The 526,739-nt window shown below is 45.2% G+C and overlaps 2 protein-coding genes, 6 long non-coding RNA genes and 4 pseudogenes across 38 annotated transcripts, besides 65 other annotated features; 4 read left to right on the forward strand and 8 right to left on the reverse strand.

Annotated features, from left to right (window-relative positions):
• Window positions 9,748–9,917: an enhancer, noted in NCBI's record as "active region_13512". NCBI's record gives its function as "activates an Ori minimal core promoter by ATAC-STARR-seq in GM12878 lymphoblastoid cells {active_cell/tissue: GM12878}" and the evidence as "EXISTENCE:reporter gene assay evidence [ECO:0000049][PMID:35858748]".
• LOC105372213 (uncharacterized) lies at window positions 10,874–16,381 on the forward strand. Its single transcript, XR_935658.2, has 3 exons — window positions 10,874–10,960; window positions 11,713–11,868; window positions 16,305–16,381. It is a non-coding gene; the product is annotated as an uncharacterized LOC105372213 (long non-coding RNA).
• Window positions 21,580–22,081: an enhancer, noted in NCBI's record as "NANOG hESC enhancer chr18:74445026-74445527 (GRCh37/hg19 assembly coordinates)". NCBI's record gives its function as "activates a minimal SCP1, AML or CMV promoter by ChIP-STARR-seq in naive H9 embryonic stem cells {active_cell/tissue: H9 hESC(naive)}" and the evidence as "EXISTENCE:reporter gene assay evidence [ECO:0000049][PMID:30033119]".
• CCND3P2 (cyclin D3 pseudogene 2) lies at window positions 39,815–40,351 on the forward strand (annotated as a pseudogene).
• Window positions 45,403–45,903: an enhancer, noted in NCBI's record as "H3K4me1 hESC enhancer chr18:74468849-74469349 (GRCh37/hg19 assembly coordinates)". NCBI's record gives its function as "activates a minimal SCP1, AML or CMV promoter by ChIP-STARR-seq in naive H9 embryonic stem cells {active_cell/tissue: H9 hESC(naive)}" and the evidence as "EXISTENCE:reporter gene assay evidence [ECO:0000049][PMID:30033119]".
• Window positions 68,018–81,833, reverse strand: LOC124904327 (uncharacterized). The gene is made up of 2 exons (XR_007066419.1): window positions 81,634–81,833; window positions 68,018–68,453 (listed from the first exon to the last, which is right to left on the reverse strand). It is a non-coding gene; the product is annotated as an uncharacterized LOC124904327 (long non-coding RNA).
• Window positions 80,318–80,493: a silencer, noted in NCBI's record as "fragment chr18:74503764-74503939 (GRCh37/hg19 assembly coordinates)". NCBI's record gives its function as "represses an EF-1alpha promoter that drives an FKBP-Casp9 reporter gene in an ReSE screen in phorbol 12-myristate 13-acetate-treated (for megakaryocytic differentiation) K562 erythroleukemia cells {active_cell/tissue: K562(+PMA)}" and the evidence as "EXISTENCE:reporter gene assay evidence [ECO:0000049][PMID:32094911]".
• A 1,408-nt stretch (window positions 81,834–83,241) lies between the features above and the next one.
• On the reverse strand, window positions 83,242–110,805 carry ZNF236-DT (ZNF236 divergent transcript). Its single transcript, NR_040024.1, has 3 exons — window positions 110,526–110,805; window positions 105,265–105,352; window positions 83,242–84,168 (listed from the first exon to the last, which is right to left on the reverse strand). It is a non-coding gene; the product is annotated as a ZNF236 divergent transcript (long non-coding RNA).
• RNU6-346P (RNA, U6 small nuclear 346, pseudogene) lies at window positions 89,174–89,284 on the reverse strand (annotated as a pseudogene).
• Window positions 90,786–90,835: a silencer, noted in NCBI's record as "silent region_9558". NCBI's record gives its function as "represses an Ori minimal core promoter by ATAC-STARR-seq in GM12878 lymphoblastoid cells {active_cell/tissue: GM12878}" and the evidence as "EXISTENCE:reporter gene assay evidence [ECO:0000049][PMID:35858748]".
• Window positions 100,101–100,190: an enhancer, noted in NCBI's record as "active region_13513". NCBI's record gives its function as "activates an Ori minimal core promoter by ATAC-STARR-seq in GM12878 lymphoblastoid cells {active_cell/tissue: GM12878}" and the evidence as "EXISTENCE:reporter gene assay evidence [ECO:0000049][PMID:35858748]".
• Window positions 108,872–108,951: a silencer, noted in NCBI's record as "silent region_9559". NCBI's record gives its function as "represses an Ori minimal core promoter by ATAC-STARR-seq in GM12878 lymphoblastoid cells {active_cell/tissue: GM12878}" and the evidence as "EXISTENCE:reporter gene assay evidence [ECO:0000049][PMID:35858748]".
• Window positions 110,349–110,428: an enhancer, noted in NCBI's record as "active region_13514". NCBI's record gives its function as "activates an Ori minimal core promoter by ATAC-STARR-seq in GM12878 lymphoblastoid cells {active_cell/tissue: GM12878}" and the evidence as "EXISTENCE:reporter gene assay evidence [ECO:0000049][PMID:35858748]".
• Window positions 110,469–110,578: an enhancer, noted in NCBI's record as "active region_13515". NCBI's record gives its function as "activates an Ori minimal core promoter by ATAC-STARR-seq in GM12878 lymphoblastoid cells {active_cell/tissue: GM12878}" and the evidence as "EXISTENCE:reporter gene assay evidence [ECO:0000049][PMID:35858748]".
• Window positions 110,649–110,838: a silencer, noted in NCBI's record as "silent region_9560". NCBI's record gives its function as "represses an Ori minimal core promoter by ATAC-STARR-seq in GM12878 lymphoblastoid cells {active_cell/tissue: GM12878}" and the evidence as "EXISTENCE:reporter gene assay evidence [ECO:0000049][PMID:35858748]".
• Window positions 110,959–111,698: a silencer, noted in NCBI's record as "silent region_9561". NCBI's record gives its function as "represses an Ori minimal core promoter by ATAC-STARR-seq in GM12878 lymphoblastoid cells {active_cell/tissue: GM12878}" and the evidence as "EXISTENCE:reporter gene assay evidence [ECO:0000049][PMID:35858748]".
• Window positions 111,067–261,411, forward strand: ZNF236 (zinc finger protein 236). 7 transcript variants are annotated; one of them, XM_011526165.4, is made up of 32 exons: window positions 111,629–111,859; window positions 112,755–112,916; window positions 138,036–138,178; window positions 140,285–140,449; window positions 157,195–157,373; window positions 160,211–160,335; window positions 164,002–164,174; window positions 166,519–166,662; window positions 168,623–168,826; window positions 169,794–170,022; window positions 183,523–183,795; window positions 187,529–187,732; window positions 192,890–193,031; window positions 193,665–193,925; window positions 196,830–197,083; window positions 198,578–198,679; window positions 199,170–199,321; window positions 200,754–200,857; window positions 202,257–202,408; window positions 204,157–204,369; window positions 208,286–208,568; window positions 211,581–211,684; window positions 213,699–214,064; window positions 215,547–215,692; window positions 215,787–216,027; window positions 216,437–216,616; window positions 225,666–225,853; window positions 236,031–236,162; window positions 244,495–244,692; window positions 248,197–248,326; window positions 249,189–249,365; window positions 256,725–261,411. In XM_011526165.4, the coding sequence occupies exons 2-32, from the start codon at window positions 112,868–112,870 to the stop codon at window positions 256,847–256,849; spliced, it is 5,538 nt and encodes a 1,845-aa protein (XP_011524467.1). In that variant the 5' UTR covers window positions 111,629–111,859; window positions 112,755–112,867; the 3' UTR covers window positions 256,850–261,411. The 7 variants fall into 7 exon arrangements, with proteins under 7 accessions (NP_001293018.1, XP_011524470.1, XP_011524471.1 ...); NM_001306089.2 differs by lacking the exons at window positions 111,629–111,859; window positions 112,755–112,916 and adding an exon at window positions 111,067–111,172; XM_047437793.1 differs by lacking the exon at window positions 112,755–112,916.
• On the reverse strand, window positions 122,902–123,440 carry RPL26P35 (ribosomal protein L26 pseudogene 35; annotated as a pseudogene).
• Window positions 131,387–146,282, reverse strand: LOC105372214 (uncharacterized). Its single transcript, XR_007066421.1, has 3 exons — window positions 146,193–146,282; window positions 137,074–137,160; window positions 131,387–131,556 (listed from the first exon to the last, which is right to left on the reverse strand). It is a non-coding gene; the product is annotated as an uncharacterized LOC105372214 (long non-coding RNA).
• On the reverse strand, window positions 173,445–175,600 carry XPOTP3 (XPOT pseudogene 3; annotated as a pseudogene).
• Window positions 228,056–228,556: an enhancer, noted in NCBI's record as "H3K4me1 hESC enhancer chr18:74651502-74652002 (GRCh37/hg19 assembly coordinates)". NCBI's record gives its function as "activates a minimal SCP1, AML or CMV promoter by ChIP-STARR-seq in naive and primed H9 embryonic stem cells {active_cell/tissue: H9 hESC(naive and primed)}" and the evidence as "EXISTENCE:reporter gene assay evidence [ECO:0000049][PMID:30033119]".
• Window positions 252,732–252,781: a silencer, noted in NCBI's record as "silent region_9562". NCBI's record gives its function as "represses an Ori minimal core promoter by ATAC-STARR-seq in GM12878 lymphoblastoid cells {active_cell/tissue: GM12878}" and the evidence as "EXISTENCE:reporter gene assay evidence [ECO:0000049][PMID:35858748]".
• Window positions 255,015–255,683: an enhancer, noted in NCBI's record as "NANOG-H3K27ac-H3K4me1 hESC enhancer chr18:74678461-74679129 (GRCh37/hg19 assembly coordinates)". NCBI's record gives its function as "activates a minimal SCP1, AML or CMV promoter by ChIP-STARR-seq in naive H9 embryonic stem cells {active_cell/tissue: H9 hESC(naive)}" and the evidence as "EXISTENCE:reporter gene assay evidence [ECO:0000049][PMID:30033119]".
• Window positions 261,412–267,342: 5,931 nt separating the features above from the next.
• MBP (myelin basic protein) lies at window positions 267,343–422,218 on the reverse strand. Of its 22 annotated transcripts, none has more exons than XM_047437529.1 (10): window positions 421,090–421,293; window positions 393,721–393,796; window positions 354,808–354,895; window positions 305,342–305,778; window positions 298,359–298,436; window positions 278,466–278,570; window positions 277,387–277,422; window positions 277,005–277,037; window positions 273,285–273,404; window positions 267,343–268,981 (listed from the first exon to the last, which is right to left on the reverse strand). In XM_047437529.1, the coding sequence occupies exons 2-10, from the start codon at window positions 393,769–393,771 to the stop codon at window positions 268,937–268,939; spliced, it is 993 nt and encodes a 330-aa protein (XP_047293485.1). In that variant the 5' UTR covers window positions 393,772–393,796; window positions 421,090–421,293; the 3' UTR covers window positions 267,343–268,936. The 22 variants fall into 22 exon arrangements, with proteins under 22 accessions (XP_047293485.1, NP_001020272.1, XP_047293486.1 ...); XM_047437531.1 differs by lacking the exon at window positions 267,343–268,981 and adding an exon at window positions 273,714–273,720; NM_001025101.2 differs by lacking the exon at window positions 298,359–298,436.
• Window positions 268,939–272,662, forward strand: MBP-AS1 (MBP antisense RNA 1). 4 transcript variants are annotated; one of them, XR_001753507.3, is made up of 3 exons: window positions 268,939–270,499; window positions 270,688–270,824; window positions 272,237–272,662. It is a non-coding gene; the product is annotated as an MBP antisense RNA 1 (long non-coding RNA). The 4 variants fall into 4 exon arrangements; XR_935667.3 differs by having other exon boundaries at window positions 268,939–270,486; XR_935666.3 differs by having other exon boundaries at window positions 268,939–270,460.
• Window positions 269,818–269,877: an enhancer, noted in NCBI's record as "active region_13516". NCBI's record gives its function as "activates an Ori minimal core promoter by ATAC-STARR-seq in GM12878 lymphoblastoid cells {active_cell/tissue: GM12878}" and the evidence as "EXISTENCE:reporter gene assay evidence [ECO:0000049][PMID:35858748]".
• Window positions 271,403–272,252: an enhancer, noted in NCBI's record as "H3K4me1 hESC enhancer chr18:74694849-74695698 (GRCh37/hg19 assembly coordinates)". NCBI's record gives its function as "activates a minimal SCP1, AML or CMV promoter by ChIP-STARR-seq in naive H9 embryonic stem cells {active_cell/tissue: H9 hESC(naive)}" and the evidence as "EXISTENCE:reporter gene assay evidence [ECO:0000049][PMID:30033119]".
• Window positions 272,052–272,141: an enhancer, noted in NCBI's record as "active region_13517". NCBI's record gives its function as "activates an Ori minimal core promoter by ATAC-STARR-seq in GM12878 lymphoblastoid cells {active_cell/tissue: GM12878}" and the evidence as "EXISTENCE:reporter gene assay evidence [ECO:0000049][PMID:35858748]".
• Window positions 276,772–277,971: an enhancer, noted in NCBI's record as "CDK7 strongly-dependent group 2 enhancer chr18:74700218-74701417 (GRCh37/hg19 assembly coordinates)". NCBI's record gives its function as "activates an origin of replication core promoter dependent on BRD2, BRD4, P300/CBP, MED14 and CDK7 cofactors, with strong dependence on CDK7, by STARR-seq in HCT116 cells {active_cell/tissue: HCT116}" and the evidence as "EXISTENCE:reporter gene assay evidence [ECO:0000049][PMID:35650434]".
• Window positions 277,773–277,822: an enhancer, noted in NCBI's record as "active region_13518". NCBI's record gives its function as "activates an Ori minimal core promoter by ATAC-STARR-seq in GM12878 lymphoblastoid cells {active_cell/tissue: GM12878}" and the evidence as "EXISTENCE:reporter gene assay evidence [ECO:0000049][PMID:35858748]".
• Window positions 281,295–281,867: an enhancer, noted in NCBI's record as "H3K4me1 hESC enhancer chr18:74704741-74705313 (GRCh37/hg19 assembly coordinates)". NCBI's record gives its function as "activates a minimal SCP1, AML or CMV promoter by ChIP-STARR-seq in naive H9 embryonic stem cells {active_cell/tissue: H9 hESC(naive)}" and the evidence as "EXISTENCE:reporter gene assay evidence [ECO:0000049][PMID:30033119]".
• Window positions 286,318–286,818: an enhancer, noted in NCBI's record as "H3K4me1 hESC enhancer chr18:74709764-74710264 (GRCh37/hg19 assembly coordinates)". NCBI's record gives its function as "activates a minimal SCP1, AML or CMV promoter by ChIP-STARR-seq in naive H9 embryonic stem cells {active_cell/tissue: H9 hESC(naive)}" and the evidence as "EXISTENCE:reporter gene assay evidence [ECO:0000049][PMID:30033119]".
• Window positions 286,819–287,319: an enhancer, noted in NCBI's record as "H3K4me1 hESC enhancer chr18:74710265-74710765 (GRCh37/hg19 assembly coordinates)". NCBI's record gives its function as "activates a minimal SCP1, AML or CMV promoter by ChIP-STARR-seq in naive H9 embryonic stem cells {active_cell/tissue: H9 hESC(naive)}" and the evidence as "EXISTENCE:reporter gene assay evidence [ECO:0000049][PMID:30033119]".
• Window positions 293,979–294,878: an enhancer, noted in NCBI's record as "H3K27ac-H3K4me1 hESC enhancer chr18:74717425-74718324 (GRCh37/hg19 assembly coordinates)". NCBI's record gives its function as "activates a minimal SCP1, AML or CMV promoter by ChIP-STARR-seq in naive and primed H9 embryonic stem cells {active_cell/tissue: H9 hESC(naive and primed)}" and the evidence as "EXISTENCE:reporter gene assay evidence [ECO:0000049][PMID:30033119]".
• Window positions 294,879–295,777: an enhancer, noted in NCBI's record as "H3K27ac-H3K4me1 hESC enhancer chr18:74718325-74719223 (GRCh37/hg19 assembly coordinates)". NCBI's record gives its function as "activates a minimal SCP1, AML or CMV promoter by ChIP-STARR-seq in naive and primed H9 embryonic stem cells {active_cell/tissue: H9 hESC(naive and primed)}" and the evidence as "EXISTENCE:reporter gene assay evidence [ECO:0000049][PMID:30033119]".
• Window positions 324,957–326,156: an enhancer, noted in NCBI's record as "BRD4-independent group 4 enhancer chr18:74748403-74749602 (GRCh37/hg19 assembly coordinates)". NCBI's record gives its function as "activates an origin of replication core promoter dependent on BRD2, P300/CBP, MED14 and CDK7 cofactors, and independent of BRD4, by STARR-seq in HCT116 cells {active_cell/tissue: HCT116}" and the evidence as "EXISTENCE:reporter gene assay evidence [ECO:0000049][PMID:35650434]".
• Window positions 333,892–334,414: an enhancer, noted in NCBI's record as "H3K4me1 hESC enhancer chr18:74757338-74757860 (GRCh37/hg19 assembly coordinates)". NCBI's record gives its function as "activates a minimal SCP1, AML or CMV promoter by ChIP-STARR-seq in naive H9 embryonic stem cells {active_cell/tissue: H9 hESC(naive)}" and the evidence as "EXISTENCE:reporter gene assay evidence [ECO:0000049][PMID:30033119]".
• Window positions 341,609–342,109: an enhancer, noted in NCBI's record as "H3K4me1 hESC enhancer chr18:74765055-74765555 (GRCh37/hg19 assembly coordinates)". NCBI's record gives its function as "activates a minimal SCP1, AML or CMV promoter by ChIP-STARR-seq in naive H9 embryonic stem cells {active_cell/tissue: H9 hESC(naive)}" and the evidence as "EXISTENCE:reporter gene assay evidence [ECO:0000049][PMID:30033119]".
• Window positions 343,215–344,116: an enhancer, noted in NCBI's record as "H3K4me1 hESC enhancer chr18:74766661-74767562 (GRCh37/hg19 assembly coordinates)". NCBI's record gives its function as "activates a minimal SCP1, AML or CMV promoter by ChIP-STARR-seq in naive H9 embryonic stem cells {active_cell/tissue: H9 hESC(naive)}" and the evidence as "EXISTENCE:reporter gene assay evidence [ECO:0000049][PMID:30033119]".
• Window positions 343,510–343,559: an enhancer, noted in NCBI's record as "active region_13519". NCBI's record gives its function as "activates an Ori minimal core promoter by ATAC-STARR-seq in GM12878 lymphoblastoid cells {active_cell/tissue: GM12878}" and the evidence as "EXISTENCE:reporter gene assay evidence [ECO:0000049][PMID:35858748]".
• Window positions 343,610–343,739: an enhancer, noted in NCBI's record as "active region_13520". NCBI's record gives its function as "activates an Ori minimal core promoter by ATAC-STARR-seq in GM12878 lymphoblastoid cells {active_cell/tissue: GM12878}" and the evidence as "EXISTENCE:reporter gene assay evidence [ECO:0000049][PMID:35858748]".
• Window positions 347,100–347,733: an enhancer, noted in NCBI's record as "H3K4me1 hESC enhancer chr18:74770546-74771179 (GRCh37/hg19 assembly coordinates)". NCBI's record gives its function as "activates a minimal SCP1, AML or CMV promoter by ChIP-STARR-seq in naive H9 embryonic stem cells {active_cell/tissue: H9 hESC(naive)}" and the evidence as "EXISTENCE:reporter gene assay evidence [ECO:0000049][PMID:30033119]".
• Window positions 351,724–351,813: an enhancer, noted in NCBI's record as "active region_13521". NCBI's record gives its function as "activates an Ori minimal core promoter by ATAC-STARR-seq in GM12878 lymphoblastoid cells {active_cell/tissue: GM12878}" and the evidence as "EXISTENCE:reporter gene assay evidence [ECO:0000049][PMID:35858748]".
• Window positions 353,229–354,428: an enhancer, noted in NCBI's record as "MED14-independent group 3 enhancer chr18:74776675-74777874 (GRCh37/hg19 assembly coordinates)". NCBI's record gives its function as "activates an origin of replication core promoter dependent on BRD2, BRD4, P300/CBP and CDK7 cofactors, and independent of MED14, by STARR-seq in HCT116 cells {active_cell/tissue: HCT116}" and the evidence as "EXISTENCE:reporter gene assay evidence [ECO:0000049][PMID:35650434]".
• Window positions 355,834–355,923: an enhancer, noted in NCBI's record as "active region_13522". NCBI's record gives its function as "activates an Ori minimal core promoter by ATAC-STARR-seq in GM12878 lymphoblastoid cells {active_cell/tissue: GM12878}" and the evidence as "EXISTENCE:reporter gene assay evidence [ECO:0000049][PMID:35858748]".
• Window positions 358,612–358,791: an enhancer, noted in NCBI's record as "active region_13523". NCBI's record gives its function as "activates an Ori minimal core promoter by ATAC-STARR-seq in GM12878 lymphoblastoid cells {active_cell/tissue: GM12878}" and the evidence as "EXISTENCE:reporter gene assay evidence [ECO:0000049][PMID:35858748]".
• Window positions 368,766–368,815: an enhancer, noted in NCBI's record as "active region_13524". NCBI's record gives its function as "activates an Ori minimal core promoter by ATAC-STARR-seq in GM12878 lymphoblastoid cells {active_cell/tissue: GM12878}" and the evidence as "EXISTENCE:reporter gene assay evidence [ECO:0000049][PMID:35858748]".
• Window positions 375,856–381,373, reverse strand: LOC124904328 (uncharacterized). Its single transcript, XR_007066420.1, has 2 exons — window positions 377,787–381,373; window positions 375,856–377,630 (listed from the first exon to the last, which is right to left on the reverse strand). It is a non-coding gene; the product is annotated as an uncharacterized LOC124904328 (long non-coding RNA).
• Window positions 378,859–379,360: an enhancer, noted in NCBI's record as "H3K4me1 hESC enhancer chr18:74802305-74802806 (GRCh37/hg19 assembly coordinates)". NCBI's record gives its function as "activates a minimal SCP1, AML or CMV promoter by ChIP-STARR-seq in primed H9 embryonic stem cells {active_cell/tissue: H9 hESC(primed)}" and the evidence as "EXISTENCE:reporter gene assay evidence [ECO:0000049][PMID:30033119]".
• Window positions 379,361–379,860: an enhancer, noted in NCBI's record as "H3K4me1 hESC enhancer chr18:74802807-74803306 (GRCh37/hg19 assembly coordinates)". NCBI's record gives its function as "activates a minimal SCP1, AML or CMV promoter by ChIP-STARR-seq in primed H9 embryonic stem cells {active_cell/tissue: H9 hESC(primed)}" and the evidence as "EXISTENCE:reporter gene assay evidence [ECO:0000049][PMID:30033119]".
• Window positions 380,765–381,272: an enhancer, noted in NCBI's record as "H3K27ac-H3K4me1 hESC enhancer chr18:74804211-74804718 (GRCh37/hg19 assembly coordinates)". NCBI's record gives its function as "activates a minimal SCP1, AML or CMV promoter by ChIP-STARR-seq in naive H9 embryonic stem cells {active_cell/tissue: H9 hESC(naive)}" and the evidence as "EXISTENCE:reporter gene assay evidence [ECO:0000049][PMID:30033119]".
• Window positions 385,156–385,914: an enhancer, noted in NCBI's record as "OCT4-NANOG-H3K27ac-H3K4me1 hESC enhancer chr18:74808602-74809360 (GRCh37/hg19 assembly coordinates)". NCBI's record gives its function as "activates a minimal SCP1, AML or CMV promoter by ChIP-STARR-seq in primed H9 embryonic stem cells {active_cell/tissue: H9 hESC(primed)}" and the evidence as "EXISTENCE:reporter gene assay evidence [ECO:0000049][PMID:30033119]".
• Window positions 385,915–386,672: an enhancer, noted in NCBI's record as "OCT4-NANOG-H3K27ac-H3K4me1 hESC enhancer chr18:74809361-74810118 (GRCh37/hg19 assembly coordinates)". NCBI's record gives its function as "activates a minimal SCP1, AML or CMV promoter by ChIP-STARR-seq in naive H9 embryonic stem cells {active_cell/tissue: H9 hESC(naive)}" and the evidence as "EXISTENCE:reporter gene assay evidence [ECO:0000049][PMID:30033119]".
• Window positions 388,167–388,386: an enhancer, noted in NCBI's record as "active region_13525". NCBI's record gives its function as "activates an Ori minimal core promoter by ATAC-STARR-seq in GM12878 lymphoblastoid cells {active_cell/tissue: GM12878}" and the evidence as "EXISTENCE:reporter gene assay evidence [ECO:0000049][PMID:35858748]".
• Window positions 388,167–388,947: a biological region, named in NCBI's record as "H3K27ac-H3K4me1 hESC enhancer GRCh37_chr18:74811635-74812393".
• Window positions 388,189–388,947: an enhancer, noted in NCBI's record as "H3K27ac-H3K4me1 hESC enhancer chr18:74811635-74812393 (GRCh37/hg19 assembly coordinates)". NCBI's record gives its function as "activates a minimal SCP1, AML or CMV promoter by ChIP-STARR-seq in naive H9 embryonic stem cells {active_cell/tissue: H9 hESC(naive)}" and the evidence as "EXISTENCE:reporter gene assay evidence [ECO:0000049][PMID:30033119]".
• Window positions 390,051–390,180: an enhancer, noted in NCBI's record as "active region_13526". NCBI's record gives its function as "activates an Ori minimal core promoter by ATAC-STARR-seq in GM12878 lymphoblastoid cells {active_cell/tissue: GM12878}" and the evidence as "EXISTENCE:reporter gene assay evidence [ECO:0000049][PMID:35858748]".
• Window positions 390,271–390,340: an enhancer, noted in NCBI's record as "active region_13527". NCBI's record gives its function as "activates an Ori minimal core promoter by ATAC-STARR-seq in GM12878 lymphoblastoid cells {active_cell/tissue: GM12878}" and the evidence as "EXISTENCE:reporter gene assay evidence [ECO:0000049][PMID:35858748]".
• Window positions 390,631–390,750: a silencer, noted in NCBI's record as "silent region_9563". NCBI's record gives its function as "represses an Ori minimal core promoter by ATAC-STARR-seq in GM12878 lymphoblastoid cells {active_cell/tissue: GM12878}" and the evidence as "EXISTENCE:reporter gene assay evidence [ECO:0000049][PMID:35858748]".
• Window positions 394,915–394,964: an enhancer, noted in NCBI's record as "active region_13528". NCBI's record gives its function as "activates an Ori minimal core promoter by ATAC-STARR-seq in GM12878 lymphoblastoid cells {active_cell/tissue: GM12878}" and the evidence as "EXISTENCE:reporter gene assay evidence [ECO:0000049][PMID:35858748]".
• Window positions 399,921–400,422: an enhancer, noted in NCBI's record as "H3K4me1 hESC enhancer chr18:74823367-74823868 (GRCh37/hg19 assembly coordinates)". NCBI's record gives its function as "activates a minimal SCP1, AML or CMV promoter by ChIP-STARR-seq in naive H9 embryonic stem cells {active_cell/tissue: H9 hESC(naive)}" and the evidence as "EXISTENCE:reporter gene assay evidence [ECO:0000049][PMID:30033119]".
• Window positions 400,423–400,924: an enhancer, noted in NCBI's record as "H3K4me1 hESC enhancer chr18:74823869-74824370 (GRCh37/hg19 assembly coordinates)". NCBI's record gives its function as "activates a minimal SCP1, AML or CMV promoter by ChIP-STARR-seq in naive H9 embryonic stem cells {active_cell/tissue: H9 hESC(naive)}" and the evidence as "EXISTENCE:reporter gene assay evidence [ECO:0000049][PMID:30033119]".
• Window positions 402,035–402,582: an enhancer, noted in NCBI's record as "H3K4me1 hESC enhancer chr18:74825481-74826028 (GRCh37/hg19 assembly coordinates)". NCBI's record gives its function as "activates a minimal SCP1, AML or CMV promoter by ChIP-STARR-seq in primed H9 embryonic stem cells {active_cell/tissue: H9 hESC(primed)}" and the evidence as "EXISTENCE:reporter gene assay evidence [ECO:0000049][PMID:30033119]".
• Window positions 407,079–407,579: an enhancer, noted in NCBI's record as "H3K27ac hESC enhancer chr18:74830525-74831025 (GRCh37/hg19 assembly coordinates)". NCBI's record gives its function as "activates a minimal SCP1, AML or CMV promoter by ChIP-STARR-seq in primed H9 embryonic stem cells {active_cell/tissue: H9 hESC(primed)}" and the evidence as "EXISTENCE:reporter gene assay evidence [ECO:0000049][PMID:30033119]".
• Window positions 408,162–408,770: an enhancer, noted in NCBI's record as "H3K27ac-H3K4me1 hESC enhancer chr18:74831608-74832216 (GRCh37/hg19 assembly coordinates)". NCBI's record gives its function as "activates a minimal SCP1, AML or CMV promoter by ChIP-STARR-seq in naive and primed H9 embryonic stem cells {active_cell/tissue: H9 hESC(naive and primed)}" and the evidence as "EXISTENCE:reporter gene assay evidence [ECO:0000049][PMID:30033119]".
• Window positions 408,771–409,379: an enhancer, noted in NCBI's record as "H3K27ac-H3K4me1 hESC enhancer chr18:74832217-74832825 (GRCh37/hg19 assembly coordinates)". NCBI's record gives its function as "activates a minimal SCP1, AML or CMV promoter by ChIP-STARR-seq in primed H9 embryonic stem cells {active_cell/tissue: H9 hESC(primed)}" and the evidence as "EXISTENCE:reporter gene assay evidence [ECO:0000049][PMID:30033119]".
• Window positions 411,865–412,798: an enhancer, noted in NCBI's record as "H3K27ac-H3K4me1 hESC enhancer chr18:74835311-74836244 (GRCh37/hg19 assembly coordinates)". NCBI's record gives its function as "activates a minimal SCP1, AML or CMV promoter by ChIP-STARR-seq in naive H9 embryonic stem cells {active_cell/tissue: H9 hESC(naive)}" and the evidence as "EXISTENCE:reporter gene assay evidence [ECO:0000049][PMID:30033119]".
• Window positions 413,177–413,236: an enhancer, noted in NCBI's record as "active region_13529". NCBI's record gives its function as "activates an Ori minimal core promoter by ATAC-STARR-seq in GM12878 lymphoblastoid cells {active_cell/tissue: GM12878}" and the evidence as "EXISTENCE:reporter gene assay evidence [ECO:0000049][PMID:35858748]".
• Window positions 413,277–413,386: an enhancer, noted in NCBI's record as "active region_13530". NCBI's record gives its function as "activates an Ori minimal core promoter by ATAC-STARR-seq in GM12878 lymphoblastoid cells {active_cell/tissue: GM12878}" and the evidence as "EXISTENCE:reporter gene assay evidence [ECO:0000049][PMID:35858748]".
• Window positions 416,388–416,437: an enhancer, noted in NCBI's record as "active region_13531". NCBI's record gives its function as "activates an Ori minimal core promoter by ATAC-STARR-seq in GM12878 lymphoblastoid cells {active_cell/tissue: GM12878}" and the evidence as "EXISTENCE:reporter gene assay evidence [ECO:0000049][PMID:35858748]".
• Window positions 416,458–416,517: an enhancer, noted in NCBI's record as "active region_13532". NCBI's record gives its function as "activates an Ori minimal core promoter by ATAC-STARR-seq in GM12878 lymphoblastoid cells {active_cell/tissue: GM12878}" and the evidence as "EXISTENCE:reporter gene assay evidence [ECO:0000049][PMID:35858748]".
• Window positions 416,608–416,667: an enhancer, noted in NCBI's record as "active region_13533". NCBI's record gives its function as "activates an Ori minimal core promoter by ATAC-STARR-seq in GM12878 lymphoblastoid cells {active_cell/tissue: GM12878}" and the evidence as "EXISTENCE:reporter gene assay evidence [ECO:0000049][PMID:35858748]".
• Window positions 420,258–421,557: a silencer, noted in NCBI's record as "silent region_9564". NCBI's record gives its function as "represses an Ori minimal core promoter by ATAC-STARR-seq in GM12878 lymphoblastoid cells {active_cell/tissue: GM12878}" and the evidence as "EXISTENCE:reporter gene assay evidence [ECO:0000049][PMID:35858748]".
• Window positions 446,816–447,316: an enhancer, noted in NCBI's record as "H3K27ac hESC enhancer chr18:74870262-74870762 (GRCh37/hg19 assembly coordinates)". NCBI's record gives its function as "activates a minimal SCP1, AML or CMV promoter by ChIP-STARR-seq in naive H9 embryonic stem cells {active_cell/tissue: H9 hESC(naive)}" and the evidence as "EXISTENCE:reporter gene assay evidence [ECO:0000049][PMID:30033119]".
• Window positions 448,953–449,523: an enhancer, noted in NCBI's record as "NANOG hESC enhancer chr18:74872399-74872969 (GRCh37/hg19 assembly coordinates)". NCBI's record gives its function as "activates a minimal SCP1, AML or CMV promoter by ChIP-STARR-seq in primed H9 embryonic stem cells {active_cell/tissue: H9 hESC(primed)}" and the evidence as "EXISTENCE:reporter gene assay evidence [ECO:0000049][PMID:30033119]".
• Window positions 497,836–497,895: an enhancer, noted in NCBI's record as "active region_13534". NCBI's record gives its function as "activates an Ori minimal core promoter by ATAC-STARR-seq in GM12878 lymphoblastoid cells {active_cell/tissue: GM12878}" and the evidence as "EXISTENCE:reporter gene assay evidence [ECO:0000049][PMID:35858748]".
• Window positions 515,100–516,299: an enhancer, noted in NCBI's record as "MED14-independent group 3 enhancer chr18:74938546-74939745 (GRCh37/hg19 assembly coordinates)". NCBI's record gives its function as "activates an origin of replication core promoter dependent on BRD2, BRD4, P300/CBP and CDK7 cofactors, and independent of MED14, by STARR-seq in HCT116 cells {active_cell/tissue: HCT116}" and the evidence as "EXISTENCE:reporter gene assay evidence [ECO:0000049][PMID:35650434]".

Raw genomic sequence — 526,739 nt, forward strand, 5'->3', positions numbered from 1 at the left:
TTTGCTGGCCCTAAAAAATGATGAAGGTTTTTCTCATTCTAAAACTCAATCCTTCTGAGTTGGCTTGGCCTTCAGTGGATTAGAGATTAGGATCTGGAGCCCCCGAAACCTTGAGCCAAAACCTCGTTCTAGCTACCAGCTGTGGGTACCTGGGCAAGTAACCTGCCCTTTCTGGGCTGAACTTTCCTTAGATGTAAATGAAGGCAATAATAGCATTGAACAGGGTTATTGGAAGCACTAAATTGGGACACTGTGTGTAAAGGTTAAGTGCTTAGCCGAGGCTGAGACCAGCAAACACTGGAGCCTCTGGGTGTCTGTGCTCACTGCCTTTCCTGCTCTGCGCGTGGGGAAGATGCCCTGCACCTGGCGCTCACCTGTGCCTTAGGCCCAGGACGCACAGTGATTCACCACGCTGCAGAGCCGGCCGTACCCTTCAGTGAGTGACCCCTGCCCTTCAGGGCCCTGCTCTCCCTCAGCTTATACTTTAACACTTCAGACTTTTTGAAGCCTTTGGCCTTAGGCTTTGCTGAGCCAGGTTAGGGGAGGAGAAGGCAGAGGCGAAGAAAGGGGACTAATTGCATATCTTTTTTTTTGGAGACGGAGTCTCGCTCTGTCGCCCAGGCTGGAGTGCAGTGGCGCAATCTCGGCTCACTGCAAGCTCCGCCTCCTGGGTTCACGCCATTCTCCTGCCTCAACCTCCCCAGCAGCTGGGACTACAGGTGCCCGCCACCACGCCCGGCTAATTTTTTTGTATTTTTAGTAGAGACGGGGTTTCACCGTGTTAGCCAGGATGGCCTCGATCGCCTGGCCTCGTGATCTGCCCGCCTCGGCCTCCCAAAGTGCTGGGATTACAGGCGTGAGCCACCGCGCCCGGCCGGATTAATTGCATATCTAAGGTGAGGCCCGGGGCTCTACGTTCACCATGGTCCCCTCATTAAAAGCTGTGAAGTCAAACACCAAGACCCAGAGAATTTAATACTAATACGTGGCCCAAGTTAGACAGCAAGTGCATGACAAAGATAGAACATGACCTTAGCGCCACCCAAATACAAAGGACAGACTCTTCTCAGGCACATTGCGTCTGAGGCCTGTGAGGTCGCTGGGCCTGTCAGGAGGCCTGGCTTCCTCCCGCTCCCTGCTCCTTCTCAGATTCTGTCATGATCAACTTCCCAGGAAACTCGAATGTTCTATTTTATTTCAGGAACTAAAAATAAGGAAGATTCTCTGACAAAATTGCATGAAATGCATCCTGTCCTTCTTTCTCATTTCAAGCATGAATGAACTCGGTGTGAGGAGACTAAGCCAGGCGGCAGGGGTCTAGCATTTCCCGCCTGTGGGTGCAGGAGGCAGACATCTTAATTTTTAGAGCTGCTCTGTAGGCACTTTACAGCTTCCTCTTCTAGCTGCTCAGGCCATAAATCTCTAGACTGCCAGGCTCCAAACTCATGGGGAATGTCCTGCACCCCAGCAGCAAGTCCTGCAAACACAACACTGGGTCATACGTGGCCCATAAATAACGCGCACGTTGAGCCTCAACCTCAGCTGGTGAGGTCTGCTGTCCGGAGGCCGTGGACTTGCGAAGGCCTGAATGAGCCCCTCCAGACTGCCCAAGACAGAGGGTGACACTTCCTGGTGGTGGAGAACCCGGCAGCATCAGCATCAGGTTAGACAGAAACAGCAACAAGGATAAATCCTGCAGGAAAATAGGGAGAGCCTGATGGGATAGGACCGCCCAGTGCTGCAAGCTTGTGCCTTTTCTGGATACTTCCATGGTGCAGGTCACTGCAGTCTGGGAAGTGCCTGCTTGGCCCTGTCCCATAGCAGGCACTCGGCCACCTTGCTGAGAGTGAGGAGACGGAGCTCACAGGCTGGGCAGAGAGACACAGAGACCCAACGGCTGGGGAGGGGAACACTGCCCCCCAAGTCTGAGGGAGTGTGAGGTTGTGGGGAAATTGTTGGAGGAGCCTGCGGATATGCATGGGGCCCACAGCCCCTGCCCAGGGCACCTGCATCTTCCATCAGCCTGGGCATGGAGAGTGACCCCGCCACCAAGCCCAGCCCTGCTCTGAGCCTTGGAGTGTTGGGTTCAGGACAGTGAGGAGACCAGGCCCACTTCTCCTGCCGCTTCAGGGTCTTGGGGTGTAGTCCTTACCAGACACTATACTTCTGTACCTAATCGTACAGGGGCAAGTGGAGTTGACAGAGGGTCATGAGCAGGCATGATTGCTGGCCTAGAGCACTGACTGCGCATGTGCCCTGCATCAGGGTCTCCTGTGGTCCAAACGTGTCTCCTCCAGAATCCAAATGTTGAAACTCAAGGCCTATCGTCATGGCGTTGGGAGGTGGGGCTTTGAGAGGTGATTAGGCCCTGAGGGCTCCTCTCTTGTGAATAGGATGAAGGCCTTCATAAAAGAGGCTTCACATAGGGTTTGGCATCTTTCTTTTCCGTCTCTCCTCATGTGAGGACACAGTGTTCCTCACCTTCAGAGGACACAGCATCGAGGCACCATCTTGGAAGGAGAGAACAGCCTTCCCCAGACACTGAACCGCTAGTGCCTTGAACTTGGATTTCCCAGCCTCCAGAACTATGTGAAACTAGTTTCTGTTCTTTATAAATTATCCAGTCTCGGGTATTTGTTGTAGCAGCACAAATGAACTAAGACATGATCTTAGCATGCACTGAGCCCATGGTTTTCCTGTAAAATGAAAATATTTGCACCTATCGCAGGGGCTGTTATGAGGCCTGGAGATAATGTGCCAACAACTAGCAGATAGTAGGAGCACTGCTGATGGTGGTTACCAGGGCGATGAAGCCTAGCTCTCCAGTCGGGCTTAAGGACACACTCATGCAGATGGGATTCTTAGGACTCCTCCAAGTCATTTCTAACACATGGAACTTGTGGGTTATTTCCCCTTCATTTCAGGTCCTCTATCGAGGGAACCTGGGTCCTGGGACAAAGCTGCCACTATGGCCATGGGAGGAAGCACTGAGCAGGGAGGGGAAGCGGAGACAGCCCAGTCTCTCCCTTAACAGAGCAGCCCTGACAGCTGGCATCAGACAGTGCCCGTGACGAGGTCAGGGCCACTAGGCAACACTTTTCAGGTAAGGGAAGGCTGGGTATGTGCTGGGCACCTGCATGCTGGTGGTGGGGGTTAAACCGCGTGAAGCTGAAGGAGCCACCCTCCTGAGTCTGTCTCTGTCAGGGAGAGGAGTGGGCTGGAGTCACTATCTTAGGACATACGGCAGATTTTTCTAGGATTCCTGTTGGATGGGGATATAGTAAGTGAAGGAAAACCCCAGGAGTAAGGAAAGGTCTTATGGTCTCAAGCACGGAACAACACATTTTTTGTGGGTGTAAAGGCCAGATAGTAAATATTTTAGGTTTTGTAGACTACAATCTGGTTCTGTGGCAGAAGTGGCAACACACCATACAGAAGTAAGTGGATGTGGCTGTATTCCAATAAAACTTTATTTACAAATCGTAAATAGGGAGTGCGATTGGTTCTGAGGCCTAGTTTGCCAACCCCTGTACAGGAGAAAGAGCATAGACACTACCCTAAGTCCCACAACCTAATCCCTGTTCTGCTGGTGCCAGGTCTGCGGCCTTAAGCAAATGCTGTGTCCCTCTGAGCCTGCTTCCTCTGCTTCCTCATCAGTAGAAAGTGGTTAGCAGTATCCACCTCTTAGAGCTGTGATAATGTGTGCAAAGCCGCCAGGACACTGCGGGGTCCTAGGCTTCCACGGAAACACCCGCCGTTCTCGAGGCGGATGGGCCACGAGCAGTCCTAGTGTTCTGTTGCCCTCGGAGTCTTTCATGGTCTTCTCGCTCACTTATTGGACCTGACTCAGGGGGAATGAAGAGTCTTCCCCCTGTACTCTTGCTCCATCTGTACTCTTAAAGTAGGTCTTTCCAAACTCACTGACATGTTATTTCAAACGGTCTGGCAGCATTCAGGGCTGCGCGGAGTCCCCTGGAGATTCTGCTGCACCAGAGCATTGCCTGCCCTAGCATTTTAAAGTTATAATGAAATCCAAAGCAGATGTGCCAGATCTAGGCCGGCCTAGAGCAACCTGAATTTGTTTCTTGGGAATGCCCCTCTTCAGCACGTTTTGAGCAGACATTTGTGATGCAAGCCAGGCAATAAAAGACCCCAGCATGCTCTAAACACTGCAGTTTTACCCGTTTGTGTCAAAGAAAATCTGGGAGGCATGACATGAAACTAGCTAAATTTATGGCTCAAACTTTCACTAAGCTATCTCTGAAAAATGTTGCTGATCAGAGAAAAGAGAATTTAGTTAGACAAAAATTAGGTAGTATTCAGATGGGTGGAGCGCTTAACTATGACCTCAATCAGTACTTAGTTATGTCAGACATGAACTGAGAATATGAAGTAGAAGAGGTGAGATAATTATGAATATTATAAATATTTGTAAACTAAAGTAAGAGGAAAACAATGCTATTTTTATATCCAAGCTTATGCTCTTGCTAAGTAGAAAAGTTGTTACAAAGATGATTAAAGGTGGTGAAACTGGTTTCAAAGCTCTCATGAAGGTTGTATATGGTTAGGAAAAGGAAGAATAAGGTTTTTTTAAAAATAGCGTCAGGAGTTCGAGACCAGCCTGGCCAACATGGTGAAAACCCATCTCTACTAAAAATACAAAAATTTGCCGGGTGTGGTGATACGTGCCTGTAGTCCCAGCTACTCGGGAGGCTGAGGCAGGAGAATCGTTTGAACCGAAGAGGTGGAGATTGCAGTGAGCCGAGATCGCACCACTTCACTCCAGCCTGGGTGACAGGCTGAGACTCCGTCTCAAAAAAAAATAAATAAATAAAAATAAATAGCTAGAAAGACTGAAAGCTTTACTCCTCAGATAAGAAAAAGACAGGGATTCCTGCTTTCACCTCTGATATTAAACATTGTATTGGAAGTTCCAGTCAAAGCACTTAGGCAAGACATACAAATTGGAAAGGAAGACGTAAAACTATTTCTATTGCAAATTACATGATCTTCTATGGAAAATCCTAAAGAAATTTAAAAAAAACTTCTAGATTATCTTAGTTCATTTTCTGTTGCTATTATAGGATACTACAAAATTAGGTAATTTACAAAGAAATGTATTTCTTACAATTCTGGAATCTGGGAAGTTCAAGGTCAAAGATGAAATATGGCAAAGATAGAACATGACCCTAGCACTACCTGATACAAGGGACAGACTCTTATCAGGCGTGTCTGAGGTCGCTGGGCGCTGTCAGGAGGCCTGGCTTCCTCCAGCTCCCTGCTCCTTCTCAGATTCTGTCATGACCAAATTCCCAGGAGACGTGAATGTTCTATTTCATTCATCTGGTCAAGGTGCCACATCTGGTGAGAGCCTTCTTACTGTATCGTAACATGCAAAGGGCACCACCTGGCAAGGGGGCAAGGGCACGCCAGCACAGGTCTCTCCTCCTCTTCCTAGGAAGACATCACAGGGCCCCACACTGATGTGATGGATGATATGATGCCCCTTATCTCATCCTAATTCTCTCCCAAAGGCCCTGTATTAGTCAGGGTTCTCTAGAGGAACAGAATTAATAGGATATATATAAAGGGGACTTTATTAAGTATTAACTCACGTAATCACAAGTTCCCACAATAGGCCATCTGCAGGCTGAGGAGCAAGGAGAGCCAATCCAAGTCCTAAAACTGAAGAACCTGGAGTCCAATGTTCAAGAGCAGGAAGCATCCAGCACGGGAGAAAGACGTAGGCTGGGAGGCTAGGCCAGTCTAACTATTTTACATTTTCCTGCCTGCTTTATATTTGCTAGCAGCTGTTTAGATGGTCCTCCCACCCCCCCGGATTGAGGGTGGATCTGTCTTCCCCAGCCCACTGACTCAAATATTAATCTCCTTTGGCAACACCCTCACAGACACACCAGGATCAATACTTTGCATCCTTCAATCCAATCAAATTGACACTTAGTATTAACAATCACAGGCCTCATCTCTTGATCCTGTTACAATAGGAATTAAGTTTCCAACATGCATTTTGGGGTGACATATTCAAATCACAGCACAGATCTAATATACAAATTCAGCCAAATTGCAGAATACATGATCAACACAATCAGTTGTGTTTCAATACAATGAAAAACTCAAAAAGGAAATTAAGATTAAAATTTCGGCTGGGTGCAGTGGCTCATACCTGTAATCCCAGCACTTTGGGAGGCCAAGGCAGGTGGATCACGAGGTCAGGAGATCAAGACCATCCTGGCTAACACGGTGAAGCCCCATCTCTACTAAAAATACAAAAAATTAGCTGGGCGTGGTGGTGGGCGCCTGTAGTCCCAGCTACTTGGGAGGCTGAGGCAGGAGAATGGTGTGAACCTGGGAGGCGGAGCTTGCAGTGAGCTGAGATCGAGCCACTGCACTCCAACTTGGGTGACAGAGCGAGACTCTGTCTCAAAAAAAAAAAATTCATTTACAATAGAATCAGAAAGAATAAAATACCTAGGGATAAATTTAATCAAGGAGAATGTAACTGTGACAGACTTGTGAACTGAAAGGTGTAAAACATTGCTGAAATAAATTAAAGGAGCGATATAAATGGAAAGACATCTCATTTTCATGGATTGAAAGACTTAATATTGTCAAGATAAAAAGCAATCTACAAATTCAAACTCAATCTTTATCAAAATTTCAGTGGCACTGCAGTGAACGCGAATAACCAAAACAATCTTGAAAAAGAAGAACAAAACTGGAGGACTCACACGTTCCGATATCAAAACTTATGACAAAGCCACAGTAGTTAAAACGGTGGTACTAGCAGAGGGATAGACATATAGACCAATGGAATAGAATTGAGAGCCCAGAAATAAATCATATCTATGACAAATTGATTTTCAGCAAAGGTGCTAAGACCATTCAATGGAGAAAGAATAGTCTCTTCAACAAATGGTGCTGGGATCACTGGATATTCACGTGCAAAATAATAAATTTGGAACCCACTTCACATGGTATGCAAACATTAACTCAAAATAAGTCAGTGATCTAAATATAAGAGCAAGACCAGGCCGGGCACGGTGGCTCACGCCTGTAATCCCAGCACTTTGGGAGGCTGAGGCAGGCTGATCACTTGAGGTCAGGAGATTGAGACCACCCCGGCAAACATGGTGAAACCCTGTCTCTACTAAAAATACAAAAACATTAGCCGGGCGTGGTGGTGGGCACCTGTAGTCCCAGCTACTTGGGAGGCTGAGGCAGGAGAATGGCATGAACTCAGGAGGTGGAACTTGCAGTGAGCCGAGATTGCGCCACTGCACTCCAGCCTGGGCAACAAAGCAAGACTCTGTCTCAAAAAAAAAAAAAAAAGATCAAGACCAAAGGGGCAAATCTTCATGACCTTGGATTTGGCCAAAATATCTGACAAGGGATTAATATCCAGAATATATAAGGAACTTCTATAACCCAACAACAACAAAACTTAATTTTAAAGTGGGCAAATGACTGAAATAGACATATATACACATACGCACACATACACACAAATGGTCAACAAGCACATGAAAAAATGCTGAACATCATTAGTTATTAGGGAACTACAAATAAAAAGCAAACTTCATACTCACTAGAATAGCTATAATTTAGAAATATGAAAAATAATAAGTGTTTGTAAGGATATAGAGAGATTGGAATTCACTTTTTTTTTTTTTTTGAGATGGAGTCTTGCTCTATTGCCCAGGCTGGAGTACAATGGCACAATTTTGGCTCACTCCAACCTCCATCTCCCCGGTTCAAGCAATTCTCCTGTCTCAGCCTCCCGAATAGCTGGGATTACAGGTGCACGACACCATGCCTGGCTAATTTTTGTATTTTTAGTAGAAATGGGGTTTCACCATGTTGGCCAGGCTGGTCTTGAACATCTGACCTCAAGTGATCCTCCTGTCTCGGCCTCCCAAAGTGCTGGGATTACAGGCGTGAGCCACCATGCCTGGCCTGAAATTGGAACTCTTGTATACTGCTGGTGAAAATGTAAAATAGTGTAGACCCTATAGAAAACAGTATGGCAAGTCCTAAAGAAATCCAAAATGGAATTACTGTATGATCCAGCAATTCCATTTCTGGGTATATATGCCAAACAATTGAAAGCAGAGACTCAAACAGATTATATCCTGGTATTCACAGCAGTGTTATTCCCAACATCAAAAAGCTGGAAACAACTGAAACGTCCATGAACGGATGAATGGATAAACAAAATGTGGTATATACCACAGAATACTCCTTCAAAAGCAAAGAAATTCTAATATTAATACATTCATAACATGGATGAATCCTGAAGACATTATGCTAAGTAGAATACACCACTCACAAAAAATAAATCTTCATGATTCCACTTATATGACATGCCTAGAGCAATCTAATTCATAGAGACAGAAAGTCAAAAGCCAGTTAGCAGCTGAGGGAGGGGGGAGTGGGGAATTATTGTGTAGTGGATCAAAGTGTCATTTTGGGATGATGGATGAGTTCTGGAGATGGATAATGTTGATGGGTGCACAGCAGTGCAAAGGTACCTAATGCACAGAACTGTATGCTTAAACATGGTTAACACCTGTAATCCCAGCACTTTGGGAGGCCAAGGCAAGAGGATCACCTGAGGTCAGGAGTTCGAGACCAGCCTGGCCAACATGGTGAAACCCCATCTCTACTAAAAATACAAAAATTAGCTGGGCGTGGTGGTGGATGCCTGTAATCACAGCTACTTGGGAGGCTGAGGCAAGAGAATCACTTGAACCCGGGAGGCAGAGGTTGCATTGAGACGAGATCGTGCCACTGCACTCCAGCCTGGGCAACAGAGTGAGACTCCATCTCAAAAACAAACAAACACACACACATGGTTAACATGGTAAATGTTATATACATTTTACTACAATAAAAAATATTTGCACACAGAGAAAAAAAGTAAACATTGAGATACCATGTGACACAGAAATCTGCTATGCATATACCCCAGAGACCTGAAAGCAGAAAGTGAAAAAAATACCTGTACACACACATACCCATAACAGCACTGTTCGCAGTACCCAAAAGGTGGAGACAACCCAAATACCCAACAACTGACCAACAGATAAGCAAATTGTGTTGCATCCATACAATAGAATAGGATTCACCCCCAAAGACACAGAGTTACTGATTCATGTTGCAACACGGGTGAACCTTGAAAACATTATGCTCAGTGAAAGAAGCCAGACACAAAAGGTCACATATTGTATGATTCCATTTATATGAAATATCCAGAATAGATAATTCCATGGAGACAGAAAGCAGATTGGTGGTTGCCAGAGGCTGGGAGGAAAGGCCATGAAGGGAAGCTGCTGAATGAGGACAGGGTTTTGTTTTGAAATATGGAGACGTTTCAGAACTAGAGGTGGTGGTTGCGCAACATTGCAGATGCACTAAATGCCACTGAATTGTTCACTGTAAAATGATTTTGTGTTACGTGAATTTCATTTCAATAAATTATTTAAAAATATGTAGCTAGTATCAATAACTGCTTTTTAAGACACTGTATTCGGTGCTGTACTATGTGAGTTAGAGATATCGCCTGTTTTGGTATCAAGATAGTCCTACGAGGTAATAGTATTATAATCCCAATTTTATGCCTGAGGAAGCTGGGGAACAGTGTTGTCCAGGGGTGTTGTGGTCCAGTGGGGGTGGTGGAAATAGACGCAGGATAACTTCCTATGAGAAGGTGAGTGAGCTCAGTGCTGCAGAGAGATTTAATGGGCAAAATAGTAACAGCTGCTGCAATGAATCGAGCAGGCACCAGATGCCGAGTAGTTTCTTTACAAAAATACAGGAGTGCAGTTCACCTCCTTTCCTCCCCACAAACAGCACCCTGGGCCGGGTCTTGGCTAAGAATGAGCTGAGCGCTTCTGAGCAGTCACTTCAAAGCATGGGGTAACCACAGGAAAACCTTGTTGAAAGGATGTGGCTTAGCGAGAGGTCCCACCTTAGTCCTGGTGGGCCACATGGGGCACAGTAGGGGCAGGGGGAAGATGGGGTTAAGAGGGGATTGCTGTAGGAAAAGAAGCCATCAGGAACTTTGAAATCTATTTTCAGTAGTATCCCGAATCTTCTAAACTTTGTTGTCCTGGCTTTTGAGCTTCTGGGAAAGGTGGATACCCACAAGAGCCCCAAGTCATTGTGATGTCAATATGAACTTTAGTTTGATTCTGTAGCAATATAATGAGCTTGAAAGCCAAGCTCTGTTAAGACCAAGACAGAAAGTAAGAATGAAAATGTGTGGAATAGACAGTTTTCTAAAAATCTTTCAACACTGAAGAACAAAGCCTGGAGTCCTGCCATCACAGAGGCCCCTCTGCAGAGCGGAGAATGTGGGGCCCTCCACCTGGAACCACAAGGCCCCCATGTTACCGCCCGACCAGAGGGAAGCCAGGGTGTTGAAGAAAACTCTGGAGTTTTTCTCTTCCAGTCCTGAGAGATGGTGCAAAGGAGAAGGGGAGACAGAATGAGAATGAGGCTTAGATACGAAGCAGGCCCTTGTTCGTCCTCTCTCTTCAGAGCCCCAATCTTGATTTGGGAAATGGAGCTTTAGAAACATCCTGTAAGGAACATGGCTGTAGCTGCAGCCAAGCAGGCATAGGGGTAGCAGGCATAGGCCGAGGTAAACAGCCTGGTTGACTCAGTGGGGTTGGGGTGCAAGCGTGCAGTCCCATGTCTTATATAATCATAGCCAGGTAGACATAACATAGAGAAGCTCCCCACCTGGCTCTTAGCCACTATTGTTTGTGTAGTGTATAAGCGTAACATTGAGCCTGTGAAGGAGCTGCTGAATAAAGTCATGTCTCATTTACCTGCTGTCTCTTGAATGTTCTTCCAGCTCCCTGCCCCACATCCACCCACTCTCCTCGGACCTCAGTTGGAGCTGGACCCCGACCCTAAGCATGACATATTTGCACAGGTCAGGGGACTTCTGGAACATGCAAAAGCCTTCACGTCCACGATTGTGCCCTCCTGAGCCTGGGGCAGGACCAGGTCTCCGTGAACCTGCAGCCAGGCTGCCTGGGGCCTGCAGAGCCTCTGGAGCCTTGGACCATGGCCTGGGTCCTATGGGGGTCCACGGAAGTGCAGAGCCCTGGGTCAGGACAAGGACGTCCCTGAGAACCATGCCTAGAGACAGCAGGCAGTGCTGCCCTGGGGCTCAGTGTAGATGGAATAACTTGAACCTTACAAAGGATTGCTGCTGTGGGGTTGGGGAGACAGCGGGACTGGAAAGAAGGCCTACAGTGCCTATGAGTAGAGAGGGGGTTCCCTAAACTCCAGAGCATGGTGTGGCAGCAGGCCTAGAGCAGGCTGTGAGGGAGAGGGGCACCGTCAAGCGCCAGGAGGGGGAGCAGAGCGCTATGCTGTCAGGGGCCCAGGAGGATTCGACTGCTTTCCCCTTGGACCGTGGAAGGCCATATGTGGCATAGCTGAATTGGGATTTTCTCCTCTTTATTCTAAGTTCCTTCAGTTTTCCCAAACCTAGCAAAATCCATGTTATTATTAATTATTATCAGTGTTAATTTAGTAACACTAAACACTGTTTATTAGTAAAACTAACACCAGCAAAGCCTTTGCGTGCTAGAACTTCTGAGCATTTTCCATGGACTGCCCCATTGGAACCCCATAACCTCACGGACTACCTTTATCACTATTGTCCCTGTTTCACAGATGGAAAAGCTGAGACACAGAGAAGTTCCTTGAGTTGCCTGAGATCACAGAGCAGCAGGGCCAGGACCCGGTCCCAGGAAGTTCCACTGCAGGCCCGGCTCTAACCCTCATCACTGTGGTGGTGGCCTTCAGTTTGAGTTGGGTCAGAATGATCAGGTAGGCGTGTCAGACACAGAGCTTGTCCAGAGGCAGTGGGAGGGGGCTTGGAGTTTGCTTTTTTTTTTTTTTTTTTTTTTGAGACGGAGTCTCGCTTTGTCGCCCAGTCTGGAGTGAAGTGGCACGATCTCGGCTCACTTCAACCTCCGCCTCCCAGGTTCACGCCATTCTCCTGCCTCAGCCTCCCGAGTAGCTGGGATTACAGGTGCCCGCCACCACGCCTGGCTAATTTTTTGTATTTTAGTAGAGACGGGGTTTCACCGTGTTAGCCAGGATAGTCTCGATCTCCTGACTTCGTGATCCGCCCACCTCGGCCTCCCAGAGTGCTGGGATTACAGGCGTGAGCCACCGCGCCCGGCCGGAGTTTGCATCTTTAACAAGTTCCCAGGTGGCGATGATGATGCTGGTCTGAAACCCACACCCTGAAAACCACTTCTGTAAAGACTCCACCCTGATGCCTGCGGAGAGCCTCCACCCTGATGCCAGTGGGACAGGTGCCCAGCACACCCAGGCCAGCCTAGCAGCCAAGGGAGCGGAACTGGTGGCTGGGGAGCCCCCAGCCCTGAGAAGCAGAGGGGCTGGAGAGGAAATCTCTCCCACCTCTCCGCACCAGTGGGGAGACCCTGGACAGGGCCCGGGGGTAAGGGCTGACATCCGGTTCCCTGCGATGCAAACTGTGTGGTGGCTGCTGTATACAGACAAACGAAACAACCACAGCTCCGCAACACGAAATGCCAGCACACAGCCAAGGCAGAGCCGAGCCGCTCGTCCTCAAAGCCTGGGCCTCCCCCTTTCCTGCTGCTCAACAGGCTCTTGCAAGCTGAGCACGAAGACAAAATAAAAATCAGGCTTGAGGAAGGGCATCGCCAGGCCGTGTACCCTGAGAGGCTAAGTGGGGAAGAGCTGGTAACACGGCTGTAGAAATAGCAGTGTTCTTTGCCTCTTATTCAGTGTTACTACATAAGGCAAGGAAACTGGGCCCTTTTCTGCAAAGAAGAGTCAAGGAGAATGAAAATAGTGCTTGGGTGCTGTCTTCCTGTTTCCTAGCCGTTTCTTTTTCTGCAGAGCACAGAGAAAGGACAAATGACTAGGGATCTGCAACATTTGATCAAACCGATGGGGAGTGGGGTGGGTGAATGGGGCTGTGAGGGCTCTCCAGCACGGAGGCCTTTAGGCGGTGCTGACTGACCAAAAATGTCCAATTCCTTGAAAGCATTTAATCACTGGAATGCTCAAATTTAAATTTTAAGAGATCAGATTTAAATCCACTTAACAGCTGCATGCTCTTGGGAAAATGTAACCCCTCTAAGCCTTGCTTTCTTCCTAAAATGGCAGGAATGGGGAGCAGTAGAACGGTGCTCAGCCCACAGAATTGTCAGGAGGATGACGTAAGATGATGGGTTCAGTGCAGCGCCTGGACGTAGAAGGTGACGTTCTTTACCATAAATGTTAGCAGGTGCTAACAGAGATCTCTGCTTCCCCATGTGGGACCTCAGGTGAAAAGAGTCTTCAGATAGTAAAAGCGAGAAGACAGGGTAGAGAACCCCCTCTCCCAGGATCCAGTGTAAAAATCATCTGTCACAAGTTTCTATCTTAAAAGAAACCCTGCAGCCATAAAAAAGGAGGAGTTCATGTCCTTTGCAGGGACATGGATGAAGCTGGAAACCATCATTCTCAGCAAACTAACACAGGAACAGAAAACCAAACAGTGCATGTTCTCACTCACAAGTGGGAGTTGAACAATGAGAACACAAGGACACAGGGAAGGGAACATCACACACAGGGGCCTGTCAGGGGTTGGGGGCTAGGGGAGGGAGAGCATTAGGAGAAATACCTCATGTAGGGTTGATGGGTGCAGCAAACCACCGTGGCATGTATATACCTATGTAACAAACCTGCACGTTCTGCATGCGTATCCCAGAACTTAAAGTATATTTTAAAAAAAGAAAGAAAGAAAGAAAGAAAAAAAAAAGAAACCCTGGAGGGTGCCCCGTGGAATCTGTTAGATACAGTTGCAGTAATACCAGATGCCTGATAAAGTATCTGGCATTATTGCAGCTGTAAGTTTTATAAAGTTCAAAATGTAGCATTTTGGAGGGTTTCTTGCATAGTCGTGTTCAGTCTGATGGCAATGGAGCAGCTGTGTTCAAATAAACAGCTATTGACCAAGGATTAGTTGCTTGGTGTTTTGGGGGATTATTTGTAGCTAAAACACTAAACTTGTTTGCTCATGTTTCTGAAAGTATGTAACAGCTGGAGTCAGATCCCCATTCAAAACTGGAATAGAAAATGACAAGCACCTTCACCAGCACAAAGGAGGAGCTGTCATGCAAATGTTTGTCATGAAACTTTTTAGCTTTGTCCCGTTGTCTGGATCCTTCTTATTATAATCTCCTCTAAAGCAGTGGTCCCCAACCTTTTTGACACCAAGAACTGGTTTGTGGAAGACAGTTTTTCCACAGATGGTGGCAGGGGTGGTTTCAGGATGATTCCAGCACATTCCATTGATTGTGCACTTTATTTCTATTATTATTACATTGTAGTATATAATGAAATCATTATATGACTTATCATCATGTAGAATCAGTGGGAGCCCTGAGCTTCTGTTCCTGCATCTAGATGGTCCCATCTGGGAGCGATGGGAGTGACAGATCATCAGGCATTAGACTCTCTAAAGGAACGAGCAACTTAGATCCCTCTCACGCGCTGTTCACAATAGGGTTCAAGCTCCTAGGATAATCTAATGCTGCCACTCATCTGACAGGAGGCGGAGCTTAGGTAGTGAGGTGAGCAATGGGGAGCAGCTGTAAATACAGATAGATGAAGCTTCCCTTACCCACCTGCTGCTCACCTCTTGCTATGCAGCTCAGTTCCTAATAGGCCACAGACCACTACTGTCCATGGCCTGGGGGTCAGGGACCCCTGCTCTAAGGCACAGGAAGAGGTAGTAAAACAATGTGACAGTTCTACATGGGTGGTGAATACAAATAAACAAATGGTGTGTTAGAGTAATATATAGTGTGAATGCCTGTAAGGTCCTAGCCTGGCAGGGCACAGTGCTGTACTCTCAGCACTTTAGGAGGCTTTTGCGAGAGGACCACTTAGCCCAGGAGTTTGAGAGCAGCCTAGGTGACAAAGTGAGACCCCATGCCTACAAAAACTTATTTAAAAAATTAGCCAGGCAGCTGGTTGCAATGGCTCATGCCTATAATCCCAGCACTTTGGGAGGCTGAGGCGGGTGGATTGCCTGAGGTCAGGAGTTCAAAACCAGTCTGGCAAACACAGTGAAATCCCATCTCTAATAAAAATACAAAAAATTGGCCGGGCGCGGTGGCTCACGCTTGTAATCCCAGCACTTTGGGAGGCCGAGGCCGGCAGATCACAAGGTCAGGAGATGAAGACCATCCTGGCTAACACGGTGAAACCCCGTCTCTACTAAAAATACAAAAAATTAGCCAGGCGTGGCAGCAGGCGCCTGTAGTCCCAGCTACTAGGGAGGCTGAGGCAGGAGAATGGTGTGAACCCGGGAGGCAGAGCTTGCAGTGAGCCGAGATTGCGCCACTGCACTCCAGCCTGGGTGACAGAGTGAGACTCCCTCTCAAAAAACAAAAAAAAAATACAAAAAATTATCCAAGTGTGGTGGTGTGCGCCTGTAACCCCAGCTACTCAGGAGGCTGAGGCAGGAGAATCACTTGAACCCTGGAGGCAGAGGTTGCAGTGAGCTGAGATCGTGCCACTGCACTCTAGCCTGGGTGACAGAGCAAAACTCCGTCTCCAAAAGAAAAAAAAAAGCAGAAAGAAAATTAGCCAGGCATGGTGGCGCACACCTATAGTCCCAGCTATTTGGGAGGCTGAGGCAGGAGGATCACTTGAGCCTGGGATGTCGAGACTGCAGTGAGCCATGTTCATGCCACTGCACTCCAGCCTAGGTGACAGTGAGACCCTGCCTCAAAACAAACAAAACAAAACAAAAACACACTTGGCCTAAGAATTAGGCTGAATCCACGTTTTCAACTATAATACATTACATCTTTGTCAGTCATATAATCCAGAAAAGAACTGTTTGTGCCACAAAGAATAAAAAATTACTTCTCTTGGAAAATCTGAAATTTCGTATCCTCCAGGAAAGGTATCCTGTAATACTATTCCCTGTATGAAACAAACCTGATTGAAATCTTTTTTGACCGTATAGAGTTGTAAACTACTGGGTAAAGTTGACCTACTTTTTATCTAATTCTGTACCACCATTTCTTTAGAAAATGATCTGTACCAGACAAGAAATGTATTTCTGAACTAGTCTTGTTGTGCTCCAAGACATACTTAAAAATAAGGACAATCACTTGGTTTACAAAGAGGAGACAAAAATAGTTCACTAAAATAGAACAGAAACATCTTCTGGCTTCACTGCTTACTAATAACTCACATTTTCTTGCCAGGTCATCATTTTATAAACCAGAGAAGAAAATCGTTTCCATTAATGCTGAATATTGGTGCCACTGAAGTTATAATACCCTGTTGCTGATGCCACTGTAGAAGGCTATGTTGTTAACTTTTTAAAAAAGTGCATTTATTGCTTGTATTTTGCTGTATCCAAATAAAATTATTTGTGTGGTTGAACTCACACCACATATAAAATTCTGTCCTGTGTCTTAAACTTTTATTTTGAAATAATATTGGATTTATAGGAAGTTACAAAGACAGCTTAGAGAGACATGCACCCTTCACCTGGTTTTCTCCAATGGTTACATTGTATGTAAATATAGTACAACATCAAACCCAGGAAACTGACACTGGTACTGGGTGTGTGTATAGTTCTAACCCATCTTAACAGGCATATTTTCATGTAATCACCACTGCAATCAAGATACAGAACTCTTCTGTCAACACAGAGATGTCTTTCTTGCTACCTCTCTGAAGCCACACCTGCCTCTCTGCTCCCACCGTTCCCAAACCCTGGAAACTAGTCATCTCTTCTCCATCTGTGCTTCTATCATTTCAAGAATGTTATGTAAATGAAATCATATATTGTGTGAATTTTGTTTTGTTTTGTTTTGTGATGGAGTCTCGCTCTGTCACCTAGGCTGAGGTGCAGTGGCACGATCTCAGCTCACTGCAAGCTCCACCTCCCAGGTTCACGCCATTCTCCTGCCTCAGCCTCCTGAGCAGCTGGGACTACAGGTGCCTGCCACCATGCCCAGCTGATTTTTTTTGTATTTTTAGTAGAGACGGGGTTTCACCATGTTAGCCAGGATGGTCTCTATCTCCTGACCTCGTGATCCGCCCATCTCGGCCTCCCAAAGTACTGGGATTATAAGCGTGAGCCACCACGCCCGACCTTGTGTGAATTTTTGAGATTACTTTTTGTCAGTAGCACAATACCCTTGCATATAGTTGAATCATTTTTTTAATCCACTCTGTTAGCCTCTGTCTTTTAATTGGTGTATTTAGACCATTTACATTTAAAGTAATTATGGATATGTTAGGGCTTGGGGCTGCCATTTCATCTTTTAGTTTCACGTTTGTTCTATTTCTGTCTCTCTCTCCTGTTTTCCTGAACTCTTTCTAGAATCCATTATTTACCTATAATGTGTTGAGTATATCTCTTTGTATAGGTTTTTTAAGAGTTGCTCTAGGTATTACATTATATAAATAAATATATATACATATATGCATATAACTTAGCAGTCTACTGCTGTTGACATTCCACCAGTTTGAGTGGAGTGTAGAAATCTTAACTCTCATTAAATCCCTTGATTCCCTTTTTGATAATTATTTTAGCATTTCTTCCACACATATTTAGAACCATATCAGAATGCATTATAATTTTTGCTTTGTCAAATGTAATTTGAAAGACTCATTGTCTTTCAATGGAAAGCCTATTGTATTTGTCCATATTTTTGCTCTTCCTGTTCTTTCTTCCTTCCTGGTGTTCCAAGATTCCTTCTTTCATAATTTCCTTTCTGTTTTGAAATTTTCTTTAGCTGTTCTTTAGAGCAGGTCTGCTAACAATAAATTTTCTCCATTTTTCTTCTTCTGAAAATATCTTTGTTTTTCCTTCATCCCAAGGATAATTTTCCTAGATATAAAATTTCAGATTGACAGTTCTTTGCTTTCAGAACTCGGAAAATGTTATCCCACTTCCTGTTGACTCTCATGGTTCTCACAAGAAATCTATGGTCATTCAACTTGTTCCTCTGTAGGTAAGGTGTTGATTTTTTATCTCTGCATTCAAGATTTTATTTTTAGTTCTTAGTTTTCTGAAGTTTGATTATGATGAGTCTTGTTGTGTAATTCTGGGGTTTATACTGTTCAGGACTTTTACTCAGATTCTTGGATTTGTAGGTTTAAGTCTCGCTAAATTTTGGAACTTTTCCTCAATCATTTTCTTGAATACTTTTTAGCCCCACCCTCTCCCTCCTCTCCTCTAAGACTTTGACATGAACATTAGGTCTTTTGTTATAGTCCTACCTGTCCCTGAGGCTCTGTCCCTGATGCTCTGTTCATTTTATTTTTAGCTTTTTTTTTTTTTATTCTGTGGTTCAGATTGGGTAATTTCTAATGACAGAACATTAGAAATTTCAACATCAGTAGTCTCCTTCCTCTGTCATTCTGCTGCTGAGCTGATCCATGGAGTGGATGGAATTATTGTAATCTTAATTTCTAAAATGCTCATGTGTTTCCTCTTAGATTTACTATTTCTTTGCTCAGCCTTCTTTTTTATTTGTTTCAAGTTTGTTGTAATTGCTTGTTGAGACATTTTTATGGTGACTGTCTTAAAACCCTTGTCAAATAATCCCAATATCTCTGTCATCTTGTTGTTAGTGTCCGTTGATTGTATTTCTCACTCAAGTTGAGATTTTCTTAGCCTCCAATGACACTGTCGAGGGAGCCTCGTTAATGCCAGGTGAGGAGGAAAGTCCAGCTCCCCACTCAGTCTTCTCTGATGCCAGGATGAGGGTGCCAGGATAAGGGTGTAATGAAAGTCAGATCATGCCAGGTGTGGTGGCTCACGCCTGTAATCCCAGCACTTTGGGAGGCCGAGGCGAGCAGATCACGAGGCCAGGAGATCGAGATCATCCTGGCTAACACGGTGAAACCCCGTCTCTACTAAAAATACAAAAAAATTAGCCAGGTGAGGTGGCGGGCGCCTGTAGTCCCAGCTACTCGGGAGGCTGAGGCAGGAGAATGGCGTGAACCCCAGGGGGCAGAGCCTGCAGGGAGCCAAGATTGCGCCACTGCACTCCAGCCTGGGCGACAGCGAGACTCCACCACAAAGAAAAAAAAAAAAAAAAGGATTAACAAGACAAAAAAAAAATGAGAAAAATAATTCAGTCAACTGAGAAGAACAAAAACCTTTATCCAGAAAAAGCAAGATCCAAGAAGAGAAAAACATAAAAGCCTTTTAAATATACCTATTGCTTGTTTATACAGTTTTAATTAAGCTGACCTTTAACCATAGCGCTCTTCAACCTAAAAAAAAAATCCTTTTAAATTGTTTATTACCCAACTTTAGCCATGCCAAGTGGCCAATATTTTTGGCATTTGAATTCCACAGGTAACTTCCCACATGAAATTAATAAGTTTTAACTAAGGTTATAACTTAACCATGGACACACACGTGTCTCAAAGAGATGGTAAGCAGTTGCTTTTTTTTTTTTTTCTTTTAAGATTTAGAATCTCCCCTGGGTAGTTTAGAGAAAGGAAAATTCAAGACAGGAAATCAGCTATAGCAGGGGGGAAACCTCAATACATGGCAAAGTTACATAAATAAAAAACCAGAAGGGAATCATTCCAGAAGCCAAAAATAGACCCCAGGCCGCCATTGTCAAAAGGCAAAGCCCTAGCTACTGAGTTACAGCATTGAGCAGTTTCTATTGCTCTTCCCAGAAGGAGCCTAGAGAAGTCCATTTCAAGCTTGCAAAGGCTTTTAACTGCTCAAGAAAATGTTTAGGGCTAACTATGACATGAATCTCCAAATTCCTGTCTTCTAGAAACCAAGAGAAAGTATCCCCACATGGTCACAGGTTAAGCTCTTAAGGACACAAAAGAAGACAGAGAAATTTCATCCTGTATTGGTTTCAGGGACCCACAGCAAAGTTTGCTGACCAGCCTGCCAGGCTAGCTTGAAAAGTGGGCTTGAAAGTGGGTCTTAAACCCACATTCTATCCTGTGATACTCCTTTCTCCATTACAGAACACGGAAAGACAAATTCTTAACACTAGGTACACCAGATTTTCTACCACCTAAGACTAGTCTCACAAATCCTTTTTCTATTAATCAAACCCTTGCAGAGAGACAAATAGTGACATTTACTATTTACCCAGACAGAGAAAGAGAGAGACACCAGAAACCTGGCTGGTAAGAATTTCTTACCCTTTTTCGCTGGCGTACCAGGTTTCTAGGCTCCCTTTCTCTGCAGCTTCCAGAACAGAGCAGCCTCTGATGACCTTGCTCACTGCGCCATAGCCGTGAGGTTCAAGCCACTTTATGAAAGAAAATCACCATTTCCTGCTTTTTTTTTTTTTTGAGGTGGAGTCTCCCTGTGTCGCTCAGGCTGGAGTGCAGTGTCCCAATCTTGGCTCACTGCAAGCTCCGCCTCCTGGGTTCAAGCGAGTCTCCTGCCTCAGCCTCCTGAGTAGCTGGGACTACAGGTGCATGCCACCACACCTGGCTAATTTTTTGTACTTTTAGTAGATATGGGGTTTCAGTCTGTTAGCAAGGATGGTCTTGATCTCCTGACCTCGTGATCCACCTGCCTTGGCCTCCCAAAGTGCTGGAATTACAGGCGTAAGCCACCGCGCCCGGCCCACCTTTTCCTGCTTTATGGAACCATAGGCAAGATTCTTAATTTGCAGGATGCTGCCCAATAGGCTGCATGGGGGACCGAATTAACATTTTCCATCCCAGCAAAACACACATAACAAAACAAACATTAGTCACCTCCTTCAGCACCCAATATCAACCTGGCAAAGCTCAAACTTTTTCCTGTTGGTCTCTGTTGTCTGTGATTCCCTCCAGATGGGGAGGGACAACCTCCGAATGGTAATTCACAATGAGGTCTCTGGGCAAGGCAAAGAGCAGATAGTCACCCCGAGACAGATCTGTTGAGCCTTCTTTAGGGCTCATCAAATGTGACCAGACAAATAAGGAGGGTTCTCTGAGTTAGGCCTGCTGAACTTCCATCAGCAACCCCTTCTGAGATCCCTTCCACATATACAACCACACACAAAGACGAGAGGACAGAGGCCTTCCAAATCAGATCCCTAACCAAGAACTCCAAGAGTATCCCTTCCAAACTACCCTCTTATTCTCTGAGAAACCTCCTCGAAATCTTCCTGATTAAGGAGAAGTCTCCCAAACCAAGACTCTTCCTACTAGTTACAAAGCGCCAACCAAGAACCCCCAGGAGCCAAACAGACACCTCAAAGTGGGGCTACAGACACAGACACCCCATGGTGGAGCTACAAACAGACACCCCACAATGGGGCTACAGACACCCCACCATCGGGCTAGAGAACCAGTCAGGAGAAGGAAGGAGGCGTTGGCAGCGCCTAGGATACTCACCAATCCAGACAACCTACAATGGGGCTACAGACAGACACCCTGTGATAGGGCTACAGTTGAGGGATGTCTCCCCATGACATTTCTCTGTTGTAATTAAACCCATGCACATTGGGTTGGCAGTGTCCCCCGAGTGGAGAGAATACCATAGTCCTCCGCCAGTCCAAGAGAACCAGGCTGCCACTTGGGCTGGCTTCTGGATCCATCACTGAATGGGGGCCACTGAACCATGGGCGGGTAGCCACAAGGGCAATCCCAGATAAGCCCCCAAATTTGTAACCGCTCAAGGGTTTCACCTTGCCCACTGCCTAGACAGAGCCCTTTCATTACGACAGGAGAATTGCAATAGGGAAAGGGTAATTCACACAAAGCCGGCTCTGCGGGAGACTGGAGTTTTATTATTACTCAAATCAGTCTCCTCATTAGGTTTTTAAATACAACTTAAAAATCTGACTGTACTCTATGTAAATTTAGAAACTTGAGAACGATTTTCTGTTTACTCTAGTTGAACAGATTAAACTATCTTCAATAATAATTAATACTTATGTACTTAGTTATTTAAATTATATAAAGCATTTTGGCTGGGAATGGTGCCTCAAACCTGTAATCCAGCACTTTGGGAGGCTGAGGAGGGTGGATCACTTGAGGCCAGGAGTTCGAGACCAGCCTGGTCAACATGATGAAACCCCGACTCTACTAAAAACACAAAAACTAGCCAGGTGTAGTGGTATGAACCTGTAATTCCAACTACTCAGGAGGCTGAGGCAGGAGAATCACTTGAAGCTGGGAGGTGGAGGTGGCGAGAGCCGAGATCGCACCACTGCATTCCAGCCTGGGTAACAAAGCGAGCCTGTCTTTTTTTGAGACAGGCAGCCTGTCTCAAAAAAATATATATAAAGCATTTTGAACTACATTTACATTTAATAAATTATTTTTTCTTGTATAGTGATTCAAATTCCTGACAGGAACCAATTTATAATTCTACTCAGCAATAACACACCAAGCATGTAAACTATTGTTATAAATATAATAAATTAAACTTATAATATGTCAAGGTGTTTAAACATTCCAATACCTCTTAGAAATGATAAAATTTTAAGTAACAATCTGCTTAAAAATCAAAAGATTGGAGCATCATATTCTCTCAAACATTGAAATATTTTAACAGCATGCAGATGAATCTGAACTTATCACAGTAGTATTGACATTGGAGATCTGAATTATATTAATAATCCAGGTGAAAGACAATGATGGCCTGAATTCATGTTATATAGAACACCTGGTTAGATTTTTTTTTTCTTTTGAAACAGGGTCTCGCTTTGTCGCCCAGGCTGGAGGGCAGTGGCGTGATCTCAGCTCACTGCAACCTCCGCCTCCCTGGTTCAAGTGATTCTCTCGCCTTGGCCTCCTGAGTAGCTGGGATTACAGGTTTCCACCACCATGCCTGGCTAATTTTTATATTTTTAGTAGAGACGGGGTTTCACCATATTGGCGGGGCTGGTCTCAAACTTCTGACCTCAGGACTCTCACCTGACCTCAGGTGACTCTCAGTCCAAGGCCTGAGAACCAGGGAAGCTGATTAGGTGACTCTGTCCAAGGGTGAAAGCCTCAGAACCTGGGTGTTGTGGGGAAGCCACTGGTGTGTAAGTCCTGGAGCCCAAAGGCCGGAGCCTGGAGTTCTGATGTCGAGGAGAGGAGAAGAAGGGTGTATCTCGGCTCCAGCAGATAGACCAGCACATTCCCCTTTTCTCTGCTTTCCTTCTCTGCGGGTCTGCAGCTGACTGGGTGGTTGCTGCCCACATCATTGAGGGTGGACATTCCCCCGCAGGTCCACTCAGATCACGTGTAAATCTCTGGAGACACCATCACAGACACATCCAAAAATAATGCTTGGCCAGTTTTCTAGGTCTTCCTTAATCCAGTTAAGGGGTCAGCTGGCTGGTGTGCCAGAAGGTTGTTGGAACCCTCAACATGCATGGGTGTTCCCAGACTTGCAGGCAATCGGCCACCAATCTGTACACAAAAGCCCCATGAGACAGAGGACTGAATGGTCCCCATTTCTAGAAGGGCTCACTGGACCGAGATGAGAGGAAAATTCCTAGTTTAATGTTGAAAAATGTAAAATCTGAATATCCAAACTGAAGTTCTGTTTCTCATTTTTCTCAGGTTTGGAATCTTGAAGTTCAAAGCTGAGACTATCCCACAGCCGATGCATTTGTCCAGAAGTTCATGGAATCCAGAAGCTCTCAAGTCCGTCAGCAGTTTTCAGGGTGTTCTTGGGAGAAAGTCTTAAGAACTCCCTCCAAAAAAAAAAAAAGGCCGGGCATGGTGGCTCATGCCTGTAACCCCAGCACTTTGGGAGGCCAAGGTGGGTGGATCACGAGGTCAGGAGATCGAGACCATCCTGGCTAACACAGTGAAACCCCGTCTCTACTAAAAATGCAAAAAATTTAGCTGGGTGTGGTGGTGGGCGTCTGTAGTCCCAGCTACTCCGGAGGCTGAGGAAGGAGAATGCCGTGAACCCGGGAGGCAGAGCTTGCAATAAGCCGAGACTGCACCACTGCACCCCAGCCTGGGCGACAGAGCAAGACTCCATCTCAAAAAATCAAAAAACAAAACAAAACAAAACAAAACAAAAAAAACGGGTAAGGCAATTTCTTTTTTTCCTTTGAGACGAAGACTCGCTCTATCACCCCACCTGGAGTGCAGTGGCACAATCTCAGCTCACTGTAACCTCCACCTCCCGAGTTCAAGCGATTCTCCTGCCTGAGCCTCCTGAGTAGCTGGGACTACAGGCACGCCCAGCACGACTGGCTGATTTTTGTATTTTTAGTAGAGACGAATTTCACCATGTTGGTCAGGCTGGTCTCGAACTTCTGCCCTCAAGCAATGCACCTGCCTTGGCCTCCCAAAGTGCTGGGATTACAGATATGAGCCACCATGCCCACCTGGGTCAAGCAATTTTTAAAAGGAGGCAAGTGCTGAAAATACAAGCCAAAGATGCCATAGTGAGGATGGGAGAGAAAGAACCACCCTGGAATTCTTTTAAAGGAAGAGAAAGCACAATGTGGTGACATTTGAAAAAGAAAGTCAAAGGCAGACATAAAATAAGCAGATATCAGAAACAAATTAACGGAATGACTTCAAGAGTGACAACTTTAAAGCAGTTCTATTTTGAGAGGCAGCAAGAACGTGGCAAAGGAATCCACTGTCTCTTTTGCAGCTCGCCCTGCAAGGGTGACCAGCTGCACCCAGGACGGGATGTGCCACAGCTGACAGGCGACACTCTCCTTCCCATATGCAGCAACAAAAGCTTTGCTTCTTACCAGTTTTGCAGAATTGTTTTGAGGCAGCAGCAAACAGCAGCACAGGACAGAAAAGCCTTTTATCCGCCTTCATCCCGGAGATGAAATGAAGCATGGTCTGTGGAGGAATACGCTGCGTGGCCCTGTTACAACAAAAGCACAATTAACACTGAGATCTCGCACACGTGTATCTAGGACACGCCAAGGAGGGAGTGCAGGGTCGTCAGCCAGGACTGACGGCGGTGTCCTCTGCGCATGGGGTGCAGCCCACCCTCTATGAGGAAGAGGCCACCTCTCCGCGCAGTGTTGGGGAGTCGGCATGGAGGCGGTGTGGAAGCCCTGGGGGTCCTCATGTCCCCTGAACCTCTTGAGGCTCAGTTTCCTCACTGCAGATGGGAACCATGTTACCTCTCACCGGCGATTGGAGTGTCCAAGAAGAATGACTTGGTGATTCATGACCTAAGAAGGACACGTGCACAGGGCTGTGGGTGTACCTCTGAGAACCGCTATAGCTAAAGCTGTGTCGACTATCAATTTACTTATAGAAACCCCAGTGCCTGTGAGATCAGGGTTTTGTTAAAATCTGCACTCATTCCAGAGGTCCTGGCTGCATTTCATGGCAGACCTTGCTGAACATTTCCAGGAGGCAAATGCAGTTCTGGGGTCGATTTGGTGGGCGTGTTCCAAAACATAACATTTACTTATACTCAGACTTGAAAACCATCTTTGTGCAACCACCACCCGCTCTCCACCAAGAACTGACTTTTCACCGAGGCCTCCAGAGTATAATCAACCTTTCGGGTTTCTCATTCCATGGTGAAGTCGTGAGTTCTCCCACACAGATGTGAAAGGAAATACTTTCAAAATGTTAAGATATCCGCTGGAATAAGTGGATCATTCCCCACAAAGTAGAGGATGGGTTTCATTGACTCATGAATAGAATGGATCCCCCAAAGTGGAGGATGGGTTTCACTGGTCACTGATAGAATGGATTCCCCAAAGTGGAGGATGGGTTGCATTGATTCATTGATAGAATGGATCCCCCAAAGTAGAAGATGGGTTTCACTGGTCACTGATAGAATGGATCCCCCAAAGTGAAGGATGGGTTTCACTGATTCACTGATAGAATGGATCCCCCTAAGTGGAGGATGGGTGTCATTAATTCATTAATAGAATGGATCCCCCAAAGTGGAGGATGGGTGTCACTGACGCATTGATAGAATGGATCATTGCATTTCCACTGGGAGTCAGACACTGTTCCTGTGGGTGCTGTTCCCAAGGGTCAAGGGTGCTGGGCCTGGGCCTTTGACTAACTTGTTTGGATCCTGTGCCTTGCCTGAGCCTCCCTGACTGATACATCTGCACCCCTGGGTGCCTGGCTTCATTTGCAATAGATTCCTGCCTCTCCCAGTTTCTGGGAGTTCTGGGCACTTCTTGACACCCCTTGGCTTCTAGCTGCATCCTTCTGATCTCTGCCTCCATCTCTGCATGGCATTCAGGGTCCTCTCTGTGTCTGTGTTCTAATGTCCCCCTTCTTTTAAGGACATAAGTGGTCCATGGATTTAGGGCCCACACCCTAATCTACTATGACCTCATCTTAACTGGATCATATCTAAAGAGACTCTATCTCCAAAGAAGGTCACATGCAAAGGCTCCAGGTGGTGTGAATTTGGGGGGAGAGTGTTCAACCCAGGGCATATCTCGAGCAAGGAAAACAAGGGGACCCCCAGGCCCTGGGGGGGGCCTCCCAGTAGAGCCCCTGCTCAGGCAGCAAGCACAGTGATGCAGGGGCCTCAGGCTTCCTCTCCTTGACTGAGGCACAAGACAACTTTTGGGGCTAAATATCATGCAGATTCATTAAGGAAACATTTATCAAGTGCTTATTGTGTGCCTGTCATTGGCTAAGAGATGCTCACTGGGAGGTGGAGGTTCAGCATTGCAGGAAATACAGTCCTTGGCCTCAGTGGGTTTTCAACATTTCCCCTAAGTAAACTGCATTCGACTATTAATACCAAAAACAGCCACAAAGAGAAGCACTCTGACGGTTCTTCCAATTACTAACATTTGTTGTTTGGTCACGCGTGGCCACAAAAAAATGCCCTAAATTCATAATTTTTAAAAATTTATATCATTGAAAAGATAAAATGCATTCTTTGGAAATACTAGGCCTGTTGACAGAGCAGCTCTGTGAATGAGAGGCTGACGCCCAGTGGACGTCTAGCCGCTCCTTTCGTCTCAGAATATTGGAGTGAGGGAGTGAGGGAAACAATATTCCTAAATACAACACAAGGTTTTAAGATATCATAACCCCTTCTTTGCATTCAAAGGAAACAGAAAGACAAGGTTATGAACCTGAAGTTGTATTAGGAAAAAGTATACCTTCTGAAAATACCAATTAGAATCCCAGAGTCATGGCCCATTGTTCTGATAATGTCCCAAATTCTTACGAAGAGGCACAAAGTACGCACATGTCAAGAGAAACTCTGTTATTGAGCCCTGGAGTTCCATGTTAGATTGAATAACCTGAAGACAAGTTAGTGCTATTGTGTCTTTTGTTTGGACCTAAAGTCTTAAGCCTTGTTCATAGCCCTTCAGCGTTCAGTCACATTCATCTTCCTGTATATCTTCTCCTTCCTTCGTTCCTTCTTTCCTTCCTTCCTCCCTTCCTTTCTTCCTTCCTTCCTTTCCTCCCTCCCTTCCTTCCTTTTGTCCCTCCCTCCCTCCCTTCTTTCCTTCCTTCCTCCCTCCCTCCCTCCCTCCTGTACTCCCTCCCTCCCTCCTGTACTCCCTCCCTCCCTCCCTCCCTCCCTCCTGTACTCCCTCCCTCCCTCCCTCCCTCCCTCCCTCCCTCCTGTACTCCCTCCCTCCTGTACTCCCTCCCTCCCTCCTGTACTCCCTCCCTCCTGTACTCCCTCCCTCCCTCCTGTACTCCCTCCCTCCCTCCCTCCTGTACTCCCTCCCTCCCTCCTGTACTCCCTCCCTCCCTCCCTCCTGTACTCCCTCCCTCCTGTACTCCCTCCCTCCTGTACTCCCTCCCTCCCTCCTGTACTCCCTCCCTCCCTTTCTTCCTCCCATCTTTCCTCCCTCGCTGCTTTCCTTCCTCCCTCCCTCCCTTCTTCTCCAATCATACTTTTCCTCAATTTGCCTTTTTTTCACACTCACACTTAGACCTGCTTCAGCCTCCTGCATTCTTAACGCTGCTTAGCGCCCCAGACAGCTCAAGGCCAGAGACAGTCGCCCAGCCCAGTGCTTCTCACTTCCACCTGCCCACAAATGACCTGCACACCTTGTGGAAGTGCAGATCTCATCTCAGCACATCTGGGGTGGGCCTGAGAATCTGCATTTTTAACAAGCTCCTGCTGTGTGGCCCACACGGGAGCAAAGAGGGAGATTGCTTGGGCAGCCCCTGGCCCCTCGTGATGCTCAGGTTCTTTTCTTTTCCTGTCATCGTAGAGAAGGCACACATGAGTCTGGTGGGGTGAAGTCCTAGCATGCGAGAAGGTGTGAACAGGGAGACACAGCATCGCGAGGGTGGTGTTCCGACAGCGCAGTCCTGAACCAGGTTGAGGCGGGAGCCGGCTGGCTGGTTTGCTTCTCTCCAGGTTGAGAACCCAGCAGAGACCGACCGAGGGGATGCAGCGCACAGTCATGAGATGAGCCTTCACGTCTCCCGATGGGGACCCCAGAGGTGTTCTCTGGACACTCACACACGCACCAGGGAACAGGGGGCTCCACGTGCACACCTTGGCTGGCTGGGTGTTTTTTTTTTCCATTCCCGGGTCCCATCTGGATGGAGAACATCTCTCAGAGCAGAGTGGCACTTCCAGCAACCAATGAATACCCCAATTAACCTCATGCCAGATATCTGAAAGGGTCATTTGAGACATTAAAGAGACATTTTGTTCATTATGATCAAAAGCTTCTCTACTTGAAGGCAGACCACACACCACGATTCATGCTAAGGTCACTTAGAAAATAAAGAAGTGGTAGACCGAGGTGGGCAGATCACTTGAGGTCAGGAGTTTGAGACCAGCCTGACCAACATGGTGAAACCCTGTTTCTGCTTAAAATACAAAAATTAGCCAGGTGTGGGGGCTCCTGCCTGTAATCCCAGCTACCCAGGAAGCTGAGGCAGGAGAATCACTTGAACCCAGGAGATGGAGGTTGCAGTGAGCTGAGATGGCGCCACTGCACTCCAGCCTGGGGGACAGAGCGAGACTCCATCTCAGAAAAAAAAAGAAAAAGAAAAAAGAAAATAAAGAAGAAACATTGAAAAAGCCAAGTGACTGTTCCCAAAGAAGGTACAGTACAGCAGGACTGAGAGTGCCTCCTTGCCTGAGTCATCGCTGACTCACCACCCACATCTTCCTGACGCTTAAATTATGTTCTCGAAAGGCCAGCTCCTCGGAGGCATCGGATCCAAACTGCTGGCAGCATTTACAGCCTGTGACACTTGAAGTTGAAATGATAGAGCACTACTTAAGCATCGCAAATTCAGAATAATCTGTTTGGATGACAGACCCCTTTCCTTCCAATCCAATGGCAGTGTCTTTTAGATTTCTTTAATCAGAATATTTTCTTAAAATTAGTAATGAAGTGATTACAATATTATAATTAATACTATTTGCAAATGGTTATAAAATAAATGCAAATAGTTTCTGTTATCATTGCTCTTCTTCTTTCTCTTCCGATAGTGATAAATCTGGGACATTCTCTTTTTTTTGAGACACAGTCTCACTCTGTCACCCAGGCTGGAGTGCAGTGGCACGATCTCAGTTCACTGCAACCTCCACTTCCCGGGTTCAAGTTGTTCTCCCGCCTCAGCCTCCCTACTAGTAGCTGGAACTACAGGCGCGTGCCACCATGCCTGTCTAATTTTTGTATTTTTCTTAGAGACAGAATTTCACCTCGTTGGCCAGGCTGGTCTTGAACTCCTGACCTCAAGCCATCCACCCACCTTGGCTCCCAAAGTGCTGGGATTACAGGTGTGAGCCACTGTGCCCAGCCAATCTGGGCCATTCTTGACTGCTACAGAGAAAAAGCAAGATGAAAAGGAAGATGTCAGCGAATTGCTGTTTTTTGGCTGCTTAGAATGAGAAATTTACAAGGCTAGGATCCCAGGCTGAATTTTCTTATGGGCACTGTGATCCTGTGTCCCATATTTTTTGAGGCAGTCATAATTTCAAATGTTCTCTTTTGTTATTTTTATCAATACATTATAGTGTGTCAGACTGTGAATCTCCACTTTTATTGGACACTTTATCTAAGGATATGTGCCCCGAGCAAAGAGATGTGTCAGGTCTTTCATCAAGAAGCCTGGGGAGCAAGTACAAACAGATCAAAGCAAGTATGTCCTCACCACCTCCAGGCACACACCTGGATGGCGCATCCACAGTACCATCTTCCTATGGAAAAGAAGTTTGCAAAAACAAGTCTGGCAAATGGGATATCAAAGTGGTACGGTCTGGCCAACATGGTGAAATCCTGTCTCTACTAAAAATACACAAATTAGCTGTTTGTGGTGGCGTGCACCTGTAATCCCAGCTACTGGGGAGGCTGAGGCAGGAGAATCACTTGAACCCGGGAAGACAGATGTTGCAGTGAGCCGAGATCGCGCCACTGCACTCCAGCCTGGGTGAGGCAGCGAGACCCTGTGTGAAAAAAAAAAAAGTGGAAAAGTAAAGTAAAAAAAGTTATTTTCACTGGGTTGGAAAAATTTGATGTGGAAAGAGAAAGCTGTAAATTTCCAGCTAATTGGTGGAGTCTCTAATAGGAATGGCTGAAATGTTAATGACAGACTCCCAGTAATTCCCATGAATCAAAAAGAACTTTTTTTTTTTTTTTTGAGACAGTCTTGCTCTGTCGCCCAGGCTGGAGTGCAGTGGTGTGATCTCGGCTCACTGCAACCTCCGCTTCCTGGGTTCAAGTATTCTCTGCCTCAGGCTCCCGAGTAGCTGGGATTACAGGCACCCACCACCACGCCAGGCTAATTTTTGTATTTTTAGTAGAGATGGGGTTTCACCATCTTGGCCAGGCTGGTCTTGAACTCCTGACCTCGTGATCCACCTGCCTCGGTCTCCCAAAGTGCTGGGATTACAGGTGTGAGCCACCACGCCAGGCCAAATCAAAAAGAACTTTGAAGAAGCAAGTATGTGTCACAAAAGCTGTATGATATATGCACACGTCATTACATGGACACACTTGAACATGTATCTCCAATCAAGAAACTTTCAAAACGGGAAGTACAGGTTATTTTACCAACATACCAGAAACTGCGTATTTCAGCTCACATTCTTTTTTTCTTTTTTTTGAGATAGTCTCTCTGTGTCGCCCAGGCTGGAATGCAGTGGGGCAATCTTGGCTCACTGCAACCTCCGCCTCCTGGGTTCTCACCGTTCTCCTGCCTCAGCCTCCCGAGTAGCTGGGACCCCAGGCACCCGCAACAGCGCTTGGCTAGTTTTTTGTGTTTTTAGTAGAGACGGGGTTTCACCGTGTTAGCCAGTATGGTCTCGATCTCCTGACCTCGTGATCCACCTGCCTTGGCCTCCCAAAGTGCTAGGATTACAGGCGTGAGCCACTGTGCCCAGCCTCAGCGCACATTCTTGATGAAGGCAACATGCTGCATGTAACATTCAAATTACTTTTTGAAAATACTGTTATATCACAGCTAGGTACAATATTCGTAGGGAAATAGGGGCAGTTGAACAGTCCTGCTTTTGGTGGTGGTGGACATCACTGTGAGGCTGGAGGATGAGGAGCAGCAATGAGAACATGTATGCTGTAGTGAATGATAAGTGTATTCAGGGAGGGAAAGGAAGACGAGGCTTTTTAAGGAGAAAAAACATGAGGAGGATTATATAATTCTTTTAAAATAATTATCTTTGGCTCTAAAGATCAAAAATGAGTGACACCAGTCTGAAGTAAGACAGGCAGTTGCTGAGCAGATGTTCTTGCAGAAGTATTTTTTTGTGTAAGGCTGTGATGGCTTTTGTGCAAGGTTGTGGGTTTTGCAGTCTTTGTGATAGTTTTTGTTATCAGGAATACGAGCGTGAGAACCCTCTTTTCATGGCCTTCCTTGGCTGTATTTGTCAAGGGTTTTTTTGTTTGTTTGTTTGTTTGTTTGAGACAGGGTCTTACTCTGTCACCCAGGTTGGGGTGCAGCGGCGCTATCTCAGCTCACTGCGGCTTCTGCCTCCTGAGTTCAAGCGAATCTCCTGCCTCAGCCTCCCAAATAGCTGGAATTACAGGCATGTGCCAAATTTTGCACCAACCTAATAGTACTACAATAGCACAAGAATTTTTTTATTTAACCAGTGAATACTAAAGGATATTTTTAGATTATTAGCTTCTGTTAAGTTACAGCAGAAGCTATTAATTGTGAAGTTGTAATTACATCATTCTTCCGCCAAGTGAAAAAAGGTAGCATTAACGGGGGTAAAAGCCTCATTATGATATGGAGTCTTGTTCTGATGTCTTGGAAAAAGCTGTCTACAGTGTGAAAACACCAACTTCTCTTTCCGATTTGTAGCTTAAATGGCTCTGGTAATGACATTGGGCAGCTTATTAAACTTTTTGTGTGGCCCACACATAAGCATGACTTGTTTCTTAAAATTTATCTACTTTCAGTTTATAGGGCTTTAGAAACAGATCAGTTTTGCAGGTTTTTTTTTTTTTTTGGAGATGGAGTCTTGCTCTGTTGCTAGGCTGGAGTGCAGTGGTGCAATCTCAGCTCACTGCAACCTCCACCTCCCAGCTTCAAGTGATTCCCCTGCCTCAGCCTCCCAAGTAGCTGGGTTTACAGGCACGCACCACCACGCCCAGCTAATTTTTTGTATTTTAGTAGAGACGGGGTTTCACCATGTTGGCCAAGATGGTTTCGATCTCCTGTCCAATTTTTGTTTTTAGTTCAAGAATTATAGCTAAATACTGGAGGAAATTAGAAGAATTTAGTATCTAGTTTAGTCCATAAATAAATAACAAGAACTTGAAAGCAATGCAAAGGGCTATAATCTAATAAAAAGTATATTGCAATTTTTATTGGGAAACATAACTTTTTCTCTCTGCATTGATTACATGGGAATCTCTGATTTAAATACCCCTTGAAGCTCGGAAGCCAAACCAAGGCAGATTTTAGATTTTACCTACAGTCTTTTTTTTTTTTTTTTTTTTTTTTGAGACGGAGTCTCGCTCTGTCGCCCAGGCTGGAGTGCAGTGGCGGGATCTCGGCTCACTGCAAGCTCCACCTCCCGGGTTCATGCCATTCTCCTGCCTCAGCCTCCCAAGTAGCTGGGACTACAGGCGCCCGCCACTACGCCCGGCTAATTTTTTGTATTTTTAGTAGAGACGGGGTTTCACCGTTTTAGCCGGGATGGTCTCGATCTCCTGACCTCATGATCCGCCCGCCTCGGCCTCCCAAAGTGCTGGGATTACAGGCGTGAGCCACCGCACCCAGCCTACCTACAGTCTTAAGGTTCTTGGGCTTTCCAGAAAATGACAGTTTGTACTCACTCACTGTAAGCCTGGGAACTCTTGAAGCCAGGCATTTTATGCACATTCTTAAACGTGAAGTTTCAGTCGAAGCCTTGTTAATATAACAGTGTTCCCAGTTGTATCCCCCTTATTAAGAGAAAGCAGATCTTTATTGAACATATGTAAACAAAAATAAGAATACTCACAAATAGTTTTTGAATTCTGGAGGAATCAAATAGGGAGAAAAAGAAAATGCTTTCACTATTCGTTCACCAAAGTATACTTTACCAAATTGTTGTAAACTATAGATAGCTTATGAGAAAAGTTTCTTTAAATCTGGAAAACAAAATATTTAAATAAAGAATCAGGCCAGGTGCAGCGGCTCACACCTGTAATCCCAGTACTTTGGGAGGCTGAGGCAGGTGGATCACGAGGTCAAGAGTTCAAGACCAGCATGGCCAATGTAGTGAAACCCCATCTCTACTAAAAATACAAAAATTAGCCGGGCATGGTGGTGTGTGCCTGTAGTCCCAGCTACTTGGGAGGCTGATGCGGGAGAATCACTCGAACCCGGGAAACAGAGGTTGTGGTGAACTGAGATCACGCCACTGCACTCCAGCTTGGGCAGCAGAGCAAGACTCTGTCTCAAAAATAAGTAAATAAATAAATAAATAATCCATAATATTTCAAACAAAGGACATTATCTTGTTACAAAGACTTTATCTTGGTCAATTACTTAATGTCACATAATGAATTTTTTTGTTCTGATTGATCTTGATTAGCAGTTTTATGAATGCATCAGTTTCTATATTTGAGTTTTAAAATTTTTTACTTAGTTAATTTATCTTTTTTATTTTTATTTTTGAGACAGAGTCTTACTCTCTTATCCAGGTTGGAGCACAGTGGCACGATCTCAGCTCACTGCAACCTCCACCTCCCAGGTTCAAGGAATTCTTGTGCCTCTGCCTCTCGAGTAGCTGAGACCACAGGCATGTACCACAATGTCTAGTTAATTTTTGTAGTTTAGTAGAGACAGGGTTTCACCATGTTGGCCAGGCTAGTCTCGAACTGCTAGCATCAAGTGATCCTCCTGACTTTGGGATTACAAGCATGAGCCACTGTGTCTGGCCTTCATTTATCTTAAAGTTAGCAGAAATCTGTGTTTCAAAGTGCTTGTCTTTTGCATGAAGAGCAATTTTGGACTATAGCTGATCGCAAATGTTTTTAGAGAAGAATTTGAGACAACAATAGCTGTGGATGACAAAAACTTAGAATAGCCATGGTTAAAATCTGATTAAAATTCCCAATTGATAAGGAAATTTAGTTATTTCTAGTACATTCAGCATTTTTTTTTTTTTTGTAGAGATGAGGTCTCACTACATTGCCCAGGCTGGTGACTATGGCCTCATAGTATGTTTGAAATCAGGTAGTGTGATGCCTCCAGACTTGTTCTTTTTGCTTAGTCTTGCTTTGGCTATGTAGGCTCTTTTTCGGTTGCAGACTTGAAACCATAAAAATTGTAGAAGATAACACTGGAAAAACCCTTCTAGACGTTGGCTTAGGCAAAGATCTCATGACCAATAACCCAAAAGCAAATGCAACAAAAACAAAGATAAATAGGTGGGACTTAATTAAACTAAAGAGCTTTTGCATGGCAATAGGAACAGTCAGCAGAGTAAACGGACAACCCACAGAGTGGGAGGAAATTTTCACCACCTATACATCCAACAAAGGACCAATATCCAGAATCTACAAGGAACTCAAACAAATTAGCAAGAAAAAAAAAATCCCATGAAAAAGTGGACTAAGGACATGAGTAGACAGTTCTTAAAAGAAGATACACAAATGGACAATGAACATATGAAAAAAATGTTCAACATCCTTAATTATCAGGGAAATGCAAATTAAAACCACAGTGTGATATCACCTTACTCCCACAAGAATGGCCATAATAAAAAAATTAAAAAATAATAGATGTTGGGTAGATGCGGTGAACAGGGAACACTTCTACACTGCTGGTGGGAATGTAAACTAGTACAACCACTATGGAAACAGTGTGGAGATTCCTTAAAGCACTAAAAGTAGAACTACCATTCGATCCAGCAGTCCCACTACTGGGTATCTACCTAGAGGAAGGGAAGTCATTATACGAAAAAGATGCTTGCACACATGTATTTATAGCAGCACAATTCACAATTGCAAAAATGTGGAACCAGCCCAAATGCCCATCAATCAACAAGTGGATAAAGAAACTGTGATATATAAATATATCACAGTTGTTGTATACATATATATATATACACACACATATATATATGATGGAATGCTATTCAGCCATAAAAAGGTATGAATTAATGGCATTCGCAGCAACCTTGGTGAGATTGGAGACTATTATTTTAAGTGAAGCAATTCAGGAATGGAAAACCAAACATCATATGTTCTCACACATAAATGGGAGCTAAGCTATGAGTATGCAAAGGCTTAAAAATGATACAATGGACTCTGGGGACTTGGGGAAAGGCTGGGAAGGTGGTGATAGATAAAAGACTACACACTGGGTACAGTGTACACTGCTCGGGTGATGGGTGTACCAAAACGTCACAGATCACCTCTAAAGAACTTACTCATGTAACCACATACCACCTGTTCCCAAAAACCTATAGAACTAAAACTTTAAAAAACAAAACAAAGCAAAACAAAAAAAGGAGCATAGAAAAAAAAGGCTTCAAAACAATACAGGAAGTCATATGGACGTAAAAATCTTAACCCTTTTAAAGCTCAGTTTTCCAAAGTAATTACAAATCTAATAAAGACAACACAAAAATTATCTTGATAAAATGTAAAATCTTTGGTTTTTTTAGAGACCAGTTGCAAAAAAAGGTAAAGGAAAATCTCCTGCAGTGTGATTGTCTCTTCTGAAGGGAAGGCCATTTAAATAACCTGGAAAATTTGAATACTCTTTTCAAACCTGATGAAAGCTGTATTCAAATTTAATCAGACAGGTTTATGAGTGTACACTATATTATGGAGGAATATAAACAAGAAAACTAGTACCTTGAGAAGCAGAATACATGATTCTTAGTAACAGCATGGGAAGTTTCCTGGTTACATGAACAATTCAGACATATTGAGAAAAGCCAAGAGGGCAGGGTCATGTCATACTGCAGGAAAACATTGCTTTTCCAGACCTTCCACATAAACATATCGGTGTCAGGCCATAACAGCAGAGCTGGAACTAGAGGGGAAAAAATGTTATAGAGTTGACAAGCAGAGAGTTATCACCCCAGCCAAGCAAAAACACATTCCTTTTCAAGGAGAGAAAGAACAAAAGGCAATGAGGACTGACCTGCAGATCATGTGCAGTAAGCTACAGAAAGGTGAGCTTCTGAGATATAAATCTGAGAAGTTTGGGGAAAAAAATTTACCTCAAGAAATAAAATTGGTATTCTGAATAAAAAGGATGACAATTTTCATCCTGAAATAGAGAAATTAATTAGATCACAGGAAGAAATAAAAACTTTCAGTAGTTTAGAAGATGGCTGTTAGAAAAATGTCAAAATGAAAAATCAAAATGCCTGTGGTTTTAGTAAGAGCTAATCAGTACTTTAAGAAAACCTGTTGTTGAGGCCGGGCGCGGTGGCTCACGCTTGTAATCCCAGCACTTTGGGAGGCCGAGGCGGGCGGATCACGAGGTCAGGAGATCGAGACCATCCTGGCTAACACGGTGAAACCCCGTCTCTACTAAAAATACAAAAAAAAATTAGCCGGGCGTGATGGTGGGCGCCTGTAGTCCCAGCTACTCGGGAGGCTGAGGCAGGAGAATGGCGTGAACCCTGGAGGCGGAGCTTGCAGTGAGCCGAGATTGCGCCACTGCACTCCCGCCTGGGCCACAGAGCGAGACTCCGTCTCAAAAAAAAAAAAAAAAAAAAAAAGAAAAAGAAAACCTGTTGTTGTCACATAGGGGACCAAATTTTTTGGCTTTGTATTAGTGTCTTTTTTTTTTTTTTTGAGATGGAGTCTCGCTCTGTCACCCAGGCTGGAGTGCGGTGGCACGATCTCGGCTCACTGCAAGCTCCGCCTCCTGGGTTCACGCCATTCTCCTGCCTCAGCCTCCCGAGTAGCTGGAATTCAGGCCTATGCCACCAAGCCTGACTAATTTTTTGTATTTTTAGTAGAGACAGGGTTTCACCGTGTTAGCCAGGATGGTCTTGATCTCATGACCTCATGATCTGCCTGCCTTGGCCTCCCAAAGTGCTGGGATTACAGGCGTGAGCCACGGTGCCCGGCCGTATTAGTGTCTTTTTAATATCAAAGCTCAATCTTTAGAAAGACTTATAAGTTACAATCATAGCCAAGTAAATCACGTACAAAATTCCTTTAGTAAATTCTCTTTTTGTGAACTTTATCACAACTTAATGAGACTATTAATGACAGGCTTGGACTTTCTAAGTTTTCCTATTATTCTTCTTTTCAAAATAAGCAGTCATTTTACCGCAGGACAGAATTTACCACAGGAGATTCTTTCTCAAACAAAAGTATTTCTTTTCTTTTTAACCTTCCTTGTCAGAAATACATCTTCATATCTATAACTTTTCTCACATCTCCTTCTCCTACTTACTGGTTCCTTTTTGTTTTGTTTGATATTTTGAAACAACCTCTAAATAACCTCCAAATTCAACAAAATTATTTTTTCTTAATCAAGAACATATTTATGCCTTTCTCATTAAAACACACATCTTATTCTTTTGGCACATTTTATGTATAAACACATATAACTCTTAGTAACCCTAAATTTTAGTGAAAACTTAGAAGGAAGAAGTCTTGAATTGTCTGTCATATATCAGTATTTTATAGATGACAACCATTTTATGACGTTTAGAAACATGTTTCCCTATAACATTTTTATGTATATTAGTAAACCCAAGTATGTTTAATCTTTCTATAAAATTTAAGAAGCCAAGAACAAAATTATGTATATGTTCAGCAATTTGTTTTCATTGTTTTTAAATCTTATTTAGAAATAACCTAGACATTTAAAATTTACCAATTAATTTAACATAATATAACTTTAAGATTTCAAATGGCATATAAGATTAGTTTATAAACACTTATCCCATTTACATTTACTTAATTAATTTATTTTTGAACAGTTTACCTAGATTACTTATGAGAACTGGAATACAAGACAATGTTGGTCATGATTTCAAGTTATTTCCCTGATACTCATTTCTTATTTTTTTTTTTAAATTTTTTGAGATGGAGTTTCATACTGAAGCCCAGGCTGGAGTGCACTGTTGCCATTTTGGCTCACTGCAGCCTCCAACTCCTGGGTTCAAGCAGTTCTGCTGACTCAGCCTCCTGAGTAGCTGGGACTACAGGCACTCACCACCACACCTGGCTAATTTTTTGTATTTTTAATGGAGACAGGGTTTCACCATGTAACCAAGACCACCAGGCTGGTCTTGAACTCCTGACCTCAGGTGATGCGCCTGCCTCGGCCTCCCAAAGTGCTGGGATTACAGGTGTGAGTCACCACACCCAGCCCTGATATTCATTTCAATAGCCTGTGAATATCAGATGTTCACTTAGGTAAGAATCTTAAATACACAGGCATTTTGCCAATAATGCAGAAGATACAGAAGTTTTTATTAAACCAACAATATTAAATTAGTCTTATCAAAAAATTTACACAAAGATTATTTTGTTTTAGGCTGGTTTTATATTTTTATAACCTTTACATCAAATTCTGACACTTTAAAATATTTAGAATAGACAAATATAAGACTGTCTGACTAGTAAACCTGAGCAAAAATGTATGCTGACAAATCTGAAGACATTTCTATTTTTATTTTACCAATAATTTTAAAACCAGTTTGTCTGTTAAAGTTTTACTTAAGTCACATGAACTAAAAAGCATTTGTGCTAATTACTATATATTTTATATGAATGTTCATTTATCTTTAAGGCATTTCTGGCCAACTACCCAGATTTTACTATGTGGACATAGCATATAACATAATACATGTATATATGTGTAAAGAACATCTAAATGCATACACACAAATAAAGATCTTATATCTTTCACTTAATAATTTAGTCATGAAATAGTAATACAAACTCACCAGTTTATAAAAGAGTTGAATTCAAATAATATTTGTGACAAAATTGGAAGCTATTCATATAGCTAGACTTTAGTTGCTCTGATAGGTAATCTAATGAAAGCTGTACCCTTCTGGGTAAAGGAGTTTCCATGGCAGTTTGATTTTTAAAAACTTTTCACCCCTTTTTTTCTTTTAGTTTCAAATAAGTTAGGGGTTAAATGTTCAATGTTTGCATTTTAGCTAGGACTGGCTGAATTGTGTAAGAAAAACAAAATCTCCAAGTAGTGTTGAACTAGTAACAAATCTATCTTTTGTTTGCTGGCCTGGTTTGCTTGATTAGCAAATGTGTGTTGGGAAGACTTCCAGCAGTTTGTTTTTCTTTTTTTTTTTCTTTTATCCAGCCTTTCTTTTTGGACTCTGCATGACAGCAAAAGCAAAAACTGAGAAAATCAATGAAAGAAAGAAATCCTAGATGGCACCAGGATGTAAAATGGGAGGACTCTGAAGAAAGATGGTGTAATGTGTGAGGAGCAGCACTGTGGGGAGGAAGCCTTTCCCTGGTCATGAACTGCCTGGATCGCTACCTGTCCAGCATCTCCACCCAATGGCACAGTTGCAGCTCCTGGGTGCAGTCCACATCCTGCTGGCCTCCAAGCTGGGTGAGACCTTACTCCTGACCATCAAATAACCATGCATCTGCACCAACCACGCTGTCTCTCCTCGCCAGTTGTGGCTGTGATTGCTCTGATTTCCTGACCCTGATTCTGCACCAGCTCTCTCTGCCCTGTGACCAACAGATCTTGGTTGAAAAGCACTCCTTGACTTTTTTGTCCCTGTGTGCTAGAGCTTGCACTTTTGCTGTGTACCTGTCAGGCATGATTGCATCAGGCACCACTAAGGCCATGTGCAAGGCCGGGGTGACTGCTCCACACCAAGGATGAGCTCACAGAGCTGCTGGCAGGGGTCACATGGGTCACTGAAGTGGGCTGCCTGCAGGCCGCTGCACCCAGACTGGGAAACAAAAAGTATTTTATCATCCCAGGAGTGATGTATGGTCCTTTATTAAGACAGCCTTATCCAAACAGATCCCAAACAATATCAAAAAACCTCTACCAGCTGGGTGCAGTGGCTCACACCTGTAATCCCAGCACCTCGGGAGGCTGAGGCGGGCAGATTACCTGAGGTCAGGAGTTCGAGACCAGCCCAGCCAATATGGCGAGAACCATCTCTACTTAAAATACAAAAATTAGTCAGGCGTGGTGGCAGGTGCCTGTAATCCCAGCTACTTAGGAGGCTGAGGCAGAAGGATCTCTTGAATCCGGGAGGTGGAGGTTGCAGTGGGCCAAGATGGTGCCACTGCAATCCAGCCTGGGCGACAGAGAGAGGCTCCATTTAAAAAAAAAAAAAAAGCCTCTACCAAAGGAGGGGGAGACTCAGTCTAAGAGAAGACCCCCGCCACGGCAGAAACATGGAGCTGTGGACACAGAGAGCTCCAACAGCTCACATGAGAACAGCGCACCGGGTCCAAGAATCACCGATCTTTTTTCCAACAACGATTTTCTGCAGGTCCTGATATCATATATGTCAACCTGAACAACAAACAGAGAGAGTCTCTCTAAAATGAATGATACTTATTTGGGAACAGAGCATTGCAATGGGAATATGTGTGCCATCGTAAACGATGTGTGAATTCAGGGAGGTAAAGGAAGACAACGGTTTTCAAAAAGGAAAAATGAGGATTGCATAATTGTTTTGAAATAATTATGCTTGGCTCCTAAGACAATGCCAAGGGTGAGGCCAGTGCAAGTTTGGACAGGCAGTTGCTGGGCAGATGTCCTTGCAGAGCCGATTCTGTGTAAGGTTGCAAGGGCCTTTGTGCAAGGTTGTGGGTTTTGCAGTCTTTTGTGATAGTTTCTGTTCTCAGGCACATAAGCATGAGGACCCTCCTTTCCCCAACTCTGTTTATCAGGGTTTTCTTAACATTAGGGATTCCATTTTGATTCTGGCAACTTTCACATGCCCATCCCCCTTATCAAAAAGCAAAACACGTAAGTATTTCTGTACCACCTCCTCACATACCAGTGAGGTTGAAAGTGTGTCGTTTCTATTTTTCTTCCAGACTAATCTTTGTGTTAATTTTAACCTGATTCTCTGCATAGACAAATAATAATTATTAACATTTATGGTGTCTATGTACACAAAGATTGTTTTGGTTGACTCTCATCATGATCAATCAAATTGATCTTATTATTTCTACTTTCCAGGTGATGAAACTTGGAGGTTTATTGACTTTTTCATGAAGGAGAAAAGAGGCATGAAAGAACATAGCCAGCTTTTCTGACCCTGTACCATTACCATTCCAACAGACTGTCATTGTAGTACTGGGGGAGTGCAGCTGAGGAAGGACTCCGTCATCATCCCATTCCCATGAAAGGCCTTCAAACTCGTAACAACCAACTTTGGAAGCTTCAAAATTGGTAGTCATGTTCAGAGCCAGACCTCTCACAATTCTTTTAGGAATCCAATTCTTCTTCTTCTTTTTTTTTTTTTTTTGAGGTGGAGTCTTGCTTTATTGCCCAGGCTGTAGTGCAGTGGCGCAATCTCTGCTTGCTGCAAGCTCCACCTCCTGGGTTCATGCCATTCTCCTGCCTCAGCCTCCCTAGTAGCTGGGACTATAGGTGCCCGCCACCATGCCTGGCTAATGTTTTGTATTTTTTTTTTTTTTAGTAGAGACGGGGTTTCACTGTGTTAACCAGGATGGTCTTGATCTCCTGACCTCATGATCCGCCTGCCTCGGCCTCCCAAAGTGCTGGGATTACAGGCGTGAGCCACCACGCCCAGCCAGGAATCCAATTCTTAAAACCATTCTCCTTGCCTCGGTACCTGTTTATTTATTTTAGAGAGAGGGTCTTGCTCTGTTGCCCAGGCTGGAGTGCAGTGGCATCATCATAGCTCACTGCAGCCTCAACCTCCTGGGCTCAAGTGATCCACTTGCTTCAGCCTCCTGAGTAACTGGGACTACAAGTGCCCCGCCATGCCTGGCTAATTTAAGACAATTTTTTTTTTTTTGTAGAGATGGGGTCTCACTATGCTGCCCAGGCTGATCTTGAACTCTTGGTCTCAAGTGATCCTCCCGCCTTGGCCTCCCAAAGGACTGGGATTAAAGACAACAGCCACCATGCCCAGCCCTTTTTGCCAATAAATAATTTTTTTAAATAAGAAGAAAAGTCTTTTAAAGATGTCACACATTTACCATTTCTGATGTCCTTGGGGCACCTGTGGGTGGAGCCCTCCATAGGCACCATAGCCAAGGGCTTGTGCACGGTGATAGGTGCGTGTCACCTTCTGCAGGACCACACCTGTAGGGCCGTGCTCCAAGAGCAGTTATTCACAATTTAGAGTGTCACACGTATTACTTCTTCATTTGAAAATATTATGGACATAAAAACACTAGAAAAGTTTGCTAACCTAGTTTATTTCAAGATATCATGTATTTTGTTGTAAATGTTAAAAATTCTTTAAACGGACATGCATCTTCTTATTTGGAGAAGGGTTTCATGTGAAGCTTCACATGAAAACTAATCTGTAAAGACATGCAGAATACCACGTGCTAGAGTGTGCAGCTGAATGAGCTCAAGCTCAACATGGGAGATCAACGCCGGCCTCACCATCACGCCAAAGAACCTGCCTGAAAACTTCTTTTGCAGCCAATTAGTTATTACTCACACAATAGCCTTCAGAAACCAGATCTGTTCTCTTTAGTAGGTTTAAAGTTCAGCTTCCCAGGCCAGATCTGCGTGGTTTGCTTCCAGCTTTGTCTAATCACCTACTTCCCGTCTGGCGCCTTCAATTGTCCCTTCAGCTTGACTGATAATATCACTATGTCACAATATCAAGGACCGTGGTAACTTAAAAGAGCTGAACTTAATTTATAAACTTCTCATGATGATCCTGTGATGTAACAGACATGAGGGGTTGGACCAAAATTAACATTTAGAGAGGAGAGGATGTTCCAATAGAATCATAAGCAATTATGTAATCTTTTGAATAAATCAGGTATTTTTCTCCAGGTTGGTTGTTACATGACCATAAAGGACAGCATCAGAAATAATAAAATAATTATATTTTCCTTTTCTAATTAAAATGAGGATGGAAAAAATTTCAGAAGGTAACATTTGCTTGGCAGGAGGTTTGCAAGCAGCTAGTTCTATCTCCAGGGGGCTGTGTGGTAACCCAATGACATTGACTGGAAATGTCTCCTGTGAGCTGCAGATCCTGAAGGTGGTACCTTCTGAGCAATGTCCCTAGATATCTTGTTGTTGTTGTTGTTGTTGAGACGGAGTCTCGCTCTGTTGCCCAGACTGAAGTGCAGTGGCGCTATCACTGCACACTGCAACCTCCACTTCCCGGGTTCAAGCGATTCTCCTGTCTCAGCCTCCTGAATAGCTGGGATTACAGGCGCCCACCACCACGCTCAGCTAATTTTTGTATTTTTACTAGAGACAGGGTTTCACCATGTTGGCCAGGCTGGTCTCAAACTCCTGACCTCAAGTGATCCACCCTCTTCAGCCTCCCGAAGTGCTAGGATTATAGGTGTGAGCCACCTCGCCCAGCTGACATCTTTTTAAAAATGCAGTTGTGCTCGGAAGGGCAAATGAGAAATAACATCACCATCAACATGACGGATATTTTGGCATGACTTCATTAACAAATGGATTTCTGACCTGTCAGTTTCCTAGGAACCGGGCTGGGAGGTTGGACTCCTAAGTTTGTCAGGTATCAAACACTTGGGATTAATACTAAAAAGAAATAAGCCGTCAAGTCATGAAAATACACGGAGGAAGCTTCAACATATATTCCTAAGGAAAGAATCCCGGAAAGCCTGCATCCTGCGGGGTCCAGCTGTATGACACTCTGGAAAGGTGATGCCATGGGGACAGCAAGATCAGTGGTCACCAGGGGTGGGAGAGAGGGAGGAACATATAAGAGGGACACTGAAGCTGTTTAGGGCAGTGAAAATACTCCGTGTGTTACTGTAATGGTGGGTATATTTCATTATACATTTGTCCAAACTTACACCTGTACAACTTATACAACACCAAGAGTAGGCCCTGATGTAAACTATGCACTGTGGGTGACAGTGGTGCGTCAACGTAGGTTCATCAGCTGTAACAAATGCACCCTCTGGTGGGGGGACATTGATCATGGGGGAGAGCACTGCACATGTGGGGACAGGGGTTCTAGGCGAACTCTGTATTTTCTGCTCAATTTTGCTGTGAACCTGAAACTGCTCTTAAAAACATTTATTTAAAAATGGCAATACGTGGTAGCATCTTATATTATGAGATTAAAGCATTTGATAATCCTTCTGCAGCAAAGTAAATTGATCATATGCAATTCCAATACCGTGCTTAAACATGATGATGCGTTGAATTTATGGTTCATTTCCGAATCTAAGAAATTTATTGACAAATCCGGTTGCTACTGCCGCAGCAGAATAAAGTATTTCCAAATTGAAATTAACAATAAAAGCCATCTAAGGGCTATAATGACTCAAAACAGATGATCTAATTTGGCATTTCTGGCAATAGAGCACACTTATAATCCAAACAGCACAATTAGCAATTTTGCTGAGATGAAGACAAGAAAAAATAAATTTACAATAACTTATTTAAATGAAATTTAAAAAATTCCAGGAACTCCAGTTCCAAGGGAAGGGGAGATGGAACTAGGGCCTTCCAACAGCCAGGAAGGACTCCTTAGGGGCCTGAGGTGGGAAGGACCTTTGCTCCTGCAGCACGGGCAGGCTGCCCCTGGAATCACACGGGTCGAGACCCAGGGACCCAGCAGTGTCCAGCTCTCCTCCTTGCCTCGTAGGTGAGGAAGGGGCACCCAGGAGGGAGGGTGACGACGCAGCTGTGGCACGGCTCACTCGCTGCCTCTGTGTCTTGCTCACATGCTTGCTTGCAGTATTGATTTTTTTTCTGATTAAAATTAGATGCTTCTCATTTCAGAACTCTAGGAACTATAGAAAAGCCTAAAGAGTAAATAAAAACAACAAGAAAGATGGTTACAGACATGAGCATAGTAAAGTGACATTTTCAGAGCTGCGAGATGGGGCCTGGAGGGTCCGGCTCCTGTTTTGTCTTCAGATGACCCTTGTGTCTCCAGAGACGTCAGCTGACCTCGCTCTCTAACCGCCTTCTCCTCCCACTCTGCGACTGGCTGGCCAGGGCACCTCCTCCTGTCGTTTGTACATGTTCACGGGGTTTTTTGCTGTCCTCCTTCCTGCAAGTGCTATGTCACGTGTCTCTGTTCTGGGGCACGAGAATCCAGCCTACCCGCTTAGGGGGCCCCGCGGTGCACTGCTAAGTGTACTCATCATCCGCGTGGCCAAACACTCTGACAAAAGCTTCCTGCATTTCAAAAGGCAACCTGTCCATTTTCCATTTTAAGATAGATACTTTTGGAAGAGTACAGACACAACAAAAACAGTAACATTATTCTATTTTTACAAGATATGTAATAAAAATGACTACATTTTCAAGAGAGTCCTATAAAATAATGTGTGCCAAATCCTCATAAACGTTCCATTTTAACAGTGGGCTGGCCGAGACTTTTAGAAAGAATTTATCTGGAAAATGCCAAGCCAGCTTATAAATATTTTCCAGTAGCATCACTGCCAAAAGCGTGATGTGTTTATTGCAACTGTTGCACGTTGTGCGGACTAGGCCGTTTCACACGGTGAGCGATGGCGAGCTGGGTCTCTCGCTGTATTTTCCAGTCTGTTTTCTCGCTTTGTACTTCTCAAAACGAAGCTGTCACTTTCCGTAAGAGGCCAGTTCTGCCTTGACTCTGAGAAGCTCTGCTGTAAATACTTCTGAAGTGCTCGTGTGGTCTTGCTTTTCCTTTCTTCTTTTTTTTCTTTTTGCGCTTGAAATTGATTTTAGGTGTTCCTATCAAAAGGAATTCTTTCAATCTTCCTGCATCTTATATAGTAATAATCGTTGCACTCACCTCAAAGAGGGCCTTACTGCCCGACAACTGGTCAACCTCATTAAATGACCCATAACACAAACCCTCCAGGAGCCACCGGGGGCACCTGCCGTGGTGGCTGAAGGGTCACGAGTGCCTTCAATGTCTTTGTCGAAGGCTGTGGCATGGGCTGGATGTGTCCTTGCTTCCTGACGGGCCGTGTCTTCACCTTTTCCTCTCTGAGGCTGTGGCTGCCTGGGCCGCTGTCCGTGCTGGAAGTCTCCCGTGGAGGAGGAGGCCTGGGGGTGCCGTGTGTGGCCTCTGCGTGGGCAGGACGGGGGCACCGCACAGTGCAGCACTGTCTTTCCAGGTCCTCTCTGGGACGTGACTGTCAGCATGTGCAGAAGACCAGCCAGGTCCCCCTGCTCCTCTCGGTCAGGGAGCCAGGCCATCCCACCCGCACCCCTACCGTCACACTGTCCTGTGAGGCCAACAGCACTGCTGGCCACAGCTCTGGCTCACCATGTCCCTGGCTACCGTGTTTGTTGGGTTTTTTAATGATTGTGGTAAAATATAAAGACATAGAATCAAGCATGTTAACCATTTCTAAGTGCACAGGTCCGTGCCACTAAGCACGTCTGCACTGATGAGCAGCCAACACCACCCTCTGTCTCCAGAACTTTCTCCTTGCCCCCGACGGAAACTCTGGGGTACCTTGTTTTATGAATTATCTCTTTTGTTCCACTTTGTCTCCCTAAGCAGCTTGTGCATCTCTTGAGAACAGGTCCTATCACACGGCCCGAACCGTACCTAGCAGGAGCGCAGTGGGCCCTTGATACCTGCGGCCTGTGTCTCAGGGCCTCTGCCTGGCTCCTGCTCAGAAAACTGCCTCCTCCCTCCCTGAGCCCCTGTTCATTACATTAACCAGAACGCGCCGTCTGTCGCTAAGTGGACCAGGGCTGAGTCCTGACCCAAGAAGGGCCAACTGAAGTCACTCTTCAAGGCCTTGGACTTGGAACAGAAGTCAAATCAGTCCTGGAAGTGACTGGAAATGCAACATTTGAACTGAAAAGCCATGGAGTCCCCCAAAAAGCAGACATGGGAATAGGCAATGAGAGAGAGAAAGGAAGTGGGTGGGAGAAGGAGGCTTCACGTCCTGCTTTTCTTCCTTTTCCAAGGCCTGACTCACGTTCTCTTAGCCCATGGAATAACCCAGCGCCTCATATGAAATGCCTCTTTTAACTAATGCAGTTTTATTAAGACCGACCTGCAGGTGGTGGGACTAGCCCAGCAGTGTGACGCTTGCGGCAAAACTCACGACTCGAGCTTCCAATGGCAGGAGTGAAGCACAGGAAACTGGGCTGAAGCTCCTGAACGTTGTTCCTGCCCGGGAGGACGCCTGCAGCCGCGCTCTGCTCCCACAGCAGCTCCGCATGGGCTCTGTGACCACCGTCCTCTCCCCGGCACGGGTAAGGGGCAGCCTGCAGAATCGCCTGGGTAGCACCAAGCGCCACGCAACCCGCAGGGCGCTCGCAGATGGAGGCCACGCGGCCTGCAGAGAAGCCCCTCTGGCTCGGTTGTTGATTGAACCGTGAACTTTCTGCTTCCATCTCCTGCAGGAGGCTGAGCCTTCCACTTGCAACACACATCTCCACATCTCAGCAATTCGCCATTCAGGTTTCTCTCGCTGGCGTCAGTGTCCAGTGTGTGTCTGCAGCTGCTGCCCAAGCAGGGACTTGGGGCCCCGGGCTCCGTTCTCCTCATGTGGCCCTCAGGGTGGCTGATGGGAGAGGAGACAAGCACGGATGCACAGGCCAGACTTTTTTTTTTTTCTTTTTGTCTTTGTACAAGATTTTATTAAAGGTCTTTACAGAGCAACACCCAGACTCCAGAATACAGTTGCCAAGGAGACCCTGTTAGCTGTGGGGCCTGGCCGGGGCGTGGCAGGAGGCTCTGGCTTCCCATCTTCTCTTCTGAGATGGGGGTGGTGGGCAGTATCTCATCTTTGGGTTCCACGATGCTCACGTGGTCAGGCAGGGGCTTCTTAGGGCCAGTCTTGCCAGCTGGGCCCCAGGGAAGCATGATCTTCACCTTGATGGCACCGGCCAGACTTTTATGTGCAGAGCTGGGGATGGCAAATGTGACTTCCCTCACACACATTTGCCCCCTGCCTATCTGCCAGGGGTCAGTTTGGCTGTTTACCCAGGAGGAAAACAAAATGGGTTTGGGGAGCAGGTAGCACTGCCCATCACGCGCGTGAGGAAGGTCATTCTGAGCATTTTTCCCCCTAGAAGTAATACACAGACTATTTTTATTTTTATTATTTTTTATTATTATACTTTAAGTTCTAGGGTACATGTGCACGACATGCAGGTGTGTTACGTATGTATACATGTGCCATGTTGGTGTGCTGCACCCATTAACTTGTCACTTACATTAGGTATTTCTCTTAATGCTATCCCTCCCCCTCCCCCACCCCATGTCAGGCCCCACTTTTGATGTTCCCCACCCTGTGTCCATGTGTTCTCATTGTTCAGTTCCCACCTATGAGTGAGAACATGCAGTGTTCTCACTGCATGAGAAATGTGCCACATTTTCTTTCTTTCTTTTTTTGTTTTGAGATAGAGTTTCGCTCTGTCCCCCAGGCTGGATTGTGGTGGAGCGATCTCCGCTCACTGCAAGTTCCACCTCCCGGGTTCACGCCATTTTCCTGCCTCAGCCTCCCGAGTAGCTGGGACTACAGGTGCCCAATACCACGCCCGGCTAATTTTTCGTATTTTTTTAGTAGAGATGAGGTTTCACCGTGTTAGCCAGGATGGTCTCGATCTCCTGACCTCGTGATCCGCCCGCCTTGGCCTCCCAAAGTGCTGGGATTACAGGTGTGAGCCACCGCACCCAGCCATGTGCCACATTTTCTTAATCCAGTCTATCATTGATGGACATTTGGGTGGGTTCCAAGTCTTTGCCTTTTTTTTTTTTTTTTTTTTGAGATGGAGTCTTGCTATGTCACCCAGGCTGGAGTGCAGTGGCGTGATCTTGGCTCACTGCGAGCTCCACCTCCTGGGTTCACGCCATTCTGCTGCCTCAGCCTCCCCAGCAGCTGAGACTACAGGTGCATGCCGCCACACCCGGCTAATTTTTTTGTATTTTTAGTAGAGATGGGGTTTCACCATGTTAGCTAGGATGGTCTCGATCTCCTGACCTTGTGGTCCGCCCTCCTCGGCCTCCCAAAGTGCTGGGGTTACAGGTGTGAGCCACTGCGCCTGGCCAAGTCTTTGCTATTGTGAATAGTGCCGCAATAAACATATGTGTGCATGTGTCCTTATAGCAGCATGATTTATAATCCAGTAATGGGATGGCTGGGTCAAATGGTATTTCTAGTTCTAGATCCCTGAGGAATCGCCACACTGACTTCCACAATGGTTGAACTAGTTTACAGTCCCACCAACAGTGTAAAGTGTTCCTATTTCTCCACATCCTCTCCAGCACCTGTTGTTTCCTGACTTTTTAATGATCGCCATTCTAACTGGTGTGAGATGGTATCTCATTGTGGTTTTGATTTGCATTTCTCTGATGGCCAGTGATGATGAGCATTTTTCCATGTGTCTGTTGGCTGCATAAGTGTCTTCTTTTGAGAAGTGACACAGACGTATTTTTAAATTCACTTACTTTAGGGTTAGATAGGAAAACAGCTGTCTCCTTCCTAAGTCTCACTTTCCAGGGGCAAGGAGCCATTTCTTCTAGTATTTATCCCATGATTTCTAAATGCAAGACAAAGATGCAGCTCTCGTAACACCGTCACTTTCTGTGTACTTTTCTGTCCTTTTTCCCACCACTTTGAGTGTGTTTATTCCTCTACTTTGTGGGTGTTTATTCCTGTGCTTTGAGGGTGTTTCTTCCTCTGCTTTGAGGGTGTTTCTTCCTGTGCTTTGAGTGTGTTTCTTCCTGTGGTTTGAGTGTGTTTATTCCTATACTTTGAGTGTGTTTATTCCTTTGCTTTGAGTGTGTTTATTCCTATACTTTGAGTGTGTTTATTCCTGTACTTTGAGTGTGTTTATTCGTGTGCTTTGAGTGTGTTTATTCCTGTGGTTTGAGTGTGTTTCTTCCTATACTTTGAGTGTGTTTATTCCTGTGCTTTGAGTGTGTTTATTCCTGTGCTTTGAGGGTGTTTCTTCCTGTGCTTTGAGTGTGCTTATTCCTGTGCTTTGAGTGTGTTTCTTCCTGTGCTTTGAGTGTGTTTATTCCTGTGCTTGGAGGGTGTTTCTTCCTGTGCTTTGAGTGTGTTTATTCCTATGCTTTTAGGGTGTTTATTCCAATGGTTTGAGTGTGTTTATTCCTGTGCTTTGAGTGTGTTTATTCCTGTGGTTTGAGTGTGTTTTTTCCTATACTTTGAGTGTGTTTCTTCCTATACTTTGAGTGTGTTTATTCCTGTGCTTTGAGTGTGTTTCTTCCTGTGCTTTGAGTGTGTTTCTTCCTGTGCTTTGAGTGTGTTTATTCCTATGCTTTTAGGGTGTTTATTCCAATGGTTTGAGTGTGTTTCTTCCTGTGCTTTGAGTGTGTTTATTCCTGTGCTTTCAGGGTGTTTATTCCTGTACTTTGAGTTTGTTTATTCCTATGCTTTGAGGATGTTTATTCCTATGCTTTGAGGGTGTTTGTTCCTGTGCTTTGAGTGTGTTTATTCCTGTGTTTTGAAGGTGTTGATTCCTATTCTTTGTGGATGTTTATTCCTTTGTTTTGAGGGTGTTTATTCCTATGCTTTGTGGATGTTCATTCCTGTGTTTTGAGGGTGTTTCTTCCTATGCTTTGAGGGTGTTTCTTCCTATGCTTTGCCAGAGGGGTTTCCAGGAGACCTGCAGCCTCCACGAGGCTGGCAAGCTTGAATAGAGCCCTTTTCTACTCTTAGGTTGAATCAACACTTCACTTGAAAATAAAGTTCCAGGTTGAAATCATGTCTTTTCAGAATTTGGAAGACATTGTTTCGTCGTTCTCTAGCATCTAATTTGTTTCTGTAAAGTCCAACGTCATTCTGACTGCTGACCTTGTTAAAGTAACCTGTGTTTTTCCTCTTTCTCTTTCTTTCTGGGAAACCCTAGGACCCTACGTTTACCATCACCATTCTTAAATGACACAGCAGCGTACCCTATGTCTGTCTATTCAACAGGTAGAGACTTGGTGGGTTCTAGTTTTTGTTGTTGTTGTTTTTGAGACAGGGTCTCGCTCTGTTGCTCAGGCTGGAGTGCAGTGGGACAATCATGGCTCACTGCAGCCTAGACTTACCAGACTCAAGGAATCCCCCTGCCTCAGCCTCCCTAGTAGCTGGGTCTACAGGTGCGTGCTACCACGCCTTGCTAATTTTTTTTTCTTTTTTTTTTTTTTTTTACTATTTTTAGTAGAGGTTGGATCTCACTGTGTTGCACAGACTGTTCTCAAACTCCTGGGCTCAAGCGATCCCCCCACCTTAGCCTCCCAAAGTGCTGGAATTACAGCATGAGCCACCATACCCGGCCCTTGGTAGCTTCTTTTAATATTTTATGTCCTTTTATTTAGGGACTTTTCTGTAATTATTTATTTGGTGATTTTGTCCTCTCTATATATTTTTTTCTTTCTGGAAATTTTATTTATCAGCAGTTGAACACCCTGAATCAATCCTTTTTTCTTTTTTCTTTTGACAGGATCTCACTCTGTCCTTTTATTTGAGGGGCTTTTCTGGAATTATTTCTTTGATGATTTTTACTCTGTTTTTTTTTTCTTTCTGGAAATTTTATTTATCAGCAATTGGACACCCTGAATTGATCCTCTATTTTTTTTTTTTGAGACGGGGTCTCACTCTGTCACCCAGGCTGGAGTGCAGTCGCATGATCTCATCTCACTGCAACATCCTGCCTCTGCTTCCCGAGCAGCTGGGATTGCAGGAGTGCACCACCACGCCCAGCTAATTTTTGTATTTTTAGTAGAGACAGGGTTTCACCATGTTGTCCAGGCTGGTCTCGAACTCCTGACCTCAAGTGATCCTCCTGCCTCCTCCTTCCAAAGTGCTGGGATTACAAGTGGGAGCCACTGTGCCCGGTCTGGTCCTCTAATTTGGTCTTCTACTTTTATATCTGTTTTCTTGTTTTGCTTTTTGAGAGATTTCTTCAACCATACCTCCCAATATTTCTATTGAATTATTTTGTTTCTGTTTTCATATTTTAATTTCCAATAACTTTTTTATTCTTTAATATTCCCTTTATACAGTATCTTTTTCCTGTTTCATGGGTAAAATAGATTCTCCTGTCTTTACCAGGACATAAATTGTAGAATTTTTTCGAAGTACTCTTTTTCTCCTTATGCTTTTTTTTTTCTGAGTTCCTCATCTCTGTCTTGCTGAAATGTTTTTTCAGATATCTAGTAATATTTAATTGTCCGTGTTTAAGAAGAGTAAGTCGTGATTGGAAGAGGGAGAGTTAAAGCTGATGGAGGTTCTCTGGTGGACCCGTGGCTTGCATTCCAGGGTAGGAGTCAGAAAACGTTTTCTATAAAGAACCAATAGTAAATGTTTCAAGCTTTGTGGGCCACCTGCTCTGTTGCCAACTCCACCTCCACCCAGCCCTCGTAGTGTGTTATAATGCGAAAGGGGCTATAGGCAATACAAAAGGGGATGAGTGTGGCCCTGTTCCAACAGAACCTTGCAATAACAGGCGGCGGGCCTGGCAGGGCCCATCAGCCGGACTCGCCAGCCCCTGGCATTGTGCCCGGCCTCCTCTCTCAGCTGTGCCTGGAGACTTTGAGGCCAGAGCCTCCCTGAGACAGGGTCCCCAGAGAATAACTCCCCTCTGTCCCTGTTTGGGTCAGTTGTTGCCGGTACACACAAACTGTGGGAGGGGAACTGGGAGCTCTGCTGACCAACTTGGTTTCAGGGTATCCTTGAACCTACTCTCAGAGGCTACGCTGCCTTCAATTCTGAGGGTTTCACACCTCAGCCACGTCCTGTTATTTCCCACTAGGCAACAGGAAGAAAGCTTCAGCTTTCTCCAACTACAAAGTCAAGTACTCCTCTGCCATTTACTCCCCATTTCCCAAAATCACAGATATTGTATTTTTCTTTGGTTTTTTTGTTTGTTTGTTTTTGTTGTGTGTGTGTGTGTTTTTTTTTTTTTTTTTTTTTTTTTTTGACAGAGTCTTGCTGTGTCGCCAGGCTGGAGTGCAGTGGCACGCTCTCAGCTCACTGCAACCTCCAACTCCCTGGTTCAAGCGATTCTCCTGCCTCAGCCTCCCGAGTACCTGGGATTACAGGTACGCACCATCATGCCCAGCTAACTTTTGTATTTTTAGTAGAGACATGGTTGTGCCATGTTGGCCAGGCTGGTCCTGAACTCCTGACCTCAGGTTATCTGCCTGCCTCAGGCTCCCAAAGTGCTGAGATTACAGGCATGAGCCACCACACCTGGCCTCATTTTCTTTGTTCTTATGGGCTTATAACATTTTTTCCCCTTATGGTCATTTTGGTAAGGTTTCAGGAGGATGCTGAAGTAACACGTGTCTGCGATCTACCATGTTTAACCAAAACTCTGATTTGGGAACCTGTGATGTTTTAAAAAACGGATGAGAGTCACAGGGAATGAAATGAGAAGGAAAATTTTTAAGAGAAAAGAAAATGGGAAAGAAAGACAGAATGGAAGGCAGGAAGTAAAATAACATTTAGATTTTAAGTTTTTCCGCTAAACACAGAGCCATGAAATGTTAAAACCTCTTTTACTTTACCCTTCATTCTCTCAACATAAAAAGCCAGTAAGAAATAAAGTAATAAATAGCATTGAGAGGTACATTTTGCCTTAGAGACTGGAGCTGAAATATAGAGAGGTTACTCTAATTCACTTTCTCTGTGTTTGCACTCAGAGGAAGCAAAAAAAAAATTGTACTAAATATGAAATACGACTTTCAGAGAACATTACTTCTGACAATAGCATTATTTTTGACAATATTGCAGAATCTTTTTTTTTCCTTCCCTGGGAAATTTTCAGGCGGCATCACACTGAGATCAGATGTAAAGTAAACACTGCTTCAGGGTGACATAAGTGTTAATCACTGCAGAGACATCTGCCAAGGTAGTGTTCTTATTCCAGCCATTCCGGAGGAGCACAATGGTTTGATCGGAAAGGTTCCCGAATCAGGATTTAATGTCATCTTGACTAATTTTGTACAGTTAAAATGCCATGGGACTCTTTCAGAATTAAATAATTGATTTTTAAAGTGCTGTTCTTTAGGGAAAGAAGAGAAAATAATAATGTTCCAAAAACAAAGCATGGCATCACCCCAGCTGCCTCCTCCTCCCCATCTTCCTCTCTCTCTCGCTGTCTCTCTCTCTCACACAGACACACAGACACACACACACACACACACATGCCTCCAAACTGGCTGTCTTTCCATTGCACAAAATTGTATTGCTCGATTTACAGTTGAGCTAACCTCAAATGTAGTCCATTCAGAACCTGACAGTATGGAGGAGTATTCAAGCCAGAAGGTCGGAAACAGGACTCCCCCAGTGCCCATGGTGGCCTGAGCGAGCCTGGAGATACTTCACAGTGGCAGGGGCTGAAGGAGAGAAGGGAGAGCTGCGTGAAGCTGGGGAAGGCCTGCCCGCTGTGTGGCAGGTGCATGGCACTGTCATGGCGTTCAGGAGTCCTTGGTTGTGGGTGAAAAAGTGAAGGACTTCAGCTTGACCTTGGGGTCGACCAGCTGTGGTCAGACAAGGTGAGAGTGGGAGCGAACTCATTAAACTCTTGGCCCCACTCCACGGGAAAAGCAATGTCCCAGTCCCTGCTAAGTAGGTAAGACCTGAGAAGCAGAGAGACTAAGTGACTTGCTTGCAGTCACCCTACACGGTGATAGAGTTTGCGCCCAGACAGTGTGGCTCTAGAGTCCAGAGACATCTCAAATGGGATGAGAGTCACAAGCTTTGTGCAGTTAGATGAAGTGAAAACAAAAATCCTTAAAGCTGAAAAGGTAGGAGGCAGGAGGAGAGAGCGTCTTCATTGGGGTAGAGCTGCAGCCTCTGAAGACTCCGGGACCTACATAGGATTCAACCTGGTCATGGGTTCTGGATCTGAGCCCCTAAACAGCTGCTTGTCTTTGGGAAGTCACTGGGCGCTCTGGATCTGCGCCCTCATCTGCAGCGTGAAGAAGTTGAACCCAACGATCTCCACGGTCTTTTTCCATGAGAAAATCCTAGAGTTCTAATATGCTCATCATCTGTGGAATTCGCTGTGATCTGTTCTTCTTTTAAAATTATTTTCTGTCAAACAGAACACAAACTTTTTTCAAGAGTGAAAGCGCTGTCTGAGGCCAGGTTATATCACTTACGGGGCTGTTTCCTCTTTGGTTTCTTCAATACACTTAATAGGAAGTGTGCACATTTTAAACTTGGCCTCCTTCCTTTGCCCCTATATTCAACCCATCACCAAGTCTTGTAACTTCTACCGGCCTCCACCCCTAAATATCTAAATCTGCCTACATCTACTCATTCTCACAGCCACCACTCTTGTCTCAGCACCTGCCGGTTTGGGAGCTGCGTTGGCTGCCAGTTAGTCTTTACGCTTTCATGCCTGACCCCTCAAACCACAAGACCGTAATAGCCAGAGTGGGTGCTTCCTGAGCAGCCATGAAGCCATGTGATTCCCTGGCTCACACTCATAGCGACTCCTCAGTGCATGGCCGTAACACCAATCCCTAACTTCGAAGGCTCTCTAGGAACGGCTCTCTCCTTTCCTGGCTTGGTGCAATATACTCCTGCCCCGTGGAGAATTCTGATTCTCAAACATTCCATCCTTTCCTACCCTTTGAGCTTCCCCCAACTTTGTTTTCATTGAAGTAAAATTCACATAACATAAAATTAACCATCTTAAACTGTGCAATTCAGTGGCACTAAGTAGATATACAATACTGTACAACCTTCACCACGGCCTAGTTGTAGAACCTTTTCATCACTGCAAATAGAAACCCCATACCCATGAAGCAGTCACGCCCCATTCTCCCCTCCCACCAACCCCTGGCAACCACAATTCTGCCTTCTGTCCCTGTGGATTAACCTCTCCTGGATATTCCATATGAATGGAATCACAATACGTGACCTTTTGTGTCTGGCTTCTTTCAGTTAGCATACTGTTTTCAGGGTTCATCTGCATTGCTGCATATATCCAACTTTATTCCTTTTTAGGGGTGAATAATATTCCATTGTAGGGATATTTCACATTTTGTTTATTCATTCATCAGTCAATGACATTTGGCCAGTTCCTACCTTTCAGCTATTGTGAATAGTGCTCCTATGAACATTTGTGTGTAAGTTTCTGTTTAAGTACTTGTTTTCAGTTTATTTAGATATATGCCTAGGAGTACAATTGCTGAGTCATATGGTAATTCTATGTTTACATTTTGAGGAAATACCAAACTGTATTCTATAGTAGCTGCACCATTTTGCATTTCCACCAGAGAGGGTGCCAATTTCTACACATCCTGACTTTATTTTCTCTGTTTTTTATTACAGCCATCTGAGTATGAAGTGGTACTTCACTATAGTTTTGATTTACGTTTCCTTAGTGAATAAGGAAATATTTGTCATCTTTTCATATGCTTATTTGCCATCCTCTGTCTTCTTTGGAGAACTGGCTGTTTAAGTCCTTTGCCCATTTTTTAGTTGAGTTTTTTGTCTTATTGTTGAGTTGAAAGTGCTCTTTATATAGTCTAGACATTAGATCCTTATCAGATATATGATTTGCATATATTTTCTCCCATTTTATATGTTGTCTTCATTTTCTTGATAATGTCCTTTGATGTACAAAAATTTTATATTTTGATCAAACCTAATTTATCGATTTTTTCTTTTCTTGTTCCTGCTTTTGGTGTCATATCTAAGAATTCATGCCAAATCTAAGATCATGAAGATGTACCCCTATATTTTCCTCTGAGTTTTGTACACTCATGGTTAGGCCATTGACCCATTTTGAGTGAATTGTTGTTCATGGTGTGAGGTAGAGTTCCAAGTTCATTATTTTGCATGTGGGTGTCTAATCATCCAAGCACCGTTTGTTGAAGACATTATTATTTCTCCATGGAATAGTCTTGGTACCCTGGTGGAAAGTCAGTTGACCATAGATGATGGGTTTATTTCTGGATTCTCGGTTTTATAACATTGATCTATGTCTGTCCTTATGCCAGTGACACACTCTTTTGATTGCTTTAGCTTTATAGCAAGTTTTGAAATCAAGAAGTATGAGTCCTCCAATTCACTCTTTTCAAGGTTCTTTTTTTGGCTGTTTGTGATTCCTTGTAATTTCATATGAGTTTTAGGATCAGCGTTTCCATTTCTTCAGAAAAGGCCACAGTGATATTGATAGGGATTTCGTGGAACGTGTAGATTACTCTGGTGATCTTAGCATGGTAACAATACTAAGTCTTCCAACTCCCCCCCATTTTTGCAATAGTTGCCTCCTTTTCACTTAAATCGTAGCTCCACTGTCTCTTCCTCAGAGACGTCTTCACTGAACAATCACCTGCCATACCTAATTGTATTTTCATACTTTGTACGGTGCTTACCCCTGTCCTTTTATTCATGTTGGCTAGTTGCTTTGCTTTGTCTCTCTGTCCTGGAATAGAAGCTCCTCGATGGCAGAGGTATGTCAGTTTGCTCACTGCTTTACCATAGGCATGTGGAACCAGGCTGGCACCTTGTAGACACTTGACAATTTGTGATGATGAAGAAATGAGCCAATGAAAGCTAGCTAGGGGGGTGGGGCAAGTGAGCCAAGGAGCAGAGCTGGAGGAGTCCACTGTCCTCACCACAGAATGAGACACATGGACACATGCTATTGACATGTGACTCCGCAGAAAAGCCTTTTTCTCTCCTACTGCTCTGATCTGCATGTCCAAGCATTAGCTGTAAGAAAAGTAGACAGAATTGATATTTGTAGTTGTTGAGAATTCACAAAAGGTACCAAATTGTTATTATATATTTGCGTTCCTTTCTATTTTGTTCTAACGGTATCATCTCCATTTACCTATTGATGCTATGTGTCTCTGTCTGTGAGTGCTGCTGTAACAAAACACCCCAGACAAGGTAATTTATAAAAGGCAGAATTTTTACTATTATGTCTTTTCTGGAGACAGAGTCTCACTGTTGCCCAAGCTGTAGTGCAGTAGTGCGATAGTAGCTCACTGCAACCCCAATTCCTGGGATCAAGTAACCCTCCCACCTGAGCCTTCCAAGTACAGGTGAGTGCGAGCCGTTACACCTGGCTAATTTTTTTATCTTTTGTAAAAATGATGTCTCACTATGTTGCACAGGCTGGCCTTGAACTCTTAGCCTCTAGCAATCTTCCCACCTCAGCCTCCCAAAATGTTGGCCTTACATGCATGAGCCACTGTGCCTGGCCCCAAATTTATTTCTCACAGTTCTGGGATCTGGAGGTCCAAGAGGAAGGTGCCAGCAGGTTCAGTGTCTTGTGAGGGCTTTGTCTCCATTTCCAAGATTGTGGAAATTGCACAAAGAGCACCTCTGTGGAATGTCCACAATCTGCCGGATGCAACACATTTGGAGTCAGGAAGATGCTGGAGAACTGAGTACCGGCCTTACCCGACATTGGTGATGGTGGCAGAGAGCCCCGCACCCCTGGAGGTGTTTGTAGTAAATCTGAAAGATCAGGAAAAGCAATTAATCTATGAATGGAGGTTGATGCGGTTTTGAATCTGGGGCCACATTCTGGGCCTGATTCTTTCAGTTGTGTGCCCGGGAGAACAAACAGCATCAATGGCCCCCAGCCTGACTCTGACAGTGTGTGTTAAATTCAGGGACGGAGGAGACTTGGCTGGCTGTGGGGAGCTGCTCCCCATGCTGCCCACCGCGGCTGCCTCTGACGTGGTGCTCAGCACTGCAGGTGCGCAGCATGGCGACCCCTTCCTGTGTCTCTGGTTACCTTTCGGCACCATGTTGGTCCCACCCGCTCCACAGGGATTTTTCTCAAGAGAAATTGCTTCCCTTGGGGCTAGATTACCATGACTGGAGAAAAGCATTTTCTTTACTCTTTTGCCCAGTGCACTGGTCAATACAGGGCGAAAGGGAAAAGGGGAGAGTGTGTTTTGACACAGGGCAGCATAAAGAGCCACTCCCAGAGAACTAGTCTCTTCACTTGCAGCCCGGCCACGGGTTATGATGGAGAACACACTGGAAGAATGAGGGCCACTTCTTCATTGCGTCAGTCACTTAAATGTCTTCTCTGTGAATGAACATACCTTAGTTCTACTGGAAAAATAACACATTTTTAAAATGCATATCCTTTTTGTAGATGTTATAAAATAATTTGAGTGGGAATGAAAATGTATGGCTTTCTCTTTTAAAAGGGGTCAGACTGTCGACCTCCAAGGAGGGTAAGATACTTTCCTTCGTGCTTGTAAACTTCCCTTTTCTTCCTGTTCTCTGTTGCGCTCAATCTGCCCATCCATTCTCTCTGCATTCAGCCTCCATTTAATTATTAACCAGTGGAGACCCTGGTTAAATAATGTGTGGGGAAAGGAACCTTTGAAGGCTCTTTTTGAGGCACTAAGTCCGGTTTAAGGAGGATTAGTGATTCACTGATTTAATTACCACGCACAAATTGTTCTTTTCTGGATGCATAACTGAAACATTGTCTTCGAACTCCAAGAGGAAATTGCCTGTGATATGTAGATGAAAATGAAAAGCAGGCTTCTACCCAGGACGTTATGAGAGCTCATGATGAATTTGAATCTGTGCACAATAGAACCCTTTCACACTTCAGGGCGATTGAAATGTCAAATAATTCTTAAAGTATAATGTGTGGCTTGTTAATCCCTGCAAAAGGCTTAGTGCTCTTTGTGCAATGAGGAAGACGGAATTGGAGCAGGGTGACAGTGAGAGGGGACATTTGTTCAGTAGAGTCCTTTGCTGTTGGCTCCTCCTGCCTCCACGTTCGCCCTTGTGCCCCGGGAGGATTCTGGGAGACACGCAGCCCGCCCCAAGCGTATTTCAAGGGCAGTGGTGAAAAAAGGAAGAGAGTTCAGGGCCTTCAAGGGTCGGACATTTTCCATCAAGTTTATCATCAGAGATGATAAAGTAGTTTGAAAGAGTTAATGATTAATCGCTTTAGCAATGTTCCTAATGACTGATATATAAAATGCTCTCACAGATCAATAAGAAAAAGGCAAACCCATCACCCCACTTCCAGAGAAAAGTGTTAAGGATCCAAACAAGTGTTCACAAATGAAAAAACTCAAAAGGCCAATGAACTAATAGAATACATCCAACTTAAAAGTTGCTAAAGAAATGTGAAGTAAAAATATGGTTAAAATGTGCCTTTTTGGCTGCACAAGATGGCAAGAATTTTTTTTCCTCCCGAGTGGTAATGCTTAGTGTTAGTAAAAATTTGGGAAACTGACAACCTTCTGTACTGTTCGCGGGGTAGAATTGGGGGTGTCACTTTCTGCAGTGTGAGTCTCACTCATCTTGGTAGACAAACCCTTGGCCTCACAAATCTCACATCCACACATTTACCCTTTTCCCTCAGGAGAAGCTGTGCATCTCTATAAATCCGTGTGTGTCACGTCATCACGACGCTTTCCACAGCCAAGGAATTGGAAATTACCTAAATGGCAGATCAAAGGGATGTGGCAGAAACCGCTAGCTGTTCCCTACTTCTGTTCTCTCTTCCTCCACAGCAATAGAACTAAGTTAGGTTCACTTGTTTGTTTTTCTTACTGGAGTCATGTGCACCAGCTTGAGTTCATCGTTACCCTTGCTTCACAATCAATCATCATGCTTAGCCCAGGTGTGGCCCTTTTTACAGACATGTTCCTTTGTAAAAACGTAATGCGCACCTGTGAACCCACGACCCAGCGTGAAAACCAGAACTTGGCAATAACTGTGTCTACTTGCGTGTCTTCCCCACGCTGTGTGCTGCCTCTCTGCCACCTCCGGACTGCCCGGACCCTGGACTGTTCTTTCCCTTGTGTTCCTTTTGACAGTAGTGTTGTGTAGAGCAGTGTAGAGTAGTGTAGGGTAGGGTAGTGTGGTGTAGTGTAGGGTAGAGAAGGGTAGCATGCAGTAGTGTAGAGTAGGGTAGTGTAGTGTAGGATAGTGTAGGGTAGTGTTGTGTAAGGTAGTATAGGGTAGTGTAGTATAGTATGTGTTATGTGTATACATTCCAGAAAGAATGTCTAATTGATAACTTTTAACTCTGCAAAAAAAAGTTAACCTCATACTGTGTGTCATCTTTGAAATTTATTTTGACCGGGCGCGGTGGCTCACGCCTGTAATCCCAGCTCTTTGGGAGGCCGAGGAGGGAGGCTCACGAGGTCAGGAGATTGAGACATCCTGGCTAACACAGTGAAATCCCGTCTCTACTGAAAATACCAAAAAACTAGCCGGGCGTGGTGGCGGGCACCTGTATTCCCAGCTACTCGGGAGGCTGAGGCAGGAGAATGGCGTGAACCCGGGACGCGGAGCTTGCAGTGAGCCAAGATCGCGCCACTGCACTCCAGCCTGGGTGACAGAGCGAGACTCCGTCTCAAAAAAAAAAAAAAAGAAATTTATTTTATTTGCTGAATATGTATTGCCCATATTCATCCATATTGTTGCATGTTACTGTAATTTCTCCATTTGGGCTGCTTTTATGTTTTGATTAAATCATAATTTATGTTTCTACTTTTCTATTAATGGACATTTGAAATGTTTCCAGGTTTTTGCTCCTGAGAACAGAACTGCTATTCAAGCATGCATTGCACATTCTTGTATACATCTGCTGCTGTACATTTGCAAGTTTCTTTTTGGAGTGTTGTATTAGTTTCCTGGAGTTGTCATAACAAAGTACTACAGACTGGCCGGGCGCAGTGGCTCACGCCTGTAATCCCAGCACTTTGGGAGGCCAAGACGGGTAGATCACTGGAGATCAGGAGTTTGAGACCAGCCTGGCCAACATGGTGAAACCCCGTCTCTACCAAAAACACGAAAGTTAGCCGGGTGTGGTGGTGGGCCAACATGGCAAAACCCCATCTCTACTAAAATACAAAAATTAGCTGGACATGGTGGCAGGCGCCTGTAATCTCAGCCACTTGGGAGGCTGAGGCAGGAGAATCGCTCGAACCCAGGAGGCAGAGGTTGCAGTGAGCCGAGATCAGGCCACTGCACTCCAACCTGGGTGACAGAGAGAGACTCCATCTCAAAAAAGTACTACAGACTGGATGGCATAAAATGACAGAAATTTACTCTCCTAAGGTTCTGGGGGCCAGAAGTCAGATCCAGGTGTCCACAGAGCCCTGCTTCCTCTGAAGGCTGCAGGAGAGGAAGCTTTCTTGCCTCTTCTGGGCAATCCTTGCTGTTCCTGGGCTTGTGGCTTCATCGCTTCAACTTCTCTTTCCCTCTGTGTGAATTTGCATCTTCTTACAAGAACTGCAGTCATTGGGTGGACGACCCCCTCATGCAGTCTGACCTCGACCTCATCTTAACTGGATTACTTCTACAAAGGCTCTTTCCAAATGAGGTCACAGTTTAAGATACTGGGAATTAGGACTTCAGCATTATCTCTTTTGAGGAACACATAACTCATAACAGCTCTACACAAAGAAAGGAAATTGCTAGGTCATAAGGTTTGTGAATATTTAAGAGTAATGCTACATTATTGTCCAATGAGATTGCATCAATTTATGCCCAACTTGGTTAAGTTTAAAAAACATTTTCAAAGCAAAGCATTTTGAAATAAGTTTACTCTTTACAAATAACAGAAATACGACTTTACGATTCCTTTGGATTTTACATTTATTTGAAAACCCTTTTCCTTCTTTAAATTGTTGTACTTAAAATAGGGTTGACAGAATGGGCCCAGGTGAATGGTGAGACACCTGAGGGCTATCCATACCTGGAATACTACTCAGCAGTACTAAGGACAAACTAATGATACGTGTGACAACTTGGGTCAGTAACCAGGGAATTACGCTAGCTGGAAAAAGCCAATACCAAAAGTTATATACAGATGATTGTATTTACATAATATTTTCTTTTCTCTCTTTTTTTTTTTGATGGAGTCTTGCTTTGTCACCCAGGCTGGAGTGCAGTGGCACCATCTCAGCTCACTGCAACCTCTGCCTCCCGGGTTCAAGCAATTCTCTGCCTCAGCCTCCCGAGTAGCTGGGACTACATGCATCCACCACCATGCCCAGCTAATTTTTGTATTTTTAGTTAGAGACAGGGTTTCACCATCTTGGCCAGGCTGGTCTTGAACTCCTGACCTCGTGATCACCCACCTCGGCCTCCCAAAGCGCTGGGATTACAGGCGGGAGCCACTGCGCCCGGCTTATGTAACATTTTCAAACTGATAAAATTTTAGAAATGGAGGAAGATTAGTGGTTTCCAGGGCTTAGGAATGTGGGTGGGGAAGTGAGTATGGCCATAAAACACCAACGCCAGGATCGCCATGCTACTGGAGTTGTTCAGCATCATGGCTGTGGTTGGTGGATGCACAATTGACAGTCCTCGCTTGGCACCCACAGGGCATGGGTTCCAGGACTCCCCACCATGGGTACCAATATCTGAGGATGCTGAAGTTCCTTATAGAAAAATGGAGCAGTGTTTACCTATAATCTGTACACCTTCTCCTGTATACTTAAATCATCTCTATATTACGTATAATACTGAATATAATGTAAATGCCATGTAAATTGTTGTTATACTATATTGTTTATTTGTACTTTTATTTTTTAAAAATATTTTCCATCAGTGGTTGGTTGAATCTAAGGATGTGAAACCTGTGCATACAGAGGGCTAACTTCTATACAGAAGGTAAAATTATATAGAACTGAATATACACATACACATACGCACACATGAATACAAATAAAATCGGGAAATATGAATAAGATCGGTGCATTGCACTAACATTAACGTCCTGGTTGTGATACTGTACTATAGTTTTGCAAAATGTTACCATTGGGTGAAGCTGAGCAAAATGTATGGTGATTTCTCTGTATTATTCTTACAAATGCATGTGAATCTGCAATTATCTCAATAAATTTTTTAATTAAAAAAATGGTGTTACCAGATTTAGCAAGTAAAAATACAAGATGGACAGTTAAATTTCAGAGGAACAACACATTTTTTAGCATAAATGTGTCCCAAATATTGTGTGGGGCATACTTCACTTTAGATATTATTGTCATTTATCTGACCTTGAAATTTAACTGGGCATTCTGCATTTTTATCTGGCAACCTTAAATCAAGAAAAGAGATAGCACTGATATGTCAGCAGGAGCTCGCCCCCAAGCCGGCCCCACAACGTGGGACCACATCGGTGTCTGGGCCTCAGCTTTGCAGGTCCAGCAGCCTGACTTTTCTCGTAGACCCTGACGTGAACAGCTCAGTGTTCTGAGTCGCACACATAAACCAGAATCCTAGTTTATAATTTGTGACAGGAAGCAAGACTTCTAAGCAAATGAGAAAAACTTATATTTGGTCATTTTGCCATTTCTCTTCTGCACTGGAAACCTATGAATGTTTAACTAGATGGTTTCCTGGTGATCCAGTCCTTAATTTATTCCCGAAACCTTTGTGAACCCCGAAAATCTGAGACAGGGCTCAGTGAATTTATAAAGTTTATTTTGCCAAAGTCGAGAACGCGCGCCCATGACACAGTCTCAGGAGGTCCTCACGACATGTACCCAAGGTGGTCAGAGCACAGCTTGGTTTTATACGTTTTAGGGAGACATGAGACATCAGTTGACATATGTAAGATGAACATTGGTTCGGTTCGGAAAGGCGGGGTCTCGGTGGCATCAATCAACATATGTAAGATGAACATTGGTTCGGTTCGGAAAGGCGGGGTCTCGGTGGCATCAATCAACATATGTAAGATGAACATTGGTTCGGTTCGGAAAGGCGGGGTCTCGGTGGCATCAATCAACATATCCATTAGGAAAGGCAGGGCAACTTGAAGTAAAAGGGGGACAACTCGAAGCTGGGAGGGGGCTTCCAGGTCACAGGTAAGTGGGAGACAACGGCTGCATTCTTTTGAGTTTCTCATTAGCTTTTCCAAAGGAGGCAATCAGATATGCATTTATCTCAGTGAGCGACGGGTGACTCTGAGTACAATGGGAGGCAGGTTGGCCCTAAGCAGTTCCCAGCTTGAGTTTTTCCTTTAGCTTAGTGATTGTGGGAGCCCAAGGAATTTTCCTTTCACAACTTACTGAGGATCTACACTGTGAGTCTCTGTCCTGGGTACTGAGTAGACATTGGAGAGTGAAATTGACAAGGTCGCTTGTCCTATTGAGAGGTGACAGCGTGCTGCCAGTCCTCAGAGCCCTCACTTGCTCGGCGCCTCCTCTGCCTGGGTTCCCACTTTGGCGGCACTTGAGGAGCCCTTCGGCCCGCCACTGCACTGTGGGAGCCCCTTTCCGGGCTGGCCAAGGCTGGAGCCCACTCCCTCAGCTTGCAGGGAGGTGTGGAGGGAGAGGCGCGAGCAGGAACTGGGGCTGCACGCGGCGCTTGCGGGCCGGCTGGACTTCTGGGTGGGCGTGGGCTTGGGGGGCCCCGCACTCGGAGCAGCCGGCTGGCCCAGCGGCCCCCAGGCAGTGAGGGGCTTAGCACCCGGGCCAACGGCTATGGAGGGTGTACTGGGTCCCCCAGCAGTGCCAGCCCACCGGCGCTGCGCTCCATTTCTCGCCGGGCCTTAGCTGCCTTCCCGCCGGGCAGGCCTCGGGACTGCAGCCCGCCATGCCTGAGCCTTCCCCCGCCTCCATGGGCTGCTGTGCGGCCCGAGCCTCCCTGACGAGCACCACCCCCTGCTCCACGGTGCCCAGTCCCATCGACCACCCAAGGGCTGAGGAGTGTGAGCGCACAGCGTGGGACTGGCAGGCAGCTCCACCTGCAGCCCCGGTGCGGGATCCACTAGGTGAAGCCAGCTGGGCTCCTGAGTCTGGTGGGGACGTCGAGAGTCTTTATATCTAGCTCAGGGATTGTAAACACACCAATCAGCACCCTGTGTTTAGCTCAAGGTTTGTGAGTGCACCAATCGACACTCTGTATCTAGCTGCTCTGGTGAGATCATGGTGAACCTTTATGTCTAGCTCAGGGTTTGTAAATACACCAATCAGCACCCTGCGTTAGCTCAGGGATTGTAAATACACCAATCGACACTCTGTATCTAGCTGCTCTGGTGGGGCCTTGGAGAACCTTTATGTCTAGCTCAGGGATTGTAAATACACCAATCGGCACTCTGTATCTAGCTCAAGGTTTGTAAACACACCAATCAGCACCCTGTGTTTAGCTCAAGGTTTGTGAATGCACCAATCGACACTCTGTATCTAGCTGCTCTGGTGGGGCCTTGGAGAACCTGTGTGTCAAAACTCTGTATCTAACTAATCTGATGGGGAGGTGGAGAACCTTTGTATCTAGCTCAGGGATTGTAAATGCACCAATCAGCGCCCTGTCAAAACAGGCCACTCGGCTCTACCAATCAGCAGGATGTGCGTGGGGCCAGATAAGAGAATAAAAGCAGGCTGCCTGAGCCAACAGTGGCAACCCGCTCGGGTCCCCTTCCACACTGTGGAAGCTTTGTTCTTTCACTCTTTGCAATAAATCTTGCTACTGTTCACTCTTCGGGTCCATGCTGCTTTTATGAGCTGTAACACTCACCGCGAAGATCTGCAGCTTCACTCCTGAGCTAGCGAGACCACGAGCCCACCAGGAGGAATGAACAACTCCAGACATGCTGCCTTAAGAGCTGTAACACTCACCTGAAGGTCTGCAGCTTCACTCCTGAGCCAGCGAAACCACGAACCCAACAGAAGGAAGAAACTCCGAACACATCTGAACATCAGAAGGGACAGACTCCAGACGCGCCACCTTAAGAGCTGTAACACTCACCGCGAGGGTCTGCGGCTTCATTCTTGAAGTCAGTGAGACCAAGAAGCCACCAACTCTGGACACACTATTGGAGTTTTCTGTCTAGTAAGCTGATGGGACTGGAATAGAGGAAGCTGGTGAAGGCATCCTGGGTCATTGTCATAAAACATCTGTCACCTCGTCCACCTGCATATGTTAGCTGACTTTTCTCCCGGCTGGAACACAGCTACTGGAGACTGGATTTGTGTCCCTCTATTTTGACACTCCCCGTGTGCCACTGAAATAGCTGCTTACCTGTCTGCTGCGACCATGAGGGCATCCTGGGTCCTTAGCACAGAATAAGCTCAACTACTCTATGAACCACAGCAGTCACGGCCACAGCCTCATTCACTTAGAGCCTGGGTAAACGATGCTGCCTGAGGATGGGCTGGCTTTCACAAGAGCCTCACCGACACAGCTGCCGTGGTCTCCATATTGGTGTCCCCCCAGAATTCCCATGGTGAACTAATCACCAATGCAATCGTATTAAGAGGCGGGGCATTTAGAGGTGATTAAGTGATGAGGACTGAGCCTTCATGAATGGGATTAACATCCTTATAAAAAAGGTTGAAGGGAGCACTCTGATTTCTTCAGCTCCTCCATCTCTCCTGCCTCTTGACGACACAGCAGTCATCTCTTTGTGCCTCTCCTGCCATGAGAGGACACAGCAGGAAGGCGTCATGTTGGATGTAGAGAGCCACCTTTACCAGGCCCCAAATCTGCCTTGAACTTCCAGGCTCCAGAACAGTGGCAGAATAAATTTCTGTTCTTTCTACATTACCCGGTCTCAGATATTTTGCTATAGCTGCACAAACAGATGAAGGCAATGGGGTCACAAGTTTTTTATTGTTGTTGTTACTGTTGAAATCATGTTAAGAATATGCAAAATTCAAGACACATAAAGAGAGGCATGTAGTGATGTTAGAACAAGACACGGAGAGCTTTCTTTTACTAGCACATGTGGTAGGCAGAATCATGGCTCCAGAGATGCTTATGTGCAGTCCCCAGACCTGTGGCTGGGTCGCCTTCCATGGTGAAAGGGACTCTGCAGATGTGACTAAGATACGGACCGTGAGGTAGAGAAATTATTCTGGATTTTCCAGGTGGGCTCGCTGGAATCACACGAGTCCTTCAAAGTGGAGACTCCTTCCCAGATGCGGTTGAGGGAGCTGTGCCCACAGAACTGTCAGGAGATGCAGCGTGGCTGGCTGTGCAGATGGAGGAAGGGGCTGCAGGCGGAAGCAGGTGGTGGCCTCTGGAAGCCTGAAAAGGAAAGGAACGGATTCTCTCTTAGAGGTTCCAGAAGGCAACACGACCAGGCAACACCTTGATTTTAACCCAGAGAAGCTCATTCCAGACTTCTGACCTTTGAAACTGTAGGGGAATAGATCTGTGCTGTTTGGAGCCACTACGCTTGTGAAAATTTGTGACTGCAGCAATGGAAAACACACATGGTAAAGCACACACCTGCTTCACGTAAAGAAGACGTTTGCTCTGCATTAGAAATATCTGTTATGAGCTGAATGTTTTTATCACCCCAAGATTCCTACGTTGAAGCCCTAACCCCCAGTAGGATGGCACTTAGAGATGAGGCCTTTGGGAAGTAATTAGGGTTAAATGAAGTACTAATCTAATGGAATTAGTGCCCTTATAAAAGGAGACACCAGACAGGTTGCTCCCTCTCTTTCCCCACCTCCGAACGCACACCACACAGAAGAGGCCAGGTGAGTGCACAGCCCAGATGGTGGCCACCTGCATGTCAAGCAAAGAGGCCTCTGAAAAACTTCCCTTCCTGGCACCTTGACCTTGGACCTCCAGCTTCCAGAACAGTCAGGGAATAACTGTCTCTTGTTTAAGCTGTTTGGTCTATGGTATTTTGTTATGACAGCCAAGCTGGCTGATCCACTACCTCTGTATAACTCATTGCTTATAGAGGGTTCATCTAGGAATAAGCTTTGAGCCTTGAAGAAAGTTTTGTAATTCAATTTTTTTTTCCTCTAGGATGAAGTTCATTTATTTTTTATTTTATTTTATTTATTTATTTATTTATTTTTTGAGACGGAGTCTTGCTCTGTTGCCAGGCTGGAGTGCAGTGGTGCAATCTCGGCTCACTGCAACCTCTGCCTCCCAAGTTCAAGCGATTCCCCTGCCTCAGCCTCCCGAGTAGCTGGGACTACAGGTGTGCACCACCATGCCAGGCTAATTTTTTGTATTTTAGTAGAGATGGGGTTTCACCATGTTGGCCAGGATGGTCCCCATCTCCTGACCTCGTGATCCGCCCGCCTCGGCCTCCCAAAGTGCTGGGATTACAGGCGTGAGCCACCACGCCTGGCTAATGAAGTTTATTTCTAAGACCCCAAGCTCTTGGTGCCATTAAGAAAATGTTTATTGGTGCTTTTTTTTTGACAGTTGATAACGCTGCGGTAAAAGACTCCAATACATCTGTAGCCACTCAGCAGCATGGCAAGGTTTCCAAAGCAGGGATGCCTCCCTCTTCTCCTAGCAGCAGATGCAAAGGCTGTTTAAATGGAAGCAGCTAGGCTCTTAAAGAAGTAGAACAGGTTTTCTAACCTAATAGAAAATTAGTCTCAGCAAATGTTTTGAAAACCTCAAATCATCACTAACCAACAGTTAGTGAATGAAAGCCTTCCAGAACAAAGGATAATGTTAGTTGTTCTCCCTTCTTCATGGAGTATCTCAAGTTCTTGCACAGAGTATTTTTCAATAATGAAATGTGAAAATTGAACATGACCTTGGAATTAGAAATTGCCAAGTCCAGCTGGGCGTGGTGGCTCACGCCTGTAATCCCAGCACTTTGGGAGGCCGAGGTGGGCAGATCATGAGGTCAGGAGTTCAATACCAGCCTGGCCAATATGGTGAAACCCCGTCTCTACTAAAAATGCAAAAATTAGCCGGGCCTGGTGGCATGCGCCTGTAGTCCCAGCTACTCGGGAGGCTGAGACAGAAGAACCACTTGAATCCAGGAGGCAGAGGTTGCAGTGAGCTGAGATCACGCCACTGCATTCCAGCCTGGGCGGCAGAGTGAGGCTCCGTCTCAAAAAAAGAAAAGAAAGAATTTGCCAAGTCTAGGCTGGGCATGGTGGCACTCGCCTGTAATCTCAGCACTTTGGGAGGCCGAGGTGGGTGGATCACCTGAGGTCAGGAGTTCAAGATCAGCCTGGCCAACAGGGCGAAACCCTATTTCTACTAAAAAATACAAAAATTAGCTGGGGGTGGTGGTGGGTACCTGTAGTCCCAGCTACTCGGGAGGCTGAGGCAGGAGAATTGCTTGAACCCGGGAGGGGGAAATTGCAGTGAACTGAGTTTGGCGCCACTGCACTCCAGCCTGGGCGACAGAGCGAGACTCCGTCAAAAAAAAAAAAAAAAAAGAAAGAAAGAAAGAAAAAGAAGGAAGGAAGGGAGGAAAGAAAGAAGTTGCCAAGTCCTCTTAAGACTTTAATTGCTGGTACCGAGAGAGGCATAGCTTCCCAGCCCGTCATTGTTCCTTGGGCCACGAGGAACAATCAACACAGTGGGGAGAGTTCAGATTCCTCTGCATGTGGAGAGCAGCTATTCGCATGTCACCTGTCAGTTGCATGGTCCTCCCCCTGCCTACTAACGGGTTAGTACGCAGGGAGGAAAGACCACACAACTGAAAATTGTATTCACTGTGATTTTCTGATTCTACAAATAAGACATTGTCACTGTACTTGGAAACTGGGAAAATCCCAAAAAATATGAAGAAGTACATTAAAAACACACATAACCCACTCTTCGCATTTAGTGTTGGTTTCCTCCAGCCTGCCAGTTTATATACCTACCTGCCATCATCAGCATGGAAGAAATGGGAAACTGTGACTTGGACAGCACTTAGAATTCAAAAGTGAGTTTGTTCATCTCCATGTTTGCTGATATCTTTTTGGAAGAACTGTTTGTCATTAATACTAAGAAAGTAAGCAAATAAATAAATATATGAGCAAATCCTTTTTCCTCCCCCACCTGGGAATGCTGTGTAGACTTGCTCAATAACAAGCAGCTGGAATAAAAGAATCCATACCTGGAATGTGGAGCAGCTGCCCTTACGACTTTTCATTAGGGCTTCTCTTCCCTCCCACTGCTTGCGTTTCTACGCCCACAGCACTGTGGTAAGTATGGCATTGCTCTCTGGATTAACAGTGATGCCGCCTCCCATTGCCCCTCAGGTTCAGCCTCCTGGAAAGACAGCTGCCCCGTATAGATGGGGATCCCTGGGACTCCCCGAAGTGAAGTCAGACACCTGACAGCCAAATATGCCCGCCAAATCTGAGGACAAGCCATCCAACTGGTCTTTCTCCAATGCAGTAATAAACACATATAACCTTCATCTCATTTGCAAAAACTTTTTTTCTGGTTTACACAAGGAATTGGAACTTCATTGCTTTTTGTTTGCTTTCCATGTGCTAGGCCAGCTAAGGCAAGGTGGAAATGCTAGGTAGAAACACGCTGGGTGAAGAAGGTTTGGCCAGCCGGGCGCAGTGGCTCATGCCTGTAATCCCAGAACTTTAGGAGGCCGAGGTGGGCGGATCACAAGGTCAGGAGATCCAGACCATCCTGGCTAACACGGTGGAACCCCGTCTCTACTAAAAATACCAAAAAAATTAGCTGGGCGTGGTGGCGGGCGCCTGTAGTCCCAGCTACTCGGGAGGCTGAGGCAGGAGAATGGTGTGAACCCGGGAGGCAGAGCTTGCAGTGAGCCGAGATCGCACCACTGCACTCCAGCTTGGGCGACAGAGTGAGACTCCACCTCAAAAAAAAAAAAAAAAAAAAAAAAACCACCAAAAGAAAAGAAAAAGAGAAAACAAGCATAGGAAGAAATCCCTTGTGCTGCATTGACTGAGGAAAACAAAGTGTCTCGTTATCCTTTCCAGATTTTATTTGGAATTACAAAGGCTACAGAAATATTTTGTGTTTCACCTAATTTTTTGACGTTCTCCTTTTGCCTCCAGGGAAATTTGTCAGTCCCGAAATGCAGCAGGTCCTTGGGAGAGGTGAAGACCAGAGGCTCTGAGGAAGGATGGAGGGAGGAGAGGAAGGCTCGAAGGCAGAGCAGGGGGCATTCAGAGGCCGAGGGGTGGCCAGGCGGGCTCTGGAGCTCTCTGCACAGCTGCATGGCACCACACAGCTCCAGGACTGGGAAGGTGTGCCCACTGGGCGTAACAACAGCTGACTCACTGAGAGCGTCTTGTGCTCAGTGCTTCTGTAAGGATTTCACGCCACTCACAATCCACCACGCGCTTCTGCGGGAGGGGCTGGGAGCTCCCAGATGCCGGTGCAGGACTCCAGGCGAGGGTGAGCCCCAACCCCAGAGCTGGCCAGGCCCCTCCTGGGGCAGGGTTCTTGCTCACCAAGGCCCAGGCTCTCGGGTGAACCTAGGACCGTTGACGTTAATGGTCCTAAAATGATGGCAATGGTCTCGTTTTAGACCTCGAGGTTTTCATTGAAGATTTCTCATTTTTTCTTATTCGTACTCACTTCATTGCTGAATGCGTTCAGCCCAACCTACGAACACACGTGTGTGCGTGTTCCTCACACGGTAACCAGTGTCGCAGTCATCTGAGACACGTGTGTGCGTGTTCCTCACATGGTAACCAGTGTCGCAGTCATCTGAGACACGTGTGTGTTCCTCACACAGTAACCAGTGTCGCAGTCATCTGAGACACGTGTGTTCCTCACATGGTAACCAGTGTCGCAGTCATCTAAGATGAGCTTCTGCTTTTCTACCTACACCTTCGCTGTTTGTTTTGGGTTATCAGCTGAGAGCCAGCGGAATCTTTCATATCCTTCCCCTTGTGGCGAAATGTCAGGCATATCCTGCGACTTTGCAGAGTTTTCTATGTAGCAATTTTCTGTGTCTCAAAGGTAAGCCTCAAATATCATGGAATCATCAAACTGACAGAACTAGAGAGAACATTGGCAATCACTTACTCTAAATAGAATAATAAATTGGGCCTCAGAAAAGTTAAGCAACTTAGCATGCAACAACTACATAATAACTAACCGTAAGAGCCCTGGGCTCCTGGCTCTAGACTTCCCTGAATTCTCATTCTTTGGTGTCATTCTGAAGAACAGCTCCTGAAGAATCCGCTGTGCAAGAGAAAGTTACATAGTCTTTGCTAGACATCACTCGAAATTAAAACTCACCTTTGGTATAGGCAGCATGTCTAAAACTTTGCTATTCCCAAGACCTACCCCTGGGAGAAGTAATGATATTAACATCTCAAGAATATTATAAAATAAATATAATTCAAGTCTGTATTTCTGGGGAACCCAGAAGCAAACAGTGTTGAACAAATGCTGACATGTGTTAAGCATCCTGAACCGAAGGTCGTCATTGTCCATAAGTTGTGAAACAGAAGTGTCAAATCAAAGGCTGCAGCCCCTGAGGAATGCATTTTCATGGATGTTATTATTGTTATTTTGCTTTTAATTATGTGGCACAGAAACGAACCTGTCATTGCTATTTCACTTTAAATGAGAGATTTAAATAATATTTCCCAAAATTGTTGTCAGCATACCACAGATAGCATGGGAAATTGTTTTAGGCAACATCTCAACAAGTATGTTTTATTTAAATATCTGTGAATTTATTAAATGTATATTAAAAATATATTGTAAAACACGTATCTGATAAAGGACCGATATCCAAAAATATACAAAGAACTCCTAAAACTCACCAATAAAAAAAATGAACAATCCAATTAAAAAATGGGCAAAGATCTGAACAGACATCTCACCAAAGAAGATCCACAGATGGCAAATAAACATATGAAATAATGCCCAATAGCATACATCATGAGGGGATTTCAAATGAAAACAAGATGCCACTCCACACGTATGAGAGTGGCTGAAACCCGGAACACTGGCCTCACCAAATGCTGGGAGGATGCGGAGCTCCGGGAACCCTCACTCATTATGGTGCACATGCAAAACGGGCAGCCACTGTGGAAGACAGTTTGGCGAAGCCAAACACAGTGTTACCTCGTGATCCAATTGCCCTCCTAGGTATTTACTGAAAGGAGCTGAAAACTACATCCACACAAAAACCCAGACACACACGTTTACAGCAGCTTTATTCATGATCACAAAAAAACTGGAAGTCCCCAAGATGTTCTTCGGTGAGTGAATGGTGAAACAAAAGGTGGTACATCCACTATAAGAGAAATGAGCTAAAGATAAATGAGCTATTGAGCCACACAAAGACGCGGAGGAAACTTCAATGCACAGTGCAGAGTGGAAGAAGCCAACCTGAAAAGGCTACACATGCTGCATGATTCCAGTGATAGGACATTCGAGAAAAAGTGGAGAGAAAGAGCAGGGGATGAGCAGGCAAGCCACAGGGACAGTAAGGGCAGTGGAGCTGTTCTCCATGGCACCACAGAGGCAGGCAAATGCCATGCATTCCTCAAAGCCATAGACCTGTACAACACAGAGGGAACCTTAAAGTATGGCATTTGTTTAACAATGATGTAGGAATATTGCTTCATTAATTATAACAAATAGGCCGGGTGCGGTGGCTCACACCTGTAATCCTAGAACTTTGGGAGGCCGAGGCGGGTGGATCACCTGAGGTCAAGAGTTCGAGACCCACCTGGCCAACATGGTGAAACCTCATCTCTACTAAAAATACAAAAAGTAGCCAGGCATGCTGGAGGGCACTTATACTCCCAACTGCTCAGGAGGCTGAAGCAGGAGAATCACTTGAACCCAGGAGGTGGAGGTTGCAGTGAGCCAAGATTGCACCATTGCACTCTAGCCTGGGCAACAGAGCAAAAACTCCATCTGGAAAAAAAAATTGCAACAAATAACTGTACCACACGAATGCAGGATAATATTAATAGGGGAAATGTTGTGGGGAGAGTGTAGATGAAAACTTTCTGTATTAGCTGCTCAAATATTCTGTAAATCTAAAACTGTAAAAACAAAATTGTCTATTAATTTTTTTTAGAAAACCAGGCTAGGTACGGTGGCTTATGCCTTGCAATCCCAGCACTTTAGGCAGCCGAGGCAATAGGATGCCTTGAGGCCAAGAGTTTGATACCAGACTGGGCAAGACAGCAAGACGCCAGACTTTTTTCTTTTCTGTTTGAGACTGGCATCGCACTCTGTCCTCCAGGCTGGATTGCAGTGGCATGATCTCGGCTCACTGCAACCTCCGCCTCCCTCGTTTAAACGATTCTTCTGCTTCAGCCTCCTGAGTAGCTGGGACTACAGGCACGCGCCCCCACACCCAGCTAATTTTTGTACTTTTAGTGGAGATGGGATTTGCCATGTTGGCCAGGCTGGTCTCCAACTCCTGAGCTCAAGTGATCCACTCACCTCAGCCTCCCAAAGTGCTGGGATTACAGGCGTGATCCACCGCACCTAAATTTTTTTTAAATTTAACTGGGCGTGGTGGGTCATGCCTGTAGTTCCAGGTACTTGGGAGGCTGAGGTGGTAGGATCGCTTGAAGGTGGGAGATTGAAGCTGCAGTGAGTAGAGATTGTGCCTCTGCACCCCAGCCTGGGCGACAGAGTAAGACCCCGCCTCAAAAAACAAAATTATAAAATAAAATTTTAGAAAACCTCATACGACTTGGTGGAGTTTATGACAGAAAAGAAAAAGAAGAAAACCCCTGCATCAGTGTTCACTCACTGCTTGGTGCGCATTCAGGCCGCGCCCACCCGGCATGGGGGTCACGTCTGCACCCTTAATCGCGCGCACCTGCGCTGTCCCAGGACAGGGAAGGCCCGTTACAACTGGGCGGCCTCCGCCACAGGCGCTGTCTCTCGTTTTTCCAATTCCCTTCACATCTTTTTCTTGTTCCCTTTCCTCATCACCCGTTCATCCCCGGGTCCCGCCCCTCCAGGATGGCGAAGGCGAGAGCCAACCCAGGATCTTGGAGGCCCGTGAGCAAGCGCGCAAGGGCAGCGCCGGCAATCAGCCTAGACCTGCGCTCTCCCGTTTCTTCCGCCTTGGGGAAAGTGCGCCCTCCCTGCAGCAGCCGCCTGTGTGTCCGGAATGGGTGGGTTCTTGGTTTCACTGACTTCGAGAATGAAGCCGCGGACCCTCGCGGTGAGTGTTACAGCTTTTAAAAGCTGCATTGTTCCTTATGATGTTCGGATGTGTTGGGAGCTTCTTCCTTCTAGCGGGTTCGTGGTCTCGCTGGCTCAGGAATGAAGCTGCAGACCTTGGCGGTGAGTGTTACAGCTCTTAAGGTGGTGCGTCTGGAGTTGTTCATTCTTCCTGGTGTGTTCGTGGTCTCGCCGGCTTCAGGAGTGAAGCTGCAGACCTTTGCAGTGAGTGTTACAGCTCATAAATGCAGTGCTGACTCAAAGAGTGAGCAGCAGCAAGATTTACTGTAAAGAGCAAAAGAACAAAGCTCCCACAACCGGCAAACGGACCCCAGCAAGTTGCCATTGCTGGCTCAGGCAGCCTGCTTTTATTCCCTTATCTGGCCCCACCCACATCCTGCTGATTGGTCTGTTTTTCAGAGAGCTGATTGGTCCGTTTTGACAGGGTGCTGATTGGTGCATTTACAATCCCTGAGCTAGACACAAAAGTTCTCCAACTCCCCACTAGATTAGCTAGATACAGAGTGTGGACCCAAAGGTTCTCCAAATCCCCACCAGAGTAGCCAGATACAGAGTGTGGATTGGTGCATTCACAAACCCTGAGCTAGACACAGGGTGCTGATTGGTGTGTTTATAAACCTTGAGCTAGATACAGAGTGCCGATTGGTGTATTTACAATCCCTTAGCTAGACATAAAGGTTCTCCAAGTCTGCACCCAGACTCAGGAGTCTAGCTGGCTTCACACAGTGGATCCCGCACCAGGGCCACAGGTGGAGCTGCCTGCCAGTCCCACACCATGCACCCATACTCCTCAGCCCTTGGGGGGTCATGGGACTGGGGGCCATGGACCAGGGGGTGGCACTCGTCGGGGAAGCTCTGGCCACGCAGGAGCCCATGGCGGGGAGGGGGAGGCTCAGGCATGGTGGGCTGCAGGTCCTGAGTCCTGCCCTGCCGGGAGGCAGCTAAGGCCGGGAGAGAAGATGAGCACAGCAGCTGCTGGCCCAGGTACTAAGCCCCTTACTGTCCAGGGACAGCGGGGCTGGCTGGCTGCTCTGAGTACGGGGCCCACCGAGCCCACGCCCACTCGGAACTCGCGCTGGCCCACAAGCGCTGTTCGCAGCCCCGGTTCCTGCCCGCACCTCTCCCTCCACACCTCCCCGCAAGCTGAGACAGCTGGCTGTGGCCTCGGCCAGCCCAGGAAGGGGCTCCCACAGTGCAGCAGCGGGCTGAAGGGCTCCTCAAGTGCCGCCAAAGTGGGAGCCCAGGCAGAGGAGGCACCGAGAGTGAGCGAGGGCTGCCAGGGCTGCCAGCACACCTGGGAACCCAGCCACCCACGTGCCCCTCCAGGCCCGGACCTGCCTCTCAGCGCCCAGAGCTGCCCCTGCAGTGCCCCGTGTTCCCTCCCCAGCCACGCTTGCGGTTGGCGCTCCCCACGGTCCCGACGGGGCTTTCTCATGGGATCCATCAATGCGCAGTTTAGACACCCCAGGCTCTCCCGCCCTACACGGAGATGAGAAAAAGGTTGATAGAATAAATTACATTAGGCCGGGTGAGGTGGCTCACGCCTGTAATCTTAGCACTTTGGGAGGCGGAGGCAAGTGGATCACTGGAGGTCGGGAGTTGAGACCAGCCTGGCCAGCACGGTGAAACCCCGTCTCTACTAAAAATACAAAAATTAGCCGGGCGTCGTGGCAGGTGCCTGTAGTCTCAGCTACTAGGGAGGCTGAGAGGCAGGAGAATTGCTTGAACCCGGGAGGTGGAGGTTGCAGTGAACCGAGATTGTGCCACTGCACTCCAGCCTGAGCAAGAGCCAGGCTCCATCAAAAAAAGAAATATTACATTACACTCAAAACTTGAATTTATTAAGTGACAAAATAAGCTAAATTAGGCCACAGAATGGCGAAGATCTTTATAACACATTTATCTGATAGAATACTAGTATCCAGAATATATCATTATAATAGCTGGATTAAAATATATACACCTTATTTTTAAAATAGAGAAAAATAAAAAGGCAGATCATGAGGAGGAAAGAAAAAGGAAGAGAAGTTTAACCTCCTTAGAAATTCCCAAAACTGAAAATCCCAGAGCTTAGTAAATATTGGGAAGTCTAATCACACCAAATGAAGATGAAGATGCACAGCAGGAATTTTCAGGCACTGCTGGTAAGAAAGTAAATTATTTCAATCATGTTGAAAATGACTTAAAACCCTAGAATGTCCACTCTTCCATTCCAGGACATTTATATAGACAGAGACATGCACAAGAATGTTTAAAGTGATTTTTTTTGAGACAGGGTCTTGCTCTGTTGCTCAGGCCGAAGTGCAGTGGCATGAACTAAAGTAATATTATTTATAATTTTTTTAATATTAGAAATTGCCTAAATTTCATCCACAGGAGAATAGATAAGAAGATTATTGTATAGTATACAATGGAATTCAACATAGCAGTGAAAATGAACAAAATTGAAAGTGAATTAGCCAGCCATGGTGGGGCACACCTGTGGTTAGCTACTCAGGACTCTGATGGGGGAGGATCCCTTGAACCCGGGAGATGGAGGCTGCAGTGAGTGGTGATTGCACCACTGCACTCCAGCCTGAGCAACAGAGTGAGACCCCATCTCTATTACAAATAAATTGAGGCTGGGTGCGATGGCTCATGACTGTAATCCTAGCACTTTCGGAGGGCAACGCGGGCAGATCACGTGAGGTCAGGAGAATTGCTTGAATCCAGGAGGCAGAGATTGCAGTGAGCTGAGATGATGCCACTGCACTCCAGCCTGGGCGACAGAGTGAGACTCTGTCTCAAAAAAGAAAAGAAAAAAGAAAAGAAAAGAAGGAAGGAGAAAGGAGAGAAAGAAAGGGAGAAAGAAAGAAAGAAAGAATGGAAAAAAAGGCAGGAGAAAAAAGAAAAAGAAAAAGAAATTGAAAGTAAAAAATGATGCATAAAGACATGTACAACATGCTATCACTTATATAAAGCAGGCAAAACAGTGCTGTATGTAGCTTAGAGATAAGAGGCAGCAAAGGATAAAGAAATGGCTGGTAATGGTAAACTCCTAGCTCACTCTCTCTGTGGGTCACTTCCCCGAGGGAGGAAGAAAACAGGGGAGAGTGATAAGCAGGCCTCCTTTCACAGCACAACTCTTGGGCATAGCAAGCAGGACTGGGCGGGGGCTCTGGAGTTAGGCATCACAGCAGCTGTGAGGACACAGGGCTCCAGCCTCATGTCATGGAGGTGCTGATGGGCACGCAGGTGTCCATAGCAAGACTTCTCCCATTTTGCACATCTTAAGTATCACATGTTCTATGTTTAAATCCTTAGTGCAGGAATTGACAAGCCATCATAATATTTTAGCTTAGGAGCGAAAAGGTCAGGCTTAAATGTGAGAGCTGGGACTCCAATGGCAGGAGAGCAGAAGGACTGTGAGAGGAGAGCCTGGAAGCAGAGGCTCGCGAGGTGACAAAAGCCAGGAGTCAAGAGGATTCGGGTGTCACACCAGGCTCTGGCAGCAGGACCAGACAGGAAGAGGTGGTGAGCCGAGCCTGGCGACCATGCCGATGACGTCGTGGTGAGGCAGAAATTTAAAAATAAATATGCATTTATTCACTCCGAGAAAAGTAACAGTCAAGGCAAGCGTTAAAAAGAAAAGACCACGTTTTCTTCTGCTTAGCAAGCTCACTTCAGAGACAGTTATAGGATAATGCTGTTTAAAAAACCAAGGCCAAAGGAATGGGCTCCAGACAACACCCCCACCCCGCCTTCCAGGGCAAAGTTGAAGGAAAAAAAAGGGAAAAAGACAAATTCCTTTACTGTTACTCCTTTCCCTGGCTTCTTAAGCATAACTGTGTTTTACAAATGTCTATAATTTAGCCAGTTCTTGTTTTTCTTTCAATGCAGTTACAAGTTACAAGCTATGCAAGGCCACAAGTTAAGTGATGTTATGCTATAGATTATGTGACCTATCATGTGATTAACTGCTTTTGTTTGCTTCTGTAAGTTTGCTTATAAAAACCCCACTCAGTCTTTGTTCAATGCTCAGCTTTTTGGATATGAATCCACTAAGCCAGTGAGTACCTGAAATAAACAATCCTCCTGTTCTCCATGTCAGTCTCTCTAGTCCTCAGTTTCCCACAACAATGGTCCGCATGAGCGATCAGACAGATCCGCCAGGGAATCAAGGAGTGCCACCCAGGGAAGCAAGATGGTTGCTAGAAGAGCGGCAGATTGGATGGAGCAGGGAGTTCGGGTGTGACAGGATGACTGTGGTGTGGTGGTAGGACTTCGACGTGTGGACCCCCAGGTATTTGGAAATGTAGGTCCGGGGCGCACCTGAGGGCTCAGGACTGGAAGTGCACTTGGGGAGCCACGGATGCGCTCCCAGAAGTGCGCCCAAGAGGAACAGTGTGGGGCCTGAGCAGGCGGGAAGCTTGAGGAGTGCCCACCCGCAGGGAATGGGAAGGACAGCGCAGCAGCTTGAGGAGAGGACGCTCAGAGAGTGAGCTTCAGAGGAACACCCAGGGTGTGAGGCGCGCAACCCAGGCGTGGCACAGCTGCATGGAAACCCGGGGCAAAGTGGCATGAGCAGCTGCCAGGAAGTCCAGAGGGCTCCGTGGTAGGCAGACGTTCTGTGACGGAGCCCACGGCAGGTGCAAGTGTGAGCTGAGACCTGAGTCTGCTAAGGAGAAGTGAGGACGCCCCTGATAAGGTTTTGAAGCTGAAGGCGCCACAGGAGTCTTGATGATGGGGCAAACAGTCCTGGGGGTGGGCGAGGAGAGCACACTCAGCATGCGTGCTGGTAGGAGGGCTGAGGTGGGGGGGGACAGGAAGAGAAGGTTGGGATGGTGGGGGGAGAGCTACACTCAGCATGCGTGCTGGTAGGAGGGCTGAGGTGGGAGGGGACAGGAAGAGAAGGTTGGGATGGTGGGGGGAGAGCTACACTCAGCATGCTTGCTGGTAGGAGGGCTGAGGTGGGAGGGGACAGGAAGAGAAGGTTGGGATGGTGGGGGGAGAGCTACACTCAGCATGCGTGCTGGTAGGAGGGCTGAGGTGGTGGGGGACAGAAAGAGAAGGTTGGGATGGTGGGGGGAGAGCTACACTCAGCATGCTTGCTGGTAGGAGGGCTGAGGTGGGAGGGGACAGGAAGAGAAGGTTGGGATGGTGGGGGGAGAGCTACACTCAGCATGCGTGCTAGTAGGAGGGCTGAGGTGGGGGGGACAGGGGAAGAAGTTTGGGATGGTGGTGGGGAGAGCGACACTCAGCATGCGTGCTGGCCGGTGGGGCTGAGATCAGCGGGGACAGGAGGAGAAGGCTGGGATGGTCGGGGAGGAACAGCACCTCTTTTCCTGTGTACCTTGGGCTCCAGATGAAGACTGGCTGGCAATAGGCTGGCTGAGTTGAGGATTGAAGCAGCTTGGAGAGGGCTATCTTCTCTTTCGAGGTGGCTGCCCTCTCTGTACCCTATCTCCCCGGAGAGGGACAGTTCTGTGCTATCAGTGATCTGCATAAAGAAAGATGGCTGTAAGTTTACTTGTGAATCATTAGTACATTTTTATTTTTATTATAGCCCAGTGCGCTCTCACAGCTGTGATCAAATGAGCAGACAGGAACACTCTGAACTCTAGAAATGGATGGGCTCCAGGGCCATTGACTTCTAACCATCATCCAACAGATTTTCTAAAAAAAAAAAAAAAAAAAGAATGCTTGATGTTTTATGGTTCAATCCTAGAAAAGTCATAGAATATTAAACTTTGTGACGACCTCAGAGAGCAGCTAATTCAACTTTCTCATTTTACAATTTGAGACCTAGAAAGGTCAGGTGATTTTTCCTGGGGTCACACGGCTTGACACCTGTAGTTTTCTGTGAAGTGAAAGCCTCTCAGCATCTTTCAGGAATCTACAGAAGAAAATATGTTGGAATTTTTAGGCTTCACAGAGCAACCATCACTCCCTAAAACTTTGGCTGTAGAACATTCTTGCCTCCTGCAATTTAAAGTAAGCATGGGGCCGGGCGCGGTGGCTCACGCCTGTCATCCCAGCACTTTGGGAGGCCGAGGCGGGCGGATCACGAGGTCAGGAGATCGAGACCATCCTGGCTAACACGGTGAAACCCCGTCTCTACTAAAAATACAAAAAATTAGCCGGGCACGGTGGCGGGTGCCAGTAGTCCCAGCTACTCGGGAGGCTGAGGCAGGAGAATGGCGTGAACCTGGGAGGCGGAGCTTGCAGTGAGCCGAGATCGCGCCACTGCACTCCAGCCTGGGCGACAGAGCGAGACTCCGTCTCAAAAATAAATAAATAAATAAAGTAAGCATGGGTGGCTGGTCCGGTGGCTTATGCATGTAATCCCCACGCTTGGGAGGCTGAGGTGGGAGGATGGCTTGAGCCCTAAAGTTAAAGGCTGCAGTGAGCTATGCTCACATCACTGCACTGCGGCCTGGGCAGCAGAGTGAGATCCTGTCTCTAAAGTAAATACATTAATGAAAGTAAAGTGATCAGGAGGAGTGGGTTTGTGGAAGGGAAATAGTCCATGCTGCTTCTTCCTGTCCCCCAGGGCAGGTGAAGTTAATTGGCTGGTAGGAAGGCTCAGCTTGCATTAAACTTCTCATTTTCTGGGAGGAATTGAACAGATGAGGTTTTCCTGCCTCCAAATATAAGAATGTTTTTGTGTTTTATCTTTTCGGGAGAAAAATTATCTAACTTTGTATCCACCACAGAATGACAACAGCCTCTTTAATTTTCTGGAAGAATGAACTGAAGCCATTAGTCAAGGCTGAAGGCTAGGAGGCCTGGAAAATTGCTACAGGGTAACATTTCCATGGACGATGGAACACATTATGGGTTCTTACTTATTTAAGTGGAAATACACACATAGATCGTACTTCCAAATGGTAGTTTACGTCACTGAAGTTTGTACTGTACACTGCCCCAGAATGTTTTATAGAAGTGGAAACTCAAAAGATTGATTGACAATATATGTTTATTCAAAGTGGTTGAAAGAAAAAAAAGATTTATTAGGTGCAATTAAACAACAGAAATCTACATTTTATTTCATTAGGTGGGGAGGATGGCTGCAGAGCTTGGAAAGGGGTCTGTGTAGTTGTGTCAGAGGAGACATATTCAACTGTCCTCTCCAATGAAGATGTGTTGCCTCTCCCCAGGAACCTGCAGGGTCATAGCGTATCTGTGCTTGGCAGTTCTTTTTATGACCAAACAAGCTTCCCACCAACGTGAAGCTCTAAGCAATAAAATGAGAAGAGAACATTTCTGAATTGCTGATCCGTGTAAGAAGTGTGCTGTATCTTCTAGTATGTTCTGAATGTAGATGTTGTTGAAACAGATTGTTACTTCTGCCTCAGTCCTTGGTGCAGATGAATAAAGAAACAATGTCAAGGACCACAGGGCTGGAGAAGGGTGGTGTAGGATCCAGGTATAAACTCAAAAAATTGGAGTCGGAGCTGTTGTGGGTAAAGGTCATACAGAAAAAAGCCCTGGGCTGCAGATCTGAACATCTCTGGAGAACAGCTCTGCTGTTCATTTTCCACGAGTTGAGCACGTGTGTTAAAATTGGACTAACACCGCTCGTATACCTCAAATGGTGCTGTGAGAATCCAATGATAACAATGAAATATTTTATTAAAAAGAGATTAAACAGCTGGGCGTGGTGGCTCACACCTGTAATCCCAGCACTTTGGGAGGTTGAGGCAGGAGTTTGAGACCAGCCTGGCCAACATGGTGAAACCCCATCTCTACTAAAAATCCAAAAATTAGCCAGGTGTGGTGGTGGGAGGCTGAGGCAGGAGAATTGCTTGAACTTGGGAGGCGGAGGTTGCAGTGAGCGGAGATAACGCCACTGTTGTCCTGTAGCCTGGGCGACAAGAGCAAAACTCTGTTGAAAGAAAAGAGAAGGGAAGGGAAGGGAAGGGAGGGGAGGGGAGGGGAAATTATAGTTTAGGAGTCATGCAGAAGGAAGGAAGGAGGGAGGGAGGGAAAGGAGGGAGGGAAAGGAAGGAAAGGAAGGAAGGAAGGAAAGAAGGAAAGAAAGAAAGAAAATTATAGTTTAGGAGTCATGCAGCTAGAGGCTACAAGATTCTGACCCTCCCTAAGCTGCTCCTAAGATCAGTGCTTGAGATATTTTACAGACCCTGCACTCAAGCTGGCACCACCCAGATTGATAAACTGGCTCATGTGATCTTGTGGTACCCCACCCAGGAACTGACTCAGTGCAAGAAGACAGCTCTGTCTCCCTTTAATTTCATCTCTGACCAATCAGCACTGCCGGCTCACTGACTTCCCCCTACCCACCAAGTTGTCCTTAAAAATTCTGCTCCCCGAATGCTCTCGGGAAACTGATTTGTGTAATAATGAAACTCTAGTCTCCTGCCCAGCCGGCTCTGCATGAATTACTCTGTCTCTATTGCAATCCCCCTGTCTTGATAAATTGACTCTGTCTAGGCAGCAGGCAAGGTGAATCCACTGGGAGGTTACATTTGAATAACACTGTCCTTATTTCAGAGCAGCTGACTGTGCTTTTTGAAATCACGCTCTTGTTAGCAACCTAACATCCCCCCAGCCCCTCACCCCCAGCCCCCATCAGTTCCTTGCTGGTCCTCACATGATCCCTTCAATGATCCCTGTCATGTGGAACTGTGTCCACTTTCTTGGGCTGCCAAGTGCTTCCTAGAAAGTCATGAGATGAGGTTGCCTGGTATCGCTACAAATTTCAGATTGGATTTAGCAAACATTTGATTTATCTAGTTATTATAAGTTGTTATTAGTATTATTTTCACTATCATATTATTTCTATTTGCTTAGGTGCTAAACTAAGTTAACTGTTTACCCCTGGAACTACTCCAGACAGTTTCAACTTGATAAAGGAAAAACTTCAGCCGAATTAAATTTAAAGGAGTTTAATTGAGCAATGAACAATTTGCGAATCAGGCAGCCCACGGAATCACAACAGGTTCGCAGAGATTCCAGTGCGTCTGCATGGTGGAAGATTTATGGACGGAAAAAGGAAAGAGATGTACAGAAAATGGAAGTGAGGTACAGAAACAGCCAGATTGGTTACAACTCAGCATTTGCCTTATTTAAACATAGTTCAGGCTGGGCGAGGTGGCTCATGCCTGTATTCCCAGCACTTTGGGAGGCTGAGGTGGGTGGATCAGCTGAGGTTGGGAGTTCGAGGCCAGCCTCACCAACATGGAGAAATCCCATCTCTATTAAAAATACAAAATTAGCCGGGTGTGGTGGTGCACACCTGTAATCCCAGCTACTTGGGAGGCTGAGGCAGGAGAATCACTTGAACCCAGGAGGCGGAGGTTGTGGTGAGCCAAGATAATGCCATTGCACTCCAGCCTGGGCAACAAGAGTGAAACTGTCAACAAACAAACAAAACAAAACAAACAAAAAAACACAGTTCAAGCAGTTGGATACATTTGATTGGCCAAAACAGGTGTAGGCTATGGTCTGTTTACATGTCCACATGCTATATAGTTCACAAGACGTAGAGAGAAATCTTTAGGCCGAACTTAAAATATGTTAGGAGGCAGCTTTAGGCTAAACTTGATTTTCAAACTTCAGGCCAGTGTCAGGATTTAGTTTAATTTGGAATCTGTGAAATTAAACAACTCTGGAGTGAACTCAAGTTAAATTCTAGATCACAGTTTCCTGAACTACTAGGTATATTCTTCACTCTGCTTACCTGGTGTAAGAAAGAATGCAAGGCCTCTAGAGGCCCTGAGGCTGCTTTTCCATCCCAACTCCAAGACTTACTGTGTCATTTTAGGCGAATATTTAACCTCTCTTAACAAACTTGTAAAATGGGAGTCATCGTACACTCTTCAAGAAATTGTGAGACAATGAAAAGAGATTAAATATGTAACAGGCCGGGTGCTATGGCTCATGCCTGTAATCCCAGCACTTTGGGAGACCAAGGCACGTGGATTGCTTGAGGTCAGGAGTTCAAGACCAACCCGGCCAACATGATGAAACCCCAACTCTACTAAAAATACAAAAATTAGCCAGGCGTGGTGGTACATGCCTGTAGTCTCAGCTACTTGGGAGGCTGAGGCAGGAGACTCGCTTGAGCCCGGGAGGCAGAGGTTGCAGTGAACTGAGACCATGCCACTGCACTCCAGCCTGGGCAACAGAATGAGACTCTGTCTCAATAAACAACAACAACAACAACAACAACCTGTAACAGTGTCTGGTAGCAAATGATCGATGCCAACCTTTTTCCTTCTTCATCACCCTTGCATAGCTTGCACCCTATCTGCTGGTGTTTCATCCTTGGCAGCTGAGAACAAAAGGTAGGAACAGCAACAAATTCAAAAGCTGAAACATCGTTTCTATGACTTGAAAAGTGTGTGTTTGGTAAGAATCAAGAGAGAGAAATACTTCCCAATTCAGAGACCAGTGTTACCCTGATACAAAGACCCAAAAAACATGTTCCAAGAAAGACAACAACAAAAGAACAGGCTGAGAGCCCTCATGAATATGAATGCAAAACTTCTTAACACAATTTTAGCAAATCCAGCATTCATGCATGATAGAAACACTCACAAACTAGGAAAGGAAGGGCATGTCTTCAGTAGGATAAAGGGCTTCTATAAAAAAAACTACAGCCAGTATAATAATTAATGGTCAAAGACTCATTTTTCTTTCTAATAGCAGGAAAGCAAAACAAATATTTCCTGTTACCATTTCTATCTATCATTATACTAGAGGTTTTAGCCAGTGCAATAAAGCAAGACAAAGAAATTAAAGGCTCCAGTTTTGGGGAAAAAGTAAAACTCTTTATTTGTAGAAAATACATTTCTTTCTTTCTTTCTTTTCTTTTCTTTCTTTCTTTTTTTTTTTTTTTTTTTTTGAGATGGAGTCTCACTGTTGTTGCCCAGGCTGGGGTGTAGTGGCGCGTGATCTTGGCTCACTGCAACTTCTGCCTCCCAGGTTCAAGCAATTCTGCTGCCTCAGCCTCCCAAGTAGCTGGGATTACAGGCACCCATCACCACACCTGGCTAATTCTGTATTTTTAGTAGAGACGGGGTTTCACCATATTGGTCAGGCTGCTCTTGAACTCCTGATCTCAGGTGATCCACTCAAACTTTTTGTGTATGTTTGTTAATTTTAGAATTAAAAAATCGAAAAATATTGACCAAGCACATATGAGAAAGGACCAAATTACAAAGACAAAAAATAATTAAATCATCAGAGCAAATGGAGAGGTTTAACGGAAGACATAGTAAAAGATAAAATTGGTGAATTACAAAATAAATCTAATAAAGTTACCCAGAATGCAGTATAGAGAGAAAAAGAGAAAATATGAAAAAAAAGTTCAGAAACTTGGAGAATACAATGACAAGGCCTGTCATATGGGTGTTGGAATTTCAGAGGAAAGAGAAAGAATAAGGCTAAGATTATATTTGTAGAAATGTTTCTAAGATGATTCCTCAGAAATAATTTCTGAGAGGCAAGGTGTGGTGGCTCATGCCTGTAATCCCAGCACTTTGGGAGGCTGAGGCGGGTGGATCACCTGAGGTTGGGAGTTTGAGACCAGCCTGACCAACATGGTGAAAACCTGTCTCTACTAAAAATACAAAAATTAGCCGGGCGTAGTGGCGGGCACCTGTAATCCCAGCTATTCAGGAGGCTGAGGCAGGAGAATCGCTTGAACTTGGGAGGCGGAGGTTGCAGTGAGCTAAGATCACGCCATTGTACTCCAGCCTGGGGCAACAGAGTGAGACTTTGTCTCAAAATAATAATAATAATAATAATAATAATAATTATTATTATTATAATTCTTGAGAATTTCTAATGAATAAGTAAATGGAATAAATAAAAAGAACCCACAGTTAGGCACCATAATGAGTTATCAAGCACCAACAACTAAGAGAAGCCTCCAAGGCAGCCACTGAAGACGATGGAGATGTCCAAATGAACAAAGATTATCTATTTTCATCACCCACAACAGAGGCAGAGCTAAAAATGGAATATTGTTAGTGGGCTCAAAAGAAAATAATTGTGTACCTAAAATACTATATGTAGAAAAAAAATATATTTTAATATTTAGAGCGCCGGGCGTGGTGGCTCTTGCCTGTAATCCTAGCACTTTGGGAGGTCAAGGCAAGCGGATCACCTGAGGTCACGAGTTCAAGACCAGCCTGACCAACATGGTGAAACCCCATCTCTACTAAAAATACAAAAAAAATTAGCCAGGTGTTGTGGTGCGTGCCTGTAATCCCAGCTACTCGGGAGGCTGAGGCAGGAGAAGTGCTTGAACCCAGGAGGTGGAGGTTGCAGTGAGCCGAGATCGCACCATTGCACTCCAGCCTGGCTGACGAGAGCAAAACTCCATCTCAAAAAAAAAAAAAAAAAAAAAAAGAATTAGAGCAAAATACGGGTGCAGTGGCTCACACCTGTAATCCCAGCACTTTGGGAGGCGGGGAGCTTGAGCTCAAGAGTTCATGACCAGCGTGGGCAACATAGTGAGACCTTGTCTCTAATAAAATTTTTAAAACGTTAGCTGGGCATGGCAGTGCATGCCTGTAGTTCCAGCTACTTGGGAGGCTGAGGCAGAAGGATAACTTGAGCCCAGGAGATGGAGGATACTAGGCTATGATTGTGCCACTGCACTCCAACCTGGGCAACAGAGTGAGATCTAGTCTCAAAAAAAAAAAAAAAAAAAAAAGAATTAGGGTAAGATAAAGACATTTTCAGTTAAAAAAAATGAGTGTTTGCCACTAGACATCCTCACTAAGAAAACTTGTAAAAAATATACCTGTATATCAGGCAGAAGGAAGATGATGCCAGATGAAGGTCAGACACACAAAAATGTAAGGATGAAAAACTGGCCAATACTTAGGTCTAAACAAACAAACAAAACAAATTAGACTACATAAAATAATCCCTTCTGCAGTTTATGTATTTTTTTTTAAGGGGCCATGCTAGTCTTCTCTGTATCGTTCCAATTTTAGGTGAATGCAAAAGTAATTGTGGTTTTTGCATTGTTGGAATTTGCTGTTTGATATTGGAATATGTTCTTAAATAAATATGTCATACATCATTTTAACGGGCATTTCTCGCTTTATTTTTTTTGCTAATGACATTACTTGCTGTTTATTTTACGTTTATTTTAGACTATGGAAATGATGTTAGACAAAAAGCAAATTTGAGCAATTTTCTTATTTGAGGTCAAAATGCAGAAGAGACAACTGGCAACATCAACAATTCATTTGGCCCAGAAACTGCTAGGGCACACACAGTGCAGTGGTGGTTCGAGAAGTTTTGCCAATAGATGCCGGCCTTCAGAAGTTGACAGTGATCAATTGAGGGCAGTCATCAAAGCTGATCCTCTTACGCTACAGGAGAAGTTGCCAAAGAACTCAACGTTGGCCATTCAATGGTCGTTTGGCATTTGAAGCAAATTGGAAAGATAAAAAGCTCAATAAGTGGGTGCCCCATGAGCTGAGCGAAAATTTTTAAAAATCATCATTTTGAAGTGTCATCTCTTATTCTACATAACAAGAACAAACCATTTCTCAATTCTATTGTGATGTGTAATGAAAAGTGGATTTTAAGTGCCGGAGCAGTGGCTCATGCCTGTAATCTCAGCACTTTGGGAGGCTGAGGCGGGAGGATAACTTGAGGTCAGGAGTTCAAGACCTGCCTAGCCAACATGACGAAACCCCATCTCTAAAAACATTAGCTGGGTGTGATGGCGGGGCCCTGTAGTCCCAGCTACTTGGGAGGCTGAGGCAGGAAACTGCTTGAACCCGGGAGGCAGAGGTTGCAGTGAGCCGAGATCGCGCCACAGCACTCCAGCCTGAGCGACAGAGCGAGACCCCTCTCCCTGCCTCCCTCGCCCCCCAAAGAAGAAAAAAGAAAGCACAGCCTTCCGTTGAGGCCTCTGGGCGATCCAGTAGGATAGGTCTAGGCGCCGACTGCGTGGGGACCACGCACGACCGTGACAGGCGCAGTCTTGAGGACACTGGCTTTGAGAGCAGCTGAGGGACTGGGCAAAGAAGGGGCTGCAGGTATGGGGGTCAGGCCAGCCCAGGGGAAGTGCGCACGGGTGTGCGGGGGGGTCATTCAGGGCCCTGACGGAGCTAAGGGGAGGATTTAGCCCTGAGTCGGCTCTGGGGTGTGGGGTGGCGGGATGGGGTGCCCTCCCCGGGGCCAGGGCGAGCAGGGTGCGGGGCTCCTGGAGGCTAGCAGGATTAAGGTCGTTTTTAGGATGAGTGAGCTCTGCAGGTTCCCTGCTTTCAACCCGGAAGGAACCTGGGCCCACGTGGGAGTGGGATTGGGGGGTGAGACCCGCAGCCCACGGAAGGGGCGCTGAGACGCGCGGCCGCGAGGGTCAGGGGTGCCCCACGGGAGCGTGCGGCTCATATTATTAGGAAGGTGTCCAGTGCGTCGTGCCCCGGCCGGGCGCCAGGTGGCGGCAGAGGCCGGTGCGGCGCAGCTTCTTCGGCCGCGGGACAGCGGTGCCCCCAGGGTAGGAGGCTGGGGCTGGGCTGGAGCAGAGCCGGAGGGAGGAGTGCGGCCAACAAAAGACCATCCGCGAGCGCCTGAACTTGGGTGTGGAGTTGTATTTTAGGATATGTTAAAAAGTTAGGAATATTAAGTAATTGGCACTTGGCCGGGAGCGGTGGCTCACACGTGTTATCCCAGCACTTCAGGAGGCCGAGGTGGGCGGATCACCTGAGGTTGGGAGTTTGAGAACATCCTGGCCAACATGGCGAAATCCTATCCCTACTAAAAATACAAAAACTTAGCTGGGCATGGTGGTGCGCGCCTGTAGTCCCAGCTACTAGGGAGGCTGAGGCAGGAGACTCCGTCGCAAAAAAAAAAAAAAAAAAAAAAAAAGGCACTTAATCCCAGACTGAAACCCTCTTTTCAGACTCTACATTAAGATCTTAAAGAACTTAGGCCCAGGCAGGCGGGTCACTTGCAGTCAGGAGTTTGAGACCAGCCCGGGCAACATGGCAAAACCTGTCTCTACTAAAAATACCAAAATTAGCCGGGCTTGGTGGTGCGAGCCTGTAATCCCAGCTACTCCGGAGGCTGAGGCAGGAGAATTACATGAACCCGGGAGGCAGAGGTTGCAGGGAGCCGGGATCAGGCCGCTGCATTCCAGCCTGAGCGACAGAGCGAGACTGTCTCAAAAAATAAATAAATAAAATAAAATAAAATAAAGAGCTTAAAGAACTTAAGAAAACACCAAATACTTCAGAGGTACCAGTGGCAATGTAATTAATGAGGATATTCAAGGAAGGTGACATAATTGCCAAGGTAAAAATAATTAAACAATTTCCAAAAGTCTATTTCAGTGAAGGAAACATTTGTCTTTAAGGGAAACATCAATGAAAATTATGTTTATGGCAAAAATGAGCCCTTTCTGCAAGCTTCATTTAGAAAATTGTGGGCATAATTACCATTTTACACAAAATAACTCTGTAGAAAGCTTTTTGAAATAAGCTTCTATTGAAATAAAATGCCAATTAATTACCCATTTAACTTATTAAATGAGAACTATAGGGTGCTAATTTTTAAATATTTTTTAAGTTGCTTTGAAATAATACCTTTTCTTTGAGACTTGAGAACATATATAGCTAATATGAACTGATGAAACAAAGATTTTTAATTACTTCTTTTATTATTTACCTATATATTCTGTATCAGTTAATTTCATTGCTTAAATTATTAATGTCTAATATGCCACTTGAAGCATTCATATTCTGAAAATGATGTAAGTTACACATGTAGGTTGGCCGAAAGTATTATATACTAGGACACAGCGGAGTTTGGGAGTGTCTGCTGCCTGTCCAGGAAGCTGCAGGTTTATGAGTTGTAAATGTAGGAGAATTCAGTTCAGTATAAATAGTTTAGCTTCCTGTTATATTAGGATAGGCAGTTAAGCTTATGTTTTTGCCATAGACAAATTATCATTATCTGTCAGGCCTACAGTTTAGGTTTTGACGTAACTCTTCAAGTACAAATGGAGAATGCATCCCCAGCAGCACTGCAGTCCTCGTTCACACCGAGTTTCGGTACAGTCAGGGGTTTTGAAGTCAGTACCACGGGAGACGCAGACGGAGGATGAATGAAAGGCACAGAAAAATCCTAAGGTAGAAATGGGGGGAACGGAAAAGCAGACAGACACTAGAGGGCGCAGGAGGAAAGTGGGTCGGAGTCCTGGAAGAGGAGGCGGGCTGGGTGAAGGAAGACAGTGAAGAGGGCACTCTGAAAAACCCATCCGAATCTTTCAGTGTAGGTAGGCACCACCCACAGCATGTTGTCATTGCAAACTGGTTCCTTCCATACGTCCCGAAAGGCTCTCCATGGTAGCTTACATCTCTCTATTTGACACTTGATGGCTTTCTTAAGGTATTTAGGTCCATTTACTAAAAATGACTCATCACTTGTTAATTAAATAAGGTTTATACATTTTTTTCATTTTAATTTCAAACATAGGAGATAAAGAAAAAAGGTGCTTGTGGCCAGGCACGGTGGCTCACGCCTGTAATCCCAGCTGAGGGGAGGCCGAGGCGGGAGGATCACCTGAGGTCAGGAGTTTGAGACCAGCCTGGCCAACATGGTGAAACCCTGTCTCTACTAAAAATACAAAAGTTAGCCAGGCGTGGTGGTCCTAATCCCAGCTGCTCGGGAGGCTGAGGTGGGAGAATCTCTTGAGCCTGGGAGGCAGAGGTTGCAGTGAGCCAAGATTGCGCCACTGCACTCTAGCCTGGGCAACAGAGCGAGACTCCATCTCAAAAAGAAAAAAAAAAAAAAGAAAAAAAGAAAAAAGAATAAAAGTGCTTGTTCACCCGTACTTTGTGCATGTCAAGTGATATTGAAAACCAAATCTGTAGGCTGTGCCTGGTGGCTGACGCCTATAATCCCAGCACTTTGGGAGGCCAAGGCGGGCGGATCACCTGAGGTTGGGAGTTCAAGACCAGCCTGACCAACACAGAGAAATCCCATTTCTATTAAAAATACAAAATTAGCCCAGCGTGGTGGTGCATGCCTGTAATCCCAGTTACTCGGGAGGCTGAAGCAGGAGAATCGCTTGAACCCTGGAGGCAGAGGTTGCAATGAGCCAAGATCGCGCCATTGCACTCTAGCCTGGGCATCAGGAGTGAAAAAAAAAAAAAAAAGAAAACCAAATCTGCAGACGAACTTGAGTGCCTGTGTAACAGGTTGTGTTGTCTGTTGTCTATTGTGTTGTGGACTTGTGTTGTCCATATGCCCTTTATGCAAGTTATTTACCAAAATAGCGCTTTTTGAATCGTGTTTTCCATTTACTATTTCATAAGACATAGTATGTATCTATATTATAAAGTTAAGAACAGCAGAAAAATGTATTTTCATTTTACAAGAATGACTTCAATTTAAGTTAGTTTTTATTCACCAAAATCCATAATGTTCCATGTGTCACAATAAAACAAAGCAGACTTTGCCAGCGTGAATCCACTTTTACTGAAGATGAGGGTCATTCATGGACCTAGAGGTTACAATAGTCAAAGTGTTCTGCACGAGAACAAACACACAGATGTCTTTGAAATGTGATGCAAAAGTGCAGACTGCTGCCTCCTACTGATGAAAAGGAAATGAGTGAGATGCTATGAGTCACTAATTGTGAACTAGTCAGTCGACAACTCCAAGAGCCCACTTCATGCTGGTGACGAGGTCCACCAACGATGGTCTGGCATGTGGGGGCCTTAGTTGAAAGACAGGAGAGGTGGATCAGAGACAGCTAGAGGAGCAGGCATTTCCCGAGTGCTGTAAAGGGGGACTCATCCCGCTAGGAGAATGTCTATTAGGGAATTCAGACCAAGTTCTGGGAAGGAATCCACAAGGAAGTCTCCGGGAGCAAGGAAGAAGGGGAAAGGAGAGGCAGCTGGGAAAATGCGAGACACACACATCCACCCCTTCCCCAAAACCCTGGCTTACACACTCGTGAGAGCCTCCCGTGGCTCAGGGAAGTCTTAGGGGGTCTTAGGAAACATCACACATTTCACTTTCATCTGTCCACCAGTTAGCTACACTCGGGCTTCCAGATCATGAATTTTTTTTTCTTTTTAAAGGGAGTCTTGTTCTATAGCCCAGGCTGGAGTCCAGTGGTGTCATCTCGGCTCACTGCAACCTCAGCCTCCCAGGTTCAAGCGATTCTCCCACCTCATCCTCCCGAGGAGCTGGGACTACAGGCACGCGCCACCATGCCCAGCTAATTTTTGTATTTTTCGTAGAGACAGGGGTTTCACCATGTTGGCCAGGCTTGTCTTGAACTCCTGACCTCCTGATCTGCCCGCCTCAGCCTCCCAAAGTACTGGGATTACAGACATGAGCCGCCGCGCCTGGCCAACAGGTGTTTCTTAAAAGCAGAAGCAGAGAGAGGGCAGGAGAGAACAAACAGGAGGGGAGGGATGTCTTCCGGACACTGGGCTCTCTCCTCAGGAGAGAATGAGGCCTGAGGTGGGCACAGGGCCCTCTGGGTGTGTAACAGGCCCAGGGCAGCCTCGCCAGCCTCCATTGCTTGTCCATAAGCAAAGCATAACATTATGTGTAAAAACAAACATCATCACAAGATAGGCCAGGCACCGCCTTGCGACAGCAGCCTTGTGGCTACTGGATGTGTGTGGTTGACCTCAGTAAGGTAGGCGCCCTTCTCTGCAGGCCTGTCCAGACAGCTCCGCACCATGCTGCTCAGGATCAGGCCTGCAGTTCCACGAACTGGCCCCCTTGTGGGTTGCCTTCAGGAGCATACCTCTGACTCAGTGTCCCAACCTCCTCTGCCCTGCCCTGCCCGGGGCCCTCATGTGCACACACCCAGGATCTGCCCAGGGCCCTCTCTGCTCAGCCCACAAATACTGCTTCGTTCCCCTGGCTGACTGGCTGCACCTCCAGGTAAAGCAATGCTCTCAGGCCCCAGCCAGGTCATTCTTTACGGGGTTATTCTATGTACTGTGGGAGGTATAGCAGCACCGCTGGTCTTTACGATGACCGGTTGTGACATGTGAGCCTCAGTCCTCGCTATATCAGGGAGTAGCTTCCTCCGACTATCGGAATCACCCTTGCCTGATGGCATCTTCTCAGCCCCGTGCTTAGTAAGTCCCCACATTCCTTTACAGGTGTTCATTTAATTCCCTTTGGGTTGATTCTCAATAGTTTCTTTCTCTAAGAGTAACCTGATTTCTGACCCATACAATGACCACTGTGGTCCAGCGGACCATTTGCCTTTCCCACTTTTCCGTCCCCAACACGCACACGCTCCACCCCCTTGCATAAAATAACAGTAAGGAAGAAGCAGAATGAAATTCCACCCCTGCATCAGCTACTGGAGTTGGGGCTGAGTTTTGTCTGATTAAGAACTGCCGGATCAGTGGCTCACGCCTGTCATCCCAGCACTTTGGGAGGTCGAGGCGGGCAGATCACCTGAGGTCAGGAGTTCGAGACCAGCCTGGCCAACATGGCGAAACCCCGTCTCTACTAAAATGCAAAAATTAGCTGGGCGTGGTGGCACACATCTGTAATCCCAGCTACTCGGGAGGCTGAGACTGGATAATCGCTTGAACCCGGGAGGCAGAGGTTGCAGTGAGCTGGGATTGCGCCACTGCACTCCAGCCTGGGAAACAAGAGTGAAACTCTGTCTCAAAAATAATAATAATAATAAAAATAAATAAAGAAATAAAATCAATCACCGGGTAAATCCCCATGGGGATGCACTGCAGAGGAACCTGGGTGTTGGCGTGGCTCCGAAGAGGACCGAGCTAGGTGTAGCTGGAAGGGTCAACAAGAGGAAGGCATGAAGGGTCGATGTCAGCAGAAATACAACCTGGACAATCACCCTGGTGGCTGTGGTATGGATTGCGTGTCTATTTTATTTATTTTGTTTTGAGACAGAGTCTCACTCTGTCGTCCAGGCTGGAGTGCAAAAGCATGATCTTGGCTCATTGCAACCTCCACCTCCCAGGTTCAAGCGATTCTCCTGCCTCAGCTGGGATTGCAAGCCTGTGCCAAGCCCGGCTAATTTTTGTATTTTTGGTAGAGACTGGGGTTTCACTACATTGGCCAGGCTGATCTCGAACTCCTGACCTCAGGTGATCCACCCGCACTGGCCTCCCAAAGTGCTGGGATTACAGGCGTGAGCCACTGTGCCTGGCCAGGTTGTGTGTTTTCTCTGTTGGAGGCCCGCCCGGCATGCGCAGGACCCTCTTTAAGGCCTTCCACCTCTGCTCCTACATCTTCCACCGGGTTTGTTACAAATAGTCCCAGATCTATTGTACATCTTCTCATACTTTTTGCTATTGAAACTTCTTACAAAGTTTTCTCACCTGCCAGAGGGCAGAGAAACAAATTGTCATGAATGTTCTAGGACCTAGAACAGAGCTTGAGGCAGGGAAAGTATTCACAATGTTGTTGGCTGCAGTCAGGAATAATAAATCAATGTTGAGTGGATAAACTAATGAATAGTTTTGTTTGGTTTTATGCCAAAAAATAGTAATCTCCTGGGTAGCCGGGTACAGTGGCTCATACCTGTAATCTCAATGCTTTGGGAGGCCGAGGTGGGAGGATCCCTTGAGCTCAGGAGTTCAAGACCAGACTGGACAACATGGTGAAACCACATGGCTGCAAAACATCCAAAAATTAACCAGGCATGGTGGTGCGCATCTGTTTTCTCAGCTACTCAGCCTACTTGGGGAGGCTGAGGCGGAAGAATCACCTGAACCTGCACTCCAGCCTGGTTGACAAAACAAGATCCTGTCTCAAAAAAAAAAAAAAAAAAAAAAAAGAAGTGATCTCCCATCACCCTCAAAGAATTCCAGATAAGAGCAACAGGTCAGCCCGATCACACTCCTCCAGGTATCTTTGAGTCTCAGGGCGGTGGTTGCCATGCTTGAGGGAGGGACGAGGAAGCTGGTTGTTTTCACCACCAGTAAGACCCTGGGAGGCCTGCCGTGGCTTTGATTGCAGTTCCGACAGATCCTTCCTTCCCAGCTGGTGCACACCCAACGCACCCCTGCAGAGAGAGCCAAGGATCCCCCCACAGGCATGTTTGTGGAGGAGCGTGCACAGTCCTAACGGGTGGCCTGTGGACTCCTGCAGGTCGGCTCCCAGAAAATCCCAGTCTTACAACCATGAAAAGGAAGTAGGATTCACATACTGTAAACGGTAGGCAGGCCCTTGGTAATGCTGGGGCTGCTAAGTTTTGAAAACCTAAGAGTTTTATTTTCTAAAGCAGAATACATTCCATTAACTTGACATCCTTTAAAAAGTTATTAAGGCCGGGCATGGTGGCTCACGCCTGTAATCCCAGCACTTTGGGAGGCCGAGGCGGGCGGATCATGAGGTCAGGAGATCGAGACCATCCTGGCTAACACAGTGAAACCCCGTCTCTACTAAAAAATACAAAAAAAATTACCCGGTCATGGGTGGCAGGCGCCTGTAGTGCCAGCTACTCGGGAGGCTGAGGCAAGAGAATGGCGGGAACCGGGGAGGCGGAGCTTGCAGTGAGCTGAGATTGCGCCATTGCACTCCAGCCTGGGCGACAGAGGGAGACTCTGTCTCAAAAAAAAAAAAAAAAAAAAAAAAATAGCTGGGCGTGGTGACACGTGCCTGTAGTCCCAGCTACTCAGGAGGTTGAGGCAGAATTGCTTGAATCTGGGAGGCAGAGGTTGCAGTGAGCTGAGACCGTGCCATTGCACTCCAGCCTGGGTGACAGAGCGAGACTCCACCTAAAAAAAAAAAAAAAGAAAAAAAAGGTTATTCCATGGAGGTATTTTAATTATGCAATAAAAGGCAGAAGCGACTTTACTGCTACAACTCCCAGAGCAATTGTTTGCATGTAGGTTTTTTTCCAGTCTCCAAGGGGTCTTGATTTTCGAAGCCACTATCACCCCAGCAAACACCTGTGAAGCTGAAGGCATCTCTTTCCGCTGTTCTCTCCCATGCACTGCCCTTGATCAGCCTTCAAAATCCAGGGTCCTTGGGGTCACCGGGCTCTGGAAGGGAGCCCACAGGTTGATCTCTCCAGTTCCACTTACCTCTCCCCCTCGTATCGTAGTATTTGCTGCCTCTCCCTTTCCCACAAAACCTGCAAGTTTCTTAAGACTGGGGGTGGGCTTTTTTTCATCATTGTATCCCATTCCCACTGCATGGCATTCCACGGTATGTGTCCCATTAATCTCAAATGAAAAGCATTCTTCTTCTTTCCCCACAGAGGCCAGTTTAGGAAACAGGAGCCCTGGCATTGTCATGCCCTTGGGGGAATTGTGGATAAGGACTGGGTTAAGGATGAAATGACTTTTTTCACTTTTGTGATCTCTGTAGGCTTCCCAGGGGTGCTGAGCACTAGTGCTGAGTGCAGAGATGAGCGATGCCGGAGACCATCATCTCCTCCACCTAACTCGGCTTCCCAGGGGTGCTGAGCACTAGTGCTGAGTGCAGAGATGAGCGATGCCGGAGACCATCATCTCCTCCACCTAACTCGGCTTCCCAGGGGTGCTGAGCACTAGTGGTGAGTGCAGAGATGAGCGATGCCGGAGACCATCATCTCCTCCACCTAACTCGGCTTCCCAGGGGTGCTGAGCACTAGTGGTGAGTGCAGAGATGAGCGATGCCGGAGACCATCATCTCCTCCACCTAACTCGGCTTCCCAGGGGTGCTGAGCACTAGTGGTGAGTGCAGAGATGAGCGATGCCGGAGACCATCATCTCCTTCACCTAACTCGGCTTCCCAGGGGTGCTGAGCACTAGTGGTGAGTGCAGAGATGAGCGATGCCGGAGACCATCATCTCCTTCACCTAACTCCATTTGGGCTCCTCGGGGTACTTTTTCCTTTTCCCCTCTTTTTTTCTTCTCTCCATTCTAGGCTCTGGGTGCTTTTTCAACTAGGTCCTGACTTCTGGATTTCTGTGTTATCTCTGTATTGTCCAATTTTAGCAAGAGTCCTGCTCAGCCAGTTCAGCTACACCCCCGACCCTCGATATCTGACAGGTTCCTCATCCTCCACCCTCCGCCAGGCCACGTCTGATCTCCCTGGCCTGCCCTCTGCAGGTCCTGTGAGGTTGGCTTAACCAGAGTCCTCCCTCTGATGTCTCCTCTTAGTAAGTTTCCATCCAGTGACCTTCCACCTTCTCCTTAGCTATAAATACCCACTTTTTCTTGTTGTATTTACAGTTGGGACCAATCTCTATGCCCTTTTGCAAAGTGGTCCCTACTCAAGGTCCCTACAAAGGGGTCCCTTGAGTAAAGATCATGACCCTGCTTGACTAAAGCCTTCCTTATCGTCTTTAAGAAGTGTCATGAATATATATTTATATATATATATATATATTTCTTGAGACAAGTTCTCACTCTGTCGCCCAGGCTGGCATGCAGTGGTACGATCACGGCTCACTGCAGCCTTGACCTCTTGGGCTCAAGCGATCCTCTCGCCTCAGTCTCTCAAGATGGGACCAAAAGCACTTGCCACCACGCCTGGCTAATTTTTTTGAAAAAATAGTCAGGGTCTCATTATGTCGTTCAGGCTGGTGCCCAACTCTTGGGCTCAAGAGAGCCTCCTACCTCGGCCACCCAAAGTGTTGGGATTACAGGTGTGGGCCACTGCACTGGGCCTGAATTTTTTTTTTTTTTTTTTTTGAGACTGAGTCTTGTTCTGTTGCCCAGGCTGGAGTGCAGGGGCATGATCTCGGCTCACTGCAACGTCTGCCTCCCAGGTTCAGGTGATTCTCGTGCCTCAACCTCTCATGTAGCTGGGATTACAGGCATGTGCCACCATGCCCGACTAATTTTTGCATTTTTAGTAGAGAAGGGGTTTCACCATGTTGGACAGGCTGGTCTCGAACTCCTAAGCTCGAGCCACCCTACTGCCTTGGCCTCCCAAAGTGCTGGGATTATGGGCGAGAGCCACCATGCTGGCCGGTATCTATTTCACAGAAGCCTTTGATGATATGCTAAGAAAAAGGGGTGGATGGTTCATGCTTCCTCTTTTTAGACCACATAGGGTAAGTTCCTGACATTGTCACAGCATTTGTAAACTGTCATGGCATTGGTGGGAGTGTAGCAGTGAGGACGACCAGAGGTCACTCTCGTTGCCATCTTGGTTTTGGTGGGTTTTAGCTGGTTTCTTTACTGCAACCTGTTTTATCAGCAAGCTCTTTACAACCTGTATCTTTTTTTTTTGTCGGAGACGAAGTCTTGCTTTTGTCCACCAGGCTGGAGTGCCACGGTGAGATCTCGGCTCACTGCAACCTCTGCCTCCTGGGTTCAAGTGATCCCAGGAGGGGATCTGGGATTCTGGGCTCTCAATTCCATTCTATTAGACTGTATATCTGTCTTTGTCAGTGCCACCATTTTCGTTACTGTAGCTTATTCCTTATTATTTTTTTTCTTTTCAGAGATGTGGTCTCACCATATTGGCTTGGCCAGGTTGGCCTTGAACTCCTGGCCTCAAGCATTCCTCCTGCCTCGGCCTCTCAAAATGCTAGGATTTACAGGCATAAGCCACTGCACCTGCTTTTTTTTTTTTTTTCTCAAGAGACACAGCCTCACTATGTTGCCTCAAACTCCCGGGCTCAAGTGATCCTCCCACTTCAGCCTCCCAAGTAGCTGGCATTTTAAGCATACACCACTGCTCGGAGCTAATTACTGTAGCTTTGTAGCAGGTTTTGAAATCAAGAAACACGAGGCTTTCAATTGTATCCTTCTTTTTCAAGAACGACAGTTATTTGGGTCCAACTACATAACTTTTGAAAGACTCAGAAACTGGCAGAGCTAAGCCAGACCAACAAGCAAGTTTTCAACATCAAACTTCCTTTGCTTTTAATGCTTTTTAGTGATTTTAAGGAGTGTGAAGGTTAATTTTATGTATTTCTGGGTGTGTCTGTGAGGGCATATGCAGAAGAGATTAGCATTTGGGTTGGTTGACGGGCTAACGAAACTCCACCCTCAGTATCGAGGGTGGGCATCATCTCACCGGTTGAGGGCCCACACAGAAGAACAAAAAGGGTTGAGAAGCGCCAATTTGCCTTTTTACCTCAAGCTGTGACTTCCCTTGTGCCCTGGACATTGAGCTCCTCCTGGTTCTTAGCCCTTTGGCCTCAGAATGAATGACTGTACTGGCATTCCTGGTTTTCCAGCTTGCAGACGGGAGACATCTCAGCCTCCATAATCATGTGAACCAATTCTTTAATAAGTCTCCTCTTTTATATCTTTTATATAGCTTATTGGTTCTGTTTCTCTGGGGAACCCCAACTAATATAGTGAGGTATTCATTCATTCCCTTAAAAAATAATTCGGGTCTTCCCCACTCAAGATGGAATGAAACGGACTGAATTTAACCCAATTTCTAAAAAAACTAGACAGAACACATGAAAAAATCACTGTCATGACTTTAGACATCAGACAGCAAGGAACATTGATGTCTGAGAGACAGTAAACAAGTGGTACCTTCGGGGCTGATGCCTATCTTCATTATCTTTTTTTGAGACAGTCTCGCTCTGCCGCCCAGGCTGGAGTGCAGTGGCACAATCTCGGCTCACTGCAACCTCCGCCTCCTGGGTTCCAGCGAGCATATCCAGCTTATTTGTTGTATTTTTAGTAGAGACGGGGTTTCACCATGTTGGCCAGGCTGGTCTCGAACTCCTATACTCAAGTGATCTGCCCACCTCGGCCTCTCCCTCAGTGCTGGGATTACAGGCATGAGCCAACATCCGGCTGTAAGTTTATTATCTTGATTGGAGTGGTAAGTAGTTTCATGGGTGTATACATATGCTAAAATGTATCAAATTGTAAGTTTTAGATATGTGTGGCTTGTTGCATCTCATTTATGCCTCAGTAAAGCTGTTAAAAAATTAGAAATACTCTAGATATTATGAAGAAAGAGAGAAGCCTGCAGCACCAACCAGGCAGAAATATAATAGCTACAAGTGGTCCTAACTGGGGAGGAAGGGAAGTTTACCTTTGTATCCTTTACCATGTATCCTTTTATCAATAAGAGGAAAATTGATTAATATATTAGATTGAATCAAGACTTTATTTTTTTTAGACAGTCTCTCTGTGTTGCCCAGGCTCGATGGAGTGCAGCGGCAGGACCTCGGTTCACTGCAACCTCGACCTCCAGGCTCAGGTGATTGATTTCCCACCTCAGCCTCCCTAGTAGCTGGGATTACAGGTGTGCACCACCATGCCTGGCTAATTTTTGTATTTTTAGTAGAGATGGGGTTTGCCATGTTGCCCAGGCTAGTCTCGAACTCCTGGACTCAAGTGATCCACCTGCCTCAGCCTCCCAAAGCGCTGGGATTACAGGCATGAGCCACCAGGCCTGGCCAACTTAACTGAAAGTGACTTCAGGACATCAATATCTAAAAGTCATCAGCAAAATAATGGGATTTTTGTGAGTTTTCATCCTGGAAAGGAAGGACACCCACTGAAGGGGCTGAGCGAGGTGGTGGGAGTGGCTCTGATGTTGTACTGTCACCAGCAACACTCACGGGAGTCTCATCAATGATCAATGTGCTCGCTACTTGCCACTCAATAGATGCTTTACATGTTTTATCGCGTAAAATCCTCACAAAATGCTGGTATGTTCCATCTTCTCTTACTAGAGAAGGGGTCAACAGGGAAGAAGCAGGGAAACTGGTGGGGACACCAATGAAAGGGAGCAGGGCGTGGCACCCCAAAATATGCCATGTTGGCATATTAGTTATTTCAAGCTGAAGACAGTTTACATAGCTATAAAAAAGAATTAAGTCATGTCCTTCGCAGAAACATGGATACAGCTGAAGGCCATTATCCTAAGCGAATTAATGCAGGAATAGAAAACCAAATACCGGTCCAGCGCAGCGGCTCACGCCTGTAATCCCAGCACTCTGAGAGACTGAGGTGGGCGGGCCACCTGAGGTCAGGAGTTCGAGACCAGGCTGGCCAACATGGTGAAACCCTGTCTCTACTAAAAATAAAAAAAACCCCAAAACAAACAAAAAAACAAAAACAAAAAGAAAAAAACAATTGCTGGGTATGGTGGTGCATGCCTGTGATCCCAGCTACTTGGGAGGCTGAGGCAGGAGAATTGTTTGAACCCAGGAGCCGGAGGTTGCAGTGAGCCAAGATTGTGCCACTGCACTCCAGCCTGGGCAACAGAGCAGGACTCCATAAAAAAAAAAAAAAAAAAAAAAGAAAAGAAAAAGAAAACCAAATACCATGTTCTCACTTATAAGTGGGAGCTAAACACTGGGTACAATGGACATAAAAATGGCAACAAGAGACACTGAGGACTACTAGAGGGGGAGAGAAGGAGGGGGTTGTAAGTACCATGCTTACTGTAATACCTGCATGATGGGATCATTTGTACCCCAAACCTCAGCACCACACAATATACCCATGGAACGAACCTGCACATGTGCCTCCTGAATCTAACATAATTGAATTTTTTTTAAAGGCACCTGAATTTCTGAAATCCCTATTCTGACTAAAAGCAGAACCTCCATAAAGAACTCAATTGTCATAAATCCCCTCCCAAAAGCAACTCTAATCTCAGTGGTGAAGAGCCAGCACCACACTGAGACATTGACACAAGACTATCAGAGACGGAGTCTCGCTGTGGTCTAGGCTGGAGTGCAGTGGCGTGATCTTGGCTCACTGCAACCTCTGCCTCCCGGGTTCACGTGATTCTCCAGCCTCAGCCTCCCGAGTAGCTGTGATTACAGGTGCGCGTACACCACCATGCCCGATTAATTTTTGTATTTTTAGTAGAGATGGGGGTTTCACCATGTTGGCCAGGCTAGTCTCGAACTCCTGACCTCAAGTGATCTGCCTGCCTTGGCCTCCCAAAGTGCTGGGATTACAGGTGTGAGCCACTGCACCCGGCTATCTTATTTTTCTAAAGGGCCCCTTATCTTTCCAAAAAGTCATTTTATTTTCTACAAGTGTCCTTTCTCCCCACTCCTCTTCCCTACTAAGTTAGGTATCTAGACCTTAAGGCCGGGTGTGGTAGCTGCCACCTGTAATCCCAGCACTTTGGGAAGCTGACGCAGGCGAATCCCTTGAGGCTAGGAGTTCGAGACCAGCCTGGTCAACACGGTGAAACTCCCATCTCCACTAAAAATACAAAAACTAGCTGGGCATGGTGGCGCATGCCTGTAATCCCAGCTACTAGGGAGGCTGAGGTGGGAGAATCGCTTGAACCCGGGAGGTGGAGGTTTCAGTGAGTGGAGATTGTGCCACTGCACCCCAGCCTGGGCAACAGAGAGAGACTCTGTCTCAAAAATAAATAAATAAATAAATAAATAAATCTCAAATTCTAACGACCCCTTTGAGCACTCCCGTGTGCATACCTGATGCACATGTGAATAACTTCTGTTTGCTCTTTTCTTGCTTCTCTGGGCTGGAGCCTGGAGTTCAGCTAGACGGAGATGCAGGTAGACAGCCATCAGCACAGGGCCGATGTGTGAAGGCAGGTAATTGAGATCATCAAGGAGTGGGTACAGCAGAAGCCCAGGAATGATCCCTGCAGTGTTAAGGGGCTGGGAGGAGCTAGGGACCAGCCCAGGAGGCTGAGGACAGCAGTGAAGTCAGAGCCGGAAGTGGCGAGCCGCCAGATGCACCTGGGAGGTCGGAGGACGAGCATGGACCACTGTGTTTGGCAGTGTGGAGATCACTGTGACCTTGAAGTCACATGGGTGAAGGTGTGACATGGGGTGGGTGGGAGCCTGATTGACATGGGTTAGAGAGAATGGATATAAGGACGTTTCTCTCCTGGTTGTGGCCAACTAGGTGAATCAGACTAAGGCTCCTACTGAGGGCAACGAAGTGCTCACAAGTTAGTTAGAAACTGTCAGCCCAGGATCCGAGAGAAGACAGGTTAAGTCAGCATTTGTAAGCTGTTTTTGCCTAGGTGTTTTTTTTTTTTTTAAATCCAGACTACTAAGGCTGGGGGCCCTATGAAACTGCTAAGCACTGAGAGCTGAAAACCCCATGGACTGTACCTAGGAGGAAGGGCAAACTGGAAGCAAATCTGCTCCTGCACTGGGCTATGGCCATCCTTGAATCATGGGGTGGTGCCGGCTGTCCAGTCTGAAATAAAACAAAGGTGGTCACAGAATGCCAGGAACCTGGCAGAAGCAGATGAAAATCTTTTATTGGAGAATATCATCTTATACCTTAAATTACTTTTTAAGTAATTTTCCAAGTCATTTCTTTCATATATCTAGACAAACAAGAAGGCAGGGCAACACAAGAAGAATCAGCACAAATTAGAAACCAAAAAAAAAAAAAAGACACACAGGCACTCCCTACAGAATTATCAGGAATTAGGTTCATGAGGTTAAAATGAAATAGAACATATATATATATATATATATATATTTTTTTTTTTTTGAGTCTCACTCTGTTGCCCAGGCTGGAGTGCACGATCACAGCTCACTGCAACCTCCACCTCCCAGGTTCAAGTGATTCTCCTGCCTCGGCCTCCCAAGTAGCTGGGATTACAGGCATGCACCACCATGTCTGGCTAATTTTCGTTATTTTTAATAGAAATGGAGTTTCACCATGTTGGTTAGGCTGGTCTTGAACTCCTGACCTCAGGTGATCCACCTGCCACAGTCTCCCAAAGTGCTGGAATTACAGGCTTGAGCTACTGTACCCGGCCTAGAACATTTTATTATTATTATTTTTCTTGAGATGGAGTCTTGCTCTGTGGCCCAGGCTGGAGTGCAGTGGTGCGAATCTTCACTCACTGCAAGCTCTGCCTCTCGGGTTCAAGCCATTCCCCTACCTCCACCTCCCGAGTAGCTGGGACTACAGGTGCCCGCCACCATGCCCGGCTAATTTTTTTTTTTGTATTTTTAGTAGAGATGAGGTTTCACCGTTAGCCAGGATGGTCTCGATCTCTTGACCTTGTGATCCGCCCGCCTCGGCCTCCCAAAGTGCTGGGATTACAGGTGTGAGCCACCGTGCCCGGCCAGTATATTTTAAAAAATTACTTTGGGCTGGGCATGGTGGCTCATGCCTGTAATCCAGTACTTTGGGAGGCCAAGGCAGGTAGATCACTTGCACCTAGGAGTTCCAGACCAGCCTGGATAACATGACAAAACCCCATCTCTACAAAAAATACCAAAAAAAAAAAAAAAAAAAATTAGCTAGGTATGGTGGTGCACACCTGTAGTCTCAACTACTTAGGAGGATCACTTGAGCTTTGGAGGTCGAGGCTGCAGTCAGCTGTGTTTGCGCCGCTGCACTCCAGCCTGGGTGACAGGGTAAGACCCTATCTCAAAAAACAAAACAAAGCAAACTCTGCTGACGTGAAAAAGAGTCAACTAAAATTCAGGAACTGAAAAATCCAAAACCCAACTTAAGAACTTAATAGGTATGTTCAACAGTAGTTTTGACATAGCCACAGAGCAATTTAATAAACTGGAGGATAGATCAGAATAAACCAGAACGAACGATAAAGGAACAAAAAGATAAAAACCTCATATAGAATAATTTTTTTTTAAAAGTGTAAGATGATCCAACATGTGTGTGTTTTTTTTTTTTTTGAGACGGAGTCTCGGCTTGTTGCCCAGGCTGGAGTGCAAAGGTATGATCTGGGCTCACTGCAAGCTCCGCCTCCTGGGTTTGAGCGATTCTCCTGCCTCAGCCTCCGGAGTAGCTGGGACTACAGGCATGCGCCACAATGCCTGGCTAATTTTTGTATTTGTAGTAGAAACAGGGTCTCACCACGCTGGCCAGGCTCGTCTCGAACTCCTGACCTCATGATTTGCCTGCCTCGGCCTCCCAAAGTGTAGGGATTACAGGTGTGAGCCACAGTGCCCGGCCTCCAACACATGTTTAATTAAACTCTAGTAGGTTAGAAGAGAGATATTTGGGCAGAAGCAGTATTTGAATATATAATAGCCAAGAATTTTCCAAAATTGAAGACATACAACAATCCAGACACTCAGTAAGTCTAATCAATTCCCAATAAGACGAATAAAAAGGCATATACATCCAGATAAACTATAGTAAAATTGAAGAAAATTGAAGACAGAGAAACACTTAAACGCAGTCAGAGGAAAATATTTATTTCAAAAAACAGCAGAAAATATGGATGCACATAACAGTGGAGTTACATCATTAATGTGTTGAAAGAAACGAGCTGACAACCTAGAATTCCATACTCAGAAAAAATATTTTTTAAGAATAAAAATTAAATACAAATATTTTCAGACAAACACAACTGAGATGATCAGCAGACCTCCTCTAAAGGAAATAATAGTAGGGGTACTTCAGGTGGAAGGGAAATGACCCTAGAAAGTCACAGAAGGATAAAACACAATGATAGTGGCATATATGTGGGCCATCAAAATGAACATCAACAGTACTGTGTCTTGTGAAGTTTTAAATACAGAAATAACTAAAATATCCAATAAACTGTTTTAGCATTGTCTGGGAAGAGGAAAAAATACTAATTTACATTAGACATTGATAAGTCAAGAACGCATGTTATAATCTCAAGTGTACCACTAAAAGCTATTTATATGTATAAATCAGCTATATATATGCAAATATACATAGCTTTATACATAAATATATGTAATATAGTGTATATATAAAATACTCATATATATAAAAATATATATAAAGCTTTTTTGAGACAGTCTCACTCTGTCACCCAGGCTGGAGTTCAGTGATACAATCTCAGCTCACAGCAACCTCCCAGGCTCAAGTGATCCTCTCCCCTCAGCCTCCTGAGTAGCTGGGACCACAGACACACGTCACCATACCTGGCCGTTTTTTTGTATTTTTGATAGAGATGGGGTTTTGCCATGTCGCCCAGGCTGGTCATGAACTCCTGAGCTCAAGCAACCCACCCACCCTGGCCTCCCAAAGTGCCGGGATTACAGGTGTGATCCACCTCGCTGGAATGCAGTGACGCTGTCTCTGCCTACTGCACTCGCTGCCTCCTGGGCTCGAGTGATCCTCCCACCTCAGCACCCCAAGTAGCTGGGACTATAGGTGCTCACCACTATGCCCAGCTAATTTTTTGTAGAGATGGGGTTTCACCATTTAATTTAATTTAAAAATTACTGATAATTTTTAAACATCAGTAATCCAAAAGAAAGCAAGAAAGGCGTAAAGAACATAAAACATATGAGTCAAATGGAAAGTGTGAAAAGACATCTTTACATGTAAAAATATCAGTACTTTGCATAAATGTACCAAATGATCTAGCTCTTAAATTTTGCTGTACATCGTCAAATTACCTGCAGATCTTAAAAAACAACAATAACGAAACACCAATGCATGGTTCCCATTCCTGTCAGATTTATGGATGTGAGGTATGAACAGGGCATTGGGACTTTTAAAAGCTTTCCAGATCATTCTAAAGTGCAGCAAATTTGGGAGCCACCACTCTCATTCAAGATAAAGATTATCAAATTGGATTTAAAAAAAAATACTTGGCCAGGTCCGGTGGCTCATGCCTGTAATCTCAGCACTTTGGGAAGCCAGGTAAACTCAGGAGATTGACACTAGCCTGGGCAAAATGGTGAAACCCCATGTCCACAAAAAATTAGCTAGGCATAGTGGTGAGCACCTACAGTCCCAGCTACTTGGGGTGCTGAGGTGGGAGGATCACTTGAGCCGGGGAGGCAGAGAGTGCAGTAGGCAGAGACAGCGTCACCGCATTCCAGCCGGGGCAACAGAGCCTGACCCTGTCTTAAAAACAAACAAACAAACAAACATCATACACACACACTTCTTTTTTTGAGACGGAGTCTCGCTCTGTCGCCCAGGCTGGAGTGCAGTGGCGGGATCTCGGCTCACTGCAAGCTCCGCCTCCCGGGTTCACGCCATTCTCCTGCCTCAGCCTCCCGAGTAGCTGGGAATACAGACGCCCGCCACCACGCCCGGCCAAGTTTTTTTTTTTTTTTTTTTTGTATTTTTAGTAGGGATGGGGTTTCACCGTGTTAGCCAGGATGGTCTCAATCTCCTGACCTCGTAATCCGCCCGCCTCGGCCTCTCAAAGTGCTGGCATTACAGGCGTGAGCCACCGCGCCCGGCCACACACACACTTCTTAAACTCACTTAACTCTAAAGGTACACACAGGAAAGAAAGCTGGTGGTGTTATTTACATATGAGGCAAAGTTGACAATAGCAAGCATTATTAGAAATAAAGAGGAACATTTCACAATTGGAAATATTCAAAAGAGCTGGAATACATTTGTCTTATTTAAGGCATAGAGAGAAGACTCGCATGGCTGTAGACAAAACTGATTGGAGGATGACCAGGTACTAGGCTGTATCTGTAATCTAGGTGAGAGAGCATGGCTCAGGGGTAATATACGTGGGAATGGCTTGGATTTGGTTTATATATTGGAGCTAGATCTTTGATGAGATTGAGTGAAGGCTGCAGTGGGAAAGGGTAAGCAAGAATGACTCCTAGACACCGCTCAGCAATAAAAAGCACTTAAAATATTTATCAATATATAGATGAATTCCAACATAATTATGCTCAATGAACAGCCCCCACTTCCCTAAAGATTACGTGCGATACAATTCCATTTATATAAAACACCAAGAAAAACAGGTTGGGCACAGTGGCTCACATCTGCAATCCCAACACTTTGGGAGGCTGAGGCAGAGGGTCAATTGAAGCTAGGAGTTCCAGAGCAGGCTGGGCAACACAGAGAGACCCCATATGTTTAAAAAAAAACAAAAAGCTAGACATGGCGGTCCTCACCTGCAGTCTCAGCTACTCGGGAGGCTGAAGCAGTTGGATTGCTTAAGGGCAGGAGTTTGAGGCTACAGTGGGTCCCGATCGTGTCACTGCACTCCCGCCTGGGTGACAGAGCAAGCGAGACCCAGTCTGTATAAAAAGATATTTAAAAACTCCAGGAAATTCAAACTATAGTGACAAAAAGCAGATGGGTGGGAGGGGGAGGAGGGAAGGAGGGAGAGAGGAAAGGGTTACAGAGAGACGGGAGGAACATCTTCACTGTTGATTGTGATGATGGTTTCACAGTGTATACATGTGTCAAGATGTATCAAACTGCACACTTTAATTTGCGCCACTGCACTCCAGCCCAGGTGACAGAGTAAGGTCGCTTTCCCCGGGCTCGGCCGGCCTCTCCACCCGGCGCTCGGGTGCTGCGCTGCCTGTTCCTGTTGCCACTTCGTGTAAGTTAGCGCAGGCAACAACACACAAGACCAGCACACGTGAAATGGTCCATTTTAATGCACTGCCCCCAGGGAAAGGAACATTACCGGCTTCTGGCCATGTCGTCTTCCCAGTCCCAGATGGCGGTTCCGGGTTTGGGCTCCGAGGCCCTTCGCAGCACTAGGGCGGCGCGAGTAGGGCCGCCCTCCGAGCCATGCTGCGGTCCGAGGTGACGCGCGCACGCGAGTTCGCGGACACGCACGAGACGCCCGGGCCACGGAGGCGCGGGGCTGGCCCAGGGTCCCCGCCAGGCCGAGCTCTAGGGCTGCCGGCCCGGCCCGGTGACCCCCGCGCTCCCCTCCGTCCGCTAAGGCCCCGCGGCGCCGCGCATGCGCCCCGCCGCCGCCCCCGCCCCCACCGCGCCCGCGCCCGCGCCCAACGCCCCCACCGCGGCCCGCGGGCCATGGAACCTGCCAAGGCCGGCGCGGTTCGAGCGCTCCGGTGCGCGCGTTCAGGCGCCTTTCCCCCGTGAGCCCGGCGGCGCTCGGACCGGGCCGCCCGCCGCCGGGCAGCTCCGCCCGCCTCTAGCGCCGGCTGGGCGCGCCCCCGCCCCGGTGCCCGCGCGTGCGCGCCCCCGCCGCCGCGTGTGAGTGTGAGTGTGAGTGTGAGTGGGTGTGGGTGCGAGCCGGGCCGCCGACGATGCCGCGGGGCCGCCCCCCGAAGCCCAGGGAGAGCAAGGCGCGCGGCGACTCCGGTAAGGCCCGCGGCCGCGCCCTCGCGCCCCGCCGGCGGCCGGTGCGGGGCCCGCGCCCTGCCAGTCCCCGGATGCGGCGCGGGGGGCGCCGGGAGCGGCGGGGCGGGGGCGGGGGCCGCGCAGACCCGGGCCGCCGCCGCCGCCGACTGGCCGGGCGGGCCGCAGCGCGGGCGGAATGATACGGGCGAGTCGCCGCCCGGCCCCTCCGCGCGCTGGGCCTACTTTCCTGGGCCGGGCGGCGGCTGAGGCGGGAGGCGGGAGGCGGGTGAGGGAGCAGGCGGCCGCCTCCTGCGCGCGCCCTGCCCCCGCTGGCCCTGCCGCGGCCCGCGCTGAACTTGAGGGAAAGTGGCCGCCCCGTGTTCCGTCCCGGGGCCGGAGGGCCGCGGGGCGCGCTGGGGAGGCGGCCTGGCCAGAGCCCGGGCCTGCGGATACCGCGCCCCGGGCTCCTCCCGGACGGCGCCCCCGCCCGACCCTGCGCGGCGCCGGCTGCCCCGGGGACGTTGGGCTCGGCCCACAGGGAGGCCGTGGAGCGCGGGGTCGTGCACACAGTAGGCGCCAGCGTTGTCCGGGAAGCGCAGGGTCGTGCACACAGTGTGCTCCAGTGTTATCTGGGGCGCGCTGTGGGGCGTGCATACAGTAGGCGCCATTGTGATCCGGGAACTTGAACCCTGAGCCTCTGCAGACGCTGTGGGTAGTGCATACAGTAGGCGCCATTGTGATCCGGGGGGCTGGAACCCTGGGCATCTGGAGAGCGCTGTGGGTCGTGCAAACAGTAGGCACCATTGTGATCCGGGTAGCTTGAACCTGGAGCTTCTGGAGAGCGCTGTGGGTCGTGCATACAGTAGGCATCAGTGTTATGTGGGGAGCGCTAGATCGTGCACACAGTAGGCGTCAGGAAGTGTTTTCCCCAGTAATTTATTCTCCATGGTACTTTGCTAAAGTCATGAAATAACTCAGATTTTGTTTTCCAAGGAAGGAGAAAGGCCCAGAATTTAAGAGCAGGCAGACACACAACCGGGCACCCCCAGACCCTGGCCCTTCCAGCAGTCAGGAATTGACTTGCCTTCCAAAGCCCCAGCCCGGAGCTTGAGGAACGGACTTTCCTGCGCAGGGGGATCGGGGCGCACTCGCCGGTGCCGCGGTTCCCAGGTCGAGGGCAGTGGGGTAGGGGGCGCCGCGCTTTTTCTCGCGGGCGCCGTGGTTCCCGTGCGGCCTTGGACGCGAGTCTCCCCCTGCAGGCCTGGTCCCTGGTCCTGGTCACCCGTGCAACTGGAGCGGCGCTCCGCGTTTGGAAAGGGTTTTGAAGGGGGTTCTAAGGGGGAGTGGGCGCCTAGGACTCCCTATGGGAGTCGGTGGGTTATACCTTGACTGCCGTTGATTTTTATTTAACTGTTTAGCTTAGTGACTCAAGTGTTCCCCTTTTCTTGGGGATGAGTAAACTGAGGCTCATTAAAGAGCTTGTGACCAAACAACACAGGTGCCCCAGAGAAAGGTCGGGCCTGGAAACTACAAAGGATTGTGTTAATTTTGTGTTTAGGAAGAAAGAGGTAATGGGTAGGAATCAATGTAAACTTATTCATAGGCCACACCAAACCAGGAATTCTTGTCGTGATTGCACTTGGTAGAGTTAACACACGTGCACATTACGGAAACGTTGGTGACCAACAGGCGTTTCAGCGAGCTTTCGCACACCTCATGGGCCTTTGTGGGCTGCTGGAGAGATGTTGGCTGCACCATGACCCAGGTATGCAGATTTGTAGTTGGATAACAGCAGTGCTCAGAATTTTGATTAATGGTTGATGGTGTCTGGCCTTTAAGGAAGTCTTTGTTGCCTCTCCCGCTTTTGAGTTTTGGCCTTGACCTTATTTCGTTAGTTTAATTGTTTTGTTAGTATGCCATCTGCCAAAAATAATGTAAGGTGCAGTGTCTCAGTTACTTGGAAGAAGGCTTAGGATAGAGAAAGAATGTAAAATTTCCACGGCCACAGGCGGGGCACCCATTCCCCCAGTATCCCCATCTCACCGATGGTATCCCTGTCCACCTGGTGTTTCACCCTCAGGCCTCAAGAATTATTCTATTTCTTTTATCCCCCAACACACTTCCTAATTTAGTGTTGCAGCTTCTACCTCGGGAATGTATTTCCAGTGGGCCCTCCTCTTTCCATCTCCAGAGATACCCTCTGACCCAGCCTCCCTCTCCGGGCTGGAGAGCTGCAGGAGCCCCCTTCCTGGGCCCTGCTAGTCCTGGGCTCCTGTAAATAAATCTGTCACTTGTCAGCGTGGATGAACTTGTTAAATGTAAATCAGATGGCTACACCCTGATTAAAAGCGTGCATTGGCTTCCTCATCCCTTTAACAGAAACCCATTCCTCCAGGATCCTGTTGATCGGGCCTTGTCTGACTCTTCTCTCTTTCCTTGCTCTGGCATGCAGTCTTTTGTGTTCCTTGATGCCACATTAGTTTTTGTCTTAGGGCATTTGCCATTTCCTAGTCTGAGAAGCACTTTTTGCTAGTCTTGTGGCTCCAAGTGATTTAGCGTCTTCAGAGAGGCCTTCCTCAAACCTGCTTAAAAGTTACCTTTCCCTTCTGAACACCAGTCCTCCTGTAGCAAAGTGGTTCTCAAACTGTGGTTCCTGGACCCCTGGGGGTTCCCTGAGATGTTTTCAGGCTTCTGTAAGGTAAATATCATAGACTAAGACTGTTAGGCTTTTTCACTCTGTTAATTTTTGCACTAATTGTACAAAAGCAGTTGTTGGCACAACTGCTGACATCTTAGCACGAATCTAGGTGGTGGTGGCGGTGCCTAAGAGTGAGGCTGTATTACCTTCATGTATCACAGTCAAGAAGAACAGGTTGCACCAGAGAAAATGCAGAATAGATATGACAATCCAACTGTCTTCTGTTAATCGAGACATTACAAAGATTTGTAAAAATGAAAACCATTCTTAACTATTTTTGGGGAAGACATATTTTTCATAAAAATAATTATGTTAATGTGTAGTAGACATTTTAAATAAGTAAATATTTTAAAAATTGCTTAGTTTTAATTTCTAATAGGACAAACATCAATAGATATAACTTACATAAACTAGAAGGCTTCTAGGGCCTCTTTTTTTTTGTTTTGTTTTAAATAGAGATGGGGTTTCACAATGTTGCCCAGGCTGGTCTTGAACTCCTGGGCTCAAGTGATTCTCCCACGTCAGTCTCCCAGAGTTTTGGGATTACAGGCATGAGCCACTGCTTCCAGCTGAGGGCTGCATTTAAGAATGTATCAAGGGGTCCTGAAACCAAAATGAGGGACATTGCTCTATCACTTACTGTGTTAATCACATTTCTCGTAAGTGAAGTGGTTTTATTTTCTTTGTTGCCCTATTATGAATTTCATTCCTAAGAAAACTCTGCAAGGGATGTAGGGATTTTTACAGATAGGGGAATGAAGCTCAGAGCGGATACCTGATTTTTTTTTCTTTTTGAGTTGGAGTCTCTATTGCCCAGGCTGGAGTGCAGTGGCGCGATCTTGTCTCACTGCAACCTCCGCCTCCCGGGTTCAAGCAATTCTCCTGCCTCAGCCTCCCGAGTAACTGGTATTACAGGCGTGAGCCACCATGGCTAGCTATTTTTTTTTTTTTTTTTTGTATTTTTAGTAGAGACGGGGTTTCACCATGTTGATCAGGCTGGTCTCGAACTCCTGACCTCAAATGATCCGCCCGCCTCGGCCTCCCAAAGTGCTGGGATTATAGGCGTGAGCTACCGCGACCGGCCTGGAAACCTGATTTGGAAAGTCCACCCAGTTAGTGAGTGGCAGTTGGGAACTGGATCTCCATTTGTGTCCAAAGCATGCATTTTAGGCCTGTCATGGTGGCTCACACCTGTAATCCCAGCTCTTTGGGAGGCTGAGGTGGGCAGATCACTTGAGGCCAGGAGTTTGAGACCAGCCTGGCCCCCATGGTGAAACCCCAGCCGTACTAAAAAAAAAAAAATACCAAAGTTAGCCAGGCATGGTGGCTGGCGCCTGTAGTCGCAGCTACTTGGGAGTGCTGAGGCATGAGAATCGCTTGAGCCCAGGAGGTAGAGGTTGCAGTGAGCTGAGGTCGCGCCACTGCACTCCAGCCTGGGTGACAGAGGGAGACTCAGTCTCAAAAAAAAAAAAAAAGCATGCATTTTAGTGTTCTGCCTTGATAAATATAAAACCCTTCATGTACACTAATTCCTGTATTCAACAACTATTTTTTTGTTTTTGTTTTTGTTTTTTTTGAGACAGAGTTTTGCTCGTTGCCCAGGCTGCAGTGCAATGGCACGATCTTGGCTCACCACAACCTCCATCTCCTGGGTTCAAGCGATTCTCCTGCCTCAGCCTCCTGAGTAGCTGGCATTACAGGCATGCGCCACTATGCCCAGCTAATTTTGTATTTTTAGTAGAGATGGGGTTTCTCCATGTTGGTCAGGCTAGTCTCGAACTCCTGACCTCGGGTGATCCTCCCACCTCGCCCTCCCAAAGTGCTGGGATTATAGGCGTGAGCCACAGTGCCCGGCCTGTTGTTGAGACGGAGTTTTGCCCTTTTTGCCCAGGCTGGAGTGCAGTGGCTTGATCTCGGCTCACTGCAACCTCTGCCTCCTGGGTTCAAGTGATTCTCCTGCCTCAGCCTCCTGAGTAGATGGGACTACAGGTGCATGCCACCATGCCCGGCTAATCTTTTTGTATTTTTAGTAGAGATGGGGTTTCACCCTGTTAGCTAGGATGGTCTCGAACTCCTGACCTCGTGATCCCCCCACGTGGCCTCCCAAAGTGCTGAGATTACAGGTATGAGCCACCGTGCCTGGCTGAACAACTATTTTTAGAGCACTTCCTGTGATAGGTGAGCCCTGTGCTAGGGTCTAGAATACAAAGCTGAACAAGAGACATGATCTCTAGGTATCCTTATAAAGGTAGAAAGTGTTCATGGTGACAGATTGGGCACCTGAAGTCTAGGCTTCCTGGAGAAAATGTTGTTAAAATTCAAGCCTAAAGAGATGAGTAAGAAGAGGCCCACTGAAAGAATATTTGTTGAAGTAGTCAGGACGTGAGAAGTGAGTCTCACAGGCATCGATGGGGCAGCATTCATTCAGCACTTGATGTGTCCCTGGCACTATCCTGGGGATAGAAGGATGAGTGAGATATGCTTTTTTTCTTTATCATAATTATTTTAGCAATAATGTGACCTTGAGGGAAACCACATTTTGGAATCTTGTATGATTTCCATCTGTTTTCTCCAATGGAATAGTGCAAAATTTTTCTTTTTAGCTTGCCCCTTTAGTTGGCCTCCTGCTGTTTCTTTTTCCTTTTGGAGGGATATTTGTAATACTTAGTTCATTTCCAGAGAGCGGAGACAGGCAGACCATGAGCCCAATGGATAAACAAGTCTTTTCCTGATTAGGTTACCAGTTCAGGAATTTTCAGTTTTCTTGGATGAATTCAAGAGCCCAAGGGGAGGCACCACCAGTGTAAGCTAGGGGTAGTAGGGCTTTACTTTTTTTTTTTTTTTTGAGACAAGGTCTCGTTCTCTCACCCAGGCTGGAGTGCAGTGGCATGATCTTGGCTCACTGCAACCTCCGCCTCCCAGGTTCAAGTGATTCTCCCACCTCAGCCTCCTGGGTAGGTGGGATTACAGGTGCATGCCACCATGCCTGGCTAATTTTTTGTATTTTTACTAGGGATGGGGTTTTGCCATGTTGGCCAGGCTGTTCTTGAACTTCTGACCTCAGGTGATCCACCTGCCTTGGCCTCCCAAAGTGCTGGGATTACAGGCGTGAGCCCCCACGCCTGCCAGACTTTATCCTTTGAAGCGGCAGGAGGCAGCCAGAGCTGTAATCCCCTCAGGCTTCTGGTAACAGTGCAGTCCTTACTTGCTTCAGGGAGACAGCTTCTGCTTAAAACAGTAACTTTCTAACAATATCAGGTGTCTATCCAAGGATGAAACCCTCCACTCTCCATAATTGAACTTTTTAGGTAGGCCGAAATTTGGAGTATGTGTTTATTTATTTTGGAGACGGAGTCTCGCTCTGTTGCCCAGGCTGGTATGCAGTGGCGTGATCTGGGCTCACTGCAACCTCCGCCTTCTGGGTTCAAACAATTCTCCAGTCTCAGCCTCCTGAGTTGCTGAGACCACAGGCACATGCCACCATGCCCAGCTAATTTTTTGTATTTTAGTAGAGACGGGGTTTCACCATGTTGCCCAGGCTGGTCTTGAACTCCTGAGCCAGGCAATCTGCCCCGCTTGGCCTCCCAGTGTTAGGATTACATGTGTGAGCCACCGTGGAGTCTTTAGTAATTTGAAGGAAGTGTGATTAGATAACCTCTAAAGATTTTATAATCCTGGCATTAAGTAGTGACATCACATGGGTTTAAAACCTTGGTCTTTCATGCAAAACGAGCTTGGGAAAAGCTATAGTGTAAACCGTAATTCCTTATTAGATAAAGTCAATTCCACACTTTCGGAATGCTTTTTATATTTCAAGCCTTTATGTTGTCTGTGTGTACAGAGATAGTGCGTCTCTGCTTTCAAGAAAGTAGCAGTGTTTTTCAAGCTATGTTTTGTCATAGAACTTTTCTTCACATGAAGTATCATGGCAAGGCCTGGAGCGTGGCTCTCACCCTTGGCAACTCACGCATTATGGAATCTCCTGGGGGAGGTTTTTTTTTTTTTTTGGACGGAGTCTCGCTCTGTCGCCCAGGCTGGAGTGCAGTGCTATGATCTCGGCTCACTGTAATCTCTGCCTCCCGGACTCAAGCCATCCTCTCACTTCGGCCTCCTGAGTACCTGGCACTACACCCTCGTGCTACTACGCCCGGCTAATTTTTGTATTTTTTGTAGAGATGGGGTTTCGCCATGTTACTCAAGCTGGTCTCAACTTCCTGGACTCAAGCTATCCCCTGCCTTAGCCTCCCAAAGTGTTGGGATTACAGGCATGAGCCATGGCACCCAGCCGGTTTATGATTGCTAAGAGAAGCCAGAAATGTGTATATTTATTTGAAACCTCTTTGTTGTTAGGTTTAAGTAACTATTTTAATCACAAAAAACATCTGCCTAGAAAAGTGCACAGGTTTTAGGTGAGGAGCTTCATGAGTTTTCCTGTCAAGCCAGCATCCAGTGTGTTCGTGCCCCTCGCAGTCACAGGCCTTCCCCGCACTGTCCTGGCTTCTGATACGACATGTTAGCTTTACCTGTTTTTGTTTTGCTTTTTCTTTTTTGAGACGGAGTCTCGCCCTGTTGCCAGGCTGGAGTTCAGTGGTGCGATCTCCACTCACTGCAACCTCCGTCTCCCGGGTTCAAGTGATTATCCTGCCTCAGCCACCTGAGTAGCTGGGATTACAGGCACGCGCCACCACGCCTGGCTAATTTTTTGTGTGTTAGTAGAGATGGGGGTTCACCATGTTGGCCAGGCTGGTCTTGATCTCCTGACCTTGTGATCCACCCACCTCGGCCTCCCAAAGTGCTGGGATTACAGGTGTGAGCCACGGTGCCTGGCCAGCTTTACCTGTTTTTGAACTAAATTGAATTTATAGTATGAACCCGTATTTTTTTCTGGCTTGATTCATTCAATATTTATTTTTATGAGATTTTTCCTGTTGCTATGCAGCAGAACTGTGTTTATTTTGATAAGTATATAGTATTACATTATATGAACCTACCATAAATTACTCTTCTCCTCTTGATATTTGGGTTATTTCCAGTTTTTGGCTCTTTTGAATAAGTGTTGCTACAAACTTTTATGTATTTATGGGCCGTAGTGGATACAGCCAGCCAGTCGCCCAGTGACAGTCCTGGCTTCCTCTCCTACCAGCAGGGGATGAGCGTGCATTTGTTCCGCAGGCTCGGTAGCACTTATTATTGCCTCTCCCCGGAGATTCAATCTTTCAGCTTCCCTGGGCCACATTGGAAGAACTGTCTTGGGCCATACATAAAATACGCTAACACTAATGATAGCTGGTGGAGTTAAAAAAAAAAATCTCAAAAAAAGTCTCATAATGTTTTAGGCAAGTTTACGAATTTGTGTTGGGCCATATTCAAAGCCGTCCTGGGCTGCATGTGGACTGTGGATTGGACAAGATGGGCCTGTCCCTTTATTGTTTAGCTGTTTTGGTATGTATAGTGGTATCTCATTTTGATTTTTATTTTGAGTTCTATACTAATACAGTTTTTATGTTTGTCAGCCATTTGTTCTCTTTTGCTAAGCTCCTGTTGAAGACTTGGCCTGTTTTTCTACTGGGACATATATTAAAATTAATACTTTCTTTTCTAGAGCAGTTTCATGCTTACCCAAAATTGAGCAGATAATATGGAGCAGATAGTATGGAGACACCTTCTGTCTCTCCTCACAGTTTCTCCTATTGGTAACATCTTGCATTGGTGTAGTAAATTTAGCCAATGTTGATACATTGTTATTAACTAAAGCCCATCATTCGCATTAGGATATATTTTCTATGTTGTGTATCCCATGGGTTTGGACAAATGCATATTTGCCGTATAGTGTCATACAGAATAGTTTCACTGCCCTTTCCTCCGCCTGTTCATCCATCCCTTCCCTGACCAATGGCAAGCACTGATATTTTTATTGTCCTTATAGTTTTGCCTTCCCCAGAATGTCACATAGCTGGAAGCATTCAGTATGCAACCTTTCAGATTGGCTTTGAGTAAGACATGCATTCCTCCATGTCTTTTCAAGGCTTGATAGGTATTTCATTTTGTTGCTGAATAATATTCTACTGTATGGATGTATCACATTTATCCATTTACATTTTGAAGGACATCTTGGTTGCTTCCAGTTTTTAGCAATATGAGTAAAGTTGCTATAAATATTTGTGTGCAGGTTTGTGTTGGATGTAAGTTCTCAAGTCATTGGGGGTAAATCTCGGGGACTGTGACTGCTGGGTTGTATGGGAAAACTATGTTTAGTTTTTTCTAACAGGCTGCGAAGCTGTTTTCCAAAGTGGTTGTACCATTTTGTATTCTCACCAGGAATGAATGAGAGTTTCTGTTGTACATCCTAACCAGCATTTGGGATTAATTAGTTTTTTGGATTTTAGCCATTCTGTTAGGCGTGTACTGGATATCTCATTTTAATTTGCAATTTCCATCGTATGTTTAATTTTTAACATACGATGTTGAGCATCTTCTCATAGGCTCATTTGCCATCTGTGTATCTTCTTTGGTGAAGGGCTGTATGCCGTTTTATTACTGATTTATAGGAGGTCTTTATATACTCTGGATGAGTTTTTTATAGTCTCCTATTCACTCTTTTAAAGATACCTTCTAATCAATTAAACAAGTTCTTAATAACAATTTGTCAGTCCTTTAGTACTTTTCGGATCTATTTAAATAATATTTGAAAATAAGTAATATTTTCCTATGTTTTCATCTAGAGGCTTTATTGTTTTACATCTTTATTTTATTTTTTTGAGACAGGGTCTCGCTCTGTCACCCAGGCTCAAGTGCAGTAGTGTGATCTTGGCTCACTGCAACATCTGCTTCCTGGGTTCAAGCGATTCTTGTACCTCAGCCTCCTGAGTAGCTCAGATTACAGGTGCGCACCACCGCACTTGGCTAATTTTTTGTATTTTCAGTAGGGATGGGGTTTCACCATGTTGGCCAGGCTGGCCTCCAACTCCTCGCCTCAGGTGGTCCGCCCACCTTGACCTCCCAAAGTGCTGGAATTACAGGTGTGAGCTGCTGTGCCCAGCTATACGTCTCACCTTTAGATTGACACTTCATCTGAATGTGATTTGAAGAGGGAAAGGTCAGGATTTTTTTTTTTTTTTACACATATAGATACCCAATTAATCTGTAGTATTTGTTGGAAATACCATTTTTGTCTTTTTTTTACATGGTTGCAAATCAGGTGAAGAATTGTTCTGTACTTACTCTTTTCCACTGTTTTTTTTTTTGTTGTTGTTCCTGGCTAGTCAGTTTCACACTGTCTTAATTATGCTATTCTGAGTCTTGGTATCTGGTATGGGAAATATAAGTCCTCCATTTAGTTTTTAATTTTTGCGATCATCTTGACAATTGTTGGTACTTTTCAATTTCATGTAGATTTTTGAATCAGCATATAAGTTTTCCTAAAAAAACTTGCTGGGATCTTGATCAAATTATATTGACTCTATAGATAATGTGGGTGGAACTAATGTCTTTACAATCTTGAGTCTTTGAATCTAAACATGATCTCTCCTATCATTTCTTTCCTCGTTATCGTCTCTTGGTAATGTTTTGGGACTTCAAGATACAGGACTTATACAAATATTGTTAAATTTACTCCTAGATATTTGATATTTCCTGAAACTATTGTTGATGGTATTTTAAAAATTTCATTTTCTATATGTTGCTTGTTCATAGAAATACAATTGGTTTTTAAAAATTGGTATTGTATCCAAAGTCTTTTACATATTTATTATTTGTAATAGTTTAGCTGTAGATTCTTTTGGAATTTTCTCTGTAATCATATTTGTAAATATCAACAGGTTTATTTCTTCATTTCCAATCTTTATCACTTTCGTTACTGTTTTTTCTAGCTCATTGTACTGGCTAGGATCTCTTCTATAACGGTGAATAAATGCGGTGAATAAGGGACATTCTTGACTTGTTCCCAACTGCAGGAGGAAAATTATATTATTAACTAGGGTGCTTGTTGTGGGTTTCTTTTGGGGGGTGGAGGTAGATATTATAAGATTACATAAGTTTTATTTCTATTTTGCTAAGTTTTTTATCATGAATGGGTCTTGAATTTTATCATGTTTACTTTGTATTTTTTGTGGTGATCATGTGATTTTTCTTTTATATTTTGTTAATAGGGTGAAAAACATTGATTTTTCTAATGGTAAGCCAAACTTGTATCCCTGGGATACAGGCAAACTTGTTGCGATATTATTCTTTTTTGTATATCTGGATTTGATTTGTACATACTTTATGCTTTTTATATCTGTGTTTATGAGCCACATTGGACTACAATTTTATTTTTTTATATTGCCATTCTCAAGTTTTGATACTAGTATTTTGCTGGCTTCATAAAATAGGTTGGGAAGTCTTCCTTTATTTTCTTTTCTCTGTAAGAGTTTATAATAAGGTTGACATTATATGGTTTTTAAATCTGTGGTAGAATTCCCTGTTAGAATCATCTGGGCTTTGAGATTTCTGTGGGGAAATTTTATATTTTTAATTTTTAAAATAATTTTAAAAATAGACATGAGGTCTTGTCATGTTGTCCAGGCTTGTCTTGAACTCCTAGGTTCAGGCAGTCCTCTCACCTCGGCCTCCCAAACTGCTGGGATTACAGGCATGAGCCACCATGACTTGGCCTTTTGGGGAAAATTTTAAATTGCAGATTCAGTTTCTTTAGTATATATAAGACAACTGAAGTTTAAAATTTTACTTTGTGTCAGTTTTGGTAAGTTTTGTTTGTAAGAACCATCTAATATTTTAAAATTTATTAACAGAACATTATTCATAAGTATCTCATTATCTTTTTATGACTGCAGGCTCTGTAGTAATGGCCCTTCTCTCTTCCCTGATGGTGGAGATTGTGCTTTTTCTTATTTTTTTCTTAGTCATGGCAGGGTTTATGAATTTTAACAATCTTCTCAAAGATCCAAGTTTGGACTTTCAATTCAATTTATAGATGTTTGTTTTATATTCCACTAGTTTCTTCTCTTTATCATTTTCCTGCTTCTACTTTCCTTAGGGTTTTTTTTTTTTTTCATTTCAAGTTTTAATGAAAGCTTGTATATAAGATTACTTTATTCCTGCATCTGCTCAATTGTTTCTTCCTTATATTTGCCCTTTTACTTTTCTACTTGGCGAGATTTGGCTTTCCGTTCAAGGAGCATTTTGCGGTCTTTGTCCAGTTTTAGCCTAGTGATAACCACCTTGCTGGGGTGAATGCCTGTGTGCACAGTTGGGGTGAATGCCTGTATGCACAGTTGTGCCATTATCCTTTTCCCGTTGCACCCATTCAATGTAGAGGACATATTTCTTCCTGTAAACCCAGACTACTTTGCCAGTTTGCTGACCTTTATAGTGTCCTCATACAACCTGAACATCATCCTTTCGGATGGGCATGGATCGAACATTGTACTTGTCTCTTAGCTCTTTGGAAAGAAGGGAAGACAAAATCTTCCTGCGAATGTGGGAAGGTGCATTGAAATGCCTTTTGTGGTTGTTACTTTGGTCAGAAGTCACAAAGGGATTGAACTTCATTTGGGCTGCTCCCGCTTCACTGATGGTCACAAAAGGGAAGAGAACTACATATACGCCGCTTCCGGTTCTGTACCTACATTTTATTTTCTGTTTTTTTTTTTTTTTCTCAGCTTCTTGATATGGATACTGAACTAATTTTCAGCCTTTCTTACTTTCTAATATCTACATTTAAGGTTGTAGGTATTAAGGCTATTGGCAATTCTACAGTTTTAACTGCATCCACAAAATTTTGATGTGGTTTATTCTTGTCTTCACTAAGTTCAAGATTATTTTCTGATTTCTATTGTGAGTTCTCATAAGTTATTGCAAAAGATGTGGCTAAATTTTGAAATTACCTTCATTGTTACTGATTTCTAGTTTACTTGGGTTGTTGTCAGAGAACTTACCTTGAGTTATTTAATTATTTGAAAACTTCTTGGGTCTTTTCATGTTATGTGGTTATATTTGGTAAATGTTCCATGTGCACTTGAAAAGAACATATATCTATTTTTTTCTGTCAGTTACTCAGAAAAGTATTAAATATTAAATTCTATGATTGTGAATTTGTCTATTCTTCTGTCAATCTTTATATTTTGAGCTACATTTTTAACCATACAAATTGAAAGATCTTATATTTTCCTGGTATAGTAACTCTTATCATTATGAAATGAGTCATACTTTATATCTAGTAATGACTTTTGCCTTAAAGCCTCCTTTGTTTGATGTTGGTACACCTGCACCATGACTGCTTTGGTTAGTGTTCTATAGTATTTATTTCTCAATTCTTTTACTTTGTCTTTCTATCCTTATATGTAAGTTATATCTCTTGCAAGCAGCCTATAGTTAACTTTTCTAAGTATGGCCTGATGATCTTTGTCTTTAATTGATATGCTGATTTTAAGTACATTTAAGGCCGTTTTGAGACATAGTTTTCTACTTGATTCATCATTTTATATTCCCCTTTCTTTCTTGCCTTCTTTTGGCTCAATAAAGCATTTTTAAATGTCATTTATACCTCTCCATCCATTAGCCTGCTATTTATACATTCTTTTTTTTTTGAGATTAAGTCTTGCTCTGTTGCCTAGACTGGAGTGCATTGGCACAATCTTGGCCCACTGCAACCTCCACCTCCTGGGTTCAAGCGATTCTCCTGCCTCAGCCTCCCAAGTAGCTGGGATTACAGGCGCCCACCACCACACCCAGCTAATTTTTGTATTTTTAGTAGAGACGGGGTTTCACCATGTTGGCCAGGCTGGTCTCGAACTTCTGACCTCGTGATCTGCCCACCTCGGCCTCCCAAAGTGCTGAAATTACAGGTGTGAGCCACCACGCCTGGCCTATACAGTCTTTATAATTTTTTTTTCTTTGAGGCAGTGTCTCACTCTTTCAGTTGCCCAGGCTGGAGTGCAGTGGTGCGAGCATAGCTCACTGCAGCCCCAAACCCCCGGGCGCAAGTGATTCTCCTGCCTCAGTCTCCCAAGTAGCTGGGACTACAGGTGCCCACCACCATGCCTGGCTAAATTTTTATGTTTTATTTTTTAAAGACAGGATCTTGCTATGTTGCCCTTAAACGCCTGGCCTCAAATTATCCTCCTGCCTTAGCATCCCAAGTAGCTGGGACTGCAGGTGTGAGCTACCATGCCTGGCCCTTTTCTCCTTCTTGATAGTGCCCTTTGATTCACAAAGGTTTTATTTTCATTTATTTATTTATTATTATTATTATTTTTTGAGACAGAGTTTTGCTCTGTCGCCCAGGCTAGAGTGCAGTGGTGCGATCTCGGCTCACTGCAAGCTCTGCTTCCCGGGTTCATGCCATTCTCCTGCCTCAGCCTCCCGAGTGGCTGGAGCTACAGGCGCCCGCCACCACGCCTGGCTAATTTTTTGTATTTTTAGTAGAGGCGGGGTTTCACCGTGTTAGCCAGGATAGTCTCGATCTCCTGACCTCTTGATCCATCTGCCTTGGCCTCCCAAAGTGCGGGGATTACAGGCGTGAGCCACCGCGCCCGGCCTATTTATTTGTTTTTTTGAGACACAGTCTTGCTCTGATGCCCAGGCTGGAGTTCAGTGGTGCAGTCTTGGCTCACTGCAACCTTTGACTTCCAGGTTCAAGCAATTCTCGTGCCTCAGCCTCTGGAGTAGCTGGGATTGCAAGCGTGTGCCACCACCCCTGGCTAATTTTTGTATTTTTAGTAGAGATGGGGTTTTGCCATGTTGGCCAGGCTGGTCTTGAACTCCTGGCCTCAAGTGATCCGCACCCCCTCCCCCCCCCCCCGCCCCGCAAGCCTCCCAAAGTGCTGGAATTACAGGCATGTGCTGCCATGCCCAGCCTTCACAAAAGTTTTAAATTTTAATAGAGTGGAATTTGTGTTTGTTTCCTCCTGGTTATTTGTAGCTTTTCGTGTCAAATTTAAGACACTGTTGCCAAATCCGTAGTCACGAAGCTTGTCCCTTATGTTTTTCTTCTAGGAGATTTATAGTTTTAGTTGTTAAATTGAAGTCTTTGATCTGATTTAATTTTTGTATATGGTATGAAGTGAAGGTCTGAATTCCTTTTTTTCTTTTTCTTTTTCTTTTTTTTTTTTTTTTTTTTGAGACAGAGTTTCACTCTTGTTGCCCAGGCTGGAGTGCAGTGGTGGAATCTTGGCTCACTGCAACCTCTGCCTGCCAGGTTCAAGCAATTCTCCTGCCTCAGATTTCTGAGTAGCTGGGATTAAAAGCGTGTGCCACCACGCCTGGCTAATTTTTTGTTATTTTAGTAGAGACAGGGTTTCACCATGTTGGCCAGGCTGGTCTCGAACTCCTAATGTCAGTCAATCCGCCCGCCTAGCCTCCCAAAGTGCTGGGATTACAGGCGTGACCCACCGCGCCTGGCTTTGAATTCAGTTTTTAACCTTTGTATATCCACTTCGGCTAGAACTGTTTATTGCCTCATTGAATGGTACTGGCATTCTTGTTAAAAATCAATGGATGATAAATATATGTGTTTACTTCTGAACTCTCACTAGTGTCTCTGTCCTTTTGCCAATATCATACTGTTTTGATGTGTCAATGATACTTTATGTCAAGACACATTAAAATGGATAGATAGCCATTAGAATTAGTTATTTGTGTATCACTTAACGTCACCTCACAAATTGTTGGTGGTACATGTCATATTTAGAAGACATTGCACATTTTTAGGAAATACATACCTTTGCATTGTTGGGCAGCAAACTAGGCTCAAATACTCATCATCACATTTATCAGCTTGAAAATGCTTGGCAGAGAACATTCAGTGGAGGGGTTAAAACATATGGAGTGAAGTACATTGATCTTGGGCACAGAAGTCAGAAAGAGACAACTGTCTTTATTGTGTTAATTTTCATAAAGTTACTATTTAGGAGAACAACCAGTCTTTCTATCCCATGACTAAGACAAAGGGCCTTATCAGCTTTAGGGAGATTATGGTTAAGTAAACATTAGAGCTTTTTACTGTAGAAAATAATGCATAGTGCATGTAAACCTTTAATGCCTTTATCTCTCAGAGACTTCACTGTGGTGGGAGGAGTGCTGTGACCTGTGGAAAGTCGTGGAAATTTCAGGGATTGCAGTCGTGATGGCTGTGATTCCAGATGGAGTCATAGTTTACAGTGTAGTGCAGGAGTTGGCAAGTATTCTTTATGTCAAGGGTCAGGTGGTAAATGTTTTAGGCTTTGTAGGTTGTACGGCCTCTGTCGTGACTACTCAGATCTGCTATATGCCTGAGTTTCAGCAAACCTTTGTGTACCAAAAAAGGCTAGGCCACAGTTACTTGACCCCCAATCTAGAGGAAAAGACAGGAAGAGAAAAGAAAGTTATGTATTATAGCACTTTACTTTTGAGTAAACTATATTGATATATAACACACAGAGAAGAACAGAAATTGTGGTTGGCTCAATGAATTTTTCTCAAAGAGAACTCACTTATGTAGTCAGCACCTAGATTAAGAAAGAAGACATTAAGTGGCACCCTAAGAAATCTTCACTGTGCTCCATCCCAGTAAGGACCCTCCTTGTTGCGACTAGCCACTTTGCTGATTTCTAACAACGTAGGTTAGTTTTGCCTATTTGTTTAACTTTTTAAATAAAATGAAACCATACAGATTGTTTTCTTACGTCTGGCTTCTTTTGGTAAAAATGTGAGATTTGTCCGTGTTTTTATGTAGAGCAGAAGTTTGCTCATTCTCACTGTTTGATAGTATTCCATCATAAAATCTCCTCCAACATATTTGCCCCTTCTGTTGTTGGAGGGCATCTGTGTTGCTTTTTGTTGCTGCTGTTGTAAATTGTGCTACTGTGAATGTTTAAACATGGCGTTTGGGTGCACATACGTACACATTTCTGTTGGAGATGTACCTAGGAGTGGAACTGCTGGATTATAAGTTATGCATGTATTTAGCTTTAGTTGATGCTGCTAAATAGCTTTCAAGAGTGGCTATAGCAATTTTCATGCCCTCTGGCAATATATGAGATTTCCAGTTACTTTCTTTTCTCATCAATCTGTGGTATTGTCTGTCTTTTTAGTTGTAGCCATCTGATGGGTGTGCATCTTAAAAAGTATTTTAAAAGTTATTTCATATTTATTATATAACTTGGATCTTAACAACCCTGTGAGTAGGTAGGACAGAAATCATTATCTTTATCTTTGGGTGAAGAATCAGGCTGAGAGAGTTTATTTGGCTTGCTGGAGACTCACAGCTCTTGGCAGGAATGAGACTCACCCTCAAGTCGTCTGACTCCAAGTGCTGTATTTATCAGTGTCTTCCCAGTCTCTGCTGTGTATCTGTATTTTGATATACAGATATCCACCTTTCAAGATGCATGTTTTATTGAACATGGGGACAGAATCTCAGAATGGGCTCTCCACAGTTCTCTGTGGCGCTCTTTAGCTCTATTTATCTAAAAGTTAATATGTGTGTTGTTTTGATGTTCACACAAATTGTATGTTTGTAGAGGTGAAAACAGAATAATGGCAGCAAACAAAACAAGAAATTATGCTATATATAGAAAATTAGTTTTTTGCACTGTCAATGGAAGCACTCTACTTTGCAATATGCTGCTGGATCATTTTCAGAAAGGCCCTGTTACTTTCAGATCCTGAGCCTAGAATTCTTAGAGTTCTGGTTAAAGGTAAGGCTATAGACACTTGAGGTGTTATTTTGTTATAATTTAATATGCTGTGGTTTTTTTAAATTTGGGTAATGTGTGTGTAGTGCATGAATATACATTTACCCAAGTTTACAGTCTTTCTTTAGAAATACAAATTTACAGGTAGTAAAGCAAGTATTTCAAAGGGGGTCGATGTTTCTTTAAAAAATGAGGGAGACCGGCCGGGTGCGGTGGCTCACGCCTGTGATCCCAGCACTTTGGGAGGCCGAGGCGGATGGATCACCTGAGGTTGGGAGTTAGAGACCAGCCTGACCAACATGGTGAAACCCCATCTCTACTAAAAATACAAAATTAGCCAGGCGTGGTGGCACATGCCTGTAATCTCAGCTTCTCAGAAGGCTGAGGCAGGAGAATCGCTTGAACCCAGGAGGTGGAGGTTGCAGTGAGCTGAGATTGTGCCATTGCACTCCAGCCTGGGCAACAAGAGTGAAACTCTGTCTCAAAAAAAAAAGAAAAAGAGGGAGACGTTAATAACATTAAGCATGAAAAGAAAGAGTTTACACGAATACAACGAATACATACAGATACTGACAAAATTAGCATTGAAAGAACACCTGGGTAAAGGTGAATTTTTTTTTTTTTTTTTTTTTGAGACGGAGTCTTGCTCTGTCACTCAGGCTGGAGTGCAGTGACGTGATCTTGGCTCACTGCAACCTCCGCCTCCCAGGTTCAAGTGATTCTTCTTTACTGCAACCTGTTTTATCAGCAAGGTCTTTATAACCTGTGTGTGTGTGTGTGTGTGTGTGTGTGTGTGTGTTTTCTTTCTTTCTTTTTTTTTTTTTTTTGAGATAGAGTCTCGCTCTATCGCCCAGGCTGGAGTGCAGTGGCGTGATCTCGGCTCACTGCAACCTCCACCTCCCGGGTTCAAGCGATTCTTCTGCCTCAGCCTCCCAAGTAGCTGGGATTACAGGCACGCACCACCATGCCCAGGCTGGAGTGCAGTGGTGCAATCTCACCTCACTGCAACCTCCACCTCCCGGGTTCAAGCGATTCTCCTGCCTCAGCCTCCTGAGTAGCTGGGATTACAGGCACGCGCCACCACACCCGGCTAAGTTTTATATTTTTAGTAGAGGCAAGGTTTCACCATGTTGGTCAGGCTGGTCTCTAACTCCTGACCTCGTGATCCACCCACCTCGGCCTCCCAAAGTGCTGGGATTGCAGGCGTGAGCCACCGCACCCGGCGTCGTTTTTGTATTTTTAGTAGAGACAAGGTTTCACCATGTTGGTCAGGCTGGTCTTGAACCCCTGACCTCAGATGATCCACCTGCCTCGGCCTCCCAAAGTGTTGGATTACAGGCGTGAGCCTCCGCGCCCGGCCAGGTGAATCTGTTCTTGGAAAACAGTCTGCTGTAATAATATGAGCGAACCGACACTATTAAGGACCACTTAATGAGTTTCTGAACAGATATTTATCATGTCACAGTTTATTTCATACATTTATTATGGCAAATACCAAAGTTTTGGAATATAATTGTTTCATTGGAACTACTCATGCCTTTGATAATTGGGTACTTTGGCTTGGCTCCTAATTGAATCAACAGTCTTAGGCTTACATATTAGTATACATTGTTGTTGATAAAATCCAAATTTGTCTGTCGTTTTTACACTAGGCTCAAAGTAGCAACTGGGTTTTTTTTTTTCTTTTTTTTTTTTTTCTGAGATGGAGTTTCAGTCTTGTCATCCAGGCTGGAGTTCAATGGCACGATCTCGGCTCACTGCAACCTCTACCTCCCAGGTTCAAGCCATTCTTCTGCCTCAGCCTCCTGAGTAGCTAGTATTACAGGCACGGGCCACCACGCCAGGCTGATTTTTTATTTTTATTTTTAGTGGAGACAGGGGTTTGCCATGTTGGCCAGGTTGGTCTGAAACCCTTGACCTCAGGTGATCTGCCTGCCTCAGCCTCCCAAAGTGCTGGGATTGCAGGCATGAGCCACTGTGCCTGGCCCAGCAACTGGTGTCTTATCTCAGAAGCCATTATCTTAAGAGGAGTGGAAGCAAAATTAATTAGGAGAGTATCCTGGATTATTAATTGAAAATTATTACTAGCTATGCCACTGGTTTAATTATGTGATTTTTACTAAGTGGCTTAATTTCTCTGGATGTTAGTTTTCTTATCCACAAGGGCATTGATAATATGACTGGCCTTCCCCCCACCCCCCATAAAGATTATTTATTTTATGTTTAATTCTTTTTTGTTAATACGTTATCACCATTCAACCTTCACCCGTGATAATTATGTACCTCTCCTTTACCAGCCCCCATTCCCAGTCAGATAGTTGCCTTTTTCACAGGGAACCAATGCTACTTTTTTTCTGTGGTTTTACAGGAACATTTTTTGAATATACAAGCAAATGCATGGTGCATCTCTGCTCCACCCCCCTCAACTTTTTTTTTTTTTTTTAAGAAGTGATACCATAGCCTGGTGCGATGGCTGACACCTGTAATCCCAGCACTTTGGGAGGCCGAGGTGGGCAGCTCAGCTGAGGTAGGGAGTTCGAGACCAGTGTGACCAACATGGAGAAACCCCATGTCTACTAAAAATACAAAATTAGCTGGGTGTGGTGGCGCATGCCTGTAATCCCAGCTACTTGGGAGGCTGAGGCAGGAGAATCGCTTGAACCCGGGAGGCGGAGGTTGCGGTGAGCAGAGATCGCGCCATCGCACTCCAGCCTGGGCAACAAGAGTGAAACTCTGTCTCAAAAAAAAAAAAAAGCGATACCATTCAGAATATATTACTTTTCCTGTTGAATACAGGTTAGGGATGAATTTTCCATATGAGTTACATTTCATTTCCATTTGAGTACCCACTTATGAGTAAATACATTTGAATAGATAATTGGTAAAATTCAGAAAGGGCAGGAGTCTTCTCTGGCTCTCCCAACTTCTCAGTGCAGGTGCTTTTGAGTGACAGGTGAGAGCTCCTTCTTGGAAGAAAGCAGGTGCCTGTGGCTGGTGCTGTTACCCAGTCCGAGCATTTGGCTTTCTGAGGGACTCTGCAAAGAAAATAATGCAGACTTATTTCAGCTGGCTCCTGGGAACAACCACATGGCCCAGGTATGTGTGTATAAAATAAGAATAGTCAAAGGGTACTTAACAAGCTGGAAAAAGATTAAATCTAACGTAGGCAGTTTTGAGGTGGAGAGCATGAGCCGGTGAGGCTGAAATGTGGGAATCAGATAAACTGGTTTTGGGAGCTTCAGACAACTGGGAAGAGGTTAAAAAAAAAAGCTATTAGGGCCTATCTATTTCCAAATATTTAATGTGTATTTGTTAGGTACACATTACATGCCAGGCTTTGTGAAGCAAAAAGGGCTCCAGGATCCAGACACTTCAGAGTTTCACCTGATAAAGTCCAGCTGTGTTAAAACCTGAACGCTGACAAATGTGGCAGGAGCAGTAGAAACAGGGAAGAAAGTAGAAGGGAGTTTTAAATAAAAGAAGAGGCCGGGCACAGTGGCTCACGCCTGTAATCCCAGCACTTTGGGAGGCAGAGGTGGGCGGATCACGAGGTCAGGAGTTCGAGACCATCCTGACTAACACAGTGAAACCCCGTCTCTACTAAAAATACAAAAATTAGCCCGGCATGGTGGCGTGCGCCTGTAGTCCCAGCTACTCAGGAGGCTGAGGCAGGAGAATCACTTGAACCTGGGAAGTGGAGGTTGCAGTGAGCCAAGATTGCACCACTGCACTCCAGCCTGGGCTACAGAGGGAGACTCCGTCTCAAAAAAAAAAAAAAAAAAAAAAAAAAAAAAGTAAAGAAGAGACCGGGCGCAGTGGCTCACGCCTGTAATCCCAGCACAGGGAAGAAGGTAGAAGGGAGTTTTAAATAAAAGTAAAGAAGAGGCTGGGTGCAGTGGTTCACGCCTGTAATATGAGCACAAGGAAGAAGGTAGAAGGGAGTTTTAAATTAAAGAAGAGGCCGGGTGCAGTGTCTCACGCCTGTAATCCCAGCACTTTGGGAGGCTGAGGCGGCGTCAGGAGTTCGAGACCAGCCTAACCAATGTGGCGAAACCCTGTCTCTATGAAAAATGCAAAAATTAGCCAGGCATGGTGGCACATGCCTGTAATCCCAGCTACTCTAGAGACTGATGCAGGAGAATTGCTTGAACCTGGGAGGTGGAGGTTGCAGTGAGTGGAGATCACACCAGTGAACTCTAGCCTGAGTGACAGAGTGAGACTCCATCTCAAAAAAAAAAAAAAAGGAAAAGTAGAGAAAGGGTGGTAGAGATGACCTAAAGCGGTAGCAATTTGGAGTGGCCTGATGCCTGTCAGGTGTTCCAGGCATACTTCTAACGACAGCATCTGGTCTCAGGATGAGAGGGTGGGAGCAGTGTGGGTGCCTGGCCAGGGGGCTGTTGTCTTAGAGGAATAGGGGGTGACGGAGTAGGGTTCTGAGGGTGGTGCACACTGACAGCAGAGTGAGGAAGATCAACCATATGTTAGAACGATTTTTATTCAAAATGTAAAAACAAAAACATAAAAAGCTTGGGGGTTAGGTCAGTTATTTTAGAAAGTACTCAGAAGCTGAAACTGTTATATCTCTCATTTTAATATGAAATACATCATTAAGATTTATGGATAACTGAGATTTTAAATGCACACTGCTTACGAGTTTGTCATAAGAGGCCAATTTGAGTTAAATCCATGGAATGCTATAAATGCAATAAGTTTTGTTGGAACTCGGCATCCAGTAGACATTTTGTATAAATCAATGTAGGGTCTCTAGGTGGGGAATAAAAGACCTTTGCCATTAAGATTTAGCTGGTTAGCCTGATTGCTGGGCCTGATCGGGGAAGAAGAGCCATTTTTAAGATAGCTTATCTGGTGCCAAGTCATGACAGACCAGGCCTGAATACAGTCATGGAATAGCAGGATTATGGAGTGATGGGTAGGGCATTGAATAAAGAGATGGCCGTGGTCCTAAGTTATTGGCAGGCCCTTGTCCTAGTAGCTACAGGAAACATTGTCTTATTTATTCCGCACAACTGTGAGATAGGCTTTCTTATTTTTGGGGTGGTAAACAGCTATTATTCTATTTAGAATATTTATGTAAAGCCTTAAACTGATTTTGAAACTAGTCTCTACTTAAGGCAAACAAAGCTGCTCATTTTCTGATCATTGTGCAATCAGTTTTTGTTTAATTTTGATAGTTTAAAGTTCTTGGTAGCAGAAAGGGTGAATAATTAAAGCAAACAGTGGTCATATTTTTATGTGTGAGGTGGCTGTGTGGGTAAACTGCCTTGGAATTCTACATATGCACCCCCTGTGTATAGTGAACTCTTACAGTGACCTACCCTCTGTCTTCTTAGGGGGCAGAAACAGGTAGCTGAAAAGTACTGTTCTAGATCTTAGATTTGATAACAGTTAAACGCAGGCAGCTTTGTGCATATTTTGGTATGTGTGTTTGTGCATGAGTGGCAGAGAATACCTATTCTGACTTGGGAGGCATTAGGAATGTCTGCTGCTAAAAACCTCAAGTCCTTCTTTTAGCTGTCTTTAAAAAAAATGCAGCTGGGGCTGGGCACGGTGGCTCATGCCTGTAATCCCAGCACTTTGGGAGGCAGAGATGGGTGGATCACGAGGTCAGGAGCTCGAGACCAGCCTGACCAACATGGTGAAACCCTGTCTCTACTAAAAATACAAAAATTAGCCAGGCGTGGTGGCGCACACCTGTAATCCCATCTACTTGGGAGGCTGAGGCAGGAGAATCAATTGAACCCGGGAGGTGAAGGTTGCAGTGAGCAGAGATCGCACCATTGCACTACAGCCTGTGCAACAGAGTGAGACTCCATCTTAAAAAAAAAAAAAAATTAGCTATCCCCCAGAAGGCCATCCCATGAAGAGGCGGTCATTCATTTGATCACATGTTTCTTTGATCACTGGTCCCCTAATGGATTTGATGACCTCTGTGGCTGCAGAGACCCCTGCACAATGGAGGTGTGTGGAGACGTGTGCATATGTGCAGGTGTGGGTATGCTGTTCCAGCAGGGTCCACAGTCTCCTGCAGCCTAGCTGGGGCTCCTTTCAGTTAAAAGCCCTTATCTAAGGATGCATTAATTAAGGACTGTCTCTTTTTAAAAAATAGAGACAGTCTCGCTATATTGCCCAGACTGGTCTCAAACTACTGGCCTCAAGCAGTTCTTCTGCCTCCACCTTCCAAAGTGCTGGCATTACAGACATGAGCCACCATGCCCAGCCAGGATGCATTAATTTGATAGACCTCGTTCTGAACAACAGATACTCTGGGGACCAGAAATTTGAATGAACTTGAAGGCATGATGGACCAAAGGTGTTATTTGAGGCCTGGGACACTGCCCAGAAAGGGCTGACTTTGAGCAGAAGGAAAGCAAGCGAAGTGGGGGCAGTGGAGGCCACCACGTCCTGGCAGGAAGGTGTCAGGGTGGAAGGTGCTTCCACAGAGCGAAGGGAACTGGCTCCCTGTACAAAGGTGTGCCCCTAGGTAGAGCAAGAGTCTAGACCGCCATTGGGTTTCAAAATTATGCTCAGTGTGGAAACTAAACCATGTTGTTGTTTTTAAACAATTTTCCAGTCATACTTTAATTTGAATTACTGTTTTAAGTTTGTGTCTGAACCAAATTAATTCTGTGTTATATCACTGTTTGGAAGAAGAGACTTACCGAAATAATTATTATTTTTTGAGTTTGTTAACGTGCAGAGTCTTGCTTCTTAAGATAACTCTTTTTCTGGAAAATTCTTAATTCATAAGTAAAGCAACAACATTTTTCTTTTTTTTTTTTTGAGACGGAGCCTCCCTCTGTTGCCCAGGCTGAAGTGCAGTGGTGCAATCTCGGATCACTGCAACCTCTGCCTCCTGGGTTCAAGCGATTCTCCTGCCTCAGCCTCCCTTGTAGCTGGGATTACAGGCGTGCGCCATCAAGCCCGGCTAATTTTTGTATTTTTCGCAGAGGGGGTATCACTATGTTGGCCAGGCTGGTCTCAAACTCCTGACCTCTGGTGATCCACCCACCCTGGGCTCCCAGAGTGTTGGAATTACAGGCATGAGCCACTGTGCCCGGCCTCGACATCATTTTTCAATTTTAAATGTATAGTCCGTATCTCCTAGGGTTTTATCTATCAATTTCAGTTAATTCCTTCTCATTTTTGGGCAACATATTAAGTAGTTTCAACATAGAGGCTGTGAAAATTGTTTTATCATCCTGAGATAGCTTTTTAATTTTGCATTTCAGAAATTAAGTTGAGCTCTTTTATTAATGTACTCAGCCTTTAGGTTAAAACACTTGTAACTGTGTTCTGAAAACCCAATTTTCAACAGACATTTTATTTGTCTCTTCCTAACCTCGAAGCTGTTTCTTACCATACTACACAGTTTTCCAAGGGAATTGTATATCAATTGCTAGGGTCCCAACAATCATTTTATTTTATTTATTTTTATTTATTTATTTTTTTTTTAGGCAGAGTCTCACTCTTTCACCCAGGCTGGAGTGCAGTGGCGCGATCTCAGCTCACTGCAAGCTCGGCCTCCCAGGTTCACGCCTTTCTCCTGTGTCAGCCTCCCGAGTAGCTGGGGCTACAGGCGCCCACCACCACGCCCGGCTGATTTTTTCTGTGTGTCTTTAGTAGAGACAGGGTTTCACCGTGTTAGCCAGGATGGTCTTGATCTCCTGACTTCGTGTTCCACCCGCCTTGGCCTCCTGCCTCCCAAAGTGCTGGGACTACAGGCGTGAGCCCCTCCGCCCGGCCCCAGCAATCATTTGATTTGGGCCTGGGAAGTCATAAAACATTTGCTGTTAGTTTTAGTGTAGAAATTTTGGAAGTATGGTCTTTGAACAGGATGTGAATATAGTTAAGAATAAATAGAATAAAAATTATGCATATCTTTTTCTTAGTAGACTCACTTTTTATGTATGAAGTTGCAGTCTTTTGAATTGCATTGTATTTCTTGAAGCCGGAATTTGCCTTTTCTCAAGGTTCTGCGGAATAATGTTTGCAGCTGTTGCTGACTTCCTCCACCCTGTCTCTGTGCCCCTCCCATGTGGGCTTCACCTACCTCCTGTCTTTTGGAATCTCCAGGTCCTTGCTACAAGGCAGATTCAACTTTCAGCCAGGAGACTTTTGGCAGAAATGGGAACTGCAGGCTGTTTTCTCAAAACAAAGATTTCAAGGTCTATAGAACATTTCAAGTGCCTGTGTTTATCACACAAACTCTTGAGAACAAGGGGCTTTCTTGAGCTACTTGGTTCTTCAGCTTACCCTGTACTCTACTCCCAAGTTTCTGAAGTCTAATATTTTTGGATCAAATTTGATACAAATAGCTGTGTGTAACATATTTCTGGTCTTCACATAGCAAAGTATATTACGTATTTATGTCCAAATTATAACACTTGAAGTATATTTATTTTTAAAAATTGTAGAGATTTAGGGCATCTTTATTTTACGGCATTTTTGACAAGTTTTGTGATTATTCTGTGATATGTTATTTGTCATATATAGTCTTATTTGAAAATACTTTTAAGTTAAAAGCACTTTACCTGGGTGGGTTTATAGAAGCTCTTTGTAAAAATTGAGGATTGTCTGAGGCATTGCAGTCTTGTCTTCCTGAACCTCCTAAGCCATGTCTATATATGAGAGAGCAAAGGTTTTATTTTTAAGAGACAGGGTCTTGCTCTGTGGCCCAGACTGGGGTGCAGTGGTGGGATCATCGGTCACTACGCCCCGAAACTCTTGGACTCAAGAGATCCTTCCACCTCAGCCTCCCGAATAGGTAGGACTACAAATACGTGCCGCCATGCCTAGCTAATTTTTTAGTAGAGATGGGGTCTCACTGTGTTGCTCAGGCTGGTCTTGAACTCCAGACCTCAGGCAATTCTCCTGCCTTGTCTTCCCCAAGTGCTGAAATAAAAGGCACGAGCCACTGTGCGTGGCAGTTTTTCTTTTTTACTTAATCTTGTTTTGCAGCAGTTTTGAGACATTGAGTTTGTGAATTAGCATTTAAAGGCTTTAATATTTCTACTAGAGTTTTGTTTACTGAGTGGTTTAAGATACTGGAGTTTTGTTTACTGAGTGATTTAAGAAACAATGTGGATTATTGATGAAATCTTAAAGTGATTTGGAGGTGAAATGCGTCAGTGGTTTGTAGTGACTTTGAAACACTATACAGTAGGTTCACATGGTTTAAGAAGCATCATTATGGCTTTTGTGTGTTTTGGTGTGTGTGGCTGTGAAGCCTCAGGAATTTAGTTTAAGCTTCTGAAAAGCCCACCAATATGTATTTAGAATTCTGTTGTCCCATATCTTAGTCATCTCAATGTTTCTCATTTCTAACTTTAAAACATGTCAATTAAAAAAATTCAGTATATCATTAATTTCGTCTAAAATGTCACATAAATCTCTGACATAATTTGGTTTTTAAACAATAACCAATAATTTGGTTTTATTTATGTGATGAGAATAACAACTGGTATTTATTGTCTATACTTATGCAATTTTATAGATGGAGTTTTAACATTGAATGCGGAGAACACTAATTATGCCTATCAAGTTCCAAACTTCCATAAATGTGAAATCTGTCTACTATCTTTTCCAAAAGAATCCCAGTTTCAACGCCACATGAGGGATCACGAGCGAAATGACAAGGTATGTATTTTCAAAGGTGATGTCAGGAATGTGAGCGTTGAAACTGGAGGTATTGTAAAAATGAACAAGTAAAATCAAAACTTTTAATTTAGGTTCCTAAATAGTAGAACATTTTATATTCTACAAATAAATATTTTGGCCTTTTTAAAAGTTGTAGTTGTATTCCTAGCTATTATTTGATAAGGCGAGAGAGTGAGAGCTTGTCCTGGTGAATTTGTATATTGAAGTTACTTATTTGTGGACAAATAATTGTTTAAAAAATATGACTTTTTAAAAGTAGTTTCAATTTCCTGTATGACTGAACACAGAAGTGGTGTGTTTTGAAGTATTTTTCTCCAGTGGGGAGTTTTATCTTTAAGTGATCTTGCATTTAAAAATGGTATTCTAGATGTTTTAGGTTGTGTTTCAGGAGGGAGCAAATATTACATACTATCTTAAATAGAAATTTGCACTCTTTTTTGCAGTACCTCTTGTGGGATCTGTCAAGAATTTTAGTGCCTTAATGGAATGATTTTCCTGATAGATGGAAAGTGACAGTTAAAACTATAATTAAAAAAGTGATTGTCAACTTTTCTCTAGGTAGGAGCATGTAAGCTAGTGAGCCATTTGAGACTGGAAAAACACCATGGACCTCCTTTAGAGAACAGGATGTGACCATCTCAGGCTTGACTTTCAGCACAAATGGTGCTGCTGTAGCTATGATAATATAATATAAATATAATATACCAGTATGCACCAGTATTATTTTCTCAGGTTCGACAATCTGAAGATACTGACTTATTCCTCATTAGGATCTTGTTACTTCAGAGATAAATACCAGTGATTATCTTTTTACAAGTGAATAGCAGAATACCTTCCATTATGGGAAAATCTTAGACCTAGATAAGCAAACTCTGTTAAAATCTAGTAAAATTTTTTATGATTATTTTACCTGAAGTGTTTTTGTTTTTTTTTTGAGATGGAGTTTCACTCTGTTGCCCAGCCTGGAGAGTGGCACCATCTTGGCTCACTGCAACCTCCTTCTCCCAGGTTCAAGCGAATCTCATGCCTCAGCTTCCCGAGTAGCTGGGATTACAGGCATGCACCACCATGCCTGGCTCATTTTTATGGTTTTAGTAGAGATGGGCTTTCGCCATGTTGGCCAGGCTGGTCTCGAACTCCTGACCTCAGGGTGATCCGCCTGCCTCAGCCTCCCAAAGTGCTGGGATTACAGGTGTGAGCCACCACCCCCGGCCTGCTTGAAGTGATTTTGTTTATAATGATGGATTTGGTCAGAAATAGAAGGGAAAAATCCAACTTAATGAGTTGAAATTTTTCAGAGACTACAATCCAATGAATTTATACGCAGCTTTTTCTTTCTTTTTTTTTTTTTAAAAAAAAGCTTCATCATAAACTCTATTATTTCAATGAATAGAAGAGTTTGACAGAAAATGTTTGGAAGAAAACATTGAGAATACATTATTAGAATATGTTTCTTTCTCTATGTGTTCATTTTACAGCGGTACCCATACACACTTACAAACGGCAAATGTAAGCATGCATACTTAGACGTTCAACACAAACCCATGTCATGCAAACACATGGAGAAAGAAACCTTTTTTTTTTTTTTTTTTTTGAGACAGAGTCTCGCCCTCTTGCCCAGGCTGGAATGCAGTAGTGCAATCTTGGCTCATTGCAACTTTGGCCTCCCAGGTTCAAGTGATTCTCTTGCCTCGGCCTCCCAAAGTGCTGGGATTACAGGCGTGAGCCACCGTGCCTGGGCACAGAAATATGTTTTAATAACATGTTTTAAAGGTTATCTTTGAAAGGTGTTTCATTGTCAAACACTTATACTCACTGAAAGAAAACAGCTTATATACAGCATTTCTTATTAGAAATATTTCTTTTGTGTATGTATGTGTTTTCATCCTTATAATCCTTTCAGTAATTCTGTCAGGTGCTTTACTGTGTTTATTTTGGATTTATTGACTTAAGAGCCAGAGGAGACTTCAGAAGTTTCTGTAGATTGTCTGTACATTATGGTACTTGTTAATATTTTCATTTATTGAACAAGCATCTGTGAAAAGATTGTATTTCAGTGGCTTCTTCACTTTTCTCTCCAAATAGCCACATCGATGTGACCAGTGCCCCCAAACATTTAATGTTGAATTCAACCTGACACTTCATAAATGCACCCACAGCGGGGAAGATCCTACCTGCCCTGTGTGTAACAAGAAATTCTCCAGAGTGGCTAGTCTCAAAGCGCATATTATGCTACATGAAAAGGAAGAGGTAATCATCATCATTTTGCATATACTTTGTTAACTGATTGTTAAAATACATCTGATCATGAGTCAGGAGGATTTTAGATATAAACTTGTTTTGAAAGCCTTTTGTGTAGATTTCAAGGAGTGAATTGTCATTAGATTTGCCTTGACACCAGTTGACTGATAAGACATTTTATTTTCTGGCCCTGTCAATGCCTTAGGGTAGAGACATTTTAATGTGTAGTATATTTGAAGGATCAAAGTATATCCACATTGGCTGGCAGAGGCTCCTCCTGGCGCCTCACCCTCCTCTTTGTAAACAGAAACTAACATTTATACGATTCTGCCATGGCCAAAAGTAACTTTTCTGCTTTGAAGATGGTAGAATCTCCTTGCTTGCTCCTGGGTCCTCTGACTGTGAGAATCTGAGGGAAGAGAATCATTTCATGATGGCCCAAAGCAGCTTATACACCAAAGTGACCACTCCTGGGAGCTCCACAGGCCCAATGTCTGGGACAGCTTTGAGGATGACAGGCCACAGTGCTGGGTTGGGGGCTGAATCTAAGGTGCCAATGGCTATTGCTTAAAAAATATGCTCCTCCTTCGTCAGGTGCAGTGGCTCATGCCTGTTATCCCAGTGTTTGGGAAGCTGAGATAGGAAAATTGCTTGAGGCCAGGAGTTTGAAACCAGCCTGGACAACATAGTGAGACCCCATCTCTACCAAAAAAAAAAAAGAAAAAGAAAACCTTCTCTGAACTCCCCCTTTGCATTATTACTGTAGAAAATTAGGAAGATACAAAAAGTTAAAGGAGAAAGTCATCTCTAATTCTGAGATAATTACTGATAACTATTTGGTATATTTTCTTCCGGAGACAGAAAAACACAGTATTGAAATTGCATATTCAGACGATCCCTGACTGAAGATGGTTTAGACTTAATGTTTTTTGATTTTACAGTGGTGTGAAAGCAAACACATTTCTTAGAAACCTTACTTCTCTTGTGATGTTAGGCAGAGGCAATGAACTGCAACTCCCTGTCAGCCACACGCTTTTGGCTTGTGATATTTCCAATTCACCATGGGTTTATCAGGATGTAATCCCATTGTAAATCAGGGAGCACCTTTATAAAATTTACATTGTGAAAGCTGACTTCACACTTTCTGTTTTTTGTTTTTTTTTTTGAGATGGAGTTTCGCTTTTGTTGCCCAGGCTGGAGTGCAATGGCGCCATCTTAACTCACTTCAACCTCTGCCTCCTGGGTTCAAGAGATTCTCGTGCCATAGCCTCCCGAATAGCTGGGATTACAGGTGCCTGCCACCATGCCTGGCTAATTTTTGTATTTTTAGTAGAGATAGGGTTTCACCATGTTGGCCAAGCTGGTCTTGAACTCCTGACCTCAAGTGATCCACCTGCCATGGCCTCCCAAAATGCTGGCATTACAGGTGTGAGCCACCGCGCCTGGCCTGACTTCATATTTTCTACGTGATTTTGGATCCTGTTTTTATCAATGTCTTTACTATTTTAAAGTAATTTATTTTTATCTCAACATCTTATAATACAAGTAATGCATATTTATTTTGGAAAAAAATTAGTTATAAAGGTAACATTAAAACCACCCATAGTGGACTTTAACAAAGCTGAACACATAGAAACAGCAAAGTGGTGGTTACCAGAGGCTGGGGGATAGGGGGATTGGGGAGCTGTTGGTCAAAGGCCACAGTATTTCAGTTAGACGGGAGGAGTAAGTTCAAGAGATCTGTTGTACATCATGGGGACTAAGTTAATAAGAATACATTGTATGTTTGAAAATTGCTGGCTCGGCATGGTGGCTCATGTCTGTAATCCCAGCACTTTGGGAGGTCAAGGCGGGCAGATCACTTGAGGTCAGGAGTTCAAGACCAGCCTGGCCAACATGGTGAAACCCTGTCTCTATTAAAAATACAAAAATTAGCCAGGCATGGTGGCAGGCCCTATAATCCCAGCTACTCCGGAGGCTAAGGCGGGAGAATCACTTGAACCCAGGAGGTGGAGGTTGCAATGAGCTGAGATCATGCTATTGCACTCCAGCCTGGGCAACAGAGCAAGACTCTGTCTTTAAAAAAAAAAAAAGAAAAGAAAAGAAAAAGAAAATTGCTGTGAGAGTAGATTTTAAGTGTTCTCTCCATAAGAAATATATATGTGAGATAACGCATGCAAAACAGGTTGATTTAGCCATTCCTCAGCATATACCAAAACATCATGTGGTACACCATAAATATGTACAGTTTTACTTATCAATTTAAAAATCAATTAGTTAAAAAAATTATAAGAAAGAAAACATACTATGTGGAGAGAATGCATTTGTGGTATTTCAAACTTTTTTCTATACATGCTTTTCTTAATAGTTTATGTTTAAAATAGTTTTTTAAATACAAAAATAGGATTATGTCATTATACAGACTACTTTTGTAACCTACCTTTTTCCATAATATATTGTAAATACCTGCTCCCTCTTTTCACTCATCATCAAAGTTATCACTCATTATCAAATATTAATATTTTAAATTATTAAAATCTGCAGTATCTCGGGTGGGTGTGGCAGCTCATGCTTGTAATCCGAGCACTTTGGGAGACCGAGGCACTTGAGCTCAGGAGTTTGAGACTAGCCTGGGCAACATAGACTGTCACTACAAAAAAAAAAAAGTCTTTGGCATCTGGATTTAGCATAGTAAAATTTAATAGTTTTCATCATTGTTTAACATTTACATTGTTTATATTTTTAAATATTGTAAGTAATATATCTTTGCATATGAATCTTCTTATGCATCTTTAATTATTTCCTTAGGATGGATTCCTACAGTTAGATTAATTGAATTAACAAATAAGACTTTTTTCCCCCAAGTTCTTTATAGAATGCCATATGACATTCTAGAAAGTACATGCCAATTTAACACCTTCTCTTGCAGAGTTTAGGAATGCCTGTGTCACTTATCAATAGTGCTATTCAAAAATGGCTATAGTTATATTTATATTTTTATTTATTTTTGGAGGGAGAAGAGTCATGTTCTGTCCCCCAGGTTGTAGTACAGTGGCATGATCTCAGCTCAGTGCAGCCTCTGCCTCCCAGGTTCAAGTGATTCTCCTGCCTCAGCCTCCCAAGTAGCTGGGATTACAGGCGCCCCACCATATCCAGCTAATTTTTATATTTTTAGTAGAGACGGGGTTTCGCCATGTTGGCCAGGCTAGTCTTGAACTCCTGACCTCGAGTGATCTGCCCACCTCAGCCTCCCAGAGTGCTGGGATTACAGGTATGATCCACTGTGCCTGGCCAGTTCAATTTCTTAAAAGCCGAAAATGTATTAAATAATGGTGTATTAATATATTTTGGAATAAATCCTAGGTGCACACGGTAAGAAATCAAACAATAGAGAAGGCTATAGAGAGCAAAAAGTTACGTCTCCTTTGGGTTCCTAAGTTCCAGTTTTGCTCCTCAGAAACAACTTTCATTAGCAGTTTCTTCTGTATCCTTCCAGGGACATTCTATGCCTATACACATCTCCTCTGTACCCTTATTAGTCAACCCATAATATTCTGTGCCTTTTCATCAGTTAACTATGTGTCTTAAGTGTAATTCCACATCTGTTAATCAGAGAGCTGTCACTTTCTTTTTAACAGGTGCATGGTATTATATTGTTTAAATGTGTATCATAATTAGGAAGTCACTGCTGTTAGGCATATAGGTTGTTTCCAGCCTTTTCCAGACAAAGCTATGGTGATCAAATATTTTTGTCGATGTTTGAGTTCTCAAGATGGGCAGTGTGGTATCCCAGAGGACATTTGGTTATCACTGTTGTGGGGCTGGGCGTGGGTGGGGTGCTTCTGTTATCTTGTGAGTAGAGGATGCTGCCGAACACCCTGCAGTGCCCAGCACAGCCTCCATTGCTACGAGTGACCTGGCCCAGAACATCAGTAGTGTGAGGTTGAGGAAACCCTGGGTTAATAGAAATGTGAGATATATTCCTGCAAATGGAGTTGTTAGGTCAAAGGATATGTGAATTCAAAATTTTGATATTGTCAAATTGTTTTCCAAAGAGATTTTGTCAGTTTATCCTCCAGCCAATAAATGGTGTGTAAGATTGCTCATTTCTTCATACCATTTTCTTTCTCTTTAAAAAAATTATTACTTAAAAAAAAATAGAAATCAGGTCTCACCATGTTGCCCAGGCTGCTCTTGAACTCCTGGTCTCAAGTAGTGGTTGGATTATAGGCGTGAGCCACTGTGCCCAGCCCATTTTCTTTTCTTTTTTTTTTTTTGAGACAGAGTTTTGCTCTGTTGCCCAGGCTAGAGGCACAATCTCAACCCACTGCAACCTCTGCCTCCCGAGTTCAAGCGATTCTCCTGCCTCAGCCTCCTGAGTAGCTGGAATTGTAGGCACCTGCCACCACGCCTGGCTCATTTTTGTATTTTTAGTAGAGTTGGGGCTTTGCCATGTTGGCCAGGCTGGTCTCAAACTCCTCACCTCAGGTGATCCACCCGCCTTGGCCTCCCAAAGTGCTGAGATTACAGGCATGAGCCGCTGCACCTGGCCAGCCATCCCATTTTCAATACTCTGTTGTAAAAGTTGTCTCCTCCAATCTGGTAATTTAAAGATAGTATGTTTTTGTTTTAATTTATATTTCTTTAATTATGAGTGAAGTTTAGCATCTTTCCATGTTTATTAGCCATGAATAATATTTTTATTTTAATTAAGTAATTTTTTTTTGCAAGGTGGATGTGTGGGGATTATTGGTCTTATTCTTGCAAACTTGTGTAAAGTATTTACATTCCTGGAAAGTTAGGTTTTTCTGCCTTGTGTGACAAAATTATTTCTTGGTTTCTGGTTTCATTATTTTTCTCTTCCTGGCAGAAATTTTTAAATTGTCATGGACTCAAATTTTCAGTCTGTTCATTTATGGATTCTGGTTCTTATGGCTTGATTAGAAATGCTTCCCAATTCTAAAATTATTTTCTAAAATATTCCACACGTCTGGAACATCCCACACTGATCTGCCTGGTACAGATCCTCATACATGCAGAGCAGAACTCGCATGGAAGGGATGCATCCACACTGATGCTGCAGTGTAGCCCATCCCCGCAGGGCCTCCCTGCCTCCCCCTAGTTCCCACGTGGACCACTTCTCTCGCAGGGCTTCCCCATGTCCCCCCAGTTCCTATGTGGGCTCCTTCTCTCGCAGGGCCTCCCCGCCTCCCCATAATTCCTATGTGGGGTCCTTCTCTCGCAGGGCCTTCCCCCAGTTCCTGTGTGTGCTCCTTCTCTCCCAGGACCCAGCGCCTGGCAGCACCAGCATTATTACTCACTCTCTCATCCTGAATGCTCTGAAGGAGCCGTCTGCTCAGCCAGGACCCCCATGGTCTTCCTGTCCAACAGCCCTCAGGGTTCCACATTTCTCAAGCCAGCCCCCCGACCCTACTTCAGATGGCAGGCACAATTAGATATGGTCTTCCTCCTCTGCCGTGGTTTTGTGAAGTCAGCAGGGTCACCTACTTCACTTTGCTGCCATGTGGGACCTCTCCCTTCCCATTCTTATGATTCCAGGCCTTCAGTTAACCACCCTCCTTCAGGTTACATTATCTGACACAAAAGACACAGTGCAAAGCAGAGGAGAGTAGAAGGCTCGGGGTTTAGTTTTTGAATATTTGGATATTAACCAACTGTTAAAAGTCAAAGTGACACAGGCAGGTACACTTGGAGGAGAGCCCATCTCCTGCACCCTTGCCCGCCCACTCACCTCGGCCTTTCCCGGGCTGCCTTCCTGCTCTTCTAGTGTGTCTCTGCTGTGTCTCTCTTTGTAATGAGAAGCAAATGTTTGTATGTTCTTATTTTCTTTTTCTGGCTTATCATAATGTGAAATTTAGAATTTTATATAGTTAATTATAGGCTGGTATTTTTATTGTTCTAAATATTTAGATTCAGGGGAGAACTGATCATGTTTATAATGTTGAATCTTTATGAGAACACGGAATGTGAAAACATCAGCGATGTTTGGTTACTATGGATTCAGTACACTTTTTACGTTTCTTAAGTATTTTAAGATTCTAATGATATTGTGTAGGGAGGTCTTTTGGCCATATGTTGTGTTACGTGCCTGTAGGAAAGCGATGCATTTGTGTGTGTTAGTTTTCCCTGCCATCCTCCCTGATTCTCTATGCAGCCTCATCTACACATAATAATCGGGTAGTAAGTTTTTGGTTCTGTGTTGTTGCAACTAGCATATGCGCAGTTTTTAAAAAAAAATCACCCTTATATCATTTATTCGTTTTCATAGTATGTAGCGATGGCATATTCACTTAACTTTTTATTTTGAAAAATTCCAATCCTAAGTGAAGATTTGAAATAATAGTACAATGGATATTTGTATAACCTTTTCCTGGACTCACCAATTGATAAATTTGCCAGATCTCACCTCCCCCCTTCTCCCTTTTTTGAACAATTTTCAAGTAATCTACAGATTTCACGTTATTTTACCACTAAATACTTCAGGATGTAGCCCCTAAAAACAAAGACACTTTTCTTCATTTCACAAAACAGTGATCACAGTTTAACATTGCTGTAATATCCATTTTCAGAGGTCCCTATCTGGAGGGGAAAAGAGTGACATTTTACAAGGGGAGCAGTTAGTTTTGAACAGATGAGATACTTCTCTTTTGACCCTGGAAGAAGTGGAAGAGGGCTCAGGTGGAGGCGAGTGCAGGTGGAGGAGGAAGGGGGAAAGGGCTCAGCTGGAGGCGGGTGCAGGTGGAGGAGGAAGGGGGAGAGGGCTCAGCTGGAGGCAGGTGCAGGTGGAGGAGGAAGGGGGAGAGGGCTCAGCTGGAGGCGGGTGCAGGTGGAGGAGAAAGGGGGAGAGGGCTCAGGTGGAGGCAGGTGCAGGTGGAGGAGGAAGGGGGAGAGGGCTCAGCTGGAGGCGGGTGCAGGTGGAGGAGGAAGGGGGAGAGGGCTCAGCTGGAGGCGGGTGCAGGTGGAGGAGAAAGGGGGAGAGGGCTCAGGTGGAGGCGGGTGCAGGTGGAGGAGGAAGGGGGAGAGGGCTCAGGTGGAGGCGGGTGCAGGTGGAGGAGAAAGGGGGAGAGGGCTCAGGTGGAGGCAGGTGCAGGTGGAGGAGGAAGGGGGAGAGGGCTCAGCTGGAGGCGGGTGCAGGTGGAGGAGGAAGGGGGAGAGGGCTCAGCTGGAGGCGGGTGCAGGTGGAGGAGGAAGGGGGAGAGGGCTCAGGTGGAGGCGGGTGCAGGTGGAGGAGGAAGGGGGAGAGGGCTCAGCTGGAGGCAGGTGCAGGTGGAGGAGAAAGGGGGAGAGGGCTCAGGTGGAGGCGGGTGCAGGTGGAGGAGGAAGGGGGAGAGGACTCAGGTGGAGGTGGAAGTGGAGCAGCTCCTGGTATGTCTTGCACGTGTTCCCAGCTTTCCTCAGACTGTGCTTTCTTAGTGTCTCATGAAGTTTTTTATAGACTTTCAGGCAGAACCCAAGGGTCTGCGTATTAACCAGTTAGATCTGTATGATCTAGTAAGTATTTCTGTCTTAATAACTTAATAGTTATTTGAAAGACCAACCCGGGTGTGTTGGGTACTGCACAGCGTCTGTATCCTTGCATTTCCTATTTACAATCATTCGTACATTGATTTTGGAGTTTTCTCTTCCACGTGGTTCTTCACTTCATCTTTGATCTTTAACCACAGCAACCGTGGAAACTTAGCTTCACAAAGACATGATGTTATTGAAACTGAAGTACCTCAATCTAGTTTCTGGGTGTTATTGGTCAAGTGTGGAGCACCGCTGTTTCCCTTGAACATGTGACCTATTCCTGGGCCTCCTCATAAGCTTGTTATGGTGCACTGCAGTGCCTCAGTTCATGGGCTGGGGCTGAGGCCTTAGAGCCCACATTTCTCTGGGAAATGGAAACATTACTCTGTCTTCACCAAAAACATGGGGTGGCCTGAGGCATCTAGAGATCTGCATGGGGTGCCTATTTTGGGAAATGAGAGCAGAGCCTGAGTGGGGCACATCTGTGGGTAGCCCTGGGAGCTGAGAGCCCATCTGGTTGTGGAGTCTGGGCTGGGCGGGGGTATGGTCTGCTTTCCACCGCTCAGCCGCTGGGAGGAGTGGAGATGGTGGTTTGCCTGGAGGTGGGGGCTTCTGAAGCATGTGCTGTGGAATAACAAAGGAGTCAGGGCCATGGGAATGTTGGCGGGAGAGCTGAAATGTTGAGCCGTGTGGTCTAGGCAGAGAGGTGAAACTTGAGGGGTGTGCGTGAACCCTCTGTTAGGATGACACAGGTAAAGGTGGTTGAAGATGTCTGTGCATGCCACATGTTCTGGGTGGCCCAACCCGAGGACGACATGAAGGGCAAAGATTACCTCTAAGGCTACACCCATCTACAGGGGTCACCAGCACAGTGAGCTTTACCGTTTTCCATTCTGAAGTTCCTTCAGATGTGCCTTTTAATACTTCACTGTGATTTCCTCCATCACTGGAAAGAGAAACAACTGTTAGCTGTCATTCGCAGATGTTCTAAAGTATTTATACCTTATTTTGAAAACCTTCCCTTCGTCCTGTTTTCTCTTCCACAGATGGGCCAGGTTCTTTCCAGATCACTTCCCACAGTGGTGCTCACATTCTTTGCTGTTTGCTTCAGTCCCTGCCTCTGCTGTTGTGTGGTTTTGTTATGCCGTGGTCTCCTGGGTAGGACCACATCATCTGAACTTTGTGCAGCCTACTCTCATCCAAACCCTCAGTTCTGTTTGTAAAACTCCAGCTCCCTTCGTCTCTTGCTGTTGTGGTTGTAAGAACTTACACATTCCTTCGCTTCTGACTCCTTTTTAAATTTTTTTGAAAAGTCTTTTGAGAAATATGTGTTTTCTGAAATCGCTTGACTTTACATTTCTATTACTACTCACCCCTGCTTCTGGTTTCTCCCTTCAGCACACAGCAGGCTGTCTTTGATTAATAACTGCTAACAGGAGAAGAAAGCGGGGAAGAGTCATGGAAGAGGCTTTGCTGAAGTCTGGCGTGAAGCTGGTGAGGGAGCTGTGAGGATGCTTCACAGCTTCCTTGGCACTGTGTGTCTGTGCTGCCGGAGGAAGGGTTCTGGAAGTTGGGCTGTCACATTCAGCCACCTGAACTTAGCACCCTCATACTGAGCTCAAGATTTACATGAGCAGAGGGGAAAAAGGCCTCATTGTGCTTGTTCTGTAATAACGTGTTGGCAATATGTTGGCTCTCTTTTTTCCAACTGTTGTGTTGATGCTTAGGTCAGAGTTTGTGACTGTGCCTCCCTCACCTGGCAGGCTGGCGTATGTGGTACAGAGCTGGTAGGGCAGCCGTGCCCTCAGGTTTGTCCAACATCTTCATTTGTTATCTCTGAGTTCTTTGCTTCTGAACCATGGTTTACAGTGAGAACGGGAGGAGGAAGGTGCACTGCTTCTCTTTAAAGGCGTTATCTGGAAGATGCATTTCAGTCCTGCTCACATTCAGTTGGGTAGAACGTAGTCATCAGGCCAGTGATCTAGTGGTTGGGCGGCTGCGAAATAGTGTTGAGTTGATTAGCTGTATGCTCAGCCAGTAAGTCTATTATTGCATAAGAAAGGAAGAATCAGTATTGGAGCACAATTAAAAGTCTTTTCCCTGTATGTCAAAATAATACATTCCTTGCTGCCTTTGCATTTTGTGTTTGATTTTTCAGTTAATTGATTTGAATATGGCATATTAATAGTAACTAGAGGGATAATTTCTTACCTTTAATTGTATTTAAAAATAACCTCTAAGGTTCCAGCCACAGTGGAGCAGCTTCCTTCTCCTAGGGGTCCCCCGTATCACTATTGTTAGAGATAACCAGCCAACAGGCACAGAAGGACTCTGAAAGGCATCAGAGGTGGCGGACGGTTGGAGGGACTTGAGGAATAATGTGGCCGTCAGCTCCCATTATTTCTTTTTTCTTTTCTTTTTGAGACAGAGTTTCGCTCTTGTCGCCCGGGCTGGAGTGCAGTGGTGCGATCCAGCTCACTGCAAGCTCCACCTCCTGGGTTCAAGCCATTCTCCTGCCTCAGCCTCCCGAGTAGCTGGGACGACAGGCGCCCGTCACCACGCCCGGCTAGTTTTTTGTATTTTTAGTAGAGATGGGATTTCACTGTGTTAGCCAGGATGGTCTCAATCTCCTGACCTAGTGATCCGTCTGCCTCAGCCTCCCAAAATGCTGGGATTACAGGCGTGAGCCACCCTGCCCGGCCTGGGTTTCTTTTTTTCTTCCCAGACACCTGGACACGGTTTTGAAGAAGCCTGCAGCCTTCTGCCAACAAGCGGAGAAGAAAAACACTCCAAGAAAAGCTGGTTTCCCTTAGCCAGTACTGGGAAAAGGTTGGTCCAACAGAACAGAAAATCTTTTTATGGTATTTACTCAATTCCAATGAAATGCCAACTGAAAAGCTGCTCAGCGGAGCCGAGTACAGCATTGAACTTCTATCCCATTCTGCCCCCGTCCCTTGGGAGCTGGCAGCACTTCGATTTCCCCGGTGCTTGGGCCCAAGCAGGGAGCTAACCTTGCATCCAGGAGGGGGATTCTCCTGGCAGAGGGAGGAGACACCCAGAATTCCCCTCCCAGCGTGTTGGCAGAGTCTATCTTTGGAAGCCCGGCTTCCATCCTCCCTTAGCAGAAGCAGGGAGTGTTCTGATTCTCCCTCCAGAGTGTGTCAGTGGGTCCACTAGGGAGTTGGGCCTCCCTCCCCATCAGTGATGAGACAGAACCATGCAAGACAGACAAGTCTGCACTGTGCTTTCCTCCCACTGCGGTCAGTGGGGCTCTGCGAAATGGGTCTCTGCTGCTGCTGGTCCTTACACTGCATCTGAACAGGGCAGCTGCTGCTCAAAGGAGAGCCCAAGAGCTGGTCCCACAGTTTAACACCCAAAGTGTCTAGGACACAGACACGAGCCAGCACAGTCCCTGCTGGAACAAGGAAAGAGCGGTATCAATATGAAGAGAGCCTGGACATTGGAATTACCTGACAAGTACTTTAAAGCAGCTGTCAAGAAAATGCTTTATGAGTTTTGAAACAAATGAAAAAACAGAAGAAAGAAATAGAAGAAATAACCAAAGGGAAATTATAGAACTGAAAAATCCCATGATTGAACTAAAGAACTCAGCAGAAGGGCTTACTGGTGGACCAGAGAGGACAGAGGAGAATCAGAGGAGAACCTGAAGATAGAGCAGCAGGAATGACTTAGGCTGAGCAACAGAGAAGAAATAGAAAAATTAACAGGGCCTCAGGGAACTTTGGGACAATAACAGAAAATTCTACATTTGCATCATGGTCATCACAAAGGATAGGAGAAAGAGTGTGGGGCTGGAAATGTATTTGAAGAAATAATGGCTGAAAACGACCCAGACTTGGTAAAAGTCATAACTCACAGATTGAAGAATTCCAAACAGGATAAACCCAAAGAAATACACACCAAGACATATCATAATGAAACGTTTGAAAACTAAACCTAAGAAAAAAATCTTGTGAGAGACTAGAGAGAAATGATCTGTTGTTTGCAGAAGAACACTGATTCAGGTGACAGCGAATTTCTCATCTGCCTCCATGGAAGCTAAAAGAAAATAGCACAAAAATTTTCAATTGCTGAAAGAAAAGAATTGTCAATTACAAATTATTCTTCTTCTTTTTTTTTTTTTTAAATTAGAGACGGAGTCTTGCTGTGTTGCCCAGGCTGGTCTCGAACTCATGGGCTCAAGCGATCCTCCCACCTCTGCCTCCAAAGTCCTGGGATTACACATGTGAGCAACCATGCCTGGCTACAAATTCTATATGTGGTAAATGTCCTTCAGGAACGAAGGAGAAATAAAGACATTCTTAGATGAAGGAAAACAAACTCTTGCTAGCAGACTTACCCTTAAAGAATCACTGAAAGATCTCCAAACAGAAAGGAAATGACACCAGAAGGAGGCTTGGAACTTCAGAAAAGAAAGAAGAATGGTGTGGTGGTTAATTTTCTGTGTGAACGTGGAGAGTGTTTTTGGATGAGATTAACATTTAAACCATTGAGTAAGCAGATTGCCCTCCATGATGTGGGTGAGCCTCCTTCAGTCAAAGACCTGAATAGAATGAAAAGACTGACTTCCCCAAGTGAGAGGGATTCTCCCGCAGACGGCCTTTGGTTGTCACTTACATTATCAGCTCTCCTAGGTCTCCATCTGCCAGCCCACGCTGCAGATTTGGGGCTTGTCAGCCTCCATAATCATGAGACAATTTCTTACAACAAATATCTTTTTTTTTTTTTTTTTTTTTAAGACAGAGTCTCACTTTGTTGCCGAGGCTGGAGTGCAGTGGCACTGTGTCGGCTCACTGCAACCTCCGTCTCCTGGATTCAAGCAATTCTTCTGCCTCAGCCTCCAGAGTAGCTGGGATTACAGGCATCCACCACCACACCCGGCTAGTTTTTATATTTTTAGTAGAGATGGCGTTTCACCTTGTTGGCCAGGCTGGTCTTGAACTCCTGACCTCAGGTGATCTGCCCGCCTCGGCCTCCCAAAGTTCTGGGATTACAGGCGTGAGCCACCGCACCTGGCCAACAAATATTTACACACACATACACACACACGCACATGTGTTTGTTCTGTTTCTCTGGAAAACCCTAACACAAAAAGAATAAGTAAGAATACAAAATTGGGGTGAATATAATACACTGTTCTTCTCCTTATGAATTCTTAAATCATAGTTGATGGTCGAAGCAGAAATTATCATCTAGTGTGCTCAGTGTACATGGAGGAAATACTCAGGACAGTGATATTTAAAGAGGGAAAACGGTACAAGACTCTGAATGGAAATAAGGTTTTCCGTACTTCTCTCAAGGTGGTAAAATGTCAATGCCAGTAGATTGTGATAAGTTCCGTATGTATAATCCTACCTAGCACAATCTCCAAGAATGCCATACAAAGCAATGTACTCGAAAATACTACTAATAAATCAAAATGAATTCTAAGAAATTCTAAAAAGTAATCCAGGAAGGGAAGAAGAGAAGCAGAGGAAAAGAAACAGTGAGCGATCAACAAATAATGACAGACTTCAGCCTTCAGATACCAATAATTACTTTAAATGTAAGTACGTGAATTAAAAGACATTGCTGGCTGGGCACGGTGGCTCACGCCTGTAATCCCAGCACTTTGGGAGGCCGAGGCGGGCAGATCACCTGAGGTCAGGAGTTCAAGACCAGCCTGGCCAACATGGTGAAGCCCCATCTCTACTAAAAATACAAAAATTAGCTGGGTGTGGTAGCGGGTGCCTGTAGTCCCAGGTACTTGGGAGGCTGAGGCAGGAGAATTGCTTGAACCTGGGAGGCAGAGGTTGCAGTGAGCTGAGATCATGCCATTGCACTCCAGCCTGGGCCACAAGAGTGAAACTCCATCAAAAAACAAAAAACAAAACAAAACAAAAAAAACCTCTCATATGATCTAACAATACATTGTCTCCAAGAAACTTACTCCAAACATAAAATGGCCCAGCACAGTTCCTGGCAGGTAGAGAGTTCAACTAGTGACAGCTGTTGGAATTATTGCTTTTTAAACTATTCACCACTTAGGACATTCAGAGAGCCTTCTGAAGAAAGCCACTTCGTTTGGTAGAAAGTGCAGGTACTTTGAGGTCTGGGGGAGCTGCTGTTGCTCCTTCAGTGAGGTTGAAGATGAAGTGAGATGAAAGTCAGTGAAGCACCCAGCAGTTTGTTGGGTGTAGACAGTATTGGGGGCACCAGTGCAGGGTCCCCTGAAACCTTGGAAATAGGACTAAAATTGCTTCCTAAGGGTTAAACTCTGAAATCATCAACATTGGATTGGAGTAGTAAAAAGTTACAGTTAAAATGGGTGCATTTGTTATATGTAAAGTATGCCTCATTAAAATTGGTTTAGAAAATAACCTGTAAACATGTCTTCTTAAATATACTTAGGAACTAAATTAACTTTTTAGTTTAAGGTGTTCCGTTTTTAAGTTTTACTTTCAGAACACTGAAATCTAATTTTTAGTTACTGCTCTATTGAGATTTATAGTCTAAAATTCACACTGGTCACTACTCTGTCCAAATAAATCTCAAACCCAGAAGAGTAAACCAGAAAAATTACTGTAGTTTTTAAATCACTTAGGAATTTTTCTTAAAAGTCACATAATTATTGAAGGTCACATTATTTTTTGAGTAAATCACTTCCCTTAAGGGGTGTTACAGAATGTTTGGAGAAACAACACATGCATGCCCACACACACTCAACACAAACAACTTTCCCACGGAAGACATTGTTCACATTTATTGATCATCTCAGTGGCACGTACAAATGAATAGTGATGGATCAGGTTCTGTAAGTGTTGAGGGAAGAGCAGCGTTTTGTGGGGTGGGTTTGGGGTTTATTTTGTGTGTTGAGCAGTAGCCGAGGTCAGCAGAGGCACACTGCATTAGGAAAAGAAGCATGGCTTCTGAGAAGGCCAGGACAGGAGACAGGATGATGATGGGGGGGATCCTGGAGGGGATTCGGAGAAGGGGAAAATCCCAAACACTCGGAGTCTGGTGAACACACGCTGCCATCCGAGGGCCGGGGTTGGACAGGAGAGCAGCCTTGATGCAGTCAGTACCTAGCATTGCACGCTCTGGTCTTTTAGAGATGATCGTATCTTCAGCAAGGTGGAGACAGATGAAAATGCCATGCATTTCTCTTGATGATTTCCCATGGCCACTTAGCATCATGAGAATTACCCCAGGACAGCCTCTGCCTCTAGGTGAGAGATGTGATGTTAACTCTGTATGGAGGGTGCAGTAAGTGGAAGGCCCGTTGTCCTAGTGGCCTGTGACTATACATGGGGTGTTGTTCTTCTTACAGAAGAACACTTCCTCAAGTGTTGCCAGGGCGCGCAGGGGGAGGGAGGAGCATCGTGGCTCTTTTTGGCTTGCAGGAGAGAAAGCAGAAAGACAGTGATGTAGCCGTCTGTAAGCTGGCAGGTCTTGGCTGTGGCCTGGGAGGTGCTGGATCCTGCTCGCACCATCTGAGCACGTCGTGCATAAACTGGGGTTGTCACTCAGACAGATCCAACAAATGCCTGAGTAATATCCGTGTAGATATCCCTGAAACACATGAATCAGATCATTTGGTAAAAGAGTAAGTGAAAAGAGGGTGGGTGTGAGCCAGGGCAGTATCAGTACGGAGAGGAGCGGGCTGCGAGGGGTTTTGTGATGTGATTTTGAGACAGGAGGCATAGTGGGGAATCATTGGTAATGAAAGCAGTGCATTTTGTTCAGATGCATTCAGGACTGCAGAGGTTTTTTTTTTTTTTAAGAGCTGCATCAAATTATGATTTTTTTTTGTGGGGAGTTTCCTAGAACAAATTTTCTTTTATCAACAAGTCACTAAAAATTTAGTAGTTTATTATTTCCTTAAATTATTATACAATAATACTACTTTAAAGTTATTTAAATGATTTTTGGATTTCTCAAAACATTTCACTTTTCTTTGTCTTTTTCTGCAGTGTAGCTAGAGGTAGTATCAATTAACAGCCTCATTTTAATGAGGTTTACAAACATTTATTTACAAGACTAGTATATGCAGATCAGAAAAAAGTCTGATAGGAAAAAATCAATGTATTTTTATTTGGAAATAACAGTTTATGCTCATTGACAGGTCATGTTTTTTCATGTTTGTACAGTTCATTTTGAGGATCATTTAAGTAAATACTGTAATTGTGTGATGGAACTCCAAATGAGTGAATTAACTGAAATTTGTACTAAGTCAGCAATGGCTACTGATGAAGTAATTATTGAGTTCTCACTCTAGGCCACGCACAGTCAGCGTCTTACAGGTGTCATTTTGTCTAACCTCGTAACAGCCCTGTGAGGGCAGGGGTGATTGTTATCCCTGTTTCATAGGCTCAGGGTGGGCAACACACCCAAACTAGCAGCTTAGCTAGTGATTGGCAGCCTTAAGGTGAACCTAGACCCAGCTGTAGAACATCTAGACCAGCATCATCTAAGTGAAAGATGAGGAATTTAAAATTTTCTAGTAGCCACATTTTTAAAAGAAAAAAAAAACCCAAACAGGTGAAATAAATGTTAATATATTTATTAAAATATGTCCAAAATATGAACTCAAATATGAAAGATTACTGAGCTGTCATTCTTGTATTTTTGCTCGGAGTCTTTGAACTCCTGTGTGTGTGTGTGCTGCAGTTACCCCACGCCTTGCTTCAGAGGGTCCCTGGTTCACACGCTCAGTCAGCCGGGCCACAGCCTGCACTCTGCTCTGCCTCTGAACCAAGCAAGACAGTGATGTGGTCTATCTACTAAAAACTTGGAAGCTGGCATTTTGTTTCAAGGTCGTCTCTTAAACCATAATCTTACTTTGAATTCTTTCCTGACCCTTTGTAGTGCTGAGGTCATCCTACTTCTCTCTAAAGCGCTCACAGAATAGGCGGACCCAGTGCCATTACCCAACACCACTTCGAAGCAGAACTCATTTTGCTCAAAAATTGTGTCAATCTCTCACCCTTTTCCCAATGTTTCTGTCTTTTTCTTCCAATAAAGAAATGATTTTTGTATATTCAAATACATTTTTGAGAGGTGAAAGTGATGCTTGTTCCAGAGGAAAGTATTAGATCAAAATCAAGATTAGAGAGACCAAGTAGTTTTCATTTAATTTGTGTATTAACCGTTGATCATACCAGTTCTTTGAAGGAGTGGTTTTGAAAGGTTTGCTCTGCTCACCGATGGGTTTTCTCTTCCAGAATCTCATCTGTTCTGAGTGTGGGGATGAGTTTACTCTGCAGAGTCAGCTGGCCGTGCACATGGAGGAGCACCGCCAGGAGCTGGCTGGAACCCGGCAGCATGCCTGCAAGGCCTGCAAGAAAGAGTTCGAGACCTCCTCGGAGCTGAAGGAACACATGAAGACTCATTACAAAATTAGGTATGAGTCATTACATGGGCTTGGTCAAAAATCCATCTAATATGTTAAAAGCTGGCGCACTTTGGTACGACCCACTGGAAATATTTGCTGCAAGAACCCAGCAAAGTGGAACCCCACAGATAATTTGGTGTCAGAACGTCTTTTATAACATGCATGGTGCATCCCTACACATTAATGAATAGTGTCAGGCTATGTGAGTAGAAGTGTTTACCTAGTATTATAATGTTGAAAGCTGTAGAACAGGATACTGGCAATACATGTTTATGGGTAGGTAACAAAATATGTCAACTAGACTCACAAGGGTTTAATTAGTACTCCTTTTAATAAATTAGTTTGTGGTACCCAACCGTTAAAACTCATATGTGCCTGACACTGTTCTTAGCGTGTATATAAACAGAACCTCATTTCATCATTACAAACAACCCTGTTAGGCCAGAGTACTTTTATGTTCCCATTTTGCAGATGAGAAAACCAAGATTAGAGGAACCAAGTAGTTCTATGAGATTTTGTAGCTTATAAGTCAGGAGTTTGAAATTTAAACCATAAGAGTCTGATTTTAGAGCTCATAATCTTAACAACTGACTATATTTGAATGCATTTATACATTTATTCGTAGTCAAACTTAACATGTTTTTAAAAATTTTATATTTTGCCTAATTCCTGATAATATATTTTTACTGATGTTTCTGTTTCTTAATAAAGTGAAATAAAATATTCTTCCTGGCCCTTTGCTCAAGTTAGCTAATGGTGATAATCAGTTTTCACACTAATTTAGCTAATTTCTCCAACAAACTCTAAAAGGCAATATTGGGCCAGGCACAGTAGTTCACACCTGTAATCCCAGCACTTTGGGAGGCCAGGGCAGGCGGATCACCTGAGGTCAGGAGTTTGAGACCAGCCTAGCCAACATGGTGAAACCCGGTCCCTACTAAAAATATAAAAATTAGCTGGGTGTGGTGGCACATGCCTGTAGTCCCAGGTACTCGGGAGGCTGAGGCAGGAGAATTGCTTGTACTCAGAAGGTGGAGGTTGCAGTGAGCCGAGATCGTGCCACTGCACTCCAGCCTGGGCGACACAGCGAGACTCTGTCTCCAAAAAAAATAAAATAAAATAAAGGCAGTATCAATTATCATTTTAACTACTATATTATCAGTTTAGCTTGCCATCCTTCTAAGCTGCAATGTTTAGGAAATATCTGTACTTCTTAACAACAAGAAGTTCCGTGCCAGTTGATTACCACAGTTTATAAAATGCCTGAAGACTCTAATGTTTATTTAGCCTCTTAGACATTGCATTTGAGAAATGTGGACTGGACATCTCTGTATGATCAGCTGTCTCCTGTCTTTTTCATTTTGCCTCTTGTTGACTAATGTGGTACGCACCTAATGCTTTATGATTTCAGTGATTTTTTTTTTCTTTTTTCCCCAACCAATTTGATGGTAATTTCAGTGATTTTTAAACCCCCAAATATAATACATGGTCTCTATACACTCCAGATTTTTATTCTCATGAGGCTTTAATGCAGGCATTTTTGATGTTTCCTTGGAGGTTTGAAAGATGATTGAAGATGTTTAGGTGCTTGTGGCACTCAGACAGTCCTGGCTTCTAGGTCTTTCCAGACTGAGGAGCAAACCAGACAGACGAAGCCTCGCCCTCACAGAACTGCCCTTTAGTGAGAAGATAGGTAGTGACCAAGTGAGTGGGTTAGTCGGTACCACAGTTTCAGATAGTGGTGAGTGTCAAGAAAGAAGGACAGTGGGATGGGTGTGTGCAGTGTGGCTGAGGGAGGCTGGGGAGGCAGCTGTTGTGCGTGGGCCTTTCTGAGTGGGGCTTTTGGAAGGAGACTGGGGTGAGGAGCAGGGAGCCCTGCAGCCTTAGGGGACCCACCTTTCAGGCTGAAGGAGTGTGTTGGTGGAAGCAGTGAGCCTCCCTGGTCTGAGAAGCAGGAAGGTGGCTGGGGTGAGGAGAGCCTGCCCGGCGGGGCTGCGGATGTGCATTTCCCATGAGTGAGATGGGAGTCCTTGGAGGGTTTTGCACAAAGGGAATGGTGTGACCAGACTTTCGGGTGGCACTGGGCCTGGTGTGTGGGCAGGTGTCAAAAGCAGGGAGACCTTTTTGGAGGCTATGGAAGCAGTGCACTGGAGAGCCGAACCCGTTCTGAGGCCGCAATGGTGGCTAGAGGGTGGAGAGACATGTCCACATTTGGGGGTGTTTCAGAGTAAGACCAGCAGCTTTTGGAGATGGACTAGAAAAATCCAGTGTGACTCCTGAGACTTAAATTTGTGCAAGAGGGAGCTTTCGTGTCTTGACATGGAAAGGAGCAGGTTGGGAATCAATGAAGAGTTCTGTTTTGGACACCACCCATGAGGCAATGCCAAGTGAGAGTTGGCTGTCCAGGGCTGGAGCCAGAGGAGGAGGCAGAGTTGCTGGAGGTAGGAGTTTGGACATCATTGGTATGCAGATGGTGCGGAGAGCAAGAGACTGGAGGAGGTGGTGTGGGTCAGGTGTCAGTGTAGAAATTATACCCGTAGCATCTTTGTTTCTGACCATCACAGGTAAAGCTTTGTCTAGAAGAGACATTTTGCTCCCCCTGTCCCAATTTCTGTTTTTGACCTGGAAAAAACAAATTTTTTTTCATCAAAAATAGAGAAAAATGAGTTTTATGATTTTTAAAACTAACACATATACACACAGACACATACATATATGTGATTGATTTATCATTAAAACAGGTTCTGATGACTAGTCAGCCAAATTTTCTGGTAGGATTTTCATTTTGAAATTATGGTACAAGGGAGACATCTTACTGTGTATTTTGCCCCCCTTTATTACACTAGGGTATCAAGTACAAGGTCTTATAACCGGAATATCGACAGAAGTGGATTCACGTATTCGTGTCCGCACTGTGGAAAGACGTTTCAAAAGCCAAGCCAGTTAACGCGACACATTAGGATACACACAGGTATGAAAACACTGACTTCTGGATGACTGACCGTGTGGCTGGAAGGGAAGAACAGGTGCCTTTTTGCTAGCTCGACTTGGAATCTGATCCCAGCTTTCTCATAGTTTGCTGGATAATCTTGCTGAAATTAGTTACTCTTTGTGTGATTTTATTTCCTCACTTGAAAAATGTGGCTCTTTTATCTGTATATAGCTGTCCTAAATTATACATTAACAAATATACTTAGTGCTCATTGAAAAGTGCTTGATACATGGTAGGCTGTTAATAATTGGGGGTTGATGTTATTACTGTTATTGGTATGGTATTTATTCCCTCATTTGTTGTTACTGTGTGTCAGATATTATACTGCACTAATTAGAGCTAAATTAACAAAGACCGGATGTGGTGGCTTACATCCATAATCCCAGCACTTTGGGAAGCTGAGGTGAGGGGATCTCTTCAAGCCAGGAGTTCAAGACTAGCACGGGCAACATAGCGAGATCCTGTCTTTACAAAAAATACAAAACTTAGCCAGGCGTGGTAGCACCCACCTGTAGCCCTGAAGTGGGAGGATTGCTTGAGCCTGAGAGTTTGAGGCTGCAGTGAGCTATGATCGTGCCACTGCACTCCAGCCTGGGTGACAGAGCAAGAAGGTCCTGACTCTTAAAAATAATAAAATTAAAAACAAATAAAATAAAAAACAAGGAAGCAGTGGATTTTCATATTCTTTTATAATTTTGCCTTCACTACGCTATGAAACATTGAAATAATAAAACTATTTCTCCATGCCTTATCTTGTTCCTTAGTTTTGCTTGAATATTTGAAAGTGAGTACAGCATTCATAGCTGAATACTCTTTGCCATCTTGTAAAGAGCAGCCTGGTTATAATATTGTATTAGTAACACGCATGATCTCTAGGGAAGGAAAAAGGAAAATTGTACGAATATTTTTAGTATTTGAGGTTTGCAATTAAAATGATCCATGCTTTGTCCTTTTGTTTTCTTCTGTATTTCTTGATTTGGTTTTCTTTTATAGTGATAAAGTAAGAAATCTCACAGCTATTTTGCTTGGCTGCTATTGTTTGTCAAGCAGTTCTATTATGTTACATTGCTTTTTTTTTATTTTTCAGAGTTTTAGTGAATATTTCTATGTAGAGTATTGTGGAGTCATTCAGATGATTTCAATGTTTATATGTCAGCATAAAGTTAATATTTTTAGAGCATCAGTTTTTATTTATTTTCTAGAGTAAGAGAGAAAGAAAACAATGCCTTTGTAAATGTGCTAATACATTGTGTCTGTAGAGTATTCAGCTTTAATGTGTAGTCTTTGAAGTTTTAATCAATGAAAAAATAGTTTAAAAAGTTATAAACTTTACCCAAAGTAGAGATAAAGTAAAAAGTAAAGCAAATCCTTCTCGTGTTCACTTCTCAGTTGTCATTTACCTTTAACAGTTTGATATCTACCCCATTAGATGTTTTTTACGCGTACATAAATATACCGACATCATGAGCATACTCTCACTCCTAGAGAGACACATGCGTGTAGAATCACATACTTAGGTGTCATTTTGGGATTCTGTGATGCTACTCCTCCTGCATTGAACTTGAAGCATGTGTCACTTGCTCCAATTGGCTTGTGAGCTGCCTGGAGAGAGCAGCAGGTCCCAGCCCCAGGAGTCACGTAGGCCGGTGTGGTTTAAACAGGAGGCTGGCGGGCCCGGGTGGAGGTGGCAGGGAGTGCCTGCTTGCTGTTCAGGCAATTCCGTGTTCTGGGCTTGGTCTTCCAATAGCTGTGCCTCACAGTGTGTGTGATGATGTGAGGGGGGTGACCAGAATCCTGCTGGACCATGCCTGGATTGTGTATGCCCCAGCAGGGCTCCTGTCCAAAGGAGGCTGAGTACATTGCAGCATCGTCATCTAGAACAGGAAGGGTATCTCTTCGCAGGCAGTGTCGTGACTGGGCCACACTCTCGCCGTGCCTCCTGCCTGCCTGCCCTCCTCTCCTGTCTGCCCTCCTCTCCTGTCCCCACGTAGGCAGTGCTGTGACTGGGCCACGCTGTCACCGTGCCTCCTGCCCCCCTGTCGTCCTCTCCTGTCCCCATGCGGGCAGAGCCGTGACCGGGCCACACTCTCACTGTGCCTCCTGCCCGCCTGTCCTCCTCTCCTGTCGCCACACAGGCAGTGCTGTGACTGGGCCACACTCACCGTGCCTCCTGCCTGCCTGTCCTCCTCTCCTGTCCCCACGCAGGCAGTCCCATGTCCAGGCCACACTCTCACTGTGCCTCCTGCCCGCCTGTCCTCCTCTCCTGTCCCCATGCAGGCAGAGCCGTGACCGGGCCACACTCTCACTGTGCCTCCTGACTGTCTGTCCTCCTCTTTCACACCCTTGCCCCCTCCGAGTTAAAGCAGGGATTTTTACCATTTGTGTACTGTCCCCAAGCTTGTTATATCTCATTCACTTATTTAACCCTAAAGCTGTTCAGAGAAGCAGGGATCTGATGTTATTATGAACTCAGCTGCTTTCTGTTTCTTAGGGAGTGAAAATTTAGTAAGACTAGAAATTTAAGTAGCCTTGCAGTTAGGTTCTAACCTAACTCGATTTTGTCTTTTTGCTCATTCCTTCATTCATCAGATCCGTACTGCATGCTAGTGTGCACAGGGCCCTGTTCTAGGTGCTGAAGAGCCGCAGCGCACAAGCACTTGCCTTCTTGGAGCGTGCATTCTAGGGAGGGGAGGTGGACATTAAGTAAAATGTAAAAGGTCAAATGCTGAGAAGTCTGCAGAAAAATCAAGCAGAGAAGGGGGCTAGGGGTTCCCAGGGAGGACACAGGAGATTTTAATGTTAAATGGAATGGACCGGAAAGTCCTCAGTGTAAAGACGATTTTGAGCAAAGGCCTGAAGAATCTGAGAGAGCAAGTCTTGGGGATACTGGGGCAAGAACCGCCCAGGCGGCGGATTTCAGAGGCCCGGAAGTGGAGAAACCTGCCTGGTGTGTCTGAGGGCGGTGGCAGAAGTGGGTAGAGGGAGCAAGAGAGCAGGGGCAGGGGAGCTGACAACAGCTGGTGTGCGAAGCACTGCACTGGCGCCTCCTCTACTGAGTATTAGAAGAACTTCGATTTTACTCTAGGGGGGATTGGAAGCCATTGAGGGTTTTCAGCAGACAAGTGACTTGCTCAGACTTAAAGAGGGTCATTTTGTCTGTTGTTTTGAGAGCAGCCTAGGAAGGGGCCAGGGTGGAAGCAGTGAGTCAAGCTGGGGGTGGTTTCAGGAGCTTTGAGTGATAGGGGAGTGCCTTACCCTGGGGTGGTGGTTGTGGACGGGAAGCAGGGCTGCTCTGGGTGTATTTTGAAGTTATTATTGAGTGTGAGACGTGAGAGAAACCAAAGATAAGGATGACTCCAAGGTTTTTTGCCTGATCCCCTGGAAGGATGGCATTGCCTGATCCCCTGGAAGGATGGCATTGCCTGGGGAAGCCCACAGGTGGAGCAGTTTGCGAGATGGTCAAGTGCAGTTTTGACATGTTAATTTTGAGATTTAAAGTAGACACTTGTATATATGCATCTAGAGTTCTGGGGAGACATTTTGGCTGGAGGGATAGGTTTGGGTAACTTCAGTGTTGTTCTTTTCAATCCGTAAGATGCCCATACAATATGGAATTATATTTTGATCATTTTTCTCCCACTCTAGGTGAAAGGCCGTTCAAATGTAGTGAATGTGGAAAGGCTTTTAACCAGAAGGGGGCACTGCAGACCCACATGATCAAGCACACAGGTGAAAAACCCCATGCCTGTGCCTTCTGTCCTGCCGCCTTCTCTCAGAAAGGGAATCTTCAGTCGCACGTGCAGCGAGTCCACTCAGAGGTAAACACGGGTTGGGGGCATAAGCGGTATTTCACAGGGGACAGTAGGTATCTTTTGGGTTAATAAACGGACCTGAGAAATTCTTTTCCATTTAAAAAAATGCAGATTGATTTTGTGCCGAGCAGACCCTGTTTTAAAAAATACATACGTGGGAATTTTTTTGGTTTATTACATGTGGAAGAAATATAAACTACTATCTTTTTTGTCTTCTTGCTGACAGCATGGCTTTGGGGAATAAATATTTGAAAATAATCCTAATACCTTTGTTAGTTATAGTCTGTCATTCTAAATAATGTATTTCATCCCTTTAGCAAACTTGAAACACAGGCAAGTGTAAGAAATTAAAAGATAAGAAATAAAATTGGGAAAAAAAAGTGTTTTTCTTACTGCTAATACTACAGAGCTCATATGGTACATGTCCGTTCCCTCTTGGACAGAGGCCTGCTTTGTTCATTTCCTTCCATGCTGCTTGTCCAGTCTTTCGACTAAAATGATGATTTCCTGTGGTAATTTTCTGTTGTCTACAGAGCATACTGATGTGTAGATCCTGCAAGTATTTCTGTAAAGCAGGTCAACCTTTGCTCTAACTAACCATCGTGACTTATTGATTTATATTCTAATTGTAGAATACAAAGAAATATTTAAACAACACAAATACTTTTATCATGGATCAGTATATCCTATGGAATGATTTTGCAGAATGAAAACTATCATATTCTTGGGAGCAAATGTGTATCTCTTAATTTTTTACTTAGAATAATACCTTAACTAACACTGAAGTGAACTTAGAGTTAATACTCACTATCCAAATTTAATAAAAACAAGTAGAAGCTGTCTTTGATCTTAGATAAACAGAATGTCTAAAATGAAAAAGAGAATCTAAAATGAGAAAAAAACCCTGCACATCTCACGTAGTTTTATGAACAGATTCACAGTTCCATGTTCAATGAGTTAATCTTTTTAGTATCTAAGACCCAGAGACATTAGGAAGGCATGTCAGTGTTAGTGAGGTACTGAGGTTACCTTTAGATTTCGGAAGAATAAATTTGGGCTGTTGTAAGTCATTCTTGTGGTGTTGCCTCTGGGTGAAGATGATTGCATAGGAAGGATCGTCTATTTGTGTAGCACACAGAAATGCCTCACTGGAACCTTAGAGGAGCCTTGTGAGGTACTTGTCAGTACTCCTGAGTTTAGAAAACTCCCCCTATGCTAAAGGGCCCAGAGACTCACCTGTTGCCACTGAGAAGTGCTCTCGGACCTGCACTAGAATGGGTTGTTCCAGAAAGAGCCTCTAAAGATTGGTTCATAAATATTATCCAATTTTGTAAGAATCTAAATTTGGTTCTTAGAGAGGCACCAGAAACAGAATGGAAGTCTTACTCAAGTTCGGAAGGGGCCAATGGGTTTTCAAGCTAGCCTTCATAGTTCTACAGTAACTAACACTGGGTTTTAGTAATAGAGAAAGAATATTTTAGGTATTTTCTCTGTTCACAGCTGTTCTTACTCATTTTACTGGTTTCCATGGTTTCTGGATTTATCATAGCTTTAAAAATTAGTTGTTAGGCCAGGTGTGGTGGCTCACGTCTGTAATCCCAGCACTTTGGGAGGCTGAGGTGGGTGGATCACCTGAGGTCAGGAGTTCGAGACCAGCCTGGCCAACATGGCAAAACCCCATCTCTACTAAAATACAAAAATTAGCTGGGCACGATGGCAGGCGCCTGTAATCCCAGCTACTTGGGAGGCTGAGGCAGGAGAATCACTTGACCTGGGAGGTAGAGGTTGCAGTGAGCCGAGATCACGCTGTTGCACTCCAGCCTGGGCAACAGAGCATCTCAAAAAAAAAAAAGAAAAAAAGAAAATTAGTTGTTGATACAGAATATCAAAATTGATGAAAAGTTCATATATCATTATGACCATCTTTCCTAACCTCTGTGGTTTTGGCCATCTGAAAGCATATTTGGTGTAATATGTATTTATATATAACTGTCTGGCCTTTGCTATTGAACATTGTATTCAACTGTTTAAAAAACTGAGAATATCTTATGCCTGACAGTTTGTTTTTGTTAAATTACAATAATTGAAAAATGTGTTTTCTCACTCTTGAATAATTTCTATTTTATAGAAAAGACTGAAATTTCAATTCATCTTATACCGGCAATATTGTTTAAAGAGTAGGGTCATTGATTCTAGAACTATCTAATTTAAAAGAAAAAAGGTAATGTTGAAGGGTTAGATTATTTCTGTCATTTTGAATGGAATGGTAAATTATGATTTGCCATAATTTAGATGTTTAAATTTAACAATTAATTGTAAAACATCATTTTTTTCCTTTTTATTCTTTAAGGTCAAGAATGGTCCTACCTATAACTGTACAGAATGTAGTTGTGTATTTAAAAGTTTAGGCAGCTTAAACACGCATATCAGCAAGATGCATATGGGTGGGCCACAGAATTCAACAAGTTCTACAGAGACTGCTCATGTTTTAACGGTAAGTTTAGTAATTTGGAAGAACTTCTTTTTAAACTAAAATCTGTCATTTTAAATATGACCTTTACAATTGAATATTTAGTAGCAAAAAGGTGCTATGAAAATTTTTTATATGGAGAAAAGGTGCTACTTTTTAAAGAATTAAAGTCAATCTTTTAAAATTTGAGAATAATAATTAGATGACTGATTCAGACTGTCATCTGAACCTGTGAAAATAAGACAAACTGTAATCATTAATTTGTGAAATGATGATTTCTACAGTGTTATTGATGATTATTGAATATTCTTTAAATTATAATTTAAGAATTAATTATCCTTTGTAGGTAATATTTCTCTTTTCTTATGTGACAGTGATAATTTTTCCTAAGTCTTTGGACTTTTGAAACTAAATTATATTTTTCAGTACATGTAGTTAAAAATTGTATGACTCTAAATACATATGCCTACACACAGAGAGACACAGGTGCGCACACACACACACACACACAGGGACATACACCCACTCTTATTTTTTCTGTAGGCGTCTTTAGCTCAGTCTCATTTAGTTACTCGTACTGCACTACCCTCTCAACAGATTAATAAATGGTAAAATTTAAGCATCAACTATAGGTATCTTAATAGTAGTAGACATTAAATACGAAAGTGTCGGAAGTTTTAATGTATGCTTATGAATGCAGTTACTTGGTTGTATTATGTCAACAGCTGCCTCCTACCAGTATGGAAAATAAGTCTAATTAATACTTAGTTTTTAAACATTAGGTTTACCTTTAGTGTTTGTTTTTTCTTTTCTTTTTTCATAATATTTGCAGTGTGGGATGGTTCCTCAATATATTCTTGACCAGGTAGAATGTTGTAAAATGAATTATAAAGCTGGAGAATAGAGTCCAATAATTATGTCTTCAAAATTCTATTTTGGTCTGAATTTTTTTAAATACAATTTTTAACGTTGTGTAAATCAACCGAGTATTAGTTTTCATCATTTCCTTTGGCAATATGCAAATCAAAACATAGATGTAGTGAATAATCTAGAAAAATAGTCCAGATCATTTTAAACATTTATATTCTCAATAAAAAGAAATGTAATTATAGGGATTTAGAAACCTGGAATCTCCCTTATACTCTTACTTGGGCAGGTAAGAACATAGCAGTTTTTACAGACAATTTGGGCAGAAAGTACAGAGAGCTACCATATACTCCTCTTCTCTTGTGCTCAGTTTCCCACATTTCTGACATGGTGCATCGGTCGGGTACATTTGTTACAACTGGTGAACGAATGTGGATATATTATTATTAGTAACCAAAGTCCATAGTTTTTGTCAGGGTTTACTCTCAGAGTTGTCCATTCAACGGGTTTTGACAAAGGTAGAGTGTCCTGTCCACACCCTCACAGTGTCGTATGGGTAGTTTCCCTGCCATCCGTTTTCTTCTGGATGGGACATTTCGGATTCCCGAGCCCTGCAGGGGTGGGACTGGCTCTCTCTCCCATCACAGCCCTTTCCTCTGACTTAGGTTTTCTTGGCTGTAGCATTACAGCGCCTTTATTCCTCCAGTCTCCTTGCAGGAAGAATTTTTTCACAAATGTGTTGAATTATTTTGACTGCAGTGGTTTCTTTCCTACTTTTTAAATTTGTGTAACTTGATATTTTAAAAATTCCTTCACTTCAATTTTATGGGCTAACAGGAAGGTGAGGGTTCACGTGCTCAATCTGCCATCTTGAGTCTCTATGCTCACTGGAAAAAACTGTACAAAATTGCATTAGAACAATGTATTGAGTATATTAAGAGCCAATATCGTGCCAAACACCAGAATCAGTGAGGCATTATATTTAAAATTTATGTTTAGGATACTCTTAGATTTTAACACCCTTAAGGAGGGTATTGCCTGTTTTTTTTTTTTTAATTTTCCTTTTTAAATTGAAGAGCAAAATTGTATTTTTAATGAAAATGTTTCTGTGTTTCAGGCCACACTTTTTCAGACGTTACCTCTTCAACAGACGGAAGCCCAAGCCACGTCGGCCTCAAGCCAGCCGAGCTCCCAGGCGGTGAGCGACGTCATCCAGCAGCTCCTGGAGCTCTCAGAGCCGGCGCCGGTGGAGTCGGGGCAGTCCCCGCAGCCTGGGCAGCAGCTGAGCATCACAGTGGGCATCAACCAGGACATTTTACAGGTGAAGCACGCTTCCCTGCGGTGTGAGGCTTACGTGCTCGTGCTGGGTCAGAAACCAGGGATGATAATTGAGAATAAATCTGCAGGGCTTGTCAAAGTCAGGGTATCCTCATGAAAAATGTGCCTGAACCGAAAGAAATTAATATGCCTACTTAATTGCTTATGGACGGCGCAACATTCAAATGATTTATTCATCTATACATTAAAAAAAAAATCACAAACTTTTATTTTTTTTCCATAAGTGAACTTTACTTGAAAAGAACAGGCTTTTCCGAAGTTGTATCTATTTATGTTGACAGAGGTGGAAAAAGCGTTTTATTCTTTCTTGAGGTTCTGGTTTATGATTTGGAGACAGTCATGGGTGTTGACAATTCTGAGAGCGTTCATACTGCCTGGCCTTCTCTCGTGGGTGTGTGGGCAGCACCTGCACGTGTGGGAGAGGAGGGGGGCAGGAGCGCAGAGCCCCCAGCTTTCTAGTCCACCGTGACTTCACACTAACTCTTCACTCCTCCTGTCTCTCTGTTACTTGTTTAACCTTCCTCCTGTACCTTCATGGGGAAGAGCTGGCCAGGGGTATGAGGAATCTCAGGGTGTCGTTCTACAGCCGATACCTGAAAGTTAAACCCAGTGTAACTCAAAAGCCTTAAAATAGGGATTCCCAAGACTATTTAGAGACAACCAAAGTTGTGTGAGGTAAGATTTCTGAAAGTCAAATAAATTTTAATTCCCTTTAATTTAGAAATGTAAATGCTTATATTATTTTGGGTGGGAGCAAGATGTCATATCATCAGAAAGGACGTTACAGCCTCAAAGGGTTGGAAGCCTCACTTATAAGTGATGACTTGGAATTGTAGATTCTTATTTCTTGGAGTGGAATTAGAATTCTATAGGTAAAGCTTTTGACTGATTTTGGTAGGCAGAGTTGGGCCATCGTTACCTTCTAACCTTTTAGTTTTGTTCTGTCTTAGCAAGCCTTAGAAAACAGTGGGCTGTCTTCAATTCCAGCTGCAGCACATCCTAATGACTCCTGCCATGCCAAGACCTCTGCACCACACGCTCAAAACCCAGATGTTTCCAGCGTTTCAAATGAGCAGACGGACCCCACAGACGCAGAGCAAGAAAAAGAACAGGAAAGCCCGGAGAAACTGGATAAAAAAGAAAAAAAAATGATAAAGAAGAAGTCACCGTTTCTACCTGGTAATTTTCCTAAACTTTAAAGTTTGGACATTTGGGATAGCATATTGCTGGTTTTTAAGAAATGTGCCCTTCTTTTTTCCTCTGAAGGTGATAGGATATGTTTGTTGAATGTTTTGTAGCTAGCTGTAGTTGGTTGGTATTTAAAATTAAAAAGAATGACAGCCATAAAATGCCTGAAACTTATCACTTTTCTTTAACCTGGCTTCTTTCCTGTATTCAGTTTCTCCTGACTCCTCGCCAGGGCTTGAAAGCTTCTTGTCTCTGTCTGTTCTCTTGAAAGCTTGTTGTCTCCGACTGTTCTCTCTCTGCCCTGCTTAGGCGCCTCCTCTCCACTCAGATCCATGGCTTTGCTTCAGTTCTTCTCACCCTTGGTGCTTCTGGCATCCAGCCATGTGATTTTAGTAGCCTCTGACTAGTCCTTTCCTCTTCATCATCAAAGGACCCCTGCAGCACAGCTCCCTCCTCCACACCTCACCATTTCCCATTACACACCAAGATCCATTTCTTGGCTCCTGAGTATCCTGTCACCTGTCCCCTGCATTTCCATCCGCCCTCCCTCTGTGCTTCTAGGCACAAACTTATTAGACATCATACTGAAACTGGATTCCTGCTGTTTCTAGGCATCCCTGTGTTTCTGCACATCATGCTTTCTGCAGGCTTTCTGCAGCAAGGATGCCTTCCTTCTACCTCTTCCTCTGGTCTCCGTCAAATCTTGGCCGTCATTCAAGCATCTTCAGTGCTCCGTCATTCAAGCATCTTCAGTGCTCCTCCTCGTGGATGGACTCTGAGGGGTGCTTTTCCTTGTCCTACCTCCCACAGCACTTAGAGTGTTTAGGATTCCTGCGTTCTCTCATGTTAATTGTGCACAGATGCAGTCTAATATCCCTTCTAGGTAATAAGCTCTTTCTGGCCAGGAATACAGCCTTCTCATTTCTGAACACCCCACAGTGCTCAATATGGCTCTTTCTACAGGAGCAGGAATTTACTACATCTTTCTTGAAAAAGACAGATTCCTGTGTTTTTGGCAAAACTGTTCTGTGAAAACCTTTCCCAGTTGTCTTGGGGAACAAGTGCATTCTTGCTACAAAGCATGGAATAACATTGCCATTTCTGTTAACACTTCTTTCCTAGAATACATTTTCTCATGTATAACATGATTCTGAAGTTCTTGTTTCTCAAACCACACTAGTCAGGCTCTTCTTCCCCTTGATCTGGACTTCTTCTCCCCAAGGAAAGACAGGATGCTGGAATCTAAGCAGTTTCTCCCGCACAGTTTCCTGGTATCTGGCAGGGCAGGAAAGGAAAACAGGAGCCATTTCCGTATATTTCGATTAGCTGTGTGGTAGTCTTCCAGGTTACAGGTGTGTTTTGTATTCCTGAGAATCTGATGCAGATTTATTACCTCTGTGCGAGTGCCCGCCTGAGCCCCACGGGCTACTGTCTCTAGTCATTGTGCTAAATCGGATGCTTTCACATGGGCAGCAAGCCACTGAGTGAGGAGCCACGTCAGACCTTCTCCTTCCTGAGAGTACACATAGCCATGGTCCTTAGACCGAGAAGGTGAGCACCACCCCGTGCTGCTCCTTCCAGACCTTCACCCGCATGTGCTGGTGAAGCAGCTTTCTCCCTGCACCAAGTACTAGCCAGGGAATTCCACATGGAATTGCAAGAAACCTTCCTGTACGGTATTCTAGTTTGGGGTGCTGTGTTTACAGAGTTGGTAACAATTAGGTACTTTCTGGACTACTTGAATCAATCAAATACACATGTAGAGTACTGAGCAAGTGCATGCAGTTCTAATAATTTCCCATTACATTCATGGGATCCCTAGTACAAGTTGGAGCCAGTGCTTTTTTTTTTTTTTTTTTTTTTTTAAGTGACCTCTCTAATATGGTGATGAGAAAACCATTGGGGATTTTTATTTTTTTTGAGACTGGGTCTTGCTGTGTTGTCCAGGCTAGAGTACAGTGGTGCAATTATAGCTCACTGTAGCCTTGAACTCCTGGGCTCAAGCAATCCTCCTCCCTCGACCTCCTGAGTAGCTGGGACTGCAGGCATGTGCCACCACATATGGCTAGTGAAAAACACTTCTTTTTGTAGAGCTGAGGTCTTGCTATGTTGCCCAGGCTGGTCTTAAATTCCTGGCCTCAAGTGATCCTCTTGCCCCAGCCTCCCAAAATGCTGGGATTACAGGCATGAGCTACCACACTTAGCCTGGGGACACGTTTCTATATAAAGATGTTCCTTTTAATTAAAACTTTTCAATTACTAGTGTACTTTTAACATAGTGATTATATCTGAAAATACCTCTCCAAGGATGGAGTATCATTTGATATCTTAGAAAGACCATGAGGAAAACTATTCTTGTCTCGTAAGTCATAACATTAATTGCTTATAACTAACCTTCATTACGTTCCTAAGTTAAGCATACTCCGCCATGTAAAATTATTGCTTTTGATTTATTCACTTTTATCAGAGTGAATGTTTTCGGCGGGATTTGCTTGGTTTGAAGAAGTTATATTAAAAATTTAACAAATGCTTTTATAGTTATCATGCAACTTGTGACACATAAATCATTGTGAATTTTTAGTAAAGTTTGAAATTTATGACCAGGTGCAGTGGCTCGTGCCTGTAATCCCAGCACTTTGGGAGGCCGAGGTGGGTGGATCATGAGGTCAGGAGTTTGAGACCAGCCTGGACAACATGGTGAAACCCCGTCTCTATTAAAAATACAAAAAATTAGCTGGGTGTGGTAGCGGGCACCTGTAATCCCAGCTACTCAGGAGGCTGAGGCAGGATAATCGCTTGAACCCGGGAAGTGGAGTTTGCAGTGAGCCGAGATCATGCCATTGGACTCCAGCCCCGGCGACAGTGTGAGACTCCATCTCAAAAAAAAAAAAAAAGAAATTTATCGTGGTGAAATATTGCCTATCTAGAAATCATGGTGAATGGTGTTTTGGAAAGCTGATGATTGACTCCTTTAAGGATGAAAATGGTATGGTATAGTGAAACTATTGTGTGTGGAAACTTTTCTAAAAGTCCTTGCATACTTTACCTTCTTAGATCAGAGTGTGGTCTTGTTAACTTAGCCACTTCTTGATGACCTGGGGTCACTGCCGTGAACTTCGGTGTACTCTACTGGGCTGTAATTGGCTGGCATCCTACTGTCCTATTTCAGTCCACGGGCTCCAGGATGGTGTGGCTCTTAGACTCATCTGCTTTTTGAAATTATTATCTCTGCAAGTGTGCTTTTTAAACATTCACTGTAACAAACCTCCCACGTTCTTCTTTTGTTGTTTGTGGTCTGCCAAGTTCTTACAGCTCAGATAAATTTGATTTTTATAATTGCGTAAAAGCTAAGTGCAGGTAGCCTTTCTCCTTCTCCGTGGGGTCTGCATCCATGAGTGCAACCGACCTCATATCAGAAAATCCTCAGTAAGTGTACTGCAGTAAGCCCAAAGCAGTGTTAAAAATACTAGTGTGAATGGCACACAAAAATTGCTTTTTTCCCCCCTAAATTATTAACTGGAATTCTCATTGTGAAGTAGACCCAGGGAGATGCAGTCCTTAGGGTTCCCGCCCTGGAAGAGTACCTTTAAAGAATTCTCATAAAACTTTAGCCTCAGGCTGCTGAAGCACTTGACAAAAGTCCTAAATCATTCCTGGGGCGGCGTGCGAGGAGGGCAGGTTTCCTTGGTGAAGATGCTCAGTGCATCCTGGGCTGCATCGGAGATGCACTGTTCTCAGTGTCACTGTGTAACCACATAAGGCAGTACTGTTTGTGCATCTGCCAGGACAGAGATTTGTTTTCAAGGTTCTGGGAACCACATGGGGGCAATGCACTTATAAACAGGAGCAAGAAATCCCACAGTCCCTCCAAACCTCCCTGAGGTTCTCAACTTTGAAGGACAAAACCCGTTTCTGTGCACTTGGATCTGGATATTCAGCTGCTCCTGTGAGACAGTAACCAGCACTCATTCTCTGTTCTCTGTACCTTCACTCATTCCACTGCCTGTGACTGACAGAAGGGAGGCAAAGTAACTCCTCGGCAGCATCTGCCTTTCTCAGCAGCAGACTGGTTGTTTTCTTCTGCTGGTCAGAGCAATTCTTCAACAACTGCATGAGCAGAGGCATGAACATCTGTCGTAAAATGGGGATACCTGTGTCTTAGGCTTGGCTGTAATCTGCTTGATAAAAGGAATGAGTTCCTGGGGGTCTCTTCCTTCATAGTCTTTGAGCACATGTCTGAGCAGACAAGAGGAACAGAAGGACTTCTTCCTCCAGGCAAGTAATCATGCAATGAGGAAGAACATGGGACCTCTGCTTCTGAGCATATCCTTCTGTAAGGCACAGCTGAGGGCTGATGAGAATATCTGTAAACAGTTCAGAGCCTCTGAACAGCCACGCCATTCCCCAGTCTGCTCGCTGCTCTGGCAAGTCCAGCACCATGGTTGAAGCAGTCTGTTATAGATGCCTGCCTTTCTTCCCCTGCGGTCAGCATCAGTGTTCCTAACAGAAGTTTAAACTTTTCCATCAGTGGAGTCTACAGATTCCTCAATTAATGCTTGCTTCCTTTTTGATGGGTGTTTACTGTCAATAATTGGTATTCCGGCTGTCTTGTAAACAAATAGTTGATTATTGTTCTTCAGTAAGGACTGCTAACCATTCTCAGTGGAGAAAGCCCTGATAAGTCTTCTATTCTATTGAGAATATCCTCAGTGAAAGGATTCATTGTTTCTTGAGAGATCTGACAAATCTAAAGAACTGCCAAGCAGTTCCGCTGCACGCTTTTGCGCTACAGTGTTGCAGACCCCCTGTGATCTAAGAAAGCCATTAATACCCACGGAATGTGTTGAGATTCAGCAGTAAAGAACTTTCCTGTCTGACAAGTTCCGAAAAACTCATGTCACACATAAGAGCTAACTCCTGACATTACCAACGGCTGTGTCATATTTGCAGAGCACTAGCCATTGAACCAGCACCTGAGAAGGGGGCACCATGAGATCCTGGAAGAGCTTCTGTCAATTTCTATAGCAAGCCTGCTGCTCCTGCAGCTTCTGTAAACCGTGTAGCCTACCAGTGCTGTGGTGTCGAAATATAAACTGCGCAGGAGTCAGCAGTACCTTGGTGAAGCTTGAGCTAGCCGGTCCAACAGTAACTTCTGTTGTTTTTTATAGTTGACAAACATGGCTTCATCGTTACTCTCGTTTTCAAAGATAGGGTCTTCATCATAAGTTCCTTTGTGGCAACTGACATGATTGCCGCTGCACCGGCTTTCTGCTGATCTAAGATGTTTCAAAATCTGAACATAATCACAGCAAAAGCCAGTATCTTAGAGGAGGTCCCGTCATCAGGAGCTAGTCACCGCAGCGTCAGTGCCATCCTTGTTTCAGCAGCTTCTAGTGCCTCTTGAGCATTCTTGATATCCCCATTCTGAATTCACGTAGTCCAGCTAACTATCAGTGACTGTCTCTCTCCTGTGACCAGCTGAGAAAACCTGGCCAGGAAATCAACATCATCTTCGTGGTCAATGCTGAAAAACCCAGCAGACTGTAGTACTTGTTAAAAAGATTCTACTGGCTGGGCGCGGTGGCTCACAACTGTAATCCCCGCACTTTGGGAGGCCGAGGTGGGTGGATCTCCTGAGGTCAGGAGTTCGAGACCAGCCTGGCCAACATGGTGAAACCTGTCTCTACTAAAAATACGAAAATTAGCTGGGCATGATGATGCGCACCTGTAGTCCCACCTACTCGGGAAGCTGAGGAAGGAGAATGGCTTGAACCCAGGAGGCAGAGGTTGCAGTGAGCCGAGATCACACTACTGCACTCCAGCCTGGGTGACAGAGTGAGACTCCATGTCTAAATAAATAAATAAATAAATAAATAAAAAGATTCTACTAGCTCCATTTCATCAGCAGGGTCCGTTCCTCGATTTACAGTTTCAGATATCCAGTCACGTGCTTCTATTAACCCAGTCCTAGCAGCATATCTATAAACCTATCATTGGTTGAGGGCCAGGTTTATGTAAGAGGCTGTATTAGTCTGTTCTCATGCTTATAATAATGACATACCAGAGACTGGGTAATTTATAAAGGAAAGAGGTTTAATTGACTCATAGTTCCACATGGCTGGGGAGGCCTCACAATGATGGCAGAAGGTGAATAAGGAGCAAAGTCACATCTTACATGGCTACAGGCAAGAGAGACATGTACAGGGCAACTGCCCTTTATAAAACCATTAGGCCCCGTGAGACTTATTCAGTGTCAAGAGAACAGCACAGGAGAAACACACCCGCATGATTCAGTTACCTCCCACCAGGTCCCTCCCACGACATGTGGGGATTATTAGCATTCAAGGTGAGATTTGGGTGGGGACACAGAGCCAAACCATATCAGAGGCTTTTGTGTGAAGCCCCAAGACCCAGCACTGACCTGTTGCTTCTGATTTGTATAATGATTATTTGGTAAGATTTGCTGCCGTGGTTCCACCAGGTTTGAATGCACTGTTCCCAGTGTTCTAGTAGGTCTGCTACTGAGAGAGTGTTCAGAAAAAAAAAAAAAAAAAAGCATAAAAAACAAATGCCGGGCACAGTGGCTCACGCCTGTAATCCAGCACTTTGGGAGGCCGAGGCAGGTGGATCACAAGATCAGGAGATCGAGACCATCCTGGCTAAAATGGTGTAACCCCATCTCTGCAAAAAAATTAGCCGGGCATGGTGGCGGGTGCCTGTAGTCCCAGCTACTCAGGAGGCTGAGGCAGGAGAATGGCATGAACCCGGGAGGCGGAGCTTGCAGTGAGCCGAGATCATGCCACTGCACTCCAGCCTGGGCGACAGAGCGAGACTCCGTCTCAAAAACCAAACAAACAAACACTTAGGCTGTGCAGTGAGATATTCTGTAACAGAAGTCAAGAAGGTGAGTCAAGCTGTTGTATTTCACGTGAAGGTCTCCTGTGGCTGAGGAGTCTGCATTTGTGCGTGACGCTGAGATATCAGTCCCTCTCTAATTAGATGTTGGACAGTAGTTACTTCTGAATATTTGATGTTCTGGTCCTTGAAAGCAGAAAGACTTTGTGTCACCCTGACTGTCGTCTGGGCTAGAACTTCTGTGTGTACCTGTCAGGCGTCTGGGGGAATCTTTTGATGTTCCCAGCAGGCCAGGGTCCTTTGTTGGAACCAGCATTTGGATTTTGTCCCAAAAGAGCAGGCTATCCATCCCAGGTGCTCTACTTGGAGTTTTCTGATTACAGTAGGTGCTCTCCGATCCCACAGAAGAACCCACAGATGTTTCTCTGGTCACTGCATTCCCCCTGTCTGTCTCCCCTACCCATGTCTGGCCAGTGGTCTTCCTCTTTGGTCGTCCTTGTCCTCCTGACGGCCCAGCTAATGCTGGAGATAAAGCTGGCTGGGTGGTCTATGGCACCTTCTCTTGCATGGGAGCTAATTGAAGACTGAAGAGAACACGTCTAGGCTTTTTTCCTCTCCTGCCAAGAAACTTTCTGCAGCATGTAAGGCTTTCTGTAATTTAGCCCTGCCTGCACTTCTGACTCTTGCTAGTCCCACCAGGCATCCTGTACCCCAGCCATATTGAACTGGAGGTTTCTGGGACTCACCTTCACACCTGGCTTTTGCTGCTGCTTTTATCTGATAAATATACCTCAGGCCGTGTCCTTCTTGGCAAATATCTGCCTTCGAAGCTCACCGGCAGGGCCACCTTATTTCTGCAGAAGTTTCTGAGCCTCCTCCTATGGAAGTAATCAGCATTGTCTTTGCATTCCTGGTGTGCATCCATGCACACATCTGTCTTGGCACCTCTGATGCTCTGCCATACATGCTTGGTTACGCCATACATGCTTGGTTACACTGCCCTACCCGCTTCTCCCCTAGACCACAGTCCTTTCCAGGGCAGATACCTTTTGATGCCTGGCATGGTGCTTGGCACTTGTCATGCTGTGCTTGAAGTAGCACTGGGAAGACAGACCTCCTTGAGAAAACTGCACTTAGGCGCTAGGATCACGTGGACCTCACTGGCCATCTGGTCCTGGGCAAGTCAGTTAAGATGTCAACTTCTCATCTGTAAGGTGGGACTAAGGATAGAATAAATGGAAGATAAACGAATGGGAGGATCCATGTAAAGTGGATAGCATGGTGGTAGCTGACCAATAATAAGTGTTTAATGAATATATATGTTTTTAAATTATTTTTAAATAGGTGAAACATGCCCATGCCACACAATTCAAAAGACACAGTGGTGTCCACAGAACTTCTGTGAGGGGTCTTCTGCCACCCCTCCCCAGGGAAGCGCACCACTACTGTCTTCTGTGTCTTTTAAACAAGCACAGGCATCTGTGTGATTGTTTTCTAGGAGGATGAGTGGCTTCCTGCTAGAGGTATAATATAATGTGATGTTATTTTTTAGGTTACTTTTTTCCACTTGATATCTTATTTTTCAAAATGCTTGAATAGTGTTTCATTTTATGAATGTATCATAATCTAACCAATCTGCAGCCATTTGCTAACATGAATGATGCTGCAGTGGCCGTGTGTGTAGCTGCATCATTTCACACATGTACGTTTATCTGTAAGGACATTTCAGTTTAAAATAATTTCAGTCTTAGTGGAAATGTTTCAAAACAATACAAGGAATTCCCATATACCCTTCATCCATATTCCCCCAAATGTTAACATTTTACTACATTTGATTTCGCTGTTTAGCTATTTTTTTCCTGAATTTTCTGAGAGTGACTTGTAGATATAATGCCCTTTTAACTGTAAATATTTTTTAGTGTGTATTTCCTAAAATCAAGGACATCCTTGTACATAATCATAGTAAAGTCATCAATATCAGGAAATTAAAATTGACCCAGTACTATTGTCCACTGTACCGACCTTATTGAAATTTTATCATTGGTGTCAGTAACATACTTGATAACAAATGAAAAGGATTTTGTCAACAGTTACACTTTCCTTTGGTAAAAAGGAATAAGTTTTGATAAACAGTTATACTTTCATGTAGTCATGTAGATTTACCCTTCTAGGAGCAATTATTGGAGCACCTGTTTCCTCACAGCCTTTTCAAGAAATTATCAAAATTTGGGGATTTTTTTTACTCATCCAATGGGTTAGAAAATGGTGTCTTATTGTACGTTTAATTTGCATTTTTCTTACAAGGAGTAAGGTTGAAAGCTTTTCAAAAGAGTACCTATATTTTCCTATAAGACTAATTCTTGACTTCTTTTGTCCATATGGTATTAAAGATGATAGCATTTTGTGAGCTATATTTGTGGGATACAGTTTACTCCTAGACAACACAAATTTGAACTGCAAAGGTCCACTTATATGCAGGTTTTATCCTGCCTCTGCCACCCCAAGAGAGCAAGACCCCCGACTTCCTCAGCCTACTCAACATGTAGACAAAGAGAGGAAAACCACTTCCACTTAATGAATAGGAGATATATTTTCTCTTCTTTATGCTTTTCTTAATAACATTTTTTCTCTAGCTTTATTGTAAGATTATAGTGTATAATACATGTACAAAATATGTGTTACCTGTTGATGTTATTGGCAAGTCTTCTGGTCAACAGGAGGCTATTGACAGTTAAGTTTTTGGGGTATCTTATAGGCAGATTTTTAACTGCATCGGGGTCAGTGCCTCTAACCTCCGAGTTGTTCAAGGGTCAGTTGTACATTTTTTTCTAATTTGTTTGCCTTTTTGAGCTGAAAAACTTTTTTAACTGGGGAAATATTTATTTATATGTATAGCTAAGTTTGTCAATGTTTAATGACTTTAGGCTTGGGTGATATTTAGACTTCATCACTGACATTATGGAAAGATAACCTCTTCTCTTATATCTGACTTTTATAATTTAATAGGTTTTTTTTTTCGAGACAGGGTCTCTGTTGCCCAGGCTGCAGTGTGGTGCCACGATCATAGCTCACTGCAGCCTCGACCTCCCAGGCTCAAGTGATCCTACTGCTTCAGCCTCCTCAGTAGTTAGGACTATACGTGTGCACCACCACACCTAGTTAATTTTGTTATTTTTATTTTTGTAGAGACAGAGTCTTGCTCTGTTGCCCAGGGTGGTCTTGAACTCCTGGCCTGGAGCAATCCTCCTGCCTTGGCCTCCCAAAGTGCTGGTATTACAGTCATGAGCCACTATGCTTGTCCATAATTTAATGTTTTAAACTAAATCTTTGATTTAATTTTTTTTTTTTCAGGTGGCCACCCAGATGTGCAAACATCATTTGTCAAATAAGTCATGTTTTCCCAATTGAAATGTAATGCCACCTTGATCACACTCCCAAATCGATATATGTCTTTTCTGGACTGTTCTACTCCTCTAATCTGTCTTTTTATTCAAGTGTTCTGAGTGTACTTTGATAACTAGAAAGCCAGTCTTCTCTTGATACTCCTTTTTAAAAGTGTATTTTTCACTATTTTCACATATTTATTTTTCAGATGCACTTTAGAATCTTCTGCTAAAGTTCCAAAAACTTTAGTTCCAAAAAACAATCTTATTGGTATTTGTATACAGATGATAAATTAAACCAGGGAGAATTGATGTCTTTGTAACTTACAGTCTTTGTCCCAAAGAATAGGGTATGCATTTCCATTAATTTATCTTTTTTTTTTTTTTCTTTTTGAAATTTTCTTCTGGGTTTTTTTTTTTTTTTTTTTTTGTAAATAGGAAGCGTATTGATTTTCTTGTATTAAAACTTGGGTATCTTTCTGAGTTCTAGGTTTGTTAGATTATATGGTAATATCATTTGAAAATAATGACTGATGCTTCATTTCTAGTGTATACTGTATATTTCTTTATCTTGACTAATGTCATTGACTAGTATCTCTAGATCACAATAAATTAATGGCAGTGATAGTGGACTTTTCTCCCTGACTTTAATATATTTTTCTATTAAGTTGAATGTTATATTGAGATATGTTTTATTCACCTTTTCCTGTTTTTAGACCTTTTTTAAGACTAGATGTTGAGTTTTAGCAAATGTCTTTTCATGTTGAAGATGAGTATATATCCTTTACTTTTCTATATTTACTAATATATATATATAAACTTATTGAGATGGAATTTCGCTCTTGTTGCCCAGGCTGGAGTGCAATGGTGCAGTCTTGGCTCACCATAACCTCTGCCTCCCGGGTTCAAGTGATTCTCCTGCCTCAGCCTCCTGAGTAGCTGGGATTACAGGCATGTGCCACCACGCCCAGCAAATTTTGTATTTTTAGTAGAGACGGGGTTTCTCCATGTTGGTCAGGCTGGTTTTGAACTGCTGACTTCAGGTGATCCGCCCGCCTCGGCCTCCCAAAGTGCTGGGATTACAGGCGTGAGCCACCGCACCTGGACTTACTATTTGAAGAGGAAAGCTACTGCCCAACTCCAGGAAAGCTTGCCATGTGGGATTGCAGATCTAGCTTTCCGGATCTTTCCATTTGTCAGAGTTGGAAATCTGGATTCCATTTTCTTTTTTAACATTGTGTGGGTGAAACAAAACATATGCAGGCCAGATTTGGAGACAGCTTCAGGACTTCCAGTTCGTAGTCTCTGTTCTAGTCTATTCACAGATATTAGAACCTGGTGGCAGATTTAGATTATGTCATCCTGCGTAACTTGAGATATAGTTTTATTTTGGTTTGGAAAAAAATCTGATTTCTGGGGAATGGTGTCCTAATTTTTACTAGTAGATATTATAGTCTCTCATACCCTTTTTATACCTTGCATTTTTGATTTGTCATGATAAAGCCTTTAGGTAATTATGCACATTTGTGAATTAATTTTTACCTGTTAATTTTAAGCAGTCTTAAATTTTAGATGTCTTTATGCACTATCACCACAAAACAAATGTCTCACCTTTTAAAACCAGTTCCCTTATTTCCTTCTCCATTTTTACCCCCGTGATTTGTGTCTGTACCTTTCTTTGTTTTTATTTACATTCTGTCACTGTGTTTAAAAAATATATTATTTTTCATTCTTTTTTTCTACCTTTCTTTCCTTTTTTTCTTTTTGAGACAGGGTCTGGCTCTGTCGCCCAGGCTGGAGTGCAGTGGCACAGTTATAGCACACTGCAACTCCTATGTCCTGGGCTCAAGCCATCCTTCTACCTCAGCCTCCTGAGTAGCTGGAACCACAGGCATGCACCACCGCACCTGGCTAATTGTTTTAAAATTTTTTCTCAAGAGATGGAATTTTGCCATGTTGCCCAGGCTGATCTCAAACTACTGAGCTCAAGCTATCTGTCCGCCTTGGCCTCTCAGAGTGTTGGGATTACAGGCGTGAGCCACTGCGCCCGGCCCACCTTTCTTTTTTATGTGAATTATTCTTGCAAAGAATATTGTATTTGAGAAAATGGTTTCTATCTTTACAGATTTACTTGCATATATGGATAATTCCTTATGTTTAGTGATAAGAGAGAAGGAAACAGAAGGTTTTCTTTTTCCCTAAGAAAACTATGTTGGTACAGACACAGTTAAATAAATTTTAGTTAAAAGTGTTCTGGTGAAATTTCATTAATGTGGGAAATCTTTCTGATTTCATGTGGATTCTTTATGTGAGTTATCTATATAGTCACTGTAGATGCTACCTTAATTTCAGATGAATAAATCTAATCAAAAATTTTAAAAATAAGGTGATTCTAAGTTTTAGTTACCTGCATTCAACCAAATTCCCAAAAATATTAAATGGAAAATTCCAGAAATAAACAATTCATAAGCTGTAAATTTCTTACCATTTCACCTTCCACTGTCCTGCTCCATCCTGAGAGGGGTGAGGGAGACACGGGTCATCCCTTTGTCCCACGCACTCACGCTGCTGCATTCACCACTCAGTAGCTGGCTTGGTTCTCAGATGGAACCACTCGGGTCTTGGCAGTATTTCCTGCTGAAAACAGAGGGACAGGTGTACTTACTATATTTCCATCAATTTGTGATTTTTTTTCTATTAGAAATAGTTTTAAACTTGATTCAAAATTGAGTAATAATATGAGACAGATCCACTTATATTTTATCATGAATTGATATATACTATTTGTCTTAACTGTTTACCAATTTCCTTTTATAGCATATAGATTTACTGTTTCTTAATTATTTGCATTTATATTTTTTTAATTGGTGATATCCAGTAGGCCCAATAAATACTTATTCCAGTGTCATTCCTTCTCTTCTCGTTCCCTGCATTAAGCATGAGGTCATTCGATCCCATCTGCTTTTGTTCTCATTGAGAGGGAGCCAGCTGTGTCCTGGTGCCGCTGGACCTACCGAATCAATCACCCTGTCAGTGGGCGCTCTTTTTCAGAGACTGAATTGTGTTTTCCCCGACTGTTAGGGGTTTCAGCGAGATTAACTCCTAGCCCTCGATAATGTCAGTGATCCTGGGAATTCCAAGCTTTCCCATAACTGATCATGCGTGCAGCTTTCTGTGGGGACCACAGGGGGTCCTGGACCTGACCCTAGGCGGGGTGTCCAGGCCAAGCGGGACGTGTCCTCTCCCTTCACAGGCTCCATCCGCGAGGAGAACGGCGTGCGCTGGCATGTGTGTCCCTACTGCGCCAAGGAGTTCCGCAAGCCCAGCGACCTGGTCCGCCACATCCGCATCCACACCCACGAGAAGCCCTTCAAGTGCCCGCAGTGCTTCCGCGCCTTCGCCGTGAAGAGCACGCTGACAGCGCACATCAAGACGCACACCGGCATCAAGGCGTTCAAGTGCCAGTACTGCATGAAGAGCTTCTCCACCTCTGGCAGCCTCAAGGTGCACATTCGCCTGCACACAGGTATGGCCTCAGGGCTGGGCCCACACGGGCACTGGCCACGGGGGCCACACACATTACTGCGCACATATACCAAACACAGGTATGGCACACAGTAGGCACACAGGTACTGCACACAAGTACTGCTCACAGGGACTGCACAAAGTATCACACACAGTACTGCACGTAAGTGTGGCCCGCAATGCAGCACCCACACCGGTACTGCCCACAGGGACTGCACAAAGGTCTCAAACACAGATACCGCACACAGTACCCAACACAGCAATGTGCACAGGTACTGCACACGAGTACTGCCCACAGGGACTGCACACAGTACTGCACACAGGTACTGCACACAGTATGCAACAGGGCACTGTGCACAGGTACTGCACACAAGTACTGCCCACAGGGACTGCACACAGTACCCCACATAGTACTGAACACAGTACTGCTCACGGGTATGGCCCACAGTGCTGCACCCACACAGGCATTGCCCAAAAGTACCAAACACATAGTACTGCACATAGTACCCAGCACAGCACTTTGCACAGGTACTACTGCTCACAAATACTGCCCTCAGGGACTGCACACAGTATCACACACAGGTATGGCCCACAGTGCTGTACCCACACTGGTACTGCCCACAGAAACTGCACACAAGTATCAAAGGCAGGTACCAGACACAGTACCACACACAAGTATGGCCCGCAGTGCTGCAGCCACGTGGGCACTGGCCACAGGGACCGTACACAGTACCAAACACAGGTACTGCACATGGGTACTAAACTCAGTATCAAGCACAGTACCAAACACAGTACTAAATACAGGTACCGCACACAGTTACCAAACACTATACCACACGCAAGTACAGCTTGCAGTGCTGCACCCACACAGGCATTGCCCACAGGGACCACACGTGGTACCAAACACAGGTACTACACACAGGCACCAAATTCAGTATCAAACACAGTACCAAACACAGTACTAAATACAGGTACTGCACACAGGTACCAAACATAGTACCACACACAGGTACAGCCTGCCGTGCTGCACACACACAGGCATTGCCCACAGGGACCGCACACAGTACCAAACACAGGTACTGCACACAGGTACCAAACTCAGTATCGAACACAGTACCAAACACAGTACTACACACAAGTACCAAACACAATACTAAATACAGGTACCACACACAGGTACCACAGTACCACACACAAGTACAGCCTCAGTGCTGTACCCACACAGGCACTGCCCACAGGGACCACACACAGTGCCAAACACAGGTACTGCACACAGGTACCAAGCACAGTACTGCACACAAGTACTGCACACAGTACGAAACAGTACTGCACACAGGTGTCATGCACAGTGCCAAACACAGTACTGCACACAGTACACAAACAGAGTACTGCACACAGGTACAGCCTGCAGAGCTGCACTCACACAGGCACTGCCCACAGGGACCACACACAGTACCAAACACAGGTACCAAACACAGTACAGCACACAGGTACTGCATACAGGTATGGCCTGCAGTGCTGCACACAGGTACTGGCCACAGGGACCACACAGTACTGTGCATAGGTACTGCACACAGCTACTGCACATACTACCAAACACAGTACTGCATACAGTACCCAACACAGTACACACAAGTACTGCCCACAGGGACTGTATACAGCATCACATACAGTACTGCACACAGTACAACATACACAGTACTGCACTTAGGCATCAAACACAGTACTGCACACAGGTACCAAACAGTACTGCCCACAGGTACTGCACACAATACCCAACATGGTGCTGCAGACAGGTACTGCCCATAGGGACTGCACACAGTACTACACACAGTACTGCACTTAGGTACCAAACACAGTACCAAACATAGTACTGCACACAGGTACCAAACAGTACTGCCCACTGGTACCGCATAAAGTACCAAACATAGTACTGCACACAGGTACCAAACAGTACTGCCCACTGGTACCTCATATAGTACCAAACACAGTACTGCACACAGGTACCACATACAGTACCAAACAGTACTGCACACAGGCATCATGCATGCTACCAAACACAGTAATAAACAGTACTGCACACAAGTAGTACATAGAGTACCAAACACAGTACTGCGCTCAGGTACTGCATACAGTACTAAACACAGTACTACACACAAGTACTGCCCACAGGGACTGCATACCGTACCACACATAGTACTGTACATAGTACCACACACACAGTATTGCACTTAGGTACCAAACACAGTGCTGCACACAGGGACCAGTGCTGCCCACAGGTACTGCACACAGGTGCCACACACAGTACCAAACAGTACTGCACACAGGCATCATGCACAGTACCAAACACAGTACTGTACATAGGCACTGCCCATAGTACCAAACACAGTACTGCACACAAGTACTACATATAGTAACAAACACAGTACTAAACACAGTACCACACATGGTACCAAACACAGTGCCACACACAGGAACTGCCAATAGGTACTGCACACAGTACTGCACACAGGTGCTGAGAAGGGATTGAGTCACAGCACCTGGGGGAGCAATAATTGACTACTTGGAGGATATATTTCTGTCTTTTCATCAGCACTTGTTGAGTCTCTTCTATAGGCTGGGCATGAAGTATCTACAGGTAAAGAAAACAGATGCAACCTTGATCTCCATGGAGCTAAGGATATGCTGGGGGAGGCATTAAAAACAAGTAACACTTATAAATGAACGTAGAATTGCAGAGGGTGAAAAGAGACTTCTGTCCGGATCAGATTTGGATTTAGACTGAGTGAGCCTTTCTGAGAATACAACATGTAATCTGCATTTGATCTGAGAAGACCTGAAGGCTTTAGCTGGGCCAGGAGGAGGACCGGGGACCTGTTTGTACTGAGGCATGAAATCTTTCATTACGGAGCTCCATTTTTTTTAATGACATATTTATTGAGATGTAATTTACATATAATATTTACCATTTTAATGTGTACACTTCTGAATTGTGCACTCTACACCACTGTCTGATTTTGGAACATTTTTATCACCCTGCAAAGAAACCCTGTACTCATTGGCAATATCCCCCAAATTCCCTCAGGGATCCTCCTCTGGGCTGACAATGTGGATGAGTATTTGACAAAGCTGAAGTTACTCAATTTTGTTGTATGTGTTTCTTTGGAATTTACATTTTCATTTGCTGATAAAATTGTAAAACAAGGAAATATTCTTTAGAAGTGGGGCACAGTAGTAAGAGGATCATTAAGAAGATATTAGTACTATTATCATCATCATTTACAATCAGTGACAACTACCATTTACTGTTTATTTGCAAAATGTGAGACATTGCTAAGTGCTGTTTAAATGTTAGCTTACGTAATCTCAGCAGCAGCCCTGGAGGCAGGTGTCTTTAAGCCACTTTACAGGTGGTGACTTAAGAGAGAGAGCATCCTTACATACTGTAAAGTTCTGAAGAACTACTGTCCATATTTTACAATGTAAGACTTTGTCCTAAAAATACTAAATGTTCTTTTTTTACTTAAAATGCTCTTATAACATGCCTTAATATCTATAATATGCACTGTATACAAACAAGGGAAAATAATTTACAATATCCATTAAATTATAAGCATGGCCTAATAAATTGAAGGTTCAAATCAGTATTGGAAATAATAACATTTTATGTTAGCATTTGCTGTTGAGATGTAATTTCTGGAAATAATTCTAAAATGTGATTTCATTTTTATTAGGAGTTAGACCTTTTGCTTGTCCTCACTGTGACAAAAAATTTCGAACCTCAGGCCATAGGAAGACTCACATTGCTTCCCACTTTAAACATACGGAATTAAGGAAAATGAGGCACCAGCGTAAACCTGCAAAGGTCCGTGTTGGCAAGACGAATATTCCAGTCCCTGATATTCCTTTGCAGGAACCAATCCTCATAACTGACTTAGGTAAGATGGATTGTAGGGCGTCTTTATAATTTATTGAGTACTATTTTCTTTGACATTTTGTGAATTGTGTACACACATTATGGTCTCTGTAGTTAAATAGTTTTTTAGGCATAGTATTAATGAAGTCTGTGTTAAGCCTTGTTTTGCTTTATGGACTAGTATGTTTTACAGTCAAGATTAAAATCTAAGTTGTATCCAAACTACTGCTCAAATTGTTTTCTCGGATTAGAGACAAATAATGTGTAAGTGAAAACAGTAGCGTGTAAGTCCTCATTGAAGAAACATTGCTACCTCAGTGGAACCATCAAAAGTGAGAAGGGGTTTTTATGTGAAACACACAGTGCACGTTGTTGTTTTCATCTTTAGGTTCTTTGTACTGTGTTACAGATTATTTGGGCTACTTTAATCTTTGGATTAAAAAGGAAAAGAAAAATCTGCCTGCTTTTCTTTTTAGGTTCAGTGTTACTATAACCAACCCAAACTATGATTTTGTTGATGATCTAGAAAGAAAACACTGCTTGTTAGAATCTTTAGAAAAATTATATTTGTTAGTACTAGAACAAAATTTAAGAAACCTCATTGTCTTAGTTTGTTTGAGCTCCTGAATCAAAAATACCACTAACTGTGTAGCTTGTAAATACTAGGAGTTTACTTCTCACAGTTCTAGAGGCTGGGAAGTCCAAGATCATGGTGCTGGCAGATTGAGTGTCTAGTGAGGTCTCTCTTCCTCATAGATAGTGCCTTCTGGCTATGTCCTCCCAAAGGTCCTACCTCTTACTACATGAATTTTGGAGGACCACAAACATTTAGACCACATCACTTACTAATGTGTGAATTTACATTTTTATGCAGTTTCTGTATTTCACTACTTTCCTAGGAAAGATAATTCAATCTATAAGCAAAATTAATATTAAAATATAATTCCTTAATTCCAAAGCATAACCTTTATTTACAATAATTGTAAATTATTGTATAGAGAGATTTTAGATTGTTATAAATTGGGGGCCACCAGTAAGATGATCAACAGCCATAAACTTGTGTGAATCTGAGAGTTTAACATCAAAATATTTAAACTAAAAAAATTCAAAGAAAGGAAATACTCAAATTCTCAAGTGCAGTGAAAGATCCTCAATTAGACAGGTCAACTTAAACACCTTAAAACGGAAGATTTGAGCACACAAATAAAAAGAGTTACTTAATAGCTTTATAGAATCTTTTGCCTTAAATTACATACTTTTAAATATGCATGAAACAGAAGTTGATCACATTCTAGGATACAGAAAAATTTCAATAAATTTTCAGAAGTTGATTTTGTATAGGATACAATCTTTGATTACAGTTCACTGAAAAACTTATAAAATAGCCATCCAAAATTTCATTACATGAAAAGAAGGACTCGAAACAGATACTGCATACTACACATGTGAGTATTATGTAAACAGATTGGATGGACCAAAGCCGTCCTAGGAAAAATTAAGACTTTTGAGTATTATTAGAAAATAAGACAGATTGAAAATAAGTAAAATATTTAACTAAAAAAACTAGGAAAATTAAAAGAAAGTAGCAGAAAGGAATTAATATAGCAGTTCCCAACCTTTTTGTCATCAGGGATTGGTTTTGCAGAAGACAGTTTTTCCACAGATTGGGGGTCGGGTGGGAGGACTGGTTTCAGGGTAAAACTGTTCCACTCAGATGTCAGAGAATCAGACATTAGATTCTCGGAAGGAGTGCGCAGCCTAGATCCCTCACATGCACAGTGCACAATAGGGTTCGCACTCCTGTGAGAATCTAACACTCTTCGGATCTGACAGGAGGCGGAGCTCAGATGGTAAAGCTTACTCACCTGCTATTCGCCTCCTGCTGCGTGGCCCGGTTCCTAACAGGCAGCCTGGGGCTTGAGGACCCCTTAATTAATACATATAATGGAATTGGAGATAGAAGACAAAACTGTAGTGAACTGAAGTTTTACAAAACTTATAAAAATGAACAGAAAATATAGATGACTTGTCACTAATAAAGAAACATGAGAAAACATAGGAATGAGAAAGAAGTTGTAAGCACAGATACAAATGAGGTAACAATTGTTTGCAAATACTCTACAACTTTTTCCTAATATATTTGAAAATTTTGATGAAATGAATCTTTTCTAAAATAATATGCTTGGCAGAATTGACTGTAGAAGAAATAGAAAACTCCAAAATACACAACAAATTGACAAGATAGTAAAAGATCATCTTCTCCAAAACACCAGTCTGGTTGGGCGCGGTGGCTCACGCCTGTGACCCTAGCACTTTGGAAGGCCGAGGTGGGCGATCACTCAAGGTCAGGAGTTTGAGACCAGCCTGGCCAACATGGCAAAACCCCATCTCTACTAGAAATACATAAATTAGCCGGGCGTGGTGGCAGGCACCAATAATCCCAGCTACTCAGGAGGCTGAGGCAGGAGAATGGCTTGAACCCAGGAGGCAGAGGTTGCAGTAAGCCAAGATTGCACCACTGGACTCCAGCCTGGGGAACAACAGTGAAACTCTGTCTCAAAAAAAAAAAAGTCTGATAATTTAATATACGAATTGTACTAAGCTTCCTAGGAACTATAATTGTTATGCTATTTAACTGTTTTTGAGCATAGAATGGGATCAAAACCCCCATGGTAGCGTAGAATACTTTGATATCCTTGTCCAGTTTTGGCTGCTCACAAAATGAAGCAACAGACCGGTTTCTTCTTTCAGGTTGCCGTAAATCAAGTTGTACACCCATGGGTTTCTGGACTTCAAGTTTTTGAATCTTCAGTTGAGTTAGGTTCTTGACTCTTCAGCAATTTTTCAGGGTTAAAATGGGATATATTTTGCTTGTTGGCTTCGCAGATACTTGTATCTTAGACCAGATAGGGGAACCTGAATTCTTTGGTTTAGGCTGAGGAAGACACATGAGGGAAATGATTGCTAGAGGGAGCTTCACACTGTAAATTGTAAAATATTGTAACTATGTCTTGTGCTTAATTTTGTTATTTGTATTTGTGTTCATCTCTTCTCTCAGACTCTGGGCTCCTTAGAGGCTATAGAAAAGACTTGGCTGTCATAATCTTTGGGGGACAGAGTTTGATAAAAACATGGTAAGGAGAGGATTAGCATAGAATAGTGTTATGAGAGTAAGTGAAAGTAGAATGCTCATTGAGGAAGCTAGCGGTAGTCCAGGGGAGTCCTTGACCGAGAGCAATGTGGAAGAGGAAACCTGCATCCAGGGTTCTGCCATCACTGTTTTTGAGAACCAGGCATGGCATTCAGTCTGCATGTCTCAGCATGTGTAGGGAAGGTGGTAGGCACGGACTGGATGCCTGCATTTTTCTTTCTTTTTTCTTTCCTTTCTTGAGACAGAGTCTCACTCTGTCACCCAGGCTGGAGTGCAATGGTACGATCTCGGCTCACTGCAACCTCTGCCTCCCGGGTTCAAGCGATTCTCCTGCCTCAGCTTCCTGAGTAGCTAGGACTACAGGCATGTGCCACCATGCCTGGTAATTTTTGTATTTTTTGTATTTTTATTTTTTTTTAAGTAGAGACGGGGTTTCTGCATGTTGGCCAGGCTGATCTCAAACTCCCGACCTCAGGTGATCCACCCACCTTGGCCTCCCAAAGTGCTGGGATTACAGGCCTGAGCCACTGTGCCCAGCCTGCATTTTTCTCTTTTGAGCAGGATGAGTTGTTAGGAAAAAGTGAGGCTGTGCTGTCAAGCACAGGGTGGTGTCAGAGCTGCCTGGAGCGAGGTCTTTGATACAGCTCTGATTGTCCAGAAGGCTTGTGAGATGAGAAAAGGCTTGGTAGTCTTAGGAGTTGTGCTGTGTGGGTTATATCACAAGGGAGGGTTCTGAATACTTTTTGAAAAATAAGGTTCTGATGCAAGCTTCAGGAAGCATAGGTGAATTTCCTTAAATCTAATAATGAGCTAGGTGAAATTGGTTGGGCTGTCAAATTCCCTCCAGCTTTGTAATTGTTTCACTGCTATTTGAGATTGGTGGCAGTGGAAAAAGAAGAGAAGATGCAAGTTTAAGAGACATTGGAGTGGTGTTGATCATCAGGACTGGCAAATGCCGAGTACAGGACAGGGAAGGGAACTCTCAGAGGTCCGGGGCTCCCCAGCCTTAGGGACCAGAAGACTGTTCCAGGCATGCAGCTAGGAAAGCTGGGAGAAGTGGGCTTTAGGGGAAGAAATTGAAACGGAATCTGTATTTTTATGGAAAGTCCGGAAAAACAGAGTGTGTTCAGAGGTGCATCATGCTAATCATTGTATAGCAGTTAAGGTACAAATGAGGGAGGAGAGAGGACCGGGAATGGAGAGCTGTGGGCAGAGGACAAAATCTTGGCCAATGCCTCCTTGTCTTGGCAGGAGGAGCAGCCCAAGGCTGATTAGAGGACTGACTGCGTGTGTCACCCTCTTAACGTTCCAAATGACTCTTAAGGAATTCGAAAGTTTACCCCCAAGCTTGTCCTGAATTCCTGAAATAATGCAGTAGCTTGATCAATTCATATTTATTACATGGTCAACCTGAAGGAATTCTTAATTTAGTAAATGTATATAAAATGAAATATTTAAATTACTAATTTTGTTATTTGTAGATATCCCTTTAGTGATATCTGTGAAAATGCTAACCTTTTTAGAACAAAAGATCATGTTAGAGTCACTTTTGTTTTCAGTTTATTATAGTATCTAGTGTGCAGTATTCATACTGAATAAACAAGGTATTAAAATCTTGCTTATCCTGAATTTTGGACATAGTTATGTAGACTCCATGTCAACAAATGCCCATATAGAAAGTAAATGTAGAAATTCATTAGAAATTGGCCGTGGAATCAAGGGAAGTAATTGTGACTAGATATTTCTCATGTTTAAAAAATGAGCAACATTAATATATATTAATTTATAATGTTTGTTAATTTATAAATTAATTTGTAATGTTATATTATAAATATATTAATTTATAATGTTTCCCCATAGGTATTCTTTGAATAGCCAGTTCCTAACACAATTAAAATAACATAGTTGCAACATTAGAATCTAACTTACCAGAATTTTCATCTTCTGGGTAAAACATGTGCCTTGTGACATTTAATTGTATTACTAGCATTGACAGTGAATTACATCTGCTTTTCTTTTGCTTTGTAGGTCTCATCCAGCCCATTCCAAAAAACCAGTTTTTCCAAAGCTATTTCAATAATAATTTTGTCAATGAAGCAGATAGACCATACAAGTGTTTTTACTGTCATCGTGCATATAAAAAATCTTGCCACCTTAAACAACACATCAGGTAAGGTAACGGATTCACAGATGGAAATTTAGTATAATTAAACTGACTTAGTGACCTGATGACGTCTAGAAGTATTTAGGATGGTAGCATTAGCTTTTGGTATTAAAGATGTCACATTTGACTCCAAAACATTTATTGGTAATTAATATTTTTATTCTTTAATGTCTTGACTAAAATATTTTATCCAGAAATTGCTACTGGAGTTTATGTATATGCTCATTAAATTTCAGTGTTTGCAATTTCCAAGAAATGTCAAAGAAGTTTATTTTATTAGACTTCCTTTTGTGTTTTTCAGATGTATTTATCAGTTTAGATTAATTCTTAGTGCTAGCCACAGTGAAAAGGAAGTCGAACCTTGATCATGAGAGACAGTGTGATGTCATGAAAAAAGTATAGAACTTAGAAAAAGACATGGCTTCTAGCTTCATCTCAGTCGTGTGACTTGAGGCAGGTCGCTTAAGCACTCTGAGTCTCAGGCTTCCTCCCTTGTGAAATGTGGAGAGCTCCGGCATTGCTGCTTAGCTTTAAAAAATGTGATGATGAAGTGAAGCGAAATGCAAGAGTGCATTCTAGTCACAAAGCATTATAAAAGTATAAGAAACATATTCATTAAAATGTGTATTTTTTTTTAAGATCCCATACAGGTGAAAAACCTTTTAAATGTTCTCAGTGTGGAAGAGGCTTTGTTTCTGCAGGCGTGCTCAAAGCACACATCAGAACACACACAGGACTGAAATCTTTCAAGTGTCTGATATGTAATGGGGCTTTCACTACTGGTGGCAGCTTACGGCGACACATGGGTATCCACAACGACCTTCGTCCCTATATGTGTCCCTATTGCCAAAAAACATTTAAGACTTCACTAAATTGCAAAAAGCACATGAAAACCCACAGGTGGGTGTAATTCTGGTGGTCACTTTTTATCATCTTTATAATTTCCAGTAGATGGTGGGGAGTGTTTTTAGGAAATAATTGTCTTTGATTCTTACATTATTATTTCTAGCTCATACTATATGGGCTCAAGAAAAAAAAAAAAAAAAAAAAAAAAAGAAATGTAAGTATTAGTGTCTAAGGATCTAATGGGAGCCATAGACTGAAGCATTAGCATTTTCATTTTTAATTTAATAATGAAGTAGTTTATATTCTGTAAGCTGTCTTTTAAAGCTGTTAGTTGGTAATTAGTTGAAATGCTGGACTGTGTCTAGTACAGTCAGATAGTGAATATTTCAGAAAAGAGAATCTTAAAGACCCTGTGATTTCTAGGCCTGTCATCAGCAAATCTGAATGGTAATTATTCTATGTTGTTGACTTTAAAGAATACATATTTTAGATATTCCATAAACTTTTCATTCAGCCTAGCTTATATTTTCACATGATTGGAAGGCTAGCTCGTCTCTATGTGGATGTAATCCGGAAGAGATGCATTTCTGACTAGTGCTGGGGCCTATTCGATGAGTATTTCTGTGAAGCCACAGAATTCTGTGTGGTACTGTAACACCTGGGTAGGGTGACCACAGCTTAGGAGATGTGAAAGGGAGAGTCACTAGGCCTAAAGCTGCTGCCCTGGAACATTTGCTTTGAGACAGCATTTTAACCCAGATATGTCTGCCTGGATGTCGTCTACAAAGCAAAACCTTAAATATTAGAATAAGTTACCTGTGATAGTGTTGTTTTGATATTATTGATCTGACTGCCTAAGCACCCTCAACAGAATTGACGTTTTTGATTTCAGTATCGTTGATTGCTTAGCTGAGAAATTTACCTGCTGCTTGAGACCACCCAGGGAGTGTGGTATTGGCGGTGTTATATGTGGACTCCTGTTAATTACATATCCACTTACACTTCACTGCATTTTGTGGAGGGAATCCTGTGCAGGGCACTGCATGTGTTTGGGAACTGGGGAACTCGGGGGCACATGGATGTTGAGGATGCTTGTGTTCCTGCTCGCTGTAGCAGGATGACGGGTCCCCAGTTGGCCCAAGAGCTTACCGTGCTAAGAAGAATGGAGCTTGGGCGCTTGCTTGCTCAGTGGAATGTTAAACCAAATCTTTTTCAGTCAGGAAGCCAGCCTCTTCCAGTGTCCTTTCGTAGTAGTATTGGGAATATGGGTGTTCAGGCCCTTGTTTCCGGACCCAGTGACCAATGCTGTAATTGCGGGGTCACCTTTATTAAGTGGTATATTGTGCGACCATTGTTTGTCATCAGTTTCGAGGGACACATGTAGGAGATGAATGTAGAGCTTTGAGAGGACACTAAGCAGATCAGCCTGTTGTTGCAGAGCTGCAGTGCTTTGCTTTTACAGATTGTGTGCACTTGGAATCTGCCTACAAGGAGAGCATCCAGCCAGGGTTTCATTCCTTTGAATTGTTGGAAATTCCCAAAATACCACATATACTCATGCTAAAGATAGGTAAAGAAGGTTACTGTAGTAAAATTTATTGGAAAAAACAAAGAACCAAGGAAACAAACAGAAAACAAGCCTCCATCAGTTAGCGTGAGACACACATGTGCTTAGGTTAGAGTGGCTTTTACAGGCCCCTGCGTGCCACTGCGCTGCTGTGTGGAAGCATCACAGTGGAGGTGCAGGCGTGCATTTTCTAACTCTTCTCTATTATGCGACACATTTTTGTTCTCCCTTCCACAGTAAAAGTAGTTATGAATTGTCTATTTTGGATATTAGAAAACGAAGAGGGAAAATTTTGTTTGGAACTGAGAATGAAATTCTGAGTAGGCAGATTCCTAAGACACTGGAATAGAGCCCATGATGCAGCTTGTATGGTCTGTGTGTGCAGAGGCAGAAGAGGGGACCAGGCGGCTCTTTTTTGTGTGTGTGGGTGTTTTTGTTTGTTTGAGACGGAGTCTCGCTCTGTTGCCCAGGCTGGAGTGCCGTGGTGCAATTTTGGCTCACTGCAACCTCCTGCCTCAGCCTCCCAAGTAGCTGGGATTACAGGCGTGCACCCCTGCACCTGGCTAATTTTTGTATTTGTAGTAGAGATGGGGTTTCACCATGTTGGCCAGGCTGGCCTTGAACTCCTGACCTCAGGTGATCCTCCAGCCTTGGCCTCCCAAAGTGCTGGGATTACAGGTGTGAGCTGCGCGCCTGGCCGGCTCTTTGTCTTAGATATTCTTCGTACTAGCCAGCCTGTTAGTCAGATAATTGTGTGAGATTTTTTTCTTTTTTTTTTTTTTCAAGTTCTCAGTTCATTGCTGAATTCATTGTTCATCTTTTCCTTTGAAAGAGAAATCGTTGACTTTGATGAATGCTGGATACACTTTGTGTATGTAAATGTTGCTGAAAGCAACATTTGGATCGTTGGTCCAATAAAGGGCCTGAGGCCCAGGCTGTGAGAGACAGTAGGTGATGAGGCTGGAGGCTCTCTGCGCACCACGTGTTGTCAGATTTAGATCAGTCTATAAAGGTGTCGTCTCATTTAGTACAATTATTTTTCTGAATACTTAGACTCATTGCAGAACTTGAGTTGGGAGAGTTTTACTTTTAAACACGAGACATCTTTTTAATGTTTTTAAACTATTAGGCATTCGGGTGTGTGTTGTCCTTCATCCTCCGTTCGTGCCTTGTGTCTTGTAGCCGGTGGAAGCACTTAAAGATAAGGCAAACGAGCTCTCTTCAGAGTTACTAATGTGTTCAGTTTTTACCTGAATTGCCATCATGACTTCAAAATGAAATCATTAATAAAAAATGTTATTTAATCAATGACAACTCTTTCACTGTAGTATCCCAGGCAAGTAACCTTTGACAGCATCTAACCTGATGAACTGTTGTTAATTTTTCTGAAGATATGAGCTTGCCCAGCAGCTCCAACAGCATCAGCAGGCAGCCTCGATAGATGACAGCACTGTAGACCAGCAGAGCATGCAGGCCTCCACTCAAATGCAGGTGGAGATCGAGAGCGACGAGCTGCCGCAGACGGCAGAGGTGGTCGCAGCGAACCCCGAGGCCATGCTGGACCTGGAGCCTCAGCATGTGGTGGGCACGGAGGAAGCAGGGCTGGGCCAGCAGTTGGCAGATCAGCCCCTGGAAGCAGATGAAGGTAAATGTTTCAGGATATTTAACTTTGAGTGATCCCAGCAGAGTTTTGCAGCCTTTCCCACTCATTGCAGTCCATTGGTGTCTCCCATCACTGACTTTTAAAACAATTTGTGCTGTATGTGAAAGAGATTGAATTGAGTATTTGATATCATTCCATGTCCTCTTAAATTAGATTTTTACTTTTCAATTTTATTAGATTTCTTAGGGGAAGTTCTTTTTTGAAAAAACAAAAACAAAGTGATCAGACTTCTTGTTAGGAAATATTCGAAATCTTGTTAAGAAGTAGTTGAAATTTTAGGACTGCAGCAAAATCTACCGTCCTTATTTTGATATAGGTGCTACCAATTTTTTTCCATACAAATATGCAGGGGTGTGTGTGTATGTGTGTGTCTGTGTGTGTGTGTGTGTGTGTGTGTGTGTGTGTGTGTGTGTGTTTGGTATGCGTATATAATTATACAAATAAGGCTGGGTGTGGTGGCTCACGCCTGTAATCCCAGCACTTTGGGAGGCTGAGGCAGGTGGATCACTTGAGGTCAGCAATTCAAGACCAGCCTGGCTATGGTGAAACCGTATCTCTACTAAAAATACGAAACTTAGCTGGGTGTGGTGGTGCATACCTGTAATCTCAGCTACATAGGAGGCTGAGGCAGGAGAATTGCTTGAACCTGGGAGGCGGAGGTTGCAGTGAGCCGAGATGGCGCCATTGCACTCCAGCCTGGACAACGGAGTGAGTGAGACTCTGTCTCAAAAAAAAAAAAAAAAAAAATTATACAAATAGGACCTTGCAGTGCATACTATTTTGTGACCTTTTATCCCCGGTATATTGAGAACATCTTTCAAGTGTACATCTGTATGATCTTTAGTATTCTATAAAGTACACTCAGTGTAGATTCAAAGATGAATGTAGGTCAGTGAACTGTGGGTGACTGGTCTGCGGTGAGATGAGGCTCCTGAACCAGAATATAAAGCAGCACTTTGCTTCCTTCATCAGTAAAGTTTGGCTACAAAACACAATGTCAGGTCAACTGTAGACTGTGTGATTAGTGACATAGCTGGCTGCGTCTGGCACAGGCTTCTTATCTCACACAGGCATGTCAGCAAACAGTGTGCTGACCAGTTTACTGTTTTGTTTTATGGATGTCTCAAATGTATTCCGTCTTTGGGGAGGATTATACACTTACCCCTATGGTGCCTGCAACCATGCACACGCAGAAAGGTTTTAAACAATTATGGAATGTAATAGCATTTTAGAATATTGTTTAATGGAACAATGTCTGAGTTTTCAGACAGACGCTAAAGGCTTTCAGGGATGGTATTCTAGAAATGCAAAGAGAATGCTTTAAGCATATGTATGTATTAAATTATCTCCCTGTTTTCTTTTCAAAATAAGGTGTCTGATATTTGAAAACTCGCCGAAGTGTACTTTTGGACAGATTTGCAGTTGTGAAATAACTTCCAAATGTATGCGTCCCCCTTTTTTACATCTCATCCTCAGATGGGTTTGTGGCTCCACAGGACCCTCTGCGAGGGCACGTAGACCAGTTTGAAGAGCAGAGCCCTGCGCAACAGTCCTTCGAACCAGCAGGGCTACCCCAAGGTCAGTGGTGGGTTTTCAATGAAATTTGTAAGTGAGCTATACTTCAGTTGAATTTAATCTCATGACAACCTTACATGTTTTCTCTTAAGGCCCTTCTAAAGTGTATGGTTTCAAACCAAATAACTTTTTGCATGCATTGTAGATTTTTTTTTATTGATGCATACTATTTTGTGGTCTGCTTAGGTCTTCTGGAAAGTGACCTTTGCAGCCATTCTACACGTAGTTTCCAGTCAAGAAAAGGTGGCTGAGTAGAAATTGGAACTTCGTGGTGGCTGGTCCTGTAAAGCCTCCGGTGCTGTAATGTCTGCTGAGCACAGCCTCCTGCCTGTTAGCAAACAGTGTTAAAGCTTGCTAATAGCAGCTAGTCCTAATTCTAATTCAGAAAATAGAAATGCCCCTTTAGACATTTTAAATTTATAAACCTTTTCTTAGAACATTTTAATGTAACTTTAATATTTTTGTAGAACTCCTCTTTTCTAATTTATTTTAGGTTTTACAGTGACTGATACGTACCATCAGCAGCCTCAGTTTCCACCTGTCCAACAGCTACAGGATTCCAGCACACTTGAGTCTCAGGCCCTCTCCACAAGCTTCCACCAGCAGAGCTTGCTGCAGGCTCCCAGCTCTGATGGGATGAATGTAGTGAGTATGGACAGAGGGGTGCATACATGGCAGTATTTAGCAGGTGCTATGTTATTCTTCACTGTCATTATTAAAAATTTCCTTAAGGGAAATTTTAAGAGGCATGCTCACTTCTTGTAGCATTAAGGTTACTGCATTACCTGGGAAATCCTCAGTGTTTAGTACACAGGGCTTTCTTTTTCCTTAAAACATTTTAATTTTGCTTAAAGGTTTCACTGCCATGGTGTGGCCTTGCATTTGTGATTAAAAACCAAAAATTGACTAGAGTGCTATGTAATAACACGTTGAAAGGTACTATGTTGCTTTAGGCACAAAGCCTCAACATTTTTATTTGTGGACTTTTAAACATGTTAGAAGGAAAATATAATGAATGCTGACGTTAAAAAATATTTAAATGCATCATTTAAAATTTTATCTCTTACTCCTGGTTGGAGACATTTTAATTTTGGTTTTGGTTTTCATTTTCCTGCTTTTGGAAATTTCTTAATAGTGATGAGAAATTGACCAATTGTTATCCCTCTTTAAAATCCACCGCGGGTAGCTTTGCCCAAGTGGTAGGGCTGGACCCTCCCGTGAAAATTTCAGAACATTTTTCTCATAGGTAGAAACTACATAATTGGCAGCAGATGCTGAATCTGGGAAGTGGAGAACGTACTTCTTAGCAGCTGACTTTACTCCAGAGCTCTCTAAATAAAACTGTGCAAATCCAGTTCTGTTGTTGTGGTTTATCTAAGTTGGTTTTGGAAGTCAGGTAAACAAATGCGACACAGGCCCTTGCTTATAGCAACGTGCACTTGCTGCCCAGGGGTGGATGACTCTACTGTTCGCAGTCTGTCCTGTGACTCCAGGCCTTCTGAAGGTCAGTGGAGCTTATCCTCTACTCAGTGTGAGCATGGATCTATTATAGAGTGGTTAGAAAACATTGACCAGATTTTTGTTTTGTCCTTGCTGTGGTAGCATGGGTTGTAATGCCGCTGTCAGGAAGGGATGGGGTCAGTGTGACTGCCCTATATGTGCGTGGTACCGTTCTTGGGGATGGAGAGCATGTCTTTCTCACCCTCTGGTTTGTGTGACAAGAGGAGACATAATATTATACTCTCTGAAGGTGGGATTTTATTCACTGTCAGTAAGAGTAGAGCAGATGAAAGAGGAATCTCTTATTAAGATATATAAAATAATCAGTTTTATGGTTGATTAAGCTTTGTATTAAGGTAGGGTAATAGAAAATAAATAGGTCTTCATTTAATAAAATCTGTATAAGTGATCTTTATTATTGCTCTGGCCTAAATGATTACAGTGAACTATTTGGGGTTTCTCTCTCTTAGATCCACATTTTATGAATGTTCTTATCCTTAGTTCTTAGCTGCTCAGTTGTTTTATGTTTATTCACAGATATTCAAGTAGTTTGCTTTATACTTCTCTTAAATTTTAGACAACTCGCTTGATTCAGGAGTCATCCCAAGAGGAACTGGACCTGCAGGCACAAGGTTCCCAGTTTCTGGAGGACAACGAGGACCAGAGCAGGCGCTCTTACAGGTAGTTGTCTGCACAGACCAGCTCATGGTATTGCCGGCTCCCAGGAACGGATGCTGCTGTGTGTTTGCCCCGCTCCAAGGGCTCTGCGATTTCATTCTCTCAAAACTGTTCAAAACAGTTCCATTGTCATCCATATTCTGTAAATAAACGATCTGAGACAAAAGAGATTAACTTGCTAAACTTTTTACAGCAGATAAGTGAGCGGGCCAGGATTTGGATACGGCAGTCTTCAGTTTGTCTGTTTGAAGTACTCTGCTGCAGCTTCCCGTCACTGTTTTAAGTCATTATTATTCCATTTTCGAAATTAGTTAAATTTATATTATGCCTTTTAGTTCAAGACTCTTCATGTGCTTTACATATAACAATCTGTGTACCAGGATACAGCACAATTAGAAAGACAGCTTTTTAGATGTGTCCGTCCACTGGCTCAGCAGTACATACTGAGCACCCTCTGTGCACAATGTACAAGTAATTTTTGTATTTTTAGTAGAGATGGGGTTTCACCACATTGGCCAGGCTGGTCTCAAACTCCTGACCTCAGGTGATCCACCTGCATCGGCCTCCCAAAGTGCTGGGATTACAGGCGTGAGCCACCGCCAAACCAGATTTACAAGAGTGAATTTTCAAAATGTATTCAGACACTTCCAGCTTTTAGTTTAATTTGGACTTGAGAGGAAAGTTAGTTGCCTCTACGTGGGCACCCAGTCTTGACTTAGGTTATAGTGTAGGGACGTCACTAACCTCTTGCTGGAGATTAAAACTTGAGAATGGACAAAAGAGACATACTAATGGAATAAGCTTTTAATAATATGTGAGTAGGAGTTTTGAAATTTATAATTATTTTAATCCTTAAGATAACATTAGTCTATTCAGTAACAACTGAAGGGGAAATAATACTGCATATTTATATATTATTCAGCATAACTCCAGTATACTCTGTTTTGTATTTTGTAAACCAAAGGAGTACATGGATTGGCATTTCCAAGTGACTAGATACAGGAGTGATTCTGCTTCTGAGGCAATGGAAGGATTCATAGTGTCTAACGACTTAATAAAGAAAAGAGTGCATACATTTTCTTCCTATTATGCTTAGAGAGAGTTTCTAATTAATCAAATATTATGTCTGCTGGGGAGTTATAGGATTTACTGTTTTTTAAGTAATACATTTAAGACTGTAAATACTCTAAGCAGAATTTGGTCTAACAAATGATTGTTGGCAATATTTTATACTTTATAATTTCTTCAATGTTGGAGAGCACACCTAGGTTCTATAACAGTTGTGCCTAAATGTTTCATGGTTGTTGGTGAAGCTTGTTTGCTTTTCTTCCCTTTTCAGGTGCTGTATTTGTAATTGTGCTATGAATTAACGTGGTCTGAGTTCTGTATGTTTGCTTTGTAGGTGTGACTATTGCAACAAAGGCTTTAAGAAGTCCAGCCACCTGAAGCAGCATGTGCGGTCGCACACCGGGGAAAAGCCCTACAAGTGCAAGCTCTGTGGACGCGGCTTTGTTTCCTCTGGGGTCCTCAAGTCCCACGAGAAGACACACACAGGTCACTGTCTGCCTTATACTTGGAGATTAGTCCTTTAAAGAAAAAAGCTTTATTGAGATATAATCCATATACCATTCAGTTCACCCACTTAAAGTGTACAATTCAGTGATTTTTAGTATGTTCATAGAGTTCTGCAACCATCAAAACTGTAATTTTAGGACATTTTTATTACACATAAAAGAAACTCTGTACCCATTAACAGTCACTCCCCATTTCCCCTCAATGCCCAGAACCTCAGGCACCCAGTATCTACCTCTGTCTTTATAGATTTGCCTGTCCTGGGTATTTTATAGAAGTACGTGGCATTTTGTGTCTGCTTCTTTCACAGCACAGTGTGCTCAAGTTTCACCTATGCTGTATGGGTGGATCAGAACCTCATTCCTTTCCATTGTAGGATATGCCACGTCTTATTGATCCATTCATCGGGTGATGGACATTGGAGTTATTTCCATATTTTGTTTATTATGAGTAATCCTGCTATGCACATTTGTATTTAAGTGTTTGTGTGGACATGGGCTCATTGCTCTACCTAGGAGTGGAATTGTTTGGTCATATGTTAACTCTGTTAAAACATTTGTTTTCCATTGTGGCTGTCGGATTTGACAGCCCACCGTAGCGTGGGAGGGCTCTGGTTTCCCCACATCCTTGCCAATGGCTATTATTGCTTCTCTTATGACCGGCCTTGTGGATGGTCATGAGCCTTCCCACGTGCCATTGTGGTTTTGCTTTGATTTGCATTTCTTCGATGGCTAATCATGTTAAACATCTTTCACAGACGCTGAGAAATGTCTGTTCTAATCCTATGCCCATTTTAAAATTGGATTATTTGCCTTATTGAGTTGTAAGAGGTTTTTATATTCTGGCTACTGGACCTTTATCAGATGCATGGTGTACAGTTAAAAATATTTTTAACATATTCTGTTATCTGTTACATATACTCAGTATATTCATTATAAGTTTAATATCAATGTATATTTTGTATAAGGCTTTATTTGAAAATGAAGATATACTGCTTAGAAACATAGAGCCAAGCAAAATAAGGAAAAGTTTTATTGACTGGTCCATAGGTTGATGATTGAGGAGTGGTTTTAGTGGATACTGGAAAGATTGCTGGCAGTAGTTTATATGGTACTTTGAAGGACATGCTACGGAGGCAGAGAGCAGCAATATATGACTTTTATAAGGAACGGTGGAAGAAAGACAGAAATAGGAGGAAAATAGCTAGTTACTTGGTTCTGTGTCATCGGTCCAGAGGAGAGAGGGCCTTCTGTATGGGACTTTATTTGAAAGTAAAGCTGTATAGAAGATTTATAGACTAGTTCTTAATGCCTAATCTACCTCATGTGCTATGGGAGTGATGAAAAGATGGATTGGAGAAAACATTTCTGGGGTAGAATCCACATGTTGCCAGTTTAAATGTAAAAGACCAAGGAGAGAGGGGACTTGATTTGTTTTGAAGACTGTGACTTCACAGAGCCTGCTGATTTCAGTAGAGAAGGCAGTAAGATGTCCTATGTCAACTTCCATGTTCTTAAAACAATCCCATTTCTAAAAATTGGAAACCCACACCAAATAAACTGTCTATAATTTTGTAATTTACTTTTTTTTTTTTTTAACCAAAGTCTGTTAAGCCTCAGGATAATGTTGTAACTTATTAAACATATCTTTGTTTGGTTTTGACTGCTTCTGGTTTTAAGGTAGTGAAATAGGATTGGTTCCAGCCGTTTTTTCTGTTTCTGTGCTTGCAGGAGTGAAGGCGTTCAGCTGCAGTGTGTGCAATGCTTCCTTCACCACCAATGGCAGCCTCACCCGGCACATGGCCACACATATGAGCATGAAGCCTTATAAGTGTCCGTTTTGTGAGGAGGGTTTCCGAACTACAGTGCATTGTAAAAAGCACATGAAGAGACACCAAACAGTCCCCTCTGCTGTGTCAGCCACTGGAGAGACAGAAGGAGGAGGTATTTTCCATTTGTTGATTCAAGGTGTATTAACCCGATGCTAATTTAGGAATAAATCCATTCACAAATCACCGTGAGTATTTTGACGTGGCTATATATAGATTAGTTCAGTAGCACCCTGAGTTTTTAATAATTTTATTTTCTGATTATGAAAGCCATACATGCTCTTGGAAGAAAAATTCAGAGGTGCAATGAAGAAAACATCTGCTCTTACAAATCACCACGCGCTGAATTGGCATTCACTCTCACACTGTGTTCTTCCTTTCATGCTTGGGCGCGCATGTTGCTAGAGACTTGAATGTTTTTAACAAATATGGTATCTTGCTCTATATAGTGTAGTATGCTTAATTTTTTGTCTACTGAAGTTTATTACAGGCATATTTAATTTATTGAACACAGGCCTACATCAGTTCAGATGACTCCGTGGAATTCCATCATATTTTATTATATAATTTTCTGTTGATGGGTTGATGGATGTGCAGCTAGTATCTGGTCTTTCACTGAAATGGTAATGGTAGCAGTTATGGACTGCTGTAACCCTTGGTAAAACCTGTGCTTGCCATTACGTTGTCTCATGTAATAGACACAAAACACCGCATAGTTGGAGGGATTAATCTCATTTTGTACGCTAGCCAGCTAAACATTAGACACGTTAATTCGCCCAAGTCCCATACCAAGTGGGAGATCCTGAGTATTATTTTTGTGCTTATACTTTTTGTACTTATAAGACAACTTCTTTTTAGGAAGTTCCACGATGAAATTATACAGTTACGAATAGAGCACATTTTATATTTTGACACGTTGCGCCAGCACACAGATTGCAGTTTTTAAATCCGTGTGTGTTCTGACACTCTTGGAGGTCACGGCTGGTCTGAGTGTATGTGTTGGCCTGGGCTCTTGCCTGTGCCGCGGCCATCCTGTCCTGGCACAGTTGGTGCGCAGTGTTGTCAGTGAATTTTGTGTCAGTGGCTGTGTGGAGACAGGGGTGCTAAATGGGGACTGTCATCGGAGGTCAGACCTGCTGGTGGCCCATCATCCTCTCTCAAGGTACTGCCCCCTCTGTCTGCTTTGCCACCATCTGACCGAAAGACCACAGTGAGACCATCTGGGGTCCCCGGTGGGTTATGGCAGTCTACCTTTCTCTGCTGTTTTGAGGAATAAGTCTGTAAAACTTGCCTAAACTCCCTCAAAGTAACAAAAACTGCGACTTAACCATTGCCAGAGCCATTGTGCACCTCATTTCTTTAGTAGATAATTCTGGAATAAAAGTTTCTGACCTGTTAAACTGAGATAGTTCAAACTCTTTAATCTGATGATACTTAGTAAAGCCTTCATTTCCATTTTTAAAATTCTGTCATGAGATTTCATAAAGTATAAAAAGAAAATGACCCTTTCCTTCAAATGAGTTAAAGGCTATAGGACATCCAGGCATTATTTCTAGAACCCCGTCATTTGGAGAGTGTTAATTTATCAGCCAAATACAAATAATCTCTAAGCCGCTTTACATATTCTTTCCTGTCAATTAATAAAGCTTCTAATGCTACTGAATTCTAGCATCGATTTGGGAGTTCTGTTTGGGCTTCATCTCACTGCTACATATTTATTTAGATTCACCTTGTATGCCTTGTTTTCCTTGGATCATTGTGGGGGAAACTGCAGATGAACTCTTGTCCATAGGAGAAAAGTCACGTGTTAAATTGCGTTGTTTTGCCCAAACCTAGAGACTTGGATAGGGGTTAAATTCCCTCACATTTATTGTGACGTTAGCCTGCTTGGCCTAACACTTGCCGACTGTTTCATGCTGTCTGTCTGTCGTGCTTAATTTTGTTGTTCTCTGTCTCCAGTCTGTGCTATACTGATTGTGTTCTCAGTTCGTTAAAGAATGTTAACAGAGTTACCTCCTTATTTCCTCATGTGTGTTGGTGGGGCCGCTATCTATAAGCTGCCCTCAAATCATTCCAAGCTTTATTGGTATAATGCGGACTTTCAGTTTGCTGTATCTTTTTCTGGAATTTCTACGAGATGGACATTGAATCCACTGGCTTTATCCTCCATGACTTTCTCCCTCAACCCACACCCTCGCTGTCCTTTGCTCCCCTCTCTTTCTTCTTCCCTCCCCAATCCCCTCCCATCTCTCATCTTTTTTCCCTTTTATGTGCTAAGAAAAATTATCCAGTTTGTTTTTAAATTTACTTATTTGGTGAATTAACCACTGTCCACTTTGCAATTTAGTGTTTCTGTTGAGTTGTAAGTTTTTTTCAGTCAGTCATACAATAATGACCTCCCTGCTCCCAGCCAAACTTTTTTTCCTTCTCTAGTATTCTTTTTTAATCAATTGGAATGCGTCCTTATTTTTCATTTAGGAATGAATACTTATGCATATAGTTCTCTCTCAGTATCAGCTGAGGATTGGTTCCTGGACTCCTGAGGACACCAAAATCTGCAGATGCTGAAGTTCCTGATATCAAACAGCATAGTATCTGCATGTAACCTACACGCATCCACTTGTATACTTTAAGCCATCTCTAGATCACTTATAATACCTAATATAAATGCTATGTAAATAGTTTGGGGTTCTTTTGAGAAACAGGGTCTCACTCTGTCACCCAGGCAGGAGTACACTGGCACAATCATAATTCACTGCAGCCTTGAACTCCTGGGATCAAGCAATCCTCCCACCTCAGGCTCCTGAGTAGCAGGGGCTACAGGCTCACCACCACGCCTGGCTGATTTAAAAAAATTTTTTTTTGTAGAGACGGGGTCTTGCTCTGTTGCCTAGGAGGTCTTGAACTTCCCTGCCAAGCCCCACCTTGGCCTCCCAATATGCTGGGATTACAGGCGCGCGCCCCCATGCCTGGTTAATTTTTAAATTTTTGGTAAAGATGGACTCTTGCTGTGTGGCCCAGGCTGGTCTCACACTCCTGGCCTGAAGCAATCTTTCCATCTCAGCTTCCCAAAGCGGTGGGATTACAGGTGTGAGCCACTGCACCTAGTTGTAAATAGCCAGTATAGTGTATCGTTTATTGAATAATAACAAGAAAAAAAGGATCTGTATTTTCTAACTGCAGTCGGTTGAATCTATGGATGTGGAAGGCACAGATACAGAGGGCCAACCACATATATTTTTAAAGTTTTATTTTCTTCTTTATAGTAATTGTTTTTAGTTGGGGGCTGTTTGCTAATTTATTAATTTGGTCTCCCATTTTTGGGCTTCTGGTTTTAAAAAATCTGATGGTAATTCATTTTTTGCCCTTATTAATAAATGAATATCTATATTTATGAATACCGGTAGCTTGTGTGGACACTGTCAGCCTCAAAGCTTACTCCTGAATTTTCAGGGAGGTGTAGAAGCAGGTCTTTAATCTGAGCGTCTTCCTAATGTTGGTCATCACTCTCCTAAAGGATGCCCTTCACTTGGCTTTTTTTTGGTTACATAATATTTCTACATATTTATGACGCACATGTGATATTTTGTTTCATGTATAGAATGTGGAATGATCAAATCAGAGTACTTGGGGTATTCATCACCTTAAGTATTTAGCAGTTTCTAAGTATGGGAACATTTCAAGTTCTCTCCTGTAGCTACTTTGAAATATACATTGTTGTTAACTAGTCACCCTACTCTGCTATCAAACATTAGAGCTTATTCCTTCTATCTAAGCGGATGTTTTCACCCCTTCACCAACCTCTGTTCATCCCCCGCCCCCCACTTTCCAGTACACTTGGCTGTTTTCTTTCCATGACCTAAGTTTCTCAATAGAGGTGGGAAAATATAGCAACTCTCTACCATCATAAAAATAGCTTGGTTGAGTTATTAATTTTCATTACATACATACCTATTTAGTTTTAATTGTTTTGCTAAAAACCTAGGTTTTCTTCATTACGATTTTGATCCCTTTTCCTTGATTTTGTGTAGACATTTGTATGGAGGAAGAGGAAGAACATTCTGACAGAAATGCATCACGGAAGTCTCGTCCTGAGGTCATCACTTTCACGGAGGAGGAGACAGCCCAGTTAGCCAAGATCCGGCCGCAGGAGAGCGCCACGGTGTCAGAGAAGGTCCTGGTGCAGTCCGCGGCAGAAAAGGACCGCATCAGTGAGCTGAGGGACAAGCAGGCGGAGCTGCAGGACGAGCCCAAGCACGCCAACTGCTGCACATACTGCCCCAAGAGCTTCAAGAAACCTAGCGACCTGGTGAGGTGAGGGCATGGCTACGCCGCGCGGGTTCCGCTCTGAAGACTGGAGGTGCAGGCAGCTGCTCCTTTGGTGATTTTCACTGCAGCAGGGCCATTAGTTTCTGAACCTGGTGTCACCTGAGTGATGGCAGCTTACTTACTTGAATGTATGGTTTTAAGCTTGAATTAGTTCTCTGTAGTAAACTCATTCAGAATATTAATTAGTCTGTTTTCGGCTGTGCATGGTGGCTCACACCTGTAATCCCAGCACTTTGGGAGGCTGAGGCGGGAGGATCACCTGAGGTTGGGAGTTTGAGACCAGCCTGACCAACATGGAGAAACCTGGTCTCTACTAAAAAATACAAAATTAGGTGGGTGTAGTGGTGGGTGCCTGTAATCCCAGCTACTCGGGAGCCTGAGACAGGAGAATCGCTTGAACCTGAGAGGTGGAGGTTATGGTGAGCTGAGATCATGCCATTGCACTCCAGCCTGGGCAACAAGAATGAAACTCCGTCTCAAAAAAAAAAAAAAGTCTGTTTTCTCTATAGATTGCTTATGCTTATTTCTGTATGGTTGTCATAGTAGTAAACAATGAAAACAAATGTATCCATTGAGGAAGGCAGGGCTCTAAGCTTTGTGGACAGGCAGAAGAGCAGCAGGCGCCCTCCTGCCTCTGAGGCCTGCCAGTCAGTGTGAGGAGTGGGACACAAGCGTGTGACAGGAGGGAGACTAATTGGCAATCGGCCAAACAGCAGTGGCTGATACATGAGATCGAGTTGAGCAGAACCATGAAGAATCTGGAAACCAAGACCCATGGTAAAGAACAGAAGGGGCTCTCAGAATGTCCTTCCTTTCTGGAGAAAGGAAGACCAAAGTATCAGCGTTCTCCTGAAGAATCAGAAGTGTTTCTGTATATAACAGGGATGCTTATGTTTTGCTCTAGGAGATAGAACTAATTATTCAGCAACTTAATAAAACAAACCGTGAAGATTTTAATATTGCAGGATGTTTCAGAAAACCAAAGGGTGTGTTCCTTGTACTCTGTTCTACAGAGGACAGCAGCAGGTGCTGCAGGGAAAGGGTAGGTGGTTTCAAGGAGCTGTTGGGTTGGCAGTGCCACCCTAGTGAGCACACACCTTGACTGCTGGCCTTCATGTTTCGACCACAGCAGGAAGGGGAGGTGTGTTCAGCTAGAGAGTGACAATGAGGGAGGTCACTGGAGAAGAGAGAGAGCCCAGGTCCCACTGGGTGGTGTGGCCACAGGACCCTTCAACAGCGAGCTCTCGTTGAGCCATGCAGTGAAGTTCCGGGGTAGGATCTAAGTTGATGGTGTGATCTGAGGTTGGGCATAAGACATAGAAAGTTAAACTAAGGAGAGGAGGAGCTAAGGGGTTGTGATGGAAAACTTGAGATGTTTATAAGAAGGAGTCCAGTCTGGCCAGCAGTTGTGTGTGGCCTGGAGGAACTCATGAACTAACTGATAGGGTGAGATAGTTTTCCAGTAGGGGTTAGTGGTGGAGTCATAGATGAGAAAGTCAGGCCTGGCAAGGGTGTCACATGGAGGTGTTGAGACAGCAGTTTGTGACCTGCCTGTGGGTGGGGCGTGCCAGCCAATTAGCAGAGACAAAATGCTACCAAGGCGACATAAAGTGCTAAACATGTCTCCATCGACTGTACCTGAAGACCAGAAGAGTGGGATGTTCTTTTTTTTTTTTTTTTTTTTTTGAGTTGGAGTCTCGCTCTGTCGCCCAGGCTGGAGTGCAGTGGCGTGGTCTCGGCTCAGTGCAAACTCCGAGAACGGGACGTTCTTATAGCTGTGTTTTCTTCTTCTTGTCCTATCCTTCATTTTAAAAAAGTTCAAGGTTCAGACTCCCAGTGAGTAAGTGTGATGAGAAACAAAAAATGGTACTGAAGGGTGTCCTGCTCCCCAGAGATAAGCACTGTTAACAGTTTTTTGAGTATTTTTTTCGGAAATGTCTAGACATATACCAATGTTAAGTTGTACGATTCTGGTTTTCAAATTTTTACATATCAATGAGTCATAGGTATTTTTCTTCGTCAGTATCTATAAACCTATTTTATTCTTTTTAATGGCAGTGTAGGGTTCTGTTGCATGGGGATACCAAATTAATCTTACCAGACCCCTCCCGACGAACACTGAGTTTCCACGCTTGGTGACTGGCAGGGCGCTGTGGTGACTCTTCCGTGAGCCTGTGTGCCTCTGATGGCTCAGTGAGGGTAGAGTCTGGCAAAGGCCACCAGAGGGCCGTGTGCCTCTGTCTTTCAGAGACTCCGAGTGCCTGTTTTACAGCTGCAGCCAACAGGATGGGGGAAATGATATCTCGTCGTTTTCATCTGTTCTTCTTTGATTCTAAGTGTGATTGAACAGCTTTGCATATGGTTTTTGGCTGTTTGTATTTCTTCTGTAAACTCTCTGTGCATTGCCAACTTTTCTACTCTGATATCGTTTGGGTTTTCCTGCTGATTTGATTTGTCAGAGTTCTTGGGTTTTTTAAGGAAATTGTCTTTTTTTTTTTTTTGAGACAGAGTCTGACTTTGTCACCCAGGCTGGAGTGCAGTGGTGTGATCACGGCTCACTGCAACCTCTGCCTCCTGGGTTCAAGCGATTCTCCTGTCTCAGCCTCCTAAGTAGCTGGGATTACAGGCGCCTGCCACCACTCCCTGTTAATTTTTGTATTTTCAGTAGAGACAGGGTTTTACCATGTTGGCCAGTCTGGTCTCGAAATCCTGACCTCAGGTGATCTCCCTGCCTCAGCCTCCCACAGTGCTGGGATTACAGGCGTGAGCCACCGCTCCTGGCCCTAAGGAAATTATCTCTATTATTATTTGTCCTGCAAATATTTTCGTTGTTATTTGGATTTGTTTATGGTATTTTTTGTATGGAGTGAAGCTTAAAGTTTTTCTTGGCCAAACTTAAGCAGAACGTAGTAACACCTAATTTTAATTTATATAGTTATAAATTTCAAATCATGAAGTCGTTTGTCAATATGTCTATAATTAATGCTTTTTGGATAGGCATGTTCGAATCCATACTGGAGAAAAGCCATACAAATGTGATGAATGTGGAAAGAGTTTTACTGTGAAATCCACTCTCGATTGTCATGTGAAGACTCACACAGGTAAGGAAAACATGCCTGCGTCATTGGTAGAGGTCTTAGGATAGCATTTCGTATGTTTTGTTCCTATATATTTTGTGTACATAAATACTTTCCAAATTATAGAACGCTTAAAAATGAGGCACCAAGAAGGAAGTGATATAAAAGATTTTTTTATTCCTGACACAGGGAAAACTGTCCAAATGACACTAAGAAAAAAAAGGATTAGGTCTCAAAAGTTGAATTTTTCTTAAAAATTGTCACGTATTCTTACTCATGCTTAAATAACTTTGTTAAAAAGATTACCTCTTAGTCTCATTTAAGCCAAAGAGGTTTAGTTTGTTGAGGTTTTGTAAAACCTGGCACTTAGCAAATCTGATGGCAGTTATCATTTCATAATTATTTTTATATGGGGAGAAACTCTTGCAAAGGCAGAAATGAATGTCCAAGTTTCCTGGCCTTTTTCTCATCTTCATCTTGTCTGTGCCTTTGCTTCTGGAATTCTGCACAGTGCCTCCTAGCGGTGGGGAGGCTGCCTCTGCCTCTGCCTGCTTGGGAATCCTGTAGTCCTCCTGTGAGCTCTGTGGTCCTAGACAAGGTTCTCCTCTCAGCCACAAGTTTCTTCTGCAGAAGATGGGGCTAATAGTTGTACCTCCGTCTTTGGGAGTTCAGACATTTAAATAGCTTTAAGCATTAAGACATTTAAATAGCTTGGAAAAGTGTTTGGCCTTTGGTAAACACTTAGGAATGGATTGGCCTGTGGTAAACGCACAGTGAATGCAGAGCTGTTGTTATAATGATTCATAGAATTATGATTATGAGACTAATTTACATTCTTCATTGTTGGTTATAAGCAGAATTCAACAGACAAGAACAAATGGACTTTCACACATTTACCTGAAGCCCTGTGATTCTTTTCTGATGGGTTAATATTTGTAACTAGATAAACAGATCCCTGAGCTTGTTTATATGACTGTCCTGTGTGCAGTTTTTCTGTTGTTTCATTAGGCTCCCTGTATTTATCTCTTTTGTGTAATGCAGTGAACTTTTTGTGGATATGGAGGGCCCGGCATCACTTATCTTTGTGCCCCCAGGCCTAGGGCACGGCCTCTCATGCAGCAGGTGCCCAGTGACGTCCACGATGACTTGGTGCACGCTGCTTCATCATTTCCTTGGTTTTGGAGTTCAGCGTAGGCCACGTGGATAAGGACTAGAAATGGAAGTCTCTGGATAAATACCTTTTGGTGCCTCTTTCTCCATTCTGAAGTAGAGGTGTGATTTCTGAGGAACCCAGGGCGGCGTTGGGATAGCAGGTTGCACTAGTCCCTCGGTGGATCCTAGTGTGCACCATCCTGTAAAAATTAGCATTTGTTCCTGGACAGTAGAGGGGAAAAGCCAGCCAGGAAGTTTTTCAGCTCCCAGAGGCTCTTGGAGGGTGGAGCCTATGCTCATGGTGCTCCGAGCCTTCGTGGCCTTTGATATACCCAGTAATCATGAAAAGAGCCTAAGGAACTAGGTACATGACACTAGGCACACAGCCCTTTGACCCTAGCATAGAACTTTCCTTTGCATATTCTCCCAGTGTGATGCCTACCTGTGCTGGCATTGTGGTTGCCCCTGTTTGGCAGAAGAGAAGATAGAGAGATGCTGAGATGTTAAAGTACCACTTGTAAAATTAAAGAAAAGTGACAGTAATTCAGAGCCGGGCTGTTAAGTCATACCACCCATTAGCTTCTGATAAATATAAATCAACTACTCCAATCAAGGTTCAGAATAATGCAGTGGTTTAGAAACACTGTAAACCTCAAAGGCTTGTGAAAATGCTAAATTCAAATTGTAAACAATACACTGTTAAATTTACAATACTGCAGCAATTGCCTGTGACGTCCGTAACATCTTATAGGTGAAAGGGATTCTCATTAAAGTACTTCCATCCACTGATTCAACATATTTACATCCATAGTGACAGCTGAGTGGGGTGGGGGTGAGTGTCGCGACTGCCATCGCCTCTGTTGATTCTTGGCTGGGCTTTTCACAGGTCAGAAGCTCTTCAGCTGTCACGTCTGCAGCAACGCCTTCTCCACGAAGGGAAGTCTGAAGGTCCACATGCGCCTGCACACGGGAGCCAAGCCCTTCAAATGCCCGCATTGCGAGCTGCGTTTCCGTACCTCGGGTAGAAGAAAGACACACATGCAGTTTCATTATAAACCAGACCCAAAGAAGGCCAGAAAGCCTATGACTCGAAGCTCATCGGAAGGACTGCAGCCTGTAAACCTCCTCAACTCCTCCTCTACTGACCCAAACGTGTTTATCATGAACAACTCTGTTCTAACAGGACAGTTTGATCAGAATCTGCTGCAACCAGGACTGGTGGGCCAAGCTATTCTCCCTGCCTCTGTGTCAGGTAAACGCTGAGCCGAGGGAATGAGAGCAGCACAGTGATTGAACTGTTCTGTGCTGCTTCTGTCTGTTCCCACGACAGAAGAGATGTTGTTTACCGTAGCACCACGTTTCCCTTCTTTGAGCCTTTTCCTTATAAGGCATTCGGAAAAATTGGAATTCCGTCTTGCAGACATTGCTCCTTTCCATTTCGCATTCTGTCTTCCATGCCAGCTGCTTTTTTACACTAAGCACTTTGTTTAGCTTTTGTTTTTAGTGGGTGTAAACCTGTTTTTACTCAGTTGGCATTCTCATAAATTTAGTAGTGAGAAGTGTAATTTATAAATACTCAATAGCATTGTTTTTGATATAGTGCAGTTTTCCAGTTGTTCTTGCGTCTCATAGTGCTTGAGAAGTGTTACATTTTAGCTAGTTGTGTTGATTTGTGTGCCTGTGAGTAAATGCAGCCGTTGTACATGGCAGTCAGATGTCCTGTGTGCCCTTCTTTCTGTTTCTGTGACTCGTGGCAGGATTGCAGCCTGACCACCACTCAGTAGTAGTGGTTGTTTTGAACCTTTGGCTAATCAGTAGAATCTTTTTGAGCTACTTTTCTGATACGTTTAAAGTGGGCAATATGAGTATCCATTTCACAGAGTTCTGGGGTGATTAGACAGTGTGTGTGTATGGTATAAAGTGTATCTGTTTCACAGAGTTGCTCTGCGGTGATTAGACTGTATGTGGATATAGTAAAAAGTAGGTTTCTGAGGTGATGAGACAGTGTATGTGTATATGGTATAAATGAGATTTCGCGGGTGATTAGACAGTGTATGCGTATGGCATAAAGGAGTATCTGTTTTACAGAGTTGTTCTGGGGTGATTAGACAGTGTATTTGTGTATGGTATAAAGTAGGTTTCTGGGGTGATTAGACATTGTGTGTATATATGGTATAATGGGTGATTAGACAGTATATGTGCGTATATGGTAGAAAGTAGGTTTCTGGGGTAATTAGACTGTGTGTGTATATATGGTATAAAGGGTGATTAGACAGTGTGTATGATTAGACAGTGTGTGTATATATGGTATAAAGGGTGATTAGACAGTGTGTGTATATATGGTATAAAGGGTGATTAGACTGTGTGTGTATATATGGTATAAAGAGTGATTAGACTGTGTGTATGGTATAAAGGGTGATTAGACCATGTGTGTGTATGGTATAAAGGGTGATTAGACAGTGTGTGTGTATGGTATAAAGGGTGATTAGACAGTGTGTGTGTATATGGTATAAATAAGGGGTGATTAGACAGTGTGTGTATATGGTATAAAGGGTGATTAAACAGCATATATGTGTATATGGTATAAAGTAGGTGTTCGTATTCCACAACAACATTGTATTGACATAATGTGTACAACTTATGTATTTAAAAATCCCTATGTAAAAAATGAATTACTTTAGTTTTAAGAAGCATTCATAATATTTGATCATTCTCTTTCTCTTTCTCTGGCCAGCTGGGGGTGACCTGACCGTGTCTCTGACAGATGGGAGCCTGGCTACCCTAGAAGGCATCCAGTTACAGTTGGCTGCTAACTTGGTTGGACCAAATGTACAGATTTCTGGAATCGATGCTGCCAGCATTAATAACATTACGTTGCAGGTATGACACCTTCCATGGTCTCCTGTGCTGTAATTCTCTTGGCATCACAGAGAAGCATGAAGTTTTCATTACAAGTACCTGTGCTGCTTTTCAGATTGATCCAAGCATTCTGCAGCAGACGCTACAGCAGGGCAACCTATTGGCTCAGCAGCTCACGGGGGAGCCTGGCCTGGCCCCACAGAACAGCTCTCTCCAGACATCGGACAGCACGGTCCCTGCCAGTGTTGTCATCCAGCCCATCTCAGGCCTGTCCTTACAGCCCACAGTGACCTCTGCGAACCTGACCATAGGCCCGCTGTCTGAGCAGGATTCAGTGCTGACCACTAACAGCAGTGGTAAGAGCCACTCACTTTTGCTTATTTTGACAGCTGGAGTTTCAGTTTCTTGCTTGTGATTACATATTTGAATTTAGGATGTTATGATGTCATTTTCTTCTCTTTGTAGAAGAGAATAAATCAAATGTCCTGAGAATAAAATAAGCTTTTCTTACAATTAATGATATGTATTTAATATATGCTCTTAGATTATTACTACCTTCATTTAATTACTCTTTTCATCCTGGCTTCATTTCCTCACAAGGCTTTCTTCTTAGACGAAGGAATTAGAGATGACTGATGCTTTGTTTTAAATCTTTGTCTTATTGAAATATGTAATAACAGTTTAATTAAAATATTTTTAATATAAAAACAGGGGAAATTGGTTATTTTGAATCTCAACTTTGTTTTGCTTTGTAATGACAATCAGGGACCCAAGACCTCACTCAAGTGATGACTTCGCAAGGTCTAGTGTCCCCCTCCGGCGGTCCCCACGAGATCACCCTGACCATTAACAACTCCAGCCTGAGCCAGGTCCTGGCACAGGCCGCTGGGCCCACTGCCACGTCTTCCTCGGGGTCTCCACAGGAAATTACCCTGACTATCTCCGGTTAGTAAGTTATAATTTTAAACATCTTTTCACCCTGCAATTTAAGTACTGTATATCTTACTATCTCTTTTCCTACAATACTCTGCTGTGCATAAAGCCCGTGCTCAATATGTATTTATAATTTATGGGAGAAATTGAAGTTTAGTGAAAATAATGTATTCTAATTCAGATCTGGCACCAGAAATGAAAAATTATAGTTTCTCATGTCACTTCCAGTTTGAGTACAGTCAGTTATTTAATTATTTCATTCATTGACTCATTTTTAGAGAATAAGTTATTTTTGTTTAGCAAACAGCAGAAAGCGTAGCTTTGTGGTTCTCACTCATGCTCCATGAAACTGGTATAAACTGTTTACATTAGGGCATTTTAGATCCGCATGGCACTCTCTTTACCGTATGTCTTCAGAATTCTATTAGGATTATATAGGAAAATTGAAACATAGGAGAACATTGAAAAGTAGATAAACGGGTAGGAAATACCCTTTGGCAGTAAAGCCCACCTAAAACTGGCAATCTAATTCTCTCTGCCAGTCACCAGGCTGACTCATTCCCTGTCTTAGGGCTATGCTGCTCGCATTCTGACTTTTCTCCTTGTGTGCCTTCCTTGGTCCTTACGTATCATTAATTCCCATAGTGTGTTCGGATCTCAGTGAGCATTGAACATATTTTCCTGGTGTGCTTTGCTCACGTGACTCTTAACTATAAACTCTTTGTATTACTAAGAGTCATTTGTTAATTCAGCAATTTTTAGAGCCCTTACTATGTGCTTGATATTATTCTAGTAACTTCCACAGATATTAACTCATTCAATATTAGTTCATTTAAGACTCGTAACCTGATGATGATGTTAACAAAGACATTTTGCTAGGAATCAAAACACGCTCCGTGGAGATCTGATGTGACAGAGGGAAGCAGCCCCACTTCCCTGAAACACACCTGTGGAGAAGGACAGCATTCTAGATGGACTCAACCATGAAGGGCAGGATTTCTGCTGTTTCAGAGATATTTCTGCAGAAATTAATTTCAGAACTGAAAGAAAAGGTATTCATAAGAAAACCAGAAGCTTTCTTTTTCAGGAAGGTGTCTTTATTTCTTTTAATACATTAGTGAGAAATTTGAGGAACTGTTTTTAGGTACAGCTTTGCTTTTAAATGAGATGCAGTGGTTTTTAGATGCTGTTGGACAGCAAAAATTAACATTGAATTTTATATAATTCAGTAACCTTCCTCCTTTTAAAATTATATTTATATCTGAATTTTAATGTTGGAAATACAGAAGAGTTACAATATTTTAGGAAAGCTATTTGGTTGATCCAATTAACTTTCTCGAGTACACTTAATATAAGAAGTATTGTGCTAGGTCCTATCAAAACTACATAGTGCATGGTTCTTGCTCAGAGTTAAGAAAATGTATTCTTCAGTTTGTGGATTGTGCCTCTGTTCTTCCTGTGTGTTATTATTGGCCATTTGGTTATTTTGTTAGTATATTTGAAAGTGTAGATGAATATAACTAATATTTTAAGAATTTGGCTTCAGCTGTTCTAGGAGAAAACCTTAAATGAGTTAATGAAATAAGTTTGGTTTCAACTTTGGGCTTCAGATTGTTTTTTCTCACTTATTATGATGGATAATGAGAATTGGCTATACAGTTCCTTATCCCATTTTGAAAGGGCTGCAAAAAGCATTTAATTTATGGTAACCTGTTAAAAGCATCTAGATATTCCATAGAAATTTTCAAAGATTTCATAGTGTGTTCTTTTTTCCATTAACACATAGGATTATAAATGCATGCAAGTACTAGAGAATGCACAAATCACTTCAGCTAAGTTTTGCAGACTTTAGGCAGTTCATGAGTCCTAGCATTCAGAAAAAGGTTACACGTTGAGTGAAAAGCAAAGACAGTCCTTTGCCTCCCGGAATTACCCTGTCCAGATACAATGAAAGTCCTTTTACCTGATGTTTTCAGCCCAGTTATTAATAAAAAGGTATATAAAATTGGGAACCAAACAAGTGACATCTGCATACTTTGGAGATTCATCCACGGATCTTTTGAATATGGGTCTGCTCAGGTGATAATACATTTTCTACTTTTTAAAATTTTTGCCTGTACTCATGTTCATCATGCAGTTTCATCTCCTGTTTCTCTTTCTTTAGCATTGCATGAGAATGTAGGTCACTATAAAGCAATCATAGTGCAGCATACTTTTGTCTTTTGAATCTTTTTCTCTCTGATTTTGTGTAGTTGTCTTGCCTACACCTATTTTGACAGCAGAATGTTTAAAGTATCTTGTCTTTACCAAGTTTTTCCAAGGCATTCAATTTGGTTTCCATTGGATGTCCAACAGATTTTTTATTCTCATATTCATTTCTAGTTGCCATACTATTTGATTTCATTATATCATTACAGTAGCTGATGAAGCTGGCATAAACGGGTTTTGAATCAAGCAAATGTGTTTTAGTAGGAATGTATTGCAGGCATGTTAGTGTGTACTTGAGAGCATTCAGAACACATAGGATAGGAACACAGCACACGGGAAACCGCAGCATCGTGGGCTCGGCAAGCCTGCCCAGTGGAGGGCAGGGAGGGGAGGTTCTGTTATCGCCTGGTGATGCCCCTCAGATCCTTTTAACATGCTTTTGCTATACCTGGCAGTGCACTATATTTGGAAATATTTTCAATTCATTGACAGTTTCATTCCACACAGTGTGTGATTTTTAGGGCCTAAATACTGAGTTAAAGTAAAACTCATAAGAAGTATTTTTAAAATACTTCACAGCTTAAAAAGTGTGAACAAATACTGTCATTTAGGGAAATGCATTTTGTGGTCTCATTTTCATTTTTCCATAAATTGTACTGAAATGACAATGAAAACTTTGAGGATAGAATTATATGTTTAACACACTTGCCAATACGCATCTTAGAATGTTGTTTTCAGATACCACAATATTAATTTCCATTTAGGTCAAGAACTTATTCAACACAATTCTAATGGAAATAGTGAACTATTAATAAACGGGAGCATAAGATTGTTAGCGCCTGAAATCAATAATCAATCTACAGGTGCCACCCTAACAATAAGCAATGATCAGCTTCTCTCCCAGAGCACAGCATTGAGCTCTTCAGGCACACAGCACACGAGTTAGCCAAGAAAGACATTATAAGAGGTCGGAGCTAAAGAGCTCTGCCCACAGTCAATGAGGAGTTAAACTGTCCTTAGCATGACAGGTGTGTCAGCGTCATGCTTTGTCACATGGATTATCATTCTGTAAGGATTACTGGCTTATGTCTAATTCTAGGATACAAAATTCTCTCTAATGTTACCAACCAATCGATGATGTTACTTTTTAAGCCATGAAAGTAAATAATTTTATTCAACTGTACAAAGCATCGTATATTTATACAAGTTAGCATGTTAATAACTCCATGTACAAAGCTGTCCCTTTCTAACCCAGCGCTGGAAGACTCTTACTTAGCTCATTACTTCTGCCCTCCAGTGAGAATTTTCTGACACCAGCTGAAAATAGAATAGAAAAATGGAAAGGAGGCAGCTTTCTAAGATTTTAAAGCATAGAATTTTATGAAAAATAAACATATTAATATTGGCAGAAACTGCAATTACTTTTGCACCAACGTAATAAATGAGCTCATGTAAGATAAATGACAGTTTCATAAGTAACCATTAACAGTTTAGGATAACATACCTATCTCGTTCTCTTCACCTTGTAGAGATTGCATTCACTTCTTAGCCTTGTTATTTTCCAACTATGTATATCACTTTGTGAGGAAAAAAAAACTAATCTTCAGATATGTTTGTACCCAAAAGCTAGACCTCTTTTCATGCTTCATTCTTAATTGAAACGACCTCTTGTCCCGTAGTTCATTTATTCCATAAAAGATTATAGTGTCTGCTGTGTGCTAAGAATTGTGCAAAATCTGGGACTGTGACTCTGGGCAGGTCAGAGCTGGCCCTGTGTTCTGGATCTCAGAATAAATGGAGTGCAGACATTTTTTGAAGAATCCACAAGTGACTATAAAATTACAGCTGTAACCATATATAAAGGAGAGGTGATGGCACAGAGAGCACATGTCACAGGGGGTGGCTCTGTGGCTTCTTTGAGGACATCCTGGCTGAGCTGAGAGAGGGGCTTGGGAGTGTGGTGGCTTTTCTCCCAACGCCAGCCACTCAGCTTTGCATGGCCCATGGTGGCCTTTAGCTGAAGCAAGGAGGTGTGGATATTTTAATGGGTGGAAGGTCCAAAATATATGATGTATTGTTGAAGTTAACATAGCAAATGTTTTTCTCCAAACGTTTTCTAAAACTCATAGTTTGTGGTTTTTAAAGGATCAGGCAGTGTGTTCTTCTCATCTCTAGAATTCTAATCTTAGGCTGTGAGTTCATCATCTTTCCCCCGCTGCATGGTTCATGTTGCAATGTGAAGACGTGCTGTTTGTGTGTGGGCCGAAGCGAGTGGTAGTCGCTCGTGGTGCAGGGCTCTGGGTGAGATGTCTGGATTCATGCCCTGCTGGCCGGCCTCACTGAGCAGGAAACTGGCCGTCAGCAGTGCAGCCTCATGTCTTCCTGGAAACTCTGCTGAACATCCTTAGTGAGCCCCTGGCACATTGATGGAGAGACAAGTTGGGTTGTAGAGGTTTCAGTTTGAGTGGAGTGGTGTTTGTGCCTCTTGGTGATCCTGGATGTTTGTAGGCGCAGCAGATTGCTTGATTCGAAATTGGGGATGTTCTGACCGAAGGGAGAAGTTGGATGGAATGAGGGCGCACGCACTCCAGGGCTCTGCTCTAGCTGCCCGCGTTTCTTTAAACTCCTGTGATCTGGCTAGTTCGGTAGTAAGTGCTGTACCTATAAATTCACCTCCACAGACGCATGTTGGAAGTGTCACACCAGCATCTCACACTCAGGTGAGGGTCCTTTCAGGGCAGGCGAGCTGTCCTCAGTCAGTGGGTGCAAGGCTCCCACATGTTATGCAGCTGACATTTCTGTATAAACAGCAACATACCCACTTTGCTGATTTGCATTTTTTAAATTATTATTCTTTTAGACCTTTTTTTAAAGAGCCAGCCGAGGCCGGGCATGGTGGGTCACGCCTGTAATCCCAGCACTTAGGGAGGCCGAGGCGGGCGGATCACCTGAGGTCAGGAGTTTGAGACCAGCCTGGCCATCATGGTGAAACCCCGTCTCCATTAAAAATACAACAAATTAGCTGGGCTTGGTGGCGGGTGCCTGTAATCCCAGCTACTCGGGAGGCTGAGGCAGGAGAATCGCCTGAACCTGGGAGGTGGAGGTTGCAGTGAGCCGAGATTGTGCCACTCCAGCCTGGGTGACGAGCAAAACTCCGTCTCAAGAAGAAAAAAAAAAAGAGTCAGCTGAGAAAATCAGTCTCTCTCTCTCACTCTCTCTCTCTCTCTTAGGCTACTTTAGCTTATATCCCACTTGTTAAATTAAAAAAAAAAAAGCTTTTCAAGGGATTGGGTGACATTATAAAATAAAAGATGAACGCATAATTAAAGAATATTTGTGTATTAATGTGATATCGGCTATTCTTAAATACAGGCTTAGTTTTATGTGATCAAGTAAGTTGTCTTATGTTCTTGAATACCTTTGGCATCTTTGAATAATCCTGGGTATAGGAAGCAATTGTTCATATATTGACCCACTCAATCCTTGATATTAAGCAGATGTTTTTAGAGTGGCTTGCACATCCCATTTGTCCTAGTTATAATTATGTAGTGGATCTCAACTGTATAGTAGTAGTTAGGAGATTGCCTCTTAGTGAGCAATATTTATCTAGAGTCAAAGTCAGTTTCAGATCTAGCTTGAGGCCACACCACTAATAATTGAAATTAAAATGACATTATTTTGAAATTAAACATGACTCTTCTAAGGTAAACACTCAAAAACCTCTAATGCCCATACAAAACTTATGTTGAGCATAATGAATATGTATATGGCTATTATTATTTTTTGATTCTCTATGCAAGCAAGGTTTGGTTAAGACTCATCAGCTTCTAGGTTAACTCTGGCTGTTTCATCTTAATCGAAGGCATTGAAAGAAGTGTATCACCACTTAGGGATTTGCGATGAATCCAGGCGAGACAATTAGTCAGAATTTCACATGCAGGACAAAAGCACATGCTTTTGTTGAGATTCGTGATGCAGGAGTTGAAGACTATTTCAGAGTTTCATCCCAACATCCATTCCCAAATCTGACACAAAGAGTTTTCCTTAAAAAGTGATCCCATAGAATGTAAGTACTGTCTCAGAAGCAGATCGTAGTCTTGATAGAGGCTTGAGAAATTTAGCACAACTTTTTAAGGAATTCATCTCAAATGAGTATTATCTTTTTGTTCTTACCTTCGTCCACTTTTAAATTTAAGATAATTTTGATGAATAAATTGAGTTCTGCTTTTGATGAAAGAAGCAAAGACCAGTATTTGTTTTCTATTTATTTGTAGGGTTATTCTAGCCTTAGTTTCTTCTAGATTTAAGTATAATCACTTATTTTATTTTTAAATAGTTCAACAATTTAACATTTCCCATTCCCCGGTGTATATTAAAACTGAAGAGGACGTTCTCATCCTCACGAGTTGTCCCTCTGAGTGACCTGGATGCTTGGGAACGAGGGGCTACCCCGATGCTTCTCTCCTGTTCTGCCGCCCCCACCTCCTGTCTTCCCACATTTCAGTTAATCGCAAGAAAAAACTGATATCATATCTTTTAAATTATTTTTAGAACCTTACAAAATTATGTTTTCTTAGAAGCTATGAGGTGATATCCCAAGAGATTTAAGACAATGTTGGGTTTGATGAGCGTACAGTTTATTAATCTTTTTAACTTATTTTTGAGTCGGAATCATAAAGTCAGACTTGTATTGCTCTATACATGCTGGAGGAACAGTGGTTTCAGAAAAATAAGTGAAGAATAAAAGTAAGAGTCTACAATCTTCACTTCAGCATGGGATCTTCATTTTCATGCTAAGAGTATTTAATTTGAATATAAGATTGTAGCTTTTAACAAATGGATAGTTAAGAGCTATTTGTAGCTTGTAATTTAACTGCATGCTTAAGAAAATTTCAGCTTTTTTCTGCTCTAGTCATGTGTTCTTTTCAATCATATTGAGGACAGTTCTACTGGAACCGGTATCATCCTCTTTGTGGAAAATCCATTGAATTAGGACATTATTAAAGGTTCACTGTTTGAGTTGAAATACGAAATTTGGCCCTGTCTGAAGTTGTTTATTATTTTCATTGAACTTTGTGTCAGGTTTCACTTTAATCAAACACAAGCCTTCTCTATCTTTTTACATTTTTCATGCTGCACAGTCCCGGAACCTCTGATACCTTAATAATCACTAGAAAGTCAGGATTAGTTGACTGGTGGGAGTGGGGAGAAGATCTTTGGTTCCTTTATTTCAGCAGTTGGGGTGAGGTTTGAATTTTTGCTGTGCGCTGGCTTCGCCTTGGCTCTAAGTGTGATCCTGGGCGAGATTCACAGGCACATGCATCTCTTCCCCGTCTTCCCTCTGTGCAAGCTCATTGGCAGCTGCCACCTGCCCGCCCGCCCCAGTCTCTATGGTTTTGACCACTCATGTTAAAAACGTACCCGCAGGCTAGTGTGCGGTAAGGGTGTGTGGAGGGAATTTTAGGAGGACAGCTATTAGGTCAGCTGCTGTACTGGTCACTGGAACGCTTAGTGCATGCAGACGTCCTCCACAAGGCCACACTCCTCGGGCTCCCACCAGCACTCTGTGCGGATGCTGGAGCAGGCGGGAGGGTCTGACCTAGCTATCTGTGGAGCCCCGGCGGCTGCTTCAGCGCTCGAGCCTCCCAGCCTGCTAATGGTTCTACTGCTTTTGAAGGTTCCAGGTCTGTGCAGCACAGTGTGGGACCCCAGGAGTGTGGATCTGTGGAGGCATTGTATTTGGAGAACTCCAGCGACAAGTAAGTAACCTAGTTTTCCTGTTGGCCCCTGACTCCTAGGAGAGCGCTGGACTGATGTGACCCAAGTCACAGCAAAGTGCTGACAGGCGCGTGTTTCTTTTGTTTTGAAACCTGGTTAGGCAATAGCTTTTTGAACTTTCCTTTGGTCGTCATCTTGGCATCCTTAGCAACTGGCACAGTGGCTGGCACAAGTGGATGAGGAATACATGTTTCAAATGAATGGATGGCTCGACTGTGGGATAAAGTGAGTGTGCGTGTGTGTGCCCATGTGTTTATACTTTCAACGTTGTGTTCACTGGTGCCCACTACAGGACTTTGATAATCCCATGCTGAACCCGTCTCATCTGCCAGCAAGGTACATGAGTGTCTGTTTTGTAAAAGAAAAGCCCTTTCTTCACCAGATACTTTCGTTTCTCTTAGTATCGGCTGCAAGGGGAGATATTTCAGTTTTGTTGTCTTTTCTGAAGAAAATTAAGATGTCATGCAGGATAAATGAATATTTAAAGGATTTATGAGATGTATTTTGACCTCCTGTCTTTTAGAATAAGAATCAGTCAGGGTGATGAAAGTGAGAAAATGAGCAGAGATGGTCAGATTTATCCCGTAAGCTCAGGAGCTAGTTATTCCTCAGTGGATCACACTTGCTTCCTTTCTTCAGCTGGTCTCTTCAGTTGTGGATGGGTAAGCTCCGGAAGTAGCTATTCCTCAGTGGATCACACTTGCTTCCTTTCTTCAGCTGGTCTCTTTGGTTGTGGATGGGGACAATGCACTGGAAATTCTTGTCTGAGTTTTCATTCTACAGTAGTAGCTGTGACTGAGACTATGGGGTCACATTTTCACTCTTTGTTTACTGGTTTTTCTCTGTGTGTGTTATACTTAAGAAGCACAGTATATTCATATGTAAAGATGTTTAAAAACTAAGAAAAGCCTTATCCTAAAATTAGAATTGAAGACCCTGTGATTTCTTTGGTGCAGCTTGGAGACCTCGGGCATGAATGCTGCTTCCTGCAGGTGGGAGCATCGCTCTCCCTATGCCCTTACACCTGGACTTGTCTGGCCTTCCCATTGATCTACTTACTTTGCCTCTTTTGTAGAACTTAACACTACAAGCGGAAGCCTTCCTTCAACAACACCGATGTCTCCATCGGCCATCTCGACTCAGAACCTGGTCATGTCCTCGTCGGGCGTGGGAGGTGACGCTAGTGTCACGCTGACGCTGGCCGATACTCAGGGTATGCTATCTGGAGGCCTGGACACTGTCACACTCAACATCACCTCTCAGGCAAGTGCTCCTCAGAGAGGGATGCGAAGGTCCTTTCAAAAAGTGATCTTTGAAAACATTATTCATTGACTCCTTCCTAAATAAATAGTCTGAGCATTTTTTTTCCCCAAAATCGAAGCATTTTTTTTCTGATTAAAAAATACGGTAAATATAAAAGGGGATAAAAATTCAGATAATGTAGAAGAACATAAAAAATAAGGTAAAACATAAAACCCAAAGCTGTAATCCCACCACCCAAATGGAACCACAGTTAACATTTTAATGTATATATCCTTCTACACCTTTATATGAATGTATAAGGTACATAGTTATAAATTTCTGCAGAAATTTATAAAATGATGTACACATCATGTAGATGAGCTTTATTGAAGGGCATTATGTTGTATTCATGGTTTCAATAAGTAGTATGGAATTTTTCATGCCCTTAGTCACTGAGATTCTTAGATGAATTCCTACCAGTAGAAGTGCTGTGCCAAAGGGGTGTACATTTTTAAATGATTCGTTGAGCTAAGATGCTGAAAAACCTTTCAGACTTTAATTAGGAAAATCATAATGATACATTATGATTAGTTATAATGAAGGTGAATTATAACAAAGCTATGCCAGCATTTTGATAGTTGAAGACTAATTATAATAAGGCTGTGTCAGAATTTTCATAGTTGACTGTAAAAAAGTCTATTCTTAGTTGATGTAAATTGTGATTTCTATGTGTCTGTTCCTGGCTGTAATAGAAGCAAAATATGCAGCAGAATTAGAAAGCTGAGGCTGGACACAGGTGGCTCCTGCCTGTAATCCCAGCACTTTGGGAGGCTGAGGTGGGAGGATTGCTTGAGTGCAGGAGTTTGAGACCAGTCAGGGCAACGTGGCAAAACTCTGTCTCTACAAAAAATAAAAAATTTGGCCAGGCGTGGCAGTACACACCTGTAGTACTAGGTACTCCGGGGGCTGAGGTGGGAGGATTGGGTGAGCCTGGGAAGTCGATGCTGCAGTGAGCCATGATTGCACCACTGCACTCCAGCCTGAACGACAGAGTGAGACCTCTCTCTCAAAAAAAAGCTGAGGTTGTTTTCACCAAAACACATTCCTTGATTGTCCTGTCTCTGCTTTTTAGGCTCACTGTACAAGAAAAACAGATGTTGGCATCTAGAGCAGGATTGGCCCTAACACTATTACAACCACTTGCTGAAGAAATGGCCTCTTCTGAGCTCTAGTCCCTCGCATTGGTGAAATAGCAGCATTTCCTCTGCATCGCTTCAAGGCAGAGTTCAGTCAGTCTCCCTTGGTTGTGGGATGCTCACATGTTGTTGGCAAATAGGCTTTGCCTAGAGCTCCTCACCGAGGCCCCCTGCACAGCCACTACCCTCTTCTGAGGTGACCCAGGCGCACCGCACGCCAGGGTTCCTGCTCACTGGACACAGGGGCTCCCCTTTGGCTGACCTGCCTGTAGCCAAGCAGCCCTGCCTACGTCGTGCCCCCAGGGACCTGTCGGGCAGCCCCTGTCAGCCACATGTGGTGCTGGGAAGCATAGCTTGCATCTCACTCAGAGGCATTCCTCCTGAGCTGTGCGGAGCGCGTGACTGCTTATGGAGTTTAACACACCTTCTTCACCTGCCCTTACGCACCATCAACTCCTGCTTGTCACATAATTAACCTTCTAAATGTTAGCAATTCGTATCATGTTTTAAAATTGTAGTTGGAACAAAAGTAACCGACTGGCTGGGCGTGGTGGCTCACACCTGTAATCCCAGCACTTTGGCAAGCCGAGATGGGCTTGAGGTGAGGAGTTTGAGACCGGCCTGGCCAACATGGGGAAACTCCGTCGCTACTAAAAATACAAAAATTAGCCAGGCATGGTGGTGGGTGCCTGTGATTCCAGCTACTTGGGAGTCTGAGGCAAGAGAATCACTTGAACCTGGGAGGCAGAGATTGCTGTGAGCTGAGATCGCACCTCTGTACTCCAGCCTGGGCAACAGAGTGAGAGTCCATCTCAAAAACAAAAACAAACAAACAAACAAAATACCCATCCTAAGGTGTAAATGACTGGGGTGTGCTTTCCTAGATGCAAGAAGCATGATGATTATGGTGGACCAGCCAGGTCTCCTTTCCTACCTGTCATCTTGGTCACTGTATCTCAGGGCCTAGTGAAGCCCCCTGAGGTCTGGGGCAGGCAGTGGGCAGGGGGAGGCTGGATGGGAGAGCACTTTTCCTTATTTACCATTCAAGGAACACACTTCAAATCCAGGTACAGGAGTCTGTACACTAACTCAGAGTCATTTGTCTTTCCCACGTTTTTATTTGCTGCTAAGATGTTGTTTTTATATTTAAATGATGACGGCTGTAAATATGACCTTACACTTCCGGTTGTCTTGTAAAGCCTTAAGGGTGTAATGTGCATTGGGCTTTGGGAACTCGGTGGGCGACCCTAGCACTGCATTTGGGAACACGGTGGGCGACCCTAGCACTGCATTTGGTAACACAGTGGGCTACCCTAGCACTGCATTTGGGAACACAGTGGGCTACCCTAGCACTGCATTTGGGAACATGGTGGGCTGCCCTAGCACTGCATTTGGGAACACGGTGGGCGACCCTAGCACTGCATTTGGGAACATGGTGGGCCACCCTAGCACTGCATTTGGGAACACGGTGGGCTACCCTAGCACTGCATTTGGGAACACGGTGGGCTACCCTAGCATTGCGTTTGGGAACACGGTGGGCGACCCTAGCACTGTGTTTGGGAACACGGTGGGCGACCCTAGCACTGCATTTGGGAACACGGTGGGCTACCCTAGCACTGCATTTGGGAACACAGTGGGCTACCCTAGCACTCCATTTGGGAACACAGTGGGCTACCCTAGCACTGCATTTGGGAACATGGTGGGCTGCCCTAGCACTGCATTTGGGAACACGGTGGGCGACCCTAGCACTGCATTTGGGAACACGGTGGGCTGCCCTAGCACTGCATTTGGGAACATGGTGGGCTACCCTAGCATTGCGTTTGGGAACACGGTGGGCGACCCTAGCATTGCGTTTGGCAACACGGTGGGCGACCCTAGCATTGCATTTGGGAACACAATGACTGTCCTGTTATATGTGTGAGTCAGCTCCCAGGGTCCCTGGTGTGTTTCTTATTGTAGACTTTTAACTATCATAATTAAAGACATAGTAAAGAAGTAAAAATTATTTAAAATATAAATTTTAATTAGTTAAATGCCTTTGAATAACTTTTGGAGTGTGGGATTGAGTTTGATGAGAAAAACCCAGAAAGGCATTTATTTCAGTGATTATGAGAGCGTATTTTCTGTATGTTAAGTTTTATCACTTTGAGAATTATCCACTACAATTAAAGTGAAAGTTCAGTAAGTAGTTCTCAGTATTGTCTAGGTTGTATTTTTAAAGTCTGCAAATATTTGCCAGGATGTCCCATGCCTTTTTTGTAGAACAGGGGTCCCCAACTCCCAGGTTGTGGACTGGTACCTGTCCATGGTCTGTTAGCATCCAGGCCGCACAGCAGGGGTGAGCGTGGGCCAGAGAGCATTACTGCCTGAGCTCCACCTCCTGTCAGATGAACTGGGGCATTACATTCTCAAAGGAGCATGAATCCTATTGTGAACTACACATGTGAGGGATCTAGGTTGTGTGATCCTTATGAGAATCTAGCTAATGCCTGATGATCTGATGTGGAAAAGTTTCATCCCGAAACCATCTCCCCAACATCCCCTACCTCAAATCCGTGGAAAAATTTTCTTCCATGAAACCAGTCTTCCTGGTTCCAAAAAGGGTGGGGACTGCTGGTGTAGTGCACAAGGGTCACCCAGGAGCCTTGTGAGCGGGCAGGTGGTTCTCCAAGCAGGTTCTTGAGGAAGGGCTGTAGAGTGAAGCTTTGGTGGCAGTGATGACCCTGGGATGCGCTGTGGCCCATTTCGGGGCCTGCTGTCCTCACCAGCTGGCAGCTCAGGCTCCCTGGCTTCACACCAGTGGGGTCACTTTCTCATTTAGGATGCTGCTTTTGGACAAAAGTCCTGTGGGTCCTCAGCGCCTCAGGACAAACTCCATCAGCTGCCCCTCTGGCTCCTGCCTGGCCCCTGCTACGCCACGTGGACTTGGGCTCTGCTGGCTGAGCTGCCAGTACCTCGTTTGCCACGCCCTCTCCCTCCCACCCACTGCACAGGTGGCTCCTGTGCCTGGCATCCAGGATGTGCCTGCAGCCACACACCCTGCCATTAGCGCTTCCCTGCTGCCCCCCTCAGCCCTTCCACTCTGGCCTGCGGACATGGGAGCAGGAGGCTTTGTGAGCAGCACGAGCCGGGTGGGTCTTCTGGAGCCTGTGTCTATCCAGATACATTAGTGTTTCTGTTAAGCTTTGGTGGGTTAAGTTCATTCTGTATATTCTTTTCTGTACTTTAAAAAAAATTATCAAATACAAAATTTTTAAACCAAATTGATTAATTAGCATGCATTGTCCAACAAGTAATTTAAAAATATCCAATAGAAATTGTGTAGCTTTATTTGAATCTTTTTTCTATTAGCTGGCAAACTTAGACTTGTGCTGATTTAATACTCTGAAAACTTGCAAAAACCAGATGAAAACTTTCTTAGCTTTTTGAATGGTATTTTTCTAAACATAATGAATCCTTGGTAGCAATAAAACCACCATTTTATTGTCAAGAGATTAATGAACCTACAAGAAAATGGCTGTAAATATGTAAATTAAATTTGACCTGAAAATTAGAAGGTGGTCAAGAGAAATTAACCGGTGTCTAATGATGATTGTTCAGTTAAGAGTTATTCACTAGGGGATAAATGTCGAATGATTTAATATTACTTCCTTAAAATGACATGTGCTCCTTGAATTTAATGAGGAAACGGACTAATAGCACGGGGAAGAGATCCAATGTGAAGAAATCAAGTTGTTCAGCATTATACCACCCTGAACACTGCACTCTGTGCATGGAAAAATAAGAATCTCCCTAAATGGACTGAAGGAAACAGTAATATAAACATAGAAATTACTGTACATATTTAAAAGATAGGAAAGTCATGTAAACTTATTATGTATTATTTTTTGTTTCTTTGTAAAATCCATGAAAGATGATGTTCCTAAAAACAGAGAAAGGTGGTCTTACTTTACTTAAATAGTATTCTATTTTATAATTTTTTTAATTTTTTATTTTTTTATTATTTTTTTTGAGACGGAGTCTCGCTCTGTCGCCCAGGCTGGAGTGCAGTGGCACGATCTCCGCTCAGTGCAAGCTCCGCTTCCCGGGTTCACAGCATTCTCCTGCCTCAGCCTCCTGAGTAGCTGGGACCACAGGCGCCCGCCACCATGCCCGGCTACCTTTTTTGTTATTTTTTAGTAGAGACGGGGTTTCACCATGTCAGCCAGGATGGTCTTGATCTCCTGACCTCGTGATCCGCCCGCCTTGGCCTCACAAAGTGCTGGGATTACAGGCATGAGCCACCACGCCCAGCCTAGTATTCTTAAATAATGGGCAAATTTGGCTGGGTGCAGTGGCTCACGCCTGTAAAACCTAGGACTTTGGGAGGCCGAGGCGGGCGGATCACGAGGTCAGGAGATCCAGACCATCCTGGCTGACACGGTGAAACCCCGTCTCTACTAAAAATACAAAAAATTAGCCAGGCGTGGTGGCGGGCACCTGTGGTCCCAGCTACTTGGGAGGCTGAGGCAGGAGAATGGCGTGAACCCGGGAAGTGGAGGTTGTAGTAAGCCGAGATCGTGCCACTGCACTCCAGCCTGGGCGACAGAGTGAGACTCCGTCTCAAAAAAAAAAAAAAAAAAAAGAAGAGCAAATTTGAGTTCATAATAGCAAAAAATTTGGAATATATATGTTTTTATAAGTCCATAATTCTAATTTAAAACTTGAAAAGGGCCCAATTTTGGAAGAATATTGTGGGAGTAAGTGATAATTTTAATTCAGAGAAAATTGGCTAATTTTGAAATGTAATTCTGATTTATTTGTTCCAAACTTTAGACTCTTCAGGGGTGAGGAGGAGCAGGCCGGTGGTAGTTGTGTGTCCTGCTTGCCCACTGAAGTCTGACAGTTTTATCAGGAGGTGTAAACGTGCATGCAGAAAATCTATTCAAGAAAGCAAAATGATTTTTAGTTCTTATTCTGAATACAAGAAGAAGCAATTTACTTATTCATGAAGGGAATTCTCTTTTATACTAATTCTTGTCATAAAAAAACAAACTTATTATTACAGATAATTGGTCAGGTGCAAAACATTTAAAACTTTGTATTTAGGTATATAAATGTGGCTTTTTAAGTCTAAATTTGACTGTGGAGTGACCCAGAAATTGGCAAATCTTATTACAGACTCCTGATGGGAAAAGAAGCCAATTCTGAAGTAACAAGTTAGTTGTAAGTTTAACACTGAGAGTCATCTGGCCCATGCTGTTTAAAGCTTTCTTAATTTTGTGCCTTTCTTAGCCTTGATCTTCTACAAGTCGTTCATATTTACTCTTGTACTTGTAAATATCTTGACATTTTTATTGAGGCACAATGTTTTGTTTTAAGTTTATTAAGAGTTGTGTATAGGCCGGTAAAATTATGAACTGCTAAGAAAAATATTTCTAATGAAATTGTACATGTGAGCAGTAAGTGAGGTTGATTTATGGGTACTTGACAATGGTATAGTGAAGTTTGTTATTGCATAGAATGCCTTTCATCAGTATCCAGCCCTTGCTCATATTTTACAGCATTTCCCAGATTCAGTCGAACATTGACATTCCTGGGTCTCAGCAGGCCCAAGTTAATTCAGTAGTCATGGGTGGGGCTGGCGTCTGTGCTGTTCATTACCCACCTTCCCTGTGACTCTGACGCAGCTGCCCCAGCTGCCAGGGCCAACAGCTGTTGCGCCATTCCTCTCTGCTGGGGCTTGGTGCTTGCTGTTACATTCTCATGTTGCAAAATTCATGTGCTCCAGGGAAATGCAAATTCCTGTAATCTTTACCTCAGTGTAAACCAAATATAGTAAAGAAACCAACTGCAAATAATAATACAAACCAAAAGTAAATAACCTTTAGATTATATTGTTTTAGCTGATTTGTGTATCACTTCCATAAGTATAGCTAATCGTTGAGTATAGCTTTTATTGGACACTGATTTTTAAATCAGGGTATTTGCATTAAGAATACTTAAGGTTGGCTGGGGGTGTGGTGGCTCATGCCTGTAATCGCAGGCCGAGGCGGGTGGATCACCTGAGGTCAGGAGATCGAGACCAGCTTGGCCAACACGGTGAAACCCCGTCTCTCCTAAAATTACAACAAATTAGCTGGGTGTGGTGGCATGTGCCTGTAATCCCAGCTACTTGGGAGTCTGAGGCAGGAGAATCGCTTGAACTCAGGAGGTGGAGGTTGCAGTGAGCTGAGATTGTGCCATTGCACTGTAGCCTGGGTAACAGAGCACGACTCTGTCTCAAAAAAAAAGAATACTTAATTAAGGTTTGCAATTGAAACACAAATGATAAGCTAATAAATTACATTGTATTCAAGTTTTTTTAATTTAAGTTTTTATTTTGAGATAATTGTAGACTCATGGGCAATTTTTAAAAAATAGTACAGAGAGATTCCACATACACTTACCCAGTTTTGCCCAACAGGAGCATGTTGCAGAACTGTAGTATAATATCACAAACAGTTGTTATCATTGATAAGCCAAGATACAGAATATTTCCATCATCTCAAGGACCCCTCATGTTGCTTTTTATAATGACTTCAAGACCCTCTTAACCCTGACATCTGCCACTCTGTTCTTTATTTCTGTAATTTTGCTATTTCAAAACAACAAGAAGTTGTAATTTTTCCCTTGATATACCTATACAAGCTAAGACTCTCAAATATCTTACCTTTAGTTTGGGAATATATTAATTTATTGAGCCAATTGGTTCTTATGTGCATCAGAATTTCTGACCAGCAGTTTTTTTGGTCTTTGATTAATAAAACAAATGTGAATTAATAAGTCCAGGTTGATTAATACAGTTTTTCAAATTGGGTAGTCTGATAAGGGTGGTGGCAGCAGCTGTCAACAGACATGTCACAAAAAAGTATAGCATTCACCGGTATTTGAAAATAGCAATATTCAATCAACTTCTCTATGTAGGGAGGTAGGGAACATGAAGCTTTGTTAGTATAGGTAGGAACTTCAGGTGCAGTGGCTCACACCTGTAATCCCACCACTTTGGGAGGCCAAGGTTGGTGGATCTCCTGAGGTCAGGAGTTCCAGACTAGCCTGGCGAACATAGTGAAACCCCCATCTCTACTGAGAATACAAAAATTAGCCACACGTGGCGCATGCCTGTAATCCCAGCTACTTGGGAGGCTGAGGCACAAGAATCACTTGAACCCGGGAGGCAGAGGTTGCAGTGAGCTGAGATTAAGCCACTGCACTCCAGCCTGGGTGACAGCGCAAGACTTTATCTCCAAAAAAAGAAAAAGAACTTTTCAATTTAGATCATGTTTATGTAAAAAATTAGGCTGATATATGGAGATACCTAAAATAGCCTAATTTTGCTTTTTTAAAAAGCTGCATATGGGAAGTAAGGAACCCAAATCAAGTTAGAAGCTCTCTTTCTCTGGAATCCCTGATGATGACTGTATGTTTTTGGCTTCTATTTTGCCACCTGCCACTCTTTCCCTTAAGAAGTGAACCTAAAATTCTCTGATGGAGGAAGTTTTTAAAAATGCCATCTCAGTCCTATTTTTCCTCCACTGTGTCTGATATAGTTTGGCCGTGTCCCCACCCAGATCTCATCTTGAATTCCCATGTGTTGTGGGAGAAACCTGGTGGGAGGTAATTCATTCATGGGGGCAAGTCTTTCCCTTGCTGTTCTCATGATAGTGAATAAGTCTCATGAGATCTGATGGTTATAAAAAGGGGAGTTTCCCTGCACAAGCTCTCCTCTCTTTGCTGCCATCCATGTAAGATGTGATTTGCTCCTTCATGCCTTCCACCATGATCATGAGGCTTCCCCAGCCACATGGAACTGTCAGTCCAATTAAACCTCTTTCTTTTGTAAATTGCCCAGTCAAGGGCATGTCTTTATCAGCAGCGTGAAAACGGACTAATATAGCATCCCCTCCTCAATTCTTAATTTCCTTTTGGGGGCTCAGCTTGTGTAGTTCCCTAAAACATTGAGAAACACCCCTCACCTTAAAGCACAGGAGCCAAGAACATCAGCCATGCTTCCTGTGGTCAGCCACGGTTTTAACTGTGTGTAAAATATGTTTAGAATCAGTGCTGATTACAGCAGTTCAAGTTGCATGCTGAATTATTTCTATAAATTTGCAGTAGATATTCAGACCTTTTAAGCTGCAGCTTCCTCTCTGCTCTTGTGCCCCATACCACCCTACCTTTCTCATTCTCTCGTATTCTCTCAGATCTGCTCTCATAGCTAGAGGTGTGCTGGGCTGGTAAGAAGACTTACAGTAGTTTTCTATAGCATAGCAAAATTGTATATGTGTTTCTAAGCAAATAAGTGTTTTTTAAATATACACACATGTAGAGACTCTGAGATGTAATTTATATAAGTTCACCTAATTATTTAAAGTATACAATTGAATGGTTTTCAGTGTATTTACAGAGTTGTACAACCATCACCATGGTCTAATTTTAGAACGTTTCATCACCCCTTAAAGAAACGTGGAGCCATGAGCCATCACTCCATGTTCCCCCGACCCCCGGCCCACCCTCACCGCTGCCCCTGGCAACTGCCAGTCCACTTTCTGTCTCCGTAGATGCATCCGTTCTGGGTATTTCATAGAAATGTGATCATCCGTGTGGTCTTTTGTGACTGGCTTTTTTCATTCCTTAGAGTATTTCCAAGGCTCCTCCATGCTGTAGCATGTACCAGAACTTTGTACCTTCTTATTACTGAACAATATTCCCTTATACCACATTTTCATTTGTGCATTTATCGGTTGATGGGCATTTGGGCTGTTTCCATTTTTTGGCTATGGGTAATTCTCCTGTGGACATTTCTGTACAAGGCTTCTGTTTTCACTTCTCTTGGGTTGCTGGGTTACATGGTGACTCCACGGTTCACTTTTTGAGGAGCTACCAGCTTGTTTTCCAAGGTAGCTGCACCATAAAAGATCTTTTAAATTATTGCTTGTTTTGCTAAAGTTACAACTTCTGAAATAGTACTAATCTTTTGCCAGGGTCAGCAGTTCCCAGCGCTCCTCACGGATCCCTCTCTCTCGGGCCAGGGTGGAGCAGGCTCGCCGCAAGTCATACTAGTGAGCCACACGCCACAGTCAGCGTCTGCTGCTTGTGAAGAAATAGCCTACCAGGTACAGGATATTCCTTCATTCACAGAGCTTTTGTCGCTTTTAAAAACATACAGATTCAGAAGGGATGGTGGTAGAGGGTTATGGGCGTGCTGTGTGACCCAGGTGGCTGGGGCTGACTTCTGAGGTGTCCCCGGCTGAATCCTGAGTGGACATAGGCCCTGCGGGGGCGTGTGTTGAATGACAGGTACGATATCTCATTCGTTTTGTGATTTGTTTCCTAGGGAGTGAGGTTTTAATACCACAGAATTAGATGTAGCCACAGTGATACGTAAATCTAATTTTAAATTTATTAATATCTTATTATATTTGCCTGCTGATCAGACTTCACATATCCAGCCACTTGCACTTAGTTCTTCTGCAGATTTTCTAGTAACACCTTTGCAGATTCTGTTAAGTGTCATACACATTTTCATATACGTGTGTGTGCGCGCGCGTGTGTTCAAGATCTGTCATTTGGCTAGTCTTTTTTCTTAAAATACATGTTTTTGGGAGCCAAAATATTTAGTAAGCAATAGTCTAAATATGGAAGAGTCTAAAATCTCTTTCCTTAAAAGTTTCCAGGGTCAGAATTAAAGCACAGATGATGAATAATCTCTGAATTTAGGAAGCATTAAACATTTTTAGCAAATGAGTTTTCAAAATAATGACTTACCGGTTTTTCTGTAGAACAAGGGCTTTTTCACAAAGAGATGAGATATAACGAGCACTGGGGATGTCCTGCAGTTTGACCTGAGTAACCAGAGCTGTCTCACTGAATTTCAGTTTGTATAACTTTAGCACATTTGTGTCTGGGGTCCCCAAGACTGCCTTCAGGTTTGACGATTCACTACAAGGTCTCACTGGATTCAGAAAAATCTGATCTACTGGTGGTTGTGGTTTATACTTGTGGTTACAATGGAAGGGTGCAGGTGAGAACCAGCGGAAGGAAAAGGCACGTGGGGTGGAGTCCAGAGAACCCAGGCACGAGCTTCCCAGTGTCTGCTCCAGTGAGGTCACACGGACACTGCTGATTCTCCCAGGAAAGTTGTGTGACACCGCCTGCCAAGTGTCGCCCACTTGGGAAGCTCAGCTAAGCTCTGGTATCCAGAATTGTTTTACAATCAGTCATGTGGCCATGGAATGCCCGCGTGGTTGGGCTTAGCTATGCGGTCTCCAGGCCCCTGCCCCTCCAGGTCAAACGGATGCAGTGGTCCAGGTCCCCAGATGAAACAAAAACAGGCCTTCACCATAAGTCACATCATCAGCACAAACTATGTGGCATTGCCCAAGGTTCTGGGTATGAAATACACTCTTACCTACTAATAGCAGGATGTTCCAGGGGCTTATGGGTGATGCTCGGGAGCTGATCAGGGGCACTGTGGAGTGTGCAGGGTTTGAGCACCTCAGGCCTGGTGAGGTAACTGTTGACCACACACATTCATTGAGACAGAAAAAGCATTGGCAGCTTGGTCATATTTTTAAGCTCTCTTTCTCATGATGCTTTTGTAGTGAAACCTTATTAGTCTGGTATGTTTCAGAGTTCCTAAATCAGTTCCAAGGCACACCTTACCTAATTCCTATATTTTATGTGACTAGTAAATGAAACTACTTTGCTATTTTTTAACATTATGATTTTAGCATTTGGTTTAATATAGGTAGAAGAATAATGTTTGTAGAGTAATCCTATGTTAAGATTAGTTTGAAATGTCTCCACTGAAGTGATATATTCCGTTTTAACTTCCATATTCCATTAGATGGAAATGAGAGAAACCAAATATTAAAACTTGGTCTAGCTTGTAATTTTTTTCAAAATTTGACAGATTAAATATAAAAATGAGGTAGATAACCAATCTGTATGAGTGAATACAGGCATACCTCAGAGATAACATGCATTCAGTTCTAGAGCACTGCAATAAAGCGATTATCACAACAAAGTCATACATTAACATTATGATTTAGTTTTCTGGTTTCCCAGGGCATATGATGTTTATACTATACTGTAATAATAGTGTTCAGCAGCATTATTTCTCTTTTTTTTTTTTTTTGAGACAGAGTCTTGCTCTGTTGCCCAGGCTAGAGTGCAGTGGTGCAATCTCAGCTCACTGCAACCTCCGCCTCCTGGGTTCAAGTGATTCTCCTGCCTCAGCCTCCCAAGTAGCTGGAATCACAGGTGTGCACCACCACACCTGGCTAATTTTTGTATTTTTAGTAGAGATGGGATTTTGCCATGTTGCCAGGCTGGTCTCAAACTCCTGAGCTCAAGTGATCGCCCACCTCAGCCTCCCACAGTGCTGGGATTACAGGCATGAGCCACTGTGCCTGACCAGCATTACGTTTTTTTTTTAAATGTACATACCTTAATTTAAAAATACCTTATTGCTAAAAATGCTAACGATCACCTGAGCCTTCAGTGAGTTGTAATCTTTTTGCTGGTTGAGGGTCTTGCCTTGATGTTGATGGCTGCTGACTGATCAAGGTGGTGGTTGTTGAAGTTTGGGGTGGCCGTGACGATTTCTTAAAATAAGACAACAGTGAAGTTTGCTGCGTTGATTCTTCCTTTCATGAAAGATTTCCCCATAGCATGCAATGATGTTTGATAGCATTTTACGCAAAGTAGAACCTCTTTCAAAATTGGAGTCCATCTCTCAAAGCCCACTGCTGCTTTACTAAGTTTCTGTAATCTTTTAAATCTTTTGTTGTAATTTCAACAATGTTCACCGCATCATCACCAGGAGTAGATTCCGTCTCAAGTAACTGCTTTCTTTGCTCATCCATAAGAAGCAACTCCTTGTCTGCTCAAGTTATATATACCTTTAGATCCCTATCTGCTCAGTTATATATACCATGAGATCCTTATCTGCTCAGTTATATATACCATGAGATCCTTATCTGCTGAGTTATATATACCATGAGATTGCAGCAATTCAGTCATCTTCAGGCTCCATTTCTAATTCTGTTGCCCATTCCTCCACATCTGTAGTTACTTCTTCTGCTGAAGTCTTGAACCTCTCAAAGTCATCCATGAGGGCTGGAATCAACTTCTTCCAAACTCCTGTTAATGTTGATATTTTGACTTCCTCCCATGAATCACAAATGTTCTTAATGGCATATAGAGTGGTGAATCCTTTCCACAGATTTTCACTTTACTTTGCCCAGATCCATCATAGGAATCACTATCTATGTCGGCTACAGCCTTATGAGATGTATTTCTTAGTAAGACTTGAAAGTTGAAATTACTCCTTCATCCATGGGCTACAGTGTGGATGTCATGTTAGCAGACATGAAAGCAACATTCATCTCTTTGTACATCTCCATCACAGCTCTTGGGTGACCAGGTGCATTGTCAATGAGCAGGAATATTTTGAAAGGAATCATTTTTTCTGACCAGTAGGTCTCAGCAGTGGGCTTAAAATATTCAGCAAATCATGCTGTAAACAGACGTGCTGTCATTCAGGCTTTATTGTTTCATTTGTAGAGCACAGAAAGAATGGATTTAGCATCATTCTTAAGGGCCTTAGGATTTTTGGAATGGTAAATGAGCATTGGCTTCAACTTAAAGTCACTAGCTGCACTAGCCCCTCACAAGAGAGTCAGCCTGTCCTTTGAAGCCAGACACTGACTTTTCTGTAGCTATGAAAGTCCTAGAGCCATCTTCTTCCACTATAAAGCTGTTCTGTTTACACTGAAAATCTGTTGTTTAATGGAGTGACCTTCATCGATGCTCTTGGCTAGATGTTCTGGAGAACTTGCTGCAGCTTCTCCAGCAACACTTGCTGCTTCACCTTGCACTGCTATGTTATGGAGGGTGGCTTCTTTCCTTAGTTCTCATGGATTGACCTCTGCTAGTTTCCAGCTTTTCTTCTGCAGCTCCCTCACCTCTCGGCCTTCATAACATGGAAGAGAGTTAGAGTCTTGCTCTGGATTAGGCTTTGGCTTAAGCGAGGATTGTGGCTGTTTTGATCTGTCTAGGCCATTAAAACTTTCTGCTTATCAGCAACAGTGCAGTTTCACTTTCTTATCATTCATGGGCTCACTGGATAACACTTTTAATTTCCTTCAAGAACCTTTCCTTCATTTCACAAGTTGGCTAATAGTTTGACACAAGAGGCTGAGCTTTCAGCCTGTCTCAGCTCTCTGCGTGCCTTCCTCATTAAGCTTAATCATTTCTAGGTTTTGAAGTGAGGGATGTGTGACTCTTCGTTTCACTTGAACACTTACAGGCATTGTGGGATCATTAATTGGCCTCATTTTAGTATTGTTGTGTCTCAGAGAATAGGGAGGCCCAAGGAGAGGTGGGATGGCCAGTTGGTGAAGCAGTCAGACACAAACATTTATAGGTTAAGTTTGCCATTTTATGTGGGTGGGGTTTGTGGTGCCTCAACACAATTACAATAGTAACATCAAAGATCGCTAATCACAGATCACTGTAATAGATACGCTGTAATGAAAAAGTTTGAAATATTGCGAGAATTACCAAAATGTGACACACACACGAACTGAGCATGTGCCGTTGGAAAAATGGCACCAGTAGACTTGCTCGAAGCAGCCTCGCCACAAACTTTCAATTTGTAAAAACGACAGGATATCTATGGAGGACAAAAAAAGCAAAGTTCAATGAAAACAAGGTATGCCTATAATTAGTAAGAGAAATTCTCTTAGATGTTTTCTGTAAATTTCCCTTGTTAGGTTGTAGCACTGTTTGCCAACATTAATTGGTTTTAATCATGGTCTAATTTCATCCTAATGCTTTCTTGTCACAGATGGAATGCACATTGACGCTTCCAGGCTCTGACCTGGGCTCTGACCAGGGACTTGAGACACATGCCTGGGTCTGCCTCTGGCCTGTGCTTCTGGGAGGAAGCTGGGACCATTTGAAGCACCCTGGGTTTATCTGAACCCACGACAGAGTGGCTGGGAGTGCTGGCTGTAGCCTCTGGTGATGTCTGTGCATCCCTGCTCCCATGCTTTCTGGCCAGGAGCCCTCAGGCAATCCTACATCTGTGTGATGGCCTGTTTTTAAGACAGAGGTGGCCAGGCACAGTAGCTCACACCTGTAATCCCAGCATTTTGGGAGGCTGAGGCAGGAGGACTGCTTGAGCCCAGGAGTTCGAGACTGCTGTGAGCTATGATCACCACTGTACTCCAACCTGGGTAACAGAGCAAGTTGGTGTTTCAAAGAAAACAAAAAAACAAAACAAAACCCAAACCCCCAAACAGGGGTGTAGTTAGGACTACCTCATAGTGGTCAGAGATTGGGCATGTAATGTTCCCTGGCACAGAGCACAGGTCCTGGTCCAAAGTAAGCACTCAGGTAAGGACCCTGCTGGTGGCGTTGGAGCAGCTACTACGGCCTGGGGCTCACTTCGCTCTCTGGTGAAGTCCCTAGAGCAACAGCCTTTGCTTTTTAAAAATCCTTTTCTTCATGGTTCATCTGAAGAGAAATCCATACTGATCTGACAAGATGTGTACTCACAATGGAAAAACGTCTTTATCCTAAGAGAGCCATTGACAGACTGCCCCCTTACTCAGCCTGTCTTTACTAAAACGAATGAACTAATTTCTGCCTGACCCTTCCCATAAGGATCAAGAGACCTGACCTAACTTTGTTAGCAACTTCAAGCTATTAAATCAGAGGGGAGCCGCTGCAGCAAACTGCCTTTCTTCCTTCACTCACTGCTTAAGGGGCCATGGCCTTCTTTTGAAACTGGTTTTGCAGGAGAAAAGAGCCGACACTTGCTGGCCAGGTGCCTAAGGCCAGGCTCCCACTAGGCATGTGGTCTTATGTAGCCGAGCCCTTCCCACAGCCTGTGAGGTGTCTAAGTGTCACGGCCCCGTTTTACTCACAAGGATTCTATCATTTAAGGGTAGCTTTGAATAACTTAAAGTCACCCTGCCAATAGAGACAGAGCTGGCATTTGAATCCAGATCTGTCTTATCTCACTCTTCATGTCTGAATAGAAGAATATCGTTCTGAGCATTTACACCTGGATTTCCTGTTACTTGAGATCAGCTGGTCTCAGCTGGGAACTTTTTAGTAAGGGGCAGGTTTTTAGAGGGAGGTTTGGGGTCAGAAGGGTGATCATGTGCCCAGGTGTGTGTTGTGGGCAGCATTTCTTTGAAATATTGACCTTGTTTCAGTTCAGCAAACATTTAAGTTCCTGCCAGTGCCGGCCGCTGGACGCAGAGGATGTTGGATCCGCGCCCGTTCTTTCCGGGCTCATTAGGAGGTGGATGGAGAGGCCGCTTTCCTCCTTCTGCTTTCCAACAGCCACACTCCTCATGCTTGGGAGGGGGTGGACATACACGCTCCTACCCTCCCACCCCCATGCAGAATAACCTGCTGTGGGAAGCACATTATTTCTAGCTGTGGCCAAGTTTATGCCTCAGGCTTAAAAATCATCTCACACTCATTCTGTAACCGATTTCCCCTTCTCCTTTGGGCAAGTATGATTTTAGCAAGATTCTATTAATATAATTCAGTCTCTAGATATGTAGTTATGAAATTCAGCAGAACATTGGAGATTTGTTTCACAGTAGTAGCAATAATTCAGAAGCTTTGCTTCTGATGCGATTATGCTGAAAAATATTTTACAGAAATAGTTTTTAAAGTTTCGTGTGTTTGTTTGTCTTTCCTTGAATGATGTGGACCAGATATTGAATTCTCACATCTCATGAGTAAAATGTTTGGTTCAGAAACAATTTTCTGTGTGTTCATTGCCATGACTACTGGTAGATGCTTCGTAATACTGATGGAGGACATTAGGTCGCTCCATAACTACAGGTTTTTGTTTGAGTTGATGTTCTTCAGCATGCATTTATCTGCAGTTACACAACCAGCCTTTAGTGTCATTTATTCCTGTGCTTTTCAGACTTTTTTGACTCACATGGAATATATTTTATGCAGTGACCTCAACAGGCATGTGTTTCTGTCATTTTTCTTTACACTCACAGATATTCACATGTAGACACACACCTGACACAGGTGTCATTTTCTAGAATAACACCTATAGATACTCACCTGTAGACACACACCCGACACAGGTGTCCTATTGTAGAATAACACCTGCAGATACTCACGTGTAAACTCACACACCTGACACAGGTATCATATTATAGAATAACACCTACAGATATGTGTAGACAGACACCTGACACACAGGTGTCATATTCTAGAATGACACCAGTCCCTGCACATCTCACGAGGCTGCAATGTCTTTTCTGATCTTTTCCTTTGTTCCTTTTTTTCCCCATTCCATTTTTTAAATTATAGCACAGATTAATAATATAGCACCCTGTATAAATCTTTTTTGTTGTTTAAGTATTTTTCTTTAATGTTTACTTATTTCTTATATTCCAGAATTAATGAAAAAGTATTTGATAAATTAGGAATAATAAAAATGTGGACAGATCTCATTAATTTTCATTATAATTGTTTTGTTAAGCCATCACATAGAAATTTGCAAAACTGGAATCTGTTGTTTATAAAAGCTGAGTCAGCCAGGTACAGTGTCTCACACTGTAATCCCAGCACTTGGGAGACTGAGGCAGGAGGATCCTTTGAGTTCAGGAGTTCTAAGACCAACCTAGGCAACATAGGGAGACCCTGTCTCTACAAAAAATAAAAAAGTTAGCTGGGCATGATGGTGAGGTGGTGCGTACCTGTGGACGCAGGCGTGCGGGAGGGCTGGGGTGGGAGGATTGCTTGAGCCCAGGAGTTTGAGGCTGTCCTGAGCTGCGATTGTGCCACTGAACTCCAGCCTGGGCAAGAGAGCAAGACTTCATCTCAAAAAATTTTTTCAAAAATTTTAAAAATGATTTTTTCAAGTGGTGGTGGCATCCCATTAAGATGATTTGAAAACCGAATTGGTTGTGATCCACGGTTTGGAAAAAATGGTTTAATTCCATTAAAAGCTAGAAACACTTTTTGTTGTTACGAATTGTTTATCTAAAGCTACTACCAGTAGCGAGCATTTAGTGAAAGCTTGCCGTATGCAGCCCTTGGTAGGCAGGTGTTCTCCCATGAGGACGCGACCACGGACTGGTTAAGTACTTAGCCCAGAGTAGCCCGGATAGTCACATTGGAGCTGGAATTTGCACCTGGTCAGTGCGGCGCCAGAGCTCATTCCTTAGCTGCTGTTGTGTGGTCTCAATCTTGCAGGACACAGTGTGCATTCTGGTCTCATATTGTGTGGAAGGCGCCTCTGGCTAAATTATCCTGATGATAGGACATGCAGTGTGGGCTTGGCGTGTCCGTGCTAGGAATGTCCCTCTTATCACCACGGTGTGTGTCAGTTCACAAACTGCACAAATCAAGCCAAGTGAGTGGAAAGTCACAATTTCTGGCTCTTTCCAGGTAGCTGGCGTCTCTGGGAACCTGGCCCCGGGCAACCAGCCAGAGAAGGAGGGCCGGGCGCACCAGTGCCTGGAGTGTGACCGCGCCTTCTCATCGGCGGCGGTGCTCATGCACCACAGCAAGGAGGTGCATGGCCGGGAGCGCATCCACGGCTGCCCCGTGTGCAGGAAGGCCTTCAAGCGCGCCACGCACCTCAAGGTAGGCCCACTGTGCCAGGGCACAGCTGTGTGCCCCCCAGGCGGCTAGAGATGCGGAGTCCAAGATTTAACACTGGCCGGGAATCTGGCATGTGTTTTTGAGGAAAAGGCCGGTTTTTGAGGAAAAGGTCACTAGATGTAGATGTATTGTTCCGGTTGTAAGAGGTCTGCTTGCTGTACAGATGAATTGCATGTTCACCTGCAACTCACAATCAATTTGCAAGACAAACTGAAATAACATTGAAATGCCCTCTCTCCCTTGTCAGACTGGCAAAAATGTAAAAGTCTGTCAGCACCTGTTGTTGAGGCTGTGGGGAAACAGAGGCTCGCTCACGTAATTGCTAGTGAGACTGTGACTTGGTTGGACTTTCTGTAGGGGCATTGGGCAGCCCTAACAAATGCATGTGTGCTCACCCTGGGGACCAGCCCTGAAGATGCCCCTCCAGCCTCCCAAGGTTTAGCTGCCCACGCTTTCCACTGCAGCAGAGCCATCATTGCACAGTGGAGACCTGAGTGCCCGCATGTGGGAAGCAGAGGATGAGTTCTGGGACATCCCCACAGAGGGTGCTGTGCTACAGTGGGCAGGAGGCAGAATTCCAGCAGGGTGCTCTGATATCCAGCCCAGGGCGCCGTCTTCCGTGTGAAGGGAATGGGGTGTGGAAGGGGTGGAACACAGAGGAGCGTGCAGCACGGATGCCTAGCCAGCACCACTCCAGCCCAGCGGCCGTGGGCAGCATCAGCACCCACACATCAAGACTGCTTCTGTCCTTGGCAGTGTGGGATGAAAGTGGCACTTTTCCCAAAAACCCCGTAACATGAGAAAAACAGACAAATTCCAAGTGAGGGATAGCCTGCGAAATTTCTGACCAGCCATGGCCAGGCCACGCAGAGGGCAGAGGCGTGCCACGCTGGCCGGGAAGGAAAGCTGCACTAAGATGGCTGGACCCTTGGGGTTCCTGTGTATGTTGGGGGGGTGGGGATTGTTTTTGGCCTTTGTGTGTCTGTTGTCTTTTAATGAGTGTAGGACTAGAAGAAGGGAGAGTCCTACTCAAGGAGGAATTCCTGTCCCAGAAACTGGAATCCTTGGATCCCTGTGACCAGGATGGCTTTTTTGGAGTGTGGAGTAGAGCACATGGGCTTTGGATGTATTGCAGGCCAGTGGTGTCAGCAGTGACGGCCCTGTCCGGGCCAGGAAGCCCAGGGCCCCACCTGTGGTGCTTGCGGTGGCTCCTCTCCCAGGTCCCTCCAGGGGCTGGTGAGCCCCGAGACCCTCAGTCCTCCCTCTCTGTCCTGAAGGGAGCCTGTCGCTTGGCTGCTTGGGTTCTTTTTCATTTTTAAATTTCTTTTACTTTCACTTTAGGTTCGGAGGTGCATGTGCAGGGTTTGTTATACAGGTAAACTCAGGTCACAGGGGATTGTTGTACAGATTATTTCATCACCCTGGTACTAAGCTAAGTAGCCAATAATTTTTCCTGCTCCTCTCCCTCCTCCCTCAAGGAGGCCCCAGTGTGTGTGATTTGCTCCTCTCTACGGGTCCATGTGTTCTCACCATTTAGCTCCCACTTATCAGTGAGAACATGTGGTATTTGGTTTTCTGTTTCAAGATGGATTGAAGACTGAAATGTAAAACCCACAACTCTAAAAACCCTGGAAGACAACCTAGACAATACCATTCTGGACAGAGGAACAGCAAAGATGTCATGACGAAGACGCCAAAAGCAATTGCAACACAAGCCAAAGTTGATAAATGGGATCCAGTTAAACTTAAGAGCTTCTGCACAGCAAAATAAACTATCAGCAGGATTCTTTCTTTTGAAACCTTCTGATGAATCTCCCTGCCCCAGGGCTGCATTAGCGTCCTCTGGTGCAGTGAGCTGACGGCCATGTTGGGGGGCTCTGCTGAGTCCCCACCAACTTCAGGGCACAACACCGCCCCTTCTTAGAAATTCACACCTCACTTGTCGCTTGTAGCAGAGCCAGGCCGACAGGTGTGTTGCAGTAAGAACGGTATTAACTACAGCTGATCGCAAACTTATTTGATGATGAAATTCTTTCTTGAGGAACATTTGCCATTGTCTCAGAGAGCACTTTCTAGGGAGAACTAGGTTTACGTAACCTCTGCCACAGGGTAAGCCTAACTGCACCCTTCGAGGAGTGCAGCTCGTCGGTATTTCTTTTAAAGTCATCAGCATAGAGTGGCAGCTGCGTGCACTGTTCCCACCGCAGGAGATTTCTCTGGAGGTCAGAGAAACAGAAGCCAAGGTTATAAAAGCTTTCCTTTCAGCCCACTGGACAGTCTGTTCCCCCGTGGACTCTCTGTCCTCCTTTCAGCTTAGCAAACAGTGAGTGCCTGCTGTATGCACAGAAGGTGGTCCCAGAAACAGGCGGCTCCATCCTCAGGAAGCTTAGCACTCAGTGTGACCGCAGTTACATCCAACACAGACCGGGTGGGAACCCCAGACGGAGTGGGGGAGGAATGCACTCTAGCTGTTGATGGTGATTGGTGTCATCAGGAGTGGTGGTGTCACTGGTCAGGCCTCACCTGCAGTCCTGGCTCTGCCTGGTCTGCAGTGCTGGGAAGGCTCCCCCACTCACCTCCCGAGTTTGTTTTTCCCACCCTGCTGCTTTCATTACACCCACCTCCCAGACTGTGCTGGGCCTTGAGCAGTGCGACATACGCAGCTGGAACACAGGCGGTCACATGGAACACACACAGGAAACGTGTACTTTTCCCTGACTCCTGCCTTACAGGGTAGAGGTTAGCTCTAAAGACTGAGATTCTATTAGGATAATTATTATGCTTCTGCAATTTTGGAAAATAACCACATTGCACATCCTCAGGTGCCTGCAAGGGCAGCAGCTATCAGATCTTTGAGAAATTTGCAGTCACGTGAATGCAGTATCTCTGGCAAGTTGCCAATCACAACAGGAGAAGGGAACAGTTTCCTCTTGGCTTTAAAAGCCTCTGTCGTATCACCGGGAGAACGCACTTCAGAATCATGGGCATTCCGTGAGGACTTGTGGGTGAGAGTCACTGAACGGGTCCCAGCTGGGTGCCGCAGGGCCTCAGGCCACAACCTATGGGTGGCCTCAGGCCACGACATATGGGTGGACTCGTGTGTGAAACGGGGACAGGATCCCCCACAGCCAACGGAGAGAGCTCACCTGGACTCCTGCACTAGGCTCATGGCATGACGCCCTTGGTCTCGGTTAAAGCTGATGAAGGAGATATTTCTACCCCTATTTGGGACACAGATGTGGCCAAGCCATATAGCTAGCAGGCAGTAAAGCTCAGATGGGGACCGGAGTCTCCCCGAGAAGCCCCAGTGTTGTCACTCTGTTGTCACTACCGATGCATTGAAGTCCTTAAGAACACAAATCACAGATTAGCCTTTGATTTTGTCCTTGCCACTGACTTGAACTTTGCAGTGATTTGCTTCCTCTTGTTTCTAGTCTCGAAAGCTGTTTTGATCTTGTTTCTTGGTTTCTGTGTGTTGTCTCCCAGGAGCACATGCAGACACACCAGGCCGGCCCCTCTTTGAGCTCCCAGAAGCCAAGAGTGTTTAAATGTGACACTTGTGAGAAGGCATTTGCCAAACCAAGCCAGCTGGAGCGCCACAGCCGCATACATACAGGTAACGGGGAAGGACGTGCTTTTGTTTCCTTACTCTTTGAAGTAGACATCATGGGTGAGAAAACATAATTCCACCTGTGCAATATTCACGAGCGATGGAATGCTTTATTTATAAAGCAAGGTCCACATGTTCCATTTCTCCTGAGTTTTGACCTATTTATTGTCATAACTAACTTTTCACATGGAAGATTTTGCTGCTTACATTATGACCATATGAAACAGAAGCATCAGGCAAGCCTCCCGTGCCGTGTCTGGGATGTTGACCATGTCACGTCCCTCCTTCCCTTCTGCTGGAGCAAACAGGCGGCCCCCAGTGCCTGGGTCCCATGTCCTCAATGTCACCGGGGAACTTAATTTTTAATCTTCCTCTTCTGTCTTAAAACTTTTTTTCTCTGCTGGCTTTTCCTACACCACCTAAATCTGCTCAAACCTTTTGTCTTAGAGAAAAAAAACACACGGAACAAAGAAACAAGCTCTTCCATCTTCTGCCTCTTGACTGTACATGATAGCTCGTGTCAGCCCTTCCGTCTCCGCCCTGCCCTAACAGGACATCATCCCGGGCTCATTTCTGTTGTGATCATCTGACGACTCACTGTGGGCCTGGGGTTCCACAGGCTGCATCCACCGTGGCCCTTCCATGGCTCTCTGATCCCTCCGCCCCATCTGCTGGGGGTCGTTAGGACCTGGCCAGGCTCCCTCTGGTCTCCCTATGGCTCCTCCAGCCCTTTGTTCAGATGACAGCCAGGCTGAAAGCCTAAAAGAAAAGAGGAACATTCAGTCCCTCTTGTTCATACCTCAGGGTAGAGCCCAGGCATCCACTATACTTTTCTTAGAGACATTGACATATGCCATTTTCTGTACAGGGGAGCGGCCGTTCCATTGCACGCTTTGTGAGAAAGCCTTCAACCAGAAGAGTGCGCTGCAGGTGCACATGAAGAAGCACACGGGGGAGCGGCCCTACAAGTGTGCCTACTGCGTCATGGGCTTCACGCAGAAGAGCAACATGAAGCTGCACATGAAGCGGGCGCACAGCTATGCTGGTGAGAATGCTGCACCCGGGAGTGCGTGCTGTTCGGTGGCCTGCGAGGCACCCTGTGTTTCGCATACATTGTTTCCTTTAGTTCACACAGTGATTTTGCATTGCACGTGGTACAGCCTCAGTTGTGTGGACTGGAAGCTTGTGCTTTATTTTATTTTTTGATTTCCATAGGTTATTGGGGAACAGATAGTGTTTGGTTACATGAGTAAGTTCTGTAGTGGTGATTTGTGAGATTTTCGTGCACCCATCACCTGAGCAGTGTACACTGCACCCTATTTATAGTCTTTTATCCCTCACCCCCTTCCCATTCTTTCCCCCCGAGTCCCCAAAGTCCATTGTGTCATTCTTATGCCTTTGTATCCTCATAGCTTAGCTCCCACTTATGAGTGAGAACATGCGATGTTTGGTTTTCCATTCCTGTGTTACTTCACTTAGAATAATGGCCTTCAATTTCATCCAGGTGGTTGCAGATGCTATTAATTCATTCCTTTTTATGGCTGAGTAGTATTCCATTGTGTGTGTGTGTGTGTGTGTGTGTGTGTGTGTGTGTGTATTTATGTATATAAATACCACAGTTTCTTTATCCACTCGTCGATTTATGGACATTTGGTTTGGTTCCCTGTTTTTGCAGTTGCGAATTGTGCTGCCATAAACATGCGTGTGCAAGTGTCTTTTTCATACAATGAAAAAGATTCTACTTATTTTCCTCTGGGTAGAGATACCCAGTAGTGGGACTGCTGGATCAAATGGTAGTTCTATTTTTAGTTCTTTAAGGAATCTCTACACTGTTTTCCATAGTGGCTGTACTAGTTTACATTCCCACTAGCAGTGTGGAAGTATTCCCTGTTCACCACATCCATGCTAGCATGTACTATTTTTTTTTTTATTTTTTGATTATGGCCATTCTTGCGTGAGTAAAATGGTATCACATTGTGGTTTTGATTTGCATTTTCCTGATCATTAGTGATGTTGAGCATTTTTTCATACGTTTGCTGGCCATTTATATATCTTCTTTTGAGAATTGTCTGTTCATGTCCTTAGCTCACTTTTTGATGGGATTGTTTGTTTTTTTTCTTACTGATTAGTTTGAATTCGTTGTAGATTCTGGATATTAGTCCTTTTCAGATGTATAGATAGTGAAGATTTTCTCCCACTCTGTGGGTTGTCTGTTTAGTCTGCTGACTGTTCCTTTTGCCATTAAAAAGCTCTTTAGTGTAATGAAGTCCCAGCTATTTATCTTTGTTTTTATTGCATTCACTTTTGTGCTCTTGGTCCTCGCCGAAGCCAATGTCTAGAAGGGTTTTTCCAATTTTATCTTCTAGAATTTTTATAGTTTCAGGTCTTAGTTTTTTTAATCCATCTTGAGTTGATTTTTGTATGAGATGAGATATGAAGATCCAGTTTCATTCTCCTAACGTGTGGCTAGCCAATTATCCCAGCACTGTTTGTTGAAAAGGGTGTCCTTTCCCCATTTTATGTTTTTGTTTTCCTTATTGAGGATCAGTTGGCTATAAGTATTTGGGTTTATTTCTGGGTTCTCTATTCAGTTCCATTGGTCTGTATGCCTATTTTTATACCAGTACCATGCTGTTTTGGTGACTATGACCTTATAGTATAGTTTGAAATCAGGTAATGTGATGCCTCCAGATTTGTTCTTTTTGCTTAGTCTTACTTTGGCTATGTGAGCTCTTTTTTGATTCCATATCAATTTTAGAATTGTTTTTTCTAATTCTGTGAAGAATGATGTTGGTATTTTGATGGGAATTGCGATGAATTTGTAGATTGCTTTTGGCAGTATGGCCATTTTCACAATATTGATTCTACCCAACCATGAGCATGGGATGTGTTTCCATTTGTTTGGGTCATCTGTGATTTCTTTCAGCAGTGTTTTGTAGTTTTCCTTGTGGAGGTCTTTTACCTCCTTGGTTAGGTGTATTCCTAAGTTTTTTTTTGTTTGTTTGTTTTTGTTTTGTTTTTTCCAGCTATTGTAAAAGGGGTTGACTCCTTGATTTGATTCTCAGCTTGGTTGCTGTTGGTGTATAGAAGAGCTACTGATTTCTTTACATCAATTTTTTATCTGGAAACTGCTGAATTCTTTCATCAGTTCTAGGAGCTTTCTGGAAGAGTCTTTTGGGTTTTCTAGGTAAACAATCATATCATCAGCAAACAGTGATAGTTTGACTTCCTCTTTACTGATTTGGATGCTCTTGATTTTCTTCTCTTTTCTGATTGCTCTGGCTAGGACTGCCACTGCTATGTTGAAGAGGAGTAGTGAGAGTGGGCATCTTTGTCTTGTTTCAGTTCTCAGAGGGAAAGCTTTTAACTTTTCATCATTCGATATTATGTTGGCTGTGGGTTTGTCATAGATGGCTTTTATTATTGAGGTATGTCCCTTGTATGCCGATTTTCCTGGGAGTTTTAATCATAAAGTGATGCTGGATTTTGTCTGATGTTTTTTCTGCATCTGTAGAAATGATCATGTGGTTTTTGTTTTTAATTCTGTTTATGTGGTGTATCACATTTATCGACTTGCATATGTTAAACCATTCCTGCATCCCTGGTATGAAACCCACTTGATCATATGGTGGAGTATCTTTTTGATATGTGCTGGATTCGGTTAGCTAGTATTTTGTTAAGGATTTTAGCATCTATGTTCATCAGGGATAATGGTCTGTAGTTTTGTTTTTGGTTATGTCCTGTCTTGGTTTTGGTTTTGGGTGATACTGGCTCCATAGAATGATTTAGGGAGGGTTCTCTTTTTCTCTGTCTTGTGGAATAGTGTCAAAAGGATTGGTACCAATTCTCCTTTGAATGCCTGGTAGAATTCTGCTGTGAATCCATCTGGTTGTGGACTTTGTTTTGTTGGTAATTTTTAAATTACTATTTCAATCTTGCTGCTTGTTATTGGTCTGATCAGGGTATCTAATTCTTCCTGATTTAAGCTAGGAGGGTTGTATCTTTCCAGGAATTTATCCATCTTTCTAGGTTTTCTAGTTTATATGTGTAAAGGTGTTCATAGTAGCCTTGAATGATCTTTTATATTTCTGTGGTGTCAGTTGTGATAGCTCCCATTTCGCTTCTTATTGAGCTTATTTGGATTTCCTCTCTTCTTGGTTAATCTTGCTAGTAGTCTATCAATTTTATTTATGTTTTCAGAGAACCAGCTTTTTGTTTCAGTTATCTTTTGTTTGTTTGTTTCAATTTCATTTAGTTCTGCTCTAATCTTGGTTATTTCCTTTCTTCTGCTGAGTTTGGTTTTGGTTTGTTCTTGTTTCTCTAGTTCCTTGAGGTGTGACCTTAGATTGTCTGTGTGTGCTCTTTCAGGCTTGATGTAGACATTTAGGGCTACGAACTTTCCTCCTAGCACTGCCTTTGCTGTATCCCAGAGGTTATGATAGGTTATGTCACTATGGTTGTTCAGTTCGAATAATTTTTTAATTTCTATCTTGATTTCATTTTTCACCCAATGATCATTCAGGAGCAGGTTATTGAATTTTCATGTATTTGCATGGTTTTGAAGGTTCCTTTTGGAATTTATTTGCAGTTTTATTCCACTGTGGTCTGAGAGAGAGCTTGATATAATTTCAATTTTCTTAAATTTATTGAGGCTCATTTTGTGACCTATCATATGGTCTGTCTTGGAGAAAGTTCCATCTGCTGTTAAATATAATGTATATTCTGCAGTTGTTGGATGGAATGTTAGGTATATATCTATTAAGTCCTTTTGTTCCAAGGTATAGTTTAAATCCATTTTTTCTTTTTTGACTTTCTGTCTTGATGACCTGTCTAGTGCTGTCAGTGGAGTATTGAAGTCTCCCACTATTATTATGTTGCTGTCTATCTCATTTTTTAGATCTATTAGTAATTGTTTTATAAATTTGGGAGCTCCAGTGTTAGGTGCATGTATGTTTAGGATTGTGGTATTTTCCTGTTGGACAACGCCTTTTATCATTATATAATGCCCCTCTGTCTTTTTTAGCTGCTGTTGCTGATGACAATGCGACTAAGCAATGATATTTTTGCAGTGAATTTCCCAGGTGTTCTTTGTGCTTCTTGTATTTGGATGTCTAGGTCTCTAGCAAGGCCAGGGAAGTTTTCCTCGATTATTCCCCCAGATATGTTTTCCAAACTTTTAGATTTCTCTTCTTCCTCAGGAATGCCGATTATTCTTAGGTTTGGTCGTTTAACATAATCCCCAGACTTCTTGGAGGCTTTGTTCATATTTTCTTATTCTTTTTTCTTTGCCTTTGTTAGATTGGGTTAATTCGAAGACCTTGTCTTCGAGCTCTGAATTTCTTTCTTGTACTTGTTCTATTCTATTGCTGAGACTTTTCAGAGCATTTTGCATTTCTATAAGTATGTCTATTGTTTCCTGAAGTTTTCCTTGTTTTTTATTTATGCTATCAATTTCATTGAATATTTCTCCCTTCACTTCTTATATCATTTTTTTGATTTCCTTACCTTTGGCTACACCTTTCTCTGGTACCTTCCTGATTAGCTTAATAACTAACTTCCTGAATTCTTTTTCAGGTAAATCAGGGACTTCTTCTGGGTTTGGATCCATTGCTGGTGAGCTTGTGTGATTTTTGGGAGCTGTTAAAGAGCCTTGTTTTGTCATATTACCAGAGTTGGTTTTTCTGGTTCCTTTTCATTTGAGTAGGCTCTGTCAGAGGGAAGGTCTAGGGCCGAAGGCTGTTGTTCAGATTCTTTGGTCCTACGGGGTTCTCTTGATATAGTACTCCCCGCCTTTTCCTATGGCTGTGGCTCCCTGAGAACAGAGCTATAGTGATTGTTACCTTTATTCTTGGTCTAGCCGCCCAGCAAGTCCACCTGGCTCCGGGCTGGTACTAGGGGTTGTCTGCACAGAGTCCTGTGATGTGAACCATTCATGGTCTCTCAGCCATGGGTACCGGTGCCTGTTCCGGTGGAGATGGCAGGGGGGTGAAATGGACTCTGTGAAGGTTCTTAGCTTTGGTGGTTTAATGCTCTATTTTTGTGCTGGTTGGCCTCCTGCCGGGAGGTGGTGCTTTCCAGAGAGCATCAGCTGTGGTAGTATAGGGAGGAACAGGTGGTGGGCGGGGCCCTAGACCTCCCAAGAGTATATGCCCTTTGTCTTCCGCTTCCAGGGTGGGTAGAGAAGGAGCATTGGGTGGGGGCTGGGCTAGGCGTGTCTGAGCTCAGACTCTCCTTGGGCGGGTCTTGCTGTGGCTGAGTATTTGGGGTGTCTCCTGGGTCCTGCAGGAGCAATCCACTTCCTTCAGAGAGTCTGTGGGTCCTCTCAGGTTTCCTGATTTATTCCCCTAGTTGTTTGGGAGCAAAAATTCACAATGTGAGCCTCCTCATGCTGCTCTGTCCCTTTGAGTCGGAGGTGCAGTCTAGTCCTGCCTCCCATCCGCCATGATCTCTGGAAGCCTGTGCTTTTGTTACTTTAATAGTTAGTGTTTGCAGTTGTTGAAGTTGGCTATGGACTGCCCCCCTTCACACACACACACACACACACACAGAGACACACACACAGAATTTGATTAGATTAAATTTATATTTTGGCAAGGGCACAGAAATTTATTGGAGTAAAATGGCAGCCCAGAACCTGAGCAAGCGCAGCATTTCTGAGCAGCTCGTTTCTCACTGGACAGAGCTTTCTGTAGGGGCCTTCAGCACCTGGCCAGTCAGAGGCCCAGAATAGCATCTCTGTCTGTCTTCACATCATGTCTGGAAGCCCCTTTTCCTGCAGCATGCAGTTCAGGTGCTGTCTCGGTGCTCAGGGGCACAGAGCAAACAGAATCTGCACCAACTGCTCCTGTCTGCATCCTGTTGACCTGGCACAGACAACACGTGGGCCTTGGTTTCTCTCTTGATTCGCTAACGTTCATGCCCTTCAGAGTATGGATATTGGGGTGTGATCCTACTGCTTGTCTGTCCCTTGTTCACCTTTGTTTCCTACACAGAATCTAGCAGTGGCATCCATCTCTGAGGAAGGAATGATAATAGATGGCCTAGACTAGGTTTCAGAGGGTGGCAGTAGCTATGCAAGGAACTAGAAATGTTAAAGTCTGAGTAGACCCCTTGGTGTGCTCCATGCATTTTGCGGGTGTGATTTGATTGTTCGAGGTGGTATGCTCTGTGAGATCTGTGGTTTGTTTGGTTGTTGGAGGTGATGTGATTCGTGAAATGTGTTATTTGGTTGTTGGAGGTGATGTGATTCGTGAGATGTGTTATTTGGTTGTTGGAGGTGATGTGATTCGTGAGATGTGTTATTTGGTTGTTGGAGGTGATGTGATTCGTGAGATGTGTTATTTGGTTGTTGGAGGTGATGTGATTCGTGAGATGTGTTATTTGGTTGTTGGAGGTGATGTGATTCGTGAGATGTGTTATTTGGTTGTTGGAGGTGATGTGATTCGTGAGATGTGTTATTTGTGATTTGGTGTTAGGGGTGGTGATGTGATCTGTGAGATTTTTGTTTTGTTGTTGGAGGTGGTGTGATCTGTGACATTTGTGATTTGTTGTTGGAGGTGGTGTGATCTGTGAGATTTGTGATTTGGTTGTTGGAGGTGGTGTGATCTGTGAGGTTTGTGATTTGTTGTTGGAGGTGGTGTGCTCTGTGAGATTTGTGATTTGGTGTTAGGGGTGGTGATGTGATCTGTGAGATTTGTGATTTGGTGTTGGAGGTGGTGGTGTGATCTGTGAGATTTGTGATTTGGTGTTGGAGGTGGTGTGATCTGTGAGATTTGTGATTTGGTTGTTGGAGGTGGTGTGATCTGTGAGGTTTGTGATTTGTTGTTGGAGGTGGTGTGATCTCTGAGATTTGTGATTTGGTGTTGGAGGTGGTGTGATCTGTGAGATTTGTGATTTGGTGTTGGAGGTGGTGGTGTGCTCTGTGAGGCTTGCAGGTGTTCTTTGGTTGTTTGAGGTGCGGTACTTTGTGAGGGGAGCTCGACGGCTTTCAGTGTAGGGAACCCGAGGGCAGAACACTATATTGTGGGGAGTTTTTGAGGAAGGAAAAAGGGGTAATTTTTTCTCTTTAACGTCTACACTGTAGTGCTTCCTGCTTTCCTTTTTATTATGGAAATCATGTGTGTTGGTTATTGCTCATTCCTGATGCTGTGTTAATGTAGCTGTCATAGGAGTGCACTCATATCACCAGTGCTGTGTGTGCGTTCATACTCCTAACAGTAACTACTGTCCTGCCGGCAGAGGTGTTTCACCTGCAGCTCAAATTACTCTTTTTTCACTGGAATGAAAAGCAAATTACTTTAGAAATTCCTTGTCTCTTTCTACCAGAAAGTCTTTATTTAAATAGGAATCATTTTGTGCTCTGGAAGGTCTGAGGCTGCTTGTGTTTTCTTTGTCTGCATAACAGGAGCTCTGCAGGAGTCTGCAGGTCACCCGGAGCAGGACGGGGAGGAGCTGAGCCGGACCCTCCACCTGGAGGAGGTGGTGCAGGAGGCCGCCGGCGAGTGGCAGGCCCTCACCCACGTCTTCTGATGCGAGTTGGAAGTACACCTTTAAGAATGTTTCTGAAGTTACGTTTTGTGAAGAGCAAAGCACTTGGAATCTCCGTTTTAAAGCTTCAAGTGTTAAAAATGCTACAATAGTTTTTTATCTATAAAATTATCTAAAGAATCATTGTCTTTCAGAGACTCATAGGAAAAAAAAACTAGGAAAAGTGTCACCGCATTGTTCTCTTTTGTCTACAAATCACTGAACTCAGGTACTACTGTAGGCAGTTTCCTCCTCAGTCTCCTCCGTGGCTAGTGTGTCTAGTTCACGAAGCAATTAACTGGGTCTTACTATCATTGTAGTGTGATTTCTTTGTATTAGCAAAGACAAAAACGCTAACATTGAAAAAGTATGTCAGATTTTCCTTCATGTTTCTGGTTATAAGAAGCATAGCTTACAAAGCAAGCGTAAGATTGAGGCATGAAGTTCAGAAAAAAAAGTGTTACAACACACAGGGAAGTTTTTTCCACTCTTTTCTCTGTGCATTTTGAAAATTAGTCAAAATGGACTCTTTTCAGTCTACCATAAGTTAATATAACTGATACCTTGAGAGATGGCTGGACCAATTCTCTCCATGACAAATGTTTAATCATTAGTTACAAGAATGCAGTATCTGGGGCGTCAACATGGGGACTCGAGTAAACCTGACCCACCAATAAGGATTCAGCTGTCCACACGGGCTGGCGACACACTTACCGCATCAATCTGTGTTCAGGTCCAGGGTTACATAATTGCAGAAGCACAAGCCATACATCGCAGGTAGGAAACCACAGAACCGTCTGCAAGGAGCAAGCAACGGTGGCCCTGTCCACCCCAGCAAATAAGAAGCATATCTGTAGCTTAAGGCCACGAATCCGTAAAAACCCCATGACTTTCTCTTCGTGCATAAACAGATGTATTTTTGATTTCAGGGAATTCTTTAGTATCGTCAATGGTGCCACATAAAACATGTCCCAAACCAAATCCCACCCGTGCTGGGCAGAGTGCGTGCACGCCATTCCTACAGCATTCCAAAGATGGAAGGTTCTTTACTTCATGTTAATTTTTCCTTTGAAATTATTTATATGTTCTATATATAAATACATATGTACATAGATATATGGGCCTCTGTGTGGCTGAACAGTATATTTTGTAAATATAAGTACTAGTCCTAATTGCAGAAAGAGCGTCAGTTTCACCTCCCCACGAGCACTTCAGATCAGTATTGTATTCATTTTATTCATAAATGGATATCTTTTTCATTGTCATATAAAGCTGGGTTTTATTTTTTTTTCCTGAAAAATAATTGCCTTTATTTTCTCTCGTTGCCTCCTTGGTTTCAGAAGAGAGTAGTTTTATTATAAATATTGTATGGACTTTGTATATTAAGAGAGGAGCTCATTTCAGATTCCTAAAGAAATAGACATTTTACTGTTATTTTGAAAGGGCATCTTTTGATTTTTTTGTTGTTGTTGTTCACTTTTGGCATATGTATATAAGTAATATTGACGGTGATATGAAAACTTTTGTTATGTGAAGATATTTAAGTCAGAAAATTGTTAAATAATATTACTTCTTTTCCAAACTGCTTTGTGTATTGTATATTTTTTTAAGAAAAAGAAAAGCCTTATTTGACTTATGCTTGTGATACTGGACTTCTTACCAATCCGGAGGTTTCCTTCCTTGAATGTCAGTGTGTAAACCTGGCTGTAGCCGCATATGCAGAATAACTGTAATTGTGCTAGAGTTTTAAAGGTTCTGCTTTTAATGCACTTTTTATTTTATAATTTTGTATTGAAATATTTTAGAAATGTTGATTAATTTTGGTGAAAAAATATCCCCAAAGTGGAAATTATTGGAATTTTAAACTTTTGTTCTTGCTGGGTTATTTATTTTGATTTTAGCATTAAATGTCATCTCAGGACATCTCTAAAAGGGGTTGTTTAATTCCTAATTGTATAGAAAGCTAGTTTGGTGAATTGTATTGGTTAATTGACTGTTTAAGGCCTTAACAGGTGAATCTAGAGCCTACTTTTATTTTGGTTAAAGAAAAAGAAAATATCAATAATTCAATTTTGTGTCTTTTCTCAATTTATTAGCAAACACAAGACATTTTATGTATTATTTCGATTTACTTCCTAATTATAAAAGCTGCTTTTTTGCAGAACATTCCTTGAAAATATAAGGTTTTGAAAAGACATAATTTTACTTGAATCTTTGTGGGGTACAGGTTGATCTTTATATTTTACTGGTTGTTTTAAAAATTCTAGAAAAGAGATTTCTAGGCCTCATGTATAACCAGGGTTTTGAGGATAAAGAACTGTATTTTTAGAACTATCTCATCATAGCATATCTGCTTTGGAATAACTATAAATAAAAGATGAAGTTAGGAAATGTGATTAATTTTTTTCGTTTGAAAATATTTAAGATAAAACAGTTTGGCATGTAAATTAATTTCAAGTTCAGATATTTTTAAGAGAAAACTTTAGTGGTATTTTCCTTTACCTCTGTGAAGTTCAGAGGCGTTTACCCCTGCAGTGTCCACTGGAAAGGCTTCAGACTTTCAAAATCAGGGCATGGCTCCGCGACAGCGAGCCGTGGGCGTCAGCACAGTGCCCTGTGCATGTGTCAGAACTGTTCCTGTTCCCTTTCATTTGCTGCTTTATTCAACGGCACCCAGTCATTGAGGAACCTTTTGAAAGTTCCTAAGTGTTTTGATCCTGCTTGTGTGCTCAAGTAACCATGAAGCACTGAAGCTGAAAGAATGAATTGCCTTTGCAAAGATACCAAACGTGAAGGTGGGGTGCAGGTACTGAGGAAGCAGGAGGCATGTAGCATGTGTGGAGTCCCACCTGCTAGATAATGCCCAAGCGGCTGCGTTTCCATAGAATGGCAATAGATGAAAATGAAGACATGTTTTCAAACATGCAGATTGAAATGCTACCCCACCCCCATCAAGCTCTACTTTTTCCCCTTTGAAAAACTTGAGGCACTTAGAAAGTATCTAAATAGAGGAAATGCTATGACATGGCATCTGACAGCTTGCAGCCAGGTCAGTGGGAGGCTCATCAAATGCCACTCTCCTCTTCCTGACAGTGTTCTGCTGGTGGGACATGAACATCAGTGCTTGTCTGGCACTTAACTAGGGGATGTTTCCTTCGTGCATATTTTCTACTCCCCTGTTGTAATATTTTAAGGAAACTTGATCTTTGAAATTATAGCTAGTGTTCTGTGTCTTCCTTTGAACTCATATCACATTTATTACAAGAGACGCATGTGTTAGCACAGCTACACAATTTTTAGAAGTAGAAGTGGATTTCTTGTCTTGCTGTGGGTTTTCCTCATTTTAGAAGAATATTTGTAACTCATTAAGATACACATTTTAACATGAAATGACCATCACACAGATTTATGTTTGGAAATATTCAAGATAAAATAGTTTGGCATGTAAATCAATTTCAAGATTTATGTACATAAGATTTTTAAAGGAAATAGGTAAGATATATAGAACTGCTTTCTAGTGTATATTAAGGCTATCTCATGCCTGCTTCTTACATTTTTTTCTGAAGCTTATTTCAGAATTAATACCGTGCCCTTCCCTGACTAAAAAAAGTTAATCCAAGGATTGATCGTTGCGAATGTATCCCTTTTCCAAGACCTACTGCATAGGAAGTAAGTGAGGCAGAGATGAGATTATGCGGCGGATACTTCTGAAGGAAGCGTTCTTTTTGTGTCACTTAATCTGTGTTCACGTAACTTAGGCACTTTGGATTTTTTAGAATGAAATTTCAAAAGCGCCTACACGCACCACCCAATTTAATGTCGTATCTGTACTTGGGGCCTCTACACCTTTCCCATATTCTAATGAAAAGATCGTACGCCAAAGGCCACTGAGCTGGCATCTTCTTCATTGTGGAGAAAGTGGGAACCACAGAGCTTTTCGTGGGCCAGATGCCCACATATTCCTAGCAGAGACATGTTCTTTGTCATGGTGTGGCTTGCCACAACATGTCCTGTTTGGTGGCTGGCCCTCTCCGAACGGATTCCCCTCCTCAGACCCCCATGCACGGATGAGCACATAGCTCACCCTCACCCTCACACACTCACCCACACACTCACCCTCACACTCACCCACACACCCTCACACTCACCCTCCCTACACAGGCATCGGGGCAGTTCTTTATATGGATGACTAACAACTAAGAAAAAATGAAGATTAGTATGAATGGCAGGAGCAACAGGCAGTCAGAAGAGATTTTTCTATTTAATCTTTTATGTGTAACACTTTACAGCATGAAGACGTATTCTATCAATATTTGTATCATAATTGACAAATTCTCAAGTGACATAGGGATTTGTTCTTGATTCACCACTAAAGAAAATTTTTAAAGTTAATTTTTTTTAATTACAGAAGAATTCTCTTTTTATCTTCACAATTGTTTCATGATCTATTTATACATTGGATGATATTTATTTAATCCAGTTTTGTATTAGAAATGGATAGTGATGCCAAAAGCCACCGTGCTGGCTTTAAAAATAATAAAAATAGTTTTTGTATTATTTTAAAACTCCTGTATATTTACTTCTTTGGGTTTTGGGTGAGTTGTCACTGTTTAAAGGCGGACACTTCCTCTAGGTCACGTTTGCCATGGCTTAACACAATAGAGCAATGCTGAGTTGGCAACATATTCAAGCCCAGAGCATTTAAATCCTGGAGGATGTCCCAGATTCCTGCTCTCTGCTTTCTCTCGTTTGAAAGGTATTAAAGTGACTTGAAATGCCGTGCGCATCCATCATAATATCAGTGTGTCTGTTTATGAGAGATGCCAGATCCTGGACTTCCCAGAAGCATCCATGGAGTTATTTTATGTCGTCGGGCTCTTTGTAAAGATATATTCATCTATTTTACTATGCCTTACATTTCCAAACTGTTAGAGAAGTTGGTAATTGAGAGAGTCATCATCCTGTTGAAACAAGAGATTTCAATATACGTTTTCTTGGCACTGAGTAGGGACTCCACGTAGTTTTGGACTGAAAAAATTAAAGTGATGTTGACTTCCTGAATTTGGCTAAGAGGGAATGGTTAAGAAATTGCTTTACTGTTCTTTTCGCTTCTTTCTTTCGTTGTAGGAGGCATATTGCTCTGATAGATTTTGAAATAGAGTGGGTGAGGGAAGCGCTTTGGATCCCACTACGATGGATCATCTCAACTATTGGCAGTGCTTTTCCAGGTGAGTTTTGCCCAGAGGCTGGACTCCCTGTGATAGCGAATAGAGTGCTGTCCCTTAAGCACAAGCAAAGGCTTGTACCTGCAAGTGTGCTGTGCGCTCTCAATGCTGCGAGGGAGGTGGCGTGGGCCCCACTCAGACGAACTCTGCCTCTGACGGCTGCCTGTCCCTGGGCCAGCCAGTCACATTCTCTAGACCTGGCTCCTCGTCCCTGGGGTTAGTTGATTGAATTTCTTTCTTTCCAGCTCTGCCTTCTACTTCTATTCTCAGTTAACCGACCACATGGTATTGGGAATCACTCTCCATGGGCCCCTTGCATTTCTTTGTGTTATATCCACATGCTCTTGTTGGGCTGTTTGTACAGAGCGCAGCCTGGGGAGATGGCGATGGCCTCTTTCTCCAGCACGAAGGGACGTTTGCTTACTGATCAGTGTAATCAAGACACTGTTGCCCTCCGTACCAAAGGCCAGGCAGGTGCACTTCAAGTGACCCCCCTGTCTTGGCCTCCTGAGCAGCTGAAAGTCCGCTCCTCAAGCTCAGGCCCCTCCGCCACCACACCACCCACTGTGTGTGCAGGCATCTCCTGGCCCACTTTGCGTCCCACTTCGGGGCTGGGGGCTCAGATGTTCAAACAAATGCTGACCCTCTGGCTACTGCTCCTGTTACTGTGACTGAAATCCCCTTTGTCACCCCGGAGCCCACGTCCTCTGCCAGCAGCCAGGAGGCTGGCAGGCTGTCCTGAAAGGAAAGTGGGGAGAACCTGCGATGCTTCATGGCTGCTGACACCGTGGTCAGCCCTGGCTCAGCCTACAATATGCCTGGAAGTTGTTAAAATAAATGTTACTGATTATTCCTCACTGCCCACAGTGCTGCCCCCATCATTGAGGACCTTCTCTTGTGACCTGGCACCTTTGAAACATTCAATCCCTTAAGGCACTACAGAAAGAATGACAGATGACACAGTGCACATCCACGGAGACGCCTCACACGCCCCTTCTACCAATTAACAGATGCTTCCCCAGTGTTGTTATTCTGGGCCAATGAAGAGAGTTTTACGTTACTATTTTAGTAATTAGAACAAAGAGATCATTGGTTACCTTGGTAACCAAGCTCTATAAGAAAAATTCTTACATTTAACGTGAGACAGCTCACTTTGATGTTATCTCAGCCAGTTTTTTAGTAGTTCTGGGTAGAGATGGACAACAACTGGCCATCTACCTTGAGATGCTCCTTTTATTTTTGAGTTAGGCTCTTACTTTGTCACCCAGGCTGGAGTGCAGATCATGGCTCACTGCAGCCTCGACCTCCTGGATTCAGTGATCCTCCTACCTCAGCCTGCCGAGTAGCTGGGACTACCGGTGCACACCCCATACCCAGCTAATTTTCATTATTTTGTTAGAGACAGTGTCTTGCTATGTTAGCCAGGCTGGTTTCAATGTCCTGACTTCAAGTGATCTCCCCGCCTTGGCCTCCTGAGCAGCTGAAAGTACAGGTGGGAGCCACTGCTCCTGGCTGAAGATACTCTTCACCATGCGCATTTTCTAGTTACCTTTCAATCATGCTTCTCAACTTTAGTAACGCTAAGTCTTTGTCCTTTCCTTTTCTTTTCTTTTCTTTTCTTCTTTTCTTTTCTTTTCTTTTCTTTTCTTTTCTTTTCTTTCTTTTCTTTTCTTTGAGACAGAGTCTTGCTCTGTTGCCCAGGCTGGAGTGCAATGGCGTCCTCTCGGCTCACTGCAACCTCCGCCTCCCGGGTTCAAGTGATTCTCCTGCCTCAGCCTCCTGAGTAGCTGGGATTACAGAACGCATCACTGCACCTGGCTAATTTTTGTATTTTTAGTACAGACGGGGTTTCACCATGTTGGCCAGGCTGGTCTTGAACTCCTGACCTCGGGTGATCTGCCCACCTCGGTCTCCCAAAGTACTGGGATTACAGGCATGAGCCGCTGTGCTCAGCCTTTTTTTTTTTTTTTAAGCAGTTTCAAGCTTACAGAAAAGCTGTAAGGCAAGAACTGAGAACTCTTCATGTGCAGGCCTCCATAGACCCCAGTCACGCGCTGCCCATGTCTGAGTGACGGTGTCTTCCTAGCACACCACACTTGCCATAGCCCGGTACTGCTTATAGCTCTGAAGTTTGCTTGCCACGGTACAGATGAAACTGTCTCCCAGGAGACCTGAAAGCTGCCCAACCTGTGTGGCGGGGACATGATCTTAAGGGCTTTTGCCACAACCTGTGGTAAAGCAGGCAGGCAGGCCGCTGACCCCTGGTGAGCTAACAGCCTGGCCACCACGTTGGAAGGTAGATTCCGACTCAGGATCATCTCTAGTTTTCACATGAACTTTAAATCAGAAGCGGGAACTTAGCTGAGAGGTGGAGGGGCCCTGGCTGGTGCTGGCGGTAGTGGAAGGAGTCACTGTTTTATGGATGCCCTCGAGTCTTGACCTGTTAGTGAGCTCCAGGAACTTGTAAGATTCTGGAGCTGGATAAACAAGCCATTTCCCGGTGGTGGGAAGTCGAGGTGAGGGGCTGTAGAAGGAGGAGCCCTGGCCTGCATCACTGAGACGAGGTTGGAGGTGCCTAGAAGGTGGATGAGTGCCGGTTGCAATCAGGCTGTTTCTGAAAAACCAGACCACTCATTTTCCTTCTACGCAGGTGCGGTCACACGAAGTTGCTCCGGCATCTTGTGCTGGAGTGAGCTGTGGTGGTTAACAAGCCACACAGCCTTGCCTGTGCTGTTGGGTCAACCTTGCCTTCATATCCTATCGTTTAGGATTTCAGTGACTATTTACTATTTACAATAGAGGAATCACAATAGAGAAATATGCCAGCGTGCTTCACTTCATATTATGTTTTTTTGGCAAAGAGGCAAGAGTACTGCAGAGTCTTGGATTTAATTATAACATCTTGCCAAATGGTGGCTTAGAAAATATTTGTTGTTGCATGAGGGAAAATATATTTCTGTTATGGATGGAACTGTGTCCTCCCACAATGTGTGTTTTGAAGCTCTCACTCCCAATGCCATTGTGTTTGGAGATGAGATAGATAGGTAGGGGCTTTAGGGAGGGAATTCAGGTTGGAGATAGGGGCTTTAAGGAGGGAATTCAGGTTCAATGAGGTCGTAAGGCCAGGGCTCTTATCCAGTAAGACTGGGGTCCTTAGATGAGAAAGAGACACCCGAGGTCCTTCTCTCTGCCGTGTGAGGATGCATCAAGAAGGCGGCCGTCTGCAAGCGAAGGAGAGGCCGCACCAGAAACCGACACCTTCATCTTGGACTTGCAGCCTCTAGAACTGAGAAAATAACTGTCTGTTGGTTAAGCCACCCAGTTTGTAGTATTCTCTTATGGCTTCCTAAGCAGACTAACAAACAAACACCCAAAATTAACTGATGGCTTCGCTGTCTTCTGTAAAAATTGCTATGAGAGAACTTTTCACTCACTGTTTTGCAGTTTCTCCCTCAGTCCCTGGTTCTTTCTTCTCACATAATCCCAATTTCAATTTATAGTTCATGGCCCAGGCAGAGTCATTCATCACGGCATCTCCTGAGCTAAACCAGCACCTGCTCTGCTCACTTCTTGACTGGCTGCTCATCATCAGCCCTCTGCAGAGATTTCATTTCCTCCGTGCCAGGTACTTCACGCACCAAGCTCAGAGGCTGCCCTATCAATTTCATACGCGTTCCCTGCCCCTACAGACGGGCAGGCCAGCTCTGAATGGCAGGGTGTGGCTGGCAGTTGGAAGCGTGATCACTACGGCTTTCTATGTTCAGTTCCACAGACCCTCACGGCCCCTCTAGCCTCTACTGACTGTGGTCCTGACAGCCTGCGCAGGCCATGGGGAAGGTCCTGACAGGCTGCGCGGGTGGTGGGGAAGGGCATCTGCGTCCATGAGGCTGGGGCTCCAGCAGCCCCTCCTCTTGGCTCTCAGCCTGGTAAGTTAATTTCCAGTCACCTTCAGGAGAAAGTAGGCGGGCCTCTTCAGGCAAGCGTTCAGTGAGCACACAAGCTCCCTGGCTCAGTTCCTATCTTGCTGTGTTTTATTTTAAAATACTCACCCAAGTATTGTACTGTCATGGTGAATGCTAGCTTATGATGTACCCTTGGTTTGCCTTTTAATGCATTTTCCACATATGTTACATTTAGACTTGCCAATGAAAAGAATACAATTTTTAAAATGTAATTATCTTTGCATGATTTTCCAAATTCCTCAGTTGGAAGGGGTCTGGGCAGAGAAGTGTAGCCAGTGAACGTGGGCTTTCTGTCTGCCACGCCTGCCAGGCGAGCTCAGGTGGCCATGCCTCCAGCCTCGGCAGTTTTTCCTGCTATTGCAATGAATGCAATCATATTCTCAAGCTTCTCACCCTGCTTATCATGCTGGAGTCTGAGGCTCTCTGACCCCCGGGAAACAGGAGCATGTAATCCTACCCTCATTCAGCATGGAAGTTCCCCTTCATAAAGGTCACAGATGCAAAGCATTTCTCACAGCTGCTGCTGAGACACGGAGGGGAACTGGTGATTCCATTAAAAGCAAAACAAAGGCTGGGTGCGGTGGCTCACGCCTGTAATCCTAGCACGTTGGGAGGCTGAGGTGGGCAGATCTGCTTGAGGTCAGGATGGGACCAGCCTGGGCAACATGGCGAGATCCCGTCTCTACAAAAAATACAAAAATTTTAGCTGGGTGTGGTGGCGTGTACCTGTAGTCCCAGCTATGTGGAAGGCTTTGGCAGGAGGATAGCTTGAGCCTGGGAGGTTAAGGCTGCAGTGAGCCAAGATTGCAGCACTGCACTCCAACCTGGGTGGCAAAGTAAGATCCTGTCTCAAAAGAAAAAGAAAAAACAAAAGAGACTTTCGTCTATCTTTTTGAAGAAAAATTCTTGTAACCAAAGGTAACTATAAGTAAAACATTGCTTCACGCTCTTTCATGCTTTCAGAGAAAAAGGTGGCAAGGGGAACACGTCCAAGACTCCTGGGTTCACATCTGCAGGGTGTGTACACTAGCCACACAGCAGAACACAGACAGACTTGGAAGCTTGTCTTCAGAGACACTAAATATTTTTTTCCTGGTGAGAGAATCAGTGCCCTAACAACTACCTCTGTTCCACTTTCTTCAGTAGCCATCGACCCTCTGATGAGGATGCCCCCTCCAACAGGCACCGCCAGGCAGCCCTGCCTGGAGACCCAGAGGCACCGAGTCACATTTGCTCTGCACACCTGGCTCTCGCTTGATGTGGGCCTGTGTGCTACAGCCCGGAACACAAAAGAAGACACCCATGCAAATACCATTAAAAGTTTATTGTTTTATTTCAATATTCAGGAACAGTGTACACTTTCCGTTCAGCCATCGTCACAGCACGTGCTGTGTGGGTGCGGCCACGTATGGATCGCAGAGCCGACCTCAGCTCAGCGACGCAGAGTGCTTCTGCTGAAAAATTTGGAGGTTTGTGTCTGGAGTTTTGTTCTTTGTAACTCTCTCATCATCGAGGCTATATATTAATAGACATGGTATTAAGCCCACACGAAACATTCAGAATTAGAATTGGATTAAGAAGACGCGTTTTGGCATCACGCTGACTACTCCTCATCTCCGTCCTCGGGGAGGGTGATGCCAGCGTGGGACTCTTTGGAAGGCCTATCAATCACAGGTGCGCTAAAATCAAAAGGTGGGTCAGTAGGTTAGGGAGGGAGGCGCGAAAGGAGATGCCAGCGGGTGTTAAGAAGGATATGGTCAGAAGAGCTCTTTGTCTCCATCCACGGGGCCGTCTGCTCAGCCCGTGTGTCTCGGTGAGTAATTCGGGAGCAGGTGCACGCCTGTGCCTACTCGCTACCACGCGTCTTCTGGGAGGAAGTGAATGAGCCGGTTATCTTCTCAGGGAGGGTTAGTGCTGGCCACTGTGCACTGCCGCTGCCAGCACGCCCGGTCACAGCCAGTGTCTATGGGCGACTGGCGCGGCTGCGAGGCTGTCTAGAGGACTCCTACCCTTCTGCTCTGAGTGCGCAAGTCTTCCTGGACTCTCCGGCTGTGGGCTGTGGTTTGGAAACGAGGTTGTTCATAGAGGCTGCTCTGGGGCCACCATGCAGGGCAACGGTGACGTCCAGAGGCCACCTGCTTGACATCTCCATCACCAAATCTCCAGGAAGACCCTGTTTCCTATGTGAGGCCATTGCCCAGCCCACGTTTGCCTCCTTTTCCTCCCTCTGCCACACGCGAATTCAGCTAATTGGGGTGTGTGGGCAGCCACGGCCTGGGGAGGTGGCCCCCTCTCTGTGCTGCCCCACGTTGGACTCTAACAGCTGCCCAGCCCGCATGTCACATACCAAAAGCTCCCACATGTAGTAAGCCACTCCTTGACTGTCTAATCCTGTTAGGAAAAATGAAGTCTACTTTAGGAGGTGAGAGAAGGACAGGAAAAAAAAACAAAGGAAGCTTGGATGTCAACAGTCCTCTCTGCCGCCCACGTCCTCTCTGTCTCTGCAGCTGTGTGCCTCCATGGCAGTGACCAGCAAAAGCGCAAGGGTGCCGCAGCCACGGCGAAAAGAAAGTCCAAGGGTGGAGGGGTGAACGTGGAGGGACGTCTGTGCACCTGGCCCCCTGAAGACCCACGTGCGTCTGGGGGCACATTGCGGGGGAAGGAACGTGATCTTCACACAGAAAGGGACAGTTTTAACCGTTTTCTGTTTTCATGTTCTCATTTAACTGTTGGCCGGAAATTGCCGGTAGGCTGCCGTGGCCTGACCCTACTACGTGCACAACTCCGCAGGCATTAGGGGAGGGGTCATCTGCTCTAATTAGGTAACAGGGGCAAGTGGGATTAAAGTTTTAAGGCAGTTATATTAAGAAGCTGAGGACAGGATTCCGGAACCAGGTGGGTTTTCAGCGTCTAGCCATGGGTGATCCAGAGCGACTATCTCTTCCTCCCTGAAAAGGAAGAGAGAGGAGTTAGGACGAGAGTGCCGCAGGGTCCTCCCACACCAGCATCCCCTCTTCTGTGGTCCCGGGTGGATGCTGAGCCATTGGGTGTCTCTCTCATCTGCTAATAGAAATGGCACCCCGGAGAGCTGGTCTTTTCATTCCATTTCTCCCGACCTCCCTCAGCAAATGCTAATTGAATTTCCAGTTCTGTGAGAGAGAACTGGAATCGGATTCCCAGGCCCCAGGGAGTGGTGCCTGGCATAACCACTGCTCTGCAAAACAACGCTGCACTTCTGTGGGTGAAAGTGCAGCCGCTCCATTGCTTTGCTTTGAATGAGCACTTTTTCTCGTCAGCTAGAGGTGCCAGGGCAGCCGAGGGGAACTGCCAGCGACAACAGGAGCAACTTCTTTTTCGGCGGGACCCTAGCACACCCCTTGCTACACGCGCCAGCAAAGAGCAAAGCCACGTGTCCATCCCTGGGGACGTCCCTCCTATGTGCCATCTCATCTGCCACACCAGACAAATCAAATGCACAGAGAGCTTTGTCTGCAAACTTTGACTTGAAGGGGTCTTAAAACCATGCATTTACACGTTTGGGGGACAAATAATTTCGATGTTTAAAAGAGAGTTGGCAGCTAATTGAGATGGTGCACAGGTGTGCTGTGGCCCACGGTGTGGAGGTAGCCAGGCGTGGCCATCCCTCTAGAAAGAGGAATGCGTTGGTCACTCAGAATGTCACTTAGATCGACGAAGCAGAACTGCACTTTTTTTGCATTCAAATTTTTATTCAAAGTTTAGTCTCTCTCCTTGGGTTTCCCCTCTTTTATGAAATGATCAATTTTGGCGAAGAGCCCCCAGAAAGCAAGATAGAAAAGAAATATGCTCTTTACCGTGGCCGATCAGCAACGAACCAACACTGTCCTCATCTAATTCTACGTCTTCCACACTGCCCAGTAACACAAATAACCAGAGCGCAGACGCCAAGAATCCTTCCAAGTAACGCAGCTAACAGACCAAGGTGACAGTTCTGACTTCTTGGGGGGTTTTCCAAGTACATACGTAGCATTATAAACAAGCCTCTATGTTGTGCTTACACAACTCACTCAAGGGATTTTTGTTTTCACAAGTGAAAACGTTTATGAAATGCTAGCCTGCGAAGCCGCTTCAGGAACCATCTAGTGAGATTTCCCTCCCAAGACAGGCAGCTTTCTCACATACCGTGGAGGCCTCCTGCCGGCCTGGGGACTGACAGGTGCAGGGCCCTGCCCCTCGAGGGCCAGCCTCTCCCTCGGGAGCGTGGGTTTTTCCTGTTTGATCCTGGCTTAACTTGAACATCTCTGGCATTGGAGCTGCCCTCTGGAGTAGCCCAGAAGTTGGCACTCACCTCACCTTTTGCTGCATTTCCAAGAGATCAGCCTTTGGACTTCCTGGAAAGTGGTAGAACCACTGTCCTATGAAACAAAGTGCTTCTGTGCTGAAATGGAGTAAGTTCCCTGCAGCCTCTGGCAAGGTAACCTACCGAGGTACAATCTTAACTTTCTTGATGCCCCCTTTTGACATTGAAAATGGTGGGTGTATTGGTTTTACTTTTTATCATTGAAACTACAATTTGTTGAGCACTGACCATGCAGGAAACCCGTTTTTCCCCGTTTTCTCTTTTGTGCTCACAGCACCTCCTGGAGTAGGTGTTCCTATCATCCTCTCTTTATAGCTCAGGAGCCAAAGCTCAGCCAGCCCGAAGGAGCCAGGATTAGAGCCTGCATGGATGCAACAGTCACGCTTCTCTCTATTACGTGTCTTGCAACTTGGAGTCACATGATCTCAGCATCTGATCCACCCTGGGCTCAGGTCAGTATAAGGCTGAACTCACAAGGTGAGGGTTAGACTGACCTCCTCTCTCAGGACAGGAAAAGAACAGAGCCTACTGCAAAAGGCAGATACTCTTGCCTCCACTTTGACATCTCACAACTCCACAGCAACACTACAGGTGGGAAAACATTCACATGTATGTTCGTGGAAACTAATGCACATGGAAACAGGATGCTCCTATGATGTTCTGATGTAGTTTCCGAGTGATGGGGGGACATGCATAGTTTTTTCTACCCAGTTCCTACCGACAGCGCTAGACTTCCAGATTTGAGTGTTTTCCTCTCACTACTGATTTCCAACAGCACCAAAAAGAACAGGAAGGAAAGATGGTAAAATGATGTTAAATGCTATGAAGTCCCTGTCCTCTCCATCTGCCTGCCTCTAGACCCCCTCATTTCTGGGGGAGCTGATTTATTAATCTATTGGAAGTGCTCCAAGTCAACTAATTCAGCCATATGGCCATAGTAGGCCAGTTATGAACTTTTTATGCAGTAAAATTTAATTACAACCATATGATTTGAAATTTGCTTTGATACATAGAAGCTTCCCTTGAACTCTACAGAAATTAAATAATTTTTAAAAGCTTCTTACAAAAAAGTTCAGGGAAAATACTGAACTTATTTCAGGAAACACATGTGTATAGTACACTGGTTATATTTGCACACAGTAAATGTGCAGATCTAAATGCAGCTTTCTGTTCCTCAGGGTGGTCTTGGTAAGCTCTGGCCTTGCAAGCATCTTTGAGTGACTGGTTGTAAGCCTTGCATATATTGCAAGGACAATATTTGCTAAATGGGGCCCCTCACTCATCTGGGCCCTCCCATCAACTCTGAGCCAGCACTCAGCTCTCCCGGTGTGTCTAACAGTCCTTAAGCTGGTAGTGGAGTAATTAGTTTTCCAGATGGGATGAATCCGTGTTTCCCAGGTGAGCACGGTGTCTGCAAAATCATCACAACTAGCAACACCTAGTTCGCCCTTGGACATTCTGACTCAGTGAGGCTGTGGCGGAGCGCAGATAGGGGTCTGGGCGTGCATCCCAGGCGATTCAGAGGCAGGTGACGTGCTGGCCAGGTGGGGCGGGGCCGTCCTGACTGCAGTGCTGGGTTCAGACACTGCTCCCCGGGGAGCCTCATCTCCGCCCTCTTGTGGCCACATCCCAGAACTGCGGCAATGTACAGCATGATGGCCCTGAGACTTGAATATTTGGAGAATTTTTTTCTTAACTCAGAATTTACGTTGAGGAGTGGATCCTGCCTACCACTTCATCTGACATAAAGCTGCTTACTTAGCAGCTCAGTTACTCCCTGCTCACTTCACATATTAAAAGCTTCTCCTAAGACCGGCTATCCTTAAGAGCAGGGGCTGTGCCCTGAATTGCCTGTTGTCCACAGAACCTCCCAGAACCTCCCAGAATCGAGGCTCACGGCAGAGGTTCTGCACTCACCAAGGACGCGGGGGGACCATGTCTGTGCTCATGTGGATCCCCGCTGCTGGGCAGAGCACACCACACATCCAGACTCAACAAAATACATGGAGTCAAAGGTCAGGTGACTGAATCAATGAGTATGTTACACACCAAGAAAGACCCCTCCTCTCTGCACCCCGGGGAGCAGCCCCAGAAGCCTGGTCTCCTCCAGGATGAAAATGCAAACGCAGGTGCCTGGGGGCTCCCAGAGCCTTTGGCTTCACGGTTCCCTCCCGGCCCTGCCTGGAGCTTCATGTGCCTCCCCTTTTGCTTAATGAGAGCCGCTGTCTAAGAGTTAAGGGTTTTCTGGGTGACGTTTAACAATAATAAAGGTGACTGCTTATCTAAGGAATCCGAGCCGCGCACCTGCCAGCCGCGTTTTGTGTTTGTCACTACCTTTTACTTTCACAGCGATTTTGTGAGCTGAGTGGGCGGGTTACCTCCATTTTACAGATGAGAAAACCAAGTCTCAGAGACAGAGCTTATAAACAGCGGGCCTGGCATTCGTCCTGGGTCTGGTTCCAGGTCCTCATGAGCCGACGGGACACTCCCCACTCCCTGGAGGTCTCCTGGGCATTCCCTCCCGTGGCTCCAGGGATCTCCCCCCGACACCCACGTCTGCTTGACTCCTGCTTTAGCTCCCTGAGGGCCCCAACCCCTGGGCATGAGCAAGTTGGACTCCAGCTGGGCCCTGCCCCAGAGTCAAGGTCAGTCGCCTGCTCCAGGGCCCCTGAACCAGCCCAGGCGCAGCCCTTCCTCAAGCACCTCCGGCTTCACATGCATCTCGGAGGAAATCCACGCGTAAATGCGGGTGGGCAATGCCACCTGAGCCCCTGCACGCCTGCTGGGACAGAGCACGTCCAGGGTACAGTGCGGCTGAGCCAGAGGCGGCAGCCACCCTTGTACTCAGCTTAGTTGGGGATTCTGGGAGCCCTTAGTCCCCGCTCAGTGGAGCTGAGCAGAGGGTACCTTACCAGCTTAAAAATTTTGGAAAGCGTGCCCTGGGCATCGACTCCCTTGAATCCCTTGTGAGCCGATTTATAGTCGGACGCTCTGCCTCCGTAGCCAAATCCTGGTCTCTGGCCTTCGGCCCCCTGCAAGAGAAGACCACGGAGCTCAACCTCCACCCGCGGTGCTGGGCACGCTGCTTGAGCCACTGGGAGCTGCCACCAGGGCCCCGGGGAAGGGCCCAGGCCCCGGACTGGACTGGTGAGTGGTTCAGGAGCCACGGGCCAGCACCACGCTGAGGGGGTGGGGGCGGGAGAGGCTGCTCCCCCAGGTCTACCAGGGTGTTGGCCGCAGAGAGAGGAGGGCTCTGGTTTGGGCGGAGGCTCTCTCATGAGATATGCGGCCCAACCACACATATTTTAAGGATCTAAGTCGTTTAGGGAACAGTTGCTTACCTTCACGCTGTGGGGTGTTCAAGAGAAGATTAGCAAACATCAAGCAAATCAAGGTAAGGAGGCTCCTGCCTACACGGGTTTGGAGGACTCGGACCCTGGGGGGCTGTGCGCTGTGTAGGTGCCGGTCCCCGGAGGCCCCGGCCTGCGCCTTTGCTGGGGGCTCCTTTTGCTGATTGATTTGCACAGATTGGATTCTGGTCACATGTGCCCTGTGGTTCTAGGATCTGTCTGGGAGATCAAGAGTCCTCGGCCTTAGTAAAATGTCGAGCCTCGTATCTTTTATAAGGTTTTGAGACAAAATCCTGAGCTCTCTCCCAGGGTGAGCAGGAATCAGTCTCCCTTGGCCATAGCTCGGACTGGGAGCAACAGGAGGCCGGGGCTGCTGAGCCGGACAGAGGGAGGAGGCAGGCCTGGCTGGCACGGGGGGCGGCCGCATCCTGGCAGCAGCGGGACAGCGTCTCAGCTCCCCCACCTCCCAGTCCCCTAGCACCTTTCTAGCTCATCCGGCTGTGTGGCCTTGGGCAAGGGCAGGAACCTCTCTGAGCTTCAGTTTCCTCATCTACGCAATGGGGCTGTGCGAGAACACAAGCCGTTCATGGAGATGCCACTCCTCAGGTGGAGGCTGCCAGCTCTGGGCTTTGGTGCCAGCTGTCATTTATGGAAGAGCAGGCCGCCCTGCCCTGGCCTCATCAGCCCCAGCAGCCCCTCTGGCTTCCTCATGGGCCGTGTGACCGCAGGGGCTTCCTGACACACATGGGTGCGAGTGTCCCAGGACCAGCCTCTACTTGCTACTGTGCTGTCTTCTCGAGTGGGAACTCCACTGCAAACATGGGGAGGAAGGGAAGGAGCTCGCTGTGGGAGTCTGGGCGCGGTGGACGTTAACAATGGGGGGCGAAGTGTCCTCCCACGGTGGGTGCACTGTCTGTGGGAAGGCTGACCACGCTGTTAGCTTTTCAGGGATCTTGGTTGGCCTCCTGAGTCTCTACTCAATGGACAGGGTCCAGACTGCACTTTACATTTTGCCAACAAGAAATGGGAGACTGTCCTTGAGCCCTCTCCTGAAGACTTGAGGGAACCAAACCAGACTGTCCCTCCTCTATCAGCCTGCAGCCTTTCTTCCATTTCATTAAAGTGTTTTAGGACAGGGAGGACCTTGACCAACCTAGCCCATCTCTTATTTAGAGGTGAGGAAGATGACACCAGAGGCCTCAAGGCTTCCAGAGCACCTGGCTGCACCCTCAGCCTCTGCTGGGGGCTTCCCACCATACAAGCTACTTGCACAGTTTTCTTTTCATTCAGCCTGTGCTTGGGAGTGAGCATGGCCACTCAGAACCAGGCAGCTGCTTTCGTGTGAACAGTTGATTCGGGGGCTATCCAGTGAGGTGAGGGACGGGATGTGTGGCAAGAAGGTCTAAGCACTGCACACGAGGGGACAGCCAGCCTCGCTCTTGCGTCCTAGAGGTTTCCAGGTTCATGCTCACTCCCTGATGGCAGAGGGCAGGTTGCCAGCCTGGCTCTACATGGCAGAAAGCCACTTCCCTGCAAGCGTTAAGTCCTTCTGTCTTACTCTATTGCTTTTCTCCAAAAATAAAGCATTTTTGAGAGCTAAATCCGGGGATTGACTTTCAGATTAACAATCTGCGCGGCCTTTCCTCCTTTCCAATCCTTAGTCATGTTTATCTTTGGGGAACCTAGAATGTACCAGGAAACACACAACACAGCTTAGAAAGAGAAAGTGGGGGCTCTCTGGAACTCCAGACAAGGAGAGAGTCCTGCGGCTCTGGGAAACAGACAAGCAGACAAAATGCAGAGAAGGATTTTGCTTTGGAAAAAAGAGAAATTCAACAGACATTAGTAGGACCCAAAAGGGAGAGATGCAGGGAGGAATGCAAGGGTCTTTCTTGTTAGCTGCTGGGGCAGAACGGCCTGTGTGCAACCCCCCATCGCTCCACATTCAGGGAGGATCCGGCACGACGGCCCCAAAGTCCACTCCTAGAAAATTAAGAGCAGATAAAGCAGTAGCTAAAATAAGATTTCTGGGTCAAAAATGAATTTCATTCTTCTATCATCTTTGTCTCCTGCTGGCATAGAAAATAAAAAATTAATTGTGAGTACTAGTCCATGTACATTTGCTACATGATTGTCATCGTTTTGCAAATTCATTAGGTCAGAAAAAGCAAGTCAAATATGCATTAATGGAAAACGTTTCGGTAAATATCTTAGTTCATAATTCAGTGTAATCATGTGTGGGACTGATCTGGGATCCTCATGGTCTCTCAAGTACCCTGCCCCTTCCTCCCTCTCTTCCTTCCTCTTCCCCACCTTCTGTTTTCTTTCCCTGTTCTTTCTTCCTGTTCTTTCTCCTTGTTGTTTTTCTTTTAAAATGTATTCATTCATTTATATGATGCTTATTAATTGAGCAGAAAGTGTAGGTAGGCTCTGTTCTAGCGTATGAGAGCATTGCAGTTTCGGAGACAGACACAACCTATCTACAATACGTTGGTGGTTATTCCTCCATTTTATTCTAAAATTATAACTTTTATACAGTAAGAATCATATCTGGTATTTGCTAGTAACTAAAGTCTGTAAGTTTGGTTAGAATATAATGATTGGCATTTTAATTTGGCTCAGACACCAAATTTTTTCACTAGAAAGTTCAAATTGGCCATTTTAAACCTTCCTTGAAAGTTTGCTTTCAGTATTAACCAGCCTAAAATTCCTAAGGAAGATTTTCTGGATGGCTTGATATCTATGTTTTAATTATTATTTAAACACATACAAAACAAAAATCTTTGGATTAATGAGGTTATTATAAATCGAGCAACTCTATTTAGCCTCTTTTTCTGTTCATCAGCAGAATCATTTTCCCAGTGTCAGCATCTGGGGTCACTGAGACGGGCCAGCCAGTCCCACTTCCACATGCGGGTTCCTGGGGCTTCTCGCACTGGTTGTGTTGGAGGAAGTTAAACATTTTCTCGGACGTGGTGTTGCTCCCTCCCTGGGAGGGAGACCAGTCACGTCGCCTGGGAACCCTCTGGGAGAAGAGGATCTGGCCTTGCAGGGCTGGGTCCCCGGCACAGAAGCAAGAGACCAGACCTTCCGGAAGGGAAGACCACGTTTCATTTCCCCAGTGGAAGACAAGGCGGCCCGATCCCAGCTGTGGGCAGAGAGGTCTCGAGAGGAGAGAAAAGGAGGCCAGGAAGCAACCGAAACAGAGCAGAACACAAAAGTTGCGGGGCTGTGAGGACTGGGACGGAAGAGGAAGCCGATGGAAGTGCGTTCGTCACCTACCCAGCTAAATCTGCTCAGGGACAGTCCTCTCCCCTGCATGAGGAAGACAGAGAAATAATGACATGGTGGTCAGTGAAGGGAAAGTCCTTTCAATCAACAGGAAACACAGTCAAAGCACAGTGGAGCTGAGGTGGTAAAAACAGGTTCCACCCGGAGCTCCGAGGGGGGCCGCAGGCTCAGGGCCACAGCGGCTGTGCAGGTGCGGGAGGGACAGGAGGGGTGCATGGATCTGCCGACCTGTTCTACTTGGGAGCTGCCTGGCAACACGTTTTGGGATGGATTCTGGTAGCTCGGAGCCTAACTCTCTCTTTGGTACATTATGGGATTTTAGAGAAGGTCTATCAGAAAAGTGATGATCAATCAAAACATTCCAAGGTCTTACCTTTCCCTGCGACGGGGGTGGTGTGCGAGGCGTCACCTGGAAAGACACAGAGAACCGTGGGCTGCACTGGGAGCCCTGTGCCGCCGTCCATTTCCTAACGGGCTCCTGCCTGCTGAGGGTGGCTAGCATCCATCAGCTGCCAGAAGCACCCGGGTGCCCAGCCTCCCCACTTCTGTCCTAGTTGGTGAAGAAGTATAGACCTGAGATTGAAAATATTCTAGATGATGCAGATCTCCCAGAGCACTCAGGAAGTGTTTCAGAGGATGGAAAACACCTCCCAGAGGCTCCGTAGCTGGGGAATGGGCCCATCTTGGGACACTGAGGGAGGCGGCGGACTTTGCTTCACCGTGAGCCCTTTCCGGGGCTAGGAGTAGCGGGCCCTCTGACATTCAGAGCTTCCAAGGGGATGTCCCCAGGTCTGCAGCTCCTAAGTGCACTTATCGAATACGAGCATAAAATGTCTGCTGCACTGAGATCTTGGAATTAGAAGCCTGTGGTTTTGTTCTTGTTTTTAATCGTCTTCGTTTTGCATGGCACTTTTCGGTTTACAGAAAAACTGTGCAGAAATTAGTTTCCACATACCCCGAACAGTTTCCCTTATTAGCAACACTGCCTTAGGGCTCTCTCGGTGCTGTGCACGCTGTGGGTTTGGACAAGTGCGTGGTCTTCAGTCACCATGGCAGCCTCGACAGAGCGGTTTCGCTGCCCGAAAAATGCCCTAAAAATGCCCTGTGCTCTCTCTGCTGCCCCCTCCGCTCCCAGCCCATGGCAAGCACTCTCCATAGGTTGCAAAGCCTGTGTTTTTAGGCTAAGCGTTACATGGGAGCCTAATCTCAAGAGAAGTGAGCTCTCTGGAGAACGCACGGAGCGCACGGTGCAATCCGTGGCAGATACAGTCGGGAAGCGCTTGCCTGGAACTCGCGATCAGGTGCGAGGGGGGAGTTCCCCGGCCGGCCTCACCCTGATGATGACCCCGGTGCCACCCCCGAGCGTACGAACGTCCTGTGTGGATGACAGCAGTGGCCAGCACCCCTCCTCCCCCTCACAGTTGCTACCTCTTCCCATCGATCGTCACTTACAATGTTCTTGAAGAAGTGGACTACGGGGTTTTCATCTTGGGTCCGGCCGTGTGACTTCTGGGGCAGGGAGCCGTAGTGAGCAGTTCTTGCCGGGTGGTGTGAGTCCTGAAACACAGAGGCGCGGTGACCTCAGGACAAGTCCACAGTCCCTGCGGCTTGTCCTCCTCAGGGAAGCTGGATCTCTCCTCCTTTGTAATCTGGATTTTTTTTTTTTTTAACAGTCAGGAATACTTTATTAAGGACTATTGTGATAGATGGTATCTAGACTATCACAATGGGGAGAGAGATGGGCTTCAACTCCACGAACAGTAAGAACAAGTGGAGATTTGTAGCAAAGCAGCAGGTGAGGATGGGGTTGGGAGGTGAAGAGTTAGAGGGGTAGGAAGGTGGGATGGTGTGCATTGCTCGGTGGGTGGAAAATTACTAAGAAGAGACATAAAGGGTAGGGAGGATTCTTGCTAAACTGGCCTAATATGATTCTTGCAGAAGGCAGGCCAAGATGATCCTATATCACTCAGGGGATGGTGAGGGATGAGGGATTTGATCAGATTTGGAGGGTGATCATATATCAAGATTGGGAAGATCCTGTCTAAACTAGCTTAGCAGGATTCTTGGTAAAACTGGACTAGGCAGGCTTGAGGACAAGGCCCATGGAGGAGGCTTAGTTGAAAAGAGGGCTTAGAAGAGCCTGTCTAAAGTTCAGTCAAGGAGAGTGTCTTTGTCACCTTTTAAACTTTGTCTATGCAAATTAGGGTGTGTGTGTGCTTGTTTGTGTGTGCGTGTAGGATGGTAGGTTGACAGGTGTACAACTAGTGATCTGGATTTTTTAAGGGCTTCTACTAGGAAGCCACAGATGAGCCACCAGACACACCTGGGGCAGCTACGGGCTGGCAGCAGCGGGTTTGGGTGTGCGACTTGCTGGGGAGAGATTTCTATCACCGACTCAGTGTGCGGCTCTCCTGAAGGTGAACAAGCAAATAGAGGGGAAGTGACGGTAATTCAAGGGGGATTCCATCTGAGATAGGGTCAGGTTGGGCAAAGCACTGAGAGAAAAATATTACTTATCCCCAGGCTTCTGGGCTGAATACAGGAAAATGCTCGGGAAATACACACAGAAAAACACACAACAGCATGAGGCAGGCAGCTCATGGGCTTTGACGCGGCTGCATAACATGAGCTGGTCTCTGCTTCTCAAAGTAAGTGTCTCACGCCACACTGACACCGGGCTGATTTGGGAATATCACTTCCACATCTCGAGTAAGAGGAAGCGGAGAGGGAAGAATGGCTGGGCATGAGTGCCCAGGGCCAGCTGGTAATCAACAGAACCAGAACACTCCAGGTCACTAGAGATCGCACAGAAGATACAGAGTGGTAAGCACTGCGAGAGGTTAGCTCACAGTGGAGGGAAGGGAAAAGCCATGAGCGCCCGGGGGCAGGGGAACACAGGGGACATGGGGGCAGGTGACACAGGGGACATAGGCGACGCAGGGGATGCTGCGGCTTTTGCAGACTTCATGCATTGTCTGCTCGGCTCTCAGCTCAACTGCAAAGGCCCAACAGCGGTGAATGCGCACCAGGCAAGAGGGCTGATTGTGAGTTCTCAGAAAAGCAAAGGAAAGGGACTCGGGGGAGCTTGCGAGATTGATTTTGTCAGTTTTCCCCTCGCTTTCTCACTGCTGCTCCCAGATGCTACTTGTTCAGAAATAGCCTGCATGTAAAGAGCCCACACCTCAGGCAGGAATGAATTTCTGGAGGTCAGAGGAGCTCTGGCCCCAGGCATGCTGGCTGCGCCCCGTCGACACAGAACGCAGCGGAAGCAAATCAGTTAAATGCACGGAAGTCAATTGAAGTATTTCCCTCCAGTCTGTCAGCTCTATGCACATTGATTGGGAGGACCCCTTGTTGTTCAGAAGACAGTTTTGCCACCAAAGGCCTAACTCGCCCTGAAAAGTGCGCTTTTCTGGGATTTATGGTAGTGCACGGAATGGTGGAATTCAGTGGGTGACAACTGCATGCTGCAGCCACAAAGGACAATGTTTGCAGAGTGTGCTGCGTTTCGCCCAGCACCGACATTGTTCACCTCTGTGTCTGAGCCCAGACGGGGGTCTCCACACGGCACACATCAGGTCTGAAGTTTTGCTGGCACTGGACTCTTTCCTCTGCCCTCCTTCCCTACTCGATCCTCTTCAAAGCAGCGGTTCCCAACCTTTTTGGCACCAGGGATGGGTTTTGTGGAAGACAGTTTTTCCATGGATGGGGGTGGGTAGGGGAACGTTTTTGGGATGAAACTGTTCCACCTCAGATCATCAGGCATTAGATTCCCATAAGGAGTGCACAACCTCGATCCCTCGAACATGCCATTCCCAGTAGGGTTTGCTCTCCTATAGGAATCTGGTGCCGCTGGCCTGACAGGAGGCAGAGCTCAGGAGATAATCTCACTCGCCCGCTGCTCACCTCCTGCTGTGCACCTCGGTTTCTAACAGGCCACAGAGCGGTACCGGTCCAGGGCCTGGGGGCTGGGGACCCCTTCTTTAAACGTTTCTTGCCCTCACCCCCAGACTACTAACAGCTCCCCTGCTGCCTGTGAGGCTCCCTGCCCTGCCCACCCTTCAGGGTGAAGCCAAAGCTCTTTGTCCCCTGGGCCCTAACGTGGTGAGGCTTCCTGTCCACCTTCCCAGCATTCAGCACCCAGAGCAGAGCAAGCTTCGGGAAACAGAAGCAACATGGATGTCCCTCTCCTTCCAGTGTCCTGTGGCCGCCCTTGCCTGCAGCAGGAGCCCTGTTATTCTGGGTGCTTCTGAGGGCCCTTCCCTCTGGCTGCAGCCCTGCCAGGAGCCAGAGCCCCAGCCCCAGCTCTCCTCCCACTTGCCCTGGCTGCTGAGCATCCATCCCCTGCCCTGGGCTGTGCCCCTATGCCCTGGCCCCGACCATCTTCCATGTGGATGGGCTGTGCATCCTCTGCCCTGGGCCTTGTGCAGGGTCCTTTCTGTCCACAAGGCCCTTCCTTCTCCCATCTGTCTGAAACCTCCGCAGGGCCCAGGGCAAAGGCATCTCCCATGCATAGGGCCTACTCAGCACTGCGAGCTCTGTTTTCTGCACCCCTTGCTCGTGGCCTCCCCTGTGACAGAGTTGCAGGCACAGCAGGGCGTAACCATGAGCTGCTTGTCCTTCTCTGCACTGGGCCTCATTACTTCCCAACTAAATGCCAGGGGCCAGGCATGGTCCACGTTCTGAAAATACCACAAAAGTGAAGCAGACAAAATTCCTGCCTGAGAGGTTTTGAATGCATGAGGAATGAAAGAGGGATCCCATTTTGGCTGGGTGTGGTGGCTCGTGCCTGTAATCCTAGCACTTTGGGAGGCCGAGGCGGGCAGATTGCCTGAGGTCAGGAGTTCGAGACCACCCTGGGCAATATGGTGAAACCCCTCTCTACTAAAATACAAAAAATTAGCCAGGCTTGGCGTCGTGTGCCTATAGTCCCAGCTTCAGGGGGCTGAGGCAGGAGAATTGCTTGAACCTCTGAGGCGGAGGTTGCAGTGAGCTGAGATTGCACCACTGCACTTCAGCCTGGGCGACAGAGCGAGACTTTGTCTCCAAAAAAAAAAAAAAAAAACAAAAGATCCCATTTTATCCCTTGGATTTCTTAGTAATCAGCAACTCCATATTTTCCTAGTTGTTTTTCCTATTTTGTGCCCTCGTTGGTTAACGATTCTCATTCCTGATGAGACTGTCAACCTCCCTCAGGCACAGAGCGCAGCTCCCATACTCTTCACAGAAGGCCACTGGCGCTCTGCCTGTGGCCGGCGCTTCATGGCGGGTACCCCTCTGTTTACTGACACCTCCACCTTCTCACACACAGAGGAGTGGAGTTTGCACGCTCAGTTTCCTCCCAGGCAGGTGCCGTGGGCCTTTGAACGTGAGGATGTCAGAAGGGCCAGGAACATCGGAGTCCTAGTAGAAATCCCTGATTCTTCATATTCCAACTCATTCTGTCTATGAATGCTGCAAGAACTCAAGTAATTCTCTGATTCTCCTTGTGTCATGTAATATTTTATCGAATGCTTCTCTGCGTTCAGTGACCAGTTGTATTTAGTCACCACTAACCAGCCTTGTACGTTCTTCTCCTCCATGAGAGGGGGTGTGAAATCGTGAATCAAAAAACAAAATGGAAGAGACGGGAAACTCTTTAAACTGTAAGACGTACATCTTTAAGTGCTGTGTCTACCAGACGAAGTTACTTATTAGCTCCTACTCCAGTGGCCTGAAATCACTGAAACAGCTCACAGTCCAGGGCAAGCCACACCGCCTCGGTGTTTGGATAGCATTTCTCCATTTCTCTACATGCTGAACTTTGGTTTTTGAGTCACATAAACATTTCTGGCCTTTAAATCACTCATCCTGTGATTAAACTAGAAAAATGACTTAAACTTTTTAAGTTTCTAAAGAAAAAACTTAGGGTTAGGTTAGGTTTCTAAAGAAATGAATGCTCAGTCACGCTATGCAGATCTCAGAGGATTTTACAACTTACCATGCTGTCAGAGATTCAACGGAGCATTACATAGATAATGCTTCACATGTGAATTATGAATACTTGCTTTGAATGATAAAAGAAAAATGATATATTTTTGAAGGTGACTGTTATAATGAATATATTGATCACTACACTGGTGAGGAAAAGGTAGTTTAAATCTTTTAAGGTACACATGATGTTGGTAGGTTTTATTTGAGCTCTTGGAGCTATTATCGGGGGTCAGAAATGTCTATGAAAAAGGCAGTTGGTTTATTGGTGGTCCTCATACAGAACAAAGAATGCAGTGAGCAGCAACTGTTTGTTGAATTAACATGTAGGCTGTTTAGTTCACTTTTAATACAGAACTGACACTGGTCTTCAGTGAATGGAATAATTTTCATAGGATCATACACATTTTTTGGTTATAGATGCATTGAAGAGTGACTGAACTAGGGCTTTGACTTGGGCTTTTAGCCATAAATCATCAGTTGCCTAGATAATTTGAGGCAGTCTTATATCTGTATTGTTATACCATAGTTGTAATGACCTATCACTAAAAGGACATTTAGTCAATTATATATCTACATCCAAGTAATGAACAATTAAAAAACATTAAAAATTATTACATATAATAGCATCAAGGAAACAAAATATTAGGTATACATTTAGCAAAAATGTACAGAACTTTAAAGCTAACACTAGAAAATGCTGGTGGAAGAAATCAAAGTGAACTTATAGAGAGACATACTATGTTCATGAATTAGAAGACTCAACATAGTAAAACTGTTGATTCTTTCCCCAAATCGATCTACAGGTTTAATGAAATTCCAAATCAAATTCCAGCAAAGTTTTGTTTAGCTAGAGACAGGTGGATTCTAAAACTGTATGGAAATCCGAGGGAGCAAAAATAGCCAAACAATTGTGAAAAGGACACATAAAGTGAGAAAAACACATTACCTGGTTCTAAGATTGACTATGCAGCCATGGTAACTGAAGACCTGTGGTGCTAGAGGAAGGACAGGCACCTAGATTAATGGACAGAATGGAGTCCAGAGATAGACTCACCCAAATCTGACCAGCCGATTCCTGGCAAAGATCATTCAATGGAAAACACTGTCTTCTCAACAAACAGCATTGAAGCAATTGAACATCCATATGTTAAAAAAAACAACGACCACGAAAAACCACTTTAACCCAATCCACACCTTACACAAGATTTAACTCAAAATAGATCATAGATCGTTATCTATGATGTAAAACTATAAAATTTTAGAAGCAGCCATAGGAGAAAAACCTTCATGACCTGTGAGTAGACAAGTTCTTAGACCTGACACCAAAACATCATCTATAAAAGGAAAAAATGGATAAATTGGACCTCATCAAAGTTTCAAAACTTTTGTTTTACAAAAGACACCATCAAGAGAAGAAAAAGACAAGCTACAGACAGGGAGAAAATATTTGCAAATTACGTATCTGACAAAGGACTTGAAAGCAGAATCTGTAAAGGGCTCTCAAGACTCAACCAGAAGAAAACAAACAATTTGGTTTAAAAATGGACTAAACCCTTGAATAAACACTTCAGCAAAGAGGACGTAGGGAGGGTGAATAAGCAGATGAAAAGATGTTCAGCATCATCATTAGCATCAGGAAAACACAAATCAAAACCGCGAGGGGATACCGCACCGTTAGAATGGCTGAAATAAAAAATGCCAACATTCCCAAGTGCTGGGAACGCAAACTGTCACTCCTTGAAACAATTTGGTAGTTTCTTAGAAAGTTAACCCTATACTTACCATATGACCCTGTAATTCCATTTCCTGCTTTAAATACTAAAGGATAAATTACATGCTTTTGGAAATGGCTTCTATAATGAATATATTGGCCACCAATCTTTTGAGGGAAAAGTAATTTAAATTTTAATAAAAACTTATGTTTATACAATAACCAGTACATGAATGTTCATAGCAGCTAAACCCACTAGATTTCACTAAAACCTTCAAACAACCTGAATGCTCTTGAGGGGCTGAAGGGATAAACACACTGTGCTGTATCCAGGCATGAAATACTGTTCGGCAATAAAAATACAAACTCTTGTTACAGGCAACAGCTTAGAGGCCTCTCCAAGGAATCTTGCTGAGTAAAAGCCGCCATTCTAAAAGGTTTCATACTGTGTGGTCTTATTTATATGACATGCCGGAAAAGGCTGACCTATATTGGGGGAGGTCAGAGCTGGGGGGCAGGGAGTGGAGGGAGGGTGCAGTGTGGACCACGAGGGAGGGGGACGTGGGAGGATTTGGGGTTGTGTCCTTATTATGGCGCTAGCTACACAAATCCATACGTGCATCACAACTCATAGAAGTGTACCCCCAAAGCAAGCCCATTTTGTTCATTATTTTGTGAAATAGAATATAGAATAAGGCCATTTAACATGAGCTGTCATTGTACAGCCAGAGATGGAATTCATGGGTGCATCGTATCACTGTGCAAATTTTCTGATTGGCAGTCTCAGGTCTCCCCTGAAAGTGTTGGCCTCTCCTTCCGCCTCGGGGCTCCTACTGCCTCCCCGACCTTTGCCTAGAGCGTCCTCCCCCTCCAAATGTCTCTGTTTTGGGAAAATATAGCCTCTTTTGGCTGCAACCCTCATCTGGCATTGGATTGTCCTTTTTAGCTTTCTGCAAGCATCTTCCCTCTCCAGCTAGATTTTAATCTTTCAGAGGAAAAAAGAAAAACTTCTGTGGGATCCCCAAAGCTCCCGGCATTTGACTCACAAGGTGGAGCTCAGCAAATAGAAAGTGACCAGAGGAACAAAAGCCTTCCATGGCAGCCTTGTGAAAAGAGCTTGCTGCAGGGAGCTGGGAAGCTCCAGCCCGGGCCTGACGCCACCTGTGTGGCCTTCAGCGAGTCCCCTGGGGCCCTGGGGCTTCTGGTTCCTCGCGGGTGAAATGATGGGACTGAAACAGAGAGTCTCCAAGTCTTCGGTTCTAGAATTTTACTGAGAAGCCACCTTGGAAAAGCGGCAAAGCGTGTGAGATCAGCCTCTGGTGAGCTTTTATATTGGTTGTTTCCGGAGACTCCAGACCTGGGTTTTGGTTTATGTTCCTAAAGAGCTTTTGTGCTGAGCACGGGAAGAAAAGCCCAGGAGCACGCCTCGGTGTCAGGCTGGTGACGACCTCGGGCAGGGGACTGCGTGGCCCGCGTGGACGGATGCTGCATCTGAGCCACTTTTTTTTTTTTTGAGACGGAGTCTCACTTTGTCCCCCAGGCTGGAGTGCAGTGGCGCGACCTCGGCTCACTGCAAGCTCCGCCTCCCGGGTTCACGCCACTCTCCTGCCTCAACCTCCCGAGTAGCTGGGACTAGAGGCTCCGCCACCACGCCCGGCTGATTTTTTTGTATTTTTAGTAGAGACGGGGTTTCACTGTGTTAGCCAGGATGGTCTCGATCTCCTGACCTCGTGATCCGCCCGCCTCGGCCTCCCAAAGTGCTGGGATTACAGGCGTGAGCCACCACGCCCGGCCTGAGCCACTTTTTAAAAAGTAATTTTTTTATTGTGGTGAAACACACATAAAACTTACCATTCTAACAATTTTTAAGTGTGCAATTCAGTGGCACACATCACATTCGCACTGTTGTACCAGCATCACCGCCATCCATCTCCACACCCTCTCCAGCTTCCCGAACTGAAACCTGGCCCCCATGAAACACTCACTCTCCATCCCTGGCCCCAGCGTTCAAGTCACTTCTTCTCTATGAACGGGCCACCCGAGGGGCCTCCTGTGCATGGAGCCTGCAGCGTCTGTTCTCTGCGGACGGCTTGGTGCACTTACCGCAGTGCCCTCCAGGCGCCCCGTGCTGCGGCCCCCGTCAGAATCCCCTTCCACCTTCCACCGTTAGGCTGAACGACATCCACGGCACCGTATGCGCGGATTGCTTTCTGCTCATCCATTCACCCTTCCGGGGACTTCTGGGTTGTTTCCACCTTCTGGCTCTAGTTCTCAGTCACCTTTGAAGTGACCCAGGCTCCCCGGAGCCACGCTGATCTGATTTGGCCATGACATTCCCATGCCCTCGGGTGACTCGCAGAAGAGATGCCCGAACGCCCCACCCTCCTTTCCCCAACAGCCTGAAGTGAAGCTGCCGAGGTTCCCTTATTCTTTGAAGGAATAGCAGCACGCGGCATCGGGACATTGCTGCTCTTTTGAAGGTCGACGTGCATTTACATTTATGAGATGAGACGTACACACAGTGTTAGGGTGGCTTGGCTGAGAAGTACAGCCCTGTGTCTGCCCCGCTCTCCTGTGGGTGGCTGGTTGCAGGGCCATGATCTGGGTCTGCAGTCCTTTCATGCAGCCCCTTGGCTCCTTCCTCGTTGACCCCACAGCCCCTTGCTCACCACAAACCCGGCTCAGCTCAATTGTAGAAACGCACCACCTACTCCACGGCTTCCAGTGGTGCAGGAAATGTGATAGATGCAAGGTGTCAGCGGATTTTAAGAGCAGTGTTTTGGGGGGTTTAAGAGCAGTGTTTTGGGGGTTTAAGAGCAGTGTTTTGGGGGTTTAAGAGCAGTGTTTTGGGGGGTTTTTCAATTTATGGGGAGTGGGCACTTATCATTCTGTCACACCTTATGATAAACAGGTTACCTGTTCCTAGGTGGGAGGAGCTGGGAGAAGATGCTAGGCCTTAAAGAAACAACGGGAGGAGGTGAGGGGAGGACGCAAGCTGGGTGGGGCACTTAGGGGGTGAAGGTGAACTCAAGTCACTTCACAGACCAGCCATGGGGGACGCTGAAGCGGGTGGCGCACCCTCAAGCCTTCCCGGAGGAGACCGCTGAGGGCCTGGGCCAGCCTCGCAACCTCCGCTTCCCCCGTCAACCCCATCAGAAGCTCTGAGCTGCGGCCCCAGGAACGCTTGTGACGTATAAGGTCATCCTGAAAGTGAACTGAGAGCTGAACTTCAGCTCTCTAGGACAGAAAGGGTTCCTGCTGTTTAGTTTAGGTATTTTTTTTTTTTTTGAGACAGTCTCACTCTGTTGTCCAGGCTGAAATGCAGTAGCGTGATCTTGGCTCACTGCAACCTCGCTCCTGGGTTCAAGCGATTCTCATACCTCAGCCTCCCAAGTAGCTGGGATTACAGGCATGCACCACCATACCTGGCTAATTTTTGTTCAGTGGAGACGAGTTTCACCATGTTGCCCAGGCTGGTCTTGAACTCCTGGCCTCAAGCAATCCACCCACCTTGGCCTCCCAAAGTGCTGGGATTACAGGTGTGAGCCACCGTGAGCCACCACACATGGCCTGCTTACTTTTTAGGACACACATTTAGTAATTCCCTGATATACTTTTAGTTGTACTCACTAAGGTTTAAAAAAAGCCAAAACTGTGAACATTTTTGGTTATTCATTGAGATTTGTGTCTTCTGGGCCATCCCCAACCTGTTTCAAGTACTGCACTTTCTTTGTGGGTGATTAAAAGCGAGGAAGAGCTAGGATGTCAGTTGCACTATAAAAGAAGAAATGGACACAGGGCCGCACCTTGTGATGTAGACTCAGATGCTGGGGGGCATCCTGCAACCTGTGTTTTGCCAGCTAGAGATGAGGCCAGGACATTTCTGCAAAATTTTTGGCTAATTTGGAGCTGAATACCTGGGACAGCTGAAGAATTAAAAAAAGACCTGATTTTTAAAAACTAATATTTTCTATTGTTTAGAAAAATAATACATGCTCATATGAAGATATCCCATGAAATAAGAAAGTTTGTGGAAAAATTCTACCACCGAAGGATGACCCTGGTTTACACTTTGATGAGCACATTGTTAGATCTGGCTTTGTGCAAAAACACAGACAAAATATGCAAATGCCGTTAAAAGTGATCATACTAGACACACTGTTTTCTTCATCTGAGTTTTCTTGTTTTACTCAACAGTGTTGGGGCCTCTTCCTATCAGTAGAGCTTTTCATCACGATGCATAGAGCAACAACAACAACAAAATGACAAACGTTTGCTTGGTAAATAAAAATAACTTGCTGAAAAGTTTTTAAAATCACGGGAGGAAGACCACGGGTGGCCATTTATTTGTAAAAGAAATTCCTTTTTCCATTAGGCTGTTTGATTGCATGATTTTTGAAGAATTATTTTCCTCAACCTGCGATGATACCCATCACCAGCAGGCGGAGCTCCTGCGCACAGCACCCAGGCTGCTGCCCGCCGCCTGTTTCTCTCCAGAAATCAGGAAGAGGGTTGTTGTTGTTTTTTTTGTTTTTGTTTTTGTTTTTTTATTCCCCTGCTTTCCAATTTGTTTTAAGGCCTGGGGAGCTGGGCGTTCTGAAACTGGGAAGCAGTAACAGATGAGTTGCCGCCCGATGCATCTGAAGATCAGCGGCTGCAGGGCCAAGGCATTTCTTGGCAGCATCATTTCCACTCGGATTTTATTAAAGGAGATACGTTGATGGAGTCACTCCCTCTCAGAAGAAATGTTTACAATTAATTTGAAAAAAGATTAATATTCACGGGTGCCTGGAGTTGGTAAAAAAAGAGTTCAAGCTCTTAGTTCTTTGTCTGAGAGAGGAATTTAATTGCTTCCCTGAATCAACGATCATAAGGTCAATACGTGAAGACCTAGTGAGTTTATGGTTCTGAGCCTGTCCGGGTCCCTGCCCACCCGGTCCCCACTCACCTGGTCCCCGCCCACCGGGTCCCCGCCCACCCGGTTCCCACTCATAGGGTCCCCGCTCACTGTCCCGGACCCTGAAGCTCATCTCAGCCTCCAGGTGGGACCATGCAGGGCTGGGGCTTGGGGGTTCCTCGCCTGCCATCCCAGGCTGGGGTGTGCCCGCGTTTCTCTTCCAGAGGAGAGTAAATCACTAGATACACGGGTGTAGATACACCTACCCAGAAGATCGGCCCAGCGTAGCCTGACAGTCTCCAGCCACTCCGCAGCAGTCCACGGCAGCTAATGAGCCTGCCAGGGTACCCACGCTGCAGTTTTAACAGATGGGCGAGGTATTGGAGGTCTCTACTCCTATTTCACATGGAATCCTTTTGGAGACACAAGGAGAAGTGTGCATTCCTAGAACTTGGATGACTTACTTAAGAAAATGCCCGTAAGAGGCCAGGCACGGTGGCTCACACCTGTAATCCCAGAACTTTGGGAGGCCAAGGCGGGTGGATCACCTGAGATCAGGAGTTTGAGACCTCCCTGGCCAACGTGGCAAAACCCCCTCTCTACTAAAATACGAGAATTAGCTGGGCGTGGTGGCGGACACCTGTAATCCCAGCTACTTGGGAGGCTGAGGCAGGAGAATCACCTGAACCTGGGAGGCGGAGGTTGCAGTGAGCCGAGATCAAGCCACTGCACTCCAGCCTGGGTGACAAAGTGAGACTTCATCTCAAAAAAAAGAAAAGAAAAAAAGCCTGTAAGAAAGTTCCTGCTCATCTACACCCTCCCCTCATGATAGTGTTCTTACTGACACAGCCACGTGTTGGAACATCTTCTAACTATCATTAGAGATGATCTGCCTCCTTTCAGATCACACATATTAACACAGTACATTTTGTTTCCCCATTTGTATTGATTATGTGCCAGTTTTGGGGAAGTGGGTCAAATAACTGAGTGTTGATAACATCTGCCCCATTTTCCCACCTGATGGGATGGAGCACAGGAAGTTGGCTCCATGTGGAGTTGCCGCCTGGAGACCTCTGGCCTCTCGTAAACCTGGAATGGTGCGTTCTCATGGAGGCAACCACGGCAGGGTCCCATGCACCTGGCTCTCTCCACCTGGGCCTCCCATTAGGGCCTTTGCTACAGAGATGCACCCATCAGCACTCGGCTGTGGAGCCTTAGCAAGCACCTGTTCTTCCCTTTGTCGTGTGGTCCATGATGTCATTGCAGAATGACACGTTAGAAAAATGTCTCTTTGTTAATGTATCTCAATATGCCCAGAGAGCAGCATCTACCATCCAGTGGCTAAATGCAGTAGGGATTTCCTTATGGGCATTGTCTTAATCAAGTAAGTGGTCCAAGTTCTAGGAATGTACATGTTTTCCCTGTGTCCCCAAAAGGATTCAATGCAAAGCCAGAATAGAGAAAGCAAGGCGTCTTGGTTTTAAAACACGAGGTGTGATCGTAAACCAAAAATATCATTCAGCACTGCTCCCACGTCACCACTCATTTTACAGATTTGAATATTGAGATGCACAGAGGTTCAGGGAGCTGCTCGCAGAGGCTGCTAGCTGTCTAGGGCTTGAACTTTAGACTGCATGCCAAGCGAGACTCTTGTGGAGTGAACGTAGGATGAGAGGCTCACGTTACCCACCTGAAAGTCAGCGGCCTATGGGGAAATTCACTGGCTAGTCATAGGAGAAAGGGAAAAGGGAAGGGAGAAGAACGGATTTTTAAATTGTATTTTATTACAAGAATTTGTAGACTTACCTTGTAGTAAGTTATGAAGCTATTGGCTAGAACTAACAGTGTGCTCACAGACGAGAAAAATAAACTAGTATCTGTAGACAAAGTCAATGACATATGCCAGTTAGTGTCTAGGGAATGAGGGAAGCTTCAATTGCTGCTGTTTACCAAAATAATTGGGAACTAATTTTCTAGTAAACACTGATGGATACAATAAATGCCAGTGTAGTTAATGAGATGAGATTTTTCAATTTTCTCTGTCATTTTAAAAGACGCATTTCTATGTAATTAAAACAAAGGGCCCATCAGTTCCTCCTTTCAGTGGAGAGTGATGCCTCAGGACTGACAGATGGCATCGTCTGGACTGTCCTATTTTGTCTATGTGACTGAAAACCAACCAACCAACATATCTCCTGGTCCTTATTCCTTTAATTTCCAGGTTGCACATGGCGGGTTTTTGCACACATCCACAAAGCGGCATTCGGGACCTCTGCTGTTCATTTCGACGGTTTCAGCAGTGGCCCTGAGAGTGAAGGGCGAATGAATTTGCTTTTTACTCTTTTTACCTCCCAGAGTAATATTTGATTCTTCTGGCACTCTCAGGAAGTGCAGATACCAGAGAGCTCAGAAGTTAATCTGAAAAAACTCAGAGACAGAGAGCTCAGGGATGAATCTGTGTGGCCTGTTCAGAACCACAGAAGATAGTGGTGTCACTGTTTTTCTGAGCTGCCATGATAAGAAAGAACAGAGGTATATTTGATATAATTTTTTTCTTGTGAAAGTGATAATATGCTTCTTCAGTATATTTTTTGAATTAGGAATCGTAAAATGTAGTTCTAGATGAAATAGATGCACCTTTTCTGCCATTTTCCCTACATCACACTTCTTTTGTGGCTCACAGAGATCCTTGACATCCCCAGAAACCTTGTTTAAGTGATTAAATGATCCTCCTTAAAGATGCTCAAAGGAGACAGTCACCTACGCAGCATCTTCCTTTCTCTCCAGGGATCTTCTGTTATTCAATGCGTGCGTATTTTCTACCTAAAAACCGGTGGGAGTGGGAAACAGCAGACCCCCTGCAAACTATCTGAAGCTTAGGGTCATGGTATCTGTTTCCCATGGAAACTGGAACCAGCAGCTAAAACAGGCACCAGTGAAATCAGTATTATTGGACAGAACATGGGTGTCAAAGTCTGCAAGGCTGGAGATGAGACGACACATCCGACTGTAAATGGTGGGCCATGCTGTCTCCCCTTTTCTTACTCTCCATCCCCCTGACTTCATAATGCTCTGGCAATTCCGAGAAATCACAGAACACTGTGGTTCTCTTTTCAATACTAGTTAAATACTAGTTACAATACTAGTTAAATAATAGCTTCCTCTGAAAAAAAGCACATATATATATATGTGTCCCCCCCCACTCCCCGCCGCAAGGAAGCTATTATTCGATTTCTGGTCAAACAGCTCCTACCATGCCTCAGGAGAGTATGTTAGATTTTTTTTTAAAAGCAAGATCAGGGCATTTTAGATTTTGCAGTTTGGAGAGAATTCTTTTCTGTCTGAATGACAGATGCAGTTTTTCCTGTGTTTTTGCCCTTTGCCGGGTTGAAGATTATGTTTATTCCTGAATCATCGGCTCGCACGAGTTAATGAAAGTCACGGGCATTTACTTTCTTTACAGAAAGCTGTGCACCATCCAGAATAGCGGGCTTTTCTCTATGTCTGAAAAAATTCACAGACAAGCCTTTCGTTCTGATGCAGATTTCAGGTAACCTGAGGCTGTTACCTCAGCTCCTTGCAGAGGATGCAGCTCCTTGCAGATACTGGGAATGAGAGCGCTGCAGGGTGGCGGCCGCTGGCGCCCGTGGCTTGTGTGTGTGGTTTCCCTTCTGGTGCCCTACTCGGGAGGTTGTTGCTTTGCCCCATGACAGGAAGGATCAGCGTTTCTCCTCTTAGCAAACTGTGAGGCTGGATGCAGAGATTCAGATACTGCTTTTGTAGATGTGGTCGGGGCATATCTGGTTGTGTTTTCTCTCCCATGTTTCATGGGGAAGTGAAGCTCCCGTGGCCTCCTTTGGGGGCCTTTGCCTCTGTCCGCTGGTGATACAGGGGTCGGTATCAGAGACCTCTTGGCACGAAACCTTGTGGGACCCACATTGGGGCTCTGGCTCTGGGCACAGAAGGATACAACAAATCAAAGTTCGGCAGCCTGTGCTTCTGCCATTAAGTAAACCCTTTCAGTGGCTGCATTTTTCTGATCTGGGTTTAACCTCAAAGAGGAAGAGCTTTGACGCCGGGTTCCAGCTTCCTCATCCTGGTGAGTGTGCCGAAGAGGGAGAAGCAACGGAGGTGGACAAACGGCACCTGTCAGAGGCGAAAGCTGCTGTCAGATTGGCGAGGAAGTCCTTAAAATGGTTGTGTGCTTTCCGCCGGGTGGCTGTGCCATGGCCTCTCTGGTTGGCACCTTGATGGCAGCCCGCCCCCAGGTACCATGTTGCCATGGCGTCTCCATGCAGGAGCACACCCTTCATGACCACAGCTCCGGGAAGCAGGGTCTCTGTTCCTTGTCCCGAGAGACCCACGGAAAAAATTCCTCTTCCTCATGGCAAGAGGGACTCCTCTCCCACGGGGGAGGCTCAGAGACGTCTGTTTCCCAAACGCAGATGACTCGGAGCTGATGGCCAGAGAGTGAAGTTCTAGTCCAGCTGCCCCAACCATGGGGCTTTTGAGGCTTGATTACCATTTCCTTCTGAGAATGGTGGGAGCAGGGATTGATATGAGGTTCACCGCTCGGATTTTCATTTTACAGTTTCGGAAACTAAGGCCCCAGCACAGAAACACAGAGGACCCAAAGCTACAGCCTTGAGGGGCAGAGGGGCCAGGGCCAGCAGGGCTTTTAGAGCCAGCACTGCCCTCCCCAGCAGCTCTGAGGGTGGCCAGGCCTCTTCCAGAATAGCACGAGTGTGGAGTGGCACTGGGGCAGGGTTATGATGACACCAATGTTTTCAGAGGACGAGGCTCCTGTGGGGCCTTTGCATTGCTTTTCTTGCTTGATCAGCACAACGTTCCAAAGCATCTGCAGGACAGGTGACGCTTTTGCCACCATTGCTGTTTCACAGGAGAGGGAAGGAAGCTCAGAGAAGACAGACACCTGCCCCAGGTCCACGGCTATGACGCAGTGCCATGAGACCTGAGCCAAGCATTTTTGGTTCTTCCTCCTGTGCTTTCCCATGGCACAAAATGCTTTGCTTCCTAAACGCCAGTGTGCTGGGTGATGGTGGATTCAGAGGCAGGGCAGGTCTTTCCAGAAGCCTCCATGGGCGCCAAGGCTGAGGGGTGGACAGTGTCCTCCAAGTCAGGCCAGGAGCACAAGGGTCTGTGAGAAAGAGGCAGAAAGGACGTCCGAGGACTCGGAGACAGTGGCTGCTGGAAGCCCAGAGCAGCCCCTTCCTGCTCAGGTCAGTGTCCTGGGCCCCAGGCCGAGCCTGGAGCTTGGAGGAGCTGGCACCGTTGGCGGGGCCGAGAGGAGCCGCCCTGCCCGGGGCCACCTTTCCAGCTGCACCACTGGCGCCCTCACTCCAGCCTCCAGTGCAGGCCCAGCACCGGGTTCCAGGGACCTGCAGCACGGGATGGACAGGCAGGCGGGCAGGCAGGGGCTGAGCAGACAGAGGAACTGCAGAGAACAGTGGGTCCACTTCCCACGCAGCCATTCCCCATCGTGCGTGTTGCTCCTCTCCCCTCAGAATCCTTGCTTCCCCAGCTTGCTTTTGGGTTCTCGCATGTCGCAATATTCCCCTACTGTGCTCCCGCTGCCTGCCTTCCAGTCCTCAAAGAAAAGAGCCCTGTCAGCCCCGAGAGCACCGGTGTCTCTGGGAGTCAGGGAGCTCGGAGCAGGGTCCCGTGCTGGAGGGGGCACCGCAGCACGGGAGCCAGGCTGTTCTTTGCCTTGTTGCCTATTTCATAGCTGGGGTGTCTCCCTTACCCTCCTGGTGTGTTTGCACAGAGAGAGAGAGGGAAGAGGAAGAGAGAGACACGAAGAGGGAGGGAGAGAGGGGGAAGTAGACAGACAGAGAGACAGGGAGGGAGAGGACACAGGGTGAGGTGGACCCAGGCGGAGGCCCTCTGTTCAGCTCGCGTTTCTCAGCCGCAGGGCAGGGAGTTCTTGGTTCCGACTCTGCTGGTTCCTGGCACTGCTCAGCCTGAGCCTTCCACCCAGCTGCTTCTGTCTCCGTTGGGAGCTGACTTCAAGGGTCCTTTGTCATGGAATCCCTGCATTTTAAAATCCCTCTGTATTTTAAAACCATTTAGTGCCTCCGGCCTTGCAATTCCTTCTTCCGTGGCTGGTGCCCTCACAGCCACTTTCTTGCAATAATAAAGCATCCCAAAGTACCGGAGGAAGGCATTCTAACTCAAAAGCTCCTTCTCAGGGACGAGAGAGGGAAGCTCCTCGCTTATTCTTCCACTCAATATGCAAATGGCGTGGGATTGCCACCGTCTTCGGGCAGGGGCACCCCTGGGGGCTCTCAGACCAGCCCGCCTGCACCCTCTGTGTGCACCTCCTGCAGAGATGGCCTCTGTGAGCCAGGCATCGCCGGCCCCTGCTCAGGGGGCTGGAGGGAGAAGTTGAGGCCTCTAGCACGCATCCCTGGGAGGGTTCTCTGTCCATTAAGAGCAACGCTGGGAGCCCACACAGCCTGCCCAGGCTTTAGTTTCAACTTACGCTTATCTTCATTTTCCCTTCATTCCATAGACATGTAAATACCACACACACCCCCACACAAACACACACGCACACACACCCCTACTGCTTTTCCTATCTGGACCAGAATGGGGTGTCCACAAGTGCACAAGTGCTGAGCACAAGGAGCTGAGTCCTGGAAGCCTGCAGACTTTTAACCACCTTTCCGCGTGTGTCCTGGAGTGTGAGCCTCAGGCAGCCACGTGGACAAAGCGTTGTGTAGAGGATTTACTTATCTTTGGCCAGGATTTTAAAGGTATATGCAAAACCTGTCTAGGATGAAACTGTGGAGAACAGAAGGGCTGCTTTTCCCTGCTAAATAATTTTTTTTAGAAGAGGAATGAAGCATTCTGTTGAGTTTCTTACTATGATCTGGATACCAAAGCCTGGGACTCTCATCCTCTCCACTCTGCTTGGCTACACGGGGTTTCTGGCAGAGGCTCCATCTCTCTGTGGCCAGGGTCCACTGAGGACAGCGTGCCTCTCGTGGAGCAGGGAACGGGGTAGGGGCCAAGCCGCTACCTGCCAGCGCGTCACACACTGGGTGCTGTGCCACCCTTAGCTCACCCCTCCCACACATCAGATATTCCTGCACACACAGTGAAAATCCTCCTTCTCGCCAGCACTGCTCTCCAGGGCGGGGCCGGCAGGGTCGGTGCCTCCCAGGCAGGGGCTGGTGCATGCAGCCCCATCTTGGTCTCAGTGAAGCCCAGGTGGCCACAGCCCCAGTGCACCCCAGAGAAGAGGCCTCCCAGAAGGACGGGGGACCCTCAGAAACTACCTGCGGGTAGTGGTGGTGTTTTCCATCACCAAGAGAGCCCTCGAAAACCAAGTGCGGCTTCACAACCAGGACACGATTCAAGTTAAACACAGACTCTCAGGATGGGCTTCCAAACCACTGAGACCCCCTCAGGGTGCATGGTTGCCTCCACCCCTGTGGCTTCAGGAAGAAATCCTTCTCCCCAGCCGCAGCCGCCAGTCACTCCAAGTCCCACGACCACCTTGGGGCTCTCACCTGGCCCTTGTCTGGCCCCGGCTCCCCCAGGGCCCTTCTGCCCCCAAGCCCTGGCTTCCTCTGCTGCACTTTCAGCCACTGCCTGGACTGGCCATCCCGGGGCCAGCAGGCACATCCTCATTCCTCATAAACCTACTCCTGGCCCGCGGCGGTGCAGCCCTGGACAGCCAGGCACTAGCATGATGTCTGACATGCAGCCACACCTGGCGGACGCTTCCCCTTCAGGGCCTCCAAGTTTTGGCATCCGCAGGCGTCCTGTCCCCCGTGCTCCTGTGCTCCTTGCTGAGTGTAAATGGTCCCCCCTTGCCGGCCTCTGAAGAGGGGTACCCCAGCTCTCCCTCAAACTTGGTGCGCCATTGAGCATAGCTGTGAAATGTTCTCGCTATTTAGGTACTTGAGCAGCTGTTTCCAATCTTTTGCACATTCCCATGCTTAAAAAGCCAGGTGCCACGGTGCAGACGGTGGTGGCCTGGGTCTGGAGGGGGGCCTGGTGGATGCAGGTTTGTGGTGACCGCTCCTAGTGTGCAAACGGCAGCCCTGCTCACGGTGACGGCAGTGCCAGCTCTGGGCTTGTCCCCTTCCCCTTCTCCTCCTGGCTGTCCTCTTCTTTGTGAGTGCTCCTGGCACCTATGTGCTTTGAGAAGCCGTGGCAGCCACACAAGGAGAAGAGGACAGGCCACAGCGATAGCCCACTTCCTATGCAGAGCCCAGCTGAGCTCAGGTGAGGACAGAGCCCAGAGAGACCAGACGTCCCAAGGACACTCATCGTTTAGAGCTCAATTCAACCCATGTTTAGTGAGTACTAAATGTCTGCTAGGCACTAGTTTTCAAAGCAAACTCGGGTATGCACGTGGCCATAGACCAGGCCAGCCCTCAATACCAGAGCCACTCCCGGGCCCCTCCACGCACTTCAGGCCTCGGCAAAGTGAGGCAGACTCTCACCAAGGCTGCCCATCATCCTGAGCTGACAGCCATACCCTTTGCAGAGGATTCCCTCCAAGGATTCAAAGGCAGGTCCTCCATGCCCCTCTTGGGCATTTGTCTCTTCCTGCAGCTGCTTTTCCCTGGGGGAGGCCTGCCTCCCTGCTTTCACGGCCTCACAGATGCCCCGGAGGCTGGGGGTGGGCCCCTGGCAGTGACACTACCTGCCCCGAGGGACAGTGGCTGAGAGCTCAGGAAACGGCAGGTCACCCCTGGCCCCGATGGGTGAGGACCCGCCGGCGTCTTACCTTGTACATGTTGCACAGCCCAGGCTGGCTGCGGGCATGAGAGGGCAGAGGGCTCCGGCCCGGCTTTAGCCAGGGTACCTGCCGGGGGACACAGAGTGGGCTGCGTGAGTCCGGGTGGGCGCCGCCGGCAATGCCCCAAAGTCCTCCAGCAAATCTCCTCTAGAGCTGGCTTGGCAAGAGCCCAGAGTGAGGAGGAGTGAGCGGGGGGTGGAGGATGAAGGACGACAGGGAGAGAAGAAGGCATGTGCAGATGATGGATGATGGAAGGAAGAGCAAGAGGTGATGGGAGGTCAGAGGGCAGGCATGCGCCCTGAAGGACTCAGGAAATCGAGAGCAAAAGGAAAGTTTAGGGAAGAATTCTCTCCTCCAAAGTCTATTCTGAGGCCCTGTATCAAACAATGGGACCAAGAGTTCTTAATATGGCAGCAGGCACCAGCTGTGAAAGATTTCTAGGATCCAGTGCAGAAGGCCTTTCCCAGTCTGGAGCAAAGTGCACTAAAAGGGTTTTTTGACGTCTACCATGGAATGGATAAATTTTACATTCCACTTTACTTGCAGAGTTGTATTTTTTCTTTTATAGCAAGTGTGTTATCTTCTGCATTGGATTTACAGGTTGAAACTTTTTCTGCTCTGTGAAGGTTCAGTGAACCGAGGACGGACCTTTTCCGATTTTCTGCAGAGCATGAGGAAATAATTTTTAGGAGCAATAGTGTTCAAAATCACTTTAGCCAATTACTTAAAGTTGATTTTCTTGCTGACATTATTCCTTGGTACTGGTGAAGGTTAGGAATTTAACATAAGCAGGAAGTTAATCTTCCTCAGCAGGAGCAGGAGCTACGCATTCACCTGAGCTCTGCGGCTACAAATCTTCCTAAGTAGCATTAGCTCCTAACTTAATGTATTATCTTTGTCAGTTACACGAGAGTATCTGCTATATCAATGAACTTTGAGGGCTGCAGTTGAAAGACTATTATTATAGGACCAAGGTAAGTGCCCTGCAAGAAATGTCTATTTCTTGACTATCAGCTACAGCAAAATGAAGACAGAGAGAGAAGAGAAAGAGGAGACTTATAGTGGTCAAGAGATGAAATCAGCGTAATAGGTTTCAGGAGATGTATTGGCTGCAGATGAAATGGATTCTTTTAACCAGGTTAGCAGCTGAGTATGCATGAGAATAGAGTAGTTCCGACACTGAAGAATGTGGGAGCATTCTAGAAGTATTATGGAAAGTGAACACACCGGGGTTTTCAGAGGCAAATCTGTGGTGAGTGTGTGCTTAGCTGTACGTCTCCTGATGGATTCTCCCTGCATGAGAGAGGCTATTTCTAGGTTAGCAGGAATTTCTGGTGACTTTAATTCATGATATTAAAGGTAAGTAAATTGAGTATTCACTTTAGAGGAGGTCTCCGTGGATAAGCCTGCGGGAGTTGCTGTGCTGATGAGACTTGGCTGTCCTCATAAGCAGTGACTCCCATCAGCTGGTGTCCATGAGCGTGAGCAAGTGTACGCTATGTACAGGGCCAACAAGCGAAGAACTTTCCATTAATTTTCCCTCCATCTCCTACAATGGCTCTTCTTCACAAAGAAGATCATCACTGTGAGGCATGTTCTCGTGGCTCTGGTGGGCTGGCGTGAAGCCCCTCTACTGACTCCCTGTCTACTCATGGGGAAGGCAGGTGGCTGGGGTAGCCATAAGACATCCCACTGATGGTTTTCAGGAAATGCAACCTGTAACCCCGGCTGCCTGCCACTCCCAGAGCCAGGAAGAGGGAGGACAAATGCAAGGGCCAGAGAAGACGAAAGGCAAGAATAGCCTCTTAGGAGAAATTGTGTGTGCTAAGCCCGCTTGTATGGGGCTCCCTCAAGAGAGTTCAGTGTTCTTTAGCTGTTTCTTCTTTTTTACTACGTTTTTATGAAGTAGGATGATTTCAGAGCATTAAGAGTGTGCTGATAGCCATAAAGGAAAAAACTTTTAAAAACATTGAATCAGGGTTTGATAGGAAATGTCCACACTTCTTAAATTTGTATCAATATCTAAGTGATTTTCACGAGTGCTATTGTGTGTTTTTTTCTAAGGATGATCTATTCCCTCAGATGTCAAGCCAAGCTCCTAATTCACCGATCAGAATTGCCTGTTATCAAATGTCCAGACTTTTTATCAAAGGAAAATCAACGATGAGAGAAATGAATGCTTTAAAATGCAAATGAGTTTAAAGGGAGGAGATGAGTTAAGACGAGGGTCTGATGGGACATGAAAGGCAGGACCGCATCCAAGCCAATCACTTATCTTTACTCTTGTTTCTAATTTCTCAAAGACCCCAAGTTTCAGCTTCATCTCATACACTCATTATCATCTTTCAGAGAGCCAGCACCATCCCCTCATTTCAGTGTCTCGAGGTTCCCATGACCCCCGTTGTGTGTGAGCTCCCGGGGGGCCCTGTGGGCACTGGCACCCATGTGCACGTTCATTCAGGAGATGCTGGTGGGGCGGGCTGTGTCCATGACAGCACCTGCCAGTGGGATCTGCTCAGCGTCCACCCTCCCTAACATTTGCGGGATGATGCTTTGAGAGAAACACAAGAAACTTCAGGCAGAATCAGAATAGTCACCATAGAAAGACCAGAACACCGAACTGTCAGGGGAGAGAAGACAGTAAAATGTCTCTGTGTAGTAAAAGCAGATGAGTGAGCAACTGTGACCTTCCCACACAGAAGCACAGGTCAGGTGAGAGAAGACAGTAAAATGTCTCTGTGTAGTAAAAGCAGATGAGTGAGCAACTGTGACCTTCCCACACAGAAGGGCAGGAGCTCGGGTGCTCACACTTACCTGCCAGCTGTGTCACCAGGCCACAAAAATGCCGGCAACACAGCACACTGACGTGGTGGGGGCAACCAAACCAAAAACGACAAATTAAAGAAGTTCGCATGCAATTAGTACACTGTCCTTGGTCTGTTAAACTGTTTAATGAATGCATAAAAAGGCAGAAAAATATATAAAGCCAAAAGCTCATAATAAAATTAAATCATGATACAACCACCACAGGCAATTACCATCAAATACATTCCCATGATTTACAAATGTATCGCTTATACAGAGGAAGTTGCAAAATCACTGCCAGTACAGACACATCCAGTCTAATTAACTATCGTCTATTCATACAACAGCAACAACTGCAGCTCCTGAGACCACAGAAGGACACAGTGAGCAGCTGGTGACTGAGCCAGGGTAGCCTCCGATCAATAACTGATCAGAGTAATGAGACTTTGAGAGGAATGCCTATAAGAAATCTCAAAAGGTATTTGTTTGGGTGCAGAAACAAATGCACCCTCCACATTTGGATTTTCTCTAGAAGAATCTGTGGCCAAATCTCTTATCCAATGGAGGTACTGAGTGGCTGGATCAGTTACCATGCAAGCTCACGATGAATGAGATTGAATTTGGTTCTGTGTGCACACTGGGCTCTGGGGAGGGAGGACACCCCTGTGTGTTGCTGCTGCCTTCCGTGCTGTCTACTGTATCCTTCATGTGTCTCCAAATGGTACACGCCCCATGGGATTACAGAACACAGCTACAGAATTAGGATCTCATGGTAACAATGAGGAATTAGGTTACTGTAGAACTAAAATATGTTTAATGAAATTAAAATGCAATGGAAAAAAAATCAGGCAACAGAACATTCTGATGAATTTACAGGACTGATTATATCCCACGGCACTGAATGACAAACAGTTCTTCTCCATACAGTCGCAATTAGAGGCATAGAAGTCATACTGAATGCTGAATAGAAGAACACTGAGAAGAGCAGGTTATAAATGAAGGTTTTCACATAAAACAGAAAAATAGACAAAATCATCGGTAAGAAGCTAGCTTTCGAAAACCTCCCTAAAAGTACACGGCACGGAGAAGTGGGGTACTGGGATGTCCTGGCTGCTTTCTGCTTTGGGAACTATCCAAGTGGCACATCACCATGTCCAGCTTAGGTGTCTTGTGAAACCTTACTTCCTCCACATAAAAAGGAAGGAACGGTTTCCAAAGCTAATGTTTCCAGGCTCTGCCTCGTGACACTCAAGTGGCCTCAGATATGAGCACTGGCACAGAGTGATGCTGGAGAGGTCACTTAGAGAGAAGCTGCCGGGCCAAGCACACGACAATCTTGGCCCTAAGTGCTCACCCATTCCTCATGTGACCCTGACATTCCGGGGAACTGGGAAACCTGTTCCTTAAAGGCAACAACAGTCCTTTCTTTCCTCTCACAACAAAGGAGCATGTTCTCCGTGAATGCACTTTTCATTTACGGCTCTCAAAAGAATATGCCTTCTCAAGGAATTTTTAATGCACTTTTCTTGAATGTCAGCTCCCAGCAACACAAGCATGGGTGTTGTTAGGGCATTCCCGGGCTCGGGGGCGGCCGCTCCAACATGTGGTACCAGCGGCCATGTGCCCTCAAGGGGAGGGAGGAAGAGCACAGGAGGGTGGGAGGAGGACAAACAGCCCCTTTTATAGGGTCATGGGGGGGCTCCACTCAGAGTCTGGCAGGAATCTGCCAGGAAAACCTCGTTCTAGATAGGGAGAAGCAGAACTGTGTGTGGGGCAGGCCGCCGTGGTCCTGAGAGACAGGGCCCGGGCCTTCCACTGCTCGTTTGCACACCTCTTCGGCCTATCCCAAGGACCTTCCTAGCATATAAAAACAGGGGCTCTCCTGATTTGTAAACAGAACAACAAATAAAAATAAAAACAAAACCAAAAATTCCTCCATGGCAGCCCACCCAATGAATACCCCAGATTTTTAGGGCCATTGCGGGTCTGTAGCTGGGTGTAGAGAGAGTTAAGCTTTCATCTCCCATGTTTACAACACTTTGTGATAAAATAGTTGAGTGGAGCAATCACATCCCCACTGCGTGCGCTCCCCCGGGATGCCTCACAGCTGCTCTGTGATCACACGTGCAAATGTTATTATTATTATTTTTTGCCTTTGGCATCAAAGGGCAAGCCTGTTCATTAAAAAATCTTCTATATTCAACACTCCATAGTGAAAAGAATGGATACTTCAAAATTCCTAAAGCAATCATGTGAAAATTATTTTTATTTTTAAAATTTTTGAAAGTGTTTTGATTTTTATGGGTCCTTGATAATTGGCCAGCCCTGTTTTGCAAAGAGATGGACTATTTCTGAGACTAGAATGTTTTCTTTGAAAATATTGAAGAGTATAAGAGATTTAAGACAATAAAGGCTGTAATCTTACCATAAAGGAAGAAAAACATCTATGTGTGTCAATATTGTTTTGAGATAAAGTCACAATGATTGATATCAATGCTTTCACCATTTTATTTCAACTTAAACCAGTGTCACTCACATGAAGCTTATTTTATAATACATATTATCCAGTGATTTCATCTTTTCTGCACAGTTTAAGTACATTTTTTTTTTCTGTACCTTGAAGTAAGCAGAATAGTTCAAGCTTTCAAAACTGGTGATGCTGTATGCGTGAGGGATGCTTACATAATAGCAACGCTTTATTGGGCAACCCGAATCCATACATGTCTGGTGTGGTTTGATAGCTGGGCTTGAAAAAGTGCTTCCAGTTGAAATTAGCATTAGAAATCGGTTAGAACACCAACATTTCAGGGTGAGGGAGGACTGCTACAAAGGAAAAGAACATGTCTACAAATGCACTGAAAGAACTAGCCAGAATATGAATTCCATTAGTATCTAAGACACACAAAATGTCATTTACAAATAAGTCACGGCAAGTGTCACAACCTGAAATCTCAACTCAGACAGATGGTAGAGATGTTAACAGTTGCCTGAAACTTCGATGTGCTTTCACGCCCACAGGAAAGGTAAAACTGACATTTGTGTTTCTCTTCAACAATTTCATGATCAATAAAGAATTGCAGTTGGAGACTAAAGCAAATTCTAGAAACTCCTTAACTCCAAGTTGCCCTATGGTTTTTATGATTGCATGTTATCAGAATGAGGCGCTCTGTTCCACACTTTATTCAAAAGCCTTTTACGCTCCCACAAGGCCTTCTGGAATTCCAGAATCAGCCCTGCACACAGGCAGAAAAACAGCTTCATCTTACAGGTTGTGTGAGAACACCCAATAAACTAGGGACTTTTTTGGGAAAAACTTCTTTCTCTCCAAAATTACACAACCACCAAACACTCTAAACATCACGTAAAATACTGCATCTGCAATCTGAATGGCACTCAGGGACCAGCGCTTTGATGAACCAGCAGCCACAGGTTCTCCACTGACAATCAACTGCAGAAACCACTCCTAGACTCTGGACCCCATAGCAGAGTTTTTTTTTTTTGTAATACATTTTTATCCACATTTGCTTTTGAATAAAGAAACTTCTAAGACTCTGTATGCAAATTAATGGAATCACAAGATAATAAAGCTTTGATTCATAGACACTCATTTATCCCTCCCCCCTTCCACTTCTCAGACCACAGAGAACGTTTGCTCAAGGCGGATTTAAATTGAGGAGTTTGTTCAAAAGTCTTCCTCGACCTCAATCCTATGATTGTCGCAGAGCAACATGAAGCTAGCAGCACTGACTCCAGGAAAAAACGAGCATAACCCAGTGTTGAACCCCAGCGTGTGGGCTGCAGAGGCAACATCAGTCATCAAGTCCGCAAGCACACACCACCAGAGACCCTGAGAATGTGGCTCTCTTTCTGCAACGCCCATGTCCAGGCACCCTTAGAGATCCAGAATTCAGCATGTCCTTACATTCCTGAGCCACACCCCGGCCACCATCCCTTGTGAGGAAAAGAGGGGGTGAGTTAAACGAAAACGTCCTAAGCAGCCACTCAGGCCCACACTCTTGGGCTCATATGCATTCTCCAGCACGGAACGAGACCTTAGACAGCAAGAGGCTACGTGCCAGTTCTTCCTCTAATGGCTGAGTTCACCTACTGATTTCTCCTTTGCTTTTTCCATTTAAACTAAAACTCCTCTACTCCTCAGAGCTCACCTTGCCAGAGCCCCGCTTGGGCGCACCCCTGTCACCGCCAAAGAAGCGCCCGATGGAGTCAAGGATGCCCGTGTCTCTGTGCCTTGGGAGGAAGCCATGCCTGGCATGGTCCATGGTACTTGCTGTGGCCAGGTACTTGGATCCGTGCCTCTGGGAGGGTCTCTTCTGTGACGCCATCACATCCAGGCTCTCGGAGGTGGCTGCACTGTCTTCTTGGATGGTCTGGAGCTCGTCGGACTCAGAGGGCCTGTCTTTGAAGGTGTTGTCCTCCCTCCCCGGGGCATCTCGGGAAAAGAGGCGGATCAAGTGGGGGCGGCTCCCTGGGTCAGCTGGGTGGGCATCCTGCCAGGCATTCTTCGGGTCCGCTGTGCGCTTGGAGTCAGTCACCGCTGTGTCCTGAGAGGAGGTCCCATTGTTCTGGTTCGCATCTGCCTCTCCTGCAAACAACAATGAGATATGAATACGGGCCTGTGCAAAGCTGAGCACCGGACAAAGCAGCTTTCTCTGAGGGGTCTTGACCTAGCTGTCTCCTATAAAACCCACAGAATATGTGCAGTCCTCATAAAGCCCTTGGCCTAGGATGGAGCTAACCTGGATGGAGCAGCCTTATTGCAGCTCTGTGTTTCAGAAGGCTCTGGGAATTCCTCAGTTACTCGAGATTTGGCACCCAGCGTAAAATGCACCCAGGCTTCCCGATGAAGTCATCTGAGCATGCAGAGCAGCCACATCAGCGTTTCTTCCCGGGTGCTGCCATGGCTGCTCCCGGAGAGCCCAGATGTGCAGGCACCTTGATGGGACATTGACTGTTTAAAAGGCCACTGGTGCATAAGTTAAATATGCAAGGAGCATTTATTTGACAAAAGGTGTTTTTAGTTTTCTTGGTAGAAACAAAACTTGCCACATCTTTTTGCAATTCATGCATGAAAGAAGTGGGGCATTTAGAATTGTTTCAATCCCAGATTCCACAAGAGGCCTCTCACAATAGAGAACTGCTTATTCAGGACATTTTGACTTGGCTTCTCCTCTGGAAGCAGAAACAATTAGAAATCTGAAGTGGGATTGAGATATTTCATGTTGTATACCAGCATCTCATAGCTTTCTCCAAAAAATACCACATTTCTGTCACGAAGGGCAATGAATCCATTTTGCTTTCAAGTTAGAGTGTTAGGTTTAAATAAATATCATTTAGTTAGTTTCCTCTCCAAACTCTATTACTTATCTACAGAAAACAGGATTCACTCACATATTCCTGTAATACCAGTCATCCATCTATCTCTCTATCCATTCATCCATCCATCCACATAACAGTCCATTTACCCATCCATCCATCTATCCATCCATCCATACACACACCCACCTACCCATCCATCCATCCATGCATCCATCCATCCCCCATCCACTCATCCATCCGTTCACCCATCCACCCACCCCTCCATCTATCCACTCATCCATCCATCCACTCATGCATCCATCCATCCACATATCAGTCCATTTACTCATCCATCCATCTATCCATCCATCCATACACATACCCACCTACCCATCCATCCATCCATCCCCCATCCACTCATCCATCCACCCACCCACCATCTATCCACTCATGCATGCATGCATCCATCAATTCATCCATTCGTCATCCATCCATCCACATATCAGTCCATTTACCCATCCATCCATCTATCCATCCATCCATACACACACCCACCTACCCATCCATCTATCCATCCCCCATCCACTCATCCATCCATTCATCCATCCACCCACCCCTCCATCTATCCACTCATCCATCCATCCATCCATCCATCCATCCACATATCAGTCCATTTACCCATTTATCCATCTATCCATCCATTCCATCCATCCCCCATCCACTCATACATCCATTCATCCATCCATCCACCCCTCCATCTATCCACTCATCCATCCATCCATCCATCCATCCATCCATCCACATATCAGTCCATTTACCCATTTATCCATCTATCCATCCATCCATCCATATATCCACCCATCCATCCATCCACTCATCCATCTATCCATCCATCCATCCATCCATCCATCCATCCATCCATCCATCCATCCACTCATGTATTCATCCATTTACCTACCTGTTCATCCATCCATCTATCCATTCATCCATCCATCCATCCATCCATCCATCCATCCATCCACTCATGTATCCATCTATTTACCTACCTGTTCATCCATCCATCCATCCATCCATCCATCCATCCATCCATCCATCCATCCATTATTTATGAGTACCAAATAGGTGTAATGTACCATTCTAAATATCTGAGTTACAGTGATTGTAATTCACGAGGTCCTTGTCCTCGTGAAACCTACATTCTAGTGGGGAAAGCAGGTGAAAATGTATGTTATGGATTGAATAGTATCCCTCCAAATGATATGTCCATGTCCTAACTTCTGTACCTGTGAGTGTGACCTTATTTGGAAATAGATCTTTGCAGGTGGAATCAAGTGAAGATGAGGTCATTCTGCAGTAGGGTGGGCCCTACTCCAATCACTGGTGTCCTTGTAAGAAGAGAGCAGTTTGGACACAGCCACAGATGCACAGGGGAGAGGTGTGAAGATGGAGGAGGAGCCTGGAGGGGGGCATCTACAAACCTCAGAACACCAAGCACTTCTGGCACCACCAGGAGTAAGAGACATGGAGCAAATTCTCCTGTAGAGCCTTCGGGGGAAGCAGGGCTCTGCAGACATCTCAACTTGAGCTTTCTGGCCTTCACAATGGTCACAGAAGAATTCCTGTAGTTTGAAGCCCCCAGCATATGGTAATTTGTCTTGGCAGCCCCAACTCATGCAATGTGCAACTTCACATCAGGCAAGAGAACAGGAAAGCAGAGAGGGCTTGGGTCAGCAGGAAGGTCCTTGCGGAAATGACAGGACAAGATGAGAGTCTGGGCCCTGCGAGGACTTGGGGAAGTTGGGGAGGGTGCTTCTGGCAGAGGGGAAGGCAGCCCCCACTGGAAGCCTGCGCGGAATCGGCTCCCGGTGGCGGAAGCAGCAGGAGAGCGGCCATGCTGGTTCTGGGTCCAGGAGGATGGCCGGGCTGAGAACCTCCCAGGCCAGGCAGTAACCTGGGAGGCAGGAGGGCCTGTGCAGGGAACTGACCATCTGTGAGCAACAGCAGGGGTATCACAGCCTTGATGGCTGTGAACAGACTGTGGAAAGGGCAGAGCAGGCAGCTATGTGGCGAGAAGACAGGGCTTGGTTTGGGGAGCAGCGGGGCCTGGGGAGGGAAGATTCTAGTGGACGGCCTCTGTGGAGGGATATGATGGAGATGGTGGTACCCAGAGGCCGGGGGCACCTTGGCTTCCATCCTGAGCAATTGGGAGAGGGACAGGGACTGGGAGTCTGGCTGGGACACTAAGGAAAGAAAGGTCTCTGGCCTGGGGTGGGGGAGTGGGGAGAGTGGCTGCAGGTGGCCTGGTTGGGGAAGGTGTAGACAGGGAACCAGCGAACAGTTGAGAATGCATGCCTGCCAAGCGACCAAGAGTGAGCAGTGGACAGATATTCTTCTACGTCGGTTTCCACAAAGGACCTCTTTCAGTAACTGCCCTGGGGTCCCCGTGACCCCTCCAGTTTCCCTGACTTGCTAGGAGAGCTCCCGGGACTTAGGATATGGTCCTGTCACTGCTATGACTCATTGCAATGAGAGGTGCATGGCGAAGTCCAGGAACCCCTCCTCAGAGTCACATGGGAGGCTGAATTTCCCAGCACATGCTGTGACCCCATGTGTGACATGCTGTCTGTTAGGGAGGCTCGTTAGAGACCCTTCCCAGGGCTTTACTCGGGGCTGGTCTCATAGGCTGCCTCGCTTGGTGCCACCAAGATTCCAGCCTTCAGAGGAAAGGCGCTGTTCTGCACAGACCATGTGGTGCTCACAGCTGTTCCGGCACAGCGAACCACCCTCCCGGTTAGGGCATGGTGGGTGGGAGCACTCTGGAAACCCGCATTCCCAGACCACACCCCGGGACCTAGCTCACCACAGGCCTGCCTAAGAGTGGACGGCTCCAGGCTGCAGTGTGAACTCTTTTCTGCACAATTACTAAGAGGCAGGAAAGTCATAAAGACGTTGGTGAGGAAAAGATGTTTCTCATGTGGTTTGGTTCACACTAAAAATACTTTGAGGGCATTTCTTCACGTGGACTGAGAAGACACATAACTTGGGGGATGTTAAGTTGTTAAACTAAATGTCTGGAAGAGTGTTGTCTTCTGAGAAAGAGTCCTCCACCCTCCGCTCCGTACAGCCTTGGTATCAGCAGCTCTGAAGATGAAGCCGTAGGAGCAGCCTCTCGGGTGGAAGATTCTACGTCTCTTGGCAGCAGCTCTCAGGGAGAGTGGGACTGACACATTTCCCACCTGAGTTAAGTTTGTACTTGGTAAGGTTAGGTGACCCCCGCTCTGGTGCACACACACCCACGTGTACACACACACACGCAAACAGGCAGAGCACCACCAGAATTGGAACCCAGGTTCAGCAATTCTTGTAGAAACTTTAAATAAAAATGCAATTTCCTCTTGCATTAATAGCACTATTGACTAAGCCAGATGACAGCCTGCTAGCCTCCCAGGTGGCTGACCTTGGGCGATGCTGTAGATAAAACAATGCCTGTGAAGATGCACCTTTTTTTTTTTTTTTTTTTGAGATGGAGTCTCACTCTGTCGCCCAGGTTGGAGTGTGATGGCACAATCTCAGCTCACCGCAACCTCCGCCTCCCGGGTTCACGCCATTCTCCTGCGTCAGCCTCCCAAGTAGCTGGGATTACAGGCGCCTGCCACTGTGCCCAGCTAATTTTTTGTATTTTTAGTAGAGACTGGGTTTCACTATGTTGGCCAGGCTGGTCTCGAACTCCTGACCTCGTGATCCACCTGCCTCGGCCCCGCAAAGTGCTTGGATTACAGGTGTGAGCCACCGTGCCCAGCCTCTACTTTTAAGCCATCATGAGCACTTGGACTCCAATGCAGCTCCTTTCTTTATTTCTCAGTGTATTTCCCGGGGTCTTTGGCCAACTGCAGCGGGTGGCCTTTTTTGAATCTGAGAACGCACGGTGACACAGGCCCCTTCAGCACTGAGGTCTCATCTGGGGGATGCGAAGAGGGGAGGGCACCAGTTCTGGGGGTGGTGGCATGGGAGGAGTGAGGTGGGGTTGCTTTCCTTCTGCTGCTGATAGTCGTGGATGTTTGCACACTTACAACTCTCGCTCATTGGAAAAAGGATTCCAGTGCTTCTGATTTTTTTAATCAAAATCATCTGGGTTGAGAAACTGCCCTGTAAGTGAGACGTATCATGCAGTCCACATAAGACCTGGTTCCAAGGCAGGTTAACCTGCTCTCACATACATTACAGATGTTTGCCAACAGCAAAGTGTAAAGCCAGCAGTTGGAACCCAGGGTCGCGGTGGTCTCGTCCATGCACCCAAGGGATTGCGTACGGCTGCCAGTGTGACTGTGCTGGCTGAGCCCTGTGCCTGAAAAATAGGTCACCTGCTCCAGGACAAGTGCGGAAAAGGCAGGACCAGGTGGGGCGGGAGACTTCGGTGGCACCGTTCTTCCATGACCACTGGTGAAATTCAACTATGTAAGAACGCTAAGCTTTATAACATATTATTAAGTACATCATTGCACTGTAGTGTTTGAAAAAGCAACGTGAAGAATACTGTGGTCAGTACAAAGCTGCAGTTTTTGCAGGGTGCAATGCTTATTTATAGGTTGCAAGAACAACAGAAATGATTAGTCTGATTTTATAGCTGTGCTTTATGTTCTCTAGCTAATATAAATTAATGCAAATGTGAAAGGAAAACAATAGCTATATTGTACATAATTAAATGCATTAACAAAACACAAGAACATCTGAATACTAATATTTTTGCAACAGTTGGGCTTTGTGTCCCTGAATGCAGTTATTTGTGAGGCACAGAGAAGGGCATTTTTGTCCCCAAAGTAGCTTCTCCCAACACATAAGAAGTATGCGAAGAAGTCTAAATCTATGGATGTGCAGCGTTTTTGGTAGGGGCGAGTGCAGTTTAGTCGTTAATATTGCCTTCAGTCAAACGAAATCCCAATGCAGACTTTTACATTTGGATATTTATAGAGCAGAGCATTATTACACAATTAGTGAAACATGCAGATCTACATTTTCCAAAATATGTACTTATAATATTTTCTGTGGTATTAATCGATTTCTGCAATTGCAGGAAAACTTCCTTAAACAACAACACCACACCCTAATCTTATTGCTAGGACAATGCTGGCCTTTAGAAGGTGGTGATATTCAAATCACTGACCATCTGTGAGCAACAACAGGGGTATCATGTATCTCCGAGTGGTTTCTGAGGCACAGAAATGCACAGCAGGACGCAGCTGTGATATGTGGGGGATAGCGTTTACTAAATAAAGAAACTCAGGCGTCATGACCTGAGGAAGCTCATCTTCCACTGAGGTGGTGTTAATGAAAGGTCACGTGGCCTCATTTTTACAGTGTGACTGGCTGCTTCCAGTGGCTCATCCCCAGCACACAAGCGTCGCCAGGTCCTGCCACTCCTTCTTTTGGACTATTTCTTATGTGACCACAACCCCCCGCTTCCTTTGCTTGCTGCCGCTTTCTGCTGGGGCTCTCACTGCGACATCGTGGCTAATTCCCTCATCTCCAGGATCCCTTCGTGGGTTCCACTGCCTGCACAACCGCTGGACCATCCGTAAAGGGCTTTGCAACACAAGGCTCCTAACTCATGCGCCTGCACGGACTCCTCATTCTATGAGCTCCAAGGACACACTCCTCTCTCTGCCATTGGGTTCCCTTGTTCTCCTCCGTGGCGCCATGTGCAATGCTGCAGGCCCTTGACCTCTGTGGTCTCAACAATGGCCACGCTGCTGCCTCTGCCTCCAGGTCCCCACCCTGGGGAGGCTGGCCCTGGGAGGCCCAGACACCCTTCTCCGAGTGCGTCTTACCCTCCAGTACCACAGAGTCACTCCTTAGTTCTCTTCTAATCGCCTCATATTTGCTTTGTTCTCTCCAGTCAAGTGACCTCCTCTCCGAGGGCCAGGGACCAGGCTCTGTTTATTCTCTAACATATCTGGGATGGTGTGGGGCCTCCACAGATGTCCAACAAGCATTGAACGTTTGCTAATAGAAGATGCTGATATTTACTGGAGTATACTCCAAAAGGAAAGACACCAAACCCCCCACTCTTCTTTGCTAGAAAAACTTAGATTTTGGCATGATAGCTGTTAAGCTGCTTTTTATATACTTATTTTTAAGTCAGCCTCTACACCCATGGTCTAAAGCAAGCTTGTCCAACCTGCAGCCCACAGGCCGCATGCAGCCCAGGATGCCTTTGAACGCAGCCCAATACAAATTCATAAACTTTCTTAAAACATTATGAGTTATTTTGTGACTTTTTTCTTTAGCTCATCAACTATTGTTAGTGTATTTTATGTGTGACCCAAGACAATTCTTCTTCTTCCAATGTGGCCCAGGGAAGCCAAAAGATTGGATACCCCGGTCTAAAGAATTCTGTTTAGAAATTAATTTCTGTAGCAAAATTTCACTCTTTCTGGTTCTGCAGAGAGTTTTCTAATATGGTAAATAAAACCATTTAGCATGGCTCTGAAGTTCCAGAATACAGAATTAAACTTTTCTGCTTTATCCTTTCCTAAAGTCCAAACCCTAATTTATGCTTTTGGATGTGTTGCTCAGATGAAACATGGATGGCCAAGCGGGACCGCCTTCCACAAGCCCCAGGCCCTCGTGCTCTGCAGTTTCCTTGGAGCAAATCAAAGCATGTGGGCGACGGAGAATCGGCCGTCGTGGCAGCGCCAGGGCCTGCAGTCGCCAGGGTGGGGCTGAGGCCAGGGCCGGAGGTCTGGGCAGAACCACAGGGAAGGACCTTGGAGGCCGACCTCAGTCCCAACACTGACCAGCCGATGTGCTCCAGCAAGTCGCTGAGCCCAGATGTGCCTGTTTCTGTGTTTATGAGATGGGAGCATTCATTTCTATTCTTACCTGAAATAACCCCAGGCTCCTTTCCGCAGCAGCACACTGACCTGGGTGACGTGTCCTCCCCATGCCACCCTCCCACAAACGCTGCCTTCCACCCACAGCACCCGCAGAGAGTGGCAGAGAGGGCATTCCTGAGCAGATTGCAGGAGTTTTGGGAGGTGCATGTGTGCATTCTCGTAACTCTCCGAGGCGGGTGGTTTTAGTAGCCCTTTTATTCATACCAGAAACTGAGACTTAGCAAAGTTAAGGTGGGATTGATGGAGGAGCTGCCGTTCACTCCTGCCTAAACTCCCTCCGTATGTTCTAGAAACGCAGGCGATCCCCCACCTCTAGCTGTCTGACACCAGCCCTTCTCCAGCCCAAAGTGGCTTTCACTGCAGCCAGGCTTTTCCTCTCAGGGTAAAATTGAACTGCAGATAATCGATGGCTGACGCATCTGTGGCTAGCAGCTGCTTCACGGAGGGCTGACCAGGAGAGACCCAGAGGCTTTCTGATCTGTCGGGAGCCAAGAGCTGAGCCAGGGCCCCCGCCTGCAGCCACAGGGACCTCGAGTGCACTCAGCGGTCTTGGTGCACCATAGCCACCTGGACATCGATACGTTAATGACTGTTAAACATGAACAAAAGCCGAGTCCCACACTCCAGGACATTCAACACCCACCCGACAGTCTGTCCGAGTGTTACCTCCAACAGTATGAAGCTCACCGTGCAACGGCTCCAGGCTTGTTTAGGAAACTGTCCCACTCTCATCTTGCTCTAATCAGAACATGGCAGGAATCAAATATCCATACCTGACTGTCTCCAGTAGAATGGTGATGACAGAGCGGACACTGTCCTCTATTGAAATACTTTTTTTTTTTTTTTTTTTTACCTAGAGCATGTTTCTCGTGCTCCATTCCCCTGCATCCGTGGAAATCACATCGCACAAGTAACTTCCATCAAAACCAGCACGTGTGAGAGACAAACATCTGGGTTCCCAGGCACACCCCACACCCTGAGTAAACCAGGACGGACAGGCCGAGGTTCCGCTGCTGCCTTTCTGGCACACGCAGGGGAGCAGTGGGCAGCGGGTTACTCCCTCTCCGAAAAACCGTCCTTCTCCCCATGCCCTGCGGCACCGTGAGTGCATCGCTCATCCCGCTCGCTGTGCTCCCAGCCTGTGCCATGGAACCTGCTCAACTGCGGAGCCTGGGATGAGGCTGAGCCTGTTGCTCTTCCTGTTGAGTTTGGTTTCGACCACCCTGCATGAATCTTTGTGCTTCCAATGCTTCTGGTCAGGGGGCCCTGCCGCCTCGTTTCAGGGACGGTGCCTGCAGGCCGCTGTCTGTGCCTGAACTCAGCGCTTTTCACGCTGGCTTGACCCACGGAGGGCGGCTGTCAGCCGCAACCGGAGGCAGAGCGCGGGCGTTCTGAGGCTATTGGATGAGGCTCGCTGGTGATACCTTCTGGGTTTGCAACTTTGTTCTAAAGCCAGGGGTTTTCAGGCCAACAGAAATGCATTTAGTTAGTAATCCAGAGCATGCCATAGGAAAACATAACGAATAAAACTAGAATAAAACATAACGCAGAAATCACCTTCTCCACGAAGGCAATCACACTACCCAATTTAACTATAACACGGTGGACTTCTGTGGATGAGATGATACTATCCTTCTTTTCACTACAATTAATTAAATGTTGTCCCCTTTTATTAGAGATCTCAAAACATTAGACCTAAGGGATCATCCAAATATAATTTCACTAGGGAATTTTAATAAAATGTCCAAGCAGATCTTAAATGGGGAGGATGGCTTCAGGCTGGAAGTTTGAGACAACCCTGAGCAACGCAGCAAGACCTTGTCTTTACAAAAAAAATTAAAAATTAGCTGGGATGGTCTCATGTACCTGTAGTCCCAGCTCCTCAGGAGGCTGAGGTGGGAGGATCACTTAAGCCCAGGAAGTTGAGGCTGCAGTCAGCTATTATCAAGCCACTGCACTCCAGCATGGGCAACAGAGCAAGACCCCGTCTCTAAATAAATACATAATTTTTTTCTGTCAAAATATCTGGTGGACATCACGTCCAAGCAGATCTTAAATGAGACAGAAGGCAATGAAAATTACCATCCCTCAGGTAACTTGAGGGTTTCCCAACAATAAGCTCTAAGACATGCAGTGGAGGCTTAGCCTGCCGTGAGTCGCCACTGTTGGCTTATTTTATGTATTTGCATCGTTCCCATCTAAATGGGGATTCCCAGACTTCATAGGCCAGTAAAATAGGAAAAGTTAGGGATGAAAATGACAGGCCTTTGTCTCGCCACCTCAAAACTCCCAAGTTTTTATTTTGCCAGCTAAGACATTAAAAAAAAAGCAGACAACTACCATGTACTGGGAATATAATTTCACAAAAGAATTTTGGAATCAGTAGAATGGGAAGAGCCTGTCCTCAGGATGAAAGGCTATGGAATACACTTAGCTTCATTAAAGTGACATTGTAGGGTTGCTTTTTGATCTGCTGCAAAGACCCTGTATCTGCCTGCACACGCCTGCCCGCACACGCCTGCTGAGGCCCACCGAGCAGAGGCTGCAACGTCTAGCCCTGCTGGTGTCCCCCTGGGCAGGGGCAGGGCCAGGGACAGCATCAGAGAGCACCAGGTCTCCGACAGATAAGACATTCAGACCCAGCTCCCCGCCCTCGGCACACATTCCAGACCCCACAGGCCCCTTGCATACACATAGAGCTCACAACTCTCATTTGGCCACAGACAACTAAAAACTTCCCCACAGAGGGGCTTTTGGTAACCACTTTTCTGTATATTTTCAACATGACGTCCACCAGATATTTTGACAGAAAAAAATTATTTATTTATTTAGAGATGGGGTCTTGCTCAGTTGCCCATGCTGGAGTGCAGTGGCTTGATAATAGCTGACTGCAGCCTCAACTTCCTGGGCTTAAGTGATCCTCCCACCTCAGCCTCCTGAGGAGCTGTGACTACAGGTACATGAGACCATCGCAGCCAATTTTTAATTTTTTTTTGTAAAGACAAGGTCTTGCTGTGTTGCTCAGGGTTGTCTCAAACTTCCAGCCTCAAGCCATCCTCCTGTCTTGGCTTCCCAAGTAGCTGGCATGAGCCACTGCCCCAGCTAATTTTTATTTATTTATTTATTTATTTTTTTATTGATCATTCTTGGGTGTTTCTTGCAGAGGGGGATTTGGCAGGGTCATAGGACAATAGTGGAGGGAAGGTCAGCAGATAAACAAGTGAACAAAGGTCTCTGGTTTTCCTAGGCAGAGGACCCTGCGGCCTTCCGCAGTGTTTGTGTCCCTGGGTACTTAAGATTAGGGAGTGGTGATGACTCTTAACGAGCATGCTGCCTTCAAGCATCTGTTTAACAAAGCACATCTTGCACCGCCCTTAATCCATTTAACCCTGAGTGGACACAGCACATGTTTCAGAGAGCACAGGGTTGGGGGTAAGGTCACCGATCAACAGGATCCCAAGGCAGAAGAATTTTTCTTAGTACAGAACAAAATGAAAAGTCTCCCATGTCTACCTCTTTCTACACAGACACGGCAACCATCCGATTTCTCAATCTTTTCCCCACCTTTCCCCCCTTTCTATTCCACAAAACCGCCATTGTCATCATGGCCCGTTCTCAATGAGCTGTTGGGTACACCTCCCAGACGGGGTGGTGGCCGGGCAGAGGGGCTCCTCACTTCCCAGTAGGGGCGGCCGGGCAGAGGCGCCCCTCACCTCCCGGACGGGGCGGCTGGCCGGGCGGGGGGCTGACCCCCCCCCACCTCCCTCCCGGACGGGGCAGCTGGCTGGGCAGAGGGGCTCCTCACTTCCCAGTAGGGGCGGCCGGGCAGAGGCGCCCCTCACCTCCCGGACGGGGCGGCTGGCCAGGCGGGGGGCTGATCCCCCCACCTCCCTCCCGGACGGGGTGGCTGCTGGGCGGAGGGACTCCTGACTTCTCAGACGGGGCGGCCGGGCAGAGACGCTCCTCACTTCCCAGATGTGATGGCGGCCGGGCAGAGGCGCTCCTCACTTCCCAGATGGGATGGCGGCCGGGCAGAGACTCTCCTCACTTTCCAGACTGGGCAGCCAGGCAGAGGGGCTCCATCCCAGACAATGGGCGGCCAGGCAGAGACGCTCCTCACTTCCCAGACGGGGTGGCGGCCGGGCAGAGGCTGCAATCTCGGCACTTTGGGAGGCCAAGGCAGGCGGCTGGGAGGTGGAGGTTGTAGCGAGCCGAGATCTCGCCACTGCACCCCAGCCTGGGCACCATTGAGCACTGAGTGAACGAGACTCCGTCTGCAATCCCGGCACCTCGGGAGGCCGAGGCTGGCGGATCACTCGCGGTTAGGAGCTGGAGACCAGCCCGGCCAACACAGCGAAACCCCGGCTCCACCAAAAAAATACGAAAACCAGTCAGGCGTGGCGGCGCGCGCCTGCAATCGCAGGCACTCGGCAGGCTGAGGCAGGAGAATCAGGCAGGGGGGTTGCAGTGAGCCGAGATGGCAGCAGTACAGTCCAGCTTCGGCTCGGCATCAGAGGGAGACCGTGGAAAGAGAGGGAGAGGGAGACCGTGGGGAGAGGGAGAGGGAGGGGGAGGGGGAGGGGGAGGGGGAGAGGGACCCCAGCTAATTTTTTAAACTTTTTGCAGAGATGGGGTCTTGCCACGTTTCCCAGACTTGTCTCAAACTCCAGGTCTCAAGCAATCCTTCTGCCTTGGCCTCCCAAAGTGCTGGGATGACAGGCATGAGACATTGTGCCCATCCCTGATTTATTTCAGAGATCAACATAATAATAGACTCACTCGTTCTCCACATTTTTACCTTGGCTTTAAAAGTAGTATGTTTTGGTAGCGCATCTAGTTAGGTTTAAAGCCCAGAGTACAATTTTGGTTAGTTTTGAGTGTTCTATGTTCCCATAAAATGACCACACACACACACACAAACACACACACACACACGCAGTCACCACTGACCTGATTTGACAGATCTGTCCTCTACCACCAGGAAATTTAGCCCGGAAACTAATAATTTTCCTGGCTCAAAAATCCAGGTTTCCAGCTTACCGTCCACAGATATCCTTCTTGTAGGTCTGACCCACACAGGGAACCTAGACACAATCTTAGGGGCCTCACAGGGCCCCACTCCCCAGCCACCAAAATGCACTTCCAGATCATCTTTTTAGGGCCTAGAGTCCACACGATTGCCTAAGGAAATTTTGGGATCTATCACATTAAAATACAAGCAACTGGAAAGGAGAGTCCCCAGAGGCTCAGGCAATGGTTAGGAGGCTGGGAATCAGGCAATGGTTAGGAGGCTGGGAATCAGACAATGGTTAGGAGGCTGGGAATGGCTCCTGGAAATATTACTGCTTCTTCCTTTATTTTCCATGATTGGCAATCCAGCTATAAGGCCATACAGTATCCGAGGCAGAAAGTACTGGAAGGAGACCCAAGAGCCCATGGTACTATTCACGTAGGGACTCTGTGTGGAAAGAGCTCTGAACAGGGCAGCCACTTCTGAGGGCTGACGAGGCCTCCACACAGGGACGGGAAGGGACAGGAAGGGACGGGAAGCTTTGGTTACTTTTGTCTTAAATGCACAATGGCAGAATTCATTGGAGCAGGACGGCCCTGTGGTACCGGTACATGGAACAATTTTCTCTGACAGTGATTTGCAATCTGGTTTTCTAGCCCACAGTTGCTTTAGGAAGTATTTTCCAAAAATAAATCCATATATCTAAATACACCAAAATGTGTTATTTTCCATAATTGCTCAAATTAATCCTTAGCTGCTAACTAAAAACAGCAGCATGGAACAGGTCAAGGAAACTATTATTGTGGAATTCACACAATGGAAAAATGTTTAATTATTTGGTTTGTGATTTGGTGTTTTTAAAGCTATGCTTTTTTAAACATACACATTTCTCCCATATCCTTTTATCAGACGGTATCTTCAAGGTGACTGAGGCTACCGGGGCCACTGTGTGATCTAGATTCCTGTAACTGACCCTGTTTCAGACCTTCTCTTATGGGGACCAGTTGTCACTGCAAAATAAGAGTCTGCATAGCTAAGTTCAAGTCAAGTCCTTCGGGGGCAACCTGGTATCTGTGGAAGAGGGAATTCTGAAGTCACAAAACCATTCTTTATGGTCAAGAAACTCTAAAGCCATACAGACACTGTTTTAGAGAAATAAAGAAAAGTTATCCAATTCTTCAGCCATTGCAAAAAAAAAAAATCCTATTTTCAGAAAATCAAAAGAAGGTGATACTGTTTCCTCTAGCCCAGGAAAAACCATATAAAAACTCCACACTAAACTGAAATAAGATAATACAACTTTCCTCAAGTGGCCTTTCTAAATTTTAATTCTCAATTTGCTTCTAATGGTGGTGAGACGTTTTGGAGTTGTTACAATTGGCTTTTTACCTAAAGCAGTTTGGCAGATGCCAGACAGACCCCCGAGGCTGTGAGCATGCCCGCCCTGCTGCCCACCCTCTCACACCCCGTGTGGGCCACCACCTGCCCTGCCAGCCTCTGCTCAGAGCCTCCACCCTCACCTGCAGACACCTCCAATTCCCCTACAAGCGCAGATTTCAGGAACACGTGAAGAAAGCTAAGAAAAAGGAGGCAGGGAGTATTCCATTTGTTTAGACCTGAAGCCGGTCAGGTTCTCATTTTTGTGGATGTTTTGACGCAAGTAATTCACTATCTGGACACAATTTCCAGGGTACTGTTCTGTAAGTGAGCTCCTTGATGTCTTTAACACTGGGTGTGCTGACATATCTAATAGACGAACATCTTGTTGCATTTTACATGCTAAGCTGCAGAAGAAACAATGCACCAGGGCCTATTTGCAGACCATCAGCCTCTTGGCACGAGGAGGGCATTGCCCGTGCAGCTCTGCTGGCTCTAATGGGCTCCTGGTCCGTGCCTCTCCATTTGGCCACCTTGGACAGGCTGTACACTGGCTGCAGAGTGGGCCGCAGGTGACCTCTCTCATGGATGGGGAGAGGCTTGCAGGCTGTGCCCAGTGGGAGCCAGGGCTTTTGTCGAGCACTCAGCTCCAGCTCCTGTCCAGCAGATAGATAGTCTGCTCCCTGCCTGTGAAGAGTCGGACAGAAACTTTGAGCGATGGCAACGACAACAAGTGTGTTTTCTGGGGGTGGAGGTGAGGAGAGCTTGGGGCTAAAGGTGCAGAACCGAGCTTTAAGCTGTGGCCCCTTGTCCCACTGGAGAAGGCGCCGGGGGCACGCAGGGCCTCCACTCTCCTGGCCCCTCTCAAGGAGGCCGAGCCCTGCAGAGACCATGGAATTTGGAAGTGTGGGCCAGGGCCAAAGAGGACGCTCCTTGTTTGTGGAATACTTGTGTCACGGCGCGCTGTGCTTGGGGTCACCAGGGAGGGCAAAGGAAACAAAAAGGGCCATGGTGTGGCCTGTGGATTTGCGATGGCAGAAATTCTGCATCTATGAGAGGCATGTGGCTGCCTGCCAGGCTTCCCGCAGAGATTTCTTGAAAACTTTCCCACAAACGAGGCTCATCAACCCACCCATCTCACACCAATGCCTCCTTTGTGTGCCCAGAACATATAGTTTTTATTTGCTCCACATAGCTCACCCCTGGCACCTCCCACGGCAGGGAAGAGGCCACAGGAGAGGCAGCCGTGTGCTAGGGGAGCCTCAGGAGGGTGGGGACGGGGTCGGCGAGGCGCGGCCATGCGCTGGCCAGTCACCCCTGTGAGGCTGCACACACTGAGCTCAGGTTCCTTCCTCCTTCAGCGCGGTGACAGTCCACATGCCCAGCTTCCCTAACACGGTTGGCGTAGAGATAAGAGATTCTTAAAGAGCCCAATATTCATGTAGATTCGGTTAGGTTGTGCAGCCTTTGGTGAATTTCACAGTGACTTGTACCAACACTGGACAGACCCAGAGCAGTCATAAGAAAGTGGCATCACAGGTAGTACTAGGAATTGCTTCTCAGGGGGAGCAAAGAACTTAAAAAAATTATTCCTAGCTCTTGGCCAATTTGACATAGTGGCAGCTCAAAACACACTAGTTGAACTGAGTTGAATTTGGACTTTTAGAAAAGGTCTGGAGGCCAATATGGCTGACTTTGTTTAATTTTTTTATTTTTATTTTTTGAGGCTGAGTCTCACTCTGTGACCCAGGCTGGAGTGCGGAGGCATGATCTCAGCTCACTGTAGCCTCCACCTCCCAGGTTCAAGTGATTCTCCTGCCTCAGCCTCCTGAGTAGCTAGGATTACAGGTGTGCACCACCACGTCCAGATAATTTTTGTACTTTTAGTAGAGATGGGGTTTTGCCACATTGGCCAGGTTGGTTTTGAACTCCTGGGCTGAAGTCATCTGCTTGCCTTGGCCTCCCAAAGTGCTGGAGTTACAGGTATGAGCCACTCCACCCAGCCAAACATGGCTGACTTTGATTCTTGGTTCTATCATCTACTGTGTGACCTTGAGCACATAATTTAATCTCTTTAAGGCTTGGTTGCCTCATTTGCAAAACTGATATAACAGCTGGAGCTCCCCCATGCATTGCTCTGATGAGCGCTTGCAGTGCATGTCATAAAATGTCCTTGGTCTTGGTGCACAATTGGGGCTTTTGTTGTTGCTGCTATCAAAATGTTTCTAAAACTACTCTGGAAACACCTTGTGCACAGGAGTAAGGCCCTATACAGTTTTCATCCTTCCATCCACCTCCCATCCATCATTTACCCGTCCACATATCCATCCATCCATCCATGCATTCACTCACCCATCTACTAGTCCACTCATCTATTCGTCCACCCATCTACCCATGTATCTACTCATCCATCCATATATCAATTTATCCATCTATCCACCCATCCATTCACCCAGCATCTGTCCATCCATTTATCTACCTATGCATCAATCCACCCATCCATCCATCCATCCATCCATCCATCCATCCATCCACCCACTCACCCATCCACACACCCACCCACATATCCATTTATCCATCCATCCATCCATCCACATATCCATTTATCCATCCATCCACACATCCACCCATCTGATACTCACATAGTGCCTTGAGTTAGGCACAGTTCTAAGGATGCTCCCACTAATCCTCACCCTGACAGAGTCCCGCTCCCCACTGCACCCCTCATCCGCAGTATGGTGGAGCCTATCTATGATGAAGTGTCTCTTGTGATTGTTACCTAATGGGGCAAAAAAAAAAAAAAAAAAAAAAAAGATTACCTGGGGCCCTCAGACCTAATCACAGGAGCCTTTAGGCAGGGTTTTCTCCACTGGTGGCAGAAGTGGAAGTCAGAGAGATTCTAGGCTGAGAAGGATTTGAAGCGCCAGGGATGCCTTGAAGACAGAGGGGACCATGTGCATGTCCAGAGAGTGGCCCCTGGGACCTGAGAGTGACTCCTGCCACCACTAGCAAGGATGGGGGAAGTGGGCCCATTCTACAGTCTACAGAGCTGAATTCTACTGGCAACTGGGTGAGCTGGGGAGTGGGTTCCCTCCCAGAGCCTCTAAGAAGAGCCTGGCCGCTGACTCCTTAATGCTAGGCCTGGAGACCGGGAGTGCAGACTCCAGTTGAGCCTGACCCAGAGACCCAGAGTACAGACCCCAGTTGAGCCTGCCCTGACTTTTGACCTACAAAACTTTGAGCTCATAAACCTGTTTCAAGCTGTAAAATATGTGGTGATTTGCTACACGGCAATAGAAAAACAGATGCCTGCCTCCCACAGTGGAGCCTCCCGCTGCCTCTGGGAGCCAGGGCTGCAGGTACACAGGTGGACAGAACAGTCCCTGCCCTCATTTTGCTTGTGGATTAGAAGACGGAAATTAATAAAATCCAGTGGTGCGTTTTATGCCCTCCCTGATCGCTCCTTCGGAGATTCTCTTGCTTTGCGACCATTGGCTCACCCACCTGGTGCAGCCCCTGCCTCTCCTTGGTGGGCTCCTGGGACTTCAGCTTCGGTGGGCGACGTCCTCTTTGTACCATTTGCTCCAGGGCCCCCGTGCACCATTATCTCAGCCCTCTTTATTAGCTTTTCTCCAACTGTGTTTCCTGAAGCCCGGGTGTGCTGCATGATGTCAAAAGCTGGTCTTTGAAAAAGCACTGCTCCGTGGCTAAACTGCTAGGAAAGCACTTCTGTATTTCAAGACTCCTCAGGGGCTTCAATGTGCGGAGCCGGAGGATGCAGCATGCCCCAAGTTTACCTTCCATGGAAGCACAGCTCCCCGGGCACCCAGCAGCCCTCTGAGAACAGGCTCCGGGGCACAGGCTGTGTGATGCTGCTGAAACTTTGCCCAGGTTTCCTCTGCTTCTCCAGGTGGCTGCTTCTTACGCATTCCGTACTCATACTCATTCTAAGCTGGTGATCAACCCATGGCTTTCACAGTAACTGGGACCCACCTGTGTCCCGGGACGTACACACTGCATTCTAAGTGTCTCTTTGCCCACATATCACCACTGTACGCCCTTTGGAATAGTTTTTCTCTATGATTGGAATGTTGTGTGCCCAGTAGATGTCCACTAAATATTTCTGAGTAAAGAAGGCTGTTAAATTTTACCAATCTATCCTGTTTTTCTCTTTCTCAGTTCAAAATGTGCTTCAGTCAAAGATGCGAACCATCTGTCCACGTCTCCATTAGGAATCAGCCTTTGGCTGAGGAAGGCCAGTGCTCTCCCTGTGCTAGGATGAGAAACGTGCATCACTCATGCAGAGCTGTCTGTGAACTGTCTTGACCAGCAACAACACAGCCCCTGCAGACGACGCTAATGCAATGCCGTGACACCACACGTCACGCTGCAGGTGAAGGGGGGGGGACCATGAGGCTGACTTATTTTCATACAAATTAAATACACTGCTGGAGCTAAGTCTATAATCCTATGTTTCTGAGAAAAAATACTTTACACAAAGCAAATGGTCATCATATTGAGGGAGGGGCCTTTCAGAACAAACACGTTGCCAGGAAAGACTCTCCTGCAAACATTACTGCTTAAGAATTCTTTCAAACTCAAGGGACTTTAAAGCTTTTTTGGGTAAGAAAACACTCCTTAAAATCATTCTGCTGACTGAGAACTTACTAGGACAGGCTCCTAGGAAATGCAGAGGCGTTTTTCTCATAGAGTAAATAGAACCGTCAGTTCTTGGGTCAAATTGGAGGAAAAGTGAAAGGAAGAGAAGATGTGACTCATGTCATGGTCACATTTTGGAGACAGAGCTGAGCAAGTGCTGGTCACGTTTTGGAGGACTGAGCTGAGCAAGTGCTGGTCACATTTTGGAGGACTGAGCTGAGCAAGTGCTGGTCACATTTTGGAGGACTGAGCTGAGCAAGTGCTGGTCACATTTTGGAGACTGAGCTGAGCAAGTGCTGGTCACATTTTGGAGACAGAGCTGAGCAAGTGCTGGTCACATTTTGGAGGACTGAGCTGAGCAAGTGCTGGTCACATTTTGGAGGACTGAGCTGAGCAAGTGCTGGTCACATTTTGGAGACTGAGCTGAGCAAGTGCTGGTCACATTTTGGAGACAGAACTGAGCAAGTGCTGCTCACGTTTCAGAGGACTGAGCTGAGCAAGTGCTGGTCACATTTTGGAGGACTGAGCTGAGCAAGTGCTGGTCACATTTTGGAGGACTGAGCTGAGCAAGTGCTGGTCACATTTTGGAGACTGAGCTGAGCAAGTGCTGGTCACATTTTGGAGGACTGAGCTGAGCAAGTGCTGGTCACATTTTGGAGGACTGAGCTGAGCAAGTGCTGGTCACATTTTGGAGACTGAGCTGAGCAAGTGCTGGTCACATTTTGGAGACAGCTGAGCAAGTGCTGGTCACGTTTCAGAGGACTGAGCTGAGCAAGTGCTGGTCACATTTTGGAGGACTGAGCTGAGCAAGTGCTGGTCACATTTTGGAGACTGAGCTGAGCAAGTGCTGGTCACATTTTGGAGACAGAGCTGAGCAAGTGCTGCTCACGTTTTGGAGGACTGAGCTGAGCAAGTGCTGGTCACATTTTGGAGGACTGAGCTGAGCAAGTGCTGGTCACGTTTTGGAGACTGAGCTGAGCAAGTGCTGGTCACATTTTGGAGACTGAGCTGAGCAAGTGCTGGTCACATTTTGGAGACTGAGCTGAGCAAGTGCTGGTCACGTTTTGGAGGACTGAGCTGAGCAAGTGCTGGTCACATTTTGGAGGACTGAGCTGAGTAAGTGCTGGTCACATTTTGGAGACAGAGCTGAGTAAGTGCTGGTCACATTTTGGAGACAGAGCTGAGCAAGTGCTGGTCACATTTTGGAGACAGAGCTGAGCAAGTGCTGATCACATTTTGGAGACAGAGCTGAGCAAGTGCTGGTCACGTTTTGGAGACAGAGCTGAGCAAGTGCTGGTCACGTTTTGGAGACTGAGCTGAGCAAGTGCTGGTCACATTTTGGAGACTGAGCTGAGCAAGTGCTGGTCACGTTTCGGAGGACTGAGCTGAGCAAGTGCTGGTCACATTTTGGAGACAGAGCTGAGCAAGTGCTGGTCACATTTTGGAGGACTGAGCTGAGCAAGCGGCCAGACTTTATCCTCCAGTGAGGTCGGGAGTATGTCCAGGTTTGGGGACAGAGACTGGCCAGAGCCACAGAGAGGTGGCTGGAGGGGCTGTTTTTAGGGCATTCTCAGCATTGCCAGCAGCTCTCCTCTTGAAGGTCTCTGAGCAGGATCTGGGGGATGATTCCGGAGGGCTGTCCAGGGAAGGTGGCAGAAATGAATCCAGAGTGGAGAGTTCCAACTTCCAAGCTGACCAGTTTTGTGACTGAGCAGGTAATTAAAACTTAGTATTTACCAGCCTTCGCCTTTTCTCTTCCATCCTCTGGCTTGCAGGATGAGAGGAGGAGGAAGCGTGCTCAGCCTCTCTGATGAAGCTGCTCTGTGCAGCCGAGGCGCCTGGAGTACATCGCTGCTGGGTGACAGCAGGACGGTACCAAGTGCTGGTGACAGAGACGTGGCCACATGCAGAAAGCAGGCGACGGGCCTCCGAACAGGCCTCCCGAGGTCTGCAGCGTGTTCACCAATTATACAGAAATAATCATTTTGAAATAAATCACACTGCTGCCTTTGCAGGTTATTTCCATGCAAATGCAGAGTCGCAGTAGGGAATGATAAGGCAATCGATATTAAAAATCCAACCAAGACAGCAAATCAGATGCTCAAAAGGGTTCCTGTCAATAATGACTTCAGTCAGTTCCAGGGCCCAAGATTTAACAGCCAGCGACTACTAAGATAGAAGACTTCTCAATGAATCTGCAAAGGGATCAATACACTGAAAGACGAATCACATCCACATGCGAGCCGCATAGAAATTAAGAATTTGTGCCAGAAACCTTAGCTTCAAGGGATGGGGAACAACAGTTCAGTTTAAAAGAAAAGAAACATGTTGGCAAATAACAGAAGATGAGGGCAAGTTCTGCAATAATTCAGATGCATAACAAGGACTGGCCACAGTGTGAACTGGCAGCCCTGGGTTCCAGGTTGCAAAGACCTTTCTGATGCACTTTCATATTTGGTCCTCTGCCATACATAGAGTGTATGTTACTAACCCAAGTTTACACAACAGGGACCCAGAAGTAGTGGCCCTTACTCAACAGCACGCTGGCAGTAGAAAGGCAAACCCTTTGTTTGACATCATATTTGGTGTTTCTTTGCTATCATGCCGTAACTGGGTCCTGGGAATGACAGGAGCCCAAGCTTGCAGACCTGTGACTATGTTTGTCCCTGTCTCTCCTACATTTCCAGCACCTAACCCAGGGCTTGGCATCAAGTACTTGCTATGTATGGGTGCATATATGCATATGCATGTCTGTGCATGTATGTTTATATATGTATGGACATGTGCATATATATATGTATGCATATATGTACACATGTACGCATATCACTTTCTTGATGCAAGAATTACTCATCAATTAATATGATGTGTGCTCTTGTTAGCTTTTTATGTAATATTTTAAAACATAAGATATTTTAAGAGTGGCCAGAGTTTTTCATTTGTATTCTGTACTGGGCAGAACAACACGATATCACTGGTTAGTATGGAGGTTTGAATAATCAGTGAGAGGCGTCTTCAAACTATGCCTCGGGGCCAAATCTGGCCCATATGTTTTTGTACATCTCGAAAGGTGAGAATATTTTTTTACCTTCTAAATGGTTAAAAAAGAAAAATAGTATTTTGTGACACATGAAAGACATAGGCCATTCAATTTCCAGTGTCCATAAGGGTTCACTGAAACACAGTCACACTCATTTGCTGATGAAATTGTCTCGGCTGCTTTTGTGCACTGATGGCAGGTGCACAAGCAGAGGCTCCACAGAGACTGCGTAGCCTGCAAAACCTAAAATATATACTGTCTGGCCCTTTATGGAGAAAGCTTGCTGACTTCTGTGATCTATAAAATAATTTAAAGTTCTAAGAACAGGCAGGGGTGACTAGTTGGTGCTGCCCTGATGGGATAGAGTGCTGACAGTTAACGCAACACAACTCAGAAGTCAGATTTTTGTGAGCCTCTAGGTGTATGAAGCCAGGGTGAGAGACTATTTGCACTGTTGAAGCTCTGAGGCTAGAGGGGTAAGGTGGAGTTAAAGTATGCATTTGGTTTTAATTTCATAAATGAAATGGATGAGAATTATTTTAAAACCAGAAGATGAATGTAAGGTGATGGAGGAAGTCAGCCCTCTGGGATAATTTATGTTTAATTCATACCCAAGGGCCACCCTAGAACACAGCAGGCATGCAGGGGAGGGTGAACAGCACCCCACATGCCAGGGGACAGAGGTCAGGGGAGTGTGAACAGCATGAGCAGCCTGACCTCATCTCTGCTTCCTGCCAGAAGAAAGTTGTTTCTTAGACAAAAACATTCTGAAATCAGGTAGGAGCTGTGAATCAAGTGGTAGGAAGGAAGAACAGGATTTGTGATCATTTATCACTGAGAAGCTAGAGGAAAATGGGGAACAGAAGGGAAACGCAGGGGTGGATGCCCAGCCCCTGTCCGGTCACCCGAATACAGTTCTTACAACTGACACCCTCGACAGCCAGGACCTCTGAGTCAGGGAATGCTGGTGCGGCCGGCTCTACAGCATGACTCTACAGCATGACTGCGCATGCACTTGGTTTTCATTGTTCGTAGAGTAGGAAAATTACTCTGGTGATTGAGGACTTTATTGGTACAAAATCACATAGAAATTATAAAGCCACAGTTACCTAAACGAATATGCACCTGCCTTGACACCCACAAGTGTCTCATACTTCTTTAAGAACCAAATTTTAGTCTCTTCTCATATTATCTTTACTTTTTTCTTCCCTTCCAATTCTAAAATATGTTTGGTAAATGATCAAATACAAGTTTGTTTAGAAAGAATGGTCCATCCTCTTCAAGGAGAACTACAAACCACTGCTCAATGAAATAAAAGAGGATACAAACAAATGGAAGAACATTCCATGCTCATGGGTAGGAAGAATCAATATCGTGAAAATGGCCATACTGCTCAAGGTAATTTATAGATTCAATGCCATCCCCATCAAGCTACCAATGACTTTCTTCACAGAATTGGAAAAAACTACTTTAAAGTTCATATGGAACCAAAAAAGAGCCCGCATTGCCAAGTCAATCCTAGGCCAAAAGAACAAAGCTGGAGGCATCATGCTACCTGACTTCAAACTATACTACAAGGCTACAGTAACCAAAACAGCATGGTACTGGTACCACAACAGATATGTAGACCAATGGAACAGAACAGAGCCCTCAGAAATAATGCCGCGTATCTACAACTATCTGATCTTTCACAAACCTGACAAAAACAAGAAATGGGGAAAGGATTCCCTATTTAATAAATGGTGCTGGGAAAACTGGCTAGCCATATGTAGAAAGCTGAAATTGGATCCCTTCCTTACACCTTATACAAAAATTAATTCAAGATGGATTAAAGACTTACATGTTAGACCTAAAACCATAAAATTCCTAGAAGAAAACCTAGGCAATACCATTGAGGACATAGGCATGGGCAAGGACTTCATGTCTAAAACACCAAAAGCAATGGCAACAAAAGCCAAAACTGACAAATGGGATCTAATTAAACTAAAGAGCTTCTGCACAGCAAAAGAAACTACCATCAGAGTGAACAGGCAACCTACAGAATGGGAGAAGATTTTTGCAATCTACTCATCTGAGAAAGGGCTAGTATCCAGAATCTACAATGAACTCAAACAAATTTACAAGAAAAAAACAACCCCATCAAAAAATGGGCAAAGGATATGAACAGACACTTCTCAAAAGAAGACATTTATGCAGCCAAGAGACACATGAAAAAATGCTCATCATCACTGGTCATCAGAGAAATGCAAATCAAAACCACAATGAGATACCATCTCACACCAGTTAGAATGGTGATCATTAAAAACTCAGGAAACAACAGGTGCTGGAGAGGATGTGGAGAAATAGGAACACTTTTACACTGTTGGTGGGACTGTAAACTAGTTCAACCATTGTGGAAGTCAGTGTGGCGATTCCTCAGGGATCTAGAACTAGAAATGCCATTTGACCCAGCCATCCCATTACTGGGTATATACCCAAAGGATTATAAAACATGCTGCTATAAAGACACATGCACACCTATGTTTATTGTGGCACTATTCACAATAGCAAAGACTTGGAACCAACCCGAATGTCCAACAATGATAGACTGGATGAAGAAAATGTGGCACATATACACCATGGAATACTATGCAGCCATAAAAAATGATGAGTTCATGTCCTTTGTGGGGACATGGATGAAGCTGGAAACCATCATTCTCAGCAAACTATCACAAGCACAAAAAACCAAACACCGCGTGTTCTCACTCATAGGTGGGAATTGAACAATGAGAACACATGGACACAGGAAGGGGAACATCACACACTGGGACCTGTTGTGGGGTGGGGGGAGGGGGGAGGGATAGCATTAGGAGATATACCTAATGTTAAACGACGAGTTACTGGGTGCAGCACACCAACATGGCACATGTATACATATGTAACAAACCTGCACGTTGTGCACATGTACCCTAAGACTTAAAGTATAATTAAAAAAAAAAAAGAATGGTCCATAAAAGACCTGCAGGAACCCCCAGGAGATTAGTGCCACAGACCCCGCATCATCGATTTGTCACCAGTGAAAAGAGGCGCACTTTCTAGTCATCACAAGAAACAAGTCCCACCTGGAGCTCTCCAACACAGAAATCAAGGAAAACCATGAATTCACAATAAACTGGAAAGAACTCTCATTTTCTCTGACCTTTTTTGGAAGTTTTGCTGCTGAATACATGCATAGCCTGTATTAAGAAGCGAGGGCAAGGGAGGTGTGCAGGAAGTGGCATGCTCTCTTATCCTTTCAGACAAAGGCACGTGTTCTGAAAACCTGGAAAACCTCCTGTTCGGTCTCCCCGGGGGACCTGACTCTCAGTCTCCCCAGGGGATCTGACTCTCAGCCCTGGGCACCACGCTTTGAGCCCATGGCGTGTCCCACTCTGATTGGCACCCTTTCTCTTAGCTGAAACAGAGTGTCAGGCTTAACTTTCACACTTCCAAAAACATTTGCATGATTTTGTAAATATCCAGAGAATACTTTTATTATTTCTTATCTGAAAACTCTAGTGAGAAACCATAACCATTAATACGTATTCTGTATTGCGGGATAGACATGACCCCCAGCTTACCACGGGAAAAATAGCAGATACATTTCCCACTGGGCATTTTGTAAGGGAGAGAGTTATTTTAGGTCTTTTCTTGGGGACAGTTGCAGAGCTGTACGCAGCACTTACTGTCCCTGGAGGTCGCAGGAACAATGGTGTCAAATGTCTAGCACAGCGGCCGGGCCAGGGCCTCACACAATGTCTGTTTTTCAGAAACGGCATCCAACACCCAGCAAGCGCCTGCGCAGTGCCTGCCCGGTACCAGCTCGTGTTAGCTACTATTTTTTAAGGATAAAAATAACTTAAAAGCTCTTCAAGTGAGGAACTATTCAGTAAAATACTTTTAAAAAGCCTCAGGCAAGAACATGATTTTCCAGATTAGGAGAAGGTGATATAATAATTAGTCAAATGGGAAGAAAGGCGTTCCAAGATATCATTTATCAAAATGGCCTTGGATAACTCTCTTCAACCTCTTTGGTGCTGAGCTACTTCTAGATATACATAGTTTTAGAAAAGAATGCATACTAACATTAACGTTTTGAGAAAATTTATCATGATCACAGAATCAGATATTGCTTATATTTTATAGGGCCTATCAGAATGAAGAAACTGAAATATTTCCCATCTATGCATCTAGAGGAGGTAGAGACTTCTAAAGGTTCGTTCATGAAAATTCTAACTTAATCACAATGGGCACTTACAATAATCTTTCACCTTTTTTTGCGTGAACCTTGAATAAGTTGGTAATTAAAAAAATTATCATACGTAGAAAGTCAACATCTCCATGTCATGAAAATAAATTAATAAACAGTTCTTCAAAATTGAAATACGATTGTCTCTTTAAATCTCACTGTAACATTTTTCTGTTTTTATCGCAGGGACAACATGGCAGAGATTCCTGTAAGTCTTGGGTTATTTCTGAGTGCTGGTTATCGTGGCATCTGAAAATGTAAATAAGTGATGTACCCTGTGGGGTAGCTCTGCTGCAGGCACCCCGGGGACCTGCTGGTGACCCTGCCCTTCTCCTGCTGCGATCATCCCAGGCCAGCGTGACACTCAGCAGCGTGGACGTCTCTCTGCAAACGCCCAAATGCAGTGTATGAAATGTCATCCCTAGAAATGGCTTCATTTGGGATAAAGCTTTGAACTTGCGTGCGTGCCCCGCACCCCGTGGCGGACTGAGTCACTGCTTTGCTGTTGCGGCGTGGTGAGTAAAACTTTCCCAGGGGAGCCGGAGTTGAGTGAGAAAGGGATGCAGGACACGCAGGAGCTGACACATCTCTATGGATTTAAGTCGCTGTTTCCACAAATGCTACTCACATGCCCACACGTGTAGGGCAGGACTGTCACGCGTCCACTCTGCTCAGCTTTCCAGGCCGGATCTGGTCCCAGCCATTCTACCTGACCCAGACTCCCCGCACCCCTGCCATTCCCCCAGCTGCCGTCCTGTGTCTCCTGATTTCTGCGTTTTTGATCCTGAGGCTCTCTGCCTCTCTGCCTCCTCCCTGGAGGCCGTGCAAATCCTGTTCTCCTTCCAGCGGTGAGTTCCTCCTGCTGACCACCTCCCCCGATGCCCTCCACGCTGCACACTGGGCTGGTCTGCAGAGGTCGAATGCACTCCCTGGTGACTTACACATCTCACAAGTGCCCTCCATCACCTGCTTGTGAACTCCTGACCACAGCAGCCTACTCCATGTCCCCCTGTGGATGCTGCAATGCCCAGCACCACACTGGTGGCTCAAAGACTGCATGCCTGAGACGGGGTCCAAACCCCTCTTCAACTGTCCTCCAAGCTTCAGGTCCACCGTGACCTCCCCCAACTCTGCTGCAGCTGCCGTGGTGCCAGCCCCCTGCCCCTCTCCTCCACCTCCATAGATCAGGCTTCAGTGTCTGGGGACCTGGGGACTGCTGTCCTCCTTCCCAGCATGAAGTTCTACTGCAAGGGCCACTCTCCCTGTACAGGCCTTCCTGACCCCTCGTCCCTGGAAAGCCCTCTCCAGGGCCCTCGGCCTCGCTGTCTCACATCACTCGCCTCCCTACCCCACCTCCCTCCTCGCACCTGGGACGCAGGTGCCCTCCGGTCACACCCTTCCATCCCGTGTGGTGCTGAGCCCCTCACACACACGAGGGGCCCCGGAATCACCTGCCACGTGAATAAACAAAGTCAGATCTGAAATGCTTAAAAGCAAATTAAACTTAACTCATAAAAGGAGAAGAAAAATGTTCATTTAGAAAAGTTGTATCTGTTTTCTTTCCAAATAAATTTACTTGTAGGAAACAGAAATGTCTGTTCTCTTAACAACAATTGTGAGGATGACTGTAAGGTTGTTGTCTGTTGTATCCTGTGTGTAAGTGTGTGTGACTGTGTGAGTGTGTAAGAAAATGTGAGTCTGTGAGAGAACATGAGTGTGTGTGTGTAAGTGTGGTGTGTGAGTGTGGAGTGTGTGAGTGTTCAAGATTCCCTACATAACGGGATACACACAGATGTACTGATAAGCGGATAGATACGATCTTGATGTATGATGATGGAGGCTGGTTTCTCTAAGTAATCAGCCTACATGTCTGGGTTTAATCTGCTTATTCTTTGCCATTAGAAAAGGGACATTATGTTGGTTGGAGAAAACTGGTGACAAGTGGTAAACAGAGTAGCTGCTGACAACAGCAAGTGGACAGAGGTCTCTCTGATCACCATGTAAATGTTACAGCCCACCCGTTAATGCACAACTGGGTGTTAAACCAACTGACCTGCTGCCGGCAGCACCTGCCGGCATCAGGTCAGGGTCTCTGGAGCCCGGCTGCCAGTAAAGACACTTGCATGCATCTCCGAATTGACCCGCTGCAGCAGCACCTGCCTGCACCAGGTCAGGGCCTCTGGAGCCTGGCTGCCAGCAGAGACATTTGCATGCATCTCTGAACTGACCCGCTGCAGCGGCACCTGCCTGCACCAGGTCAGGGTCTCTGGAGCCTGGCTGCCAGCAGAGACATTTGCATGTGTCTCCGACAATGTCCTAAGGAAGGCACCTGCACTGCCAACACCGACTTCTGCTGCAAATTCTGAAAACCCTCGAGGTTAGATTGTTAGCCAGGAGTGCTCAGAATATTGAAATAAATGGACTGTGACAAAATTCCACACTGTTCTGTAATTTCCATCTTCTGTAGCAAAGCCATTTCCAAAGTTGAAAAATTACTATTGTGAATGTAATCTTTCATTTTTATTAGAAACAGCACCGATTAACAGTGAAATTACTTAAATCTTAGCATGTAGGCAGCACAGAAAAAAGGAGACCAAAACCTCCACGCAACTGACATCCTGGAAAGTGGATGGTGCCTTTTGTCCTGCGGGAGTGTTTCCTAGCACAGCCGCGAGGTGAGTATTGGGCACTAATGCAGGTTTTAGAAATCCAGCTACAAGACTGTGGCCCAGCTCCATGGCAAACATGTCGATGGATGTGACATTTGTTTTCTGGAAGACACCAGGAGGGAGAGCTTCATTCATGTAATATTATATGAACTAGAAACTGAATATATAACATACTTAATAATCTAGATATTCAAATTGCTGGATCAAACTTTGTCTATTAACTACAGACATGAATGTTGGTATTTATGTAGCTGTTAAAATGTTGCATAGTTTTACTCCTTGGTAACATTAAAACCTATAGAGACTTCACGTCCTGAGAGTGTCAGAGATGTTGGCTAGATGAGGCTATTACTCTGCCTATTCTAGAACATTCTCAGGCACGGAAGCTTACTCCCGCATTAGCAAGATACCCAGTTTTGTCAGATATTTGTGCTTTAGAACCCTGGCCCACTTTTCTTCCCACTTTAAGTAGCTATTACCTGATACACAAACAACTTGCTCCCCGGAAGGGAAATCCACTGGCATGGTTCATCCACGGCATGAAGACAGTTAGGCTGAGGCACAGGGAGGGTGTGTTGGGCCTGGTTCCTCAAGCACTGGTTGGGCATTTGTGTGGATTGCTGCCTCCTCAACCACTGCCTCCCTCCAATTATCCTCCTGACAAACCAGCTGTCTTCCCTGCACCTCTGGTCTGGCAGCTGCAGGGGCAAGGCCAGGGCCGGGCCGACCCTTTCAGATGTGCCTGGGGAGGCTGGAGGAGGTAGCGACAGGTCCCAGTCCCCCGGAGCTATAAATGAGCATTGTGGTTCCACATTATTCCATAGTCTCTCCAAAGACTCGGTCCTTGTTCCTACGGCCCACCCTTCCTTCCAGATCAGCGGGAGAGGGCTCTGGAAGACGGGAGGGAAAGCTTTTGTTCTGGTGTAAGTACTGGCTTAGAGGAATTAAATTTAAAGACAGATAACTGGACTCTCAGGTTTCACTGCTGATCCAGTGACTGTCACCATCGGGAGGCAGAATCTCTGATGCCAGGAAACATCAGGGCCTCCATCCCTCAGCTGCCTGCAAGCTCCACATCTTCATGGAGAGGTCAACCAGGCAGCAGAGAGGATTTTTACCTCTGGGGAATGGTGTTCGATAAACACCCAAATGTGAAAGATAGACATGAAAAGGAAAGTCTAAATGAACAAACCTTGGAGCCGAACGTAACAGACAAAACAAAGGCGACCACGGCTGGGTGCCTGCCCAAGAGAACCGCAGACCTATGTCCACGGGAAACCCTGAACGCCAAGGCTCCGGCAGTAGGATTCACGACAGCCAAAGGGTGGCAGCCACCTGAACATCCGTGAGCTGATGCGTGGATGAACTGACGGTGATGTGCACACACGATAGAATATCCTCCTGTCGTAAGGAGGAATGCAGCACTAGCGTGCGCTACTCCATGATGAACCTCACCAGCATTGTGTGAAGTGAAAGAAGCCAGCCATAAAACACCACGCATTTACAGGAAGAATCCAGGACACGCAAATCCACAGGCATGGAAAGTAGATTCGCAGTGGCCGGGGGCTGGGGTGAGACGTGTCGGGGAAGAGAATGGAGAAGGACGTCTAGTGGCTCCAGGTGTTCTTGCTGGGGTGGTGAAAATGTTCTAAGGTTAGTTAACGATGGTTGCACAGTTCTGGGGATACACTAAAAACCGTTAATGTGTACACTGAAAATGGCTGAACTCTGTGGTTTGTAAATTATCTCACTAAGCTTGTTAAAACATAAAAGCAATTAAATCCATTTTCATTTTGCTGTTTTGTTGCTTCGACACAACTTTTCAACAAAACAGAAAATACATCAGAAGATAAAGATGGTATACTCAATCCTATTTTTAAGGCAACTGGGAGAACTAGAGATATATTTAATATTTAATTCCAAATGCTAGCAAATGAACTGATTATTTACCAGAACAGGCCAGTGAATAAGGTATGTATTATGCAATCAAGGAATTAGATCTATTAATCTTCAGAGGGAAATCCTGTGCAGAAATACAATGATATCATAGTACCACTAAGACCAATTCACCCCAAAGCTAGAAATCAAATAATTTTCAACAATGTGATGATTACGCAATGCCAGTAAAAAATAGGCTAATTATCAATTTTGGAATTAAACACTTAAATGAGCTAAGTGTCTGTTTTGACCCCCCAAAGCATCTCTCGTTTGACGCCCTTTTAATCTCCACTGGGAAGGCCCTCCTTCCACACACAGCACCCCAGCAGGAAGACAGCTGTAGGCAGCAGGTGGGCAGTCGTGGTACCTGCTCCTATTTCCTCATCTTTACCCGAAAGAGGACCTTGGGCTTCCAGCCCTAGCAGCGTTCTGAGGACTGTGCAGAGGTAGAAGGAAAGCTGGGCCATTGTCATAGGAAACTGTTTCTTTTATGATTAAGGATGTGGCGGTGGAAGGAAGAGGTCCAACTGGAGAAGAGAAAAATGAAAGCTCATCACTCATAGACCACTGTGCGAGGCCTTCTATTGGCATCTGACTTTATGCGTCCCTAACAATCTCTGCAGGTAGGATCTTTTTTTTTGTTGGCTTTTTGAGATGGAGTCTCGCTCTGTCGCCCAGGCTGGAGTGCAATGGTGTGATCTTGGCTCACTGCAACCTCCGCCTCCTGGGTTAATTCTCTTGTCTCAGCCTCCTGAGTACCTAGGATTACAGGTGCCCGCCACCACGGCCGGCTAATTTTTGTATTTTTAGTTGAGACGGGGTTTCACCATGTTGGTCAGGCTGGTCTCGAACTCCTGACCTCAGGTGATCCTCCCACCTTGGCCTCCCAAAGTGTTGGGATTACAGGCGTGAGCCACCATGCCCAGCCAATCTCTGTAGGTTCTATAATCTCTATTTTACAGATGGAAAAACTGAGGATCAAAGAGGTCAAATAAAAAAACATTAAACACACATGGATTAAGCACTAGGGTTGGGATTTGAACCCAGGTCAAGAATAATCTCTACGAGGGCAGGGTTTTTTTTTAATTTTATTTATTTTTTTGATATGGAGTCTCGCTCTGTCACCCAGGCTGGAGTGCAGTGGCATGGTGTCAGCTCACTGCCAGCTCCGCCTCCCGGGTTCAGGCCATTCTCCTGTCCCAGCCTCCCGAGTAGCTGGGACTACAGGCACCTGCCACCACGCCCGGCTAATTTTTTGTATTTTTAGTAGAGACGAGGTTTCACCGTGTTAGCCTGGATGGTCTCGATCTCTTGACCTCGTGATCCGCCCACCTCGGCCTTCCAAAGTGCTGGGATTACAGGTGTGAGCCACCGCACCCGGCCGAGGGCAGGGTTTTTAATCTGTTTTGTTCACCGATGTACTCCTGCCTGACGCGGTTTCTGGGGCATAAAAACTGTTCAATAAGTATTTGTAGAATAAGTTTTATTTCAAAATAATAAAAAGCCTTGATGCATGATGAAGATGGAATTTGTGTTGGAGAACATGCTTATAGCTGGGTCTCTTTCACACCCTAATTTATAGTCTGTTTCTTTTGGAATTTCTGCAAGTAGAGAGTCCAAAGCTATCTGAGGTAGCTGAAATGGGACCCGGAAGATTTGCCTCATTGGTTTGGGAGGAGTATTTTGCCTATTTGCATATTTCATGCTCAGATTTATTTATTATTAGGAAAAGAGTAAGGGTCATTACATAATTCTGTCGTTCTAGATCATTCCTTTTGGTCACATGTGGATTTATTTTATTTACTCATCATTGGATATGGATAACTATTTTATTTTTAATTTTTATTTTATTTTATTTTTTTTGAGATGGAGTCTCGCTCTGTGGCCCAGGATGGAGTGTGTGGTGCAATCTCAGCTCACTGCAACCTCTGCCTCCCGGATTCAAGCAATTCTCCTGCCTCAGCTTCCCGAGTAGCTGGGACTACAGGTGTCCATCACGACACCCGGCTAATTTTTGTATTTTTAGTAGAGATGGGGTTTCACCATGTTGGCCAGGCTGGTCTTGAACTCCTGACCTCAAGTGATCTGCCTGCCTCAGCCTCCCAAAGTGCTAGGATTACAGGCGTGAGCCACTGCACTCACCCCTAATGATCATTTTAAACTCCCAAAACAAAAAGCACTTTTGTAACTATGGAAACAAGTGCTATTTTCATTTTTTACTTAGTGTAGAGTTTGTCATTGCTGACGTTCTTGGTAGAATGTCAACAGCAAGGACAAAAATTACAAGTTTTCTTTGAGTAATGCTATTCCAAATTCTTGTTCATCTCTTGACTTCAAGAAATCACATGTCTAAAAATCATTCTTGTTCTATGGAAACGTTTCCAAACTTGTTCAGTTTTGACTCATAGAGACACATTTGGCAAAGCAATGTCTTCTGCTGACTGAGGCGCTTACTGGAGAAAGGCAGTTGCAAAAGCAGATACCAAAACTAAGTATTTTAAAATAATTTTTGGAGATAAACTAAAGCTCTGAAACACAAAACAGCTTGCTATTTATATTTTAAATGTTAGATTATTTGCTTTTTTTCCTATACAAACTTTGCTGAAGCCTGTAGCTTGCCACAGTATTAGCTGTTTACAAGGGCAGTTCCTTCTTCATTGCCATAACTGAGCTGTGTGCCTCGCAGGTACTACTGACTGAAATGTTCTATTAATTAATTTATTATTTTTGAGACGGAGTCTTGCTCTGTCACCTGGGCTGGAGTGCAATGGCGTGATCTCGGCTCACTGCAACCTGTGTCTCCCAGATTCAAGTGATTCTCCTGCCTCAGCTTCCCCAGTAGCTGGAATTATAGGACGTGCCATCACGCCCAGCTAATTTTTGTATTTTTAGTACAGATGGGGTTTCACCATACTGGCCAGGCTGATCTTGAACTCCTGAGCTTGAGTGATCTGCCCGCCTCGGACTCCCAAAGTGCTGGGATTACAGGCGTGAGCCACCACACCCCACCCTATTACCTTAGTATTAAGGAGCATGTCTTAATCATCTCAAGGGAAACCTCCTGCCACTCTCTCATCCTACCCGGGGCAAATTATTATGGTGTCCAGTTCCAGTCATGGGGACCACTAATTATAATATTTGCCTTTGGTGTTTTTGGTTATTAATGAAGACCCCAGGAAAAAGAAATGGAACATGAAGACATAATTTTAAAAGTAATTTTAATAAAAATATTTAGGTAATGGTAAACTTGAGGTAACATAGCATGTAAGATTCTATTATCTAGGTGGGCTCTTCCTGTCAGAGGAAGAAAGGCAGGACAGCCTTCCGGTGTAAATTTTATTATTGTGGGAAATGATTGCATTGTAGCCTTGAAATAAAAATGGCCCAGATACAAAAAGTCAACCTCATGAAACGTTCCCATTTCAGTGTGCCCAAATTACGAGGTTCTTACCTTTCACTTGCGGGCGAATGACGCGAGCATCTCTCAGTTGCTTTGTAGCTCTCTAATGATAAAATTAACCTACTTAAATGGTCACATCCACTGTTTATTTTAAAATCCACCCACCACTGTCGGCCTGGCTCACAGTGAATTAACCGTTCAACAGTTAAGGAGAGACTGCCCGACAGAGCCCACCTGGGGCTGCTTCTGGGCCTCTGCACTGGGCTCCTCCGGGGAGGGTGAGGTCAGGATCTAAATGCCTCTGCAGCAACCACACCAAAACTGAGACCCAGTGCAGAACTGGGGCTGAAGGACCCGATTTTCACTGAACTCTTATCACTAAGAAGAGTTGAGGGTTCTTCCACATGTGGAAGGAGAGCTTAGGAATAATAATTAGTAACACCTTTCCTGATACATCAAATTTAACACCTTCCAGGGAGAAGAAGAAAGGGCGGAATGAATATGGAAAGCAGTGGTGTGACAGTGATGGGGTTCAGTTTGATGCGTGAAGACCAGGGGTAGGAGCGTGAGTGGGGGTGCACTTTGCTAAACCTGCATGTAACAGTGGGCTTAATTTTCCCTTTTTTTAACACCTTGTTTCTTCAAATTACACAATGTTGATGCTAAAATGTTCTTTGTAGAAGCGAGGCCCAGCTCCTGAAGGATTCATCTGAGAAACCCAGGGACATGCCCTTCTCTCATTGGAACAAGTGGGAAAAAAGGCATCTTAAAAAAAGGTTATGGTGAAGCCGTGCGGCAGCACTGGAAGAGGATGAGGAGGCTGGAGAAGGCGTGTGAGTGCAAGCTGCCCTCCCGAGACTGTGCCCTCTGAGCCAGAGTCTTCCTCCGATGTGCCCAAGTCCACCCGACCAGGAACGGGGGAAGGAGCGGGGCGATCCAACAGCCACACAACAGAGTCCCAAGTTCCAATCACAAATTCAGGCTGTGAGGTGAAATCACAAATGTGAACTTTACTTATGGAAACCAAATAGAAGTGCTTTCAAATTGGGGATCCAAGACCCAACAGACATAAGTGATCAGCAGCATCCCGATCGGGGGGGTAAGACAAAGGGGTCCTTGGATGGGGGCACCTGTGAGCAGGGACCCCTTTGTCTGAGCTCCCCGGGTCCCGAGCTGGACGCACGGCTGCCCCACTGGCCAGAGCCCATCCCAGCTGCTATTTGTGCCATTGTAAGGTTTGTATTCCCTCTTTGTTCTGGGAAGCTTTCAGTTGTCCCATTGTGGCTGTGATGACCCTAAGTGACTCTTAGCAGTGCATTTTTATATTTGAAGGCCAGGATCGCTTAGGGGTAAGTGCACAGGAAACAAACTTGAAGCGAATGCAGCTATGATTTATGAGTGTTTGTGCTCACTGTATATCCCGGCAAGCTCAGAGGACCTACTCAGCAGTGTCCCCCACCCATCCACACGCTCACCTGGAATAATCCCCCACGGGAACACAGCCACTATCCTCGCCTTGGGATTTGTGACTCCTGATGGGAAGTACCCTGCCAGCCCAGCAACACCGGGCCTGAGTCCCCGAGCCCCCACTCCTCTCCACTCAGCAGGGGCCCCCTCACGCCATGTATACCCCCCGGGTGGACTTCAGGGGCGCTGTCCCTGTGGGCGCTGTGCCCTTGCCGTCCTAACCTACTCCCTCCTGTGGAGCCACTGGCAAGGTTTTGGGGAACATGGGTGTGAGTCCACGCTAGACCTCAGCTGCCTGCCCTGGATCATTTGAAAAAGGGGAACTTTTAGTTTCCTGCTAAATAGAAGGCCCCAAAAGAAGCCAACCAATGCCGTGTCCCCGTGATAGGCCAGCGTGGCTGTCCCAGAAGCAGAGAGGGGAACAGCACAGGCTCGCATGTCTCCAGGGAGCTCAACACCAGATGGCTTAGTGATAGGAGCCCTGGCTGAGGGTGGCCGCATCTGCAGTGACATGGCTGCTTCCCACTTCCCTGCACCTGTCCTCATGGTGGCTGCTTCAGGGGAGGGGTGGGCAGGGGCCCCACTGCAGGTCCAGCCAAGGGGCACACAGAAGCTGGACATTTGCACACTCAGCTGGGTCGGGACTGAGCTCCGTCCTCAGCCCCTGCAGCCAAGACGCCAGTGTCAGCCGGTATGCTCCGCTACGGGGGCTGGCTGTGGTTTCAGAGTCTCACCCTAATTCCAAAGAACAAAAGCATCTCTCGAGTTCCAGGGACATTTTGTCAGTTGGAACAGCATTTCTATAGTGTGCACCCCACATGCTATGTGCACACATCACAAAGCACACACGGGTACTCTTACACACACACACTCTGATGCACGAGCTGCGGGCACTTCTGTGCATCACTTGCTGAGCTGTAGCATAGAGGCAGAATTCCTTACAGGGAAGAGTTCAGGCCTCAGGCACACTGTCTGCTGGCATTTTATGTGGAACACTGCCATGTGCAAATGAAGTCTTTGAGACAGGAGAGGAGAGAGCAGCAGGGACGAGGGGTGTCCCACCTGTCACTCAGTCATCCAGCAAATATTGATGAAGCTCGTCCCATGAGCCGGGCCTGCGTCTAGGTGCTGGGATATCTCAGCGAACAAAACAGACAGATGTCCCTGCCTTCATGGGGCTCACTTTCCATCCGGAGTCGGGGCTCGGACAATAAACAACATAATCAGGGACTGTGACAGAGGTGACTGTACTGCCCCACTCTGCATCCTTCTTCCTCTTGGCCCCCTCCTCGAGGTGGGGCCACATGATGCTTCTGGCCATCAGAACTTGAGTGGACGCGATGACTGCCCCTCGGCCTGGTCTGCAGGGTGCTTGGCCCTTGGGCTGTCCTCCCGGTCCCTCCCCGCCCTGCCCTCCGATGGCAGAGACTCTATGTGGAAGCCACAGGACTCTCCCAGGCACACTGGATGGAGAGCCGCCTGGCCCTCGCTGAGCTATGATGTGAGTGGACATCACCTTGAGCCTCAGAGATTTAGGAGTTCCTCTGGCAGGCCTGCAGAGCCCACCTGCGCTGACACAGCTGCACTTCTAAGTGGGAGATGTCAACGAGAAGGGACATGGAGCGAAGAGCTCACCCCCGGATATCTGGGCAAGAGACTTAAGGAGGAGGGCAGAGCTTGTGCTTCAGCCACACCCAGGAGGCTGCGGGAGGGAGGGGCCGCAGGAGATGTGGTTGGAGAGGCCCCTGGGGAACAGGTGGAGGGGATTTGAGCAGGGAGCGAGGTGCTCAGCAGCTAGCTGGCAGGGAGAACCAACAGGGATGGATCAGGATGGAGGCTGGGACCCACTTAATCACCCAGGTGGGCAGAGGAGGGCTTGGGCCTTGGTGATGGGAGAGGTGCTTGCTAAGTATCAGAGCTTCCCTGGGTCCTTGGCACAATCAGCCATCAGTGCTCTCAGCAAAGACATAGAAATAGTGCTCCTCATTTTGTACCTGGATAAGGGGAGAGCTCAAGTTCCAATCCCTGTTAGCGGCGGGTGACACAACCATGCACACATCTCAAATTCCAATTCCTGTTAGCGGCGGGTGACGTCACCATGCACACATCTCAAGTTCCAGTTCCTGTTAGCGGTGGGTAATGTCACCATGCACACATCCTGTTTTCTCCTGCTCTGCCACTGTGATCTCCAGATGATCAATTTCATATTATCAGGAAAATGACCTTTGGCACAGAAAGCCCAGAGGAGAAGGTGAGGGACTTGCATGCACGCACACATTTAAATGTCAACATTCTATGGAATTCAGTATCATAAAGGTATGCAAACCATGGGAAGTAATCATGAGTTTGCTCTGGGAGGCCCCGCAGTTAGAAGGGAACCTTCTGGGCACGCACATCGTGGATGGAGACAGAGGAACGGCAGCGCCGCCTGCTGCTGCTGGGCCCTGCGTGTCTGTACCACCTTCTGTGGTAGAGAAAACAGCAGGCGGCTTTGCTGCAAACTCCAGCACAGCCTCTGTGTGGGAGGAGCAGGGTCAGCAGAAACCCAGAGGCAGGAAGGAGCTGAGCTGAGCTGGTGCAAGAGTGTCCTGCCCTGGGAGGAAGTGGCTTTGTACCAACTGATAAAATGCCCAGAGTAGGGGGCACATAACTGTAAACTTCTAGAACCCACATCCTCAAAGCCCAACCCCTGACCCAGGAGGTGCATGGGTGGCTGTTCCCTCCCAGCCCAGTGCCACCTCTGCCATCCTCCCTGGCTGGGAAAGATGAACTGCGCTTAAAATGGGCTCAGTTTTCTTTTTCCTTTCTTTCCTTCCTTTCCTTCCATTCCTTCCCTTTCTTTCCCTTTCTTTTCATCCTTCCTTCCTTTTCTTTCTCTTTCTTTCTCTCTCTCTCTCTCTTTCTTTCTCTTTTTTTAACCTAGTAATTGCTTTTCACATCTGCTGGTGGGCTGCTATCTTTCATAGGATAACTTCCATTATTGCTTTAAATAAGGTGGTGTTTGGCCTCTGTTTTGTTTTCAGGTAAAGCAAACTGCAATCAGGAAGCCCTCATTACAGACAGTGAGGTCATGACAAGAAAAGTTCATTCACACTGGAGAGTTCAACCCCATTGGAAATGTCTTTCCAAACACAGCTGGTGACTTTGCAAACCCAGACATTCCCAGAAACTCAGTGGTTCTAGAAACTTGCTTGGAATAATTAAGGTTTTAGAGCAGCTGTTGGAATTTTTAGAAAGGAAAAAAAGAAAAAACGAAGTGAGGCTCCCCCTCCCCGACTCCTCTTACACATCCCTGTGGCTCTGTGGTGTCACGGCTGAGCGTGCTGCGCTCCACTGACCGTGTGGATGAAGGGCAGGCAGCACCTGGGTGCATTTGTGCCAGCGCATGGCAGTGAGGCCGCTGGCAGTGCATTTCCTGTTATCCGTGACCCCGTGCGCCCGGGGCTGGGTCTGCAGAGGCTTTGGGGAACACACTGTTGCTGTCTCCTGTGCCTGGCCCGGTGTCCATGTGGCTCACAGGACCCATAGGGACCAGGTGCTGCTCTAAACTGGAGGCATGAACTGACCATTGGCCCAGACAGCCTTGCCATTCCCGTCCGGGGGATTAAACCTTGAACAGGTTTTGTAGGACTCTCAGCCCCAACTTCCTTGTCTCTAGAAAACTTGCCACTATGAATTATTTCTCCGTCCCTTTGAGACATCGGCCCTTTCCTGGCCTCTTGCTCAGTTCACTGCCCAGCTTTGTCTTCTCGAAGGACCCAGGAGCCTTTGAAATGTAACCAACAAGGAAGATAACACCCTCAGCTCCCAGTCCCTGCGGGAGGCAGGGGCCTAACTGTGGTAAGCGCTAATCTGCAAACATTGCTGGCCTGACTGCACCAACCGGCCTCCATCCGATGTCCTCCAGGACTCTCCCACCAGCTCACCCCAGTGCTTAAAAACCCTCCCGCCTTTCGTTTCAGCAGGGTGGAGTTCAGCTCGCTCTCTCCTACTGCAATAGTCTGGGATACGTCTTCCCTGCCTGTCTCACTCTCCCTGGGGTAACTTTTCTTTGACACCACTGAGTCCTCCCAGCAACCTGCAGCTGAGCACACAACCCCCCTCTGCACAGGGGAACCGAGTCCACAGTCCTAACTACCAAATGACATGGCCTCACTAAAGTAACTCCTAGAAGCCGAGACCTTTGTCCGACAGCTCTCAGGAGAGGCTGCCGAGGAGAACCGGCTTCCCACGTGCCCTGACCACGCCCACACCCACGGCGTGAGATTTCACCACTCAGCCGCTGAGAAGCAGGGGGTCTTTGGCCCAAAACAAACATCCTCTGAGACGGGAAGGAGGCATGTCCCCCAAGAACTGCCTGGGTACTACAATGAAGCAGGGTAAATATTCAGAAGTGTGTTTGGGTTTTTAATGATATAAAGTATCATTAACATTCACTTCAACGCACAGAGGAGAAGTAACTGTTACAGTGTTTGTTTTCACATCTGTCAGACAGACATGAGAACTGCCCTGCCCCTCAAGGAACCAGCTGCGGTCTCCCTGGCTGGCTGGGAGCACTGGGCTCCGATCCTGCTCCTGAGTGTCTGCCTGGCAGCTGCACCCTCATCTGACATGCAAGGCGGGGTCAGACAAGATAATCTGAATATTCCTTCATCCCCCAACTTGTGATTTTGTTTCTATGATTTATACCCAGCCCAAAGATGCTATTTCACAAAATGGGTTTTGTGGCTTGTCTAGACAGGAATACAAGGCCTCAGGCAGCCACGGAATCACAATTAGCGATCCATTCACACTAGCACCGAATATTCCCACGGAAAGGCCGTGCAGTGATTATCTCTAAGGACAAGGACTGTGTGTGAAGAAGGACAAGGAGAGAGGAGCTCCCGCGACTGCCAGGTCCAAATGGAATTTTACATCGGAAATGACAGCTACTTACTAAAGTCTTGTAGCTTAGTTTACTAACCTGGATGCATTAAATACACACATCATTTGAAAAATAGCATCTCAAAAAATGATTTTCTCATAGCCGTTTCTTGGAAACAAATTTAAACAAAGATGCAATGATTTAAAAAACCGCTACACGAAAATTCTGAAGGGGGACACCTGAGGAAGGCGGGGAGTGTTTTTTTTTTTTTTTTTTTTGAGACGGAGTCTCGCTCTGTTGCCCAGGCTGGAGTGCAGTGGTGCGATCTCGGCTCACTGCAAGCTCCGCCTCCCGGGTTCACGCCATTCTCCTGCCTCAGCCTCCCGAGTAGCTGGGACTACAGGCGCCCGCCACTACGCCCGGCTAATTTTTTGTATTTTTTTTTTTAATAGAGACGGGGTTTCACCGTGTTAGCCAGGATGGTGTCGATCTCCTGACCTCGTGTTCCGCCCGCCTCGGCCTCCCAAAGTGCTGGGATTACAGGCGTGAGCGGGGAGTGTTTTTTAAGTTCGGCAGAGGACACCCAGGGCTGCACCGGCTCTTCAGGGACCCTCCGGGGAGAAGAGGCATCCCCTCCCCAGCCCTGGACGTCCACCTCAGGGGCGGTGGGGATGCGGGGATGCGGGGATGCCGAGCGCTCCCAGGCTGGGTCACAGCAGGCAGTGGCTCCGCTCTGGCTTCGACTCTCAGGACCCACCTGGGACCCCTGCTCCACGCTGCGGGGAGGCCAAACCTGGAGAACCCAGGGCACCAGTTCAGGCTGACAGCCCGGCCGGACCCAGCCAACGCCCCGCACAGCTCGCCAGCCACGGGAGGGAGCGGCCTCCGGCAGACCCCAGCCCCAGGCACGACCCCAGGCCCGGGCACGACCCCAGCCCCCACCGGCTGATGCGACGCCCACAGGGGACGAGCTGTTCCAGCACCACCCCCGCCCCCGCGTGCAGAATCCTGAGCAACAGAAACAGCACTTTAAGAAACGAAATCGTGGACGCACTTGGAACACGGCCGCAGTGACTGGAATGGTGCCCAGAGCCATTTTAATCTGGAACAGACTGGGGACCAAGTCTCAAGCTCCAGGCCTGTGGGGTCAAGCAGCTTATTCCGTGGAGGGAGGAAAGTCGCAGGGGACCTGGAGGCCCTGGAGATGGGGGCTCCTCGGCCGGCCGACTGCAGCCTGGAGAAGGCCACTGCCAGGCCTTTAGTTTCCAGAGACGCTGCAGTTCAACATTTTCCGGGGAAAGTTTACCGTTTCCAAATGTCATCAAAATTAAAAGAAAACACCTCCACCATATGGACATAACGAGACCTGCCTGAGGGCCACCACATCCAGCCCTAGCCCACCAACTTACAACCCCCTGAGGCTGCCCCAAGATGGAAGCGTGCTGGGGAAATAGGCATATTCAGCCACGGGAAGGGCAGTTCGCCAGCACGAGTTCGGGGAAAATAATTTAGCCGTCTCACTTACTTTGACTGAAGCCTATTAAAACAATTAAAAGAAAGAAAAAACCCTACTGAAATCAAAGTGCCAACTGTAGCATGGTTTCTAGTAGCAAACTTGAGACAACCAAAATGAAAAGCAATAGAGGAATGATATTACTGTTCAATCATATGGAATATTAAGGAGCTATTTTAAAAGGATAATACAGGATCGCTAAACAGCCTAGAAAAATGTTGTTGGTTGAAAGATCAGAATTCAAAATGGAAAATGGGACAGTTATGTCAGGTAGTTGAATTATTTTTTAGTTCATCAATTAATCCCATTAATTAATTTTAATTATTAATTCAATTTGCTGCTTTATTAATTATAATGAATTTAAATTATAATAATTTAATTTTATAAAGTAGTCACTAATTATTTATAATTAATTTAATTCTAATGATAATAATTTAACCTTAATTACATTATTAAAATTAAAATTAATTAATTTTTATCTAATTAATCAAATTTGACATATGTGTAACACTATAAATAAATATATTTTTGCTTAAAAAATCAGGGGAATATTATTACAAGTAAAAATACACCAAGATGCAAAAGCAGACATGGATCTTGAGAAGCCATTTGGTATGTCCACTTCAGTGCTAAGTGCTTCCACCTGGTGGCCAATTCAAATAAAAATAGGGGCCAGCACAGATAAGAGATGCACCGCCTTCAAGAGGCTTGCATTTGTGGAAGAAAAAACACACCAAGTATGCAAATGCAATAACCAAAAGGCCAATGTGAAGGACATGAAATAAGGCAGTGGGATAAAGAAGTGTGGCATGGGAGACAGGCGGGCTTCTTGGTTAGATATGACAGGAACAGCCTCTTAGAAAAGTGATGTAAAGTAAAAATAAAGGCCCTAGCCCTCCAGGCAAGACGGAATAGACTCTTTGTGGCAATAAGATAGCAAATTATGGGCTGGGCGTGGTGGCTCATGCCTGTAATCCAGCACTTTGGGAGGCTGAGGCCCTCGTTCCATGTCCTTCTATGTTAAACCATCCCCCAAATGGTGTGAAGTCCCCAGAATGGCTGGCCCCGCCATTTCTCTATTTTGTTTTCTCTAACCTCCTGCCCTCTCTCTTCCACCTCCAGTATATGGCACGGCACATTGGAGGTGCTCAAAAATGATTTAATAAATGAATGGAGAAAGCACATAGGCAGGACATCCTAGTACCAATGATGAATGAGTGTTTATGGCAGATGTGACCCAGGTCCTCAGAGGCACATGAAAAATGCTAATGAACGGCAGCACTCATTATTCACTGTATGAACGTGGCTTCAAGCAGTAGAGATGTTAAAGCATCCTGTAATGGAGTATAACTGTTTTCTCTCTCTCTCCTTTTTTTTTTTTTTTTTTTTATGAGGCGGAGTTTTGCTCTTGTTGCCCAGGCTGGAGTGCAGTGGTGTGATCTCAGCTCACTGCAACCTCTGCCTCCTGGGTTCAAGGAATTCTGCCTCAGCCTTCCAAGTAGCCAGGATTACAGGTGTGCACTACTACATCCAGCTAATTTTGTATTTTTTGGTAGAGATGTGGTTTCCCCGTGTTGGTCAGGCTGGTCTCGAACTCCTGGCCTCAGGTGATCCACCTGCCTCAGCCTCCCAAAGTGCTGGGATTATAGGCATGAGCCATCATACCCGGCCAAATTGTTCTCTCAATGGGCCCTTGCAACAATTCTTGAGGGTCAATAGGAAACCCTGTTTTCTGGAGGAGGAAACAGGCACAGAGAGATGAAGTCGCACCCCCAGTTGCATTGAGAGTTGATGGCAGAGCCAATGGTCACACCTGCCTGTTTCCCAGGTGGAGTCTGTCTTCTCTTGAGGCTGCCGCTGACCCTCAATGGAACACAGGCACGCAGTGCCTCAGCAACCAGCCGCTCAGAACTCCTCCTGGGCCTTTCTCAGAGCCTGGGACCTGGAACTTTGTGCTATGAAATGCCTATCAAAGTCCTGGCTCTGGGAAGGGACCCCAAGTTCTTGTAATTCTGTCTGTGGATCATAGCAGGTCCTCTGATGGCTAGACACAGGGATCATAGGCTCTTGGCTTGCAATGCGGAAGATTCATGTTGCACCACTGGCCCTTACTGAATTCTATTACAATAAATAACTATACAAAACTAATCTCCACATGTGCTATAAAAATACCTTGAGGTCGTTGACTACCATGTGACTCTTTGTCTGTGATAAAAATTTAAGCAGGAAAAATTCTTAGTATTTGTTAAACAAAGCTCTGTATGCTTCAAAAAATGTCTGCAGTCTTCTCTCTGAAAATACTAGCCAATGTTTACTGAGTACTGTGAGGAGATGGGAGAGTCCCACACGTGCACATGTGTTGTTTCTTACTCACAGGTCATTTTATGATTACCCCTACTTACGTATGGGGAAACCAAGACACAAACAGAGGAGTTCATTGCTAAAAGCACACAGCTAAAAGGTGGTAGGGCTCTACCACCTGCTGTGTAAAATGAGAGACTTCAGGCTGGCCGGGGTCCCCTTCCACTTGGGCAGCTGGGCAGCTCAGAGTGAAACGGGCGGCTCCCTGCAGCCATTGTCACATGGTTGATGTGTTTGTGGTCTTCCTTCACTTCATCTAGACTTCTCAATTTTATTTACATTTTACTGTTTCCTGGTGTTTTTTCCTACTGTCAGCTAACTCAAGCTTTATAAAATAAAGAAGAGTGAAAACACGCACACACCAATATATGTACTTAAATGTTTCTGGGATGAATACTTTTTAAATAAACATTAAACACAGATATTTCTATCTCCATTGTCTGAGCAATGAAGTTGTGAATGTTTTCCTCATGACTCTTCATGGGGGTTTGCCCTTACATGCTGTGCACACAGGACTTGGCCCTGTGAAGTGGACGCAGTGAACACAGACGCGGGCTGGTGACGTTTTCACGGTAGGACATCCATCCTCTGTGGCACATGTGGAGTGAACTAGCTTACACATGACACGGAGTCCACATCCCTCCAGCCCTGTCTTTGAGATGCCTGTCCTGGCTGAGAGGAACCACAGTCAGTCACCGGGGCAGTAGTGCCCTCTTTTGGCCACTCCTCTCCTCCCTTAGTATAATTTAGGGAGACCTAAGACTTCGCTCACCTCAACTGAATTGCCTGCCTTTAGTTTAGCCCCACGATTAGTCAACTCTGGCGGGAGAAGAGGTGGAGACTGACTCCTGCCTTCCTTCCCGCCTGGTTTCTAAGGAGGAGGACAGTGTGTGCACTACCTGTGGGTGTGTGGGTCAGAAAACGCTTAGCAGCAACTGGTCTACTGAAAAATGGCCTGCTTCCCCAAAGCTTGGACAACGCCCAGTTCTCTAGGTTGTCGTGCCTTAGAGTGTTTTCTTCCTCCTTTTGTAACTAGGCAAAACAGTCTTAAGCATAACCAGAAAGCTGTCGAAAAAAAAAAAACAAATCACAGAAGATATTTGAAAGTGTGCTCTAACGAGTTATTTACTTAGATTGAAAACAATCCTTTGGTGAGATTTTTACCAGAACATGAAGGGCAAATAAAACTTCAAAGTGGATTGCTAAGAGAATGACTGGCTTTGGCCTTCACAGAGACGAGGAGGAAGGCTGCGTGGTTTTAGTTGTCTGTTTGTGGTTTTGAGCACTCAATGTGTGAACCATAGCAATAGCACCTGTGCCAGAGTCAGCACCTGGCACAAACTTCTCAATGCGCCAATCAGTCTTAACTCGGGGACTCTCTTATCAGCTGAAATACAACACTATTGCCTTTCGACGTTCACAGAGATCTTAGGTATGCGTGTCCTGCAGAGTGGTTAGCTAAGGATGATGGCTTTCTGCCCATTTCTCACATTCCTCGCTCATTCTTCTGATGCGTGGATGAAACGGCTGCCAAGAACCTAGAGATGACCATCACACGATCACGGTGACTTGTGCTCACGGGACATCAGGAATGGTTTCCCAACGTACTGATGGGATTTACTATCATGTCAAGGAAAGACCTTTTCCTAAAGTAGGTGGGAGCTGCTGCTCTCATTTAGAGTCACTTTATACATTACAATTTTAAAAGAAATTGCATATATGCCTCCAAGGTTATACAGCCAAGACTAATAGCCAAGATTATTTTAGTTTCTTTTCCTTCAGCACTCTGCGCCTTTAGAGTAGAGTTCTGTGTGCCCCAGGAAAGGGTCAGGCATGGGAAATTATTAAGGTCAATAGCAAAAGCCCCACAGTTCAACAGGCCCTTCCAGGTCGGCATCACTTGGGATTGTTGCTGCTAAATAATGCGTGCAGAGGCCTCCTGGGCCAGCCTCCCCTAGGGTGGATGAAATGAGGATGCCTGGACCACAAGCTCCTCCCACTTCCCCCTTGGTTTTGACTCAACCTGAATCAGGCATCAGCTGCAAAGGCCTGAAGGTGACTCTTGAGAACTGCTTCCTCGGCACACTCACGGGCAGAAAGGCTTGGAATGTGGGAGCTAAGTTCATTCGGCAGATATGCGAGCCTTGCTCCGGTGTCCAAGGACCTGGGAACACCTCAGTAAACACAACAGGCAGAAGTATTGCTCTTCCTATCAAAACACAACCCACGTTTGTGAAATGATGGAAATATTCTGCATTTCCATCATTTCCAGTAGTTTTCACATTCAATCCTAGGTAATAACTCTCTAAACTCAGTATCTCTTGGAAAAGATTAAGGAGGGCTGCGTTTGGAAGGGCTTCAGGAATGATATCATCTTGATAGCGTAAGGAAAGGGCTAAGTATAGAAGACCTTTTTATGTTATATTGTATCCATGCTGTATATATACCTATACATATGTGTGTGTGTGTGTGTGTGTGTGTGTATGTGTGTATTTGATGGTAACAGAACCGCTGCCATCGTTACGAATAATCTCAAAAGCAATTAGCTAGGGGAATAATGATAAAGATGATGTTTGCTTAAAAAAACAGTAGGCTTAGCCAAAATCATTCTAGAACTCACTTTTATTTATGTGTAAAACCTAAATTTGGACATTTGTCTTCGTGCTTTTCTATTACGTCTTTATATATGTAGCTGAAATGTATGAGTAAAGAGATCATCTAAATGAATTTTTATTCTAGAGTTTTATAGGCAGATTTATTCTTAAAACCATCAAGGCTGGGACATCCCATTCAAACTCATAGATTGTCTATTCTACGAAACCCTAAGTGTTCTCCAGAGTGCACGCTGCTGCTCCTAGTCATGGACGCGGCTGCCTTCAACTCCTTCCTCTTCTTCCTCTGCCACTGAGGATGGAAACCCCAGTACCTGAAGGCGGTGAGTTATGCTCAGACATGCCTCCAAGAAAATTCCTATAAAGAGCATAATAAAGTATGCAGAAATCAGCAGAGCACTGAGTCCCTTTTGCACTTGCCTATCTCCTTTCTAGTAAAGGAGTCCTCATTGCTTTCAGTCTCTGGGCCTTTGAGTTATGTTGATTTTCATGGACGCTTAAGATATTGAAACAGTCGGTAGCACTAAATCTGTTTTATGTGTGTTTGCTCAAGAAGGATGGAATTGTAGAAAAGAAAGGACTTTTGAAAAAGAGCAAGTTAATCACGAACAAAAAAAATCGGCATAAATTATCTTGTCTAACAGCTGAAATATAAAGAAAGGCCTTTCCATAAATAAGCAAAGATCATGCTAGGGAATGTGGCCAGGAAGCCTGTTTGCCTTGAATGTTGTCTGTAACCTACAGGGTGGCCTGATCTTGGGGAAAGGGATGCGTATTTTAGTAGCCACAAAATCACTCCTTTTTCCTTCGACCTATAGTGAGTTCTCAGGATCTGAGCACATTTCATTCCACCCCTTTTCCTCTTTGCTTTAGGAATAGATGAAGAAAATCAAAGAGCTGTGCACAGCAGAATAGAACTGCTTTGAGGACCTGCATAGCCCTGTGGTCTTGGGCAAGTCACTGAGCCTCAGTGTCATGATGGGACGAGTGGATCCAACCTCATTAATGTAAACCTCAAATGAGAACATGGTCAGTCACTCATAGGGGAAGCAGAAACAAAGATGAATGCTAAGATTATATCTTGGTTCATTTTCTATTGCTATAACTGAATACCTGAGACTGGATAATTTATAAAGAAAATAAATTTATTCCTTACAGTTCTTGAGGCTGGAAAGTCCCAGGGCATGGCACTGGCATCTGCTCAGCTTCTGGTGAGTGTGCCATGACGTGGTGGGTGGCATCGCATGGTGACACAGATTAAGAGTTGGCTCAGGCCTCTCTTCCTCTCCTTACAAAGCCACTGGTCTCATCAGGGGCCCCACCCCAATGACCTGATGACTAGGTCTCTGCTCCTAGTTACATCCCAAAGGCCCCACGTCCAATTAACATAGAAATTTAGGGGGTTAAGCTTCCAACACACGAAATGTAGGGGACACATTCAATCCACAAAAATATGTAAAGGCAATTTATATTCAATAAGGCAATACAAAAAAGTAAAATTCTGAAGACAACAGTTATTTCCCAATGCCTTCTGAGTCACTCTTTGTGGTTAAGATAAACACCGTGGTATCCAGGCTTTGGTGCAATTTCATTTCCTCATTAGCTATTTTTTACAAACACTGCTAGGCTTCCCGATGCTCACACAGGGCTGGACAAACAGACGATCAGAGAAACACCATACAGTGAGCCTGGGAAATGCTGAATGTCTATGTGTGCAACAAGGCATGCGAGCAAAAACAAAACCGAGATGGGAAGGGATTGCAGGAGGGGAGGAAGGGGCTGTATCTGCCACGTATCTACACAGCCGACATTTTAATTTTTTTTAGACAGCGTCTTGCTCTGTTGCCCAGCCTGGAGTGCAGTGGAGCAATCATAGCTCACTGCAGCCTCGACCTCCTGGGCCCAAGTGATCCTCTCACTTCAGCCTCCCAAGTATCTGGGGCCACGGGTGCATGCCACCACACCTGGCTAATTTATTTATTTTATTTTTTGTAGAGACGAGGTCTCATTGTGTTGCCCGGGCTGGTCTTGAGCTCCTGGGCTCAAGCGATCCTCTTGCATAGACCCCATGAAGTGTGCGATTACAGACATGAAGCAATGATCCCAGCCTCTATGTTTTAGTAATGAGTACAGACAGATCCATGGATCACCCATGCAATAAAAAAATCAAAGGCTTCCCCGAGTGAGAGTGCAGGTGCACGCTGTCACCATGTGGCGCCATGTTGCCGATATCTGCGTCACCTACCGAACACTTCGTTGTCCTCTGAGGTTGTCCGTGAAAGTTCACCCAGGTTTCTCTTTTTTTCAGATTCTCCTCTGTTAGTTTCACTATTCTGGAAAAAGAAAACACAACAAACCCTTTTCTTAAGATAAATTGTTTTATCAACAAAATAATTGTAATGCATTTGTCTCTTTATAAATTTTTTATCAGATAATCAGTTTCACATCTGTTTTCAAGATAGAATATAGAGCCTTGGTTCAGAGGAGGGTTTTCTGCGCAGGATTCGGAATTCTGGCTTGTTTTCTCTGCCTAAGCACCTAAGCACTTTCTGGACCCAGTTGGTATAGTTTTATACAAAAAAATTGGAATATCAGCCTAGGTAAAATAAATTAGCTACATGCCATCCCATTTATTCCAAGGGTGAGCCCACATAGTTACTGCTTTAGATTCTAAGTGACACTGTGCGGCAGAACTGACGCCAGGCCTTACTCCTCCAATGACACCTTTGGCTAACTGGAACCAGTCAGGACCACTTTGATGGGAGAATGAGTCCTTTTAGGGACAGAAAACGAAGCTGATGTCCGGAGGCACTTTTGCATTCCAGGGGAGGAAGCGGCCTGTTGTGGTGTTATGGGGTGGGCCAGGCCCCCTGGCCACTCCTCTGGGAATCTTCGGCTTCAGAGTTTCTCCTCTGGGCCTCCCTTTGCCTGTCGTTTGGGGCCCGAATGGCAGTGTGAGCTTGTTTTTCGAGTTTAAAGTTTTCAGTACATAGTTTGATCACCAGTGCAGAGAGAAGACATGGTTCAGCTTCCTGATATATTTGTAATCAATTTTACTTAACTATTTTGAAATGTCACACTTGCACATTGAATGATTCAAATGCTCTAGAAAGTGCACAGTGGCTGCGTGCTGAAACCCCGGGGTCTCCTGGATGCCCCCCCGCCCCCTTCTGGGAGGCAGCTGGCATTTCCAGCTCCTTCCAGACTTTGCACAATCATCTGGGCACCTTCAGACAATGACACATGGGTATTCTTTTCCCTCCTTTCTGTCTTCACATAAATGGCATCACACTGTGGATGATATGCTCCTTCTTGCTTTTGCCAGGGAAAGAGGGATCCTGGAGGTGACGTCATGTCGGCACGCACAGACTGCTTGCACAGCCCGCTAGCATTTCAGTTACTGTTCACACCTCACCAGGCTCCACAACCACCATCCAGCTTGTTCACATTTGTGTTTTTCAACCCTAACCGTGTTGCACTAATTTCCTGTTCACTTCTCAGAATGCACATGGCCAAGGAGTATTTCTGGAGGAGGAATGAGTCACACTGGAGCTTTCACTGAGCGGGCGTCAGTGCTGTGGGCAGCCGCGCTGGCCCTGGTGCTACCCACCAGCAGCACCGGGAGGCTGCTTCTCTCGGGTGCCACTCCCTGCAGCGCCCCACCCTGGTCTCTGCACTTAAGTTTGTACCAATTTTCCACCCAATCTCTCATTTCCTGGGAGCCTTTAACCCAGGACCATAATATGTACATAGTCTCAATTTTACATTCTTTTCCTTCTGGAGAGAGGGGCAGGCACAGCCATTAAGACCACCCTGAAGTCTGATTCAGACCTAGTGTGACTCACTTATGTACTGCAGGCTGTTTGTTCCTGGAGAGAAGTCCAGCCCTCTGAGCTCACACCAGCCAGGGCCCTACACTCCGCCTCCTGGTCACTAAGAGCCCTATCTGGAAACCCTCCATCCCGTGTGTGTGTGTGTGTGTGTGTTTGTGTGTGTGTGTATCCATTCCCATCCCTGGGCAGACAGGAGGGGATGGGTGGGTAAGGTCCCCACCAACCAATGTTTACGGCATTGTTTCTACAATTCAATGCTGTCTGGTGTGATTAACAGATAAAAAACACACGGGTTATTGGACTCACAAAATTGAGGAGGGAAGAATTTGCCTTCACGTTGTGAAATTAAATTGATAAGAGGACACTGGTTTGGACTGAGCTCCTGCACTGGGCCCAGCAGACGCCCCCGTATGAAGTATGGTACCAAGCCCAAATGAAGATCTTTATTTGACCTTCTGAGCAATCAGGAGAGGTAACAGCCCAACTTCCAAGCAGGCCAGGTTTAGCCCAGATGACGAGGAAGTCCCGTCTGCTTTAACCTTTATGGGGAAGTCATCTTGGAACCACCACACATCCGCCTGCATTTTGTTCTCTGTGTCTGCTTTCCTCAGTCTGTTTATAAACCAACCTCCTCTGCTCGGCTCATTGGAGCACTCATTCTGTTTTGCAGAAAGAGGTGTTGCCTGATTCTAGAATGACAAATAGCAGCCAATTAAGGTGTTCACATTTGTTGTAACTTTGTGTACACCTGCCAGGCTTCTGTTGCTGGTTGGCCGCTGTAGAAACCAAGCTGCTGCTTTCCAGATTGCGAGTCACAGAGTCCCACGAAACAGTTACTAATAAGCAATGAAATGCAGAGAATGTTCAAACTCACTAGTAATCAGAGAAATACAGAGCGAAACAAAAATGAGATTTCTTTTTAACACAAGTAGAAAACAAACTGATGTCTGGCATTGCTAGAGATGTGGTGGGAGGGAAACTTTCCTGGGACTGGAATAAACACTCTCAGCCTCTTTGGGAGGACAAAGAGCAGCAGCCGCCACCACGGAGCTGAGCCTTGGGGGCCTCACCTCGGGGACTCTGACCTCACCTCGGGGCCTCTGACCTCACCCCCATGGCTTCCAGGCTCCCAGCAGCCTGTGACTTCTGCGGATTTTCCTGTGTCTCTATTACAGAAACTCCCAGAACAGTCCATTGTTTTATTCCCCTCCCTGTGATGCGGTGAATACTGTGAGAACAAGAACAGTGCCTTACACACCTTCCCAACCCTCAGGCCTAGCACAGTGCCTGGCGCCCAGAGAGAGCTTTTTAAACATAGTTAAAATGGATTGTTTCTGTTTCAGCAGAGGGAGCCAAAGATAGCTGGCTATGTACACTTTTCATATCTATCCAGTTAATTTCAGAAGACACTAAAACTTGGAAAATAAATAATTTCCCGATAGTCTTTCCTCAGCTAGGAATTCATGTCATATTTTTTTACATCCTGCTTCTATGCTAATAGGAGATCATATTCTTCACTAATTACAAAATAATAAGTGTTATTTAAGAACTAATTAAGTACGATTCAGCTACCGTCGTTATTGATCATAGATGCATTTTCTTCATGCTTAATGTCTCTCCAAGCGGGACACCACTAGGACCAGTAGTGTCCTCCCATTGGCGTGGGAAGCCCTTCTCACCGGAGAGTAGAACAATGCCGCATCTTAGAAATGAGGCGTTTCAGATGCAGAGTGAAAGCTGATCTTTAAATCACAGCACTTTGCTTTAAGTGCGTGGCGGGGGATAACCTAGCGGCAGCCACTTCCCTGTATCCACTTCCCAGGCTGGTTTCGAGGGTGGGGGCAGCATAAGCATGAGGAGGAATTTTGTGTCCTGTGCGCCAGCTTGTGCACACGTTGGTCCCACAGCTATGGTGCGTCCACTCTGTTTATCCCTCACACCAAAGCGGCCACAGGTGGACCCTGAATAGTGATGGCAGACAGGACTCCAAATCCGCCTTTTTCTCCACCTTCTCAACTCAGTTCTCTGATGGTTCAACATCTCTAGGTCATACAGGGACACAGGACGCGTGCAGAAAGTACATACGGGCCTGGGAAATTTCATGACTAATTTCTACTCAAATATAAGGTTTGTTTTTGAGACCCGATATTGCTATTCCAAAAATATAAAATATTCCCCTATGATGAACACATTTCCTGTAAGCAAAAGGTCTACTCGCAAAACAAATAATGCAGATGATGTGTCAAAAGTGAGGTGATTTTCGTGATGATAAAACAAGAGCTTCCTGCAGACGGGGCTCAGACTTACGAGAGGGGATGGGTCCTGGCAGCTCAGGCCCTCCCTGCGTCATTGCCCAAAAGAGTCCAAATCTGAGTCCAAACGGAACCTGTGACTGCACGTGTCGACACGCATTTCAAGCAAGGGTGCCTCCTTCATACTATTTGTAGCAATTTTCTTTTTCATCAGCCTAAATATGTGGGAGCTGACCTATGTAAGAATCTGTTTCTTATCCATAACAATTTTAGAAGGTGTGTGGGAATTTGCTGCAGAAGCCCCAGGAAGGGAACACATTCCCCTATATCGTAAGGAGCACAAACAGCTCGGGACATTACCACGTATGGTGAAAGATGACAGAGAAAAAAGTGTATTTTTTTGGAACAAAAGAAATGATAGTCTCCTGATCTATTATAAACCAGTGATTAGTCTCATTTTCTCTGTGTGTAAAAACACAAAAACTAAAAACCCTCTACCCAGCCTTGACCTCTAACCCTTAAGTGTCAAGCTTTCCCTGGGGGTCAGTGTGGCCCTGCACGGGGCTCTGGGGCAGGTGACAGGAGGGGCCCTGGGAACTCGAGAGGTCCACCCTCTCCCGCCACTGAATTGTGGAAGCGCAATTCAGTTTTCTTCATCAGAACCGAGTGGAGAAGCAAAGGATGGCATGGAGTCAAACTTCCCAAAGCCAGTCACAGCCAGGACGTCGGCGGGCGGAATCCTGGTTGGTTTTGAGGACCCCGCTCAGGTGCTTGTTCCCGCGTAGCTGGAGTGTCCAGCCAAGTGTGAGAGATCTCCTACCTGGTACAGCTATTCATGTACGTGCACACATGGCACACACGCACACGCACATTGTAGGTGAAAATACGCTTATAATTAGCCTTACATTTTTAAAAGATTGGTGGTCTGGAGGTGGCAATTTCAGGAGGAATGGCCCAGAGGGTAAGTTTCTAATCATCACAAAAAAGGCTGTGAGAGAGGAAAACACTTGCTTCGTATTGGTACAAACATTATACAGCATATTCTTAAAGTCCTGATTCAGACTAGAAACTGCTTATCAGGAGAGGAAGGTGTTGAAACATGTTACAAAGTGACTCTCACCTGCAAAACCAGTTGTATGTTAGACTCGGAGTCATGGTCCACCACAGGCTGCTGTATTCAACACATGTAAGAGTTGATTTTGAGAATTTTTCAATCCCTTAAAAAATGCTGCATTTCCCTTAAAAAATGCTGCATTAGGAGATGTCCTAAGCTTGTCCAGCCCATCTTATTTTGTTGTTGCTCTTCTGTTTTGTTTTGTTTTAGGCTTTTAGCAACCTGAAGCCATGGTTTTTAGTTTCTGTCTCTAGTGATAACCAGAACAGAAAGATGAGGAAGGGTCTTTACTGACCCAACCAGGGACAGAAACTAAGAATCCATGACTGTATTCTCTCCTTGGACACTTGAAGCCTTGAGTGGAGAATCACTGGCCTGGAAGCAGATAAAAGTCTTGTCTGGTTCTGCATCCTCAGTACCTTGCCACTCACCCACTTGTTCCCACCCATGCTTGCACCAAACCCTGCTCAGGAGCTGAGCATACAAAGAAAATAAGGTAGGAAGCCAAATTGGGTGCTTCAAAAATAAAGCTAGAGAAGCAAGCCCAGAATGTCAGATGGCGACTGTCCAATTAAACTCGGTGAGCCAAGCCCTGTCCATCACACTGGAGAGTGTCAATGGCGTAGGAAGTGCACCGTGTTTATTTTTTCTGAGATTTCCCAGAAGAAAAATTACAGTGATTCATATTTCTAAAATTCCTAGGATGTTTAACAAGAGAAGTTGCAACTGTCTTCCCCCTTCTGAATCTTATACTCGACTGACCTTATTTAAAAAACAAAACAAACAAAAAAGCCCAGCTGAAGCTTCCTATGACGTCACAGGCGACACAGTCATATGTGGCACCTACATGCCAGCTGCTTGGCCTTTGAAGGCTCAGGATCCTGCCGGCGTACACACCCCTCCGCCTCCCCTCCCCTCCTGCCTCATAATTCTTATCTCATTTCTATGCACAAATCTGAATATGGCCTGGTGTTTCTCACAGCACCACACATATTTTGAGCCTTAGGTCATTTCAGAGGGGATGCTACTAAAAGGCAGATATTTCTTTAAGTTTTCTTTACCTTCTGCCATATTCCCTGCCGTAGACAGATCTAATTCACCCAGATATTTGCAGAAAATAGTTTGGGGGCATCAGGATCTGCAACACATGTACGTCGTATCAAAATCATTATTCGCATGACAGCCAAGACCTCGGGCTCTCTGAAGCTGATTGCCTGGGTAACAGGGAAAATAACTGAGTTTTCTGTACCTGTTTGCTCAGCTTTAAAATGAACATTATAATCATACTTTTCTATGTGGTCATCGTGAAGAGCATTCAATAAGTGGAAACTGCTCTTTGCAGAAGCACACAAAACTATTGAAAATGCAGATCAGTAGCATCTTAGCTTCACACTGTTATCAGAATAAGCCCTTATTTTTTCTCAGAACCATCAAAGCCACTTCTCAGGGGCTCTGGCCCAGGACTCCTGGTGTGGCAGCAGAAACAGTGGGATGTAGTGCCGCCCGCAGCGCAGTTACTCAAAGTGAGATCTTAAGCGAGTCAAGCTCCCTCCACCTCAGTATCCCCAGGAGGACAGTGGTCCCCATCTTGCGGCATCATTATGAGGACTGCAAATGGCACATTTCTCTGGAGGAAAGCTCACTGCTTTTAGGACGCCTGGCCTGTTCAGCCATTGTCAGCAATGGTCAACCCTCCTTGCTGGCAGCAACGTGTTCTTTCTGAATCTTCGCCCACTGCCATTGCCCTGTCTTAGATTCCTCTCCAATTAATCCACACCAGAGATTTCTAGGATTTCTAATGAAACTTTAGTTGACAATGAATACTTCCAAATACTTTGTCAGGATCCAGCATCTGTTCAGCAAATTTCATTTCCAATCCAGAAAGTCAAAGATATCAGGTAGAGGTTAACTGGCTTATTTTTCATCTTACATATTTTTGCTCTCTTTAAATTTTTATAAGTATTTTATATGTATATATATAAAAAGACTAGATTATAAAAGGAATTTCAGCATCATCTAGTTTTACAAAGAGGGTCAACACTAGGCTCATGTTAAGAACAGTGGCACATTTGAGATTTTATCTACCCGAAAGCTAAGTTTTGTGGATGCTCATGAAGGAATGAGATTCCTGGGTCAGAGACAAAGGGTGGGTTATTATTCACAGCAGTAGCAACATTTCACCATTTTGACATGAGTTCCCTAATACCCAGTTCACACAGGAGCCATGCGAATGGGCCCAGGTGGCTGTCTGCATGCAGTGGGTTGAGTGGCAGGAGAGGAATGCCCATCTAGGAAACCTGAATCCTTTAGAACTGTCAGTAGCTACGCCAGTGCCCTGCTCCGCAGGGAGACACTATATCTCCCAAGACCTGTTATTTGCTGCAGATAGACACTCTCTCTATCTTCCTAGCCTGTTCATTATGTAAACATCCTGGAAAAAATAGTCCAGAATACGGGTGGATCCTGCCTGGCTTGCAGGACATGCAGACCTGTGGAAGGTTATCTCCCAGCAACTGGTTATGTAAGAGGTGACCTGCTGAAAACTAACAACTGCTCTTCAGCCAGCTCGATGGGTGTATTCTCTTGCCTTCCGCCAGTTCACAGCCAAACCCAACTTCACACATTTTATTCTCAAGCTAAAAGATCACCATGATATCTGTTACTTTAGATGTACTTATCGGAAACGAAATGAGATAGACTTTCACAATTAGAAAGACTTTAGAGACCAGCCCAACCACTCTTCTCACCACTAAGGCCAGGAGTAGTGATGCTGACTTGTGCACACTCACAGGGTCCTTAGCTCAGAGATGAGACTGAAACCTTGGGCAAATGCACAGAAAGGGTTGCTTCTGATCTGAACACAGGTCTGAGGATTTCGCAGCCCCTCAGTCTGGGGGTCCTTGGAGGTAGACAGTGCCCACGTGGGGGCTTCAATTTTTCTGTTTCTCCCACTTTTAGGCTTAGCTGCTTCTGGAAAGGGCCATGAGACTTGTGCTGATGGTGGGGTCAGAAGACAATGGGTTCAGTGAGCCCGGGTCTCCCCAAGGGGGTTCAGTGAGCCCCGGTCTCAAGGGGGTTCAGTGAGCCCGGGTCTCAAGGGGGTTCAGTGAGCCTGGGTCTCAAGGGAAATGGATAGATTTCTAAGTTAACTTCTCCAAGGGAGTCAGAGACTTCAGGGTTGAGGTCATATGTATCACACTTTCGTAGGATTCTTTTTCTTTGGTCAAGACAACAGGACTATAAGCCTGTGATATGGAAAGGCCATAAGAATTTGGCAGCAAGCTACAAGGAGAACTAGGCTTCAGTGTCTGGCCCCCATCCAGGCCTGGGAGGAGGAGATGCTCGGGGAACATGGCGAGAGTGGTGGGGTCAAAGGAAAACAAATGGGGGCCACTGTGGGAAGGAAAGGGAAGCCAGGCACAGCTGGGGCGGAACCAAAGTCCACGATTTCATGGGAAATCGATTCCCAGACACAGCCTGCATTCCTCAACCTCAGTTCAGTGCAGAACGCCCTTATAATTGCATAACTGTTGGAGTACCATTGGCACCACTGGCAGTGCCTGCCTAGGTGGTCTCTGTCTAATATGCAGTGCAAATGAACAGCCAGTAAGAAACATTCATGTAAAGATCACAGCAACTAAATAGAAAATTACAGACAAAAGTTTTAATTTACCTGTAATCAGTTTACTAGATCATGTTTACATTATCCACATGTTCTAGGCAATACTATCTTGGATTTAAAAAAACTGTGGGTGTTTAAAGAGGATACTGCAGGAAAAACAAACCTCTAAATAAATAAAAGCCTATCTGATAGAGCTTCTGAGATCTCAATCCCTCCTCTCCAAGATCCAGAATGGAGGAGAAAGGGCTTCTGTCACGGCAGGTGGAATCACTGAAGTATCTACTCTCTTGCCCTTTTTGTCTGGAAGCTTCTCCCAGGGATGGAATCACTTTCTGGAGATGCAGTTTCTGCATCAAATAGGGTGCATTTATTAATTACCTTTGAGCAAAATGAGTGAATTTTTGCACAAACCATTAAACTATGTTTTTGTTATAGCTAACATTAAAATGGAATTGATAAGAGAAAACACTCTTACTCCTCTTAAAAGTATAATGAAATGTGTAATACATTTAGCCATCCATCAAAACGCCCATCACACACATTGCTGGCCTAGAGAACGCCTGACACGTCCAGACGGCAGCGAGAAGGTGGGTCCTCTGTCCCCTCCAGGAGCAGCGGGCTGAAGGTGGAGTGGCGCTGAAGCTCCCAGGGTGGGGGAGAGGATGGGGTTGAGGGTGCAGCCATCTGATTTTGATATGCAAGCCCCTCTTTGACTATAGCAGAGAGAAGAAAACTGCTGAAACATGATGATGTTTTGCTTAGGGACAAAATGGTTTCTATTGAAGACCCGCGTGAACTCATCTTGAATGCCCACATGGAAGAGCTCTGTTTAACGTCCTCAGAACAGGTGCTTTTCAATGCACAGGAGCCAGTCAGCCATAAAAATGTGCACACCGCACTAATGGGGACTTCCATATAAAACAATATTAAAATCCAATGGAAGAGATTAGGCTAAGAGTGGAAATGAAACTAGGCATTATACTATTAGGCTGCAAATTGTGGGGTGAACATTACTATTAGGCCCTTGCTGGTCTCAGGGGACTGTTGGCCTCTGGAGGCAACGGGCATAAAATGCTGATCTGAATATCATACCTTAATGCATATGGAGGGATTCGATTACATTTATCATGAACCTTCGCAATCTCAAACTTTGATTCGAATAAATCAAAGAGCACTGTGAGTGTGAGTTACGGAATGGCAGTGACGGTTTATGCTATTCAACTGACAGCCTGTGATTCAGAATCCACTGCCTGCCTCTCAGTGTGATGCATGAAAGAGGGCTGCTGGGTTTGGACACTTGTCCCACGGAGAAGTGAGCCCGTTTCCCTTTCCTGGAATTGGACTGGCGCTGGTGGTCCTGCTAACACAGTGGGGTGGGTTTGGCACTATGCTGGCACTTGGCCTGACCTTGATGAGGACCAGCCACTTCCACCGTGGCCTCTTGAGTCAACAGGTGGGCCGTTTGAGTGCCCCACAGGGGAGTCCACCTGGGGAGGCTCTGAGGCCACATGGAGAGGGGAGCCCAGTAGGGCAGTTTTTCAGCAGCTTCCCCTGGCCCAGCTGCACCTGCAGAGGGCTTGGGCCATGCCAAGGCCTCAGCTGCCCTCTGAGAGCATCGAGGCGGCACCGTCGCTGCTGAGTCCTGCCTGAATTCCAGCTCACAAAATCCTGAGACCTAATGAAGCTGCTGCTGCTTCAGTGCTGAGGTTTGGAATCATTTGTTCTGTAGCAATGCAAAGCAGGAACGACTGTGCCAGCGGCTGTTTCATGTCCTTCCACTCTTCCTGACCTTCCACAGAGCAGTTATTAAATATATTGGTGACCACTCAAGTTAAAAACATGTTCAATGATTCTTGAAAAAAGGGCCACTCACATAAACTTTTGAGTATGAGGTTAAACACACACCTGATTCCAGCAAGTAGGCACGAAAACCACCAGGAGAAGCTCAAGCTCCCAGACCACAGGGACCAGTGCTGAGAGCATTCTGGAGCCAGGCGCCGAGGCACCAATCCCAACCCCACCCTTAATAGCTTTGCGATCAAGGGCAAGTGGCTTAGTGTCTCTGTGCCTCTGTTTCCTTGTTTGTACAAGAGTGAGAATAATAGTACCTCTTATTGTTATCAGGAAGATGAAGAGAGTTAATATTTATAAAGTGCCTGGCACAGAATTAGTGCCGTGTGTTTGGTATAAAATTAAAATAAAACAGGCCAGGTGTGGTGGCTCATACCTGTAATCCCAGCACTTTGGGAGGTTGAGGCGGGAGGATCACCCGAGGTCAGGAGTTCAAGACCAGCCTGGCCAACATGGTGAAACCCTGTCACTACTAAAAATACAAAAAATTAGCTGGGCGTGGTGGTGGGCACCTGTAATCCTGGCTACTCGGGAGGCTGAGGCAGGAGAATTGCTTGAACCTGGGAAGCGGAGGTTGCAGTGAGCACTGCAGGCTGCACTCCAGCCAGGGCAACAAGAGTGAGACTCCGTCGCAAAAAAAAAAAAAAAAAAATTAAAACAATTCTTTTCTTGATCCTTCTTCTGAAAATACTTTCCCCTGCAAACTAGTGTCCAAGGCTGGCACCTACACTAGGTGACTCCCAGGCCCTCACTGCATTCTAAACCATTTCCCCAAAATGTCTGGGTAGATGACAAGGCAAATAACTCTAGACACCTGTTAAAGAAAAGACACAGCATAGCCCTGTGGTGGGGCAGGGTCCTTGCTTGGACTGGGTTTTGCTGAGGGATTTAAGTCCGTGACTCCTCGATGCTGGGCCGGCCCGGGGCGGTGGCCTCAGAAGGGCCTGCAGAGCTGTCCTGCACCCACGAGATTCTTGCTTCCTGGTCTACACTCTCACAGGTGACTCTCAGCACAGTTAGGACTCGGAACTACTCATTAGGGTAATCCCAGAAAAACATGTCACAAAACTAACAATTTTCTTTGGAAAATAAGGCACATTATAGAATCTAAACTTAACCAGGATCACCAAGGGAGGATTGCTATTTTAATTCGGGGAGAGTGCAGGTCTTATATTTGCCAATTTCTAGACTGAGGTCAAGAGACAGGTAATGGAACCATCCCTGTGGAGGGATTATCCCCGGGCCATCCTCCCGAGAGCTGCACCCCCCTGCCCCGGCCTCTCCAGGGAGGGCTGACTGCAGACCCACGTGCCCGCCATGGGCCTCCTTATCTCCCAGCCCCAGCAGCTGAAGGACAGTCACCTGCTCTAACAGTGGAAGATGCATTTTCATGGCTAATCCCAAACCAACCCTCAAACCCTCTCATCTGTCTTGTGATGTGTCTCAACATCTTACGTGTTCAGGAGATGCGCTCATGCTGTGTGAGTCACTTTCCAGGTCATAAAGCAACACAGCCACATGGCAAACGGCATCTTCCGAGGGGCTGAAAGCTGCTTTTTGTCTACCTTCCTACCTCCACTTTCAACCGCCACGTTCCCTCCCTGTCATTCTACCACCCGCTCTCCCAGGTTTCTTGCTGTCTGATTACCCAATTCCCAGGAATGAAGGAAGTTTTTAATATTCTGAAGCTGCTCTTCAGCCCTTCCCGTAAGTCCTCCTGTGACAACTTCTGGAGAAGGGAGTAGAAAGAAGGTTCATGTCAAAAACTGCTCATCAGCTCCAGCTCCAGCAGAAGATCCCATAAAGTTGTTTACTGCTCTCACTATCTTTGCGTTCAGCCAGAATCAGGAAATTCGAAGCCGTCTTCCCATGAGGATATGGCTGGAGCCTGGAGAACTCATTTCTCTGGAAGTTGTCACATGAGGACTTGAGCTGTGGACTGAAGAGCAACTCCAGAGTTGGAGAGAGCAGATCCGCAGAGTGGGGGCACATTCCTGACAGGTGAGTTCCATCCCGTGCCCTGTGCTGGGGCTCTGCTCCTCTCTCCTGTCTTGGCTGGCAGGGGCTGCCCCTGGGGTCGGGTGGACTCCACCAATGAGGATGCCCCAATCCTGTGCTCTGGTCCCTGCCTGTGACCCAGTGGAGCTGGGAGCCCCAGGCGGGCTCAGCACTGGGACTCCAGGAGCCTGGCTGTGCCCTGGGCACTCCTGCCCAGCACCCTCCCAAGACTGTGGCTCCATGAGCCCAGGGATGAGTCAGGCGCTCAGCCATCACTGAGCCCAGCAGGAGAGGAGACTTGAAAGCAGGAGTGTCCCACAGGAGGGCACATCATCCCCAGCCCTGACAAACGACCAACCCTTTGAGTCCCCAGCCTCAAGGCTGCAGAGTTGGCAGAAAGAAGGAGACGGTTCCAACGTGCTCAGAGTGGCTGGTAAAGGGTCTTTCGGACCAGGGGTAGCAGGCCTAGGACTATTTCTCTGAGAAGAGGACATCACCCAAGAGCAGCCACCTGGTACACTAAGGTTGGAGGGACGCTGAGCTCTTAACCCTGATGGGCAGATGGCAGTGCCCAGGCAGGCAGTGGCACCTGGCGGGCACTGGGCAGTACCACCCATGGCCACGGCCACTGTGGGGGAGCAGGGCTTAGGGCAAAGCTCAAACATGTAGGTTTGGAGATAAATAGAACAAGTCAGTTTCTCACCAGGACATACAATGTTTAGGGAGAATTATGGAATCTCTCAAAGGTAAATTCTCTCACTTTGCATTTCCTTACTGGGTAATGAGATTGCGCATATTTTCATGTGCTAATTGGCTATCTGTATCTCTTCAGAGGTAAGCAGGAAGAAGAATAATAAATATTATAATAGCACACACACAGTTTATTTGCTTGCTGATATTTCAGTTCTGCAATATTATTCTTATTCCTATAAATAATAAATATTATTCCTATTCCTTCATTTAGGAATATTAAAAACTTCCTTGATTTCTTTATCTCTCAAAGGTAAATTCTCTCTCTCGCTTTCTCTAGTTCTCTTTTTAAGAAGCAAATATTCCTTCCACACTCAGAATAAATTCAGGTTCTGTGTGGGTTGGTTGTATATACAATTTAGTTTAAATTCATATGTCACTGTTCTTCAATTAAATCTCAGAATAGGGGAGGAGAAGCACCTTACAGCAACCGGTACTGCAACTCTCTCCGGGATTGAACGGTTCTTCACCAACTAGAGTGCAAGAAGCGAGAATCAAGTCTACTAGTATTTTATGTGGATGGAAAAAAACGCATGTTTTTTAAACCTAAATCTGGTGATAAACTGTATTTGAAATCCTTTAAGAACTGAAGTATCAGCCCAGGAATAAACTGTGTGTGTGCTGTCATAAAAATAGTTCTTATAACCTTGCAAACTTATTGGTCAGCATTTTTTGTTTCTTTAAAAAAAAATCATAGTTTTATTCTTGCTCTAGACTGGATTTCCATAAGTAATAAAAGATGCTAGTAAAACACGGAAAGCTTTTAGGAGCAGAGGACAGAATATGAAGGAAAATGAAAATAAGAATTGCACAAACAGGCTCATTTCAAAGGCATCCCCTTTCTCTGCAGAATCAGAACAGGATGCGGACGGTAAGGCTTGAGGGCAGCCCGGAGGCTGTCCCAGCCACACTGGGCTCCTCACCTGGGGCCCTGCTGGCATCTGGGGTGGATGATTGTTTGTTGTGAGGCAGAGGCTGCCCTGCGTGGCGGGGTGTTTGGCCTCCACCCACTAGATGCTGGTAGCATACCCTGCGTTGACAACCAGACCGTCTGCAGGCATTGGCAGATGTCCCGTAGGGGCAAATCACACCTCATTAACGGCCCTTGGTCTAGACACAGGAGTACTAGAGAGGAAGTGAAAGCTGCCAATCCATTTCCTAGTATACTTGGTGGCATCACAGTTTTCATAAACACACTTTTTATATTTTATTTATTATTTATTTTTTTTATGATGAAGTCTCACTCTCTCACCCAGGCTGGAGTGCAGTGGTACAATCTCAGCTCACTGCAACCTCTGCCTCCTGGGTTCGAGCAATTCTCCTGCCTCAGCCTCCCGAGTAGCTGGATTACAGGTGCTCGCCACCACGCCCAGCTAACTGTTGTATTTTTAGTAGAGACAGGGTTTCACCATGTTGGCCAGGCTGGTCTCGAACTCCTGACCTCAAGTGATTCACCCGCCTCAACCTCCCAAAGTGCTGGGACTACAGGCGTGAGTCACTGCCCCCAGCCAAGACACTTTTTTTTAATCAAAACTCTACTTTTAACAAACTGTAGAAATGATCCCTGAAAGTATAGTCTTAAAACTCAACTTTTAAAACAATAATTTGAAAGAAGGGACAACACTCAGGAGTAGAGACTGACTGGAGGTGGGAAGTTACCTCAGTCCTTAAAACAAGTGCCTCCTGGGCGGCAGCTCTTAGAGATGACACGGAAGCATGAACAATGGAAGAAACCACAGATCAGTGAGACTATTAACATGGAGAACCTTTGACACTGTCGAGAAAGGGACAGACAACCCGGAGAAGTGGTGAAAATATTTGCAAATCACATCTGACAAAGATCATGTATCCAGAATATGTAAAGAATTCCTACAACTCAACAACAAAAAGACAAAAACCCAAGTTCGAAAGATGGGGAAAAAATTTGAATAGACATTTCTTTAAAAAAGATACACAAATGACCAGTTAGCACATGAAAAAATGCTCAACGTTATTACGCAGTAAGGAAATGCAAATCAAACCACCATGAGATACCACCTATAGGATGGCTAGAATCAAAAAGACTAATGGCAGCTGCTGGTGAGGATGTGGTGAAGTTGGAATTCATGTACATTGCTAGTGGGAAGTAAGTGGACTCTGTGGAAGGAAGTTTGGCAGTTCCTCAAAAACTGAAACATAAAGTTACCACATGACCCACAACTCCACTCCTAAGAATACACCCAAGAGAAATAAAAACAGATGTCCACACAGAGCTTATACAGGGATTTTCATAGCAGCATATATATATATATATATACACACACACACACACACACACACACGTATATATATATGCACACACATATATACACACACACACACACACACACATATATATATATATATTTTTTTTTTTTTGAGACGGAGTCTCGCTCTGTCGCACAGGCTGGAGTGCAGTGGCATGATCTTGGCTCACTGCAAGCTCTGCCTCCCGGGTTCACGCCATTCTCCTGCCTCAGCCTCCCAAGTAGCTGGGACTACAGGTGCCCGCCACAACGCCTGGCTAATTTTTTTGTATTTTTAGTAGAGACGGGGTTTCACTGTGTTAGCCGGGATGGTTTCGATCTCCTGACCTTGTGATCCGCCCGCCTCGGCCTCCCAAAGTGCTGGGATTACAGGCGTGAGCCACTGCGCCCGGCCCATAGCAGCATATTTTATAATAGCCGCAAGGTAGAAACTACCTAAATGTCCATCAACTAGTCAATGAATAAATAAAATATGAGATAGTCCTACAGTGGGATATTATTCAGCAATAAAAAGGAATGAAGGACTGGTACGTGCTACACCATGGATGAGCCTTGAAAGCATTACACTACGTGAAAGAAGCCACTCGCAAAAACCCGCCTTTTCATGTAAGATTCCATAAGTATGAAAAGTCCAGAACAGGCACATTATAGACACTGAGAGTACATTAGTTGTTATCTTGGGTTGGGGAATAGGATGAGGTCGGGTGGGGTTGGGCAGTGGCTGCTCATAGGTATGGAGTTTCTTTCAGGGCTGACAAAAATGTATTAAAATCAGATTGTGGTGATGGTTGCACAATCCTGTGAATGTACTGAAAGCATGGACATGTACACACCAGTGCGCACCCAATAGCCAGGACCCAGTGAGATGCTGACTGGGCATGCGGCTCAGGGAAGAACCATGAAGGACGAAGAATCCTTCCTCCCTGCAGCAGCTGGACCAGGTGGTCTAGGGGACGCCATGTGGCTCAGAAGGATGAGGAATCCTTCCTCCCTGCAGCAGCAGCTGGACCAGGTGGTCTGGGGGACGCCATGTGGCTCAGAAGGATGAAGAATCCTTCCTCCCTGCAGCAGCTGGCTGTCATAGGTGGTCTAGGGAATGCCATGTGGTTCAGTGCCAGGATCCCAGACTGGTTTTGAAATGTGGGGAATTAACATTTAAGGAGACTAACTATTCTCTTTAACTAATTGCTAGTCTGGCTATTCTGCTTCGGGATAGAGTATTTTTTTTTTTTCTTGAGACACAGTCTTGTTCCGTCACCCAGGCTAGAGTGAAGTGGCACAATCTTAGCTCACTGCAACTCCACCTCCTGGATTTGAACGATTCTCATGCCTCAGCCCCCCGAGTAGCTGGGACCACCATGCCCTGCTAAGATTTTTTTTCCTATTTTTAGTAAAAACAGGGTTTTGCCACGTTGGCCAGGCTGGTCTTGAACTCCTGACCTCAAGTGATCTGCCCGCCTTGGCCTCCCAATGTGCTGGGCTTACAGACGTGAGCCATCATGCCCCACCTAGAGTGGTTATTTGAATGGGTTTATGAGTAAAGGTTCAGTAAATACTTCCTGATCAACCCTGAGGACCCAGAGGAAAATTACAACGACGTCCAGGACCCTTTTCTTTGACCTTTTCTTTCGACAAAGTTTTGACAAATTTTGATAGTATCAGAGGAAAACACAGGAAGCACTTTTGATAACATGAGTATATCAGAATTCAGGATTTGTTTTTAAAGAAACTACACAGGAGAAATAAAAACGTGTCCACATAAAAAGTTGCACTTGAGTTTTTGTTTATAGCAGTGTTATTCATGATAGCCAAAAAAGTATAAACACAAACATCTACCAACAGATGAATGGGTTAACAAAATGTGGTATATCTATACAATGGAATATTACTTAGCTATATTTTAATATAATAGATAAAAAAGAATAAAGCACTGATATATGCTGTAACATGGATGAATCCTGAAAACATCATGTTACATGAAAGAATCTGGACACTAAAGATCATGGAAATCATTCCACTCAGACGTAATATCTGAAAGAGCGAACCCTACAGACAAGAAGTGAGCCGGTGATTGCTGAGGGCTGTAGGAGGGATGGGAGGGATTGCTAGAAGGCACAGGTTTCTTTTGGAGGTGAAGTCAATGTTGTAAAATGGACTGTTGGGATAGTTGCACGTATCCAGTAAACAAGACTGCATTGTACACCTTAAGTGGGTGAATTGTATGTCATTTGAATTACATCTCAATAAAGCTGTTTTTTTTTTTAAAAAACCCATAAACGCTCAGTTTATGGGTAGTTAAAAATGAAACATTGTAGCATTATTGAAAGGGCATTTGGAACCACATGTTGGAGGGAACTCAGGAAGCCATTTTCCCACAGACAACATTACTTAGATTAGTAAATGGCCCTTTCAGTTTAAAGCCACACTCTTTGTGAGATCATTTTGTAGTGTAATTAAGATGGCAGTGTGTAAATAATGAGTACTGTGAAGCTTGTCAGAATCAAAATGGAGTCACTTAGGTTAAAATGCTGAAAAATGAAGCCAGGGAAGGCCACGAAGGGAGGATTTTCATGCATAAATAAATGCCTGATGACAAGAGCTGCTACAAAAGACTGCGAAAACCACAACCCTGCAAAAAGACCATCACAACACCGCCCCCCCCGCCACACCACACCACACACACACACACACACACACACACACACACACACACACTTCCGTGAGGACAGTTGCCCAGCAACTGCCTGTCCGGCCTCCAGCTGGCACCGCCCTTGCTATTGATCCTTGTAGCCAAGGATCATTATGTCAGAACAATGTATAATCCTCCTTATTTTTCCTTAAAAAAGCTTTGTCTTCTCTCACCTCCCGGAATGCACACATAGCTTACCATGGCACATGTATTCCCATTGCAATGCAATTCCTAGATAAACATGGTTTTTTAGAGTCTTTCTGTTTGTTATCTAGGTTGACAATACAAAGAAATGTGCTCAGAATATTATTTAAACACTGTCTTCTAGAAATTACAGCCAAGCAAACATTAACCAGTGTCACCATCAGACTGTTTATCAAGGTCTGTTATGTAACTGGACATACTTCTATTTTAGGAACACAAAATACTCTGCCATTTATTCCTGGAAGCCACCGCTCCATCAGCTGGTTAAGTAAAATAAGAAGGATGATCACATTAAGAAGGGGGAGGGGGGAGAGAGAGAGAGAGAGAGAGAGATTGATTCAGTGTGGCTCTTTTACTACAAGAGTTTGATAGTTGAGTGAATTTCAAGTTTGAATAAAATGCACTTAAAGCTAATTCATGTAAGGTTAAGGGCCGTTATTCAGTTCAAAAGAATATTGCACATTATTAAAAACAGAGGAATGCAATGGAATACTCCAATCTTCTTAATTTGATGGTGAATACCCTTCCTTTAGTTTCATATAATTAAAAAAAAAACAGTCCTACTTAATTCCCCAGAACATATTCCCCTGTGCCTACATGTGTTTCTGTATTGAACTGTGTCCTATAATGCAGATGTGGTAGAAGGGCAATAGGTCAAATATACAAAGAAAGATCTTTGCTCAAAAGACAGTAACAGAGAAAAAGGATGTACCCTTCTCTGAATGTGTAGCTTGGCCCTGCCAATCTTCTTATCTCTTTAGTTTCTCTCCCACTGTGGAATAGGCAGAATGATATTTTCTATCTCACAGGGTCACTGTGAACATTGAATGATCTCATGGCCCTTTTAGGGCTCATGTAAGGCTCATGACAGTATCTGGTGCTCAGCTAGCGCGGAGCCAATGCCACGTGTCACCATTATGTTTTTACTGTCATTCATCTTCTGATTGTTTTCCATAGTCAGGCCTTTGGAAAGGTGAACATAAAATCTTCTTAAGTAAAAACCAGGTTTTAATGTGAGCATCAGTGCAATAAGTTTTTTTTTTTTTTTTTTTGAGACAGAGTCTTGCTCTGTCACCCAGGCTGGAGAGCAGTGGCGCAATTTCGGCTCACCGCAACCTCCACCTCCCGGTTTCAAGCAATTCTCCTGCCTCAGCCTCCTGAGTAGCTGGGATTACAGGCGTCCACCACCACGCCGGCTAATTTTTGTATTTTTAGTAGAAACGGGGTTTCACCATGTTGGCCAGGATGGTCTCGATCTCCTGACCTCGTGATCCACCTGCCTCAGCCTCCCAAAGTGCTGGGATTACAGGTGTGAACCACCGCGCCCGGCCCTCAGTGCAATAAGGAGAGAGAGAGTGACAGACAGACAGACAAACAGAGAGAGAGAGAGACTGATTCTAACTGCATCTGCATTCTAGTTCCCTTACCTAAAGGAGCAAACTCAGAACGCAAAATGGAACTGCCATGATCTCTGCAGATGCCTTTCTTCAAAGCTGAGTTCTGCTATCCCTGTGATCAGAAAGATGAATCATCAGAACAGCAAATCTGTTCCAACTTGTCCTAAGAGCTGGAGGAACCCAGACCAGGCTAATGCTTGTTCCTACCCATTCAAGAGCAAAATTAGTCACCCTGACTTTATTAAGTAACTGCATGTGTTCCAAAGAGTTCATGCATACAAGTGCGAATAGATGCCAACCATCACGATCAATTAGGGACAATTCCTCATTTTCAAGAGTCTAAACAGGATATTCTCTGCAAATCCACATTCTGGAGAAATGTTGTTTTTCAGGCCACAGATGTTCTCTAGCCTTGTAGTGGGTAATCAAATCAAGTTAGAATATGGTTACACGAAGATGCAAGTCATAAAAATACTGAAAAACCTCTCTATGGAGCATTCAACTCATTCTCACAGGTCACACAACTAATCTATCCAGGAATAATGCAGATTAAATGGGTTTCTCTGAGTTATTCATGAAACAATACTTCTATTTTAAGCGCTAAGGGAATTATGACTTCAAAGAAAAATCAATCTCCTAGTCTTTATAGTTTAATGCACATTATTACAAGCTCAAGAACAAACCATAAAAAACCGATTTTCTTTTACATGTTGAGGAGTTGGCAAAAAAGGCATGAGCTATTATAATGTTCCTAAACAGAACATCTAAATATTTTGTATTCCAACAATGACAGGAAAAGAGTGTCTTAAGAACAGCTCGTCAAAAGGAAGCAGTATACGCTCCTCTAATGTTCTCCAGACACCACGTCATAGTTCACTTCGAAACGCATTGCAATAAACCACTTTTTAAAAAGACTAAAATTGCCACGGAAGAATAGGCGATCCACCAAATGTTACATTCAATCTGTTTTATTTGAAAAGTATAAAAATAAATGGTTCATCAATCACTACAGCCCCTTTATTAATTCCATAGAAAAAAAAAACAACAACAACGAAGACACATGCTTTTGGATGCGAAGCACTGGCAGAGCCCTTGCCACCGCAAACGGAAAGAGGGAGGGACTCCTGACCCATCCAGGAGGCGAAATAGCCCCGCGGCAGCGCCCCACCCCTCTGCCCTGCCCCTTAGGGAAAACCCCCGCGGAGCCTGGCGGGGAGGAACACGCGACCTTCGCACTCACCTGGCGCGGCCAGGTCTCCCTGGCCCCAGAAAAAGGCCAACATTGATGATGACCTTACCTTTAAAAGAAAATAAGACGTTTGTATTCCCCACTCCCATTTTTTTCTTTTTTTTCTGCTTTGGCCACCCGCGGCAGGTGGTGCAGCAGCCCCGCTCTGAGCAGGGATCCGCGGAGCTCGCCAGCCCTAGACCGGATCCCAGGGAGGAGGCGCGGCCGGAGCCAAAGCGCAGAGGCCTCCCTCCCTCGCGCGCCGGGTCGCACTTCATTCCTGCACAGGCAGAATCATCTGGCTTCTGCAAAGCAGTCGCGCAGCGCTGTAGGGTGAGGCCGGCGTGGGAATCTAGGGAAGGCTGGAGGCAAACACCGCAGGAGGAGGGGAGGGGAGGGGAGGCGAGCCGGGAGGCCTGGGGAGGGGAGCCTGGGCGCGCCCCGGGCAGCTCCTCTTGGGCCGGGTTCCTCCTTCCAGGCAGGCGCTGGGATGGGGCCTTCTCCTCCCAGGGTCGCCCTGGGGACAGGTCCCGGGGCAGCTGGGAGCACCCCACGCACGTGGGCTGGGATCCCCGCTTCCCACTTGCGCGCTCCTGCTGCCTGGGAGGCCACCGCTGACACCCCGCGGGGCAGGGGATGGGGCAGGGGTCTCCGGGGACTTCCACAGCCTATGTCCACGCGGCGCCTGGAGGGGAGCGGGAGGAGCAGGCAGGTTCCCACCCTCCGAGCCCAGGCAAGGAACGGCCTTGGCGAGGGAGCCCGGGCCCTCCAGGCCACACCTACGGGGCTCCTAAGGCCGGGTTCTCGCCCACAGCAGAGACCCTGGCCACGCATGGCCACCTGGCCTCCGGGATGCGTCTTCGAGTGCTGGGGCCTCAATAAACAAATACTGTAGCCTGGGTGCTATAAACCACAGAAAACCCTTCCTACCGGTTCTGCAGGCTGGGAAGAGGTGGCTTTGGTGAGGGCCCCGGGCATCCCTCAGGGACAGTGCCTTCCAGCTGCGTCCACGTCCAGCAGAAGGGGCGAGGGAACCCCCAGCCCCTTTAATGAGGGCAGGACCCATCCATGAAGGAGGGGCCTGTGGACTTAACTGCACCCCAAAGACCCACCTCTTAACATTGTCACGTTGGGTGCTAGGTACCAACGTATGACTGTTGGGGCCACCAACCTTCAGGGCACACCAGATGCTCAGTTTTTAATGTTGTCACAGGCCCATAACCTTCTTACATACAAAAAAATTGGGAAACATTATTCTGGTATGATGCATGCGTATGATAATAATCACATGCAGATTAAAATGTTCTAGAGATATTGTAAATCATTAGCATTGGGTAAAGTTGCCATTATTAAACAGTTTTTTTGTGCTTCTTTATTTCTCTAAAACAAACTGGTTTTTATAATAATACAAAAGATCAGTAGGATAAAAAAATTTTTTTTGAATAAAACTTTACAAATCCACCTTTTATATTCAAATCATTAATGATCCCTGCAGTGGGTTGTGTCCCTTTTCCCCCAAAAATAATATGCCCAAGTCCTAGCCCCTAGCGCCTTGAAGATGTCCTTATTTGGAAACAGAGTCTTTGCAGATTTAATGAAGTTAAGGATCTCCAGATGAGATCAGTCTGCATGGGCTACAAGGCCTAAAATCAAGGCCTGAGTCTATGTGTGGACACTCCCCTGCTCCGATGGACAAGGCCCAGGCCACCCACCCTCCTTGTCACAGGGCCTGGCGCAGTGGTGCTCACCTTGCATCACAGGCCTTGGTTCCCTGACAGCTGGCGGAATTATTCACGTAGCCTGTCACATCCTCCCACGGGACACAGGGCACCTGCCTTCTTCATACTACAAAGGACACAGAGGGCACTGCCTTCTCCGAACTACACGGCCTGCCTTCCACAGCCCCTGGGTGTTCATTCCATTCCTAGGTGTGACCCCTGTGTGGCCCTGGCTGGCAGGCCCTGTCTCCCTCCCTCGGGCTGTGAGTGACTCACACCTCACCTGGCCAGTGTCAGATGTCAAGTGTGCGGCCATTTCCATGGCCCCAGGGCAGGAATTCCTGCCTCACCAGACCCGGTTATCCAGGTATGCCCTGATCCAATGACTAGTGTCCTAAGGAGAGAAGACAGAGAGCTACACAAAGAAGAGAAGAGGCAGGGAGAAGGCAGGGGCAGAAACTGGAGAGAAGGGACACAGCCTCAAGGCACAAAACGTGGCAGGAGCCTCCAGAAGCCCTGAGGGGCAGCAGGGGTTCTCCCACAGAGCCTCCGCCTCAGGCAGGGGAACATGACCCTGCCCACACCTTGATGTCAGACTTCTGGCCTCCAGGTCCCTAAGAAAATAAATTCCTGTTGTTTTAGGCATTCAGCATGTGGCAGTTCGTGGGAGTAGCCGCTCTTGGGCTCTTGGAGGCTACAGTACTTTTCAGGCCGGAGGGTCCCATCCTGCCGTGACTTTTACGAATATTTTCTTCTTGGTCTGACAGCAAAAATACAGCATAGGGAGTCTGGCTGGTGCATCTGCCTGAAATATCTGCAGGAGGTGATGAGAAGTCAGTTCAGGCCCTTGTCTCTTCTTGCCCTAGCTCCTAGGCATGCATTCCAAAACCCAAGGCTCAGGGGTGTCCCCACATCACCTAGAATGGCATCTTCATCTGTGTCCCTGGCTGTGACAGGATAGTCAGACACTCACAGATCAGACAGTACTGCTGGTACACCTCCAAGTCTTGGTGGGATTTGCTGAACTGTGACCTGCAGCTTTGCAGGTGCAGGTGAAGGCAGCGGCCTTCTGTGCAGTGTGGCCTTGCTCTCCCTGGTCAGCAGACACATGGAGACCCACCTGTCAGAGGGGCCTCAGCCTTAAACGAAGGTGTAAACTGGCCTCGGGGAGAGTCCTGGGGCCAGTAGTAATGTCTAGCCCCCGTTGCCTGAGGTTGAGACAAACGTGCTTTCCTCCTTTTCAAAACAAAGTCGCAACTCTAGCAAGCATGAAATTAAACGTTACTAAATTAAAATCAGAGACATCTCTGTACCCTCACATCCTACCATTTGCCTCAGCCGACAACGTGCTATTCACACTCACGTGTCCATACCAAACAACACTGTTTGGATCCATGCTTTCACCAGCTACCACTCTGAGTCTCAGCTCCTCTTTACAGCAAAACTTCTCAAAACAGACTTCCATACACACCAATCCAATCTCCTCCTGCCATTTCCTCGCCAACAAAACACTGATTGGGTTTTCACCACTGAGGTGGCTCTGTCCCTGCAGCTGTGACCTCCCGGTGCACCCGCAATGCCAGTCCTCAGTCTCCATCTCTCTTAGACTCCCGGGTGTCTGATGGCCCCATGCTCTCTCCTTGGTGGGACGTTTCCTAACACCTCACTTTGGACACGTCTATCCTCCCGGCTCTCGGGCTTTCCTTATCAGCCTCACCTTCCTGACCCCGGGATGGTGAAGTCCAGGCTCAGCGGCGGACTCTCCTCTCTGAACCCATGTCCTCTAGCACTGTGTCTGCTGTGCTCCCCCTGCCTATCTGCAGGACAACCGGGGAGTCTCAACCTAAATGACTCTCCCCTCGTTCCCCTGGAGGAGAAGAGAAGGGGCGACCTCACACAGGACCAGGGCCGGACGGGGCAGAAGGGAGGAAGAGTTCCCGTGCTGGCACAGAGGTGGCAGGGGGAGGCAGCAGTGCAGCTGGAGCCCAGGCCTGCTGTGAGAGGGCAGAGAGTGAGCCTGGGCTGTGCTCACAGGACATTCCTCAAACTCATTCCTAAAAGAGGTAAATTCCTACCACACATTCGAAAACAACATACAAGCTAGCCCTTTACGTGAACATTTCTAGACACTGGTGTTTTGTTAAGTGCCTCAATGCAATTATGAGATCATACAGTGAGGTTGCACACACAGCTAACAATGATCTACACTGCACTTATCCTAAATCACTGTGGATAATTAGTATAATTACAAAATTGCCTGACTTACAGTTTGTATTTGGTTATATATGAATTGTGCTCAAGCATAATTTAGGATGCATTCAATAAATTATTTAATATTTAATAAATTCTTTAGTAGCAAGGACTCTGTTTTCCAAGTATCAAAGGCTGCAGAAATGTAATATTGAATTTTATTTATAATTATATGATAATTACATTTTAAAATATGATAATTAGATTAATACAGACATCAAACTACAGTGAAGAGAATGACAGGTAGGAACCACCCAGGTGCAGAGCTAGGGCTGAGTGCGGGAAGAGGCCACACAGTGTTCAAGGGCACTCGCCACGGATGACGTCTGCAGGGCAAGAGAAACCACACACACACACACACACACACCCACCCACCCACACCCCTATACAGGTATACACACCACAAACACACATGCACACATGCGTGAACACACATGTATACACCCCCACATCACCATACATGCAAACACACCACATACACACATATACACACCACAAATACATCCCATACATGTATATATGCCACACACACACCACACACACATCCTCATACATGTATACACACCACAGACACACACCCGCACATGTATACACACCACACACCCATACATACATGTACACACGTGCACATACCACATATGCACAGTTACAAACACAGAGATATAATTTTTCACAAACATATTCCATTATATAAAAAGTCTCACTTCCAAATTTAAACTTTTAAAACCAGATTGCCGAAGATAGGGAACATCATTCTGAAAGCTGGATTTTTTAGGTTTCATCTCATTTAAAACATTTTAAGTGCATTTTATTAAATATAAAAAAGTTCTTTCCTAATAGTAAAAGCAAGCACAGATTTTAGACGAAAGGGCGTGCTTTCCACTTCCAGAGTCTAAAATAAACCTGTCTCTGCACAGCTGCAATTACACGGCGGCGTTTCCGAAATGACCTGGCACAGTGCGCGGCGCCTCACATAGGCCCAGGGCCGCGGCCAGCGCTGAGCAGACTGGTGACTAGAAGCAGCTCCCCGTCGGGCTGCACCCTCCCTCTGTCCCTCGCGGGGGCATCTGCAGAAGGGCACTGAATGCGCTCCCCACCCCAGGAAACCCAGCCCCTCCACTCTTCCAGGAAGGAGCGTCGTCATGGCCACACAGGCAGGGAATAACTGATGCACAGAATTCAGCCGGGCCGCACTCAGCACCGCGCTCTCCAGATGCAAACGGACACACGCAAACCGGCCCCAGACTCGAGAATTCGTCCGCAGAGATGCATCCACTACAACTCAAACATCATTCCACCTTAAAAACCCTGCTTAATGACATCAGCCCTGCTCTGCCGGTTTTGTGGCCTCTTTGACACAGGCCGAGATCCTCCCTTCTCTGGCCTCCCCGCTGGCTGCCAGATCTCACCAAGCCACAAGTTACAGACGCAGGGTGCAACTGAGGAACATGATCAGTGAAGGAAGAAATAAGGAAGGGGGAGCTTTACGAGTCCAGCTAAAAACAAGAGGACAAACTAGCCAGACCCCTCGGAGAAGCAGGCTCCTCATTTCACGAAATCGGCCGTTTCCTTCAGCAGCTCCCCTGACCCCCGTTACAGTCTGTGACGATGACGAGAGACACGCCTGCTGCCCTGCTCAGTGGGGAACACACCGGCCCCGCGTGCGTATTTCGCTGTTTCTGACTTCACACAAAGAACTGTTGTTATGTTTCCATCACTTACACGCAGCAACCAGCATTCAATGTTGTGCTCTCAAAGTCTGTTTAAAGTTGGCTGCTTGCAAACTGGGCCATAGTTTCTGACAAAAATGATGCTGGTAAGCTAACTCCCAGGCCGAGAATGCCCATGCTGTGGGCAAAAGAACAGTGCCCGCCCCTGGGTTGTCTGAGCAGAAGCTGGATTGTGTGCCTGGAGCCCTGTCGCCCTCAGCCAGACCCGGGGTCGAGGCTGGGCCGGCTCTCCGGGAGCATCAGGGATCCGGTTGGAGAGAGGCTCATACGGCGGTCCCAGGGGCCACCTCGAGGGGGTTGACCGGAGCTGGGTCTGGGAGCTGCAGCAGAGGGAAGGCGGCATGAGGAGAGAGCCGCAGGTGGGGCGTGTGCACAAAGTGCAGGTGTGTGGAGGCCCTGTGGGTTTACATTGCCCTGAGGCACCACTTCACGATCACCCCATTATTTTTAATAAAGGTTGTGGAGAGGCTGCCCTTGTTTGCTAATTACGCCTTATATCTTTAATCATTGCATTCCAACTTAACAAAGGGATTTTAACAAAGGTCACCGTTTATCAGATGAAGCCAAATGCCCACTTCCCTGCCTCCAAAACCAGAATGACCTTCAGGTGTGCTTTCCACCAAGCATGGACGAGAGACTTCCTTCGTGAATCTCCTCCAGAAGCAAAACATTACTGACTCAAAACGTTTGAGAGGCTGCTATCAAGGGTGAACCTCGTAAGATTGTTCTCTGATATCACTAAGAAATTCTGCATGTCAAACACAACATTCACAAGAAATTCCCACGGGCGGGCGCTGCAACTGCTGGACACCCCGCCCAGCAGCCTGAAAGCACGCTCACGCCTTAGGGGAGGCTGCTGGCTCCCAAATGCAAACACAGTTTCATAAAACCACACCAGTACCATGCCTTACGCTCATTCTCAAGTCAGACATGGCTCCATTTGGGGTTTTTCTTACTGTAACCAGGTTATTGACTATTCACGGGTTTTTAAAGGGTCTTTTTTTCTTCTTTTTTTTTTTTTGACACGGAGTCTCGCTCTGTCGCCCAGGCTGGAGTGCAGTGGTGCAATCTCGGCTCACTGCAACCTCCACCTCCTGGGTTCAAGTGATTCTCCTGCCTCAGCCTCCGGAGTAGCTGGGATTACAGGTGTTCACCACTACACCTGGCTAATTTTGTATTTTTAATAGAGATGGGTTTTCACCATGTTGGCCAGGCTGGTCTTGAACTCCTGACCTCGTGATCTGCCTGCCTTGGCCTCCCAAAGTGCTGGGATTACAGGCGTGAGCCACTGAGCCCAGCCTAAAGTTTCTCTTTAAAAGGATGCCTTTTCTATATTATTTTATTCCTCTCTTTAGGAGCTCACTGAAGTTTTATGGAAGCACCACACAAGTCAGCAGGGTGGGCTTTGGGGGGTGCATCACATCCAGAGGCAGTCCACACAAGGTTCCGTTGCTCATAAGTGCCGGTTCCCGGACTCTGCAGGAGGCACACCTTAACGGGGACACTTTACTGCGGGTGCCACGTTAAATGACGACTGTAGGACTCTCCCACGTTGAGGTGAGCACAGGAGAGCTTACTTGTACATTTGTGCTATGGTTTACAGCACGCCAGCATTGTCTTTTTCTATTTGGGGCATTCATAAATGTGACTGTATTTTTCAGAGAAGTTTACCTCTGAACTCAAAATTAACTTTTGTATGATTTTGGGAAACACCCCAATTTTTCTCATGACAAACAGAGCTAATACCTGTCTAGTAGGGCAATGGGAGAATAAGGGTCGCCACAGCCAGCACACAGGAGAGCTCTGTTGTCCCAGGGGGGAGCCACTCGCAACTGTGGCCACTTCCATCTAAATCGCTTAAAAATATGACATTAAAAACACAGTTGTTCAGTTATAAGGGTCTCGTTTCGTGTGCTGTGGGCCACATGTGTCTAGAGGCTAACGTGTCACCAGGCAGCACAAATATAGAACATCTCCATTATGGCAGAACATCCCACTGGAGGTGCTGCAGGGGAGTGTCTTGATAGTAAGTTACCAACAAATGCGAGCTGTGACCACGTTGTGTGGCCATTTTAATGCACTTCTGCCTACTAAGAGATCGTCTAATATTCTGCTATTGAGTTCAAGAGTTTTCTAGAGGTTTGTCATGTGGGAGGTGTGTGTGAAAGAGTTCTAAACTCTGCTGAAGATAAGGTACAGTAAAAAGCCTGTCGGCACCCACACAATCTAAGAATTTTCCAGGCATTTCTCAGTGCCTGCATGTGTCCAAGTGTCAGGTGAGATCAGTGAGTGTCTTTAGCCCCTACTTTTCAGTTCCCTAAGCCTTTAAACATATATTAAATGGCCAATTTAAGAATTACATGAGTTCTCAAAAAATCTGCTTATGTGACTTACCTATAAAGTAGAAATTTTACACGTACAGATCTGTCAATTGCCAGCACACTGCAGTCAGATCAGAAAGGAAGAATTTCCCAGGGAATTTGGCGCTCAATGGCATGACAGCCGTGTCACAGCAATCCAGGTGTGGGTTTGGGTGACCGGAAGGAAGTGACTTTCTGAGTGATCTGGCTTTCCTTTCTGTGAAATGGTTATGGTGACAGGGGTCGGTTTCAACACATAATTGCAAGAGGAAGTGTAAGGGAGGGACAAACAGCGCATTGGATTTGGAGGTTTGATGGGTCTGGGCTTCAGTTGCACCTCTGCTGTTCTCCAGGGAGGATGGATGGCTTTTCCTGCCCCCTTCACATTTATGTGCTCAGATGTCACCCAGTCTTGTGGCTTCTGGACCTGCCTCTGGGCAGGGGAATGTCTGGAGATGTTCCGTAGACACCCCAGGCAGTTAGGATTCATTCTTTTAACAAACAGTTCCTCAACGTCAGCACCCGCCATGTGCACGCACCATTTGGGCCTGAGGACACCTCCGTCAGCAAAAACAAAGTTTACGCTCACTGGACTTAATTTTACTGCAGAGAGAGATGATTGCATAAAGCAGCTGTGAGCCAGTGATGGCTTAAAATATAATTATTTTTCATTCCTGAGGATGATATGACAAGAACAGAACTCACTAAAGATGTTAAATACCCTGACAATCTCTTGCACGTAGGATAAAATGTTGCAGGATTTATGATTCCATAAAGGAATGGCCGTGAGAAAATAACTCCTAGTTGGAAAAAGTCAGTGACATTTCACAGCTGGGCTGTCAGTAGTTTTAAAGGAAAAGCATTTTTCCCATCAAAGTGAAAGATTCTATTTACATGTTGATGGAAAGAGCTGAATTGCTTCAATGCCTTTGTGTATATTTGCAAACTAAATGTCTCATTTCTCAGAATGTCATTTTAATAGTATCTGGAGAGTGTCATCAAGAAAGAGTTGGGTTTTAATGATAATTAAATATGGAGCAGATTCTGCAGGGGGTGTGATTGCCCCTGGAGAGGTGCAGAGCGTATGCCTCATTCCTCCTGTCTGCAGTTAGATTTGATGTGCAGCTTAAATAAAAAAAAATCAGTTTAATTTGGAACACCAAACAGACCAATAAGTTACTCTCCACTGTAAAATTTACATATGATTTTACAGGCTCTCAGATCTTATTTTTAAGTGTGGTATCTTTTTTCTTAAGCTGATTAAATAGAAAAATCCAGAAATATTGCTAGGCATCTTTGTAGAACCTTTTTGAGCCTGATATGACGACCAGGGAAAGCCCAGTGTCTAGCTTTTCTCAGCCCACCCACAGCTGAAAAGCAGGTTTCCAGACTTATTGCTTGTTAGGTTTTGGAATGTTTTGGAGCTCACCACTTGATTTCACCCATTTTGGGCAAATGTAAGTGTGAAGATAAACTACAAGTTGTGTTTTTATTTTTCAAGGTTCCTGGTTTACTGTTTCTAATTAGCAAGTCTTGTGAGTTTCATATGAGAAAAAGAAATAATAAGGTTTTCAGACCTCTCATCTTCCAGTTCATTCGCCTGTGAACTGAGACAGTGTTCAAAACACCAAAGTGAAAGAATTCAAATGGTGACAAATAACTCAAGGGCACTACAAACCCCTCCTTTGGGTTGGTGGGAAGTGGGGGAGCAGGGAGCACTGGGGAAGGGTACAGGGTCCCCAGAGACCAGGCCTGTTCTGGAACCTTCCACGGACACCCCCCCACCAACAGGGCAACACAAGTGAGCCCCCCACTGTGGGCCAACTCGGGGCAAGGACTCCCCTGATCCTTTGGATAATCGTTCAGGTAAATTCCCAAAGGTCATGGCTCACAGATATTGGGACCCCAGCTCTCTACCTGTGAAGATGGGGTCTGCAGGAGCCAGGCAGAGGGGAGCCCTGTGGCAGCTCTTCCTGTTGTGGACAACTTTCTCCTCCTGGAACCCATCTCTCTTCTTGGCTCTCCTGATAGTTTCCCTCCCTCTCAGCTATCAGTCACCTGGGAGGATTCCATCTCCTCTGCATAACAAAAGATGCCACTGACACTCTTTTCCGCAGGATGTTGCTGCTCTGGGCGATGTCCTAGGGGAGAAGGGAGCTTTGAGCTTCCAGGATTCAAGAGGAAAACAGCTACCCTCGGGAGACAGAGTCTCAGCCAGGGCCATCTGCAGAGCCAGACATCTTCTACACAGCCTGAGACAATTCCAACCTGTGTTAATAAATTGCAGCCTCACCCAGCGGGCATCCTCTCAGAAACTGAGATCTCAGTGGGATGTGTTAGGAGCTGCCAGCCACTCACAGAGACATGGATTCATCACAGAGGGTGGCTGTCTCCCAGCAATCGCTCTGCGAGTTACATTTGGATGGGTCTGCAGAGCCAGGTGTTTTGGAAGGCAGAGCTCTTTGTGGGATAAAGCTGGACTGGGTGGAGCCGGTATTAGGGGGACACCTGGACCCTACAGCCTTGGCGATACTGAGTGGGAGAGGTTTGCAGCAGGTGCCCCAAATCAAATCTTTTTTTTAAAAAAATACAGTATTTAAATATTTGCTTATGCTTGTCTCAACCCTGGGAAGTGGGGAAGGACACCCCTGTCTCTCCCTCTATGTGAGCCCTCCCCGTAGCTTCTCTTGCTGGCCTGTGGGCTCTACAGCCCCAGGGAGTCCTGCTTCTGTCCTGAGCTCTTCATACCCATCACTGCTCTGAGTGTGCTTTTGTAATTTTGTTGGTCTCCTGATTAGACTGTGAGGTATTCTGAGGACAGACACAAGGACTTCCTTTTTTTTTTTTTTTTTTTTTACAATAATAGCAATAAGAAGAAAATTAGTAACACCAAACAACACACAGCACTTGCTATGTACAAGGGGGTGCACCACACATGTGGACTCACTCACTTTACATAATGTTATCATCGTATCATGTTACCATCTTAAGTAAGCACAGAGAGAGAAAGTAACTTGCCCAAGATCACCCAACTAGCTGGTGGTGAAGCCGGAATTTTCATGTACAAAGTTTATCACTGTCCTATGCAGAGTGGGCACATAATAAAAAGTATTTTTAATATGTGTGTGTGGGGATGGATGAATGCAGGAATGAACAAGCATTTAAAACATTCCTTTCAGTCCTAAACAGCTAATTTTCACCTGCATTTGGAAAGAGCACGATCGATCCACTCATGAATTAAAAACAGGCTGTGTGTTGTCAGAGAAAATTCGTGGCAAGACAGCTTGATAAATGTCATGACACCTGCAGGGCTCAGCCACAGCTCTTGGTTCAGAAGCTGTGCTAAGGTCCCAGGTCTGAGCCTTTACCGTAAGGGCTTGGGAGGGCTTTGAGGCACCGCCAAGGCAGGGCAGAGTGGGACGTGGGGCTGGATGCCCTTCGGCAAACATCACTCTCACCGGCCCTAAACGGCCTCTGAGTCTGGGCAGATTTAAACGGGCCGTTCCTTGTTCCTCCTCCGCGCTGCATTTTTATCCACGGCAATCCTTACAACTGCATTTATTAGCCTGACCCACTACCCCCTCCCCTCTTCCTTCCCCCTCCCTCCTCCTTCTCACTCCTCCTTCCCCCTCCCTCTTCTCCTCTTCTCTCCCCTCCTCTCCATCCTCCCCGTCATCCTCCTTCCCTCCTCCTCATCTTTATCGACCCCAACTCACTTCATACAAGGGGAGGGGGAGTGTGTGAAACATTGGACCTGTAAGCATCTCTCAGGGAAAAATATTGGTAATTTACAATTTTTTCTGACTTCTTTAGAAAGTGCTTATTTAACGAGCAATGGGTACCATGCACAAAGGGGATGGTGAACTGCATGACGTACACTATACGGGGGGTCTCAGTGTGTTCTGCCTGGCTATAGATGGCAGGGGGCGTGGGCACGGCCAGGGTTGGAGCTGTGCTGCCCAGACCTACGGTCCCAGCCACGTGTGGCCACCTAGCACCTGAGACGTAGCCAGGCCACACTGCACCATGAGATAAAATATATCCTAGAGTGTGAGGACTTCATGGGAGAAGAATTGTTAACCATTTCATGAACAATTTTTATATGGATTCTATGCTTACATGACATTTGAGGTTTCTTAGGTTAAAGAAAAGACATGACATTAAAATGATTTCCCCTGTCTCTTTCCTCATTTCCTGTGGCCACGAGAAGACTGACGCTCCCACGCAAGGATCGTTTCTGCCCGGCTGTGCCACCTGGGGCTCCAGGCCTGGCTTTGCTCTCTGGCTTCCCCACCATTGGCTACCTGGCCTCGGGCAGGCCCGGCCCAGCTCTGCGACTCAGTGCCTGGGAGAATGAAGATGATCCTTTGAGGGTCCTAAGTATGGGGAGGGCTGCGCAAAGCCATGACTCAGCACGTGGGAGATGAGCGCTCTGCAGATGCACACCTGCCCTGGGGGGAGCCGCCAGCTGGGGCCTGTGGCAGGAGGCAGGAAGAAGGAACCTTGCACAGGAAGGGCCCAACCAGGGTCTGCAGAAGGGAAACCAGGTCTGCTGTCTCCTGAGGACAGGGCAGAGACTGCGTGTGGCTGCTGGTGTGGAGTCCGTTCCCCAGGAGGTGTCAGACATGGCGGCAAATGCCAATCCCAGGACTTTCCTTCTCTACTCTAATTGTGCAGCCGCTGCTGGGGTTTATCAAGTAACACATGTGATAAGCTTAACTGTGATCCTCCTGAATCTATACGTGGATGTCCTAAACCTCACTGCCTCACAACGTGACTGCATTTGGAAATGGTGCCTTTAAAGAGGCCATGACATTAAGATGAGGTCCCACTGGAGTAGGGTGGCCCTGAGCCAACGTGATGCTGTCCTTCTAAGCAGAGATTAGGACACAGACACACACAGAGAGACGACCACTGGAGGACACAGAGAGAAGATGCTTTCTACAAGCCAAGGAGAGGCTGCAGAGGAGACCAACCCTTGGCACCTTGCTGTCAGATTTCCAGTCTTCTGGACTGTGACAGAAGAAATGTCGGTCTTTTAAGCCACCTAGTCTGCTATTTTGTTATGGCAGCCCCAAGAACTCATACAACATACAATGTAGACAATGTCTGCAAAGTCCCTGGCTCACAGGAGGCACTAATACAGTGTTAGCGCTGGCCTAGATAGAATTTGGGGTGTGTGTGTGTGTGTGTGTGTGTGTGTGTGTGTGTGTTTTGTGGTTTTTTCTTTTTTTTGAGACAGGGTCTTACTCTGTTGCCCAGGCTGGAGTGCAGTGGTGTGATCATGGCTCACCGTAGCCTCGACCTCTCCAGGCTCAGGTGATCTTTCCACCTCAGCTTTCCGAGTAGCTGGGACTGTAGGTGCACAGCACCATGCCCAGCTAATTTTTTGATTTTTTTGTAGAGATAAGGTCTCACTTTGTTGTCCAGGCTGGTCTCGAACTCCTAGGCTCAAGCAATCTGCCTGCTTCAGCCTCCCGCAGTGCTGGGATTCCAGGTGTGGGCCACCGCACCTGGCCTCGTTTGGTGTTTTGAACATGTAGTGAATCATCCCCAGGAGGCTTAGCTATCACCAGAAAACCCCAAAGAGTAAGCCCACAGCTCAGCAGATCCACAGCATTCAGAGAAAGCTGAGGGACAAAAGCCACAAGCAGCCTGGCACATGGGCACGTTCTGAGCGCTTGCTGACCCTCCCAAAGGTAACTGCCCAGCCCCTTTGATTCACACTGCCAAAAAGGAATGAATTCCTCCAGTAGCCAGTGAAGCCAAGTGTCTTACGTCCTAAGGACCAAGGACTGCCAGGCAGGCAAAGACTGCCTAAGACAGGGCATCCCTCTGTGGGTGGGTCTTGCCCCCTGCCCCTCTCCTGGCATTGAGGCACGTCCCTGGGTTCTCCAGGGCAGCTGGCACCCTTTCCTTCTTGGGTTCTGCCAAGTTCTGTAGTAAGATGGAGAACCAAATACAAAATGGGCAGAGTGATAGAAAGCTGGTAAATTAGTGAGGCAGGACCATTTGGAAACCAAATTTCCCTGCAACTTAAAAAACACAGGGAGTCAAAGGCAGAACAGGAGTTTCTTCGTTTCTGAGAAGGAGCGCTGTGCCCTGAACCTGCGCCTGCCTGGAGGAAGTTACACTCCATCCGCATGAGTGAATCATGAGTCAGGAGGGCAGGCTGCCCACTCCTCTGATGGGCGGAGTGCTTCTGCCTGAATCTGATGTCTCCTGTTCTGACCCTCAACTGGCCCAGGAAGGTGGCTCAACCACTTGTTACCAGGGACCTGCACCCCATATGAGTGGACTAACACTGCAACTCCAGAAAAGTGTCTTTTTTTCACCAATCAGAGACATTCCACAGTTAACCCTTTAGTTAGTTTCTCTTCCTCTTACATCCTGCCGTGGCTTATTCGGGATGAGAGAGAAGCAAATTTCAAAGCCCTGAGTCACTGAGGGCAAAACTTGCAAAGGAGACTGGAAGCTCCTGCAGGCAACAGACGAGGCCTCCCCACCACCTCCCCAGCAGCCAACGGCACCTAAAGCCTGCTCAGGAAACTGAGCTTTTATGTGAAAAAGAAGTTAGGAAATAGGTATGATTCATTTACTCTTTCGAACATCTGTAAGCCAGTTATGTGCTGGGGATGCTCCAGGCTTAGAGACGGAGGCATCAGAGAGAGGAAAGTTCCCTCCTTGATATAGGAGGGGAAGAAGTCGGATGATAAACAAATCACCAGGATCTGTATCAGAGCACTCAGCCGCAGGCTCTATGACAGCAGAGGAAAGAATCATCTAGTGTGGGTGGGGAGAGGTGGAGAAGGTGGCAGCAGGGTGGGAAGGAGGGGGCCCTCAGCAGCCTGGGCCGGGCAGTGGGGCAGAGGCAGTGTGTGGGGTAGACCGGGCAGCCCCCACCGCAGCTGCCCTCCCTGCTGACAGATCAGTAACCAGCACCTGAAACTGACAGAAACTTTCCTTGACTCTCTCATAAGGGGGAAAAATGCCTCCCAGAATCACACACAGAAATGTGCAGAGTGGTAGGTGACACGGCTGGAGCTCATGTCACGTTTTCTTTTGTGATTCAAGTTTAATGCTCTACTAAGCTATGCAGCATCACAGAACATGTACATGTACTTGGAAGGGCACAAAATATTTCCCATCAAGTTTAAAGGAAAGAAAAAAAAGCTCTTACTTCTTAAAACTACCTACAGGAACCATAGTTTTAACATTTCCAAGTTTTGAGGTTTTTAAATGATCAGAACTTTAAACATGAGATTTCAGAAAACAAAAGCCTCAGCATGGGCTTTGCTATGGCTCAAAATCTTACTCTGATAGCATTAAACAAATTAAAAACATATGTGGGTGTTTTACAGCGTCAAACAACAGGAAAGAAACTGTACACCACAGAGAGGTTTCTTGAAACTGGAGTTGCAAATCAGTCATTCTAAGACTTAAAATACCAACAGTGTTAACAGCCTAGAGGCCTCTGAGCAGAGCTGTTTTTTCCACTTTCACTTTAGGTGAAACTTAATCCTCCTGGTGCAGATACTGTATCCAAGCCATGTTCTTAATAAATTAGTAACTTAATACATTTATGGTTGTTATTGCTAATTATAATGCTGACATTATCAGTAATACAGTTTAAGTATGGGCTGAACAAAATAATGAGTCACCCTCCCATTCAACATTGACTAGAACCATTTACATATTTATAAAATTAGTCTTTCTAAATCCTTAGGTAAGAAACTAAATACTGTTTATCACTTTAATCAAGATAAAATATACACAGGAACAGTATATAGTCACCTACTCGCCTTCCATGGATGATTTGAAAGCAAATCATGGAAAATTACTCATGTGGCTGACATAGAAATTAAGTACAAATCAGAGAAGGCCCCATTTCTTCCAAGTTTATTATTACTATTAAATAAAAACGCACTACAGACCTCAGCGAAGAGGTCTGGAGACTGAAATTCAATTCCGTTCAATTCCGCGGACATTTCTAAAGCATCTGGGTGTAAGTCGGGGGTTCCCCTGACCCTCACCCCGGCCCATCTTCAGCAGCCGGACATTCTAGTGCACCACCATCTGCCTCGAGTTGGAGACACATAATTTTATGTTGAATTAAAGTACCAACGAAATGGAATAATTTCCCTTGAGGGGAAAACATGTATGTTTAAAAAATAAAAAATGTTGAAAAATCAAAAGTATTTTTGCATCAGAGCAAAGGAATTTCATAATCTCTTCCCTCTCCGAGAACCTCCTGATACTTCTGGGAACAATCACACAGCATGGACCAAGAGCAAGGGCCGCCCCCATACAAATTAGGGTGGGTCCACTGTTCTGTGCACACTGGCAGGCTTACTCCTCACAGTCTGAAACAATTCTCTAGTGTAGAGACAGGGGTAGGCAGAGAGACAGACAGCTAGGACCCCTGGGCATTTGTGGTCCTTGTCAACATCATTGGATCATCTGTCCTGAGCGTCTCAGTGGGAAAAGGGTCCAGAACCCCGATTCAGGGCACTACAGGGGAACCGAAGGCAACGTAGAGAATCCAGATCAGACAGAGGAAGCTGATGCCTTCAAATAAGGCGGACAATGGCAAATGCCGTGCTAGAAATACAAAGAAGATGAATTCTTACTAGCCGGAAGGATTCGAATGACTTTTAATTTGCAGTTTCCCGTTTAACTGTATTTTCCAAATGTTCCCTGACAAGGGTTACGAATGGGCTGTAGAGGAGCCGCCACTGGAAAGTCCAGTGACAGTGAGACTGAAGAAGGGCTGGAGCCAGAGGCTGAGGACCTTGGACTTTAGTCTGCGCTAAGGACTTCCTGGAAGTTCTAGGGGCAGAAGGGTGATGATCCAGTCAATAGAGGAAAATCCTGGCAGCCAAAGTACAAGACACATGGGAGCAGGAGGAACGTGGAACCTTGGCTGTAGAGCCCGGAGAGCTTTGAAAAATGCCCACGTCTGCATTGGGATCTAAGGAGGGCAAAGACCCTGGCAGGTCTGAAGTCTCTGGGAGATTCCAATATGCAGGCAGGCCAGAGCATGACCCCAAAGGAAGGAGAACTGGTGAGGAGCCAAGTAGCCGCACGCAGGAGAAAGGAGGTTATCGATCTAGGAGAGGGCCAAGGAAACAGCTCAAGTATTTCCTGTCCTTTCGCCAGACCTCTGGGATTCAGTGTGAGTTCTTCCAGAACCAGACCAGAGTGCAAAGTCAGAGCAAACTCCATGGTGGGTGAGAAGAAAGGAGTGGGACCTTCGTAGATGGAATTAGGTTTTTGAGCTAAAAGAAAGTCTGATGTGTTTCACTGTTTATGAATTGGTGTAAATTTTCATGCTCTATCAAACCAGCAGCTAGTTAGAGAGAATGCAGTTTGGAAATACCTTTTTCTAAAAAATAAAAATGTTAAAAAAAATCAAAAGTATTTTTGCATCAGAACAAAGGAATTTACAATCTCTTTCCTCTCTGAGAGCCTCCTGATACTTCTAGGACCAATCACAGAATGTGGACCAAGAGGAAGGGCTGCTTCGTCTTCCTCTCCTCCTGGTTTCCCTCTTTCTCTTTCTTCTTCTCCGTGTCTCTTTTTTCCTCCCTTTCTTTCTTCTTCCTAACTCCTTCCCTTCCTTCATTCCTTTATTCCTTTGCAAGGTCAGGATGTACCTACTGCCATGCAATCTTCCTGAATAAATTAATAATTAATAATCAATCGTAATAAATCATAATTAATTATTAATAATAATTAACAAGGACCAGGCTTCCACCCAGCTGTCAGGGAAGAGTGTAGCAGCAAGAGCCCATGCCCGTAGCCTCTGACACACCAAGGGGATTTGTGTTTAATAAGAAAACAACATGCACATGTTTCGGATCAGCTCACGTCTTACCGTACTGGCCTTCTCGGCATTTAATTCTCGTTTGCCTGCGTGGTTTCCCATCCTGAATGGATTGGCTCTTCAGAGGCTAAAAGAGAAAGAGAAAGTGTCAGCCCTAAGTCTAGTGCTCTTAGAGTTTTCGATGTTGTTTTTCCATCAGAAAGACAATCCTGTGATATATGTAATGCCCATTTTTGAGAAGACGAAACCAAGGCCCTGAAAACAGAAGAGACACGTCCAAGTCATCTTATTAACACATGCTATCTTTCCATCCCATGCAAAGAGCTAGAAAACAGAACCGCACCAACATCCAAATTCTGTTCAGTAACACACTTCAACCTGTCTTGAGAAATCTTGCAGATCTGTGTATATGTACAGAAATATCTATCTATTCATCCACCCATCCATCTATCCATTCATACCTATGTACACACACAGAGAATTATATCCCATACTCAGGTGCATTGTTATGAGATGAGCTGAGATGTCAGAAAGGTGCTGACACTCTTCTAAAACTAAAAGGTAGTAAGAAGCTATTCATGCTCACTGCTTTAAAGAAACCATGTGAGCACAGAAAGAGCCAACATTAGACCAAGGACAGCTTAACAGACAAGTGTCCAAAGAATCTGCAGAATTTGTAGGGAAGATAAAGATGGATTTAAAAACCACATTACTCCTCATTTTTATTTTCTAACCCAAACCTTAGCAGCACATTTATGATTTTTCCCCAAGATATGCAAAGAACGGAAGAATTGAGCCACACCCATTCCAAGCAAATTGCTCCTTCCAGCCTTCCTGCGGAACCTGCCCTGGCCTTGGGGCTCTTCAGCTGAGGGCCACTGGAACCATCAGCCCAGACCACGCTGCAGGTGACCAGAGTCTTTAAGGACAATGACAACATGTTTTCCATGATGGATGTATTCTTTTGCAAAAAGGTGTGAGTACCCATTCTCCTGTAGAACCCAGGAACAGCTTTCCTTGAGAGGGAACAAGATGAACTGTCTTCTGAACACGGGGAGAGAGGACTCTCCAAAATAGTAGATACACCCGAACACAATGCAAATTGTGTTCCTCAAAAGTCTCTCTTTAGAAAAGAGAATTGCCTGACAGCTGAGCTTTTCCATCTCCCATGTTACCGGGGTCCCTTTTTGGTGGCTCAGGAAGACTGGCTGAGGACACTTTTCTGCAGGCGGGCACCCCCATCACCCCACAGCCACTGGAAGGATTGCTGAGAAGAGAAGCAAACGCCTACAGCACAGTCGCCACTCCCGGAGTCCACCTCCCTCACGTGTGTGGGAGACGACTAGCAGCCGACCACAGACTGGAAACCCCACCCACCTTCAGGGTGTGTGATGAAACTGGGGCCCACGATAAGACTTCCGGTGAGGGGCTCGTGCAGGGAGATTTAAAACACGTGTACTTCAAGCAACTTAGGTCAAAGTGCCCACAGATGAGGCTCTGCGAAATCAAAGACGCGGTTCTAGTGATGATATAAACACAACCCACCTGCAAGAATCAGGTGCCTTCCCCATGCTTCATGGCATGAGAGTGAAAAAAGCAATAATAGTTTGATATGTATGATTTTAAAAACGCAAGGCTACCTTTGCGGATGATTTCGGTGTCCAGTGTGATTCTACCTTCCCAATTTATTTAAATTGGACAACCAAAAAAACCTTGAAGGGGCATTCTTCTCATTGGGAAATGAGGGTTTGTTGCACATGTGGTGCCTTACTGGATAAGAATGGGTTAACCAAGGGAAAGGCCAAATTCACTGTGTCCTTTTAGGGTCTAAGAAAGAAGGGGTGTGTTCCTTGTGAGGTGTCGTTTGAACCCTGGGTACACAGGGGCTGTCATTCCCTAATTCTGCCTCTCTAATTCCATGTGGTGTTGTTTTAACTAAATATTAAGAGCTTGCAGGATGGACACACATTATAGAATAAAAACATGTCAAATATCTGTCAATCCATCTTTCTGTTTAAGAAATAAGAGCTGGTCTATTCAAAGCTAAACACAGGCAAAAACAGGTAACTTCCTTTAGTTAAGGTTGACAACTTGGACCTTTGGGGGCATTTTGCCCATCCAGACATAAATGAACCTCCTATCACCGGCTGTGTTCTCCAAGTGCCTGTTCCTGGCCCAGGCATCATCTCATCTCTGCCTCCTGTGAGCCCTCGCCTGCCCAGTCCCCTTCCTGTTCCCTGGCTCTATCCGTTTCTCACCCTCCTCCTCCCACCTCCTTATGCTGGGACTAGGCAAACACAAATGCAACACTCACTCCTTCCAGGAAACAAAGCTCCAAGGACTTGTCCCAAATCAGAATAGTGTGGGCCATGTAAATATTTTGGGACTTGCTGGTAGACAAAGAGAGCTATTTTTGGGCAAGGGGCTCTTGAACGCAGCTGAAATCTGTCCACAAGGTGCTGAACTGCTCCTTGGAGAGGGGCCATGTTTCTTCCGAATCAGTTTGTTCTGATCAAATGTTGTCATGCTTCATAGCACAACTCTAGGTTACGCTTGGGATGATTGATCTTAATCATGATTTAGAAAACTCAAGAATACTGGACACAGAATTGGTGAAAATAACTCAAGTCCAGATCAGACTTTTGAATACATCTTGTTGGATTTGACTAGTTAGACAAGCCTACTTACTTGCATTTGACTGGCCTCTCAGATTAATATAAAGAATATTTATATGAATCACTGAGGGTTGGTTAATTCTAGCCTTAAATGCAAAATTTATATACTAGCAGGAAAAGAAAGACAAGAGGAACAAAACGACAACTTGATGTGTGGGAGCCCCCATCAGAGCCGTTAGTGGAAATGGCCCCTGAGCACCGGTAAGTGAGACGTGTCTCAAGGAACTATGGTGGGAACGACAGAGCATCTGGCTGATAATCACGAGTGACTGGCAGTCTGCCTTATTAGCTTCTGACACTCTGCCCCAGTCTGCCTTTTAGAGAAGAGCTCGAGAAGGATGAAGCTCTCACTGTCACGGGGCTAAGAGCTCAGCCTGGCAGCTGGTTTCTGTAATGTGCTGAAAAGATCCATCTGCACACAAAAGCAGCTGCATGCTTGGAGGAAATCTTTTTTATTTCATTTTTTGCAATTAATCAAATTGAGAGAGCCAGAGAAAAATTGGGTAAACATGTGAAATGCTGCAAGGAAAGTCAGCTGACTCTGAAGCATCTCTTGGGTAATTAAAGAAGCCTTTTGTAAACTAATAGAAAAGGAAAGAGAGGGAGGAAGAACTGAGCTAGAGCTGTGGGAGGGACAGACTTTCAGATTCCATCAGGACCGCTGAGACTTCCGCGGTCTCAGTTGGTATTCAGTTCTAGATCCGATTTCCAGCCACTGGGATGACTGGACACTTTGATAATGTCTGTGTGATTATCAACACTTAGTGTTACCTCGAGGGTTAACATTGGGCACAGGCAAAGTTAGTCACCCAGATTTACTAGGAAGCAGTCCACTGTTGTTGACTGTTAGGCTCTCGTTTTTAATAATGTACACCTAAAGCAGCTTAGACTACATGTCACCTTGGTGGAACCACAGGATAATTCAGCATAGATAAAACTCACTAGCCTATCTGTGCAGGGAAATAGCTCCCAGCTGAAATGCTGGGGAACAAACACCTTGTTCCTAGGTATTTTACTGATTTCATTCTCTAGGTAGTTCTGACTTTCTACGGTGAAAATCAGGCAGGTGAGACCTAGGTCTCAATCCAGGTTCCATCTGGGTGACCCCGAACAAGACTCCACTTTTCTGAGCCTCAGTTTCCCATAAAGTAGAGGTAATAAAACTTGCCTTTCTGCACTGGTGTGAGAATGAAGCCCATGTGGGCTGCAGGGCTGGGCAGGGCTAGGGTTAGGGTTGGGGTATGCTGCAGGCGTTGCTTTGCTTTCTGTCTTCCTCTTACCTCCACCAGGTCCAGGGTTCCCTGGGTGGGTGGTGAGCAGCTGCAGAAACATCGCTACCTACTTACTATCACACATGTTCAGAGACCTCTAGATGGCTTCCCACATCTAGATGCATCCACTCCTAAACTGACAAGGTCAAGGGAAGAAAAAAGGCTAAAAACACCAGCTGCCCAGAAGTTACATCCTACAATTGCCTGTCAACAAAGCTCTTGATCCAACACACACAACTGAAGCACAGGGGAAATGCAACTGCTGCTGCTTTAAGACCACACAAAGTGTCCTGGGGTGTGGAAGGTGAGGAAAGAGGGAAAAAAGTGAAGAGGAAGGACATTCACGAGACAGCCATGCCCCAAACGCCAGACAAGTATTCAAATATTAAAATGTGAAACTGGCTGTTTTTGAAATAATTGTGAGTGCAATTTTACAAGCAATGGGATTATTGTGAAATCCCTTGTAGAAATAAATGCATCGTGAGATAGAGAAGACCTCAATGCCAGTCTTCCTAGATAGTTGGCACTTGGTTACCCAAATCATCTTACTCCCACTCCCAAACCTGCAAAAATGTAGGGAGCAAACATCGTGCCTGTTGAGGGTTAGGCTGACAAGCATGTCAGGTGCCATAATGCAAGGTCAAGTTTATGATGGCGTGGAATTCATCATATGCTCTCCGCACTTCATTTTGTTTAGGCTTATTAGCAAAACATTTGCATTGTGTAGAGCTGCAGGGTATACCCATATTATAGGACACAGATCACGCTTGTGTTACTTTTAGACTTAGGATTCTTTGGACGTTGTTTTCATAACATGCTTTTGATTGCACAGTTTTTTTTTGAGTCCATGTTCAAGAAAGCAATCCTAAAGTAATGTTTCTATGGAGATAACAGGATTTATTTTACAATGATTTGCTTTATCCCTCATGTTTCTATAAACCTAAGTTAGATAATTACAGGAATAACCCTGTAAGCTTCATTCCCATTTTACAGTTGAGAAAGTTTAGAAGACTGAATCTAGCTATGAGAATGCCTCTAGGAATATATTTTAGTTATGAACAGAGTTATTTACATTTTGAATGTCCCATGTGGAAAGTATGACAGTAGGCCTAAGACATTCTACATTCCTAAATTATTAATCAATACAATAAGAGAAGTGTGCAGTGGTGAGGGTCTCAGAAGCGGATACGAGGCAGCGTGATGCGGTGTGGGGACCGGCCATCAGCACCTGAGAACTTCTTAGAAACACACATTCTTGGGCCCTGAACTCTTTGCTTTCAGAAGCACTACAGGTGATTTGTGTTCGAGAACCTTCTTCTTATAGATCAGGGGGCAAAAACCTATGACATATGTGAATTTTTTTTTTTTTTTCAGAATAGAGATTTCCCATGCTTGTGTCACAAGGACCTTCTCCCCAGTCCCCCACCTTCCCTTCTCCATGTAGTGAGAGAACTGCCCCTCTCCCCACACCACCTGCCTTGCACTGGCCACCTGGCTGCCCTGGCAGGGACTACATTTCCCAGCAGCCCTTGCAGCTGTTGCTGGTCACCGCCGGACAAGGGGCCTTTCTCCATTCCATAAGTGTGTATGGAACTTTTGTTCTAAGACCACTTCCCTAGGCATCAGATAAATTAGATAAGATTTTTTTTTCTGTATTTGGAAACTGTAACATGTTATACCTAAACAGACACATGAGAATATATTATAAAACATATAAATTGTGGTTAATTTAATAAAATCTAACCAGCAGGATCCACTTGGGAAAGTCTTAACTTGTGCCTCTGCTAGTAGAATTTGAAGAGCCCACCATGAAGGCATCTTTTTCTGCTTTCTCTGCTTTTTAAAATCCCAGGAGCAATGTTTTCGACATCCCAGGTGCTTTGGAGTCTTCGCGGTGTACGGGACCTTAAAGCTGAGCTGGCTGTATTGCCTCGTGGCTGCTCCAGTCCTGTGCTAGACCTCTCGCTGGGTCTCGGGGTTCTCAGCGCCTGTTCAGAAAGCCTGGCAATGTTTGCCTGGGAGGAAAAGCTCCATAAATACACGCTGAAGACACGACTCTGTGGGTCCGTCAGATGAAACACAGCATCACCCAGCATCCACCGAGGAGCCCAGTGCTCATGGGCACGGTTCTGTATTTTGGAGGTGCCATGACTACAGCTTCTTGAAGAAGGCAACTAAGGGAAACGCTACTGTGGATCTGCACACATCAGAAAAGGCTTCTCTGACCCCTCAACTGTGTGCAAAATAATAAAGGAGATACCATGTAGAATTCAGGTAGAGAGAGGTGCAGACCCAGTATCCCAGGAAAGGAAAACCTGAATAAACAGTGGAACTGTGGAAATTCCAGAGGATTGTCGTGCCCCTTTGTAGAGACGCTAAAGGCCAGGCAGGGGCAGCAGCAGAAGGCTGTGGGCTGCAGGAAGGAGACCCCCACGGGAGGGCCCTGGTGTCGTGTGAGCCCTGGGCAGGTCCACTCGGTCTTGTGAGGCCTCTGCCTCCTCTCCAGCACCCAGGGCGGGATTCACCAGGGCCACCACCAACATGCTGAGACCTGGTGATCTCCTCAGCCGTTGGTAACTGCTTGGGAGACCACGCCCTGGCTTGGCAGGCTCAGTAAGAGCTGTAGACACCGCCCACCCTCCCTGCAGAGAGAAAACAGCCCCTCACCCCTAGAACACGGACAGTGACAGCCTCAAGTCGGAGGGGCAGGCCCTATAACTCTGCTTCTTTGACATTTGAAAAAGAAATCCTGGAGAACAAATTTCAAAGAACAAGCAACTCATATATAAAATAAAACCAAAGATATCTGAAAGAAAATAAATGAAACCAAGTGACGGGACTTCTCTTCTTTCACTATCCTTGTCTCCTTTCTCTCTCCCCCGACGTCCCTCCCTCCATTCCTCTTCCTCTTATTCTACCAATACCCAAGCACTGAAGACTGTGTTCTGCAAGCAATCATTTTTATTTCTCAAACCAAAAGTATGATTGTAACACTCTGTGTTCGGAGCATAGTACACAGCTACCAACGTCACCAAAAACCCGTAGAATGAACACCGTGCACACGCACACACACACACACACACACGTGCGCGCGCGGCAAAAAGAAACAGCTCATTTCGGAGCTGAGGACAAGGCGTGGGAAGAAGACGCGTTTGGTTTCACCCAGGCGGGTGGCGGCAAAGCTGTGGGATGCGCGCTGCACACTCCTTCCGTCATCCCGTTCCCACCTTCCACACACACCTGCGGGAGGTCGGACATGTCCTGATTGCGTGTTCATCACGATGGCAAACCGAACATGAGGAGAACGCCACTGACGCTGGGTGCGCCGGCTTTCCCAGCCCTCGTGCATAACGGGGAGGGAGATGCAGAAGTTTTTTCCAACATCGGTGCAAAGGGGAAGCTGAGGTTTTCCTATGGAGGAGGGTCAGATCCCTCTCTTCCTCATCTCCCTCCCCCTCCCCCTTCTCTGTTTCCAGCTCCCTGTGGACTCTGTCCCACCCACAAGCTCGAGGCTGCTGCCACATGGAAGGCCGGGAGAGAGACGGGCGGCCAGGACAGGGGCCGGCTGTTTGCAGGGGAGGCATGTGTGTGGAGAACGCCTAGGAGCACGTGGGTGGCCACGAACCCTGACCGTGCAGGTCGAGAAACTCTTCCAGGATAGTATGTGGTGGATCGTGTCTGCCTAAAAGGTATGTCCAAGTCCTGACCCCAGGACCTGTGAAGGTGGCCTGATTTGGAAGGAAGGTTTTGTAGATGTCCTCAAGTTAAGATGAGGTCATCCTGGATTACAGTGGGCTCTAAATGCAATGACTGATGTTCTTACAAGAGAAAGGAGAGGGATTTTTTTTTTTGAGACAGAGTTTCACTCTTGTTGCCGAGGCTGGAGTGCGATGGTGCGATCTCAGCTCACTGCCACCTCCGCCTCCCGGGTTCAAGCAATCTCCTGCCTCAGACTCCAGAGTAGCTGGGATTACAGGTGTCCGCCACCACACCTGGCTAATTTTTTGTATTTTTAGTAGAGATGGGGGTTTCACCATGTTGGCCAGGCTGGTCTCGAACTCCTGACCTTAGGTGATCCACCCATCTCAGCCTCCCAAAATGCTGGGATTAGAGGCATGCAGCACTGTGCCTGGTCAAGGAGAGGGAATTTTGGACATAGATACACGGCATTTCACACAGGGAGAAACACCACATGACAATGGAGGCAGAGATTTGGAATGACATGGCTACAAGGCCAGGGACACCAGGGATTGCCGCAGCCACCAGAAGCTGGAAGAGGTGAAGACAGAGCCTCCTGCAGAGCTCCCACTCTGCCAACGCCTTGACTTTGCACTTCTGGCCTCCAGGACTGTGTGTGTGTGGGGGGCTGCTTCTGCTGTTTCAGGACGCCCACCTGTGGTGCCGCCTTGCAGCAGCCCTACAGGGTAACATGCAGGGAAGTGGGAAGTAAGTGGAGACTTGCAGGATGCAGAAGGTGCAGGTGAAGGTGCTGAGGAGGGAAACAGCGTTCTGGGCAGAGGGCACGGCTGTGCAAAGGCCCTGTTGCACAGACACTGTGAGTGGAGTTTGAGTGTGGCATGAAGTGACCTAATAGAACAGAATCTGCGAATGCACGGGGTGCACTCATGGGGGGATTGGGGGAGTGACTTAGACCACGCACACAGACAATGTTCTTCACCCGTTTTGAACAGTGAGTCAATTCTGCCCATGAGCAAGTCTTCCAGACTGTTGGGCCCTAGACGAAGAACGACCTGCAAGCCGGGAATTCTCTGCAAAGGACAATGTCAAAACTCATCTGAGGCATCCATGTCTGTCCTACAGCAAGCTTCCCCGTGACACTGGAGGGACCTAGGCTCCCGGCAGTTTTCAGGAGCCAGCCCTGGGCTAGGGGCTCCACAGTACTTGCAAACAAAGAGTTCCAAAAACCCAATTTGCATTCACCCATGTAAGAAGTGCCTGATAAGGAAGTAGCGTCTCTATTTCCTGGGATGGGGATTTTTGCTCTGGGGTATCAGATAATATTATTTGTAAGCTAGTCATCACCATCCTTCGTTTTCTTCTGCCTTAGCAGATTCAGGTAGATTTATGGCACTGACTATCACTGCTTTAAAGTTATCAAAAATCACTTTAAAAGAAAATGACGAGATTGCAGAAAAGTGGAGTTTATTGAAAATCTGACTGTGGTCCCTTGAAGTTACTGCTTACAGGATCAGCTGACTTTGGAGAGAAAGCCATTATCAGAATCAAGCAGCAAATTACTGGCCCCAGAGTTCCTAGCTTGCTACAATATCAGCTGTCTAAACCAAAACAAAGCATTTTGTTGAAGCGGGGAAAAAAAGGCAGATCAAAGAGTAGCTCATCCACGTGTCAGTTAGATTAGCATTTGAAATTCCTTGTGAATGTATCCACATGTTTATGACAGGCATGGTGTTCAGCTTTAGCAGCATTATGGGGAGTTACGAAATTCTCTGTGTAAAAATAGCGAGGTCATGAGGAAACCACTCTTGCTGTGTAAGTCCTGACAAGCCATGCCAACACCGTCACGCTGGGACTGGCCTTCGGATGGCACGGGGAGGGCAGAGTCACGCAGGCACACGTGACACGCCCTTGCTCTGCGGCCGGTGGGATCCCTGGTAGCTTCGCAGTCATGTGGGGCTTAGTCACAGGAGCATAGGTCAGGTCCTGCTGAGCCCCCTTTCCAAGTGTGCGGTGCGCAAGCCGCCCAACCCAGGGGCCGGCAGCTGGGACAGGGCGAGCAGTGGGCTGCAGGGAGGAAGTGGGGAAGGCCTGGGGGCAGACGTGCCTGGGCGAGGGCCTTCCTATTCCTGCTCTCCCTGTCTGCTCTGAGGATGTGGGCCCTGACCTCCTTATCTGTAAAGCCCTGATGGTGGATGCAGCTTCCTGGAGCTGCTGTGGAAACCACTGGTTAATATTTTACAGGTCGCTGGGTTACAAACTGTCAAGTCAGAGGAACACTACACGCTGGCACCAGCTGCTCCTCTGTAGCCACCCGTATGTCCCTCCTGAGCCGTGGCAGGGAGTGACACCTTTGCCAATACCACCATCCACAGGGTCAACATGACCCCGGGCCCTGGTCTTAGTAACTAGAGGAAACACACCGACTTCAGGCATTGCTCACAGCCAGAGCTGGTGTTAACTGAAGAATGTTTTAATTCACCTGCCGAGGAACTCACACATTCCTTGCCAGCAGGCACAATGGCTCTTGATAGCCTGTGTGCAGGGAACAAATGTGTTGGCCCCATGCTCAGGCCATGCGTACACATAAGAGCTGTCGTCTGGGTCTTGGCTAAAATAAACTGAATCTTCCCGAAAACACAGGTTCCTATTACGGAGTCCATGATAGGAAAGATGTTCAGCTCTGCTGCTATCATGGGGAAGTAGAGTGGTTGATCTGAAATCTCCAGATTCTAATCAAGGAGAAGAATGCTGTGCTGTGGCCACAGACCCCACCGTGGTCTCAAAGAAAACCTGGATCAGAGCCCATCTTCTGATCAGTGCCACACCTTCACATGGGTGTGCAGCATTTTACTGGGTGACTGCCTTTCAGAACCTTCTGGAATTTTCCAGATCCTTCCAGATTGCAATAAAGAAAAAGAATGCAATGTGTGGTCATTAATCTCAGCATGGTCCTGCAGAAGAACTGGCTCTGAGCTGATCTCCTAAGGGGCCCCACGTCTTCACATGGGTGTGTAGTATTTTACTGGGCAACTGCCTTTCAGAACCTTCTGGAATTTTCCAGAGCCTTCCAGGTTCTAATCAAGGAAAAGAAGGCAATGTGTGGTCATTAACCTCACTGTGGTCCCTCAGAAGACCTGGCTCTGAGCTGTCTCCTGAGGGGCCCCACATCTTCACATGAGTGTGCAGCACTTTACTGGGCAACTGCCTTTCAGAACCTTCTGGAACTTTCCAGAGTCTTCCAGGTTCTAATCAAGGAAAATAAGGCAATGTGTGGTCATTAACCTCACTGTGGTCCCTCAGAAGACCTGGCTCTGAGCTGTCTCCTGAGGGGCCCCACATCTTCACATGAGTGTGCAGCACTTTACTGGGCAACTGCCTTTCAGAACCTTCTGGAACTTTCCAGAGTCTTCCAGATTCTAATCAAGAAAGAGAATGCAATGTGTGGTCATTAACCTCACCATGGTCTCACGAAAGACCTGGCTCTGAGCTGATCTCCTAAAGGGCCCCATGTTTTCACATGGGCATGCAGCATTTTACCGGGTGAGTCCTTAACTTCGCAGGACACATTAGAAAGACAAAGGATGCTAGCAAGTGACAATTATATTTAAAGAAAAGGGCAGGAGACACAGCATGAAACAGAATGATGCATTGAACAGAACTAGATTTGGGCTCAGGAGAGCTTGGAGAGCAGCCAGCATCGACGGGGCGCTTACTATGGGCTAGGTGCTCATGCAACAGGTCAGAAGTATAGCTTCTTAGTCCTGTCTACTGTACAAGGAGGCAAGTGCTATTATTATGCTCCCCACTTTACAGACGTTGAAACTCATGAGGTTTAGAAAGCCCGAGTAATGCGTGACCAGCCTGGCCAACACGGCGAAACCCCGTCTCTGCTAAAAATACAAAACTTCACCGCGTATGGTGGTGCATGCCTGTAATCCCAGCTACTGGGAAGGCTGAGGCAGGAGAATCTCTTGAACCCAGTAGGCAGAGGTTGCACTGAGGCACTGAGTCGAGATTGGGCCACTGCACTCCAGCCTGGGAGACAGAGTGAGACTCTGTCTCAAAAAAAAAACAAAACAAACAAAGAAAGCAAGCCCAAGGAACACAAGTCCACACAGCAGGACCTGACACCAACACCAACAGGTCGGAGCTGAGCTGTGCTCCTGGCTGCTACGTGGTTTGTGACTTCACCAACCTGATGACCTGGTCTTTGGTTTCTTGATACTTGAAGTCCTGGATTTCTTACGGAAAAGACCTCCTTCAAAAGGCTAGAGGGTGCTTTCTCCTTCACGTCACATGTATGCTCTGAAGACTCAAAATATAGTAACAACTCCACAACTCATTTCCTTCTACATGAAAACTATCACAGAGTAACAATAAATTATGAAGAACTATAGGAATTTGTCATTAAGTGAAGTATCTTTTAAAACTCTGTTATTAAAAATGGCATTTAAATGAATGATTCAATAATAAACACCTAGCATGCATGGTGTATGTTATGAACATAAGACTGCCACTGAGCTTGCATTCTGAACTTGAACTTTTCGAGTGTTTTCTGCATGCCATTAAATTTCTACATGATATTTTTGGGCCTAAAAAGATCAGTAGCCTTCAAAAGGTGACGATTTATTATCACTAGGTAGAGGCCTTATAATTTTATGCCTACATCAAAATCAAGATTATCCAGGAAGGCTTTTCACAAGGGGTAAAGAACAGGGTTTGAAAGATGCAAACACGTTGGCAGAACACATTCATAGTTCCGTGGCTTGCCTGATAGATTGTGACTGTCCTGAAATTATAATAAAGTGTCTGAACTATTGATACTTCTCCAGAATTCCAGTATCTGTGGATGGGTTATTTCCTAGTTGACCCTGATCTCAGATTTTGAATGAGGTAGGTAACATCCTGAGACTGCACAGAACCTCTGAGCAGTGGGTTGGAGTGGGATAGGGGACGGTGCGTTGGAGTGGGATGGGGGTCAGTGGGTTGGGGTGGGACGGGGGTCAGTGGGTTGGAGTGGGATGGGGGTCAGTGGGTTGGAGTGGGATGGGTTGGAGTGGGACAGGGGACAGTGGGTTGGAGTGGGAGGGGGGACATTGGGTTGGGGTGGGACGGGGGTCAGTGGGTTGGGGCGGGATGGGGTCAGTGGGTTGGGGTGGGACGGGGACAGGGGGTTGGGGCGGGATGGGGGACAGTGGGTTGGGGTGGGATGGGGACAGTGGGTTGGGGCGGGATGGGGACAGTGGGTTGGGGCGGGATGGGGACAGTGGGTTGGGGCGGGATGGGGACAGTGGGTTGGGGTGGGATGGGGACAGTGGGTTGGGGTGGGATGGGGGACAGTGGGTTGGGGTGGGATGGGGACAGTGGGTTGGGGTGGGATGGGGGACAGTGGGTTGGGGTGGGATGGGGACAGTGGGTTGGGGTGGGATGGGGTCAGTGGGTTCGGGAGCAGGAGGCCTGTGTCCCACCCCATCTCTCCCCTAGGGTGGATTGGCCTCAGCCCGACTGCTTGGTCTCTCTGAGCTCCACCCACCACCCTCACAACATGGGCTGGATTCTGGGGGCTTTGCACCCAGCAGTTGGCACAGGACAGGCCTGTTCAGGTTTTAGCACAGTCGGCCATGATCCGTGAGCTGCTGACCTGGATTTTTCCCACTGGAGGCCAAATCCAAGAGGAAATGCAGGAAATCTCCCGTGTGAGTGTCTGCCCTGTGCTCGGCACCAGGGTTCACAGACAGAGACAGTGCGGAAAGCTGGATTCCAACACACAGGCCACCCGCCCCACCCACACACACACTCCACAGACACCACACACACACACACACACACACACACTACACACCACACACACACACACACTACATACCACACACACACACCACACACACACTCCACACACCCCCCACACTATATGCATACCACACACACCCTTCACAGACACCACACACACACCACACACACACACTCCAGATGCCACACACACTCCACACCCCCTACACACTATACGCACACCACACACACACTCCACAGACACTACAGACACACACCACACACACACTCCACAGACACTTCACACACACCAGACACACACCACACACACAGCCACAACACACCACACACCCATGTGCACACACACTACCACACATGGTGCTCCTTCCTGCTGTCCCAGGGCGCTGGAAGGACACACTCACACTACCCTTGGCTGTGAGACGCTGCCCGGCAGACACACTTTCCCTTGCACCCTGTCTGTGAGGGCAGCTGACAGGGGAAAGCGAAGACCACAGTTGGTCCCACAGGTCCCTGAGGTGGAGCTGGGGCAGCCATGGCTTGGAGCTGTGTAGTGGAGGTGTCACTTGCCCCAGCCCAGAACAGGCAGGGGCTTGGGGACCTGGAAGCCTCGGGAGAGGGCCGGAGGTGTCCTGGAAGCCACCAGGACCCTGTGGGGTGCTGAGAAGAGCCACTGTGTCACTGCCCGAGCACTGTTCTGCTTCCCCATCCCCACGTGTACTCCATCACCACCCCTGCCACAGGAGAGCACACCCAGCCGGGTCTCTGTCTTGTCACCATGGTGTCCCCAGGACCTAGCACAGTCCACAGCACACAGCAGGCACATGGTACACAGTAGGCACACAGCACATGGCAGGCACATGGTACATGGTAGGTACATGACACACAGTAGGCACACAATACCCAGCAGGCACACAGCACACAGTAGGCACACAGCAAGTGTTTGACAAATGCCTGTCAAGTGGATGAGAGAATGGCAAGGGAAGTGCTTGCTCTTCCCTCTTACCTCAAGCCGCGCCCACACAGCTCAACACCCTCCATGTGTGTCTGGAGAAGAGACCACCTGGTGAGCCCCAGGGAGCCGAGAGCAGGAGCCAGGACTTAAGGCTCCTCCCAGAAAACCGAAGCCTTGATTCTGGAGGGACAAGGGACACCCCAAGGGAAGTGTGTGAGCCTCCTGAGGAAATAGGGCTTGGCACCGAAGTTGGGGTGCTGCGGAAGAAGGGACTCAGAGAAAGTCAAGGTGGTCGTGGCTGTGGACCAGCTCCCTTCCCTGAGCTTGAGGCTGAAGCCTCAGCTGCAAAGTCCCCAGGAGACAGAGAGGGCCCTGGGGCAGCCACGGGAGAGGCCTGGGCGCAGTGGGAGCAGCTGCAGTGGCCCAGGCCACCCCCAGGTGACTCTCCTCCAGGGCAGACAGGGACCCTAACAGGGTGGGACAGACCCCAATGTCTCCAGAGACAGAGCAGGACCTGCAATTTAGGAAGAGCACAGCCGTGCTCAGCCCACGAAGCATGAATCCCGCCTTGTCTCGGGTGAGGTATGCTAAAGGGTTCGCTCTCGCTTGGTGCGAGCATTCTTCTGTGAATCCATTACGGGTCTCAAAGTCCTAATGCAGGGAACACACGCTCCCGTAGGCTTCTCCCAACGCTGGCAAAATAGAAACCTCTAAAATCTGGTCAGCCCTCGCGGCATCTGGTGCAGCTGTGACCGGCACGGCCAGGTGACCTCAGACGCGCTGCACACACCTGGGAGGCTGCAGAGGGGCAGCTGTGAAGTGGGGCTGTGACGCCCAGAGGCACTCAGGCATTCAGACCTGCACTGACCCGGGACAAAGACCTCAGCGTGGGGTGTTTTTCTTCCTTTCAGGAAGCCCCCCAGGCGCTGATTTGGGCCTGAGCTAGGCCTGCTTGAAGGAATGAATGAATGATGAATGAATGAATGCCCTCTGCCTGGCTTCTCCCTGCCAGTTTTCATATCTGGCTTTCTCTGGGCCTCCAGACTATTTTACAAAACGCATTGTTAGTCACGAGGTCTATCGCACCAGCAGCAGAAAATTCCAGAGAGAGTGGCAAGAAAAGTTCACCCGAGAAAAGGATGGGGAAATATTGGGATTCGGAAAACCACGTTACCGACCTTTGGAGCTGTCCTCTGAGCACAGGTGTCATGGTAATTAAGTGTCACTCCATGGAAAGAGGTCAGGAATAAACCTGTGTGTGTGCAATCGGTAAATTTTTCAAATTCCTCTTCTACACATGTTGTAAAAACAAACGAAGTTGAATCTACAAGATTTAGGACCCCGTGAGGATCAACCCATACAAAAATACCGCCAGGACCTTTTCTATGTTCTTGAGCAAATGCAGTTGTTTTGTTTTTGAAATTGTGTGAAACGTAATCCACATTTTAATGTACCTCCCATTAAAATTTAAGGTTGGGCACAGTGGCTCACGCCTGTAATCCCAGCACTTTGGGAGACCAAGTGGGAGGATCCCTTGAACCCAGGTGTTCGAGACAAGCTGGGGCAACATGGAGAGACTTTGTCTCCACAAAAAATAAAAATACAAAAATTAGCCTGGTGTGGCAGTGTGAGCCTGTCTGTGGTCCCAGCTACTCAGGGAGATTGAGGTGGGAGGGTCGTTTGAGCCCCAGAGATTGAGGGGTCAGTGAGCTGTGATCACACCACTGCACTCCAGACTGGGCAACAGAGGGAGACTGTGTCTCAAAAAAAAAAAAATAAATAAATAAGATTTTTACTTTAAGTTCCTATAGTACGTGTTATTTTGGTGTTGCTTATCTAGCCGTGTGTTTTAGTGTTAGGACTCTTTCCTAATGAGGCTTTAACCCTGGCATTTCACATACATTTAAACATGCGTGTTCAGGAAGGCTGCTGCCAGGCCTCAGCTCTTCTGAGTTCTCCCGCCCTGCATACACCCATTTTCAACCACTAGTCTGAAATGAATAAGGTGAGCTTCTAACATCTTGCTTAAATCCTCCTGTCTTCAAATATGTCTCGGCATATGAAAATAATGACAGAATAAAAGAGTCATCATCTCCCTTTAAAACTCACAATGCCTTTCATACAGCAATCTAAAATGATATATTGAAGCTGTCCACAGACGTGCTATGCCTGTTTCTGAAATACAATTGATTTATATTTATATTTATATTTCTCTTTATATTTCTAGAAAGACCAGCTGTAGCTGGTGCTCACACTTCATAAATCTTGCTCTCAAGCTGTCCCAAGGTTATTACATTTTCAGATAGCCGAAAGAACAGGAATAAAAACACCTGGAACACACAGCCTGCCACAACCCCATGTAAGAGAAAACCAGCTCCTCAAATATGTGAGAGTCTTTGTTGTTGTTGTTTTTGTCAAATTACTGAGTTAATTTATCTGGTATTTTCAGGCAACAATTTAAGCTGAATAAATCATGCCAGGTCTTTAGCTTCTGATTGGTGGAGAACAGATTTAGACACATGACTTCTGGAAAGTATAGGCTCTTGCTGTGTATCAGTTGGATGATGATGAGTAGAACTGGCAGAATCCGCCTCAGTTTATGCAACAAGTATTAGGGACTGTGCACTATGGTAGACATCAGTGGGGGCTAACACATGTTTTAACAGTTTTCCAGAACAGACGTTTGCAATGTAGCATTTAAGCCCCTTGTAAACAAAATGCTACCAAAACTGGAGAAGACAGCCATCCTTTTTGGAAGCTGTGCAAGGAAGGAGACAGCTGAGAAACAAGGGCAAGGAGGCGACTCCAGAAAGGAGTGGACTACGCCAATGATGAGCTGGGAATCCCAGCTAGAGTCTCAGCTAGAGTCCCGAGAAGTCTCTCAGATGGGCAAGCTGGGAGACGCTCAGGCAGCTCCCGGGACAGTGGAGGCCAAGTGGGAAGTGAACTGCGGCATAGAAGACAGCAAAACGTTACACTGTATTTTGTTTCTTTCTTTTCTTTAAATTTTTTATGAGACAGAATCTTGCTCTGTCACTCAGGCTGGAGTGCATTGGCGCAATCTGGGCTCACTGCAACCTCCGCCTCCCGGGTTCAAGCAGTTCTCCTGCCTCAGCCTCCCGAGTAGCTGGGATTACAGGCGCCCACCACCACGCCTGGCTAATTTTTGTATTTTCAGTAGAGACAGGGTTTCACCATGTTGGTCAGGCTGGTGTTGAACTCCTGACCTCAGTTGATCCTCCCGCCTCGGCCTCCCAAAGTGCTGGGATTACAGGCATGAGCCACCGCGCCCGGCTAGTATATTTTCCATTCAACATAATTCTGCCAGTTCTAGTCGTCATCATCCAGTCTACTCTACTCCTCTACCGAGCACAACCCCCTTCTTTAGAAAGCCAGCAGCATTTTGTATACATGGCAGGGTATTGAGCAAATATTTTGCCATGGGAAAATTACTTGGGAACTTCTAAGCTTCCTAATAAAACTATAAGCACTTCAAGGGCAAGAATGACATCTATTTTCTCTTAACATACCCTGAAATGGACGGCATAGTATTTTTGTACACAGTAGACACCAAGGAATTTTTAAAAAGTAATGGTACGTTTGCTGTATGTGAGGAGCCTACAACATAGTTCTATAATTTTTTGCTTTGATAGCAAGTTTAGCAAACATGGTAGCTTTCAACCATACAAGAAAGATGAAGAAAATGAGTATCCATAAACGTTCCTCATCAGATGAAGACTCACGCAGGACATAAAATGTTATTCTCTAAATATGGAAAAAGCATCAAAAATACATGATGCAAATAAAAATAAACTGTCAACAAAAAGCTTTAGTATCAATTAGTTATTCTAATGCAAATTCAATTTATCAGTGAAACAGAAAGGACTTCCTGATCACATGAAAGCACACATTTGAGAGCTTGTGTGGGTCTATTCAGATGAGCTGTGTCGACCTGGAAACACCGAGGCACTCACGGTCTGTTTCCTTCCTTCACTTACAGCAGCAATCCTAAGTTAACCCGGAGCTCATTAAAATACATATTCCTGGGCCCGACCCCAAGACTGTGGGGTGGTATGCCAGGGTGGGCCTAGGACTCTGCATTTAATTTGAATTCTCAGTGTAATGTGTGCAGGTGGCTGCAGACCACAGGAGCCAGCTTGTCCCCTCTCCTGGTGAGCAGGTCAGGGGGCCACGGCAGATGCTTGGCTTGGGAGTTGGGCGTCCAGCCACCAAGGCAATTCTGTCCCTGCTAGGACTCTAAACTGATCCAGGTAGCTTTGTTTTGTTTTCCGTGTGTATTGACCTCTGGAGCTTTAGGTTTCTTAATCAGGCTCCAGGTGAAAAGCAGATCTGAGTAGAGCATTTCTCTGTCTCTCTGGGTTGGTGGTCAGCCGGGAAGCAGCCTAGGGCACCTGCACGGAGTCTGCGGGTGGAGCTGCCCTGAGCTCCATCCCTTCCCAGCACAGGGCATTTTGCTCTTGCCTGCAGGGCAGCATGGGCACACCTTCCTACCTGGAAGGAGCAGGGCTCTCTGGGAGCATCCCGTGTCACCAGATGCCCCAAAAGACGGGCCGCAACACCAGCAGTCCCCTGAACTGCTGAGAAACCTCCCTTTCTCCAGCCTCCTGCCTCCCCCTCATCTCTGCCTCTGGGTCCTTTGTTTCCATGTTCTATCTCCTCTTTATTACTTGCCTTTTTATACATTGTATATGTGGTCTCTAATGTAAAATTAAACAGGTAATTTGGTTAATCACTTACTATGAATAAAACTTCATTTTCTTTCTTGACCTTTGGAAAATTGGGGAGCTGAATATTAATCCCTTTACTCTTAAAGGAAGTGAATTGATGTAAACATAAATCGCTAGAATAACTCTTCTGGCCACCACGCCTCCCACCCCCCACCCCGTGCTGGCCTCCTTTCTTGGGGCTCAGTAGCTGCTGTGGTCGCTGCCTGCACCTCCTTCCCCAGCTGCACCCCCGGAAGTGGGGGTTGGACGCGGGGCAGCTGGGGCCGCACTGGCCTGGGTGCCTGTCTCAGGTGAGTTCGGAGGGGATGGGAGAGGAAAGGAGCAAAGTCTCCCTCGGGGCCAGTGGGGGAGAGCCCACCCACAGGAGATAGGAGATAGGGCTTTGGGGACTTCCTGAGGCTGTTGAGCGGGCAGCCACACTTTACCTCCAGAGTTTCTGAGCCAGGTCGCCTGCAGAGTGACAGGAAGTGGGGCCCTGGTTTGCTGGCCTCTGTCTGAATCATGCTAGACTGCTCTTAGAGGCCCAGCTCATTATAAATCCTGGCAGCCAAGAAGGAAAAAGGGCTGGATCCCCATACAAATTTTGTTCCTTAAATCTTTTCAGATTTAGCTAGATTCTCATGGTTCTTCCTCAAGTCATGGGCTCAAGAGTGAGGTTGCAAACACCTAGTTAATCCCCAGGCCTGTGCTGAATCCAGCCCACTCCTCTGAGGTCCCGGCTCCTGCCCGTTTCTGCACGCTTCTCTTTTTAGATCAATTTCTTTATCCTTCCTTTCTGCACTTATATTACTTGAACAAATGACAACGAAGAGGAGGGAGACTGTCTCTCCTGCCCTTTCTTCTTCCTCTCCTTCGCCTTCCTTGTCATTGTCATGCTCTTACCAAATTTCAGTAATTTCACCTCCACACCTGCTTTCAGATTCCTTTGTGGGGCCTTCTAATCTTCCTCTCTAACACTTCATTATCGCTGGTGTCATTTCCCCCCAAACTTTACATTGGTTTATTTATTGCTAATATAAATTACTAATTAGTTCGAACATATTAAAAAGCACAGATAATAATCTACAAGACAACTGGCTTATCCTTTTCATCAAAAAAAGTAACACATTCTGTTATTTGTATAAAATCTCAAAATATTTTTAAGAAATAAAACCATGCAGAGACAGCCAATTCCCTCCCCTCCCCGAGATTAGAAGATAACATTACCTGGCTTCTATATGTCATATAATCCCACGTAATCATGACCACATGTTCTTTTGTGGATTTGAAAATTTTAAAGAAATAGAATAATACTATATATATTCATTTGCAGTTTGCTGGTTTCCATTCAACACTGTTATTTAGAATTTTGTCCATGTTGATACACAAAGTCTGGGTAGTTTAACTGTTGTAAGTAAATCATAGCGTAAATCTATAGCCCTACTCATGGGGAATTAGTGTGTTTCCCTCCTTTTTTTTTGTATCAAAACTTTTACTCGATAAAATATGTACACCTAGTTCAGTAGTGCTGAGAGGGAATTCATACCCTGAAATACTTATATTAGAAAGCAGGAAAAGTCTCAAATCAATAATCTAAGATCTAATTCAAGAAACCAAAAAAAAAAGAGCTAAATATATACAAACAAAGTAGAAGGAAGGAAATACCCAAGAAAGAAATCCCCAGGCCCACATGGTTTCACCGGAAATTTCTACTAAAACAGTTAAGGAGAAATTTATGGCAATTTTATACAATCTCTTCCAAAAGTTAGAACAAGTGGGAACACTTTCTAACTCATTTTATGAGGCCAGTTATCCTGATACTGAAACTAGCAAAGACTATACAAAAAATGAGAACTATAGATCAATATCTCACAAACACTTAGAGGCAAAAGTCCTCAACAAAATATTAGTAAAGTGAATCTAGCAACACATAAAAAAGTTATATACATGGCTAAGTGGAATATATATCAGATACTCAAGGGTGGGTCAGCATTAGAGAGTCAGTCAATCAACTATCCATCATACCATGAAGTCAAAGAAGAAAAATCTCATGAACATATAAATTGTCCCAGAAAAGACATTTGACAAAATACAACACACATTCATGAATAGACATGGACTATTGACTTGATAAAGAACATCCATAAAAATCCTATAGCTACATCATAATTGGTGGTAAAAACTCAGTGCTTTGCCCTTTAGGTCAGAATAAGGCAAGTTCTTGCAACTCTTATTGAATATAGCACTGGACATTCTAACCAGTACGGTAAGATAAGAAAAAGAAATAAAAAGTATATAAATTGGAAAGAAGAAATAAAACTATCCAATTTGCAGATAACATGATGATCTACATAGACAATCCCAAGAAATCTACCAAAAAAAATCCTCCTAGATCTAATAAGGCAGCTCAGTAGGTTGCAGAATGTGGACTGACACATAAAAATTACTCACAGTTCTACCTACTCCACAATAAACGTGGAAACTGAAGTTAAGACACAATGCCATTTAGAAATGCCCCAAAGAAAATAAAACACTTATGTACACTGTAAAGAAATTTCAGATTCAGAATCTGTGCACTGAAATTTATAAAACATTGATGAAAGAAGTTAAAGAAGACCTAATTACCCATAGAGAGACAACCTGTGATCATGGATTGGAAAACTCAACACAGTAGAACTATTAATTCTCCCTAATCTATACATTTGAAGAAATTCCTATCAAAATCCCAGCAAGGTTTTTGCACCCATAAACGCGCTATTCTAAAATTCATATGGAAAGGCCCAGAACCTACAATAGCTAACATAAGTTTTATAAAGAATAATAAAGTGGAAGGAAGTCACTCCACCTGATTAAAGTTGACTATGCAACTACAGTAATCAAGACAGTGTGCTCTTGGCAGAGAGACTGACATATAGACTAATGGAACAGAATAGAGAACCCAGAAATAGACCCACAGCAATAAGTGGAAACGGTTTTTAGCAAAGGTGCAAAAGCAATTTAATGGAAGAAGGATCACCTTTTCAACTAATAGTCCCGGAGCTATTGGACATTCGTTGGCAAAACCCAAACCAAACCAAAACAAATAAGCCTCAACCTAAACCTCACACCTCATACAAAAATTAACTCAAAATGGAAAATAGGCTTAAGTATAAAATGTGAAACTATAAAATTTGTAGGGAAAAAAGGAGAAAATCTTCGGGAACCTCAGGCTAGGTGAAGACTTAGACTTCACACCAAAAATCAAAATCCAAAAAAGGTAAAATTAATAAACTTGAATTCAACAAAATGTAAAACTTTCTGCAAAGGACTCTGTGAAGAGGGTGAAAAAACAAGATAAAGTGGTAGAAAATAATCACCGAGTGGTAAGGCCAGCATCTAGAAAATATAAAGAATTAGGAAAACTCAGTTGTTAAAACCAAACAATCCAATTAAAAAGTAGGCAAAAGACATGAACAGACTTTTCACTGAGGAGGATACACAGATGGCCATAAGTACATAAAAAGGTCTTGATGTCATTAGCCATCAGGACAATGCAAATTAAACCATCAGGAGATATCACTACACACTTATTAGAAGAGCTAAAATAATAAAAAAAAAAAATAGTGGCAATACCAAATGCTGCCCAGGCTGGGAAGGTCCTGAATCACTCACACACCGCCGGTGGGAATGCAAAATGGTGTAGCCATTCTGGAAAAGAGTTAGCAGTTTCTCATAAAATTAGACATGTGCTAACCATATGACTCAGCAATTGCACTCCTGGGCATTTATCCCAGAGAAATGAAAACTATGTTCACACAAAAACCTGTACAAGAATGTTCACAGCAGCTCTATTTGCAATAACCAAAACCTGGAAATAATCCAAGTGCCCTTCCTGGGTGAACGGTTGAACACACCTTGGTTCATCCAGATGACGGAACACCACTAAGTAATTAAAAAGAAACACCTATGGACATGCTTGCCAACCCGGATGGGTCTCAAGGGAATTGCGTTTAGCGGAAAAAGCCAGTCTCGAAAGGTTGCATAGTGTATGATTCCATTTATAGAGCATTCTTAAAGCGACAAAATTATAGAAAATAGGAACCATACTGTGGTTGCCAGCCTCAGGGAGGGGGAAGGAGGAAGTCAGCTTGGCTATAAAGAGTAGCATCAAGGATCCTGTGATGAAACTCTCCTGTCCTCTGATGTGTTGGTGGTCACATGGTTCTACATGGGTGATAAAATTACAGAGAACTAAGCGCACGTGCATACCACACACACACACACACACACACACACACAGAGCAGTCTATAAAATGAGTACATGTAAACTGGTGGAATCTGAAATCTGAACAAAGTTAATGGGTTGTATCAATGCTCATTTTCTAGTTGTGGCATTGTACTATGGTTTTGTAAGATGTTATTGTTGGGAGAAACTGGTGAAGGGAATTGCATGTGAATCTACATGATCTCAAAACAGGGTTTTACTACATTGCTTCAGTGAATATCCACTGTGTGTGTCTTATGCACACAGACCAGGTTTTCCCTAGAGGAGATACCTAGAAGTGGAATTGTTAGATCTTAGGATACACCCACCTTCACTTTTTCTAGATTATTCTCTAACATCTTTGTTCCTATTTACATTCTAGTCGAACTCATGTGAGGTCTAAGTTTTCTACACCTTCTCTAATATTTGGTATAGTCACAATTTAAATTTTTTTCCAGTACCGTAAAGGTAAAAAAAAATCTTTTTGCCATCTTAGTTTTGAATTCCCTGATTCCCAGAGGGTTAAAGTCCTTTTCTTATTTTATCAGTCCATCTGGGTTTTCTCATTAGTCTCATATTTTACTCTTGAGTGGCTTGTTTCAAATTACCACATTTTAGAACTGTTTCTGTATTCTAGATCCTGGCCTCACATAGGTCTGTTTCTCCTCATCTTTTAGATATCCACCTATTTTTCACAATGGTGACTCAGACCAACGCAGTGCTATTCACAGAGTCCAGAACAAAAGAACATTCGGAATGACATTTTTACGCTTTAATGGCTATTGAGTGTGAGACATTACTAATAGCTTTGGAACATGCACTCGTGGTTGTTGCTGGCATGTGGGAGATGTTGCTGTGGAAGGCAGCTTCAGTCGGCCGGGGAGATCAGCTGCCTTCTGGCTGGCCTGTCCTACAGACGTCCCACAAACCTGGCCAGCCCACCTCTGCATAAGCCATTCCTTGCCATGAGTCTCTAATGTGTATCTCCACCTGCTTCTGTTTCTCTGGATGAAGCCTGTCCACTACAGGTTTTGACAGAGATTTAAAATCTCCTGTAGAGACTATTCCAGCTACTCGCCTGGCATTTCTGCTCAGCTGGCATTAGGGCCTGTGGCATGAGCACTCTTCCCTTAAACAGCTCCAGAGCTTCCTTCACGGGTTCCAATGGGCCAACAGAAGTGTCTTACTACTTAATGGCCACTTATTTAAAATTATCCCAAGAGTAATTAGAGGCCAGGCGCGGTGGCTCATGCCTGTAATCCCAGCACTTTGGGAGGCCGAGGTGGGTGGATCACTTGAGGTCAGGAGTTTGAGACCAGCCTGGCCAACATGGTGAGGCCCCATCTTTACTAAAAAACAAAAACAAACAAAAAAACGCAAAAATCAGCCAGGTGTGGTGGTGCGCCCCTATAGTCCCAGCTACTGGGGAGGCTGAGGCAGGAGACTGTTTTGGATCCAGAAGGTGGAGGTTGCAGTGAGCCGAGATTGCACCACTGCACTCCAGCCTGGGTGACAGAGCAAGACTCTGTCAAAAAAAAAAAAAAGAAAAAGAAAAGGAGTAATTAGAATATTTTCTTTTCTTTTTTATTGACAACTAAGAAAGCTAAGGAGAAGATGATGAACAAAGACGGATGACAGTAGCCTTATGGTGAAATCATTCTTGAAAGGAAACCTGTGTGGGACATCTCTGGGTACACTCACTCATCATTGGGGTGGAATTTTAAAAGGAGGAACGAGGAGCACCTTTGCAAGGCATCCTTCTCACCACGGCGGTGCAGAGCAGCAGTCAGGCGCTGGTGCAGACTCCCCGGATGGAATCCCGCCTCTTCTTGTGTGCCCTTAGAGTAACTTAACCTCTCTGGGCCTTGTTTCCTCAACAGTAAAAAATGAAGATATGAATAGGATGGTGACATCCAGTGAGGGCATCCTAGGGCCGTCCCGACTGTTATCCGAGGTGACAAACCGCTCTCAAAAGAGAGTCTGGCAACGTGCAAGCAGTCGATAAACACTCCCAGGCGACAGAAAAGGCACAGAGGCAGCTGCTCATCTTAAGCATGTCATATTTTTAAAGAACTTGGAGGAGGATTAAAAGTCAAACAAAATAACTTACAATTAACATTTACAAATTCAGGCAGAAATAGAAACATCACAAGAAAGTTTGGTCTCTTGTTTTTTTTTTTTCTTTTTTCCCCAGCGTTTCGTGGCTACCTTTAATCAGCGCACACAGCTAGGACCACCACTGACCAAACTCAAACCCGACGTTTTAAATCATGGAGGAGCCATGAGCTACCAGGTGTAAAACAAGCGACGTGTCTTACACTTTCTTATCTTTGGGCAGAACTGTGATACTTCTGGAGGATTTTCAAAGAGGATTTGAACAAAATAGCTTTGTTTAACCCGGAGTTAGTAGAAGTGGTTGTTTCAGAACAGTTAACTCCCTGGGAGTTACTCCAGCATTTACAGCAATTTTTAACTGTGTTCTTTTCCCTCAGATTTCTGTTTTTCCCACAAAAAAAAAAAAAAAACAAAACCTCAAAAAACAAAACACACACACGCGCGCACGCACGCGCACACACACACACACACACACACACACACACACACCCCCTCTGCCGCGGTACCCTTCCCCTGGCCTTCCTCCACTGAAGGGCGGCTGGGTTCCAGGCTCTCAGCCGTGACCACAGCCCCGGCCCCAACCGCTAAGGAGGTGCTCATCACTGGAGGTGGCCGCCAGGGAGCTCAGTGCGGGACCTGCTCAATCCATACGGTCCCCTGACTTGAGGGTGACCGTCCTTAAACTGTCCCCCGGAGCTTCGCCAGATAAAATGTCCAAAACACACACTGGAGTTCCCTGACGTTTCCTTCCTCTGAAAAACTCTCTTTCCAGGCGGGGCGTTCTGTGGTCAGACGAGGCAGAGGCCTCCCCGGAACGAAGTCCACGCCCCCTCCCCACCCCAGCACCCAGCGAGCCCACGCGCCCCTCACCCACGCGCAGAGAAACCGAGCACTTGTTGATTCTCACGTTGTTGCAATTGGAAAACGGAACAAGGAACCAGAGCTCGCCTGTTTCCAGCCAGAGTCGCACGGGGGTCCCCAAAGACGCTTGAACCTTTTCCCAAGCCCCACTCCACCTTCCAAAACGGGGGGGCTCAGGTGGACGCGAAAGGACACAAGGCGCTGCCCCCAGCACCCCGGAAAATCTAGTGTGGCGGCAAATGACCGCAGGTCACACACCCCGGCCTCGGGGGCCACGGAAAACGGACGCACCCGGCCCAGGACAGGCAGTGGGGCCCAGGAGGGGACTGCCGGGAAGACCCGGGCGGGCCGGCGGGCGGCTGCGGGCGGCGCACGTGGGCCCAGGTGGGCGCAGCGACGGGCCCGGCCGAAGAGCCCGAGACAGGCCCTGCGAAGGCGGAAGCCCGGACCCGGGCTCTCCTGGCCGCCCCTGGAGCTCAGAGGGAGACTGCGCTTCGCCCCGGGGGCAGGGGCAGGAGCGCGATCGCGCGCGGGGCCCCCGGGGTGTGATTAGCAGGCGCCGCGAGCCGGGAGGACCCCCCAGCCCGCCCTGGCAGCCAGCACCCTCTCCACACCCGCCCAGAGTGGCCGCTTTTGACCGCCGTCCCCTCCCACCCTAGACTCCTCCCCTCAGCCCCACGGCCCGAGGCCGAGCGGTTTCAGCGACCCTGGGACCGCCGGGCCTGGCTGGAGTCCACCCCTGGACACCTGTCAGGGTCGGGCCCCGGCGCTGTAAACCCGCGTCTACACCCGCGCCCAGCCCCCGCGCAATGGGGATCGGGGGCGGCGACTTGGGTTCGGGTCAGGGAGGCCGCCGGCTGCTACCTGCTCGGCCACCTGCTCCGCTGCCTAGGTTCTCCCTGCGCGTCCCCAGCCAAGAAAGGGACCCGGAGTCCGGGCGTCGGGATAGCTCCTGTCCCCGATCTTGCGCCCCCGGCTCCCGCGGGGCTCCGGTCCGGGGTCCCGCCCAGGTCTCCGCGGTCCCCACTCGGAGGGGCACAGAGACAAAGGCGGCAGAGCAGCCCGCCCGTCCCCGAGGGTCACCCACCGGCGCTGCGCTCGTTGCTCCGAGGCCGAGGGGCGCCGCGGGGTCCAAGGCCCTGCTCCGCCTGCCCAGGCCCGGGCAGGCTGGTCTCGGCTTCAAGCGCCCACGCGCGGGGTCCCCGGGCAGCCTGCTTCGCCTTCCGGGGTCGGGAGACAGGGGCCGCCGGGGCCGGAGGCTGCTTCTCTCTGGCGCGCGGCGGCGGTGACTGACGGCGGCGGCTCCGAGGGACGGGCGCGCACCCAGCTCCCCGGCCCCGCCTCCCCGGGCTTCCTGCGAGCCAGGTAAACACAGGCCGATCCCGCCGGGCCCGCCCCACCTGGACGCGGCCGCCGGCGCCGCCCCGGGAGCTCGGAGGACCCCGGGCCCGCTCTGCCCACGCGGAACTTGGGGGGCGCACGGGGCCCACGCGCAGGGTCAGACCTCGGAGGGGCGGCCTGGAGCCTCGCCCGCTGCCGAACTGGGCTCCGAACTGCGGCCCGTCGACCCTTCCCGTTCGGAGGCTTGGCCTCCGAACCCACCCCGACCCCGACCTCGACCTCGCGGGAGGGGTGCCAGGCCGCATCTCCCCGCGTCCTCAGGGGCTGGAAACCCCAGAAACTGCCGATAGACTTGGCGCAGCCCCGGCCCTGCAGGAGGAGAGTCAGCCCGGCCTGGAGGCGAAAGGAGCCGGCAGGTCCTCCCAAGGCACTCCCTCCCTCCCCTGGAGCCCAGGCCAGGCCCATGTCCGGCTGGCAGGTGCTCCTCTGGGAGCTGGGAGCTGGGAGCTGGGAGCTAGGGGCGCACCTTCTCCTGCAGGACCGGCGCAGGAAGCGTGCGCGGAAAAGACAGCAAAACACGCGCAGGTGCGAGGAAGCAGCCTGGTCCTGCAGCCCAGAGACATCGTGGTCTTCGTCGCTGTCTTGTTAAAAAGAAAAAGCCTGCTGTTTAGCCGTGACTCACCTGCACACAGATTTAGTGGTCAGAGATCTTTCTCTGGATTCTCAGCCTCCTGATGGTGGAAGAGGAGGAGGTTGGGGGAGTCCCAGAATGAGGCCCCGCGTTCCTCCTGACCTACACCCCCAGTCAGGGATCTGGATCTGGAGCTTCCAGGGGACCTGGAGCAGCCTGGGACCCACACAGTTTGTTAGGAAGTGAGGGAGAGGGGTGAGCGCTGTCCCGGCCCGCGCTGGGAGGCGGGACTCAGACTTCAGCACGGGGTCGGGGTTTCGGCCTAAAACCAGCCTCCCCCAAAGCCCCGGAGGATTTAGCAACTGTCTTCAAATGCTGGCAACTGGAAGAGAAATACTTCCACAACGACGCAAAAGCATTCAGTCTGGTCGTTTCCTCAGGAGAGATTTTCAAGTGGAGGGGGCAGGAGGGTTCTGAGACTTTGAGGCTGAAGGTGAGGAGGGAAAAGGGTGCCAAAGATAGTGTGTTTCTCCAATTTTTCTGCCCCACAACCTCACTTTAAGTCAAGGATGAGCGGAGTGGGCGTGGGAGGCTGGACAGCTGCCCTAGGAGCACGGGTGGTGACAATGAACCCGGGTGCACCCAGGTCCCAGCTCAAGTCACTCAAAGCTCAGGCTGGGGAAGCTGGAACACTAAAATGGGTCCCATTTTAGATACCTGCTTTAGCATCAGAAACAGCTTTTCCTCCCCAAAATATCTCTTGGCTTTATCTCAGTGACTCCACAGGGCGGGGCCACCTTCCTGCCTGCAGATGTCCCTGTGTGCTGGGCTCTGGAGCGTCCCTCAGGCCACAGTGACAGCTGCACACGCGGCCTTCTGTTTGGTGCTCCTTCTGCTGGTGTTACAGTGGTTTCCTGAAACACTACATATGCCAACAGTCAGCCCTACAAATGTCAGGCTCCACAAGTTCCAGTTAAAAGTCTTTTTAAAGTATTTATGAAATTTCACCGTGCATATTTTGTTGGGATAGAGTGTCCACACAGATGGGCAGCCAGGCAGTTTAGAAAAGTCATGGATTCTTCAAAGAAAACATGTAGATAATACTATTTAATAAAACAGTGGATTCACATTTGGATCAACTGGTCTTATCTTGGGGGCTTTCATGCCCTCCCGGTTAGAAAAAGGACCCCAGGTTGAGGACAGTGGATGGAAGAAACAGAGGCTGGCATTTCACTGTCGAGAGACAAACTTTCACATGAAGATGTCCATGTAGCCCTCAGCAAAGTGACAGAGATTCGTTGTGCTGAATAAAATTGAAAGGCATCTTTTGACAAGTAACCCATCAAAGCCTCATTGTGTCTTTGACATTTCTAAGAAAATCACATTGCAGTTACCCCCATCTTTCACAAGGTACCGGAGAGCAGAAAGTTTGACCTATCCATCATCTCATATGGCAGCAAATAGCAAAATGTTTTGTGCATGAAATACACTCAATAAATTTTTGTTAAGCTGAATTAAACTCCAAATTACCCAAGCTAAAGGAAGTAAATGAATCTAAATAGTTTCCAACAGACCTCAGACTGCACGAACTTTGAGTTTTCTTTAGTTTCCTCATCAACAGATTTGTCTTTGTTATGATGTTTTGCTTAGGAAAGGACTGAACTTTTTTTTTTCTTTCTTTTTTTTTTTTAGATGGAGTCTTGCTCTGTGGCCCAGGCTGGAGTGCAATGGTGCAATCTCAGCTCACTGCAACCTCCGCCTCCCAGGTTCAGGCAATTCTCCTGCCTCAGCCTCCCGAGTAGCTGGGATTATAGGCAACCGCTACCATGCCCAGCTAATTTTTGTATTTTTAGTAGAGATGGGGTTTCACCACGTTGGCCAGGCTGTTCTCGAACCGCTGACCTCAGGTGATCCACCTGCCTGGGTCTCCCAAAGTCCTGGGATTACAGGCCTGAGCCACCACGCCCGGCCAGGACTGAATATGATTTTCAGACCTGGTCTAAACCTCTCTGAGCCTCAGTCTCTTCATCTGCAGTGTGGAGGTAATAGTCATCCTCATATCAGGGCTGAACACTCTCTTTCTGCAGCTCAGGCATCGGTGGATACCCAGGTGTGGAGGTCTCCCTCATTCATCCAGGGGTTGATCACAGTTGTTTCCAAACAAGTGGTACTTCAGAGGAATTCTGGGCTGGCTCTTCAGACGTTACATCTATTCGCTCTGTTGCAATATATATTCACAACCTCGCCAGTGGGGCTTACTTCCCACGTGAGGGTGTATTAGTCAGCTCAGCTGCTATAACAAAATACCACAGACTGGATGGCTTAAAAACAGATGTTATGCCAGCTCTGGAGCCTGGAAGTCCAAGATGCAGGTGCTGGCGGACTTGGCGTTGGGCGAGAGCTTGCTTCTTGATTCATAAACAGCACCTTCTCTATGTGTGTCGGGTGGTGGAGGGAGAGAAAGAGGAAGGGGAGGAGACTGGGCTGTGGCCTCTTTTTCTTATAAAGACACTAATCCCATTGTGAGGCCACCCTCACGGATTCAATCTAAGCCGAACTATCTTTCAAAGACCCCATGTCCAAATACCATTCCCTGGGGGTTGCGGCTTTGACATATGAATTTTGGGGGGATAGATGTGCAGTCCTTAATAGAGGGTTAGATTAAGACATAGGGAAAAAAAGGAATGAATACTCAGCTTCCAATCTAGTTAACAGAGTTCCCTGCGGGGGGTGGTGGAATGAGTGCCAGCCTCCCCAGGAGCTGGGAAGGAGCTGGACTGGGCAGGAATAGAGTGAGGGATAGGAGAGCCTTAGCCAGGTCTGTGGGGTGGGTGGGGGTTGTGTGTGTGCTGGACTTTGTGCTACATTTGATGCTCCTATAACAAGGGGATTAAATGTGACATCTTAATAACCAGCCCCAGGAAGCAGCCCGAGAGGACGGGAGGGTTGCCGGGAAGTCCAGAGCATGCACAGTGTGAATGTGCATGGGAGCCATGGCAGACCCCAGAGGGAGCCAGGAAAGGCTGTGAGGAGACAGCGGCCCTGTTGCAGGGGTGGGGTCAGCAGCCAGCTCTGAGGGAGGGAGACGGGCCCTGGAGGGAGGGGCTCAGAGGCAGGGTGAGTGGGAACCAGGAGGGCTTGGCCCTGGCTTTGGGGACCTCCCACTTCTGACCCAGACCTGCCTCCACGGTGCCCCTCCTGCCTCCACGTTCTTCCTGTACCAGGCTTCCTTTCTCTGGAGTTTGTCCTCAAAGGTGGAAAAACTGTGTTTCTACAGTGAAAGTTCACTGTTAAGGGTTGAACTGTGTCCCCGAAGAGAGAACTCGAAGTCCTGACCACCTAATACCTGGGAAAGTGACTGTGCTTTGAAATAGCCTTTGCTAGTGTCATCAGGTGGAGATGAGGTCCTTGGGGGGGTCCGGTGCGGTGGCCATGTCCTTGTAAGCAGAGGGGACACTCAGAGGGAAGAGGCCACATGGAGACAGAGGCAGAAGTGAGAGTCATACATCCCGGAGCTGAGGGATGCTGGGGGCAGCAGAAGCTGGGAGAGGCACGGAGGGACCCTCCCCTGCAGCCCCTGGCAGGAGCACAGCGCTGGCCACACCTGGATTTCATACTCCTGGCCTCCAGACTGAGAAGCTACATTTCTGTTGTGAAGCCTCCCAGATGGTGACTTTCTGTTACAGCAGGGCCAGGCAACGAGAGCCAATCCCTCCAGGGGGAAAAACGGGCGTCCGCGCGTTCACTCTACAAAGCCTTTAGTTAAAGTGGAAATCAAGCAACTTGGCCACAAAAGTCATGAGGTGTGGGAGGAAGGTGAGCAGAGGAGACTGAGGAGGACCACAGGGCAAGGCCTTGGGAGCCATTGTGGGGAGTGAGGTCAGGGGTCAGAAGTCAGGGCCTCTGCTGGTTCCCATCCATGGCTCCAACCACCCAAACCTCCTCTCTGAAGCTGTGCCCAGACAGCCCAGGGCAACACCTGGCCTCCTCTCCCCACCTGCAGGCTCCTAGCGCCCTCCAGGTTCACAAACCCCGGGGGACAGTGTCAGGCCACCCCACAGGAGAGACCCACCCCCTGCTGCCTGTGCCTGGTTCTTCCTCCCACAGTTAAGACCCCAAAACCACCCTGAGAGGGTGTCATCTGCTACTTCCTTCCCAGAAGACCTTGGCCTGAATCTTGTCATTTAGTGCCTTGCGAACGTGTGCTACACTCCTGACATATGCCTAGCACTGGGCCTTGGGGGCCCAGGAGCTGGTCACAGAGATATTTGGGCCAGTGGTCGTGTTAAGGCCAGTTGCAAGGGCTGGCAACAATAGCAGTTTGAGGGGAACTGGAAGACCCAGAGGGTGGCCCATGAGCCCTGCCCGGAAGTCAGGAAGACCCTGAGGGTGTCTTTCGAGGTGTCCTGGGGGAAATGCCAGGTGGAGAGGGGCAGAAGGGGCATTGAAGGTGTGCCAGGTGGAAGCACCAGCCAGCAAAGTCTCAGAAACATGATGTGCTGAGGAACCATGGGGTTTTTGGAGCACAAAATGTGTGACAAAGAGAGTCTGAACGTCCGAGAACATCAGAGACCGAACAGCAGCTTGGAGACATCAGCTGGGGCCAGGCCGTTTTGGAGCGGGCTCCTGCCAAGGAGCTTCAGGGCTGCCCTTGAGGAAGGAGAGGTTTGAGGCCAAGGAGGGCACTAACCAGAGGACGTGGGCCGGTGAGCATGTGGATGGCTCTGGGGAGAGCAGAGAAGTGGGGCGGGGGAGATTCCAGCAGAGAAAGCACTAGGGAAACCCATAGTCATTAGTGAGACCCAGGGGCGCTTCTCTCATTCCCTGCACTGTTTTAGGAGCCTGGTGCATGAGCCGTGAAGTCCTCACGGTGAGCGGCCTTCAGAGGAGCTCACGGATTCTCCATGCTGCACAGGGTAGTGACCCCCTGAGGGTATCAGCGACACTGTGAGCTCCTCAAGGACAGGCATGGGGCCACCGCTTAGCTACTTCAAGCACTCAGAAGAGTGCCTGGCACACAGGAGGCCCTGGATAAATATTTGCTGGATTTGTTGCAAGAAAGGGCTAGAGTCTGGCGTGGGCAGCAGGCATTCTGGCTGCATACCAGACTCTGTACCAAAAAAAAAAAAAAACAAAAAGGTTAGGAGACTGAGCTCCTCCGGTTGGTCTCTCCCGGCCATATATTTATGTCTCTTCTTGGATTAAGCATTTCATATTTTTCTGCAACTTCGTTTCTCCATAGCTCAAGTGAAACGGGATTAGGTGATTATTTGACAGTTAGCAAATATCATAAGCCTTGAGGACACACTAATATTTTCAAGTGTGTTTGGTAATCAGGAGTTATGGGAAACTGACTTAGTATTTAAAGCTTTTGGCTAAATTGTACAAGATAAATGAAACTCAGTAGTTTTTTACTGAAGTGAACTCTCTTTTTGGCTTTGTACTGTATTATCTATTAAAGTATCCAGTAGTAATGGGTGCAAGTGAAAGATGCCAGCATGGTGTTCGGTTATTCCGGATATCTTTATTGTTACTGTTTCTGGGACTGAACATTTATATGTAACTGTTCTTACAGCAATCAAAAACAAAAATTTTAGAAATTCATCTGGTTAGGAAAATACATTTGCTTCTCTATTTGCAGAAGGACGTGTGCCACAGCTTATTAAAATAAATGCAAATTAATATACAGCCTCATTGAGCATGGATTATATCATATAACCAGTGATTTTAGCTTTTTTTTTTTTTTTTTTTTTTTTTGAGACAGAGTCTTGCTCTTTCTTCCAGGCAGGAGTGCAGTGACGTGATCTCGGCTCACTGCAACCTCCACCTCCTGGGCTTAAGCGATTCTTGTGCCTCAGCCTCCCGAGTAGCTGGGACTACAGGCGTGTGCTACCATGCCTGGCTAATTTTTGTATTTTTTTTTTAGTACAGATGGGGTTTTACCATGTTGTCCAGGCTGGTCTTGAACTCCTGACCTCAAGTGATCCACTCGCCTTGGCCTCCCAAAGTGCTGGGATTACAGGCATGAGCCACTGTGCCCGGCCGTTTTTAACTTTATGGTAACATAATGTGTGGTCAGGTTTACATGGAGAAAAGCAGTCTACACTACTCCAGTTTTTTTTAATGTTAAATTTCTCTATGACACTGTATCCTAGGTCTGACATTGCAGTTCACCAAGGAGCCATGTCTCCCAGGCAGAATGGAGATCCATCTTTCCTGGCCCTGCCTCTCCACCTTCTCCGAGCCAGCATTCTAGTTGTCTCCAGGAATGATCTCCCTGACCATCCAGGGCTCAAACCCTGAACCTAGGAATTGTCCCAGATGCTTTGCACCCCCATGTACCTGATCTGTTGACACATCCTGTCACGCTGTCCCCCAAACTTCCTTGTTCTCTGCATGTCCGTTCTTCACCTCGCCCAAGCTGCCCTGAGGCTCCCCAGGCTGCAGTGGCTGTTTCAGTCCACACCATGGAGAGATGGGTTCTTTAGCCCTGCGTTGGTCATGCCACATCCCTCACTTGAAGTCCTGCAGTGCTTCCCATGTGATATGGTTTGGCTGTGTCCGCACCCAAATCTCACCTTGAATGTTAAAATCCCCATGTGTCAAGGCCAGGACGAGGTGGAGAGAATTGAATCACAGGGGCGGTTCCCCCTTACTGTTCTCATGATAGTGAATAAGTCTCATGAGATATGATGGTTTTATAAAAGGCAGTTCCCCTGCACAAGCTGTCTTGCCTACCGCCATGTAAGACTTGCCTTTGCTTCTCCTTTGCCTTCCGTCATGACTGTGAGGCCTCCCCAGCCATGTGTAACTGTGAGTTCATGAGTCCATTAAAGCTCCTTCCTTTATAAATTGCCCAGTCTTGGTGATGTTTTTATTAGCAGCATGAGAACAGACTAATACACCATGGCCTTTAGAAGAAAATCTATACACCTTCCCTGGCTTGGCCGTGCCCCTCAGAGCCCCCTCCGATACACCCTCTGTGTCTCATGCTTGCCTCCCGTGTTTCTGCCTCCCCTGTGTCTGCTGAGCTGTTTTCTCTTCCCCAAAAGCCCCCAACACTGGCCCATTTTTCTAGTCATTTGGGCCTCTACTTAGAAGTCCCTTCCTCCTTCAAGGGGCACAGAGTTTCTCTTTTGTAAGACAAGGAGAGTTCTGGGTGTGGAAGGAGCTGATGGCTGCAGGAGGATGTGAAATTGCTAATGCCACTGAGCTGTGTGCACCTAGACGTGCTTATGAGGATTGATTTTAGAGTGTGTGTATTTTACCACAATTTAAAAAAGTCCTCTCCTAGTGAGACCTATCCTGGCCTCATGTTTGGAAGCAGCCGTCTCATCAGTGTCTCACGTCACTGTGTCATCTCTGCACTGCACTGACAATATGACCTGGCACCTTCCTGCTTATTTACTGGCTATGCTCCACACTCTCAGCCTCCTGCATTAGCACGTGAGCTCCACACAGGCAGGGGCCTCGCCCTTCCTGCTGACTTCTGCCTTGTCAATCCCTCTGGCAGGCGGGCCTGTAGTAGGGCTTCAGTACAGCACCCAAGTGATGGTCAGGCCCCATGTGACCCAGTCTGGCTCAGAGAAGCACAGTTTATCAGCTAAAAGGAATTGCAAGTGACTGTAAACTACCCTGGTTACTCCCTCAGAGTACAGGAGAGAGGGGAGCATGTCTCTAATGCCCACAGACTGGATTAACTACCCTCTCCCTCCAGCTCTGCTGCTTTCATTAACACAGGATGGTGTCTCCCCAAAACACTCTCCTCTTATGTTTAATTGAATCCTTTTCATTATTTTCTTTGATGGAAATGGAAGACTGAAGTCAAAATAGTTGAACAACACATGGCATTTACTATGTTGTAAGTGTTTTAGAGACTTCCATGATTTCATCCTCACAACATGATGCTCAGGGACACGGGGCCAGGTCCACAGCCTGAGAAGGTGAGCATCCACTCAGGGACATGAGGCCAGGTCCACAGCCCAAGAGGGTGAGCGTCCACTCAGGGACAAGAACCAGGTCCACAACCCCTAGAGGGTGAGCGTCCACTCAGGGACACGGGGCCAGGTCCACAGCCCGAGAGGGTGAGCATCCACTCAGGGACATGGGGTCTTCCTCACATACGTTTACTTTTCAAAATTACCAGAAATCTTGGCTTGGTGTGGTGGCTCATGCCTGTAATCCCAACACTTTGGGAGGTGGAGGCAGGCAGGTCACTTGAGGTCAGGAGTTTGAAACTAGCCTGGGCATCATGGTGGAACTCCTGTCTCTACTAAAAAAATACAAAAGTTAGCCAGGCGTGGCAGGCACCTGCAGTCCCAGCTATTTGGGAGGCTGAAGCAGGAGACTCACTTGAACCCAGGAGGCAGAGGTTGCAGTGAGCTGAGATTGCGCCACTGCACTCCAGCCAACAGAGGGCAACAGAGGGAGACACTGTCTCATTAAAAAAAAAAAAAAAAAAAGACCAGAAATCCCTTTTGCCCCTCCCCCCACAATGGCATTAAACTGAGTGCCACCCACATGAGGCCATCAGCTCCGAGCCCATGATATCTGGTCAGGTGAAGCTCTCTGCATCTTCTTGGGTGTGGCTCTCAGGTTTGGTGGTGGGATGGGGGAGGGAGCTACAGAGTAAGTATAAGTGGACTGCCATGGAGAGGAGGAGAGAGGAAAGCCATGGGCAACTCTGTGGTCCACGCAAGGACCCAGTGATCATGCCCCTGACTCTGTGTCTGTCTGTGATATGGTTTCGCTGTGTCCCCACCCAAATCTCATATTGAATATTAATTTCCACAATTCCCATGTGTCATTGGAGAAACCCAGTGGGAGGTGATTGAATGATGGGGGTGGATCATTCATGTGCTGCTCTTGTGATAGTGAATGAGTCTCACAAGATCTCATTGTTTTAAAAACGGGAGTTTCCCTGCACAAGCTCCCTTCTCTTGTCTGCTGCCACGTGAGACGTGCCTTTCACCTTCTGCCGTGATTGTGAGGCCTTCCCAGCCATGTAAAACTCTAAGTCCAATAAACCTCTTTCATTTGTAAATTGCCCCGTCTTGGGTATGTCTTTATCAGCAGTGTGAAAATGGACTAATACACAGTAAATTGGTACCAGTAGACTGGGGCGCTGCTGAAAAGATACCCGAAAATGTGGAAGTGACTTTGGAACTGGGTAACAGGCAGAGGTTGGAACAGTTTGGAGGGCTCAAAAAAAGACAGAAAAATGTGGGAAAGTTTGGAACTCCCTAGAAACTTGTTGCATGGCTTTGACCAAAATGCTGATAATGATACGGACAATGAAATCCAGGCTAAGGTGGTCTCAGATGGAGATGAGAAACTTGTTGGGAACTGGAGCAAAGGTGACTCTTGTTTTGTTTTAGCAAAGAGACTGGTGGCATTTTGCCCCGGCTTCAGAGATTCATGGAACTTTGAACTTGAGAGAGGTGATTTAGGGTATCTGGTGGAAGAAATTTCTAAGCAACAAAGCATTCAAGAGGTGACTTGGGTGCTGTTAAAGGCATTCATTTTTATAAGGGAAGCAGAGCATAAAGGTTTTGAAAATTTGCAGCCTGACAATGCAACAGAAAAGAAAATCCCATTTTCTGAGGAGAAATTTAAGCTGGCTGCAGAAATTTGCATAAGTAATGAGGAGCCAAATGTTAATCCCCAAGACAATAGGGAATATGTCTCCAGGGCATGTCAGAGTTCTTCACAGCAGCCCCTCCCATCACAGGCCCAGAGGTTGAGGAGGAAAAAATGATTGTATGGGCCAGGTCCAGGGTCCCTCTGCTCTGTGCAGTCTAGGGACTTGGTTCCCTGTGTTCCAGCCACGCCAGCTGTGACTAAAAGGGGCCAAGGTACAGCTCAGGCTGTTGCTTCAGAGGGTAGAAGCCCAAGCCTTGGCAGCTTTCATGTGGTGGTGAGCCTACAGGTGCACAGAAGTCAAGAACTGAGGTTTGGGAACCTCTGCTAGATTTCAGGAAATGCCTGGATGCCCAGGCAGAAGTTTGCTGCAGGGACGGGGCCCTCATGGAGATTCTCTCCTAGGGCAGTGCAGAAGGGGAATGTGGTTTTGGAGCCCCCACCCAGAGTTCCTACTGGGACACCACCTAGTGGAGCTGTGAGAAGAGGGCCACCATCCTCCAGACCCCATAAAGGTAGATCCACTGACAGCTTGCACCATGTGCCTGGAAAAGCCACAGACAGTCAATGCCAGCCCTTGAAAGCAGCCAGGAGGGAGGCTGTACCCTGCAAAGCCATAGGGGTGGAGCTGCCAAAGACCATGGGAAGCTACTTCTTGCATCAGAATGATGTGGATGTGAGACATAGAGTCAAAAGAGATCATTTTGGAGCTTTAAGTTTTGACTACCTGCTGGATTTTAGACTTGTGTGGGGCCTGTAGCCCCTTTGTTTTGGCCAATTACTCCCATTTGGAATGGCTGTTTTTACCCCATGCCTGTGCCCCCATTGTATCTAGGAAGTAACTAACTTGCTTTTGATTTTACAGGCTCATGGGCAGAAGGGACTTGCCTTGTCTCAAATGAGACTTTGGACTATGGACTTTTGAGTTAATGATGTAATGAGTTAAGACTTTGGGGACTGTTGGGAAGGCATGAATGGTTTTGAAATGTGAGGACATGAGATCTAGGGGGAGCCAGGGATGGAATGATATGGTTTGGCTGTGTCCTCACCTAAATCTCCTCTTGAATTGCAACTTCCTCACGTCCCATGTATTGTGGGAGGAACCCAGTGGGAGATGACTAAATTATGGGGGCAGGTCTTTCTTGCACTGTTCTTGTGATAGTGAATGAGTCTCATGAGATCTGACAGCTTTAAAAATGGGAATTTCCCACACAAGCTCTCTTCTCTTGTCTGCCACCATGTGAGATGTGTCTTTCACCTTCTGTCATGATTGTGAGGTCTCCCCAGTCATGCGGAACTGTAAATCCAATAAACCTCTTTCTTTTGTAAATTGCCCAGTCTTGGGTATGTCTTCATCAGCAATGTGAAAACGGACTAATACGCTTTGGAAAGGCCCTGAGGTGACGCCCCCAGGTGGCTCCACATTTTCTAGAGCTTTCTTATGGCAGAGATGTGGGGTCCTCCCGCATGTTTGCCTTGGTGGCCCCTGGCTCAGTTTTAGCATTTCTTTGGCAGTGCAAGGCCTTGACATTTAGACTTCTGCTCTGTTTGTTTGGTTTCAGTTGTTTAGTAACCCAAACCAGAGATCTTATCTAGCTATCAAGTTTGAGCCCAGAATTGGGAGGGAACCTCTGCATCCTGGCAACAAGCTTTCTCCCAGCTTCACTTTGCATTTAGTGGCTTCTGCCTCAGGTACATTCCAAATAATGTCCGTTGGTGGGAGGCAAAGCTCTGGCTGCTCACCAGCTGAACCTCTCCAGAAAGAATGACTTTCAAGGAAAGAAAACCTGATGGGAGGTGCATGGGGGCAGCATGAGGATCTGACTTCTCCCGACCTCTGTCCATGGTCCTGTTAAATCCCCACTTCCTGGCACTGCTGGTAAAACCTTGGCCTGGGGATAGAGAATCCTGCAAGTCTCTTGGCCCCAGAAGGTCAGATAACAAGGACCACATCTTCTGCTCACCAACCCATACCCATTTCTTCTCTGCATCACAGGTGGCCCCTTCCAAAGCAATCCTCTCTTTCCTGATTGGGCCTCACTCTCCACATTTTGAATTCTATGGTCCCCTAGTTCTGTAGCCTCACATCACACAAGTGCCAGCTCCACACACAGATAATATAGCTAGATGTTTAATTTTAAAATATCAAGGATGGCCAGTGGCTGCCCCTTCTCTGCCTCCAGGCAGCCAATGCCATGTTTGAATGGCTGTTGGTAGGAATATTCCTCTCCTGACCACGTTATTTATTGGTTGGAAGTCCCAAGAAGAAAACCAACATTAACAAGGATGCAGGCAGTAAGAGGAAGCCACCGTATTTTGCATCACTAGAAGGTTCTGAGGATGCACTGAATTTGGCAGCTCCCGTGATGAGACGGGGGCCACCATCCCTCTCTCCATCTGTCCTGCTTCCTCAGAGTGTATTCCAGGTTTGGCAGGGTTCTCTCATGGCCCACTGCTGCCAGCAGCCCTGGGTGCCTTGTTCATACTCGGTCTTCAAATAAAACCTTGGGGCTCCCCTCAGAGGGGATCAGCTCAGGCTGTGTGGCCATCACCCAACCAAGAATGGCAGTGTGAGAAGGGATGGAGCTAGCCTGGTCACAACAGGAGTTCCGTGAGCCCTCCCGGCATGGGGGCAGCTTTCTTGGAAGGTCGGACTCACAGTCACACATGGACACTCAGGTGAAAGTGATTTTTGTCGCTGCTTGTGCAGAGATGCCGTATATCATGACACTCAGGGGCCCGTGTGAGGGCCGGGCCTCCTGGGCTCAGCCTCTGCAACTTGCTGGCTGTGTGTTCCTCAGTGTCTTCCCGGTAGATGGTGATGGTCACCGTTCTGCCCATATCCCAGGCATTGTCCTGAGGATGAAATGAGAGTCTGTGTGAGATTCTTCAGAAGTGCCTGGCACAGAGTGAAAACTGAATAAGCATTTGCTATGTATCTATGTATTTTCTATTTTTAAAGAAAGTAAACATTATTAGTTTCAAGAGCCCAGAGGAATCACAACTAGGCTAACAAATTATAGCTGAACAGAGGACATAGGGGAAGGGCTCCATTATTTATAAAAATGAAGAGTAAAAACAATAATGACTTTTCATGACCTAGTGGGTAATTACATGAGCACCAGAGGGCATTTAAAAAGCTTTTTCCCTTAAGTAGTTTGAACATTCTCTTTGAAACATGAATACTATGCACAGGATTCAGAACTGGTGACATCTGAAAAGACGCGAGCTTGAAGGGAAAGAGGAAAGTGGATGCTGTTAGTTCCTGACAGCTGGGGCTTGTCCTCTCGGTCAGAGCCACCTGGCAACACGGAGAGGGAGCCCACTTCCCCTGAGCCGGGATGTAGATGGGACCTGTTGATGTCAACTGCCAATAGCATGGAAGAGAGCGTGCAGGAACAGGAGAGAGAACGCACAGGTTTTCCTCCCTTTTCCTGTGCAGACCTGCTCCAGGGTCATACAACATCGAGTGCCAATCAGACAAGGTTCACCCCGTGGATGAAAAAAGAGCTACAGTTTGAAAACCTAGTGGGAAATCTAACTGACTCATCCCTGCCTTCCCAAGTATGTTCTGGGCCTGTTGTACCCGCAAATACCTCTGCCGTCCTGCAGATGGGCCTGAGTGCTGTAAATTCCCATGGGGTGGGGAGACATGACTGGTGCTCCCGCAGTGGTAATGCCACTGTAGGCAACTGAGAGTGACACACAGTTAATTCCTCAGCTCATTCACTTCAGGTCCCGAAACAGTCACCAGGTGACCCTTCTGCAAATTGGAGCAGCTTCATAAGCAGAGGAGAGAAGAAGCTTGACGACACCCAGGACGGATGCCCTGCTGAGCCTGGGCATCAGTGCTGGCTCTGCCCACTTCCTGCCCAGACTCCTGTGCTGTTTGGAGAAAACTGGGCAGGAGGTGGGAGAGGTCTTTGGCATAAGAGTGTTTGGTAGCTGAATAGCCTACTCATAAACGATCAGCCATTAGCCATACCTGTCTTTCAAACGTTATGTTATTCAAGCACTGCCTACTTATGGCTAAAAGTTAGAAAATGTAGAAAAACATTTTTAAACATAAAAAGCTCCAAATTATACTACTGAGAAACAATTATCTGAGCGTGGTATGAACTTTCACTTTTCACTCTTTTATTTATAAAACTAGAATCATGCTATAATTTTTTTGTAACTTGCTTTTCCACTTGGCAGAATATCGTAAGCATCCTCCCAAGTCAACGAATGGGTATCGATGTCCTTGATAAAAGTAACCATATTCTCTTTTTGGACTGGCTGGTTGGTTTCCATTCATTTTGCTGTGGAGCCCACTTCTAATGTGTGAGTTTAGAACTGGAAAGTCCTGGGTCTCTCATATTGCTGGTCCCTCCTTCCTTTTTCTGGTTTCATGGTGTTCTGAACGTATGCTAGACGGCGCTGGTTTGCAGAGCCACACCTGGAAAACCAGACAGAAAACAGACCTCTGTGTGCAGCCCCAGTCTCCACTGTCCCCTGGGAGAAAGAGTTCTCAGAACAGGAGGCATTTGCACACAGAGGTCCTCAGTGGGATGGGAATCAGACCTGCTGGTGTGTGTCTGGGAAGAGCTTGGAAAGATGTCAGGGGTTTACAGATCTGAGATGGTCTTAGGAGGGGAAGTGCACAGGCTGGGTGTCAGGCCCTGCTGCCAACTCCCCCTTTGATTTGTCACTTCCTCTCAAGTGAGTCACTTGCTCTCTTTAAGGCCAATTTTCCTCATCTGTAAAGTAAAATAGAATGTCGTGGGTATTAAATAAGAATTTGCATGTGAACTCACAATAAAAATGTGAAGAACCTGATAGAATTATGGTATTTGTGTTAAATCATCATCATCATCAAGTCTAGAGCTGCCTGTAATCCCAGCACTTTGGGAGGCCGAGGCAGGCAGATCACCTGAGGTCAGGAGTTTGAGACCAGCTTGGCCAACATGGTGAAACCCCATCTCTACTAAAAATATAAAACTTAGACCTGTGTGGTGGTGCACACCTGTAATCCCAGCTACTTGGGAGGCTGAGGCAGGAGAATCACTTGAACCCAGGAGGCGGAGGTTGCAGTGAGCTGAGATCACGCCACTGTACTCGAGCCTGGGCTACAAGAGTGAGACTCTGTCTCAAAAAAAAAGGAAAAAGAAAAAATAAAGTCTAGAGCTGTGCTATTTAATCTACTGGAGGCCCAGGTGAAACACACACTCTACACAGATAAATGCAGTCATGGTAATTTTGGCAATAATTATGAAATGCATATTGCTAGGTTGATCAATTAACTTGAATGAAATACCAGTGGGCTGACAGAGTAAGCTCAGCCCACATTCTAGGAGAATAGACCTGTTTCTTGCTTTCAGCAAAGCCAATGTACAAAAGTTCATAATTAGCCAGGCGTGGTGACTCACACCTGTGGTCCCAGCTACTCGGGAGGCTGAGTTGAGAGGATTGCTTGAGCCCAGGAGGTTGAGGCTTCAGTGAGCTGTGATAGCACCACTGCATTGCAGCCTGGGTGACAGAGTGAGATCCAGTCTCTAAAAAAAAATGTTCATATTTACCAAGAGGATTTAAAAACTGTGAGATTTCTTTGAAGTGCAAGGTCCCCTGGTTCATTTTAAGTGAGCGTTTATAATTCCCACCTGCCTTTATAAAATCACAGATATCAGGTATTTGGCTCAGAAGGCCCAGTGACTTGTCACATGCCATCGTATGCAGGACAGAAGATGGGCACTCTGTGAGGAGTGAGGGCGGTGGAGAAGCTGTGTGTCATCTGTTGCAGTGTATATTTGCATCAGAATGTGGGGTGTGCCTGTCTTCCAGCAAAGGCAGGGTTAATTCCCGAGGAGATGGTCCACAGCTTCCACTTTTTATTTCTAGTGTTTACAGGCTTTCACTAGAAAGGACTTGTGGGGACTTTAAGAGGAGCTCTACTGAAGAATGAGTGAGGCCCACACTCATTGGTGCACTGACTTTATTTTTTTATTTTTTATTTTTATTTTTATTTTTTTGAGGCGGAGTCTCACGCTGTCGCCCAGCCTGGAGTGCAGTGGTGCGATCTCTGCTCACTGCAAGCTCCGCCTCCTGGGTTCACACCATTCTCCTGCCTCAGCCTCCCGAGTAGCTGGGACTACAGGTGCCCGACACCACGCCCGGCTAACTTTTTTTTTTGTATTTTTTAGTACAGACGGGGTTTCACTGTGTTAGCCAGGATGGTCTCTATCTCCTGACCTTGTGATCCGCCCGCCTCAGCTTCCCAAAGTGCTGAGATTACAGGTACATTGACTTTAAATTTGATGATCTAAATCAGGAAATGAGACAGAAATGTAATCATCAAGTCAGCAGAAAAATAGTAGTTAAACCTGGTTAAGTGAGAGGTGTGTGCCCCCATTTTTCCTTGGGAAACATCAAAGAAAGTACCCACAGGCTCACCTCCCATCTTTGTATTATGTTTGTAGTACATCAATTGCATTTGCACGGTTCTAACTTTTCCAACTAGAACACACAGCAACAATAACAACAATTAGCTCCTTAAGGTTACATCCTGGAAATCATAAGAGGTAATTTGAAAGTGGTCTTGATTCTTCTGCTTGCTTGAGTAACTCAGGCAACTTGTTTAGGTAACCGGAATTACGACTTGAAAAAGCTGATTTAATGCCACCAAAAAAATCTATTCAAGTAGACAATACGTTCACAGGGCTTCGTATCATTAATATATTCACAGAGCATTTCCCCTTGAAAAAACTATAGGGTGTGATATGCATATTAGTGAGTATTATCATATGGGACAATGTATCAGTCAGGGTTCTCTAGAGAAACAGAACCAATAGAAGATAGCTATCTGTCTGTCTCTCTGTATCTATCTATCATTTAATCTATGTCTATCTGTCTTTCCCTATCTCTCTATCTCTCTGTCTCTATCTATCTATCTATCCATCTATCTGTCTATCTATCGTCTATCTATCTATCAAGAGATTTATTTCAAGACATTTGTTCACATGATTGTAGGGCTGGTAATTCTGAAATCCAAGGGGCAGGTAGGCATCCTGGAAAGTGGATCAGGAGCTGATGCTCAGTCTTGAAACAGACCTTCCTCTTCTCCAAGAGTATATGACCTCACCTACTTTTTTACTTAAAGTCACCTGATGATAGATATGAACCACATCTACAAAATATCTTTGCAGCAACCTTAGATTAGCATTTACTTGAGTAACTGGGTCCTGTAACCTAGCCAATTTCAAACATGAAATCTATTCATCACAGAAGGCATTGACAAAGTTTCATAAGAACATTTGGGAATTTGTGCAGTCTTTGTTTGTATGGACATAAAATGGTTTTAGACCATCTCATGGATTTCTTAATACAATGGACTAGAATTACACAAGCCCCTTTTCCTCACAGCTCTCAGAATTGCAGTTCAATATACTATTTAGATTTTATTGCTGGGGGACACAGATACACATGTTAAAATACATTTTTCATTTGTCTCCTACCCTTTATGAACTTTAAGAAAATAATTGCCTTTAGGATAGAAATCTGGATGCTTTAAAAAAATAGCATTTGGTAGAGTTGAGAGATAAAGTGCTTGAAAAGGCCGCCGAGATGTGTGTGCCTGACACACTGGCTCATAATGGTTTTTCTGTGCTAATGTGTGCCTCTGAACCTCTTTAAAATGCCAAATTATTCATTTCTTGGAGGGATGCAATCAGTTCTCTGCTGACTATTATGAAAAATAGAGACAGAAGCAAAATTTCAAATGCTGTTCTACAAAAATTATTTAATCATTTCTGGCCTATTGTGGAAATTCATGCGAGCTATTGAGTTGACGTGCAGCTCTGCAGACCAGCTTTGGCAGATGCAATCACAGCCAGTTTTATGAAAAATTCTGTTTATTCATCCATGCAATACATACTTTCATGACAACAAAAGTGCAGCTGAACTCTGCCTTATACAATGGCAGAAAACTGTTTGAACTTAGAGGCATTGGAAAGGCTCCACCTGCCTTTCAAATGGAAAATAATATCAATTTTCTACTGGCTGAAGATGGACAGTTTAACATTCTAACACTATGACTTTATTTTAAAATTTTGATTCATGATACAATGCAAATAGCACTGGGAGTGGTAAATGAAATGGAAACTATGAGCTAGTTTCATTTGAATGAGTGAATTTTGGATCTTCCCTGATCTGATTTCACTAGGGTGGAGGAAAGATCAGAAGTGAACCAAGCTCCTGGTGGGTGTGTTGGCAAGGAGGTGGGCTTCACTGGGAGATCAAACACACTGCACACCATTTTTATTCTTACCTCACACTTTTATCTGGAACAGACCTGATTGCAAATGTTTTTCAAAATCTAAAAACAAAGGTTTCAGTTTCATTTATATAGCATAAAGTGCGAATAATTCCAAGAATAATTACAGGACGTGCAAAGGTCCGGAAGTAAGGGAGAATGTTTAGTGAGGAGAGGAGGATTATGAAATAAGATAGTCTGTGAGAGGTTAGGAGGGGAGAGATTAGGAGAGCAGAGGTTAGGAGAGGGAAGATGCTTAAGGCTGAGAACTCTGAGATTTACACTGAGGACAAGGGCGAGCCATTAAAAAGTTGTAAAGTCGTAAGTGGGCGAGTATGACGAGATCGTATTTGCAAGAAAGTATGCAATACATTTTAAATACTTACATAAAACTATTGAAGCAAAAACCAACTTCTGGAATAATCCCCTCGGGTACCTTGGGTCTTGCAGCAGATGTCGGTTGATTTGCATGCGATGCTTGAGTTCCCTTCTCACCTGCCTCACCATCCATCACACCTGGAATATAGCGGTGTCTGAGCTTGCTGACCTTAGCCAGAAGGTGGGAGAGGCGGGGCACTGACCCAGGTGTAGGGCACCCAACGTCTAGGTGGAGCTGCGTTCCCTTTGTCTCTCCCCTTTGACGGCAGTCGCATGATGAAGGGCTCTGGTGATGAAGGGTGCTGTATGGAGGTAGCACCACACTGGAGCCACCCCCAGTGAAAGTAGAAATTAAGAACCGGCAGAGAAAGCCGCTCTGCAGAGAGAAGAGAAGCGCAGATGAGAGAGATTCAGGTGTCTTGGCGAGGGAAGGAACTGATGCCTGACTCAGAGTGAGGGAAACCAGACACAAACTGTCTAGAAATATTCAGTGCCCGTGGGGTCCAGCTCTGCCACAGAATATGTTTGTATGTATTACCTCTCGATGTGTTCAGGAACCCAGCGGCACTGGAGCTAATTTGCATGTAATTTGCATGCTTCTGATTCTTCCTTCGCCGCCATCCTTCACAAGTCAGAAATGGCCTGGAGAGCAGTTCCGCACGGGATAGGGAGTGTTTAACAAAGGAAGGACGGGGAAGTGTTTTTTTCTAACCAGGCCCACTACGAGGTTACAGTATTATTTAGAATTTCTTATTAATCTTTTAAATTTATTTATACTTCTCTTTCTTCATTTTTATTTTAATAGAGTAGGTCTAAGAGAGCCTTAATTTTGTGTAGCAGGCATTAATAAATATTTGTTGGCTGAATGAATATATTTTATTGCGCCTTAATTTAGTAATTTTATATTTTGAAAAGGATTTGAAAGAATGTTTGCCTACAGTAACAGAATTTGGAATATACATAGAGAAATCATAAAAAGCTGGAATCACGCAAAAAGTCGTATATCATAAAATATTCCGAATATTTGAGAGTAATGTGAAAGCATGGGGAATGTTTTGTGGTTAGTTATGTTTTTAAAATCCTTTTGAGTTTCATCCTGTCGTTATGAGAAATAACCTGGAAGATAGTATCTTAGTCATTTATTTCATTGACAGTGGGGAGTCTAATAAACAGTGGAGGAACTAAGTAAGACTTTTCCCCTGTCAATGATTTATGTGTTTATACAGGGGGAGATTAAAGTAACTGAATATGAAAAAAAATGTAAAAATTATCGATATTACCTTTAGCTACCTGTGGAGATCATGTACATATTCAAAAAGTTGTGAAACTATCTAAACCATTTTTTATAACTCATCATTTGGAAAGCCTGCCTACACTGCCGCCTGGGTTCTAGAACACCCCAGAAAACAGTGCTGGCTGAGTGTGTGCAGGCCAAGAGCTTGCTCCGTGCCCTGGGCTCTCAGATCTCAAGCCCGATCTCTCATCTTCTGTGTGCAGACATAACAAATGTATCATCAGTTCCTTCCAGAAATACATTATGTGTATCCTTCCAGAAATACATTATGCATAGAGAAGCAAATATGTAGCTAAAACACAGACCTATACATAGGCACTTTCCCCTTTCTCAACCCTTAAGGCACTACATGATATAAAATTTATATACATGAAGTTTGTAAGCTATTCCACATTTTTTTACACTTAATAACATATTAGTACTTGAGGAATGCTATGGTCTGAGTGTTTGCATCCCCTCCAAATACATACGTTTCCATTTGAATCCCCAGGGATCTCCTTTGAGAGGCGATTAGGCCATGGGGGTGGAGCCATTGCAAATGGGATTCGTGCCCTTATGGAGGAAGCCCCGGAGGGCTGGCTCTCCCCTCCCACCATGTGAAAACACAGCAAGAAGGCGCCATTTAGGTACCAGAAAGCAGGTCTTTACCAGACACTGATCTGAGACTTCCCAGGCTCCAACATTGTTAGAAATAAATTTCTGTGGTGAAAAGCCGCCCAGCTTATGGTATTTTGTTGTAGCAACCTGATGGGACTAAGGTAGGAAACATACTCACTTCTAAACATTTGTATAGAATTTTATTTTATGAATGTGATATAATTTATTTACCCAGAGTAAATAAATACTCGGATACTAAATATCTGAATTAGTGAGAGATATTTAGGTTATTTCTGATGTTTATAACAAATAATGATGTAAAGAAATACCTCACACCACATCACTTAACACACATGTAAATGTATTTGTAGAGGTAGTTGCTGGGTCAAAGGTTATACATATTATATTGATAATTAATGCCAAATTGCCCTCCTAAGAATCTGTCCCACTGTGTGTTGTCAAATTTTTCAGACTTGCTGATCTGAGAGGTGATAAGTTATCTTGGTACAGTTTTCATAATGAGTGAGGTTGAGCTTCTTTTCACACTATTAGTTCTTTCCATGTGAACTTTCTGTTCACTGCCTTTAACCATTTCTGCTTGAGTCTGTTGTTCTTCTTAATGCTTTGTAAATTTTTCTATGGATTAGGGAAGTTGGCCATTTGTGGCATGAGTTGAACAGGATGGTTCTCAGTTTGTCTTTTCACATTGCTTGTGGGAGATCTTACTCTTTTCTCAAATATTCAAATTTTTCAGTTGTGGTGTCTGATCTCATGACTGTCGCGGATAGTGGTGAATATCCATCTTTTGAGAAACAAGCAGAACAGATGAGATGTTGATGTTGTTTTGAACTAAAAAGAATATGGCTTCATCTTTAGCTGTGTTTGAAGACAATTCCCAAAGAGGAGCATTGACATGTGTTGAGCAATATCTTCAGCATGTAACTTCACGAGTCAATGGCGACAACTCCCCAGGATGACAATGGGGAGTGGCCATGCCCTTTTGTGCATATAAGCGATTGTATCTGTTAAAGTATTCTGCTGAATTAGCAGTCATGCAAAAGATCAGCAGGTACTCTCCACTGCGCAGAAGTGGGCTTGGCAGAGACACGAGTGTCTCGGGCAGAGGAAGTGGGTGCTGTGAGATGGGGTGGTACGGGGTGAGAAGGAACAGGGAAGGGGCTGGCCCCCTGTCCCAGGGCCACGAGGGGCTTTGAAGAGTTCAGGAGTGCTCTTTAAGGCAAGAGCAACAGGCTCTGTTGTAAACTTTATTTACACATTAAATAGAATAAATTTTATTTATTATTAGTTGAGGTCATTTGGGCAACGTCGCAGGTTGAATAGCGTCTTCCCAAAGGGTATGTGCGTGTCCCAATTTCTAGTGCACTGTGAACTCGACCTGATTTGGAGGCTGGGTCTTTCTTCGCAGCTATAATCAAGTTGAGATGATGCCATGCTGGACTGGGCAAGTCCTAAGGCATGAATGGGTGTCCTTGTAAGAAGAGAGGAATTTGGACACAGAGACACAGAGAGAGAGTGTCCTGTGACGGGGCGGAGACGGGAGCGGTGCAGCCGCAAGCCAAGGAGCACCGGCGACTGCCGGGAGACACTGAGGCCGGGGAGGCAGGGAACGGATTCTCGCTCACAGCCCGCAAGAAGGGGCCAACCCTGCGACACTTTGGTCTCTGACTTTTGATCTCCTGGATGGTGGCATGATACATTTCTGTTGTTTTCAGTCCCGGTTGCGGTACTTTATAATGGCAGCCCCCAGGAAACAGGTACCAGCCACAAGCATGAAAAACTGGCTCTGGCTAGCTCAAGCCAAACAAAACAAGACAGAAATACAAAATCAGAAAACAAGACAGCTTACAGGAACAAATAAGACCTTAGAAGGAAAGAAAGCTGGGAATGGCCTGGAGTTTGGGATCCACCCTGAGAGAATTCCTGTCCCGTGTTTGGTGAAGCTTCCCTGGCTGCCTGATGGCAAGCAGCTGACAGCGCATGAAGCTGCAGGCAGTTGTGATATTTGACTTGGTTTGGATCTGCGGTCTCCACCAAATCTCATGTCACCTGTAATCCCCAGTGTGGGAGGTGGGGCCTCCTGTAATCCCCAGCGTGGGAGTGGGGTCTAGTGGGAGGTGACTGGATCATGGGGGTGGGATTCTCACGAATGGGTTGTCATCATCCCCTCTGTGCTGTCCCCTTGGTGACAGTGAGTGAGTGAATTGCCCTGAGATCCGTTTTTAAAAGGTATACAGGGTGCACCTCCTGCCTGTCTCGTTGCTGCTCCTGCCACGTGAGACACCATGTGAGACGTTTGCTCCGCTTTGCCTTCGCCATGACTCAAAGCTTCCTGAGGCCTCCCCAGAAGCAGCAGCTGCCATGCTTCCTGTACAGCCTGCGGAACCGTGAGCCAATTAAACCTCTTTTCCGGCCAAGCGTGGTGGCTCACGCCTGTAATCCCAGCACTTTGGGAGGCCAAGGTGGGCAGATCACCTGAGGTCAGGAGTTTGAGACCAGCCTGGTCAACATGGTGAAGCCCCATCTCTACTAAAAATACAAAAATTAGTTGGGCGTGGTGTCGGGCACTCGTAATCCAGCTACTCGGGAGGCTGAAGCAGGAAAATCACTTGAACCTGGGAGATGGAGGTTGCATTGAGCCGAGATTGCACTATTGCACTCCAGCCTGGGCGACAAGAGCATCTCAAAAAAGCAAAAAACAAACAAAACAAAAACAACAAAAACACCTCTTTTCCTTACAAATTACCCAGCCTCAGACATTTTTTTATAGCAGTACAAGAATGGACTAATATAGTATTAAAAAGTGGAAACGACCGGGCAGCAGGTTGACATTTTGCTTGGTATTGCCGGCTCATGTTTCCGCTTCATGTCATTTGCATGGCGTTGCCGGCTGGGGGCTGAGGCGTGCAGCCAAGGACAGTGATGGTGGGATGAAGCGAAGAGGCTGGTTTTGGATTTTTTTTTCGGAGGTGTTCAATAGGAGGTGATGGTTGATTGGGTATAACATCAGGCTGCCTAACTTTGCCTCCCCAGGTAAACAGGCTTAACCATTGTTCAAGTCACAGCAAGCTTCAATTTGATTCTAGTAATTTGACTCGTAGCCAACCTATACAAATCCATGTCCCATTCTTAGATATATAAAATAATGCTTTGATAACTGAAAGAGGTTTAAGATGATAATTATAAAGATGGACCTAGTAGTTTTCTTTGTTTTAATTATGAAATATTTTGAACATACAGCAATGTAGACAAAATAATATAAGACATCTATGTGTCCCCCACTAAGATGAAATGGATGTGAGAGTTTGGTGTATTTGCCTCAGGTCTGTATTCTTTTCTTTCTTTTCTTTCTTTCTTTCTTTCTTTCTTTCTTTCTTTCTTTCTTTCTTTCTTTCCTTCTTTCTTTTCTCTTTCTTTCTTTCTTTCTTTCTCTCTCTTTCTTCCTTCCTTCCTTCCTTTCTTTCCTTCCTTTCTTTTTTTAATAAATAGCAACACTGAAAAAGCTGAAGCTCATTAATTCCTGCTCTCATTCTCTCCTCTGAGAAATAATCACTCTTCTGAAGTAAGTGAGTACCATGATCAGGCAAGCTTTTGCACTTGTATGATACTTGTTTGCTTCTAAAAATATCCCATACTTTGTGCTTTCCAGGTATTCTGTGTGTTTAAAACACATAAATTGCATTAGCCTATATGTGCCTTTATGTCACTTGCTTTTTGTTTCACATTTTGCTTTTGAGATGTAGCTGCTATGCACAGGTAGCTCCAGCTCACCCATCATGACAGCTGTCGTGTATGCTATTACGTGGATAAACCCTAGCGTCTGTCTTCCTCTGCTATGGACAGTCAGGGTTTTTCCACTTTTGAATGCTAAAGAGTCTGCTGCAGTGAACACTGTAGCTTCTGTCTCCCTTGTTCTCTGGGGCTTCTTTATTCATTACTAATTTTACTGATTGCTCACTTAGCTTCTTCTTTTGAAGCTCAGTGCCCATCTTTTTTCCTGACATATGTATTGATGACTACGAGTCTCTTTCCATCCTTGCATTATCCCACATGGATTTCATTTCTGCTCACTTAAAATAATCATTTTCTTTTTGGCTTTTTCTTTGGCCCTGATTTTGTGTGTGTGTAAAAGTATGTGTTTATATGTGTGATGTCCACATGTACATAGGGCAGGCTGTAGTTATCTTTTTGTCATAATTTTCTAATTTTATAGCCTCATGGTGGATGTGCTTCATTTGATCCCAATTCTTGGGTATTTGTTGAGAATTGCTTTGTGGTCTGCTTTGCAGGTGGTTTTTATAACCGTTCTTAGTGTGCAGGGAAAGAATGTGTGCTTTCAAATTGTGGAATGCAAGGTTCTTTACATTCTATTACATTAAAACGTCTTAGCTGTGCAGTGTCCATCTTCTTTAGTCATACTAATGTTTAAACATTTTGTTTAAAATATATTTTGGACATACAGAAAAGCTGTGAAAATAGTACAGAGATTTCTGGTATACTGGTGACCCAGCTTTCTAATATGAAGGACATACCTAACTGTTGTACAACATGGAAACCAAGGAACTCACTTTGGCACCTGCTATGAAGCCCTCCACAGACCTTACTCAGATCCCTTCAGTTGTCCTACTAATGGCCTTTTCTGGGGCAACATCCGGCTTAGGATTAGGTGAATGAGTTGCCTTGTCTTTTTCTGTCTTCTAATCCAGTGGTCCCCAACCATTTTGGCACCAGGGACAGGTTTTGTGGAAGACAATTTTTCCATGGATGGGGGTCTGGGGGATGTTTCCAGGATGAAACTGTTCCACCTCAGATCATCAGGCATTAGGTTCTCATAAGGAGTGCATGACCTAGGTCCCTCACAATAGGGTCTGGCCTCCTATGAGAATCGAATGCTGCCACTGATCTGATGGGAGGCAGAGCTCAGGTGGTAATGCTCCTTGGCCTGCCACTCAACTCTTGCTGTGTGGCCTGATTTCTAACAGGCCACGGACCAGGGATTGGGGACCCCTGTTCTTATTTGTGACAGTGTCTGAATCTTTCTTTTTTAAGATCTTCAGGTTTTTGAGGGCTACTGGCCAGTTATTTTGTAGAATGTTCATGTGCTGGGCTGAAAGGTGGCCTCCAAAAATCCATGTTCACCTGGAACCTCTGAATGTTACCTTATTTGGAAATAGGTGTAATTAACCAAGATGAGGTCATCCTGGATTTGGATGGGCCCCAAGGCAATGGCTGGTGTCTTCACACAAAGGGGGAAATGTGGCACATACACACACATAGCTTAGGACACCACGCGCTGACAGAGGCAGAGGTGGGAGCGAGGCTGTCACTAACGAAGGAACGCAGGTACTGCCTGGAGCTGGGGAGGAAGGACAGGTCCTCCCTCAGAGCCTTCAGAGGGAAGGCGGCCCTTACACCTGACCTCAGACCTCGGGCCTCCAGAACTGTGGGGGAATACATTCCTGTTGTTTTATGACAGAATTTCAGCTTTTTTTTTTTTTTTTTTTTTGCTTATTCATGATTAGAATGTATGTATATTTTTATATGAATAACACTAATTTTTTGATCATTTGATCTATTGTGTTATATGAAGATGTGGTTAAAAGGCTATTATTGTAGTAAATATCTGCTATGGTCCAAATACCTGTATTGCCCCTAAATTCATGTTAAAATCCTAACCCTCAAAGGGATGGTAGTAGGACATGGGTTGGAAGGGGATTAGATCAGGAGGGTGGAGCCCTCATGAATGGGATGAATGGCCTCATGAAAGAGGCCCCAGAGAGCTGCTCTGCACCTTCCACCATGTGGGGATGCAGTGGGAAGATGCTGTTTATGAACTGGAACATGAAATCGCTGGTGTGTTGGACTTCCCAGCCTCTCACATCGTGAGAAATTTATTTATGCTATTTATATGCAGTCCAGTTTATGCTATTTTGTTTTGGCAGCCAGAGTGCACTAAGATGAAGAGTCTGAAAACAGAGATTGATAGATGAGGACTTTGCTTACTTGCCCTATATTTAAACATTTTCTGACAGCTGGGTTTACTAACGTCCTCCAGTGTGTTCTGATTTTTTTTTTTTTTTTTTTGAGGCAGAATCTTGCTCTGTTGCCCAGGCTGGAGTGCAATGGCATGATCTTGGCTCACTGCAACCTCCGCCTCCTGGGTTCAAGTGATTCTCCTGCCTCAGCCTCCCGAGTAGCTGGGATTACAGGCACCCACCACCACGCCTGCTAATTTTTGTATTTTTTAGTCGAGATGGGGTTTCACCGTGTTGGTCAGGCTGGTCTCAAACTCCTGACCTCAGGTGATCCACCTGCCTTGGCCTCTCAAAGTGCTGGGATTACAGGCATGAGCCACCATGCCTGACCCGGGTTCTGATTTTATTTTTAAAGTGTACTTGTGGCATTTAACCATTTGCGGATACTCTTCATTCTATATGCGTTGCATATTCCCCAAATTGTGATTAATAAAGACATACAAAGTGTCTATTCTTTTTTGTTTTTTTGAGATGGAGTCTGGCTCTGTCGCCCAGGCTGGAGTGCAGTGGCACAACCTCGGCTCACACAAAGTGTCTATTCTTAAATCTTCACATCTGAGGTGACTAGAAGAGTATATTTAGGAATGGGACTTTAGAAAACGTGACGGCGAATCTGGATGAGAACTAATTAGTGCAACTCAGCATTGCAGTGGAGGTCAGTCACAGCATTAGGAAAGAGGCAGGAATTCCAAGCTCTGATTTTGCTGCTATGTAACTGGGGTGCATGTATATTTACCCATTTCTAATTCATTTCCCCTGTCACCCAGAATCTTCATACAAGGACTCATGGAAAGTCATTTATTTTAGGTATTCTCAGTCATCACTGGGCAAAGTTAACCTATGAAAGTCGGTTAATTTCCTTGTGTGTGTGCATCAAGTTCCCATCGTTTAAACGACAGGCTTGAACTTGATTTTCTATCTGCAGGGTCTCTTTCGGCTCTGGATTCTTAGGAATTTACGATCCTGAAGAAGGCGGTGTTTAGGCGCAGGCCACTGCGATCACCACTTTCTTATTCTGTTGTGTAATTATGGTTTCCTGAGAAAAGCGCTTCCTCCTTTCAGGCAGTCCCCTTTAACATGCAAATTTCGATGTTTCAGAATGATCTCCCTTTAATCCTAAGACTACAAAGTAAGACACCAGGAGGATGAATTATACGATGGGTTTTGGAGGCATTTTTAGCATGTCCTTCACTTAGAAATAATAGACTAATAATAGAAAGTAAGTCCCATCCAAACACAACAGAAAACCATACATTCAAATAACATGTCCAGCGCGTGAATTGTTGGCTGGTTCTGTGGCCAGAACAAGTGATTAAAAATTGAGAAACTGAAATAGTTTAAGATGAAAAATTGTGAAACTCAGGACATAAATACAATTTTTTTTGTACATTGGATTAGACAAAGACTTGAATTCTACTTATAAGTAGTGTTATTTGTTTAAAACATGCTAAATTTCTTTGTGTTGTAAATATTGGCACTAGATAAGAATGGCATAGCAGCCCAAACTCCAGACTTTAAAAGGCGGAGGGAAAGCTAATTTATCAATAATTATGGACAATTGACAATTAGAGATATTAGTCTCACCTGTGCATCAAAACCAGTTTTTTTTTTTTATTTTTTTATTTTTTTTTATTTTTATTTTTATTTTTTTATTTTTTTTTATTTTTATTGACATCAGTGAAGACTTTGGCATTTCCACGTGCAACATTCAGCTCAGTCTTCTTCTCAGCTGTCTTATTAGCAGCTGACAAGCTTGATCATCAGACCCTTTAGTGAATTACTTTCTTCACTTCGATAATTTTGAACTTTTACCTGAGACCTGTTCTCCCACATAATAGCAGGGCTGGAGAAATCCCCGCAGTGTTTTGCATAATGGGAAATGACTAAACACGTTCTCAGTTAAGTGCAACTTCCACTCTTCCTCAGAACTAATAGGATATATGTGTACATGAAAGGGAGTTTATTAAGGAGAACGGACTCACAGGATCACAAGGTGAAGTCCCATGAAAGTCTGCCTCCAAGTCGAGGAGCAAGGAAGCCAGTGGTGGCTCAGTCCGAGGAGTCCCAAAACCTCAAAAGTCGGGAAGCCGACAGCGCAGCCTTCAGTCTGTGGCCAAAGGCCCGAGAGCCCCTGGCAAACCACTCTTGATGTAAGTCAATTCCCCTTAATAAACTCCCTTTTCATATATACATAGATCCTATGAGTTCTGTCCCTCTAGAGAACCCTGGCTAATGCACTAAGTAGGTTGGTAAAATGCTCAGGTCCTGCATGCCCTTAAATCAGAGGTGACCAGGAGTATGGACAATATCTCTCAAAATATCAACAGTCTAGCTTCAAGAAACTTATTTAACGCTACTGAATGAAGAGTTTATTTATTAGGAATTCAGTAAGTGTCTGTGAATCCATGACGGGATGAGCAATTTCCTGTAGGTGAAGACACAGACTCCACAGGGTGGGGCTTCTGGCTGGCTCCTGGATAAATACGCAGCACCTGGAATGCCACCTAGCACACAGCGGTGCCTCAGTAAATAATGCTGGAATGAGTTAAAGTCGGTGAAACAAAATCATTTTTAGTAATCTATCTGCTCAGACTTTTATTAGCAAGTGAAAGAAACCCAACTTGAATAAGATAAGTGAAAAGGAGACAATGAAATTTAATAAAACAATGAAATCATGCCAGGGTTCATCTTCGTCCTTTGCCACAGAAGCCAGGGTAGCTGCGTGGGGGGCCATGATGCCTGTGGGCCTGAGGCTCATCAGAACTGGAACACCAGCGCTGTAGGAAATTCTCCCTCATCCTGGCCCCACTGGCCCCTATCGCTCCAGCGCCTGCCTTCCTCCCTGGCTGCTGAGAGCTTCCTAGACTTTTATTGCCTAGCCACAGTCAAAAAGAGAGAGGGCTCCCCCTCCTTCACTGCCCAAGTCTACACGTTCAGGGAATGGGGCACACTTTAGTAACAGTCAGGCTGAGCCCTGCAGTCACGCAGTCTTGAGTCAGGCCCAAGCCCATAACCAATCCTGGGAACAAAGCACACAGGAGTCGTATGGATGCAATGCACGTGGATGTAGCTTCCAGGAAACAGGCCGTGCTGCTCCCAGAACTGGTGGTGCTGGGCAGACAGCACACGTACGCCACGGGCAGACCTCCTGGAGACACTGTGGGTGAAAGGTAAATACTTTCATGAAGTGAATCATTTCTTTATCTCTCTGGGGATTACTCTTCTTGGTGGGCACAGGGAGAAACCATGTTGCCTGGAGTAGGGTGCTCCTTGAGGCTCCACTGAGGTTTTCCCTGCCTCTGGATGGGGGACTGATGATCTTGGTTTGAAAGTCTTTCCAGCCAGAACTCTTTCTGTCATGCTCCACTGGGACACACTGTTAGGGACTCAACAAGCATTTGTTCAAGCATCAGAATGGAGCCTGAGGGACCTAGATAGCATCATTCTATTTTAAAATTAGCTTTACTGAGATTAATTTATATGCCATAAAATTCCACCTTTTGAAGTATACAGTTCATTCAGTGATTTTTAATATATTTCCATCACTGTAATCTATTTTTTTTTTTTTTTTGAGACAGAGTCTTGCTCTGTGGCCCAGGCTGGAGTGCAGTGGTGCCATCTCGGCTCTGGGGACGCAGTGTGGTGGTTTGTGTTTCAGAAGAGGTCTCGTTGTTGAGGGAACATTTGAGAAAGATGAGACCGGAGGCAGAAAAATGATTGGGACACTTTCACAGAATTCTTGGGGGAAAATGATAAAAGTCCGTGGGTCAGTGGCTACGGAGACAGAGATGGGGTGACTCACCTCTCCCAGTGATGGAGACCAAAGCTCCTGGCGTCCAGGACAGGCAGGGTTCAGAGAATGTGGGAGTGGGCCCTGCATACTTAAAACAAATGCTAGCAAAAGAACACAAGGATCCCCAGGTATGCAAGTTGAATATTTGAAGTTTCGGCCTTTCACGGATGGGCTTCTCTTCTCAGAGACATCAGCCCCTGCTGCCGGCTGCCCCTCTTCCTCAAGCCTCGCTTCCCACCTCCGCTCTCTGGCCGCTCCCACCCCACGCACTCACAGTTAATCCGTCAGCTGGGCTGCCTGAGCCCCTCTTGCCTCACTCATTGTCCCACCTGCTCTAGCTGTGCTGGAGAGCCCGCCTTTCTGATGAGACGGGCTCCTCTGGTTGGCGTGTTGTGCACAGAAGTCCCTCTCTGCCGGAGGAAGGGCATCAAGGTTAACTCATCCAGACCCGGTGAAGCAACTCCGCAGGCACCTCCTGCAGCAGGACACGGCTAGGTGAGGCCGGGAGGGGCTGGGGGAGGTTTCAGCCCATTCACCTGCAGCCTCATCTCACTCCCCGTTTCCCAGGGAGGACCTGCTGCACAGTAAAGCTGTTTCCCCGTCTGGTGGAAGGCGCCCGTCAACAAGTGGCCACAACGCGGCATTTTGAACTGTAAGATCTCTGGGTTGAACGTGTCCGGCAGTCAGTCAGTTGGCAGGGAGGCTGAGGAGCCTTGGAACAGCTCCAGGGCAGTGGTGGAAGGACGCACCAGAGGAGCGGTGGGGATGTCTGTGGAAGTGCAGCGCTTGACCTCGCTGGAGTTGTCGGTGTTTTTGTTGTCTTGGGCATGAATGTTCATGACAGCCACATTCATAGTATCTCCAAAAGGGAGCAACCCACATGTCTCCCAACAGGTGAAGGAATATGCACAGCTCTGTGTGTCCACACGGTGAACGGTGCTCAGTAGTGAGCAGAGACGAGCTCCTCACCTATGCAGCGCAGGAAGGAAACTCACAATCATCGTGCTGAGTGACAGGAGCCAGGCCCAGAGGAGCTCTCGCTGCACGAGGCCAGGTGCGTGAAGTGCTAGAAAACACAAACTCATTTACGGTGGCAGAAAGAGGATCGATGGTTTTCTGGTCAGTATTTTTAAAACAGAGTTTAAGGGAATAAAGCTCCCTTCCACCCAGGATTTCCGCAGAATGGAAATAGAATGGCGCGGGAAGGGTGTGTGTGTGTGACAATTTATAAAACTATCCATAAACCAGGCGTAGCCAGCTCTTCTCATCTTGGGGGAGGATCCTGGACCCGCTACCCCACCGCGTTTTACTCATGCAGTGTGGACGCAGGAAGGCCCCTCTGCAGAGCGCGGTGTGCCCACCGCCATGTCTAAGGAAATGAGTAGACAGGGGCACGTGGGGCTCCTGGGAGGCGGAAAAGCAGACAGCAGCTTCCTGATGAGGTGACACCCGCTTCTCAGGCTGGGAGGCTGCCAGGGCTGTGGTGAATTTCTAGAAGGGAGGGGACCATGGTGCTGGGCACAGTCTACATTCCAGTCACGTCTGAATGGCTTCTTGTGTGTCCTTTAACTTGATTCTCACAGCAGTTCACTCTTCAGGGGCCCCCTGCCTGGGTTGGATCTGACCCCCTCCTACCTGGGAGGGGTTTTGGCTTTTGCCTCACTTCTCTGCACCTGTTTCCTTACCTGTAAAATGGGAAGGCGATGGCGAGTACCCAACAGGAATGCCGTGAGGATTGCGCGAGCTCATATTCTGGGGCCGACAGAACCACGCCTCCTTCAGGGTTGCGTGTCCAAGTACTTGTGGAATAAGTTAACCTGCCCAGTGAACACTGTGACCACTTCTCAGGTGACATCCACTGGTGCAGCGAGGTTCTGGCCCTCAAGGGGACCTAGCAGAGGAGACAGTGAGCAGATATCCTGCAGCCTTCACTGTGCCTGGATGCAGGAAAGCACAGATGCTGGAGGCTCCACAGGGGTCCTCAACACCCCGAGGAAGGGGTCACCAGGCCCCTGGGATGGTGGGTCACCCTATGAGGCTGGGGGAAGGCTGGTCCCGAGGAGATGGTGAGGTAGAGCAGGAGGAGCATCCCAGGGCAAAGGACCGGATGGCAGAAGATCAGGGGGTGAAGGGGAGGGCGTCTGGTTTAGGAGCCGAGTGGAGACCGCAAGCCTGGGCGTGCTGTCAGGACCAGCCTGGCAGTGCAGCTGGTGCTCATGGTGGGCGTGGAGGATGGGAACCAGGGACAGGCGTGTGAAGCGGGGTCAGAGAGCAGGGGCTTAGGGCAGAGCTGCTTGGCCCTCAGCATCCCCCCAGGTGGCAGAGGAGCCTTGAAATAAGCATTCCAGAGCTCCCATGCCGGGAATCAAATGAAATCATTCTGGGTGTGGCCAGAGTGTGCAGATGTCCCAGGCCCCCGAGGGATGCATGAGTTCATCGGGAGTCAAAGCAAAGCCTGCGCTGGACGGAGTTAAGCCAGCGGGGAGACTTTATTCTTGAAGGCGATTGCAGTAGGCGAGAGAGGCAGAGGCTGTCTGAGCTCAGTTCTGTGGACCGAGGGTGAGAGGGTGGAGTTTGTAAGAGCTGGGGTCTGGGTCTAGGCCATCTGTATTTCCTGAATGGCCCTCCCTGAAGGAAGAGCGAACTTTCTCCTGCATTCATCACAGGAGGGATGGAGGGAATCGCATGGCTTGAAGAGAAATGAGACTTGGAGAGAAGTGCGCCTTGAGGTTAGGGTCTGCCTCCCACCTTCCTCCCACAGAGACCGGACGTGGCCACTGTCTTCCTCCGTGATTATGTTTCAAAGGAATGACCGGCCTCCAGATCACTGAGAAAGACACTCCCTGGGCCTTACAACTGGCAAGATATGTCACAAAAGGCTTACATCTCCTTTCTCTGCCCCTTGTAAGGGGCAGAGAAAGAATTTACAATGACAAGTTTTTCTAACGCAAATGCTCCAAGAAAAGGCAGGTGGAGGTGAGAGTCAGGAAGAAGCTTGGCTGAAGTTTAGTCAAGGTTAGGGGCAGGGTGGGGCGTCTCTGTCACAGGATTGAGAACCGAGTGCCAGGCCAAGGATGAAGATTAGCGGGCATCTGGGAGGAGACCACCAGGTTCTAAGCTACAGGGCAGCCTTGGGTAGTAGGATCCAGAGCTTGGAGGGGGGCGCGTGTGGGGGCAGCCCGGGAAGGTGCAGGTCCCAGGCCTGAGGGCTGCTGGGGGCAGCTGGGGAGTGTGATGCCCCTTCCCCTGCTCAGGTGAGGAAGAAAGGCATCCTGGGTGTCCCCCGCATGGTGCCCCTGAGTGGACAGGTGTTAGAGGTGCTGATTGAGAGGCGCTGGTGCTGTGAGGGGCTTGGCGGTCGTGGCTGAGTCAGTGATGTGGACGTCACTTCCAGACCTTTGTCACCAAAGCAAGGCCCTGCTCACCAGCTGATTAACTGGCAGGACGGGGAGTGCAGCTTTGAAAATCAACTCCCATTCCCATCACTGGCACCAGGCACTAGATGAGATGCCAGGTGGTGTGTTTGTAGAAGGTTGGCAAAGCATGTTTCGTATTTATCTGCAAAAACCTTAAAGTCTGTGTTGAGAAGGGATGAAGGATATCGGGACACATGAAACTGTATTTTATCCTCTTCCCTGTGATTTTACTGGGCTAGTGATCACAAAAGCGCTGCTCTGTAGGACCTGGATTTTAATTGCAGACTTAATCAGATCAGCGGGCACTTGGGAACACTTACTGAAGTGAAAAAAGACAATTCAAAGATTCATTGAGTATTTCCTGGGATATTTATAAATAAAGAAATAAAAAACTACTTTAACTCAAACGTTAAGAATCGAATTAACTCAATTTTGGCCAAGCATTCATGCAATGTTCCTTAGGAAGTTTTCTGCCACAGATGTTTATGATTTTAGTTTTAGGACCACAGAAAGCTTTCTGCCCAGATGTTTATGATTTTATTCTTGGGAATGAAATGAACAACCTACCGGAGTTTGAGTCACTTTCAAATTAAGCCGTGAACCTTGGGAGGCAGAAGTCCTGCAGGGTGATAGTTAGGCAAAGTTTTTCATTGTTTCCTCCCAAAGACCTGCAGAGAATCTGCTTCGCTCCTTTAGAATGTCCTGACCTCATTGTACCATTTTCCAGCTTCATGCCTGTCTGTGCCTGATGCTGCTGGGGGCTCTGTTTCTGCCTCTCACCACTCTGCCCACCCCTTTCCTTTGGGGAACACTTTCTCCCAGCCCAGTGATTCAAATGGAATTGCCAGTAGTGGACTCTGTTACGGCAGTCCCCGGGGAGCCTGTGCCGCAGGTCTGGCTGGTCCCACCGCTCTTCCCCACCCAAGGATCAGCCCAGGTGGGTGTGAAGCCCAGACTAGGCAGTCAGAGTCCTTTCCTGGAATCATGTGGAGCTACAGGAGAAGGGAGAAGCCTTATTTGTAGGTGTGTGCTTGTGTGTGTGTGAAAAAAACTTCCATGGAAATTGGAAGATAAAATTCTGAAGATCCTAGAGGCTATTTTCCTTTTAAAAGAGAGAAAGGTTATCTGAGTATAAAAGAATTGCTTTAGGCAGAGAGCAAGCGGTAAAAGCAACAGAAAACAACAGTGGGAATCCAGAAGACATCACTTCAGTTCCTGGATTCAGCTGGGCCTGCATCTGTCCTGACCAAGGATGCACTGGTCATGTGAAGACAGACCGTTTAATCTGGCTTACTCTACATGAAATCAGTTTCTTTCATTTACAACTGCAAAAGTCCTAACTCGAACAATTGCCTTACTCCTCAATAATAATGATAATGACGGCATTAAGTGTAAGAAAACTGCAGTGGCAGCTAATATTGAGGAGGTTCTCACTGGGTACCAGGCAGTGTGCTTCACGATTTACAGGTGAGCTTTCACTTACTCTTCATAACACACTTCACAGCTGAGAAAAATGAAGTTGGAGCTCTTGCCCAAGGCCACAGCACACATAAGCCGTAGTTCCAGAATCCGTCTGTTGCTGACCTTGTTTTTAATTGCTGTTTTATGTGTCTCCTTAAAGGCTGTGTTTACCCTTCTCATTTACTGATTTATACCAGCACCACCTGCCCCCCGACTCCCCCAATCCCACCATCGCCCAGAAGGTGATAAATAAGTGCTGATTGAATGGCTGTATTTGAACCTGCTGGTGACAGGGTTGGTAGATGTTTCCTGCCCATAAGATATTAATAACCAGCGCTAGGAATCCTTTCCTTTGTGTCGGGGGCTGTACTTACACCTCATTTCGTGCTCCTGGAAGGAGACAGCACTGCCTCCATTTGGGGTGGTCACAGACAGCTGGGCCCTGGAGGTCCAGAGTTAAGTGGCCAGCTGCTAGCAGAGAGCTGGGCCTCCTGCGCTGCCAAAGCGGGTGGTTTTCTTGTCACAGCATTGGAGGAGAGAAGAGACGTGAGTAGGATTCTGAGCGCTCTGCACACACCGAGTACTTTACGTGCTGTCTGTTTGTCAGAATGATCCCGAGAGTGAGTTTTCTGCTACCAACTTTATAGATGAGGACTCGGAGGCTGAGAGAGGCTGGGCACCGGGCCCATGTCCCGCACTAGTGGCAGGGGAGCTGGGATTTGCAGCCAGGGGTGGCTGGCCTGAGGCTCCCTGGTGTTATTCTATGCCCCAGAGTAGAGGCGGTGGGAAGGCCGTTGTGGGGGTGGTTGACTGTCATCCTGCTGCCCTTGGGAACATGAATGTTGAGAAGCTGCTAACTGTGCTCCAGCCGTGCGTGAGGAGAGAGGCTGCTGGCTGCCACCTGTGAGGCCTGATGGGCAGTCACGGCCCAGGGGGTTTTGCCAAGGCCTGGGGTTTGGCCTCACGCTGCAGGGGGAGCCCGGTTTCAGCGAGAGCCAAGCCCCTCTCAAGGGTTCTGCAGTGGAGGAGCCGTACCGATGAGGACTGTGGCTTGAGAATAGACTCAGCTCTGAGCGTTTCTCATCATCCTGGCTTCTGCCACCATCTAATCTAAGCACCATGGTTTCCCGCCTGGATGACAGCCCTCCCGGGCCTTCTGCCTCACTGCCCCTGCCTTGAAAGGAAATGAGATCACGTGAGCTCACACAGTGGTGGGACGCATATTCTCTGGGGTCTACAGCACCTTAACCCACTGGGAACAATTGTCTTCACATTGCCAATCTGACCGTGAGCTCTCGGAGGGCCGCGCTGCGTCTTCTACTTTTCAAATCCCCAGTTTCTAGAACAGTTGGCAATTATAGTAGGTGCGCAATAGCTGTGTGTGAATTCATGGAAAATGGTCAGACCTGTAGAGAGCTGAGTGACAGTGGCCAGCGACGGTGCTGTTCAGAGAGGTCATCATCACGTGGGTCTCCTTCCACTCAAGTGAAGAAATCCTTGGCCATGTTTCTAAGACTCAGGTTTATCATTTTAATAATTATTCTTTGGGTTACTTTGAGATTTTTTAATTAAAAAAGATGCCTTATGTAAGAGTTCAAACTCTTATTTTTGGGGGTAGGAATATTCACATTTTTATCCTGGTACTACTTCTGGTATACCTGGTATGGACATGCTAACTTACCATTGGATTCAGCGGCTCTAACTTATTAGTGGGTCAATTTCTTTGTAAGATTATTGACACTAGAGGTACGGATAATATAATATTTATTAAGCCACTATTTATGTTTATCAAATGCTCATTCTGGACAAGGCACTCTGCTGCATGTTGGATTAGCAGGGACTAGCAATTATACAGGACTCCATATACTATGGAAGATGCAGACCCCAAAGACATTCTCTGGGACCTGATGAGTGGACTCTTGAGGTGGGCGCCACACCAGCAGCAGGAGTGGCTGCAGAGAGGGGGTGTCTGGAGAGCAGGGCAGTCCCGAAATGGGGTTCCTCACCCTTGCTCTTCTGATGCAGGGCTGTATCCTTCTCCGTGTGTGTGTGTGTGTGTGTGTGTGTGTGTATGTGTTGGTAGGGGGTGGACCTGTGCCTTGCAGGACATGTGGCTGCATCCCTGACCTCCACCTACCCATCACGAAAACCACCAAGGCCTCCAGGCTGGCAAAATGTCCCATGGGGACGAAGTTGCCCTAAATCGAGAATCAGTGTCTGAAACATCCCTGGACACATTGTGCTGTGTTGCTGCTTCCTGCAGAAGCCAGAGCTTTGTTCTCAGACTTGTAGCTTTGAGAGAAGGATTTTCTTTTTATTTTTCTTTCTTTTTCTTATTTTTTTAGAGACAGGGTCTCACTCTGTTGTCCAGGCTGGAGTGCAGTCGTTCGATCTCAGCTCACTGCAGCCTCGACCTCCCAGGCTCAAGCAATCCTCCCACCTCAGCCTCCTGAGTAGCCAGGACTAGAGGCACACACCACCATGCCCAGCTAATGTTTTAATTTTTTATTTGTAGAGATGGGATTTTGCCAGAGAGAGGCATTTTCTTGCTTCATAAAGAAGGATGGACCATTCATCTGGTTCTAGTGAATAAGCTGTAATTCACCAGGGATCCTTCTGTTATCCAGCAGCCCAATTTATTGCTTTGCTGAGTGCAGGGCTGAGAAGCCGAAGGACACAAAGCTCTCATCTACGGGATTAGGATCAGATGCCTAAGTGTGAACTCTCCAAGCCTCATGTGTTGTTGCCATGGCAGTTCTACTCAAGAGACCTTTTCGGACAGAAAAGAAGAGTACTTGCTCTGGAGGGAACTTGAATCCTTGTGCCAGTTCCCCGAGGCCAGCGGCTGGTGCGGGAGGCCGCTTCTGAGTAGAGGAGAAAGTTGCCTGTTGAACATTCAGTCGGCACCAAGGCAGGCAGGTGGTTTTAAGAGAAAATCTTCTCAAAGGCAGATGAGCCCTTGTCTTTACAATCAACATATTTAATTTTAGTGGCAAATTTATCCTAATTACATTAATAATGGGCCCCTTTACTCTTGTAGGATATAAATTGGACATGATAGTATTGAGTTCATAGGGTTGTGATGGGAATTTAATGAGATTATGTGGGTTATACCTATCTACATTGACTTAGAAATTATTTTCTCAGAAATTAAAACAGGATAATTTATTAATATATTTAAAACCAATAATTATAAGCCTGTTGCATGTAAACAGTCATAATATCTATTTTTTATGGAAAATAATTATATCTTTTGAAACAAAATCAGTGATGAGTGACTATTATGTTTTTATGATGTCTAGCTTAACAGGAGACAGCTGGATTCTTGTAGCTGCCCCTGCCTTTAATCTGCCATGATCGTTCTGGCTGAAGTATATGGAGAAAATTCAACCCCATATAGATGAGTAGTTGGAAAAGGGAGAGTTAATAACCTTTTCCTGTGATTGTGGATGTTTTCCTTATCTGTACCAAAACTAGACAAGTGATAGCTTCTTAATGATTAATTGCAACATGAAATCTGAGACCACATTAACAAACTTTTAAAACTTTTATATTAAAATTCATTTGTCATTCTTACTCTTTGAATTCATCTTGTTTCCCTGCAATTATACAATTTATAACATCAAGCATTTGTCATTTAGAAAATTCATTCCACCAAATTGTGCAGATCTTCCAAATATTGACGAATATCATGAATTTTTATCATTAAAAATCACATTCCTTAATATCCCCATTGATTGTATCAGAAAACACTTTATCTGAAATCTGTCAAGTGCTCAGAGGCAGATAGACATTTTCCAAAATTCAGATTTTCACTCTAGACCTTGAGTTGTGTTCTTGGCAAGAGATGGTGTCAGTTGTGTTCCTTGAGGTGATGGGCTCCCTGCATTCATTTCTGAGAAAATACCAGCCATAAACTCAAGTCTGGATTCCCTTAGGTTGTCCATTATCCTACTTCCAGTAAAAACCGTCCCATTGGCCAGGCGTGGTGGCTCACGCCTGTAATCTCAGCACTTTGGGAGGCCAAGGCGGGCGGATCCCCTGAGGTCAGGAGTTCAAGACCAGCCTGGCCAACATGGTGAAACCCCATCTCTACGAAAATACAAAAATTAGGCGGGCATGATGGCGGGTGCCTGTAATCCCAGCTACTCGGGAGGCTGAGGCAGGAGAATCGCTTGAACCTGGGAGGTGGAGCTTGCGGTGACCCGAGATTGCGCCTCTGCACTCCAGCCTGAGCAACAGAGCAAGACTCTGTCTCAAAAACAAACAAACAAACAAAAAACCCAAACTGTCCCGTGAGTAAAGCTTTTCTCTGAGATGACCACAAACTTCCATCTGCAGCAGACGTGCTCTTTGTGCCCTTCCAGTTTGTGATAAAGAGTTTTGGAAAAACATGCATTGAAGAGATGAGGCTTAATACAATTCACAGTTTATGCTGCTTCTTCAGGGACAGTCTTTAAAGAAAGTGGCACTTCTTTCACAGGTAAGTCTGTGGGGGCCAAGAAGACAACAATCACTGCGGCAGGTCAGTGCCACGCTTCATATCATGCTAAAGAATGAGCAATTTTACCCGTCATTTCTTTGGAACCATTAGTACAAATATCAACACAATAAGAAGGATAAATAACACCTTAATATTCTGATGAAAATGGTTTTGATCTTGTGGACTCACAAGTCCCTTCCAGGGACTCTCGGATGTCTGTAGCCCACACTTTGAGAACTGATGGATTAGGGTAACAAAGAAGGAGGCAAAGAAATGATTCTGGGTGTGTTTGGGAGCCCATAGGACTTGCTGATGAACGTGAACGTGAGAGCAAGAGATGCATATATTTATGGACCATTTTCATCTAATTAAAATAGCATATGACTCTAATTCTCTTCCGGGTCTGTACATCTTCAGAGTAGAAACCTCTGAGATGTGAGCTTTCAGTAGAGCCCTCCAGACGCCAAGTGCGTGGATGCTAACTTCAAACTCTCTGTGAAGAAACCCTTTGGTAAGGATTTTAGATGAAATCTTCTCATTGTCTTTCATTTAAGCTGTGTCTGATTAGACCATCCTCGTCTCTGGGCAACACACTGGATTCTTGCACCACCACCACCTGTTCTCATAATAGCCGATTGCTATAAAACCGTGACAGCTGCGTAGGCCCGGGGCCCTTTCACGGTGCTGTAGCCGAGTGCTGGTGCTCCTAATTGCTGGAGAACTTGAGCACAGTTAAACTCTCTGCTGGTTGCATTTATAGTAAAAATCAGCAAGGAAAACAAATTACACTAAACCTAGGCAGTGTCTCATTTATTGTTCTGCTTATTTTGTTTATAATGTTCTCTTAAAAAATCCTTGCTTTTAGCTGGAAAGCAGTAGGATTTGGCAGAAACAAGGAGCTTTCCAGCCTCTAACAAGGCTCTCCACTTTGCCTCCTGCTCTGGCAGGCATTGCTCAGTGATCACTGGAGTGTCTACATCAGTCCCGGCCTTGGCTCAGCATTACAGAGGAGGGCCCTGTCAAATGAAACTCAAACTGTGCAAAAGTCATCCACAGAGGGCTACGTGTGGAGGCCAATGAACCACCTGGGAAGTTTTTCCAGTAAAACAGACCATGGACGTTGGTAGCTTGGCCCAGGGTAGGCCACAGTGAAATCTGGTCCATGAGGGACCTAGAGACATTGAAATTACCCCAAGGTGAGTTGCTAAGATTGTAAATCCAAGCTAAATGCACTTGAAATAAAGAATATATAAAATAAAAGTAAGCCTTCTGAGTCTAGTTATTGACTAATTTTAATTACTTACACAAAAGACAACAATTGCTGAGGTACTTCATTGTCTATGAGCTAAATGTGCCAAAAAAGAGATGCTTAACAGATGGCAATGTTAAGAAATTCCTGGTTTTAAATCTGTACAGATGTATTAGGTTTGAACAAGCACCACATTTTTCTGACCTTTCCAAGCTCTACACATCATAAAATGCCAGCTGATACTCAGGTACTAATTACAAAAACAATGCCATGTACGAAAAAACAGTGTGTGCAAAAAGCAGTCTTTTCTAATTTCCCAGGAATCTCGATGTTCTTCAACTACGTCTATTACCTTAACTTTACAACATGTGAAATATGGATAATACGTTTTTGTGGGACTTTTTAATCCTAGAAAAATCCTTCACCTTTATCGGTGCCATTGTGTGTAAGGTTAGATTCTTTAGCTTGATATTCATGTCTGTAAATCCACCAGCATTAGCAGAAACTCTGAGTACTCTGAACCATCACTGCAGACACCCAATTCTTATGAACCGCCTCTGCGGAATGTTTCCAGTTGGCCTGTCATAATTGATGTGGGTAAAGGTAGCCAGCATAAAAAAATTAGAGAGGAATTCAAGTCTTATATAGAAGTTAACCATCAATTATACCTATTACTGGAGAACCGTAACTGTGTACATATAAAAGTCCAGGAGATGGTCACCATTTATCCTGCCTGGGTACAGAGAGCATTTCTGGAAATCATTATCTTGAAGGCATGAGATAGTAATAAATTACCTCTAGTAGTATGGAAACCATTGCAGTGTTAAAAAGACTACAAGACTTGGTCTCATGCACTAAGCTGATTGGCATAAACATGATGGCCCTCTTCTTATGGTAAGAGACAGAAATGTATTTCAAACTTCTTGATAACAGAGTACAAGTCAAAATTGTTCTTAGTTCATTGAATGCCATTACAAACTTGGCCATCACAGGTTCTTTCTCAACTATCTACAAAATATGAATTTTTATGTAGCATTTTGTCTAACATGGAATTAAATTATTTTCAGTTGAATTTGAGAAATTTTTAAGCAAAACCATTATGGAATCATGATCAAACTTCCTTAGCCACAATCAAGCTGAATGAGAACTTGAAGAATAACCTGGAATAGATAGTTCTAGAAAACAATAATACTACTAATAATATAATAACAATGTTAATAATTAACATTGTTGTTATAAAATTACAAACAGATTTTTCATTGCTTATTATGTCATTTCATGGTCATTATTAAAATCCAGTTTTGTTGGTCTATTAGTGAGATAATGTTCCATTAATGAGATAATATTCTGCTATGGTTTGAGTTTGTCCCACCAAAACTCATGTTAATATGTATCCCTAATGTGGGATGGCGTTGGAGGTGGGGCCCAGTGGAAGGTGTTTTGGTCATGGGGGTGGATCCCTCATGAATGGCTCGGTGCTGCTCTCTTGGTAGTGAGTTCTGGTGAGGTTGATTAGTTGTGGTAGGAATAGATTAGTTCCCATGAAAGCAGGTTGTTATAGGGCCAGTATGCCCTTGGGATCTGTCTCTACATGTATCTGGCTCCTCTCTGGCCTTCTCTGCCTTGTAGGATTGTGTTAGTCTGTTCTCACACTGCTAATAAAGACATACCTGAGACTGGGTAATTTATAAAGGAAAGAGTTTTAATGAACTCACAGTTCCACATGGCTGGGGAGGCCTCACTATCACGGTGGAAGGCAAAGGAGAGGCAGAGTCACGTTTTACATGGTGGCAGGCAAGACTGCATGTGCAGGGGAACTCCTTTTTATAAAACCATCAGATCTCATGAGACTTATTCACTATCATGAGAACAGTGTGGGAGAAATCACCCCCACGATTCAATTATCTCCACCTGGACCTGCCCTTGACACGTTGGGATTATTACAATTCAAGGTGAGATTTTTTTCTTTAATGTTGGTTTTGTCATTTCATTTTTTTTTAATTCCAGAGGTTTTTGGGGAACAGGTGGTATTTGGTTACATGAGTAAGTTCTTTGAGTAGTGATTTGTGAGATTTTGGTGTACGCATCACCCAAGCAGTACACGCTGAACCCAATTTGTAGTCTTTTATCCCTCGCCCCCTTCCTACCCTTTCCCCTTGAGTCCCCAAAGTCCATTGTATCATTCTGATGCCTTTGTATCCTCTTAGCTTAGCTCCTTCTTATGAGAACATGTGATGTTTGGTTTTCCATTCTTGAGTTACTTCACTTAGAATAATGGTCTCCAGCCCCATCCATGTTGCTGCGAATGCCATGTCATTAATTCATTTCTTTTTATGGCTAAGTAGTATTCATATATATATATCCCAGTTTCTTTATCCATTCATTGATTGATGGGCATCTGGGCTGGATCCACATTTTTGCAATTGCAAATGATGCTGCTATAAATATGTATGTGCAAGTATCTTTTCACATAATAACTTATTTTCCTCTGGGTAGATACCCAGTAGTGGTTTCTGGATCAAATAGTAGTTCTTCTTTTTGGACAGGTGCCATGGCTCACACCTGTAGTCCCAGCACTTTGGTAGGCTGAGGCAGGCAGATCACTTGAGGTCAGGAGTTCAAGACCAGCCTGGCCAACATGGTGAAACCCTGTCTCTACCAAAAATACAAAAGTTAGCCAGGCGTGGTGGTGTATGCTTGTAGTCCCAGCTACTTGGAAGGCTGAGACAGGAGAATCACGTGAACCTGGGAGGTGGAGGCTGCAGTGATCTGAGATTGTGCCATTGCACTCCAGCCTGGGCAACAGAGCGAGAATCTGTCTCAAGCAAAACAAAACAAAACAAAAAACAAATAGTAGTTCCACTTTTAGTTCTTTGAGGCATCTCCACACTGTTTTCCATAGTGGCTGTACTAGTTTACATTCCCAGCCCCAGTGTAGAAGTGCAAAACCCCCTCTTTTCTTTGTGAATTACCCAGCCTCAGGTATTCCTTTATAGCAGCACAAAATGGACTAAGAAAATTGTCTTTTAGAGACAACTCGGCATGTAGTCATGAGTCATTTAACAACAGGCATAGTCCTGAGAAATGCATTGTTGTGTGATCTCATCTTTCTGCAAACACCATGGAGTATACTCACACAAGCCTACATGATACAGCCTACTACACATCCAGGCTGTATGGTATAGTCAATTGCTCCTAGGCTACAAACAGCATGTTACTATACTGAATACTGTAGGCACTTGTAACACAATGGTAAGTACTGGTGTATCTAAACATAGAAAAGGTACAGTAAAAATATGGTGTAAGAGATAAAAAATGATAGAGCTGTCTAGGGCATTTACCATGAATGAAGCTTGCAGGACTGGAAGTTGCTCTGGGTGGGTCAGTAAGTGAGGAGTGAGTGAATGTGAAGGCCTAGGACTTTATTATACATTACAGTAGCCTTTAAAAACACTGTACACTTAGGCTACACTAAATGTATTTAAAACAGCTTTTTTCTTCAATACTAAATGCACCTCATTTTTCTATAACTACTTTATACATTCTTTAATTTTTAAAAAACATTTGGCACTTTTGTAATAACATCACTTAAAACACAAACATATAGCTGTAAAAATATCTTTTCTTTATATTTTTATCCTATAAGTTTTTTACTATTTTTAATTTTTTTTTTACTTTTAAGCTTTTTTGTTGAAAGCTAAGACAAATACACACGTTAGCCTAGGCCTACATAGATCAGGATCATCAGTATCACTGTCTTCCACCTCCACAGCTTGTTCCATAGGAAGCTCTTCAGGGGCGATAACACACATGGAGCTGTCACGACAATGTCTTCTTCCAGACACCTCCTGAGGGACCTGCAGGAGGAGCTTCTTAAGGAGGTATCACTCTTTTCAGAACTATGTCCATGGCAAACCAACGTATGTTTGCTCCCCTCCTCCTTCCCCCTCCCCTCCCCTCCCATCCCCTCCCCTCCTCTTCTCTATGGAGTCTTGCTCTGTCACCCAGGCTGGAGAACAGTGGTGTGGTCTTGGTTCACTGCAACCTCCGCGTCCCAGGTTCAACCAATTTTCCTGCCTCAGCCTCCTGAGTAGCGGGGATTACAGGCGTGTGCCACCATGCCGGCTACTTTTGTATTTTTGGTAGAGAAGGGGTTTCACCATGTTGGCCAAGCTGGTCTTGAACTCTTGACCTCAGGTGATCCACCTGCCTCGGCCTCCTGAAGTGCTGGGATTACAGGCATGAGCTGCGGTGCCCAGACTGTTTCTTTATCATAGATTTGGATGTGCAATACATCGCACTATGATGTTATAATAGCTACGATGTCACCAGGCCATAGGTTTTCAGCTCTATTGTAATCTTATGGGACCACTGTTGTATGTGTGGTCCATCATTGACAAAAAGTCTTTATGGGGAGCATGACAATTTTGTTTTTAAGTTACTATGCATTAGATAGCAGATCTTTTTGACTCCTGTATAAATTCTTTGGAGGAAAGACTTCTAAATATGTATTATTGCATTGTTGTCCTTCGGCACTCAGCAAAATGCTCATGATCATAGGAAAATGACAACTCTTTTGCCGCTCCATTTCCTTATTTGAAAGAGGAAGAGGTCAAATCAGTGCTCACTCAGCACCCCCAGCCCGTGTCTAAAGCTGGAGAGAGTGTGGTTCTGCCAGGGACTTGTTAGTTGCTTATCTGATGAATCACGTTGAGGGAAAGCACGTGGTAATTACACGTTCCATTAGCAACATTAATGCTACTTATATGTCATTACTATCTAATGTTCTCTGTCTCCAATCTCTTTGAAATTCTTCACATTTTTAAAAAATTCGGATAAGATGTCATTGTTCTTTTATAACTCTCTACTTGACGAATTCTACTCACAAACATTGACTGAAAGAGGTCTTAAAAACTGTGCTAGTTTTTCAAATGCCTCTGCAGAAGTGCAGGTTCTCTGCTGACTTTAATTCATTAATGTAATTATAGTTCAGGAAAGCACAGTGGCTGGGTGATGCTGACGCATTTCTGTTCTGACTTCCGCTGCAGTGCTCCTCTGGACCCTACTCAATCTGCCCACTTTTATCACAGGCTTGCTTTTTCCAAACAATGCTATAGAGTAGTCAGTACAATCAATCATATACAATGGATTACAGAATTACATACCGTAAAATACATAATATTTTAATAAATTACCACAACAGATAATTCGGTGTATAAATAATATGCAATAGAATAGCAGCATTCAATAGCACCTGCAATCATACAGTGCATTCTGAATTATCTCAGATGCTAAGATTAGAAGTGGCTCTGGCAAGTTAAAAATCCAGTAGCATAAAAATTGGAGTCATCAGTAAGGGGCCACTCAAAAGCCTGATTTGGGGAGGTGGTGGTTGAAACTCCCATACAAAATACGAACCCTGTTTATCATTGCATCATGAATCTACTTTTTGGACTCCCCAGGAGTTTTAAATAAAACTCAAATTCCCTGGAGAGAAGTCTTACCTTCGGTGTCTACTGACTAATCCTAAATGGTCAGGGATTAGGCTCTTGGGTAGTTGACAGCTGAGAGCAAGAACCTGAGAATGACAATGAAGGGCCTGCTTTTCCTCGCACCCCAGATCCCGCACTCACCCAGGCCTGTGCAACGCGGTAAGGAGGGAAGGAGGCAGAAGGGGAGGCCTGCTGGGGGTGGCAGCAGGAGTGTCTGCACCTGACACCTGGCTGGGGCGCGCTTTCCCACTGACACTGTAACATCAATGGTGGTTAATTCTGCAGAGCAATTAGAATGAGAGGCCCTCTCCCATATTAGTTAGGTAGGGCTTGGTCAGATGGGCTTTTAAAGAAATAGTATTATCATCAGCAGTAGTCTGGCCTTAACAGAGAACAGGTGGAAAACTCCCCAGGTGCCCCTTCCTCCATTATTTGATATTATCTTAAGTCAGAAGAGCACTAGAGGCTAGATCTGAACAATGTTTCCTCCACCCTGTTCATTGCAGCTACTGTGGGTTTCTGGCGGCATCTGTGCTTTGAGCCAATTCCAGTCATTTGTGAACAAATGTATAAATTGAGCAGGGTTTATAAAAGGTAGGATTCCCAGATCTGCCACAGACTCTGAGTTTGTTCTTTTTGGGTTGTTAGAGGAAGAGACAAGGCCCCTGGACTAAGCAGTGACCCTCCTCCTCCCTGGTGCTAAGTGGATCTCCATGGTGTTGGCTCCCACAAACATGGAAAAGGCTCAGGAAAGCTACTGCGTCTCCAGAGCCTATATGACCAGGACTATGTCTTGTTTGGTGCCTGTGAGGGACACAGTACAGAGCCCCCAGTCCCCATGGCATTGAGAATTCATTGTCAGAATATCTTATTTAATAATTTCTGAAACTTTTGCCATTCAAATGGTCTCTGCTCACCCCTGGGTTCTCCTAGACCATCCTAGAAATGCAGAACCCACAGTGAGTGGGTGAATGGGTCCCGGCAGGTGTAGCAAGAAGGGAATATTGATGAATCTGTTTCCAGGAAAAAGACATTGCAAAATCTAAACAATAAACTTTTCAGCTTAAAAACAACAACAAAAGCTTTTTCCATTTTTGGAGGCTGCCTATGTATCTAGTTCTGAATTTACAGAAACTCCTAGATGCTTCCATTCCTTTTTACTGCCAAGATACTCATAGGAAGTAAATGAGAAAAAAGTTAAACCTTGAGGTGTATGCATTGCCTCAAAAGCTTCTACATGAACCCCACTGAGGCTGTAGACACAGGTCTTCACCCACGTCAACTGGACTACACGGTCCTAACGTTCCTGAGCTACAAACCTGTTTGCTTGTTTCTTATCAAAAAAGAGACAAATATTTTGACGATTTAGTGTTACCAGACAATGCTTGCACTCAGTGTCAGGTTTCAATAAGGCCCTCGGGATTCACGTGTTTATTATTTCTTGTTTTAGTCACTTAAGAACACTCAAAAGGTTGAAGACATATAGTAACTTGAATATTCCTAAGTGTTGCGATGCTCTCTGCTGTGCACAGAGCAGGTCCCTGAGCTAATGACGGAGCCTTGCCAATCCCTCGACACCTGTACCCAATGCCTGTCTGCTCTTAGATCAACTTCATGTTTATGAATCGGGGAATTCAAGATTCTTCAAGGGAATCACTGGACACTGGAAGTCAAGAATCGCATACAGACACTTCTTAATTGGAAAGAATTTGAGGGTTTTAGCTTCATCATTTAACACATTGAAGCCGAGAATCCTGACATTTCTGAGTTTTGCCAACATTACATCTGCAGTCAATCACACATTTTGAAAGCTCTGTGGCATTAAAAAGATGATACTGGGGCCTGTCGTGAGGTGGGGGGAGGGGGGAGGGATAGCATTAGGAGAAATACCTAATGTAAATGACGAGTTAATGGGTGCAGCACACCAACATGGCACATGGATGCATATGTAAAAAACCTGTATGTTGTGCACATGTACCTTAGAACTTACAGTATAATTAAAAAAAAAAAAAGATGATACCTTGACATGTTCCTTAATCTGCATGCTCCCCAGACTCATGGCTTATTTCCCATTCAGATAAGAAATTATTATGTTAATTGAGCTGCTGTATGCTGAGAATGGTACAGAGTTGTGATTTAGTCACTTTTTCATTTTAACTACTTGAGGCTTAAACCACGGCAATGACTTTCTTGCCTCTTCCCAGTGGCAATCTGGGCAGCTTCACATCTCCCACGTGATGAGAACCAGGGACATCAGTCAACACCCAGACTCTCATCTGCCACTAACAGAGTTTGTCTCCCTGTTCAATGCTGCCTGGGACCCAGGCACCAGGACTCCCTACCCCTCCGTGGGAGAGGCTCAGGCCAGTACAGCTTCACAACAAGAACATCTGAAACAGGGGCTACCCCTCTTTTCCAGGCTTACCTTTAGTAATTTCTGTAAGTTCCCTGTTGAAGTTAATTGCATTTGCAGCGTCTAGTGTCATTCTATGGTATTGCTTGACATCCCTCATTATAATCAGCTGTCAGTCTGCAATTCTGTCAGGTTAGTAATGTCTTTGTTGACACAGTCACTTGTTGCTGAACAGTTTGGCCAGTTTTATTATTGACGGGATCATAGTTTGAGGCAATAGTAAGAAATCACAAGTTCTTGTTTGAAAAAGTTAAAAAACGTACTAGAAATAATTGTTAGTATTGAAAATCAAATAATTACTTTCTACCTAAAGCATGGGTGCGTTTTTCAATACACAATCCATTGTGTCTTCTATTTTTAAAGGGCAGGTGAGAAGTTGTCCTCAGATGATAGTGAGTAATATATTACAAGCACCGATGCAGAAGTTTCTGTTATGACGTTAGGTCTTTTGGGAAGTTGAGTCTTTCTAGAAACGATTTAAATCACGTGACTTTGTAGCAGGGCAAAGTTCATGTGACCTCGAAACCCCTGGGCGTGTGCCAGCTCTGTGCAGCTGCCCCCGTGCAGGGGCACATGTGTCCAGCCTGCTATTATTACTTCTCTGCTTCCTCAACCACTTTTTTTTTTACATTTTAATTCTTTAATTCTTGTGGGTACATAGTAGGTGTATGCACTTATGGGGTACTTGAGATTTTTTGATACGGGCATGCAACATGTAATAAACACCTCCCAGAGAATGGGGTATCCATTCTCTAAGCAGTTATCCTTTGTGTTACAAACAATTCAGTTATACTCTTTTAGTTATGTTTAAATGTACAATTAAATTATTATTGACCGGAGTTGACCACTCTTATTAATTCTGTTACCAAGACAAGTAACTTGGATGTTAAAAGACAAATGGAGGCAATAGGCTGGGCGCAGTGGCTCACGCCTGTAATCCCAGCACTTTGGGAGGCCGAGGCGGGCGGTTCATGAGGTCAGGAGATCGAGACCATCCTGGCTAACACGGTGAAACCCCATCTCTACTAAAAGTAGAAAAAATTAGTGGTGGCGGGCGCCTGTTGTCCCAGCTACTGGGGAGGCTGAGGCAGGAGAATGGTGTGAACCCAGGAGGCGGAGCTTGCAGTGAGCCGAGATTGTGCCACTGCACTCCAGCCTGGGTGACAGAGCCAGACTCTGTCTCAAAAAAAAAAAAAAAAACAAACAAACAAAAGACAAATGGGGGCGATCGAGTTCTACACTTCAGCCTTTGCTTAGCATTCAGCTAAGGAAAAATACCCAGAGAACCCTTGTTTCCTGGTTCCACGTGACTTGAGATCTACCTTGATTGACAGAGCATCTCCTGGAGCAGCCGGTGAGCTGCAGTGAGTCTGTGTCTTCCTAGGAGTCCTCTCTATTTTTGCTCCACCTCCCTGCAAACCCCAAGGTCAATGAAAGAGAGTTGAATATAGATTTAAACGTTCTACAAGCATAGGCACACAAATGCATCCTTTCTCAGTCACCAAAGAAAGACAATAAGCATGTTTTTAATTTTTTTATTGTTTAAGTTCCAGGTTACATGTGCAGGACGTGCAGGTTTATTACATAGGTAAATGTGTGCCATGGTGGTTTGCTACACCTATCAACCCATCACCTAGGTATTAAGCCCTGCATGCATTAGCTCTTTTTTCTAATGTTCTCCCCCTCACCCTCCCCGGACAGGCCCCGGTGTGTGTTGTTCCCCTCCCTGTGTCCATGTGTTCTCATTGTTCAGCTCCCACTTATAAGTGAGAACATGTAGTATCTGATTTTCTGTTCCTTCATTAGTTTGCTGAGGATGATGGCTTCCAGCTTCCTCCATGTCCCTGCAAAGGACATGATCTCATTTCTTTTTATGGCTGCACAGTATTCCATAGTATATATGTACCATATTTTCTTTATCCAGTCTATGATTGATGGGCATTTGGGTTGATTCCATGTCTTTGGTATTATGAATAGTGCTGCAATGAACATATGCATGCATGTATCTTTATGATAGAATCATTTATATTCCTTTGGGTATATACCCAGTAATGGGATTACTGGGTCAAATGATATTTCCAGTTCTAAATCTCTGAGGAATCATCACACTGTCTTCCACAATGGTTGAACTAATTTACATTCCCAAATTCTTCAATTTTTAAATGCCCTTTCATCAACCGAGTTTTGCATGGGAAGGCGCTGTGGGACTCACTCTGAAGTGGCCGGTGTGGTGGCTGATGGACATACGAGTTGCCCCGGAGCAGTGCTGGTGCCTGAGTAGCCTCTTCACTTTTTTTTTTTTTTTTTTTGAGACGGAGTCTCGCTCTGTCGCCCAGGATGGAGTGCGGTGGCGCCATCTTGGCTCACTGCAGGCTCCGCCCCCTGGGTTCACACCATCATCCTGCCTCAGCCTCCCGAGTAGCTGGGACTACAGGCAGCCGCCACCACGCCCAGCTAATTTTTTGTATTTATAGTAGAGATGGGGTTTCACCGTGTTAGCCAGGATGGTCTCAATCTCCTGACATTGTGGATCCGCCTGCCTCGGCCTCCCAAAGTGCTGCGGTTACAGGCGTGAGTCACCGCGCCCGGCCTGCCTCTTCACTTTTAATGGAGATTAAAATTGACAACAAACATGTAAGTAATTGTTGTCAAGTATGTCCACTTTTGTGCGTAATGCATTCAATTATTTTTCTACCAAGATCTCGCAGAAGTGATGCTTGGGGATAGAGACAGCTCGAGGGGGAAGAACTTCAGGGTTCCTGGTGTTTGTTAGTTGTCATTTCATTATTCCATGTGATGGGGTGAAAAGGAAGGTAAGGTATGAGCAAACCTGAAAATGGTGAAGGCTGACATTTCACCCTTATAGAAGTCACAAAATAGAATTTTAACGCATGGTGTTGATTTAAAAATTAAACAATCTTCATGCTGAATACACTTAACAGATATATTGTGTGAAACTTGCCAAAGAATGCCAGTCTCATTTGGGGTCTGCTGTGTATTCCAATAATCATACAATAACACAGACCACCACACTAACCACCTGCAGACCTTCAAAACGTGGTTCAAATCCCATTACAGTTGTGGCCTTGTCTCATCTTGAGGCTAAGTCCTGTCCATTTTTAATTTTCTTTTCTTTCTCTCTCTCTCTCTCTTTTTTGAGACAGTGTCTTGGTCACCCAGGCTGGACTACAGTGGTGCAATCATGGCTCACTGAAGCCTCAACCCCCTGAACTCAAGCAATCCTCCCACCTCAGCCTCTGGAGTAGCTAAGACTACAGGTACGTACTACCACACCAAGCTAATTTTTTATTTTTTGTAGAGATGGGGTCTCACTATGTTTCCCAGGTTAGTCTCCAACTCCTGGGCTTAGGAGAACCTTCTTCCAAAGTGTTGAGGTTGAAGGTGTGAGCCATCAGGCCCAGTTCAATTTTTAATTTTCTATGATAAGAAAGAACAGTTAATGCCATTCAATTGTTTTGAAGTGATTTTTTGAAAAGCTGACATCGAATGCTCTCCAAGATCTTGCCTGTGTGCTTAGAGATTTATGAGCGTGGTCTCATGTAATCCTTGTGACTAGCCCATCTCAGCCAGGAGGAGAGTGGTGGCAACTTCCTCCTGTGTCTGAAAGCCTGTTAAATGGGGGAGTTGGATTTGAAAACTTGGGGGAAAGAATGTCAGGGCTGGCCCCGCCCTGGGTCCGGCAGTGGGGTGTTGGCATGGGCAATCCACTGTGTTTCCTTCCTTAATCAGATCAGCTCAGGGCTAGGCCTGTGGATTGTGAGGATGTCGGGAAACCTAGGTGTGACCTGCTCTGCCAGAGGCCGCCTGCCTGTGGAGCCTGTGGGAGCACACGGCCTCCTGACTCAAGGTTTCTAATCCCCTTATGAACCACCCTGAAACAGGCCTGAGGTCCTTGACCACACACAGAGATGGTGACGGGCAGGCCAGCCCTCTCACTTCCCATGCATGTAGGTCCCGGCGAGGTCAGAAAGGTCTGTGCAGGGGGCCCCTGCCCTGTGCTGTGCCCAGCCAATTTCTCTATCGGGGGAACCTGCCCCCGACAATTCAACGTTATTTCATGTAGGTTCTTTTCTATTTCCCTAAGTGTCGGCCAGTCTGAGAAATAAAGGGAAAGAGTACAAAAGAGAGAAAGTTTAAAGCTGGGTGTCTGGGGGAGACATCACATGTCAGCAGGTTCCGTGATGCCCCCTGAGCCATAAAAACAGCAAGTTTTTATTAGCAGTTTTCAAAGGGGAGGGAGGGTACGAATAGGGTGTGGGTCACAGAGATCACATGCTTCAAGGGCGACAAAACATCACAAGGCAGGAGGTCGGGGCGAAACTAGAACCACTAATGAACTTCCATGTCCCGCTGTGCACGCGCTGTCAGGGGTCAAGAGCAGAGAATCAGTCTGACTAGAATTCGCCAGCCTGGAATTTCCTAATTCTAGCAAGTCTGGGGGCGCTGCAGGAGACTAGGGCCTGTTTCATCCCTAGGTACATCAGCATAAGGCAGACACTCCCAGAGTGGCCATTTTAGAGGCCCCCCTGGGAATGCATTCTTTTCCCAGGGCTGTTAATGATTAATATTTCTTACTGGGGAAAGAATTCAGTGATATTTATCTTACCCATTTTCAGTAATAAGAGAAATATGGCTCTGTTCCGCCTGGCCCACAGGCAGCCAGACTTTAAGGTTATCTCCCTTGTTCCCTGAACATGGCTGTTATCCTGTTCTTTTTTCAAGGTGCCTAGATTTCATATTGTTTAAACAATTTGTGCAGTTAACACAATCATCACAGGGTCCTGAGGTGACATACATCCTCAGCTTACAAAGATGATGGGATTAAGAGATTAAAGTAAAGACAGGCATAGGAAATCACAAGAGTATTGATTGGGGAAGTGATAAATGTCCATGAAATCTTCACAATTTATGTTCAGAGATTGCAGTAAAGACAGGTGTAAGAAATTATAAAAGTATTAATTGGGGAACTAACAAATGCCCATGAAATCTTCACAATTTATGTTCTTCTGCTATGGCTTCAGCCGGTCCCTCCGTTTGGGGTCCCTGACTTCCCGCAACACTTCTCCATGCCATCTTGGGTGGAGCACTACCTTTTAGGGCTTGAATGAAGATTGCATGAGGTAACGTGTGTGAAGCATGAGGTAACATGTGTGAAGCATGAGGTAACGTGTGAAGCATGCCTGGCACAAAGAAGTGCCCGCTAATTGTTAGCCATTATGATTGTTAAGTGCAATGAGGCACACAAAACTCTTAGGACTGTGGCTGTGAAATAGACAGTGCTCTGCAGACGTCAGCTCCTTGTAGCTATTGGACGTTGTTTCTTCAGCCTCCCAAGTCAAGGAAAACCAGACAAAATAGCAAGATTGATGTTCAGGTTAATTGCAAAGGGAGTTGCTCATAGTCCATTGGTAAGCAGAGAGAATCCTCTGTCCTTAATAAAATTTAGTGGCTGGTGAAAAAGGGAGGTGTGTCCTTTACAGAAAAGGATGAAAGGCTTTCTTTCTCTTATTACATTCTAAATCATTTACTTAAAATTTTTATTCATCTAATTACAGATAAGCATAATTTTGCATAAGGATGTAAAGATAATTTTTTAATGTTTGGTATAGGTTCTTTTTTTACTAGAAATTTTTGCTGAAATAATTATAGACAAGCATGTAGTTTTAAGAAGGTATACAGAGACAGGCCTGTATATTTCACCTACTTTCCCCCAGTGGTAACATTTTTCAAAACTGTTGTATAATATCAGAACCAGGATATTGACACTGATAGTCTCAAACCATCTTATTCAGACTTCCACCGTGTTGCTTATACTTGTGTGTGTGTGAGTTTGTGTGTGTGTGTGTGTGTGTGTACTTAGTTATATCCAATTCTGTCACATCCACCCCACCATATCAAAATGCTCCAAAGGATCCTGCTGATGGCCCTTTTACAGTCACAGCCATGCCCCTCCCCCCACAACAAATCCATATCCCTGGCAACCACTATTTTGTTCTCCATTTCTAAAATTGTGTCATTTCAAAAATCGTATATGAAAGGAATCATACAGCATGTAATCTTTTCAGATTAGCTTTTTCTTTGAGTATAATTCTTAAGAGACTCATCCAGGTCTGCATGTCCTTTTTATTGTTGAGCAGTATTCCATGATAGGGGTGCATTGCAGCTTATTCGCTTCTTACCTGTTGAGATACAGCTGGGTTCTCAGTTTGGGGCTATTATGATCAAAACTACTGTGAACATTCATGTACAGTGACATGGTTAGACTTTGTGTCCCCACCCAAATTTCATCTTGAATTGTAATCCCCATAATCCCCATGTGTCAAGGGATAGACCAGGTGGAGGTAATTGAATCATGGGGGCAGTTTCTGCCATGCTGTTCTCATGATAGTGAGTGAGTTCTCATGAGATCTGATGGTTTTATAGGGGGCTCTTCCCACTTCGCTTGTCACTTCTCCTTCCTGCTGCCTTGTGAAGAAGGTGCCTTGCTTCCCCTTCACCTTCTGCCATGATTGCAAGTTTCCTGAGGCCTCTCCAGTCATGCTAAACTGTAAGTCAATTAAACCTCCTTCCTTTGTGAATTACGCAGTCTCAGGCAGTTCTGTGTAGCAGCATGAAAACAGACTAATACATACAGGTATTTGCATGAAGATAAGTTTTCATTTCTCTGGGTTAAATGCTCAAGAGTTCTAAGACATGGTGTGCATACTGAGTTTTTTATGAAATCAACAAACTGTATATAGAGTGGCTGAGCCCTGCTGCATTCTTACCAGCAGTATGCCAGTGACCCAGTTCCCCCACATCTTCAACAGCGTTTAGTTTTGTGACTTTTTAAATTTTAGCTTTCTGTTGGTGTAAAGTCATATCTTACTGTAGTTTTATTTGCGTTTTCTTGATGGCTAATGATGTTTGCCACCTGCATATCCTCTGGTGAAAGATCTGTTCATGTCTTTGCCTATTTTCTAGTTGAATTGTTTGTTTTTCCTGTTAAGGATTGAGAGATCTTAATATTTTCTAGAGACTAGTCCTTTGTTGGATAGGTGGTTTGCAGATATTTTCTTGCAGCCTGTAGTGTTTCTTTTCATCATTTCCAGATGGGCTTTCACAGAGCAAATGGTTTTATCTATTTTATTTTATTTTATTTATTTATTTAGTTTTGAGATGGAGTCTCGCTCTGTCACCCAGGCTGGACTGCAGTGGTGCGATCTCGGCTCACTGCAGTCTCCACCTCCTGGGTTCACACCTTTCTCCTGCCTCAGCCTCCCGAGTAGATGGGACTACAGGTGCCCACCGCCATGCCCGGCTGATTTTTTTTGTTTTGTATTTTTAGTAGAGATAGGGTTTCACTGTGTTAGCCAGGATGGTCTCAATCTCCTGACCTTGTGATCCACCTGCCTCAGCCTCCCAAAGTGCTGGGATTACAGGCGTGAGCCACCACGCCCGGCCAAATGGTTTTAATACTTACCAGGAGCCATTTATCAATATTTCCATTTACTGATTCTGCTTTTAATGTCAGATCCAAGAACTTTTCACCGTCTTATATCCTGAAGGTTTTTCTTTTTGTTTTCTGCAAGTTTAATGGTTCTCCATTTTACATTAAATTCATCATCCGTTTTGAGTTAATTTTGTGTGTTACGAGGTTTAGGTTGAGGCTCATGTTTGCTGCCTGTGGATGTCCAACTGCTCCAGCATTATATGTTGAAAAGTGCAATGGTCTTTTGGATGTTTCAACTTGGATACTCTACAGTCCTCAGTTATTTACTCAAACCTTAATTTAGTGCTATGAAGTTATTTATTTTTACTTGTGATTAAAGTCACTTGGCTTTAACTAAGGCATATTATCCTAGGTAATCTGGGTGGATCTGGTTCAGTCAGCTGAAAGGCTTTGAAAGCAGAGATGAGGGCTCCCTGGAGCAGAAGAAACCCCACTTACGGGCCAGCACCAGCTCATGCCTACCTATGGATTTGGGACACAACCAGCTAGCTCCCTAATCCCAACTCCTTGCAACAAATGCTTACTAAATATCTTCTACTCTTTCTGCCTCTTTGGTTGAACCCTGCCTGATACAAAAAGAATATTCTCCCTCTGTTGAATTGCTTTTGTACCTTCATCAAAAATCAATTAAGCATATTTTTGTGGGTGTTTTTCTAAGTTTTGTGTCCTGTTCCATGGATCTATTGTTTAGCCATCTGTTAACATCACAGTGTCTGGATCACTGTAGCTACATAGTCAGCCTTGATATTGGTAAAGTGATTCCTCCCACTGTGTTCTTCTTTTTCAACATGAGTGTAGCTATCCTGGGTGTCTCTGGATGGGGATGGGGTCTCAGGCCCAGGGAGAAGGAGAGTGCTTTCCATGGTCACTGTTTTCATGGCGATCAATCTCATTTGCAGGTGGCACTGGGCTCACTTGATGTTGTCAAGAGGAGCCCCTGATTGATCAGGGGAGGAATGTGCCTACTGGGGCTGCCTTTTTTGGGGGGCTGGTGGTTGGTGGGTGGGTGACAGAATCTGACTTCTGTTTCTTCGTCGAGTGGGGTCACAAGACACCTTGCCGCTGTGCTCTCCCAGAAGTACAAACTGCTGTGCTGTACTTCTTCCAGTCCCAGAAGTACAAACCACATCGCTTTCCTCTTACCATACATCACAGCTGTCCTTTGGTTGTCTATTGCTTTGTTTCCAGGGTTCATAGTTGTGCTTAGTGGGAAAGAGCAGGGAAACAGGTCTATACCACCTTTTTTAGGCTAGAAGTTGAAGCAGGCATTTTTAATACAATTTTTTTTTTACTTTTTCATTTGTCTCTCTTCCCAAACTCCTTCACCCACATCAGAACCTACTCAATTGCCTACGTTATGACTGAGTGTTCATTCTGTGTTTTGCTATACATGTATAGAATACTGTGTAAACATGCACACACATACAAACACACATGCAGACACATGTACATACACAGGCAAGTGCATTTGTACATATACAAAGAGGATTAGTCTGTTTTTGTTTTACAGGAACAGATCGATTAATCACATGTTTCAACAGCTTTCCACTTAACAATGTTTTATGCACATCTCTCTAGGGAATATGGTGTAGCTGTAATTTGTTTTTTGGGGGTTGCATAGTTTTTTATGGAGAGGTGTAGCCTAGTTTATTCAGTCAGCCTCCTATTGATGGATGGCCTCTTTATTTGCAGCTCTTGTCCATATAAACAATATTGTACACCTTGTACATTTGACATTCTTAGTGATGTAATTTCTATGGGATAGATTCCAAGAGTGGGATTTTGGGTTTGAATAATTTATGTATTTTGAATTAAACATCTGTTCCCAACTTGCTTATGAAAGAAACCACAAAACTTCACATTCCTTCACAATGTATGAGAGTAAACCTTCTCCAAGAAAGAGATTTCCTAAAGTCAGAACCTCCCCGTTACCCAGCCTTCCTTTTCTGGCTACAGCAAAATGCTTTTGTTTGCTGCATTGATAAATCCCCATGACTATCCAGGTACAGGATGGCACTGTAGCAACACAAAATTCCTCCAATGGTGGAGACATGTTTATTTCCTCTTGCTTTTGCTCAATCTCTTAATCCTCCTTTCCCTTTGAGCCCTGGAAATAGACCAGCTGTGGGTTACTAATCAGCTTTGCTCCTTATTGGGAGAACCACAGAAGTGAACTTATGATCTCATCTTTCACCCTCCATCACAAAGCACTAATTCCAACTCATTTATAAAAGTTCAATGCTAGTTTGTAAAACGTGTGTCCTGTAGACCACAGAATTCAGGCAGCTTGGTCTGACTTTGCTACCTCAGATTTTGGATGTAAAAAATCCACTGTGTCTCTTCTGCTGCCATTTATTGTCATCTAAGGTTAGAATTCTTGCAATTATTTTACGTTTTCATTTCTAAAGTGATGTTCAAGCTTTGAAAGTAAAGAAAAAAGAAAAGAACAAAAAGTCTACTTGAGTTCCCTACTAAAATGGCACAATATTAGGAATAACAGATTTTAAAATTCTCTGGGTAGTGAGCTGTATGAATCTCTTTTTGAAATAACAGATGAAGCCTGTAAGTTCAATTTATTCCGTCTTGGAAAAACAAAGCATGATATTAAAAACAAAACAAACAAGATGGCTTCAAAAGGAGCAGTGACTGTAAAGAATTGAGTCAACAATTGAGAAAAAAAATCACCCAAATCACAGCTAGTTTATATTCTAGAATGGATGAAGAAAGGCTTACTAGAAAATGTTGTGTTTGAAGAAGAGCCAGGAAGCACAGTATGGGCCTATTTAGGGGACGGATGGGCCCAGCATGGAACACTTAGACAGAAGACAGCTTGGACAAAGTCTCCAACAGGTGGAAGAGCAGCTCCAAGGTACTGTAAGTGATTTGGCCACTTGAGGCCCAGGGAAGAGAAGAGATGCAAAGACTGGCAAGAGATAAGCCATGGAGCAGTAGTTCATTCACTCATCTGTCCATTCCTTAATTCATTCAGCAGTTGCTTGTTGATAGCCTACTCTGTGCAAAAAGCTCTTCCCAAGGCTGGGAATAGAGTGGTGAGAACAAAAGTATAGTATATAGTTATGCTTTAGTATATGAATTTAAGCATCTTAACTATTTTTTCCTAGAAAAAAATCTTCAAATACTCAAAATGCAAAAATTAAAAAAGATAAAGATGGACATAAGTATTTTTAGAGTATTTACCAGATAGAGTGATGTTTGTTACCTACAGCATATTCATCTTTAGCTATTTTGAATAATTTTTGGTAACTTGTCTTATAGTCCATTGGCCAGTGAATGAGATTTTGGGTAGATAAAAAGGACTCAAAGAGGAGTGTGTGGGAAAGAAAGATATAAGCCTTGTCTAGACATGACTTTTTGGACCCCAATTCAGTTTATTTGTTGGTCTTCTTTTTTGGACTTCCTAAAATGGGGCACCCACATTTGAACTCTGGCCTGGGAGTGTCTAACCAATGTCAGAGTTTAAGATGACGATTAACTGTCTTGTTTTAAAGATAACCTTTCTCTGAAGGTGGCCCCCACTGTGCTGGGTGAGTTTTATAGATAATTTACCTGTAGGAATTTTTCCCATGAGTTCTCTTAAGCCAGGAATTTTCTCCGTCTATCTCTATACTGGCAATCTAAAATTCAGGCATTTTCAGTTCTTCTAGGGACATGTGTCTTGTTGATTTCTGCCTGTCATCCTAACTTGTTGGATCATTTTTAATCTTGATTTGCCCATCCAGCAGACCAGCTGTCTTCTCCAGCCCTGCCATCCATAGATACATCTGCTAGGTGTGATTACAGTGCATTGACCTACTATAGGACTAGCAGTGATCAACTGGCAGAACCCTGTGGTCTCCATGAGAGTGCCCTCCAGAAGGGCATCAGATTCATGCACAGGCCCAGGGAATATGATTATATTACTCAGAGAGCCACCTCACTGTGGAAACCTGCTGCCATTATTTATTCTTGATTTATTGAAGGTGCTACAAGAGACTTATCCTATGCGTTGTGGCAATCCAGTTACATCATGCTCATGAAATTCCTGGAGCTACCAGCTTGGAAATAATGTCCAGAGGGTACATGCCATTAGTTTAGCAAATACTGTTCTTGAGAAGCCATCATCCTCATCATCATCTTTTTAAACTATTCATCAACTGTATCTTTCATAAATCATTTTTGAATGTTGCTAATGATAAGCTATGATAATTCATCTGGAGCTTGCAATCAATCTTTTAAAATTTCTGTTTGAAAAAAAAAATCATGACCCGTCTGCTATTTCTTTTTTTTTTCTTTTAGGATCAGGGGTACATGTGCAGGTTTGTTATATGGGTAAGTTGCATGTCACGGGGGTTTGGTGTACAGATTATTTCACTTCCCAGGTAATAAGCATAGTACCTGATAGGTAATTTCTCAACCCCTCCCTCTTCCCCCCAACCCCTTCAGTAGGCCTTGGTGTCTGTTGTCCCTTTTTTTTGTCTACGTGTATTCAATGTTTAATTCTCACTTATGAGTGAGTATTTGGTTTGCGGTTCCTGCGTTCGTTTGTATAGGATAATGGCTTCCAGCTTGAAAAACATTGCACGAAAAACATTATCTCACTCCTTTTTATGACACCATAGTATTCTGTGGTGTCTATATTCCATATTTTCTTTATCTAATCTACTGTTAATAGGCATTTAGGTTGATTCCATGTCTTTGCTATTGTAGATAGTGCTGTGATGAATATATGCACGCATGTACCTACATGGTAGAACTATTTATATTTCTTTGGGTATATCACCACTAATGGGATTGCTGAATTGAATGGTAATTCTGCTTTGAGTTCTTTGAGAAACCGCCTAACTGCTTTCCACAATGGCTGTACCAATTTACATTCCCATCAACTGTGTATAAGCGTTCCCTTTTCTCTGCAACTTCGCCCCTGTTCTTTATTGACTTTTTAATAGCCATTCTGGCTGGTGTGAATGCTATCCCACTGTGGTTTTGATTTGCATTTCTCTAATGATTAGTGAAGTTGAGTATTTTTTCATGTGCTTGTTGGCTGTGTGTATATTTTCTTTTGAAAAGTGTCTGTTCATGTTCTTTGCCCACTTTCTAATGGGGTTGATTGATTTTTGCTTGTTGTTCTGTTTTAGTTCCTTATACATTCTGGATATTAGGCCTTTGTCAGATGCATAGTTTGAAAATCTTTTCTTCCATTCTGTAGGTTGTCTGTTTATTCTGTTGATAGTTTCTTTTGCTGTGCAGAAGCTCTTTAGTTTAACTGGTCCCATTTGTCAATTTTTGTTTTTGTTACAATTACTTTTGGCATCTTCGTCATGAAATTTTTTGCCAGGGTCTATGTCCAGAATGGTATTTTCAAGGTTATCTCCTAGGGTTTTTATAGTTTTAGGTTTTACATATAAGTCTTTAATCCATCTTGAGTTGATTTTTTTATGGTATAAGAAAGGGGTCCAATTTTAATCTTCTGCATATGGCTAGCCAGTTATTCCAACATCATTTATTGAATAGGGATTCATTTCCCCGTTGCTTGTTTTGGTTGACTTTGTCAAAGATCAGATGGTTGTAGGTGTGTGGCTTTATTTCTGGGTTCTATATTCTGATCCATTAGTCTGTGTATGTGTTTTTGTACCAATACCATGCTGTTTTGGTTACCGTAGTCTTGTAGTACATTTTGAACTTGGGTAACATGATTCTTACAGCTTTGTTCTTTTTACTTAGGATTACCTTGGCCATTCAAGCTCTTTTATGGTTCCAGATAAATTTTAAAGTAGTTTTTTTCTAATTCTATGAAGAATGCCACTGGTAGTTTGATAGAAATGTCATTGAACTTGTAAATTGCTTTGGGCAATTTGGCCATTTTAATGATACTGATTCTTCCTAACTATAAGCAGGGGATGTTTTTCCATTTGTTTGTGTCACCTCTGATTTATTTGAGCATAATTCTCATTGTAGAGATCTTTCACCTCCCTGGTTAAAAATATTCCTAGGTATTTTGTTATTATTATTTTGGTGGCAATTGTGAATGTGATTCTGTTCGTGATTTGGTTCTCAGCTTGGATGTTGTTGGTGTATAGGAGTGCTGCTGATTTTTGTACATTGATTTTGCACCCCGAAACTTTGCTGAAGTTGTTTCTCAGATCAAGGAGCTTTTGGGCAGAGACTATGAGGATTTTTAGCTATAGAATCATATTGTCTGCAAACAGGGATAGTTTGACTTCCTCTCTTTCTATTTAGATGCCTTCTATTTCTTTCTCTTGCCTGATTGCTCTGGCCAGGATTTCCAGTACTATGGTGAAGAGGAGTGGTGAGAGAGGGCATCCTAGTCTTGTGCCAGTTTTCAAGGGGAATGCTTCCAGCTTTTGCCCATTCAGTATGATGTTGGCTGTGAGTCTGTCACAGATGGCTCTTATTATTTTGAGGAATGTTCCTTCGATGCTTAGCTTGTTGACAGTTTTTAACATGAATGGATGTTAAATTTTATCAAAAGCCTTTTCTGCATATATTGAGATAATCATGTGGGTTTTGTTTTTAGTTCTGTTTATGGGATGAATTACCTTTATTGATTTGCATATGTTAAACCAAACTTACATCCCAGGGATAATGTCTACTTGATCATGATGGATTAGCTTTTTGATGTGCTGCTGGATTTGATTGGCAAGTATTTTTTTTTTTTTGAGGATTTTTGCATTGATGTTCATCAAGGACACTGGCCTGAAGTTTTCTGTTTTGGTTGTGTCTCTTCCAGGTTTTGGTATCAGTATGATGCCAACCTCATAGAGTGAGTTAAGGAGGAGTCCCTCCTCCTCAATTTCTTGAATAGTTTCAGTTAGAAATGGTACCAGTTGTTCTTTACATTCCTGGTAGGATTTGGCTGTGAATCCATCTGGTCCTGGGCTTTTTCTGGTTAGTAGGCTTTTTATTACTAATTCAATTTTGGAACTCATTATTGGTGTGTTCGGGGAGCCAATTTATTCCTGATTCAATCTTGGGAGGATGTATGTTCCCAGGAATTTACTCATTTCTTCTGGGTGTTCCAACTTTTGTGCACAGAGGTGTTAACAGCAGTCTCTGAGGGTTATTTGTATTTATGCGGGGTTCGTGGTAACGTCCCTTTGTCATTTTTGATTGTGTTTATTTGGATATTCTTTCTTATTTTATTAGTCTAGCTAGCGTTCTATCTTGCTTATTCTTTCAAATAATAAACTTCTGGATTCATTGATTTTTTTGCATGGTTTTTCCTCTTGAGTTCAGCCTGAAAATTCAAAGATTCATGTTTATGGAATAGTTTATGTTCATGGATTCTTTCATTTCCTCCAGTGCAGTTGCTCCTTCTCTGCTGTTTTAATGGTCTAAGCAGACTTTGTAAGGAGAAGCTTCCCTAGGCTCTTTCTAGGAGTTTCCAAGCATAGAAAATATCATACCAATTAAGCAGGCCTTTTCACTTTCATAGACTGTGATACAATTATTTGCATGTTTCCAATTGCTTTTAGTAGGCACATCTTCAAAATGATGGCAACTATGATTTATATACTAAATTCAGCATAACAATGGTGGCTTCCCATGGCGATAATGTTTGGATTAAATTATTTAATCAATCTAGCCAAGTGCTTGGGACCTAGAAATGAAGGAGGACAGGGTTTGGACCCTAGAATCTCTTTGGTTTTAAAGAAGGTGGGGAAGGGAGGGGTGTGGCCAGGGATAAAGGAGAGGCCAGAAAAGTCCCTGTCACGTCCCCTGCTGGCTGGCTGGGGTGGTTTTGTTGATGGATTCTATTTTGTGTTTCAGGAGGGGATCTAATGTTCTCCTCTTTATATAATCACCTCTATTTCTCTTCTCAAGCAGCTTGAATCTTTCACTTACCATGAAAGACTAAATATAAAAATAATACTAATACTTTTTAAACTTTCATACCCTGCAAGCTGTGGAGCTGGGGAAGCCAGGTGCAGCAGGGAGGAGCTGCCAGGTGGGGCCTGGGAAATCTGCTCAGGAGCTGGCTTGCAGATGCCGCCTCAAAACCAGGAATTCGCTCTTGGTCACTGTGTGGCACATTTATTTTCCTTCTGCATCAATTTTTTCCTAAGATTATGACTGTTTTAGTGAAACAGGCTTTATGACAGAGGAGTTTGAGCCTTAAAAATCTGGAATAACACTGAAATCATAATTACACGGAAAATACTTTATATAGACATCTGAGATCCTGCTACATAGAAAACATCTTCTCTCAAAAAATAATATTACAGATGTGAACTAATCGCTTTTTTTTGTGGTCAATCCATGCTAGAAATACCGATGACAATGGCAATCATTGTAACAAACACTCTCATTCTTACCACCTTATAAGGACTCTCATTCTTACCACCTTATAAAGGACTCTCATTCTTACCACCTTATAAAGGACTCTCATTCTTACCACCTTAGTGGTTGCTCTTGAGTTTATACCTGAATCAGTTAAGGAGCTGCACAATTATGCTTCCTTCTCCCAGGTGTGCAGAGAGGAAAGGGTGAAGCTTGGACTAAACCAGGTCTATTAATTTCTCAAAGGAAATTACAAAAATTAAAATTTGGGCTGGGGTTATACACACATGAACGATTAACAGGTAGAAAAACATTCTTCAATAATCAGATACTACGAAGTCTTAGTAGCTTACTTAGTTCACAAGAATAAATTTCTCATTTTAATACTTTTTTTGCATGAAATTTCTAGGCACTATTTCTATTTTAACTTATTCATTCTAGAATCTTTCTAGTTTCCAGAATCAAAGTTTCTCTTTCTAGAATTCCTTCTAGGATAAAGCTTATTGCATTCTAAAGACAGTGTTAGAGCTATTAGAATTTAATTTTTAAAGAAATTAGCAATAGAATTAAAAAGTTACAAAACAAAAACAAAATAAAAACACGATTTACCTCTGGTTGATCTTACCAGCAATATAGTTCCTCTTTTAATTTTATTTTGCTTTGGATATTTCTCATTTATAATTCTGTTCTAGTTTTATTCTTAAATATCCTTGTTTACGCTGAAAATGTCATATATCCAGAATATCTGGCTCAGTTATTATTATTTTTTTCTACTGGGATTCTTGTTAAAAAGGGAAATGCATGACAAGCGGTAAAAATGGCAGTTCGATGGAACTGTCATTAGAATGTCCTGGTTCTGTGCTTGATGCCACCAGGACACTGTGACCAAGGAGGCTGCTCAGGGAGCCTTGACAACCCAGAGAAGCCAACGTCACCCTGTCAGCTCAGCGCACGGTTCCAGGACAGCAACGTCCACGCCCCTGGGCCACCCCGTCAGCTCAGCGCACGGTCCCAGGACAGCAACGTCCATGCCCCTGGGCCACCCTGTCAGCTCAGCGCACGGTCCCAGGACAGCAACGTCCATGTCCCTGGGGAGCTTGTTGGCAATGCGGAATCCCAGGTCTCCCCCTAGACTCTTGGTGTCATGGGATTCCCGGTGGTCCGTGTGGACTCTGAGTTGTGAGGAGACTGCCCTTCACTCACTGCCCGCTGGAAGATCCCTCTGCCTCCTCACATACAAATGTGTCTGTCTACACCCACCACTCTTTCTTCTTCCATCTCTGAAAAGAAGGCCCATTGTTACTTGTTTTTCATTCTTCCTAAGTCTCCCTTCTAAGGCTTCTTTTAGTTAGAGCATCATATTTGATAATAGCAACAATTTCTGCAACGTGAAGGTGATGAAAAAATCTGTCTCCCTTTCTTCATACTACGTGTGTCACATAACCAATACTGACAGCTTCATCAACGCCTTTCCACTTCTCCCTGGAGTTTTCGTGTGGTTTTTTCTCACCCCACTGACTCACCTTCAATTGTTCTCTGTCCCCTAATGGCTTTGAAACGAATACCTGTCTCTGCAGCTCCAAAGCCAAGACTTTAGGTCACTAGCAGATATTTCTTTTGGATGTTCTTTGGGCAACTTAAATGCCCATAACTAATGATAGCACTTCATGACCACCCAGGCAGACAGCTAAACACTTCTTGAAAACTACGAATGACTTGGACAGTCCTTAAAGTGACTCCTACAGGATGCGGCAGTAAAATCTCATAAACTGTGTTTTACGGCCTAATTTGACCTAATGAGATTCTGCAAGCCGCATGCAATTGGAGAATTCTTCCCTCTCTATTTTACTGATAAACTACAAATTTTGTGTTGCTAGGCTGAGTATCTGGGGGCCCCAAGCTTCTGAGGGGCATGGCCAGGGAGTGACAGTGTCTCTCCAAATCATCAGCTTGGGCTGACTTTTCCCAGTTGCCTGAACATCTCAATATCATAGATTTCCCAATACATTTGAAAATTGTGTGCTCTAAGTCTACATTGGCACATTAAACCATGTGTTGAAACTACAAGGCTGTTCAGGGCTTTAGATATTACTCATGCTTAAAAGAAAGGAGTTCATGGTGAATTGGTTTTTCCATTTTAGCTTTTATTTAGCCTTTTATTTAGTCTGATTCAGAAACAGACACAACATAATATCCATGGGAACAAGGCAGAGCTTTTTTTTCCCCTTTGTGTTCATTTTCTATTTCTTGCTTCTTAGCCCATATATCATAGAATTAGCTCCAAAGTTCGTAGGTATAAATCAGGGCATCTCAGCAGCAACACTGTTGGTATTTTGGCTCGATCGTTCCTTGCTGGGCAGCTTGATCGTCCTCGTGTCTGTGCACTGTGGGATGCTGGGAGGCATCCCTGGCCTCTACCCACTGGATGCTGGTAGTGGCTCCCCACACCTCTAGGTTGTGACAATAAAAAATGCTGCACAATTTCCAAGTGTCCCCTTGGAGGAAACTATTGCTTCCAGTTGAGAACCACTCTCATCTAATGATCTTCTCAACCGTTGGAACAGAAAAAAATCAGCAACTCTTCCCAATTAGGCATGTCTTAAGATCCTGAAACATGGCAAATGGCATCTCTGTACTGTGAACCTGTCCTATCTGTTACCCCATTGCTGGTGCCATTTCCATGTGGCCGCTCTTGCTAAATCTTTTCTGTGCATATAATTCCCATGTTTGGGCGAGTGGGAGGGGGTTAGTCACCTGAGCATGTTGGGAGTGGATGAGGACCTGCCCCAACTCTACTGCCTACCCCACATCCCAGTGCACTCCAAATCCCGGGCCCTTTACGTCTGCCCTTTCTCTATCATCTAAGTAATTTACCATTTTTGCACCCATTTTTTTGTCTTCATATTTTGTGATTTGTAAGAACAGATGTCTCCTAGCTTTGTGAAAAGTGAAGTTTGGGTTTATTTTCTTGCCCTGATTGTACTGAGATAATTTTGGAAAAGACAAGGAAAAAAAATGTTGTTACTATGCCAGATTAAATGGAAGGGCCTGGGACATTCTTGCTGTTGAATTCAGGGAGAACAGCAAGACTCAGGAGACAGGATCCCTCACACCTGGAGCTCCTTTCAACCCATTAGGGACATGCATGTGCGCTTCTAGATGAATTTATCATTTAAAATGAGAACCTCTGTTTTCCATTAGCTTAAGAGGTTTTACTCAGCACCATATAGGAGTCAATTTAAGGGGTGCCCAGATCACTCATAATCTTAGAGAAATAACTTTTAATTAAATTTCAATTAGTTGAACTTAAGTTGTGTTTGCTTGTTTAGAAGGTGTCTTTCCAAAATGAAAATAACGTATTGAAACTCAAACTGGTAAATATTATTCCTTAATATCATTTGTTCAAATTACAAAATCTCAAAGTTAGAGTTTGTTATATCTGGAAGGAATGGGTTAGAGGTCTGTTTCTGTGTTTATTGTAGTTTTGAGGTGAGACAAATTAAATACACATGGTTGGAAGCAGCGCCATTCGGAATTCAGCACTAGGTTGTATTTGTTGTGGGTGTGGATTACTTGCAGCTCTGAAGCTTTTGCTCAGAGACAAAGGCCTCTTCCTGGTTTCTTTAAGAGTAGGCACTGTTGAACTGTTTCCTCTCTCACCCTTCCCGCTCTTCCCTGTGTGAGGGTCTTCACAAACATCTGGCCTTGTAGGGTGTGATGACCTGTCTCTATTGGAGAAATTGGGGCCCCAAGTCTGGAACGGGGCTGGTGGGGACAGTGAGAGACCCTGCAGGCTTGCATCCAGATCAGGATGGGATTTCATACACTTACTGCATTGCCATGCAGAGTGGGGCCTCCTCTGCTGGGCCTCAAATGAGTCAGGATGAACTCATCATTGTAATCAAGGGTCATTTCTGACAGTCACCTCGGAAACACAGGAGGAGACAGGTCTCCCGGGTGGGGAAGAGCAATGGCCAGGTGTGACTACAGCACCAATCTCTCTCCATCCTCCTTATGACGGGCACAGGGGCTGAGCCCCCAACAGGCTCTGGGGTACAGAAACCTCACAAGAGGAACAGAGACACCTGTCTTTTTAAGGCTGATCAAGATATGATTTGTATCCTGAGGAAAACAGTAATGGAAGCCACTTTGTTGTAAGACCCTTCTAAGTTCTCTTGGTCTCTTGGGGTTGGATTCTGTTACCGGGGTTTCTCCACCTCAGCACTGTCAGCACCTGGAGCTGATTGTCCCTGAGGGTCTGTCCCAGGCATTGGAGGGTCCCCAGCAGCTTCTCTGGCCTCCACCCATGCGACACCAGTAGCATCCAGGCATCATTGACAACCCAAATGGTTCCAGACATCGCCAGTGTCCCCCAGGACAGCATTACCCTGTCCATTACCCTGGGTTTAGAACCGCAAGGTCACTCACTGGCTCAGAAAGATAACTATTATTTAAATTAGAGTGGCAAAAGGAGCGTGTCTCCTGATATTTTACCAAGAATAGCTCTAAAACAATACTTGATATACGTATTTTTAAATCAAAGATTGGCAGCTGGGAGTCCCTGAGCCATGCTGCTGATGGAGGTCTGTTGTGGCTTCATTTTTTCTCTTGTGTGTGTGTGTGTGTGACTGTCACTGTTTCTGTTTTGCTCATGGTCTGCATGCTTGTGAACACAGCTCATGCTCTGGCTGGAGAGAAGCGGTTGCCTCATGACCGGGCAGGGGTCTTCCTCCGGGAGATCCCATCCTCCCACCCACAGCCATGGTGGCCCTGCACCTGCAGGTCAGGGCCGCCTCCTTCTCTGACTGTCCCTTGTTCCTCCTGCTGGCTTCTGCATCTCATTTTGCTGATATGAGACCCTGCTGCGCTGATCTGCTGTGACAGCCTCCTGCACGGGTTTCTCCAGCTTCCTCACAGCTCTCAGGCCAGAGAGAGCACCCCGACCCCCACAGCCTCCCATGACAGGGCCCTGGAGCTGGTGGAGCTGCTGGAGCTGTCGTCCCTGCGGCTGGTTGCTTTCTGGTGGCCGAAGGCTTTCTTCATCTTCAGCTCCATGAGAAACTGGAAGTGGTTGTCAGTAACAATCTTACAAGAGTTGTCATCTTTTTGGATCTTTCTAGATGTTTCTGGCCTTCTCTTTCCGGAGCCTCCTTCCATTCCCAGCAGGTCTTACATCTTCCTGTAAAAGTCTCTCACCTCTAGAAGGACCTTCCTGTCTGGCCCCTTGCCCCCTGCCGTCTGTACCTTCCACAATGAATGACATCTTCTCCTCCCAGTCAAAGCTTTCAACGCGGGACTTACCTGCATTGGTGTCTTCTTCAGAAGGTGGCGAGTGATTTATTCCAGAAGAAACACTGTGGAGATCTTTCCCAGCAGCGGGCTGTCCTCAGAGAGGGCCTCCACGTGGCTCTGTCCACAGCCCCAGGTGCTGATGCCTTTCTGGAGCCTCGAGCCTCTGTTTCGCTCCAGCCTGCAGCAGACACCCTTGGATGCCACTGCAGCTTGATGTGGCCACCGCTCGGCTTGCCAAGGGGCCTGCATGAGTCCTGGCCTCAGTCCTCATTGTCTGATCACTAAGATCAGGGCCACTGCTTGCATTTTTCAAACGATTCGAGGCCGAGAGGATGGGCCTGTGGAATGGGGGTGGTGGAACCTCTCGATGTGAGCTTGCCTTTGAGGGCGAATGTGATCAATCCCTCCCTTCTGGCTTCTTTATCCCATGACTGGCGGGGATTCTGGAGGTAGTTATGACCAATATTTACTTCCACTCTCTGTATCGTATCAGAGCAACATAGCACAATAAAACCTTTCACTGTCTCGGAGCCCGTGCGCTTGCTGTTGTGAGCGTGTATTGGTGGTGCAGACCGGCCTGTCGGCTCCGCAGGCCAACCCAGACATCGAGCTTCTGAGTTCAGGAACAGCACGTGCAGGAGGGGATGTTCGGTCCTGCCCTGCACTCCGTTATGTCTGCTTCATTAAATGTATTTGCTACATGTTTGCTTCATTAAATTTGTTTACTTAGTGAATGAATTCTAACCAAATGCCTTCATAACTTTCTCAGTAATTCCTGACTTGCCTCATTTGGAAGGGAAAGATGGATATAAACCCAGGCTGTTCATGTCGCTTTATTTGACAGGAATGGCCACTCATGGTGGGGCTGCCAAGGCTGCACGGCATCTCTCCTGTCTGAGGAACTCAGGCTGAGGACAAGGAGGGCCCGGCTCCCACTTCAACCCAGCACAGCCGCAGCTGCAGAGCAGTGACCTGTGTCAAGTGCATTTTGCAACACTAGTGCTTTTCTGTCCTTTAAGAAAAATGTGAGCCCTATTGCATACTGGGACTCCAATTTATACTTCTGAAGCCAAAATGATATCTGTGACCCATTTTAAAGTTAAATAAGTAAGTTGATAGATGGGAAGATGCATGACCATAAGAGCTGATAATTTCCTGCGGCTTCCCTAAGCCTGCCAGCTCTGGTTTAGAGAACTCACAGGCGCACACATGCAGCCAGGGAGGCTGAGGGTCCACCTGGCTCAGCCTCCACTGGCCATGGCCGTGCCTGGCCTCTGGAGGGCAACGACTCCCTCGATGTGAGTGAATGAATGAATGACACAGTGTGTGCCTGGCCTGTGATGGGCTTTTATTGTGTGAGTGGAAACTTGGATGAACAGGGCGTTCCCAGCACAACAACATCCATCTGGGCTTCTGAGGGTATGGGAAGCAGCAGAGAATTCATCCCAGCAGAAGACGCTGGTTTGGAAACAATCCAGTCCCAGACATGCCCTAGCCTTTTTTTAGCTGTGATGGCAGCATCCATCTTTCCCCTCCCGGAAGTGCCTGTTACCATCTGTAGCCTGGACACCTGCAATAGCCGCCTATCTCTCCTCTCAGTCCATTCTTCTGGTTGGTTTTCTGTACTGTAGACAGGTGATTTTTCAAAATCACAAACCTTGTGGGCCCTTTCTCTGCTCACCACCTTCTAGTGGGCTCTCATTGTTCTGAGGGTAAAGAGGGAAACCCCAACAGGACCTGGACGGCCCGCCAGAGCTGGCCACCCCTTCCCCCCCAACCTCATGTTGTGAGATTCTCACAGATACACACTGTTCTCCGAAGCCCTATGCTCCTTCCCGCTGCTCCGTGCTCCCTCCCGCTGCCCCGTGCTCCCTCCCGCTGCCATGTGCGGCGTCTTCTGCTGGGAGTAATTCTCTGCTGCTTCCCATCTTCCTCTCCCTCTGCACTCCTCTCTCTCTCTCTTTCTTTCTCTCCTGTCTGTTGGTTTCTGTCACTCTGTTTTTCTGTCTCCATTTCTTTCTCCTTCCCTCTCTGCCTCTCTCCCTCTGTCTCTCCCCCTTTTCTCTTTGTCTCTCTGTCCTCTTTCTTCTCTCTCCTCTTTCTCCATTTCTGTTTCTCTGTCTCCACTTCTCTTGCTCTCTTCCCCTCCTTTCTCTCTCTTCACCTTTCCTTCTCTTTGGTTCTGTGTTCAGCTCATGGCTGTTCTGGTTTCGGCCTCAACACCATTTCCTTGGAGACAGTCTCCGTGAGGCCCAAGGTACTTGCTTATATTCCTTCATGAAACTATGCACTCTTTTTTCTCTTCTTTTCTTTCAGTGGGGTCTTGCTCTGTCACCCAGGCTGGAGTTCAGTGGTGCGATCATAGCTCACTGCAGACTTGAATTCCTGGGCTCTAGCGATTCTCCTATCTCGGCGTCCTGAGTAGCTGGGCCCACAGGTGAGCACCATCATGCCTGGCTAATTTTTAATTTTAATTTGTAGAGATGGGATCTCCCTATATTGCTCAGGCTGGTCTCAAACTCCTATGCTCAAGTGATCCTCCTGCCTCAGCCTCCCAAAGTGCCGGGATTATAGACGTGGGCCAACGCACTTGGCCATCATGCACTTTTCAATAGCCAAGTTATAATTTGTAATTACAGATTTATTTTGTCATTATTTGACCAATACCTATCCCTCCCCATAGGGCAGAGGCTGCTCACTCTTTTAACAACAAATATTTATTGAGCTTCTGCTTGTATCAGGCACGTCTGTGTTGTCCACCAGACACGGTTGGCTATTGAAATTGAGTGAAAGCGAAACAAAGTTAAAAAAACTCAGTTCCTCACTCACACTGGCCACATTTCAAGAATTCAATACCCACGTGGGACTAGTAGATACTGTGTTGGATAGTGCAAAGTTATATAACATTTCTATCAGGTGATATTGGTCTAGATTCTGAAGAGTCCACAGTGAATAAGACAAAACCCTGTGTCTGCAGAGTGACCTCTCTGGGTGACCGTCTATTCGTGTCAAGCCTCATAAGGTCTGCCCAGAGCCATGTGCACCAAGTATTAGTGGAAGAAATTAATTACTAAGAGGTTTCCTGAAAGGGCAATACTAGGGTTATCAAGGACACCCATGTAGAGAATTCATCCTATACATCACGTACATGTAAATGATGTGTGTGAGTATTTAACAAGACTGTCTCACAATATTTACATGCCTGTCTCCCTTCCGTGTTAAGTAGAACAACAAACAGGGAGAATCGGAGGTGGTTCAGCAGCCTCCCCACGCTTCCTGATGTTCAGAAGTCTTTCCTTTTTTCTATAAGTGAAGGTTCATCTCAAGCTTCGATAAATACTATAAAGAATTCTTTGATGAAAGGCAAAGGTGAGAATGGAAAATATATGTAGGAAAAGTAAGCAGTAGTCTTTGCTTACTGTTTGATGGTACTTTTTCTTTTCATCATTGCAAATTTGTTTCATGTTTTTAGTGTTTTAAAAGAGAATTGCAGCCACTACTCATATTTTTTCTATGTGTTTCTTTTTGCTTCACTGATATGAAGAAGTAGAGAAAGCAATGATAGTGTAATTAAATCTATTAACATATATAACCTAAAAATGTGGAGATGAGATAGAAAACTTCTTACGAAGTTAATAATTCAGTTGAGTTCTGTGTAGACAAACAGTCGGCTTGTCTATTCCTTTTAGCCCTGTAGCTTAGGGGAGGATACAGTTCTGTTGCTGATTCATCCCGTTCAGCCTGCACAAGCTGTCCCAGAACCACCAGAGAACTTGGACGCCTTTGCCTCCCCCACAGCCAAGGGCCCTGCTGGGAGAAGTGGAGTCGAGTTGGTGTAGAATGTTTCCCCTGGGTGCTCAGGGCATCTATTGAATGGGTTGTGGGCTAGAGGGAGGAAAATTCACTCTGGTAAGCTCAGGCCCAGAGGTGTGCAGAGATTTTCCTGTCCATCTCTGGGTTCAGAGGGACAGGAAAGAGCCACAGGGGCTTTGCCCGGGACACTTTTGGATGCTCCTGGCTGGAAGGACCAGGCAGGCAGGGGGAGGGGTGTGAGCAGATGGATGGGAGTGGCCATGGCATGGCCTTCTCTGTGATTTATCCCTCCCTCTCTAACGTTTTTATAAAAAAGAAAAATCAGTTTGGCAAAACTAGATGAGCTGAATGCTCCTAACTATTGCTGTTTGTTGAAATGACCTGCGGTGATAGCTGGTCCGCGTGGGATGAAACCTGCATGGACTGACAGGCTTAGTGATGTATGCCACCAGAAAATGTCCCCAGTTCTTTTGGAAATATTAATGCTGAAAAGTGAGAAATAAAACAATACCATTTGTGAAATAGTAAAAACGAGAAACCCTAGGCTTATTTTCAGTCCTGCCCTGGAAACCCTGTAATAATTAAGATTTTTCTAGAAAACTCTTGAGAGGTGAAAAGCCCTGGGTGGAAGGACACGCCCTGCTGTATGCTACATGACCTCGGAAGATACTCGTGATTCTCTTGATCCTTCTCTGTAAAATGGGGCACACCACACATCTCCACCAGGGGCACTACACAGGGCTCAGGATGAAGCCCTCACACGGCAGGAATTTCAGAAATCTCAGCTGGCAGCAAATTTAGAAGCCCTGAATTATTGATAGCATATTTTCTCTCCTGCCTGAATCCAAAGGCTTTGTGAGGTCAGGACCACGCTGGCTGAGTGCCCAGGGTGCTCCAGGGTCGGGGCACGTGCTCAGACACATGCAGAGAACGACTGAAAGTTGAAAGGGGTTCAGTTAACTCCAAGTCCACGCATTCAGCAGATTATGTCCCACGAGAAACACACCAGAGAGATGCCGACCAAAGACAGCCCTTGCTTCTGCAGTCACTAGTGTTTATTATTATTATTATTTTTAGAAAGAGACGGGGTTTCAGTATGTTGCCCAGGCTGGTCTTGAACTCCTGGGCTCAAGTGATCCTCCCATTTTGGCCTCCCAAAGTGCTGGGATTCCAGGCGTGAGCCACTGTGCCCGGAGGCTGGTTGTTTTTAATGTCCTTACTGAAGTATAAAAACACTGTTTAGTGTTTCTTTATTTTGTTTTTCCTGGCTTTCCTGTACTTGAACTTTTTTTTTTTTTAAGAATTCCATTTTGATTTATCTAGTGTTTTGGGGTTTATCCTTTTTTATAGTTTTTAAAAATGGTAGCTGTAGGTACTTCATTATTTATACACATCCTACATGGTCTAGTGGTGCTAGATTTTGTTAGTTCTAATACAATATGGTCACCTAAACTCTCGTTTCATACTTTCCCTCCCCCATATTATATTATAGTTTACAATATTATGTTATAGTTTATAATATGACTATCATCTTTAATACTTTCTTTACATACATTGAGAACATCAGACAGCATTATCATTTTTGCTTCCAACCATGGAACATAATTTAGAAAACTCAAGAGGAGAAGGAGTCTATTTATTTACCCATATTTTTTACTTTTGCTGTTGTTCTCACTTTCTTCCCAATATTCCAATATTGCTTCTTTTATAATTTCCCTTCTGTTTAGGAAACTTCCTCGAGCCATGCTTTGAGTAACCCTGCTGATGGCAGATTCTCTTAGTGCTCCTTCACTGGAGAATATCTCTATTTATACCCGTCCATGAGGGACATTTTCCCTGCCATAGACTTTTGGTTGACTGGCCTTTTCTCTTGGTATTTGAGACGCTTGCTACTTCCTTTTGGGTTCCATGGTTTCAAACGGAAAATTTGCACGTCCTACAAGCAATGTGTTTCTCTCTGGCTACTTTGCAGCTATTTTTCTTTGTCTTTAGTTTTTCAGACCTTTGATTATGATGTATCTTGGTATAAATTTCTTTGGGTTTACCACATTTGGAATTTTCTCAGATCCTTGAATCTTTAGTATATTTCACTAAACTTGGGAAGTTTACAGCCATTTAAAAAATATACCTTCCAGTTTCACTTTCTCTTTCCTCTGAGGATGACACAGGCTCCTGAGAGTCTGTTCTTTCTCCTCAGCCCACTTCCTCAATGCTGCTCTGAGTTGGTGACTTCTGGCCCTCGTCCAGTCTTTTGTCCTCTCGCTGTCCTGGTTGAGTCCACGCATTGAGGTTTTAGGTTTGTTTGTCTTTTGGTTATTGTGTTTTCTTGCTTTATAATTTCTTTTTTTTTTTTTCAGACCGAGTCTCACTCTGTCACCCAGCTGGAGTGAGGTGGCATGATCTCTGCTCACTGCAACCTCTGGCTCCTGGGTTCAAGTGATTCTCCTCTCTCAGCCTCTCGAGTAGCTGGGACTACAAGTGCCCACCATCGTGCCAGGCTAATTTTTGTATTTTTAGTTGAGGTGGGGTTTCACCATGTTGGTCAGGCTGGTCTCGACCTCCTGACCTCAGGTGATCCACCTGCCTTGGCCTCCCAAAGTGCTGGGATTACAGGCGTAAGCCACCATGCCCGGCCTCCTTTGGTTCTTCTTTATTCTTTTGCTAAAATTGTCTAATTTTCCATTTATTCCACGGGAATTCATACATGCTGAAGTGTATTTATGATGGTTATGTGAAGATCCTGCTCAGCTAATGATAGCCTCTGACTCATCTCCGTGTTGTCATCCATCGGTTTATTTCTCCTTCCAGTTGTGATTATCCTAGTTCTTGGTATGCTGAGTGACTTTGGATCGGAGCCCGTACATTTAGGATATCTTATGAGACTCCCGAGCTGCTGGCGTCTTCGTCTGCAGCAGGTGCTGTCCGCTGGGCTGGGTACACGTGGCACTACAGCCGCAGCAGAGCCCTGACCGTGCTGGGTGGCTGCAGGCAGGTGGGGTGATGATAACCTTCCCCTGGCCCTTCTAGTATCTTCAGGTGGATGTGGGGCTTCGGCTACACTCAGCTTCCTTGGGCCCTGCTGACCCCAGGGAGGCTGTGGGGAAGCCGGTGCCACGGCCTGCCTCCCACTGCCAGCTTTAGCCTCAGTGATGCTACACAGGGAGGGGGCTCCCTCCTCAGCCCGGTTGATACTGAGGGGAAAAAGTGGACTCAACCTGCCCCCTACCCCTTATCCTTTCTTATGGTGAGGGGCTTGCCAGGGAGGGCACAGGGCAGTGAGCAGCCCCATGTCACACTGCTTTGCTCAGGGTTGTTGCTGCCGGGTGGGGTGGAGTGGGGCTCAGCTCCACAACGGACCCACTGACATTGCCCTGGATAGGTCAGGGTGCTGCCTGCTTGTGCAGGGGGTGGGATGGAGCCAACTGATGCTCAGCGCAGCCCGAGGCCCTGGCAGGAGTGGGGGTGGGGAGGTGGAAGGTCCAGCCCTCATCGGCCCTGCTAAGAGCCTGGGGATGGGCCATGTGTGTGTCTCATGAGTCTTGCTGCAGGGGTTTCCTGTGGTTGGGCTGCTCTGTTCGTGGTCCTCTGGCTGGGGGGTGGGGGTGAATGCACGGTTTTCCTGGAGCTCCTTTTGTGTGTGTCTGTGGGTGGTCCCAGGGTTGGAGCTTCTGCAGAGCCATGTGGAATCCATGAGGGGTGGTAGGAAGCCCAGGAGCTCAGGTCCACATCCTCCCTGGAGCCTGGCTCTCCGGGCACCCTGCCTTCTTCTTCACACCCTGCAGGCTGTGCTTGCACCCATTGGCTGTGCTGTGTCTGGGATTCTTGGTCATGAGAGACAGGACTGGGGAGGAAGGGGGCAGCTACCTGTGATGGGACTGGAAGTCTTTTCCTAAATATGTGTTGAATATAGAAGTCATTTAAATCCCACCCACTGGTGTCTGGAGGGACTGCTGGTCCTGTGATGGGCTCTCCTTCCCAGGCAGTGAGGAGGCATCGTCCTGGGGAGCAGGGCTGCTGAGTGCTCCTCTCCACCAAGTTGAAATGGAAGAAGGTGTGCTCTCCTACTCACCAGAGGCCTTTTTGGTTGACAGCTTGCACCATCTCTACCCCATCTTCATGTAACTCGGAGGCCTGTAGCCCTTGGTATCTGGCTGCAGCCTCCTGACATTAGTTCAACAGAACACAGGCAGATGTTCTGAGCTTCAGGTTTGTCCTTGCCAGTTCCCTTGATTGGAAGTTGGTCTCTGTTGCTGTGCCATGCGAGTTACTGCAGTATACATTTAATAATCACATTCACAAGCTCCCTCATTGCCAGTCCTCAACACACAAAAGTACTCACTTGGCTAACTTTGAACAATGCACATTTTCCTTACTTGCACTTTGGATCACAGGATAAGAAGGCGGCAATGGTAAAAACAAAAACTCACAAAAGAAATGAAACATTTATTTCTGGGATCAAGGACCCTTCACGGAAGGGGGACCTGGTGGTCTGCAGGTTACAGCTGGAAGTCACTGCCTGCTTTGCTGTGGTGGTACCTTCTAGGATTTGGTCTTTGTGGAAGCCTCCAACTTAAAACAAAGGAGAAGAGGTGAATGTTCCGGACTGCATGCCCAAATGGAGAATCTGAGGGGAGGAGAAGAATGAAAAACTTCGAATGGGAAATTGGTTTGAAATCTATTTCCCCAAATCCACTTAACCTTAGGCCAGGAGAATATTGTATATCACAAACTAATTTTGCAAATGACATTTCAAAGATCCCTTTTTAACCTAATTTAAGTGCATTCCATTGTGATTCTCTACTAGCTGCTTGTGAATAAAAATCTAATTACTGTAGCTAGACAAATTAAAATTCTTCTGGATGGAGCAACCTTTCCTTCCTTCTTTCCTTCCTTCCTGGGAATGCCAAGGAACATTGCTTGATCTTTTAGCAAGCGAAGGCCAAGGTACACAATTATTTTGGAGGGCCTGAAAAAGTATTTCTGTTCTTGTACATTTCTGTAGAGCTGTATCTGAATTCATGGGGCTGCTGCCTCTGTAACAGCTCTGGAAAAGTTTTAACACTACAGCGGCCAGTGACTGCGCCTGCATTTCAACCATGCTGCCATCAAGTGGTCATTAAGAGACATTCTTAATGGATCTGGGCTCTTTAGTCAAGCTGGTGGGAGAAATTTCCAAGTCCTTCATTAAGAAATGTATATGTTTGGCCGGGTGTGGTGGCTCATGTCTGTAATCTCAGCACTTTGGGAGGCCAAGGTGGGTGGATCACCTGAGGTCCGGAGTTTGAGACCAGCCTGGACAACATGGTGAAACCCCGTCTCTACTATAAATACAAAATTAGCTGGGCATAGTGGCAGATGCCTATAATCTCAGCTATTTGGGAGGCTGAGGCAGGAGAATCGCTTGAACCCAGGTGGCAGAGGTTGCAGTGAGCCAAGATTGTGCCACTGCACTCCAGCCTGGGTGACAGAGCGAGACTCCATTTCAAAAAAAAAAAAAAGAAAGAAATTTATATGTTTATTAAAAAATTAAACTGTAACTGGGCATGCTGCATCTTTAATGTATCAGAATTCAAGTTAAATAAACCCCATTCCAAGCCTTTAAAATCTGCATAAAAATCTAGCCAGAGTTTCTTGTCTCCCCCTCCCTGTATGGCTTATTTGCTGCTTGTTTCTTTCCCTCAGGGACCATATTTTCCTGTGACTGGCCGTTGGCTTGGCCCAGTCACTAATTCTTTGCCTCAGTGTCTTGCTCTATTTCTCTTGGTCCTCATTATTTGGTTTACTCAAATTCTTGGTACCTTGTTTATGGGAAAACCATGAGGAAAGGTTCCAAGACCTCAAGTTTAATTTAGCTCAAAAGTGAAGAGGTTGTTGTGTGTTTCCTTTCCTGTTAAAAGAACAGTCCTGTGGCATCCTCTCTCCTCACATATGACTTCTACAGAGATTGAAAGGCTAGGCGCAGTGGCTGAAGTCTGTAATCCCAGCACTTTGGGAGGCTGAGGTGGGCAGATTGTTTGAGGTCAGGAGTTTGAGACCAGCCTGGCCAACATGGCGAAACCCCATCTCTACTAAAAAGACGAAAATTAGCTGGGCGTGGTAGCGTGTGTCTGTAGTCCCAGCTACTCAAGAGACTGAGACACAAGAATTGCTTGAACCCAGGAGAGGGAGGTTGCAGTGAGCCGAGATCACGCCACTCCAGCCTGGGAGACAGAGCGAGACTCTGTCTCAAAAAAAAAAAAAAAAAAAAAAAAAGATTCAATCATCTGTCTTTCTTTTCAAGTTTGTCCTCCAAACTAATCGGAAGATTAGTATTTGAAAGGCAATAGAAAATCAGACTGAATTTTCAAATATGTAAAAAGGAGTTGTTCCCATTGTCTATTTAAGTGTGAAAGCGCCATAAAGGTAAACGTCACGGTGGAAAAAAAGTCCAGAGACTACAAGGGAACAAGGCCTCCTGCTCGGCGAGCCTCACTCCCGCGTGTCGAACTTTTCAGGTTAGTTGCTGCGATGCTTTCTCGTATTTCCAGACGTTTCCCAGACATACACAAAGATAGTTATGTAATAATTTCTTCCTCCTTTTTAAAAAATCCGAGGCATCAAATTGTGTGCTCTCTTCTGCAACTTGGTTTCTTAACGTATTTCTTGGAAATCTTTGTAAGCTGTTATTATAGTTCTACTTCATTCTATTGTAATTATTTAAAATTATTAAAATTAAAATACTTGGTAAAAATAAACATGCACTTGAGAACAGAAAGTCACAGTCATGCCACGCCTCCTCAACAACCTACTGGTAACCAGAGGCCATTGCTTCGAGCTCTTTCTATTTTCAATTCTATTGGCAGGAACCTGCAAAACTCTAGCTAATACATTTATATCTATTTTTTAAAATTTGCAGCTTCAGATAACATTCTTTAATTCTTTTATATGAAAGATGAATATTTAGCTTGCTTACACTTTTCATATCCTAATATCGATTACATTTCTTTATTAATTAAGATTTTAACTTAAAATATCTTTATTATTTTATGTTCTATCAGTTTATTTGCTGTTGTTGTCATTTTTGTTGAGATGGAGTCTCACTCTGTCATGCAGGCTGGAGTGCAATGGTGCAATCTCGGCTCACTGCAACCTCTGCCTCCCAGGTTCAAGTGATTCTTCTGCCTCAGCCACCTGACTAGCTGGGACTACAGGCGTGCGCCACCACACCTGGCTAATTTTTGTATTTTTTGTGGAGATGGGGTTTCACCATGTTGGCCAGGTTGGTCTGGAACTCCTGACCTCAGGTGATCCGCCCACCTGGGCCTCCCAAAGGGCTGGGATTACAGGCATGAGCCACCATGCCCAGCCCCATCGGTTTTGTGTAACAGGTGTTTTGAGGTATAGTTGACATAACATAAAATTCACCCTTTTAAAGGTTACAATTCAGTAGTGTTTAGTCTATTCACAGAGTTGTGCAACCATCACCACGACGCATTTCCAGGACACTTTCACTACGCCCGAAAGAAACGGTGCACCTGAGGCTTCTCTCTTCATCCTGCCTTGCCCAGCCTCTGGCAACCAATAATCATCTTTCTATCTCTATGGACTGGCTTATTCTAGACATTTTTGTATAAAGGAAATCATCGTGTGTGTGGTGTTTTGTGCTTTCAGGTTCGTTATGTTGCATGTCTCAGTGCTTCATTTCCCCTTTATTGCCAAACAACATTCCATTTTATAAATATACAATATTTTGTTGATGCCTTCATCAGTTCATAGATACTTGGTGTTTTCCATTTTGGGGTATTTTAAATAATGCTGGTATAAATATTAATGTATAGGTTTTGTGTGGACATATGTTTTCAATTCTGAATATACATAAGAGTAGAATTGCTGGGTCATGTGGAAACTCTGCATTTAACCTTTCGAATTAAACTTGAATCACCAAAACAGTTTGGAAAACTGCGAAACTCTCTTCCAAAATGGCTGCACCATTTTCCCTTCCGACCACAGCGTATGAAGATTTCAGTTCCTCGTATCTTTGTCAACACTTGCTCTCTGCCTTTCTGATTTTAGCCATCCAAGAGCATGAAGTGGTGCCTCACCACGGTTTTGATTTGCGGTTCCCTGATGGCTGATGACTTTGAGCTTCTTTTTATGCCATTATTGGCTTTTTGTGTATTTTCTTTGAAAAAATGTCTATTTAGAACTTTTCCCTATTTTAAAAATTGTGGTATCGTATTACTGTTAATTTGCAGGAGTTCTTTATATATTCTCCATACTTGGTATTTATCCGGCGTACAATTTGCAAATATTTTCTCCCATTAAATGGGTTCTTTTTTCACTTTCTTGGTGTTATCCTTTAAAGCAAAAGTGTCTTTAATCTTGATAAAGTTAAGTTTATCTAATTTTTTCTTTCGGTGTCATTTCTAAGAAACCATTGACTAATACAAGATCATTAAGATTTATTTATCCCTATGTTTTCTCCTAATATTTGTAGAGTTTTATTTATTTATTTTTAAATTTTATTTATTTATTTTGAGATGGGGTTTTGTTCCTGTTGCCCAGGCTGGAGTGCAATGGCGTGATCTTAGCTTACCTCAACATCCGCCTCCCAGGTTCAAGTGATTCTCCTACCTCAGCCTCCCAAGTAGCTGGGATTACAGGCATGCACCACCACGCCCGGCCAATTTTGTATTTTTAGTAGAGACAGGGTTTCTCCAAGTTAGTCAGGCTGGTCTCGAGCTCCTGACTTCAGGTGATCCACCCACCTCGGCATCCCAAAGTGCTGGGATTACAGGTGTGAGCCACCGTGCCCGGCCAGTTTTATTTTTACATTTGAGTCTTAGACCTATTTTAAGTTAAGTTTGTATATGCTGTGAGGTAAGGGTCCAATTTCATTTTTTTTTTTTGCATGTGGATATCCGGTTGTCCCAGCACCATTTGTTGAAAAGACTATTTTCTTCCCATTGAATTATCTTGGCATTTTTGTTAAAAATCAAATGTATGAATTTATTTCTGGAATCTCAGTGCTATTCCATTGATCTATATGCCTCTTCTTATGCTATTTTACTTAATATATTTTGGAACTATTAATATATCAGGACAGAGAGAGTGTCTTCATTTTCTTTGTAGCTGCATAGAATGTATAGACCTTTACTGAACTATGTAATTTTACCTCAGCCCGTTTTTGATTGGAAAATTGTTTACAATCCTTTTACTGCAATGACTATATATGCACCTTTAAAATTGTGTGTATGTGCCCATTTATCTGTAAGATAAAATTCTCATAAGTAGAATTGCTTATCCAATTATGTTTACAAAACAGATTTGGTTGAGTTTTCTAGAAAGCTAGTATGGGTTCAAGGACCACTGTGGGAATTAGTTTCCGAAGGATGAATAGAAGACCTTTTTTCCTTAATCATCCTCAAACAAAATGAGATCTGCTCAGAAAGGGAATAAGATTGGTTTCTGTCCTCCTTTGCCTTTCCCACCTGATGCTGCTAAAGGAAGTCTGTGCATACAGCGGTCTCTCCAATTCCAAGTTCACATTTGATTTTTACATTGGACTTCTAATATGGTTTGGCTCTTTGTCCCCACCCAAATCTCATCTTGTAGTTCCCCTAAATTCCCACGTTTGTGGGAGGGACCCATTGGGAGATGATTTAATCTTGGAGGTGGGTCTTTCCTGCGCTATTCTTGTGATAGTGAATGGGTCTCATGAGATCTGATGGTTTTAAAAACGGGAGTTTCCCTGCATAAGTTCTCTCTCTCTGCCGCCATGTGAGACGTGCCTTTCACCTTCCACCATGATTGTGAGGCCTCCCCACCCATGTGGAACTGTAAGTCCAATAAACCTCTTTCTTTTATAAATTGCCCAGTCTTGGGTATGTCTTTATCAGCAGTGTGAAATCAGATTAATACAACTTCTGTTATGGACTGACTGATGTCATTTTCTAATAACATAATCTGCTTTTTTCCCCCCATCAATGAATTAGTGGAGCAGCAGACTGATTAAACATCTTCCCTGAGTTTCGCAATTCCCCTGTGCGATTCTCCATTGTTGCCCAGACCTGCAGCCCTGCCATCAGCATTCTCCCCTCTCTCACCCCAACGCGCTGAGCATTTTACGTGTTCTCCCGCATTTAGTTCTTGTAACCATCCCATGATTTTGGTTCTGTTCTCATCTCCAGTTTACAGATGAAGAAACCCAAGTTTGGTGAGGTTCAGTATGTGTTGGAAAAGCAAAGAAGCAGGTGTGTCTGATTCCAGAGTGCACACGTGTTGCACTGTTCCCGCGTGGGTGGCAGGCAGCTGTCCCACGCTCTCTCAGCCTTCTTGCTGTGGACTTTCAGGGGCAGCTGCACCTTGTGTGCTCCCCAGCTAGGGTGCACCCTGTGTTCTGCTGTTTTTTTATTCCACACTCTGCACTTACCTGTCTTCCTTCCCTGTTGAAACACAGTTTCTCTTAATGGAGAAAATAAAAGTTCAGGACAATGTATTTGCCAATTGGCCTCAATGTATTTGCCAGAGAACTTCAAGAAAAGCCTTAAGTTTATTGAGTTATAGTCAGCTCTCCAGGCAGCTTGTAAATGAGCTGGGTCCTTGGTGCAGTTTTCTTCCTTCTCGCTTATTACTTTTGGTTCATTAGCTTAAATCCTAGCCTAGTAATATGTTGTAAGAAATAAAAAAATGTAAATTTTTAATGAATCTCAATGTCCTCTTAACTCCTGGCCAAATGCTGTAAAGTTTTTAAAGGGGATACAGAAAGATCAAAGAGTTTTTTGCTTAGGGTTACAAATTAAGGATTTTTATAGTGACTGTTCAAAAGTTCTTATTTACCAAAATGAACAACATCGTCCAAGTTACTTTATAGATCAGAATGATGAGCATAAGAAAATAGCAAATCCAGTCAGAAGAGAATGAAAAGCTGCTATCACAAAGATCATTAGCAAGAGGCCTGTTTTGACATTTAATATACGAGTATTATATGTATATTAAATATCCTGAAATATTAAGACAGCCTTCATTAAGGAGGGGGAAGAAGACAGACTGCAAAATTAGAAAAATAAAAAAGAGAGAAATCTTCCCAAGCAGGCACCATGTGTAGTAAGACATTGTGAATTTGTGGCAAGATAGGTAATTTCAAAGTGAATAAATGAGAACCAATATGATTTATTAATTCAAACCCTATGAATTTGCCAATATTCAAACTTTTTAAACCATAGAAATTATACTTTTATACAATTTGATCTAACAGACTCTGGTACAAATATAGCCACATGAAAAAATAACTTTGTGAGCACTTACCAACTCAAAGTATGAGAAAGTCAAAGTGATTTTCCTCTTGGAGCTCCGTTTTAGTCCTAATTATTATTTATTTATATTTATATTTATATTTTTTTGAGATTTTCTTGTTGCCCAGGCTTGAGTGCAATGGCACAACCTTGGCTCACCGCAACCTCCGCCTCCTGGGTTCAAGCGATTCCCCTGCCTCAGCCTCCCAAGTAGCTGGGACTACAGGAATACACTACCATGCCTGGCTAATTTTGTATTTTTAGTAGAGACAGGGTTTCTCCATGTTGGTCAGGCTGGTCTCGAACTCCCAACCTCAGGTGATCCGCCAGCCTTGGCCTCCCAAAGTGATGGGATTACAGGCGTGAGCTACCGTGCCGGCCTACTCCTAATTTTGAAAGGTAAGAGCTTCACTGCCCAAAGGAGTCAGTTATGCTTCCAAAGGCTTGCAGAGGTGAGGGAGACCTATGGAGGCCAAGCTACTCAATGGTGGCCCTGGTCTGGACAGCCGTGCTGTGATCTTCTCTTTGGGGCCCAGCTCAATGCTCGATACCTTGCTGCTCTGGTCCCCACACAGGCTGTGGTGATGCTTCCTGTTGGCTTCCTATGGTGAAACCTCCTCTGTTCACCCTGACAGACCTTCCCTTCCTCCCAAAGCCTGGCAGTCCTGCTGTGGTGGTTGCAGCCTTCACTGCTGGCCACGTGCTCTGAATCAACAGCCCCCATGGGCTCATTCACACTGAGCTGTGTCTGGGTCGCTGTATGGGGTCCTCCTGGCAGCCCTGGTGCACTTTCCTACTGACAGATCTCAGTAAAGATCTGTGAATGCTGCAATTCTAAAGGAAGGTATTGGAGGACTCTTAATACTCATCTTAGTATTAATGAAAATTAATGAAGACATTGTGATAATGGTGAAGGATGGTCATAACGATGCATGGAACAGAACAGGTTCAGGGATAGACTATACATCTATTGATTATTTGATAATGGTAACAAGGTTACTCAAAAAAGAAATGATAGAGTTTTTAACAAGTGATGCTGGAACAGTTGGGATTTCATATATAAAAAAAGAACCTCAGCTTATATCTTGTACAATACACAAATATTTACTTGACATAAATCATAATTCTTACTATAAAGCCACAGACTAAAAAGCTCTAGAAAAAAACATGTAAGAAAATCTTTGTGACCTTTGGCCAAGCAAGTATTTCTTAGATAAGATACAATAAACATAAACTATAACAGAAAAGCACTGATAAGTTGAATGACCTTCATCAGAATTTAAAAACTTCTGCTCTTTGTAAGGCACTGTTAAGGCAACAAAAGGATAAACAATAGGCTGGGAGAAAACATTTGCAAAACACGCATGTGATGAAAAAGACTCCAGTAATCAGAAGATGTATGGAACTTTCACAAAATAATACAAAAACAAACAAAAAAATGGGACAGCGGCAAAGATTCGGACAGTTCACCAAATAAAAAGCATCAATGCTGAATGAACACATCAAAAGATGCTCAAAGCCATTAATCATTAGACAAATTCAAGTTCGAACCAAAAGGAGATAACACTACACATAAATGAGAATGGCTTAAAAAAATGCCAGTACAAAATGGCAGTGCTGATGAGGACGTGGGGCCACTGAAAGCCTCATCTGTTACTGGTGAGAATGCAGCATGGTGCAGTCACTCTGGACGAGTTTGGCAGTTTCTTATAAAGTTAGTCATATGGATACCACTTAACCCCATAATACAACTCCTAGGTATTTACCTAAGATAAATAAAAACATACATCTACACCAAGACCCACGTACAAATGTCTATAGTCCCTATTTTTATAATCAGTTCAAACCAGAGTATCTCAAACATCCACCAGCCTGTGAACAGGTAAACAAATTGTGGTACATCTACACAGTGGGATGCTACATAGCAATAAAAATGAATGAATCGCAGACACAGGCAACAGTGTGGATGAAAAAGTCATTATGCTGAGGGAAGCTAGGTGCAAAGGCTGCATACTGTATGATTCTATTTATATGATATTCTAGAAAGATAAAACTGTATAATCCAAATCAGATTAGCACCTGCCAAGAGCTGGAACTGGTGGGAGTGGCTATTTGTGGATTTAAGGGGACTTTTCTGTGATGGAAATTGTCCATGTTGGTTATGGTGGTCTCACAACTGCATCCTTTTGTCAAAGCTTATAAAACTCTACACATAAAAAGGGCGAATTTTTCTACATATAAATTATATGTAGAAATGGCTGGGCACAGTGGCTCAAGCCTGTAATCCCAGCACTTTGGGAGGCTGAGGCAGGGGGATCACCTGGGGTCAGGAGTTCAGGACCAGGCTGGACAACATGGCAAAACTCTGTCTCTACTAAAAAATACAAAAATTAGCCAGGCGTGGTGGTGGGCGCCTGTAATTCCAGCTTCTCGGGAGGCTGAGGCAGGAGAATCGCTTGAACCCGGGAGGCAGAGGTTGTGGTGAGCTGAGATCACGCCACTGTACTCCAGCCTGGGGGACAGAGCGAGACTCCATATATTAAAAAAAAAAATTGTACCTTAGTAAGCCTAATATTAAAAAATAAAAGAGGGGAGAGATTTATTTATTGGCTTCTTTCTTCTATTCTATACAAACGTACCCACCTTTCCCTTAGCAGCCAGGTTTTCACAGTGAATAATGTGGGAGGGTCACAGAGAGAACTGTTACTTCCTGCCCTCAAACCAATGGTTGTTGACTAAACTCAATTTATATTTGCACAAGTAAGAAGCACCACTAGAGGCTTCCCCAGGACACAGCTTCCCAGCTACAGTGCCTGTGAGCAAGAAACAACCAAAGCAATTAGGTGGTCTGGCCAGTTCCTCTGGCAAGAACAGCTGAGGTGTCTTATAAAAGTGATCATAGTTTCACGTGTGCCAGAACATGAGCAGTTAGGAGGTACAGTAAGATCTTTGTAGGATGCTGTAACATTTTGCAGATTCTTCATATACTTGAATTTCATCCATCCATCAATGCATCCACCATCTGCATATTTATTCATCTGCAAATCCATCCACATATTCATTTATTCATTCATCTGTCATACACCCACCCACCCACCACCCACCTATCCATCCACCCATCCATGCATTCCATCCATCCATTCATCCATCCATCCATCCATCCATCCATCCATCCATCCTTCTGCATATCCATTTATTTATCTGCAAATCCATCCACATATCCATTTATCCATTCACCCATCATCCACCCACCCACCACCCACCCATCTATCCACCCATCCATGCATTCCATCCGTCCATCCATCCATCCATCCATCTGCATATCCATTTATTCATCTGCAAATCCATCCATATATCCATTTATCCATTCATCTATCATCCTTCCACCCACCACTCACCCAATCCATCCATCCATCCATCCATCCATCCAGCATATAGTCAATGAGCACTTAGAGTGCCAGATATTCTGTTAGACACTGAACAAAGCAGTAAATAAGTTTAGAAATGTCTTATTCTCAATCTAGAGGAGCATTTCAACAAATATGCCGGAAATCCAGTGTCGTAGGTTCTTTGATGGAAAAAGTAGAGATGGTATGGAAGAATATGATTTGAGTACTTAACTCAGACCCAGGCTAAGAGAATGCTTCCTGAAGTCATGTCTTATAAACCAAGATTTGAAGGATCACTGGAAATGAGTAAGGCAAGGACACAGTCTATGCAAAATCTGGAAGGTTAAAAAGTGTATGATAAGTTGGAAAAACAGAAAGAAAAATATGGCACATCAGCGCTGTTTGTGTGGGGTATGTCTGGGGGTTAAGGTTGATGGAGGCAAGCTGAAAGTTGAGGCCTGGGGACTAAGATGAACTTCATCTTGAGGACAAGAAGGCTTAATGCAAGAGAATGTTCTATGTTTTTAGGAAAATCACTCTTACCTTGGGGGAGGAATTGAATTAGAAAGGGGATAAAACTGGAAACGAGAAAATAAATTTAGAGCCATATTTGAAAGTAATGAAACAGAGTTTCTTTGAAAATGGTTTGCACATCATTTTTAAAAACCAATTCAAAGTGTATTAATCAATTATGTATATTTACCATGGACAATCTATAATAAAATATTAGGTCTGTAACAAAATCTTCAGTCTCTGTAACGTTGGAGTTGGCTTTTAGTGTCCCTGAGATAGCATTACTTACAGCTACTTCTGGGCAGGCATTACTTTGCAAGGATTTGTAGATAAGTCCAGTGCCACAGTTTATTAGGGTTAGACCATGGTGAAAGGCTGAAGAAACAAATCTTAATTTATCAGAGGTAGAAATATCTTCAGATTATTTATATGCTCACCTTAGAAGGGGACAAATTGAATATTCCCCTTTAGTGGTAGTACTTCTCAAAGCTATTGCAGAAGCGTTAGTTGCTTTGGTTAGAAGGCGTGTTGCCAGCACAGCAGATGGGTGGCAGTGTCTGGATTTAGCTTTCCTCCCCTTACCTAGCATGAGCAAACAGCACTGTGACGTCAAAGGAATCAGAGTATTGTTAGAGAGTCAGATATGTTTAATATTGCAAATGTCATTTAGAAGGTATGTAATGAAATTTAATTTTAATTGTATTATACACTTTGACCTATCCCAGTTATAACAATTACAATTTTATCTTAAAAACATTACACTTGGGATAATTGTGGAGTCATATAGTCATACTTAGAATATGTTAGAACATATTAGATATTGGCTAATATCCTAGATATTAAATAACATTAAAATAACTTCATAATTACTAGGTCATTGTTTCTTCTTAAGAATTTCTTTGTGGTAGTTAGATTTAACAAACCGATTCAATTGTGTAAGCTGTGGTCAGATGGAATAAAATGGAAAGGGATATTCAAGAAATTAACTCTCTTAAAAAAGGAATGAGGTAAAATAGCTCCTTTGATCATTGGCTCTACAAGTTTGGTCCCTGGACCAGCAGCGTCACAATCCCCCAGAAACACACTAGAAATGCCCATTGCGAATCTGCTGAAGTGCTCCCCCACCCCGACAACCCCAACCTGCTGAATCAGAGCCTCTGGGGGTGGCCCAGCAATCTACATGTTAGCAGGCCTTCCAGGAAGTCCTTAGAGACTCAGTGCCTAGGTTTTTACCTGGGCTGATCATGGGGGCAGCCTCTGCCTGGCATGGACTGAAATTCCAGACTCAAAAGCAGGTGTTTAGCATACATCATGTTGTTTGCAGAAGCAGTTTAGGTACAGTGAACACCACCTTCGTCCGTTAATAGCGGTGGGGACCCTCCCCAAACCCAAGTTCCCAGATGCCAGACAAGAACCAACCCAGTAAGCGGGTCTTTCCAACCACAGCAGTCAGGCCTGAAATGTTAACTCTTTTCCACACAGTCATACAGGTGTCATAAAATGAGCTGGCAGGATTTCTTCCTTTTCTATTTTGGAAATAATTTGTGAAGAATTGTTATTATTTCTTTTCATATTTTGGGAGAATTCAAAAATTCAGGACTGGGATTTTCTTTGTGGGTAGTTTTAATTATTAAATGTAATTACTAATAAACTTAATTACTCTCTCTTTGTTATAGGTCTAATCAGATTTTCTGTTTCTCCCTGAGTCAGATTTGGTGGTTTTTGCCTTTGTAGGAATTTCTTCATTTCATATGAGTCATCTAATTTCTTGTCACACAGTTGTTTATAGCATTCTCTTAGATCCACCCCCCCCTCCCCCCGCCTTTTTTTTTTTTTTTGCAATGTTGTCTTCCAGAAGAAGTTTGGAGCTGTAATTGCAACAAAATTTGATTGGATCTGTGTTGAGGTTATAGATTAAATTTGGGATAATTACTACAGCGTATTTACAACTTTGGTCTTCATTGCTGCCTATTGTCTGTTTACACAACCTGTCTATATACTTTGTATAAACAGGAAGCATCTACTTAATCTTTGATTAACTCATAGGAAAGTTATTTATTTTTTATGTTAACCTTATGCTGAACTAACATTATGAAGTCTTTAATTTTTATAAATATTTAGTGTTTTCCTCTAAAACTTTAGACAATAACTCCATATACATAAAAATGACAGTTTTCTTCTCCTTTCCAGTGTATTGTAGCTTTTCTCTTAACTTCTTGCTATATTCTACTAATGGCAATGAGAGTGTTTCATTAATTGTCTTCTTTTTTTGTCCAGAGGTCATTTTTGCCTTCCTTTATCTGGTAGAAGTATTTCAGGAAGTTTTGTATTTCTCTTTGCTCCAAAAGAGTTTAAATTATAAAAGAAAAAAAAAATGGTGAGTTCCCTGTGAGCATGATACCTTGTCTGATGTTTTAGCGTCATGCAGAGTGTGCACAGAGCATTTCATTTTCTCCTTGTTGTGATGTGCTTGCTCATATGTTCCCTCTCTTTCCAAGTAAAGAAAGGCTGGAAAACTGCATTTTCCTATTACCTCTATTTTTTCAGCATGATAGGTATAAAGTTGTAAATTCTGCCTTAGAATTCCCATACCACCTTAAAATTTCCTTCTTATTTGTTAATTTCATTACTCACTTGCTTTTGTATCTTATTTTTTTTCACATAATATTGAGGATATTTATTTCAGACCTTAAAAAGACTAAACCGTATTCCATTTTATTAAACTGCTCTTTAAAAAATTCACAGCAAATAAATGGATTAGTTTGTAATTTTCACCATACTAATTAGATCTTTGATAAACATTATTTTTTTTTTTTTTGAGACAGAGTCTGGCTCTGTTGCCCAGGCTGGAGTGCAGTGGTGCAATCTCGGCTCACTGCAACCTCCGCCTCCCAGGTTCAAGCAATTCTCCTGCCTCAGCCTCCTGAGTAGCTGGGACTACAGGTGCGTGCCACCATGCCCGGCTAATTTTTTGTGTTTTTAGTAGCGATGGGGTTTCACCATGTTCGCCAGGCTGGTCTCGATTTCCTAACCTTGTGATCCACCTGCCTCGGCCTCCCAAAGTGTTGGGATTACAGGTGTGAGCCACTGCACCTAGCCTTTTTTTTTTTTTTTTAGAGCAAGAGTTTTTATTGTTGTTGTTGTTTTCTTTTTTTTAACTTTTAAGTTCAGGGGTACATGCATGGGTTTGTTATATAGGTAAACTTGTGTCATGGGGGTTTGTTGTACAGATTATTTCATTACCCAGGTGTTAAGCCTAGTACCTATTCATTATTTTTCCTGATCTTCTCACTCCTCCCACCCTCCACCCTCCTATGGGCCCCAGTGTGTGTTGCTCCCTTCTGTGTGTCCATGCGTTCTCATCACTTAGCTCTCACTTATACGTGAGAACATGCGTTATTTGCTGGTGAGGCTATAGAGAAAAAAATGCTTATACACTGTTGGTGGGAGTGTAAATTAGTTAAACCATTGTGGAAGACCATGTGGCAATTCCCCAAAGACCTAAAGACAGAAATACTGTTCAACCCAGCAATCTCATTACTGGGTATATACCCAGAGGAATATAAATTGTTCCATTACAAAGACACATGTACGTGCTATGTTCATTGCAGCACTATTCACAATAGCAAAGAAAATGCTGTCAATGATAGACTGGATAAAGAAAATGTGGTACATATACACCATGAAATACTATGCAGCCATTAAAAAGAACAAGATCATGTCCTTTGCAGGGACATCGATGGAGCTGGAGGCCATTATCCTTTGCAAACTAAGACAGGAACAGATAAACATGCTTAATAATAAATCTTTGTGTGTATTATTGACTTTTATCCTTAGAATTAATTGCTGTAATTGTAATTGCTGTGCTAAAAAGGAGTAATCGTATAACTTTTGGTATATTTTGACAATTTGACTTCCAGAACACTTGCTCCATTTTGCTCTCCTAGCAATTTTAGAGCTCCTATTTATCTAAATTACTGACAAATTTGGTTTTTTTCTTTCCTGGTAAATTTGATGGTGAAAATTTGTGTTATGTTATTTTTCTGTGTAATAACACACAAAATAATGTTTGGTAATACTGCTTGTGGTACATTTCTGATTTCAATGAGAATATCTTGTGTTTGGCTATGTAGTATAATGTCTCTTGCTCTTACATATGTTCTTTATCATGCTAAGGAATGTTATTAGGTCTTTTAAAATAAGAAATGGAGATTTATTTTTACTACAACCTTTAAAAAATCTTAGTCATTATATTATTTTTATTGATGTAATGAATTAGATTAAACTGTTTCTAGTTATTAAACAAACCATTCTTGGATTACAGTAATAAGCCTAACTTACTGTGGTTGATCAATAAGCATTTGTTTGACAAACATTTTTGAACAAATCATCGTTTTCTATAACACAGGATTGCATTTGCTTCTAAGTTACTAAGGTTTGCTGTATTAATGTTATGTAGGGAGGCCGAGCGAACGTTTTGATGTTGTCTTTGTACGTTTTGGTGGTGGAGCAACACCATGACTTAGATGCTGCTATTTTCATCCCCATTTTGCCAATGAAGAAACTGATGGATATGGGGTTTAAATGACTTCCTCGAGGTCTCTCAGATGTAAAGGGCAGAGCTGGGGTGGAATCTAAATGGTCAGAGTCCGGGTTCCATGCTTTTATCCTCTGCATTGTAAGAGCAGAGACAAATGGTCTGTAGGGAAGACGAGCCTTCTCTGTGCACTACGGTAGGCAAGCTGCGTTACTAAAAAGACAACGCTCCAAGAATTCACCACGCAAGTTCTTTCCCTTAGACATATTTTCCATCAATTGTTTAAAATTATGCCATGGTAGAGTTTTAATTTTCTCCTGTAAATTTCTGGTTGTGTTTTTTCTCTTTTATTGACAAGAAAAAAATATATATCTCACACATCCTCACATGTGTCCAGAATCGAACTTGTAGTAGCTTGGCATTATATCCCTGTTTCATGAATAATACACTGTAGCCCTTTATAACATCCTCAGTTAGTTTTACAAGAAAGGGTGCAGTTTCTGCATTATTCCGTAGTTGAAGGTGTCTTTATTTAAGACTTACTGTGATTGATAGCTTGTTTGGGCGTAGAGTAGGTTCAAATCAGTCCCGTGTGTTGCTGGAACCACGGTCAAGGCGGGTCGTTTTCTCGGTCACACACCGGAGGCGTCTTCTTCTCCCCGGAAGCTGCCATTTTCTCTCCCTGTTCTCAAATTTCTTCAGAATGTTTCTGGATGTGAATCTTTTAAAATTTATCTTGTCTCTAAGTGAATGTTTTGATTCTCAAAACTTCCGTTCATCTTTAGATCTGTGGAGGAAGTCTCTTCTATTATTATTTTTTTTTGAGACAGGGTCTCGCTCTATCTCCCACGCTGGAGTGCATGTCGCCATCTCTGCTCACTGCAGCCTCAGCTTCCCAGGCTCAAGGGATTCTCCTCCTTCTATTATTTCTTTGGCAATTTCTTCATCTCTTTTTTTCTCTTCCGAGGTCTGCTGTTAGTCAGTTGGGGGATGACACAGATGGTGCCTTCACGCTATGTCTCTTGTCTTTCTTATTCTTCTTGTCTTTTTTTTCTCTTCCATTCTGGGATACCTCCCTCACTCTATTTTTTAGAAAAGTTATAAGCATATTTTAGACTCCAAAACCCTTTTTGTCCTCTGATTATTCCATTTTAGAGCATATTGATTTTATTTTGTGAAAGTAATATCTTCCTGAGTATCTTAGAATGTTAACTAATATTATTTTCTTTCTGTTCCCTGAGTTATCTCTGTCTTTTTTTCCTGTCAGTTTTTATTCATCTTTCTCTTCCATATTACCCCGTTGTCTTTACATGGCTGATGATCTTTGATGACGCGTTTACACTGGATTGCTTCTTCGAGACTGTTTGATGAGTGTAGGGAGTGCCAATTTCTCAATCTCATTATACTTGTTTTTTCTTTACTCAAACTCAAGTTGAGACGAGCTTGGCCAGTGCATGTGAGGCTCTAGGCCCCTTATCTCTGTCCCTGTTGTGATAATATGTTTTTTCTGGCATATCCACATAGGTCCTCAGAGCTTTTAATCTGGTTCTGAATTTATCTTAAGTTTTCCCTATGGCATTTATTGGGATGCATCATATTCTAACCATAATTTATGTTTCTTTCATACTTTGAGTTTATGAAGATTTTGACAATGAAAAATCCCAGCTTGCTTTTCTACCAAGTTATTTCAAACATTTTCACCAACCCACGAACTTTACCTGTGGAGGCTACACCATGCATGTTCATCATATCACATCCTTCTCTTTTTGTCTCAATCTGCTCCTATTCATTTTCTAGATTTTAAAAGTCTGGAATCTGCTGTGAGTGAATAAGACAGATGGTGTTTAATGGCTAAAAGTAGTGAGAAGAGGGAGTACTGTTTTAAAGTACTATGGGGAATATCTGTCCATGTTTCTAGTTTGATTTACCTTTGTTTCTTTACATGAGGTGGGGCTGGGATTTATGAAGGCTCTGCCAACTCCACTTCCTTTTTAAGGTAGTTTCTATTTTTTGAGGCTGTTTTATAAAATCTTTAGGTTTATCTGCTTATTTTTATTTCCTTCAAATTTCTGAGATTAATTTGACTTGCCAGTCTTTATATCCAGTGCTGCTGAAAGTCTTACATTTTATAGCAATTTGGGAGAGACTTATTAGAGGCTGCAAATGAGATGCATCTTCTTTAATACTTTAAAAATTATTAGCTATTTGCTAGAAACACACAATCTTGAATGTCAAAATTGATCATGCTATTTATTCATCTAAGTTATTATACTGGAATTTGTTCTGAAATAGAAATGCTCCTGTTGCCTCTGTAAACTGGCTTGTAAAACCTATGAAGAAGAAATGAAGGGGGAAGATTTAGAGAGCAGATTCTGATAAACTGAGCAGAAAGAAACTAAAAGAATATAGTAATTATCTTCAGAACTCAAATCCCTTATAATTATTGGGATTTGGCTTTGACTATATAATTTAGTTTGGGAATTATTAATAAATCATTTCTGTTTAACTTGAAAGAGTTTAACTTTTTAATAATGGTAGAATAAAGAGGCAATATTGACATAAATATTTAAAATTGATTGAAAACTTTATTTTTCCTAGTGACATGTTATCTTTTATCTATTGGACTAAAACTAACATCACAGAATGAAAATGGAGAACTTTGAATAATATGAACATCTTTGAACTATTTCTCAATCAAGTACTTGGAAAAGTAGCGTTTGTCATAGGGTGCAGCTGGTAAAACCACAGGTGATGTATGTGAAGCCTTCGAAAGATACCTTATCCCCATGTTCTTGTTCTGTTCCTTTCACTAAGGTCTAGAGTATCGTGAGAGGAATGAATTACTTCCAGTGACTTTACCACTTTTAAAAAAACCACCCATATTATTATTGGTCAAATTTAATACTGACTTAATGCTAGATTAGTCACTACTATTGTTATCATTTAAAAACTGCTTTGCATTATACGGGTTATATATTATTAGGTCATATCTTCACAGTCATAAACAATGTCAATTCCACATCAACATTATTAAGGTGGGACTATTACCTTCATCTTAGTCTCATTATTATTTAAAAATTTCCACAAGTGTCCCTTGGAAATATCTATCATTTGTCCTATATCATATGGACATATGGATAAGGAATTGATCTAAATATCCAGGAGACTAGAGTAGATTAAATAAATTATAATAATTTATATAATGAGCAGTTATACAGATGAAAAAATAATAAGGTATGGCTCCATTTGTTGATGGTCAAGAAATATTACTAAGTGAAAAAGAAGCAAAATCCACATCTTTGTATAAGCTATCATCTGATTCATGCAAATAAAAAATATATATATGCTACATATTTATATATAAGGGACTATATGCATGTAATTTTTTCTCAAATGATACTTGTCAAACAATCTTAGTGATTGTTTTTTCGGGAAAGGTAAAGACTAGAGGAGGGAAACTTTTATCCCCAATTTTAAAATATAAGTTGCCTTTTTTTGAACAGTTCTTCACTGCTGATGGGAATGTAAACTAGTGTAATCACTGTGGAAAACAGTGTGGAGATCCTTAAGGAACTAAAAGGAGAACTACCATTTGATCCAGCAACCCCACTTCCAGGTATCTGCCCAGAGGAAAAGAAGTCATTATATGAAAAAGATACTTGCACAGGCATGTTTATAGCAGCAAAATTGACAATTGCAAAAATATGGAACCAGCCCAAATGCCTATCAATCAACCAGTGGTTGAGGAAATTGTGGTATATACATATATATATGATGGAATACTACTCAGCCATAACAGGAACAAATGAATGCCATTCGCAGCAACCTGGATGGAACTGGAGACCATTATCCTAAGTGAAGAAACTCAGGCATGGAAAGTCAAACATCACATGTTCTCACTCATAAGGGGGAGCTAAGCTGTGAAGATGCAAAGGCATATGATTGATATAATGGACTTTAGGGACTTGGGGAAAATGGTGGGAGGGGGTGAGGAATAAAAGGGATAAAAGACTACAAATTGGGTTCAGTGTATATTGCTCAGATGATGGGTGCACCAAATTCTCACAAATCACCACTAAAGAACTTTACTCATGTAACCAAATACCAACTGTTCCCCAAAAACCTGTGGAAATAAAAAATTTTTAAAAAGTGAAAAAAGTTGCCTTTTTTTTCAGTGACGTAATGTACATTCATGATGTTGTGTAATCATCCCACTGTCTATCTCTGGAACTTTTTCATCTTCCCAGACTGAACCTCTCTATCCCTTAAACAATGACTCTTCACTCCTATCTCTCCCCAGACCCTGGTAACCTGTGTTCTGCTTTCTGTCCCTATGAATTTGCCTATTCTAGACACATTCAGTTTTATACCTTCCATTATTATCTGAATTTTCTGATCATGTGCATGTGTTACTTTCATTTGTTACAAAATGTCAACATGGGTTATCAGGTAAAAGGATTATGGGCCGTTTTTATTTCCCACTTAGAGTTTTCTGTTTTAAAATAACCCTAATAAATGTTCTTGTATATGATCTCATGGAGGAAGAGGTAACTGATATGCCTGGGGGAGAAAGAGCTGAGGTACCATTTCTTTTAAGATACAGGAAACCTTCATTTGTATGTAATTCCCAATGATACTCTGTTGCCCTATTAAACAGTTACTGGCAACAGCATGAAGAGAGGTTATTATTGCATTAATATGCATGAATTAATTAAGTTGAACTTTATTGTAGCAAGCTGGTTAGAACGTTAGGTCATGATACATTTATTTAATAGCTTTTGATAAAATTGTTAAACTATTTTAATAAGTAAAAAGATTTGATATATTAAATTAGCAGAAAATAATAGAAATTGTCATTTAATTTTTGATGGCATAATTGCCATGGGCTATAAAAACCATTTATAAAATTATTACACTTCTAAAGATATTTATCCTAAGGAGATAAACTATCACAAGAAAAAATTTCCATAAGAATAAATGTTGTGACCTTGCTTCCAATATTTTATGATTGTAAGTGATCTAAATATTTAACAATAGGAAAACGACTAAGTATGTTAACATATATCACTCAATAGATTAAAAATGATAGCTAACAAGAATATACAGTGATATCAGAAATTCTTCTTGGATTAAGCAAACAAAAGTAGGACAGTAATTTTATGGATACTATGTAATTATTCAAAAAGTCCACTGAAGTTGACATTTATTTAATCAACAATTACTTAATTGCCTGCTTCAGTAGTGTAATTTCATTTTCATCCTTCCCGGCCTGTTGGGAGCACTCAAGGTCATTGCCAACTGCCTGAGTGTGGAAGTTCTCTCCTCTGTCTCTGTCCCTGTCCACTCTTTCTCTTCCTTGCTCTCTTCCTGTGTGTATGACTGTCCCTTCTCAAGTCACTATTTTGGTTTCCCATGCTTTTGTGCCTGAAATCTTTCCTCCTCAAGGTTTTGCCATGAATCCTCATTCTCGCCATTCTACACAATGAGTGATCTTCTCCTCTTCCAAGAGGTATTATAAAAACGAGGATATGCTTGGCTGCAGTAACAAATAGACCCAATATTTCCATGGCTCATTCAGGCAGAAATTTATTTATTGCTCATAGAATAATCTGAGTCTTTGCTCCAGGCTATGGGAGTGGACCTTCTCTTTAGGATCATCAGGGACCCAGGCAGCCATTTTAGGGGAGGGACGGGACATGATTCCATGGGTAAAGTTTGACTAAAACCGAGGCTCTGAAGCTCACATTACCCCTCTGAGAAGGACGGTGCTGGCTGACGTCTTTCACAGGAGACACAGGGGAGCACTTGGAAGTGGAAAGGACGGGAGAGGATGGAACACTGGGTCCCAAGCTGGGGTCAGATGTGGGCCCTAAGTTTCTGTTTCATGCGCCCCAAGCTGGGGCCCTGGAAGGGCATGCAGGTGAGGGAGCACAATGGCTGACAGCAACTCCCAACACACATTGCTGGACACCAGAGTGCCACTGTTTACCGCGGGACCTAAAGTCTTGGTCTGATAAATTTTAAATGGCTTTTTGTTTGAATGATTTTGACTTATCTTCTTATCAAAGGGGAATTTCTACCTGTGTTTTCACTTTATGAGTTCTATAACATGCAACAAGAACAATTTTCTGAAAGAGACTTGAAAGATTTCCTCATTCTTTTGGAGTAGAGAGTATACCTGTGCAGTTCCTTCCTGAATATTTGAGAATCTGGGTTTGAAATGATGACTATAGGAAAAATAAAATAACCAGGGCATCAAATGTCGGCACAAATGCACAAACCTCTTTCTTGGCTGAATTCCTCTGGGATATCTCGATATTCCCATATTAGGTTTGTTACACTGTAAACAATGAATTTTAGGTTCAATTTCTTTTATGGGACTGTGTGTTTTTAATGCCGTGCATCATTCAAGTCTCTGCTGCACATTCAACTCAGGATAGGGGGATGGGGTGCCTGCTAGCGGCTCAGAGCTTGCACAATGAGAAGTGGGCCAAATTAGTCTCCCATGCCATACTTCTTCCCCACATTTTAAAAAAAGCATTTTATTTCAGAACAGTTTTTGGTTTGCAGAAAGTTGTGCAGATGCCACAGAGTCCCAGGATCCCTGCACTGTCTTCCCGGTTACCATCTTATGTTATCATGTTACGTTTAGCATAGCTAATAAGCCAATATTGATAGGTTATTATTAACTATAAACTAAACTCCACTATTAATTTGGGCTTCACTAGCTTTTCCCTAATGTCTTATTTTAGTTCCAGGATGTCATCCAAGACACCACCTTACATCTAATTGTCATATGTCTTTAGGCTTCTCTGGGCATTGACAGCTTCTCAGACTATCCTGGTTTTGATGAACTTGAGAATTGTGAGCAGCACTGATCAGGCATTCTGGAGGATGGCTCTCAATCCGGGTTTTTTCTGAGGATGGCTCTCAATCCGGGTTTTTTCTGATATTTCTCCCACGCTTATGCTGGGGTTATGGGTTTTTGTGAGGAAGACCACAGAGGTGAAGTGCCATTTTCATCAAAATTCAATAAATAATTCATAAATGAATGTACACGTGGCTATGGATGTTGACCTTGATCACCCAGCTGGGGCAGTGTCTATCAGGTTTCCTCTCTGTACAGTTACTCTCTCTCCCGCTTTCCATATTGTACTTAATGTTTACTCTCAATAAAGCATCCCCTCCCCTCCTCCTCCTCACCCTCCTCCTCCTCACCCTCCTCCTCCTCCTCCTCCTTTTTTTCTTCTCTTTCATTACCTCTCTCTCTTTCTCCATTTCCCTTCCCTGCTCTGCCAAAAAGCTGTGTTTTAAAATGAATCAAGACCTCAAAGCCAATAGAGTGAAGTTAATGGTTAATATTTCAAGCAACATTGAATAATGGGCACGTTTTAGGGGCAAAAAGGCTGTCAGGTTCGACAGAAATTTTGTACCACCTTAGCAGTTACTCTTTATTCATGCATAAGTTTTGCTTTGGTGGGCTAAAGTTGAGTTTTCAACAGGTTTGTTGCTGAGAGTTTTAGTAACAGTAAACAGACTCACTTTCTGGCTAATGCTTTATTTGATTGAACAGCTCTGGGGACAGTAAAACAGGAAACATCTGATGCAGTTGTTCTGAAGGATCACCTTGGTGAAGCCCAATTTCTGCAGATCCTGTGTACAAAGGTCAAGAAACATGCCCAGATCTCCGTATATACTTATTCTGGGTAATTAATTTCAGCAAGTGACATCTGGCAAGTAGATCAGGTCTGTCTTCTCTTAATAAGTGGAATATGTCTATTAATTTTGCTATTCCGGACTCCTATAGAAAATTATATTTTAATTTACATACAAATTCTAATTTTTAGTCCTCTTTGGAAACCATGGTCTCATATTTACAGGTTATGAAATTGAAATTTAGGTTTCCATATGCATTTCTTCTACTAGGAAACTCGTGTGAGGTGAGTTCTGTGTCTCACCCACTCTTCCAGCCAACATGTTTCTCATGATGCCCCCACAAAGGACGCACCTCCTGACCTGCGGGCACCGCTGCAGCTGCCCTCACACTCTTGCGGGCGTTGCTCCTGCTGCTCCCCCTGTGCTAAATGCTGCTGCAAATCCGCTCTGTGCATGACCATGTGCCATGTCCAGCATGTTTCATAGGTGCTATCTCTCATAATAACTAAAGCAAACCTATTTTACAGATGAATTAAGTGAGGCCTAGAAACACGGAGGAGGTTGCCCTAGGCCACACAGCAGGAAGCTGGGGCATGAGTCCAGGTGTGCCTGACACAAATCCATGCTCTTTATTACTGCACGGCTTTAGCACTTTCAGTTTGCGATTAGCATCTGCACAGCTGCCTTTGTAAGTTGTCATCGGCAGTCATGCTCACAGGTGCACTGCTTACACACGATGACTGCAGTGACAGTTCTGCAGAAGCACACAGTGGCTGCAGGCCCGTGACCGGACTCCACCAGTGGTGCTCCACGAGGGCGGCATGCCTGTGGCCTCAGTCTTTTCATTCCTCCTCTCCCACTCCTAAATGCCTAATAGGAAGCCATGCATACCATGGTAACTTGATACCCTAAAACAGAAGGGAATGAATCAATGCTTAGGTGATGAGTTATGATGTCAAGTAACAGATTCAGAGTCCTGCCTTGTGGGGCTTCTCATATTCATTGACAACACCTTCAAGAAAACAATCATTCTCATCCAGATGCCTTTATTTTGCCATCTGTTATTTCAGGTCTCCATTGCTTTATAGAAGGCAACTATTTCACAGCTAGAGAGGCCTGCAGTGGATTGTATCAGCCAGCAGATATTTGCTCTTGGCTTCCCACACGCATGGAAGGAGCAGCCTTCCTCAAAGAGTTTCCTGAGGCTTGTTTGTGTGACTTGCTTTGGCCAATCCTGTGTGAGCAGAATGGACACACACTGGATCCAAACAAATTAAATGTGCTTTCGGGCTCAGCCTCTTCGTCTCCTCCCCACCCAGCTGATTGTGTTCTCAGCTGGACTCTAGAATGTGGATGTGGAACCGACTTGCAGCCAAGCCCACGTGGCAAGCAGACGTGGAAGACAGACGTATGTGCTTCTTGCTGACAGCCTCTGAGTCTCAATGTTTTGCCATCTCCAGTATTGCTGCAGCAAAAAGCTGGCTGGGGACAATGTCCATAGTGGTGAAAAATGCCACACACAAAGAAATTGGCATTACACCTTAGTGCTGTCTGATCGATTGTGACTGGGGAGTCGCTGGGCGACTGACCTACACCATAGTGATTAAAGTGGGCTGGGCAATGGATGCAGTAAATTAGGGAGCTTGGAGCCCACCTTCTGCTCTTTCTGCACCTGGCTGCTCTTCCTTCCTGGCAATCAGTGGCTGGAAGGAGAAACAATGGCTGGTAGTAAGTGGGGTGGGCTTCAATGATAACCAAACAACTGTAGGGTTGGGTTAAGCAGCTTTTGATGGGGGGCTAGGGAAGGAACTTCTTAATGATTGTTGGAAGCCTTGAACTGGCAGACAGGTCTGAGAGCAGGAAGTGCTAAAGGTCAGCATCTTGACTGTTCCACAGAAGAGGCGGTGGTGCTGATAGTTCCAGGCATTACAGAACAGGTGTGGTTCTTTCAAAGACAGATGCGTGCCAGAGACCTTGGTGCTTTGACCTCCTTCAGTGGAAATGCCTAAGGAATGAGTATTCTGTGATGGATCTCCTATTTAAGACAAGTATCCTTTGAAATGAGATGAGACAACTTGGTGGACCCTTTGTCACCATCACTTCCCAACTGTTATCACCTGCTCCAGTGTTTCTTCTTTGCTAGATATTGTACCTAAATCCTTCCACTTAGAGATACATACTCAATTAGTACTTTCTCAAGATGAACAAAGACCATCATAACAGGTTGCAGTTCCAACTTAGCACACCAGCCAATAATATCAACCCAGAATCCCTGCTGGCTCTTGCATGGTTTTTGTTTTAGCAGTCGTTAGCATAAGCGTCCATTGTTAAGTTTTGACCATTTTGGGTCTGAATTATGTTGCCCTCCTCAATTATACCATTCTAACCTGGATGATTGACTAGGTGAGAATATATAGAAGGATGCAGTTTTGGAAAAATTATCAATAAAGTTAAAGGCTGTAGGTGTATTGCCTTCCTCAGCATTTGTTGATTATGAATCAGTAACCATTGCTAAGTTTTGGGTTTTAACTGTCTGTAAAGTACATATTGTCACTATTTTACATGCAGTGTCATTATATTCTTATGTTGACCACACCACAGCCTTCACATTTGATCTATCCATACAATATGGTCTGGCTGCATCCCCACCCAAAATCTCATCTTGAATTGTAATAATCCCCACATGTCAAGGGTGGGACCAGGTGGAGATAATTGAACCATGGGAGTGGTTTTCCCCATACTCTTCTCATGATAATGAGTTCTCACAAGATCTAATGATTTTATAAGAGGCTTCCCCCTTCACTTTGTCTCTCATTCTCTCTCCTGCTGCCATATGAAGATGGAGGTATTTGCTTTCCCTTCCACCATGATTGTAAGTTTCCTGAGGCCTCCTCAGCCATGCTGAACTGTGAGTCAATTAAACCTCTTTTCATTACAAATTACCCAGTCTCAGGTATGTCTTTATTAGCAGCCTGAGAATGGACTAATACACCATATTTCATGAGAAACATTCTTAATAACATTTACTAAATATACCTAACATTTAACAAATAATATTATAATATAACCATCTCTATGGTAAGCCTCTTAGTTATAGCTTTGTAGTTTCTAGGGTTAATGATCTTCATTTTGCATTTGGGGAAATAAGGTTTAGGGCAATTTCCACTATATAAAGTGGAGATTAAAATGACCTCATAAAATTCTTTTGAAGATTAAGAGAATATTAGATACACTATCTACATTAATCTATCATTTATTCAAACTCTTTATATTTCTGTGAATAAACTTGTCCAAAGTTATAGAGTTACAATGTGAGCAAATACATTCTAAACCAGACTTTTCTGATTCCATAATTCATAATCTTTCTACTAAGCTACAGTGTTTTATAAATTCTCTTAAATATATAATTTGGAATTTTCATGCATTCTTAAGTATGTTTTAGTTTGACCCCAGGAAGTATGTTTCAGTGAAATAAATATCCAACATTGTAATAAGTTCAAAGCACATATATTCCACCCAACAGAATATTATTCAACAAATATAATGTGGTAGCATGAGCCACCACACCCGTCCTAAAGTAAAATATTAATATGTCAGTTTTTTTGTTTTGTTTTGTTTTTTGAGATGGAGTCTCACTCTGTTGCCCAGGCTGGACTGCAGTGGCGCAATCTCGGCTCACTGCAAGCTCTGCCTCCTAGGTTCACGCCATTCTCCTGCCTCAGCCTCCTGAGTAGCTGGGACTACAGGCACCTGCCACCATGCTCAGCTAAATTTTTTTCCTATTTTTAGTAGAGATGGGGTTTCACCATGTTAGCCAGGATGGTCTCGATCTCCTGATCTCATGATCCACCTGCCTTGGCCTCCCAAAGTGCTGGGATTACAGCTGTGAGCCACCGCGCCTGGGCTATGTGTCAGTTTTTTTGAAT

The sequence above is a fragment of the Homo sapiens genome, chromosome 18 (genome assembly GCF_000001405.40).
Source record: "Homo sapiens chromosome 18, GRCh38.p14 Primary Assembly".
Lineage (NCBI taxonomy): Eukaryota > Metazoa > Chordata > Mammalia > Primates > Hominidae > Homo > Homo sapiens.

Coding starts and splice junctions, on each gene's coding strand:
- MBP (XM_047437523.1), bottom strand. CDS start 393,771: ATGGGAAACCACGCAGGCAAACGAGAATTAAATGCCGAGAAGGCCAGT. Junction 277,423..278,465: donor TCCACTTCTTCAAGAACATT/GTAAGTGACGAT, acceptor GTGTCTTTCCAG/GTGACGCCTCGCACACCACC. Junction 277,038..277,386: donor CACCCCCGTCGCAGGGAAAG/GTAAGACCTTGG, acceptor TTCCTCATGCAG/GGGAGAGGACTGTCCCTGAG.
- ZNF236 (NM_001306089.2), top strand. CDS start 111,118: ATGCCGCGGGGCCGCCCCCCGAAGCCCAGGGAGAGCAAGGCGCGCGGC. Junction 164,175..166,518: donor TGCAGCGAGTCCACTCAGAG/GTAAACACGGGT, acceptor TTATTCTTTAAG/GTCAAGAATGGTCCTACCTA. Junction 216,028..216,436: donor GCTGACCACTAACAGCAGTG/GTAAGAGCCACT, acceptor AATGACAATCAG/GGACCCAAGACCTCACTCAA.